At 37.4% G+C, this 507,415-nt stretch overlaps 7 protein-coding genes, 1 non-coding gene and 2 pseudogenes across 16 annotated transcripts; 4 read left to right on the forward strand and 6 right to left on the reverse strand.

Annotated features, from left to right (window-relative positions):
* Window positions 1-125,707: 125,707 nt before the first annotated feature.
* Window positions 125,708-232,300, reverse strand: TXNDC16 (thioredoxin domain containing 16). Of its 5 annotated transcripts, XM_013056220.2 has the most exons (22): window positions 231,999-232,297; window positions 231,722-231,794; window positions 221,041-221,156; window positions 220,140-220,445; window positions 218,455-218,537; window positions 213,418-213,491; window positions 212,495-212,569; window positions 187,330-187,451; window positions 181,718-181,808; window positions 177,588-177,738; window positions 170,260-170,426; window positions 169,812-169,872; window positions 164,635-164,758; window positions 162,489-162,632; window positions 161,961-162,020; window positions 159,382-159,550; window positions 158,908-159,044; window positions 150,142-150,226; window positions 148,282-148,420; window positions 144,080-144,240; window positions 141,280-141,470; window positions 125,708-126,060 (listed from the first exon to the last, which is right to left on the reverse strand). In XM_013056220.2, the coding sequence occupies exons 4-22, from the start codon at window positions 220,300-220,302 to the stop codon at window positions 125,795-125,797; spliced, it is 2,463 nt and encodes an 820-aa protein (XP_012911674.1). In that variant the 5' UTR covers window positions 220,303-220,445; window positions 221,041-221,156; window positions 231,722-231,794; window positions 231,999-232,297; the 3' UTR covers window positions 125,708-125,794. The 5 variants fall into 5 exon arrangements, with proteins under 5 accessions (XP_012911674.1, XP_004738846.1, XP_004738845.1 ...); XM_004738789.3 differs by lacking the exon at window positions 231,722-231,794 and having other exon boundaries at window positions 125,708-126,057; window positions 231,999-232,300; XM_004738788.3 differs by lacking the exon at window positions 231,722-231,794 and having other exon boundaries at window positions 232,108-232,297.
* LOC106005809 (leucine-rich repeat transmembrane neuronal protein 1-like) lies at window positions 190,149-192,997 on the reverse strand. Its single transcript, XM_045069482.1, has one exon. It carries the CDS (start codon window positions 191,150-191,152, stop codon window positions 190,697-190,699), a length of 456 nt encoding a protein of 151 aa, XP_044925417.1. The 5' UTR covers window positions 191,153-192,997; the 3' UTR covers window positions 190,149-190,696.
* Window positions 232,301-232,500: 200 nt separating the features above from the next.
* GPR137C (G protein-coupled receptor 137C) lies at window positions 232,501-299,738 on the forward strand. Its single transcript, XM_004738791.3, has 7 exons — window positions 232,501-233,226; window positions 271,285-271,328; window positions 272,918-273,146; window positions 292,480-292,629; window positions 293,939-294,064; window positions 294,247-294,365; window positions 295,336-299,738. The coding sequence occupies exons 1-7, from the start codon at window positions 232,807-232,809 to the stop codon at window positions 295,511-295,513; spliced, it is 1,266 nt and encodes a 421-aa protein (XP_004738848.1). The 5' UTR covers window positions 232,501-232,806; the 3' UTR covers window positions 295,514-299,738.
* A 703-nt stretch (window positions 299,739-300,441) lies between these two features.
* On the reverse strand, window positions 300,442-347,030 carry ERO1A (endoplasmic reticulum oxidoreductase 1 alpha). Its single transcript, XM_004738792.3, has 16 exons — window positions 346,500-347,030; window positions 337,338-337,457; window positions 336,524-336,607; window positions 331,344-331,382; window positions 325,377-325,453; window positions 325,208-325,281; window positions 320,358-320,478; window positions 317,891-317,937; window positions 315,681-315,692; window positions 312,125-312,151; window positions 311,904-311,996; window positions 310,656-310,902; window positions 309,721-309,790; window positions 304,078-304,164; window positions 303,856-303,989; window positions 300,442-302,063 (listed from the first exon to the last, which is right to left on the reverse strand). Exons 1-16 carry the CDS (start codon window positions 346,611-346,613, stop codon window positions 302,003-302,005), a joined length of 1,407 nt encoding a protein of 468 aa, XP_004738849.1. The 5' UTR covers window positions 346,614-347,030; the 3' UTR covers window positions 300,442-302,002.
* A 9,351-nt stretch (window positions 347,031-356,381) lies between these two features.
* On the forward strand, window positions 356,382-378,195 carry PSMC6 (proteasome 26S subunit, ATPase 6). Of its 2 annotated transcripts, XM_004738793.3 has the most exons (14): window positions 356,382-356,536; window positions 357,530-357,609; window positions 357,708-357,747; window positions 357,994-358,046; window positions 360,430-360,497; window positions 361,119-361,233; window positions 363,945-364,032; window positions 365,608-365,669; window positions 365,757-365,880; window positions 366,230-366,291; window positions 368,299-368,419; window positions 368,764-368,844; window positions 372,795-372,866; window positions 377,692-378,195. In XM_004738793.3, the coding sequence occupies exons 1-14, from the start codon at window positions 356,410-356,412 to the stop codon at window positions 377,808-377,810; spliced, it is 1,212 nt and encodes a 403-aa protein (XP_004738850.1). In that variant the 5' UTR covers window positions 356,382-356,409; the 3' UTR covers window positions 377,811-378,195. The 2 variants fall into 2 exon arrangements, with proteins under 2 accessions (XP_004738850.1, XP_004738851.1); XM_004738794.3 differs by lacking the exon at window positions 357,530-357,609 and having other exon boundaries at window positions 356,401-356,536.
* Window positions 378,196-379,997: 1,802 nt separating this feature from the next.
* On the forward strand, window positions 379,998-421,349 carry STYX (serine/threonine/tyrosine interacting protein). 2 transcript variants are annotated; one of them, XM_004738795.3, is made up of 11 exons: window positions 379,999-380,438; window positions 393,944-393,976; window positions 396,084-396,137; window positions 399,590-399,687; window positions 403,649-403,709; window positions 405,750-405,786; window positions 406,139-406,178; window positions 406,271-406,321; window positions 407,993-408,065; window positions 415,690-415,783; window positions 417,738-421,349. In XM_004738795.3, the coding sequence occupies exons 1-11, from the start codon at window positions 380,382-380,384 to the stop codon at window positions 417,809-417,811; spliced, it is 672 nt and encodes a 223-aa protein (XP_004738852.1). In that variant the 5' UTR covers window positions 379,999-380,381; the 3' UTR covers window positions 417,812-421,349. The 2 variants fall into 2 exon arrangements, with proteins under 2 accessions (XP_004738853.1, XP_004738852.1); XM_004738796.3 differs by lacking the exon at window positions 406,271-406,321 and having other exon boundaries at window positions 379,998-380,438.
* On the reverse strand, window positions 404,177-405,548 carry LOC123390487 (annotated as a pseudogene).
* Window positions 421,350-422,668: 1,319 nt separating the features above from the next.
* On the reverse strand, window positions 422,669-436,171 carry GNPNAT1 (glucosamine-phosphate N-acetyltransferase 1). 3 transcript variants are annotated; one of them, XM_004738797.3, is made up of 6 exons: window positions 435,945-436,171; window positions 430,046-430,213; window positions 428,533-428,595; window positions 426,704-426,831; window positions 425,661-425,722; window positions 422,669-423,824 (listed from the first exon to the last, which is right to left on the reverse strand). In XM_004738797.3, the coding sequence occupies exons 2-6, from the start codon at window positions 430,197-430,199 to the stop codon at window positions 423,677-423,679; spliced, it is 555 nt and encodes a 184-aa protein (XP_004738854.1). In that variant the 5' UTR covers window positions 430,200-430,213; window positions 435,945-436,171; the 3' UTR covers window positions 422,669-423,676. The 3 variants fall into 3 exon arrangements, with proteins under 3 accessions (XP_004738854.1, XP_004738858.1, XP_004738855.1); XM_004738801.3 differs by having other exon boundaries at window positions 436,048-436,137; XM_004738798.3 differs by having other exon boundaries at window positions 436,000-436,130.
* Window positions 436,172-442,914: 6,743 nt separating this feature from the next.
* Window positions 442,915-442,993, reverse strand: LOC123390582. Its single transcript, XR_006605129.1, has one exon. It is a non-coding gene; the product is annotated as a small nucleolar RNA U2-19 (small nucleolar RNA).
* Window positions 442,994-462,450: 19,457 nt separating this feature from the next.
* LOC101691802 lies at window positions 462,451-463,259 on the forward strand (annotated as a pseudogene).
* The last annotated feature ends 44,156 nt before the right edge of the window (window positions 463,260-507,415 follow it).

Below are 507,415 nucleotides of genomic sequence, written 5' to 3' on the forward strand. Positions count from 1 at the left end.
ATTTTAAAAAGACACCAATTTTATTCGTTGTCCCCGACAGTCAGTGGGATGAAAAGGGAGAAACTACAGTGGATTTTCACTTCAGAATGCCAGCCCTCACTTTGGGAATCCAGGAACTAGATGGGCCAGAGTAGTCAGCCCTGAGCTGAATTGTTTCCAGTTCCCTGTGGCCCGGGTCCAGGGGGACCTGGGAAATTCCGGTACTGAAGTGTGGCTTGAATCTCCAAAGATCTGATAGACGCTATAGAAAGCCTCCAAAAGACCTGAATTTCAAAGGGGTTTGGATGCATGACAACCTAGAGCCAGAGCAAAGCTCTAGAAACGGCGCCAACTCCAAACCACCATGTTGGCAGAGACTATAAGCCCTGTGTGGCAGGCAGGGAAAATCCAGTCTGCATTACTGCATTCTCAGTGTACTTCAGTTAAATTTTTGGCATCCCTGTCTGCTCATGCCAGAGCACTTTGAAAGGGTTGTTCTAATGTTCATGTGATGTCAGCTCTGATTGGAATTGAGAAAAACCCAATATATTCAGGTTTAAAATTTGATGACATTGAAAGGCAGGGGAGACAATTAGCTTGCACTCATGTAAAGGTTTGTTTCTTTCATTTAGCCCAAACTCATGGTTTTCTGAGCCATTTACAGATGGAGAAGTAGTCTCCTTGGCAAATGAGAAGTTTCTATGTGTGGGCAGACAGTGCCTACTCATGTAGGTGGTGTTGCAACTTAAGTCTTTGATGACGGGTCTTCTGCCCCATCACACACTTAATTTCATTGGATTTCCTCCCTGAGGACACATTTATAACATAACTCCAATCATCTAACAGCATTAGAATTGATTTTTTTAAATTCACAAAACATTTTTATTACCATACATGCACACTATGGAAATGAATATTATTTTAGCAAGTCACAACAGCTTTAGCCTATACAGGGGACCAAGGACATGGACTGGGCATTAATTTTTAATTCAGCAAGTTACTTTTTTTGAGGGGGGAGCTTTTCCCATTCTTTTAATTGTTAAGTAAATTTTCTTGGATTATATATTTTTTTATTCCCTATAAAATGAATGTACTATTCAAATCCAGTTCAGGTGGTTTAATTCTGTGATCCAGCTGCTTCATTTCTAAAATCTGCCACGAGTCAAATCAGTGTGAACTTTCCAGCAAAAAAAGAAACAGCATACTCAAAGGAGTAACTGAGGACTACTGAATGAAAGGAATATTTACAGAGGGGTGGGCAAAGTTAAAGGAATGAACAAGGGAGGGTGAGTCGTCCCTCACAAGCTTTACCACTCCTCAGCTTGAAGGGACAAGGGAGGTGGGATCATCCAACTGGAACTGTAGCCTTATGTAAGGAAGTAAGCAAAACCGCTGCCAAACCACAGGGAGGCAACAAGGGGACTACGTTCCTGGAAGATCTCTCCTCCTACTTTCTACTCTTCTGCCTGTTTCTCCCATTGGCAAAACCCAACTGTAATCCACAGAGTCAGGGGAGCCTGGGTAAAGTAGACCATGAAGGCCTTACTACACGGCGCGAGTAGATTTAGAGGGGAAGTGGAGAATATCCAGCATAAGCAAATTAAAAATACGTTCTCCTTTCTTTTTTAATTGCACCAACACAAAAATTATAACCACAGAGTGAACACCCTCTCTTTCTGCCTCCTACTCCACAGGCTTGGGGTATAGGAATCAGCCCCACCTGTATGAAAGGGGGTAAAATACTATAGATTCCTTCATCAAAATATTGGTCCTAAGCCCTGCTCTCCTGTGGCTCAGCATTTACACTTATCTAACTTTTATATCATTGGAGAAAGAGAAGGGGGATCAGACCAAAGCATCTTTGTGTTTCCCCTGCCCATAGCAGCATCGCTATCTCTAGAGAGAGCAAAGAGAGGGAACCATGTACTCTGGTCTAGAAGTGAAGTGGAGCCTCATTTTTAAGGAGGACCACTAGAGCAAGAAAAAAAAAACCCTCACTTAGGGGCACCTGGGTGGCTTAGTCCATTAAGCGTCCAACCCTTGGTTTTGGCTATCATGATCTCATAGGTTGTGGGGTCAAGCCCCATGTCAGGCTCCATGATCAGTGGGGCATCTGCTTGAGGACTCTCTCCCTCTACCTCTCCACCCACTCATGCTTTATCTCTCTCATAAATAAATAAATCTTTAAAAAAATAAAAATAAAAACCTCACTTAACAATGCAGGGCTGGTCATTCCCAAGTTTAATATAGCAGGTATGGGTCTACACAGCTGTGATAAAGAAAGAATATATGTAGCAATTCTGCATAACTTTAAATGCTGACAAAAGTGCAAGGAAAAAGCAAATTTTAGCAAAATGGTAAAAGAATAGGCAAAGTTCGACTCCCAAGCCATCTGTCAAAGTTACCCTTTCTGCTACCAGAGGATCTGTCTATATTCTTTCTTTACTCCCATCCTTTCACACCTTTCCAGAGCTCACCTTTCCTAGCACAAACCATCTCCTCACTACCCAGCACTGGGTCCCCCGTCATTTTCTTTCTTTCTTTTTTTTAAAGATTTTATTTATTTATTTGACAGAGATCCCAAGTAGGCAAAGAGGCAGGCAGAGAGAGAGGAGGGAGCAGGCTCCATGCTGAGCAGAGAGCCCGACGTGGGGCTCGATCCCAGGACCTGGGGATCATGACCTGAGCCGAAGGCAGAGGCTTTAACCTACTGAGCCACCCAGGCACCCCCCGCGTCAGTTTCGATGCACACACTCAACCTTTGTCCTTTCAGCAAACTCTAGATTTATTCAGGGGTTATTAAAGATTTGCCAGACTGCTGAGACCTTTTCAGACAAGTTATTTAACCTCTCTTCCTCTTACTTTCCTCGTCTGTAATAGAAGGATAATGAAATTATCTACCTCTTCAATTATTCTGAAGCTCAAAGGAGTGAATACATGCGGGACCTTCAGCATGGTGCCCGGACATGGTAAATGCGAATAAGGTTAGGGATTAGTATCATCTCAGAAGCCCAGTTCAGCGCCCCGACCTCTTCACACACCTCTGGCTCGGAGCGCTCATTCCTGGCGGGGGTGGTGATGGTTGGGGTCATGGCATCTATTTGTTGACTCTGGATAACTGTCAAGGATAATGATGATAATAAGCATGTCAGATAAGTTTGTATTTCAGAGAATGCAGCGTGGATTGGCACACATGGGACAGTGTAGAGGAATGTGTAAGCATTAAAGATAGGAGAGCAAGAGACACAGAAGGACAACAGGACACATAACATGGCTCCTGTCCACTCAACAGAGCCAAGTAGGGGAGCTTAGAGGAGATAGTACCTGAAATATTACTTGAACAGGACATGTTATGTGTTGGGCAACACTCTGTTACAAAGCTGGAACTGAGGGGCCACTGGGTGGCTCAGTCAGTTAAGGGTCCAACTCTTGATTTCAGCTCAGGTCATGGTCTCAGAGTTGTGAGATCGAGCCCTGCATAACGTTCTGAGCTCAGCAGGGAGTCTGCTTGAGATGCTCTCTCTCCCTCTCCCTTACCCTTCCCCCTGCTCACACACACACACACACACACTCTCTCTCTCTCTCAAATAAATATGATTTCATTTACTTATTTGAGAGAGAAAGAGATTGAGAGAACGAGTGAGGGGGAGAGGCAGAGGGAGAAGCAGACTTCCTACAGTGCAGGGAGCCTGACATGGGACTCGATCACAGGACCCTGAGATCACGACCTGAGCCGAAGCCAGCTGCTTAACTGACTGAGCCACCGAGGCACCCTAAATACAAGAAAGAAAGAAAGAAAGAAAGAAAGAAAGAAAGAAAGAAAGAAAGAAAGAAAGAAAGAAAGAAAGAAGGAAGGAAGGAAGGAAGGAAGGAAGGAAGGGAGGGAGGGAAGAAAGAGAAACTAACTGAGCAGATTTCACTTACCCATCATCTCCTAAAGATACCCAGAATAAGTCCAACGCATGTGCCACAGACAACATTTCATATTCCTGAAAACAGTACCCAGGACCTCTCTAGGCAAATATTTCTGATTACTGCAGCTGTCGCTTATGGGACATCTCACCATTTTGGGGCGTCCCCCAGATCTTATCCGAGTTATCAATGTCCACCTTAATATGCTGCCAGAACCAAACACAAACACATAATTCTAAACTAGTCTTATCAGTACCAAGCGCTGACCCATCAGTTGCTGACTTGATCTGAACATTATATTCTCATTAATGAACCTGAGTATTACAAGCCTTATTAACACCCGGGTCATACCTTTATAACCTTCAACAAATGAAAGAAGCACAGTGTTCCACTTTACATAGAGGAACACTGTGCATGGGGATGAAGAGATTTGCTCACTAAGGACATTCTTATAAGATCCCTCTTATGATTATGGTGCTGATCTTGCCACATTACATCACATAGTCATTTGGTTTCTCATTAGTCATTTGTCTATAAATTCTTGGATTTTTTCTGTAGGCTAGGAATAATGAGATTTGATCTTATCCGCTGAAACTTGTCTTTTATGTTAAGAACTTGGTCCTTGACATGATGTGGAATTGGATGCCCATGCCGGGGCACAGAGAATAATCTCTTTCCTTGGAAATGGAACTCACTACTTTCAGTCATCCAATGCCAGAATTAACTAACCAATATTCATTTCAGTTTTAAGAGTATGCATGAGACATCATAAGTTAAATGCTTCAAAACTCAACAGCTGCATAATTAAACCTTTGAAGACACGGTTGAGACTACCTTTCAGCTTGTAGAAAGCTTCTTAACATATCCACATTGTGAAGATCCCAGAGGAACAAGCCAAAAACCTCAAGCTTTTAAAAATCCAATGTTAACTTTTCATGTTTTTAAAAATACATGACCTCAGTTACTTGTAAAATGAAAGACACAATAACCACATCACAGTAGGCTGTACACTTCTTTGACCTGTAAAAATAAATCCTTCGGTTTAAGTATACATTCCAATAAAAGAAGGACAAGCTTAACCTACGGATCTTTATTCTCTTTATTACCTATTATGGTGACTGAGGAGTCAGACGCCCACTTCTAAGACAAAACACTAGCTCAGATGTTCACATCTGTCCATGAAATGCCCGTTTGGAAAACTAAGGAAGATAGAGTGTCCTCCTTCTACAAATTTCTTCTGTGTTCTCAGTTAAGTTAAATGAACCACGATGGTTGTTGCAAAGATATACTAAATGAGGAAATACAGTTATCCTGTGTTATCAGTATTAATAGTGTTTTTAAATGCCTTGCCTTTAGTTGACCTACTTGACCATGTTCAAATAATATTTGGAATCCTTTGTAATAGGAATTTGGGATTAAGAGACAAATCACGTGGGGAAAACAACAACAATAACAACTTAATAGCTTTATCTGTAAACCAGCAGTCAGAGTGGTAAAGCTGGGATTGGAGTGCAGACATCAGACTGGTGACATGATGTGTCCCCATTCCCTAGCACCCTCTCCCACCCCTATCCCCAACTCCTGACTCTGGCCCCCAGGCCATTGTGCTATGCCTGGTGCAGACCAGCAAGCTCCCATCTCAGGTCACTTCCCTGGCTGTTGTCTCTTCCTGAAATAAATGCTCTTCTCCCAGACAACCATGGCTCCCTTCTTCACTTCCTCATCTTTAAAGTTTTACTCCAGTGGTAGCTTCTCAGTGAGGCTTTCACCAAAGACCCTTCCTCAAATTACACCATCCCCCACTCCTCATTCCCTTTACCCTCGTTTGTCTTTTTCTAATATGAGTGACCTTAAACCTACCTCAAGGTTGACATATTTCTAATTTTCATGGTCTGACTCCTTGTACTAGATTGTGAGTTCCAGGAGGGAGAGACTGCTGTGGCTTTTGTTTTGATGCCCAATGTTTTAGTATTTTCCAGTCCATTCAGAGGAGCAGCCTGGCAGGGATTATCAGAGCCCAAGGGGCATGAGAAGGCTATCCACACAGGGGGTGAACTGACGTAGGGGCTCGGAACCAGAGTGGGAGAGTAGGGCATCTTTGTAAGGGGACAGCCTAGCAACAGGCTTTAGGAGCCTGAGCAGGTTGAGAGGGGCACTCATTGAGGAGGCCACCTGACATGGGCTGTCAGAACCCAAGTAGAGTGAGGATAGGTATCAGGTGGGGCATTTGGGGGGGTCAGACTAGGACAGATTGAGCAGAAACATGGCGATGTGAGGAAAAGTGTGATGATGGGGCTGGGAGACTGGTTACAAATGGATTTATCAAACGAGCAAATATATTAAGGATAATGGAAATCAGGTCTGTCACTGTCAGATATATGAATGCTGTAGTATTGGATTGGAATTGGGGGTATTGGTATTAACTCCTATTTTTCAATTTACACAGATAAATATAGAAATAAATACATATGTGAGTATGTGCGTGTGTTTTCTGGTTCTGTCTGCTGAGACTAACAATTGTCTTCCCCAACCAATAGCAATAAGCACATCTACCATACAGATCCTGATCTCTAAATGCCGTTTTCCTCTAAAAGGAACCAGGGCTCCTTGGAGAAATATCTGACCCTAGGTCAAGGGCAGAAAAAGTGTAAGACAAACCAGGAATATCTGATTGTGCAAGAAAATTAGTGTTCAAGGCAAGAGGAGCCATAAACAGGATATTTATATGGTTTCAGAGTACTCCTGACAAAATAACTATTAATTACAAAAGGGAAAGAGTAACTTTACCGTGAGAAATGCTGACAGACCCTAATTTAACCAGGCGATCCGAGTAAACATCCTCAGTAATGAAACCCATTTGTACTGTGAGCCAGAAGATAGGACGCAGTAAGAACACGGTGTCACTTCTGCGGTATTTCTCCTGGTCAAAACTTGGTAACCTGAATCTAATCATGAGGAAGCACCAGAGTAACCCAAACTGAAGAATATTCTTCAAAATCCTGGCCTGTTAATCTTCAAAAAGAGTCAAGGTCGTGAAAATCAAGAGGAGAGTGAGGAGCCATTCCAGATGGTTCTGGAATGGCATCTAATGACAGGGCATAGTTCTGAATTAGACCCCATCACTATGGAGGGCCCTGAGGCAAGTAGCCCAATTTCCACGGATTTTGAAGAACAGATGGGAGGAGGCAGCAGTGTTAACTTCTCGATTTGGGTTATTATATTGTGTTATGCAGCAGAATGTCTTTGGAGACACTCCAATGCATTCCTGGGTAAGGATGCATCACGTCTGAAACCTAATATCAAATAATTCAAGGAAAAAAGTTACCATGTTCCTGTGAGTCTATGATTATTTCAACATTAAAAAAAATTCTATTGAAACAGGAGGTACAGTCTCTGTAAAAGAAAGAAAACAAAACAAAACAAAACAAAATACCATGTTTTTTGTACATAGGAGAAATTAACAAGGTGAACTAAAATCAGAATCTAATTTCTATCACTCTGATTCCATTTTCCTCACAAGTTTTATTTTTGAGATGTGAATGAGTATCTGTGAAACGAAAACCAAAACCATATATTAATGATGGGTATCTTACCAGCAGGAAAAGAGCTATTATCTTAATCTTTCCAACCATTTATCACCAAGTCAGGCTAAGCTTCATTGTGATGCTAATGGTTTGGCTTTAAGAATTTATACTCCTTTTTTTTTTTTTTAAGATTTTATTTATTTATTTGACAGACAGAGGTCACAAGTAGGCAGAGAGGCAGGCAGAGAGAGAGAGGAAGCAGACTCCCAAGGAGCAGAGAGCCTGATGCAGGGCTTGATCCCAGGACCCTGGGATCATGACCTGAGCTGAAGGCAGAGACTTTAACCCACTGAGCCACCCAGACACCCCAAGAATTTATACTCCTATCATCACATTCCCATTAGGGAAAAGGAAACCAAACACATTTACAACTATGAGCTGTCATTTGAATTTACAAGAGTTATTTTGGGGAGAAATGCAGCTGTCTTAGCATCCACTTAATTTTAGATCTCATAAGAGAAAATGATTCTGCCCAAAAGAAAACATGATTTATCCACCAGAGGTCCAGCCCCATGCTATGATTATTTGAGTTTGTGGACTTCTGCACCTTCCACAGAATCATCAGTTCATTCTTAACTATAAAATAGCACTACTTCAACCTTCTGATTTCTCAGTTCGACCTGCACAAATACAATAAGGTTTTGAATCTTACAAATGAAGATTATTTGAATTTCTGTAAGACCTTGTCCTCATAGGAAATCTTTCTCTTCAATCCTAAGTCTATGCTTAAAAGCATAGAAAAAGTTGTGAACAGGAAAGCCAGGCAAGGGAGCAGGTTGTCAGGAAATTATTCAAAAGTACTACCTCATTCTGTTTAGTGCTCACCTATCTCCCCAGCCCACCCTCCATACTGCTCTCAATGGCATTACCCTTGGAGGCAGACCAGCACCATGGCTGTCATTTCAAACCCAACTGTTGGCATTTGCTGTATAATCGTGAGCAAGTTAACTCAGACTTACTTACTTTCTTTCTTTCTTTCTTTCTTTCTTTTTTTTTTTAAGATTTTATTTATTTATTTGACAGAGGGAGAGAGATCACAAGTAGGCAGAGAGGCAGGTGGGGAGCGGGAGATGAAGCAGGCTCCCTGCAGGGCTCAATCCCAGGACCCTGAGATCATGATCTGAGCCAAAAGCAGAGGCTTAACCCACTGAGCCACCCAGGAGCCCCTAACCCAGAATTTCTAAGCCCCTCTATCAACCCCTATTATGAGGACAGTACTTGCCCTCCTCAAGCGCTTTAAAAAAATGATGGTTGCTGTTATCATGATTGATTTTTTTAATGAAAATGTGTTCATATTATTAAGATCCCATATTGCTAGTGTATTGACTTCCAGCCCTCTGATGTTCGAAACTGCCTTATCATACAGCCACACACGACTAGACCACCAACACAAACATCATCACACTGGTGTCTATCTAATGACACGTTACCAACAAATCTGAGGTTCACTGGGGATGCTGAGGAGCCCGGTGAAGTCAGAGATGATGCAGCTCACCAAATCTACAACTGTGTTGACAGCAAGGAATCACCAAAGCAGGAACTTTGTAGCAGAATCACTCAAGCAGGGACTTGAGCCGATGCCCCACCTATCTCCGTGTCCCACAGACAGTGGGAGGCATCCCCACATGGCTTCTCCCCAGATGGCCTCATTACTTGCTCTCTCATTTCCTTCATGGTTCTGCTCAAAGGTCACTTCACAGAGAAAACTTCCTTCACTAATATAAAATGTCCCCATCATTCTCTTTCCTTTTCCTCTCAGTCTGTTCATGTTTCTTTATAACCGTAATTACCCTGCTCACTACCTGGCGTTAGAGTTGGGGGAGAGGGGAGGGTATGTGTGAGTGCCCTTGCACAGGAGCTTATTATCTTTCTCTCCGAGTGGAAAAAAACAAATATCCATAATGGCAGGGTTTTGTCTTTTTTGTCTTCCACCAGAACAATATCTCATAGGATAGGTGTTCAATAAATATTCATTAAATAAATGAATGGATGAATCGAATTGTCAGCTCATAGTTTGGAGACAAAGGTCTTTGGGGAAAAAAATTCCCATATTTGCTCCAGGGAGATTTATAAGGAAAGAAGACAGCTTCGGTACAATTCATGTGAAACAAAACAGAGCAAGCAAACAAACAAACAAAAAACCCAACATAGCCTTCACCACATAGCACTTAAGACACTTTTGTAGAAGCATATATTTTTGTTATTTCTTTTCTGTTTGTTGTCATGATGAGGCTTTTCTTTTTATAGAATAAGTTTCCAAAAATAGGACGCCACTCTCATACATTGCACCTCTAGGACCTAGGAGTCTAATCTGTAGCTCTTATCCAGAGCCAATTCACTTCTAAGGCATCACTGGCACCCTGTCATACCCAGGGTAAGAGCCAAGCTCCTTAGCAGGCAAGCCAGGTTGCACTGGGGATGCTCACTCCCTCCTCTCACCTGAGACACCTGTGGTGTCTGGTCTCAGTGCTGACATACTTGGCAGTTTCACCCACCGTTGGCTCATGTTGCCTGTCAGTCTGCAATACCTCTGCTCCTCTGTCCTGGTCCACACCCACCCATCTTTAAGTCTCAGAGGGAGCTATTCCTGACCTTTTAGTCCTACCATGACATCAATGAAAATCAAATTAATTCAACATTAAGGTCAATAGTATGTTTGTAACTCTTTGCTAAAACAGGAGGTTTGAGCAACTAAAATTAATCCAGCCCCTGTTATTTCTCTACATATATATAGTATACTATATAGTATATCTACACATAGTATATATAGTATATGTAGATATAGCATATCTACATATTATATATATGTATACACTATACAATATAGTAATCTACATAATATATGTATACACATATATATTGTATACATATACTATGTATAGTATACATATATATACTATATGTACCTCTGAATACATATCTTCAAAATGTTTTCTTTTAATTTACAAAAAATTTCATCCTATTCTATACAGACTATAGCTTCTGAGATCCTAATTATGTTAATATAATACACACCACACCAATACCTGTGGAATCATACTATCATCTATATCTATAAAAGAAACTGAATATGGATAGAAAAACATACTTGAGGCTAGTTGTTTATCCCCCTATAAATAATCTTACAAAAAATACATAATTTTTAAGAAAAATATAAAAAACACCTAACACTGGTTCGGTCAGATGTATCTCTGTGAAACTATCTTCTTAATTCAACAAGAACTTGGAATAAGGAAATCCAGTTTGTCCAGTCACAAAATGTCATTTTCAAAGAAAGTTCCCGAGTATAAATTATAACACAGAAATAATGGTGTTATACTTAGATACATTATTTTGCATGAAACTTTCTCAAGGCAAAACATAAAACTGGTTTCTGATAAGCATCTTTATTTCTTATGCCAAACAACAGTCCCCCAGGGGTTAAAACTAGAGGCTGTAGTTTGACTATTCTAAGGAATGAAAGATAAGATCTCAAAAGTGACATAAATAATGAAGTAGGCCAGATACCGTTTACCAAAAACGTTTTAGTAGACTTCCACAAGAGTTTTGTCCTGTATTCAGACTATTTATTTTGAGTCAAGAATTTTTACCCAAGACACAGGAGCAAAAAGGGCATATAGCTTTGGCTGAGGAAGAAACACACAAACAAAATTAGCAAATACACACGTAAAAAAAGACGCTGCACTTTAATTGTAAAGAGATCGTTATGACCATATATCTTGTTTCCAAACATCATTAAATAAAAAGTGATTGCTGAGAGGATTCTTCTTCAGAAATGCAAGTGTTAAGAGGATTTTTCTTTGAACTTTTCTTTGGAAAGTTCTGTGAAAGTCAAATATTCTCGAGAAAATATTCTGGTTTTTGTATCCCATGGCTTCCAGAAAGGATTTGAGGAAAGTTACAATGGTAAATCATTTCTTATCTAATCTAATAAAGAAAGAGAAAAAGTCAACTGTCAACTATGAAGGACTGTGGAAAAATATAGTGGACAATGTCCAATGTTGGAAGATAAGAATTATTTTTCAAGTGAAGCCTTCATAAACTTTAAGTGAAAATTTTAAAACTTGGTCCAGTGAAGAAATTTTGTATGCAGTCAACATGATGTGATACACATAACATACTTACTACTTAGCAAGACAATTATGGTGGATTTTTATTGTTAATGTAGTTAAGCTAAAACCATGTTTCCCAGAGTTTCCCTCTCTGCACAGTTCTGGTTCAGGTTGGCCACAACAGAAACTTTTTCTAGATTTGGAAAGCGGAAGTGGAGCCACAGCCATAGTTAAGCTTAGGATGTTGGCGTTAGGTCAAGCACCACTGCAGCTCATACACACTGTTGTGGGTTTGCTGACTCATTGTGTTGGCCTGGGAAGGCTGGGCCCTCAGTTTCCTACCTCCTCCCAGAGCTCTTTAGGATAAGACAGCAGCTGAGCTCACTGTACATCCAGCCCGGGCTGGGTTTATCTCCTTTAGTTTGTTCCAGTACTCCTTTGTTGCTCTAAGAGTACACCAGATCATCTTTTATAGGTTAAGTCATATCACTGAGAAAGTGGTGGGAGCCTGATAAAGAGTAATCTAGATATTTATCCTGAATATCCTTGACTGATAAAAGAAATCCTAGAAAAAGATAATATTGTTATTAAGATTTGCTTGGCTTATTGCTCCCTTTGGGGATATTTTTAACTTTATACCATAAACAGTATTTGTTAAGAGTGACCTACCAACTTTCCCAAGAAGGCTGTCTTTTGGGCCAAGGAAAACAAATGGGACAAAGATGGAGACTCATTCTAGAAAGATTTTTGTAGAACTGACAGCATAAAAGAGGTAGCTAGTCTCCATAGTTTGGACAGGCCATGCCCAGAACAGTGTAAGTTGTTTCATTATTCAAAATAGGGAAAAAATATACATAACTACAAAGCTAGTCAACTAGAACAAGAAGGAAATACTATCATGGTTTTATTCTGCCAACCTGGAAGCCTAATCAATGCAATTAGACAACAAACAGACACAAGAAGGATGAAGACTAGAAAGAGACATTTACATGGGGAGCCATGGGGACATTATTTTGTCTACTACACCAAGATAATTTTGTAGAACAACCAGGAGAGGGAATTTGACATATTAGATACTGAGACTTCTAACAAAGCTGTAATAATAAAAATTGGGTGACAAAGAGATACAGACAAAACAGAAGCCAGAACTTGGTATTCAACAGAAGTAGTATTACAAATTAGGAAGGAAAGTCAATAAATATTGTTAATATGATTAGTTATCCATGTGGGGGGAAAAGATGAGATTCCTTAACTCATGATATATGTAAAAATAAATTCTAGATGATTTGTGTGGACCTAAAGGTAAGGAAAATATTAAAATATGGGCAAGGAATTTTATGACCTGAGAAAGAGAAAGATTTCTTAAACAGAATCCCTCCCCCCACAAAAATAAATTGTATACATTAAAATGTAATACTCCTACAGGGAGCCTGGTTGACTCAGTTGACTCAGTTGTTTAACCCTCCAACTCTTGATTTTGGCTCATGTTGTAATCACAGGGTCCTGGGATCAAGCCCAGTGTTGGGCTCCATGCTCAGCAGGAAGTCTGCCTGAGATTCCCTTCCACTTCCTCTGCCCTTCCCCCATCTGGTGTTGTGTCTCTTCCCCTCTCCCTCTAAAATAAATAAATCTTTTTAAAAAATATAATACTTCCACATAATAAAAGACCCTATGAATAAATTAAAAAGACAAATCATAAATTCTAAAAGGTCATTGCTATCCATGTAACAAAACATTAACACTGAGAATATATGAAGAATATAAGTCATAAGAAAGTTCAATTATATAAAAATTAACTTAAAATTAATTAAAGACTTAACTATAATGGCTAAAACCATAAAAATCTTAGGAAAAGAAAATAGGCATAAATGTTCATGGTCTTGGATTTAGCAATGATTTCTTACCTGTTACATCAAAAGCACAACCAACAAAAGAAAAATGCAGAAAAATTGGGCTTCATCAAAATGAAAACTTTTGCATATCAAAGGACACTATGAAGGAAGTGAGAAGAACCTACAGAATGGAAGAAATATTTGCAAATCATATAGTTAATAAACATCTAGTATCCAGAATATATAAAGAGCTATGACAACTCAATAACAAAAAGAGAACTCATTAAAAATGGTCAAAGGGCTTGAATGGACATTTCACCAAAGAAGATATAAAAATAGCTAACAAGCAAACATGAAAAGATGCTTAATAGTCATCAGCCATTTGGGAAATGCAAGTCAAAACCACCATAAAATAAAGCTCACACCCACTAAAATAGCTGTAATAAAAGTAACTTTTAAAATGGAAAATAACAAGCGTTAATAAGGATGTGGAGAAATCGGAACCGTCATACATTGATGGTAGGAATGTAAAATGGTGTAGCTATTGTGGAATGCAGTCTTGGGTGTTCCTCAGAAAGCTAAACATAGAATTCCCATTATGACTCAGCAATTCCATTCCTAGAAATATACCCAAAAATTTGAAAACACAGACTCAAAGAGATACTTGTATGTCAATGTTCATAGCAGCACAATGACAAAGGGTGAAAATAATCCAAATGTCCATTAACTGTTGAATGGATAAACGTAATGTGGATTATCCACACTATTTGTACGTGGTACATACAAATCAATATTACCCGGCCATAAAAAGGAATGAAGTATTGATACGTGCTACAACATGAATGAGGATTGGAAACATGCTAAGTGAAAGAACCCAGTCACAAAAGGCCACATGTTATATAAGTGAAGAATAGGAAGTGACTGCTTTTGGAAGGGTGAAAACATTCTGAAACTAGATGGTGTTGATGGTTACACATCATTGTTAAGTGTACTAAACGTCACTGATGGTCAATTTTGTGCTGTGTATATTTCACCACAATAAAAATTAAAAAGCACCAATGATGCATTATATACATTAAAATGCTATACTCCTATCTGGTAAAAGATACAATAAATAATGCGTAAGGATAATCCACAAACTCTGTGACCACTTATGCAGCCAAAAAGTATAATATCAGAAACATAAAAAAGTATTTTGATAACTCTATGAGAAAGTAAAATAAGAAAAATGTCTTTGACCAAAAAGACACCATTAAGCAATTTTAGATAGTACCTAAATAGCCCCCCAAAAGTATGACAAAGTGTTCAGCCTCATTGGTAATCAGGAAAATACAAATGAAAATATATTTTGTACCCATAAGACAAGTAATATTTGAAAGTCCAGTAAAGATAATACCTGGTAGGGACGCCTGGGTGGCTCAGTTGGTTAAGCAGCTGCCTTCAGCTCAGGTCATGATCCCAGCATCCTGGGATCGAGTCCCACATCAGGCCTCTTGCTCAGCAGGGAGCCTGTTTCTCCCTCTGCCTCTGCCTGCCATTCTGTCTGTGCTCGCTCTCCCCCCCCCCCTCTGATAAATAAATAAAATCTTTAAAAAAAAAAAGATAATACCTGGTATTAGTGAGGTTGTAAAGAAATGGAATTATAGAGCAGAATAGAATAGATAGAATAAAAATTGAATAGAAATAGAATTCGATTCTAATATGTAACCAGTAGCATGTACATTGGAACAACTTTGGAGACCAATATGGCAATAGCTGATAAAGTTGAAAATCCATATATTGTACTGATCTGCAATTCCACTTTTAGAAATAAACTCTAGAGAATAGTATTTTAGTACAAGGAAATGTATACATATATGCCCACAATAACATTGTTTGTTATTGCTGAAAGGGATGGGGGAGGAAAGAGCTTTAAATAAATAAATTGTGGAATAGTCCTACGCCAGTTAGAATGAATGGCTAAACTAAACTATTCCTTATGGAAAGATCTCAAAAACAATGCTGGGTATTAAAAAAACACAAGTTTCAGACTGATTTATAGGATAAACTTGCATGAACTTGCATGTTTATCCTTTAGAGGGTGAACTTGCATGAAGTCTTAAAATACAAACATGAACCAAATGTTGTCATCAATACAGACATCTGTAGCAAAAATATAAAATCTTAGAAAGAAAGGGTACCCAGCAACTTCCCGATGGTGTTGTATCTAGGGACAGATGGAAGGGAATAAGGTGGCACAAAACTGTCTCTAATTTTTATGTCTTAAAAAATCTGAAGCAAATAAAACACATTGTTAATATGTGCTAATTCTGAAGAGTGAGCACGTTTTTGTTATATTACTTTCCATGCTTTCTGTGAGTCTAACATTTTTCAGAATAAAATAACCAGTAGTCTGTTAATGTTGGGAAGACTAAGTACAAAAATGTGTATATTTTGCTAAGGTGACAAAATGAACTAAATAAGTTGTATGTGTGTGTGTGTATGTGTGTGTGTGTGTGTGAGAGAGAGAGAGAGAGAGAGAGAGAGAACATTCCATGCGATAGAAGCAGCCAAGTTGTGTTTCTTTGAAGAGAGATCTCATAAAGACAACTTGGGGGGGCACCTGGGTGGCTCAGTGGGTTAAGCCGCTGCCTTCAGCTCAGGTCATGGTCTCAGGGTCCTGGGATCGAGTCCCACATCGGGCTCTCTGCTCAGCGGGGAGCCTGCTTCCATCTCTCTCTGCCTGCCTCTTCATCTACTTGTGATCTCTCTCTGTCAAATAAATAAATAAAATCTTTAAAAAAAAAAAAAAAAAAAAAGACAACTTGGGGGACACACCCCAGTCAGAGAGCCCCAGACAGCACCGTGTCCCAACACTTGTATGTTTGCCTAGGACAATGTGTGCTGCAGTCAATTGAGGGCACTTCCTGTTGCTTTTCCAGAGAAGGCAGCCAAAAAAAATAACAGACCCAGAACAAAAATTATCACCTGCCCCAGGCTAACTCAGTATTTTTCATTCCCTGGATTCATTGATTTCCTTATTGACTTAGATTGGATATAAGACATCATGTTATGGATTGAATCAAACTTCTTTTTAGATTACTTTAACTATTATAAATCCAACTGGGAAAAAGTGATCTCCAATCCATTTACCTTCCAGACACCAGCTCATGTTTTCTGACGGATAACAAGCGGAAAATGTTCTCACCATTCATGTAACTTGCTGTTGATTTTCTGGGCTGCACATTCTGAGTTAACGTTCAAATGGCCATTCGCAAATGAATGCTTATTGACAAAGGAGCCACGAGATTTCAGCAGTGCCACAGTTCAGAGCTCTCCTTGGTGTGATGTGTCCAGATTGCCTGCCTGCTCAGCCTGCAGGAATGCTTCACTTACAGGCTACTTTTGCAAACTAATAAACACTCCTTCATAATGCAGAGCTAGCTGGCAGAAGCCCTGACTTAGTGTTCTTAGGGTTTTTGAACCTTACCACGGGAGACAAAGCAGAGAATTCTGTTCCTAAGAATCATCACAAATGTATAAATATTGCATATCAGTAAAAGCTACATTAAGATGGGATTTCTGTGTGGTCAGATTGGTCAGACTATTATTTGCACAGCAGCCTTTCTGAAATAAGGAGAGAGCACTTACTCTTGAAGCTGAGTCAATGATAAAATTCATCGCCATTTCCTACATCTCATTATTCAAAATTTTCTAGAACACAACCTTTCCTGTTGGAATATAAACTTGGGGGCTGGAACATGGTTCTACCCAGCTAGCACAGGGCCTGGTGCCTGGTCGGTAGCATTTGAGAATAGTGCCAACATCAGAAGATCACATGGGTCATGGATTGCCTTATCTAACCAATATAGAAGGAGCATGTTCTCCCCTCTAGTCTTAGATAATTGAACAATAACAACAAAAAGAACTAAAAATATTGGGATTCAAATCATCCTCAACCAAGAACACCATCTTTTTACCTATGAAGAAATCGTAAGTACAATGATTGTACTTTGGAGAAAAGACTATCTCACGCTAGAATCTGTAGCAATAAATAGCTCATGAACAATTACCCATTAATCTATGAAGAACAATTCTCTATATTGAAAGACAAGACCAAGATGCTAATTTTTATGTGTGTGCATATGCACACTTACAAAACAGGAATCATTTACTCTCATCTATAACCCTAAAGCTTGCAGACTCTAAGTGCTTGGGCCTTGGTACCTACGGGAGACTCTTTGCTAAGCAGCCTGATGCATCTGGACATGTAAATTTGTCCATAAGCAAGATGGCAGAACTGAATGGTTCTGTGCAATAGCAGAGAGAGGACTATGCAACCTGAAGGATTTTGGAATTCAGGGCACAGTGGCAATACATTTGAAAAAGAGAAGAGCGTGAAATACCAGTGTGCTGTGAAGAAGGAAGATCAGAGAGAAAAACCCTGTGAAGACATAGCCAAGGACCAGGAGGGGCCTTTGGGAAAAAATTGTCTAATTAATGTTCAAGCTGTTTGCTATGAGATTTCTGATGTAAAATTCCTCTACCATCTCCTGAACAAAATCCTCAGTTTATGTTACTATATGAGCAAAGGCCATTTAAGGATCAAAGAGATATGCTGAGTTCTGGAGCAAAAAAGAGAAGGGACGTAGGGACATAGGGACCAAGGTAGTAGAGGACGACAATGCCCTGACAGTCCCTCTTGGATGTCTCTTAAGAATCTCAAACTTAACATGGTCAAAACAGAATTCTATTCTGTTCCTTCCCCAGGCTTCCTCATGTTATTAAATGGCACCAGAACCATCAAGCTTCTCAAGCCAAAAACATACATATATGCTTTACTTCCTCACCTTCACTTGCTCCCTACCTCTAATCCATCAGCAAGTCCTGCCAACTCCAAACATACCCCAAATCCATCCACTCGGCCACCCTTGTCCAAAATCCCACATCTGTACAGCCTCCTAAATGATCCCCTTACTTTTGCTTTTACCCAACCACACCCTCCCGGCACTGACTCACGGTCATTTCTTCATTTGGCAACTATAGTGACACTTTAAACTCAAGATCATATCATTTCCCTCCCTTGCTCAAAACTCTCCAATACTGGTCCATCCTACTGAGAATACCATCTTCCTTCACCATGGCCCACAGATGTGACTTGACCCACCCTTTGGGCCACGTCTTACCCATCTCTCCTGTTCCCCTTTTATCTCAGCAGTACTGCGTGACTTCTGTTTCTCAAATACCTTGGTCACAAGAGCAACTCCTTTTCCTGGAATGTTCTTCCTCCAGATTTTTGCATGGCTAGCTCCTTTTTTAAATAAGATCTCAGCCCAAATGATACTTCCTCCAAAAATAGTTCCCTATTTTAATGCAGCCATACTTTCACTAGAAGCGCTTCATCATATGAGCCTGACTTACTATCTTCATAGCTCTTTTCACTATGGAAAGCTTTTTCACCTCCATTTTCTACTTTCCCTCATCAGAATGTGTGATTCATAGAAGAGAAACTGTATTGTTCACTACCACATCTCAAGACAATGCCTGGCACTCAGTACATACACAGTAGACACTACGTGAGAGGCAATACAGCACAGTTGGTTAAACATGTGAACTCTGACAGTACTAGCCATTTACTAGCTGTGCAATCTTAAGTTGCTAACTTAATCTCTCTGTTTCCTCTTCTATAAAACAAGATGATGAAAAGAGCGTTTGCCTCATAGAGGTCCCCCCCCCAATATTTTATTTATTTATTTATTTGACAGAGAGAAAGTACAAGCAGAGGGAGTTACAGGCAGAGGGAGAGGCAGAAGCAGGCTCCCCACTGAGAAGAGGGCCCAATGTGGGACATAATGTCAGGACCCTGGGATCATGACCCAAGCCAAAGGCAGACACCTGAACAACTAAACCACCTAAGCAACCCCTGCTCTCTGCCCACCATAGAGTTTTAATTTTGACTAAATGAGTTAACCTATTTTAAATGTTTAGAGAAATTCCTGGAATAATCAAGATAATACAGTTTAGCCTTTATTCACTTACTTTGATCTGCTCTTAATTTCTTATGCATACACAGAAAAAAATCCTGTATCTTCAGACTTAATACATTCATAGCCAGCAACATACACCAAATGATTTACATACTTGCCATTCCTCTTTAAAGCAGCCTAGGAAAGAATTAGCAAAGGGGCATGGATGTTCCCACCCTGTGACTAGGAGAATATGTGGTCAACAGCACATGACCAGAGGCATTTCAGGTCACAGAACTTACAAAAAGTTAAACACTTAGAAGTGTGAGAGCAGAGCCTCACACTCCTTCCCTTGTAAACCCTCAGAGAACATATGACCTCTTCTGCAGGTATAACAATCAAGTTATTTTCAAATATATTATTACTAGGGTAGAACAAACTCTACCATATTTCCTCCATATCCCTCCCCACCCACAAGTAAGTTTCATGTTGGTAGGGTTGCCAGATAAATTATAAGACACCAATTAATTTGAAATTCAAGTAAGTCAGTCATTTTTTAATTTGAAATTCAAATTTAACTGAATGTCCTATATATTTTATTTGCTACATCTGCATTCTGGGTACTAAAGGATGCTGGGCCTACCATCAGAAAGAGGCTTTGCAACAGACAGATCTGGGATCAAATCTGAATTCATGGATGTAATGGAAACAACTTTGAACAAATTACTTAATTCTCACTGAATTCAAATTTTCTCATCTGCAAACAAATCTACCTCACTGAGTGTCTATGGAGCTCTATAAGGTAGACTTTGGGAGAGCACTTAGAATAGTGACAGAGGAATGGATAAATAGATTTGGGGGAAAAAAACACACACACAAAAAAAACAAAAAACCATTAGTCTGCCTTCCATCCCATCTGGTGCTTCAGGTATGATCTCTGGCTGAGATGCTGAAAGCCATTTTTGTCTAGATAATTAGAATTAGCCTTAAAGGTGATTGAATTAAAGAAATAAAATGATACTTAACATCATATTCCCCCATATCGATTATCTTTCATCATGATAATGCTGTAGAATAGACAATTGTGAACTCTCAGGGGCATTCAACATTAGCATCTATTCTTGTTCATAAGTCTGGAGGTTGGCTCAGAGACTGTGCTGATATGGGCTGAACTAGTTGGGCTCACTTACACTTCTGTGGTCAGCTTTCAGGTTGGCTAGAGACTAGCTGGTCTAGGATGACCTCAGCAGGGATGACTTTGTTGGGTTACCTGGTCTCTCATCCTCCAATAAGCTGTCATAGGCCAACTCTTAAGACAAGGATAAGTGACTGAGAGAAGAAGCAGAAATATGCAAGTGTTTTCATAAACCATTGTCCTATTGGCTAAAGCAAGGCATGTGGCTACAGTCAGATCACGTCAGAAAGACACTACCAAAAGGCATAATATATAGAGGAATGAAACAACAGGACCATTAGTGTGATCAATCTACAATGCCCCAATACATGGAATTTGTAGAGTAAAATTTTAAATTTAAGAAATTGATAAATGAAGGCATGAACAATGTAGTAGACACTTGTTGAGAGGCCTACCCTGCCCTTCACCCCTGGGAGCTGCCCAGCCTCACTTAAATGCTGGTGATCCTACAACCTGGTTTTGGCTGGCCAGCTACGGGGGGAGCCCCTGACCCAAGCTGATCCAATCACTTTCTCTCTTTGGAATTTGGGAATGGAACCGAGAAAGTTGAGTCAGAATCTGTTTGTGAGGCACCAGCAACATGTAACCTTGGGCACCCTGGGGAGATGGTATTTTGCCACATGAACTGAGGAGCAAAAAGAAAAAAAAAAAAAAAAAGGCCAGTCTCTTGGCCAATAAAGAAAGCCAAATGAAGTCAATGCTATATTAGTTTCCCACTGATGCAGTAACAAATTACTACAACTTTAGTGCTTAAAACAAACCAATATTTTTTTTGCAGGAAACCCACTTTATTTTTTCTTTTTTTAATTTTAATTTTATTCTTCTTTAATTTTCTCTAAATTTAATTTTATTTTTTTCAGTGTTCCCAGATTCCTCAAAAAGTTAAAAATAGAGCTACCCTATGACCCTGCAATTGCACTACTGGGTATTTACCCCAAAGATACAGATGTAGTGAAAAGAAGGGACATATGTTCCCCAATGTTCATAGCAGCAATGGCCACAATTGCCAAACTGTGGCCAATTATTTTACAATTCTGGAGGTCAGAAATCTAAAATGTGTTGCCAGATCTGCGTTCTTTCTGGAGGCTCTAGGGGAAACCTCCTTTCCTGCCTTTTCCATCTTCTAGAGACTGCCTGCACACCTTAGCTTCTGGTTGCATCACCACAGCCTCTTCTCCCATTGTTACTTGTCCTCTTCTGAACGATTCTCTGATCTCCCTCTTTTTAAGGTCCCTTGTGATTATATTGGGCTCACCTCAGTGATCCACGATGATCTCCCCATCTCAAGATCTTTCACTTCATCCCATCTGCAGAGTCCCTCCTGCCACATAAAGTAGCATTTTCACAGGTTTCAGGGATTAGGACATCTGAGAAGGCCATTATCCTGCCAACCACAAATGCTCATGAGGAACAGAGAAGAAAGGAAAAGAAAAGGCTTCAAGAGTCTTATGCTTCTTGATGTGGTCAGGCATTCCTCCTTTCTTGTCCTTGGTTTCCATGACACCTTCTCATATCCTTATAAGAAGTCTTTTGTGGGACAGCTGCTCAGAGTGCTCCATTGAGAAAAGTTCTGAAGGCTTATGGACTGAATGATCATTAACAATGTCTGATATGCCTGTGCCACAAATTCACCACCCCTGCTGTAGATTAGAAAGGGTAGCATTAGCATGGCTGAGTGGGAGGAATAATTTTTCTTCAAAATGGGGCTTAAACTATGAAAATTTAAATCTAGGTCAATGATAACTGAACCTGAATTAAGGGATAGCCCTGAGGATATAGCAATATATCCCTTGGGGGATATGGGAACACTGCCTTTTACCAGGTACCAGATCTTAGAAGACCAAAAAAAAAGAAGAAAGAAAAGGAAAAATTCGGCTTGGTGATTTTTCTGCCCAATACCTTTTTTTAAAGATTTTATTTATTTATTTGACAGAGAGAGAGATCACAAGTAGGCAGAGATGCAGGCAGAAAGAGAGGGGGAAGCAGGTTCCCAGCTGAGAAGAGAGCCCGATGCAGGGCTTGATCCCAGGACCCTGAGAGGATGACCTGAGCAGAAGGCAGAGACTTAGCCCACTGAGACACCCAGGTGCTCCCCTAATACCTTTCCCTTTGAACAAAACAGCTAGGGCCCCAATCACAAACCCCATAGAAAACTTGCTCCTCGGTGTAGCCACAGCCCAGAGGCAGTCTGTGTCACCACTCAAAACATTTTTCCTTGTCAGAGCACTTTCTCACAAGAGAAGGTTGTTGGCTTCAGGAGCTCCAAGTTTTGTTTCAGTCCGTTTTGTTTAGTGCTGTGTCCCAGGATCTCACTTATGCCCAGATTGTTGGTTTGGCTTTTATAGGGAATTCTGCCGAGTGATACTTAATAACTTCACTGATCACACACTCCAGTGTTCTCAGGGACTTGATGGAGCTAGAATTATGCAGTCACATTCACACCAGAAGGGAAGAAAGTTAAGAACAGTCTGTTGTGCCCAAGGACTGAGGAGCAACCAAAGTGTGGGCTGGAGGGTATGGCTTTTTTTTTTTTTTTAAATTCACGTATAATGTATTATTTGCCCCAGGGGTACAGGTCTGTGATCATCAGGCTTACACATTTCACGGCACTCACCATAACACATACCCTCCCCAATGTCCATAACCCAACCACCTTCTCCCTACCGCCCCTCCCCCAGGCAACCCTCAGTTTGTTTCATGAGATTAAGAGTCTCTTATGAAACAAGATGGGTTCAGGAGGAAAACAAACCATAATGGCTCTTTTGAAGTGGCATCAAGAATTCAAACTCTCCCAGAATCAGTAAGAACACTTAATAGGAGAGGAGACAGGCCAAATACCCTCCAAACAGACTCCTTCCTGTTAGCTACCCGGATGTTCCCTTTTCATGAAGAATTTTTTGCTCTCTGAAGATTTAAGGAGGTCTATGTGATTTAATCCCACCCCCACCCCACCCCCGGAACTTTTAAACTCTGTAGAATGAGTGTTTACAAAGTAGGATCTTTTACTAGATATTGTAAAAGAGATTTCTGTGCATATGTTTTGCCAAGAAATTCAAATCCAGTGTTTGCCAAGGAGCATAAATATACTTGGCAGAATCCAGAGGCTCGGTAGCAGGGATAAAAGTAATTGTTCCCCTCAGCCAATTGCTCACACTTATTACAAAACATTTGTCTTCCCCTGGGGTGGATTTTCTCCCCTCATACCGTCTGGCTCTGAGAGATAATCGTCCATCCTCTGGCTCAGGAAGGCCCATGAGACAAGCTTTGAAGGGGGATGCTCTGAGCCCCATAATGCTCTGATTGTTGACCTGAGACATTTCAGCTCTCCGCAATCTGCTATCTTCCCTTTCAATAATGATCTATCCTTTTTTATTTTTTAAAGATTTTATTTATTTATTTGACAGAGAGAGATCACAAGTAGGCAGCAATGCAGGCAGAGAGAGAGGGGAAAGCAGGCTCCCCACTTAGCAGAGAGCCTGATGTGGGGCTCTATCACAGGACCCTGAGATCATGACCTGAGCCCAAGGCAGAGGCTTAACCCACTGAGCCATCCAGGCGCCCCAATAATGATAGACTCCTAAGGAAGACATTTATGTTTTAACTGTGTCACCTTTTCATAGCTTTAAATTCTGACTCAATTCTCTCCCCCCTCCATAAAGAGAATATATATATTCTCTTTATATAATTGTCAGTAAGCTAAATGGGTTGTCAACACTTGGACCAATAATCAGATAATAGGAGATTTCTTAGCTTTACACTCAGTGAAGCAACTCAGGGACTGCTAATAAGAACATTCTAGTGCTTTTAAGATTTCTTCCTTAACCCTTGTATCTGTCCCCAAAAACTATCACCCTGGGAGAAAAACAACCACAAGAGCCTGATTCCAAGCAAACCCTCTTTGTTCTTCCTTTTACTGTGACATGTACCCCAAACAACCAGATATTGGGAAACAATTTTTTCATACACCCACATTCAAGTCTGGTTCTTTTTAAACTGGTTAGAACGTATCCAATTGATTAGAAGGTGAAAAAAGTCTAACATTTCAGCAAAAACTTGAGTCATCATCTGTAACTAAAATTTGATACTATTCCTTGGCAGTTAATTCACTTTACTCTTTGTACTTGACAATCCTACAGCTGTATTTCTTTTTTAAATAACCTATAAAACTTAATAAATTGCTCATTTGTTTAGAACTATAGTTGTTGGTATACTTACCTCACTTTTCCTCTGAACGATGAGTTCCCAGAGGGGAGGCCCCTCAGAGCATTGTTACCAGAAAGCCACACACAGTCTCTGTCCTTCAGGCAGGAGAGGGATCCCTACACAAAAGCACTATCTTCATCAATGACCTTTTTATTTCTCTGTCCACTCACTGCTCCCCCTGCAAAAACATGAACATTTCTTATTATTCATTATTTAGCTTTTGACAAAAGCTTCTACAAAAAAAGCAGTCACCCCCGATCATTTTTTAAAAAGAGTAATGTACATTATAAATCGTTCTTATAAATCATAATAATATACAGGAAGGCTACTACTTGGAATTCTTTGGACTAGGCAGTGGAGTAGAAAGAAGAAAGAAGGAAGAAGTTTTCTTTTAAGGGAATGACAGAGGAAGGCCATTTGGCACAACTGTGACAGTGTAGATCACATTTTAAATAAAAGTTGTACATTGTAGTTTTTAGATTATAAATTAGTCTTAAAAAGTCAAACATCCGGGGCGCCTGGGTGGCTCAGTGGGTTAAGCCGCTGCCTTCGGCTCAGGTCATGATCTCAGGGTCCTGGGATCGAGTCCCGCATCGGGCTCTCTGCTCAACAGGGAGTCTGCTTCCTCCTCTCTCTCTCTGCCTGCCTCTCTGCCTACTTGTAATCTCTCTCTGTCAAATAAATAAATAAAATCTTAAAAAAAAAAAAAGTCAAACATCCTGGGGAAACATTTTTAGTCTGCTAATAATATTATTCCTGAGAGCTTTTCCCGCAAAAGTACAAATAAAAGGGTATGAAATATCATGGTTCTGCCCGTTTTATGGTCTTGACCAGTAGTTATAATGATACAAAACAAAGTCAAATTTATTCCAGGGAAAAGAAAAAACAAAACAGGAACAAGTTGAAATCTACCATTAAGATTTCCAGATGATAAACCACATAAGAGTATCTCTCTTCCACCATCCTTTAGCAAATGAACTATACCAAAACTTGGATTTGTACAAACAGTAACCTAACATACACTTCTTCTTTGAAAAGATGAAGTAAAATATCCTTAAGTATCCGATTTTTCTATTAAGCAGTTTGTAAACATAATTTAGTATCATATGTGTGAAGTTAAACGAAGTATGTAATGGGAAACAGCCTCCCTTCCGAGTAAAACACGAATCTTCCAAGATTCTAGCAGAAAACAAAAGTCCCAGGAAGTCACTCCAGAATGGGAGTCCCTTTAGGTTTTCCACATATTTATTGCCAACTGAAGCTCTGACTCAATAGTTGCACCCCCATGCTTTAGTTCCCTTTGACCCAGTTGAAACTGATTTAATATTTTTTCTGTACTTGTAAATGTGTACTCTTGTTACTCTCAATTTTGTTGCAGTTTATCACTGATATTTAAAAAAATACTTGACTAAATAAGGGAGAACATGAGAAATAATTATGGAAAATCCAATGCAGAAAATAGGCACATTTCCAAAGTACATATTTCTGATCCTAAAATAACCTGCTTTTAGCCCTGAAGCACCAGTAGAACTTTGTAGACACCTTGTCCATCTTCCACCTCCAGTTCCCTGCATGTCCCACATTTGCAAAGGTCTCAGAAACTGTACCTATAAGAACTAATCTTTTTTTTTTTTCTTTTTTTCCCTGCCTCTTGGAGTTCATTGGCTACCTGAGGGGTTTCTTGTGGTGTGGGATTTTCAGTGCTAAGACCAATATAGTCCCAGCAAACAGAGAATTAACTGCGCAAACTACTCTACACATCTGCTTGGGGTAATGAGTAGAGGGAATTTATGTGGCTTATGGGAACTTTTCAATCATCTCTGATACTCCCTTTGGGCTCCCTATAATATGATTACTCCCAGAGGCCCCCAAACACTTCCTTTTATTTAAAAACAGAAGAACTTTCAGAAAAGTAAGAAATCATCTGCAGATCATCTTGACTGAATGAATTCCCAACAGATAAAGTTAAGGTTTTACTTTCCATTCTCATCCTATAGACTAACTGCTATCATATTCTTGATATTTATTTTTAAATGCTGACAAATATTTAATATGAATTACAAACATCATACATCCTACGTTTCATCTTGTGTCCTAATATTAACACACTCTTCATACACGGTCAAACATGACATGGCCACACTTAACAAAAGTAGTAGAAATTCCATAACGTCATCTCATATGCGGTCCATATTCTTATTCACTCAGTTGTTTGACCTAAGGCAGGACTGTACATTCTATGTGGTTATTGCACCCCTTTGATTTCTTATAACCTAACACAGCTCTTGTGTTAGTCCTTTTTAAAAAGCTTTTAAAAGATTTTATTTATTTACTTGAGAGAGAGAGAAAGAGTGAGAGAGAGAACATGAAAGGGGAGAGGGTCAGAGGGAGAAGCAGACTCCCCGCTGAGCAGGGAGCCCAATGCGGGACTCAGTCCGGGGACTCCAGGATCATGACCTGAGCTGAAGGCAGTTGCTTTACCAGCTGAGCCACCCATGCCCCCCCTCTTGTGTTCGTTCTATCTTCGTTTGAAACTATCGTTGTTTGGCATCCATGCAACAATCCTTGTTTGTTCATTTCTTTCTTTTCTTCTCTTTCCTTTCCTTTCCTTTTCTTTCTTTCTTTCTTTCCCTCCCTCTCTCCCTCTTTCCTTTTGTTTCTTTCTTTCTTCCTATGAGAACTAATCTAAAATGACTTACCTGAGACACCGAATGTGACTTTTTCCTTTTATTTCCTTTCTTTAAATTTCTTTGACCCCCCCCCAGATTTTCCACTTATACCTGGTTTCCCATCTGAGGGACACAAGTGATTTATAAAGACATGATGATTAGAATAATGAATTGTCCATCTCTTTCTAGCCCAATTTACTGTCCCTGCCCACTTTTGTAGGAGGCAATGATTCTGACATTTCACCAAACAAAAAACCAGCTGTGTGTTCTCTCTGGACTGGACAATGGCCGTTGCATGCACACAATACCATGGCTAGCTTCACACCCCTGGCCTTGGAAGGCACGGAAGTCAGGAAAGCTCAGGTTGCCCATGTCTTATGAATTAAGGCATTCACATCAGCTGAGTATGTGAAGGACAAAGCCCCCCAAAACTTTAGGAACAAACAACATGACAGGAGACACTTGAAAAGAAAAGAGCCAGAGGACTGACCATTTGAGCAGCGAAGGGGGGAGAGTGGGGGCATTAGGAAATGAAACTCCAGGCTAACAGCTCAGGGAGAACTGGGATTTGACTACATGTTGTTTATGTCTCAACGTGGAATGCTACCAAATTCCATTTGTGGACTTTTATTCATATCTGAAACATAAACTGGGGAAAAGATTCCAAACAAACAAAAAAAAATAGCAACAAACTCAGTAACTAGAACAGGTTCTATATCTCTGCTTTTTGTAGAAAAACTATAGTTCGAGAGTGGTAGTTCCTTTCTTTTCTTTTCTTTTCTTTTTTTTTAAGAGTGGTAGTTTCTTATAAACTAATTAACTCTTAATATCCCAGCGAACATAGCAGAAAACAAAGATTGATGAGTTTTCATTTCTTCAGAGAGGTTCTTTATTCCTTTTTCTTCTCTTTGCTGTCATACTTCCAAAGAGAGACATGTATTGAGTGTAATCTTTTTCTTTTTTCTTTTATCTTTTTTGTTAACATATAATGTATTATTTGTTTCAGGGGTGCAGGTCTGTGATTCATCAGTCTTACATATTTCACAGCACTCACCGTAGCACATACCCTCCCCAATGTCCATCTCCCAACCACCCTATCCCTCCCCCGCCCTCCAGCAACCTTCAGTTTGTTTCCTGAAATTAAGAGTCTCTTACAGTTTGTCTCCCTCTCTGGTTACATCTTGTTTCATTTTTCCCTCCCTTCCCCTATGATCTTCTGTTTTGTTTCTCAAATTCCTCATACCAGTGAGATAATATGATAAGTGTCTTTCCATTGAGCATAAAGTCTTAAGGTGAATGGTCTTTTTTAAAAAAAAATTATTTATTTATTGAGAGAGAGAGAGGAGGGGGAGGGGCAGAGAGAGAAGGAGAGAGAGAATCTCAAGCAGACTCCAAGCTGAGCATGAAGATTGAGGTGGAGCTCCATCTCATGACCCGGAGCTCATGACCTGAGTTGAAACACAGAGTCAGACAACTAACAGACTGAGCCACGCAGGCACTTCAAGGAGGGTGGTCTTTTTACAAAATTACAAAGTCCTGATCCTCAGACTTGCTCCTTAATCCCTTCCCAAGACCAAGATTTCCCCATACTGACGGTCTCTCTCCTTAAGCATTCCACCCCTGCCCTTAAATTCTAATGGGCAACTCCAACCAGGTATTCACATGATCTGATCCTCAGAATTATCATCCACAAAGTGTGTATGAATAAAGAGTAAGATTGTCAGGGCGCCTGGGTGGCTTAGTGGGTTAAGCCTCTGCCTTCGACTGAGGTCATGATCTCAGGGTCCTGGAATCAAGCCCTGCATCAGGCTCTCTGCTCAGCAGGGAGCCTGCTTCCCTCTCTCTCTCTGCCTGCCTCTCTGCCTACTTATGATCTCTGTCTGTCAAATAAATAAATAAAATATTATTTTAAAAAAGTAAGATTGTCAGTGTTTAAACACAGTATTTTTTTTAAGTAATCGCTACACCCAAAATGGGGCTTGGACTCATAAATCTGGAATCAAGAGCTGCAAGCTCCATGGACTGAATGAGCCAGGTCCCCCAAACATAGTATTTTTGAATGAGATTTTTTTTTCCTTCAGTGGTTTGTGACATTAACATTTTTTAAGGATTTATTTATTTATTTATTTGAGAGGGAGCACGCACAAGAGAGAGACCTGAGCTGAAGGAGAGGCAGATGGAGAGGGAGATGCAAACTTCCCTGCTGACCTGAGAGCCCTATGATTGGCTCTATGAGGGGCTCATGATCCTGGGATAATGACCTGAGCCAAAAGTAGACACTTAACCATCTGAGCCAGGCAGGCATCCCTGACATTAACATTTTTAACTATTTTCCATTAAAGAATTTTCTATGCGTTTATTCAAGTGTCTCTTAACAGAGGGGAATAGAAAAGAGCCTGACATTGATACGATTTTTATTATCTCAGCAAGAGCCTTCAATATATTTCTACTAAATTATGATACTTCCATAACTTCTCTTGGCCCTAAGAGTCATATTACTCAGGGATGAAATAAGGGAGAAAAGATTGCATTGAACAGAAGTTGGTGCAAGAAGAAATGGATCTGTGTCCCAAAGCTTTCACCAAAGTTCTTTATCATGAAAGAACATGAAATCCTCCACTCCACACTGGCTTCCGCCTCCGAAGAGCCCACATTCTTGTTTAGCCTGTCTCATAGATAGCATGATACATTCAGGAAAACCGATCTCGTTCCTTCTGATCTGAACTCATACACTAGTAATGCCAAAGAAGTATATTCTCGATTCTTTGGGGTTGGTTGGTTGGTTTTTGTTTTTGTTTTTGTTTTTGAAAGGCCTTAAATATGCCAGATAGTGCTGTGCTCTGATGCGACGAGGCAGCTCTGTTCTCTTCACCACGGTCACTCTTGCGTGCATGGGACATGACCTCCCAGCCTGGGACAAAGTGGCCGTAGCCGTTATTACCAGAGTCAAGAACAACGTCAGCCAATTCCCACAAGGTGTGCTTCCTCTGGGCCTCTCTAGGGGCACTTTCCTCAGCACAAGTCTCTACTCTTTATTAAACCAATAAAGACTCACAGCCCTCAAGTCTTTTCCTTCAAAATGAGTGACTTTGAGCTTGTCCATAGGCCTGGAAGCCAGGGCCCGGACCCCATAGCGTGCACGCCCTTTAGGGTGTGGGCATGCGCAGATGGCAGGAAGGCGGGATGAAGCGAGCTTCTGTGAGGACAGCTGCTCGGCCAGTTATTCAGAGCCCCTGAACCTTGACTTCTAGAACTGTGGCTTCCCAGAACTGCTATTCTTACAAAACACCTGACATTTATGGAGTACTCATACTATGCCCGGCGTTTAGAGAGGCTCAATTAATCTTCACCACATTCCTGGGGGTAGGTTCCTAATCTCACAGATGAGAAACAGAAGCTCAGAGAAGTTGAGAAAAGTGCTCAAGGTCACACAGTCTAGTGGCTAGTAGAGATGGGGTTCAAATGCAAGTGGTGTGACTCCAGATCCCTTCACTGTCTTTTGAGCAGTAGTATTTACCTATTGGAATGAGAGAATATGATTAATTAATTAATTAAGCATATGAATAAATGTTAACTGTGCCTACAAGCGTTCTTTAACTCAGGACTTTATATGAACATCATAGGAGAATTAGTTGAGAATGACTGGGTTAACTTAAAATATCCCATAAACTATATAAAAATGTATAGTTTTTATATAGTGAGTTTTTATAAAGTGAGGTTCTTACATAAACTTCCAGTTTCTCCTAAGAAGTTGATGAAAACCTTCTCCAGGGGGGGTTAAGAGAATCATCTTTCTTCTTGTCCACTCTAAAAGTCCCCCTCCCTGTTCTCTCTCCCAAATTCCCTTACCTCGTGGTCTCCTTGGCCCAAAATGATTTGGAATTGTCCAAAGTTGACTTCATGTACCAAAACATTATCATGGGTTACAACGAGGTTTGCAAAGTGCCTACCAAAGATAAACTTAGTAAATGGTTTCTTTCTTTCGGCCCCTCTCATCCCCTTCCATACAGTGTTTGCCAATCCTGTAAAACTTTATTTATATCTCTGTTTCAAGAGCTCTCTGTCTTCCATCTGTTTCTCAACTATGTTTTGCTCTATGTGGCAATGTCAAAAATATTGTATTTTGCTTCTTTGGGCATGAAGTGTGCTACCCTGACAGAGATTTATAGCCAACTTGGTTGGTGCCCCATCCATATTCTCTCAGCTTTCACCTCACCGATGACTGAGAACACTCATCACTCTCCACATGAGGCTTTCCTCCTGGACAGGGAGCAAGCTCACAGGCTGAGCTAGAAGTCTCAGAGACCTTGAGGGAAGTGATCAATCCATTGATAGATGGATACTGGTAGAAAGATGGGAAATAGATGGGAACTGGTAGAAAAATATTCTAATTTCCTCACTTCTGTTTGGTCCCCAGGTGCCGTGACAAATGCATGTAATACTACCAAACATACCTGTAGGCAGAGCAATTCCAGTGTGCTTCTGTGCAGTCATTTTGCAAAAAGGCTCAGTGGGGGCCCAGAGAAGCAAGCCAAGGAAGGCTGGTGCCAATGTCATTAAAGTATCAGATGATAAAGATTATAAACATTGATTCCATACAGTATTGGGGAGTGTATGAGAAAACTGGCATTCTCATTGAAGCTTTGTTGCAGGTGGGAATTGATATAATTCCTTGAAGGCAATTTGGCAGGATCTATCAAAACTTTGAGTGTGTGCACACACTTTGGCCCAGAAATTCTTCTTTTAGGAAGTTACTCTGCAGAAATGTTTGCATATGCATGTCTAGGAATTTTCAACACAACATAATTATAACAGCAAAAACAATGCCCATCAAAAGGACACAAATAAATAAAGAGAAACTCCTCAAAAAATAATCTGTGCCCACTGCAAATAGCTTGTGCATAAACTATTTCTACGATGGTAATTAAAGGGAGAAGATAAACATTTATTGTGCCTTTCCTGGAGAAGAATTTTTTTTTAAAGAATTTTTATTTATTTATTTGACACAGAGAGAGAGAGATCACAAGTAGGCAGAGAGGCAGGCAGAGAGAGGGAGGAGCAGGCTCACTGCTGAGCAGAGAGCCCAATGTGGGGCTCGATCCCAGGACCCTGAGACCATGACCTGAGCCGAAGGCAGAGGCTTAACCCACTGAACCACCCAGGTGTTCCAGAAAAGAATATTTTATATTTAGAAGTATCCAAGTAGTTCTAAGTAATGTCAAAAAGTACTGCTTTATAGAACACTTCCAGCTGATACATGTAGAAGAAGTGATAGACTCCAAAAACATCTGTTTTGTGATCCTTAATGAAATAATTGATTTGGGTTATGGCCATCAAGAGATGACAAAATTCTAGAAGAAAGGCCAATGGGAAATACATATTTACAGGGTGCCAAGCACTGATTACCTGTTGGTTATAAACAGAAAAGAAAAACCTTCTATTGGAGAGAACAAGCTGTTGCCTTGACCACGCTAATGAATCATGTCGATACTAACAGTGAGATAACTAGCTACGACACTCCTTGGGTGATGCAGTCTGGAGGACATGGTGCCACTTACAATGTAGTCTCACCAAAAATGTTGATCCTGAAAGTAATCAACTGCAGAAAGTTTTTTTTTTTTTTGCAATTATAAAGAGACAATCAGGGAAACTACAAATAGATTGTATGTTAGGAGGATGCATTATTGTAAATTTTTAGGTGCCATTAGGAAAATGAGCTGTGTGTGTGTGTGTGTGTGTGTAGAACTGTATAGTGGAGTATTTAGGAGTGAAATGTCCTAGCGTTTAGAATTTGGTTTGAATACTTCAGCAAAGATAAAAAATAGATTAAAAAAGATGAAATATGACAAATTGTTAATCACTGTTAATACTCCTAAAGAGGTACTCATATTAAGAGTTTATAATTGGGATGTCCAGGTAGCTTAGTTGGTTAAGTGCCCAACTCTTGATTTCAGCTCAGATCGTGATCTCAGGGTTATGGGATCAATCGAGCCCCACATTGGGTTCCACACTCCCCCGAGAGGCTGTTGAAGATTCTCTCTCTCCCTCTGCCCCTTCCTAGCACATACTCTTTCTCTCTCTCAAATAAATAAATCAATCTTTAAAAAAAGAGTTCATTAAAATCATTTATCTTCTGAATATATGTTTGAAATTTTTCAAAAAATTAAAAAGGAACAACATGTAAGAACTAAAATTTTAATACATTCCATTTTTATTCTTAAAATATATATATACAATTTTCTGTATATGGGAAAGTTTACTTTCACTCATGCTTTCATTAATCAATATATTTATTCTGTGACTGGTACTGCTTATCTCGATGGGAACATAATCCAAGCTTTCATGGAGCTGATATTACAGCAAAGGAAGCAAACATTAAACTAATTATGAAATTAATTACTTAACTGAAGCTGGAATGAGACCTCAAACAAGTCCAGGATATGAGCAGAGCATCTAACATCAGGAGATCTGGCCTCATCTGGGGAAGTGGTAGTTAAGCCAAATACAAGACAAATGTATTTTTCCCAAGTGCAATAGAATCTTAAGAATTCATGAACAGCATTGGCTAAATTATTGGCAGCAAGAAAGGACTTAAAGATTAGGGGCTGGAGTCAGCTTCCAGATGGGTCCAGAGTTGAGTCAGGTGTGAAGAGTGGCCAAAGGCCCAGTCTCCCTAGGGCCCCACACAGAGGCCTTATCCTGCATTAATCTAGCAGGAAAACTGGCTCCTACCAAGCCTGACCAGAGGTGGGGAGGAAAGGGGAGAAGCTAGTTAGGGACTTCCTGCTTGGAATCACTGGAGCTGCATTTGCAGATGGAGAGAACTGAGGCACCAGCTGGGAAAAGCTGGGGAAGAGAAAGGCCAGGGAAATGGGGCAGGACTCACCCAAATACACATAAACTTGGATGAAAGGTCAGACTCCAGTTTATTTACAAACAACAGTGCATTACTTGAATTCCCCGAAGTAATACTCCAGGAGTATTAACTATTAACTAGAAGTCCCTCCAGATTGCGAGCTTCTCTCTGAACAGTAATAAACCACTGTGTCTCTTCTGTCCAAAGGAAGAGATTAGATTGTGTCCTGGATTTGGCTAAGTAAATGTACCCTTCTTGGAACAGCCAAGGCAAAGATTGTTTTTCTGTTTCCTTGCCCTTTAAGATGGAACAAATCTGGGGAGTCTAAAAGAAGTTATACCTATCACTGCATCCTTTTTTAAAAATTATGAAATATTATACATGAGAAGTTCAGAGAGTAATATACAATATCTGACCACTCGGATAATTTAAATTTAATATATGATTAATATATTTGTTATTTAAGAATAAAACATTATGGGGGCACCTGGGTGGTTCACTCGGTTAAGTGTCTGCCTTCGGCTGAGGTCATGACCCCAGGATGCTGCTCATCCAGGAGCCTGCTTCTCCCTCTTGTGCTCCCCCTGCTTGTGCTCTCTCTCTGTGTCAAATAAATAAATAAATAAAATCTTAAAAAAAAAAAAAGAAAGAATAAAATTTGAAGCATATAGTTTAAGTCTCCTATAAATTCTTCCCCGAACCTCTTCTCCTTCCCTCCTAGAGATAAATTTTTCCTGAATTGATATGTCACCAATCTTCATATATGTATTATTTTATTATATAATATAAATATTACTATAAATTTATAATAATAAAACATAATATACATATTATATACTATAACCACAGAATATATATAACTCATGTGAAAAATATATGAATATATATATGAAAAGTATGCACCCACAAATAACATATAGTATGGTTTTGTGCATCTTTAATCAATTTTTACAATAAATTACCCAGTTCTTAGCATAGCATAAAGTATCAGTCTGCAACTTCTTTTTGTCACTTAATATTGTTTTCTACGGGGCACGCACCTGGATGGTTCATGCCTTCAGCTCATGTCACGATCCTGAAGTCCCGGGATAGAGTCCCTCATCCGACTCCCTGCTCAGCGGGGAGTCTGCTTTTCCCTCTGACCCTCCCTCTTCTTGTGCTCTCTCTCTCTCTCATTCTCTCTCAAATAAATAAATAAAATATTTTTAAAAAATATTGTTTTCCAAGATTCATAAATATAAATCTAGTTTATTCAGTTTGACTATTGGGTGTGTTCCACCCAAGAATATACTACTATATGTCCATTTCTCCCACTGGTGGGTGTTTTAAAATTACAAACTTTCAAGCATTACAGATGATACTGCTTTACTTTATGCATACAGTGCAAGGGTTTCTCTAAGATTTATACCAAGCAGTGCAATTTCTGTGGTTCTATATTTTAATCCAAATATAACTCTAGCATCCTTTGTTGCACAGTCGATCTTCAAACTGCTTTGACTTGGGGGTAAACAGAAGGATTCACAGCACCAAGGATTGTTGATGAGAGATAGCATCTTATGGAATAACTAATATACATTTATTTGTGGGACATCTATGTATGTATTTATTTATTTATTATAATTTTGTTAATTGTTTAATGAGTAAGCATATGGGTTTGTGTATTAAACTTGTGTATTTACTTTATTTTACTTACTTATTTACTTTAAATAACTTTAATTGTAACTTTCTCTTTTGTTGGTATATACTTCCTTCATCCTAGGTTATCCAATAAAACAAAGCAAATCTTAGTTCCTTTGGAGAAATCTGAGAATCATGTTTTCTTTGTATCTTTCATAACCCACAGACTGTTTTCTTATTAAGCTACATATAAATTAATCTGTTTTCTTTTATTAATAAGAACTGTTTGATCCGAGTTTGGGATCTTTAGGAGATAGCTCTGTTATCACACTGTTTATCACATTTCTGCTGTAAATCAAGAATTTTTAATACTTTAGCTATCCTAAGATTTAGGAAACCTTCTTCAGTAACTCTACTAGTCTAGAATTCCATTGAGCTCACCTGTAAAACCTAAGTTTTTGAATTAATATATGATTTTAACTATTAACATATTAAAACATACCACTTTAAATATTTATATGTATAATTCATTTATTACGTAGAAAGATATGAGAGAAAAGAAAATAATCAAATGTTAGGTGCAAAGTAACTCAATCACTAGTGCAAATTATGCATCGATGAAAGGCTTTCTAATGAGTTCATAGCTAGATTTTTTTCCTTTTTGTCATCGTCTTATTTTCCATCTACAATGAAGATAATGCAATGACTCTTCCACTCACATTTGCTTGAGAAAGATGTGAGAGCTAATATGTAACTTTAATCATACTCAGTTGTCACTTTTATTTAATTCACTTAATTCAATTAGTTAAGAAAAACCAGTTTATCCCAACTCAAACCACCTTTTGATAGTATTATTTGGCCAAAAAATAAAAATGGCCCAGACCAATGGCAGGAATTGGAGAGTCTGTTTTCCATCCTTGATTCATAGATATCTTCTAAACTTTGGATGACCTGGTATCATTCCAAAATGGGTCAGAAATCCTGGATTCTCCTGCATTTAGAGTTGTACTGTTGAAGCTGGAGCAAAAGGAAGCAGCCCACAATGAGTATTTCAGCACTAATAACTATGACATTGAACAAGCCAGTTCTGAGGCCATCATGGAACAAGATAAAGAAAATGTACTCAGCCCTATGGATACTTCTAGTTTCTGTGCAGACAATATATTCATTTTCTACATTTCAAAAACACAGGGGTGCAGCTCCATAAACAATCATAGAGCCCAGGTATTCATACCTCAATCTCACCAGATAGAAAGAAAATTTATTTGTGTTTTTTGTATGGTTTTAGGCATTTGTATGGTTTTTTTGTATGGTTTTAGGCATTGCTTAATGATGCTATTTGTGTGTGGTCAGTTTTGAGGCTCAATGTTACATGGGGGAGAAAATTTTGTTGCTAATTTGCACTTAGGCTGAATTCACCAGTTGAGAGCCAGTGACTTGAGCAAATGCTGAGGTAAAAGGCTTCTCTCCCATCGTCACCATATATAGGGCAGTTTTCAAGACTGAAGTCCAGAACCAATAATAGCTAACGGTGTTTAGCACTTCCTTGTGTGCCAGGCACTGTTTTGTGTGCTTTCATGTGTGTTCACCAAATCCTCACCTAACCACATGGGATAGATACCATTGTTACCCCCATTTCACAGATGAGGATATTGAGACAGAAATCAAGTAACTTGCACAAGTTACACGGCTCCAGAGCTTGTGGCACTAGCTCTCACCAGGTATTTTCCACAGCTCCAGTGGGGCCAGTCAGATACAAGGCCTCATGAAACTGAATCTCTTCTGGAGCCATTCAGGCTTTGGAGTCCCAAAACACAGTCCCAAAACACAGCTAGACCCAAAACACAGAGGGAAAGACAAAGATAACCAAAGTTGAACCTGCCATTCACTCTGAAGTGGCATCAAAATATCCCAGAGACTCCCAAAATCAAAGCCAGTTTGGAGTCAGATCAAGCTTCCTAGGTTTATCTCCAGGCTGGAATTTCATAAACCCAGTAATGATTCTTCAGATCCTGAAAACTTAACTATTAAAAAGTAAGAGGAGACATTTTGGTCAAATAAATTTGAAAAAAAAAAGCAATATTCTACTGAAATTCACAGTGAATTGTAATGAATTTGTAGAATCGTAAAGATTTGTAGAAATCTTACAATAAAGAAACATGTTTATCTTTGCTTAAGCAAGCATTTCCCAAACTTGTACTCCTTAACATTTACATGGAACGTCATTTGAGACTAGCGTTCCAGAATGAAGTTGAGCAGTGGCATCTTGAGATAGACACTATCTGGCCCAGGTCTTAAAACATTCCACAAGATCTATTGTAGCCCCTGCATCACCCCTCCTCCCCGCCTGGCCTCAGAAAGGACTACTTCTTTTTTTTTTTTTTTTAAGATTTTATTTATTTATTTGACAGACAGAGATTACAAGTAGGCAGAGAGGCAGGCAGAGAGAGAGGAAGGGAAGCAGGCTCCCCGCTGAGCAGAGAGCCTGATGTAGGGCTCAATCCCAGGACCCTGAGACCATGACTTGAGTTGAAGGCAGAGGCTCAACACTGAGCCACCCAGGCGCCCCGTGGAAGGACTTCTCCTCTGAGAACTTTGGTAAGGCCTGGGTTCCAAAGTTGGCACTCCAAACTCCCAGGCCTAGGATTAACTTCCTAAGTCCCCTTGGACTTTTCTATCAACAGCTTGATGTGTGGCCCTGAGCAACTTGAAAATCAGCCCTTCAGTTCTTATCCCAAAACCAGGGAGTAAGACATTTTGTTTGGATTTTCCAAAGATCTTGGCAGCTTTCCATAAAAGTGGTTCTTCAATAGGCAATGAATCATAAACATCCATTATGGACAGGAGCAACTGGGTAATAATAGAACAGACTCATGATGTCCTTATGGCCTTTCCTCCAAAGGGGAGCTCAATTGAATTAAGTCTGTTCCCACAGTATATTACTCAATATTTCTTAGGGATATGAGAAACCTGGAAATTACAAGGCAAACCACAAACGAATTGCTGTTCGGTCAAGCCACACAACTAATAGAAAGTTAAATTCCTCTGTGACCAAATATAGTGTCTAGCTCCCAGTCTATCAGAGAACAACAAGCCAGGAAGCAAGCACTTTACAGGTAACAGCCTTCCTCCCAACCAAGGATCTTAGAACATTTTAAAAACACATTCCTCTTAATGGAGCAGAACAGTACATAGGTTGGTGAAGTTTTATGACATCCCATCATCCTCTTCTTTTTCAGTTACTAGGGAAGGTGGGAATCAGGACCTTTTTCTTTAAACCAACACTTAATTGAGGTATGATTGGCATACAAACGGATGTACACAAAAATTTTCTCCTGCTCTCTTTGTTGTCGCTGTTGCTGTTACTATTGGGTGTGTGTGTGTGATAAAAACAGTTCATGTAAGATCTACCTTCTTAGCAAATGTTTAAGTATACAATACAGTATTGTTAACTTCAGTCATTATGCTGTACTGTAGATTTTTATCTGCAGTAAAACAAAGATATTTATCTTGCATAAATTGAGACCTTTTGACTAATACCTCCCTGTTTCCCCCCTTCCCGCAGCCGCCCCCAGCAAATGCCATTTCACTCTCTGCTTCTGAGTTTGATTATTTTAGAATCCTCATGTAAGAGATATCATGTAACATTTGTCCTTCTGTGTCTGATTTAATTCACTTAGCATAATGTCCTTTAAGTTCATTCATATTGTCACAAATGGCAAAGTCTCCTTCTTTCAAAAAGCTAAATCATATTCCACTGTATGTATATAACACATTTTTTTTAATTTTTAAAAAAAATTTTATTTATTTATCTGTCAGTGAGAGAGAGAGAAGGCACAAGCTAGGAGAATGGCAGGCAGAGAGAGAAGCCAGCTCCCACTGAGCAGGGAACTTGACACAGGACTCGATCTCAGGACCATTGGATCACGATCTGAGCCAAAGGCAGATGCTTAGCAAACTGAGCAACCCAGACATTCCTATACCACATTTTCTTTCTCCATGAATCTATCAGTAGATAGCAAGATATGAACTAGGCTTTTAGCTAGAAAATGAAGTAATAATAGAAAGGAATTGACTCAGGAATTCTGAGACAATGTGGACTAGCCAAACATGATAGCAGAGTCCACAGGGAAACTACCACTAGAGCAAAGTCTTGAAATCAAGAAACTCTAAATGATACTAGATACCCTAGTGCTCAGTTTTGCCAAGCACAAGTAGCAGGACTCTAAGAAGCAATGGTGGCAAGGCTACTTCCAGGAGCTGCTAAGTTGGCCAAGTCCATCTGCAAGGTAATCAGGATCCTTGGGCTCTTCATAAACACACGGCATTGAATGGGTACACACAGAGTATGGAAAAGGAAGGCAGATTTCCATGCTTAGTGGGTTCTCTAAATGTTATACCCACAGGATCAACGAAAGGGTCAATAACACTCGTTAGGTACCAAATGCTCTATGTGCACAATTTTATTTCATGGTCACAACAACTGTGTAAGTTAGGCACCATTTCTTCCCATTTTTCAGGAAATCAAGTGTTAGTGAGGTGTATTAATTGTTCAAGCGAGCTGGAATCAGGACCCAGTCCCCCACAACCCTAAGCACTCTGACAGTGTGTGTTAACATTCAGTAGACATGTGCTGGGCACTGTATCAGACCTATGTAGTTTAAAAACATGAATCAGACACAGTTCCTGTGCTTGAGGAGTTTATGAGTTATTAAGATAAATAGAATCACACCAAATAGGTATAATACAAAGCAGAATTAAGTGCCATAAGAAATACACACAACTAGAGCAATGGGAGACAATATAATTAGTAGGAGTCCTTGTGACAGAGAAGGAAAGCACAAGATGGACACCAGGAATGCTATTTAATTTAGGACTGCTGGGGAGGAGAAGATTTGAAAGGAGGTAGGGAGAGGTATAGTCAGAATGAGTCAGAAAGGTGGTTTGGGGTAGATAATGAGGAATTTTTAGCCCGGACTTGATTGTATACAGTGCATAGAACAATGGATGTTTTCAAGCAGGAGAGTGCTGTAGAAAAGAAAAGAAAGAAGTGGTCTGCAATGAGAACTGAAAGTAGATCAGCTTGAGTGAGAAAGGACATTGAGGAGGTCAGAAACTATGGAGGCTGAGAACTCCACCCAGGAGGTATTTGGAGAACATTTTCTTTTAAAAGAAGGAAGGAGAAGAAACAGACAATACTATGTCTGAGATGTCAAAGGAGGAGAAATTTCAAGAAAACTGGAAATTTTGCATAGAGAATTAATTTATTATAATTATTCCATTAAAATGTATCGAGTGCTTTGGACCTGCTAAACACAGACCAGAAGACCAGCAAGAGAGTCTACTCTGGGAGAAGCTTATGTTCCAGTAAAAGGAAGCAAAGCCAACAAATTAAACAAGATAGCTATGCATTGTCACAAGCACCATAAAGAAATAAATAGGATGAAGCAAGAAAGTGCAGGTAGGAAGAGGGAGAAATCTTTATAGGGCTTCCAGGTGAGACCTCTTAAAGAAGTGACATTTGAACTGAGGGTGACCAGCTATTGTGCCTTGATCTTGGGTTGGTGACCAAGAAGATAAGGAAAGGGCCAGATCTGGAGCTAGAATCAACAGAATTTGCTGAAAGATTAGCTATGTGAAATGAAAGAAAGGGGGAATCAAAGATGATGGGACACCTGGGTGGCTCAGTGGGTTAAGCCGCTGCCTTTGGCTCAGGTCATGATCCCAGGGTCCTGGAATCGAGTCCCGCATCGGGCTCCTTGCTCAGCAGGGAAACTGCTTCTCTCGTTGCCTCTGCCAGCCTCTCTGCCTGCTTGTGTGTATTCACTTGCTCTCTCTCTCTCTCTCGCAAATAAATAAAATCTTAAAAAAAAAAAAAAAAGGATGACTCTTGGCTTCTCTGCTTGAGTAATCAGTTGAATACTGGTGCCATTTATTTTGATATAAAAGAATGGGAGACAGATACATCCAAGGGAGAAGGAGCTCCATTTTTGGATATATGAAGTTAAAGATACCTAGGTGAATGGTATTTGGATTCCCAAATCATGGATTTGGGCAATAAGGAGGCCATTGGTTTCTAGTCAGAGAGGTGGTCCATGGTAGTTCTGGGGTAATATCCTTAGAGCCACCTCCTTTCTAGCTCCAACAGAAAGTCTCTGTGAAGGATATAACTGATGTCACTTGGGCCCAGTGCTCAAGTGAAAATAGACTCCTAAGACTAGAGCCTACCTATTACCTTCCCATTCGTGTGACTGGAAGATAGTGGGGGGCAAAGAAAATATACAGGGTCCATTACCAGAAAAAAAGGCATAAGGGTATGCCATACAGACAATGAAAATAACTACCAAAGGCAGAAGAGTTGGCCCCACTTTTACCCACATGGCAACTTTTTTTTCTGATATCTTCTCCACTAAAACATTATCATAATTTAAATTTTGCTTCATTAGAGACAAAAGCTACACTTCAAAATGGTAGCTGTATATAGCCATCTTTGCCAAAACAGACTGATTTTGATGACAGAGCCACTTGGCCGTTCCTAAGTGAATTCTGCTCAGAGGCAGGAAAGCTGGCTACTTGATCTAACTGTTCATTCATTTCCTCATTAAGCAAGTATATCTTAGGTACTGAATATGTGCCAGGAAATGTGGGGGTATAAACAGATACATAAGACAAAAACTTTAACCCTTGACATGAAGACATGAAGACAGTCAAATAGAAAAGAATGGGTTAAGTGCCATTTGAAACAAAGTCATCTCTGGAAACCTGGTTATGGTAACTTAAGGGGTGGGTGGTAGTAAACTTATATAGAGGCAAAGAAAGATGAAAGAAGAGGTTCTGCCAAACTGTGGAGAAAGGAAGGATTATAGATTGGTCAAAATATCTCCTGAACTGAATTCTAAATTTCTATTACAAAGCAATAGAATTGGGGCTTGAAAGGTAGCTTGGGGTCAGATGATAGGCTCGGAATGCCTGACTGGGAGCAATGGGTTTGACAGAACTCCTCTCAGTGTGAGTGGAGGAATGACAGGATCCAAGCAGTGTCTTAGGAAGTTTGGCTTGGAGTTGAGTTGGGGAAGCAGTGGGAGGCGGGACAGGGAGGTGTCAGGAGGTCACCATAATCTCCATGCCTGAGTGATAGAGTCAAGCTAGGGAGATGGTAGCACCAGAAAAGAAAAGATGGGTGGAAGAGAGCTGAAGAAATATTTGATCGGACTGGGGAACAGTAGGGAGGGAAGAATCTCAGAGAGGAAGGAAAAGAGAAAGTAGTCCCAAGTGACTGATGTTTTGAGCTTGGAAAAGAAAAAGGTGGTTTTGCTACAGAAACAGGAAGGTCTGGAGGTTTGGGGAAGACATGGCTAGTTGACCTTATACATAATTTATTAGGCCCAAGTCACTGGGAGGACAGCCTGGAGGAGATTTTCAGCAGTGCTGGGCACGAAGAATTAGAACCAGAAAGGCCATCATCCTGGAGGCAAATCCTTGGATGGAATTAGGGGCAGATGTGATAGCAGAAGGGATCCCTGGGCAGAAATTGTCAGGGAAGGGCTGAGGTCAGAACCTTCGGAAGTACATTTAGGAATCAGGTAGAGACATGAGTCGAGTGGAGTGCAAGGAGAGGCCAGAGAATCAAAGGGAAAATGTGGTTGTGACAGAAGAATGACCAGCCTTGTCTTTCATATGGATTAACCTGATGCCAGAGAGAGTTACCTTCTGGCAAATTGAAGACACATCCTTTATCCTTCTGCCGCTCAGGGGTCCCATCCTGAGGCGGGTTAGGGGATTAGAGGTTTGCGAACAGAATGTGCTACCAGTTAAGGGAGACTTGGCCCTCTGGTTTGGAGTTAGAACAACTTGGCTCTCTGTCAGGGGAGTTAGAACAACAAAGAGGGTAGCCTTGACCCCACAGGCCCAGTCTGGACTGCGGTGAGGCTCCCTTCCCAACTTGACTCAGCCTCAGAGTGGGAGCTGGAGGAAGTGGAGCCTGCGAACTTGAGATTCAAAGAAAGGAAGTTCTCCTAGAGGCAGATTGGAGGGGCGGGTTACTTAGGGGAAAGGAGGATTTGGGGTAGGGGAATTAGAAGACTGCCTAGAGGCTATTTTCTTCTCTCTCTCTCACTAGGACAAGGGAAAGAGTGGAAAATGAAAATTAAAAGGGGAACTAAGATTTGAAAACAATGATGCCAGATATTTAGTAAATTCCACTTCCTGATTCAGAAACTTGCACAACACATTATATGTGAATTGCCTCCTTTTAAAAGTACCCGAAAGTCACTTATTTCTAAGAAAATAATGCACCCTGTGCAGAAGCTTTTGATTTTGATGAAGTCCCAGAAGTTTATTTTCGCTTTTGTTTCCTTTGCCTTTGGAGACATATCTTGAAAGAAGTTGCTGTGGCTGATATTGAAAAGCTTCTGCACAGCAAAGGAAACAGTCAAGAAAACAAAGAGGCAACCCACAGAATGGGAGAAGATATTTGCAAATGACAGTACAGACAAAAGGTTGATATCCAGGATCTATAAAGAACTCCTCAAACTCAACACACACAAAACAGACAATCATATAAAAAAATGGGCAGAAGATATGAACAGAAACTTCTCCAATGAAGACATGCAAATGGCTATCAGACACATGAAAAAATGTTCATCATCACTAGCCCTCAGGGAGATTCAAATTAAAACCACATTGAGATATCACCTTACACCAGTTAGAATGGCCAAAATTAGCAAGACAGGAAACAACATGTGTTGGAGGGGATGTGGGGATGTTGGTGGGAATGCAAGTTGGTGCAGCCTCTTTGGAGAACAGTGTGGAGATTCCTCAAGAAATTAAAAATAGAACTTCCCTATGACCCTGCCATTGCACTCCTGAGTATTTACCCCAAAGATACAGATGTAGTGAAAAGAAGGGCCATCTGTACCCCAAAGTTTATAGCAGCAATGGCCACGGTCACCAAATTGTGGAAAGAACCAAGATGCCCTTCAACGGACGAATGGATAAGGAAGATGTGGCCATATACAATATGGAGTATTATGCCTCCATCAGAAAGGATGAATACCCAACTTTTGTAGCAACATGGACGGGACTGGAAGAGATTATGCTTAGTGAAATAAGTCAAACAGAGAGAGTCAATTATCATATGGTTTCACTTATTTGTGGAGCATAACAAATAGCATGAAGGACATGAGTTAGAGAGGAGAAGGGAGTTGGGGTAAATTGGAAGGGGAGGTGAACCACGAGAGACTATGGACTCTGAAAAACAATCTGAGGGATTTGAAGTGGTGGGGCGGGGGTGGGGGTTGGGGAACCAGGTGGTGGGTATTATAGAGAGCATGGATTGCATAGAGCACTGGGTGTGGTGCAAAAATAATGAATACTGTTATGCTGAAAATAAATTTATAAAAAAAAGAAAAGAATGCACCCTGAACCTAGAAAGTGTGGAAACACACAAAAAACGTGCAAAGAAAAAACCCAGTTAGTTCTAGCCCTTAATCCAGAGAAACTTCTTTTAAATGTTTAAATGTTGGTGTGTGAAATCTCATATGGAATTGGACAACTAGGCAATTTCCAATCTTTAACTATTATAAACTATATTACAATAAATACCCTTATACATTCATTTTTAAATACTTGCTCCAATATTTTCTTACCATAAATCCCTTTAAACGGGCTTGCCCGGTAAAAGGAGAGGCACATTTTTAAAAGCTTTTGATAAATACTAATAAGTTACTGTTCAAATAATTCTACAGTTTGACCTCCCACCAGCATTGTAACCTATTTCTCCTCATGTTCTTTTGTATTAATTTATATTTCACTAAATACATAACTGGGTTGAATTTTTTTCCCAAATACTATTGACCATTTGTATCTCTTCTTTTTTAAGTTGTTTATATATGCCTTTTGGGTATGTTCATCCTTGTTTTTATTCTGTAAGAGTTTTTTAAGGATTTTATTTATTTATTTGACAGATGGAGATGACAAGTTGGCAGAGAGAGAGGAAGGGAAGCAGGCTCCCTGCTGAGCAGAGAGCCCGATGCAGAGCTCCATCCCAGGACCCTGGGATCATGACCTGAGCCAAAGGCAGAGGCTTTAACCCACTGAGCCACCCAGGTGCCCCGAGTTTTTTATTTAGTAAAGGATATTCATTCTTTATCCATCATATACATTGCAAATGTTCTCTTCACAATTTTCTATCTTCTGGTGTTTGGGTTAACTTTAAGTTTTTTAAATGTATAGAAACATTTACAGTTTTTAAATGTATGTGGTCAAATATGTTGCTATTTATGGTTTCTGCTGTGCATGTTATGGGAAAGTTTTCCCCACCACAAGAATAAGGAATATTCATCTATATTTTCTTACAGTTTTTAGTTACATATATGTATATACATATGTATGTATGTGTATTAGTTATATATGTATGTTTATGTGCATGTTTTAATTATAACATTTTGACACATGCAGATTTTTTTTATTCTGTATTTTTGTATATGAATAGTTAATCAGTTATCCTAGAATAGCATTTCACGAACTTTGTTCTGAGGACTTCTGTCCAGGGAGATTCAAATCGGTGCTGTGAAAAATAGGTCCTAAGATCGATTAAGTTTGGACTGACTCGCATACTATAATGCCTCTTTTAAGAATTGATAATAAACTCCCTCTCCCTTGACGCTTCCCTCTGCTTGCACTCTCTCTAAATATAAAATAAATAAGTAAATCTTTAAAAAGGGAGAATAGATAACAACACTAGCAATCTAATAAGGAAACCTGATTAACTTCAACTCTATGCTTTATAAATGTATTTGAACACTCTGCATCTCAACTATTAATTTCAAACAAGTGTTCATCGCATGTCTTCTATTTTTAAAAATATAGAATTATAGGGATTTAAAGGTGAGCAAGATAAAATCCTTAGCCTCAAAAAGCTCAAAACCAAAGGGGAATTACAGTCTAACAGGGGACAGCTTTAGAGGGCAGAATATGATACTTCCTGCTAGAAGTGGCCAAAATCTTTAGGGCTCATCAACTGAATAAGTATGGCATAGGGGAAGAAAAGGTCAGACAAGAGTCCCAGTGGCTGACAGAGGATGCCTGTTGAGTCTAGACTAGCTCAGCTTGGACTGACAATAGCATATCCAGCTGGAGGCAACAAAAAATATAGAATAAGAGTTTAGATGAAAAGCTCAGAAATATAGATATGGAAGACAGCAGCAAGAGAAGCTCTAGAAAGCCCTTAGGGTAGATTAATACTATATGATAGAAAAGCTGAGAGCCACAGCATGAGATCTGGGGTGTGGCTATATTTAGGGAGCAGCAGGAAGAGCTCAGGAAAGCAAAAGATGATGGCATCAGAGAGGAAGAAGGAGAGTCTTGAATAAATTTAGAAGTTAGTCCTTGGGATAGGTTTGTTTCGCAGGATCGTTCTGAAATATTTTATTAAAAATGAATTGGTAATTTCCTGGATGGAAAGCTTGGGACAGAGGGTCAAGTGATGTGCTCAGGGGACCATCATGAATCAGCAGCTACACATCCGTCCACCACAAATGAAATGCAACTGGAAATGCAAAAGCTGAGAAATCATGAAAACTGAAATTCTACAAATTACATGTCATATCAGAAAAACATGCTTTAAAAATGCAGAGTTAAGGGGCATCTGGGTGGCTCAGTGGGTTAAGCCTCTGCCTTCGGCTCAGGTCATGATCTCAGGGTCCTGGGATAGAGCCCTACATCAGGCTCTCTGCTCAGCAGGGAGCCTGCTTCCCCGACCCCCGCCTGCCTCTCTACCAACTTGTGATCTCTCTCTTTCTGTCAAATAAATAAATAAAATATTTTTTTTTAAAATGCAAAGAGTTTAAATTACATGACTGTAATTTCAAAATCACTGTGCCTACATATAAAAATTGTTCTTTCTGCTTTGGGATAGAAGGAAATCTAGTGGCAGAAAGAACGGTGGTGGCGGTAGTGGTATTCAGTGAACTGGGGCAATCTGAGGTTAACGGTCAACTCTTCAGTTTTGAAGGGTGGTCAGTTTTGAAGGGTGGTCAGAAGAGTTTACCAATAACAAGTAAAACCACAAGAACCTCCAGAAAGAGTCAACAGTATCCCAGAATGTTAGGGTTTGTAAGAAATGTTTGGTAAACCATAGACAGAGGTGCCCCAGATTCTGATGTGGGAATCGAACATTCCAAATTGGGTCACAGATAAAAATCCCTTCTGCCTAAAACTGTTCTTGTGCCTTCCATAAGGGCATCCTCTCTGGTGTGTCTTTTTTGTCTCTGGTTACTTGTTCTTTAACTTCTGTTTCTCATCCATTTCTTTAAATTCCATGTTCATGAACTCGATTCCCTGATTCCAAGTCTCACCTCTTCTATCTTTACAGTCAGTGGCTTAAACTCTTTTCCAAATATATTTTCATCTTATCTCCATTCACTGTCTCTTCTTTGCCCATGAACAGAACAGAACCAACCTTCTCAGCCCTCTATTCCCAGCTATCACCGTCTGTGGAAGTATTTCCTGGGAGTGTGGGAGCTCAGGCAGGGCCAGGATCTGGGGGTGATGCTGGTGTTGGCAGAAGTTATGGGGGTAGCACCTCAGTAAAGCCACCATGTTCAGGGTCTCACCCTCACTCAGCCTCCTTTGTCCAGGGGCTGGATGATTATTAGTGCCTCCAAAGATGTTCTCCCATAGGTCATCATTTTAATTTTTGAAATGGGCTCCTCAACACCTCCCAAGGACTAGTTAACATTATAATTAACACTGCTTACTGTGTACTAGCTACTGCTGTAAAAACTTGATATACATTCTTGGAGTGAATCATTATTAACTCCTCTTTAGAGATGGGGAAACTAAGGTGAAAGGCATTAAACAACTTTCCCAGCTGGTGAGTGGAAGAGCCAGGATTCAGCCCAAGCTATCTAACTTTTGACATAGGGTAAAGCAAGCCTGGGCAGAGAGAGGGGAATACAGTATTCAGAACACACAGATGGTTCTGACAGGTGCTAAGAGATGGAGTTGGGTGTAAGGCAAAAGGGACAGGTACAGTAAGGCAGGTTTGGGCAGGAAAGCAAGGACTCCCCTCTACTAGAAAATGACTTGATACTTTGACCCAATCTTTCTGCCAACTAGTTCCCTCTTCCCTCCCTTACATGTCGCTCCTGTTTCCTGCTAGTCCCCTCCTGGAAAGCCCTTTCTGTCCAATTTCCCTGTCCATACTCTGTTCAGCCCACGAAAACCCCGCTCTGTCTTCATTACATTCACTTTCCATGAGCATCCACCATCCTTAATGGGTTTCATGACTCACTTAAATACATAACCTCACCCAGTTTTATATTATTACTTAGCAGTTTCATATGTTTCCAGCATATTCCTCCAAATCAGTGAAGGCTCCTCAAACTCAGGGACCATGTCTTAGCATGGTCCTTCATGAGTGCCCCTGCCCATCCTCCACCATCCCCTCACAAGGCTGGGCACATAAAAGGCATTCAATGAATACTTGTTTACTCAAACCCCATTATTGTGGGAAACCTTTTAAGTGACCTCTGAATGAGTAAGTTCTTAATCTTTAACTTTCTATTTGTATGTGGCACGCAACAGAGACCCATTGTTTGAAATTAAGTCCAGAACTTCTGTTTACTAAGTATGGTTTGAGTTATTTCATGCAGACAAAAAAAAAAATAGAGAGAAGGAGAGAAAGACTGCTTGCTTCCGGAAAACATTTTTTATAACATTATTATTGGCGACTCATGCTGACATGGAACTACTTCTTTATTTTGGCTGAACTTTGAACACAGATTCACATAGTCCAAGTTTCTCTTGGAGTCAACTTTACTCTCATGCAAACTTCCGAAGATTACCAGCTACATCTTTCAATGTGAAGCAGAAATGGCCATGTGTGCAGAAAATTCATCTAACTAAAAGTCCAAAGTCTGTGTTTATTTTACTGTTTCTAGTTAAAATGTGCAAGTCTAGAATTTCCAAATGTTCACCATATGTGTAAGTCCAAGAAAATCAAACAATTTTCATTTATAATTGGGTAATAATACGGTCTACCTCCTGTCTTACTATTTGGGCTTGTAATGGGGGAGTAGCAGACAGATATCGGTTCTCATTACTCATTTCCCAGGTCAGCACCACTCCAGGATTCATAGCACACATCACCCAGAATTCTGCGCATGCCAGTAATGGCCCCATCTTCCCAATGTCTTTGAAACATTCATCAGGGAGGTTCCTTTTCTGAATGATAATAAATTCTCATTCTTTAATCTTGTAAAGTTATTCAGCTCTCTTGCATTTAAATCCAGTCTTCCAAATAAATAAATGAATAATAAATTCTGTTTTCTAATTGAATTTCAAACTGTAAGTAAATAAAGTATTTGTAACATTCCATTGGGCCATCTACAACACTTGATTCTAATGCTTTGAAACCAAAACAATTTAATGGACTCACGAACAAGTCAGCAAAAGCTTTGGTGGTTTTTTCCATCAGAGATTGCAGTTGTTTTTTCAATATTCTGTAGTCAGAGAATGTGACCATCCTTTATCAATTTTATGTATAAAGATTTACCCTATATTTAGTCAGAAGGTTACCTAGACTAAAAGAAATGGTTACTAGAAAGCTAAAAGGCACTTCTGCATGTGTTTGATTTTTAAAATATGTTTTTTTGAATTATTGAACTATTCACTAATTTTGGGACATTTTATAAAAAGCATCCTTATTGATAACATGTAGGGTTTACAGATGTGTTGTTACTTCCACCCGTGTCTGATAGCTAGCAGTGATCGCAAAGGCTATTCACATAAAGAAGCTAGGACCTACTGATCCCTGCTGCCCAACTCTTTAATGTACCCTGGGTTCCTCCACCTTCCCAGGGTACCTGAAGCGCTGGGACTCTATTCCATGCTGTGTACACCAGCCAGCGGGCTTGGTCCTACTCTCCACCTCTCCCTTTTCTTTTTCTCTTTCTCTTCCCCCCTCTCCTCCTCTCTGTCCTCCCCTCCCCACCCTCCCTCCCCTTTCCTCTTTTTCCCCTCCCCTACCTCCTCTTTCTTTCTCTTCCTTCTTTATTTCATTCACCAAATATTTATTAACAATGCTTTTTATTATTTACGTGGCCCTGTGTCAAGCAATGGGGACACTGGGTTAGAGTTTATGGTTGAGTAGAGAGGTGAATATTAATAGAATGATCACAAATTGTGATGAGTTCTATAAAGGCGAAGAACAAAGAGATATGATGGCAGGTTCCAGAGACCGGGTCAGATCTGGAGTGTTGGGAATACAGGCCTGCTTTTACACTTAAATCTCAGAGGTAAGTTGAATTTATTAATTTATTCCCCCCTTTTTCCTCTGTTTTATTAATGAAATGCCAGCTGATGCCAGCTGATGGCACCTAGAGCCTAATGTAATGTGTGTGTGTGTGTGTGTGTGTGTGTGTGTGTTTAACCTTCTCTCTTGCTATGCTAGAATTTGCCCAATAATCAATAAATATATCCTGAAATTAAGTTTGGGCATATCTTTAATATTTAACAAGTGTAAAGTTGGTATCAGTGCCAAACTGATCTTGCTTCTCCCCGTAGACTATGGTGCCGTGGACATATGGCCCCCTCTGCCTTTTTTCCCTTCTAGTTACCTCAAATTGTACACCTCCTTGGTTCCTACCACTTAGTTTGGGGCTGGCCTCATTTGCCACACCCCAGGCTGGACTTGACCTCTGTAGGCTTCCTGACCTGTTTCTTCTTCCTGTTAATTCTTCCTCAAGCATCTCCTTAGTGAAAAACATCAAAAATTTTACTCTCTGAAGAAAGTCTCCATTATTGGCAATATACTTACTCTATTCTAAGGCAAAAAAGTATTTTTATTCACAATTTTAATAGCAAGAGGTGACTCAAATCAGTTTTATTTGATAAAGCTTAATGATGGCAAAGGTGTGGGAAAAACAGAAATTCTAATCCAACCTTACCAACACTGTATAATTTGGGAGATTTGCTGTCAGTATCTACCAAAAATTTCAAATATACATGCCCCTTGATCCAGCATATCATCTTCTAGGACATACTTCTATATGCTGTGCAAAAATGTATGTTGGAGAACATTCGTTGCTTCTATTATAATAAAAATTTTAAACAACCAAAAGGGAATTGGAGAAACAAACAATGGTTCGATCGTACACAGGGATACATGCTGCCAATTAATCAATGAGGTAAATCAGTTTGGGCTGACACGGAAAGGTATTCACAATATATTGCTAAGTGGAAAAAGCCAAGGTATAGAACAATGTAGCACTATGATCCCATTTCTAAAAAAAATAATCATACATAGCAATTCTGAAATAACATATGAATAGCAATCACCTCTGGGCTATCTGGGAACATTCATTTACTGCATCACCTCTGGGATGCTCGAGCTCTAACAGCCATCATGTCTTATTTTGTTAAATAAGGAATCATGGCTTTAAAGTATTTTTATATCTTAATTTACAGTGGAGTTTTCCTCCTCCTAGTCTCTTCTCTTTATTTGAGCAGTTTCTGTCCATTTTATCAAGGAATGTAACAGAACATAAAAATAGCCTTTCCAGTCTTTCTGGCTTTTGTGTTCCAAAAACATAAGCCCTTAGGGGAAGGGAATTTATTATGTGCATAAACAAAATGTTTTATTCAGCCACCAGGGGAAGGCAGAGTGTCCTCCAGACTAGCAAGAGACATTACCTGACTGAAGTGATGAGGGAAAGAGAGACTGAGAGGCGGTCATTGGGAGGAGGAAATCTTTTGAGTTACTAGAGCAGAAATAACCCACACACTGTTCTCAGTAGCTGGTGAGTAGAACAAGGAACAGGTGTGGGAATAGGTAGGATTCCAGAAAATAAATGTCAGTATCTAAGCCAGGAGTTACATTACAACGAAGACACCATCAGGTGTCATGGAGGAAAATGGCCCACCTTGCAGGGCAGCTGTTCCTCAAAGTCTGTCTGCTGCTGTCCAACAGAGGGGCGGGGGGAGCATTGCCAGACCCTCCAATTTTTCAAATCCAAAGTTTACATTATAAACTCTTAGATTTTCACTGGGTTCATTCCACAGGTCAAATTAAATGTACATGTCTTAGCTATAACAAAAATGCCATAGACTGGGTGGCTTGTGAACAACCTAAATTTCTCTCAGGTCTAGAGGTTGGGAAGTCTGAGATCAAGGTGCCAGAAGATTCAGCATGTGATGAAGACCTGCTTCCTTGTTCATAGTCATCTTCTCACTACATCTTCACATGGGGGATGGGGTGAGAGAGCTCCCTGGGGCTTCTTTTATAAGGGTACTAATCCCAACACTACAACTCCATGTTCATGACACAAGCACCTCCCAGAAGCCGCATCTCCAAATACCATCACCTGGAGACCTAGGACTTCAACATTTGAATTTGGGGGAGACAAACATTCAGTCCACCGTAGGACCTGTGGGTTAAACCTGACCTACAGGCTCCACATGTGTGAACTGATTGCAGACAAAGAGGCAACCTGCACAAAGGCAATTCCTGTGCTCCAAGCATGGGCCGGGTAGCAGGAGCTCTGAGCATTTCTCTTCACAGGTGCCGGTGTAGACCAGGAACACATGCTCCTTCCCACCTCCAGAGCCCTCTTCCTGAGATCCACAGCTGTAGATGCTGGATTAAAGAAGAAAGTTGAGGCAACAAGAAACCCAAGGGGTCCTGATGTTGTACTTTTTATGTATCAGGGTAGGTGAATAAGGATGCAGTTAGAAGTAAAATGGAGTGGATTGGGGCACCTGGGTGGCTCAGTGGGTTAAGCCTCTGCCGTTGGCTCAGGTCATGATCCCAGGGTCCTGGGATCGAGCCCCAAAATGGGCTCTCTGCTCAGCGGGGAGCCTGCTTCCCTCTCTCTCTCTCTCTGCCTGCCTCTCTGCCTACTTGTGATCTCTGTCAAATAAATAAATTCTTTAAAAAAAAAAAATATGGGACGCCTGGGTGGCTCAGTTGGTTAAGCAGCTGCCTTTGGCTCACGTCATGATCCCAGCATCCTGGGATCGAGTCCCGCATCGGGCTCCTTGCTCAGCGGGGAGCCTGCTTCTCCCTCTGCCTCTCCCTCTCCTTCTGTCTGCCTGTGCTCGCTCTCCCTCTCTCTCTCTGATAAATAAATAAAATCTTAAAAAAAAAAAAAAAAGAAGTGAAATGGAATGAATAAAGATCAATAATATATGGATTATCTTGTGCAGTCCTTGTAGGAAAACCAGAGGCACCTGCCAGGCCCTGGAAAGCCATCCTGCCTTGGGAACTTCTTTTTTTGTTTAGAGATTTTATTTATTGACATGGACAGAGTGTGTGTGTGTGTGTGTGTGTGTGTGCAAGCAGGGGAAGCAGCAGGCAAAGGGAGAGGGAGAAATGGGTTCTCCACTCAGCAAGGATCCTGATATGGGGCTCAGTCTCAGGACCCTGGGATGATGAACTGAGCCAAAGGCAGACGCTTAACCGACTGAGCCACCCAGGTGCCCCTTTTGTTTGTGTGTGTGTGTGTGTGTGTGTGTGTGTGTTGGCAGCATTCCCTTTATTACTTCAGGAACGAAACTCTAGTCCCCCTCCCACTGCCCTACTCCCCATCACCCCACCCCCTGCACTCCCATGACCTCCCTGCCCCAGGCACCTTTCTTTCCTTCCTGCCCCACACCAGGAAGCCCCAGTGCCCATCTCCCACCACTGTCACTGGGACACATGAGAAAGTCAGGCCCCGTGTAAGTAGGGTTGGGGATGAGAGGCAGGGAGGGGGCACTTTTATTTTGGGGATTGTGAGAAAAATGAGTTCCTGTAATCCCTAGTTGGAACCTGGAACAAATAGAAACAACATAGTAAGGACGGATTTGTTTCTCTGGTGCTGTGAATATTATAGTTTGGTCATATTAAGTTATGTTATGAGAACCAGTCTGGAAAACTAAACCAACTCTTGATTTAAAAAAAAAAAAATATATATATATATATATATATATGGGGCGCCTGGGTGGCTCAGTGGGTTAAAGCCTCTGCCTTCAGCTCAGGTCGTGATCTCAGGGTCCTGGGATCGAGCCCCGAGTTGGGCTCTCTGCTCAGCAGGGAGCCTGCTTCCTCCTCTTTCTCTCTCTGCCTGCCTCTCTGCCTGCTTGTGATCTCTATCAGATAAATAAATAAAATCTTTAAAAAAAAATATTGGGGGGAGGCATTTGAATGCCACTAATGTACAGTCAACCTAAGGTTCTCCTCATCACTTTGCTCTCTTCCATTTCTACTTCCTCTCCCTAATTCAGCCCACTGGTTCTTACGGCTCCAACTCACACCTCAACACAGGCAAGTAAAAATCCAGGCCACAGGTGCAATTCCTTCTCTGAGCATGAGACACATACTTTCCCCAGTTGGGAGCACATCTCAGCCTGGGCTGTCGGAAGCTCTCCCAGAGGCCAATGGGAATCTTAATAAGGAACTCCCTGGACGTGGGGGAGGGGAGGTGGGGTAGGGGAATTCAGAGAAACATGAGAAATGACTGCCCCTTGTTTCAGAAGAATAGAGGTATGAATCACCAGGCCAGAGCACCGGCTGAATTTCAGCTCCTGGGTTCGCCGTTCTTCTACCGAGTCTCTTCCTCCCATCTTCCCTTTTCCTTCACTGTTTTTCTAGTCACTATGATCTAAGATCCACTAGTCAGCTTAGATGTCAATTTTTCCAGAGAGTCTTGCCTGACCCTCTAAGTTCAAATCAGGTGCCCCCGCACCGTGTCCTGAACTTGTCCCCCAAGAACTCTCTATGCACCCAGGGATAAAGCCCTACGATTCTGCAGTGTCTTACACTCTACAGTCCCTGCCATAGGATGGTTGGACTTCACAATGGTGCAAAAGCAACATGCATTCAGTAGAAACCTTACTTTGAATTTTGAATTTGGATCTTTCAATGGGCTAGTAATATGTGGTACAGCACTTGCTTGCTCAGGATGGTGGGCGGCAGCAGGGACCCGATCCCCCAGGCAGCCACATGGTCCCCAGGACAAACAACCATCCTATAGCCACACGACCATCCTGTGTTTCATTTTCAGTATTCAGTAAGTTGCATGAGTTGTTCAACACTTTATTATAAAGTAGGCTTTGTGTGAGATGAGTTTGCCCAACCCTAGGCTGATGTAGGTGTTCTGGACCCGCTTAATGTTGGCCAGGCCAACCTGTTATGTTCAGTAGACTAGGTGTATCACATGCCTCATTTTTTACTTAAGAAAGTTCAACTTTTGTTGTTTTCAACTTATAATGGGTTTGTGAGGACATAAGCCTGTTATAAGTTGAGGAAAATCTGTACTTAAAGAGTGGTGAGAAGAATGAAGAAACCGGGTTGTCTTCTTTATATGCCTTTAGGGCAGTGATCTTATTTCACTTTTTATTTATGGATTAGACAGTTGAGCAAGAAATACTGGATCTCCTTATTTTCCTCCAACCAATTTAGTTTTGATCCCAAGCCGCCATCCTCCCACGCTGGGGTGAGTTATGATTTCTGTCATTTTTGGTCCTCCCTGCAGAACTAAGATCACACGGAGGTCGTTCTGGACCTCACCCACCAGGACGCCACCCCAGACTCGAGTTTCTTGCAGCTCTACTGATTCTGGGCTCTGCCCGAGGGCCCTAGGATCCTGGCAAATCCAAGAGCTGTGCAGTTCTTTCTCTGGGCTCTCACCACTTCCAGGGAGCAAGAGCTCATCCGACCCACTCAGCCCCAAGGCAAGAAGGGACCCCTCCCTGTCTCCATGCTTCCCTCTCAGTTTTTCTGGAACATCGGGCTCAACTTCTTCCATGCACTTAGGCTTGAAAAATCAAGTGAGAAAGGGAAGTGTACTGCCAATAACCTCTTCTTTCTGCCCCTCTGAGGCAGGTCAGAGCCGGCTGCCTTCTTAAATGAGGGATAGATAGAAAATAAGATAAAGATGAAGATAAGATAAGATAAGAAAAGAAAGAAAATACAGGGGCACCTGGGTGGCATAGTCCATTGAGTGTTTGACTCTTGGTTTTGGCTCAGGTCATGATCTGGGGGTCATGAGATTAAGACCCATCTGGTGCTTAGCTCAGGGTCCTTAAGACTCTCTCTTCCTCTCCCCCTGCCCTTCCCTCCTTCACTCATGTGTGCACACACTCTCTCTCTCTCTCTCTCAAATAAATAAATAAACCTTTAAAAAATAAAATACAGGAGGTAAAACATAGATTTGTGTCTCAGAAAAATTTCCAACTATTTATATCTTATCGTGTACCTCTCCTCTTGGCAGCCCTGTGGTGAATAGTACCCCCAACCAAAGGTGTCCACATTCTTTTTTTTTTTTTTTAAGATTTTGTTTATTTATTTGAGAGAGTGAGAGAGTACAAGCTGGGGGAGGGACAGAGGGAGAAGCAGAGCCCCACTGAGCAGGGAGCCCCTTGTGGGGCTCAATCCCAGGACCCTGGGATCATGACCTGAGCTGAAGGCAGAGGCTTACCCAACTGAGCCCCAGGTCACCAGGGGTCCGTGCCCTAATCCCTGGACCTGTAATATGCTACCTTATATATATATATATATGCTACCTTATATACCTTACACTTTGGGGTGTAATGAAATTAAGGATCTTGAGATAGGGAGTTTATCCTGGATTATTTGAGTGGGCCCAACATAACACAAGTGTTCTATTAAGAGAGAGGCAGAGGGATCAGAGAGAGAAGACATCAGTAGAAGCAGAAGTCGGAGAAGGGAGGTACTACTTGCTGTCTTTCAATTGAGAGGAAGGGGCTACAAGCCAAGGAATGTAGGCAGCCTCTTGAACCTAGAAAAGGCAAAGAAAAAAATTCCCCTCTAGGGCCTCCAGAAGGAACACAGGATTGCCAACACTTTGAGTGAGACTGGGTTTGGACTTCTGACCTCCGAACTATTAATACATTTGCATTGTTTTAAGCCACTAAGTCAGTGGTAATCTGTTACAGTAACAATGAATAACTAATGTCGGGGACCACCTCAGGCCAGGAAATTCCCCGCCATTACAAGATGGCGCTTGGCTCACTGCCAGTAAAATACGCTGCAAGTAAACAACGAACTTTCTGGTGAAGCCCGCCTAAAGGAGGACATAGTCATTGGCTGTTTCAAATTTAATCAGCATAGTAACAGGACTCTCATTGGCTCTCCCCATTGCTTGGCCCCTTATTGGTCACCCTGCTGCATATAAGCTAAGGTAGTTGACGAAATAAAGGGGATGAAGCATTAACACCATACCAGGCTGACTGTCGTTCTTGCTGGCTGAGGGCGACAAACTAATATACACCTGAGGGCACCAACTGTGTCTACATAGGTCATGTAGACCTTACTAAGGGTCCTGCACAGAGTACTCAAACATGTTTATATAATTCTCTGCCTCTTGTGAATAGAAGCCTGAATAATGGAAAGAAGTTTACCATACTGGACTTAAAATATGGTTTAATCTGAGGGATTTGGGCAGGATTGTGCTTCAAATCCTGTTTAAAAATGTATCATCCAGGGGCACCTGGATGGTGTAGTCCATTAAGCGTCGACTTGATTTCCGCTCTGGTTGTGATCTCAGGATATGGGGATGGAGCCCCATTTCAGGCTTGAAGCTCAGTCCGGAGTCTGCTTGAGATTCTCTCCCCCTCCCTCTGCCCCTCCTGCTTGTGCTCTCTCTCTTTTTCAAATAAATAAATAAAATCTTTAAAAACAAGACAAAGGGGTGTCTGGGTGGCTCAGTTGCTAAGTGTCTGCCTTCGGCTCAGGTCATGATCCCTGGGTCCTGAGATCAAGCCCCATATCTCTTTCTCTCTAGCTCCCCCATGCTTGTGTTCTCTCTCTCAATGTCTCTCTCTGTCATAAATAAATAAAATCCTTTTAAAAAATAAAATTAAATTAAAATTTTTAGAAAAATATTTTTAAAATAATAAAATAGAAACAAAACAAAAACCAGAATCATATTGTCCGGGATTCCCCCATTGCACTTCTCTCCACAACCCAGGAAGTACTGAGGGGCATTCTTTGTAGGCTGCTCTTAGGGTGTGGGTGGCACAGCCTGGAAAGAGGAAGGTTCTTTTCTACCCCTGGCCTTTGAGCACCTGGGGAGACCCTTCTCCTACTATATAATTCTGGCTGTGAGGTAAAAAAGGAGTCTTCTTAATTTAAAGATTTATTTAAATTATTTATTTATTTTTTAAAAGATTTTATTTATTTATTTGAGAACGAGAGAGTAAGAGAGAGCATGAGAGGGGAGAAGGTCAGAGGGAGAAGCTAACTGCCCATGGAGCTGGGAGCCTGATGCGGCACTTGATCCCAGGACTCTGGGATCATGACCTGAGCTGAAGGCAGTTGCTTAACCAACTGAGCCACCCAGGCGCCCATATAAATTTCCTTTTAAATAACAAGAGCCCTCACAATGAGCATTGGGTGATATATGGAAGTGTTGAATCATCATATTGTACACCTGAAACTCCTATAGCACTGTAAATTACCTATACTGGAATTAAAATAAAATATAGATAGATAGATAGATAGATAGATAGATAGACAGACAGATATATTCAAGAGCTGTCAACTGGCCATATTAGTACATTGCATTTATACGGGCAACAGTGGAATGGAAGAAATGCGTAAGTATGTAAGAACAGTTCTCACCAGAAAGAAGGCATTCCACAAACGGGAAGGGAAGAAAGACTCCTAGACTCTGAAACTAGGGTTCAGCAACTGTGGGTCTCTGAAAAATCCTAGGGTTTTGCATCCTTTCTTTCTGGGCCCAGCCAGGAAAGGGTGGGCAGAACAGGAAAACCTGCAGGCAAGTTTGGGAGAGCCTCGAACAGAAAGGACAACTGGGAGGAAGTGAACTCATGTCACCTGACCCTGAGGGCAGCAGGCACAGCAGGTGCCAGAAATGTTTTTAAGACTAGACTACTTGCTATGAGGAGAGAGACAAAGTGGGGAGTTTGGGGGTACGGAAGGAAAAAATGAAACAAGATGGGATTGGGAGGGAGTCAAACCCTAAAAGACTCTTAATCTCACAAAACAAACTGAGGGTTGCCCTGGGTTGTGGGGGGCGGTTAGGGAGAGGGTGGTGGGGTTATGGACATCGGGGAAGGTATCTGCTATGGTGAGTGCTGTGTGTGAACCTGGAGATTCACAGACCTGTACCCCTGGGGCTAATAATACATTATATGTTAATAAAAAAAAATTTTTTTTAAAGAGAGAAAAACAAAAAGTCATATGTAACAAATGAAAAAGCAAGGAAGTGAACCTAAATCCAACTAATTAAATAATTACATAGAATATACATAAACTAGGGGCACCTGGGTGGCTCAGTGGGTTAAGCCCCTGCCTTCAGTTCAGGTCGTGATCTCGGGGTCCTGGGATCAGGCTCTCTGCTTGGCAGGGAGCCTGCTTCCTCCTCTCTGTTTGCCTGCCTCTCTGCCTACTTGTGATCTCTCTCTGTCAAATAAATAAATAAAATCTTAAAAAAAAAAAAAAAGAACATACATAAACTAAACAATACAATTAAGAGGCAGACTGACATATGCAAATAAAAACAAAACACATTTATATACTATCTACAAGAAATAAACTTCAAATATAAAGACAAAAAAATAAAATAAAATAAAAGGACTAGACCACTTGATACCACCCAGCTTACTCAGGGACAGCACGTGATGCCTATTCCCATCCCAGTGCCAAATAGTGCTGAACTATCCTCACCCTTAGCCTCGTCCTCCATAAGGAGGAAATGCTGATTTTTGCCCCTGCATTTAATCCAAGGAGATGGTTTGTTCAGGTGACCCTGACTTGCAATATTAAGTCTTCTGCCATTGGCAGAACTGAGTGCCGGTGCCACTGAGTGAAGTAATTTCAGTTATGGAGGGTCATAAACAATTTTATCTCCTCACATCAAAGTTTCGTAGCCTGGTAAAAGTTTATACCTACAAACGATTTTAAGCAGAGCTGAAATGGAAACTTTTATTGGCATGAAATCCAACCTTTGTTACTTAAGTTTTTTTAAAGATATATTTATTTAATGGGGGAGGTGGAGAAAGAGAGAGGAGAGGAGAGGAGCAGAAAGAGAGGGAGAGAAACAGACATCCCACTGAGCATAGAGCTTGACACAAGGCTCAGTCCCAGGACCCTGAGATCATGACCTGAGCCAACATTAAGAGTTAAAACTGAGCCACCCAGGTGCCCCGTTTATCCAACTATAGTTCAAAGAAAATAATTCTATTTTATAGCTTCATACTTAAAGCATTCTCTTCTTTTGTAAAAGAGTCTTTTTTCAGTAATCGTACTACAGTTTTTTCACTGAGACCAAAGTGAAATTAGACTTTACAGATTAATTCTACTTGTATATATATTTATCTTAGGAGACCTTGCCCCATTTTCAAACATGAGGTGATCATTGAAAGCCCCATTTTCCATCCCATAGCCTGGTAACATCCTTGATACAGAAGAAAGATAATAATCTGGGTCTGCTCAGGGAAAGAGACCCAAAGTAATTTATTTTTATGGCATACCAGCATATTGCAGAGGAAAATTCGCAAGACCAGGAATCAGTAGACATGGTGTCCCGGCTTCCCGTGTGGGAGTCCAGGCTCTGAGTGGGAGTTCTGTCAGCTTGTTGGTGTGCTGTTTCCTTCCCCGCTGTTTGTGAAATGTAGGGACTGACAGAGAAGATCTCCCAGGCAATGCTTTTCACACTTTAACATGTAGACCTTGCCCAAGTGTATGGATCCAAGGGAGAACCTGACCTTCTGCATTCTGACCAGCTCCCAGGAGGCTGGTGATACACATGCTCAAACCACACTCAAATACACATTGAGTAGCCCAAACCCAAAAGGTTTTATATTTTGTTAACTCATGTATGTCTTCAAAATACCGCCATTGTGAGTATTACTCAGACATCAGAAAGGATGAATATCCAAATTTTGCATTAACGTGAATGGGACTGGAGGAGATTATGCTGAGTGAAATAAGTCGGAGAAAATCAATTACCATCTGGTTTCACTTATTTGTGGAACATAAGGAATAGCATGGAGGATATTAGGAGATGGAAGGGAAAAATGAAGGGGGCAAATTGGAGGGGGAGATGAACCATGAGAGACTATGGACTCCAGGAAACAAACTGAGGGTTTTAGAGAGGAAGGGGTGTGGGGGGGGATGGGTGAGAACAGTGATGGATATTAAGAAGGGCACTGATTGCATGAAACCCGGGGTGTTATATGCAAACAATGAATCATGGAACACTACATCAAAAACTAATGATGTACTGTATGGTGACTAACATAACACAATAAAAAAATTATAATAAAAAAAAGTACTGCCATTGTTCACATTCTTTTTTTTTTTTTAAGATTTATTTATTTATTTGACAGAGAGAGATCACAAGTAGGCAGAGAGCCAGACAGAGAGGAAGGGAAGCAGGTTCGCTGCTAAAAAGAGAACCCGATGCGGGGCTTGATCTCAGGACCCTGAGATCATGACATGAGCCAAAGGCAGAGGCTTAACCCAGAGCCACCTAGGCGCCCTGATTGTTCACATTCTTAAAAATACATTTTGGACAGTTAGAAAAGACGCATATTGTTTAAGTTGATTAGGGACTCGGATTGCTATTAAGGGTTGCAGATCACTATAAACAACTACATAAACACACATTTCTTCTACAGCCCTGGCCCTAGCTGCACATTAGTATCACCTGCAATGCCTTCAACAACTACCAGTGCCTGCCCACCCACCCCCACTTCCCTGCACACCAGAATACAACTGAACTGGTCTGGGGAGGGGCCCAGCCAGCAGAGTGTTTCTCAAAATCTCTGCTTGTCTTGTGATTCTGATGTGCAGCCAGGATGGAGAACCCCTGCAGGCCAGCCTCTTGGACTATGAAGGTGCTGCAGGTAGGGTTAAGTTGTTTTTAAAGCTACTCACAGCTGTTATCCATTAACTCAGGCCATTCTCGTGGAAAGCTTAGTTTAATTATGCAACTCACATAAACAGTTCACTTATGAACTTGTAATTCAATAAAGGTTCTCAGCAAGAGAGATGACACAGAGAAACCTCTAGCTTAGCTTGGTCCTTCTTAGAAAAAAGAAAGAAAAAGTTCCAATTATCGTGCACACTGTGGCTCTGTGGAGCACACAGGCTTTAAAGGGAGATTTTGTCTACTTTCTCATCTGCAAGGCTCAACTTTAAACAGTGAAATTTTATAAAGTCAGCAGAAGCCAGCCTGGAAGTTCAGATGTCATCAGAATAATCCCTCCTCAGGGAACAAGTCTTTCCAGAATGTTGCCATGGTTAGGAAGCCTCATTGTCAGTTGAAATCCTGACTATAGCATTTTCTAGCTGTATGATTTGGGCAATTGTCTTAATACCCAAGTTTCCTTTTTTGGTAAAATGTGATAAGAATTAGGCTGTAAAGATTAAAATGAGTTAATGTATATAAAGTGCTTTTTGTACAATGATTGCTATATAGTGACTATTATTAATATTATCACCTACACTGAGATTAGAAGTGGGACATTCCTGGGCTACCTGGGTGGTTTAGTTGGTTAAATGTCTGACTCTTGATTTCAGCTCAGGTCATGATCTCAGAGTCATGAGATCAAGCCCCACTTAGGGCTTCACCCTGAGCATAGAGCCTACTTAAGTTTCTCTCTCCTTCTCTTCTTCTTCCCCACTCCTTCAAATAAATAAATAAATAAATAATTTCCAACATTTTTAAAAAGAGAAGTGGGACATTACTCTTTACCCCTTTAAAATTACATTTTAGCATTGCCTCAGCAAGACTACAACTTGTGTGTATATATTTAGAGAACAATGAAAATAGTGTAGCTCTGGCAGGGGTGAGGGAGTCATAAAGCTGGAAAGGTAAGTTAAGGCTGGTTTGTGGCAGACCTTACAGGCTAGGCGAAAAAAGTCTAGATTAATCTTGTTGGCAATGGAGAGTTTTTCGAAATTATTTAGCCAGATAATGACATGACCATTTTCCTGTTTTAAAAACAGACCGGTGCAGAGTTCCAATGGGGTTTGCGAGTATCTTCCCTCTTCCGAAGCTGCAAGAATTTCTCTGCCCTAGTTTGACAAGTGATACCACCACAACACTTAGATTTGCAGGCTGTGGTTTTTCTGAGGCAAAGAAGGACTCCCAAACCACTGACATTTCCATTTCTGCCCCAAGAGAGAGACCGCTGAAATAAACCTGAAAGTCCTAAAACACGTTCTGACAACTCCCAGCTAACTGCAGCCCTGAAATAGTTTTAATTTTCCCTTAAATCTTAAAACATATCTGTATTATCTAAGGCACTTGGAAGATTTATCTCCCCAGTGCCCCAGCACAAGGCAATAGAATGATGTCCTGGGTGTTCCAGGAGCTGGGCCTTCCAGACACTATGGGGATTTCATTTAGTTGCAAGAAATTGCTAGCCTACTGTCAAGTAGTTCATGGATTTAGGGTCTAAGAGTTTATAACTGAGACACTGGGGTCTGGCCAGATATGATGCAGAATGTGAACATTTTTACAAGCTAAGAATTTTGCCCAAATCATCTCCCCTATGTTAAAACCAGAGTATGCAGGGGCACCTGTCTGGCTTAGTTGATAGAACATGCAACACTTGACCTGGGGCTCATGAATTTGAATCCCACATTGGGCATAGAGATAACTTAATTAAAAACTTTTTTTTTTGAAAAATAGAGTATCTAAAATTAGGTAGCTAGCCTCTAGGCTTCTACTTAAGGGAAAGACAAAACACTCTTAAATAAAACAAAGACATTCCTTCCAACTCAGAAGTGGGAGGTATTTAGAAAGTGGAGTTGAAGTGACGTAACTTCTAAATCCAGTTCTTCCCCAATTTGGGGAGGGTCATTTAACACTTAAATTTCTTTTCTCCCCCCAAATAAATGGTAATAATCAATTCTCAATCGCCCAGATGTGCAAAAGCACACCAAATGCTTGCTGAGTGCTTAGTATAAGCTAGAACCTATGTTTTAGTCATTTCATTCTACCAGAACCCTACTAACTAGAGAATATCTAGCCTGTATTATAACCTCACTTTGGAGATAAGGACACTGAAGTTTAGAGAGTTTATGTAACTTGCCCAAAGCCACACTAGCCAGGATTCAAACACAGACTCTAGAGTCTGTGTGGCTACAATCGAATGCTGTCATTGCACGGAACCAACTGAGAGCCTCCTGGGCAGAAATCAGAGGGCACACAAAGATGCCTACCACACGGGTGCATCTGCAAGAAAAAAGACATTGATGTTAAGGTAGTGCAAGGAGCGAGAAAGAAGACCATGTTGCCAGGGTCAAAAACACTTCTGAGAAGAGAGATATGGAAATGGGGCTGAAGAAGCAAATACATGGGATTTCACCTGGAAGAGAGAGTGAAGACATTCTAGGTGGAGGAACAGGTGTGAACAAAGGCATGGAGGCAAATGCTGGTGGACTTGGAGAATGTCACTACTGTGCTTTACTAAAGGAGTATGATAGAGGCATGGAATTTAGCTCCAGGGAAGCCAAAGGGAGTGACAAGGGCCTGAACCAGGTGGTAACTGGAGAAAGAGAGAGTAGGAGAGAAATTTGGAGACATTAACTGAAGAAAAATGCTGAGAATTCAGTTCCTCTTTAAGGCTATGTCTAATTCAGCTTTGTTTCAGGAGCGCCTTGCCTTACTTCTGGCACATAGTATACTCTAAAGTCATGTTTGCTGAATGAATAAAGGGGAGAAATTGTCAGAAAGAACCAAGATGGAAGACAAAGTAGATAAGGTGTAAGTAAGTCAATAAATGTTATAAAAGAATCTTGAGGTTTCATACATGAGTAAACGGTGGACCCGTGAACTTGAATAGAAAAGTCAAAAAGAGAAACTGGTTTGGAGGGTAGCCAGGCTACTTCACAAGGTTCTGGTGAAGCCAAAAGCAAACGAGGTTAGTAGGACACTTCTGTAGCTCTATCTGAGGTATACATGTTTGCATTTATTTATTCCCCAATATTCTTGAGTGTTCTTTGTGTTGTGCATTCATTCAAAAAATATTTCATGAACATCTATGATCTGTGTTATAAAGATGAATAGAAGACTTGTCTGAGAAACTCACTGTTTAGAGATTGAGGTAGAAATGAAATACAGTAAGGGCCAATGTTTATTGGATATTGACTATATGCCAGACAAAAATGCTTTGCATTATTGATTCATTGTATCCTCATGACGATCCTATGTAAGATATGTTGTTACTATCTGTGATTAGTGGACTAATAGCTCCCCTCATATGCTCATATTTCATTCTCCAGAACCTGTAAGTATGGTATGTTATATGGCAAAGGAGAATTAAGCTACAGATAGAATTAAGATTGCTAATCAACTGACATTGAGATCGAGAGAGTAGCCTGGGTTAACAGGTGAGTCCCATGTAATCATAAGGACCTTAAAAAGGGGAAGTGTTGGGGAAAGCAAAAGAGCAGACAAGTCAAAAAGAGATGGAATCCAAGTCTGGGGAGATATCATGTCTCAATCTGCCATTGTTAGCTTTGAAGATGGAATGGAGTTCTAAATCAGGGAACAAAGAACATCAGCAGCTTCTAGAAGCTGGAAAAGCAAAGAAACAGGTTATCCCCTAGAGCTTCCAGAAGGAACCCAGGCCTGCTGACACATTATCTTAACCTGGTATAAAAGACCTGTTTTGGACTTCTGGCCTCAAGAAATGTTAAGACGATCCTTTTTTGTTGCTTTTAGCCCGTAAGTGTATGTTACTTTGTTATAACTGTGATAGAAAACTAATGAACTACCTTGTATTGTTTTATTTAAGAAAAAGTCTATTAGTGTATTTTATAGATTTTTACTTTAGAGATAAGGAAACAGAAACCCAGAAAGACTGCTATTATCCAAAGTTTGATTACTTAATGCTGTTCTTTCATGAGGGTTTCCTGGTCTTTCTACCGCTCGGGCCACCTCAGGTTCCTTGCAAGGTCCTTTATTCATAACTGGTCTCTAAGTGGTAGTGTTTCTCAGGGATTTCCTCTACATACTTTTCTTTTTCTGTTTGAATATTTTTCCCAGGTGATCTCATCCATTCCTAGGGTTTTAAATACTGTTTGTAACCTGATTACTCCTAACATGATACTTCTAACTTTGTCCCCTCCTCTGAGCTCCACAGCAGTAAGCTTGTCATCTGCCGACTTGACCTCTTTGTTTGGATAGCTTGCAAACAGGCCAAACCTAACCTATGTTCAAAACAATCCTTTTCTACCACAAAATGGCTCTCCACTGCCACATTCAATTACACTCCTCTCAAGTCAAAAAACCGAGCGAAGCTTTAGCACTCTGTCTCTCCATCCATCTCCACGTGCACCCCGCCAGCGACCCATCCATGTCTTTCTGCCTTCACCACTACCAACCTGGTCCAACCCACTTCCTACCTCGAAAACCACAGTAGCTTCCCCACACCCTCTCTGTGTATATCCTTGTTCCTCTGTGGATCTGTTTTCTTCACCACAATGAGTGTCCTTCTTAGGTAGTAAATCAGATCTTGTCATGTCCCTGCTTAACACCTTTGTATGGTTTTCCATTCTACTTAGAATGAGATCCAAACTCCTTTTCAGTGACTCCTAGAGCCCTGCACAACCCAGCTCCTGCTTACTTTGCCAGCCTCACCTGTTACCACTTCCCCTCATTCATTCACCTTCTTCCAACCTCACCCAATTTTTCTCTGAAGTTAACCTCTGAATTTCCTGCCTCAAGAGCTTTTTATCTGCAGCTTCGTATTCATGGAGCACATGTAAGCATGCACATACCCACGTGTATGTCTTTCTCCTCTGTATTACCCGTCCTTCAATGTTCGGATTACATGTATCCCCTTTAAAAAAGTCGACATCAAGCCACGCATTTGGTTTGTTCAAAGCATCTTTATTCCGCCACCCACCCCCTCTCCAACCTGATCCTCTATCTTCCCCCCATTTGTTTCTTTTAATACTTACTGCAACTTGCAGTAATTTGTCATTTTAATGACTTGAGTTTTTTGCTTTTTGTCTTTCTGGTATGTTAGTTTCTTAAGGTCAGGAACTGTGTCTGTCTTGGTTACCAGTGTAACCCCAGAGCTCTATGCCTGACACACAGTAGGTGCTCAATAAATATTGACTGTTTAATAAAGGTTGTATATACAAATTTAGCGATGTTTAAAATGGTACCAATACACTCTGTACCGTTATCTATAACTTATCTACAGTAATGTTACAACTACTTAAATGTTGAATTTGACTTTAAATCAGTTATTGATCACTGGCCTGTTGAATTTATATTTTATAATATCCTTTCATTCCATTTATTGCACTTATCTATATATTAAATTGACTATGCATTTAAAGGTAAAAGTTCATGTCATAAAAAAATTTAAATTTTAAATGTCATGTTATGACAAATTTTATATCTGTGTGTATATACATATGTATACATAATTTTTTTCCCTAAAAAATCTGAATCAATTACCTTCTTTTGGCCTTTATATTTATCATAAAATCACATGGTACAGAGTAAGAAAATATATATTTAGAATAGATATGTTCAGCACACAACAGCATATTTTTTCCCAGAGTTGGAGGTACTAATGAGAAGCTTATGTACCAGATAGGGTTTTTAGGAAATCCCCAATGAGAAATAAGAACTAAGATATAAATTATTCAAATCATGTGTCACGAATGACTAATACTTCTCAACTAGATATTTGGAGATAAGCAACAAATGATAAAACATAGTGGCAGGCAGATAAAGTAATAATGTTGATATATTTAACTTGAAGTAAGGCTATATTTGTAGTCAGAAAGGAGCCTACTCCTTTGAAAAATATGTGGAATGAGAAACACCTTCATTCTTCCTCCACCCTTCATTAAAGCAACATACCCAACCCCCTAAAGAGGATAGAGATGTGGGATCTTTTAGTTTGAAGGATAATATTTCCTTCAATCAGTAGATTTTTTTTTTGAGGCCATAGGATGTTATGTATTTATGAAAATAAGCAAGATTCACGAGTCTATATATACCTGGCTATATATGTATATACTATATACTCATATTCATGAGTCTATATATACCTGGCTATATATATATATATGTATATATATATATATATATACACACACACACACATCTATACTATACCTGGCTTTATATAGGTTATAATCTTGTTGGAAAAAAAAGATAAAGAAGAAAAAAAAATCAAGAGAAAATATGTAGAGCCAAGCAACAAACCCATCAGGATCAGAGGTTTCACAAAATACTATCTGACTCCATCCGTTTCTTCAAGAGAAAAATACGGTGTCAAATTCTGGCTGTAAATCTTCACCAGCTGCACAATTTTTGTTAAGCTTTGCAACCTCTGAGCCCCAGTCCCTCCTCTGTTAGAAGGGGATTATAGAAGCATACTATGCTTCATAGGGTCATGATAGAATAAAATGAGATCATCTTGGTAGAGTGTTTGGCATTGAGCATAGCACCAAGTAAGCACTCATTAAACATCAGCTACTGTTATGACTATTTTAGTCTTTGTAAGTTATATAAGAAATTGCTTCTATAAATGGAAATGGAGAAAAGCCTTTGTTGAAAAGTATTATTTGCAATCTGTGTCATTTGTTGTAAAGGATTTATCACAAACTTACTAACATTGTTGGGACAAATCCCACTATAATTTTTGCCAGGACTTTGCAACGTTGAGGTGTGAATTTCTGGAGTTAAAGGTTCTTTTCTTTTCTTAGATGGCTTTTTTTTTTTTTAATTAAATGCTGCCCCAAGCGAGAGATACTAGAATCTAATTTATGATCACATGGCCTAATATAAAAAGATAATTATTCAATAAAACCTTACTTATTCTGAAGGATACAAAATGTCACATAGAGCCCTTGCACATAGAGTCCTTGCATCCTTGCATGTGCGTGTGCGTGTGCGTGTGCGCATGCGCACACACACACACACAATCTGTCTGCCATGGAGAGAAAGCATGCATACCAAAACTACATTATAAATTAGTAAAGAAATATATATCATTCTGTTAGGGAATTCTTCTTCTCTCATGATCTTAACTGCCTCCTGCATTCTGATGACTCCCAAATCCATACCTGGAAATTTAACCTCTCTTCTGGGCCATTGTAGGTTCAAAACAATGGCTGGGTAGCTCCAATAGTGTAGCATGTCCAGAACTGTACTCACCATCTTGCTGCCAGATATCTACTTCCCCTCCTTTATTACTGCTCACCAACCAGTCCAACAAAGAACTGAGAGCCTAAGTGACTCTTCCTTCCTTCTCCCTAAATACCATCAATCCTTCAATCCCTGGTTTTTGCCTTCTGTGTGTTGTGGATTTATTTCTGACTTTTCTGTTGTTTTGATCTTTGTGCCAGTACCAAACTGTTTTGATTACTACAGCTTTATAATATAACTTGAAGTCTGTAATTTCGATACCTCCAGCTTTGTTTTTCTTTTTCAAGATTGCTTGGCTATTTGGGGTCTTTTGTGGTTCCATACAAATTTTAGGATTGTTTGTTCTAATTCCATGGAAGACGCTGCTGGTACCTTAATAGGGATTGCATTAAATGTATATATTGCTTTGGGTAATAGAGACAGTTTAACAATGTTTGTTCTTCCAATCTGAGAGCATGGAATATTTTTCCATTTCTTTGTGTCCTCTTCAATTTCTTTCATAAGTGTTCTGTAGTTTTCAGAGTATAGCTCTTTCACCTTTTTGTCTAGGTTTATTCCTAGGCATCTTATTATTTGGCTGCAATTATAAATGGGATTGTTTTCTTAATTTCTCATTCTGCTCCTTCATTATTGGTAGCTAGAAATGCAACAGATTTCTGTACATTGGTTTTTTTTTTTTTAAGAGTTTATTTATTTGACAAATGGAGATCACAAGTAGGCAGAGAGGCAGGCAGGGGGGTGGGCAGGCTCCCCGCTGAGCAGAGAGCCCGATGCAGGGCTCAATCCCAGGACTCAGAGATCATGACCCGAGCTGAAGGCAGAGGGTTACCCACTGAGCCATTTAGGCATCCCTATACATTGATTTTGTATCCCGTGACTTTACTAAATTTGTCTATCAGTTCTAGTAGTTTCTTGGTGGAGTCTTTCAGGTTTTTCTACATACAGTAGAACTACATACACTATTCTACAAATAGTGAAAGTCTTATTTCTTCCTTACCAATTTGGATGTCTTTTATTTCTTTTGATTGCCTTATTGCTGTAACTAGGGCTTCCACTACTATACTGAATAAAAGTGGTTAGAGTGGCTGTCCTTGTCTTGTTTCTGACCATAGAGGAAAAGCTCTCAGTCTTTCCCCATTAAGAATGATCTTAGCTGTGGGCTTTTCACCTATGGCCTTTACTTTGTTATGGTACGTTCCCTTTAAACCAACTTTGTGGAGCATTTTTATCATAAATGAATGGTATATTTTGTCAAATGTTTTTTCCACATCTATTGAAATGATCATGTGGTTCTTATCCTTTCTTTTATTAATGTGGCGTATCACATTGATTTGATTTGTAAGTATTGAACCATAATTGCAACCCAGGAATAAATCCTAATTTTTCATGGTAAATGATTTTTTTTAATGTGCTGTTCAATGTGGTTTGCTAATATTTCTTTGAGGATTTTTGCCTCTATGTTTATCAGAGAAACTGACCTGTAGTTCTTTTCTAGGGGTGTCTTTATCTTGTTTTGGTACCAAGGTAACACTGGCCTCATAGAATAAATTTGGAACTTTTCCATCTTTTGGGATAGTTTGAGAAAAATGTGTATTAACTCTTCTTTAAATGTTTGGTAGAACTTGCTTGTGAAGCCATCTGGTGCAGGGCTTTCATTTGTTGGGAGTTTTTTGATCACTGATTCAGTTTTTTTGCTGGTTATTGTTCTGGTCAAATTTTCTATTTCTTCATGATTCTGTTTTGGTAGTTTACATTTTTCTATGAATTTATCTATTTCTTCTAGATTGTCCAATTTGTTGACATATAGTTTTTCACAATATTCTCTTATAATTACATTTCTGTAGTGTTGGTTATTATTTCTATTCTCTTATTTTTTATTTTATTTGAGTCCTTTCTCCATTTTTCTTGATAAGTCTGGCTAGAGGTTTATCAATTTTATTAATTTTTTCCCCCCAAAGAACCAGCTCCTGGTTCCATTGATCTGTTTTATTTTCATTTTTAATTTCTATATCATTGATTTCTGTTCTAATCTTTATTTCCTTCCTTCTGCTGGTTTTAAGTTTTGTCTCTATTTTCTAGTTCCTTTAGATGTAAGATTAGGTTGTTTATTGGGATTTTTCTTGTTTCTTGAAATAGGCCTGTATTGCTATAAACTTCCTTCTTAGAACCAGTTTTGCAGCATCCAAAAGGTTTTGGCCCATTGTGTTTTCATTTGTTTCCAGGTACCTTTTATTTCTTCTTTTATTTGTTGGTTGACCCATTCATTGTTTAATAACACGTTATATAACCTCTGTGTATTTGTGGTCTTTCCGGATTTTTTCTTGTGGTTGACTTCTAGTTTCTTAGCATTGTGGTCAGAAAAGTTTCATGGCATGATTTCTTGAATTTGTTGAGGCTCATTTTGTGGGCTAATATATGATCTGTTCTGGAGAATGTTCCATGTGTACTTGGAAAGAATGTGTATTGTACTGTTTTAGGATGGAGAGTCCTGAATATATCTGTTAGCTCCATTTGGCCCAATGTGTCATTCAAAGACATTGTTTCCTTGTTGATTTTCTGTTTAGATGATCTGTTCATTGATGTGAGTGGGGCATTCAAGTTCCCTACCACTATTGTCAATTAGTTCTTTTATGTTTGTTATTAACAGTTTTATGTGTTTGGGTGCTCCTATGTTGGGTGCATCAATATTTACAATTGTTATATCTTCTTATAGGATTGCCCCCTTTGTTATTGTATGGTGTCCTTCTGTCTCTTGTTACAGTCTTTGTTTTAAAATCTAATTTGTCGGGCGCCTGGGTGGCTCAGTGGGTTAAGCCGCTGCCTTCGGCTCAGGTCATGATCTCAGAGTCCTGGGATCGAGTCCCACATCAGGCTCTCTGCTCAGTGGAGAGCCTGCTTCCCTCTCTCTCTCTGTCTGCCTCTCCATCTACTTGTGATTTCTCTCTGTCAAATAAATAAATAAATAAATAAATCTTAAAAAAAAAAAAAGATTCTTAAAAAAATAAAATAAAATAAAATAAAAAAATCTAATTTGTCTGATATAAGTATTGCTACTCTGGCTTTCTTTGACATTCATTTCAATGATAAATGTTTCTCTATCCCCTCACTTTCAACCTTCATGTGTGTTTAGGTCTGAAATGAATCTCTTGTAGGCAGCATAGAGATGTGTCTTGTTTTGTATCCAATCTGTTATCCTATGTCTTTATATTAGAACATTTAATCCATTTACATTTAAAGTAATTATTGATAGATATGTATTTATTGTCATTTTATTTTGTAGTTGTGTCTGGAGATTTTCTATGATTGTTTCTTGTCTTTTGTGGTTTGATACTTTTCTTTAGTGATGCATTTGGATTTCTTCCTCTTTATTCTTTGCATATTAGTGGCTTTTGAAATATGGCTAACATTAGGCCTATACATAAACTCTCCTGCATATAGCAGTCTATATTAAGTTGATGATATATTAAGTTTGAACTCATTCTTCATTCCACTCCTCCCCACATTTTTGGTATATGTTGTCCTATTTTATATCCTTTTATTTTGTGAGTTCCTTGGCTGATTTTTTACAAAAACATTCATTTTTACTGCTTCTGTGTTTCCATCACACTGTTATTTTAGTTTATCCTGTCCATTGAAAGAATCCCCTTTAATATTTCTTGCAGAGCTGGTTTAATGATCATGAACTCCTTTCTTTCTTTCTTTCTTTCTTTCTTTCTTTCTTTCTTCCTTTGTGTGTCTGCAAAACTCTATTTCTCACTCTATTCTGAATGAGAGCCTGGCTGGAAAGAGGATTCTCAGCTGCAGATTTTTTTCCCATTCAGAACATTGAAGATATAATGCCAATCCCTACTGGCATGATAAGTTTCTATTGAAAAAAATCTCCTGCTAGCCTTATAGGTTTTCCCTTGTATGTAACTGTCTTTTTCTTGCTGCTTTTAATTTTTTTTCTTTGTCACTATGTTCTGCCGATTGAATTATAATATCTGTCGATTTGGGTCTGCTTTTGTCAATTTTGATGGGAATTCTCTGTGCCACCTGGATCTGGATATCTGTGTTCTTCCCCAGATAAGGAAAGTTTTCTGCTATTATTTTTTCAAATAAATTTGCTGCCCACTTTTCTCCCTTCCTTCTTCTGGGACTCCTATAATATGAATGTTATTACGTTTGATGGAGTCACTGATTTCCATAAGTCTATTCTTGTTTTGCATAATTTTTTTTCCTCTTTTGCTTAGCTTGATTACTTTCCATTACTCTGTCTTCTAGGACACTAGGTTGTTCCTCTGTTTATTCCATCCTGCTGTCCATTTCATCAAGGATGTTCCTTACTTCACTTATTGAGCCCTTTATCTCTGCTATGTTTTTCCTTATCTTAGTGTTAAGGGTCTCAATTATATCTTCCACTCTTTCTCAAGCTCAGTGAATATCCTTATAAACATTGCCTTAAGCTTTTTAGTCCCAGAGGTCTCAGGGTTGGACCAGCAGCCCCCACCTGCTGGCTTTCCTTACCTCCGCTCCACTGTCTGTCCATTGCTCTATCTGCCCTGCCACCCATGACAGAACAAGCCATCTCCCTCCTCAAGGACTTCCTGACTGGAGGCATTGCCACTGCCATATCCAAGTTGGCTATGGCCCCAGTCAAATGGACCAAGCTGCTGCTGCAAGGTGTGCTGTCCTGAAGGGGCAACCTAGCCAACATCATCTGCTACTTGCCCAAATTAGTCCTCAGTTTTTCCCTCAAGGATAAGTACAAGCAGATCATCCTGAGGATCATGGACAAGCACACATAGTTCTAGAGATATTTTGTAAACTGCCATTTTTATGTTGTCTCTCTACTCAGGCGGCTTATCTCTTTAAGAGTGGCAACTTGCCCTCCAAACTTGCCCAGAGCTGAGTCAGCTGACTTTTAAAGTCCCAGACTCCAAGTTCCAATGGTTATACACACTCACAGAATTCAGCCCCTCTGGTTTTCAAAGCCAAACATGGGGATTAATCTTGCCAATGTGAGCTTCCTGACACAAGGGTCCATTTCTCTGTCTTATCTGCATGTGCAGCTCCCTCCCTCCTGCAGGCAGCTTCCCTCTGCCTTTCTGACTTTCCTAACCTTTTAGATATAGCTTCTCTATATTTAGTTGCAGAGTTTGTTCTGCCGGTCTTCCTATCCTTCTCTGGTTTATTTACATGGATATGGATGACATCCAGTTGTAAAGGTGAGAGGGGTTGAGCCAGGGTCTTCCTACTCATCATCTTCCCAAGCTCCTCCTACCCTCATTCTGATAAAGGCCTTACCCCTCTATCTTCCTCTGGGAACCAGCCCTCACCTATTTCTGGAAGGTCATTGACCATGACCTTCCAGGAAGGCAGACTTCAGCTTCAGTAGTGGGCATGTGATTCAGAGTATCCTACCTTCCCAAACATATTGCTCTGCCTGAAGATGATAAAAATGGGAACCATGAAATTTTTGCTGGCATCATTGAAAGATATTCTCTTTTCTTATGCTTGCTTAAAGTGTAGGATCCTACTTAATAACCATCTTATCACCACCAGCAAAAAGCCTCAATCAGAAGAGAGAAATCAGAAGTCAGAAGGAAGAAGAGGTACACCAATCTGAGAGATCACATCTAGATGTCAGAGTTTGGGCTCTTGGATTCAACTATGCTTAAATATTACTCTTCAGTATTTCAGTTATGTAAACCATTAAACACCATTTTTAATCATGCCAATTTAAGTTGAGGTTTCTGTCACTTGGAACTACTAAAGTCCCAAATAATAAGATATCTCAAATTTTTCCACTAATATAGCTCTAATGGCAAAGAAAATAAATCAGTGGTAACCTGATTGTGTAATCCAGAGAGGGTCAAAACATTCACCAGATGTCTTTAAAATCTCCTGTCCTCTTAACATTTGAAGTGAATTTTATATTACTCTTCTTTGTATTTTATATCAGTAAAAAAGAATGCTCTCTGAAACAAAAAGTGATACTTTATAAAAATGTACCATTTTTCTCCTGAGGCTCTGTCTACCCTATTTTGAGGATTGCTCATGACCCTTTGAGAGCGAGAATTCATCATAGGAATTGAATGGATGGGATTGAGATCAAGAGAATGTGCAGTTCAATGTGGAGAATGAACTTGGAGGCAAAAGAGCTGGATCTGAACCCTGGTTTATACATTGCCAGATGACTTTTTAAAAGTTTGTTTCCACATTTAAAAATAGGCCTGAATTGTTCATTTCTCTAACATTCTGTAATTTTTAATTCTACTGTGGTGTAAATTTTAATTCCTTCCTACTTCATCTGGCTATTATAAAACCAATCTAGGGGTAAGGTAATGCCCATTCTCCTTAAGAGGATTTAGAAATCAATGACCCATAGAAGTCAGCATAGACTAAGAACTCATCATCATAGTTTTTAAAACTGAAAGGTTGTTTTTTGTGCCAGTACGATGCTATCTTGGTGATCACAGCTTTGTAGTAAAGCTTGAAATCTAGCAACATGATGCCCCCAGTTTTGTTTTTCTTTTTCAACATTTCCTTAGCAATTCTGGATCTCTTCTGATTCCATACAAATTTTAGGATTGTTTGGTCCAGCTCTTTGAAAAATGCCAGGGGAATTTTGATCGGGATGGCATTGAAAGTATAGATGGATCTAGGCAGTACAGACATTTTAACAATGTTTATTCTTCCTATCCATGAGCATGGAATGGTCTTCCACCTTTTTGTGTCTTCAATTTCTTTCATGAGTGTTCTGTAGTTCCTCAAGTACAGATCCTTTACCTCTTTGGTTAGGTTTATTCTCAGGTATCTCATGGTTCTTGGTGCTATAGTAAATGGAATCAATTCTCTAATTTCCCTTTCTGTATTTTCATTGTTAGTGTATAAGAAAGCAACTGTTTTCTGTATATGGATTTTGTATCCTGCCACATTACTGAATTGCTGTATGAGTTCTAGTAGTTTGGGAGTGGAGTCTTTTGGGTTTTCCATATAAAATACCATGTCATCTGCAAAGAGAGAGAGTTTGACTTCTTCATTGACAATTTGAATACCTTTTATTTCTCTTTGTTGTCTGCCGTTGCTAGGACTTCTAATACTATATTGAACAAGAGTGGTGAGAGTGGGCATCCTCGTCATTCCTGATCTCAAAGGGAAGGCTGTTGGCTTTTTCCCATTGAGGATGATATTTGCTGTGGGTTTTTCATAGATAGATTTTATGAAGTTGAGGAATGTTCCCTCTCTATATATACTTTGAAGCATTTTAATCAGAAACAGATGCTGTATCTTGTCAAATGTTTTTTCTGCATCAATTGAGAGGACCATGTGGTTCTTCTCTCTTCTCTTATTGATTTGTTCAGTCACATTGATTGATTTGCAAATGTTGAACCACCCTTGGAACCCAGGGATTAATCCCACCTGGTTGTTTTTTATTTTTTTTAAAGATTTTGTTTATTTGATAGATAGAGACACAGGGAGAGTGGGAACACAAGGAGGGGGAGTGGAAGAGGGAGAAGCAGGCTTCCTGCTGAGCAGGAAGCCCAATGTGGGGCTCTATCCCAGGACCCTGGGATCATGACCTGGGCAAATGCTTAACAACTGAGCCACCCAGGTACCCTGAATGTTTGTTTTTTAAAATGGAGTATTAGTAACCACATTTTAATACAGTTTACAAATCAATGGAGTATCTTAAATATACTGTATCTTGATTTTTAGAAAACATTTGACAAACTTTCTTATGGTATTATTATAGATAAACTGATGAACACTGACCCTGTAGTCCTTAAAGGAGGTACAGCTGATTGAATAAGCCATTGAAAGAATATTGGTAACTGGTTCTGAAAAATGTTTACTTAACATCATACCACCCACCAGTCTCTGTACTTGGGTCTGTCAGGCACAGTATTTTATATTAACAATATGAAAGAAAATTACATATAATTGATTAACACAAACAACCAGAGATTTAAAATAATCCTGACGTGCTATAATATTTACAGAAATTTTTTTAAAAAATAACCAATTCAAACAAATGTTAACTTTGACATTTAGCCTCAGGTTAGGAAATTCTGGGCCTCAAAGCAATTCTTATTCAATAGACCTGAGTATGTAGGTAATTACAAATACAAAATTAGTTAAGGAAATGTGTGGTTGCTTTTCAACTAACTTAGCTCGAGCTATTAATAGCAGTACAATACCCAGAACTCAGGAAGTAATGTATTCCACACCATTCGGCACTGATGAGATATCTATGTTTATATTCTGAAGAGAATTTTAATAGAAAAACTAGCCTGTGTCCTGGAAAAAGTATCCAAATGGTGGGAGACCTGGAAATATGGGGGTTGAAAAGGGTTTGTTCTGAGCTGTGTAAGTGATTAGGACAGGACTGAGGGGAGACATGGCTATCATATCCTTCCATGCTGTTATGGACTTATTCCTGTCTGCAGTCTACAGGCTATCTACAGGTTTACTCCTCCTAATTCAGAGAGGAGGGACAGGACCAAGAGGGAAAGGGGACAGGTGAAATGGGCTCTGGCTCAGGATAAGAAAGAACCAGAAACCACCAGACTCCGGAAAGGCAGTCCCTCTTTCATAGCCTGGTATTTGACAAAGACTGCCTGCTCTTCATCTAGGATCTTAGAGAAGAGAGGTTTTGCTCATCTGATAACACTAGATTAGAGAAACTTGTGGTTCCTTCCAAACCTATGTTTATGTAATTTATTGTAAGTTATTAAGACAAGATGTTAAATCATATAGACACCAGCCCCTTACAATGTGCATATTTTCACAAATGTGAGGCAAGTCAGGAGGTGCCCACGGGTATCTTGTTGTCTCACTATTTACCTTTTGTAACAATTGTTTTGCTTCAGTCACTACTGGCAACCAGAGTGGAATTTCTGTCTGGTTTTACTCCATTTGTATAGCAGTGAGGAACATGAGCTCTAGAGACAGAATGCCTCTGACTGAATTTTGGTTTTACAGTGCAGGTTTGGGGTATGTTATTTGAGCCTTCAGGTCTCTTTTCCCAACCTGAAACCTGGAATAACTGAGCTACTCATGGGGTAGTTGCAAGGATCAGATGAGACAGTATGTGTAAAGCATTTAGCGCAGTGCCTGCAGCAGAGCAAACCTTCCATGGATGTTATTACCGGTGATGGCATTTTCGGTAATAATAAGCTGCGCCCACAACTGCAATGTCGCTCCTGTGAAGGGCAGCATTACTGACGGAGAGCAGGAGCCTGGTCCCAGTCCTCCATTCTGTGCTGTGACTAGACAAACCGCTCAGGCTCAACATCAGTAAAATGAGAGGGTTATGGTTTTCCAGTGAAAAGGTTTTATCCTAAATGGGGCCATGAATAGAAAAGAGTAAAAAGTCATGAGGCTAGACAGAAGGAATGGGAATACTGAAGAGCCTGAACATGGGCTATTTACAGTAGTCTGTGAACAAAGGACCTCCTTTACAAACTTCACTGTGCAGTTAATGGTCCTTGTGAGCTGTATGAAAAAGACCATAAGAACCATGTCTTCCGGGGCACCTGGGTGGCTCAGTGGGTTAAGCCTCTGCCTTCGGCTCAGGTCATGATCTCAGGGTCCTGAGATCGAGCCCCACATGGGACTCTCTGCTCGGCGGGGAGCCTGCTTCCCCCTCTCTCTCTGCCTACTTGTGATCTCTCTCTGTCAAATAAATAAATAAAATCTTTAAAAAAAAAAAAAAAGAACCATGTCTTCCAATTACTTCCAATGATACATTACTAAAGTTGCCCTAAATTTTAATATCTTTTAAAAATTGTATTAACTTGAGGTGAAGTTAAAGGTGACATCTGCCAGACATTGTCACACTAATCACACATAGAGTCTTCCTCGGAGGCTGGCATGCTCCGTTAAAGGGTCACAGCCAAATGGAAGAGAAAATTGCCTGCTGTGTAATCCCAGTGCATTGTTTATTTGATTTGCACTGGAATTCTGTAGACTGACTACAGAATCGGGAAAAGATGGAATTAAAAGAATCCTTTTGTGCTGTGGTGAGTGCTATGAAGTATGTAAACCTGGCGATTCACGGACCTGTACCCCTGGGGATAAAAATATATTATATGTTTATAAAAAATTAAAAATAAAATAAATAAAATAAAAAAAGAATCCTTTTACTGCCCCATGGCCTCCAGAAGCTTTCCTCTAACCCAGAACCATATGCAGTCTGTATCAAAATAGGTACGCCCAGCCATCAAGGGCAAAAGTTTCACTACCTTCCACCCCCTCCTTCCTCTCCTCTCTTCCTCCAATTTACCCAGCACCTCCAGTGTGAATGTACTGTGCATACAAGGAAAACGATGCCATTCAGTTGCAAGGAATTCAGTGTCACAGAAGAAATAAATTCTTAAGGGGCGCCTGGGTGGCTCAGTTGGTTAGGCATCTGCCTTTGGCTTGGTTGATGATCTCAAGGTCCTGGGATTGAGCCCCGAGTCAGGCTCCCTGCTCAGTGGAGAGTCTGCTTCTCCCTCTGCCACTCCCCTTACTTCTCTCTCTCTCTCTCAAATAAATAAATAAAATCTTAAAAAAAAAAGAAAAAGAAATATATACTTAAATAGACAATTCTTATATAATGGGATGAGAGCAATGGAGAAATGTGTCCAGAGCAGTGTAGGAGCATTAAGGGAGGGCTATCCCATTCAAATGAGGAGTTGGGGAGGCAATTGAAATGATAGAGAAGATTCTGTCATTGGGGATGATGGACACTGATTCATTAAAGTTAAACAGTCATTAACAAGTAAATAAATGGAACAGGGAGGGGTGAAACATGAACAAGTCATGGCAACAGGAAAGAGTATGGTGATCACCAGGGGCACTGTAAGCAGGCCCATGTTGCTGAAGATCCACTTGTGCAATGCTAAGTAGTTTAAACTATTGGTTCACAGTGGGGCCCATGCACTTACAGTCTCAACATCACCTGGAAATTTGTTGGACATATAAATGCTTAGGTCCTATCCTGGACCTATTGAATCAGAAATTTTGGAGGTAGGTCCCAGAAATTGATGCTTCCCCAGCTGATTCTGATGACACTACTGCTTGAAAACATGGGCCTAGATTTTATCTTCTAGTAGGAAGGGAACTTTTGAAGACTATTAAGAAGAGTGCCATGGACTCTTTATGATATCAAATACACCTTCTTTTGTGATTTTAGAGATATGTGCTCTAACGAAAGGTCACTCAAGAAGATGAACTTCCATTTGAGAAATAGTTACATTTTCTTACATATTTTTAAAACTATAGAGCTGGATAGAATCAAGTTATTAGGAAGGGATGTGTACTGGAAAATCATTATCATAGAGGTAATATCTTGATAGGCTACAAAAAATATGTTTGGCACATTTTGAGATATTACTGCCTCATCAGTCAACAATTACATGAAAACTTTTCATTAAACTCATTCAGATACCATATATATGTAAACTTTGAGAAAGGGGTCCATCCTAAGCATAAGTCTGTCATTTTCAAGCTTTATTTTTAGCAGTGGGATGCTTTTTAAAGAATCATTTATACCATCTTCTAAAATACAAAACAAATAAAAGTCAAGTCACTCTGGTTGAAGCTCAGGAAGGGAAGTGCTTTGCTTTTCCCCTTTGGCAGTCTCTGAACCCCTCCATGGAGCCCATTGTTTTAGAATCATTGATCTATTTTATTTCCAGGAGGCATAAATAATTCCACTTTGTTATTAGTAGCTCTATTAGTAGAATGGTAGCTCTATTAGTCAGAATTCTCTAGAGAAGCAGAACCAATAGGGTGTGTGTGTGTGGTGTATCCTAATTCACTAATCTGTGTGTGTATATTATAGAATAGAAAGGAGCATAGGTTTAAGGAATTGACTTGTGTGATTATGAGGGTGCTGACAAGTCTACAGTTAGCAGGGCAGGCCAGCAGCCTGGAAATTGCAGCAGGAGTTGATATTGTAGTCTTGGGTCCAAAGGCAGTCCAGAGACAGAACTTCCTTCTTCCTTCAGGGACCCCAGTCTTTTCTCTTAAGACCCTCAACTGATTATATGAGGCCCACCCATACTATGGAGGATACTATGCTTTACTCAATGTCTACTAAAATACCTTAAAAAGACCTTTATAGTAACAGCTAGGCTGGTGGTTTGACCAAACAACTGCATCAGAGTCATAGCTTAGCCAATTTGACAAATAGCTGAAATAGATTGTGTTGATTTTTCCAACTACTATAGTAATAAGAAAGGTTCTGAAGAGCCAGGTGACCAGAGACAAAAACCAAACATCTTAAAGTGTGAATGTGTTTCAAAACTGGTGTTTTCAAATGAATGATATAACTAAAGGTTTAGCAAGGACCATATGAGGAAAGGCAGGGGAAAGCAGGCTTAATGTTGATGAGTTTGTCTTATCTCAGAAACAAATTATGGAGAAGAAATTAGTCACCAAAACTCTGTCAAAAACTAAAAACTTTTTACTTAAGATATATTAGCATTTGAGGCTGACACAACAGCAGATTAGAGTTTCATGCATAATTCTAACCTATTTCCCAAAAACTGGTTTTTGTTACTAGGGATGCCAGGGATGTCAGTGAAGGAAATGAGTTTCTTCCTGGTTGAAAGCTGAGCTCATTCTTCCACAAAAGAATATTAGTTCTTCAAAAGAATATTAGCTCTTCAATCTGAAAGAAAGTGGTCCAGAAAGGAGTCCAGAAAGGAATGATAACCAATACAGGTCATTCATGCATTTAATCAACTTAACAAGCTTTTGGGCTGTAAACTGTGAGCCCTTGCACAGCACAAGTCTCTAAATGGGCCTTCCCTCTAAACCCACAGCCAGGCTGGACTATGTGAGTTACTATGCTGGTACCACCCTCCTCAATTTGGCCACAGCCCTTGGTTTGGGGCAGCCATTTTGTATGCCAACAGCCTATGAGATAATGGCACGAAATGGCATGAACAAAAGACTACCCCCACAGAGAAAATAATGACTAAATGAACAAACCTAATTCTCCCTTTGAGAAAGTTTTTGAGTCCTAAAAAGAAGTTCAATCAAAAGTAGCTGGTAATGGGAGCAAAGACTGAAAAACACACAAAGAAGCCAGGGGATCAGAGCACAGAGATGTCTGAGGCATAGAACTTGACTTCATAATCTAGTAGAGGGCTCTGACAAGAAAAACTAGAATTGTAATACAATGTGATAAAGGTTACAACAGCAAGACACATAGAACACTATGAGAGCATACTGAAAGGGTACATGGAAGGTGACTAAAGAATGGCTTTTTGGAGGAGACCATACCAAAAGCTGAGGAGTGAAATTGGCAGAGCGCTGTCAAGGGCTCCATAAACTTCTGCTATTGAGTGGGTGACTGATGGCTCCCTAAAGCTAGAATTGGACTTGAGAAATAGAAATCACATCATGATTGCCCTATGGCCCATATAATCTGTGGTAATCTTTATAGGACTTCTACTTCTGTGGCTGATACTTGGTTTCCATGTGGCACCCTGATTTCTCTTTTCCTTATTCTTTTTCCATGTATATTTATAGTAAGACCTCTGACAATCAAGAGAGTTGATGACCTGAAAACCAAACATGCCACTTTTAATTATTTGTTATACAAAGAAGCTTTGCAAATCAAGGTCAAAACAACCTAAAAGGCAAAATTTTGATTCAGAGTAAGTCATAGTGTCCTTAAAATTCAAATTTCTAAAATGAAAAAAGCAGGGGCACCTCAGTGGCTCAGTGGGTTAAAGCCTCTGCCTTCGGCTCAGGTCATGGTTCCAGAGTCCTGGGATGGAACCCCATATCGGGCTCTCTGCTCGGCAGGGAGCCTGTCTCCCTCTCTCTCTCTCTCTGCCTGCCTCTCTGCCTACTTGTGATCTCTCTCTCTCTGTCAAATAAATAAATAAAATCTCTTAAAATGAAAAAAACAAAGATTTATTCCAGTTAATTTTTTGTTTAAACCCTGAAAGATTTTACTTACGCAAACTGTGACTGATGCATAGTAGACAAACTAAGGGGGAATTTATACTGTCCTCCTTTCCAGTTAGGGATTGGAAACCATGAGTCAAAAATCAAAAGTTGCTGTACCTCAAACCATATTCAAATGTCAATTAAATTTTCCACAGAGCACTGAATCAAAATGAAAATGAAATACATATATATATGTATATATATATGCATACATTATGAAAACAAGAAATGGATCTATAGATTCTCAAACCTACTCTTAACTGGTATTTCATTTGGTTCAATCTCTCCTTCCCATTGGGTTTCTTTAGTTGCCAAGCTGCTACACAACATAGACAAACCACTGAAGCAACACAACACATAGATAACACAACACAAAGCAATACAACATAGACAACCACTGAAGAATGGAGAGAAATTTATTCCCCTTAATAGATTAGTGGAGCCATTAATTATAGTGATTATACCAACAGTGGTATTAGTTGCTGTATTGATTTACAAAATTATTTGTGAATGATATCTTGTAAGAGACAAATTGAGTTAAAAATTTGAGCATTCTAATAATTAGAAAGGATGAAATTTCAGTTTACTGTATACAGTATAACATACCTAATGGAAATGTATGCAAATTTACTTTGTGTTTACTTGAAAAAGCTGAATTTCTACTATCAATAAAGTTCTGTGTTCAGCACAAAATTCAGAATAATGTATATCAATTTTTAAACCTTGAATAATTTGAAGAATTCTAATTTTAAGCTGGAGGAAGGACGAATGAATTACCAACTGTGTTTATGTTTGTGTCCTATGACTTGACCACTTTCACTTGTAAATCTCGCTGTCAGTCCTATAAGAGCAGTTCAATAGGAAATATGCAAGTTTTTAATTTTGCAAGGTCTTTAAGAATACATCATCTTCATAAAATGAAACTATGATGTACTTTTTCTGCTTTGATCATATGCCTGTACCATTCATGTGATAGAATTTCTTCAGTTTGTTGACTGGCATCTAGGTCTTAAGAGGTGGAAATTCATAATAAGTTTATGTTTCAGGCTATTAAGTGGTGGTGGTTAATTTTATGTGTCAACTTGACTGGGCTAAAGGATGCCCAAATAACTGGTTAAAAAAAAAAAAAAAAACTATTTCTGGGAGTATCTGTGAGAGTTTTTCTAGAAGAGATTAGCATCTGAATTGGTAAACTAAGTAAAATAGATGACCATCCCCAAAGTGAGTAGGCATTATCCAATCTGTTGAGGGCCTGAATAGAGCAAAAAGGTGCTTGAATTGAGATATCCATCTTCTCCTGCCTTCAGACTTCAGTGCTCCTTGTTCTTTGACTTTTGGACTTCAGTTGGGACTTACACTTCAGGCCCCTGTTCTCAGACCTTCAGACGAACAGCTGTCCTCATTCTCCAGACTGCAGATCAAGGAATTTCTTGGCCTCCATAACCATGAGAGTCCATTTTTATTGTTCTATTTCTCTGGAGAGCCCTAATACATAAGTAATATTTAGAAAATCTGAAATATTTAGGTCACTGGATACAGTCATCTTGTAAGTTTCTAGTCTAATCATTTTTTGCCTTTTTTGGGTTATGAAACCCTTTGAAAGTCTATGACTATAACCATGAGAAAAATGCATACATGCACATGTACACTCCATTCTGCCTACATGTATCATGGACCCCAGATTAAGCAGTCCTCTTTAGATAGACAGTATCTATGGAAAGGAGGTCTGTTTAAGCAAGTATATGCCCTCTACCACAACCACCACTACCAGGAATTCAAGAGTCACTCTGTAGTATACTATACACATGTGTAGGTGGGTTGTCGTTCTGAGTTCAGATTATTGCTTTAATTATCTTCTTTCAACTCTCTTAAATGTTCTGGAATTTCTCTTTGTATTCAGGATCAAAGGATTTTAGAACATTAAACCAAAGATGAAACTAGGTTCCCAGTGTTATAAATAATTATTTTTAAAAAATTGGTAACAATTAGAGAGCAGGAATGACAAAAAAATAGTTAAAACACAGAAACAGAACAAGCCATGTTCATGTGCTAAATTTCATACAATGAAAGTAAAATACAAGGGTATTTTTTTCTCTTAAAATGGTTTCTTAAGTCAATTTGTACCAATCACACACACACACACACACACACACACAGATAGACATAAATAGGTTTATATAACCAAGATCTGAAATTACATCAACATACATAGAGTTTGTTAATATATTTTTTTGCTATTGCTTATTAAGACTATGGCTTTCTTTTAAAAGATAGCAAGATTTGAAAATCCAAAAATATAACACAAAGATGTGTGGGTGGGTTTTTATTCAGAAAGCAATTCTTAATTGTCTAAACAAAAGAAAGGTACAAACTCTTTTCTCTAACTAGAAATTTTGTCTGTTCAGTTTTGTCTGTCATACACAGGCATTTACCTCTAAGATTATTCATTTGGGAAATATAAAATGTGAGTTGAAAGATATCCTCAAAAGGAAAAGAAAGCCCTATTTTAAAGACACTTGAGAGACATAAAAATTATTTTCTCTGGTAGACAGCAAGATAAAGACCATTCCCAAGGGGAACAATAGCAGTGGACAAATCTGAACTCTCAGATTCCCTGTTGTGTTAGTGGGGATGGAAAACCTCCATTTGTGAAGTTAAGATTAGAGCAAGTGTTAACAAAATAAAGTCAGTTACACATTGAAAAAAAAATCTGATACCAGTCCATTAAGGGAACAAGGGAATTACTAGAAATAACTCTGAAATTCTTTCCCACCAATACTGAAATTAATTACAGACAAGCACTGTAAAAAGCATCTATGAGAAGGAAGGAGAAAACAAAGAAAACAAAAAAATTACTGCATGGTAAGTATTGTTTTATGGATTTCATTATGAACAAATGCATTTTTTACCTGTTCTCAATGTTAGACACATATGTTTATAAAAATTGCATTTGAGAGATTTCTAGAGGCTTGGTAAAGGACAAACTATAGTTTATAGGGTTTGCATTTACTTTTATTTTCTTTAAATCTTTTTTTTTTTTAAGATTTTATTTATTTCAGAGAGAGGAGAGAGAGCACCTAAGCATGAGCAGGAAGAGGGGGAGTAGCAGAGGAAGAAGCAGACTCCCTGCTGAGCAGGGAGATCTCATACGGTTCAATCCCAGGACCCTGGAATCATGACCTGAGCTGAAGGCAGATGCCTAACCAACTGAGCCATCCAAGAGTCCCTCCATTTACTTCTAAAAAAGCAAATCATCTCATGTGTTCCTATAGGAAAAAGACCACTGTGAATTATTGGGTTCATGCTCATAAAATGCCAGATTGCTTTCTCTTAGGAAAAACAAATTATGATCAAAAAGTTTTTGATCCAAATAAGAGAGCAGAGCTTAATCAGAAATTTCTTCTACCAGGGTCCTGGGTGGCTCAGTCAGCAAGCATCTGCCTTTGGCTCAGATCATGATCCCATAGTCCTAGGATTGAGCCCTGTGTTAGGCTTCCTGCTCAGCAGGGAGTCTGCTTCTCCCTCTCCTGCCCCCCTGGCTCATTCTCTCTCTCTCTCTCTCTGTCAAGAATAAATAAAATCTTGAAAGAAAGAAAGAAAGAAAGAAAGAAAGAAAGAAAGAAAGAAAGAAAGAAAGAAAGAAATTCCTTCACTGCAAAGTGACTGAGGATGAATCAGAACACTCAGACTGAAGAAGTTTCAGGTACTAGTTGAAAATGTTTTCCTGAAGCTAAATTCAAATTTATACAAGACATGTGAGGCATGTGAGCCCTGCCTTGAGTCTTAGCATTCAGGAAGTCCTTTGGAACAGAAAGGAAAAGGAACATAGGTTTTGAGGGAAGTTGGACAACTGTGGACTAATGCATAGAATAATTTTCTGACAATGTAGAAAAAGGAAAGCATTATTTGGGGGGAAAAAAAGACAAGCCATTGCATAGATTATCAATGATTAAAAATATCAAAGTAAACTTTTGGAAGTCCTTGATAGCCTTGAAAAAAATAAATTTTACAAATTATATTACAACATATAATACAGATCCTGGGAGCTACAAACACTTGAAAGCAGGAAGTGCTTGCAGTATACTACTTAAGATGACATTATCTAAAATAAAAACTCTTGACAGGTGATAAGGAGCAGCACAAGGAAATTATCTAAGATGTATCCTCCATCAAATCTGGTTTTTTAAAACTCCTTCCTAAGGATTTTTTAAATTGACTTCTGAATAAGAATTTGGAAGGTCTCAATATGAAATGTCCAAGAAGAAATTTCATGATCATAGCTCAGTAGTGTTCTTTGGTAATAAAGCAATGTTACATTCCATCAACCTCACAGAATGAGTTGTAGGATGCATTACCTAGGCTGTCCTTCAATCTCCTAGAGCTTATTTTCCTTCTCTTCTGAGTTCTTCTTTATGTTGCTATGTGTTATGGTCCTAGTTTGATACAAAACTTGAGTTCAGTTTCACTTCCCTTTCTCCCCCATTTTCACCAAACATCTTAGGCAACATCCTTCTTGGAGCCTTAGTTTCATTACTTGTGATACAAAATGAAGATACCTACCACTCAGATCTTCCTTCCTAGGGCTTGAATACAACCCCTCATCTAAAATATGCAGTATCTTTTCTCCCTATATCTGGAAATTTACTTCAGTTTGATGGCAACTGTCTTTTCTCTTAGTTATGTTCTCAGTGTTAGACACAATATCTTATATGTTTGTAAAAATTGCATTTCAGAGGATTTCTGTAGGCTTGGGGGAAAACAATCATATAGTTTACAGGTTTTGCATTTACTTTTTAGAAAGGCAAATTATTTTAGAAAGGCAATTGTTTGTCTTCAACTTACCAACTTTTTATGGATTTTTTTTCCCCACCTTGGCTTCTGAAAAGATACAAAGAGCAATGCTACCATTTCCTCCACCTCCTTTTCCCACATTTCTTGTTTTTCACGGATAGAAACAGTTTACACTCACATCCATATTAACAATATGACCTGTTCTTTTTCCCCATCATCCCATAAAATGTTATCACTCTGAAAATTTGTGACCATTGACTGTTAGTCCATCTTCACATAAAAAGATTTTTGAAGGTAAATTGCTCTAAGGTTTATGTTTTTACCATCAATCCATAATCTAGAGGCATCACACCAATCCCTGACACCCACCCACTGCTTCTATCTGACCTGTGATCTATGGGAAACACCTTTGACTTACAGTCAGCATCTCTAGTTTGAGTTCTGGTTTTATTCCTTAAGAGGTCTAGAAAAATCCCCTTAATCAGGGCTCCCCATTGGGTTCACTATCAGCGTCATCTGGGCAGCCTTTTGACTGTTAAAACAGCATCTCGGAGATAGAGTGGGGAGACAGAAGCACAGAAATCTATCTTATGAAATGCTGTCCTAAATGATGCAAATGAAGTGTTAAGTTCGGGATCTAGGGGCACCTGGGTGGCTCAGTGGGTTAAAGCCTCTGCCTTCGGCTCAGGTCATGATCTCAGGGTCTTGGGATCAAGCCCCGCATCTGGCTCTCTGCTCAGCAGGGAGCCTGCTTCCTCCTCTTCCCTGCCTGCTTCTCTGCCTACTTCTGATCTCTGTCAAATAAATAAATAAAATCTTTAAAAAAAAAAAAAAAAAAAAAAGCTCAGGATCTGGCGGCCAAATTCTCAGAATTACTTCCTTAGCCTATAAAATGCCAGGTCTCATTTATTGTGATATCACGAAGATTAAACAAGGCAATGTATGGAAAGAGGATTATAAATTGGAAAACTGAATATACTACAAGGTATTATGAGTCAACATTCTTGTGGAATTTAGGGTAGAATAAGTTCATTGTCAATCATTCAAGCAGCAACATACACAGAGGATGAAAAACAAACATTATCAATACTAGTGATCTGAAATGCTCATAGTATAAAATCTCAGGGTATACTAGAACACAACTTTAAAAACAGATAAATGCATTTTAAAACCAACAGACAAAATGTTTTTACTGTAATTTAAAATTTAAAAAAAAAAAATCTAAAAATAAATTCCCTCCCTTCTGATTTCCTGAATTACATTGACTTCATTGTGGAAATTTACTTCTCAGAGTGGAGTGTCTTGGTGGCTCAGTGGGTTGGGTGTCAACTCTTGGTTTCAGCTCAGGTCATGATCTCAGGGTCCTGGAATTGAGCCTCGATTCAGGCTCCATACTCAGCACAGTGTTGGCTTGAGATTTTCTCTCCCTCTGCCCTTCCCCTGGCTCATGTGCTCTCTTTCTTTCTCTCTCAATCTCTCTCTCTCTGGTGCCCTTTCTCTCAAATAAATAAATCTCAAAAAAAAATTTTTTTTTAATTTTAAAAAGACAAAAACAAAATCCTGGTGTAAGAAAACAGAGAAACGTAGGAACTACTTTGAAGCCAAACTACAGAAAGACAATGTATAGGCAAAGATTGGTCTCTGTTCTTCCCATACCTAACTTGTTTCCTGGAACTATAATAATTGAGATGCTAAGGGAGGTTTACTAACTCAGTCCCCATTTTGTACACTTTACATTACAAGAAAATAAATGGTACTATAATAGCTTGGAAAAAAATACTGCAGGAAATGACTTCAGCTTTAGAGAGTTTCTAATTCATTATAATTTCCAGCATAAAACATTCACCTACAACTTTTAAGTCCCCAGAGGGCTTAATCTACTTAAGCTGATGCAAGCAGACAGACTGGTAGAAAAATAAAATAATAAAATAATTGTAATTATCATTTTGAGAAGCCCATGGGCTTTACATTCAATCTATCATAGATGTTTAATTTTCTTCTTTCAAGAAAATAGAAACATTTGAAGTTCATATCTTCACTCTTGGCAGGGGAACTATCGAATAAGCTTATGACCTAAATTCATAACCTACAATCCAAACTTCCAGCTCATTAATTCAACATTTTATAACATCTGACTCCTATTCCTCTCTAGTCTCTAGACTTCATTTCTCCAAATACCCTTCATTTTTTTGGGAACTCTTCTTTTTGTTTCTGTGCGTAGTGGTTGTATGAAGAAGTGGCAGGTGCAGAAATGACCTGGTATGTGCGGAAATAATACCATGAGCACCCCGTCATCACCCATCCTCTCACTGGAAAATCCTTTAGCAACTTCTACTCATTCTTCAAAATTCAGCTCAAAGATCCTCTCTCCTAGAAACTTTTCTGGCCCCAAGCCTGATTTAGCTGCCCCTCCTCTGGGATTGCATACCATCCTAGGCATCCTTTTGCCCTAGCACCCAAAACAACAGGTAAAAATAATTTCCACATCTCTCCCATACCCTAGCTGCTAAGGTCCAAGTAGCGGACTGTGCCTAATTTGACTGCATCCACCGCACTGACCTCAGGGTCTGGTACCTAGTGGATGCCAGAGATGTTTGTCAGTTGACGGAAGTTTCTGTAATGAATAAGTGATGTGATCTGAAGATGTATTACATAAAACTTCAGAAAACCAATTATGCCATTTGCAGATATTATAATTACTGCATATTTTCTAGTTGTTTGGTATAGCTAGATTTTTTTTTTTTTTTTTTTTTTTTTTAGGTAGGTGAAGCTGAGCTCCATCTATCCAGTAAGTAAGTAGGCAATACAGAGAATCACCTTGGATGATATTCCCTGTTCTTGGTCATTCAAATCATTCTTATATGTAAAGTAAACAAAGCCAAGATCCTCTGCCTATACAAAAGGATGTAGGGAGACCATTCCCCTTTGGAATGCAAAATTTCAAGAACGGGTATATTTATTTGCATAAGGATACCTGGACTTAGAAAGACCTTCCCAGTGGGCCAGACCATCCATGAACAATACTCAGGGACAGGGTAGGAAGGGTCCCCAAAATAAATCTTGAGGGTAGAAAAGTACTAGAATTGTTAGCTGAGCTTGGAACTTAGCTGTTAGAGAAGAAAAACAAGGATCCTGGGTCAACAGATGGCTGATGGTAGGACATATTTGGACCCTAGCAAGTAAGTTCAGTGTATGGAGATGGTCATTAAAAGCTATAACAATTAGGGCAACCCCAGTCTTCTCTTGGCACGGAGTTTCTGAATGCTGAGTTTATGGGTCATCTTCACTGCTATGAGGGGGATGTCTTCATACCAGCACCAACAAGAACAAAACAGAAGAGTCCTAGCCCACCCCTTCATTTCCCACTGTCCCTTATGTGCCAGAGGCTATGGATTGATTAAACCATTTTTCATTGCCGTTTCCCACTGTACAGGTTGGAAAACCAAATAGAAGACTTGATTCCCAGATCTTTTGCAGATAGGAAAGGTTATGTGGCCCACACAGGACAAAAAAGCAGAAGTCTCCCAGGAAACTTCTTATTAAGCCTTTGTTTTCCATGTAACCTAGAGAAAGACCTATCTGGCACCACTCTCCCTCCTTTTTTTCCTGCCTTGAATACAATGCTAGATGCTTGCTAGAGACCAAGCATCTAGCAGTCAAGAGCAAACAAGCCATTACATTAGGAGTGGCAAAGCAGAAAGACAGAACTCTAGGGTATTGACACTATCAATGAGTTTCTACATATGCAAATTTCTGGTCACTTAAGTAAAATCCTATGTGTTTCAGCTATTGTTAAATTAACTGTTACATGCAATTAAAGCATTCTCAACTGATAAAACATTCACACCCACAGTCATACTCATCAAACACTATTTTTTTTAATTTTTTTTTAGATGTTATTTATTTGACAGAGAGAGAGAGATATCACAAGTAGACAGAGAGGCAGGCAGAGAGAGAAGGAAGCAGGCTCCCTGCTGAGCAGAGAGCCAGATGCGGGCTCTATCCCAGGACCCAGAGATCAGACCCAAACCGAAGGCAGAGGCTCAACCCACTGAGCCACCCAGGCACCCTCATCAAACACTATTAACCACAAGTGATACCTAGATGCCTAGGGGAAGTAGTCCTTAGCAGGATGTCTGTACATTCTACTCTGTACAGAACAAAGCTCTCATGAAATACTGCAGTTTGGGAGACCAGGGAGATGGTTTTTTCAGCCAAACAAAGATCAATGTAGATATGTGTTAATTTTTAAAGTTCAGGTTTGAAGAGCAAACCCCAAATTCCAGAAAGTGAAAGAAAAAGTAAGCAGAATTTAAAAATGTGTGCTGATATAGGCATCTCAAACCCTAAGAATAAGAAGTGAAACTTTTAGAAGGTCAAATACAAATCACACTCTTAATAGTGGTTACCACTAGACTCTGTAGGTGAAGCTGGGGGGATGTGAGGCAGCTATTGCATTTTTAAAATATATCTTTGTGTATTTCTGTATTTGAATTTTTGTTCCAAAAATGTATTACTTTGCTATAGAAAAAAAATCTGATAAATTCACTTCTAAGATGATTTTATCAAATGCTTGCTATGCATTCTCCCATTTAATCCTCAAAACTATGCAGTGAGCAGTGTCTTTATTTTCACCAGTAAAATAAGTAAAGATAAGTAAGTAAAAAAAAAAATAAGTAAAATTTAAAAACTAAGATTCAAAGACCTAAGTAACTTTGCCATGTCACACAGCTAGTGTCTGAGATAATAAGGACTCAGATTCCTCAGTCTAGATGCAAAGCCCATTCTCTACCCACTGTGTGTACTGCCTCTCCCAGATGTTTCTGGATATGCAAATATTCTTTTTTTTTTTTTGGACAGACAGAGATCTCAAGTAGGCAGAGAGGCAGGCAGAGAGAGAGATGGGGAAGCAGGCTCCCTGGCGAGCAGAGAGCCCGATGTGGGGCTCGATCCCAGGACCCTAGGATCACGACCCGAGCTGAAGGTAGAGGCTTTAAACCACTGAGCCACCCAGGCGCCCCTATGCAGATATTCTTAATTCGCTTCATCAAATATGTGAGTTTCTCTGGACGACACTTTCATTAGACTACGTGAAGGAAATGGTCTTTCAATAGTTTTCCCCAATACCCCGCCCTCCATCACCCCACTCCTATATAAATACCTTTAGAAACAAGAATGAGCCTACTTTTTTTTAGTGTCTCATTAGGGATTTGCTTAGAGTTGTTTAAAAAAAAAAAAGAAGTCTAAATGGAGTCATTTGTTCCCAAAGACAACAAAACAAGACTTAATAAGAGTTTTAACCTTTCCTAGGAATATGACCTTTTTTTTTAAAATAAAGATTTTTATTTATTTAATTGACAGAGAGAGAGTGAGCATAAGCAGGGGGAGTAGCAGGGAGGGAGAGAACCAGGCTTCCTGCTGAGCAGGAACCCCCCCCCCGCCCCCCAACACACACACAATATAGGGCTCCATCCCAGGAACCTGGGATCATGACCTGAGCCGAAGGCAGAATCAACCAATTGAGCCACCCAGGTGCCCCCAGGAATGTGACCTTTTAACATTCAATCTGAAATGTCCTGATAAGCACTAGTGATGCATGATAAAAACCCTGCCCTTCCCTTCCTCCGGAAAAAGAAGATATCCTGGCCTGAAACAATCTTTTTTTTTCCCTAACTTATTTTTTTTTCTAACTTATTAGAAGTTACTTTTTTTTCTAACTTATTAGAAGTTACTAATAACTTCGAGCCCCACCCTCCTTCCTATGCAATCTTTCCATTTTGTACAACTCCTCAGAGCATCTCCCCATTTACTAGATGGGATGCTGCCTAACTCATGAATCATTGAATAAAGCCAATTAGATCTTTAAATTTACTCAGTTGAATTTTGGTTTTTTCTCACTGTTTACATTTGTCAAGACCATCTAGGGCTAGTATGTCCTTAGAGTCCAATCCTGGTAACTTTGGGAAAGAACTTTAAATGCATTAGTCACTGAATACAGTAACATCAGACATTCGGAGTTTCAGGGCACAAGGAATGGGTGGCTGGTTATGTTGTACCTCTAACAAGAAAATATCTTTAAATGTGAGGAAAATTAATTCTTCAAAAACAGGCTTCATACTATATAACATATCAGCATGCAAGACAAAATCCAGATGTATCTAATGTCAGAGGAAATGAGGCTTTATTTGATTAAAAAGCTGATGTGAAACTGTGCCTACTAAAAGTCAGGAGGGCTGTCTGGAATATTTCACAAGACTCCAGATTCTGCGTTTTTGTTTTTGTTTTTTTTTAGAGCTCTTGAGGCCTATATAAGGACTTGACCTTGGGTTATCCAAACTAAATCTCGGATAAGATTTCATTAACCTATCTTATTTGCATAAGTCTTATTTTAAGAGACTATGAAATTAAACCTACTACCATAAAGTGTTAGAACATGAATCACCGCTAAGTGGGAGAGATGTTTGAATTCTCTGGTTATACAATAATCTAGTATTAGACCATTTAAGTATTATTTTTATGAATTGTAAATATTCTCAATGCAGAAAGAAATGTTTTGAACAGAAAAGACTTTATATGGTAATGAAAGACACCCCCCCCTCTTTAAATAATTAACTGCTCTTTTGTTGTGTAAGAGTACCCCTCTTCCCCTTGCAGTGAAAAGACCCTTCCCCCAGGGTTGAATTCAATGTAACTGCTCTTTTGCCTTTCTGTAACTGCTTGGCTTTTAGGGCATGACACTTGTCTCCTGTTTGAACAAGATACCTTCTCCTAATAGCCGAGGCATGGTCACATAGGCAAGGGGGCTGCATGGTCACGTATAACCCTCGGCTACCTGCGGGGCCCCAAAAAATCGGGCCCCTCTGATCCCTGGGGCGTCCCCCAGGCTGGCAGGGGAGAAGTCCGAGTTTGTCAACTCCTTCTCAAGCTGCCTACAGAGCAACAACGCGCGCTGCCGTACAGGCACTATACCGCTACCTGCAGTATAGACAGAACAGAGGCCTACAAACGAGAACACAAGACTGGATACAAACGAGAACACCAGACGGGAGACACGAACTCAGACGGGAGACAAGAATGCTGGCCAGCTTACCTCCCAGTGGGAGTCAGTTGGATCCGTGGGCAGGAGTCCGATGGTCTCCGTGGGACCTCCAAATGAAAGACCCGCGGATCCCCTTACCCAAGAATCCAACACTGCCACTGGATGCAATCAGCAAGAGGTTCTTTATTGTTACGCAGGCGCCTGCAGGTGGTCAGCGCGCGCCTGCGGGTGGTCAGCAGCTCCTGCTAGCTGAGCACACCTGGCTGGGGTGGTGCAGGATTTTTATAGACAGGTACAAACAAGTCCCGAATGGGACGGGGCCGATTGGCTGACAATTTGAACATTTGAAAAAAGGCATACTTGGTGTTAGCGGATTGGCTTTGGAAGACCCCCTCGCGGGAAGAGAAAGGCGGGAAGGGGAAACAAAGAGGGGAAGTTTGACCTTATTACTCAGCAGAAAGACATCCTGCCTACCTGACTATGCAGCCCCCTGTCTACGTGACCTACGTGACCATGCAGCCCCCTTGCCTATGTGACCATGCCTCGGCTATTAGGAGAAGGTATCTTGTTCAAACAGGAGACAAGTGTCATGCCCTAAAAGCCAAGCAGTTACAGAAAGGCAAAAGAGCAGTTACATTGAATTCAACCCTGGGGGAAGGGTCTTTTCACTGCAAGGGGAGGAGGGGTACTCTTACACAACAAAAGAGCAGTTAAATATTTAAAGACGGGGGGGGGGGGGGGGGTGTCCTGTTCAGTGTCATTCCCCTCCAATGGTTGTGAAAGAGAGTCAGGTTTAATTCCAAGTTTTACCATTAATAAACTCTATAACTCTATAATTACCGGACTTTTATCTCCAATTCAGGCTTGCATATTCAGCTCCTTAACTCTACATGCTTAGTTAGGATTTTTTTTTTCTCATTTCTAGTTTAATTGCACTGCGGTTAGAGAACATGTTCTGAATGGTTTTAGTCCTTTAACAATTTTTGAGACTTACTTTATGGCACAGAATGTGTCAATTTTTATAAATGTTCTTGGAAGCTCCTAAAATGGATGTCTATTCTGCAGTTGGGTGTAGGTGAGTTAGGTAATGTTTATTTATGATATTGTTTACATCATGAGTAACTTCCCTAATTTTTTTCTGAGGACTCCATTAACCACTTTGATACTTAAAAATCTAATACAATGGCAAATTTGTGAATGTCTATTAAATTTTGCTTCACATAATTTGAAACTGTGTTATTAAGTGATTACAGATTTACAATTGTTACAGCTTACTGGTGAATTGAACTGGATAACCTTATAAGGTAATCTTTTAATTTTAATAATGTTTAATATCTATCTTATTGGACCTAAGCTTTCTCTCACTTAGCAATTGAATGGTGTACCTTTTTTCTATCTCTTATACTTGAAACCTCTTTTTCTTCCATTAAACACCCAATTTTATTTCTGAAAAGTTCTGCCTCCCACAAAACACACAACGATGTACACAATTCAATCAAGTTCTTTAAGAATTTGTAAAAAAAAAAAAAAAAGCTCACCTTGTCAACACTGTCCGACCATCACATTCCTCCTTTTGAGACCTCATCAGAATGGCCTTTACCACCCAACTTCCACAATCATCCTGCTCAGAATTACTTCAGTGTTGTCTAAGAGGATCCAGACTTTCCCTGCCTCTCTCTTCGTTTCATTCTGAGCCATCAACAGAATGGCCATTAAAGGTTCATTCATGGAAATGTAGGGCTTTTTCTATCAGGTGCCTCCAACCTCTTCCAGCCTCCCTTTATCACCTATTCCCAAAGCTGCTGTAACATTTTTAGGTATCTGTTATAGCAGCAATATACTTCTTTCTCTTTTTTAATGTTTCAAGTTTTTATTTAAATTCTAACTAGTTGACATATAATGTGATATTAGTTTCAGGAGTATAATATTGTGATTCATCACTTCCATATAACACCCAGTGCACAGGATAGCCTATGCCCTCCTTAATGCCCATCACCCATTAATCCATCCCCTGCCTACCTCCTCTCCAACAACTCTCAGTTTGTTCTCTATAGTTGAGTCTCTTGTGGTTTTTTTTCTCTCTTTTTTCTTTCCCCTATGTTCATCGTTTTGTTTCTTAAATTCCACATGACTGAAATCATAAGGTATTTATCTTTCTCTGACTGACTTATTTCGCTTAGCATTATACACTCTAACTCCATCCACATTGCTGTAAATGGCAAGATTTCATTTTTTGGTGGCTGAGTAATATTCCATTGTATATATATATACACCACATCTTCTTTATCCATTAATCATCAGTCAGTGGACATCTGGGCTCTTTCCAAAATTTGCCTGTTGTTGATAATGCTGCTATAAACATTGGGGTGACTGTGCCTCTTTGAATCAGTATTTTTGTAACTTTTGGGTAAATAACTAGTAGTATAATTTCTGGTTCATAGGGTAGCTCTATTTTTAACTTTTTGAGGAACCTCCATACTGTTTTCCAGAGTGGCTGCACCAGTTTGCAGCCCACCAACTGTGCAATAGGGTTCCCCTTTCTCTGCATCCTCGCCAACATCTGTTGTTTCTTATGTTGTTACTTGTAGTTGATCTGACAGGTGGGAGGTGATATATCACTCTAGTTTAGATTTATATTTCCCTGATGATAAATGATGTTGAACATCTTTTCATGTGTCTGTGGGCCATCTGGATGTCTTTGAAAAATGTCTATTCATGTCTTCTGCCTGTTTCTTAACTGGATTATTTATTTTTTCAGTAATGAATTTGATAAGTTCTTTGTAGATTTTTGGATCCTAACTCTTTATAAGATATGTCATTTGCAAATAACTTCTCCCACTCTAAAGGCTGTCTTTTAGTTTTGTTGATTGTTTCAGTCTTTGTGCAGAAACTTTTTATCTTGATGAAGTCCCAATAGTTCATTTTTGCTCTCCTTTCCCTTGCCTCAGGAGATATATCTAGTAGGAAGTTGCTATGGCTGATGTCAAAAAAGTTAGTGCCTATGTTCTCCTCTAGGATATTGATGGTTTCCTCTCTCTCATTTAGGTCTTTTGCTAACACCATTTGTGGAAGAGACTCTTCTTTCCAGCTTTGTTGAAAACTACTTGATAGTATAGTTTTGAGCTCATTTCTAGGTTCTGTGTTCTCTTCCATTCATCTATGTGTCTGTCTTTGTGCTAGTACCATACTATTGTGATGACGACAGCTTTGTAATGTAACTTGAAGTTCAGAATTATGATGCCTCCAGATATGCTTTTCTCCAGATATGCTTTTCAGAATTATGATGCCTCCAGATATGCTTTTCTTTTTCAAGGTTGCTTTGACTATTTGGGGTCTTTTGTGGTTCCACATACATTTTAGGATAGTTTTTTCTAACTCTGTGAAAAATGCTGGTGGTATTTTGATAGGATTGAATTTAATGTGTAGATTGCTTTGCATAGTATAGACATTTTAATAATGTTTGTTCTTCCAACCCATGAGCATGGAATGTTTTTTCATTTCTTTGTGTCTTCTTTAGTTTCTTTAGTAAGTGTTCTATAGTTTTCGGAGTACAGATCTTTTACCTCTTTGGTTAAGTTTGTTCCTAGCTATCTTATGTTTCTTGGTGCAGTTGTGAATAGGATTGATTCCTTGATTTCTCTGCTGCTTCATTATTGGTGTATAGAAATGTAACAGATTTATGTATGCTGACTTTGTATCCTGTGACTTCACTGGATTTGTGTAGTCCTGGTGGAGTCTCTTGGGTTTCCTACAGAGAGTATCATGTTGTCTGCAAACAGTGAAGTTTGACTTCTTCCTTGCTGAATTGGATGCCTTTTAGTTTTTGTTGTTGTTTTTGTCTGATTGTTGAGGCTAGGACTTCCAGTACTATGTTAAATAATAGTGGTGAGAGTGGACATCCCTGTCGTGTTCCTGACTGTACAGGGAACCCTTTCAGTTTTTCTCCATTGAGGATAATATTAGCTGTGGGTCTTTTGTATGTGGCCTTTATGGCATTGAGGTATGTTCCCTCTATCCCTACTTTGTTGAGGATCAAAATACAGCATTTTTTGTCAAATGTTTTTTGACAACTGTACTTTGTCAAATGTTTTTCTGCATCTATTAAGTGTATCATATTGTTTTTATCCTCTTTTATTAATGTTTTATTTATTTTTGTTATTTATTATTTTATTATTTTTCCTTTATTTATTTATTTTATTAACGTTATTAATGTTTATCATGTTGATTGATTTGTGAGTATTGAACCACCCTTGAATCCCAGGAATAAATTCCACTTGATCATGGTGAATGATTCTTTGAATATACTTATGGATTCAACTTACTAGTATTTTGTTGAGAATTTTTACATCCATGTTTATTAGGGATATTGGCCTATAATTCTTTTTAGTGGGGTCTTTGGTTTTGGAATCAAGGTAATGCTGGTCTCATAGAATGAGTTTGAAAATTTTCCTCTCATTTCTATTTTTTGGAACAGTTTGAGAAGAATAATATGAACTCTTCTTTAAATATTTGGTAGAATTCCCCTGGAAAGCCGTCTGGCCCTGTCTTTTGTTTATTGGGAGATTTTTTTATTGCTGATTCAGTTTCTTTGCTGGTTATCGATCTGTTCAAATTTTCTTTCTATTTCTTCCTGTTTCCATTTTAGTATTTTATATGTTTTTGGGGATTTATTCATTTCTTTCAGATTGCTTAATTTGTTGGCATATACTTTTTCATAATCATCTCATAAATGTTTTCTGTGGTGTTGGTTGTGATCTCTCCTCTCTCATTCATGATTTTATTTATTTGGGTCCTATCTCTTTTGATAAGTCTGACTAGACATTTATCAATTTTATTAATTCTTTCAAAGAACCAGCTCCTAGTTTCATTGATCTGTTCTACTGGGCTTTTTTGCTTATTTTTATATCATTTATTTCTGCTCTAATCTTTATTATTTCCCTTTTTCTACTGGCTTTAAGCTTTATTTGCTGTTCCTTTTCTAGCTTCTTTAGTGTAAAGTTAGGTTGTATATTTGAGACTTTTCTTGCTTCTTGAGGTATTTGATATATTTCCCTCTTATAACTGTTTTAGTTGCATCCCCAAATTTTGGACCATTATGTTTTCATTTTCACATATTTCCATGTATTTTTTTTATTTCTTCTGTAATCTTCTGGTTAACCCATTCATTCTTAAGTAGATATTCGTAAACCTCTTTGAATTTATTGTCTTTCCAAATATTTTCTTGTGGTTGACTTCAAGTTTCAAAGAGTTGTGCTCTGAAAATATACATGGTCTGATCTCTATCATTGTTCTTGTTGAGGCCTGATTTGTGACCTGTATGTGATCTTTTCCATAGAATGTCCCATGTGCCCTTGAAAAGAATGTGTATTCTACTACTTTAGGCTAAAATGTTCTGAGTATGTCTGTTAAGTCTATCAGGTCCAGTGTGTCATTCAAAGCCATCATTTCCTTGCTGATTTTCTGCTTGGATCATCTGTTCATTGCTGTAAGTGGGGTGTTAAAGTCCCCTACGATGATTGTATTATTATAAATGAGTTTCATTATGTTTGTTATTATCTGTTATATATTTAGGTACTCCTAAGTTGGGGCATAAATATTTATAATTAGATCTTCTTGGCAGATAGTCCCCTTTATTATGATATAGCACTCTTCTTCATCTCTTGTTGCAGTCTTTGTTTTAAAATCTAGTTTGTCTAAATATAGCAACTCTTTTTTTACACATCTATTCGCATGATAAATGGTTCTCTATCCCCTCACTTTTAATCTACAGGTGTCTTTAGGTCTAAAATGAGTCTCTTGTAGGCAGCATATAGATGGTCTTGGTTTTTTATCCATTCTAACACCTCATGTCATTTGATCAGAGCATTTAGTCCATTTACATTCAGAGTGATTATTGATAGATATGAATTTAGTGCCATTGTATTACTTGTTAAGTCATTATTTCTAGAGATTTTCTCTGATCATTTTCTAGTCTTTGTCACTTTTGATCTTTCTTTCCCACTCAAAGAGTCTCCTTTAATATTTCTTGCAGGGCTGGTTTAGTGATCACAAACTTTTTTAGTTTTTATTTGTCTGGGAAATTCTTTATTTCTTCTGTTCTTAATGACAGCCTTGCTGGATAGAGTATTCTGGGCTGTGTATTTTTCACATTCTGCACATTGAATATATCCTGCCACTGTCTTCTTGCCTGCTAAGTTTCTGTGGATAGAACTGCTGCTAACCTTATTCATCTTCCCTTGTCATTTAGGGATTTATTTTTCCTTGCTGATTTTAGAATTTTTTCCTTATCTCTATATTTTGCAAGTTTTACTATGATATGTCTTGGTATTGGCCTGCTTTTGTTGATTTTGATGGGAGTTCTCTGTGCCTCCTGGATTTGGATGTCTGTTTCCTTTCCCAGATTAGGCAAGTATTCAGCTGTAATTTCCTCAAATAAGACTTCTGCCCCCTTTTCCCTCTCTTCTTCTGGGACTCCTGTGATATGAGTGTTATTATGCTTTATAGAGTTGCTGAGTTACCTAAGTCTACATTTGGAATCCAATATTTTTCTTTCTCTCTTCAGCTTCATTATTTTCCATAATTTAATTTTCTATATCACTTATTTGTTCGTCTACTCCATCCTCGTGGACATTACATCATTACATCTGGTTAGTTTCACATTTTTAATTTAGGCTTGAGAGTTTTTAGGTCTTTTATCTCTGTGACAAGGGACTCCCTGGTGTCTTCTATGCTTTTCTTAAGTCCAACTAGTATCCTTTTAATTGTTGTTTTAAATTCGGGATCAGGCATATTACTTACATCTGTTTTGATTAGATCCTGGCTATGACCTTTTCTTGTTTTCTTTTGCGGTGAATTCCTCCATCTTGGCATTTTGTCTACATCTCTGCCATTCTTCTATGTGTTAGGAAAGCCTGTTATGGTGCCTGCTCCTGAGAGTAATGGCTTTATTAAGAAGAGGACATCTATGGTCTAGGAGCTGGCATTTCAGAAAGTGTTTCTGATGTATGCTTTATGCATTCTGCTGCTGTGTTTTGACTGTTCTTCTGCTCAGATCAGTCCTCTGTAGAGTTTCTCCTTGCCTACAGTGGGGAGTGTTTAGAATTTCTCCAGAGTGTGATGAGTTTTAAGTACGTGTACTCTGGTCTGCTTGTTAAAAGAGGCCTGATCCTGTTTCCATTCAAGCTGGAGCTTTGTAGCACTCAATGATCAGTACACTTGGTGCCTGCTGGGGGTTTGTGCTGGTGTTCTGGTGAAGAAGCCTGCTCCTTCTGGTTCTCAAGCACACTTGCCCTAGTAAAGAAGCACCTGTTGAGCACAGCAGGGCAGAGCTTTGTATAAGTGGCTTAAGCCTCCACTGTGGAGGCTGTGTTGCTTACTGAAGAAAGTCTGTGCTGATGGGCAGGAGGGAATATGGTGCCAGTCCTGTCCTTCATCCCTGGATTAGGGAGTTTGCACTCACCACCATCCAGTAAGCCCTCACAGAAGACAGACAATCTCCCCTCATGTGCTCCAGGTGTCTCTCAGATCCCTGCCTTCACCCTGTGTCCAGGCCAACTGCTTGCCCAGCAGCCTAGTGCTCCTGTGTTTTATCTCAGGTACAACAGCTGGGTTTCAAAACTCCAAATTTTAGGGGCCCTGCATAGCACAGATCCATTCTGATCCTCTGGGAGAAGGTCTTGCCACACCAGGGCTGGTGCCAGTTTGTCCCCGAAGGGCAGTCACAGAAACACACAGGGCCCTGGTGTTTATGGTAAAATACACCGAAAGGCCAGTGTCCAGGCTAGCTGTCCTCAGCAGCTGTCTCTGCTTGTATGCTAATGAATGGGGCAGCTCAGTGGTGCCCACCAGCAATTTTGTCTCAGAAGAGGCAGTGCCGCCTCTCCAAGATATGCTCCAAGAAGGGGGAAACTTCTATCCCAGTGCATCCCGGGGATCCAGGGATCATATTATCCACTCCTAGGCCTCTGCCCTACTTTTCCATAGGAGCATTGGTTTAATATCAGTCATTGCGTGAACTTCTAAAACTCGTCTTTGAGCTCTGCTGGTTATAAAAATTCACAATAATCAGCTTCTTTCATTTTCTCAGTTAATGGCTTTGGGGAAGTGTTTTCCTTGTGCAATTCCCTGTGCATTGCTCTCTTTCTCTCTCTCTCACACACAGACACACACACACACCCTTGTAATCAGCGCTCCCTCCTTTCCTAGCACCCGTTATCCTTTTCTCCCCCATATCATATCTCTGCAACTCCTACTTTCCACTATATGGTCTCTTCTCTCCCTCCAGTTGTGCAGTTTATTCTGTCAGTCCTCAGATCAGATTCTTGGGTGTTCAGAATGATTTAATATTTATCTAGCTGTGTTCAGGGATGAGGCAAGGAGAAGCTCCTCCTACTCCACATCTTAACTCTCCCCAATTTTTTTCCTATTTAACATGCATCTCTTGTATCTTTTATATAATTTATTGTTTTTTTTTATCCTTCATGACAATCATTTAATTGGAATAGTCTATTGGCACTTCTTACTGACATTTCAATTTAAATTGCTGCTTATTTTGTGCTATTTCTCCCACCTGTTCTGTGTTTTATTTTCCTTTCTTGCCTTCTTTTGGTTGATTATTTTTTATAGCTACAATTTTTTTCCCTCTCATAGTTCAAAAGTTTTCTATTCTTTTAGTGGTTACTCTGGAAATTATAAAATGCATACTTACTGCTTTTTATAAACTAAAATTAATCAACAACTTTAACTTTTTTCCAAAGAACTTAGAATACATTAACTCTATGGATGCCTTTCCCAACTTATATATTGTTGTATATGTTAATTTCATCATGTTTGCTTTTTTTTCCCATTTTATTTTATTTCTTTTCAGTGTTCTAACATTCATTGTTTATGTACAACATCCAGTGCTCTATGCAATACATGTCCTCCTTAGTACCCACCACCAGGCTCACCCAACCCGTCCTCCCCTCAGAAACCCTCAGTTTGTTTCTCAGAATCCACAGTTTCTCATGGTTTGTCTCCCCTTCCAGTTTCCCCCAACTCACTTCTCTCCCTCTCCCAGTGTCCTCCATGTCATTCCTTATGCTCCACAAGTAAGTGAAACCATATGATACTTGACTTATTTCACTCAGCATAATTCATAATTCACTCAGTCCCATTCATGTTGATAGAAAAGTTGGGTATTCATCCTTCCTGATGGAGACATAATATTCCATTGTATATATGGATTTTTTTTTATCCATTATTTATCCATTCTTCTGATGAAGGGCATCTTGGTTCTTTCCACAGTGTGTGACTGTGACCATTGCTGCTATGAACATTGGGTACAGATGACCCTTCTTTTCACTACATCTGTATCTTTAGGGTAAATGCCCAGTAGTGCACTTGCAGGGTCATAGGGGAGCTCTGTTTTTAATCTCTTAAGGAATCTCCACACTGTTTTCCAAAGTGGTTGCACCAACTTGCATTCTCACCAACAGTGTAAGAGGGTTCCTCTTTCTCCACATCCTCTCCAATACATGTTGTTTACTGTCTTGTTAATTTTGACCATTCTAACCAGTGTAAGGTGGTATCTTAATGTGGTTTTGATTTGAATCTTCCTGATGGCTAATAATGATGAACATTTTTTCATGTGTCTGTTAGCCATTTGTATGTCTTCTTTGGAGAAGTGTCTGTTCATGACTTCTGCCCATTTTTTGACGTGATTATCTGTTTTGTGTGTGTTGAGTTTGAGGAATTCTTTATAGATCTTGGATATCAGCCCTTTGTCTGTAGTGTCATTTGTGAATATCTTCTCCCATTCCGTGGGTTACCTCTTTGTTTTGTTTACTGTTTGCTTTGCTGTGCAGAAGCTTATGATCTCGATGAAGTCCCAAAAGTTTTCACTTTTGTTTCCTTTGCCTTTATATCTTGAAAGAAGTTGCTGTGGCCAGTGTCAAAGAGATTACTGCCTGTGTTCTCCTCTAGGATTTTGATAGATTCCTGCCTCACATTGAGGTCTTTATCCATTTTGAGTTTTTCTTTGTGAATGCTGTAAGAGAATGGTCAGGTTTCATTCTCCTACATGTAGCTGTCCAATTTTCTGAAGAGACTGTCTTTTTTCCACTGTATATTTTTCCTGCTTTGTCAAAAATTATTTGACCATAGAGTTAAGGGTCCATATCCAGGCTCTCTACTCTGTACCACTGGTCTACGTGTCTGTTTTTGTGCCAGTCAACATGTTTGCTTTTTAATCCCATATGACATTATTGTTTTATACCTTCAGCTTTCATGCAGATTTAACCACATACTTACCACTTCGTTCATTCCCTTTTTCTTCTCTGACCCCAATCCAGGAGTTCTTTCCTTCCATATGAGGTATAGATCCTGAATCTCTTTATTTTTTCTGATGCCAATTCTGTTTCTGCTATTCTGAAATGTCTTTACCTTATTCCTTTTTCTTGAAAATATTTTCACTGAATATGAAATTCTGGGTTAGCAATTATTTTTTGGTCAGCCTACTGAAAATATCATTCCATTGTCTTTTGATTCAGCTGTTGTCTGTCACTACTTTGAATGTAATCTGTCTTTTTCCTCTGTCACCTTTTAGGATTTTCTTTGCCTTTGATGTTCAGTAGTTTCACTGTGTGCCTAGTGTGGATTTCTTATTTATTTAATATGTTTAGGAATTTATAAGCTTCCTGAATTTGTAAAACGGTACTATTAGGGAGGGGAAAATTTTACTCTACTCTTGTTTCTTTTGGCTGGTCTAAGAATTAAATGGACACAAGACAGATTAAGATGAGAAAATCAAATTTAATTATGTGTATATAGGGGTTCTTTTAAATATATAAGACCCAGGTACAGTCAGACAGAGGCTTACATGCCATCTAGAGCCAAGGAGAAGGGTGGAAGTTTGGGGCTTCAAAGGGATAAAAGACAATTCACAGGAAGATGAAAAAGGGTAAATTTTGATAAACAAATGTTTGGCAGGCCATACAGAAAAAATGAGACATAGAGGAATGTTAACAAACAGCCTGCTATGTTCCTCTCTGTCTATCACCCCAGTTCATATTACACTGTAGTCATCTGTGGTGATACCTCCCCTCCTGGAGCAGGTGCTTTCTCTAAATTCTTTTAGACTTTTAGGGGGAAGGTCACAGGTTCTTCCTAAGCCTTCTGTTTCTTTGATATAATAACTTTAAAATGAATCCACATGCCAAAAGGACACATTTTAGGGTGGCAAAATTTGCTCCCCTATAGTAGTTTTCAGTATTCTGAAAATTTTTCAGTAATTGCCTCCTCATTTGGAAACTTGTATCCATTCTCTTTCTTCTCCTTCTAGAACTCCTATTACATGTGTGCTAATCTTTCTTACTTCACCTCCTAGAACTTTAAATCTTTTTTGTATATTTTACCTTTTTTGCCTCTCTGTGGTATATTCTAAATTAAGTCTATCCTCTATCTTCCAGTTAACACTCTCATTCCAGCTGTGTCTAATTTGAATTTTTTTTTTTTTTAGTTATTGTATTTTTTATTTCTAAGAGTTCTATTTGGATATTTTTCAAATCATCTCTTATACCTTCTATAATAGCCTATTTTCTATAATATGTTCAAGCTTGCATTTTATTTCTTGAAACATGGTAAATATAATTGTTTTATACTATGTGCTTCATAATATTAATATGTGAAGTTTGTATTGTTTTGTTTTGTTGTCTTTTAACTCAAGCTAGTTCTCATTCATAGGATGCTTGGTTTTTTCCTTGTGCACTTGCTTATTCTTTACTACATGTAGATCATTGTCCTTGAAAAAGTTATTTGCAGAATCATCTGAGGCCTAGTATAAAAGTGCCTTTCCCCCCAAAAGATATTTTTTTTTCCAGATTCCTAGTTCCAGAACCTGTTTGGAACCCTTTAAAACTAAATTCATTACTTGAAGTTTCCTGAACTACACAGATTATGTCAATTTCATTTTCACATCTTCTCAAGCCTAGATAGAGTTCTAGATTCTGAGAGGGTGGTTTAGCTTTGGGGTTTTTGTTCTTATTCTTATTTTTTGTTTTGTTTTGTTTTGTTCTGTTTTGTTTTTTGCTTAACTAGAATCAAAACATTTCTCCTTGTAGTACTTAAGTGTGCAGAGATACAGGTGGTTATAGTTGTGCTTTTTTCCCTAGTTTACTTTTACCTCACAGGTGTAGGGGTTCTTGAAGTCCCAACTTTCCATCCTGGGCTTTGACTCTGGCCCCTATAAAAAAGCTGATATTCAAATTATCTCACATGGACAAATGCTTTTCCAAAAAAAAGCACCTAAAGTGCTTCTTTTACTTCTCAGTTTCTTGCTTTTACTTGGGTTTTGATCTGATAATTTTTTGGTCTCTTGTTTGCCCCTCAGTCCTTTTAAGAAAGATTATTCTTAAAATAACCTACCATTTTAACCTATTCATTAACAGTATCAATCCAAATGACATAGGTACCATATCCCTGGACCCACTTGGTAGTTGCTGTTATCAATTGCATATTTTTCAGGTATTTGATTCATGACTACTTGTGGTGCATTTGGGATGCTAGATGACATTCTGGTTAAATGGTATTTAAGCTTATCAGGGAACCTTCTCTGCAATATTTACTTAACAGTTCACCAAAGTGCTCCCCAAATATTATCTCTACTGTATTAGTGCCAGCACATAGTTTTACATGAAATATTGGTATCTTTTCCACCCACCAAATCATATTTTTGACATCTTGATCTCTCATCCTTACCTGATGCTAGTGAATAGTCACTGTTCCATAAGATACTCTACTTTCCTGCCTAAAGACACTAACATGATAGCATGTTCCCTTGGTTTTCCTCCTACTGGCAAATGCTTCAGATACTTGAGTTCCCTGGAACTGAGTCTGTTTTCATCCTGCATTCTGTCTCTAGGTGATTTTCCTAAGGATTTAAATACCACCTATCTGTTAGGGACTTCTAACCTGATCTCTCTGACCCCTAAATGTTGGCATGCCCTATGTTCAGCAATTGAAATGCTTTTCTGTTCTACCTACATTCATTCCCTGTGTTTTCATTCAGTCTTGTAGCTTTAAATATATTACCTATACACCAACAACTCCCAAATATGTATTCTTTTTTTTAAAAAAAGACTTATTTATTTATTTATATATTTATTTGAGCAAGAGAGTGCAGGTTGCAGGGGTGGGCAGGGAGAGGGGGGAGAGAGAATTTTCAAGGAGGCTCCCTGCTGAGCATGGAGCCTGATGTGGGCCTGGATCCCATAATTCATGAGATCATGACCTGAGCTGAAACCAAAAGTTAGATGCTTAACCAACTGAGCCACCCAGGCGCCCTTCTTCCGAATCTATATTTTTAGATCATTTCTCAACTTTCAACCCTTGGTTTGTATATCCAATTGGATATCTAATAGACATTTTAAACCTAATACTTAAAATTTTAACTCCTGATTCCCCACCCATCTCCCAACTGCTCCTATTATTTCTCCTACCTCAGTTAATAATAATTCTATTCTTTCAATTGTGCAGCCCCAAAATCTTAAGTGTCATCTTTGACTTGTCTCTTTCCCTTATACATCACCTCACATTTATGTTTTTTTATTATGTTCAGTTAGTCAACATATACTACATTATTAGTTTTTGATGTAGTGTTCAGTGATCCGCTAGTTGCATATTAACACCCAGCATTCACCACCACACATGCCTTCCTTAATACCCATCACCTGGATGCCCTATCCACCCACCCCCTCCCTTCTGTACCCCTTAGTTTGCTTCCCACGGTCCAGAGTCTCTCATAGTTTGTCTCCCTTTGTGATTTCTTCCCATTCAGTTTTCCCTCCCTTCCTCTGTAATCCTCTGCACTATTCCTTAAGATCTACATGTGAGTGAAACCATATGATAATTGTCTTTCTCTGCTTGACTTATTTCCCTTAGCATACTCTTCTCCAGTTCTGCCCATGTCAATACAAGTGGTGGGTATTCATCCATTCTGATGGCTGAGTACTATTCCACTGTTAATCTGAACAACATCTTCTTAATCCACTCATCTGTGGAAGGGCATCTTGGCTCCTTCCACAGTTTGGCTATTGTGAACATTGCTGCTATGAACACTGGGTGCATTGTTTCATTTTCATTCTTTTCTTTTTCTTTTCATTACATCTGTATCTTTGGGGTAGATACCCAGTAGTGCAACTCCTGTATTGTAGTATAGTTTTATTTTTAATGTCTTGAGGAACCTCCATACTGTTTTCAGAGTAACTATACCAGCTTGCATTCCCACCAGCAGTGTAAGAGGGTTCCCTTTTCTCCACATCCCCACCAACATTTGTGTTTCCTGACTTGTTAATTTTTGCCATTTTAACTAGTGTAAGGCGGTATCTCATTGTAGGTTTAATTTGTATTTGCTTGATGGCTAGTGATGTTGAACATTTTTTCATGTGTCTGTTAACCATTTGTCTTCTTTGGAGAAGTGTCTGTTCATGTTTCCTGCCCTTTTCTTGACTGGATTATTTGTTTTATGGGTGTTGAGTTTTATAAATCCTTTATAGATCTTGGACACCAGCCTTTTAACTGTTATGTCATTTGCAAATAACTTTTCCCATTCCGTGAGTTGCCTCTTAGTTTTGTTGACTGTTTCCCTTGCTGTCCAAAAGCTTTTTATCTTGGTTAAGTCCCAAAAGTTCATTGTTGCTTTTGTTTCCCTTGCCTTCCTTTAGAGACCTGTCTTGAAATAATCATTGTGGCCAATGTCAAAGAGGTTACAGCCTATGTTCTTCTCTAGATTTTGATTGATTCTGTCTCACACTGAGGTCTTTCATCCATTTTGAGTTTATCTTTGTGTATGGTGTAAGGGAATGGTCCAGTTTCATTTTTCTGCATTTGGCTGTCCAATTTTTCCAGCACCATTTATTGAAGAGACCATCATTTTCCCATTGGATATTCTTTCCTGATTTGTCAAAGATTAGTTGACCATAAAGTTGAGGGTCCATTCCTGGGTTCTGTATTCTGTTCCATTGATCTATGTGTCTGTTTTTGTGCCAATACCATACTGTCTTGATGATTATAGTTTTATAATATAGCTTGAAGTCAGGCATCATGATGCTGCCAGGTTTGGTTTTCTTTTTCAACACTCTTCTGGTGATTTGGGGTCTTTTCTGGTTCTGTACGAATTTTAGAATTGTTTTTTCAGCTCTGTGATAAATTTCAGTGGCATTTTGATAGGGATTGCCCTGAAAGTGTAGATTGCTCTGGGCAGTATAGAAATTTTCATAATGTTTGTTCTTCTAATCCATGAGCATGGAATGTTCTTCCATTTCTTTGAGTCTTCCTCAATTTCTTTCATAAGCATTCTGTAGTTTCTGGAGTATAGATTCTTTTCTTCCTTGATTAGGTTTATCCCTAGGTATCTTATGGTTTTTGGTGCTATCGTAAATGGAATTGATTCCTTAATTCCTCTTTCTTCAGTTACATTGTTAGTATATATAAATGCAACTGATTTCTGTGCACTGATTTTGTATCTTGCCATGTTGCTAAATTGCTGTATGAGTTCTAGTACTTGGGGGTGGAGACTTTTGGGTTTTCCACATAAAGTATCATGTCATCTCTGAAAAGAGAGAGTTTCACTTCTTTGTCAATTTGAATATGTTTTATTTCTTTTTGTTGTCTGATTGCTGAGGAGAGTTCTTCTTGTACTATGTTGAACAAAAGTGGTAAGAATGGGCATCCCTGCTGTGTTCCTGACCTTAGAGGAAAAGCTCTGTTTTTCCCCATTGAGAATGATGTTTGCTGTGGGCTCCTCATAGAGGGCTTTTATGATATAGAGATCCCTCTAGCTCTACATTTTGAATCAGGAAAAGATGCTCTATTTTGTCAAATGCTTTTTGTGCATCAATTGAGAGCATCATATGGTTCTTGTCTCTTCTTTTGTTAATGTGATCTGTCATGTTGATTGATTTGCAAATGTTGAACCACCCTTGCATCCCAGGAAAAAACCCTACATTGTTGTGATGAATAATCCTCTTAATTTACTTTGGATCTTATTGGCTAGGATCTTTTTGAGTATTTTGGGATCCATATTGATCAGGGATATTGGTCTGTAATTCTCCATTTTTTTAAATTTTTTATAAACATATAATGTATTTTTATCCCCAGGGGTACAGTTCTGTGAATTGCCAGGTTTACACACTTCACAGCACTCACCATAGCACATCCCCTCCCCAATGTCCATAACCCAACCCGTAATTCTCCTTTTTGATGGAGTCTTTGCCTGATTTGGGGATCAGGGTAACACTGGCCTCACAGACATCAGGGTAATGCTTCCTCACAGAACAAATTTGAAAGTTTTCCTTCCATTTCTATTTTTTGGAAAAGCTTCAGTAGAAGAGGTATGATTTCTTCTGTAAATGGTGGAATTCCCCTGGGAAGCCATCTGATCCTGAACTCTTGTTTTTTTGGAAGGTTTTTGATTACTGTTTCAGTGTTCTTGCTGGGGTTCTTCTGTTTATATTGTCTGTTTCTTCCTGTTTCAGTCTTGGTAGTATATAAGTATCCAGGAATGCATCAATTTCCTTCAGATTGACTACTTTGTTGGCATATAACTTCCGGTAATAAGTTCTAATAACTGTCTCTATTTCCTTAGTATTGGTCATGATTTCTCCCCTTTCATTCATGATTTTATTGATTTGGTTCCTTTTCCTTTTCTTTTGGATAAGTCTGGCCACAGGTTTATCGACCTTATTAATTCTTTCAGAGAATCACTTCTAGTTTTGTTGATCTGTTCTACTGTTCTTCTAGTCTCTATTTCATTGACTTCGGTTTTAATCTTTATTATTTCTCTTCTCCTGCTTGGTTTAGGCTTTATTTGCTGTTCTTTCTCCAGATCCTTTAGGTGTAAGGTTAGCTTGTGCATTTGAGATGTTTCTAATTTTTTTTTAAAGATTTTATTTATTTATTTGACAAAGTGAGATCACAAGTAGGCAGAGAGGCAGGCAGAGAGAGAGGGGAAGCAGGCTCCCCACTGAGCAGAGAGCCCAACGCGGGGCTCGATCCCAGGACTCTGAGATCATGACCTGAGCCGAAGGCAGAGGCTTAACCCACTGAACCACTCAGGTGTCCCAAGATGTTTCTAATTTTTTGAGAGAGGCTTGGATGGTTATGTACTTCCTTCTAAGGACCACCTTTGCAGCACCCCCTTAGGTTCTTCACCAATGTGTTTTCATTTTCATTGGTTTGTATGAATTGTTTAAGTTCCTCTTTAATTTTCTGGTGGACCCATTTATTCTTTAGCAGGATATTTTTTAACCTCCAAGTGTTTGCATTCCTTCCAAATTTTTCCTTGTGGTTGAGTTCCAGTTTCAAGGCATTGTTGTCTGAAAATATGCAAGGAATAGTTTGTTTTTTGGTATTGGTTGAGACCTGATTTGTGACCCAGAATAGAGAAACTTCTATGTGCACTTGAGAAGAATAAGTATTTTCTTATTCTAGGATGGAATGTTCTGTATATATCCACAAAGTCCATCTGGTCAAATGTATCCTTCAAAGCTCTTGTTTCTTTGCTGATCTTCTGCTTAGATGGTCTGTCTATTGCTGTGAGTGGAGTGTTGAAATCTCCTACTATTAATGTATTATTATCAACATGATTATTTTGGTTAATAGTTGGTTTATGTAGTTGGCTGTTCCCATGTTGTGGGCATAGATATTTACAATTGTTAGATTTTCTTGTTAGATAGACCCTTTAAGTATGATGTAGTATTTAAGTATGTTAAGTATTTTTAAGTATGATACAGTGGTTTTCTGTTACTACAGTTTGGGGTTTAAAATCTAATTTTTCTGATATGAATATTGCTACCCCAGCTTTCTTCTGAGGTCCACTGGCATGATAAATGGTTCTCCATCCCCTCATTTTCAATCTGGAGTTGTTTTTAGGTTCACAATGAGTTTTTTGGAGGCAACATATGGATGGGTCCTGCTTTTTTATCCAATCTGAAATCCCATGCAGTTTGATAGAAGCATTCAGCATGTTGATGTTGAGAATAACTACTGAAAGATATGAATTTAGTACCATCATATTGCTATAAAGTCTCTGTTTCTATATTGTCTCTGTTAATTTTTGGTCTATATTACTCTTGGGGTCTTTCTTCTTTTATAGAATACTCTTAATATTTCTTGCAGGGCTGGCTTGGTGGTCACATATTCTTTCAGTTTCTGCCAGTCCTGGAAGCTTTTTATCTCTCCCTCCATTCTGAATGAGAGCTTTGCTGGATAAAGAATTCTTGTCTGTGTGTTCTTCTCATTTAGATCTTGAATGTGTCTTTCCAGCCCTTTCTGGCTTGCCAAGTCTTTGTGGATAGGTCTGATGTTATTCTAATGTTCCTGCCTCTGTACATAAGAAATCTCTACCCTGTTGGCTGCTTTCAGGATAGCTTCCTTAGCCCTAAGATTTGCAAGCTTCATTATTATATGCCATGCTGTTGGTCTATTTTTATTGATTTGGGGAGAGATACTCTCTGCCTCTTGGACTCAAATGCTTGTTTCCTTCCCCAGTTTAGGGAAATTTTCAGCTATTATTTGCTCAAATATACATTCTAGTCCTCTCTCTCCACTCCCCTCAGAGATCCCAGTAATTCTGACATTGGAATGCTTCATGGCATCATTGATCTAAGTCTGTTCTCATGGGCTTTTAGCTGCCTATCCCTATCTTCCTCTGCTTCCTTCCTATCAGCTTGTTTTCTAGATCACTAATTCATTCTTCTGCCTCATTTACTATAGCTGTTAGAGTATCCAGTTTATACAGCATCTCATTCATAACATTTTTAAGTTCGCCCTGATTAGATCTTATTTCTGCCCTTACAGATTCATTTTCTCAACCCTAGCTATTGACTTCATGATTATTACCCTGAAGTCTATCTCTGACATCTTGCTTATATCCATATCCATTAGATCTGTGGCAGAGGACATTGTCTCTGGTTCATTGTTTTGTTGGCAGTTCCTCTACCTAGTCGTTCTGTTGTGGGATGGTTGAGGGAATGTACTGAGTCCAAAATATCAACCACGACCCAAGCAAAATGCACCTACAGAAAAAATCAGAAGTGGTCAAAAGCTATCACAGATATGCCACAAAAGCCAAGATCATCCAAAACAATGAAAAAAAGAAAAAAGAAAAGAGACAAAGAGAAAGGAAATAAGAAGAGGGGTTGTGGGGAGAAAGATTATACTTTCTCAGGGTGGACACAGCAGGGTGATCTGCCTGTTCCTGCTTGATTTTTGGTCTAGGTGTTAGAAGATCCTATAACCCAAACTTGAAAGGAAATCAGAACTTACACATATATCAAGATAAAACTGAAGAGCATGAAAAATGGACTAGTATGTGGCATAAGTGTATAATACATATATGTGAAAAAAAATAAATACAAATCTATTTGAAATGAGACCAGGGTTTTTAAAAAAGAATAAGAAAAGAAACTAAAAAAGAAATGTAAAATTTTAGCCTGAAGTATAAGTGAGTCATGAGGGAGCACCTGGAGCTTCCTATATTGTCTTCCCCTGGCTGGAGTTTTTCAGTCCTGTGGGAAATAAGCTTAAACTTATTCCCCTGCTCTTCCAGTCTGTCTTCTGTGGGAGGGGATCTGCTGCTCAGCTTCTCAGGCGTCTTTCACAGGGTGGAGTTGCTCCATCCCTTGTCAGAAGAATGGGCTTAATGTGAGCTGGTTGGCTGCCTGGTTTTTGTTCCCTGGCATCTTTCCACTTCTCTTTAGAGGGTCAGAGCAAATATGGTTCTACAGGAATCTCCATCCCAGAGCTGCAATGTCACAGTACCCCCTCAACAAACCTTCTAGGTCAGTCCATCTCCACCTCTGCATGTACCAAACTCTACATACACACAAAATTCATGCCCACCATACCTCTCCCTGGGGAGTCATGGGGACCCAAGAGCATCTTTGTGCTTTGTGACTTTGTAGTTGCTAGTGGTCATGGGCTCACACCTGTACCCTCCTCTGCAGCTCCCAGGTCACACTGAGTGCTGCCCCAGTGTCCCTTGCAGATCACATCACTCTGAGAGCTGTTGCCCAGTCGTGGGCACAGGCTCTTTGTGAGCCAAACCACTAAATCCTGCAGCTTCCTATGGCTGCACTTCTCCAAGGGGAGTTACGGAACCTACAAGTGTCTCTGTGCGTGGTGACTCTGCAACTGTCAGCAGCCATCCACTCACACGTACACCTTTCCACAGCTCCTAGGTCATGGTGGGTGCCACGATAGTATCTCCTCATGGGCCACACTGCCCTTAGGGCTGTCCTTGTCGTGGGTGCAAGGAGCTGTTTATCTCTGCTAGGATGTTAGACATCTGTACTTTCTAGTCTTTTTCAGCGTTGTCAGGCTGAAGGCATTCTCCCTACCAGCTCACCTTGTGGCATTTGAAAAGTCCCATCTGGGGTCATTGACCATAACCAGTCTCCTTGCTCCACTGTTTGGGCACTCTATCAGTTCAGGCTCTCCATCTTTCTGAGTCTCCTGGAATCCTGAGACCAAAATGATACACCTAGAATTCTGTACTATGTGCCTTTTTCTGAAGGGGGTGCCTCTCACTAGAGTAGATTTCCAAAGGTCCTGATTTTTTTTTGTTCCTATGTTCTATCACTTTCTGATGGCTGGCTTGTGGATGCTCCCTCCCCACCACCCCCGCTTATCTGCAGATATTTCCCCTGAAGATTCAAGGTTCCATACCTCCTACCTTACAAAAAGTAGTTGTTTTTCTGCTCGTGGAGATCCAGATAAATCTTCTTACATCTTAGGCTGAGTTCGCGTGTGTTCAGAATGGTTTGATATTCAGCTAAATTAGAGGGACCAGATGAAACAAGGTCCCCCACTCTGCCACCGTCTTGCCCCCCTATACCTCACATTTAAGCCTTTCCACTATTCTGCCTTCTATCCTTACTTACCTACAGTCTATTCTCGGATCAGCAGTCAGAGTAATCAGTATGACTGACAAATTAGATCTATCACTCTCCTGAATACTAAGAACCACCTAATGGCTACCCATCACACTTAGAATGTGAGGTCTTTGTTATGCTTACAGGACACTGAACAATACAAACTGTGGCTGTATTGCCAACCTCATTTTCTACTATTCATTCCTCACATTCTAGCCAGTGATCTTGGTGTTCCTCAAACACATCTGGATTTTTCTCCTCTCAGAGACTTTGCACTTGCTTTTTTTTTTTTTTTAGATTTTATTTATTTGACAGAAAGAGAGTACAAGCAGGGGAGGCCCTACAGAATGAGTAAGAAGCAGGTTCTCCACTGAGCAGGGAGCCCAATGCAGGGCTCAGTCCCAGGACCCTGGGATCATGACCTGGCCCAAACTCAGACACTTAACTAACTGAGCCATGGTGCCCCCACACTTGCTTCAATCTATCTGAGACATTTTTCCCTCTTAAAAAGAACTCTAAGTCTTATTCCTTGCTATTTTTCTTTTCAAATATCTTATCAGTGAGGATGTCCTTAGCCATTCCCTATTAAGAAAAAAAATCAACTAGTCCACTTCTTACCCACCTTTGTCTTATTCTTCTTCATAAGAAGTTATCATCACCTAACTCTGTATTTACTTGTTTGTTTTCTATCTCACATGCATTAGGATGTAAGTTCCATGAAGAGAAGGGATTATGTTTTATTCACATTGCCAAAAACAGTTGTGCACATTCTTTACCTAACAATTTCTGTGGGTGACCATAAGTTTATTGTGTCTTCTTCTCAGGGTATCACAAGCTGCATTCTTTTTTTTTTTTTTTTAAGATTTTATTTACCCATTTGACACACAGAGAGAGATCCCAAGTAGGCAGAGAGGCAAGCAGAGAGAGAGGGGGAAGCAGGCTCCCCACTAAGCAGAGAGCCCGATGCAGGGCTCGATCCCAGGACCCTGGAATCACGACCGGAGCCGAAGGCAGAGGCTTTAACCCACTGAGCCACCCAGGTGCTCCCACAAGCTGCATTCTTAACTGGGGGTGCATTGAGGAAGAATCCATTCCCAAATTCATCCAGACTGCTGACAAAATTTATTTTCTTGAGCTATATAACTGAGGGCCCTAGGTGTTTGGCTGGCTGCTAACCAGAAGTCACCCTCACATCCTCAAGGCTGCTTGCAATGTCTAGAGGAGTTCCTACTTAATTTATTAAATCATCAAAGAGAATCTCTAAGTGTATGCTAGCAAGATGGATACACATATGTATTGTATATACATATTGTAATTGAGGGAGTGATATTCATCACCTTTGCTATATTCTATTGGTTAGAAGCAAGTCATAGGTCCCACTCACACTTGAAGGGAGCAAATTATATAGCATGTAAACATATGGTGGCAACCCCAGGTTCTGTCCACTGAATTAGTAAAACTGGTGAGTAGATGAATTAAACTATGATCAGTTTATTTACATTAGACTTTTTAATCCAGGGAGTCCCTCTTTACTCAAAGATAAGCTATCAAATATATATATATATATATATATATATATATATACATTTTTTTTTTTTGTATTTTGCATTTCCCACAGTGGTCTATGCAACTTTTGGTTTAGGAAAACTCAAATGACTTGTCTGTATTTGTCAAGTCACAACTGCCAAGATAAGTGCTTTACCCATATTCCTAAAATGTCAAGAAAATGGCAAAGAGCAACAGTAATTTCTCCATGTCTTCTAATTTCAGTTTTATCATACTTTTTTCTTTTCCCTAATTCAGGAGGTTTGGTAGTCATTATGACACTTTGGGGAATAAAAGGAGGGTAGGAATAGGACAGTGTCAGTTAAAAATGTTTCTTTGGGGCATCTAGGTGGCAGCTGTTTAAGCAGCTGGCTCTTGGTTTCAGTTAAGGTCATGATCTCAGGGTCATGAGATCCAGTCCCACCTCAGCTCTGCACTCAGCACAAAGTCTGCTTGGGACTCTCTCCCTCTCCTTCTACCCCTTCCCCCACCCCCCACCACTCTTTCCCACAAATAAATAAATATTTATTAAATAAAGGGGGGTTGGGGAGGATCAGAGGAAGAGGGACAAACAGACTCCCTGTTGAGCAGGGAGCCCCTCATGGGGCTTGATCCCAGGGTCTTGAAATCATCACCTAAGCCAAAATCAGACACTTAACTTTTAAAGAAGTGCTACATAACAAATATTTTAGGCTTGCAGGCTATGTGGTCTCCACCGCACTATTCAGCCATACACAATATGGAAACAAATGGACATGGCTATATTCCAATAAAACTTTATTTACAAAACAGACAATAGCCCACCTCAAAATTATCAAATTTATTACACTAAGTTGTTCATATTACCTTACTTTTTAATGTCCATAGGATCTGTAGATCTGCTCCCTCTCTTATTGCTAATATTGATAATTTGTGTTTCTTTTTTCCTTGACTACTTAAGCTAGAGGTTGATCATTTTTACTGACCATCTTAAAAAGTCAGCTTTTGGGGGTGCCTAAGTGGCTCAGCTGGTTAAGTGTCCAACTCTTGACTTCAGCTCATGTCATGATCTCAGGGTCATCAGATCAAGCCCCATGTCAGACTCTGCACTGGGTGTGCAGTTTGCTTAAGATTCTCTCTCCCTCTCCCTCTGCTCCTCCCCTTGTCTCTAAAATAAACAAAATCAGCTTTCAGTTTCACTGATTTTTGTCTATTGTTTTCCTGTTTTCTTTTTTAAAATTTTTATTTTTTAAATTTCTTTTCAGTGTACCAGAATTCATGGTTTATGCACCACACCCAGTGCTCCATGCAATACATGCCCTCCATAATACCCACCACCAGGCTGACCCAACTTCCAACCCCCCTCCAAAATACTCAGATTGTTTTTCAGAGCTCCTAGTCTTTCATGGTTCATCTCCCTCTCCAATTTCCCTCAACTCCCTTCTCCTCTTCATCTCCCCATACCCTCCATGTTATTTCTTATGCTCCACAAATAAGGGAAACCATATGAGGGCACCTGGGTGGCTCAGTGGGTTAAGGCCTCTGCCTTCGGCTTGGGTCGTGATCCCAGGGTCCTGGGATCGAGCTCCACATTGGGCTCTCTGCTCATCAGGAAGCCTGCTTCCTCCTCTCTCTCTGCCTGCATCTCTGCCGACTTGTGATCTTTGTCTGCCAAATAAATAAATAAACCCTTAAAAAGAAAGATTTTAAATAAGTGAAACTATATGATAATTGACTCTCTCTGCTTTTATAATTTTTTTCTTCTTAATTTGGGCCTAAATTGCTCCTCTTCTTCTAGTTTCTTAAGGTAGGTGTTTAGATTATTCAGATCTTTGTTTTCAAATCTAGTAGTTTAGTGCTGTTTCCCCCTAAGCTCTGTTTTAGCTGTGTCATACATCTCAATACATTTGGTTTTTATTTTCTTTCAATTCAAAATTTGTCTGACTCCCTTGTGGCTTTTTCTTTGATCCATTGTTATTTAGAAGAACATTGATTACAGAAATATGGAAAATTCCAAGGTATCTTTCTATTATTATTTAGTCTAATTCTGTTGTGGTCAGAGAACAAACTTTGTATGGCTTAATCTCTTTCATTAGTTTCGGTTTATGGTATACCAAAAGATAATCTACCTTGCTAAATAGTTCATGTGCACTTAAAAAAGAATGTGTATTCTCTTATTAGGTGGAATGTCCTATAAATGTCAATTAAGTACATTGTTGTTTGGATCTTTTATACCCTTACAGGTTTTGTTTATTATCATAACAATTACTGAGAGTGTTGATGTCTCCAACTATTTAACAGATTTGTCTATTTTTCCTTGCAGTTCTATCAACTTTTAAAGATCTCTTTTTGGATACATGTACATGTGCGTTTAGACTTGTTACTTCCTCTTGATGAATTCTCTCTTCTGTCATTATGTAATATGCCTCTTTATCTCTGCTAATAGTCCTTGTTCTGGACTAATAGTAATATAACTCCAGATATTAATAGTAGTATTAAGATAACACCAGTTATCTTTTTTGATTAGTGCTTGCAAATTTTATCTCATCTCTTTAATTTTAACCTATCTACATCTCCACGTTTAAAGTTGTGGGTTTTTCATAGCATATACAATTCTTTTAAAATCTACTCTGACAATTTCTGCCTTTTAATTTGGGTGTATAGGGCATTTATTTTAATATATATATCGCTATATGTGTAATTGTGTTTATTTGTTCTGTTTTTGTTATTGTCTTGCCTTCTTTTGGAAAAAAATACACACACATATACATAGTTATATCTTTTAGCTTTATTTTATTTAGTTTTATCTTTTTCATTTTTAATAATTACTAGTGGCTTATCACAATTTGCCTCTAAATAGTATTATACCACTTCATATAAAGTGAGATCCTTACTACAGTTGTATTTCAATTTTTTCCCTCAATCTTTGTGCTATTATTGTAACAGGTATTTTCTGGCATAGATTTTACTTTTATATAGGTATAAGTCTCACAACATATTGTTGTTCCAGTTTTTCCTTTAGACTAGAGGTTGGCAAAGTGTGGCCAGCAGGCCAAATTCAGCCCTGGGCCTGGGCCTGTTTTTGTATGACTCCTGAACTAAGAATGGCTTTAATTTTTTAAAAGGTTGTAAAAAGGAAAGAGTGAGAGAGAGCAAAGAGGAGGATGGGAATCTGTCTCTTGTTCTGGATATCTTCAAGATTTTATCTTTGTTTTTAGGTAATTTGACTATTATGCATCTAGGTGTTTTACCTTTACATTATCCTACTAGGAGTTCTCTGAGCACCTTAGATCTGTGATTTATTGTTTTTCACTAATTTTTGAAATTTCTCAACTATTGTCTCTTCAAATACTTCTGCTTTCCCTCCCTGCTCCTGGAATTCCAATTACATGTCTATTAGACTGATATTATCCCACAGCTTTTGAGTCATCTATCTTGTTTTATTCATTTATTGTTTTTCTCTCTGTGTTTTACTCTGGATCATCACCACTGACCTATCTTCAAGTTCAGATTCTTTCCTCAGCTGTGCCAAGTCTACTTATAAGCTACCAACAAAAACATATTAGCATGTTTTTTCATTTCTAGCTCAGTTAAAGTTTCTCATATTTCAGGTAGGTTGCCTGGCTTTTCCATTAAATCCTTTAACAATTTTAGTCTTAGTTACTGTATTGTCTTGGCCTCACAGTTTCAGTGTCTGGGATGTCTCTGAGTTTAGTTCTATCATGTTTCATCTCTTCACAATGGATTCTTTTAGCCTAAGATTTTTTTTTTTTTTAGACTTATTTAGAGAGAGAGAGAGAGAGCAGGGGAAGAGAGAATGAGAGAGAGAGAGAGAGAGAGAAGCAGACTCTTCACTTAGCGCAGACCCTGACAATGGGGCTCTTCTTTCATGACCCTGAGATCATAACCTTGAAATCAAGAGATGGATGCTTAACTGACGAGCCAACTAGATGTCCCAGTCTTAGAATTTTCAACTGAATGCCACACATCCCGTGGAAAATAGTAGAGATCGATTAATAACATCTATATCTGGCCATTAGCATGAAGGCCTGTGTAAATTTAGTCAGTTGAAACTGGTTTTGATTTTGTTATTTTTTCTTTTACTGTACTATGCTCTGCATGTTCCTTCAGGAATGTTCTCCTATCATCTTGTATTTAGAGTCAGACCCAGGTGACCAAGGGCTAATTTTCCTACTCTACCCTCAGATTTCAGCAATTCCTGGTTGTTCATGTCATCCCACAATCTTGTGCTTCCCAAAGTTGTAAACTGTTACTACCTGTTATTTGATACAGAGCTGATAACGAGTGGGAGTTTAAGTTTTTGGGTCTCTTGGCCCATCTTCAGACTTAAGTAGGGTCTGTGTATCTGGTTCCTGTGCTAACACCTTCTGAAAATTTCTAACTCCTTCCCCATGGCAATTAAACATGGCAGAGACACTTCTCACAGTTCATAAACAGAAGTGTTCTTATATTCTCCCAGTGATAGATTTCTGCTTGGCATTGGGGGAGGATCCTGGGCCTAAGAGGTATTCTGTCTCTCCCCAGGGCCAAAAGTTTCTGTATTTGCCCTTCCCCCAGAGGCACTGGATGTTTGCCTGGGTCCTGGAGGGGGGAAGGTTTGCTGTCCCTCTACCAGTGCCTAATGGCTTTTTTTTTTTTTTAATGGCTTTTACTTATACAAGAGAAAGATCTGAGGAAGTGGGTAGTGTTTCGCGTCTATCACAACACATGCCTATGTCACTGAGGGGTCTCTTCTTGCCAGGCTCCTGCCCTAGGGGTCTTCATTAGTACCCAGTGGGAGCTTATGAAAAGGAGCCCCAGAATGAATGAATGTTAACTGAATGTCAGGGTTCCCATTTATTCCAAGCTTATATTTTTATCCACACTCAGCCTTTAAGGAATACTTTAAAATTTTAGCTCCTGTTGGGAGACAATTCCTCCAAGGTCTCCCATTTCTGAGTCATTTATGAATAGAAGCATTGACTGCCTTTGTCTTGGACTACCTTTTCAGCCTGGGAAAATAAGAACTAGGTTTGATTACGGTCCACTATCATAAAGATGTCTCCCTCTGGAGGACAGGGCAGGCACACTTAATACCTATTACAAAATATTTAGGCTCCCTAAGCTCAGGGTTCCTCCCTTGCAATGTGACCCACTGCCTGTATAGATGTCAGTGCCTCTTCTGATGGCACTGTAGGACTGGGGATCAGGGAACTAGCACTCTGATAAATGCGATTACAGTGAGTAATAAAGTCCTTTTCCTCTGATTAAAGAAACTATGGCACACTAACATAACTTGAAGGTAGGCTAAAATCTTGGACTCTTCCAAGTTCTTGATCATTTCTTCTTACTTGCTTTAGTGTTCTACTCTCTGCCAAAGGGGAAACCATTCATATATCCTGTCTCCCTTTGAAAGGTCTTGTTCAGTTCCTTTGGTTGCCTTCTCTGATACGTATGAAGAAAAATTGTGATTTTTTTCTTGATGTTAGGATAGGGGTAACACTCTCCTGCAGCTTTCTACATCTTAAGGGGAGCACAACTCCCAAGGTATAGCTACTTGATTATTCTCTATTACCAAAGATAGACCCTTACTGATTTGTAAACTCCATGGTCCTGCTTATGCATATGTTTAATTAGTTTTTTTTAAAGCAGTGTAAGCTTGGATGAAAAACTCTTAAGAATTTTGAAAAGCTGTCCATGGAATGTTTCATCCCAGGGCCAGAAGCAGTAGACCAAGGATGTTTACCTTCTAGCACAGGTGAAGCAGGAGAAGTGAAAGAATCTGACTCATGAGAAATATTCTGCAGAATGTACATATGAAGTGGCCAAGTCTAACAGAAGATTGGGGGATACGTAGGAAAACTAAAACCACCTCACGTTGAAGCTCTCAAAAATGAACAGAATATGGCAGAAAGACCTGAGAAGGATACAAAGAACAGATAAAAGAATAGCAAGTGGTATCGTGGGAAAATCCTCTCTATATTCACTCTTTTTCTGGTAGACAGAATCCAGATTTCTTTTGTTAGATTTACCTCTTCTGCATCGTGGAAGTCTGGTAAGGGCTCCCAAATAAAGTGCCCACTCTTCCCCTAACCAAATTTCCCAGGATTCCCTGAGTCACAAAAGATAGAAAAACAATTGGAACTGATTCATCACCAAGCTGTTAGTTCCTCACACATAGATCCCAGGACAGCCTCGGTTCCTACCTTTTTAAAAATGTGGCTTATTCTTTCTTCTAACTCTGTGATTATCCACTATTTCCATTTTCCTTAACTTTCTGTTGCTTGCAACCAAAGAAACCCAAATGATATAGGGTACATGGTCCAATAGAGGGCATGACATAGGTTAAAGGAAGTTTTTGAAGGTAGTCTTAAATCTAGACACTTTAATTAAAGTTATTAAAAGAACATGTTAACAACTGTCAAAATTTCTGACTATGGTACAATAACTAATCAATTTCATGTTTCTGTGTGCTTATATACACAACATAATTCAGTACTTTTTAGCGTTATCTCATCACCTTTCAAAAATACTATAAAAATGAATTTATAAGATATGGTTGTGTCCAGGGGTGCCTGGGTGGCTCAGTGGGTTAAGTGTCTGCCTTCAGCTCAGGTCGTGATCTCAGGGTCCTGGGATCAAGCCCCACATTGGGCTTTCTGCTCAGCGGGGAGCCTGCTTTACCCTCTCCCTCTCTCTCTGCCTGCTGCTCTGCCTACTTGTGATCTCTCTCTGTCAAATAAATAAATAAAATCTTTAAAAAAAAGATATGGCTGTGTCCAGACAATATTTATCTCTAACATTCAAGATTTTTTCAGACATAACTGAGCAGAACAAGAACATTCTCCCACAGGCTAGTTTAACACAGGGTTACCCAACCATGGTACTACTGACATTTGGGCAGCACAGTTCTTTGTTGTGAGGGGCTGTCCAAAGCATGACAGGGTGTTTAGCAGCATTCCTGGCCTCTACCCACTAGATGCCAGTAACACCCCTAGTCATTACAAGCAAAAATGTCTCTTGATATTGCCAAATGTCCCCTGGGGGGGGCAAAACTGCTCCCTGGTTTAAAAACACTGGTTTTAACATCACATCTACAACAGAACAAATACAATTTCCAGATGTGTGATACCATTGTGGAGCCAACTGTGATTAAAACAGAGTTGCATTCTTATTCTAATTCATGGCTAGAACTAAGTTAAATTAAGTATACCAGTCACTAGTCACAGCAGTCACTGGCCCATGTGGCTGCTCTGAAGTGAAATGTACAGGAAGGATAAAATACCCACTGCATTTTGAAGACTTGCCCAGAAAATAAAGAATGTAAAATATTATAATTTTGATGTTAACCGAGCTATTTTAGCATACTTACTGGATGAAATATTAAGAATTTCACCTGTGCATTTTTACTTTTTTCTAAAATGTGCTACTAGAAAATTCTAAGTAACATCTATGGCTCACATATTTTCATTAGACAAAACTGGTCTAGAAACCTGAAATGATTTAGTGTTATTTTTTAATAAATTCTTTAGTCTATCAAATAAACTAAAAAGACTATGTAAAGCTCTCCACAGCCCTAGGAAACCAGCTCATAACTCTTTATTATCATGCGTAAATGATTTTCCTCCTTCTTTAAACCAATTACTTCTATTCCAATGCTTTATTCTCAGTGTTTCAATTGGTTCTTTTCTGATTGCTGATTTGTCTTCCTGTTTTTTGTCCTTCTCCGATGCATCTGTTTCTTTTGTACACTCAGGATCTTTCCTTGTGGGATGGTGAGATGCTGCAGCATCCATCATACTTAGAAAATCATAAGCAGGAAGAGGAGGTTTCCATTCCTGAGCAGGTAAAACTGCTGCAAGGAAGATACAGTCAAAGGTTAATAATGAACAGCTATAAAATCATCATATAAATACACTAGAAAATATTTTATTTTGAAAAATATATTTGTAGGAGTAAAGATTTTATCAGTCTTACTTATCTAAATGAAACCAGATTTTTTTATGGTCATTGTCTAAGAAACTTGATACATTTATCATTACTAGCCATTTTCACTTTTTTATATATTTGCAAGCTATTCTAAATAAAGGGTTTAAAAAAAAAAAACATTTGCTTTTTAAAAAAGATTTTATTTGAGAAACAGAGCATGCACAAGCAGGTTGAGCTGCAGAGGGAGAAGTAGACTCCCTGCTGAGCAGGGAGCCAGACGTGGAGCTCAATCCTGGGACTCAAGGATCATGACCTAAGCCAAAGGCAGACACCTAACCAACTGAGTCATCCAGGTGTCCCTAAACATTAGTATTTATAGAGGAAAAAAAAAGGTCCAAATCCAAAATCTCCCAACTAGTTAACCCTTGTTGAGGTTTTAAAAAAAAATAGCAATATGGTAATGAGATTACATACAGATACAAATTAAAATGAAAAGGCCTCCTGCTTTTTACCCTACCCAAATTTATCCCAAAGAATTGTTTTTTTTTTAACTCTAGCATAGTTAACATAGTGTTATATTGGTTGCAAGTGTGTAACATAGTGATTCATTAGTACAATACATTACTCAGTACTCATCACATTAAGTGTACTTTTAATCCCCTTCACTTATTTCACCCACCCACCTCGTCTTTGATAAACATCAGTTCGTTCTCCAGAGTTGAGAGTCTGTTTTTCGGTTTGTCTTTTTAAATTTGTTCGTTTTGTTTCTTAAATTCCACATATAAGTGAAATCATATGGGTATTTGTCTTTCTCTGACTGACTTATTTCACTTAGCATTATACCCTCTAGACCCATCCATGTTGTTGTAAATGACGAGATTTCATTCCTTTTTATGGCTGAGTAATATTCCTGTGGGTTTGTGTGTACACACAGATCTTCCTTATTGACTTAGCTATCAATGGACAGTCTGCTTCCATAATACGGCAATTGTTAATAACGCTGCAATAAAGATAGGAATGCATAGATCTTTTTTGAATTAGATACTGTTTCCATATTCCTTGGGTAAATACTCAGTAGTGGTATTACTGACTGGACCATATGGTAATTCTCTTTTAATTTTTTGAGGAACCTCCATGCTGTTTTCCACAGGAGCTGCACCAGCTTGCAGTACTACCAACAGTGGACAAGGGGTCCTTATTCTCCACATCCTTGTCAATACTTGCTATCTCCTGTATTTTTGATTTTAGCCAATCTGACAGGTGTAAGGTGATATCTCATTGTGGTTTTGATCTGCATTTCCCCGAGGATGAGTGATACTGAGCGTCTTTTCACATTTCTTATTAACCATATGGATGTCTTCTTTGGAGAATTGTCTATTCATATCTTCTGCCCCTTTTTAACTGGATTAATTATTTTGGGAGTGTTAAGTTCTTTATATATTTTGGATACTAACCCTTTATCAAATATATCATTTGCAAATATCTTTTTCTCATTCAGTAGGTTTTCTTCTCATTTTGTTGATTATTTCCTTTGCTGTGCAGAAGTCCTTTATTTTGCTGGGTTCTAATAGTTTAATTTTGCTTTTATTTCTCTTGCCTCAGGAGATGTATTAGAAAAATGTTGCTATGGCCAATGCCAAAGAAATTACTGCCTGTACTTCTAGGATTTTATGGTTCAGGTCTCACATTTATGTCCTTAATCCATTTTAAGGTGTAAGAAAGTGGTTTGTATATAGCTGTCCTATACATTTGCTAAATAGGCTGTCTTTTTCCCACTGCATATTCTCACTTCCTTTGTCAAAGATTAATTGACCATATAATCATGGGTTTATTTCTGGGCTCTCTATTCTCCATTGATCTATGTGCCTATTTTTGTGTCATTACCATACTGTTGTGATTACCACAGCTTTGTTGTATGTCTTGAAATCTGGGATTGTTCTTGTTTTGTTCTTCTTGCACAAGATTGCTTTTGCTATTCAGGGTCTTTTCTGGTTCCAAACAAAGTACACAAGTGCTTGTTCTACTTCTGTGAAAAATTTTGTTGGTACTGCGATAGGGATTGCGTTAAAATCTGTTGATTGCCTTGAGTAGTATGGATATTTTAACAATATTGATTCTTCCAACCCATGAGCATGGCATAACTTAACATTTATGTTGTCTTTGTTTCATCATTTTATAGTTTTCACAGCACAGGTCTTTTGCCTCCTTGGTTAAGTTTACTCCTAGATATTTTATTATTTTGGGTGCAATTTTAGATGGGACTGTTTTCTTCTCTTTCTGCTACTTCATTGTTAGTGTACAGAAATGCAACAGATGTTTATTGACTGTATCCTGCAACCTTAAGGCATTCATTATCAGTTCTAGTCATTTTTTGGTGGAGTCTTCAAGGGTTTAACCACTTCTTTTAGGTTGTCCAATTTGTTGACATAGACTTTACCATAATATTCTCTTATAATCCTTTATATTTCTGTGCTGTCAGTTGTTACTTCTCCTCTACAACTTCTAATTTTGAGTCCTCTCTTTTTCATTATCTGGCTAAAAGGTCTATCAATTCTGTTATCTTTTCCAAGAACCAGCTCCTAGTTTCACTGATCTATTGTGTTTTTTTTAGTTTCTATTTCCTTTATATCTGCTCTGATCTTTATTATTTCCTTCCTTCTACTGGTTTCAGGTTTTGTTAGTTCTTTTCTGCCTCTTTTAGGTGTAAGGTTAGGTTATTTGAAATTTTTCTTGTTTTTTGAGGTAGGCCTGTATTGCTATAAGCTTCCCTTCCAGAACAACTTTTGTTATACCCCAAAGATCTTGCACTCTTAGTTTTCATTTTCCTCATATCTATTTTTTTATTTTCTCTTTGATTTCTTGGTTGGCTCACTGACACTTCATGGATATCTCCTATTGTGTTGTGAGTGTCCTACTACTGTAGTTAAGCTGCTTTTGCCTCAGGCCAGTCATCTGCTATGGCTCTTTGCCTGTGGTGGACAGGGATTAATCTCTGTGTTGTTAGTGAGACAGTCTGGGGTCACAGTGGGCTTGAGTAGGACCAGGTGTTTGCCAGAGATAAGGTAGCATGGGGCACTTTCCCTGTGTTGTCCCCTGAGAAGCTTCTGTTCTGGGCAGGGTCTGCAGCCAGGTTGGGTATCTGCCCCTATCCTACTGCTGGGGCTGAAGCTGGACTAGTGTGTGGCTGTCTACCCCTCTCCCCAGAGCAGGAGTTACCTTGGAATGGTACTGGCCCCTGTTGTGGCTACTTGTACACTGCTTGTGGCACCACTTTAGATAGGCTCTAGCCAAGGGTGGATTGGAAGGTTATGTCCACAGGAGAACACAGGGAGGTAGGCAAGTTAGGTGGAGAGTGTTGTCACTGAGCTGGGTCCCCCAGGTATCCATGTATCTATGCTGAGGGGAAGGGGAAAGAAATGGTGCCTGCCAGCTCCTCTCTTCCCAGAGAAGTCTCCTATAGATTCCTGCCACTCCGGCACACACTTTGAGGTTAGTAAATAAATATCCTGATACACCCGAAGCGTTTTTACTTTGCTTCTATGCTGTATCTCTGTTGGGCTCTTTGTTGTGCTATCTCTTTAAGGGTAGGGGAATCTGCCCTCCAGGTTCTCCAAGGGCCCAGTCTGTTGACTTTTTAAGCTCTAGGCATTAAGCACCACTGATTTTAAGAACTTATGAAATTAGGCCCCTCTGGTTTTCAAAGTCAAATGCTGTGTGGATTCATCTTCCTCATGCAGGTTCCTCCATGCCTTTCGTGCTTGGTGTGAGGGTCCGTTTCTCTCTCCTGTGTGCCCACAGGGTCCCTCCTTTTTGAGACAGTCCTGAAAGTTGCTGAGCTCCCAACCATGTGTCCACCCTTTATACCTTCTTCAGAGTAGCCCCTTCATTCAGCTTTGGAGAGTCTGTTCCACCAGTCTTTAGGTTGTTTTCGGGTTTTTACACTGACATAGGTGTGTGTTATCTAGTTGTATCCATGGGATGGGCTGAGCTTTTTCTTACTCTGTTGTCTTCCCCAGAAACTCGCCTGGAACTATTTCTTATGAATCATTCCAGAAAAAAGTTTTGGAACATACACGCTTATTTAGACAAGTATTTCTTTACATTTTTTTTAAATGTCTATTTCTTTTTTTTTTTTTTTAAGATTTTATTTATTTATTTGACAGAGAGAGAGATCACCAGTAGGCAGAGAGGCAGGCAGAGAGGGAGGGAAGCAGGCTCCCCGCCAAGTAAAGAGCCCGATGCGGGGCTCGATCCCAGGACCCTGAGATCATGACCTGAGTTGGAGGCAGAGGCAGGCACCCCTTCTTTACTTTTTTTTTTTTTTTAAATTTATTTGACAGATCACAAGTAGACAAAGAGGCAGGCAGAGAGAGGAAGGGAAGCAGGCTCCCCACTGGGCAGAGAGCCCGATATGGGGCTCGATCCCAGGACACTGGGATCATGACCTGAGCTGAAGGCAGAGGCTTCAACCCACTGAGCCACCCAGGCGCCCCCTTCTTTACATTTTTTTAAAGCACTTTGTTTTTGAAACTTTTTTCTTAAAATTGAGTATAGTTGACACATAGTGTTCTACTACTTTCAGGTGTGTAGCATAGTGCTTCAAAAAGTTTATATGTTGTGCTATGCTCACCACAAGAGTAGTTACCATCTGTCACCACACAACACAATAAGTTTATATTTTATATTGTATCAACTATATTCCCTATGCTACACCTTTCATCCCAATGACTTATTCATTCCATAACTAGAAGCCTGTGTCTCCCACTCCCCTTCATCTGTTTTTCCCATCTCCCACCCCTTCCTTCCAGCAATCTTCAGTTTGTTGTCTATAGTTACAGGTCTGATTCTTTTTGTTTATTTTTGTTTGTTTGCTTTTTGATTCCACATATTAGTGGAATCATATGGTATTTTTCTTTCTCAGTCTGACTTATTTCACTTAGCATAATACCCTTAGGTCCATCCACATTGGTAAGGATGTACAGTAAAAGGAACCCTTGTGTACTATAGGTGGGAATGTAAACTGGTATAGCCAATGTGGGAAACAGTATGGAAGTTCCTCAAAAAATTAAAAATAGAAATACCATATGATTCAATAATTCTGCTACTAGTATTTACCAAAAGAAAACAAAAAGACTAACTTGAAAATATATATGTAACCCTGTTTATTGCATGATTTACAATAGTGAAGATATGGGTGCAACCCAAGTATCCAATGATAGATGTTTTTGAACCTTTTGATTACCCTTTGCATATACTTTATGAAAACAAGCTCATTTTGTAAAAGTAACTATAGATAAGGAATAATTAAAAATTGCTACAGAATCAACTGTATGATAAACAGACAGCAATTAGTGTCTTAGATGGGCTTCACAGTAGTGAATCTGAACATTATTTTAAAACTAGTCATTGGAAGAGGAAAACTGATTTAATCTGATAATATATATAAGTAAATTAGCCAACTCTTCTCTATTTACAAAAACATTTTAGAATTTAGGTACCCATATAAAATGCTATTTTGAGAAGGAAATGTGCAAAGTAAACCGTTAAAAGATAAATTCCAGTGAAAGAACCTCTGCACAATTACATGAAAAAAATAATAATAAATGTTGATAAAACACAAACTTGAGCATCTCTCATAAATCAAATAAATACCTTTAAAGGCTTAGGAAATTCATATAGATTCTGATTTCTGGAGGCAAATTAAGAGCTCCAACAAAAATCTGCATAAATAACATACAGTTTATATATACTCTATATAATTTCCTCATGTAGACTCAATTATATGAAATTCTAGAACATGGTACATCAGGAAGGTATTAAATTTAAGCTACACCTGTAGTTGATATTTAAAATGACCATTGCCAGGTTAGCAGATTCAAAAGTGACCAATAGCTAAAATATTTTCTTGAACATAAGGAATAAGTAAGAGTATGAATAACTGTAGTTTGCAAGATGCAGATAAAGTATCTTTTTTTAAAAAAGATTTTATTTATTTGAGAGACAGAGACAGCGAGAGAGACTGTGTATGAACTGAGGGAGGCACAGGGGGAGAGGAAGCAGAAGACTCCACCCTGAGCCGTGATCCTGAGATCATGACCTGAGCTGAAGGCAGATGCTTAACCAACTAAGCCACCCAGGCACCAGGATATTAAAGTATCTTTAAGGAAAGTCCAACTTAAAACATAATAAATATTTAGGTTATTTATTTTTTAAGGTAAACACTGCAGCCTAGTAGTCTGGCATGATGGCAAAATGCCTGAAAGTAGGCATCTCAATTCTGTTAATTATTTGCTAAGAAAACTATGTAGAGGTCCTGGATGTTTGCCATGGCAAATAAAAATGTACTCTCATCATGTATGAATAATAAACGCTTTGTAATGATAATGACAACAGTAATATTTATTGATCCTTCACTTTGTACTAGACATTATTGTTTTAATCTTTACAACCCCATGCAGTAAGTATAATTTTCATCCCAATTTTATAAATGAGAAAATCAAGACCTAGAACATAGAACTTGAAGGTTAAATGGAAATCTTGAATAAGAATAGCCAGTGGTCACAATTTCATATAACTTAAGATGTGCAGCAAGACACACATGGCACCACATTACAGATTCAGGCTTTTCTGGGAGTAGCTACAACACCCCAATCTCCAATCTGTCTCTCAAAGTGTGGTAAGATTGGGTCCTGTTGGCACAGAAGACAGGACCAGATACACAGAAGTACTGCTCAGTTTGCTTCTTTCCTGCTGCAGAGGCTATAGGAATAATTTAAGAATAGAACACTGATACAAAGAAATGATGGAAACCCCTCAAAAGGTGAGTTAGCAAAGGCATTAACAAAATTACACATGCTAGTCTCCCAGGAAACTAAAAATAATAATAATTCTGGTTCTTTCCTCTTGGTAATGATTTGAGTTGAAGAATCAAAGCCCTATAGATGCTCCCTGTAGGATAGATCTCCATAAAACTAACAATAATACTTCAGATTTCACACATTACAAAGTACCTTTACATACATAATTTTACTTGATTTTTAAAATAAGTATGCGAGAGGCACCTGGGTGGCTCAGTCGGCTAAGCGTATGCCTTTGGCTCAGGTCACGATCTCAGGGTCCTGGGATCAATCCCCATGTCGGGCTCCCTACTCAGCAGGAGTCTCCTTCTCCTCCTCCCCTCCCCCTCCCCCTTGCTTGTGCTCATTCTCTCTCTCTCTCTTTCAGATAAATAAACTTTAAAAATCTTTTAAAAAATTTATGTATGTGACATAAAGGAGGAACTATTAATCTCACTTCATAGTTGCAGAGGAGGAAACAAAGACTTGCCTAGAGCCACACCATTAATAATCAAGGGGATTGGATTATAAGGTCAGGTTTTTGTACCTTTGAACATCACCACCTTTTTTATTATTTTTATTTTTTTAACTGAAGTACTGTTGACACACAATATTAGCTTCAAGTATACAATAGAATGATTTGACATTCATATACATTACGAAATTATCACCATTATCTAGTTACTATCTGTCACCATACAAAAACAGAATATTAACTGTATTCCCTAGGATGTACTTTTCATCCCCATGACTTATAATTGAAATTTGTACCTCTTACTCCCCTTTACCTATTTTGTCCATCCCTCCCACACTGCCCACCCCTCTGAAAACCTGTGTCTGTTTCTGTTTTGTTCATTTGTTTTTTAGATTCCATGTATAGGTAATATCACATAGTATTTGTGTTCTTATTTCACTTGGCCTAATACTCTCTACATCCATCTATGCTGTCATGAATGGCTAGATTTCATTCTTTTTTATGGCCGAGCAATACCCCATTGTTTAGTATAAATATCACACCTTCTTTTTCCATTCATCTATCAAAGGACACTTGTGTTGCGTCCATACCTTTGTTCTTGTAAATAATGCTACAGTAAACATAGGGGTTCATGTATCTTTTCAAATTAGTGTTTTCAGTTTCTTGTGTAAATACTCAGAAGTGGGATTACTAAGTCACATGGTATTTCTATTTTTAATCTCTTGAGGAAATACCATACTGTTTTTCATAGTAGCTGTACCAATTTACATTCCCACCAACAGTCCACAAGGGTTTTCTCTTTTCTCCACATCCTTGCCAATACTTAATATTTCTTGTCTTTTTGATATTAGCCATTCTGATTAGTATGAGATGATACTTCATGGTGTTTTGATTTGCATTTCCCTGATGATGAGGGATGTTGAACATCTTTTTTTTTAATTTATTTTTTAATTTTTTTTCAGTGTTCCAAAATTCATTGTTTATGCCCCACACCCAGTGATCCATGCAATGTGTCTCTTGGCCATCTGTATGTCTTCTTTGGAAAAATGTCTACTTAGGTCCTTTGCCCAGTTTTAAATAGGACTATTTGTTTTCTTGATGTTGAGGTATATGCATTCTTTATACATTTTAGATATAAGCCCCTTACTGGATATATCATTTGCAAATATCTTCCCCATTAAGTAGGTTGTCTTTTCATTTTGTTGATGGTTTCCTTTGCTGTGCAAAAGCTTTTTAGGTTGATACAGTCTCAACTGTGTTTTTATTTGTTTCCCTTAACTCAGGACCATTCAAAAAAATATTGCTAAGGCTGATGATCTCCAAGAGTTTATTGCCCATGTTCTAAGAGTTTTATAATTTCGGTTCTTACCTTTAGGACTCTAATCCATTTTGAATTTGTTTTTGTGTATGGTATAAGAAAGCGATGCAGCTTCACTCTTTGCCATGTAGCAGACCAGTTTTCCCAACACCTTTTATTAAAGAAACTGTCTTTTCCCACTGTATATTCTGGCCTCATTTGCTAAAGATTAATTAACCTTATAAGTGTGGGTTTATTTGTAGGCCCTCTCTTTAGTTCCATTGATCCATGTGTCTATTTTTGTACCAGTACCATTCCATTTTGATTAATATAGCTTTGTAATACTGTTCAAAAACTAGGATTGTGATACCTCCAACTTTGTTGTTCTTTCTCAAGATTGCTTTGGCAGTCCTTTGTTATTTCATACAAATTTTAGGATTATTTGTTCTAGTTCTGAGAAGATATCCTTGGTATTCTAATAAGGACTGCATTAAATCTGTAGATTTCTTTCAGCAGCATGGACAGATTAATAATATTCTTCTAATTCATGAGCATGGAATATCTTTTTGTTTGTCTTCAGAGTATAGGTCTTTTACCTCCTTGGTTAAATATTTTCCTAGGTATTTTATTCTTTTTGATACAGATGTACCTGAACTGTTTGCTTAATTCCTCTTTCCACTAGTTCACAATTAGTGTATAGAAACACAACAGATTTCTGAATATTAACTTTGCATCATGCAACTTTACTGAATTCATTTATCAGTCCTAATAGTCTTTTGGCTCTAATAGTTTTTTAGTGGAGTTTTTAGAATTTTGTATATATAGTATCAGGTCATCTGCAAATAGTGACAGTTTTACTTCTTATTAATTTAGATACCTTTTATTTCTTTTTCTTGTCTGATTACTATGTCTAGGATTTCCACTACTATGCTGAATAGGAGTAGACATCTTTGTCTTTTTCCTCATCTTAAAGGAAAAGCTTTCAATTTTTCTTCATTGAGTATGATGTTAGCTGTGGGTTTGTTGTTTATGGCTTTTATTATATTGAGGTATACTCCCTCTATACTCATTTTGTTGAGCATTCTTATTATGAATGGATATTGAATTTTGCCAAATGCTTTTTCTGCATTGAGATGATTGTATAATTTTTATCTTTAAATTTGTTAATGTGTAACATGATGATTGATTTGCAGATACTGAACCATTTTTGCATCCCTGAAATATTTTCCACTTAATCACACTAAATGACCTTTTCAACATATTTTTTAATTCAATTTGCTAATACTTTGTTATAAATTTTTGCATCTAGGGGCATCTGGGTGACATAGTCAGTTAAATATTCAACTCTTGGTTTCAGCTCAGGTTATAATCTCAGGGTCTTGAGATCAAGCCATACATCTGGCTCCATGCTCAGCACAGAGTCTACTTGGGACTCTCTTCTTCTCCTCTGCCCCTCCCCCAATGCTCTTTCTCTAATATAAAAATAAATCTAAAAAAAAACCAAAAAAAACATCTTTGCATCTATGTTCATCAGGGATAGTGGTCTGTAATTTCTTCTTCTCCTTCCTCCTCCTCTTTCTCTCTTCCTTCTCCTCCTCCCTTCCTTCCCCTCCCCCACCTTCTTCTTTGGTAGTATCTTTGCCTAGTTTGGGTATCAGGGTAATGCTGGCCTTGTAGAATAAATGTGGAAGAATTCTTTCCTCTCGTACTTTTTGGAATAGTTTGAAAAGAATACGTATTACTTCTTCTTTAAATGTTTGGTAGAGGGGCACTTGGGTGGCTCAGTGGGTTAAGCCGCTGCCTTCAGCTCAGGTCATGATCTTAGGGTCCTGGGATTGAGCCCCACATCAGGCTCTCTGCTCAGCAGGGAGCCTGCTTCCCCATCTCTCTCTGTCTGCCTCTCTGCCTACTTGTGATCTATCTGTCAAATAAATAAGTAAAATCTTCTAAAAAATTTTTTAAATAAATAAATAAATGTTTGGTAGAATGGGATTCACCTGTGAAGCCTTCTGGTCTAGGACTTTTGCTTGTTAGAAGTTTTTTGATTATTGATTCATTTTTGGTAGGAGTAATTGATTTATTCACATTTTCTATTTTTTCCTGATAGTTTTGCAAGTTTGGAAATTTCTAGGAATGTATCCATTTCTTCTAGGTTGTACAATTTTTTATCATATAATTTTTCATGGTAGTCTCTTACAATCCTTTGTACTTCTGGGATGTTGGTTATAACTTCCCTTTCACTTCTGAGTATATTTGAGTCCTCTTTCCCAATTGAGTCTGGATAAAGGTCTATCAATTTTGTCTTTTTAAAGAACCAAATCTTAGTTTCATTGATCTTTTCTCTTTTTTTAGTTTCCAATCCTTTATTTCCATTCTAATCTTTATTATGTCCTTCCTTCTACAACTCTGGGCTTTGTTCTTTTTCTAGTTCTCTTAGGTATAAGGTTGGATTGTTTGAGATTTTTCTTGTTTCTTGATGGAGGCCTATATTGCTATAGCCTGCCCTCTTAGAAATGTTTTTGCAGCCTGCCTCCCCAAAGATTTTGAACTTATGTGTTTCCATTTTCATTTGCCTATAGGTTTTTTTTTTTAATCTCCTCTTTGATTTATTTACCCATTGGTTGTTTAATGACTCGCTGTTTAACTTCTGTGTGTTTATGGGGTTTTTTCTCCAGCCTTTTTCTTCTTCTTCTTCTTTTTTTTTTTTTTAAAGATTTTATTTATTTATTTGACAGAGAGAAATCACAAGTAGATGGAGAGGCAGGCAGAGAGAGAGAGAGAGGGAAGCAGGCTCCCTGCTGAGCAGAGAGCCCGATGCAGGCCTCGATCCCAGGACCCTGAGATCATGACCTGAGCCGAAGGCAGCGGCTTAACCCACTGAGCCACCCAGGCGCCCCCTTTTTCTTCTTCTAATTAATTTCTAGTCCCATACCATTGTGGTGGAGGGAAAATGCATGATATGATTTCAGTCTCTTTGAATTTATTGAGACTTGTTTTGTGGCCTAACCTGTGATCTACCCCATAGAATGTTTCATGTGTACTTGTAAAGAATGTGTACTCTGCTGTTTTTGGATGAAATGTTCTATATAATGTTAAGTCCATTTGATCTAGTATGTCATTCAAAGCCACTATTTTCCCTATATTCAGTTCAGGTGTTCTCTATCCATTGACATAACTGGGGTGTTAAAGTCCCCTATCAGTATTGTATTACTGTCAATTTCTCCCTTTGTGTCTTTTTTTTTTTTTAAGATTTTATTTATATGAGGGAGGGGAAAAGTGAGAGATAGAACACAAGTGGAGGGGGAGGGGCAGAGGGAAAAGCAGATCCTCCCACTGAGCAGGGAGATAGACATGAGGCTTGATCCCAGAACTCCAGGATCATGACCTGAGCCAAAGGAAAATACTTAACCAACTGAGCCACCAAGGTGCCCCTCCTTTTATGTCTGTTAATATTTGCTTTATATAATTAGGTGCTCCTCTACTGGGTACCTAGATATTTACAACTGTTTTATCTTCTTGTTGGATTGATCCCTTTATTATTGTTATGCTCTTCACTGTCCCTCATTATAGTCTGTTTTAATATTTATATTGCCTGACATAAATATTATTCACCCTTTCTTTTCATTTCCATTTGCATGAAATATCTTTTCTCATCCTTTCACTTTCAATCTAAGTGTATCTTTAAGTCTGAAGTGAGTCTCTTGTAGGAAGCACATAATTGGGCCTTGTTCTTTCATCTATTTAGTCACTCTGTATCTTTTGATTGGAGCATTTAGCCCACTTAAAGTAATTATTGAGGGGTGCCTAGCTGACTCAGTCAGTAGAGCATGTGACTCTTGATCTTGGGGTTGTGAGTTTGAGCCCCATGTTGGATGTGGAAATTACTTAAAAATAAAATCTTTAGGGACACATGAGTGGCTCCATTGGTTAAGTAACTGCTTTAGACTCAAGTCATGATCCCAGGGTCCTGGAATCGAGTCCCGCATTGGACTCCTTGCTCGGTGGGGAGCCAGCTTCTCCCTCTGCCTGCCACTTTCCCTGCTTGTGTTCTCTCTCTCTGACAAATAAATAAATAAAATCTTTAAAAATAATAAGGTAAAAAAAATGTAATTATTGATAAGTGTATACTTATTGCAATTTTATTAATGGTTTTCTGGCTGTATTTGTAGTTCTCTGTTCCTTCTCTCGTCCTCCTCCCTTGTGATTTGATGACTTTAACGTTATGTTTGAATTCCTTTCTCTTTATTTTTTGAGTATCTATTATAGAGTTTTGGTTTGTGGTTACCATGAGGTTCATATATAACATACTACATATATAGCAGTTCATTTTAAGTTTATGGTCACTTAAGTTTCAAAATATTCTAAAAGCACTACATTTTTACTATTTCCCCCACACCCCAAGTCTTATGTTTCTGGTGTCATATTTTACATATTTTTATTCTGTGTGTCAATTATTTTAGAGATGACTGATGTTACTACATTTGCCTTTTAATATTCATGCTAGTTATAAGTGACTGATCCACTATCTTTGTTTGCTTTTAACAGTGATTTTTTTTCTTTCATAATTTTCTTCTGGTTATAGCCTTTTCTTTTCCATTTAAATAATTTCCTTTAACATTTCTTGCAAGGCTGGCTTACTGATGATGAGCTTCTTTAACTTTTGTTTGTCTGGAAAACTCTTACTCTTTCCTTCAATTATCACACCATAACTACAAAATGACAACACCTCATTTGAGTCTATAAAATAGCAATGCAGATAGAGAAGTGAACACAGAGTGAAGAGTTCAAAACCTACAACTGAAAGGACCCCGATACCACGTGACCAGAATGAGTGAGTCAGAGATGAGTGATAACACAGAGATGAGTGATAACCATGATAACCATGTAACAATATGGTTACTTAATTTTTCACATTTCCTGGGAAAATATTAAAATTAAAACCTAATAATGGCCATCTAAGACCACCCAGAATAGCCAGAATCATCTTGGAAATAAAGAACAAAGTTGGAGGATCAAATCTCCCAATTTAAAACCAACTATAAAGCCATAGCAAGATAGTGTGGTACTGGCATAAGGACAGATACAAAAACATGTACAGGAATGGTCACAGCAGCACTATTCATAATAGCCAAAAAGTGGTGAAACCCAAATGCCCAACTGGTGACTAAATAAATGTGGTATACCAATACAATGAAATATTCATCCATAAAAAGGTATGAACTATTGATTCATGTTAATAACATCAATGATCCTTGAAAACTTATACTAAGGGAAAAAGCCAGATCCAAAGGCCACATATTCTATGATTCCATTTATATAAATTGTCCAGAAGAGGCAAATACAGAGACAGAAAGTAATTGCCAGGGAGTGGAGGGAAGGAGAAGACAGAGTGACTGCTAATGGGTAAGGGGTTTCTTTTTTGGGGTGATGAAATGTTCTGGAATTCAACAGTGATAATGGTTGCATGACCTTGTGAATATACCAAAAGTACTGAGTTGTACACTTTAAAAGGATGAACTTTATGGTATGTGAGTTATATTTGACTATAAAAATATCACCCATAGGCAAGTTAAACATAGTTAAAACTGCCTAACTTAACAGAAATGAAGCAGACCACCTGGGAAGAACAGGTGTGCTGCAATGACTGACACTTAAATTAGGTATCTGATTAAATATACACAAATATACATAATGGTAGATTCACACTGTGCCAGCTGGCTGAGAAACAATATAACACTGAATTGGAATTTGTACACAAGAAATGTATTTGTATACATATACATACATATTTATATACACACATCCCCTATTTCAGGACTCCATCATAGAACAATGACAAAATATAATATAGTTCAACTGATATCCAATAACAAAATCTTTGGGTAGTATCTTAGGAGGTTTTCATTACATCAAATTTCATACCATTTCCTCAATAGACAAATGATCTAGTCCATTACATCTTATTTAAATTATAGCAACAGGCCCGTTAACTACAATTGTACATAAATCAACATATACGTCTATACCACAGATATAAATTCACATATATTTTAGAAAAGTAGAGACTATCACATATCATAAACCAGCATCATAAAATGACCAAGATCTATCTTCTTATGGTTCAAAATTTTGGCTCTGAGTAAGAGATACAGTTTGGAATCCAAAGTTCCTCATTTACTGCTTAATTATTTAACTTTGAACTAGTTACCTAAGTCTTCTACAGGTAGCAATACTTCCTATGACTCTCAGGAGAATTCAATGAGTGAATCACTTAGCATTGTGCTAGACACCTGTTCAGTATTCAATAAACGTTTGTTATTACTATCATTAAATTTAATAAAATGGAATGGAATGGAACTTATTTTCTGGGGTAATAAATACCACAAAGAAGACTGTCCACGGACAATGCTATAACATATTAATATTTAAGATACTTACAAACATTACAATCAACTCATTCTAGCATATATTAGCTATAATTCAAGTCTAAAAATGTATGAAAACAGAGAACTCTGTGTATTAAAACAGAAAACTTACTGATATGACTCTCAAGTCCTGCTTCTAGTTTCTTCAGCCACAATAAAAGGTTTTGTTCCTTGATGGCCTGGTCTGATGGAAATGCAAATACTTGGCCACCTGAATGCAGATTGACCACAACAATAAGAGGAAGGGGAGGCAGAGCGTCAAAATATGCCTGTAAGATTCCTCGTCCTGCAGGAGTATTCTGTCTGCAAAAGGGAGCAATTGAATCCATTAGTATTGCTTTTTATAATAAAATTATGAAAACAACAGGCTGTAGAACATTAAACTTTAAATATAGTATCATATCATTAGGTTTATTTTATAAAAAGATATCCTAAAATCCAAGAGATCTATAACTATGTTATCAGTGATCAGATTCAGTTAGAAACTCAGAAATGAGTTTCTTTTAACATGGGCATTGTGTTTCTCTTAGGAGGAAAAAACAAAGGTAGTCAGTGACTATTTTCATGAAAACCAGTCATAGTTCAAAGATTTGTCAATTTGGGTTTGATAAAATCAATAGATTCCTCCCAAAGTTGAGCCAAGTATCAGATCACTTATCAGCTTAAAAATTAAATGGTTACAAACTATAAAATAGTAAGATATTTATAATAAATACTTCTCCAAATAAAGTTCTTTTTCCTCAGAAATAAAGGGGTTAATTTCAAATTAAAAATATTTTTTTAAAAGTTCGGCCATACACAAAAACCACAACTTTTAAGATACCTAGGTTTCCTAAAACAGGAACAAAATGTTTTATGTTCCTAAAACATAAAAATATTTTCATGGAAAATACTGTTTTACTCTGAGATATCTACAAAGCCCTGGGAAATTTTTGTCTTAAGCAGTATGTTGTACTGTTGGTGATCTCTTCACAGAAAAAAAAAAATGTACATTGTCCCATTCTTGTAATAAATCTCTTTTCATTTGATGAATCTGAACAACAAATAGAGTGTATTTATGTGAACTGTGTTCAGACATTAAATGGAACACAAGCCATACATTTAGAAAACATAAAAGAAAATATTGCAGACAAATGCACTAAAAATTATCTGTAACATAATAGGTTGCATTTTAAAAATATAAAAGTACAGAAAAAGGAACTGAAGAAAAATGCCAAAATATCACAATGTTTATTTTTCTGTATTTGCTTCAGTGGACATCAATTACCTTTAAAGTCAGAAAAGTTACTGCTTTTTAAAATTTGTATGACACCAAAAGGAAACCTAAGTAAAAACAAATTTAAGTGGACCACATCAAATTAAAAAGCTTCTACATAGCAAAGGAAACCATCAACTAAATGAAAAGGTGACCTTTGGAATGAGAGAAAATATTTGCAAATCATCTATCTGATAAAGGGTTTATATCTAAAATAACTAAGGAACTCCTGTAACACCAAAGAACACAAACAATCCAATTAAAAAATGGGCAGAGGATCTAAATAGACATTTTCCCAAAGAAGACATACAGATGGCCATTGTCTGTATGTCTGAAAAGATGCTCAACATCACTAATTAGGGAAATTAGGGAATGCAAACCAAAACCACAACGAGATACCACCTCAGCCCTGTTAAAACGGCTAGTATAAAAAAGACAAAAGATAACAAGTGTAAAGAAAAGGTAACCGTGGTACACTGTTGGTGAGAACATAAATTGGTACAGCCACTATGGAAGACAGCAAGGTGGTTCCTCAAAAAACTGAAATAGAACTACCATCTGATCGAGCAATCCTACTTCTGGGTATTTATCCAAAGGAGATGAAAACAAGATAGTGAAGAGACACATGCACTCCCATGTTTATTGCAGCATTATTTGTTTAACAGCCAAGATAGGGAAACAACCTGTCTGTCAAAAGATGAATGAAGAAGATGTGGTACAGATACAACAGAATATTAATCAGTCATGAGAAAGAAGAAAATGCTGCTATTTCCTACAACATGGAAGGACTCTGAGGACATTATGCCAAGTGAAATAAGTCAGAGAGAGAAAGACATGTACTGCATGGAATCACTTACGTGAAAAATTAGAAAGTCAAACTCACAGAAGCAGAGTAGAAAAGTGGTTGCCCAGAACTCAGGGTTGGGGGAAATAGGAAGAGGTTGGGAAAAGTAAACAAACTTTCAGCTGTAACATGAATAAGTAAGTTTTGAAGATCTAATGTATATAACATGGTGACTATAGTTGTGAACACTATATAACTGAAAATTGCTGAGAACTTAAATGTTCTTATTCCTTCCCCCACCATATATATATATAATGCAAGGTAATTAATATGTCAATTTACATGGAGGAATCCTTCCACAATGTATACACGTATCAAATCACTATGATGTACACTTTAAATATCTTACAATATTGTCAATTATAACTATATACACCTGAAAAAAAATAACTTCAGCAAAATAAAAAATTTATTGTAAAACAATTCAATCCAGAATAAGGTCATCTTAGACCATATGAGGAAGTTTAGTTACTAAAATATCATAACTCATACACTGGTCCCATTATATTAACTCCAAAGATAGAATTAGAGAGTTTCGTTTTCTAAAAAAAATGTATGTGGCGCCTGGATGGTTCAGTCAGTTAAGTGTCTGCCTTTGGCTCAGGTCATGATCCCAGGATCCTAGGACTGAGTTCCCCATCAGGCTCCTCGCTCAGCGGAGAGCCTGCTTCTCCCTCTCCCACTCCCTCTGCTTGTGTTCCCTCTCTTGCTGTCTCTTTGTCTCTGTCAAATAAATAAATAAAAATCTTTTTAAAAAATGTAATCATTATAGTTTCTTACCTTTTACATATTAAAAAATAAGAATATACTTACAGATTTAACCAGCAGGGGATAAGTGAATCCAAGTGTTTATCTTTTGCCAGCTTCAACATTGCTTTTTTATACTGAGGATTTATGCTGCCCTCACTGAATAAAATAAGTAATGGTTTCTGAAGTCTTAAATAAATAGGAAGATTTTCCACAGTGATCTCTGGCTGTTGAAAAAAAAAAAAAGAAAGAAAGAAAAAACATGGAGAATGATGAGGCATAAAATAGAAAATAATGTCCAAATCACTCATGCAATTTTAGTTTGTAAAATGGAATTCAAACATATTTTAAGTGGAGATTTTGCTATACTGACTAGTGACTATGAATAGTAAGAGCTTTTCATTTAAGCTCACTTTATCTCAATGAGTTATTTCCAAAATAAAGCTAACTTGAAGATAAAAGAGTTCCCTGTTTTACAAGGATGGAATGCTTCTAATGATTTCTTATGCTAAAATCTGGACCAGATCAGACGGCAAACATATGACAAACAAAACTCTCATTGTATCTAACATACAATTTTTATAGGGAAAAAAATGCTGAGTTTTAAAGATCTAATCCTTCAACAACTATAATTACTTAAAATAAAAATCTTATTTTGTTTCAATATTATGATTTTAGCATAATTAATATAATCAAAAAACATGTTTAAACAATAAAAATTTCAGTTTCATTTCTGTTCAGGCAAAGCTCAAATACCAAACTCTGGTATGTACTTTTCCTTATTTAGTTCTCGAAGCCACTTTGCAAATTCTCACTTTTCTTCTAATTCTTACTCTTTCACACTCGAAATCCTCTTCTCAGACCTTCCTCTTTCATGACTTAAATCTTAGATCCCCTCTTCTCCAAATTTCCCCAAGTGGTCTTCTCATATTAATTATTATCTTAAATCTTCTACACGGGTTATATCCCCTTCCTAAAATTGACAGATTTCACCAGGCCAGCAGAACAGATCTGAAACATTAGGGGAGATGGAACCCCCACTACAAAGTTCACAATGTTATGCTGCATACTGAATCAGAAAGAAGTAACACACTTTCCCTGCCCTCAAAGAGTTCCTACTCTAAAGGAGCAGACAGGTAGATAAACTGCTGTGATCCAAGAAAATTAAATGTATGACAATAAAATTAAGTGGAAAAAAAAAACAAGTAGGGGAGCCCATGGATGATTTTGGAAGTGACATTTGATATGGTCTTGGGCAAGAAATAAGATCTTGACCGAAGAAGGTATGTGCTAGAGCTGGGATTCCAGATATAGGGAGCTTCATGGGGCTAGGCAGAGAGGTGTGAAAGCATTCATACCATCTGGGAACAGTGGGAGTGAAGTCGGCCAGACTTCGGCATGCAAGAGGCAAATGTGGCTGTAAGACCAGATGGGAAAATGCCTTGATAGGTGTTCTAGCTCCCACAAATTCTGAGAAGATCTTGTATCAAATGAGTGACATGGTTATGCCTGTTTTAGAAAGATGACTAACTAGAATACAAATCTGTGAAAGAACAGACCGGTGAGAGGCATTTAGGGAAGAAAGACCCAAGAATTCTGTGAGTTGAGGTGAAAAGATCAGAAACTCAGATTTAGGAATCATCAGTAGGTATAATGATGGTAAAAATTATGGGTATGGATAAAATTTCCCAAAGAAAGAATAACAGAAAGAAGAAAAACACTGAAGGTTGAAGATGGAATTCTAGAGTGGCGAGATGGTTGAAGGAGGACTGGATTGCAAAAGCCAGCGGAAAAGAGATTTTGAAAAGAAAAACCATTGTTAATAACTTTGATTGCTACTTATAGAAAAGGTCATCAAACATGGTAATTGGAAGGTGTCCTTTGGCTATCAGTATACAAGAAGCTATAACTTATCCATATTAAAAGCATAGTTAAAGGAACTTAACATATCTGAGTCAAGTGTTATTAAACTATATTTAAATGTGACAGCCTTGGATAGATGATTGCTTATGTAGTTCATTATTGTGTATTTCAGATTTGAGCATTATTTACCTAGGCTAATTTATCATCACGTTCATTAAAATAAAAACTGGATACCATACAAAAAAATAACTATCTGGTCACCCATTTCTGCTTCCTATCCAGATGAAGAAACCAAAGTCTTTCTAGCATCTTAGTGCAGGTCAGGAGATAAGCTTGCAGCTGGCTGGCTGGCAGCTACATACTCTAGACTTAAATCTCCAACACAGGGCAGCTTTAAGACATTTAATAACCACTTGAGGGCTTCAGAATTTATGGGAAGGTCATAAACTAAAAGCAAAACAATTTTTATTACAGCTGTTGGTTTTTTAGTCCAACACTGTAAACCCAAACACTATAAACTGGAAACACTGCCCCAATGCTTAACTTACGAACAGAGTATCTCTGATAGTTACATTTGCCCCCAAGTTTCTCAGCCTTAAAGGATATCACAGATACCATAAATAAATAAATACATACATACATACATACATACATACAAAAAATAAAAATAATACAAAATAAATTTAAAAAAAATAAAAATGTTTTATCCATCAGTCAAGCACAGATGAAAGAGCAAAATGTTCCAATCTCCTCTCAGGCACAACAGGAACAAGTATCAGCAGCCTTAAACATGTGCATGCCCTTTGGACTAGCAATTTGAATCGTGTGAATTTACCATGAGTATGTAATCATGGAAACACCCAAAGATTACAAACAAGTCTAGTCCCCGAGTAAAACAAAACTAAAGACAACTTAAATATTCACCAACAGGAAATTAAATAAGTTTTTGGTTTTTTCAGTGCAACAGAATATTATACAGATATTTAAAAAAAACAGTATGTATATCTTCATTTCTTGGTGGATAGATGCCTTAATATAAAAAGAAAATCATAGATACACATGGAATTTTTTTTTTAAAGTTTGGGAAAATATTTCTTCCATTTAAATTTGGTCAAGGAGGTTATGGTTGATTCCAATTTTCTTCTCTTAACAGTTCTCTGTATTATCTGGGAGAAAGAAGGCAAAGGCTTATAATAATTCCAAAAATATTATACTATGTATATGGCTAAGGAAATATTCATTTAATAACATGTCATTAAATACAAAAATGTCACCTTAATAATTTGGAAACCTACATCCTGAAAATATTAATGATTTGACTAATTATAACCTGTAACTTTAATGGGAAGAAGGGAGGGAACAGAACCAGGATCACAAAAAGATTTAATAAAGACTACAGCTATTAATCTGAGCCTAAAATATAATGTTATTTAGATCATCATGGCAAAAAACATAACAGGAGGATATTCATTCAGTATTTATCGCTGATAGTAATGCCTCTTATGTCACTTTAGAAATGCAGAAAAGTAGGGCGCCTGGGTGGCTCATGGGTTAAGCCTCTGCCTTCAGCTCAGGTCATGATCTTGGGGTCCTGGGATTGAGTTCCGCATCAGGCTCTCTGCTCGGCAGGAAGCCTGTTTCCTCCTCTCTCTCTGCCTAGTTGTATGTGATCTCTCTCTGTCAAATAAATAAATCTTTGAAAATTAAAAAAAAAAAAAGAAATGCAGAAAAGTATATATTTACAATATTCCAGCTATGTTTAATATAAATACAAAAACAACAGAAACTGAGAAATATAGGTTACAACTGTTGTGCCCTTGAGTTCACTATTTTCAAAGGAAGCAGTGGAAAAGGCTTTTCATAAGATACTATTTTGTTCAAAACTGTGTAGTAAGAATACTAGCTAACAGTTGTTGAATGCTCACCAGGGTCCAAATATGACACATAACACCATATACCTGTCTCACTTAGTCTTCACAATTAAGTCTCTGCAGCAGGTGCTACGACGACCACCTGCATTTTACACCGATGGCAAGTGAGGCAGAGAGAAGTTAAGAAAGAGCCAGCAAGGAATCAAGCAAGGATCTGAAGCTGAGTAGAATCCACGTGCTTTATATATGCACCAAGTTTCAGCCTAGTTTTAAGTACTTCCTTCAACTGGTCATCAGCTACACTAGTCTCAGCAGTAAAAATAATCCAAAGACATGTCAACTGTTGGCAGTGGACTACAGAAGCTGTGTGCATAAAGAGTGAAGACTAAAACAGCAATCCAATGAATCTTCAGCTCACAAGACATCATGCCCTGTGCCAACAACAGCTGGAAAATGGTGTATTAAAACAGACTATTTTTAACTGGTCTAGATTTTCCTATTTTAAATAATATCCGTATTATAAAATATACTCACAAATGTTTCCAGTAATGCATTTGTTATTATTTGAACTATGTCTTGTGCAGGGGAGTTAGCTAATGGAATGCTCTCTATTTTGCCTTCTTTGTGTCTGGCCAGCAGCAGGGCTGGAAGGGTTGCAGCATATTTATTTGACCTATGAAGAAATGTAGTATTAAGATCTCCAATAAAATATAGCAAGTCATCAAAAACATAAACAATTAGTCCGGGAGGTCAGAGTGGGAGGTAGCAAATGGGGAAGCCCTATTACTAGAGAAAAAAATGAACTCGATTTCCTGGCAAACTTAACTTCTGTATGAGGCTATCTGAGGAAGTGCAGGAGCCTTGACAACCTAGATTAAAAGAAAGCAACAGATAAAAACCTAGCCAGATTTTTTTTTTCTCCAGACAACTTACCCAACAAGAAAATGTCTAAACAGGATTAGGAACATGCTGCATGGTTATCGACCTTTCTGGACTGCTCACCAGACTGCTGAGCAGGAGACAAGCATTTACTAGAAACCTACTATTTTCCAAGCACTCTTTCAGGCACCTTTAGTTTTCATTTAACCCTCAATAGCCCTACATGAGACCACTATTACCTGCACTTGATAGAGAAGGCCACCAGGACTCAGAGAGTGATAAATGGCACAGCTAGGCTTTAAACCAAGGTGCCCCTCATACAAAGTCTATGCTCTCTCCACTGCGACAAAGCCTCAATCTGCCACTTCTTACCACTACTTTTGCTAACAAATGAGGGGAATCACTAAATTAAATAGAAAAAAATGCTTGGTGTGAAACAACCAGTGAGGTAGTCACATATATATCATGTAAAATCTCAATTGATGGTAAAACAAAGTATAGATGTTATAATACATAAACATTAGTAGAGGTTCCTGTCTTCAAATTACCTGGAAGACTCTCTTAGGTGATCAGTTGGTTACCAATAAAACATGCTCTGAAAACTACTGGCCCACCTCTTGGACCACAGTTAAATGCACAATGACAGCAGAGTACAAGACAGTGGGTGACTTCCTTATGTCAGGTGAATAGGCTTCATATTTTCTAAAGATCTAGAGTTCAGGATTTACTTCACAAGTTACTGCTTTCATGGATAGAAAGAGAGCTTAATCACGAAGGGCATATGTCACCAGTGTTCAGGATGAAAGATGTAAGCTCAAATCACAATTAGGAATATTACAGTCAGGAGGTAAGCAAGACAAATTATTGGGACTTATCAACTCCACTTGCACCTGAAGATAAGCCATTAATGCAGAATGTGATGTACATGTATTACTGTATGTATTGTGTATGCATTACTAATCTCCAAATTTTCGATTCAGTCCTTCATTCTGAACCAACTGAAATATCTGGTAGTTCATAGGAGTCCCACACTCTACAAATAAAGCAACTTATGTGGTTAAAAAAAGCACTGATTAAGTGTATGTTTGCAATAACTTAAAATTAGGTGGCACTATCAGGTATAGTTATATCACTTAAAACTGAATGAGAAAATTCTGATACTTATACATACCTTGGTGGCAAATCAAAACCCAGACACTCAAGATGTAAAATTCCCAAAACTTTGATAATTCCAAAGAACCAAAACTGCAGGTAAGAGAACCCAAAGAGGAAAATTTTTATAAAAAGGTGAAATAGCATGAATCCAAGGTCACCCCTATGGGGACTCTAGCCTAAAGCAAAAGAATAACTAAAAATTCTAAATATGCAGGTGGTACTTCCCAGATCTTCTTTGAAGAAAATTAAAAATTTAGGTATATTGCTGACCTATTTTCCTTCATCAACTGTGTAAAGACAAACAACATATTATCTTGCAAACTTCTTCCTCTCTAAAATTAGAAGACCAAATAAACTTACAGTATTAAAACATCTTCTTCAGAATAAATTCCAGTGATAACATATCCTTTTAGGCAGTTTCCTGCTTCAGTGAAATCTTCTTTCACTATAAATACATAGACAAGACAAAACTCTGAAACCTTTAAAATTATGTGGGCTATATAACTGATGAACAGACTTATAAATGGCTGTAATTTACTATTAATTATAAAGATAAATTTTTACAGGTAGATCTTATATAACTTAGTAGTTCTAAAATAAATCTATGTTCTTTTTATGACATTTGATTACTAGAGAAATGTAAATTGATATAATGCAATTATGGTTCCCTAAACAAACATACTCTAAATGTGATTTGTCAAATTTATAGCATTCTAATCATACAGAGTTACTGAATAAATATTTGTTGCTTTTTAATTTACTCCTAAGGTAAGGTAATTGAAACAGCTGTCCTACACATAGCCTGGAAAGAGAAGTGTATGTGAAATGATGAAAACATTATCATCCCAAAATCTAGAAGTGCTTACATGTACAGAAAAAATAGAAGACTAGTAATTCTAGGCCTTTAACAGTATCTATGTTAGGATTCTGCAATTATGAGGGATTTGTGTCTTTATATTTCCCCTATTTTCTGTAATGTGTTTTTGTTATCTTTGAACTTTAATTTGTGTATCTTTTTTCATTTGTTAGGATACAGATAATTTGTTATCTGTAATAATAATTTCTTACTTATTTGTAAGAAATAATTTATTTCTGTAGCTTTCTGAATATGTTTTTGTAAATAATATTATATTTTGGATCATGTTAATGACTATTTTATGACCAAGAAACAAGTCTGAATTAAACACTCATAGACTAATGAGAGAACAGAGGTAAACTTATATAAATGACGTATTCTTGCAACATGAAGGCTAAATGGTAGTGCAGCACTGCATGGAAGGAAGGTTCATGGCAGTTCAAACAGAAAACTGAGGACAAAAGAACTGAGTGCTAAAGCATCTAGTACTCTGGACATGCTGAACCCAAAAGTTCTGCACCTAAGTAGTAAATACTGTGCTCATGGTGTGAGCATCAGCACTGTTAGCATCTGGTAACCACAAGGCTGTATTCTTTTAAAAGGATAGATACTTTCCACAAGATTAAGAAACACTGTAGCAAAGCCAGGTTACTAAAGTGGCACAGTCAGCCAGTAAGCAACATTGAGGGCTCATTTATAACCATGAATTTCATGAGAAACTATTACCCTGTGAAAATATTTTCTTCAGCCTGTGTTACATCAAAGCAGAAAAGATTCATTTAAAAAAAAATAAACAAAAAGACGCCTGGATGGCTCAGTCAGTTAAGCATCCAATCTCGGTTTTAGTTCAGGTCCTGATTTTTGGAGTTGTTGAGACTGAGGCCTGCATCAGGCTCAGTGCTGGGCATGGAGCCTGCTTAAGATTCTCTCTCTCCCTCTTCCTCTGCCTGCCCCCTCAAAACAAAAAAAAAAAAAAAAAAAAAGAGAGAGAGGGAAAGAAAGAAGAAAAGTAAACTATTAGAACTGACTGTCTATACTTTTATTTCTAAGAGAAAACAGAACTAAATTCTGGTCAGTAATTGATGATCATTATCTAAAACAATGACAGAATCTGTTTCAGCTTCTTCTTTTTTTTTTTTTTTTGATAAATAACAGTGGAAAATTATACTATGTCCATATAATTTCCTCATACAGAAGCCTCTCTACTCATTAATATGTTTCTTTTTTTAAAAATATTTTATTTATTCATTTGAGAGAGGCACAAATGGGGGAGAGGAGCAGAGGGAAAGGGAGAAACAGGCTGCCCACTGAGAGGGAGCCCAATATGAGGCCTGATCCCAGGACCCCAAGGTCATAATCTGAACCAAAGGAAGACACTTAACCAACGGAGCCACCCAGGCACCCCTTGAATATGTTGTTTTTTTTTTTTCTTTGAAATATTTGATTTATTCATTTGACAGAGATCACAAGTAGGCAGAGAGGCAGGCAGAGAGAGAGGGGGAAGCAAGCTTCCTGCTGAGCAGAGAGCCAGATGTGGGGCTCGATCCCAGGACGCTGGGATCATGACCTGAGCCGAAGGCAGAGGCTTTAACCCACTGAGCCATCCAGGCACCCCATGAATATGTTTCTTAAAAGGCTCATCATATATCTTGCTACTTCTGCAATGGAAATATTTAAAACTACAGACCTTGATAAATACATACTTACATACATACATACATACATACATACATACTCTAGACCTCAGATACACATCCATTTCCACCAAACAAGACTGTCAGTTTTCCTCTGAACATTTAAAAACCAGACATACTCTCCTCCTTGGTGAAAACTACATATATGTCAGAATATACTGCAACCCCAAGTATAAGAAAAAAATCATTTAATCTAAATAAGAATGTTCTTAAATCACAATAAATATATTTGTGATATAATATTAATGGTGACCTCCAATATTTAGTTGTGTATCTATAAACATGTTTTAACTGCATAAAATAAATACATTAACTTAGCAATACTGCTTTTTTCCCCACTGTCATGTTACTGAATTGTTACATTTATATACACACACACATATACATATACTACACATATATCTATTTTTTTTTAGCTCTACCAACAAGAGTTGAAAAGCAAGAACACTCCAGTAACTAAAAACACTCCTAATCCCTAGATTTTGGTTTCTAAATTCCATGTCCCACTAAAAGGAACTTAGACCCTTGGTTGAGAAATGGCTGATTCTAGGAATGGGACTGGGAACATTTTGTACCAAAAAGACATACCCCAAAAAAGATGGAAACTTGTCAAAAGGACAAAGGAGTCGGACTGAAGGGGTGTGACAGCAACTAATTATAACCCACGGAATAAAATAAGGACTCAGGTGTCTATACTGAAAAATAAACAATGAGAAGGAAAAGCTCTTACAGTAGTATGTGAAATGTATTAGTACATATATAGAATGAATAGGGAGTTAGAAATTTTCCACTTGGCAACCATCATAGTTCTAGCTCTTTCAAGCAATGAATTCTAAAACTGGAATGCAAAAGTATAATGAGAAACAGGACATTTACAGAGCTTTAAATTCTACCCCCAAAAGATACTTACTAATTACAAAGGGGGAAAAAAAGTATCTTTCATGTAAAGAGACCTGGCACATACAAATTAGACAAAGGAGACACTTCAGCCCTCATGATAACCACATAATCTTTAAATCATTAGAATCTACATGAACAATAAACAAATATCTGATATAAAATAAGTGCTCAGTAAATGTTAGTAGTCAGCTCTTGTGAATAAAATTCATTTGTACATAAAAATGTAGTCAATTCATAAAAGCCTTTTATTGTTATACATATTCTCATTCAATAGATGTTGAAAGTCCAGTAACTATCACATGAATATCTGCAAAAACCAAAAACAACAAAAAGAAGAAAATCTAATATCTGACTGAAAAAGTCTGAGAACAATCAATCTAGTGAAATAACAAAAGGCATCCTATCCAGATTACATCATTCAGGCACACTGGAACAATCTCTACGTTGTTTAACATTATACTTTTGACTTATTTTTTAAAGACTTATTCATTTGGGAGGGACGGAAGGAGGGAGGAGGAGGAAGAGGGAGGAGGAAGAGAGAGAGTACAAGCTTGAACACGTACACAGGGAGGGGTGGAAATGGGAGAGAATCTTAAGCTGAATCCCTGCTGAGCACAGAGCCCCACTAAGGGCTAGATCTCACAACCCTGAGATCATTATCTGAGCCAAAAACAAGAGTCAGACACTTCACTAACTGAGCCACCCAGGTGCCCCTATACTTTTGATTTTTGTTAAGAGATAATTATGTGTAAATCTTATCATTTATATAAATGATCAAAGTATATTGTTCCCTATATCTTTTACATTAAAAGAAATATGAAAAATCCCTCTCAGCAATTACAATCAGGGAAAAGTTTTTTATTGCCATTTATTATATAATGATGATAAGAAAGCAAAAATTTCATCTTTCTATTTCCGATTGCTGCCAGATTGCCTAAGGTTAAGTTTTATGATCAACTGCAGTGTTTTCTAAATATTCTATACAATTATCCCCTGATCTTTTATGGCTTAACTCTTACTCTTGTTTTAATGATTTTATTGTATTTGTGCTTTTTATTATCTGAAAGCCTTAATTCTTTTTGGAAGGTGCCCAGCTCAGGGCACCAAGCACCTGCGGTAGCTAGGAAGAAAAAGTCAATGGGTAGAAGCAAAAACATTAGAAAGGCAAAGACAAAGGAGTAAGACACAGACTCATTCACTTCACAATTTTTCATAAAGAGAATACAAATGAAAAAGCTGTCCTCTCTAGGATTTTGCCTTTTAAGACGGGAAGCCACAGAACACGCATTCACATTCTTATTATTTCCTTCTAGTAAGTTCTTTTGCCTTTTATTTTAAAAGATTTTGAAGGGCTGCCTGGGTGGCTCAGTGTGTTAAGCCTCTGCCTTAGCTCAGGTCATGATTTCCGGGACTGGGATCGAGCCCTGCATCAGGCTCTCTGCTCAGCAGGGAGACGGCTTTCCCCCCTCTCTCTCTCTGCCTGACCTCTCTGCCTACTTATGATCTCTCTCTGTCAAATAAATAAATAAAATCTTTTAAAAAAAAATAAAATATTTTGAAGACAACATAGAGGGGAACAACTGCTAGAAAGAAATTTGTAGAAAGCAGAATTTAATAACTAGTTAACAGTATCTGTTATCTATAGATATGATGCTACATGGGGATACTCTTCCCAGAAAAATATCCTTAAAAGATTTTATTCAGAATTTGAAATTCATCTTAAATTAGAGAAAAACAAGGGGGCAGGTTTTCTAGATAAATACAAACAGCTAATCTGTGATGAAAAAAAAAACACTAAAGGTTTTGTTACACAGTCAATTCAAGAAGTTATCCATATGGGAAGGCAAGAGAATAACATTATAACAATAGTACTGGTTAGAAAAAAACAAACCCCTGTGTACTCTTCCTTTACTACTTACTGAAAGCCATTCCTATAAAGTTAGAAAAAATAGAGTCTAAAAATAGAGAAGTTGTGATATTAAAGGAACACTATAGTCTATGATGTTATGTAAAACTAACAATTAATTGCTGTATGTGCTGTTTCAAAGCTGAATGAAAAAACATTAAATTGAAATGCTCCAAAAATAAGATGGATTAATTGACAGGTGGAAGGATGGACAGATGCACAGGTATGTGCTAAATCAAGCAAGTACAGGTTAAATGCCAATAGAAGAATCTAGACGGTAGGTATATGGATGTTCACTATAAAATCTTTCAACTTTGCTGTATGTTTGAAAATTTTCATAATAAAATGTTGGAACAATAAATGCAAAAACATTTTTGAAAGAGAAAGCAAAAATACTGAAGTTCAGTAATACTGATAATTTGAATCTATAATACAAGACTATAGAGGTCCATATAAAGAAAAAAAAATGACAGAAGAAATTAAAAGCACTCTCATCTTCCACAGAAGGAGTCAAAAATCATTAAAATGGTCTTTAATTTTATTGATTCCAATATTTTTGTTTGTTTTTTTTTAAAGACTATCTTCTCTATGGGGCGCCTGGGTGGTTTAGTTGTTAAACACCTGCCTTCGGCTCAGGTCATGATCCCAGGGTCCCGGAATTGAGCCCCACAGGAATTGAGCCCCACATTGGGCTCCCTGCCTGGTAGGAAGCCTGCTTCTCCCTCTCCTATTCCCCCTACTTGTGTTCCCTCTCTCCATGTGTGTCTCTGTCAAATAATAAATAAAATCTTAAAAAAAAAAAAAAAATCTTCTCTGGCTCTGGGGAAAATAAAACCAAAAGAAGCATTCTCCATATAGACTAAACTAACCAAAGAAAGCATAAAACAAGCAACAGAAACACAAATAAGTTTAGACAATATGTATAAATGATTAAAGTTCACCTGGAAGAGCCAACAGGCAAAAAAAAAGATAAGAAAATGTATAAAAGACAAACAAAAGAGTTGACCCAATTATATATTGCAACATGTATTATAAAACTAATAAATTAGAGTGGTGTGCCTGGGTGGCTCAGTCGGTTAAGTGTCCAACTCTTGATTTCAGCTCGGGTCATGATCTCAGGGTCCTGGAATAGAGCCCCATGTTGGGCTGTGCGCTCAGGATGCAGCTGCCTTGTCTCTCTCTCCTTCTGCCCCTCACCTTGCGTTCTCTATCTCTCAAATAAAAAGATCTTTTTAAAAAAATGAATAGATTAGGTATTGACAGGGAAATAAAAGTGAATAAAATAGAAAATATTTATTATTATTTTCAAATATTTAAACAGATACACAGAGACACACATAAATACAGACATGGATTTAATATGGTGATAGTGGAATCAAAAAAAAAAAAAAGAATGAATGAGAAAAGGACAACTGTTAACTATTCAGACAAAATAAAGTTGGCCCCTAACCTCATACCATGCACAAAAATATCCAAATAGTTAAAGACTTAAAAAAGAAAAAAAAATCAAAGAACACAATCAAGAGTAGAAAGGCATGCTAAGGTACAGAATAAAGAATTCCTGCAACTCAACAACAACAGCCTCCTTAAAAAACGAGCATAGGATTTGAATAGACACTTCTCCAAAGAAGAGATACAAATGTCCAACAAGCACATAAAAAGATGCTCAGTATCACTATTTATCAGGAAAGTAAAAATCAAAACCACAATCAAATCAAAACCTCACACCCATGAGCATGGCTAGTATCAAAAAACCAGAAAATAACAATGTTGATGAGGATGTGGAGAAGTCAGAACACTTGTATACTAGTGGTGGGAATATAAAATGGTACAGCCACTAGGGAAAACAGTATGTTCACCCATGTTCACAGAAGCATTATGCACAATAGCCAAGAGGTGAAAACAACCCAAATGTTAGTCAACAGATGAATGGATAAATAAAATGTTTTATATACATACAATGTAATTTTACTTATCCCTTAAAAAGAAGGAAATTCCTTTTTTAAAAATATTTATTTATTTTAAAGAGAGAGAGAAGAGAGAACAAGAGAGAGAGAGTAGGGAGGGGCAGAGGGAAAGAGATTAACTCTAGCAGATGCCTCTCTAAGCTCAGAGCCTTATCTCATGACCCCAAATCAAGATCTAAACTCAAACCGAGACTCAGATGCTTAACCAACAGTGCCACCCATAGGCCCCTAAAAGCAAGGAAATTCTGACACGTGCTACAACATGGCTCAATCTTAAAGACATCCTGCTAAGTGAAATAACCAGACAATAAGAGACAAGTCAGACTCACTGAGATATAAAGTAGAATTGGGGCTTTCAGGGGCTAGGGAAATAGGGAAATGAGAGCTGTTGAACAGGGACAGGGTTTTGGTTTTGCAAAATGAAAAAAATTCTGGAGATTAGCTGTACAACAATGTAAATATATTTGACACTAGTGAACTATATGCTGAATCAGTTAAGGTGGTAAATTTTGTTACATGTATTTTATCAAAATTTAAAAAAAGAAAAATATTCAAAGCAAGAAGACAATATAAATTAGTATAAGAAAATATAAATTAAAACAAGAAGAAAATATGTGACTACTAACTGACTTTTAACTGATAAGGATGATAGAGATTTTCTATAACTGAAATCAGTGGATAAATCTCAAAATCAATACATTTGAAAACAAATTTTAAACTGCTAAATACAAAATTATTAAAGCTAACAACCAAACTGGGGGAAAATAACTGAAACAAAATATCAAGAATCTAATATCCTTAATACATAAAAATCTCATAGTAATTCATTAGACAAGCACTAAAACCCCATTTTTAAAAAATGAATAACACATATAACACACAGCTTATAGAAAACATAAAGTTATCCTCCTACTGGGAATCTATACCCATTAAACAGTCTAAATTCCACAGATAGATGTATAAATTAAAAAACTCTTTATAGCAAAAAGAAAAGAGTGAAATGACAGATCTTATTTGTTGGTAAACAGTTAAATAAATTATGGTATATGCATCCAAATACATAGCCATGATGATTTTGAAGAATATTAATCATAGGGGAAAAAAGCACCCATGTAATATTAAATAAAAACAGCAAAATACTAACCTAGATACACAGCACTAGCCCAATTACATTAAAATATATACAAATATGCAATACATAGTTAAACAGAGAAAAGAGGGAAAGAATTATACCAAAATTTAACAACTAGGGCACCTGGGTGGCTCAGCTGGTTAAGCAACTGCCTCTGGCTCAGGTCATGATCTCAGAGTCCTAGGATTGAGTCCGGCATCGGGCTTCCTGCTCAGCAGGGAGACTGCTTCTCTCTCTGACCTTGCCCCTCATGTTCTCTCTCTCTCATTCTCTCTCTCTCAAATAAATACATAAAATATTTAAATAAATAAATAAATTTGGGGGTGCCTGAATGGCTCAGTGGGTTAAGCCTCTGCCTTCGGGCTTGGGTCTTGATCCCAGGGTCCTGGGACCAAGCCCCACATCAGGCTCTCTGCTCCACGGGGAGCCTGCTTCCTCCTCTTTCTCTCTCTGCCTGCCTCTCTGCCTACTTGTGACCTCTGTCTGTCAAATAAATAAATAAAATCTTTTAAAAAATAAATAAATAAATTCACAACTAAATAATCTTGGATTTTTTCCTTCAAGTTTAATTTCAAAATTCTGTAATTTGAGTTCTTAATCATTAAAAAAGATATTAATTCATTTTTTAAAAAACTAGCAATCAAGCTTTTAACTATTACCTAACTCCTTACCTGTTGTCATGTTTGGACTAAACAGTCCCAGCACTGACACACTAGAGTAGGAGATCAGGTCTTTATGTAATTCCCCATTTAAATACTCTTCTGCTTCTTGGACCGATGTTATGTTCACTGGGCATGAAATCCTGTTGCTGAATGAATAGATAGCTATATTCAAAATTAATTTTTAAGGATACTTTTCAGGTTGCAAAAAAAAATAAAACATACTGACACTGACGAACACTATATTCCACAGGGTAAATATCTGACAAAATAAAGACAAATACTATTCTAATTTAAAAAAAAAAAAAAAACCCTCATTAAACACAACCTCAACCTCCCCTGAAGTGAAGGAATAAGCTCTCTTCACCTTATCCTGTGATCTCATTTCCTTACTCCTTAACCTATTCAAGGTGTGTCTACAAAGTATGGGAATTAAGTTTATAGACCTCAAAATTTAAAAGTCTTAGGGAGAAGCTGAATACTCACAGCTGGATAAATTTTAGGAGATCTTCAGTTCCTAACATTCCAGTGTAAGACACTGGGGTCTCGCCTTCCTTATACATCTTCACAACAGGAAATTCAGTGACATTTTGCTTAGTACATAAATCAGACCAATCTGCACAGTTCACTCTAGCAAGCAGCATAGTGGATGTGCCTAAACAAGAGGAAATGCACATTTTATAAATATTAATGTAGAAAACTCAGTTGTGTAGACTTAACAACATTTTTACCCCATTCTTTTTTAACCTCTCATCAGCATGAATGGCTTCTACTGGACACTTTCTTCCCTTGATTTTTGCAACCCCTTCCCCAACTGGCTTATTTTCCCATCTCCTTTGCTGCTCTATTTTTGGGTCCCTTTTCCATGTTCATCTGCCAGTAGAGTCTAAGATGTCTGCAGTATTACATCCCTGATACCTGATCAATGCATGAATTTCCAAAGGTGTTCCTAATTTAAAGATTTAAAACAAAAAAAAACCCAGATTCTCTTAGCTATAGCTACTAGGTACGGGTAGGTATAAAAATTTGATATATGCTGCCACCTTGTGACTGAGTATAAAATATTCTTCATCGTCTTAGATAAGAAGTGGTTTTTTCCCCACAAAGTCAACATGAAAAGTTATAGGACTCATGCCCAAAGTATTACAATAGTCTTCCAATTTGGCGTAGTATGATGTAGTAGAGCATACCCATACTATGCATTTCTACATTAAGCCCCCTGAACTTCTAAAACAGTCCCAGGGGCGCCTGGGTTGCTCAGTGGGTTGGGCCGCTGCCTTCGGCTCGGGTCATGATCTCAGGGTCCTGGGATGGAGTCCCGCATCCGGCTCTCTGCTCAGCAGGGAGCCTGCTTCCTCCTCTCTCTCTGCCTGCCTCTCTGCCTACTTGTGATCTCTCTCTGTTGAATAAATAAATAAATAATAATAAAATAATAAATAAATAAAACAGTCCCTTTATCTGATTATCTAATTACTAAAAGGATTGTTACTCATATAGAACGTCCTAAATGAAAAAGGAAATCAAGTCTTGGGTTGGTTATCTGCTTTTTTATTCTACAAACAAATACAACTCAGAGTCCTTGCACTGAGGGGCCTGGGAGTCTCTTTATTTGTTCATTAATAGAAAAGACTGTAAAGGAATCTGTTTCCATTTCATTTGGTATTGACAAATGGGCTGGGTTGGGGGATAATTCTATTATTCAGGGACATTATCCAATTATTTCTTCATTATGGCTTATATTTTTCCTCCATTCCTTTTTCTTTCTCTTAATTTTTTGCCAATGAGGTTGGAGAACCTTAAAAAAGGAATTTAAATCTTTCCATAGATTGCATCTAGGAAGGAGAATCTGAAAGAGTAACGGGATTTTTAAAAAATATATTAGAAATTACATTATCTGAGACTTAATCACCTCTTCACTTGGGTAATGAAGAAATCAGAAGTTGGATCAAATGTGGTTGAGAAATGAACTGAGGAAAAATGGTTCAAAGTGATTTTTAAAATCTCTTATGTTTTTATTACCATAGAACATGTTATATTTAGGACTGACTTTCTGGAATTAATTTCTTAAGTTCACAAAAGTTCCTAGTATATAAATAAGTTATATACTATTAGCTTATTCATTTATTCAACAATTATTAAACCCCAAATGTTCTACAATGTAAGTCAATATGCCAAGTCCAGTGAACTAAGTACAAGATATGGTATCTACCTACAAAGAACTTACTAAAAATTGAAAGAACCTGTAAGCTAGTGCCCCAAAAAACTAAATGGTGGATACATTCCTAAAGTAGCTAAAATAATAAGCCTAGTTAATTAGCATAGCTAAGAAAAAAAAAAAACAAAACAAGAAAAACTGTAGGAAAAGGCATATTACAGATATGAAGCATGATACATTCTTATTCAAATGATTATAAAACATTATCCTAATCCAACATTACCTCTCTCTTATTAATATGCCTCCTTACCTCTCCTTATGTCTTCGCTAGAACGATGGCATAGGTATTTTGAATTCAAGCCCATTCCTTGAATTCAAGTCTATTCCTTGAATTCTTATTTACCTACCCCTGGATCAGGTTTTCATAGAACAGTTAAAAGACTTTGGCTATTAAGAAATATCCCAGTCCATAAGGAGCTAACTAAACAGCTTTAAGAACACTGAGATCTTAGATCTTTGGTTAGACTGTGAGATTGGGTCTTATCTGTCACATTTTTGTTTAAGGGTATTTAGTACTCATTTAATATTTAATAGTAACTGGCTCAAGAGTAGGCACTCAGTAAATGTTTGCTAAATGAATTCAGCCAAAATGATTACTGGATTAACTGTGTGGCCACAAGTACTTAATACATAGGCTCTCTAACTACTACTGAAGACAGGTCCATGAAAAGAACCAAGATGAATGCTTCTGAGCATTTCTGAAACTTATGGTTCATTAATGTAATGTTGGAGACACAAATATAAAACATGAAATTTTACATGGTTTTCTTCATCTTTAGCATGCTATAGAGTTTTACAAATAGCTATAGCTTAAAATCAAGAAAATAAGCATGCATACCACATTACATACCTTTTAATTTAATTGCCAAATCGATATAGGACTGCAGAAATGCCATGGATACTGCTTGCCCTACATTAAAATAAAAAATTCAACAGATACTGCAAAATGAGTATCTCCAAAGCATCCGCGACTATACATTTACAATCATACTGATTTATAGGATTTCCCAAAACTGTTATTCCTTCATAAGAAATATTCTAATATATGGTACCCAATAGTATGCAATCATTTAAGAGGATTCTAAATGCAACTAATTTTCTGCACTCATAGTGCAAGGAAAATAGTTGAAGGGCTTTTTCTTGAAGTTAAAAGGAGTATATGTCTTAGAGATCCATAAGACTGTTAATATATGAAAAACATCAGCATGAATTGGTAATTTTTCTAAATTAGTAAATGTTTCAATATGTGCAGCCTAGTTGGGACATATGAACACTATGCCATTCTACAACATGCAATATACAGAATGCAAAAATAAAATCCACCCACTTTGAATCCTCTAATACATAATATTCCCTGACTCTGAAGACTCATACTCACAACCAGCATAGAAAAGCACTATGCTATCAGAAGCCACTACTGTCGTGTTAAAAGTCTCTTCTGTCACTTCCACCGTGAGTTCCAAAGGCAACCGTCTCTTCCTATCTCTGTAAACAGTTTCTGCCACTTCATCATCTTGAATATCTAAAATGTTCAAAAATAAATTAATGTATATTTTAATGCGTAACTTATATAAATACAAATTCTAGTGTATGACAAGCACTGTGATGGACAGTAGGGAAAACAGTAAACAAAACAGACTTAGTCCCTGACCACGTGGAGCTCCTATTTACAGAAAAGTCAGACAATAAACTCATCACTGAATAAACACATAGTTTTAACTTGTGTCAGTTTAAGGAAAGAAAATGGTACCCGAGACATTGTAATAGGGAGATTCAGATCTGGGGAGCCAAAGCCTTCCAGCTAGAGAATCCAAACTTTTTAGAAAAATGTCTTAGACAAAAGGAAAAATATATATGAAGGCTCTAAGACATAAAAGAGCCCAACACAGGGCTTGATCTCATGACCCTGAGATCATGACCTGTGCCAAAATCAAGAATTGGACACTTGACGAACTAAGCCACCCAGGTGCCCCAATTATGCTCATTTTTTATTTTTATTTTTTCAATTTTTTATTTAATTTCCATTTAATTAACATATACTCTATTATTAGTTTCTAAAGTAGAATTCAGTGAGTCATCGGTTGCATATAATACCCAGTGCTCATTAAGTTCATTTTAAAAGGAGAATCCTTATATTTTTTAAATGTACAGGGAAATCTTTTTGGATGAAACTCTATATTTGGGATTTGCAACAAAATAATAAGGGATGGGCAGTGACTGGAACAGGATAGCAATGCATTGATGGTGGTTGGGTGGGGCCAGGTAATGGATACCAGGAGATTTGTTCTATTATCCTGCTTACTTTATGCTAAGTTCATAATTCTTTATAATAACACATTACAAAGAAAGGAATGGAGGAAGACAATTTACAAATGAGAGTATTATTGTCATATGATTTCTAATACTATAAAGTAAAAATACTAGATCTGAATTACAGTGCATCTCCACAGGTTTCAGCCATGAGACTCTAGTCAGTCACATTACTCTCCCTTAGTATTAAATCTGAAACATAAGAGTTATACTACACTATCTTAAAGGAACTTTAAAACACCATGACACTAACAAGTTACAACTTCAATACCAAAATTAATAAAGGCCTATTTTCCTATTTACTATATTTTTTCCTTCTTATTCACATATTTTCATTTCCTTCCAGTTCTTTCTTATTTTCTTTTTCTTTTAAGATTTTATTCATTTATTTGACAGATAGATCACAAATAGGTAGAGAGGCAGGCAGAGAGAGAGGAGGAAGCAAGCTCCCTGCTGAGCAGAGAGCACGATGCGGGGCTCGATCCCAGGACCCTGAGATCATGACCTGAGCCAAAGGCAGAGGCTTTAACCCACTGAGCCACCCACGCGCCCCGCTTTCTTATTTTCTAATCCATTCTTGTCCTCTTCTTCCAACATCTCCCTGCTGAACCACAGATTCTTCATCTACGAAATGAAGGGGACATCAGCCAACTCAATCAAAGTAAATAATGTGTAGGAGAATAGCCCTGAAACTACATTATACTTCAAAAACATAAGCAATAAGTATAATAAAAAGGAATGAAATGGGTTAAAACAAGAAGTTTTAAATGTTACTGAAATGTACTCCCAAATTGTCAAGAATCAGATTTATTTACAATTACAAATCCAACAATATTTACTAGAATTTCATATCCTTATAGGAAAAAGAAAAGTAAAATACCAAGTTGTGGCTCCTAGGTTATTTTTTCTAAACATGGAAGAGACAAGGAGGGCTGAAAGAACCGATTTAGAAGATAAAGGCACAGATGTGGAAAGCTAGAAGCCTGGCATGTAACAATGAAATGTATTACACTCAACATAATATAGCATTCTTACCTTTTCTACCAAATTAACTTGATAAGATATTATTCAAAATAGATTTCTCCAGGTATTTTCATATTCTTAACTGTCAAAACATTCTATGAGAAAGTTAATTCACTGAAATTTCACTGATCTTATGGGTGCCAAGCATAAATAGGGGGTGGAGGGGGAAGGAGCATCACAAAACTTATTACCCATATCTGGACTTGCCATGTCCTCATCTTCATCTTCTTGTATTTCTTCAATGTGCATATTACTTTCCACACGGGATATTATTAAATCAACATCATGTAAGACCAAAAATTCCACTGGCACTCCCTAGAAATACATTCATTTTTAAAATCATGACTAAAAATATGCCATTTTAATAAAAATGTTTTACTTGTTTGATATTAAAATGAAACTAAATCTTTAGAACTCCAGTTTTAAAATTAAATAAAACAAAAAAGGGAATTCCATAATCATTATAGAAAGAATCCAAAGCATATTTTATCTAAAGATAGTGTATACTAATGAAAGAAAAGGGCAAAAAACAACTAGTTGTCTCACTTGCCTGTCATAATTACATTATACTGAAATCTGCAACATTTCACACATAACAGCATGTCCCAACTCAATATAAAAGGAATACATACACACACACACACAACTTAATCATAAACAGAACCAATCAAAATTATTTAGATATTCCACAGATATATTCAAAATAGTATCTCATCCTATAACAATTCTGCTAAAATTTAGCTAAAAACATTTAAAACTACAATTTGCCCCAGGTATTTTAAGAATACCAAATCTAACCCATTGAGATTATTCCATTGTAATCTCTTTCACTAATACCCAACTATCGCATCTTAAAAACATGAAATTTTAGGCCACTAGATTATTTTAATAAATCATTCTTGATTGTAACTGTGCATGAGAATTAAGCTATAAAATAACTCTAAAGTGTTTGTTCTTTGATATCACATATTCATCTTTTTAATATTACAAAGTGAGCAACTTGTTACTTCTGTGGAAATAATAATGGGGTTAAAATGTATAATGATGAAAGTCAAACCAAATTTGTTTGGAGTATACATAGATATTGTGGTAATAAACTTTTTTATTCAAATACAATACCCACAAAGGAAGAACACAAATTATAAGTGTGTAGTTTGATGAATTTTTACAGAGCTGATACACTTATATAACCACCACACAGGTTAAGATACAGAGCATTACCCAGCACACCCAGAGGCCATCTCCTTGCCTCTCCCTGTCATCACCATCCCCCAAAGGTAATCACTATTCTGACTTTCATCACCATCTATAAATTTTGCCAGTTTGAAATTTACATAATAGAATTATATACAGCTTAAACTCTTTCTGTGACAACATTTCCCTTCTTTTGCTCAACACTATTTGTGAGGTATATTCAGGTTACATTCAAAAGCAGTTTATTCTTTTCCAATGATGAATTCATTGTATGAATATACTAGTATGTACCATATGCATGTATGTGTTTATCCACTCTATTGCTTAAGGACGTATGTTATTTCCAGCTTTGGACCATTATAAATACTAACTGCTAGGAACATTACCATAGCTGTCTTTTGGTGCACGTGTATACACATTTCTGCTGGGCAATGCTTAGGAATGAAACAGCTGGTTCACGTGATATATAAATAGCCTCAGCTTTAGGAAGCACTGCCAGATATTTTTCCAATTTTCATTGTACTAATTTACTCTCCTACCAAAAGTTCTTGTAACTCTACCTTCTTACAAACACTTGCTATTGTTACTTCTTAAATTTTTAGCCATTCTGGGGGGTAAGTACTGGTATCTCTAGTGGTTTTGTTTGCATTTCTATCTACAGTCTATTTGCTAATTGGATAAGGGAAATGCATCTTTTATGATGGAGAAAATTAACTGTCTCTACCCTAATTCAGTAATCAAAGCTAGCATCATTATGTGAGAAAACCAGACATCCTCCATGTTAGGATAAGATAAAATACAAATGAACCAGAAGTGTGAAGTATTCTTACCCAGAATGTTTAATGGAGCTAGGCAATCTGACTTCCAGTTTTTAGGAAACATAAGGGAACAAAGGAGCAAGGCAGACAAAAGCAAAAGAAAACAGACAAATCCAGAATATGGAAACCCTGGCCCGTTTATCTAAAAGGCACTATCATGGGGGAAAAGAAGACATTGAGACATTTAAGAAACACACCAAATGCAATTCATAATCCTTAACTAAATTTTGGTTCACAAAAAACATCTATAGAAAATAATTTTAAGATGAGAAAATTGGAGTAGGAATTGGCTATGAGATTACACTATGATATAACAAGTTACTGTCAATTTTGTTAAGTGTGATAATAAGATTGTGGTTATATATAGAAGAAAAACAATAATTTTTAGAGTTTCATGCTAGATATTTATGGGTAAATGTCATTATATCAAGTATTCTTTGGAATGTTTCAGAAAAAAGTGACAGGTGAAACAAACAGAATAAAATATTAATTGCTGAATCTAGGTAGTAAGATATGGTTGTTCATTTTTTCCTACTTTTCAGTTTGGTAGATTTTATTAAAAAAAGAAAAAAAGCTCTGAAGAAAGGAATTAAAAAAGGGCTTTTAAAAACTCAGGTACTGGGGCGCCTGGGTGGCTCAGTGGGTTAAGCCGCTGCCTTCGGCTCGGGTCATGATCTCAGGGTCCTGGGATCGAATCCCACATTGGACTCTCTGCTCAGTGGGGAGACTGCTTCCCTTCCTCTCTCTCTGCCTGCCTCTCTGCCTACTTGTGATCTCTCTCTGTCAAATAAATAAATAAAATCTTTAAAAAACAAACAAATAAATAAATAAATATAAATAAAAATAAAAACTCAGGTACTAAGAAATATCCTAGGCATTAACACTTTCCCTCAAAATACTATGCTGAAACACAAACAACTCTTCTCCTCAGGGCTTCTGCACATGTGTCCTCTCGGCCTAGAAGACTCTTTCCCCACATATCCACAGGCATATTCCTTTGCTTTATTGTTTCTAATCAGTGAGGTCTTCCAAGACTACTCTCTCACCTTACCTTGATTTTTTTTTCCATTGTCTTTAACACCATCTGAAATTCTAGCTATACTGGTTTTGTATTTGTCTCCTGCCACTAGAATATTAGCTCCATGAGGGCAAAAACTTGCTTTTGTTCACTGTTATAGCCTCAGCCTAGGCCTGTGCTTGAAACAAAGCAGGTACACAATAAATACTTATGGAAAGGATAAATGGATGAGTATTAGTATTAGTATTAGTATTTATTGATCCAATACAAATGTATTGGATCCTGTGCTAATTTAGCACTTTCCATTATTTCTTTTAATATACTGACCCAACAACTCATTAATGTAGGTTTATTATTATTAACCCTTCTTTACAATGAAAAAGAAAGAGAGAGAGAGAGACATATAGAAGTCAAGTAATTTGCCCAGAGTTACAAAGTGGGATTTGAACTAGGCAATAAGATTCTATAGCATAAACTCTTAATACTATATTGCTAATTAGTGCCCTAGGAAAAAAATTCTGAAGAACTAACACAATACTAAATGATGTTTTAAACTCACTATACAAGGCTTATAATACAGTAATATAAGCATACAATACTATCTATACAACCAGTTCTATACTTTAAGGACCCTCAAACCCTTTGCCTGGAAAGGAGAGAGAAAGAATGATTATACCAACCCAGAATGAACATTATTGCCCTGATGAGAAGGTTAAAAAAAAATTACACTGAATTTAATAAAGAGATTCATAGAAAAGACTCATCTATCCTTTACAGAAAATATCTTCACAGAGATAGCTATCTCATTACCTATCTTACTGCATGTTATACATTACTATATTACTATATTTTAGCAATTACTATATTTTACTGTATTTTAATAATTTAAGACATCAAACTAAGAAACCATCATGAATTTTAATTTTTCCAAAAAACCTATTTCCTAATAATAAATATTATAATTTCTTATTTAAGGATCTTGACCTATCAGCAAAAAAACAGCTTCAGAAATACTCTTTCCATGACCTAGCCAAAAAGCAGACCATACTAGCCCCATGCTACATTTGAACAATACTACGGTTTTCAAAGTATTTTCCTATTTTGTCTTATAAATTTCTTGTAAGTTATAAGGGAAGGTTTTGCGAATATTTCACAAATGAGAAAACTGAGCTTGACGAAGTTAATTTATTAATCCAGTCCCAGAACCAAAGAAACAGAATCCAGTCTTCTAACCATTGACCTGGTATTCATGCCATAGCCCTAGGCAAGAGAATTTAAGTTTAAATTATCAGGCAGTTCAGGGGCCCCTGGCTGGCTGGCTCAGTCGGTAGAGCACCCAATTCTTGATCTTGGGATCATTAGTTTGAGCCCTATGTTGGGTGTAGAGATCAGTTAGGTCAATTTAAAAAAAAAATTTTTTTAACTGGCAGTTCAAAAACATCAATTATTCAGCATATTTATATAATATTTTGAAATGTGCAGAATTAAAGAGTTCTTAACAATAAAGAAAAATTTTAAGAAACATAAGAAAAAGGAACATTAACAGAAATTTACAAAGGCAAATAAACGGGAATAAGCTTTTTAAAATGTTCAACCTCACGAGTAATCAAAAATATGCAAATTAAAACAGGAACTTTGTGGGTTGAGAAGATTTTTTTTTAACATGATGATGCTCAGTAGTGGCAAAGTGTATGAACAACAAGGAATTCCAAATCTTGCTGGTTTCTCGAGGGCAATTTGACGATGTATTCTAACAGCCTTAAAAAATCCCATTTCCGGGCGCCTGGGTGGCTCAGTGGGTTAAGCCGCTGCCTTCGGCTCAGGTCATGATCTCAGGGTCCTGGGATCGAGTCCCGCATCGGGCTCTCTGCTCAGCAGGGAGCCTGCTTCCTCCTCTTTCTCTCTCTCTCTCTGCCTGCCTCTCTGCCTACTTGTGATCTCTCTCTGTCAAATAAATAAATAAAATCTTTAAAAAAAAAAAACTTCACCTCCAGAAATTTAGCCAAAGGAAAGAACCAGTGATATTCAAAACAGCGTACAAAGGCAGGCATCATAGCACAATAGCAAGTAGTTAGATATAATTTTATGTGACAGGTAGGATATATAGCATGATCTTAATTTTCTTAAAATATATATATATATTTATGAACATGAGAAAAGAGACAGACTAACAAATGGAAAAAAAAAAAGAACACCAAAATGTTAACAGCCATAATCTTTGAATAGTGACAATTTATAGAATTTGGTTTCTATAATAAGCTTATATTATTTTATGACCACACATTTGAACTTTCTTTAAATAAGCAGACATTGTAGAGCAATACATAAAATAACTAACCTCTTCTGCTCTTCTGAAGACCACATTAGCATGCTGAGGAATGTCCACTTCCGAAGAGTCCCTTTTTCAAAATGGAAATAAATGTTTTATATGGCTGATCTGAAGAACAGTCATACAGGATGTCAACATAAAAGAGAACTATAAGTTCTTACACTAAAAACAATTTATGAAAAAAGATTACAATTTACTGAGTTTGAGATATTTTAGATATAAATAGAGACTAGATGTTCCAGTCTCCATCTCCATCTTCATTTAGCGAAGTTTAAAGGTCTAAATTTTAACCAAGCTAATAATTAATATACAGACTTTAGCTCAACAACTGGTTCTAACTATATTAAAATTTACTAGAGATCTAAGTTTATTTACAAGTGAAGATATTACCACATTTTAAAAAGAGAAAAATTCTAGTGCTTTGCTAAATACAGTGAATACATAATGTTTAAAATACCTTAACAAGAGTAGAACTCCTGCTTTCCCCAGAAGTCGCCAAGCAACCCATTCTGCAGTCCTTCTATCAGCTTCATATGTCGCTTGCTGACTAACAATAAAAACCAGTGGTAATCCTAGTTGGAGATGAACAGTTGAAACCTGTTGAGGGTCTTCAGCAACTTCAGTCTTCATTTAAAAAAAAAGAACAAAATGTCTTCACTGTGTGAAAACAGGGTTCCAACATTTGGATTTAAATTTTAATTCTTATTAATGAAGTCATGCATTAAAAAAAAAAACAAACTACAAGCCCATGAAATAAATCTAATAGTGACAGAAATGACCTCATTATTTCCTAAGGTTAATCCTCCTGATGTACCTATATACTTAAAGCATTATAAAACTAATGTATTTACAAGGAGTTAAACATGAAATCACAACCCCAAGGAATAAGAGCATTATAAAGAAATTTAAAAAAATAAAATAAAATAGTGTAGTATTGATAAAGAGGTATTTCAAGGGAAATAGAAAGACGAAAAAAATTCTTTCATATAAAAATTTAACATGTAATGACGTATTACAAAACAAGAGGAACATCTGAGTTAGGACAGCAGCTTGAATATATACATCTAATTTTACTCCCTCCAGTAATTCCAGGGAAAGTATAGCAGGAAGATCTTCTTTAAAGGAGATAAACATACATATGTGAAGAAAGGAAAACAAAAAAGGCAAACATTTTTTGGAAGCTGAAGAACAGAATAATAACTGACTTAGGAGAATCTAACAAAGCAAAACAGTAAGCCAGGAGAGAGAAAGCTAAGAAACAATTCAATCAAGTACAGCATCCCTATAATTGCTCAGGGTTTTTCAGTGCCTGGTGTCTCTGGAACCAGGAGAGAAATACTGGAGGGCAGTAGCAGGAAGGCTCTGAAATAAGGAGGAATACAAGTAAAAGCTTTGGAGGAGTTAGATACTGAGATTCCCCTCCAAATCCATTGAGTTTAGGCAACTATTCCTCCCTCACACCAGAAGAAATCTGGGGGTGACTTCAGAAAATCTCAGAGTGTGAATGCCATGCCAAAAGTGGGGGCATTAAGTAACCAAATGCTAAGATGCCCCCAACTCCCTACCCACTCATTTCCCAGAATAAAAGTGGCCAGACTTCTGTCCTCTGGGCAGAAGATGGGAAGATCCTTTTCTGAGAATCATTAAGCCCAAGAAAAAGCCTGAGGATACTGACATTAGGGTTCTCCAAAAAGCAGCCCAGGTCTAATCACCCTATAGAATTCACAATTAACAAGTCTCATGTACATCCCTAGAACTTCCAATCAGCTTTTAAGGTTCATCTTCTAAATCACAAACAGATATCCAAGGAGTAACATGCATCTGAGGGAAGCCTCTAACATAAAAGAACCCAGAACAAAGAGAAAAACAGATAACATGGAGACAGCACAGACTATTCAGGAAGCAGATTCAGAAAACCACCCCTGATAATCTCCAGGTGATGGGAAGATACTGCATCCATAAAGAAATAAAAATTAAAATTGAACAAATCTGCCAGAAAGTACATACAGCAAAAGATGGAAAATAGGAGAAAATGTAATAAAGGTGAAGACTGGTTCAAGAGGTCCAATGTCCAAATGGGAGTCCCAGAAAGAGAGAAGGGAGAAAAAATAAGGGAAAAAATCGCCACTGAAATAAACACAAAAGTTTCCCATGACTGAAGGAACATGAATTGCCAGACTGAAAGAGCCTACTGAGTAACCAAATAGTGGATAAAAGTAGATATACAGGAAGATCCCTTCTTGCAAGCTTTACAATTATTGATGATTTTTTTTAATCCTAAAAGTTTCTAGAGAAAAATTGATATTTACCCATGATAGGTCAAATTCCAAAATGGTCCCCTTGATTCCTGGTGCACCAATCTTGCATAATCCCAGTCCCTAAAATAGCCATTCCCTTGATTAGGTTCCATTATAGAAACTGTCATGGCACAATGCAGTGGGATTGTCCTGCTGGCTCTGACGGAAGAAGCTGTAATTTTTTGAGAAGGCCCTGTGGCTAGGACCTGTGAACAGCCTGTAGAAGCTAAGAGCAACACCAGCCAATGAGCAGCAAGAAAGTGGGGACCTCGTCCTACAATCACATTGAACTGAATTATACCAAAGCCTAAATAGGTAGAACAACCTGAAGAAACAGTTGGAGAACAATCAGTAATTCAACATTAAAAACTGAAAACGAGGAATAAGCAGTAAGGGTGGAGATCTGGCAAGGAGCCAAATCATTAAAAACTATTACCTCTTCCTAAGGAAGTGTGGCTTTCTTCTGTAAATGAATTGAAACCATTTAGAAATTGTACAAAATATTTTAACATGTGTGTTTAAAAATATTACTCTACCAGCAAAGGCAAGTATGAACTTAAAGGAGTGGGGAGAAAAAAAGGGAGGTATAGAGACCACATCAGTTACTTTACTAAAATAGAACATGAGAGATGGTGAAAACCTCAATTAAGGCATTGGCTGTTAGAATAAAGAATTCAAAAGATATTTAAGATGTAAAATTAGATGTGGGGAGATGCAGGATTTGAGAATGATTTCCCAGGTTTCTGCTATGAATGACTTGATAGTAAATTAAGGGATAATGGAGAAAGAACAGATGGTGGACAAGGACAACACATAGATGTTGGGCATACTAAGCTTAAGGAGAGATACATCTAATTAGTAGTTAATTATATAGATCAGGAAATCCAAAGAAAAATTTAACCTGAAAGTTCGGATTGGAGACTCAGTATAGTTAATGCTATAGAAACAGATAAGATCACCTAAAGAGTGTTTTCTGACCATCTATCACTGTGTGTGTGTAGCAAAGTACTCCAAAACCCAATGGCTTAAAATAACAAGAATCGCTTATTTTGATTGTATATTTGCAAGCTCATCTCTGATCCATGTAGCATTAGCAGGGCCTTTGGACAGGAGGCAAAAGGTCTGCTTTAAAGATGGCTCATTCAGGATACCTGGGTGGCTCAGTTGGTTAAGGATCTGCCTTTGGCTCAAGTCATGATCCCATGATCCTGAAATCCAGTCCTGCATTGAGCTCCTTGCTTCACGGGCAGCCTGCTTCTCTCTCTCTACCCCTCTCCCCTGCTTGTGCTCTCTCTCTGACAAATAAGTAGAATCTTTAAAAAATAAAGTGGACAGAGAGGCAAGATGGCAGAGGAGTAGCAGACTGAAATGACATCAGGTCCCAGGAGTTCAGCTAGATAGTTAACAAACCATCTGAACACCTACAAACTCAACAAGAGATAGAAGAGAAGAAGAGCAGCAATTCTAGGAACAGAAAATCGACAACTTTCTGAAAGGTAGGACATGCAGAGAAGTGAATCCGAAGCAACAGGAAGATAGACCGCGGCGGGAGGGGCTGGCTCCCAGCAAGCAGTGGAGCAGCAAAGCACAAAATCAGAACTTTTAGAAGTTTGCTCCACTAAGGGACATCGTTCCAGAGGCAAAGCAGAGTAGAGCCCTCATGGGGACAGTGTGGTCTCAGTTCCCGTAGGGTCACAGAAAGATTGGAGGTGTCTGAGTGTAACAGAGCTCGCAGGTATTGGAGCAGGGAAGCCAACTACAGAGACAGAGACGAGGAGTGAGCTCTCAGCTCGGGATTACCTTAAACCGTGAACCCCGGCACAGTCGAGCCACTGCTCTTCGAGCAGGGACTCCACAAGTGGCAGATCCAGAGAGGACCCCCCCCCCCAGGAGGAGTGGCACAGGAATGTGTGGCAGGAATCTGCTGGGTTTGAAGACTCCAAATGGAGCTGTGTGCCAGAGACAGAAATGCTCAGTCACAGGCTGGGTGAGCACAGAGCAAAGCTGGAGACCAGGAAGACAGGAGTAACTGCTTTTCTTTGAGGGCACACTGAGGAGTGGGGCCCTGAGCTCTCGGCTCCTCTGGGCTGGAAATTGGGAGGCCGCCATTTTAATACTTGAGCTGTAGGGAAAAGTTCAGGGAACAAAAGATCCCAAGAGTGAACCAGAACATATTACTTAGCCTGGCCCCTGGCAAGGGCAGTGCAATTCCACCTCGGGCAAAGACATTTGGTAATCACTACAAAAGGACACCCCCACCCCACCCCAACCCCCCCGCAGAAGATCAGCAAGAACCTCCAGCCAAGACCAAGCTGACCGAACAAGCAGAACAACAGAACTCCAGAGCTAGGAGAAAGTAATGCATAGGATTCATGATTTTTTTCCCCATAATCCCTTAGTCTTGAAAAGTTAAATTGTTTTTAATTTTACTTTTTTTCTTATTCTATTTTTTAACTTTTCTCTTTCCTCCTATAACATTTTTAAACTAGTTTATCTTAACAATAGCTTTCTTTTAAAAAAACATCTTTTTAAACCTTCATTATTACAGTCATATTTTATCCCTTCATTGTATTGGACTTTATTTTTTGAATACATATAGGTTTTTTTAAAACTTTGGGATATAATTTCTTCTAATAAATCAAAATATACCAACTTAGAGTTTTTTTTAAATTTTCATCTTTATAGCATATTCTACCCCTTCATCGTGTTTACCCTGATTTTTGTATATATATAAGTTTCTCTTTCTTTAAAATTTTGGGAGGTAGTTTCTTCTAAGAGACCAAAATACACCCAAAATCAAATGGGTGGCTCTGTTCTATTCACCAGTCTAAAATAAATAAACAAACAAACATATATATATATATATATATATAATATATATATATATTTTTTTTTTAAATTTCTATTTCTTTTATCCCCCTTACTTCTCCCCCTGGTTTTGGGTCTCTTCTGATTTGGTTAGCATAATTTTTTGGGGGTCTTTGCCACCCTTTTAGTATTTTATTCTCTCATTTATATATTCTTATCTGGATAAAATGACAAGGTGGAAAAACTCACCACAAAAAAAAGGAACAAGGGGCAGTACTAAAGGCTAGGGACCTAATCAATACAGACATTAGTAATATGTCACAACTAGAGTTCAGAACGACGATTCTCAAGGTGCTAGGTGGGCTTGAAAAAGGCATGGAAGATACTAGAGAAAAACTTCCAGGAGAAATAAAATCCCCTTCTGGAGAAATAAAAGAACTAAATTCTAACCAAGTTGAAATTTTTAAAAGCTATTAATGATGTACAATTAAAATTGGAGGCTCTTACTGCCAGGATAAATGAGGAAGAAGAGAGAATTAGTGATATAGAAGATCAAATAACGGAGAATAAAGAAGCTGAGCAAAAGAGAGACAAACAACTACAGGACCACAAGGGGAGAATTTGAAAGAGAAGTGATACCATAAGATGAAACAATATTAGAATAATTGGGATTCCGGAAGAAGAAGAAGAAAGAGAGGGGGGGAGAAGGTATATTGGGGCGAATTATAGTAGAGAATTTCCCTAATGCAACAAAGAAAACAAGCATCAAAATCCAGGAGGTGCAGAGAATCCCCCTCAAAATCAATAAAAATAGGTCCACACCCTGTCATCTAATAGTAAAACTTACAAGTCTTGGTAACAAAGAGAAAATCCTGAAAGCAGCTCAGGACAAGAAGTCCATAACATACAATGGTAGAAATATTAGATTGGCAGCAGATTTATTCACAGAGACCTGGCAGGCCAGAAAGAACTGACATGATATATTCAGAGCACTAAATGAGAAAAATATGCAGCCAAGAATACTATATCTAGCTAGGCTATCATTGAAAATAGAAGGAAAGATAAAAAGCTTCCAGGACAAACAAAAACTAAAAGAATTTGCAAACACCCAACCAGCCCTACAGGAAATATTGAAAGGGGTCCTCTATGCAAAGAGAGAACCTAAAAGTAACATAGACCAGAAAGGAACAGAGACAATATACAGTAACAGTCATCTTACAGGCAATACAGTGGCACTAACTTCCTATCTTTCACAATAGTTACCCTGAATGTAAATGGGCTAAATGCCCCATCAAAAGACACAGCATATCAGAATGGATAAAAAGCAAAACCCATCAATATGCTGTCTACAAGAAACTCATTTTAGACCCAAAGACACCTCCAGATTTAAAGTGAGGAGGCGAAAAACAATTTACCATGCTAATGGACATCAAAAGAAAGCTGGGGTGGCAATCCTTATATCAGATAAATTAGATTTTAAGCCAAAGACTCTAATAAGAGATGAGGAAGGACACTGTATCATACTTAAAGGGTCTGTCCAACAAGAAGATCTAACAATTTTAAATATCTATGCCCTTAACATGGGAGCAACCAACTATATAAACCAATTAATAACAAAATCAAAGAAACACATAGAAAATAATGCAATAATAGTAGGGGACTTTAACACCCCCCCTCACTGAAATGGACAGATGATCTAAGCAAAAGATCAACAAGGAAATAAAGGCCTTAAATGACACACTGGACCAGATGGACATCACAGATGTATTCAGAACATTCCATCCCAAAGCAACAGAATACACATTCTTCTCTAGTGCACATGGAACATTCTCCAGAATAGATCACATCCTGGGTCACAAATCAAGTCTCAACCAGCACCAAAAGATTGGGATCATTCCCTGCAGATTTTCAAACCACAGTGCTCTGAAGCTAGAAATCAATCACAAGAGGCAAGTTGGAAAGAACTCAAATACATGGAGGCTAAAGAGCATCCTACTACTAAGGAATGCATGGGTCAACCAGGAAATTAAAGAATGTAGTGATCCAAAGGGAAACGTGCACCCGAATGTTTATAGCAGCAAAGTCCACAATAGCCAAACTATGGAAAGAACCTAGATGTCCATCAATAGAAGATGTAGTGTGTATGTATATGTATGTATGTGATCTTGGAGTGGTCGCAGTTCATTAAAACTACCACAGAATATTTCCACTTACACATGGTTATATTTGGATTTCAATACAACAATATTTCCAGGCATTAAAATGTCATCTCATGAACAGTGTATCTTCTATTCTACCTTTAATAAGCAAATACTCCTAAATCCCCCTCAGTGAAAGCAATAGGTCTAAGGAAAGGGAAAAAGATAGAGTTCATCTAAGTAAAATGCATAACTGTAATAAATTTTACATGTGAATGACCTAATATATTAAAATAAGAAACATACAGGGCGCCTGGGTGAGTCTGTTGGCTGAGCCACCAGCTCCCGGTTTCAGCTTAGATCATGATCTCAGGGTCATGGGATCAAGCCTAGCATTGGGATCCGTGCTCCGCATGGAGTCTGGGTTGGATTCTCTCTCTCCCTCTGCCTCTGTCCCTCCCCCTGCTTATGCGTGCTCTCTCTCTCTCAAAACAGATAAATGAAATCTTTAAAAAAATAATAAAATAAAATATGAAACATACCAGAAGAGGAGCTTCCATTGTCTTAATAAATCTATGTATATTCAATGTAGTCAGTGGTGGTTCCATCAGTGTTCTTCTACATTGCTCAGTCAAATCCAAGACTTGTTTACAATGAAAAAAGTAGAGATGTGCATTTTTAATATCCTCAGTGCTACAAATAAAAAATTAGGGACAGATTCATTTGAAGAAGTTCAATGTATTGTCTTTCTACTATTCAGAAAGACATAGTTCAAATATCTTTAAGTCTCATGTGTTTTAGTTACTGTTTTAGTAAAAATCTAAAACAGTAAAACAAAATAAAATGGACCTAAGCAAAAAGGAAGATACAGTTTTAGAGTTGTATTAGCAATTTTTTCCCTAAACTTCTAAATTGGGTTATAGTCAGGTCCACACAATTTTTTTTTTAAATAAAAGACTGTCACCTTGAGGACAAGGAGATTATCTTCGAATGTAGTTGCTTTTCTAGAGCTATGCTAAATAAAGCCTTGTAACACAAATTTTCTAGGTTTAATTTAAACTCAAATCTGTTTTGAATAAACTTCAGCCAAAACATGCCTTAAGATAGAAACCATGTGACAGTTTGTGGGAGTTTGTGAGTTAGTATCTGAAATATTACAAAACTCAGCAAATATGGCTTATAATTGGAGTTCTGGCATCCCTTCAATAAGAGAATTCAAAGATAAACTCATAGTGGGTAAGTAAAGTTTGCCAAAATTAAAATAGCATTTAAAAAATCTCCATATGGCATTAGCAGGGTTTGGCAAAATACTGCAAATTTTTATTTTTTAAATTTTATTTTAATTCTTGATACATGCTCAAACAGAGATCTGAGGTTCACTGATTTCAAATTTAATTACAAACTAAATTCTAATAGATTCAATGGTTAAAGAAACAATCAGTCAAGGACTATAAAGCCTATTCTGTGTTAGGCCCTATACCAAATACAAAAGACTAAGATGAGTAAGATGATTCAAATTCTTGAGGGGCTTAGTATAAAGGACATACAGTTTTTTCTAATGTAGTCTGTAAGTGCTACAATATGCAAAGTACTAAGAGAAACAAAGAAATATTTCATTCTGCCTCAAGTCAGAGAGGAGAAAGAAGGAAAGGAAAAAGAGGTTTGTAAAAAAGATAGAACTTCCCGAACGAGATAAGACAATGGGTACTTTAGACAAAGAAACGATATAGCTAAAACCCAATTAAAGTACTTAATTTTTGACTCTTAAACTCAAAGTACTTAACTTTGGACTATTTAGGGTCTCATATGGTTACATATATTAAAAGCTAAGTTTTGAAAGCAGGAGGACCCAGTTGAGGTTGAACATCATATCATAACCTCTGAAATAATAAAATAATTTTGGAAAGTTATTTCATCAGAAATCATTGGTTGTAGGTAACAGAAACCAAAAAGGTGGAGAGGGGGCTTACTGGAAGTGTAGAAGCACATATCACAGAACACAAGGAAAATTCAAGCAATTAAATCAGAGAACAAATGTATAGATCTGAACAGCAGGAGTTCAAGGGATCTTCATTTTGCCATTAATATTTTTCAGCTCTCATATCTCTTTATATATAAAGACAACCCTCGCTGCTTTACTTCTACATGGCCAAAACATTCCTATGAGCAAGAGAGCCAAAACACTATATAATCCTATTTCTCCATGTCCAATTCCAAGTTCCTGAGAGAGGGGAATCTCATTTGCTAAGGTAAGCCAGTGGTCTGGTTGACCCTAGATCAGGTGACCACCTCTGATCTAACTGATGATAACATGTATGGGGTGAGGGGCTAACATCCTTGGCCTATACACAGACCCTTTAAGAGGGGAGTGTGGGGAGAAAACAAAACGTACTTGTATTCCTATAGAATGCCACCTCTTATACTACCTATCCTATACACCCTCCTTAACCAACATATAACTTCAAACAAATTCAGGCCCAACATGATATAATGATTAATATACTAGACCTACCCAGTGTTAACAGCTCCAGCAACTAGAATAGTGCCTAGTGTATAGACGGTATTCAATAACTATTTGTTGAATAAAAGAATGAACAAATGAAAGAAAAAAATGCATTCACCTCTCCTCCATTAGGAGACAACCCAAAGTCATAGCCAACTACTTCATCCAGAAGTCATGCCATAGGACTATAGTACTCTGAAGGCAAAGTCCCTCCCTATCATTTCAGGTCTAGGCTGGACTCTTTATCATCTTGCTATCCATGAATAGATGAATACTGAAACATCTCCAATATATTAAATATTCAAAAGTATACCAAAAAAAAAAAAAAGAGTAACTGGATATTTTAAAATTCTCATTTTAAAAATAGGGGAAGGCAAAAATCCTTACAGACCATTATCATGTCTAGCCATAGATCAGAATATCCTATGTATGCGGTATATCTTGCTGAACAGATTTTATAAGATAAATGATAGGACCTATATCTTCTGTGTTTTAAGCATGTCACCTTTATCTGCAACTATTCATCACCAGAAAAGGAATAAGCTAGGAACACAGAAAAATATACAATTAACTGGCAGCAAAACTGTAGGGCTGTCACAGAATCACCATGAGATGAGAACAACCAGGTTTCCCCCATTCTGGGATGGAAACTGGCAGTCAACACTGAGAGTTGCAAAGCAGCTGGCTAAACCACTGCTTATCCTATCTTGAGACTCAGTGACTTATAGCAAAGCTTGGTGGTTTTGTCAGCAAAAGTCCCCAAATGGTTAAAAATATTAATCTGTATATAGACAGTGATCATGCATCAAAGTTTTCTTTAATTCATTAATGAAGGAATCCACAGAATGACAGTCTAATCAGAAGAGACAAGTGAGAAAAGGTGGCCAATGAGAAAATGCTGGCCAGTGTTGTACAGTGCAGTAAAAACATAACTTCTCTCTACAACCTTATTCCCCACCTAGCCACTTCCAAAAAAATCATTTCACCTAATCAGCCTTCTATGCACTAAACTCTAAATTTACAGAGTTGTAAAATGTCTGGGACTTAATTAATTGCATGTGGTTTTATCAAATAGTCACTGTTTTCCAAGAGGTCAGCAGGAGGGCTAATTAAAAACTCTTGCATTGTTGGGACATGGGTTAAGGGTCTGCATTCGGCTCAGGTCATGATTTCAGGGTCCTGGGATCGATCCCACATCAGGCTCCTGCCAACAGGGAGTCTGCTTCTCCCTGTGCCTGTCTCTTCCCCTGCTTGTGCTTCTCTCATCCTCTGAAAAATAAAAATAAAACTAAAAACCAAAACAAAAACAAAAACCCTTGCATGGTATAAAAAGGTCACATGATCACCATTTTGCCTTGCTTCCTATTAATTTTCCTGAAGAGCATTTTGAGGAAAAATCTTTAAAATACACTGGCTATTCCCTGTGTCTATAATTATCAAAGGAAAGAAATGTCAACCCTAGGTTGCCCAGGCAAAAAGTCAAAAGAAGGCCTCTACCTAAAATTGTAAGCTAGAAACTAGACAAGAAAAATAAACATTTAAAAAATTATGCTCAAAAACTGTACTTAAATATATTTAAGACTATTCTGACAGGGGCACCTGGGTGGCTCAGTGGGTTAAAGCCTCTGCCTTCTGCTCATGTCCTGATCTCAGGGTCCTGGGATCGAGCCCCACATCGGACTCTCTGCTCAGCGGGGAGCCTGCTTCCTCCTCTCTGCCTGCCTCTCTGCCTACTTGTGATCTCTGTCTGTCCAATAAATAAATAAAATCTTAAAAAAAAAAGACTCTTCTGACAAAGTAACTTAAAGAACTCTCAGAAAAAAATTCTGGAGTTTAGTTATGAAAGCTGTTATTTTATAACCTATGGGATCACTGTGGGAGATCTATTCCTAAAATATGCTTGGCCACTCATGGGATCACATATTGTGGCTTATCCATAGTGTCTTTGTTCACCTTAGCCTAATATCACCTCTGTATATTTAAATTCATTTTCAGACTATACAATGGAAGACAGTAACAATGAAGGAGATTTGCAGTTTCATTTATATATTCCCATCTGCTTACAATTCCTCTCGGGTAAGCCCATGATATAAACTCTGATGGAGATGCTGAGTAAGTAATGGGAAAGAAGCAAACATAAAATTGTTGACATATCCCTCTTGTACATACCCAATACTTTCCAAAAGGGCAGTTTCTGTGGTTAGAACAAACTGGTATGTAGTCCCATATACAAAAGCAGCTTCCATGACTGCTCTGTGTTCTGAAGAAAAGATAAGAGAGTTGGGAGACATAAGAAGTTAGTTTGTGTGACTCTCTGAGTACTGTCCTACACCCTTTGAAGCTCTATTATGAAGAAAAATTCCTTGTAGGAATCCCAGTTGAGAAAATGCAGGCAGTTAAAGAAATTATGAAAAGTCTATTATATTCAAGGAAAGAGAAGAGTTAATAGGAAATAGAAATGAGTTATACTTGAGAATATAACCTATGACAAATCTGTGACAGTTTCCTCCTCATAGTAGGGGGAAGACTATGCATCCACCATCCAATTTTTACATGTTATATTTTACATATGTATATGCCTACTTATTGTTTCTGGCTTGGTTTTCTTTTAATCAAAGTTATTCTTTTTTAAATGATTTTTATTAACATATAATGTATTATTTGCCCTGGGGTAGGGTTCTGTGAATCATCAGGCTTACACATTTCAAACTTATTCTTATATATAGTTTTAAAAAAAGCAATTCAGGGGCCCCTGGGTGGCTCAGTGGGTTAAAGCCTCTGCCTTCGGCTCAGGTCATGATCTCAGGGTCCTGGGATCGAGCCCCGCATCGGGCTCTCTGCTCAGCGGGGAGCCTGCTTCCTTCTCTCTCTCTGCCTGCCTCTCTGCCTGCTTGTGGTCTCTCTCTGTCAAATAAATAAATAAATAAATTTAAAAAAAAAAAAAAAGGCAATTCTGGGTGCCTGGGTAGCTCAGCTGGTTAAGCGTCTGCCTTTGGCTCAGGTCATTATCCCAGAGTCCAGGGATCAAACCCTGCATCAGGCTCTCTGCTCAGCTGGGGGCCTGCTTTTCCGTCTCCCTCTGCCTGATGCTCTGCTGACTTGTGCATGCGCTCTCTCTCTTTCTGTCAAATAAATAAATAAAATATTTCTAATAAATAAATAAATAAAAAGAAGCAATTCTCTAAAACATATTAAGAAAAACAACAATTTATCCCCCACCCTCCACCCCATTTCCAATTCCCAAGGGACAGCTACTTTCAATTCCTTTATTGTTTCTTTTGGTATTTACCTCCAACTCTTATCTCTTGATTTTTTAAGTGTTATCATTACTATTTATTGACTTCCCACTATGGCAGGTGATAACTTAGCTCTTTCCCAAAACCTCACCCCACATACACACTTCTATCCCCTCAATAATCCCAATATAGTTCTAATTTTTATTAGCTTAATTATCTGCATTTACATTGTCATAACTCAGCAAATACTATTTACAAGTGAGTCACAGAGTGCCAAATGAACATTTCTCCTTTTCCGAGCAACTTCTGCACTAGCTATAACTTTTTAATTTTTTTAAATTTATTTCTATTGCTAAATTCTTCCACTGCTGGCGAATGCTCTCAATACTTCAAATAGATCGGGCACCTGAGCAGTTCCCTCTTCTTGGAGACACTTCTGCAGAGCCCACAGATTCACTGCAGTGCCTGTGACTGGGCCTGCTACACAGCTTCTATCCTGGGAACTCACTACTCACTTCACCATCATCCTGGGGATTCTCTTACTCTGTCTCTTGTGCTGGGTCCTTTGGCCTATTACCCACATCCTCCTGACTGATTTGCTCCCTCGCTCCCATTCTCTAGCACCTTGTGCTTGTGAGAGGATATATGAAATACACATGTTTTGTGACCTTATGCTTATAAAAATGTCTTCATTTTATATTGTAACTAACTACAGTTGTCTGCATATTGAATTCTACGTTCAAGTCATTTCCCCTGAGAATTCTGAAAACATTGCTCCATTTTCTTGGGTTTCTAGGACTGCAACTGAGAAGTCCAATGCAATTCTGATTCTTGATGCTTTAACTGTATACTCTTTCTTTCTGGAAGCTTTTAGAACAGTATTTGTTCCCAACATTCTGAAACTGCAAAATGAGATGTTTTACATTCACCCATTATCCTGGGATTCAGTGAGCCCTTCCAATCTGGAAGGTCAAATCCTTCAGTTCTGGGAAATTTTCTCTATTTACTTGAAGCATTTCTTCCTTTCCATTTCATTTGATTTCCCCTTTTCTCCTCACTGCCATTTCTAGGCAGTCATCTCCCCCACCCCCCAATCTCCTACCACATGAGGAGTTCATCAGAGTATTCCACTCACCATTCTGCCTTGAAGTCATCTACCACCCCAGCCAGAAACAAACCCCTCATGCCACAAAAAAATTTAGCTTCTGTCACATTGTCATTCTAATATTATTCTCTCATAATCCTTGGTGGTTTCATTATCCTCGTAGATGATACTTGCAAAGCCTAGCCTCTCAGTCTTTGGTCCTCTCTAGGGATCCAGTGATCTCTCTTCAAGTCTACCTTAGCCACTCGCTGCTATCGTCCCACACCAGGACTTGTAATTATCAATCTCAAACCCCTCCAAAATCTCAATATCTAGCATACCCTCAACCCCTTCCTTTCATAAACACACACCCCCTTTCCATCTTCAGGTCACTCTGTCTAGCACATAATCCTCTAGGAACTACATTCCTATCATTTTCACTATCTTCCACTCCTTCAGGGGTTTTTTTTTTTCCCTCTTAAGCTTCCCAGCTTACATTCCATGGTCAGTCTTCATAATCACTCACCTACCTGTCTGGCTAAAATATAATCCAGATTAAATCAGATACACTGCTTATTCTGTACTTACACCCATAAAAATAAACATGGATGGAGGGAAAAACAAAAAAAAAAACCTGTTAGCATCACCACACTAATGATCTTACTTTATTGTTTATTTATTTATTTGAGAGAGAGAGCACGTGAGCAGGAAAAGGGGCAGAGGGAGAAGATCTTAAGCAGACTCCTTGGTTATGCAAGGCATGGTCCCACAACCCTGAGATCATGACCTGAGCCGAAATCAAGAGTCCAACACTTAACCTACTGGACCATCCGGGTGCCTCATGGGCTCACTTTAAATTACTGATACCAACTATTATTGCTGTCTGGCAAACATTTTTTTTTTTTTTAAGATTTATTTATTTGAGAGAGAGAGAGCACAGGCAGCAGGAAGTGGGGGGAGGGAGAGAAGAATCTTAAGCAGATTCCCCACTGAGTGCAGAGCCCCCACACGGAGCTTGATCTCAGGACCCTGAGATCATGCCCTGAACTGAAACCAAGTCAGACACTTAATTGGACTGAGCCATCCCAGAGGCCCCAACCATTCTTTATTTTCAGGCCTTCTAAAACAACTATTTCATGTCTTCTCTCCTCAAACTACCTGACAAAATCATCATTTTTATTTCACTGAGAAAAACATAGCTAGTTGTAAAAGCAAAAACAAAAGAACTTCCTGAAGCATGTTTATCCACCCGCTTAACAAAATTGATGCCCATAGTCTATGTCTTCCCTCCTTTCACCATAGATGAATTTTCTGTGCTTCCACCAAAGAACCATACTTCCCCTCGTTCATTAGATTTTTGTCCCCTCTTGTTGACTCGAAGATGTTATTCCAGTAATTCTCCCTGTTTTGTCCTCCAATCTGTAGTTTCTGATTTCTACTGGATCTTTCTTGTCAACATACAAATATGCTTAAGAAATTCTTCACTTCACCCACATCCTCTTGCAGCCACTGCCCCATTTTCCTCCTTCCCTTAACAGCAAAATTTCTCTAATGAGTCTCCATATTCACAGCCTCCAGTTGCTCTCTACCTATTCTCTTGTACCCCATTAGGCATTTACCCTACCACTTTATAGAAACTGCGCTTGCCAAGGTCACCAACAAATCCCACAGTGCTAAGCATAATTAGGTTAATTGGCAGTTCTTATCTTAATTAATTTTTCAGCATCATTTGACACAACTGTTCCTATCTCTTCCTTAAAACCCTATCTTCAATTTGCTTACAGGACATTCCTACCACAGAGTCCATTCCTTCTGTCTCTTTATTGTTTACCTCTCACTTCAGTGACCTGTAAATGTTAACGGATCTTAACAGTTCAATCTTCTTCTCTTTCTCATCTAGCATCATTCACTTTGTGATCTCTTCTGGTCTCACGGTTTTATCTCCCAAATTTATAGTGCTAGTCTGTATCTCCACCATCAAACGTGGACTAGTAGCATCCAACTACCTTGCTGATATCTCTCTTTGGATGTCTAGATGGTATTTCACAAGTAGGATGTCCAAAAATGTCTATTTTCAATCTTCCCTACTTCACTTATTAGCAATTTCACCTTTCGAGTAACTCAAGCTAAAACCTCAGAGCCACCTGGTCTCTGCTATTTCTCTCTCACTCCACATCTAATACATCAGCAAATTCATACAGCCAAAATACTGCTAGAGTTCAAATTTACTGCCACCTCCACTGCTAACACCCTGATCCAAACCACCCACCAACATCTCTCACCTGACTTACTACAATAACCTCCTAACTTTCCTTCCTTATTCTACTATTCCTCCTTCCAGTCTATTCCAAACATAGAAGTCAGGATGATCCTGTTAAAATACAAATCAGAAAATTCTGGTTCCACTGTAGCAACATAAACCCTCTCTAGCTCATCTTTCTCATTGATGACAATTATAAACTATGGACAGTAAACCTGAGAGCCCTGTAAACAAAAACAGGCTAACAGTAGACAAAATAATAGTATATTATTACAAGTATATTAAACTCAGTGGCATGCTATGTAGCTATCAAGTTTTATGTTTATAAAAATTGTGATTTTATTTCATGGAGCATTTCCTTTTCTTTTTATAGATTTTACTTATTTATTTGACAGAGATCACAAGTAGGCAGTGAGGCAGGCAGAGAGAGAGGAAGGGAAGCAAACTCCCTGCTGAGCAGAGAGCCCAATGCAGGGCTTAATCCCAGGACCCTGGGACCATGACCTGAGCCCAAGGCAGAGGCTTTAACCCACTGAGCCACCCAGGCACCCCAGCATTTCCATTTGTAAAGTGTCTTTAACATTTTATATTAACATGATCAAGTTAAAACCATTAATAAATCAAAGTCTTGAAAGCATAATAATAATTTGTTCTTAAGATGTTTATAAACTTGACTACAAAATTACATAATTTTGCATTTTACAGCTCATGGTGATGCTGTCAAAATTACATATTCTTTAAGTCAGGAAAAAGTCATCAACAGCAAATGTTAAAATAAAACAGAAAGCCATTCAGTCAATATTATTGAATATAGTAAAATACTATACCAGGTACCAGGAGGACCATAAGGAAATAAACATAGTAACTAACACTTATAGGACACCATTACATGTCAGGAAGTATCTTAATTACTTGAATTCATTTGGTCCTCACAATAACACTAAGGGGTAAGCATAATTATTTTCACCACCTTACTTTTTACTGATTAGGAAACTCAATTTACGTTGTGCAAGTCACAGTGTAAGTCATGGGGGCAGAGCATCTAACTAGACAATCTGGCTCCAGCGTTTTTGTTCAATCACATTACTATGCTGCTTGCTTAAAGAAAGAAGACTTAATGGTAAGGATCCTATTTTAAGTCCTTCAACACATTCAGACAAGTGCAGAGGCACAAAAAAAGATTAAGAGAAAAGTTAAATACCTGGTGTTCCAATGGCTCTTACGTAGGAGAATGCAATGCTGGCTTTTCCTTTCAGAGCACTTTCTATGTTCTGAAGGTCTTCCAGAGTAGAAATATATTTTACTTCATTAAAAAGAAGAGCACTGAAATAAACAGAGATACAATGGGTAGAAGAACCTGATATGTGGTTATTTAACACGTTTTCAGTAAGTTAAAGAACCTAACCAAAAAAGAAACTTAACTCTTTTGAACAAATTATCAGCAGTAAGAACTTAAGCATTTTTTTTAAAAGATTTTATTTATTTGAAAGAGAGGAAGAGAATGTTCGAGCACAAGCAGGGAGAGAGACAGAGGGAAAAGGAGAGGCAGACTCGCTGCTGTGTAGGGAGCCCAACATAGGGCTCAATGCAAGGACCCTGGAATCATTTATCTATACCTGAGAACATCAACCAGGAATAGTTGTGAGAAATGGTACTCCTCCAACACAACTACCTTAATGTATGTAAGTTGTATGCACTAACATCTTATACTGGCCCAATAATCCCTTACACATCTCAGCCTTAACATATTTGAACTCTTTACACTCTAAACTGAAGGCTTTTTCCCACAGCATATAAGGCTCTTATATGTTCCCCGCTGAGCATAACCTACTTCTCCAGCTCCATTGTGTTTACCATTCCTCATGTCTACCATACTTTAGGCACACCTCAAGGCCTTTATGCAGACAGTTCTCTTTGCTGAAAACTATTCCCTCTGCTCCTTCTTATATATCTGGTCTCAGTTTAAACATCACTGCCTCAGAGAAACCTACCCTGTTGGTCCTATGTAATTAGGTCTGTAGCATTTTTCTCTTTAATTTCACACTATTTGATCCTTTGTAGTACTTAACCACAATTTATAATTGCTTATATATGTATTTGCTTGTTTATCCCCGAGTCTCTTATTAAACTGTTACCTTCCTGAATGAGGGCCTTGCATATTTTAATCACTATAACAATAATAACTTAGAATAGACCCTAGTACACTCTAAGGAATCAATAAACATTTGTTGTATAAATGAAAGAAAAAGCAGGGTGGGAATTATTTATTCCCATTCATCTGAAGAAATTCACATCCAAAACAGAAGAGCTTACTCATTCAAAAATGCATTTACAGAATTGAGGAGCCAGGAACAGAACATAAAAGATGTCTCTTCATTCCTAACTCAGTAATTTTTCCACTTGACCAAATTCTTCCCAATCATCTTTTCAATATATAGATCAGACTAAGTAATCGTATTTCTTCATCCAAAAGAATTTTCTTTTTAAATTTTCTACTTTTTTTTTTTAATTAAAAGATTTTATTTATTTATTTGAGAGAGAAGAAAAGTGAGAGACAGAGCATGAGTGGAGTGGAAGGGCAGAGGGAGAAGGAGAAGCAGGTTCCCCACTGAGCAGGGAGCCAGATATGGGGCTTGATCCCAGGATCCTGGGATCATGACCTTAGCCGAAGGCAGCCGCTTAACCGACTGAGCCACCCAGGCACGCCTTAAATTTTCTACTTCTATATAAATTATTTATCCCTAACGACTCATTCCACTTAATCCCCCACATACACGTGTGTGTGTGTGTGTGTGTGTGTGTGTGTGTTAGGCTAAACTTTAAGGATTTTTAAAAACTGTTCCAAGTCCATATACTTAAATAAGCAAACTGTCTCTAATAAATTAGTCCACCAGAGTCTCCTCTTATGGAAAGCATGGCACTGTCTGAGAATATACCAGTTTTCAAAGTTTCCAGCCTCTGGATCCTTTTGTACCTTTAAAAAATCACTGAGTTCCTCAAAGAGCTTTGGTTTATGTAGGTTACATCTATATGTAGTTAACAAAATAGAAATTAAGACAGCAATTTAAAAATATTTGTTAATTCTTTTAAAAATAATAATAAACACCATTGCATAGTAATAATCTTAAAAATAACAATTTTTTAAAACAAAAAAAATTGTGCATCATTTTATATTTTTGCAAATCTCTAATATTTGGGCTAAATAAAAGTCAGCTGTATTCTCATATCTGCTTCTTCAATCTGTTGTGACATCATACAACACACCATATAGCTTTCAGAAACTGAATTCATAATAGAATGAAAGTGAAAAAGGCAAATAATGTCCTAATATTATTATAAAACTATAATGACTTCATGGATACCCTGAAATAGGTGCCCTAAATTACAGTGGCTTACATATTTACCTATACATCCTAGATCTCTTCATTTAAAAAAAAAAATGTAAAACTTAAATTTCTTTAATTCCCAGGGCTTTTTTTTTTAAGATTTTATTTAATTATTTGTCAGAGGCAAAAAAAATAAAAGAGAGCAAGCGACAGGGCCAGCATGCAAGGGGAGGGGCAGAAGGAGAAGTAGGTGCCTATGGGGATACCTACGTCATGTCAGGCATAGTATGAAGCATTCCATAGTAGTGGCAATTTTATCAGTTTGGGGACTGACTAGCTCTAAACTCTCTTTTACTTGGGGGATTTCTGCTTTCTATGTCTTCACAGTGGGCAGAGCCCAAATCCCCACAAAAGCTAATAATATCATAAATTTGCTCTTCTAGGCTCCCTGCTGCAAGGCATGGCCATATGACCCAGAATCACTTGCCTGACATTCTGGATCAGGAGCCAGTGATGTAAACAATAAGAATTATTTCAAAGAGCAAGGAGCAAGGAGCCTGATGCAGGGCTCGATCCTGGGACTCCAGGATCATGACCTGATCATGATCAGGTGGCTTAACCGACTGAGCCACCCAGGTATACTTCTTGTTTCGTTTTTAAAAGATATATTTACTGAGAAGTACTATTTGCTAGATATTTTCATATTTTCACGTAAACCCTCAAGGGTACTATATAAATATTCTTTTGGCAAAAACTATAAATGTTATTTTAAACATTTTCACTTACAAAAAAATTTAAAAATCAATGATTGGTACCTTTTTACACTCTCAGGTTCCTTAATATGGACAGACCTTGCTGTTGAAATATCCCCCTACAGTTTCAGTCAAGGAGCGTATCAGAGCACAGACAAGGAGACCCCACCCTGGTGCTGGCAGGTCGACCCAGCCACCCAGACCTGTTTGATAGCATATAGGTTGAGATCCACTGGGACAATCACACCTGGCATGACCACCAGGGCTCTCTCCATGTGATTCAGTTTGTAATCAATGTAGTATTCCTGGGAAGACATGGCAGCCATCTGATGCATGGTCTGTTTCTGGTTTTGCTTCCTGCACTGCATGACAAAGCACTGTCTGAGTTGTCCAAGGCTGGGGAGGAAACACTTCTAGGAGAAAGAGAGCACCAGGACCAAGATGAGGCAGAAGATGAGGGCCACGGTGCCTGTGACCACCCTGTGGATCTTCATCGTGTTCTCAGCATGCTCACTGCTGGGGAGAGCCACAGCAGCTGGCTCGTGTGTGCCACCGAGCTGCCCCTCCCTGCCATCAGCAAGCACGGTGGCTGGACTAGCCGGGAGCTCCAGGTCACTGTTGTTGGGATGGTTGAGAGCAGAAGACCAACAGTGGACTTGGCCCTATCTTCACACAGGTGAAAGGTGTCCACAGCATCTAGGATGTCTTTGCCCTGTGTGTAATCTGGGCTGGCACACTGGGAGTTGTCATCGCAGTGCCCCTGGAAGCTGTGGAGCCACGAGGCCAGGCCACACACAATGCATCCACAGTCCCATATGTTCCTGGCCAGGATGATGCTCATCAATGATTTCCAAGAGTTGAGGATCCAGGGCTCAATGTACGTGAGGCAGCTGGAGTCCAGTTGCAGGGTCTGCAGGTGCAGCAGGATCTCAAACACATGCTCCATGTACTTGATCTTACTGCCCAACAGGTCCTTTTCTCCAGGTTCTAAACCTAGTCCAGCGAGCTAACCATGATGGCCACCTTGTCCCTCTTCAGGCAGAGGGAGTGCCAGAAGATGAGGCGTGGAAAGTGGGTGAAGTTCAACTTGACCAAGTCATTGTGTTCCATGTGCAGCTAGGTGAACTTGAACAAGTCAGCAAAAGAGCTGCATGCCAGACTCCAGCTAATTGTATCCAATCTAAGTATTCTGTATTATACACACATGAAACAACCTGAGGGATTATGTAATCTGTCCGGATCATAGTGGTGGTCACCGGTAGAGCGGAGATGCAAACCCAGATCTTCTGACACTGAGGCCAGAACTTTCTAAACTATGTTTAGTATTGTCCACTCATAAATGGGAAACTAGGTGAAAAGGGAAGCAACTAATGAATGTCAGGGGAGTCTCGGTGGCAATCTGGGTTGTTTGCTGCTTATACATTTTGGCTACCTGTCCAAAATTACCCTTGAAATATTTCAATCCAAAGGGAGAGGACATCTCGTGAACTTAATTGGACTACCATGTAATTCTAGACTTGGAAATTACATCTTTACTTGGAAATTTATCTTTACTGCTTTAGCAGCTTTAATCCATTTGCTTCAAAAATCTTATCTGGGAGTACAAATCTCCCTTTTTTGTTTCTCAAAAAAAAAAAAAAACTGGCAAATATAAATTAACAAAGCCAACATAAGGGAGGCACCTACCTCATGTCAGGCATAGTATGAAGTATTCATACTATGGTAGTGGAAATTTTATCAGTTTGGGAACTGCCCAGCTCTAAACTCTGTTTTGCTTTGGGGATTTCTATTTTCTATGTCTTCATGGTGGGCAGAGCCCAAATCCCCCCAACAAAAGCTAATAATAATCATAAATTTGCTCTTCTAGGCTCCCTGCTGCAAGGCATGGCCATATGACCCAGAATCACTTGCCTGACATTCTGGATCAGGAGCCAATGATGTAAAGAATAAGGGATAGAACAGAATTATTTCAAGAAGCAGTAGAGCAATAGTCAGCTTTAAAACTCGGACTAACAACAGTATCAGTGACACTCAGCACTATTGCATCAGTCACACCCAGACTAGTTGTGGGTCATGTTTTTGACTATAATTTAGAACCGTATTAACTCTGAGTCCATTTCTCCAGCCCTTCTAGCGAGCCTGAGATTTCCTATATCCACTCCAAATCCTTTTCTGCTTAAGCCAGTCAGACCCAGATTTTGAGGGTTATCACTAAAAACACTCAGAAATGCACTCAGTCTTGCTTAATTTTCATAGCAACCATCTGAGATTAGTACTATCATTAACTCCATTTTATAGATAAGGTCATGGGGCTTAGAGAGGTTACCTTGCCTAAAGTCCCAAAGCTCATTAAGTAGTCATTATCTGTGAGGTAATAATAACCAAAACTAATGACATTCACAATCTAATGATCTCCGTGATTGTTCCCAGTGGCTTCCTAACTTTAAAACATTTTTAATGTCAATTTGTAGAATATGGGGATATCTAAAGATCTCAAGGATCCATTCACAAGCTTGTGCTCCTTTACTCAATTCACAAAGTAAAGAAATACTGAGAGAAATGGGTAAAAGGGAAAAGTCTGTCTTGGCATTTTCTTATTTATTGGTGGGGTGAACTAGCTTAAAGCAGTTCTGACCTGGAAGCTCTTCCTGTCCCAGAAAGGTCTTCCTTTACCTTGGCATGCTTTTCCTGAGACTGTCCTATCACAACCATTAGAATATGGCCCAGAACTGAATGGGTGTCAAAAAAAGAGAAAGAAGGATAGGGAGAGAGAGGGAGAAGAAGGAAGGAAGGAAAGAAAGAAGGAAGGAAGGAAGGAAGGAAGGAAGGAAGGAAGGAAGAAAAAAAAGAGAAAAAGAAAAAGAAACGAAACTGAAGTCAACTTGAACCTGCTTTTGGAGCAGCAGGCCATTCAGCCTTTTATTCAGAAAAAAAGACTATTTTTACATTATGTTTCTGTCATTATTGCTAGAGAAAAAAAAAAACCACTAAAAAGGAAATATTACCTTCTATTTTGCCATACCAAATCCCTATGACAAAAAAAAATTTTTTTTAAAGAAGAAAGAAAAAAATGGGGGGAGGGGAAGGAGGAAAAACAACACAGAGAGAGAACAAATTACTTTTATCTAAATTAATTACATTGTGACTGGGCAGATCCATGTACAAAATGAAATATCCCAAAATACTTATTTAAGCATTTTCTAAACTAATACAGTTAAAATATCAAACAAAAGCCACCTCTGAAATATAAATGGAGAGTATAAGTAATAACAAATTCACAAATACTGGTCTTATTATTTTTGTCATATATTGTATATTCTCCTACTCACTTTCTCCTTATAAAATTTTATCACCAGAAACAATCTTGCAGACTTATAGCATGAAAGGATTTCTGCTTCTCCCATTTTTAACAACCAAACGGTGAAGCTTCCAAATTCATTCATCCATCAATGTAGTATTTTATGAACACCTAATACATGTCATGCAAGGTGCTATGCACTGGTATAAGGACGTCATATAATAGAGCAACATATACGGAAATAATCATTTCCACCAGTTAACATAGAGCTGTGAGGAATTCAAATCCAAGCAAGTAATGTTTTATTACAATTTCCCAATAAAAAGTATATCACTATCAAACAGGAACCCACTTAACAATATTGTGCATTAACAAACCTGACACAGATAAAAGAATAAGCAATAGACCAATCCTATTAAGAAAGGACCAACACGGGTGCAGTTTAGGATCTTAGAGGAAGACACTTCTAAAAGTAGCTTTTTCCAGAGGTTCTATAATAAAGTCACCTTAAGACTCAATAGCCTGGCTTGGTAATAATATGTTAAAGAACAAAGTATTAGCAAAAGTTGTGATAGTTGAAAATACTTTAAGTTCATATTATTATAAGTAATATGTTCATTTAAAGGGAAAGAAACCGCTTTGTGACAAAACACTGTCTCAAAAATACCAAGTACCACATCTTAATGAAAAGTTCATGAGATTTCATTGTTTCTTATAGTCCTGGATAATCTTTCCTTTCTGAATCATTTCATGGTATTTAGGAATCAAAAATGACTATAAGAATGGTCCTTCTTGGAGCGCCTGGGTGGCTCAGTGGGTTAAAGCCTCTGCCTTCAGCTCATGTCATGATCCAAGGGTCCTGGGATCGAGCCCCGCATCAGGCTCTCTGCACAGCAGGAAGCCTGCTTCCTCCACTCTCTCTCTCTCTGCCTGTTTCTCTGCCTACTTGTGATCTCTGTCAAAGAAAGAAAGAAAGAAAGAAAAAGAGAGAGAGAAAGAAAGAAAGAAAGAAAAAGGAAGGAAGGAAGGAAGAAAGAAAGAAGGAGGAAAGAAAGAAAGATCTTTCTTTGCAACTGCTACCTCATGGCAAGTATCACAGCACCTATCACAGCATGAATTCACATGAATTCACTTCTGTTGGCACTGTGTGTGGAACAGAACCACAGGCAGACATCTGAATTTGGGTTCCTTTTTTTTTTTCTTAATTGCAAATTAAGAAAAAATAATTGCATTTTTTAAAAGATTTTATTTATTTATTTTAGAGAGAGATCACAAGTAGGCAGGCAGAGAGCAGGGAGGTGTGGGGGGCGTGAAGTAGGCTCCCTGCTGAGCACAGAGCCCAATGCAGGGCTCAATCCCAGGACTCTGAGATCATGACCTGAGCCAAAGGCAGAGGATTAACCCACTGAGCCACCCGGCCACCCCAGACTTCCTGCATTTACACAGAAAAAAGCAACTACCACTCATAGAGTACTGGGTAAAATTCACAATTTATTTTCACAGGCATTACCTTCTTTGATCTTCATAACAATCTCATGAGGTGCAACTATAACATTTAAAGATGTGCAAAACTAGTAGTCAGAAAAGATAAATTGCTCAGATCATACTATGGAAAATAAGGAATGGGAACTCAAATACTCAGTGAATCCTGACTTCCTCATATATCATACAATTTTCCAATCCACATTTGAGATTATAGTGCCTCAATCTCCTATCCTCTACCTAACCTGCCTCACACTGGTTAAATATATGATATTCTCAATCAGCAAATAAAGGTTAGCTGCTATCTCAACCTTCTTTTTCTAAATATTACCCTTTTACATCCAGAAGCTGGGAGTAAAATTTTCTTTATATGGTTATCAAACCACTCAATTCCATCAGTTTTGACTATGTATATTTTAGAAAGCAGGACTAAGAAGTTTTAGACTATAAATCCCAATTTTCATTTTTAACTTAAATGTTATTTATTTTGCAAATTGGTCAAAATTTCCATATGGTTCAAAACACAAGGTACTTCTGAGTTGAGGAGTTGTATCTATCTATAATGCCCTCCCCCAATCCCAGTTTCCCTACTTCATTCCTGTAAACCAACATTTATCAGTTTCCTGTGAATCTTGAATATGTGTCCCATATACATATAAACCATAAACATGTATTTATATATGCCTCTGTTACAAGACAGTCCTCCCTGGATTTCTCAGTGTTCCCACACAGTCCAAGTCTCCCACAGATGAAACCTAGCATGACATTAACATTGGAGACTGTCTCCTCTGTACCTTCTAAGCTTGCCTCCTTTCTCTGAAGCCATCAGCTCCCTTTCAAAAAGCAATAAAACCTTTCCTATCCCCCCTGGAGCCGAAGAGTTAAATTTAGGGGCAGAGATCTTCTCCTGCCCCAGAGAGGATCTGTTTACTTTCAGAGAAAAAAAAAAAAAATAAGCTGAGCACTCTACCACTATCTAGAAAGAAAGATTAAATGTGTCAACTCTTATAGAAGTTCAGAAATTCATGGGCCCCTGGGTGATTCAGTCAGTTAAGTGTCTGCCTTCAGCTCAGGTCATGATCCCCGGGTCCTGGGATTCAGCCCTGCATCAAGCTCCTTGCTCAGTGGGGAGCCTGCTTTTGCTTCTCCCTTACCTTCTCCCCCTGCTTGAGTTCCCTCTCTTGTTCAAATATATAAATAAAATCGAGTAAAAAAAGAAGCTCAGAGATTCATAATTTCTGAGTTCTCCTTCTCCAAACCTCACTGTAAGTCTAGGTGTAAGCATATGGCTCTCACATTGCTGCTCTGTGAAGACCTGGCTAAGGGGGACCTAGTATTACCATGCTACCGTGATTGCTGTCACTGCCGTGTGGTTTAACTTCTGATTCAGAGTCCTGGTGTTTCTGCAATTATATATACAAGTAGAGTAATACCAGAGACCCTTCTGAGATTTAGACTTAAAACCTGCTGTCTTACATACATGGTGCTGAGCTATACTCTCAACACTCACTTGGTTTAGTTTACTTAACATATCCTGAAATACCAGTGCAAGAAAAAAAAATTTTTTTGAGAGCAAGCCAGCAAACACACAGGAACACGCATGTGTGCTCACACATACATGTGCACAAGTAGGGGAGAGGAGGAGGAAGAGGGAGAATCTTAAGTAGGCTCCACACCCAGCACAGAGCCCAACACCAACTGGACCCTGAGATCATGACCTAAGCCAAAATCAATAGTCAGAGGTTTAACTGACAGAGCCACCCAGGCACCCCAATGTAGGAAAATTTTAATAGACAGTAAGTCAGTATATTTTTACTCAGTGATGTTTTAGGAGTATTTTAAATATCTTACCAAAAACACTACTTAAGGGGCGCCTGGGTGGCTCAGTTGGTTAGACGACTGCCTTCGGCTCGGGTCATGATCCTGGAGTTCTGGGATCAAGTCCCGCATCGGGCTCCCAGCTCCATGAGGAGTCTGCTTCTCCGTCTGACCTTCTCCTCACTCATGCTCTCTCTCACTGTCTCTCTCTCAAATAAATAAAAATTTAAAAAATCTTAAAAAAAAACCACTACTTAACTGGCCATAATGGTCCAAAAATAGATAATTCTTTAAATATTTTGTGTAATGCTTACCCTAACTTAATGTGTTTTCCTATTCTTCTATTTTTACTAACTTAATCTTTTTCCTAAACACAACTTTCCTATGTTCAGAGAAAAAAAGTTAGCTAAAACCTTGATCTTTTCTGTTGTCAAAGAATTCTCAATGAAAACATTCTACATAAGGAACAAGTTCAAATGCTTTGAAGAAAAAAAAAATTAGCATAGGTTTACATGTTTTTAAAAGTCAAATAAAGCAATACAAATATTCTCAAATACAAGTTTTGAGTACATATACAAGCATTTTGAGAAATATAAAAACAATCTAAATATTACATACAAATATTTCTTCTTCTTGATTATAATAAGGCTAAGAAGAAGACTTGAGTCAAATAACTGACAAGTTAATTGAAATTAACATGTCTGAATAAATGCCAATGAGTTTTGGCTCATCAGTTTATTGCCTAATAAAATGCTTAAACTTAAAAGAATTATTTATATATAATTATATACCTACTATATAATATACTTATATATATACACACACATAGTTCATATATTTATTTAGTATCAGGTAGTGGTGTCTTAGAAAAAAGACAAAGTTCTTATGTATATATTTAAAATCAAATAACAGTGTTTTGGGGCCTCTGGGTGGCTCAGTGCGTTAAGCCTCTGCCTTCAGCTCAGGTCATGATCTCAGGGTCCTGGGATCAAGCCCTGCATCAGGCTCTCTGCTCAGCGTGGAGCCTGCTTACCCTCTTCTCTCTGCCTGTCTCTCTGCCTACCTGTGATATCTCTCTGTCAAATAAATAAATAAAATCTTTAAAAATAAATAAATAAATAAATATAACAGCGTCTTAGGGAAGAAACTCAAGGATATAAACTAAAATAAATAAATAAATAAGTAAATAACTGTTTAGCTCTGGGTAATGGGATTATTATGAATTTTACAAGGGTTTTTTATGGCTTTCTATATTTCTCATGCATTCTACAATAAACATATTACTGTAATCTAAGTTTGTTTTTCCAGTCTTCTTTAAAATAATAAAAATTCAATAAGGTCAAAGGACATAAACTTAATGCATATAACTATAATTATACATTATACTTGTTTCCCATACACATATATTATACATATATATACACACATAAAATATCAATATGTGCATGCTATTAGACAATGAAAGAAAATAAACCATTTACAATAGAAACTAAAGAGATAAAATACCTAGCAATATACTGAAGTGTCCAGTCATAAGTCATGAAAACACTAAAACTCTACTGGAGGTCACAAAAGAAAAGATGAACAAATGGAAAGACGTCAGGTTCCAGAATGGGAAGATTCATTATAAAGATACCAATCATCCCTAAAATAATTTATAAATTTAATGCCAGTAGGATTTAGTCAGGGAGGGGAAGAAACTGGATGAACTAATTTTAATGTCATATGTAAACAAAACAAGCAATTCTGAAAACAGAAATATAAAGGCCTGCTCATATGAAATATATAAGACCTTCATATTATAAAGCCTCAATAATTAAAGCAATGGTACCAGTGTGTGTGTATGTGTGTGCATGTATATATATATATATATATATATATATATATATATAGCAATGGTACCAGTATATATATATATGAAATGGCCCAAAGATAGACCCAAATATATATATACATGAGCATTTAATTATAAAAGGTAACATCTTGAATAATAAAGAGATTCACTAATCTCAGTTGTATTGAGTTGTATTGACACAACTGTGTAGCTACCTGGCTAGTATAGAGCTAAATCCATTTCTATACTAGTTAAACTCCAAACATCAAAGATTATGTTTAAAATTGAAACCATTAAAACATTAAGAGAATAAATACAAATAGAATCTCATCTTTGACAAAGGAGCAGAAAGTGATTTAATGAAGAAAGGATAGCTAAAACAACTGGACATCCACATGCAAACAAATGAAATTAGACACTGGCTTTACACTTTCACAGGAATAACTCAAATGAATCAAAGATCTAAATATAAAACATACAAACGTCTTCCATAAATCTTATAAAAGATAACATAGAAAATCTTGATGACCTTGGATTTGGCAATGAATTTTTGGATATAACACTGAAAGTACATCCATGAAAAATGTTAAGCTGGACTTATTATTATTAAAAACTCCTGCTTTGTGAAAGACACGTTAAGAGAATGAAACAAAGCCAAGCCCGGAAGAGAATATTTGCAACATGTGTAATAAAGAATTTGCATTCAAAATATACAAAAGAACTCCTAAATAGTGTTGGGAAAACTGGTTAGCTACATGCAAAAGAATAAAACTGAACCACTATCTTATACCATGTACCAAAATACATCCAAAATGGACTAAAGACTTGAATGTAAGACCTGGAATCATAAAACTCCTAGAAGAAAGCCTAGGCAGTAAGCTCTTTGATATCTATCTTAGCAATAATTTTTTGGACCAGGCAAAGAGCAACACAGGCTTTCAGAACAAACAAACAAATGGGATTACATCAAACTAAAAAGCTTTTACACAGTGACGAAAATCATCAGTAAAAGGAAAAGACAGCCTACTGAATGGAAGAAGATATCAGCAAATCGTACATCCTATAAGGAGTTAATATCCAAAATATATAAAGAACCTACACAACTTTAAAATTCCCAAATAATCTAATTAAAAAATGAGCAGAGGACTTGAATAGACATTTTTCCAAAAAAGACATACAGATGGCCAACAGGTGCATGAAAAGATGCTCAACATCACTAATCAATAATAATCATCACAGAAATGCAAATCACAACTACAATATCACCTTACACCTGTCAGATTGGCTATTATCAAAAAGACCAAAAAAAAAAAAAAAAGTGCTCTTAGGCTATAAAGAAAAAGGATCCTTTGTACAGTGCTGTTGGAAATGTAAATCGGTAGAGCCACTATGGATAACAACATGGAACTTTCCTAAAAAATTACAAATAGAACTGCCATATGATCCAACAATTCCACTTGTGGGTATTTATCTGAAGGAAACAAAAATACCAATCTGTAAAAATATATGCATTCCTATATTCATTGCACCATTATTTACAATAGCCAAAATATAGAAGCAATCTAACTATCCATGGATGAATGGATTTTTTAAAATGTAACACATACATATACACATATTGTAGTATTACTCAGCCATAAAACAGAATGAAATCTTACCATTTGAGATAACACAGATGGACCCCGAAGTGTATTCTGCTAAGTCAAGTAAGTCAAACAGAGAAAGACAAATACTATATGATTTCACTTACATGTGAAATCTAAAAAAAAAAAAAAAAAGAACAAAACAGATTCAAGGTGGGAGGGGCTGAGGGCAAAATAGGTGAAGGGGATTAAAAGGTACAAACTCTCAGTTATAAAATAAAGTCATATAAAGAGAAATCCATCGGTTTGATAAGAATCTGCCAGACCATAAGGTTCTTGATCTGTGCAGGTTATTAATGTGTAAGAGCTGCCTATTCGAGGATTTCTCTAGAGGCTGGCAAGAATACTGAACCAGCTGTCATTTCTATCTTGCTGGTCTGACAGGCTTGGAAATGTCTGAACCTAAGGACCCACTTTCCTTTCTTACCCAATGTTTTCCTGGCAGAACACTGTGGATTGTTAATTGCCATAAGCTGGAAAACAGTTTGCATTTACAACTGTAAATGTATTCATCCTTTTAACTTATGGAAGGATTTTCTCAATTGTTTAAGACAGGCAGTAAATTTTGGTTTCTATTGTTCTGTGAAAACATTAGGCCCCAGCAAAGCATCATTGTGTGAGGAAAATAAAGTGCTGCAGCAAAGAAAATAAAAAATAAATAAGTCATGGAGATGAAAGCACAACATGGTGACAGCAGTCAATGGTATTATAATAACTTTAATGGTGACAGATGGCAAGTGTTAGAATAATTTGCCAACGTATAAAAATATCAAATTACTATCATGTACACCAAAAACTAATAGGCTATTGTGTGTCAATTATACTTCAGTAAAATAAATAATAAAATTTAAAAAGACTTTTTGGTTGTCAAAAACACAAAACTTCAACAATAAGAAAACAATCTAATTAAAATACGGGCAAAAGATGGGGCAAAAAAAAATATGGGTGGCTCAGTCTGTTAAACATCCAACTCTTGATTTTGGCTCAGGTCATGATCTCAGAGTCATGAATCTGAGCCCATTGTAGGGCTCCACGCTCAGCAGGGAGTCTCCTTGAGATTCTCTTTCTCTCCCTCTGGGCCCCCCACCCCTCTAAAATAAATCAATCTTTTTTTTTTTTTTTTTGGTAGTTTTTGATGTAGTGTTCAATGATTCATTAGTCATGTATAACATCCATGGCTCATCACCACTTGTGCCCTTCTTAATACCCATTACCCAGCTACCCCATTCCCCTCACCCCCTCCTTTCTGTAATTTTCAGTTTGCTTTCCAGAGTCTGGAGTCTCTCATGGTTTGTTTCTCTCTTTCTTCCCATTCAGTTCTCCTCCCTTCCCCTTGTCTACTGTGATGGACCAGAGCAAAGGACCAAAGGACCATAAATAAATCTTTAAAAAAATAAAAGTAAACATGGACAAAAGATTCAAATAGATATTCCACCAAAGAAAATACACAGATGGAAAATAAGGATATTAAAAGATGCACAACATCATATGTAATTAGGAAACTGCAAATTAAAACAATGAGATATCACAACTGGAATGGTTAAAAATTTTTTTAAAAATTGACAATACTGGGGTACCTGGGTGGCTCAGTGGGTTAAAGCCTCTGCCTTCAGCTCAGGTCATGATCCCAGGGTCCTAGGATCGAGCCCCGCATCAGGCTCTCTGCTCAGTGAGGAGCCTGCTTCCCCTCTCTTTCTTTGCCTGCCTCTCTGCCTACTTGTGATCTCTGTCAAATAAATAAATAAAATCTTTTTTTAAAAAAATTGACAATACCAAATGCTGACAAGGATGTGGAGCAACAGGAACTCATTCATTCATTGTGGGTGTGAATACAAAATAGTACAGCCCACCTACACATGAACATTTATAGAAGCTTTATTCATAATTGTCAAAACTTGGACTCAACCAAGATGTCTTCAATAGGTGAATGTATAAACAAACACTGGTATAGCCACACAATGGGATATTATTCAGTGATAAAAGAAATGAGCCAACCAGAAGAAATAAACAGACATTTCCCCAAAGAAGACATCTAGATGGCCAACAGACACATGAAAAAATGTTCAACATAACTTATCATTAGGGAAATGCAAATTAAAACTACAGTGAGATATTACCTCACACCTGTTGGAATGGCTAAAATCAAAACCACAAGGAACATGGGTGCCTGGGTGCCTCAATTGGTTGTGTCCAGACTCCTAATTGTGGCTTAGGTCAAGATCTCAGGGTCATATGATCAAGCCTGGTGTTGGGTTCCATACTGGGCATGGAGCTTGCTTAAGATTCTCTTTCCCTCCCTCTCTGTCCCTCCCCCACTCTCTCTCTCTCTCTCAAAATAAATAAATAAACACAAGAAACAAGTGTTGGTGAGTATGTGGAGAAAAAAGAATCCTCATGTAATTTTGGTAGGAATGCAAACTGGTATAGCCACTCTGCAACAGTATGTGGAGAAAAAGGAATCCTCATGTACTTTTGGTAGGAATGCAAACTGATATAGCCACTCTGCAACAGTATGCAACAGTGTTTTTAACTCAAAAAGTTAAAAATAGAGCTGCCCTATGATCCAGCAACTGCACTACTAGGTGTTTATCCAAAGGATACCAAAACACTAGTTCAAAAGGATACATGCACCCTCATGTTTATTGCAGCATTAATTATAATAGCCAAATTATGGCAGCAGCCTAATGTCCATCAACAGATGAATGGATAATGATGTGGTGTGTGTGTGTGTGTACATATGTATATATGTACATGTATACACATATGTGTATATATGTATACATACACATGTGTGTATATGTACACACATATATGTACGTGTATCTGTGTGTTTATATATATAATGGAATATTGTTCAGCCATGAAGAAGAATGAAATCTTTCCATTTGCAACAACTTGGATAGAGCTAGAGAGTATAATGCTAAGTGAAATAAGTCAGAGAAAGATAAATACCATATGACTTCACTCACACATGGAACTTAAGAAACAAAAAAAAAGAGCAAAGGCAAAAAAAAAAAGAGAGAGAGAAACAAACCAAGACACAGACTCTTACTATAGAGAACAAACTGATGGTTACTAGAGGGGAGGTGGATGGGGTGGATGGGTAAAATAGGTGATGGGGATTAAGAGGTGCACTTGTCATGATAAGCACCAGTTGATGTATGAAAGTTGCTGAATCACTAATTTGTGCACTTGAAACTAATATAGTACTGTATGTTAGGTATACTAGAATTAAAAGTTTTTTAAAAATGAGCCATCAAACCATGAAAAGACATGGAAGAAACTTAAATAAATATTGCTAAGTAAAATAAGTCAATCTGAAAATCTACAGTTCTATGATTCCAACTATATGACACTCTAGAAAAGGCAAAACTATAGAGACAGTAAGAAGATTAGTGGTTGGGGAGTGGAAAGGAGGGATAAATAGGTGAAGCATGGGATTTTTTTCAGGCTAGTGAAACTATTCTGTTTGATATTATAATGGTGAATATGTATCATTATACATTTGTCAAAACTCACAGACCTGTACAACAGAAAGCCTGAATCTTACTGTAAACTATGGACTTTTGTTAATAATATATTGATATTGGTTCATCAGTTGTAACAAATGTACCACACTAATGCAAAATGTTAACAATAAGGGAAACTGAACACAGAAGAGAAAGGAGTTATACAGAATTCTCTGCACTATGTGCTCAATTTTCTCTAAATCTAATACTGCTCTAAAACAAAACAAAAGAAAAACCAAATCTAGGGGCACCTGGATGGCACAGTCAGTCAGCTGAGCATCCAACTCTTGATTTTGGTTCAGGTCATGATCTCAGGGTCTTGAGGTCAAGCCACACATCAGGCTCTGCATTCAGCACAGAGTCTGCTGGTCTCTCTCCTTCCCCCTCTGCCCCTAATCCCCGTTTATGCTCATGCTCTCTCTCTAAAAATTAAAGTCTTTTTAAAAATATCTAGTTCATCCTCTAAATTGGAAGGGTAAGAGACTAGTAGTGGTGTCTTGTACACTCATAATCACATCCCAGAGAGAGAGAATTCCCAGTACCATGGGCAGAAATTCACAAGTTGCAGAACCTAGGTTTGATTTACTAACTCTTCTCTTTAATCAAGCTGTTTGTTTAGGACAAAATTGATCTGAAGACTGACAGAACAAACTGCACATCTAGAGGGAGAGAAGAAGACGTATCATGGAAGGTAGGAGGTGCAGAGATGTGGTTTGGGGGAGAAATAGATCATGGGTGCTGCAGAGGGCAGGGAACTCTGGTCACAGAGGAGGGAAGGAGAGAGGGAAAGAGGAATGCACAGGGGACTGCATATGGAAAACACTTCCCCAGAGCAACTGACAGGGAGAATGAGAGGAGCTTATTTTCAATATTTTTTGACAACCAGTGGGGCTCAAAGACTAGAGTTTTAGCTGTCCACAGCAAGATTGGTGTGGATCCTGGCAGGGGCTACAGTTCTCCTGTGGAGAAAGAAGGCAGATAGCCTGGAGGCAGATGTTGATCGTAGGATTCTTTGGAACTCACTAGGAGAGGCAGTTCCCCATTCTTGAAGCGCATCTGGGAGAGATGGACTAAAGAGCCAGCATGCACTGTTTCCCTCTCCACCTCTCAGCATAGATGCAAAGACACCTGCTGAGGGCTGCTAACCTGAACACCAGCTCTTTGTTGCGGTTTACAAACAAACTCCAAACCTCTGCACTTTGGTGTGACTACTCTTCTGGGACAAACCTGTATCACTCTCAGCACAGTGAGACCCTGCCCTATAGGACACTGTAGGACCCCACCATGCCAGGTCCTTAAAGTTTGGAGTTTTAAAACACAACCAGTCTGCCTGGGATAGACCCCAAGGTGCACTGTGCTATCAGGAGGGCAGCCCTGCTGGACAAAGACAGGGTAAAGGCAGGTATCTGAGGGATGCGTAGGACACATGAGGGGAGATTCTTTGCCCTTCCAGGAGGACTTCCTGGACAGTGGCAGGCATATACTCCCCTCTCTAGGGGCAAGAGAGAGGGCTGGCCCCATTTCCCTCCCCCTCCACCTAGCATAAACTAATTTCAATAAGCAGCACAATGCCAACAGTGGTAGGCTAAACAGCTTACACCAAGCCTTGCCCCCTGTGTTCTGTTGCTGCTGCTGCTTTCTTGGACAAGCGTGCCTAAGAACCAGCGTGGTGGGACCCTCTCCAAGAAGACCAGCACAACCCTTCATCCTCCATATACCACATCTACTAAACATAAAGCTCTATAAAGCTTCAGCTCTAGTGGAAATAGCATCAGGTCTCTTTTAACAGAGGGGAGGGTGCCTGGGTGGTTCAGTGGGTTAAGCCTCTGCGTCTGGCTCAGGTCGTGATCTCTGTTCCAGGATCAAGGCCCACATCGGGCTCTCTGCTCAGTGAGGAGCCTGCTCTCTGTCTCTGCCTGCCTCTCTGCCTACTTTTGACCTCTCTCTCTGTCAAATAAATAAATAAAATCTTTTTTAAAAAATGGGTTCCTAGGTGGCTCAGTGGGTTTAAGCCTCTGCCTTCGGCTCAGGTCATGATCCCAGGGTCCTGGAATCGAGACCCACATCGGGTTCTCTGCTTAGCTTCCTCTCTCCTTCCTCCTCTCTCTCTGCCCACCTCTCTGCCTATTTGTGATCTCTATCCATCAAATAAATAAATAAAACCTTTAAAAAAAAAAAAAAAAGACAGGAATACACTAGTTAAAACGTGCCACACTCTGGCCAAGATTCAAACACTCGCCACTGCAGGCAAGGAGAAACTCTGAAGAGGACTGACCTGAAGGAAAGAGAGGCCAAAAACACAGCATCAGAGTATACACTCTGACACACTTCCTGAAGCACCAGGCCCTGGACAGTACAGGACCTCTACTTCATAAAACCATTACTCTCAAGAGCAGGAAAGATAACAGGCTTTCTTCTCTTTCCTTTTTTTTTTTTTTGATACCTTATATATTTATCTGACACAGAGAGAACACAAGCAGAGGGAGCAGCAGAGAGAGAGGGAAAAGCAGGATCTCCGCTGAGCAAGAGGGAGAAGCAGGCTCCTTGCTGAGCAGGAAGCCCAATGTAGGGTTCAATCCCAGGACCCTGGGATCATGACCGGAGCCAAAGGCAGACACTCAACCAACTGTGCCACCCAGGTGCCCCCATAACAGGCTTTCCTAACACAAAGAAGAAAACAGAGACCTATACAAAATGCCAAGACAGAGGAATACATCCCAAAAGAAAGAATAAGAAAAGATCACACTGCCAAGGATCTAATGAAAACAAATATAAGTAATATTCCTGATCCAGAATGTAAAGCAACAATCATAAGGATACTAGCTGGGCTTGAGAAAAGCACAGAAGACAGCAGGGAGACCCTTATCCAAGAGATAAAAAACCTAAAATGTAGTCAGGCTGAAATGAAAACTGCAATAACCAAGATGCAAAACTGACTGGATGTAATGACTACAAGGATGGAAGAAGCAGAGGAACAAATAAGTGATACAGAAGACAAAATTATAGAAAATAATGAAGCTGAAGAGGGAAATAAAAATACTGGATCATCAATGTAGACCTAGGGAACTCAGTGATTCTATAAAGCATAATAACATTTGTATCATAGGAGTCCCAGAAGAATTGGGAAAAGAGGGCAGAAGGTTTATTTGAAGAAATTACAGCTAACAACTTTTCCAGTCTGGGAAAGGAAACAGCTATCCAAATCCAGGAGGCACAGAGAACTCCCATCAAAATCAACAAAATCAGGCCAACACCAAGAGAGATCATAGTAAAATCTGCAAAATCTAGAGATAAGGAAAAAATACTAAGTGAAGCAAAACAAAAGAAGTCCCTAACAAATAAGGGAAGGCGAATAAGGTTAGCAAAAGATCTCTCCACAGAAACTCAGCAGGCAAGAAGAAAGTGGCACGATATATTCAACATGCTAAATGGGAAAAATATACAGCTCTTATGCTCTTCATATCCTCTATCGTGCAAGGCTGTCATTCAGAACAGGAGAGATAAAGAGCTTCCTAGACAAACAAAAGGAGTTTGTCTAGCCTTCAAGAAATATTAAAGGATACTCTCTAAATGGGAAAGAAAGATCAAAAGTGACAAAGACTAGAAAGGAACAAAGAAAATCTCCAGAAACAACAACAAAACAAGTAATAAAATGGCACTAAGTTCATATCTATCAAAAAATCACTCTGAATATAAATGGACTAAAAGCTCCAAAGGACACAGGGTGTCAGAATGGATTAAAAAAAAAAAACCCTTCAATATATGCTGCCTATAAGAGACTCATTTTAGACCTAAAGACACCTATAGATTGAAAGTGAAGGTATGTTGAAATATTTACCATGCAAATGGATGTCAAAACAAAGTCAGAGTAGCCATTCTAATATCAGAGAATCTAGATTTTAAAGAGACTATAACAAGAGAGGAAAAAGGGCACTACATCATAATAAAGGGGTCTATCCAACAAGAAGATCTAACAATGGTAAATATTTATGCCCCCAACTTGGGAGCACCCAAATATATAATATAATTAAATAACAAACATACAGGAATGCATTAGTAATAAAATAATAATAGTAGGGGACTTTAACACCCCCACTTACATCAATGGACAGACGATCCAAGCAGAAAATCAACAAAGAAATATGGCTTTGAATGATACACTGGACCACATGGACTTAAAATAACAGATATATTCACAACACTTCAGCTCAGAGCAGCAGAATACACATTCTTTTCAAGTGCACATGGGACCTTCTCCAGAATAGATCACATACTAGGTCACAAATCAGGCCTCAAATACTACAAAAAGATGGAGACCATACAATACATTTTCCAATAATCTAAAAATCTAAAAAAAAAAAAAATTTTTTTTAAACGAATGGGTAAGGGAGGCTAATTTTCAACAAAGCAGGAAAGAATATCCAACGGAAAAAGGACAGTCTCTTCAACAAATGGTATTGGGAAAACTGGATAGGAACATGCAGAAGAATGAAACTAGACCACTTTCTTACACAATACACAAAAATAAATTCAAAGTGGACAAAAGACCTAAATGTGAGATAGGAAAGCATCAAAATCCTAGAGAACAAAGGCACTATCTCTTTGACATCAACCATAGCAACTCCCTACTACATACATCTCTGGAGGTAAGGGAAGAAAAGCAAAAATGAACCACTGGGACTTCATCAAGATAAAAAGTTTCTACACAACAATGGAAACAATCAATAAAACAAAAAGGTAGCCTTTGGAATGGGAGAAGATATATGCAAATGACATATCAGATAAAGAATTAATATCTAAAATCTATAAAGAACAAACTCAATACCCAAAAAACAAATAACCTAGTTAAGAAATGGGTGGAAGACATCAATAGACATTTTTCTAAAGAAGACATCCAGATCATTCAACATCATTCATCATCAGGGAAATACAAATCAAAACTACAATCAAATACCACCTCAGAATGCCTAAAATTAACAACAAAGGAAACAAGTGGTGTGGCCACTCAGGAAAAGAGTATGGAGGTTCCTCACAAAGTTAAAAATAGAACTACCCTAGAATTCAGTGTAGTTCTCGCACTACTAGATATTTACCCAAAGGATACAAAATACTGAATTGAAGGGATACATGCACCCCAATGTTTATGGCAGCATTACTAAGAACAAGCAAACTATGGAAAGAACACAAATGTCCATCAACTGATGAGTAAAGATGATGTGGTACGTGTATGTGTGTGCATATATGTATATACATAATGGAATATCACTCAGCCATCAAAAAGAATGAAATCTCGGGACGCCTGGGTGGCTCAGTTGGACGACTGCCTTCAGCTCAGGTCATGGTCCCGGAGTCCCGGGATCGAGTCCCGCATCGGGCTCCCAGCTCCACGGGGAGTCTGCTTCTCTCTCTGACCTTCTCCTCGCTCATGTTCTCTCCCACTGTCTCTCTCTCAAATAAATAAATAAAATCTTAAAAAAAAAAAAAAAAAAAAAGAATGAAATCTCGCTATATGCAACAATGTGGATGGACCCAGAGTGTATCATCAAGACAAATGCCATATGTTCTCATGCAGATGTAGAATTTAAGAATCAAATGAACATGGGGGTGGGATAGGGAAGAGGCAACCATAGAACAGAGCTTTAACTATAGAGAACAAACAAGATTGATGGAGGGAGGTGGGCCAGAGATGGGCTAAATGGGTGATGGGCATTAAGGAGAGAAACTGCTTGCCAGGCACTGGATATTTCAAACTGATGGTTTTAGCACCTTAAAGCAGAATGTCAAATTGAAAGGTATTTTTTTCCTCACGGTTATTTGGAAGGTGCGGCTATGACATGGCACATTATCTAGCACAGTTCTTCAACATTCTAAATATCACTACAGAGAATTTTTGTAAAATACTATATTCCACACGTCATTTTTCTTACATTTTAAATTAAAATGAGGACATTGCCTCTTTGCAATTCTACATTTACATTCCCCCCCCCCGCCTCAGTTTCTTCTTCCCATGAGTGTTGGTGTTGTGTCAAATGCTCCCTGAATAACCTGTATGTTGACTACACCTACATCTCTACTCCTCAGTGGTTCAAATTCCCACAGGTCCCTACTGGAGACTCAGGTCTGATGGGCATTCCCCTTATTAAAATATCTTCCCCTGTCAATCTGTTCTTCTTCCTTGCCTACTTCAGATGTTAATCAGAGAGGATTTGGGGTAGAGTAAGATTGGAAAGACAGAAAAGAAGAGATTAGGGATTAGCTTCGAGTTTGTAGTCTTGCTGATTATTACCAAATTAGCCCTTAGCAAATCCAGTTAACTTCACCCCCTAAGCATTAAAAAGAAAATCCCCTCTTTGCTATCTCTATTTTACCTCCCTAGGTTGTATAATAGACACACAATGCTTTCTATGTGTGCTTGGACTTCACAAATCTGTCTCACGTCCACCAGAAAGAGCTCGAAGGTACTAATCTGATTACATCACTTACTGCCTACAACCCTCTAGTGAGCAATCAAACATTGAGGTGGTCAAGATAGTGAGCCAAACTTAAGTAACAATCAAGTCTTTATTCCCTCACTGTAACAGGAGGGCAAGCCAGAGGCCAATAGAGAGGCGCAGTTCCACAGGGCTCCATTCCTTGCCACAACCACCATGGGCCAGCATTAGGCAAGGGTCAGGTGGATGCAGTCACATGCATGGGGGCACCTCATTCCAAGGGGCCCCAAACAAAAGGCTCTTGACTATAGACTTGTGGTCCAAGGGGAAAGGAAGGGGGAAGAGCCAGACACGGAAAGATACTGAGTCAAGTGGAGGAAAGTGCCTCAACCAAAGACCTCTGATAAGAAGGTCTTAGCAAATGTGCCTAGGAGGTGCCTCAGTCAAGGTCCCTGATAAGGAGGCCTCTGTATAGGGACACCTGGGCTAGAAATACAGGTTACATATGAGCATGTCTGGCCTAGGTGCCTGAGTCCTAGATCTCAATTTTTTTAGAAAATAATGCACTGGGCACACAGCCAGGCTGGTGCGGGCAGGGCACGTTTCCCCTATGAGAGCTGCCAGACAAAGACCGTAATTGCCTATGGTCATGACTCATAGGTCACACAAGGATTCTGGCTTGGAGCTAAACTCCTCACTCTTCAGTGGCTACTCCAAAGCCTTAACTTCTTCACATGGTAAACAAAGATCCTTTCATCTGAACCCCATACCTACTTTTCTGCTCTCCTCTCCTGTTTCACATTTCATACTGCAGTAAAAACTGCACCCCTCCATAGGGCATCCGGGTTTGCTCAGTCAGCTAAGTGTCTGCCTTTGGCTCAGGTCATGATCCCAGGGTCCTGGGATCAAGCCCTATATCGGGCTCCCTGCTCAGCAGGGCATCTGCTTCTCCCTCTGCCTCTCCCCCTGCTCTCTCTCAAAAAAATAAAAATCTTTTAAAAATTTTATTTAAAAAAAAAAATTGCCCCCTCCCAAAGTATTCTAACCTCCATGCCTTTGCTCAGTTTCCCCCGCCTCCCCATCTTCTGTTTCTTCGCCAAGCAAACTCCCGCTTATCCTTTAAGATTCATCCCAAGTGCCACCTCCACCAGGAAGCCTTCTTAACAAATATCCGCCTTCATTCTAGACACAAGAAATTTTTCCCTGTGTTGTGGATCCTTATTCCCTCATACATAGAAGTTGCTACCAATTTACTTATTACTTAATATTTCCTGTTTCTGTATCTGTCTATGCAACAAAACACTATATTCCTAGAGAACAGAAGCCATACCAGCTCTTTGGAATTCCTCTCCAAAATGCCACCACTTACTCTTTACAAGTGGCTTCTTAGTCTACAGGTCTTAGGCTCCATCACTGGCAGGGATTTCTAAAATCTTTTCATTTATATATGATGGGTACTGGAACATTTAAAAGTGTCCATTTTCAAAATGATAACCACAACTTTTCACCTATAAGTTTTGAGTTTCCTGTCATTTAACTTTCACCCATTTTTACGGGAATCCAGTCCAAGAGGAGAAGGAATAGGGTAGCCAAGTAGACAGCAAAGATACCCAATGTCAGCAAAGGTCTAAGTGCCAGCAGTCCTAATATAACATTAAACTGGAAAAGTCCCTGTAACCTGTATCCCTGATTAAGTTGTAGCTTCTAGCTGTGTCACTGAGGAGGAAACCAGACTCCATTCAGGGGGAGAATACAAGAATGGACTCCTCGTGGGCCTAAATCCTAGGTGTAAAGATTCCATGCCAGGGAAGTTAAATTTAGATTCTCTCTCTCTCCCTCTCTCAGTAAACACTAAGATGTGTGCTGGGACTATTTGCACTGTTTCTGCACCTACCAAGTAGGCACAGAGCTACACACTCCAGAAAAATCTGGCTGGGATGAGAAGCAAGCCAGACATTTTAAAAATCCCAGTGAGAATAGCAAAATGAGCTTCTTACCTGGTAAAAACCTTACTCCACAGTTATACTCAAAAGGAAAAGCAATACTATCACCATGTGATTATGTCCTCTCCTATTTCCTACATAAAAATGTTTTTGTATCCTCTGCCATTCAAGACATTTGAGATCTTCTACATAGGGAGAAGATAGACCAGTAATATATGTGAAATGAATGCCTACAAATATAATGTTAAAACCCTAAAATATTTTAATGGACTGTGGTAGCCTCTAATGAAATCAAGAGATAAACAAATGAATGGGTACCTCCATACTTACAAGAGAACATGAGCAACGATGGCATTCACATCAAACAGAGTATCAGGAGGGAATTCTCTAAGTAAGATGTTGCCCCTACAAAAAATTTCAAAAAGCATTACAGAAATATTCCCTTGGAATTCATTTTTCTTGTCTTTCTAATACAGTAGGTTGTAAGTTCTTTGATGTCAGAGCCTGAATGTTATCTATTACCCCATGTTCCTCCCCTACCAGCATGCTGACCGTAAAACACACAAAAATATTTATTGAATATTTACACTCAATAAATACATTGACTTTGAGGAGCTTAGACCCTGGGCTAGGCAAAAAGACTGGGAAAAACACATGAGTCTCAACAAGGCTTCCTACCAACTTCCCAGTCATAGATACACACATTCCCTAAATGGGCTGGGAAAGAAGACAAGTTGCAGAGAAAAAGAAGTGTCCTTAGCAGTTGATCTCTGAGGAGACAGAATCTGTCCCCTCTTCTTAGGCCAAATCCAAATAGTTTGGGAAAAAGACTCTGAGAAACCTCAGAGAGACTAGCATACCAAAGTGGAGAGGAATCTTTAACTGGGACATTGGCAGATCTTTCAAAAATACATTTCTTCCACACCCAAATATGGACCTGACAGATCTACTCAAAACACTAAATTTGTTAAGTGATTACTTTTTAGGCACTTATATAGTAGGAATTTACATAAGAATTCTCATGTAATATTCAAAACAAGCCAATGAGGTAGGTTTTAGAGTTATTTTATCTCATTTTATAGATAAGAAAGCTGAAGCACAGGTAAAAAAAATCTATGGCTTAGACTGTTTGCTAAGCTTCATATGACTCCTACTGCATGCAACTTTATTCTGACTTAGTGATATTTTGTATATTTTAACATTCTAGAAGTATAGCTTTATATCTGCCTATCACACTCAAAAAAATACTTTACCTGAATAAATATGCTTTCATCGAATCCTTCTCTTTTCCACAGTATCTTGATGTTTCTTCTTTGACACAATTAACCTTTAAAAGATTATATTTAAGGTTTAGAGTATATATCAGAAGGTCAAGTTTCTTGGTTAGGGAAACAAGAAGGAAAATTAAGCAGTACAGTCTGTCTCCAGGTCAGATTTTTTATTTTACTTTTCTTTCTGATTTGTATCCTATAATTGCTCATTTATTCAAGTGCTTGAGGTAACCCTAAGGAATTATTTCTACACCTAATAGTTCTATTTAATTGTACTTAAGCATTTACATTTAACTCATCCTTATGGAACAAGTTGGAGGTAACCAGGTAGAAAAGGAAAGAAACAATTAAGACAGGGCAAAAAATCATGAGTAAAAGCCAAGAAGCAGAAGTAAGTGGTAAGTTGGGAGCATGAAAGCATCTCAACAGCTGGAATACAGATACTGTTGGTTTCTTACCCCAAATCCATCCTTCTCTTTTGTTTTACTAACAGAACTTCTCTAAACCCAAGTGCCCCAATGAAAGACTTTTCCAGACTCCCCAACAGGTACAGATGGCTGAACAGTGTTTGAAGTCACTGGCATTGAATTCCAGATGGTTCCTAAAAGGGAGCTGACTTACACTCTTTTCCCACTTCTTTCTGACAAAAAACAGACAAGGCAGCTAGGGCACCAGCAGTAATCATGGACCATAAAACATCTTGAAAGGAGAAACCCTTGCTGAGGATGGTGCCACAGAAACAATGAACCTTAATCACTGATGACATTAAAGCAGCCATAACAGCCCTTGATAGTTTATAATCTAGACTCTGTGAAAAATAGAAGGATAATCCTGGCAGCAACATGAAGACACAATGGAAGGCAAGTGAGCGCAAAGATAAGGAGGCAGGTTAAATGAGTATCACATCAGTGCAGGGCAAAGATGACTGGCACCTGAAGTAAAGCAAAGAAGGACAGAAGAGGTTCAAGAGATTTTTCACCAATCCAGCAAGGAGATCTAGCGAGAAGACTGGGCATGTGTTTTTAGCATGGGATAGAGGAGAAAGGAAAGCGATAAAGAGAATGAAGAGGTTTCGAGATGGGGCAAGGAGTAGCTGCTAACAAAACTTAAACTAAGGCTGGAAGAAAAAGTTATTTCATTTTAGACTTTGTAAGTTTTGTTTTTTTTTTTTAAATGGGTTCTGGGTTTTCTGTGTCTCTGTGTGTGCATTGCTCAATTTAATTTTAACAGAGTCTGAAAGGAAGCAGGATGACAAGTGGGGAAGCCATGTTTATTTTCAAAAGCAAGAAAAGGAGAACTGATCCTCAGAAAAAAGTATTAGGAATAGAGAATTAGAATTAAAAGTCAGAATACAGCTACACCCCCCCCAAAAAAAACTGAATGTTAGCAAGAATTTTTACAAGTCAGAGTATAGGGGATGATTGACATTATGACAATAGATTTTTTTTTTCCATTCATCCCATTCAACATATATATGAACACCTACCTAATGTTAGTCAGTCTTCTAGTCACCAGGGGTACAGTTAAGTTCCAAATAAAAATCTTTATCTTTAGAACTTACATTCTAAAAGTAGATACAATTTTAAAAACTAATTAATATGCAGTGTTAAGTCCCATATAGAAAAAAATTCTAAGGGGACAGTGTATGACAGGACACTTTAGATAGGTAACCAAGGAAGGCTTACAGGAGGGAATGACCTTTGCACAAAGAACAGAAGGAATGGAACGATGCATATGATTATATAAATATATGGAAGAGAGAAGTTCTAAGCAGCAGGGAAAATATTTGCAAAGGCCTTATGGAAAAAAAACAATTCTAGCTTGTCCAAGTAACAAAAAAATGACCTGTAGGTTTCAGGAACAAACTGAGCTAGGTAAAGAGACAAAAAATGAAATTAGAGAAGAAACCAGTGTCAGTAAAAGGGAAAGTTTCTATTTTATCCTAATCTAATGGGAAGGGGTAGCAAAGTGACCTGATACATATGAATTATGTGTGGAGAAAAGTTTAGTGGGACAAGAGTTAAAGGAGAAAGACCAATTATTAGAAGGCTACTATAATTTCCCAGATGAGAAGTGAAAAAGATTTAGACGGGGCAGGGTGTGGTGAAAGTATAGGATGTGAGAAGATTTAAGAAGTTTTAATAATAGAACCTAAAGATTTATTGATGGATTGTTTACAACAAAATGAAGAGTCAAGATGATCTAAAGGTTTTTTTGTTTTAAAACCTGCTTTGATGGGACGCCTGGGTGGCTCAGTTGGTTAAGCAGCTGCCTTCGGCTCAGGTCATGATCCCAGGGTCCTGGAATTGAGTCCCACATCTGGCTCCTTGCTCGGCAGGGAGCCTGCTTCTCCCTCTGCCTCTGCCTGCCTCTTTGTCTGCCTGTGCTCGCTCGCTCTCTCTCCCTCTGTCTCTGACAAATAAATAAATAAAATCTTTTTTAAAAATAAATAAATAAATAAAACCTGCTTTGATATAGTAAGATAGCTACACCAGCTTTCTTCTGATCATCACTTACATGATACATCTTTTTCCTTCATTTACCTTGAAGATGTCTGAAGCCTTTATTTTAGGATGAATTTCTAAATATTACAGAGTAGGGTTTGGTTATCATACCCAGCTTTGTCTTAACTGGAACATTTAGTCTAATTTATAATTTATTGTTTCCTTCATCTGCATCTTCTTCCTGAAATCTTAACTTTTAAAGACCATCTCAAAATGCTACTTTTTGTCAAGTTTTTCCTACTACCACACATGACCCTCTGCCCTGATAATCAGGTATGAGCTTCCCTTCCTTTAAACCTAAAATGGCATTTTATTTGTAACTATTACAATGATTGTGTTCTGCTAATTTCTGAAATTATTTGCAAATATATTTTTTCTCCCCTATATAGGATCTAAATTCTCCAAGGAAATAGACCAGATCTTAGTCACATATCTATCTAAAAGACTGAACAAAGTCACCTCATTTCAAGGTCATAAACATTTACCCAGTATCTATTGTGTGCCAGAGAGTGAGCTAGGTCCTCAATATAGGTCTGTCTTATTCCCCAGTCTCCTTTCCACACAGCTTAGCATCCTCAACTGTAAAATCAAGACTTTAAGTTTTGTTAGTTCATAAAGGCAACACCCTGGGCATAAACCTTAATACTCTATTTTAGTTACTAGATACACAGTTATTAGCTACTAGATAAACAACATGATTATCCCTTTTGAATGTCATACCAGCCAAGTATTTCATTTCTAAACTTTAGAACTTTATTAAAAGCACCTTGAAGATGAGCACCATTATCATTCTAGAGTGAAATCAGTTGTCCAAAGTTAACAAAGTTACATATAGAATTGACATAAAAAATATTTTTTTTAAGTAATTAGCAGTGATATAGTAAGAAACAGATAATTGCTTTTTGCCCCTGGTTCCTCACACAGGGCTCTTGAAACCCTTACTATTTCCTGAGTGATAGGGGTATCTTTTGTTCCAATATTTGGTCTTTAACCCCAGTTCCTTATATAAGAGCTTCTAAGAAAACCCCTGTAGTGTTTAAGAGTATCTTTCTGCATGCTAATGAGGTGACTGATCCCTGATGGCTCCTATATAGCTTTGAGATGGAGACTCTTAACCAAAAAGACAAAGGCATGATTAGGTTGAACTTTCTGTCCCACCTCCTACCCTCAGGAGATTGAATTAATCACCACGGGCCAAAGATTTAATCAATCATGTCCACATAATGGAATTTCCATAAAAACCCTAAACAACAGGGCTTAGAGAGCTTTCAGGGCGGTGAACACATCCAAGTACCAGGAGTGGGCACAGTCCAAACCAGAAAAGGACAGAAGCTCCTGTGCTCAAGACATCCAGACCTCACTCTATGCAGCTCATCTATTGGGCTGTTCCAGGGCTCCATCATTTATAATAAACCAGTACTAGTTTTCCCTTAATCCTGCGAGCCATTACAGCAAATTATCAAAGCCCCCAATTTGTAGCCAAGTCAGGCAGAAGTTGTAGGTAACCTGGGAATCCACTCCTTGGGACTGGCATCTGAAGCCGGCAGGGGGAGGAGTCTTATAGAACTGAGCCCTTAACCTGTAAGATCTGGGCTAAGTGGGCGGCTAGTGACAGAACTGATTGGTGTGGGAAAATTCACACATTTATGTCAAAAGTGTTCTCTGGGTAGAGGAAAGAGTTTCCCTTTAATAGCCAAGATTAGTTAACCTTTCTATGCTTCCTGCCCTGGGAACTCTAGCTATAGGGACCAAGTGGGACAGTGACCATCTCTCAAAGGTAGAAGGCTAACGAACTAAGAAAGAATAAATGTACACAGAAAGTTAGGTAGATACTAATCTGAGAGAATTCAATAATCACTGGGTTTTAACCATTCAATTTTCTGAGGTACAAATTCTAAGATTAAATGAAAAGCTCATGGAGCTATCTAATCTATGACACATATGGAAATTTTCCATATACTCAATGACAAGTTTAAACATTTTTTTGAGAAAAAAATTAAATATATCATTTCAAGTTAGTGTGTTTTTACTTTATTCTAAAAATAAAGGGAAAACTGAAACATAAGTAATTATAAAGACTCAGAAGACTAGAAAAGCAATTACCTCAATTTTTATACCTCAGTTTGTGGTCATAAACTGAGCTAATAAACTGAAATTTAATAAATAATTGAATATAGAGATCTATTATAATATATTTGTCAGGCAAAACAAAACAACAAAGCCTAACCATAAGATTGAAAACTGAACCATGGCCTCAATAAAACAGTTTACAAAATAAATTAAATTCTAAGCCAAAGAATTCTGAACAGCTTTTTTTCTTCATGTATTAATTTACACAATAACCTGGAACTATCTTTCAGTGCTTCTGTTTTTTCATACATAAAACGGTAGGAAAAAAATTTTTCCAGTCTGGAAAAAGGTGTGAAACATAAGTATACTTAGATACTCAGCCTTAAGTCATATAATTGTAAAGTGTCTGTCACTAATAATTTAGTAACAAAAAATGTCTTCCTACCTTTGCAACTGAAATTCCATAGTCCTGGAGAGGTTTAACAGCCTCATTCAGTTCTTCAAGAAATACAGAGTTTCTTGGAGAATCTAAAAATAAGAAATGTTTAATGAATGTTTTATGGCTTGCTCCTTAGAAAAGATGAATTTTTAAAGCTAAACCTGAAAGCTGCACACTAAAGAAGAAACAGATCAGTATGCCCTAAAAGTATACAAAACAACAAATAATCAAGTAAACATACCTAGTTATATATTTTTATACCCTTATTTCCTATTGCCTCATCATTCATATTTCTAATGATTTTATGATATATTTTAACTTTGTAAGTACATTTTTTAAATTTCTAAAACAAGGGGCGCCTGGGTGGCTCAGTGGGTTAAAGCCTCTGCCTACTACTCAGGTCATGATCCCAGACTCCTGGGATCAGGCCCCCTATCGGGCTCTCTGCTCAGCAGGGAGCCTGATTCCTTCCTCTCTCTCTCTCTCTCTGCCTGCCTCTCTGCCTACTTGTGATCTTTCTCTGTCAAATAAATAAATAAAATCTTTAAAAAAAATTTCTAAAACAAGAATAGAATAAATATTTAATCTAGGGGCACCTAGGTGGCTCAGTGGGTTAAGCCTCTGCCTTCAGCTCAGGTCATGATCTCAGGGTCCTGGGATCAAGCCCTGCATCAGGCTCTCTCAGCAGGGAGCCTGCTTCCCCGTCTCTCTCTGCCTGCTCTCTGCCTACTTATGGTCTCACTGCCAAATAAATAAATAAAAAATCTTTAAAAAAAAAAATTTTTTTTAATTTAAAGCTAAATTAATTGACATTATTTTTCCAATACCACATACACAACACACATGGATACATGTACAAAACTTTCAAAACAATTTTAAAGCTTTTTTTTTAATGAGAGAAAGAGAGAGAGCATGCATGCAAGTGAGGGGGAGGGGCAGCAGGAGAGGAAGAGAATCTCAAGCAGGCTCCACACCCAGCACAGAGCCCATTGTGGGGTTCAATCTCACCACCCTGAGATCATGACCTGAGCTGAAATCAAGAATCCAACACTTAACTGACTGAGCCACCCAGGCGCCCCTCAAAATAATTTTAAATACCATTTTCAAATGACAATTAGAAGAGAACCAACAGAAATGTGGATTCGTTCCACTTACTAATTCCAAGAATAGTGTTTTTTTCAGGGATAAAGACTTAATGAGACCATTACAATTTTTAGTTATGTTCAACTGGTTATCAGTGTAATTAATGGTACAACTAAAGCAAGGTATTAAACAAAAGTGTTACTAATATATCATTTAAAGTTTTAAAACACTTTTATTTGTTCACTAAAAATACCAAAAAGTATACTTTCAGAAATGACTAGATGAAATTCAGATGTAATTCTACTAATTGGTAATTCTTATCTAGTATTTACTATGGACTAGTCACATGAGTAAATTCATTTAATCCTTACAACAAATTTATAAAGTATTATTTCCTCATTAAAGATATAACAAAAACACAGAGAGGCTAGGTGACTTGATCAAAATCATACAGTGGCAAAATCGGGATTTAAACTCAAGGCAGGCATATTTTAGTAGCAGCTTTATGGCACATAATACTAATCCTGACAATAAATTCCCACTGAGAATATTGATTAAACAGCAATAGAAACATCACAAAAATCATGTAGAATATAAAAAATACTTACCAGCTTGACAAAAATAAGCTAAGGAGGCTTTTCCTGGTTGTAATGTACTGAAATATTTCTGAGGACTCAGTTCTGATAGAGAGCCTACTGCTGACTTACAAAAAATGCACATCATGACAAAAGAGATGCCCACTCTAAATAAATTGAAACTGGAAGACATCATCAGCTGTAGTTGTACATGGGCAGGAGGTTTTGTCTGTTTTTTTCAGTGCTGCGGTTCTGTTGCCTAGGGTAATATCTAGCAAGAGCAGGTGTTCAACAAAGTTTTGCTGAATAAATTTGTTAAACAAATGAATGAAGTAAAATCTGCAAAAAGAATAATATAAGGTATTACTTATATATTTGATCTTGCCAGTACTTTCCTATTTCCTTCTAGTAAATATTTGAGAGGGATGGTATAAAATGACATTGATTTAATAATACTATTGATTTTTGATACTTGCAAAAGATATCAAAGATATCTAGAAAATTCAATATGAAATATTTTGAGTTTAATAGATATTTACTAAAGGATGATAAGTTAATTGTCATTTTTAAGGGTTCTAAAATTAATTCTCAAACATTGTTTAATCCTTGTTTTAAATTAGGCATTTTATCTTTCTCTACCTAGAACAGACTTACAATCAATACCGTTATTTAGTACCATTAAATGGGAGTGAGACATCCAAAATCTATATCTACTATGTCCACATTCTTTTTATTTTATGTTCCCTAGAAGACAGCTATAAAACTCTTAAAAGGACATTCCTTCTAAATATACTTTTAATACATGACTTAGACTTATTTATATAGCTTAGAAATTCAAGCATCTTTTCCAACCCATATTTTAATTCAACTCTATCTTCTGAACTCAGATTTGTTTTAGACATCCTCCTTCCATCTTCCTTCATGCTGTACTTACTTCCATGCTATCCTCTGCATCTGTTGTCAATTCTTCCTCTTCCGTTTTGCTACCTTCAGATCTCTCTTGAACAATTTCTTCTTTCAGGAAGTTTTTCTACTGATGATCTATACTACCTAAATTTAAAAGAAGATAGTTTGGGAAAATATATCATACTTCTAGGAGGTAATATACACCCACAAGCATAGGTGAAAATTTTAATTTTTTTTTAATTTCAAACATAAGGAGAGGGGTATGCTTTCTCAGTAAAGAATAAAATGATAGAAGAATTAAAAATTTAGTGAAAATTATACTAAACTGGGTATTTACTTCGCTTTTTTTTTTTTTTTTAAGATTTTACTTATTTATTTGTCAGGGGTTGGGGGTAGCATGCACAAGCAAAAGAAGTTGCACGCAGAGGGAAACACAGGCTCCCCACTGAGCAAGGAGCTAGAACTCTAGGATGATAACCTGAGCCAAAGGCAGATGATCAACTAACTGAGCCACCCAGGCATCCCTACTTTGCTCTTTTAATCTTATCAGTAAGCATGTAACTTCTCTCCTTAAGAAGCAGGTATTCCTATGATCCTATATCTTGTTTCTTAAATTCCACCTATCAGTGAGGTCATATGGTAATTGTCTTTCTCTGATTGACTTATTTCACTTAGCATAATACCCTCTAGTTCCATCCATGTTGTTGCATATGACAAGATTTCTTTTTTTTTTTTTTTTTTTTTGATGGCTGCAAATCATAGGAGAAGAGAGAAAAAATTGAAACAAGACAAAACCAGAGAGGGAGAAAAACCATAAGAGACTCTTAATCTTAGGAAAAAAACTGAGGGTTGCTGGAGGGGAGGAGGTAGACGAATGGGGTAACTGGGTGATGGACATTGGGAGGGTATGAGTTGTAATGAGCACTGGGTATTAGATAAGACTGATGAATCACAGACCTGTACCCCTGAAACAAATAGTACATTATATGTTAATTAATTGAATTTAAATTTAAAAAAATAAATTTTTAAAAACCAGCTATTCTTTTAAAAAAATAGGAACTAATTACTTAATTACTTCTTTAATTATTTTTATTAACATATAATTATTATTTGCCCCAGGGGTACATGTCTGTGAATCATCAGGCTTACACATTTCACAGCACTCACCATATCACCTACTTTCTCCAATGTCCATAACCCAACTACCCTCTCCACACCCCCTTCCCCCCAGCAGCCTCCAGTTTGTTTTGTGAGATTAAGAGTCTCTCATGGTTTGTCTCCCTCCCAATCCCATCTTGTCTCATTTTTGTTTTCTTCCTTCCTTCCCTACCCTCATCAATTTCTTCTTAACATTATTTTCATTAGAGCTAATTTATATCAATTCATTAGAGCTGATATTTAATAATGAACAAGAGTTCAGAAATTCAAGTAGAATGAGGGAGGACAGTGAGGAGGCATATAAAAAAAGTAAGTTTAATGATATAATTAAGGGGTATCCTTGATATTAACACTGATTACATATTACAGTCATTTTAAACCAGTGTATTTTAAAGCCAATTATATTAATGGCAATGGTTTAAAATAGGTCATTCAATATTTTCTTTATGGGGGGATGGGAAATGTATGCATCCTGAGGCTAAGATAATAAGTATTATAACATTTATTACTATACAAAATAACTAAAACCTAATGAAAAGATAAAACTTTTAAATAAAAGTACACTCGAACAATTCAAGTATAAATATAATTTTTCCTGGGCTTGTGGTTACAATGCAGTTATTTTAACACTAGTTGGACAGTAGGGTTAACATAGGATTCTTTTCCCATAGAATGAATTTTGTAGCAGCAAAAGGTCTAACTGCACATTCGGTGCTACAATACTTTCCCACACCAGTTCATTGGACGAATGAAATTATAGATGTGAAAGTACTATGCATTTCATCAATTAGAGGTGTTGGTGATTATTCTTACATACATACTTTGAAGGATAGGAACTCATTAGTAACTAAAACCTTTGCAGTTTGTTCCATCTTTGATAAATTTGATTCTTCAAGAAATTACTTAGAGCAGAGAATATTGCACAGGTCAGCCAGAAATAGCTTACATGATTATAATAAAATAAACACTGAATAAATAAATAAAATTTTAAGAAAAGTAAATGTTGAATAATTATTTAACTAAATTTAAGACAACCACAGTTCAGAGGATGAGGAGACAGAAAGTAAGGAAACACAAAGTCACGGTGGGAAAAGGAATAAAAGAGCTAAATCTTCACTTTCACAACACCAAAAGCCAAGTTTACTAGAAATAGGAAGATCGATGCCATAAGAAATAGGGAGCAATTTAAAAAACTGCCCCTAAGGAATAAGAAATTGGAGGAGGACGATAACAAGGGGATTTCTGAAGTCTTACATAGAACCATCTAACTCTTTAAATAGTGTCCCTTCTCATATTGATTTTAAAAGTTAAAGTCATCCTATTTAGACTACGTCAAAATAAAAAGTTCTGCACAGCAAAGAAAACAACCAACAAAACCAAAAAACAATCTACTCAATAGGTGAAGATATCTGCTTACAACATATCCAAAGAAGTGTTAGTATCCAAAATACACAAAGAACTTACACAACTCAACATCAAAAAAAAAAAAAAAAGTAATCCAATTTAAAAATGGACAGAAGACAAAAACAGAAATTTACCCAAAGATGATATACAGATGACCAACAGACCCAAGAAAATATGCTCAACATCACTCATTGTCAGGAAAATGCAAATCAAAACCACAATGAGATAGCACCTGGCGTCTATCAGAAGGGCTAAAATCAAAAGTTCAAGAAACAACAAGCATTGGCGAAGATGTGGAGAAAACGGAACCCTCATGCACTGTTGATGGAAGCAAACTGGTACAGCCACTGTGGAAAACAGTATGGAAGTACCCCCCCAAAATATAACTACCCTATGACCCAGTAATTGCACTACTGGGTATTTACCCAAAGAATATAAAAACACTAATTCAAAAAGATTCATATACATTTATGTTTATTGCAGCATTACTTGGCAATAGCCAAACTATGGAAGCAGCCTAAGTGTCCACAACTAGGTAAAAGAATAAAGAAGATATAGTATATATACATTAGAATATGATTCAGCCATAAAAAAGAATGAAATCCTGCCATTTGCAACAACATGGATGGATCTAGAAGGTATAATGCTAAGTGAAATAAGTAAGAGAAAGACAAATACCATATGATTTCATTCAAATGTGGAAATTAAATAAAACAAATGCAGAAAAAAAGAGACACACAAACCAAAAACCAGACTCTTAACTGTAGAGAACAGAGGGTCACCAGAGGAGAGGTGGGTTGAGGGAGGATGGATAAAACAGGTGAAGGGGATTAAGAGTACACTTCTCTTGGGGCACCTGGGTAGATCAGTTGGTTGAACGCCAACTCTTGGTTTGGTTTCACGTTATGATCTCAGGATCCTGATATCAAGACTTGGGATGCTGGTTGAGCAACCAACTCTTGGTTTTGTTTCACGTTATGATCTCAGGGTCCTGATATCAAGACTTGGGATGTGCCCCACGCAAAGCAGGTAAAATGCTTAAGGATTCTTCCTCTCCCTCTGTCCCTCGCTGAGCTCAGATGCGCAGGCGATCTTTAAAATAAATAAATAAATCTTTAAAAAAAAAGAGTATACTTCTCTTTATGAGCACTGAGTAATATATGGAATTGTTGAACTGCTATATTGTATACCTGAAATTAATACAATACTGTAGGTTGATTACACTGGCATTAAAATAATACAAATGAAAATTAAACATTAAAGTTATTACTTGTATGGAATCACATTTTCCATAGCTCCTACTCCTATTACTCCAACTTATCCCTGTGGGGCTACAGAAGAATGTTCATTTCACATGCATGTAAAATAAAAATGCATTTGCCCAGAGACATGTTCTCCATATAAAAATATCTTTAAAGAGAAGGGAAGTATGAATGGGGAAGAGGGAGGAAATAAGAATACTAGTGAGAACAGAGTAAAAAAAAAAAAAATACAGAAGGTACTCGGTGACTCTTTTTCTCCAATAATTAGAAAATGAAACAGAAAACAATACTTAATTATTCAAACTCTAAACATTAGGTGCCTGGGTGGCTCAGTCAGTTAAACATCCATCCTCCTTTGGCTCAGGTCATGATCTCGAGGTCCTGGGATCAAGTCCCACACCCAGCTCCCTGCTCAGCGAGAAGTCTGCTTCTCCCCACTCCCCACAAAAATAAATAAATAAATACTATTTTTAAAAATAGTTAGAAAACAAACTAAATATCAACAAAGAAATGAGTACCTTGGGAGGAATGTAACCTTGGTACTTTGGTGTAGTAATTTGTTGGTATGGGGTAAATAGTTCTGTTCTCCTGTAGAATGTAGGATTACACTTAACTTCTTGCACTTTCCACCTCTAGCGAATTGGTTGTGGCCGCCAGGTGACTTACTCTGGCCAATGAAATGTAAGCAGAAGTCTCATTCAGGCAACAGTTTAACAGCTAGTGTGGGGTAGGGCAGGAGTTATTTTCTTCTCTTACAGTCATCAAAGATGCTCAGCTGGTGGCTATTCCTCAGCGTGAGTCCCAGTATGAGCACAACACAGAGAACCCTCACTATGACGCAAAGAGTGTGTGGCACAGGAGGAAATAAACCTTATTGTCAGAAGCCACTGAGCTTTGAGGGGTTATTATGGCAGCATAATCTAGTTTATCTTCACTGGTATACAAACTAGAATGAGGTGCTACCTTAACAGGAATCCCAAAACACTGGCTCAGAGGCCAAAGAGCAAGGACTATTTGGGGCCTAATCAGGGAAACTTTCATCAGAGACCAGAGCTTAGCAATTCTATTAAGGAGTGACAAAACATTTGACAAAACAGTCACTACAATAACTTGGAGGTGACACGCACCTAATGAATTTATAATGAGCATGTACCTAGGCTTGTGTGGCTAATGAACTTATATATGGCCCTAACAGAAGAGGCTGGTAGACAGAAGATGAGCACTGGGTGATAGTTGCTGTTGGTTATTTTTTTTTTATTAACATATAATGTATTATTAGCTCCAGGGGTACAGGTCTGTGAATCACCAGGTTTACACACTTCACAGCACTCGCCATAGCACCTACCTTCCCCAGTGTCCATAACCCAACCACCTTCTCCCCCACCAACTCACCGAAGCAACCCTCAGTTTGTTTTGTGAGATTGAGTCTCTTATGGTTTGTCTCCCTCCTGATCCCATCTTGTTTCATTTTTTTCTTCCCTAACCCCCAAGCCCCCCACTTTGCCTCTCAACTTCCTCACATCAGGGAGATCATATGATAATGGTCTTTCTCTGATTGACCTTATTTCACTCAGCAGAATACCCCCTAGTTCCATCCACGTCGTTGCAAATGGCAAGATTTCATTTCTTTTGATGGCTGCATAGTATTCCACTGTATATATAGATACCATATCCTTTTTATCCATTCATCTGTTGACGGACATCTAGGTTCTTTCCATAGTTTGGCTCTTGTGGACATTGCTGCTATAAACATTTGGGTGCACGTACCCCTTCAGATCACTACATTTGTATCTTTAGGGTAAATACCCAGTAGTGCAATTGCTGAGTCATAGGGTAGCTCTATTTTCAAAGTTTTGAGGAACCTCTATGCTGTTTTCCAGAGTGGCTGCACCAGCTTGCATTCCCACCAAGACTGTAGGTGGTTATGTTTAACAAGGTGTTCAAATAAAGGTACTCAAAGAACCACCACCATCCAAGAGACTAGCTGTTTAAAACTTAGTTCTTTAGCACCCACCCTTCTATCACCAGGAAGCAAGCTGACAAAACTGCTCAGCTATGGAAAGAGGCCATATTCTCCAAAATAAACTTCAGATGTGGCCAAAGATAATAAAAATGGAAGGACCTCCTGCAGAGTAAAGCCAAGGACCATGGAGAACTATGCCCTAGGGCATGTGCCAGAATAACAACTGTTTGTTACTAGGTCTATAATAATGAGACAAACACAGACATTGAGTGTAGATGTCAAAAAGCTGTTATAACCCATTTTACACAGTAATTTTCTGTCTGCTGAATCTAAAAATTTTAAAATTGGGCTTGTCATTTGATAAGTGTTTTCATTCCATTTTTGTTATAATTCATTTTTATTGTAGTTAACAAAAATACAAATTTAGATTTTGAATTATTAAGAATTAAAAAAAAAACCCAACCCTGGTCATTCATGACACACAGTTTGAAAAGCAATGACCTGGAGAACCCAGTGAACAGAAGAAGAGCTCTGGCAATATCTGCCCAGTGAGATTTCAGAGTTCCTATAGTCTCAAGTCTGCTATGTGTCTTCCATTCCTCCCCTCTCCAAATCGGAACACTTATTCGTATCTGTCCCTACGCTACCCTATGTATTCAACTGGGAGTGGGAAACAGATAACTTATAATGTCTAGACTGGTTAGAGATTAGCACTACTGGGCATTAGTCAGAGATCCCGGACTTTGAACTTGATATAGTGACTGGATGGGATTTGGGGGTTATGTCCACTGGGAAGGGCCAAGGATGAACTACAGGTAAGGAGAATATCTGTTCACAAAAAGGGTGGACTGTTCAAATGCTTCTAGTTCTCTACACATGTTAAGATTATACTTCCCCAATTCCTTGAAATAGGTATAGCCACGACTTGATTTGGCCAATGAAATGTGCAGTGACATACATAACTTCTGGCAGTTTTTCCTAGTCAATATATTCTCATGACCCACAACACATTTTTCTTCTGCTATGATGAATGATAACACTCAAAATGCAGCCTTCTCTGCTAAACCTAGTCTCAGAAAGAGGACAACATGGGGCAAAGCTCCCAGCTAACCCACAGTGAACACAAATTAAACATTGTTGTGTTAAATCCCTTAAGTCTCGGGGTTGTTATTACAGTACAACCCAGCCTCGACTTATTGGTTTTAATAACAGCTAAGAGGAAAGTGACTTGAACATAAATACATACACTGGATTTTCAAAGCAGAAAATATCAAAGAATTCATAGGAAATGGACCCAATTTCTCTGTAGGATAATTCTACAAATGAAGAAGACTGTTTCAAATGCAACAAACTATAACCACAACAGGTGCTAATACCAAAAGAAGGAAGTCACAGGCAAATGCTTGCCAATACTACACACATATATCGCCCAACTACATGCAGACTCATACCCTTTGAGCCTAGGGAGGGCCTTCAGTTTGTCAGTATAATACTCCTGTCAGCACTAATCAGAGTTGGTATGCAAGATGTAACTTTTGCCTCATCCTTAAACTCTAAACAAGTATACACCTGTACCATTTAAGTTGGTAGGGGCAAAGCGCCTGGGTGGCTCAGATGTTAAGTGTCTGCCTTCGGCTTAGGTCGTGGTCCCGGGGTCCTGGGATGGATTCCCGCATTGGGCTCCCTGCTCAGCAAGAAGCCTGCAGCTCCTTCTCCCACACTTCCTGCTTGTATTCCCTCTCTCATGGTCTCTCTGTCAAATAAATTAATTAAATCTTTTTTTTTAAAGATTTTATTTATTTGACAGAGAGAAATCACAAGTAGTCGGAGAGGCAGGCAGAGAGAGAGAGAGAGGAGGAAGCAGGCTCCCTGCTGATCAGAGAGCCCCATGCGGGACTCGATCCCAGGACCCTGAGATCATGACCTGAGCTAAAGGCAGCGGCTTAACCCACTGAGCCACCCAGGCGCCCCTAAATTAATTAAATATTAAAAAAAAAAAAAAGTTGGTAGGGGCACCTGGGTGGCTCACTCGGTTAAGCAGTTCTTGATCTCAGTTTAATCCCCACATTGGGCTCCATACTGGACATGGAGACTACTTAAAAAAAAAAGTTTGCAAAAAATGTGTGACATTTAACTAAGGACAAATACAAGAGAGTGACAAACACTGTGAGTTGGAACAATGAAGCTGTAGTACAAAAAGGGTTAAAGTTTGCAAATAGAAACACTAAATAAAAGGCAACAAAATTTGGGGGCTCTGGGGTTGCTAAGTCAGTTAAGCAACCAACTCTTGATCTCAGCTCAGGTCTTGATGTCAGGGTTGTGGGTTTGGCCCTGCACAGGGCTGCACGCTGGGCGTGAAGCCAACTTACAAAAACAAAAAAGGCAACAAAATTTTGCTCAGCACCAAAATACTGAGAGTCCCCAGAGGGCAACAAGGAGGAAGAATTTCAACAGAAAAACATTCATCTTCCTGCTAGTGAGGGGTAGGGGAAGGATCTGCCTTCACGTGTTCCACAGCTGGAGTAGCTGGTGACTCTCTACAGTTAGAACAATCCCATTTTGGGATTGGGTCCTGTTTATAATAATACTTGGCAAATAGTTTTTCTGCTTTGAAATGTTTGAAAGACCATTGTGCTAGAGTAATGTTCCCTCCTAGAAAACAATATTCAACCACTCTGCATTTGGACACATTTCAAATTTTAGAATATTAAGCAGCAAGCTTTTCTAGACGACCTTGGTTAGTTCCCCTTGATAGACTTAAATTTCCCTTATGATTAACCATAAAACTAAAAGTTTTCTCTCTCAAGAAAAAGAGGAAATTAACAACTATAAACCCTAAACAAATTATACCAAGTCTGTGGGCATCATTCTCTGAGAAAAGACACATTTCATATTTTGCAACAAATGGGGCGTATAATGCTTACAAACTTCCTGTAAGAACATTCTGGCAAAAATTAGCTTATAGTTTAATGCTACTACTGGAGAAAACCTGCTCATTGAACCAGATTTAAATAAACTCTTGATTAGATATCATCAAAGTTTATCATTTAAGAGGCACCTGGGTGGCTCTGTGGGTTAAACCTCTGTCTTTGGCTCAGGTCATGATCTCAGGGTCCTGGGATCGAGCCCCGCATCGGGCTCTCTGCTCAGAAGGGAGCCTGCTTCCCCCTCTCTCTTTGCCTGCCTCTCTGCCTATTTGTGACCTTTAAAAATGAAACAAAACAAAACAAACAAACGTTTATCATTTAAGATTCAATGGAAGCAATAAAAGGAATCAACCTCTCTCTACTTCAGAACTTCTTCAAGGCAGCTGGGGCAAATCACCTATCTACAGCCCTCATGCACGCCCAAAAGAGGAAGGGGGGGAAAAAAACTATCTGGACATGCTCTGAAATAAAAAATTTAATAAGCAAAGACCTCAAACTAGTATGGGTACTAGTTTGAGGTCTTTGCTAGTATGGGTACTATCCAGATGTTGTTTACCATAACTTTGAATAGAGAATAACAGAGAAAAAGAATAACCAGTTCATGGTGAAAGTCTATTCATGAATGAAATATGTATCTCATCATTATGGAAGATACAAAAATAGGCATGTCAGGGAACAGGAGGTTCTCCTGATTTTTTTGAGTGCCTAAAATCACAGAACTCTTGAGTTCCTGCTCAATTTACAAGCTTAAGGGACACCTGGGGGGCCCAGTGCATTAAGCAGTTGCCTTCAGCTCAGGTCACGATCCCAGGGTCCTGGAATCAAGTCCTACATCAGGCTCCCTGCTCAGTGGGAAGTCTACTTTTCCCTTTCCCTTGCGCTCATGCTTGCTCTCTCTCAAATAAATAAAATCTTTAAAATATAGTAATTTCCCTTTTAAAAAGCAAATTGCAGGGGCGCCTGGGTGGCTCAGTGGGTTAAAGCCTCTGCCTTCGGCTGGGGTCATGGTCCCAGGGTCCTGGAATCAAGCCCCGCATGGGGCTCTCTGCTCGGTGGGGAGCCTGCTCCCTCCTCTCTCTGCCTGCCTCTCTGCCTACTTGTGATCTCTGTCTGTCAAATAAATAAATAATAAAATAAAAATAAAATCTTTAAAAAAAAAAAAGCAAATTGCAAGCTAAAGCACACAACTGCTTAAGCAGACCTATTTCTTTCAACAAGTTGTACCCTGCTCTAGGCTACACTGTACACCCTGCTTAGCTGAATGTTTTATCTGAGAGATCCACATAATTACGCCAAGCCTAAACATCACAGTTTGTCAATATACCTATAAAGAATCCAAAACACTCAGCATCTGGTGCCTGGGTGAACCGCTGTCCCAGACTCTGCAGTACAAAATAGTCTTTAAAGTTTCCTGTGGATCACTTAGCTAGGAAAGAAGGTAGCAAAACTCTTCTTACGCAAAGCATTAGGACAAAGAATGGTAAGTTACCGAAAGCTGAGTCTTAGTTGCACCAGTTAATGTAGCAGTGACTTTCAAAAGGATATTGAATTTGTGACGTGTCACTCACTCTAAAGAGAATATAAATTGTTTTCTCATCATCCTGCATTACTTTGCTCATTTTATTGCCAAACGCTAAAAAGAAAAAAAAAATCAGCAAATGTCGTCAGTCCAACACACGTTGGAAAATCTACTCCTCGCTATGTACAGCAATAACATAATATAGCATTTACTTTGCACCTCTCTGAGCCTCAAGAAGAGCGCCACCATCCACCCAGTACAGGACTAAGGATTGAAGGAATATATGTGGAATTTAAGCACAAACTACTCTACTTTTTTCTCCCTAGACATTCATCAGACTTAGCGTTCTTTTTCTGTCTTTTTCCCTACACTTGTGCTCAGAGCATCCTTTCCAATTCCTAGTTTCAAAGACCCACATTCTCCCTATTCACATCTCCTGTGGACATCCATCTCATCCTAAGATCACTCGTCCTCACCCGAGGAAGAAGTTTGCTTAAAGCTTCATTTCACTCTCCCCACAAAGGGCTCACGTTTTTCTCGACGCTCATGCTGGGGGAAAAGAAGAAAGCAAAATGCCCCTCAGAAGGATGCAGGTGAGGCCCTTTTAAGCCAGACCCCAGAGCTCAGTGGCGTAGCCCTTGCTGGGGGACAGCCGCCAGGCTGAATCCCCATCCCGGCAGGCAGAAACCACAGCCCTCCGCTGAGTGACCTCCGCTGCCACTCACCCTGCCCGAGACCTGCGGCAAGACCTACCCAGAAGAACCCAGGCGGTTCCCGCGGCCGACAGTTCCCGCCACGTGAAGAAGAGGCAGAAGGCGGGGCCCCTGCCGGCTGGCCGGCAGCGACGAACGGCAGCGCCTACCTACTAGGGTGCAGCACACCCAAGTCCAGCGCCTGCGGCCACCACCGCATGGTGGGGTCGGCCTGCTGAGCGAAAAAACAACCCCAAGGCTCCTCCCCCTCCTCGTGCTCCCTACGTGAGGCCTCTCCAACCAATGGGAAGCTCAGGGGGAGGAGCGAGAGCCGCCCCAGGTGACAGGCGACCACCGAGTCCTCCCGCCGGCGCGAGCTGGCCGTGCAGTTGCTGGGCCAATCGGCAATGTGGGTGGGGAGTAAAAGGGAGGGAGAAAGCGAGGAAAGCGGTTATCCAATCAGATCTTGGAGCCTTCGAGCGACGGGTCCTGTGGCCCGTGGCCTTCCGAGCGCGGTGCGCAGGGGGCGTGCCCGCCTGGGCCAATCGGCGCGAGCCCACGGTGCGGAGCGAGCGCCTCAAATGCTCGGGTTTCTCAGCTGATTGTCTCCAGCCGAGAGTTGTTTTTTGCAGCTACCGAGCCGAGCCGCAGCAGGAGGAGCCGAGACCCCCCGGGGGGGCGGGGAGAGGAGGCGGGGTCCGGGGAGCCGCGGCTGCTCTGCGCGGGGCCCCGGGTCCTGTCACGGCGCTTCCTGGGGTTGGAGGTTGGGGTGGGTGGGGGGTAAGGGGGAAATCTTTCTCCCCCTCGACGACGGCTCTGAGTCCGGCCCCTTCCTTCCCGCGCTCTCTCTCCTGACCCCCAGCCCCCTCATGAGGGTGTCCGTGCCGGGTCCGGCTGCCGGCCGCGAGCCCTCGACGCCCGGAGGCGGAGGCGGAGGCGCCGTCGCTGCCGCCTCAGGCGCCGCGGTGCCGGGCTCAGTGCAGTTAGCTCTGAGCATCCTGCACGCCCTGCTCTACGCCGCGCTCTTCGCCTTTGCCTACCTGCAGCTGTGGCGGCTGCTCCTGTACCGGGAGCGGCGGCTGAGTTACCAGAGCCTCTGCCTCTTCCTCTGTCTCCTGTGGGCAGCGCTCAGGACCACCCTCTTCTCCGCCGCCTTCTCTCTCAGCGGCTCCCTGCCCCTGCTCCGGCCGCCCGCTCACCTGCACTTCTTCCCCCACTGGCTGCTCTACTGCTTCCCCTCCTGTCTCCAGTTCTCCACGCTCTGTCTCCTCAACCTCTACCTGGCGGAGGTAAGGCGGGAGGACCGGCATGCGGGGCCGGGCGGGTGAGCGGTGCTGCTGCGATCAACTCGGGCTGAGGATCGGCGGGAGGGCGGGAGGGGGAGGGGGACCGGGCAGTTCGAGGCGGACCCGAGAGCAGCTTGGGGAAACTGAGGCACGCCTGGAGTGTGCGCCAGTGTGCTCGCCCTAAACTTAAGCGGCGGATTGACTCGGTTCCTGAGAAGCTGGCGGGATTGAGTGAGTGAGAGTGTGGGTTCCGACAACTTAAAACAGGACAACCCTTTGTTCGGTGTTTTGGCCCTCCAAGGTAAGGTGTTGGTGGCACCAACAAAGTGGCATCGCAAGAAGTAGCAGCCCCGGTAGCTCTGCCGAAGCTGGACTGTGTTGAGAGAGGTTGGATGCTGAGGTAGCAGCAGCTCTGCTGAAGCTGGACTGCTGCCAGCCATTACGTCACCAGGCAGAGCTGTTCTTCTGCTATTGTTGCTGCGTTTCTTTTATTAGAAGCTTATATTCCCTCCTGCATCTCCTTTCCTGTGGCTCGATAAGCCTCAAAGAAATTCCGTTCGATAGTTCCCCAGCAGGGTTAATGATCAATAACCAAAGCCGAGGGTCAGTGTAAAGACCTCCATAAAGCTCTTAATGTTTGCCCCACTTGCTCCGAGCTTTGGCTATTTATCCTGCCTCTTACAGCCTACTGGGGTTTTCTTGGAGCTAATTAAGATAGAAAATACTAGCTTAACCTGTGACTGTTGCAGAAACAAACCACTAAACTGTTTTTGCAATAACTTGCTTAATAGCTGGAACCTAATCACACCCCCTTTCTCTCTTATGGGGAATTGCTGGTTAGATTGCATTGTTCTGCAGCGCTTAGGTATTTGACCCATTTCAAACAGGTTTGAGAGTGTAAGGTTGTCAATCAGGTGTGTCAGCTAGTGGCATTTAAGCCACAGAATTTTGAGAATCGCCCAAAAACCCTCCCTTCCCCCTCCCCCCACTTAAAAAAAAAGACTTGAGGAGGGGAGGAAACAAGGTGACATCATATGCTTAATACTGACTAATATAGAACAATATTGGTCTATGCAGCTAATCCTCTCAAAGGCTTTTGGAGGTGATGAGAATTAACATAGTTCTGAGCAAAAGTAAAAAAAAAAAAAAAACATTTGAGGCAGATTGTTTATATTTCCTTCATAAACCCAACTCTTTTCTCCTATAATAGATGGAAAGTAGAATGCATAATTTTCAAATTACAGTCATAACTTCAGCTTTTTACCACATTAAAAACAACAGTTGAAAATAAATAACAAAACTAATTTAACTTGAATTCTTTTTCTTCCCCATACTTTGGAAGTCCAAGCAAAAATAAGGCAAAACCCAAACATTGAAAAGCAAAAATTAAAAAAAAAAAAAAAAAAAAAAAAAACCATGGGCAATCATAAGCCAAATAATTATGCCAGAGTCCTGCCACTTATTTGATGATGCTCTCATCTTGTAGTTGTTAAAGCTGTTATAGCATTTCTGTCCTTTATAGTTAAATTTATACATTGTATTCTTCCCGACACCATTTCTGATAGAATACCAATGACCTCTCATTACTGAAGTTTAACTCTAGCTTCAGATATAATTTACCTGAAAGTGACCAGTGATCCTTATGCCATATGCATCAGATAATTTGTTTTTTTTGTTTTTCCCCTATACATTTTGACTTATAAAATTATATTAATGATTCCTGTAAAATAGTAGGCATTTCATAAAGTAACTAAACACTCTTTTTTTACAGTTTCGGAGAAATAAGTTATGCCATAGGGCATAAATCTTAAGGATACAGACATGAAATTTTATGTATGCTTACATTCATGTTACCACCGGGATTAAGATAAACTGCATTTCTGGTGCCCCAGGATATTCCCTTGTGCCCTCTCCCAGTCACACTTCTCACCTTGAGGTAATCACAAAGTGGCTAAACACTATTGCAATAGAAAAAGCATTTATAGTTAAGCTTAAAATTCTAAAAGTATGCTTCTACAGCATAAACTGCATGATATCTAGATTGAGTTTTCATACTTTTAATGACTGATATTCCAAGAGAAGATTTTAAGTGTCTAAAAGTCTTCCTGTTAAATGAATCTTTTGTGTGATGTCATTTTTCAAAAGGCAATAAAACTCAATAAACCTAGAAAATATAATTGGAAAAGATAGATTAAGGCTTTTTCCTTTCACAGTGTCTCCTAAAAAGAGTGTAGTTTGTCTATACTCGTCTTTTCATGATCACATTAACAATTTTAAGACCCATAACTATACTTAACAAATTTTCAACTGTTTAAAGAGTGCTGTCTTGACCAGAAATCATTTCCCTATTCATGAGAAAAAAATCCAGAGGAATCTGTATTTAAAAGAGTATTTGAATTTAAATTTTTATATCAGTTCCAAGTAACTGAAAGTATACTTCCATTGATCATTCTGAATTAATGAAACTCTTTCAGTAAGTTCGTGGTATTACAGAAGTATGGTAAGGAAAATCTATCTGGTGACAACAAAACTAACTTGACTTTTTTTTTTTTAACTAAAGGGCTCTATATCTGTTTCAAATAGTTGTACTTCTAGATTACCAAATCACTCTGTTTTTACTATCTGTCATTAAATACCAATTACATTTTGTTTTTGGCCTCTTTAAAGCATTTGTTACACACATTTCTTATAATTAAAAACATTCTAACTTTAAGGACTTACTTACAAAGAACCATGGAGCAGAATACAAATAAAGTTAGAAAAACAACTATTACTCCTTTGAATGCATTTTGATGGTTCTTCTAACACTCATTAAGTTTTCAAAAAGTTAAGACTGCCTAAATCACTCTTTTGTTGACTACACTTGAGTGGAATTGAGATAAGGAGAAGTAACCCTTCTGAAATAATTAGACTTTTCAACTTAATCTCCTGGAAGCAGATACTTGAGGGGGGGAAAAATCCCACTGTACACTAATCTAAAAACACCTACTGAACTTTTTTTGGCATGATCAATAGAACCTGTACTTTACTAGAGAAAGGTTCTACTCCTGTACTTTGACCAGAAAAGACTTCAATCTTTAAAACAGATAATCTGAAGAAACTGATGTTACCTACTACTGGAATAAGTAAAAGGACTTAAGATAAGAGTTAATAGTATACTGCCTTTTGAGTATTATTATATATCCCAAAATCAATGAATTCATTTTCAAGGCCCATATTGACATTTTTTCTCACAGTTTTGTAGCATGAATGCCACTTGTTTAATCAGGATAAATATGGTGACTTAATCACAATGCCAAAATGCCCCAATGCCAGCTAGGAAAATTAAATTGAGAATCTTAATCTCTTATATTCATGGATGCTATCACTGTTCTGACAATGAATACATTCTTCCAAATACTGGTGATATGTCAAATAATGTGTAGTTTAATTTACATGTACTTGGGTTTCATTATAATGTTCTGTGATTTGTCGCAAAAGCATTTGATCACCTAACATGGAAACTCCTTAAGATTAAGTTAATTTATTATATTTTTATCTCATAGCAACTAGATCAATGGTGAATATATTATCAAAAGATATTCTTGAAAAGGCCAAAACTAGAAAATATTTAGCCATCTAAAATTTGGGGGTTAACTTGATTTTGATGAACATTTTGTGGTAAATTATTTGTGTACTTTCTGGGATCTTTATATTTTTGCCTTAAAGATTGCCTGTTGGTATGAATGCTAAGATTCTCTTAGATTATCATGATTTAATTGGATTAAAGTTAATTTTTATTACAACGGGTAAAGTATTACTAATAAAGACACTTGAATATATCAAGTTTTGCTTGGCAAAACTATTTTTGCATCACAACAAATGGCCCATAGTAATTAGGTCTTTGCTAATTTGGCTTCAACAAATCCTGTTAAATAAGTCTGTAAAACAAGTAAGTTTCACATCATGACTCAATTACTATTTGCTGGAAATAGTGATTTAGTCCAATGCTGGATTTTTATAACAGTTGTCTTCACAACCACCATGATTAGGTAGATACAAATAGGGTGTGATTTGCCCAAGGTTATTGGGCTAATATGTATCAGATATAAAGCTACCATATACCCAAAGGCTATAAACCTTATCAAGTGATCCATTCTTATGAACTTTCCTGGCTACCATCCACTCTGTAATATTTAGTGCTTTACTATTTCATTTGCTTTCCCACTTTCCCCATTTCAAACCTTCTCCCTCCAACAAACTATTTCTTGCCCCTTCATTCTCAGCATATGACTCTCAGCTCCTAGTTTATAGAAGAAACCAGGGCCATCTGGCTGAACAAAGATTCAGAAAAATACCTTAAAATGCTGCAAAGAGTATTTAATATTTTCAATGAATGATTGAGCTAATAAGTGAGGAAGTTCCTCAGAAGCAAGAAACCACACATACACACAAAAGAAATGAATGCAGAATGATACCACAGATGTTTGTCTTGGGGGTAGGAGTGGTTATTAGCTGCTTCCTGCTGGCTTAAAGGCTGGATTTTAAATTTTATGTGTTGGGAATCTGGGAAGGTGACATTGGAGGCAATATCTTACGGTGAGGTCTGATCAGAGACTTCATTTCCCTCCAACTTAATCCCAGAATTCTCAAAGTGTATATCTTCAGTGGATGGGCTTAGAAAAATAAGATTCCCAAAGGTTAATGATGGTCTTTTGCCTATCTCTGCCTTGGTTCTGGGTGAAGGAGGTACATATTGGGAAAGAAAAGTCTCCCCTGAGAATGTGTAACGAGTTTATTCTCACACAAGTTTAAAGCCTAAATTCACACCACTTCTCTGACCTTGGAGGAAAAAATAAATAAACCCCAATCTGAAAATGTAGTTTAATGATATCCAGGCTTGGTAGTAACCTCAAGAACTTGGAAGGAGCCAATGCAAATCATTTGTTGAGGAGTATAATTTAAACCCAGAATCCTGACAGATAAGATTTTATAGAACATGAGCTCAGAATGAAATAGTACACTATGGAATCTACCTACAAAAATTAAAGATATTAGAATTATCAAATACATAATATAAAATATTCATTTATGTGAATTAAGAAAGTGAACAGTATTGATATATAATTTTAGAAAGTTAACTAGACACATTTGGAAATAAATAATTTTAAATTAAAAATGTAATTAAAATTAAAAATTGAAATGAATGGTTAAACAAATTAAACGAGAAGAAATAAATGGCAGGGCCCAGGTTGAGCATCTGACTCTTGATTTTGGCTCAGGTTGGGATCTCAGTGCCATGGGCTCCATGCTCAGTCCAGTCAGCTTGGATTCTCTCTCTTTACCTCTCCCTCTCCTTCTGCTCCTCCCCCAACTCATGTCCCACCTTTCTCTCTCTCACTCAAAATCTTTTTTTTTTTAATTTTATTTATTTATTTGAGAGAGATCACAAGTAGGCAGAGAGGCAGGCAGAGAGAGAGAAGGGGAAGCAGGCTCCCCGCCAAGCAGAGAGCCTGATGTGGGGCTCGATCCCAGGACTCTGAAATTATGACCTGAGCCGAAGGCAGAGGCTTAACACACTGAGCCACCCAGGCACCCCTCACTCAAAATCTTAAAAGAAACTACTCAGGAGCTGAGAGTAAAATCACTCAGAATATAGCCCAGAAAATAAATAAATAAATATGAACAAAGGATTGAGGGAGAATGAAAATAGAGTAAGCAAGTCCAATATATGCTAACTGGAATTTCAGAGATTTTTTTTTTTTAAGATTTTATTTATTTGACGGACAGAGATCACAAGTAGACAGAGAGAGAGGAGGAAGCAGGCTCCCTGCTGAGCAGAGAGCCTGATGCGGGGCTTGATCCCAGGACCCTGAGATCATGACCTGAGCCAAAGGCAGAGGCTTTAACCCACTGAGCCACTTAGATGCCCCTCAGAGAAATTTTTCAAAAGAATAATGACTTACGGTTTGCCAAAATTTATGAAAGAAACCAAGCCCCCAAATCCAAGACAGTCTAAATGAAAATAAACACAAAGTAAAACTTCAAAATAACAAAGACAAAATATTTTTAAAACAAGTAGAATGGCTAAAATAACACAAGAAATAACAACTATTGGTGAAGATGTGGAGAAAAAGGAACTCTCATAGACTGTTTTGGGGACTGTAAACTGGTGCAGTCACTATAGAAAGCAGTATGGAGGTTTCTCAAAAAAAATTAAAAATAGAACTGTCTTAATCAGTAACTCCACCACTGGGTATTTACCCAAAGAATACAAAAACACTAATTCAAAAAGATATATGCACTCCCATGTTTATTGCCACATTGTTTACAATAGCCAAGACATGGAAACAGCCCAAGTGTCCATCAATGGATGAATGGAGAAAGAAAATGTGTATATATATATCCAATGGAATATTATTCAGCTTAAAAAAAATAAAATCTTGTCATTTACAACAACAAGGTTGGATCTAGAGGGTGTAATGCTAAAGGAAATAAGTTAGAGAAAGACAAATACAATATGATTTCATTCATATGAGGAATTTAAGAAACAAAACAAATGAGCAAAGAAAAAAGAGGGAGACAAACCAAGAAACAGACTTCACTATAGAGAACAAACTAATGGTAACCAGAGGGGAAGTGCATGGGGGAATGGGTGAACTAGGTGAAGGAGATTAAGAGTACATTTATCATGATGAGTATGAGTAATATATAGAATTCCTGAACCACTATACTGTATTGTACCTGAAACTAATATAACATTGATAACTAATACTGGAATTAAAATAAACATAATATCTATTAATTTTTTTTAAAACTAGACAGAATATATTACTAACAAAGAAAGAAAATTAGTTTGAGTGTTGACATTTCATTAACAACTAAAGAATTCAGAAGACAGTGAAACATATCAAAATGCTGAGAAAAAAAAACAGCAACATAAAATTCTATCCACAATGAAACTACTAACAATAAGGGTGAAATAAAAGCCTTGTCAGGAGGGACATCAGCAAGATGGTGGAGTAGTAATCCTGGACCCCCTTCCCCTTGCAAACAGACCAATTCAGCAATAATTCACAAATTCCCTTTGTGAGAAATCCAGAAACTAACTGAAAGGCTCATGCACCCCAGGTGAAGACAAAAACCACAGTCACTAAAATGAGTAGGGAAACCAGTCCCTGACCCCAGTGCAATATCTTATAACTGGGAAGAGACCTCCTAGCACTCAGCTTCTTTCAGTGGAAGAAAAGTGTTTATTCACTCATCCAGCACCCTAACTTTCCCTAGGGTGTTCCCCAAATGTTAAGCTTCTGTCTTTCCAGTCTTAGAGTTCTATGGGTCCAATATAGTCTAACCACCTGGGGGGAAGAACAGAGATAGCTATTTGAACTAGAAGGTGGCATAGCTTCCCTCCCAAATTTCAGCACAGATCAAGCAAAACAGAACTACAACTTCCTACATTTCCCTGGAGAGAAAAAGAATTGGTAGAGGCCCCCAAAGTCTCTATACAAGCTGATTAGTGAGGGCCATCTTCTGTATAAGGACATTCTGTGAAGACTAGGAGAGGTGTCTCTTTCATCTTTTACATAGCCACCAATACAGAAAGTCAAGAAAAATGAATAATCAGGCAAAGCTGTTCCAAACAAATCAGCAAGATTCTCTTCAGAAATCTTAATAAAACAGCATTATATGATTTGCTTGACAGAGAATTCAAAGTAACTACTATAAAGATGCTAACTAAGGTTGAGAACAAAGCATGAACAATTTCGCCAAAGGATGAGAATTTCAAGAGAGAGAAAATATTTTAAAAGTACAAAATGGAAATCATGGAGCTGGAAATAAAATCTGATGTGAAAAATTCATTTGAGGGGTTCATCAGCAAACCAATCAAATGGAAGAAAGGATCAATGAACTCAAAGACAAGTCACTAGAAATAATTTAGTCAGAAGAGCAAAAAGAAAATAGAATGAAGAAGAATGATAAAGCTAAAGAGACTTATGGTACACCATTACACAGACCAATATATGCATTGAGTCTCAGTTGGAAAAGAGAGAAATGACCAGAAAGCTTATTCAACGAAATAATGGCTGAAAAGTTCCAAATCTGAGGTAGAAAATGGACATCCAGATCCAACAAGCCAAAAGACCATTAAAGAGAGGAATCCAAAGAAATCCACACCAAGACAAATTATAATCAGATTGTCAAAGTCAAAATGATTTTTGAAAGCAAAGAGAAAAATAGATACTTGTCACATACAAGGGAATCCATAAAGGACTATATGCAGATTTTCCAGGAGAAATCCTGCAGGCCAGAAAAAAGTGGGATGATCTATTCAAGTGCCAAAAAACAAAAACAAAACAAAACAAAAAAAAAAAAAAACTACCAACCAAGAATAATATTTATTTTGCAAAACTATTCTTTAGAAATTGGAAAAATGATGACTTTCTCCAATAAAAGCTGGAGGAGTTCATCACCACTAGACCTGCCTTAGAAAAGATGCCAAAGAGAATTCTTCAAGTTAGAACAAAAGGATGCTAAAAAGCAACACAATAGCATAAGTATGAAACTTGTTGGTAAAGATAAATATATAGACAAATACAGAATATTGTAATGGCAGTTATTAAATCACTTTTAATTCCAGTATAAGTGTTAGGAAAAGAATATTAAAATAACAGTGAAAATGTTAAAAGATACACAAAATAGATACAAATTGTGACAAAAAGTGTTAGGGGGAGAAGTTAAAGTGGAGAGTTTTTGTATACAATTGAACTTAAGTTATCAGCTTAAAATAAACTTATTAACTATAAGATTTTTTGTCTATTCCAAGGTAACTACACATATGCACATATAAAAACCTATGAAAGTTATACAATAGAAAAAGGAAAAGGAGGGGTGCCTGGGTGGCTCAGTGGGTTAAAGCCTCTGCATCGGCTTGGGTCATGATCTCAGGGTCCTGGGATCAAGCCCTACATCGGGTTCTCTGCTCAGCCGGGAGCCTGCTCCCCCCCCCACCCCCTCCTGCCTCTCTGCCTACTTGTGATCTCTGTCAAATAAACAAATAAAATTTAAAAAAAAAAAAAAGAAAAAGGAAAGGAATCAAAGCATATCAATACAAAAAAATCAACAAATCATAAAGGAGGATACCAAGTGATGAAAAGACAGAAGAATGACAAGACTAACTAAAAAATATCAACAAATGGCAAAAGTAAATCCTTCCTTATTAATAATTACTTTTACTGTAAGCAGATTATGGGTGCCTGGGTGGCTCATTCTTTTAAAACTCTTGATTTCAGTTCAGATCATGATCTCAGGGTTATGAGATCAAGCCTGGCATTGGGCTTCATGCTCAGCAGGGAGTCTGCTTGAGATTCTCTCCCTCTCCCTTTGCTCCTTCCCCCATTCACACACACACACACTCTCTCTCTCTCTCTCTCTCTCTCTCTATATATATATATATATATATATATAATAAATCTTTAAATAAATAAATAAATTTACATGGATTAAACTCCCCAAATTGCTTAGAGTTCCTGAATGGATTGAAAAAAAATAAAATACCCAACTATATACTGTCTGCAAAAACTTACTTTAGATTTAAAGATACACATAAACTGAAAGTGAAGGGATAGAAAAGTATGTTCCATAAAAATAGTAACCAAAAGAGAACAGTGGTGGCTTTAAGGCAAAATAGACTTTAAGTCAAAATTTGTGATAAGGGGCAAAGAAAGACATTTTATAACAATAAAAGGGTCAATCCACCAGGAAAATATAACAATTATGTATACATCCAACGTCAGGATATCTAAATATGTAAAGCAAATACTGACAGAACTGAAGGAAGAAATACACAGAAATAACATAATAGAGACTTCAATACCACATTTTTAATAATGGATAAAACATCCAGACAGACAGTGGGGCATCTGGATGGCTCCGGGAGTTAAGCATCTGCCTTCAGTTCAGGTCATGATCTCAGGGTCCTGGGATTGAGCCCTATGTTGGGCTCCCTGCTCAGTGGGAAGCCTGCTTCTTCCTCCCCCTCTGCTTCTGCATGTGTGCACACTTGCTCTCTCTCTCTCTCTCAAATAAATACATAAAAATCTTTAAAAAACGAGAGAACATCCAGACAGAAGATCAAAAAAGACACGAAGCACTAGAGTAAACTGTACAACCAAATAGACCTGACACACATATACAGAACATTTCACCCAATAACAACAGAATACACACTTTTCTCAACCACAATATGGATCCTTCTCCAGGGTAGATGATATGTTAAATCACAAAATAAGTCTTAGCAAATTTAACAAGTTTGCAGTCATACCAAGTGTCTTTTCTGACCACAATAAAATGAAACTAAAAATTGACTGTAGAAGTAAAACTGAAAAATTCACAGCTATGTGGAAATTAACACACCCTTGAACAGCCACTGGGTGAAAGAAGAAATAAAAAAAGGAAATTAGAAAATATCCTGTGGCAAAGGAAAATACAACATACCAAAAATTATGTGAACAAAAGTAGTACTGAAAGGGAAGTCTGTACTATAAATGCCTACATTAACAAAGAAGAAAGATCTCAGATCTCAGCCTAAACTTACACCCCAAGGAGCTAGGAAAATAAAACAAACTAAGCCCAAAGTTAGTAGAATGAAGGAAATAACGAAGATCAGAGGAGAAATAAATGAAAGAGAGAATAGAAAAACAATGGAAAAAGTTAATGAAAGAGTTGGATTTTTAAAAAGATAATTTTTTTAACAAACTCTCAGCTAGACTATGGGAAAAAAATTAGAAGCAAAAGAAGAGAAATTACAACTGATGCCACAGAAAAAGGATCATAAAAGATACTATGAACCATTATACACCAACAAACCAACAAAATGGATAAATATTGGGAAATGTAAAACCTACTAGCACTGAATCATAAAGAAATAGAAAATCTGAAAAACAATGCTTGGTATGGAGAGTGCATCCATAATCAAAAACCTCCCAACAGAGCTTAGACTAAGATGACTTCACTGGAGAATTCCACCAAACATTTAAAGAAGAATTAATTCCAGCTTTTCAAAAACACTTCTAAAAAATTGAAAAAAACACTTCGTAACTCATTTTATGGGGCCAGCATCACCCTGAGACCAATGCCAGACAAAAACAACACATTAAAAGAAACCAACAGGCTAATATCCTGATAAATATAGATGCAAAAATCCTCAAAAAAATATGAGCAAATAATCCAATAGCACTTTAAAAGGATCACAAACCAAGTGGGATTTACTTCTGGCATGCAAGAATGGTTCAATATAGGAAAATCAATTAATATGATGTACTACATTAACAGAATAAAGGATAAAAGTGATCATTTCAATAAATACAGAAAAGAATTTGACAAAATTTAATATTCTTTTGTGATAAAAAACTCTCAGCACAGTAGGAATAAAGGAAATTACCTCAACATAATAAAGGCCATGTATAAAATGCTATGAATAAATTTCATACATCTTGAGATATTGCCTAATTTCCCTTTGGGTTTCCTTTTTGACCAACAGTTGTTCAAGAGTGTGTTGTTTAATTTCCAAAGAGTTGTGAATTTTCCATTTTCACTTCTGCTATTGAAAAATATAAGGAACATAAAAATTTAAGTATATAAAATATAAGGGAATACAGAAAGTGTTCATTCATTGCATACAACTTCCAACAACAGGGTACACTTTCTTTTTATTAACACTTGGAATATTTTTAGAAATTGATCACATGAGGGGCACCTGGGTGGCCCTATCAGTTAGGCATCTGCTTTTGGCTCAGGTCATGATCTCTAGGTCCTAGGATGGAGCCCCACATCAGGTTTCCTTCTCGGTGGGGAGTCTGCTTCTCTCTCTCTCTTCCTTTGCCCCTCCCCACCGCTTTCTCTCTCTCTCTTAAAAAATCTTAAAAAAAAAAAAAAAGAAGAAGAAGAAGAAGAAGAAATTGTCCACATGCTAGAACATGAAAGTAACATTAACAAGTTAGAGACAGTGAGACAGTGATTGAGAGGGTATCTCAAATTTACCAGATAGCTGTGCCTATATCCCATCTCCATAAATGGGGAAGAATGCCGATCCCATAGGGTTGTTATGAGAACTAAATGATACCAAATTCAGAAAAAAAATATTTTAAAAAACTGCAAATATCTCTTATGAACATAGATGTAAAAATCCTTAGCAAATGAAATCCAAAAATTTACATAAAAGATAACATATCCCGACCAAATAAGTTTTATCCCAAGAATGCAACATTGGTATAACATTCAACAATCAATGTAATAAACCTTATTGACAGTGTAAAGGAAAAAATCATATCATCTCACTAAATGTAGAAAAAAGAATCTGACAAAATTAAACAAACATGATTTTTTAAAACTCCACTAGGCTAAAGAGAAATTCCTGAATTGAACAAAGGATATCCACAAAAAACCTACATCAGACATTATACTTAATAATGAAAGATTGAAAGATTACTCCCACACCTGGCTGGCTTAGTTGGTGGAGCATACAACTCTTGATCTTAGGATCATGAGTTTGAGTCCCACACTGAGTGTGAAGATTACTTTAAAAAAAAAAGAAGAAGAAGAACAAAGATTGTTCTCCCTAGGACAAGAAGAAGGTACTTTCACTTCTTGTCCTTCCCATTATGCTGAAGATTCTAGCCATTGCAATAAAATAAAATAAAAATTACAGAGACGGGGCACCTGGGTGGCTCAGTCAGTTTAGCATCTGGCCTCAACTCAGGTCAAGATCCCAGGGTCCTGAGATGGAGCCCCAGGGGTATGGGCTCCCTGCTTAGTGGGGAATCTGCTTCTCCCTCAGCCCCTTCCCCTGCTCCTGCTCTCTCTCACCCTCTGACAAATAAATAAAATCTTTTTTAAAATTACAAAGAACATTAAAAAATAATTCAATTAAAATATGGGCAGAAGACATGAACAGACATTTTTCCAAATAAAACACATAGATGGCCAACATACGCATAAAAAGATGTCAACATCACTAATTATCAAGGAAATGCAAATCAAAATCACAATGAGGTATCACCTCACACCCATCAAAATGGCTAAAATCAAACTGAAGAAACAACAAGCATTGACAAGGGTGCAAAGAAAAAGGAATCCTCATGCCCTGTTTGTGGGAGTGATGTGGCCACTGTGGAAAACAGTATGAAGGTTCCTCAAATTAAAAATAGAACAATCATATTATTCACTCCTAGGTATTTGCACAAAGAATATGAACGAATACTGGGTAATTACCCAAAGAATATGAAAGAATAAACACTAATTTGAAAAGATAAATGCACCCTATGTTTATTATAGCATTATTTACAATAGCCAAGATATGGAAACAGCTCAACTGTCCATCACACATTCCATATATATTACATAAATTCCATACACACATATTCCATTGTGTGTATATATATATGTATATGTGTGTACACACACACACACACAGGAATATTACTCAGCCATAAAAAAGAATGATATCTTGCCATTTGCAACAATATGGATGGATCTAGAGGGTATAATGCTAAGTAAAGTATGACAGAGAAAGACAAACTTCTAAATAATTTTACTCATATGTGGAATTTAAGAAGCAAGGCAAAGAAAAAAAGAGACAAACCAAAGAACAGACTATTAACTACAGAGAACAAACTGATGGTTACCAGGGGGTAAGTGAGTTGGGGGGGATGGATGAACTAGGTGAAGGGGATTAAGAGTGCACTTACCATGATGAGCACTGAGTAATATATAGAATTTTTGAATCACCATATTATACACCTGAGGCTAATGTATCACTGTATATTAACTATACTGGGGTTTAAATAATTTTTTAATTAGAAAGAAAGAAGCAAAATTATCTCCATTTGTAGGTAATGTGATTATTTAGGCAAAAATCCTAATTAATCAACAAAAAATTGTTGTAGGTAATAAGTGAATCTAAGAAGCTTGTGGTTTATGACTATATTTTATATTCTAGCAGAAAACAATTGGAAAATGAAATAAAAATAATTCCATTTACAATAGTGCCTCCTAACAATAGATGTGCAAATCCTCTGTGATGGGAAACTACTGAAAGAAATTAAAGAGAGCAAGATATACCCTGGAAAGCTCATTACTTTTAAGATGTCACTTGCCTCCCAAATTCATCTATGTATACAATGCAGTCCCCATTAAAATATCAACAGAATTTTTTGGTAGCAGTTGCCAAGATGATTTAAAAGTGTATTGGGGGGGCTCCTGGGTGGCTCAGTGGGTTAGGGCCTCGCCTTTGACTCTGGTCATGATCCTGGTCATGGGGTCCTGCTTAGCAATGGGCTCTCTGCTTAGCAGGAGTCTGCTTCCCCCTCACTCTCTCTCTGCCTGTCTTCTCCCACCTTGTAATCTCTCTCTCTCTCTCTCTCTCTCTCTCTCTCTCTCTCTCTCTGTCAAATAAATAAATAAAATCTTTGAAAAAAAGAAAAAATGTATGGGGGCGGGCACCTGGAGTCCTGCATCATGCTCCCTGCTCAGCGGGGAATCTGCTTCTCCCTCTTCCTGTGCCCCTCTCCCTAGCTCATGCATGCACTTTCTTTCTCTCTCTCAAATAAGTAAATAAAGTCTTTTAAAAAATGTATGTGGAAATACAAAGGACTTACAATAGCTGAGACAATTTTGAAAAGAAATGAAGTTGGAGAATCATACTACCTTATGAGAATGGAGAATCATACCTTATGGAGTTGGAGAATCATACATACCTTATTTTAGGACTTATTAAAGCTATAGTAATCAAGACATTATAATGCTGGGGGAAAATAGATACATAGATCAATGGAGCAAAATAAATCAGAATTACAACCACACGTATATAGTTAATTTATTTTTTTTTAACCAAGTGGTTCCAGCCTTATCTTATACTATGTTCCTCCTTATCCCTCACCACTCCAGCCACACTTAGCATTCTTTCAGTCCTTTGTACTTGTCATTTCCCTTCTACCACAAAACGTTTCCATATTCTTTTCCCTCTTCTTAGAATACTGTTTTCTCTGCTTAGTTAACTCTCAGCTCCAGGGTGACACTTCTTCAGAAAAGACTTCACCCCAGCTATCCAACCAGATTAGATTCCAAAATTATAGACTCTCAGAGCATTAAGCTCCTTTCCTTCATATTATTTGTACGTGGCAATTTTATATTTGTGTGACTTATTTGTGGGAGCTTACTAGACTGTAAGTATTATAGGAATCCTAAGGACCAAATCTGTTCTTGCTGTATCCCTAGCACTGAAATTAACAACTGGCATGTATTGGGTGTTTAATAAATATTTATTGAATGAATGAAGCCATTATTCACCATATCTTAAATATTCTGGAGTAAAGGAATTCCTGAATATGTAATTTCACAGCAGAACTTTCCCTACCCATATTTTCTTTTTTCTTTTTTTTCTCTTTTTCCACTTATCTACCTCCTCCCCTCAAAAAGAACATTTGCTTTAAAACAGAGGTCCCAAATTCCTTAGAGAGCCCTGGTCAGTTCCATTTGAGAGATAGCAGGGAGGAGAGGTGTCTGTAGCCAACTAGACAGCACATATCTAAAGAGGACAGCCACATGAATTCAGTTGCAGCTGTGAGCTGGCATTGCCAAATCATCTGATTTTTCATAAGAAATCAAAGTTTGGGTTTTTAAATTTTTTTAAGATTTTATTTACTTATCTAACAGAAAGAGAAAGTGAGAGACAAAGCATGAGCAGGAGGAGGGGCAGAGGGATAAGCAGACTCCCCCCTGACCAGGAAGTCTACCATGGGGCTTGACCACAGGACCCTGGAATCATGACCTGAGCCAAAGGCAGATGCTTAACCAACTAGGCCACCCAGATGCTAAGAAGTTTGGATTTCTTTAAATGTGGTATCTACTTTTTAAATAATGACAGGATATTGAAGTATTGTTCAAAATACCACAGACTAACATTGGATAAGCCAAACAAAACATTTGTGGGTCAAATCCAACCCCTGGGCTGCTAATCTGTATTTTCTCCAACTCGTTTTACTTCTATGTTATCTTGCTTAAAGGAACAAAACAAATCAACACAATCTTGTCCTTATAATTTCCATAAAACAAAACTGAATAACATTTAATACCCATTAACATTAGTTAAAATGAACTCTAAGTAACGCACATTTTAACTTAAGGGAAATTTATGGTGTTCTAACTCTGATCAAATATATTTTTTTAAAAAGTACCACATATCACATGACATAGCATTGATGCTTGCCTCCCTCCACTACACTACATATTGTTTAGACCAGCCTCTACTGTACATATATTTTGAGGAAGATTTTGCATGTGCTTAAGCATCCGGTACTGTTATGTATATGATAGATCCATTGATTTGTATAGTTGAGCGAATTCACGGAGTTTAAAAGAAATGTTTCCTTCTTTCTATCTCCACAAATAAAATCAGAATCTCTAACTCAGCAAAGTAGAACTTTTCACCTAATTTGTTTTAAATAAAGACAAACTTTTATAAATTAAGTGTCCTTGTTATCTTTTAATTTTAACTTTGTTAAGAGATCTGTTTAAAGTAGTATAACTTTAGTAACCCTCAACTAGATGTCTGGTAATCTGAGTTCTAGTCCAAATTCCATTTTACTTGACTAATTGATGTTTGCCAAATTACTATTTTTCTGGGCCATTTGTTTAATTTCTAAAGTGATTAGTTTCCTTAATATCCAAGACATCTTTAATTCTAATAGTTTGACATTAATAAAGCAATCTAGATTTTGAAGGTTTTATTTTTTTTAAGATTTTATTTATTTATTTGAGAGACAGAGAATGCAAGTGCACAAGCAGGGTGTGGGGGGAGGAGCAGAAGAGAGAGAAGCAGACTCCTCACTGAACAGGGAGCCGGTTGGGGGCTCCATCCCAGGACCCTTAGATCATGACCTGAGCCAAAGTCAGACACTTAATCAACTGAGCCACCCAGGCCACCCCTAGAATTTGAGGCTTTTAAAAAAGAAAAACTTTTCTTACTTTCTGAACCAATTTTAAGATTTAATACAGTGTGAACTGTGAATTCTGAGTTGTGAATACACTGTGAATTCTATCTCTGAGATACAAATGCCCATTTAATTTATTTTTTAATTGATTTGTTTATTTTAGAGAGAGAGAGCATGAGCAGGAGGGGAGAGGGAAAGAGAATTTCAAGCACACTCCATGCTGAATGTGAAGCCTGCTGCAGCGCTTGATCTCAAGACCCTGAGATCATGACCTGAACTGAAAACCAAGAGTCAGATGCTTAACCAACAGCACCACCCAGGTGCCCCAGGAAGGCCAATTTTAAAAAGTTACACATATCATGTTAAAACTAATCAAAGTTTAAAAAAAAAAAACTAATCAAAGTTTAGTTTGTTTAGGACATAAATACTTAAATATTTAGGATCATCTGCTTTCTAAAATAAGCTATGGTTGAATACTTCAAATCTGTATGTTATAACTTTTTATAAAACTTTTATAAAAAAACAGCTGTAAAACAATAACTGCCATTTGTTTTCTTTTTTCTCTCTTTTTTTTCATTTTCATTCTCAGTATAAAAATGCTTAAGTAGGGTCACCTGGGTGACTCAATCAGTTAAGCATCCAACTCTTGATTTCCACTCAGGTCATAATCTCAGGGTTGTGAGATAGCTGGTGTGCAGCCTGCTTAAGATTCTCTCCCGCTGCCCCTCCCCACTTTCCCGTCTCTAAAAAAAAAAAAGTTAAGTAATATTTTCTTAAACTTTTTTGCTCTTTTCCTCAGTTATTGTATAGAACTTAATTCAATTGCTGGTGGAAACACTTGGGCTAATTTGAGGTGATATGATGTACTCTAGGGAACTTTTCCATCATACCATGGAATTAGAAGTTTTAAGCTAATGTAATTATGTTATGTTCAAACTGATTTTGTTCAAACTGTTACTGCTTTTAAGAAATCAAAATGAAAAGAAAGTAAGCTGTGCTCCTTTTGCTTCTTCCTTCTCTGGGATATTCTATTACTTCTGATATATTCTGCCCATTTTTTTCCCTACCATTATCAGTCAGACTGATATTCTCCAATGAAACTGGCTCTCTTTTTCTATCTCTACAAAAAGCAATTCTGCTATCTTTCTCGTTCAAAAAGCATGAAAGGCTTTATAAAAAACCAGTAATATGCAATGGGGGATTTAGTGTTAGAAAAACCTTTTTAAAGGATAAAACTGTTTCAGCACAAATTCAATTTAAATCCTTTTCCTAGGGAGTTTAAATCTATAATGAGGGAGACTCTTGGTTCAGAAATAGATTCTATATATTCCTTAATATAAAATATGTTAAATTATCTTCAAAAAGCTGTCTATACTAAACTAATGAACAGTCCATAGTAATCTATTATATTTCAGAGTGATTTTCAATAATGAACCTCACAAATTTTTCATCTCACTCATAAAATTAATACTTCATTCCTGGGAAATTTAAAAAAAATATTCTTCTGGTTAAGTATATGGTAAAGGTACTTCAGAGCATGCAAAACACAAAATGAAGGTATTAAACTGCTTCAGGTTATTACATTTTACTAAACAATGAAGTTTCTGAATATATTTTTCTTCAACCTGTTAATTCTTCAAATCTTGAACAACTAACAAGTAGTTGCTGTGACATCTAGATGACACCACTGTTAATAAAACAATATTTGTCACCTTAAAAATTAGGGCATGAACTGTATACCATCAAAGATCTAAACATGCAATATATCAAAGAAAACCAGGATTCCTATGAGCCTTGAATTAGGAGTCAGGATACCTGGAGTTTAATTCTTTCGATTTCCTAGGTGTTCCTGGATAATCCATCTAATCTCTAAAGCTTGGTTTTGTTATTTGTAAAATTAAATTACTGGATTAAATCTTCAAGGTTTTTTTTTTTTAGTCCAGGAGAGACCAGGGACAAGCTCTGGTTGTCCTCTCCAGGCAGTCTTGCACAAAACATGTACAACAATATATGACAACACCTTATCAAGTACTGCCAACCAAAAGAACTTACTTAAGACACGGTATTTCCAGAGATTTTACTGGAGGTCAGTGATGTAGGCATGGGGTGTCTTTGGGGCCAAACTTTGTTTCTTAATCTCCAGCCTCCTCAAAGGTCAAATTGATACCAGATGGCCCTGGGCATCCACCATAAGTCACATCATTAGCATAGACTATTTGGTGTAGCCCGAGGCTCTAGGTAAACAAAGACACCAGGATCAGGTAGGATGAAGGAATTATCTTCCAAGAGCCCGGGAAGGGCCAGATATTTCTCTGAACTATGTAGAGTTTAGGCAACACAGGCCTCCTGAATTAATCCTTCACTGCCTATCTTTTTTCCCTGAAGTAATCCACCAGTACCTTTTTGAGAAAATGTGCTTGGTAAGCAATTTTTTGAGGCTTTTCATATCTGAAATATTTTTATTTTACCGTCATATTTGATTGATAGTTTAGGCAGCTATAGAATTCTAGGTTGGAGATAATTTTCCCTAAGGATTTTTAAGGTGTTGCTACATTTCCAGTGTTGTTAGCAAAGTCTGAAAGCCATTCTGAATCTCGACCCTTTATAGGTGACTCATTTTTTCTTTACTGAAAACTTAGATTTTTCTTTGACCCTAGTGTTCTGAAATGTTGTCTCTTCGTATGATTCTGTTTGCCATTCATTTTGAAGGACATTGAACAAGCCCTTTCAATTTAGTCACATGTATCCTTTAGGGAAATATTCTTTAATTTTTCAATGATTTTCTCTCCTCATTTGTTTCTGTTCTGTCTTTCTGGAACTCCTAACATTTGGATGTTAGACCTCTAAGACAGATCCTTTTCTTACCTCTTCTCTTTTACTTTGTATCTGTCTTTTTGCTCTACTTTTTTGAGGTGATTTCTTCAACTTCCAGCCCTTCTCTTTTTCACTTCTACCAACATGTTTAATTTCTATGAGCTCTTTTTTATTCACTGAATTTTTTATTAATAAAATCTTTTTTGGTTTCATGATTGTAGTATCTTTCTATTAACAGTAGGATTTTTTTGTTTAGGTTTTTTCTTTGTGTGTAGTTTTCTTTTTCCTGTTTGTTTTAATCTCTATCTTTCATTAAAAACTTTTGAGCTATCTGGTTATCCTTGGATAATTAAGACCGGAAGCTCTAAATATGGGTGAGGCATGTCAAATTGTAGGATGATCTAGCTGGTCAGCTTGTTAGGGAAACACTGATGTGATAAATTTAGGTTTTTCCTCTTAGAATGATAGGATTCTTTATGGTAAAAAAAAATATTCTAATCCTTTAGAGAATATAGGTCTAGTATATAGCATTTTGAAAACCTAATTAGGAAAGAGGGTAAGAGATGAGAGAATCTTTGCAGTTGGTATTCATCATTAAGCTCTCTGTTTTTAGTATGAGGCCAAACTATCAACTGTGACTGGCATCTAACTTTCATACTCCAGGCCAGAGGAAAGTCTCCAGAAAATAAAAACCCAGCTATTTTTCAGAATGAGTAAGAGGCATTTGCCCAGGGCATGGACTAGTAAAGCAATTTAGGGGTTTGACTGACATTAAATAGCTTTTATCTACCAGTTTTAACCACCCCTATTTCTCAGTTTCAGTGGTATTTTATTTTCTTGATTCCTATATCTTTTGAAGATTATGAAATACATATTAGGTTCTCAACCCTTCTCACTACTGTCTTGGGATTCATCTTTCTTGGATAATCACATATTGTTTTGGAGTTTCCAAGACTATCCTCAGCCTCGATAATTTTCTAGAGGGACTTAAAGTTATTATACTCATGGTTATAGTTCATTACAGTGAAAGTTCAGAGTAAAATCAACAAAGGGGAAAAATGCATCGAGTAAGGTCCAGAGGAAATCACACACAAGCTTCCAGGAGTCCTCTCCCAGAGGATATACTTAATTCTTTCTGTAATGATGTATGACAACACATGTAAAATGTTACTTACCAGTGAAGCACATTAGAAACTCAGTGCCAAAGTATTTTTATTGGGATTGAAACAGGTAAGCATTCTCTGCCTAAGACATAGAAAAATTCCAGACTTCCAGAAGGAAAGTAGATGTTGAGTATAAACCATATTGTTTGCACAAACAGTTTAGGCACAATGAAGCACCCTTATCATTTAGGGAATGGTAGGAATCCTCCTGAAATCCAAGTTCTCAAATACCAGCCAGAGAGCAATCTTACAAGCAGGTTTATCTCAAGTCTCAAGCATGCTATATTAACTTTTCTGTACACACATTCATCTGCTTTCCAGGTTCCAATTTGTTGTTATTGTATCCTTTCCCATTCTACTCAAACTTGGTGGCTTATGCCTTTTAAGAAAATTCCTTTACTTTTGTTTTAGTGAAGTTTAAGGTGAGAACAATATTAGATATGTATGTTCAATATTAACCTGGAATTTCATTTGATTATAAATCAAAACACCCCTATTTGATTGTATAACATCATTTTTAAGCAACTTGAAAAGAAAACAGATGAAGCAGAGAGAGAAACTTGTTTTAAACTTTTTATTTTAATTCCATTTAGTTAACACAGTGTTATATTAGTTTCAAGTGTACAATATACGCATTCAGGGATTTCATACATCACCTGGTGCTCATTATGACAAATGCACTCCATAATCCCCATCACATATTTAATTCATCTCCCCACCCAGTTCCCCTCTGATAATCATCAGTTTGTTCTCTATAGTTAAGAGTCTGTTTCTTGGGTTGCCTGGGTGGCTCAGAGAGTTAGGCCTCTGCCTTTGGCTCAGGTCATGATCTCAGGATACTGGGATCGAGCCCCACATCAGGATCTCCACTCATCAGGGAACTGGCTTGCCCCCTTCTCTCTCTCTCTGCCTGCCTTTCTGCCTACTTGTGACAAATAAATAAAACCCTTTTTTTTTTTAAGTCTTTTTCTAGGTTTCTCTCTTGTTCGCTCTTTTTTTTTTAATTTTTTTTTATAAACATATAATATATTTTTATCCCCAGGGGTACAGTGAATCGCCAGGTTTACACACTTCACAGCACTCACCATAGTACATACCCTCCCCAATGTCTATAACCCCACCCCCTTTCTCCCAACCCCCCTCCCCCCAGCAACCCCCAGTTTGTTTGGTTGTTTCTCTTTTTTATCTATTTGCTTTTTTCCCCTTAAATTCCACATATGAGTGAAATCATATGATATTTGTCTTTCTCTTATTGACTTATTTTGCTTAGCATTACACTCTCTAGCTCTAGCCATGTCTTTGCAAATGGCAAGATTTCATTCTTTTTAATGGCTAGATAATATTCCATTGTGTATATATGTATATATATACATATATAGGGACGCCTGGGTGGCTCAGTCAGTTAAGTGTCTACCTTTGGCTCAGATCATGATCCCAGGCTCCTGGGATTGAGTCCTGTATGGGGCTCCTTGCTCTGCAGGGAGCCTGCCTCTCCTTCTGCCTGCTGTTCTCTCACTCTCTCTCTTTGACAAATAAATAAATAAAATCTCTTTAAAAATTTATATACATATATGTGTGTGTGTACATATATATGTCTTTTTTATTCATTCACCAGTTGATAAATACTTGGGCTGTTTTCATAGTTTGGCTATTGTAAATAATATTGCAATGAACATGGAGGATGCATATATCTTTACAAATTAATGTCATATTTTGGGGGTAGATACCAAGTCATGCAATTACTAGATCTAGCATAGTTCTATTTTTAACTTTTTGAGAGGCCTCTATACTGTTTTCCAAGTGGCTGCTTTAGTTTGCATTCCCACCAACAGGGTGTGACAGTTCCTTTTTCTCCACATTCTTTTTTTTTTTAAGATTTTATTTATTTTATTTGATAGACAGAGATTACAAGTAGGCAGAGAGGCAGGCGGAGAGAGAGAGGAGGAAGCAGGCTCCCTGCTGAGCAGAGAGCCCGATGCGGGCCTCGATCCCAGGACCCTGAGATCATGACCTGAGCCGAAGGCAGCAGCCTAACCCACTGAGCCACCCAGGCGCCCCTTTTTCTCCACATTCTTGCCAGTACTTGTCATTTCTTTTGTTGCTGGTTTTAGCCATTTTGACAAGTGTGAGGTGATATCTCATTGTGGTTTTGAATTGCATTTCCCTGATGGAAACAATGATGAACACCTTTGCATGTGTAGGTTGGCCATCTCTGTGTCTTCTTTGGAGAAATATCTGTTCATGTCTATTTTTTAATTGGATTATTTATTTTTTTCTGTGTTGAGTCATATAAGTTCTTTCTATATTTTGGATAATAATCCTCCATCACATATTGCTTTGCAAATATCTTCTTCCACTCCATAGAGTTTCCTTCTCTGTGCAGAAACTTTTTATTTTGATGTAGTGCCAATAGTTTATTTTTGCTTTTGTTTCCCTTGCCTCAGGAGACATATTTAGAAAAAAAGTTGTTATAGTTGATGTGAAAGAAGTTACTGCCTTTTATGATTTTTATGGTTTCAGGTCTCACAAATTCCAGGTTTGGAATTTATTTTTGTGTGTGGTATATGAAAGTGGCCCAATTTCTTTCTTTTGCATGTTGCTGTCCAGTTTTACCAACACATTTGTTGAAGAGACTGTTTTTTCCCCATTGGATATAATTCCTGTCTTGTTAAGATTAATTAGTCATATAGTTGTGGGCTTATTTCTAGATTTTGTATTCTGTTCTATTGATCTATATGTCTATTTTTGTGCCAGTATCATACTGTTTTCATTACTACAGCTTTGTAGTACTACTTGAGGTCTGAGATTACAATGCTTCCAGCTTTACTTTCCTTTTTCGAGATTGCTTTGACTATTCAAGGTCTTTTGTGGTTCCATACACATTTTAAGATTGGTTGAGTTTTGTGGAAAAAAAATGCTATCGGTATTTTGATAGGGATTACATTAAATGTGTAGATTGTTTTAAAAATATTTTAACAGTATTTGTTCTTGTAATACATGAGCATGGAATGTCTTTCCATTTCTTTGTGTTGTCTTCAGTTTCTTTCATCAGTATTTTATAGTTTTCAGAGTACATGTCTTCCACCTCTTTGGTCAGGTTTATTCCTAGGTATTTTATCATTTTTGGTCCAATAGTAAATGAGATTATTTTCTTAATTTCTCTTCCTGCTGTTTCATTATTGCTGGCTAGAAATGCCACAACTTTCTGTACATTGATTTTGTATTCTGCAACTTTACTCATTTCATGCATCCCTTCTAACAGTTTTTTGGTGGAGTCCAGGTTTTCTATATTTAGAAAATATAGTTGATAAATACTTGGGCTGTTTTCATAGTTTGGCTATTGTAAATAATATTGCAATGAACATGGAGGATGCATATATCTTTACAAATTAATGTCATATTTTGGGGGTAGATACCAAGTCATGCAATTACTAGATCTAGCATAGTTCTATTTTTAACTTTTTGAGAGGCCTCTATACTGTTTTCCAAGTGGCTGCTTTAGTTTGCATTCCCACTAACAGGGTGTGACAGTTCCTTTTTCTCCACATTCTTTTTTTTTTTAAGATTTTATTTATTTTATTTGATAGACAGAGATTACAAGTAGGCAGAGAGGCAGGCGGAGAGAGAGAGGAGGAAGCATCATGTTATCTTCAGATAGTGAAAGTCTTATTTCTTCCTTACCAATTTGGATGCCTTTTGTTTCTTTTGGTTGTCTGATTGTTGTGGCTAGGACTTCTAGTACTATATTGAATAAAAGTGGTGAGAATGGACATCTTTGTCTTGCTCCTGACCTTAAAGGAAAAGCTGTCAGTTTTTCCCCATTAAGGATGATGTTAGCTGTAAGTTTTTCATATATGGCCTTTATTATGTTGAGCTATATTCCCTCTAAACCAACTTTGTTGAGGGCTTTTATCATGAATGGATATTATGCTTTGTCAAATGCTTTTTCTGAGTCTGCTGAAATGAATGTATGGTTCGTATCCTTTCTCTTATTGATGTGGTGTATCACACTGATTGATTTGGAAATATTGAACCACTCTTGCAACCCAGGAATAAATCCCACTTGATCATGGTGAATGATTTTTCTAATGTATTGTTGGATTCAGTTTGCTAGTATTTTATTGAGAATTTTTGCATTTAAATTCATCAAGGATATTGGCCTGTAGTTCTGTGTGTGTGTGTGTGTGTGTGTGTGGTCTTTATCTGATTTTTGCCTCAGGATAATGCTAGCCCCATAGAATAAATTTAGAAGTTTTCCTTCCTCTTCTATTTTTTGGAATAGATTGAGAAGAATAGGTATTAGTGATTCTTTAAATGATTAGTAGAATTTGCCTAGGAAGGCATCTGGTTATGAACTTTTGTTTTTTGTGAGTTTTTTGATTACTGATTCAATTTCTTTGCTGGTTATCGGTCTATTCAAATTTTCAACTTCTTCCTGTTTTGGTTTTGGTAGTTTATATGTTTCTATGAATGTACCCATTTCTTCTAGGTTGCTCAATTTGTTGGCATATAGTTTTTCATAATATTCTCTTATAGTTGTTTGCATTTCTTTGGTGTTGGTTGTTATTTCTCCTCTCTCATTTGTGATTTTATTTTTTTCAGTCCTTTCTTTTTTTATTATTGGTAAACCTGGCTAGAAGTTTATCAATTTTATTGATTTTTTCAAAGAAACATCTCCTGGTTTCATTGATTTGTTCTGTTGGTTTTCTAGTTTCTGTATCATTTATTTCTGCTCTAATCTTTATTATTTCCTTGCATCTGCTAGTTTTAGGTTAAGTGGGTTGTTCTTTTCCTAGTTCCATTAGGTATAAGTCTGAGTTGTTTATTTGGGATTTGTCTTCCTTCTTGAGGTTGACCTGTATTTTATAAATTTCCCTCTTAGAACCACTTTTTCTGAGTCTCAAAGATTTTGGACCATCCTATTTTCATTTTTATTTGTTTCCATGTATTTTTTTTAGTTATTAGCTTATTTCCTGGTTGACCTCATTGTTTAGTAGCATGTTATTTAACCTCCATATATTTGTGGTCTTTACAGATATTTTTCTTGTGGATGACTTCTAGTTTTATAGCGTTGTGGTCAGAAAAGATGCACAGTATGTCTTCAGTCTTGAATTTGTTGAGGCTTGTTTTGTGGGCTAATTACATGATCTATTCTGGATTATGTTCCATGTGCACTTGAAAAAAATTATAGATTTTTAGGATGGAATGTTCTGAATATGTCTGTTAAATCCATCTGTTACATTGTGTCTTTCAAAGGTATTGTTTCCTTATTGATTTTCTGTTTAGATGATCTGTCCTTTGATGTTAGTGGGGTTGATGTTAGTGGGGTATTAAAGTCCCCTACTATTATTGTATTAAAATCAGATTCATTCCTTCATATTTAACTTAAGTGTTTTGTATGTTTGGTTGCTCTGATGTTAAATGCATAAATATTTATAATTTTCAAATCTTCTTGTTGGATTATCCCATTTATTATTATATAGTGTTCTTCTTATAGTCTTTATTTTAAAGTCCAGTTTATTTCAGGGCACCTGGTTGGCTCAGTCAGTTAATCGTCTGCCTTTGGCTCAGGTCATGATCCCGGAGTCCTGGGATCAAGCCCCACACTGGCTCTCTGCTCAGCAAGGAGCTTGCTTCTCCGTCTCCCTTTGCCTGCCATTCCCCTGTTTGTGCTTACTCTATCTCTGTCATGTAAATAAATAAAATCTTTTTTAAAAATGAAATCTAGTTTGTCTGATATAAGTATTGCTACTCTGGCTTTCTTTGGATATCCATTTTCATGTTAGATGTTTCTCCATCCCCTTATTTTCTATTTATTTTTTAAAGGAAGTTCTGTGCCCAGCATGGAGCTTGTACTCACCACCCCACAATCAAGAATCCCATGCTCTAAGAACTGTGCCAGCCAGGAGCCCCCAGCCCTTCACTTTCAATCTGCAGATATCTATAGGTCTAAAATGAGTCTCTGATAGGCAGCAGGTAGGTGAGTCTTGTTTTTAATCCATTCTGTCACCCCATGTCTTTATTAGAGCATTTAGTCCTTTTATATATAAAGTAATTATCAATGGATAAGTATTTATTGCCATTTTATTTTTTGTTTTGTGGGGCTTTTTCCCCCATAATATGAATTTTATTACATTTGACGAAGTCACTGAGATCCCTAAGTCTATTCTTGTTTTGCAAAATTCTCTTTTCTTTTGTTCATCTTGATTGCTTTCCAGTACTCTGTCTTCTAAGTCATTAATTTGTTCCTCTGCTTCTTACAATCCGCTGTTCATTCTGTCAAGCAGCTTCCTCAATTTGTTTATTGAGCCCTTTATCTCTGCTATGTTGTTCCTTATCTCTGTATTAAGGGTCTTACTTATATATCATCTACTCTTTTCTCATGCCCAGTGAATATCCTTGTGATCATTACTTTCAATTCTCTATCAGACATGTTGTTTATATCTGTTTCACTTAGATCCTTGCTATGGCATTGTCATTGTTCTTTAATTTGGGTCAAATTTCTCTGTGTCCTCATTTTGTCTAACAGAAGAAATTTTTTAAAAAAGCAAAAAGGAGGGGCATCTGGGTGTCTCAGTCAAAAAGCATCTGTCTTCAGTTTAGGTCATGATCCCAAGATCCTAGGATCAAGCCCCATGTTGGGCTCCCTGCTTAGCTGGGATTCTGCTTCTCCTTCTCCCTCTGCCGCTCTCCTCAACTCATGCTCTCTCTCTTTCTTTCTCTCAAATAAATAAAATATTTTTAAAAAGAAAGGTATTAGTATCCTCAGAGACAAAAAGGTATTGTATCCTACAAAGAACAGGGAACTGTAAAGAAAAAGTCTTTGAAGGTTAAAAAAGGCTCTTAAAAATGAAATATAAGCATTGAGAGAGAACGTCTGAAAAAAAGTCTGGCTATTCAATTTATAGCTAGGATAGCTAAAGCCTCATTTTTTTGTATATGCAAGCAGTAGCAATGGTGGGCTAAAGCCTCATTTTTTTGTATATGCAAGCAGTAGCAATAGTGAAAACGGTACACTACTCCTCATGGGAATATAAGCAACTGAGATGGAAACTATAGATAACTGTTTCTCTGAAAGTAATCTACATAGATGGATATGTATGCCTTTCTATTCACCATAGAGAAGAGATTATGTTCACAATAGTTCATTTTTGCATTAATTCCAAATTTTCCAGTAAAGTTTCCACGTGAAAATTCCTGAAAACAGTTAAGTTTTTATTTGAAATTAACAAAAGTAGAAAAAATCAACTTGACAAAAAGAAATTCTATGGAAAGCATTCGCTCTATAATATTTCAGTATCTACCATCTCCAAGCAACATATTTCTACATGAAATGAAAAACAATAAATAATGTGTAGTTCAGTTTAACTCTTCCTCAAATCTTGGGATACCTGTATTAATTAACCTTACATTAGATAACATTCACAAATAAAATATATTTGTCATACTCTGACCTTTCTTCCCTTTATTTGAGAAGTTAAATAGGGAGATGAAAATATGGAGTTGACATTTTAAGATAGAAAAATCATTTCAGAACACTTAAAAATAGTTTGAGGGGCTCCTGGGTGCCTCAGTCAGTTAGTATCTGCCTTCAGCTCAAGTCATGATCTCAGGGTCCTGGGATTGAGCACACTGTATCAGGGCTCCCTTCTCAACAGGGAGCTTGCTTCTCCCTCTTCCTCTGCCCCTCCCTCCACTCAGGCATGCACATGCATTCTCTCTTTCAAGTAAATAAATAAAATCTTTATAAAAATAGGTTGAAATTTTTTAATAAAGTGTGCTAATGGTAACAGTATTTTAAATATTCATTAATTCAGGGGCACCTGGGTGGCTCAGTGGGTTAAAGCCTCTGCCTTCAGCTCAGGTCATGATCTCAGGGTCCTGGGATCAAACCCCGCATCGGGCTCTCTGCTCGCAGGAGCCTGCCCCCCCCCACCTCCTTGCCTGCCTCTCTGCCCACTTCTGGTCTCTATCTGTCAGATAAATAAATAAAATCTTAAAAATATATATATATTCATTAATTCAGAAATTCTAAATCAGTATTTTCTAAATTATGGGCTACTACTTGATGGCATAAAGGTGGGTTATATGTTGAAAAACATTTGATATCCATCCATCCACATAGTTCTTCATAACTTTGTTTTTTTATTTTATCTAAATTCAGTTAACATATAATATGTTAGTTTCAGAGACAGAGTCCAGTGACTCATCAATTGCATATAAGACTCAGTGCCCATTACATCACATGCCCTCCTTAATGCCTATCACCCAGTGAACCCATCCCCCCAACCCACCACCCCTCCAGCAACCTTCAGTGTGTTTCCTATAATTAAGAGTCTCTTATGATTTATTTCCCTCTCTGACTTCATCTTATTTTATTTTTCCCTCCCTTCCCCTATGACCCTCTGCTTTATTTCTTAAATTCCACATATAAGTGAAATAATATGATAATTGTCTTTCTCTAATTGACTTATTTCACTCAGCATAATACCCTCTAGTTCCAACCACATCTTTGCAAATGGTAAGATTTCTTTTTTTGATGGCTGAATAACATTCCATTGTAATTCTTCATACCTTTGCAATAAAGAACACTATCCTATAAATTGCCCATTTATTCAGTTTTTCTGATATTAAGAAAGACCTGGAAAGATATGGTCCTGAGACATAAATTGACATCAGCAAGTCATTTAGATGTATGTTATTAACCATTCTAAAGTTCAAAAAAATATGTGTATAGTACACGTTTATTATGTTCCATGAACTTCCCTTCACTGTCCTAACAAATAACATACAATTGCTTGACATTTTTTGTATTACTAACTTTTTTTTGCTTGGGATCATGTCCTGTTAGCTATATTCTATACATACTTGGAGTCTACTAAAACCAGATCATTTTTTTAAACCTGATTATACTCTTAATGTGATTTAAACACCTAGTTGAATCTATGATGCATTATAACATATTCTGTAAATCTAGGCTGATGGGTGACCTTTAATTCTTTCCTCATTCTGCTCAACTCCCTCTCCTGCCCATTATTTATCCCTGTACATGACTTTAATCTTACCATACTTCCCACTTGCTTCCCATTTTGTTCTTCATTTGAAACTTTTAAGTGCCTTCACTGAAATCTAGTTTTTTCTTGATGACACTTTGGGTATATGGAAAACTGCCCCCCCATCTCAGTTTGTGGGAAAAACAATCAGCCTATTTTATGCTTCCCAACACTACTCACTGATGTTATGTTATCATCATCTCTGAAATCCATGCCATCTGATTAGGTCATCATTGGCGATAATAATAATAACTTCCACTTTCCTGGATGAATCAGCACTTTTTTCCTTCTGGCATGGTCTGCCATTGTATAGTTTTTTTTTTTTTCAAAGCTAATACTGATAATCCATCAATGTGTCTCAATTCAGTGACTTCTCAGAGCTCTAAAATTCTCCCTTTCTGTCTGAACCACCCAACAGCAAGGCACACCTTGGGTCAGCTTTTAAAAATGAAGCAAATTCTTTCTAACCAGTGTCTTCTCTTTTCTCTTATACATCTTGAAGTCATCCTTTTATCTGTTTTTCTCATTCTAACTTTTTTTTTTTCCTCATTCTAACTTTTAATCACTTTGCCACTTCTGTTTTCCCTACTCCATTAGCTTCCTTGTGATGTTTTTCGCACCGAGAACCTACAGTCAATCTAGTATTCCCCTTCCTTGACTTTTTGCTATGCCAATATAGTTCATTCATCCACTTTTTCTTTCTCTATAATAGTTTCATATGTCACAGTTTTAAATTATTACATGAAAAATGCAGCCTAGTTATTTGAACTTTTATAATGTCATCTATTTTTTCCAATTAGATTGTTTCAATTTTAAAATTAAGAAATCTTGCAGCCAGTAACCACTGTCAACTATCTGACTAACTGGACCTATCTGCCTCTCAGTATATTTCTTTATAAACCTTCTGTTCATGTGCTCCAAATGTTTTCCATATTATAAGTGCTCAAATCTAACATCCCTTCCCAGGATATGATCTTGCCTCCTACTTTACTAGAAAAAATAGAGTCTATCTGCCCCATTCTCTCATCCATCGTCTCTATATCAAAATGATTGTATCCATGCTACATCCAAATTTCCAATTTTAAGAGAGCTGGTTTATAGATTATTTTAAATTTTCTCTGCAGACCTCCTAGTTTTTCTTCAACTATCTTTTCTAACCTCTTGACTCAAAAATAGATGTTTTCCTTTTAAGGGCTAATCTGCTTCTTCTAGAGCTTTCTTTAACAATTGAACTCTCCCTTCCTCTCTCCTGATCTCCATTTATCATTTCACCATCTCTAGTTTATTTCTGATCAACAGATTATTAAATTAGAAACTGTGAAAGGTCTGAGACCTTACCTTACTTGAAAGCTAACAGATTAGCTTATTACAGTTGTATATACATATACTGACAAAAAAAACGAGACCCATGAAAAACAAAAGACCACTTATTACTCATAGCAAAAACAACAACCAAAGTAATGTCATGAATCAATTTCCTTAGCCCCAATTTCCATATATTTAACACAGTGAGAGCCAGATGTTACTTGTGCCTGCTGCAAGATATGTTACAGGGGAAGAACCCTGAAATAAGGAAGGGAGACAGACAGATTTTATCTTTACTCTGGAATGTAAGCAAGGACAGATACAGGGACTTTATCACCCCCACACCCACACCCAAATGTCCCCAGGGAGAGAGATGTTCTCAATCTTTATTCTACTAACCGAGGAACAAATCTTCCCTCCGGACTTAATTAAGGTAGACACCCTCTCTACTTTTCAAGGATGTTTGCTTTGCAAAGCCCTTTGCTTAGAAGACCTGGACCATGCAGAAATGTGCAATATTCATGGAGAAAATGTCTCTCAACACAGATTTTCCCAGGTACTGTTATCTACCATAATATCTCATATAGTCTATACTCACTGTCTTTGTTGTTGTACTCTCTCTTAACCCCTTGTACTTTTGTTCTATTATCCCACTGAAAACTGTTCCTTCCAAGGTATACATGACATACTGGTACCAAACCAAATGGTCTTCTCTTATTCATTCTTAACTTTTTGCAAAATTTTACAAGGGCTATACTTGCTTCTTATTACCTCTAAACTACTCTGCTGTTTTATGTGATTAATCTGATTTTTAGATCTGTCTCCTTCACCTATTTCTTTTCTTCCCTCTTCTTGATTTTTCATATGACTATTAGATGTGAACATATCACAGGTTGACTTCCTATTCTAGTCCCTCAAATGTCTTGTAGTTTGAGTTTCAGTTGTCACCTCTGTAGGAGACTGTAATTTTCTTCTTATAATACCAAACTCACCTATCTTCTCAATATTTCTGCCTATATGTAATAAATTTTAAACCTGAAAATCAATCCCACAAACTGACTTTAAAATTTTTGCCATGGGGCACTCATTCTATTAATTCTTTATTTTTTTTTTTTTAAAGAACAAATTTATTCCTAAGCACAGCAATCTACATGCATCTCCAAAGAATTATGGAAAAATCCAATTCCAAGAGGTTCCGTACTGTATAATTTCATGCATATAACATTCTTTCTTTTTTGTCCAGTATAATTGTGTATGGTGTTATATTGTTTTCAGGTGTACAATATGGTGATTCAACAATTCTGTACATTACTCACTTCTCATCACAAGAAATATACTCTTAATTCCCTTTATCTATTTCATCCATCCTTCCACTCACCTTCCCTCTGGAAACCACAAATTTGTTCTCTATATTTTCTCTAAAATCTTTTTGTCTCTTTTTTCTTTTGTTCATTTGTTTTGTTTCTTAAATTCCATATATGAGTGAAATTATATGGTATTTGCCTTTCTCTGATTAATGTTTCACTTAGCCTAATATCCTCTAGGTACATCCCTCTTGTTGCAAATGGCAAGATTTCATTATTTTATTTTTTTAAAGATTTCATTTATTTATTTATCTGAGAGAGAATGAGAGAGAAAGCATGAGAGGGGGAGTGTAAGAGGGAGAAGCAGACTCCCCACCAAGAAGGAAGCCCAAGGCAGGACTCGATCCTGGGACTCCAGGATCAGACCTGAGCTGAAGGCAGTTGCTTAACTAACTGAGCCACCCATGTTCCCTGGATTTCATTATTTTCTATGGCTGAGTAACTTTCCATTATATACATGTACCACATCTTTATCCATCGATCTCTCAATGAACACTTGGGCTGCTTCCATGTCTTGGCTATCATAAATAATGTTGCACTAAACATAGAAGTGCATATATCTTTTCTTATTAGCGTTTTCATATTCTTTGGGTAAATACCCAGTAGTTTAATTCCTGGGTCATATGGTAATTCTACTTTTAATTTTTTCAAGAACATCCATACTGTTTTCCATGGTAGCCACACAGTTTGCATTCCCACCAGTACTGCTTGAGGGGTTCCTTTTTTTCCAAATCCTCACCAAGACTTGTTGTTTCTTATGTTTTTTATTTTAGGCATTCTGACAGGTGATAGCTGTTGTGTTGTTGTTTTTTTTTTCATTGTGGTTTTGATCTGCATTTCCCTGGTAATCAGTGATGTTGAGCATCTTTTCATATGTATGTTAGCCATCTGTATGTCTTCTTTGGAGAAATGTCTGTTGATGTTTTCTGTCCATTTTGGTGTAGAGTTGTATAAGTTCTTCATATATTTTGGATATTAACCCCTTATCGGATATGTCATTTGCAGATACCTTCTTCCATTCAGTAGGTTGTCTTTTAATTTTGTTGATGCTTTCCTTTGTTGTTCAGAAGATTTTTTATTTTGATGTGGTCCTAATCATTTATTTTTGCTTTTGTTTCCTTAGCCTGAGGAGACATAACTAGACAAATGTTGCTATGGCCAATGTCAGAGAAATTACTGTGCGTGCTCTCTTCTAATATTTTTATGTATTCAGTTCTCACATTTAGTCTTTAGATTCATAACCTGAGAATGTGGTTTAGTAGACTCACTGAAGTTCAAGAGTATTTTAACTAGTGTTCTTCACACTATTCTATTCCATTTGCTACACTTCACCTAAGAAATCACTCAGACATAAAATCATATTACAGAGTTTGTAGGAGTTAAAGACTAATTCTTTAACATTTTTATACAAGGTCTCCACAATTAGGCAACTGCTTGCCCCTCCAATTCCACTTGCACTGTATTTCACCAAAATACTTGCTTTGACCCAAATTCACTGGTTATTTATTCCAACATATTCTGAAAACTTACTATGAACCAAGCATTTTGCTCAGCACTGGGGCTATAAATATAAGTAAGTTATGGTGTCTCTTAAGAATTAAATAAAAATGTGGGGCCCTAGGTGGCTCAGTGGGTTAAAGCCTCTGCCTTTGGCTCAGGTCGTGATCTCAGGGTCCTGGGATCGAGCCCTGCATTGGGCTCTCAGTTCGGCGGGGAGCCTGCTCCTTCCCCCCTCTCTGCCTGTCTCTCTTCCTACTCTGTCTGTCAAATAATAAAATCTTAAAAAAAATAAAAGAAAGAAATAAAAATGTAGATAAATTCCATAAAATGTGATTAGAAAAGCAAAGATACAGAGTGGTGTTTCTCTTCCTAAGTCACTTAAGGTGACAATATAAAAGATAACACTCAAGTACAAATCTTGAGGGATGAGTTAGAATTTGTTATATGACATAGAAAGCTTATTTCAGGGAAAGTAAAAACACAAAGGAAGGCACAGAGATGTGAAAATGAATCCCTTATTTGAAGAGTTGTAAATAATCCAGAATGGCCAGACCATAAGATTGAAGATGGGATAAAAGAATGCAAAGATGGGTGGGGCAAGATGATGAAAGACCTGTTATGTCAAAAGGAGTGTGGGCTTTGTCCTGGTATAATATGATCAAATTTACTTTTTTAAATGAAAATGCCCCCAGACACCTGGTTGGCTCAGATGGTTAAGCATCTGCCATTGACTCAGGTCATGATCCCAGGGTCCTGGGAACAAACCCCACATTGGACACCCTGCTCGGCAGGGAGCCTGCTTCGCCCTCTTCCTCTGCTACTCCCCCGCTTGTGCTCTCTTTCTCTCTCTGTCAAATAAATGAATAAAATCTTTTAAAAAATAAATAAAATGAAATGAAAATTCCCCGTAATACTAATAATTTATTCAGGCAATGGATGCTAAAACTAATGGATGAAAGTTTGAAGAACAAAAGAAGAACAAAGAAGAACAAAAAGATAATTACATTGTAAATATCTCTCCATGTGGTATTCATTACAAGGAGAAAAATGGTAACTTAATGGAGAAATTTGGTAGACACTACCTTAATCAGTTACTCAAAGTGAGCATCACAATAATAGATAAATCATGAGCATCCTGATGTAATTCATTGAGAACATAGCACCATCACTTCTGTGGTCTTCCTACCAAAATGGATATCCTGAATCTAATTATGAAAAAACAGATAAACCCAAACTGAGAAGCATACAAAATAACTGAAAAGATAAAGGGGAAAATGGAAAAGTAAAGAAGATTAAATGCACAGAGTAAGGCAAAATCCTGGTATTTTCCCCATAAACGGCATTATTGAAACAAAAGGCAAAATCTGAGTAAGGTCTGAAAATTAGGTAATAGTATTGTATCAACATTCAATTTTTTAAAATTTTGTAATTATATTGTGATTACATATGAGAATTTTATTTTTTAAGAAGTATACATTGAAGTACACATTTAGTGTTGAAGGAGCATCACATCTACAACTTACTGTCAAGTGATTTTTTAAAATCAGATTAAAACATGTTCATATATAGAACATACTGTTTATAGCAGATTATTCACAATACCCAAAAGGTGAAAGCTACTCAAGTGTCCATTGATGGTTGAATAGATAGACAAAATGTGATATGTACATACAATGGAATCTTATTCAGCTTTGAAGGGGATAGAAGATATGACATGAATTACAACATGGATGAACCTGTAAGACACTATGTTAAGTGTTATGAGCCAATCAGAAAAAGAACAAATACTGTATGATTCCCCTTAGATTAGGGTACTAGAGCTATCAGATTCACAGATGGAAGGTATAATGGTGGTTGCCAGGTGCTGGAGGAGGGAGTAATCAAGAGTTATTATTTAATGAATACAGAGCTTTAGTTTGGGAAGGTGAAAATTTTCTGGAGTTGAATGATGGTGATGGTTCGCACAACAATGTGAATGTACTTAACACAATTAAACTATACCCTTAAAAATGGTTAAATGGGGGACCCCTGGAGGGCTCAGTCAGTTAGCTCCTGACTTTTGGTTTCAGTTCAGGGCATGATATCAAAGTCATGGGATGGAGCGCCATGTTGGACTTCAAGCTCAGCACAGAGTCTACTTAAGTTTCTGTCTCCCTCTGCCCTTCCCCCACACTCTCTATTTTTCTCTCTGTAAAATAAATATACAAGTCTCTTTTAAAAAGGATTCACAGGTGCCTAGGTGGCTCAGTTGGTTAAGCATCTACGTTTGGCTCAGTTCATAACCTCAGGGCCCTGGGATGGGCCATGTCAGGCCTCCTGCTCAGCAGGGAGTCTGCTTCTCCCTCTCCCTCTGCCACCCCATGCCCTCTCCCTCTCTCTCTCAAATGAATAAAATTTTTTAAAAATCTTTTAAAAATGGTTAAATGGTGAATTTTGCATTATATATATATATTATATATATATACACACAATGTGCAATTTATAAAAATAGAAATCATTAAAATTTTATGTAGACAGGTGATAATAAAGGAAAAGTAGTAAAATGAACACTTATCTTTGAAGAATATAGATGGAATAAAGAAGAGAAGCAGAGAGACCATCTGAAAAGTGTCCTAATGTGTACCTCAGACAGAGAAAATGGATACATCTGAGAATGATTAGGAAACTAATAGGATAATATTTTAGACTCCTGTATCACATTTGGCTTCTGGTTAACCAAAATACACAGATACAAGTGCATGCACTGGTTGCTATCTTTGCCTGAGCATTTATCTAACACTCACTTGCCCTTCATAACTTGGCTCTGGCTTGAATGTGACTTCCTTTGAGAAGTCCTCACTGATTCTACACAGTCTTTCCCCTTTCTCCTTACCTCACACCATTTCTTGGACTGAATTAAGTCTTTTTCCCTTCTGAGATGTTGTGATAACATCTTTTGCACTGATATCAACTGTGTCATTTCATATTTTGGAGTGTTTGCATAAAAAATCTAAATATCTTCCGAGCATCTAAATAAAGTCCAAATTCACCAGTAAGAAATTAAGACCTTTCCCACAAGGCTGTCAGAATTTACCACGATTATTTCAAATTCTATTTACCGACCTACTTAATTTTATTCAACAAGTATTTGAAACCTACCCTTTGCAAGGCTTTGTGAAAGAGGGAAGTTTCTAAATATGATACATGATCATTATCTTTGTGTTCATTTTTTGGTCCCTTGTTTCCTTTTACTACTTCATTGCATCTTAGGGGAAAATAATCTTTGGAGAACATTCATCCATATTCATATTTAAGTAAGCAGTTCCATTTTAAGACAAAATGTAAGTGGAGTGCCTGGGTGGCTCAGTTGGGCAAGCATCTGCCTTCAGCTCAGATCATGATCCTGGGGGTCCTAGGATTGAGTCCCGCATCGGGCTCCTTCCTCAGCAGGGACCCTGCCTGTCCCTCTCCCTGCAGCTCTCCCTGCTTGTGTTCTCTGTCTCTGACAAATAAGTCAATAAACAAATAAATAAGTAAAATCTTTTTTAAAAAAAGACAAAATGTAGATCATATATTAAAGTTTAGAATAGGTGGAAAACTATCCGGCACAATGTTTGGCTCATAATAAAAGTTCGATAAATGTTTAAACTGGATACATTCTATCTAAAATTTTAAAGATAGAAATTTAAATTTAATACTATAACAAAGAAAATTATTATTGCTTTAAGCCTTTGGAAACCTGTTTATGGTTGCTTCATGGTAGTTCAAATGTTAAAAGTTGAATTTTTACTTATGTTATTCGTAACATATTACTATTTGTAGTTTTATCACTTTGAAACACAAAGTCGAAACAAGTTTAAGAATATATATTACACATGTTTTTTCAAAACCTTTTTCTATACTCTCTTTATAGGTTATATGTAAAGTCAGATGTGCCACTGAACTTGACAAACACAAGTAAGTTTCATGAGTAGCAAGATCTGGTTTTTTTCACAGCAGACTTCTCAAGGTAGAAGGGCATGGTGGTTGAAGGAGTTGTAGCAGGTTTTTTTTTTTTTTTTTTTTTTTTTCACTGTTCCAAAATTCATTGTTTATGCAACACACCCAGTGCTCCATGCAGTACGTGCCCTCCTTAATACCCACCGCCAGGCAGCAGTTTTATAGGAAGTCCAGTAGTTAGATTAGCACATGGGAAATGAATTGAGTACTGCATAGCTCTCCCCCTTCAGCCTTATTGCTGCCTAACACCTTTTTTTGCTGCTCTGCTACTGTCCTGCTTTAGATGTCAGATATAGTTTCATAGGGCCCACACATACTAAAGTTAGATTTTACTGTTTAGGGCAAGCATGTACAGTATAGTTCCATGAAATGAGGAATGTGTCAGTACTGACTAACATCAAAAATGAGAGTGCTAAGCTGGGGAGTCAGGAGATTGGGGTTTCAGATCAATTCTCCCACTAACTGGTCGACTCATCTAACCTCTCTATACATACTTGGCTTCTCCCGGGTATATGGTTAGCTTCAAGGTCCATTTTGGGGTTTCAAGTTTTATGGTATTATTTTTATTATGTAATCTGAGAGAATATTAAGATCTGAAGTCCTCAAACTAAAATCTTTGTGCTTTGAATGTACACCTAACAAAGATTGCTTGTTACAAATTACACTTTACCTTCAGTTAACCTCTTGTACCAAAGGCAGACAATATTTTATGATTTCCACTCTTGAAAGTGACCCGAAATAGAAGATATTAGGATGCCAAATAAATTAATTTAGGTTATAAATATATTTGCACTGAGAACAGATAGCTGTTACAGCTACTTGATACAAATATCTGCCCCTTACCTGAAGAGTTTTTATGCACCGATCTGATTTTTTTTAAGGGGATATAGTTGAGGTATCTCATTTTCAGAGTTGCTATATATGCATTGTAAATATGCAACTTTATAAGAAGCTGAGGTATCAATGAGGTGTGCTTGAAACTCTACATATACTGTCCCTATGTTCTTCCTTGGTCATGTTTGAAAGTAATGTTTGCTATGGATAGTCAAAAGTTCATAAAAATTGAACATTATTTAAAACAGATTTCTCTTAACCTCTTAAAATTAATATTAGGGATCAACTTAAATTTAGATAGGTATATTAATTTCCCAAGAAAATTATAAAAGCTTCATAATTCCTAGAATTGAAAGGTCAATGAAAATATGTTTAGTAGTTATAAAATGAAAAATGCAGGATTACTTTAATTAGTGTTAAAATAGTCTTATATTATTCTTCCTGGTAGAAGCAGCTGAGTTCAAGTCCACATGCAATTATGTTTAAATTAGTGTTTTAAAACCTTATGCTATTTTAAAATTGTTTAGATACTAATTTTGTAACAGTGAAGATAACTCAAGTAACTCTGAGTGATTATTAAATTTGTAATTAATGAAATTATAAAGATTTTAAGCTAAAGGTATTATTATAACTGCAGTACCACACTAATTCAGAATTAAGTCTAATCTCATTAACATATGAACATCTAATAAATTTATTTTTTTTTCTTTCAGAATTCTGTTGCATTTGGGCTTTATATTGGCAAGCCTTCTTTTTTTAGTGGTGAACTTGACTTGTGCAATGCTAGTCCACGGAGATGTCCCAGAAAATCAGTTGAAATGGACTGTGTTTGTTCGAGCATTAGTTAATGATAGCCTGTTTATTCTTTGTGCCATCTCTTTAGTTAGTTACATATGCAAAATTACAAAAATGTCATCAGCAAATGTCTACCTCGAATCAAAGGTAAGTATATTTCTTAAATTTACACTTGAAAATCTAACTTCAAATCCTCATCCCATGAAGCATATTTTAATGGAAAGCTTATGTTTTTTTAAAAGTGTTCTGAACGTAAGGTATATTTTTGAGCTTGAAAGAATGCTCACAAGATATTAAAAGGCATTCAAAACTTGGCCATTACTAAATAATAGGTTTTTTTTTAAGTTTCTATTGAACATGTTCTATATCCTATGACTTATAGCCTCTGCATAGAAAGGTAAATTAAATAAACCATAATTTACATGAATGTATCACAAATGGCCTAATACATAAAGCCACACTAATAAGATTTCATCAGGGAGGGTGGCAATATTGCTGTTAAAAATTCACCAGATTATATCTACATGCATTTGGGTTAGCAGTGTTAAAATGTCATACTTCCAAGGTGGTGTTTATTTGTATGAAGATTTAGAAAATGTTATTTCATCCCATAATATGAAGACCCTATGATTTTAAAACAGCTAGTCATGTAATTAAACGTATAAATGCCTTGCTTCTGCCTTTCCTTATACTTTGGATCAGCAAACAGAGGCCAATGCTAAGCTATTAACAGAGAACCATAGAAGTTTCTACTGCTGATTGACAATGTGGTTGAGCAGTGAGTCAGTCATCAGAGTGTATGTGTCACTGGGTGTATGGGTATAGATGTGTGGATTTGGGTGTGTGATTTATATATACACACAAGCTTGCCCTAATCTGGCATCATTATCTATTCACTGAAGATAAGTAAGATAGTGTCTTAAACAGTTCTCTGAAATATAGTTAGACTTCTATATTGTTGTCATTTTTCATATAACCCTAGTAAAAGTTAAATGTATGGTAATCAACTTGTCCTTTAAGTTTAGGTAGAGACTTTAATTTTAGTTTTTAAACATGTATCAGTATAATGCAGGATAAATACAGAAATAGAAATAAAAATATATATACATAAAGAGAGAGAGAGAGACTTTCAAACCTACTAATCTTACCTGGAAAATAATTGTATCCGATTTCTATCCTAAAAAGTTCCCAAAATGTAAATGTTTTTGCTAATTCAGGCTTCAGTTTAGTATTAGAAATGATAATGTCACCACTGTAGTATATAATCTTGTGATATATCAATAGCGTCCCCACTTAATGTAATAATATCACTGTAAAATTCATACCTTGTGCTTTTCTACTGATAAAGCATAAATAGATGTGACTGAATTTAAAAGCCTTCTTTTCTGCATATCTAACAACTTTTAAAGTTTGGATTATTTGCTTTGAAATAGATATTTCTCCAAATATAGTAAAGTTGCCAAACTGAGTGGAAAATCTCATCTGATAACTCCTCCAGAATTATTTCAAACATCTTCCCCTAACTATCATATGAAAGGTGTTCACTTTTTATTATTATTATTGTTATTATTATTTTAGAATTCTTACATTTAAAAGGTACATGGATACAGAATTCTCTAGGAACACTATAGAGAGACATGCTTAAATACAGGCCTTTACGGGTAAACATAATATATTAGATTATTTATATTACATTGTACAGTTATATAGTTTTTGGTCTTCCTAACTAGGTTATAAACATTTATTCAAAGAGTACATCATCTTGCTTTCATGTTCTCCTTGTAAAATCACTAGGCCCATTTTAATTTTTTTACTTCTGCACAGGAATAGCCATTTCTTGTATTCAGTCAACATATAGAAGCTGAACATCTACCTCTGCCACTTTCAAACTGACTCTGCTTCCTACCAGCTCTGAGAGCATTTTCTTAAAGCTCAGATGTTGGTCTTCTGTTTTTCTGTTTATTCTTCTCTCCTTCTTCTACATATTCAGTGAGAATGAGATCTTCCATGATTTGTTTCAACTCAGTCTTACCCATCTTATTTCTAAATGGCACACAACATTCTTTCCTGTCTCTATATCCTTAGGCTGTTTTATTTTCCAGGAACATCTCTCTCCTACTCTGTGTTCTATAATCTGTTTGTCCTCATCTTACCAAACTTTGAAGGCATAATTCTAGTGTTTTCCCTTTTTATGGACTTAATTTGATTCCTTCTCCTTCACTTCGAGAATAAAATTCAGAAACAACTATCTGGACTCTCTTCTTAAAAAAGCTTTTATTCCTTTACCAGCTAGGACAGTGCTGTGTATTAGTTCCCTTTTTCAAAAAAAATAGCAACTCTAATTTGGTTTTTAAATATTAGTTATTGCCAATTTGAATAGTTTATTTCTGCACATTCATTTTTCTATTTTCTTACTAATTAAGGTTTTTACTTTTTTCTTTGTCTATGTTCTTATATAGATACATGATTTATTGTTTTGTAAATAAGATATTTAGAGCGATATGTTTTCTCAAGTACTACTTTGGCAGCTTTCCATAATCTTGTTATATTGTACCAACATTCTTATTTAACAAAAACAAAGGAAATTTTCTGTTTCCATTTCAGTGATGTCTCCAACATTACATACATATATACCAATGTGAATTAGATATTATCTTTATAGATAGGTCTTCCTCCAGCTTATTTTGGTAGAAAGCCTAAAATTCAGACACCTATCCTATTCAGGTCCCCTGACTTCCATGAGAAGTTACCGGTTTTACCCTCTGCTTGACTGTCTAGGCATATGAATCTGGCCTAATAAACAATATAGAATTTCTGTACTCCAGGTTCTTGAAATAAACTCTCAACTGTTAAATTCAAAAGCTTAATTACCAGAAAGATTACCTGAAGAGATGTCTAGTCTTTCCATCTCCCTATCTATTCTATATTTTATCTTTAGCCCAGTCCAGATGTTTTGTACTCAGACTACATTGTTCCATGGGTGGAATTGTCTGTTCTGACCTATACTTTGACATCATGCTTTGGCCTATATGAAGAAATATGTAAGAAACATTTATCTTAAAATTTTCTATTGTATAATGTTTTTTTTTAAAGATTTTTTATTTATTTATTTGACAGACAGGGATCACAAGTAGGCAGAGAGGCAGGCAGAGGGAGAGAGGGAGAAGCAGGCTCCCTGCCAAGCAGAGAGCCCGATGTGGGGCTCGATCCCAGGACCCTGAGATCATGACCCGAGCCGAAGGCAGAGGCTTAACCCACTGAGCCACCCAGGCGCCCCTATTGTATAATGTTCTTAAGGATATTGTCTACATAGTGTTCTGGAAAAAATATCTTTTTCTCCAGTTCAGTACCAGGTAAAACAGTATTGATTAAATCCTTCTTTTCTCTGATCACTATGCCATTCAGAGGCAAATATGTGGCTCATCTCTACATCAATCATAGATGACCTTATGATATCTACTTTGGGTTCTGGCTCTACCACTAGTTTTACTTCACTCTCTTATTCCCCAGCACCACCACACACATGTACATTCCTGTGTATTGTGTGTGTTTGTGTGCATCTCTGTAACTACTTCAAATTCTCTTTTGCAATGAGGGTGGCATAAATAAAAAATGGTATTGATATACTTTTGGATATGTTTATCTTTTTTCAGATATATCAATTTTTAATTAATTTGGAAAGACCTTAGTGAAAGACAGTGAATGTACCATAGTGATTAAGAGCTGGAAACCTGAGGGGCGCCTGGGTGGCTTAGTGGGTTAAAGCCTCTGCCTTCGGCTCAGGTCAGGGTCCCAGGGTCTTGGGATCAAGTCGCGCATCGAGCTTTTTGCTCAGCAGGGAGCCTGCTTCCCTTCCTCTCTCTGTCAAATAAATATATAATCTCTCTATAATATATATATAGATTATATGTATAATCTATATATATATTATAGAGAGATTATAGAGATCACTTATTATAGATAATAAGTGATCTCTCTCTCTCTGTCAAATAAATAAATAAAATCTTAAAAAAAAAAAAAAGAGCTGGAAACCTGAGAACAAAGATGTAAGGCCATAAATCCCATCTTCTGTTTACTGGCTATACGGCACTGGACGAGTAACAGCATCTCTAAGCTTCAGTCAGCTGACCTGTTAAATGGGAATAATGATAGTGTTGCTCATATGGGTCATTATTAGGGCAAGGTAGTACCTTGCAAGGTGGTTATAAGAACTAAATGAAATTTTATATAAAGTGCTTAGTATACTGCCTAGCACTTGAGAAGTGCTTTTAAATGTTAGCTATTATGATCCTAACATGTACTAAGGGATAATATAGTTTTAGTTTCAGGAAGTAAATATAGTTTCAGGAAGTCCTTGAATTCTTGAAATTGTTGGCAAAATTTATCTGGAGGGGGGTCCTATACATGTAATCAAATTCTCAAAAGGAACAGTGATTCAAAAAAGAGTAAGAATCATTGAAGAAGTGAATTTCTTTTTTTAATATTTTATTTAAATATTTTATTTTAATTTTACATGATTCCATCTTATTTATGTACCATTCCACATAGCTTTTAATAAGAGTTAAAGTCTCTAATAGGTTACATTTCATCTAATATTTAAATAGCTTCCCTTCAAAATTCATAGATCAAATATTGTCGAAAAAATGTAATGGCATTTTTAATCATAGGCATATTTTGTTCTGAAATCTCTTATATCTTTTATTACAATCTCTATTTCCTTTTATTTGCATTTTCACGGTAGATGATGCTGTCTTAACTTTTTATTTATTACTAACATTTCAAGTGTGTCTCATTAACTTAAAATACAGAGCTGTTGAGGTTTTAACAAATCCTTTATATGGTAAACAAATAGTTTATATTTATTGACATGATTGTGTGTTAGTATTGGTCTTTTTCTCCTATTGGTTTCTTTTATTGCTGTTTGCTTTGCCTTCATTTCTATGATTTCTGTGGTATGTTTGAATTTATATAATTTTTACCAGAATTATAACATAACTTTTAACTTTAAAATGCATACTGATGGGGCTCCTGGGTGGCACAGTTGGTTTAGTGTCCAACTCTTGGTTTCACTGCAGACTGTGATGTAAAGGTCATGAGACTGAGCTCCACACTGGGCTCCAGGCTCCAGCCTCCAGCCTCCGTGCTCTGTGCTCCAGGCTCTGGCTCTGGGCTCAAGGCTTAAGACTCTTTCTCCCTCTCCATCTGCCCTTCCCCCCAGGTTGCTCTCGCGCTCACTCTGTCTCTCAAATAAACGAATTTTAATTATTTTTAATTAATTTACTTATTTATTTGACACAGAGAGAGATGACAAGTAGGCAGAGAGGCAGGCAGAGACAGAGAGGGGGGGAAGAAGGCTCCCTGCTGAGCAGAGAGCCTGATGCAGGGCTCAATCCCAGGACCCTGAGATCATGACCTGAGCAGAAGGTAGAGGCTTAACCCAAATCTTTAAAAAGTAAATAAATAAAATGCATGCTGATAAGAGTGTTTTTATTCTAATATTCCTTTCCATTTCAGAAAAAAAAGAATATTTATAAGACTGTAGAACGTATATCATTTTTAATGGATAAAATAACTTTATCAGCACAAAAAGTTTAAACCAATGTTGATGCTTAGCCCCTGTAATGATAGGTTGGGGTTATCTGTATAAAAGACCACTCAAAGTCATGGTGGAAATAAAAGTTAAACTTTTAGGTTTATCTCTTTGGTCAGGGACATGCCCAATTTTATATTTAGGTAAGAGTATAAAAGGAATCATTGTCTGATACTTAGTATTAGATCAGCTTGTCTCCTAGCCCAGTCAACCATTTGCAAATAAAGCATTCTCTCTCTCTCCTGAATTCCTGTTTTAATTACTATGTAAACCTTTGTATCCAATGTTCACTCAACCCTTTATCCATATCAATTTAATGTATTGGAATGGGAAACAGCATCAGCATCTTGCAGAGACATAGTAATATTCAATTTTACTGATATTTCTGATCTTACATGCAGACAAGGTGATCCTATAAAACCCAGGCAGTGGGTTATGATAATTTAAGCCATAATTGAAGAAATAGGCTAAAATACTATGGGTGTCTCTCTTCCACCTCCCCCAAATACAATTTAACCAGAATTTGGAGAGGATGCTGCTAGAGAAATAGAGGCTGCACCATCCTCTATAATGGTATGATTACCACTTTCCTGATATTTTGCTTTAATTTCTCTTCTGAATTATGAGGCTTTACTCTCTCCATCTTAAGTTGTGGCACTTCTTTACTTTGCTGTCTTCATTACTCCAGTACTTATACCCCAAGTCTTACTTCTTATTCTGTTGCTGAGTAGACCTACCACACACTTGTCCCATTTTTAAAAATCCATAGGAGACAGAAATCTAATTTGTCTCTGCAGCATGAAACTATTTTTGAAACTGTTTAGATATTATTATCAAAATTCTATTGACCCTTGAACAATAGAGGGATTAGGGGCACTGATCTCCACATAAAACCTACGTATGACAGTGTGCCTGTGGCTGACTCTTGATTTTGGCTCAAGTCATGATCTCAGGGCCCTGGGATCAAGCCCTGTGTTGGGACTCTGTGCTCAGTGGGGAGTCTGCTTGAGATTTCTCTCTCACTCTCCTTCTACCCCTTTCCCCCACTCATATGCTCTCTCTCTCTCTCATAAATAAATAAATCCTTTTAAAAAAAACCCACATGTAACTTTTGAATCCCCCAAAATGTCTTCTAATGCCTTTGTTTCTTTTTAAGTATAGGTGACACACTAACTCCCCAAAAATTTACTAGTAGCCTACTGTTGACTAATATAAACAGTCTATTAACACATACTTTATTTGTATATTATATGTATTAATATACTGTTTTCTTATAATAAAGTAAACTAGGGGAAAGAAAATGTTATTAAGAAGATCATAAGTAAGGGGTGCCTAGGTGGCTCAGTTGGTTAAATGTCTGCCTTCAGCTCAGGTTATGATCCTGGGGTCCTGGGATCAAGCCTGTTTCTCCCATTCCCTCTGACTCTGCCCCCTGCTTGTCCTCTCACTCATGCTCTCGCTCTGTCAAATGAATAAATAAAAAAGATCTTTTAAGAAAATCATAAGGAAGAGAAAATACATTTATAATACTGAGTTTAAAACACACAAACAAAAAAAAACCCTGTATATAAGTGGACCCATGCAGTTCAAATCTGTTGTTAAAGGATTAACTGTATATTTTTTAATTTACTAATTATCATTACTTTGTTTTCTTATCATTGATGTTTAGTTTGGCATTTTTGTTATTACTTTTCCTCTTATTGTTGCTTAGTTTGGCATTGTAATTCCAAATGGAAATAGCATTTGCGAGATTGTTTCAAAAAATATATGTAGGATTCAGCTTCTGGTAATGGTTGAGTAGCTTCTATTGGACAAAACATCCACAGATAGCAATGATAAATTCTGGACAAAATATAACACTGAAGGCACTGGAGAGCAACTACTTAGAAGAAGGAAATGACATTGAGTAAGTTTCCTGTTTTTTACAGCTTCTAGCCTGAGGAAAGTTCTCATCCATGGGGCAGTCAAAAATTGAAGAGAAAACCTCTGTTTTACTTGCTTGAAGAATCAGAAGACAAAATTCAAGTAACTACCACAGATGGAAAATGTGGGAAATATCAAGAAGAGGACACCCAGGTAGAGGAAGCTACAAATTCTGATGACAAATTCTGCCAAGTTTTTATCTGCTACCTGAACTACATATGAGCAGTACAGTACTCAAGCATCAAAGTTAAGGATATTTCAACTGCCATCCATGCTTACATGGTTTGGGATTTGAGTCTAGCCGAGTTAATTTTTGCTTAAAAAAAAAAAAAAAGGAAAAGAAAAAGAAAAAAAAAACGCAACACTTTTCAGAAGAATATAACTGAATCCAGACTCTCTAAAACATGTCATCTGCAAGATCCAAAAAACAATCCAAGGTTACTGGCTATATGAAGAAACTGGAAAAATACAACTCATACTCTCAGAGCAAAAAGCAATCATTGGAAGCAATTCCCCCTTCCAGATGACTTAGATGTTGGCTATATCAGACAAATATTTTCTCATATGCTCAAGTATGCTTAAGGAAAATATACTTTGATAAATAAATAGGAAATCTCAGGAGAAAATAGGAACTATAAAAATAAATTCTAGAATTAAAAAATACAATATTTAAAATTAAAAAGTCACCAGTTGGGTGACTTAACAGCAGGTAGGAGAGGAAAGAAGAACAAGTCAATGAACTTAAATCAACAGAAATTATCCAATTTGAAGAATAGAGGAGGGTGAGTGGAAAGAAGATAATAAAATGAACACAGTCTCAGGACCTAAGTAAGTGTAAGTGGAATCCCCAAAGGAAAAGAGAGAGAAAATGAAGTTGGAAAAAAATATTTGAAGAAATAATGAGTGAAATTTTCCAATTTTGATGAAAGACATAAATTTACAGTTTCATGAAGCTCAGCAACCCCAATTAGGATAAAGAAAGCCTCACCTATATTCCTTATAATCAAAGTTCTTAAAACCAAAAATAAAAAGGAAGTCTTCAAAGCAGAGAAAAAATGACACCTACATAAAGGAACATTGATTCAAAAGATAAATCACTTATCAGAAATAAAGGAGACCAGAAGACATGGAAACATCTTTAACATGCTGAAGGAAAAAATGTGGTCAAGTCTGAAATCTGTATCAAATCAAACTATAAAGAATATAAAGAATGATGAAAAAATAAAAACATCTTCTATAGAACTAAGAGGGTTAGTTACCAGGAGACCTGCATTATAAGAAATGTTAAGAAAATTCTACAGACTGAAGGGAAATAAAGTCAGCTTGAATTTCATCTCTTCAGGAAGGAATGAAGAATACAAGAAATAGTAAATATGTGGGTAAATATAAGTTCTTAATTTCTAAAAAAGAAATATGACTGTGCAAAGCAAAACTTATAATGAGAGGTTTATATATGTACATATATAATTCTCTATAATAGTATATAACAACACATAACAACTATAGCTTAAAGGACAGGGGATAAATGTATCCATATGGTTACAAAGTCCTTACATTTTAGTTCAAGTGGTATGATATTAACTTTACTTAGACCATGAAAAGTTGAGGATATATATTATAATTTCTAGAGTAGTTGTTCTCAGACTTTTTAGTCTCAAGACTCCATTACAACCCTGAGAATTATTGAGAACTCTAAAGAGCTATTGTTTATAGAGATTATATCTACTTATATATTCATTATTAGAAGTAAAAATTGAGAAAATCTAAAAATATTCATTATTAATTCATTTAAAATAACAATAATAAATCCATTGTATTAACATGTTTTTATGAAAAATAACTGTTTTCCAAAACAAAAATAAATTAGAAGATCAACATTGCTTTACCTTTTGTAAATCTCTTAAATTTCTAATTTAATGGAAGACAGGTAGATTTTCATGTTTGCTTCTGCATTCAGTCTGTTGTGGTATGTCATTTAGGTTGAAGTATATGAAGAAAATCCTCACACATATATGTAGTTGAAAAATGGAAGAGAATTTTAATAACCTTTTCAAATGATTGTGGATATTCTTCTCTAATACTACACCAAACATCTGAAGGGGAGGTTTCTTAAAGGTTAGTTGCCTTGTGGAATCTAAAACCATATTAGTGGACTTTCTGTACTACCATTGGTCTATCTTGCACTTTGAATGATTGTGTAACATCATGCATGGATCATTTAAAGAGAGTGCTCACAGATCTTCAAAATGATGATACATTTCATTGGACAATATTCAAAATCACCTTAATATTACCTCCAATCCAATCAGAAAAGTTTTTAAGTTTTCAGAAGCCGCCATGCCAGTCTTAACACGAACAAAAGTGCTTACAAGTTTTCAAAAATTCTAATTTCAATTTGAAAATTTATATTTCACTGTTGGCAATAGTGTTGGATATTTTCCTTGAAGTGAAAGGCTCATTTCATTTATTTTCAAAAGAATGTATACCCGACAACCAAGTCTGAGAAACCATCATTTGTCTTCCATAGTTGTTTGTTAAGTCAAAAATGGTGTTCTGTGAGAAAAGTGGCTACTTCTGCTCAAAAGTCAAACAACCACATAAGTGCTTTGACTCAAGACAACCACTATACTTCAACATGCAGGAGAATTGCTTTAAATAGCTCATCTAATCACACAGAGTATTTAATAGACACATACTCTAGGGTTGGTGACTAATAAATATTTTCACTGCTTCAAGGATATTCTTAAGTGAAACTGACTTCCTTTTTTAATTGGGAACGCATGTCAGAAAAGAATACGATACAGTTTGGGCCACTGATTTGATTTGTGCTAAGGCCCAGACATTTTATTTACCATTGCTTTTGTACCATTAGTGAACATATCAACACAGTTGACCTGCAATAAACAATCAGAAGAGTTTTCAACACTTTGAATATTTCAGCCACTTATGTTTCTTCTCAGACATTAAGATAAAAGAATATCTCCCTGGATGATTAACTGGGGCTGACACCAGACAAATAGAAACAAAATTAGTCTTGCTATATCAGGTTCATTTATTTGTAAGACAAAAATATAAATCTGTAGACAAGGTATTAAATCACTCCTTGTTTTCAGTTAAATCTTTAAATCAATGAGTTTCTGTATTATTGGAAAAAGGCAATGCCATAATTTCTTGAATGGACTTCCCATCCAGTAGGCATTCAGCAATATCAACTCTATTAAGACTTTAGTGGTTTCTCAGCTACCATGTGTGGTTTCTCAGCCAATGGATAGCGAATGCCATATATTAGAGCAATATAATAGTGTAGTCTGTGATATGTTTGAATGGCTTTTTCATTCCTAGTTTGTAAGGTTATAAAAATAATTTTTGTTATTTAAAGTGCTCACCACGCCTGCATTTAAATTTTCAGTTCCTTTTGCCTTTAAACTCTGATCGACTGGTCTCAAAATGATGCTGCAGCCTCATTGGGCCATAATACTATTCAAAAAGCTTCTCTCATAGAAGATACAATAAGGTAAATTATCCAATGTTGATAATTGAAAGAAAGTTTTCATCACATTTTATTTGATAAAACAAGTCAGTTTCTTCCAGTTCCTTTGAGGTAGATTCTTTTCATTATTGAGTCACAGAATTCTAATCACTTTCATCTTTCTCAGCATCTTAGAGGTAAACAGGGTCATTGTGTGTTGAGAAATATATTTTTTTATTGTGGCAAAATATACATAACATAAAAGTTACCATTGTACTCATTTTTAAGTGTACAGTTCAGTGACATTTAATAGGTTCATATTGTTATACAACCATCACCACCATCTAACTCCAGAACATTTCATTACCCCATACTGAAACTCTTATCCATTAAAAAATAATTCCCCATTCTTAAGTCAATAATCCATTCTTAACTATGAAAAAATATGTTTTCACTTTAGAGTAAAATGTGATTAATTTTTAAAATGCATTTAATATCAAATTTTAAATTTTTTTTTAAAGATTTTATTTATTTGACAGAGGCAGCCAGAGAGGGAGCAGCAGGCAAGGGAAGAAGCAGGCTTCCCGCTGAGCAGGGAGCCTGAGGCAGGGCTCAATCCCAGAATTCTGGGATCACGACCTGAGCCAAAGGCAGACGCTCAAGGTCTGAGCCACCCAGGTGCCCCAAATTTTAAATTTTTTAAAACTCTTAAATATTGTAAAACAAATCTATCAGGAATACCTATTCCTGATATTTCCACGGAGATACAAGATTTCAAAATAACTACACATTGGATGATAATAAGGTTTCAGCAGATATGACAGGTATAACCAAAGAAAACTAGTAAGAGCCCCGTAAAAGTAAGAGAACACGCTGAGTTCATCTCTGAAAGTGCACATATTTACACCTTAATTCTATTATAACAGGAATTCTAGAAAACACAAGAATACACATGTACACAAAACGTTGACATCACTTATCATGTAGCCTGCTGTGTGTTCTAAAAAGAATTAGAGTACAATAGGTAAATAACATCTCAGTATTTTTTATCATATTGATTTTAATCTTAAGGTCACTGGAACACACTTTTTAAGAACTACTGCCCTAGAGCAACCACTTAAGGCAAAACAAAACAAACAAACAAAAACTAGTGAAGTGTAGTTAAAAATCCAATAGATAAGTTAAAATGGAATTCTTAAAAATATTCAATTAACACAAAAGAACACAAGTAAGAGACCGAGGAAAAACAACACCAACAACAAAACACAAGAGGGACAAACAGAAAACAAACAGTAAAATGTAAAATCTAAATCCAAACATATAACTAGTTGTATTCAAAAAATACACTCCCATTAAAAAGTAGAGACTGGGGCGCCTAGGTGGCTCAGTGGGTTAAAGCCTCTGCCTTTGGCTCAGGTCATGATCTCGGGGTCTTGGGATCGAGCCCCGCATCGGGCTCTCTGCTTGGCAGGGAGCCTGCTTCCTCCTCTCTCTGCCTGTCTCTCTGCCTACTTGTGATCTCTGTCAAATAAATAAATAAAATCTTAAAAAAAAAAAAATCTAAACAGTACTATCAACACCCTTAAGCTAATTGACTCTCACTAACTGGAGAACACACATTTCTTCCACTTTAGCATGGAAATGGTCATCAACATAAAAGAAATCACAAAGGAAATTAGAAAATATTTCACATAGGGATGCCTGTATGGCTCATTGGTTAAGCATCTGCCTTTGGCTCGGGTCATGATCCCAGAGTCCTGGGATCAAGTCCTGCACTAGGCTTCTTACTCAGCAGGGCGCCTGCTTCTCCCTCTTTGCAACTCCCACTGTTTGTGCTCTATCTCTGACAAATAAGTAAAATCTTTAAAAAAAAAAAAAAAAAGAAAAGATTTCATATAGGATAATAAAATATAATAAACCAAAAATTGTAGGATGCTGCTAAAATAGTGCTTGAAGAGAAAAATATAACTTTAAATACTATATATTAGAATAGAAGAAATATATAAAATTGTGACCTAAGATTTCACCTTAGAAACTACAAGGGGAAACTAGGAAAATTTTTAAAAAGAGAGAGAGACAAAATAAGTGGAAGGACTGCAATAGTAAAGATAATAGAAATAAGTGAATCAGAAAATTAACAATAAAGAAATTAAAGCCAAAAGTTAATAGTGAATATATATATAAAAAAAAAATCTCATGTACAGAAAAAAGCAGAGTGAAAACACAAACTGCCAATACCATGAATGAAAGAGGGAATATCACTATAGATCTTACTAGGCATTAAAGAAAAATGAAGGAATGTTATGAACAACCCTTTGTGGGTAAATCTGACAACTTAGAGGAAATGGAAAATTACTTTAAAAATACAACTTAACAAATTGTTAGAAGACAAAATATAAAATCTGAATAGCCCTTAAATTTCTTAAGGAAATCTAAGTTGCTATCAGAAATTTCCCTCAAAGAAAACTCTAGGGCTAGATGGTTTCGCTGGTTAATTTTATCAAATATTTTAAAAAATAATAATAGCAATATTAAACAAATTCTTTTGAAAATAGAGAAGGAAAGAACATTTTCCAACATACATAATGAGGACAGCTTTACTGATACCAAAGATTTGGTATCAAATCTTTGACAAAGATTTACAAAACAAATAAAAATTACAAACTATTGTCCCTTATACTTAAAGATGCAGAATCTCAGCAACATATAAAAAGAATAATAAATCATGACCAAGTAGAATTTATCACAGGAATGCAGCATTGGTTTAACATTTAAAAACCAATCAATTTAAATCACTACATTAAGAAAACAAGGAGAAAAAAAATAATAAATTGAATAGATGTAGAAAAAGCATTTGACAAAATTTAGCACCCTCTATGATTAAAAAAAAAAAAGCAGAATAAAGAATATAAAGAATACTAGGAATATTCCTCAATCTGATAAAATACCTTCTATAACTACTTACAATCAATATAATAATTAAAGTATGGAAAAGTATATCATACTTAAAGGATAGAAAACAAAGCAAGGATGCCCATTCTCACCACTTCTATTCAATATTCCAAGAAAACAAGCAAAAAAAAAAAAAGAAACAAAGTTATAAAATTGGAAATAAAAAAGTAAAAATGTCTCTAAGTGCAGACAACAGAATTGTTTATATAAAACATCTTTTAAAACTTAATATTTAAATAACTAGATAACTACTAGAAATTTGAATGTAGCAAGTTCTCAGTATACAAGGTCAAAATACAAAATTATATTGTATTTATACATATATCAAAAGCAGACAATTAAAAGATGAAATTCAAAAAATAACCCCATTTATATTAGCATCAAATAAACCAAAATACTTTGAACAAATTTTCCAAAAAACAATACCTCTATACTGAAAACTACAAAATATTGCTGACAGAAACTAAAGAAGACTTAAATCAGTGGATACCATTGTTCATGGATTGGAAGATGCAGTATGGTTAAGATGGCAATTTTCCCCAAAATGATCTACAGATTCAAAACAATCCTAATCATAATTCTACCATGTGGTTCTTAAAAACAGAAATTGGCAATTTTATTTTAAAATGTATGTGGAAATGAAAATGACCTAAAAATTCTTTTATTTTTTTTATTTTTTTTTAAGATTTTATTTATTTATTTGACAGATAGAGATCACAAGTAGGCAGAGAAGCAGGCAGAGGGAGAGGAGGAAGCAGGCTCCCTGCTAAGCAGAGAGCCCGATGCAGGGCTCAATCCCAGGACCCTGGGATCATGACCTGAGCCGAAGGCAGAGGCTTTAACCCACTGAGCCACCCAGGTGCCCCTAAAAATTCTTTTAAAGTAGTGCTTCCTAGTAGAACTTTGTGTGTGATGAAAATATTTTATATCTGCATTATTCAGTATTGTAACAAGCCATATGTAACTACTGAGCATTTGAAATGTTGCTATTGTGAAAGAGGAGTTGATAATTTAATTTTTAATTTTTTTAGTTAAATTCAATTAATTAACATATAATATATTATTAGCTTTTAGAGGTAGAGTTCAGTGATTCATCAAATGCATATAACACCCAGTGCTCATTATATCACATGCCTTCCTTGACACCCATCATGCAGTTACCCCTTCTCCCCCACCCATCTCCCCTCCAGCCACTCTTGGTATGTTCCCTATAGTTAAGAGTCCCTTACAGGAAGTGCCTGGGTGGCTCAGTCAGTTAAGTATCTGCCTTTGGCTCAGGTTCTGATCTCAAGATCCTGATGAGATCAGAACCTGATCAAGCCCTATGTCAGACTTCCTGTTTGGTGGGCTCTCTGGTTCTCCCACTCCCCCCTCTGCCCTTTCTTGCCCCTCATGTGTGTGAGTGTGTTCTCTCTCTCAAGTAAATAAATAATTTAATTTAATTTAAATGTAAATACTCACATGAAGCTAAAGGCTATTATACTGAACAATGCAGAAAGAAACCCTGAAAAAGCAGGGACTTACACTACATGGCTTTGAAATTTAGTATAAAGCTACAATAATTAAGACTGTGTGACTAGCATAAAAGAGGCAAACAGATCAATGGAACAGAATAGAAAGCTAGAAATCAATTCACATTTATAAGGTCTTTTGATTTATGACAAAGGTGCTAAAGCAATCCGAAGGGGAAATGGGAGCTTTTCAACAAATGAAGCTGTAAAAACTGAGTATCTAAATGAAATAAAATGAACCCCTAACCTTATTTCATACTATACTCATATAAAAAAAAATTTTAATGAATCATAGACCTAAATATAAATGAAAAAACTCTAAAGCTTTTAGAAGTAAACACAGAAAAACATCTTTATAACTTGGGAGTAAGCAAAGATCTCTTAGGTCATAGAAAGTATTCAGAAGGAATAAATTGATAGATTAAGCTTAATTAAAAGTTCAAATTTCTCATCCAAAGAAAAGACTAAGAAAATGCAAAGGCAAAGCACAGACTTCAAGATAATATTTGCAATACATATTTTTGACAAGGGACTCATTTCCAGCATATATAGAGATCTCCTACAACTCAAAAAAAAAAAAAAAAAAAAGATAACCCAATTTAGAAGTGGTCAAAGATATGACTAGATTTTTCATAAAGAAGATATACAAATGGCCAATAAGTCATTGGGGAAATGCAAATTAAAACCAAAATGAGATACAACTATACATCTACCAGCATGGCTAAAATTAGAAAGCTTGAAAAACCCTGTTGTTCTCTAGGATGTGGAGCAACTGGAACTCTCGTACTTTGTTGGAAGTGTAAAAGTGTACCTCCATCTTGGAAAAAGATCTGACAGTTTCTTATACAGCTGAACTTATACCTACCATATGATCCAGTAATTCCATTTTTAGGTATTTACCACAAAGAAGTGAAAGGACATGTCCACAAAACGACTTGTATAAGAATGTTTGTAGAAACTGTGCATCAACAGATGAAACTCTCATATAAACAATTTCATCTAATTAGTAGAATTAGTGTGGTCAACTGTCCTGGTTTCTCTGCGGCTGAGAAGTTTTCTGGGATGTGGGACTTTCTTGAGCAAACCAGGAGGAGTTGGTCATTCTAATCAACCACTTGAGCAATACAAAGACCAAACTACTGAAACATCCAACAACATACATGAAGCAGAAAACATTATGCTGACTGAATGAAACCTACAAAAGAGTTCATATTCAATGGTCCCATTTAGTTGAAGTTCAGAACTAAGTTATAAAAACAGAAGCAGGAGAGTATATGCCTTTGAGGGTTTGGCTGATGGGGAAGAGGTATGAGGAACTTTCTGGCATGATGGCAATGTTCTCTATTTTGGTAGAAATTTGGGTTATATTGGTGTATTCGCATTTGTCAAAACTCTGAATGATAAGTTGAAATTTCTGTATACCTGCATTTAAAAATACCTGTAAACAAAATTGAACTATAGTCAATGATATACATAGCAATATATTAGTAATCGACATCCTGGAGTGAGGTGTAACTCTTCCTTCCTTGTCTGGTGTGGAATTTCCGGAAAAGAGCAGGGCTAGAGGAAAGGAAAATAAGACCTTGAGGACTGCTCCGAAGTGGAATTGTTATGTTACGACTCCATCCATTTTAGGAAGATTTTCTTTAGCTTTTGACAACAGCTTCCATGTTGCAGAATCCTTTTTTACTTTCTTTTGTTTTGTAATTCTGTGTTTTGCAGGAAGAATCTTCTTTTGTTTTCTAAATTAGTAGGCTTCTTTCATTGTTATATGTATGTAATTTGTCTGTAATCTTGTTTTATTAATTACCTCAGTGTTATTGATTCTTTGCTCTTTTCTAGCAGTCTTATTTTTTTTAGTTTTTATAGTACTTATAAGTATAAGCAGAATCTCTCTATATGATGTCTGGGATCAAGCCCATTTAGGGGTCATTTTATTCCTCTGTAAATTTATTTATGATTATTTTAAAGAATGGTAATGCTTACAGCATTCTAAGTTTGTGTTACTCAGTGTTTCTTTAATAATACAGTACTTCTAAAATTGGATCTGGATTGGTTTTAGATTAGCTTTTTTAGTAGATTAGCTTTTTTTTTCAGTTTTTGGGGGGATTCACAAAAATAAAAGTGCACACCGTAGAAAATTTTAGACTTAACTTTAGAGAATTTTAATCTTGCTAGGGTTTTATTTATTTTCTTTTTTTTTTTTTTTTTTTTTTTTAAAGATTTTATTTATTTACTTGAGAGAGAGACAGTGAGAGAGAGCATGAATGAGGAGAAGGTCAGAGAGAGAAGCAGACTCCCCATGGAGCTGGGAGCCCGATGCGGGACTCGATCCCGGGACTCCAGGATCATGACCTGAGCCGAAGGCAGTCGTCCAACCAACTGAGCCACCCAGGCGTCCCAGGTTTTATTTATTTTCACACACACTTTTTGTTATGGTAGTGACTAAGCTTAAAAAGGTACTCTCTCAACATCTTTCAAGGTATCTTTTATCTTTTAGTTCTTCTTCTCATATGCCCCTAAAATGTGTTGTTCTTATAAAGAAGTAAGTTATAATAATGGTTCTCAATCCTATCAAACCCAGCACACCCCTCTGATAAGTATTTTTAATAAACTCTTTCTATCCTGCAATTAACAATTTATTAATCTGCCTACACAAATAATTTCAAAAATTCAACATAATTGCCCTGGGTATAAAGAGGAAATAAAAGGAAAGCAATTGACCAATATTTCAATATGTAAATTTGGGGGCATGATGTCAGATGCTTGTTATCTGTACACAGAAACTGAATGGGACAGCTAAAAACACAGACTGTTACAGGGTATTGTGTTAGTGACTTACACACCACACACAGTATTGCTGTCTGTATCACAATTTTCCAAATTTTGGCCATTCTTGGTAAAGTTCTGAACAAAACAAATTACAAATTTCCCTCAGTTTACATGTTATATGTGTGTCTGGAAATGTTGGCATCTATTGAAACTATGCAAACATAAACATTTTTTATATATTAAACAATTGGGTTTTTGCTCAGATCATTACAAACAGGTTTTTCATCTTCATGAATTTCTAAGAGGACCCTGGAAAGTTAGAGAAGGTTAGAGAGGAATTCTCTCATGTGGAGAACTCTCCTGTGAATTGTGGATCATCTAGCCTGCCCTGCCCTTGTGTGCTAAATGCCATCATGTGACAACCAGAACACAAACGTCCAAAACACCACACTGGGTGTTTTTTGCAGTACATCTCTTTGGCAATTGTGTCACTTCTCAGAATAATGTTTTTAATGCATAAGATAAATAGGATTACAAAGGAAACCAAATATATTGAAATATAGACCCCAGGTTAATAATCCCTGTGAAAAGGTGATACTGCACCTTTTTCCAGAATGCACAGTCGAGTTGAGTGTGACTACTAAATTGTGACTAAGTAATAAATTATAAGGTTTCCTATTTGGGGAAACAACAGAAGTCTTGGTATTAAAATATTGTGGATTTGAAAAAGTGCATTTGAGTGCCAACATCATTTTGTTGTCAACATAATGACTTCAATAAGGGACTAACATCAAGTCTTTAATAGAATGAAGCAAATAACATAGGAGCTGTATTTCTATTCTAATTTTGTATCTTATTAGAAATTAAGTGTATGAAATGGAATTTCCTCTATTTCTATTTCTTTTTCTTCTATTTCCTATTCTTTTCTCATTATGACTAAACTACTTCTCTTAATATCAATTTCACCAATTTATTTATTCACATATTAGGGAGTAAGGTAATCATGGCAGGACAAAATCTTCCTCCAGCTACCATTGGCCAAGTTGGCAAATAACTTATTTGTATTAATAGGGTAGTTTAAACACAAGTTTAGGTTGTGATTTTGGATAGGATAGGAATTGCAAAGGAGAATAACCAAGAGTTTATTCCACCAAGTGCTCACTCAATGAGCTCACCTCTACAAGAGGTGACTCTGTTGAATGTGGATGAACAGCTTGTGACAAATGTGTGGAGTGCTATGATGACGAATTTTCTCTCTTCTAGGGTATGTCTCTGTGCCAGACTGTTGTCGTAGGCTCTGTAGTCATTCTTCTCTACTCTTCGAGAGCTTGTTATAATTTGGTGGTGATCACCATATCTCAGGATACATTAGAAAGTCCATTTAATTATGGCTGGGATAATCTTTCAGATAAGGTAAGTAGCTATCATGTATTGCTAATCTAATAATATAATAATGAAATTAGTTAACCAAGAGACTATTTTAAGTGTTTGACTTCCAAACATTTACCTCTGGTTATAACAATAACCATACTTAAAGTTTATGCTTAAAGATCCTCATTTACATGTGTCACTTAAAATCATTCTTCAGAGAGAACTTCTCCCAAAGGAGTATTTTCTTTTCTTTTTGTGGACAATACTAATAGGGCCATAAACCTATTTATTAGTCATAACCCTATATTTTACTAATTTTTTCAAGGATAGTGTTGAACTATCTCTAGATAAATTGACTGCCTGTCATTAGCTAGTGAATATGGGTATATTTTTAACTTGTTAGGATGAAATTTATTCTCTCAAACCCAAGACCTACATATAACCTAAATATTTGGTTTGGTTTTAGATACTTAAATAAGGATCTTTTCTGAAAAGCTGGTGTTATCAGTCATGATCATGGGAGAGCATTCATAGTTTCTGGGTGTCCAGGTGTTTGTTCTAGTAATTTCTGGTGCTTTAGCTATCATATTTCACCTCCCAGCTTTCTCCATCCCCCTCCTAAAAGTGCAGTTTGACATAGCTTCATGTCATGTCTTTACATTAATATAACTTTGTGCTGAATTTAAGACATTCTGGAATATCATTTTATCAGAATTTCAGTTACCTTTCTAAAGAAAAGGAATTTTCTTCGTTTTTGGTTTTTGTTTTTTTGTTTTTTTTTTCACCTGTAGTGAAATTTTCACCTGTAGTTCCAGCTGGCAGATTCTGTTCACTCCTTTTGCCTCTTCTCTCACCCAACAGCTAGCAGAGTAAAAGCAAATTCAATATGAAGTTTAGGCCCCAGAGCATTCTCCTTTTTTGCCCCAAAGCATATTTTTAAATAGTAGTGGGGCTGAGCACTTAACATGTGACATTTCTCTACAGGTGTGACTCAGTAGGTGCTATTTGGTTAGCTATGTAGTAGCTAGAACCAGTCGTCTCTTATAACTCTCTTCAGACTGTGGAGTCTAGAAATGAGATCATTTCAACTTACCCATGTACTAAAAATATTTTCACAAACTAATGCATTGAAAAAGTTAATAACTTTTTATTTTACTTAACATCAAAGCATTTTTATGTCCTTTAAAGGATATAAAACCACAAACTATGGAAAATGAATTTAGAGATTTATGTGCCTATAGTTGGTGTGTTTTAACTTACCCTACCTGAAACAAATTAACTGTGGCGGGTGACTGCTTATAAAAAAAAAAAAAAAAGGTTTAAAAATGGCCCTGTCATACTCTGTTTACAGGCTCATCTTGAAGACATAAGTGGAGAAGAGTATATAGTATTTGGAATGGTCCTCTTTCTGTGGGAACATGTACCAGCATGGTCAGTGGTACTCTTTTTCCGGGCGCAGAGATTAAACCAGAATTTGGTATGATATCATAATATTCCCCAATGCCTGTTCCCCTTATTTTTATAAAAATAATGGAAAGTTTATATCAATTTTCTGGGGGTTTTTTGGGCAAAGCTTAAAACTAAAAAGCATTCTAGATCTCAGCCTCCTTTCTTAGTTGAAAAGAAACATTCATATGCTGTTTAATACTTTGTTCACAGGCACCTGCTGGCATGATAAATAGTCACAATTACAGTTCCAGAGCTTACTTTTTCGACAATCCAAGACGATACGATAGTGATGATGACTTGCCAAGACTGGGAAGTTCAAGAGAAGGAAGGTAGATGTACTCAATTAGTACTGAATAGATTGACAAGAACTAACCTAAGCTTTAACTCAAATATGAGAAAGGTAGATTGGGTGCCATATGTCAGTAAATAAGATCATTTAACCTGGATCTTCGAGCATTAGGCGTTACATGCATAGCGGGACCTATACTATAAAGAACTGTCATCGGATTCTAAGCCCATATATTACCTTTATTTGGGAAATGCCCCTGTGTGTAAAATGGGACCATCTCATTTCAGGATTCCGTGTTGGTTCAGAGCTGGTAGGGGTTGATGAACAGGGAAGGAATAAGATTAGAGTGATTATGTTTCCTTTTTTATAGTGCTATTCAAAACCCACCAAGAAATCCTGGATGAAACTCTCAGGAAGCTTAGTGGCCATAGAAAATCTTGTGTCGTTCTTATTCTAAAACCATTGCGGCTCTGTACCATTAGCTGTGTAACAGGGCACTTTTAAGTGAAAGCTTAATGCATATCTCCATAATGCTTTGAGCTAGAGAATAGCATTTTCTGCAATTCTCACTTCACTGGACAAGTTCCTTAACCCTTATTTTTTAGTCTGTTCTTCCTCTGTAAAATAGTGGTAATAGAGTTTATCTTATAAGATTGTTGTGAAGATTAAATAGGGTATGTGCATGTATATACATTATTATATATATACACACACAAACATGTCCTAAAAAAGAGTCTCGTCCTTAATAAGCACTATATTATTATCTGATAATCAAGTTCTAATTCTGATGTATTTATTCTTTTGTAATATGTGTTATAAAATCAAGGATATTAGATAAAAGTCATTACATTTTATAGAAAGCAATTACATTATTTGGCAAAAACCATATTTCAACATATTTGATACTAACTTTTTATATTATAAAAGTCACTGAATGCTAAAAATGCCAATGTGACCTATATTCTGATCACCATCCTATGGCCGTTTCGCCTTTTCTTTTCTTGTTGCAGTTTATCGAATTCGCAAGGTTTGGGCTGGTACGGCACCATGACTGGGTGTGGCAGCAACAGTTACACAGTTTCTCCCCACCTGAATGGACCTGTGACAGATACTGCTCCATTGCTGTTTACTTGTAGCAACTTAGATATGAGCAATCACCATAGCTTGTATGTAACACCACAAAACTGAGAGCATTACCGAGATGTGATTCCGCCATTGTCTTACATGAACGTGTATAATCGATGTGTTTAAATTCCACCTACATAAACATTCCATTATCTGTCGCAACTGAAAACAAAGCCTGGAAATGTGGCTGTGTTCAGCAGAGGACACACCTGTTACTTTTGACTTCATAGCAAAACGAAGTAAAATGGGAAGTGTGGAGTGGGAGAAAAGGTTTAGATCTTAAGGCACTTGATGGCTGCAAACACCCTGACTCTGGAACATCACATGCATATTTGCATATTTGCACTTTTATCTTTGTCCTCAAAGAGTACACCACGGTCCCCAAAGTCACACTCCAGTGTTCACACTAGGATATTACACTGTACACCTAATTAGGAGGCAATTTTCCTATGAAAAATCAAAGCCTGTATATTCAGTGGTGTATTCTATGCAGAATTCTTACCCAATAAAAATTTTACAGTGTGAACAGTGCACAGGATTAAGGCGTAACAATGTATCATTCTTTTTTAAAATCTAAAATATATGTAATCATTGAAGATAGTTCTTTTAAGCATGATTGTAAAATACCAACTGAAATTATTCAATCATTTTTTTTAAACAACCATAGTATCCTTTTCAGTGATGACTGGCAGTGTTCTTTGGAAAGCCACAGGCATTTCTTCAAGAAAGTATACCGGTGAAAATTATGTGGCTATTTTGAGTAGAATTGGTCAAGTGATTATTTTGTATGATTAAGATATCTGTAGTAGTTTAAGCATGATTCTTCAAGAAAGCAATAGTGATTTTTGCATAGGGAGATTTTGGTAGAAACTTCTTGGGACTAAACAAGTTTACAGATGCATTTAAGAATTATCCATAAAATGTACGATTCTAAGTTAAAACATGAGTACATTTTCAAAGCATTGGGTTTAGCTGAACAAGATATAGCTGATTGTACCTATTGAATCAGAATTGTCCTCAGGTAAATTAAATCATGATACATTATTGCATTAAACTCAAGTGCAATACTTCGTAAGACATATAATTCCTCCTTTAGTTTTCCCGTTTTTATATCTTGTAAATGGGCAAAGCCAGATCAAATTTAATTCAAATTAATTCCAGCACTGAATAAGCAAACTGACGCAAAGGTACTAACTAGGTAAGTTTAACAATATTGAAATACTTCTAGAATTATATTAAAACTGTCTTGAATGTCCTATCCCAAATCTAAAAATATATATATATGATAGGCTAAGGTAATAAAGGATTTTAAAATGCACTTTCTACCAGTATCTATACAGAAAGAAGTAGATGCTGAATACCTCAAGATGCCAAGGGAACAGGCAACATTGGGAAGTTGTCACAACATGCTTAAGGACGACCAGCTACGTAAAATTGTCTGCTGATCTGTTTCTTCAGAACTGAACTAATACAACTGTCCTTTTCTGTCTTCTACTTTAATTAGAAAGTTATGTTTTATTTGTATTCTTAATATACATTTTGATGGAAAAAAACACCATTCAATGTTTTAATAATTGCTTATTTAGTAACTTCACAGAAGTTTAACAGGAACAAATGAAATTTTTAATACTTTCACTCTTTTGAAAGGCTGGTACATAGCCAAAGAAATTCCTTCTTTTTATCATACAAAATGACTTTGAACTCAATCAGAAGCATAAACCTACAGGTATGTTACTTTGGGTTTGTTTATAAGTTCTCTTGTTGTAACCAAATTCTTTAAAAATGTATATAGTACAGAAGTTAACCTTAGTATTTACATGACAACATAACATGCACTTATCTGAGTATATTTTGAGGACAACTTCAGTTACTACATTTCTTTTCAGAAACTATTTATTTTCCTAATAATGTTGGGTGTCTACCTAGAACTATCTGAAAAGATATGTTATCTCTGTGACTCCTTGGGGTTCAAAGTAAATAAGGTACATTTTTTCTAAGGCCTCCCTAGGTAGTTTTCCTATTTGACCAGATAAGCAAAGATTACTTTAAAAAAAAAAAAAATTCCAGGTAAAATATCTTGGTTCTTTCAGCTGCATTTGTGGATTCTTCCAAATTTCAGATTTGTATATTTCTTCTTATCCCTAACTAGGGTACCTGAATTCTTACATTTGTCTCCTTATACACATCTCCCATAATACATCACCAAAGACAAAGAAAGATAAGCTTCTGGCCCAATATTTGCTTAAAAATTCCAAAGCACTAGGAGCACTTTAAGTTTGGTCTCGAAAGAAGGAGTTGATGAAATCAAAGGGCTACCGATTCCCTGTTCATCCTGCACTGAAGCACATGATGACAATTTCAGACCTTTTTCGGTTAATTAGAATGGTGAATTTCATTGCTTAAGTGTGTAATTCTACAGTGATTAGCAGTACTTGTTTTTATTGTTTCATTTGGGTGGTCATTAATTTTGAGACTCTTACCACTCATTATAGCTGGTTGTAGTTTTATGAAAGATGTAATTTATAGTTAAAGTGGCTTTTTTATGCATAGCTGCCTTTTTTATTGTTTAACAGTGTTTCTCAGCTATACAGTCAGTTTCAAACTGGTCATAAAAGTATAGCTGTGGCCAATGAATGTATTTATTTGTTGTTTCACTAAATGGTAACAAAACACTACTGTTAAAAATAAAAGTGTTTGTGCTTTTATTTGGTGCTCTGGTTTGCTTAAAATGTCTCCATTGACAACCCTGAGTTTCTAGCATACCCAGGGAAGAACCCTAGTGCTACCAAAGAAAAGACAAAAATATCAGGAGTTGCAAATGACAGTTTGTTGTTAGTGAGCTTATATTTACATCTGGACATTATGTCCCTCAATGTTATACAGATTTTGTGTGAATTTGCACCTTAGTTTAAAATATCAGTATGATTTTGATAGTACATTTATTCCAACATTAAGCTAAGAAAAAATATTTGTAATGAAGTGACTTAGAACACAGCTCTCCTTCTCCTTCAATTTTAAACAGGAATAAATTTAGCTAGGCCATAATGTTGGGCAGTTATTCTTTGATTATTCAAGAAATTCTTCAGTGATGTTGTTGCCTTTTCCCCTCAAAGAATAGTTCTTACCATTTTTTCCATAATAGACTTCATAACTTCATTCACTTCACAACTTGCCAAAACTACACCAAATTTTTAGCTTTACCGACCTTCCCCCAATGTCACAAATCCTTGGGAATCAATTGACTCTTGTTGTAAAGAATATTTGGAGTGAAGATCTGACCTCTAGTACAATAAAATTGTCATCTGAAAAGCAATTTATTCAACAAACATTTATTAAGTGTTCATATGCTAAAAAATATGCTATGGAGATGCAAATGTGGGTAACGTTCCATTTCCTGCCCTTAAGGAGCTCACATTCTAGTAAAGGAGGCTTAAAAGAAAATACAGTACAAGTGACACAATAGAGGTAGGTTGTAATTACAGTGGTGACATTAAAGAGGCAATTAGAAGATACTCCTTGAGTGGAGCAAGGGCGGTTTCACAGAGGCGGGCGTTATGGTGGTCTGCAACAAGAAATGGGCATTTTCCAGGTAGGAAGGACAGCTAGAGCATATGATGCAGAGAGAACAGCATGCACCAAGGTGACCTGGCACATTTGAAGAACTATGTGTTTTATCAAAGCATGGTGGCTGGGGGCACCACTGGGTGACATGTCAGAGGACCTTGTTTGAGTCTTCTAGAAAGCCTACTGTGACAGTACTGTGGGGTGTATGGGAGGAGATAGGCTGGGAACAGGGAAGCAGGCCAGTGTAGTGCTCTAGATAAGAGCAAAGAAAAGGGAGAGACAGACATCAGACATGTGGAGATCAACTCCACAGTGCTAACACACTAACCAGATAGGGAAGGATGCAGAGCAACGAGCCTGGAGAATTTAGATGATGATGGCTCTAAAATTAACCAGAGTAAGGATCACAGGCACAAGAATAGATTTGCGGGGGGAAATGATGGTTTTAAGACCCACAGGTATCTGTGGGACAACAGTAAAGACATGTTATAAACAGACGGATTGAGAAGTCTGGACTAATGGTAAGAACTTGGACATCATTGAGTCATAACTACCTAAGAGGGAGAAGTAAGTGGTGGTCAAAGTCTGAGGAATAACATTTAAGGCATAAATGAAAAAAGCCTTAAAAAAGGACACATCCAGGAGCCCAGGAGTGAAATATAAGGAACCTGAGGGAGGGGTATAGGGGCATATCTTTAAAGAAGGGGGCTGCCCAACAGTATCAAATGCAGGGGGGGAAAAAAAAGTCAAATAAGAAATGGCTTCTGAACTGAATTATGAATTTTAGAACTGAAATTTTTGACTTCAAAAGAAGAAATGGTTAGGGACTACAGAGTCAAAAGCAAGATTTTTGGTTAAGGAGCAAGTGGGAGGTGACAAAGTGATGACAGAAATATTCTTTCAAAAAGACTGACTTAAAAAAGGGTGAGGGCATGACGTGAGAGTCGGAAGAGCACACAGACAAAACTGCCATTTAAACCCTCCCACCAGGGGCACCTGGGTGGCTCAGTGGGTTAAAGCCTCTGCCTTCAGCTCAGGTCATGATCCCAGGGTCCTGGGATCAAGCCCCGCATCGGGCTCTCTGCTCAGCAGGAAGCCTGCTTCACTTCCTCTCTCTCTGCCTGCCTCTCAGCCTACTTGTGATCTCTGTCAAATAAATTAATAAAAATAATTAAAATAAATAAATAAATAAATAAATAAATAAACCCTCCCACCACAGGTTCAGAGTAGTACAGATGTCCTTTGAACTTTTACACACGGTGCTCACGGCATAGTCTGAGTTTCCAAGAATACTGACTTAGTAAGTAGGTTAATGTCATTCTTTTCCTGCCTTCTTCAATTGGGGGTGGGAGAGAGAAAAATATGACACATATTGTTAAACTCAGCTCTGTGGTTTTTTCATTTAAGATGTACCAAATACATATTCATACATTCAACAAATATTTATTGGATACCCACCATGTGCTTACTATGTACTTGGCCATATACCAGGCTTCAGGGACACAGAAAAGAAGTATACAGCAGTATAAAATGGTATTTCTAAACCATCATATAAATAAACCCTGCTTCATTAATAATGTGACATCTCAACATGGTATAACTTCCTAGTATAAAGAGGGCACGCATCATTTTGAGGTATAGTTTCTTTTATAATTTCTTTCACAATTACCATGTTATTAAAATTCTTAAACCCCTTCAAATATTTTTATCATTAAAGAACTGCCACTAATAAAAATCTTCCAAAATTAATTTTTAGGGATAAAAAGGAAATGAACCTCAGGTATAAAGAACAAAGATTATATGCCCGATGACTATATAGATCAAGCGTCAAAAGGACAACAAACTCAAAAAGAACTTTATTTACACTGGCACTCAAAATGATTCCTTATTTTAAGGCTTACAGTATTATAGTTCCACTTTCTTTTTTTCTTCAGAAAAAATCATTTAAAAAGAATTATCCAGTATTACACACTGAAAATATTTAAGGTTCAAAGGGCATGATGCCTGGAACTGACTTCCAAATCACTTGGGAAAAAAATAGTATACATGTGTATAAAGAGAGAGCATGAAAGATAAAGCACAAGTGAACAATTAGTTAATCTGGGTAAAGAGTTCTTTTGTACTACCTTGGAAACTTTTCTGTAAATTTGAAATTCTATAAAAATAAAAAGCTTCTCCCAAATTTTATTCAGCATTAGGTAAAGTATTATGAGAATAAATATATAAATCTATTCAACTTTTCACAATGTGTAGAAATCCCCTAAGTCTTTGAGTTGTCATTGTATCTTTCTACACACTAAAAAAAGCCAATCTAAATTGCAATATAATTCTCATACTTTTTTACTTCATACTTCATATCAATGTACTTCTGGGTTGCCAGATAAAACACAGGGCTCCCAGTTAAATTTGAATTTTAAACAAGAAATTATTTTTGGTTTAAGTATGTCTTAAACATTGCATGTAACATACTTATATAAAAAAATTATTGTTTATCTGAAATTCAAATTTAACTGAGCATTCTGTATTTTTATTTACTAAATCTGGTAACCATAAATGTACTGAAAGCTCTTAAGTTGTTAATTATGGATATTCATGAGCTTCCTTAGCATTTTCCTATTAAACGCTCTAACACTCTGACCACAGTTTTATTTATATTACATCTTCTCACACAAAACTGAGAGACTTATAACATTTACTTAGTTTTAACATATATGAATTTGAAAATCCTGATTATATTCAATATTAAACTTTAAAATTTATACCACATCATCAAAGTGTTACTTTTACTCACAATACTATTATACATAAACTTAACGCAATTAAAAAAAATTATTTACTCAAAACAATATAATTATCCTTTTACAAAAGCAGCTTTATATAAAATGTTTGGCTTAAGAATGTCATTACTCTTATGCCTTTGAATGAAATTCTACTCTTTGGTCTTCAAAGTCCAGAAACAGGCAGGTTTCAACTTGTTTTCTGTTTTCTTTAATGAATATTTTGTAACAAATTCCTGAAGTTTTCTAATTCTTTCACACTTGTGGAAATTCTGTAACCAAAAAAAAAATTTCACTCAGAAGGTATTTTACATACTTTTTCTCTGTTATTCAACACTGCATTTTTAGAGCACAGAAAAATTTTCAAGTAATTTATTTCAATAAATTTAAAAATGTATAAACCATTTAGTCAATTTTGATGTACCGGAGTTCTTAATCTGACATGGTAAAACCAAGATAATATTGCCTTGAAGTTAGTTATTTTTAAGTATTCAAAACTTAGTATTAAAAGTTTTAAAATACACAATTAGAAAGTATATAAATATTGAAATACTTGGGCAATTTTTATTCTTTCTTTCTTTTTTTTAGTAGGTTCCATACCCAGTGTGGAGCCCAACATGGGGCTTGAGCTCATGAACCTAGGATCAGGTTCTGAGCTGAAATCAAGAGTCGGACACTTAACCAACTGAGCCACCCAGGTGCCCCAAAATACTTAGGTATTTAAAGTATTCCTAAGTATATTCACACGTGTAGTATTTAAAGTGCATAAATATAAATTACATAAGCATTAAAATGTGTATTTTAAATATGCATAAGTTGGAGTGCGTGGGTGGCTCAGTCAGTTAAGCATCTGACTCTTGATTTCAGCTCAGGTCTTGATGTCAGATGTGAGACGGAGACCTGCATAGGGTTCCCGCTCAGCATGGAGTCTTCTTGAGATTCTGTCTCCCTCTTCCTCTGCCTCTCCCCCCTGCACACACATGCTCTCTCACTCTAAAATATACAAATAAAATCTTTAAATATGTGTAAGTATACAAAAATATTGAAAACTAATCAATGTTCCACAGTTAGTAAATATACAAAGAATCAAAGCTTTTGGACTATAAAAAGTGAAAACAGGGGGCACCTGGGTGGCTCAGTGGGTTAAAGTCTCTGCCTTCAGTTCAGGACATGATCCCAGGGGCCTGGGATCGAGCCCCACATCAGGCTCTCTGCTCCTCAGGGAGCCTGCTTCCTCCTCTCTCTCTGCCTGCCTCTCTGCCTACTTGTGATCTCTATCTGTCAAATAAATAAATAAAATCTTAAACAACAACAACAAAAAGTGAGAACAGTAAATGTGTAACCAAACTGTTTTCACTACTTACTATAAAAAGTTTGTTCATTATTTTAAGTGTATTTTAGTTCTGCTTTCTGCCATGAAAAAAGTAGCTGAATTCTCAATGAACCATATCTATTAAGTTTTTATGTACAAATAATTCTGAAGGTCAATTGTTTCAAACCCAAAAGAGTAAATCATAATTTTTTTAAAGTGAAGAAATGTAGTCCTTAGAAAATATCAGTTTGTATAAATCTCTGCATTCTTTACATATGATGGGCCAAAAAGAAAGGCATCTATACCTACATTTCGTAATGTTAAGTTCCTTATTTCAAGCTTATCTTCCAGTCGTTTTCATGAAAATAATTTTTAAAGCATTATTAATCTTTTTACATGATGATGAATTTGCAGATCAATTTTATACGTATGCATATATTAAACAACATGATTCCTCCAGGACCTTCAAAAAATATTTGGGCAGCACAAAAACTACTTTCTAATAATTAGGAAAAAATGTACAAATTCAGTAAGATGAATACTGAAGTCCAATCCGTAATTAATCATAATTATAAAAATCAATAGAGAAAAGGAAAGAATATCACCTGATGATTGTGCATGTGTATATACTTGAAGTATTTCATAAGATTACAGAATTCGGTAGTAAAATAATTTCACTAAAAAGGATTATTACTTACCATGTTTTAGACTTACTTGGCTAACAGAAACAATTTCACTACTTTCAAACTCACCTTCCAAATGCATTAAATAATGATACTATTTCTTGTCGGGTTAGATGGAATTCATAGCTGGGCCCACTTTCTGGCATATTTGCTATCAGTTTCTCAGAAAACAAAATCTTCAGAGCAGTACCCAAACCCTGAATCTGTAAGAGAAATAGTAAAGAAAGAAAAGTCAGAAACTTCTTTGCACAGAGAATAAATGAAAAATAAGACTGAACCAGATTTGCTTACCTGAAGCTTTCCCCATAGTCGACATTTAAAACAACCAACACAATCCATGATTCTTGAAATATTTCTAAAATGCAGTCGAAAGTCCTCCTAAAAACAATTTAACGAGATTTTTATTAAGATGTAGCATCTAGTCAAACACTAGGTATTTTCTGAGTGCCTTCTATGTGCCTAGCACTGTGCCAGAGGTCCCTGCGGGCACCAAAGACGATGAAGAGAATTAAAATCCACGTTCGCTGAGCATCTCCTGCATGCCAGAATCTACATATACAATTACATCTTCAGCGCAAATCCGAAAGTAGATTTATTATAATCTATACCTAATGAATTAAAAACACAAGGCTCAGAGAGCTTAGGCTGCCCAAATTCCCACATGGAGTAAACAGCAAACTTAGACCCCAAGCCTGCCTGACTCAGAAACTAAACTATCTGCAAACACACACCATCTGAGCTGAAGTGTTCTGTTTTTTTCTGATTGCTTTTGTTGCTGCTGTTTTTGTTTTATGTGATTATTAATTACATGTGAATATCAGAGGAAGGGGGACAGGGGTACAGTGGCATCATTTACCAAAAAAGGAAAAAAAGAAAAAAGAGAAAGAAGGAGAGAGAGGGTGGAAGAGAGGGAGGGAGGAATTTCAAAATATGGCCTCTATTAACGTCCGGCTTTAATCCCAGTATTAATTAGGTAAAACAATCAGATATTTTACTATTATTAATACTATTTTATTATATCTTTTATTTTAAAATATACTTATAATTAATGTTATCATACCTAAATATACAGAATATAGTGAACATCCATGTACATTTTAACAATCTTGAGAAAGAAACCATTACAAGTACCATGAAGCCCTCTATGTACCCCTCAAGAGTCCTATACCCTACCCTCTATAATTATTCTGAATTTGGTGTTTATCATTCCTTTTTTTTATACTTTTAATACATATGTATACTAAGGTCCTATGTTGTTTGTGATTGGACAAAATGAATCCAATTCATCCAAAAGTAGTATATGTTCTTAAGGGATAAGTAAAAAAGGGACCAAAAGGACAGACCCTTCTTTTACTCCAATGAAAATTAACTGATCCACCAAGTGACTCCCTCTGTCCTTGACTTGCATTGGAATCTCTTAAAATACTTACAGTATTTTAAGCATACATTCATCCACTTGAGAGAGAGCATACTAGCAGGAGTGGGGGAAGGAACAGAGTAGCGGGGGGAAAGAAACTTAAACAGACTGTGCTGAGAGTGGAGCCCCAAGCAGGGCTCCAACCCATGACCCTGAGATCATGACCTGAGCCAAAACCAACAGCCAAAAGTCCGACATCTGAATGAATCACCCAGGTGCCCCTTGACATAGATTTCTGATTGAAAATCCACTGTATTAATCAGCCTACAATTTGAGGACCATGTAGTGTTTCTCTCTCTCTCTCTTTTTTTAGTGATAAACCACATACCAGGCTCAACCAGAAGAGAACAGAACCAAAGATCTAAAAATAGGAATAAATCAGCAAAGACTGGTACCCACTATTCAAAGTAGACCTCAATTCATCTTAGGGACAGTTCTTCCCCAGATGCTTTATTCAGCTTGAGACTCTGAAACAGCTGTATTATATAAAAGATTTTTAATGGATCCCAGATCTTGCATCTTTATTCATACAAATATTGTATTAATTTAATGTAATGCTCGTATTATTAATATTATTACCAAATGTTAACAATATTCTACATCTTGTGTTTCTGTGCTTTTGGACTGAGTTCAGTATGAGGTCATTTGAACTTTTTTCCAAAGATTTTTAAATTTTTATTTATTTATTTGACAGAGAGAGAGATCACAAGTAGGCAGAGAGGCAGGCAGGGAGAGAGGGAGAAGCAGGCTCCCTGCTGAGCAGCAGAGTCTGATGCAGCGCTCGATCCCAGGACCCTGGGACCATGATCTGAGCTGAAAGCAGAGGCTTAACCCACTGAGCCATCCAGGCACCCTGGTAATTTGAACTTTAAACCAACTTTTAAAAAACATTTACCCAGTGATACTACTGTAAGTAAATTTTGGTAATTTAAGGCTTTCTTTAAACTTGTGTTTCGACCTTAAAAAAAAAAATCACACTTTTAACAATAATAACAGCATAGTAAAATTACTCAAAGTCAATGTTCCTGTCCTGTCCTATGAGGTGCTGACCTCTGAAGGACTTAATAGTTATTATATAGGCCTAAACAATTCCTATGTGGACAAGCACTGCATGCAGACAGGATAAATAAGTCACAGGTATGCACTATAAATTTCCAAATGAATATAAATATTATGATCAATAAAACACAACTTTTATTTAAAAAGTGTTACTAAGGGGTGCCTGGGTGGCTCAGTCAGGTAATCATCTGCCTTCAGTTGAGGTCATGATCCCAGGGTCCTTGGATCAAGTCTCACAACAGGCTCCCTGTTCAGCCCGGGGCCTACTTCCCCCCTCTCTCTGCCTGCTGCTTCCCCAGCTTGTGAGCACTCTCTCTCTCTCTCTCAAATAAATAAAATCTTTAAAAAAAAAAAAAAAGTTTCTAAATGTATAGTGGCCTTTTGGCAATTACATTTTCACAATCAGTAGATACTAAAAATACTGCTATCATAGGGAGAGGCTTTGAAAGTTTTTGACTTTAGAGACTCTCATACTTGTAAAGGTTGGAAGCTTCTGTTCTAAAAGACCATGCTTGGGGCGCCTGGGTGGCTCAGTGGATTGAGCCGCTGCCTTCGGCTCAGGTCATGATCTCAGGGTCCTGGGATCGAGTCCCACATCGGGCTCTCTGCTCAGCAGGGAGCCTGCTTCCTCCTCTCTCTCTGCCTGCCTCTCTGCCTACTTGTGATCTCTGTCTGTCAAATAAATAAATAAAATCTTTAAATAAATAAATAAATAAATAAATAAAATAAAAGACCATGCTTGTTTTTGTAGACATTGTCTAAATTCAGTATGTGGTTATGTTTGTTAATTCAAACACTTGAACATGACAGCTCTTGAAGAAATCTCTGTCTGGCATACACAGAGAGTAAGCGTGGTTGCTTATGATAGCCAAAATAACACTGCAAAATTAAAACCAAGTACAAATGCATAAGTTAACTTAATATGCAGAACCCAATTAATAAGCTGGAATTTTACTAAATCAGAACAGGAAAAAACATCTGTGACCTCCCCAGATATCAATGTCCAATAATCTAAATATATCCCAAAGTTATTTCAGATTAGAAATATTTAAGATCCTTAAAATAACCAGAACCTAACTCACTTATACATTCTCCTTGTTTAGGATACAGCTTTTATGTCAACACTTAAAAGTACTGTCAGTGGGTAGAACAATCGAACATGCTATGGTTATCTACTGTAATTTACGTCCAGTGAAACCAACTAACCAGAAAACAGTTCTCACCCGATTCTTAAATGTTTCAGAAGCCTTCAAATGGACCCTACTCTATTTGAACACTGGACTATTCTTTCATACTGTCTTCTATTTTTTTTAAACTTTATTTATTTATTTGACAGTGATCACAAGTAGGCAGAGAGGCATGAAGAGAGAGAGTGGGGGAAGCAGGCTCCCTGCTGAGCAGAGAGCCCAATGCAGGGCTCGATCCCAGGACTCTGGGATCATGATCTGAGCAGAAGGCAGAGGCTTTAACCCACTGAGCCACCCAGGCGCCCCATATCATCTTCTATTTCTAACCATCCATGGATAGAGTATAATGCAGACAAGATGAGATTTTTAGGGGCACCTGGGTGGCTCAGTGGGTTAAAGCCTCTACCTTTGGCTCAGGTCATTATCCCAGGGTCTTGGGATCGAGCCCTGCATCAGGTTCTCTGCTCAGAGCCTGCTTCCCTTCCTCTCTCTCTGCCTGTCTCTCTGCCTAATAGTGATCTCTGTCTGTCAAATAAATAAATAAAATCTTTAAAAAAAAAGATGAGATTTTTAAATGAACTTATAATATACCTGAAACTAATATAACAATCTATGCTAGTTATAAAAAAATAAAACTCAGGGCACCTGGCTGGCTCAGTCAGAAGAGTGTGTGACTCTTGATCTCAGGGTCATGAGTTTGAGCCCCACCTTGGGTGCAGTGATTACTTAAATAAAAATAAAATTTAAAAATATTTTTAAATAAATAAAACTCATGTTACTGTTTAAATCCATGATGTTCACCATAAAACTACTTTTTCTTAGGAAAGTAAATCTCTGATATTAACAAGTTTTACTTCTTTATTATAAAAGAATTCAGAAAAATTATCTGCTAAACTCCATAGAACATCAAATCTGAGTGTTTCTGAGTTTTGATAAAATTAAAACATCATGAGCAATATTTCTAATCGGCACAATATAAAAAGAGTTGATGCCAAAACACTTTCCAATAAACCAGCAAGTGTACTAAAAATAAGGAAGAAAGTGAAACTAGTAGACAAAAAAAAGTCTTATTACAGTATCTTCCCCCTCACTTCCAAGTTCCTGGAAGCTGCCTGGCAGGTTATATAAGCATGAAGTATGTATTTCTAGCAAGAATGCTTTCTGTAGGAGGTAGATGGGAGATCAAAAATAACTATTATTTAACAGCAAAAGAATCAGTGCAAGAAGTAGTGTTTGCAAACTGAATAAAATCAGGTTCTTTCCTTATAGAAAGAAACAAGGAATACAAAACAGAGGCATATTGTCTTACCCTGAAGAAATCAGTTCAAGCCCAGTGCTCCGGAGAGCGACCTGCCTTTATTTACCTTAGCTTTGTAACAGAGAATGGTAATACAATTTTACTTGAGTCTCCAAACAGAGTAGAAATCTACTGAAGTTAGGAGCTGTCCCTTCCTTTAATGACAGGAATCATATTTTGCACATAGTGAGTGATTAATAAGTCTTCCTAGCAATATTTTATATTTGTAGGATTTTGATGCCAATATACACCAAGATGGTCTTATATGAGCTTATACCTCTAGGTAAGAGATTAATCTCTCTATTTTGTAGGGCATCATGTTTTCTCTTCTTCTGGCCTCCCTAAATACCTTTCATTCCCAATAAATAAGATGAGTAACAAACCCTGGGTCCTGTCCCCCTAAATGGCTTTACTCTATCCAAAGCCATTTTCAGAATTCTCCTCAGCGAAAGACAAATACTGCCATTCAGGCTCTGGATCCCTTTCCTTTAATGTATAACTTCTATTTGTGATGAGACCATTGATATGAAAGCCATCTGTAAAGTGTGCAGTGACACACTTTGTTACTTTGAACACAACACAAACTAGATCTTAAGTTGGCCTGCCTTAGGACTTCCTTTTTTAGAGGAAAAGAATGATTATGACTCTGGCTTTTGTTGTAATTTCCTAATACAGAATAAGATTTATTGTTAACTATAAAAACATGGGCCTTATATTCACATCTGCATACGAGTTTGAATCTAAAACTTATGTTAAAATATGAAATAACTGGGGCACCTGGGTGGCCCAGTGGGTTAAAGCCTCTGCCTTCAGCTTAGGTCATGATTCCAGGGTCCTGGGATCAAGCCTTACATCAGGCTCTCTGCTCAGCAGGGAGCCTGCTTCCTTCTCTCTCTGCCTGCCTTTCTGCCTACTTGTGATCTATTTAAATAAATAAAATCTTTTTTTAAAAAAAGACAATGTGAAATAATTACCTTCAGTTTGTTTGCTTCTTTTTTATCCCCAGCAAAAAAGGAATTCTCATCAAAATGCAAAGGAAATGACCTACAGGTTAAAACAGAGAAGATTCATTTTCAGGTACTGTAAAGTATTAAAAATACCTCTAAGATAACATTTTGTTGGTTGGCAATGAATACTATAATAAAAAAGAGTAGAAAATTGAGTAAAATCAACACCCTGTTGCCCCAAAACAAAGTCTTAAACAACCACATAAAATAGTAGTACGTTCAACCACATATGAAAAGAATGCAGGTGGGCACCTGGGTGGCTCAGTCAGTTAAGTATCTGCCTTTGGCTCAGGTCATGATTCCAAGCTTCTGGGATCGAGTCCTGCATCGGCTCCTAATTCAGCAGAAAGCCTTCTTCTCCCTCTCCCTTTGCCCCTCCCCCGCTTGCTCTCTCTCACATGCTCTCTCTCTCTCAAATAAATAAACAAAATATTTTTTAAAAAGAAAGAAAGAAAAGAAAAGAATGCAGGTATCAAATAATACAAAATGACTCTCAAAACTAAAAATTTGTGCCACTTAGTACCTAAGTCAAAACAAAAACAAAACTCAATTCTAAAAGACCTATAGGCAAAATTAGCTTTTAATTATTTTTTTTAAATAATTTTCCTTTCTTGGGATGCCTGTGTGGCACAGTTGGTTAAGCATCTGACTTCAGTTGAGGCAATGATTTCAAGGTCCGGGGATCAAGTCCCATGTAGGGCTTTGTGTTCAGCCGGGAGTCTGCTTCTCTCTCTCCCTCTGCCCCTTCCTCCTGCTCATGCTCTCTCTCTCTCTCATATAAACAAATAAAATCTTTAAAAAAATTTTTTCCTTTCTCTAAACTGAATATTTAAGACCTGAACTTTGATACCACTTGTCACTCTTCTATTAACAAGATGTACAAATCAAAATATGTCATTTACTTGACTTCATGAAGTATTTCCAGAAGTAGCATTTTGTTTTCTGCATCGTGGACTTTATCTCCAGTGAAGAGTTGAAAATCTGGGCGCTCAAAGAATGGTACCACTTTAGATAAAGCCCTTAATTCTATTAAGTAGAGAAAATACAAGTTCTTAAGCCTTCTTGGACCCTCTCCTTCAGTCAAAATTCCATCAAATCGCTGCTGAAATTCGGTAATGTTGTGTCCCCATTTCTTTTCCAACCAAGTTTCTGAGAAGAAGGAAGAATTAAATATTAAAATCTGAATTTTAAAATTAAGTTTCAGTTTACTTACATTGAGTTAGAGAAGTTAGTTTCATTATATATTTGAAAATACAGAACAATGAAAGCTGCTTTTCATAATATAGATTTTTATGGTCCTACGTTAATATTTTATCTTCTAGAACCCATCCTTAGAAGGAAAATAAATTCACTGTTTTACTGAGAAATATGATCTCACAGAAATCGAATTTCTGAATATCAACATATTTATAAAACCAAAATACACAAATTTAAAAATGACCGCCTGACATTATTGATAAGTCTGAAGCCATTTAAAATTCCAGAAGAAATAGGTTACTGATGAAACTCAACCATGGCCTTGTTTTGCAAAAGCATTTTTAAAGCATAAAGAACAGCAGAAAATACTTTTTACCCGTTAAACTCTAGGCCTTAAGTTGGCACACAAATAGAACAGTTTTAATACAATTAAAGTATCTACTGAATAACATACCATGCCATTAGGAGCTATTTTAACTCTCACAAACAAAACAGAATATTTCCAAAGCGATGTGCACAATTTTGAGCTGCTTCTTAAAAAAAGGTAAACAGGAGCGCCTGGGTGGCTCAGTGGGTTAAAGCCTCCGCCTTTGGCTCAGATCATGATCCCAGGGTCCTGGAATCGAGCCCCACGTCAGGCTCTCTGCTCAGCAGGGAACCTGCTTCCTCCTCTCTCTCTCTCTCTCTCCCTGCCTCTCAGCCTACTTGTGATCTCTTGTTTGTCAAATAAATAAAATCTTAAAAAAAAAAAAAAAGGTAAGCAGAGGTGAGATCATACTGAATATGTCCTTAAATTATCTACAGTTCCTACATTCCTGATTACTACCATTGAAGAATGATTTGTTACTGCCTAATATTCAATCATGTCAATTTTGTCTTGCTAAGGTAAATACCAAAAAATTTTAAGAATATCTGAAAATAAGTATGGTAAAATAAATGTGAATGTCACATACCTTGCAGAAGATATCGTGCACTCAAATGCACATTAATACTTGCATGCAGGCCAGATATAAGTCTGTAGAATGCTCTTTTTTCTACGCAGAGGCCTAAAAATAGTAATTTGGTAACAGAAATCTTATATGTGGAACTCATACCATTTTAAAACTAATTTCATATGTCTTTAAAGATGAAAAAAATGTTTAACATTAAAATTTGTTTAAAAGTTTCCAATTACCTTCTAGCCAACTGTAAAAAGTGTTCTCTGAAATTAAAAGAAAAAGAAGTCACAAAGTTGTAAAAATGCCAAAGTGTACGTTGTTCAATATATAACAGCAATTTGTGCCAAATGGTGATTTAAAAATGAACAAAAGTTCCAAATTTTATTTGCTATTTATCCAAAGGAAGGAGAGAAGTTCTTGGTGTGGATTCAATTTAGTACCATTCTCTTGGTCCATCTCTAGAAGGCTTCAGCATTGCCTTAGGTAGCCCTAAGTCTACCTTAGGTAGCCCTAAATCTCGTAATTTTCCAGATAAAATGTTTCATAGGATGTCAGAACACACAATTTAAATAATAAATCAATGCAAGGAAAACTACTTAGCCTTGAAAACAGGTGATGCTATGAAAATTAAGAACTCATTGTATGCTTTTCTAAGCTTTTAAAAAATTATTTATTATTTATTTATTCATTTGACAGAGAGAGCACACACAAGCAGGGGGAGTGGAGAAATAGCAGGCAGAGGGAGAGGGAGAGGCAGGCTTCCCATCAAGCAGAGAGCCTGACATGGGGCTCAACCCCAAGACCTAGAGATCACGACCTGAGCCAAAGTCAACTGCTTAACTGAGTCAGCCAGGTGCCCCAAAAGGATAATATTCTACATAAAAAAAAACTCATAAGCTGAATAAAAATGCTAAAGTGCCCAGTTAAAGTGGGCAAATAATAGAGAATTCACAAAGGAAAAGCCACAAATGGTAAGAATATAAAAATTACTCCCTCTCACTAGTAATAAAAAATGCAAATTACAACCATAGAGATAGCACTTTTACCAGTAAAAATAAAAATATGACAATACTTAATGCTGACAAGGGTCAGGTAAAATGAGCGGCACACTGACTGGAAAGGTTACAAAGTCACACATTCTCTCAGTGACAAAATGGAGTCAGGAGCCTAAAATGTCCATAACCTTTGATCCAGTAAACCCATTTCTAGAAGTCTAGACTGTTCCAGATAAAATTCACATGTTGAAGATCTAAGCCCTCAGGGGATGGTATTTGGAGGTGGGGCCTTTGGAGGTGATTAGGTTTAGATGAGGTCAGGAGGGTAGGGTCCCATGATGGGATTAGTGTCTTCATAGGCCTGTGAAAGGACCAGAGCTCTTTCTCCGCCAGTGAAAGGCTGGCTATCTGCAAGCCAGGAAGAGAGCCCTTAGGAAGAATCAAATCTGCTGGCTGGTGCTTTGATTTACACTTCCCAGCCTCCAGAACGGTGAGAAAATGAAGTCATTTAAGCCACCCAGTCTATGGTATTTTGTTAGAGAGGCCTGACCCAAACATAGGCTAAGGAAGCATGCAGACATGGGGATAACAATATACACAACTACAAATATATCTAGTATAAACATACATGCATGTAAATAATCGTAATTATTAAAATGTTGGGATGTCTGAGTGGCTGTTGGTTAAGCATCTGCCTTGGGCTCAGATCATGATCCTAGAGTCCTGGGATTGAGTCCCACAACACGCCTGCTTCTCCCTCTGCCTGCACACACACTCTCTCTGACAAATAAATAAGATTAAAAAAAAAAATTATCACAATGTTAACGGAGAAGCATTATGAGGTAGTGACTGAGAACACAGACCTTGGAGCCAAACTGACTAATTTCAATTCCAACTGTGCTACTTATAAGTCATACGTGATTTAGCTGAGTTGCTAAACCTCTTTGGCACTCATTTTCCTTGTCTACAAAATGAAATAAAAGTAATACCTCCTGAGAATGTTGTAAGGATTAAATGAAATCATACTTGTAAACTGCTTGGAAGAGTACTGGCGTGTAGTCTTAGCCATTACCATTATCAATTATCTTGGTATTGTGGGATTCCAAGTGATTTGTCTCCTTATTAAAACCTTCAAAGTTGGGGAACCTGGTTGGTGGTTGGTTAAGCCTTTGACTCTTGGTCTCATCACAGGTCTGATCTCGGAGTCATGAGACTGAACCGTGTCAGGCTCCACATTCAGTGGGGAGTCTCCTCTTTAAGACACTTTCTCCCTATCCCTCTCCCTTTCTCCAGGCACGCACAAACTCTCTCTCTCAAATAAATAAATAAATCTTAAAAAAACAAAAACAAAAACAAAAGAACAACCTTCAGAGTTTTTTCTTGTTTTTTTTCAAGTTTGGGACCATGAATCAGGGGAAAAAGGAGTAAAGTCACCTGATATGTTAGCTGTCAGGGATAAGGCTTTCAATTTTGACCAAAATGAAAAATTATAAATATACTCATAAACAAGATGATTTCTCTAAAGATAGACTCCACAAGTTAACAACTGTTTCTCTGACAATAAGAGACAGGATGAGATCTTTATAAATAGTATTGAAAAACTGAAACAATATCTTCTAACATAGCTAGGAATACCCAAGGTAGAATAAAATCTCTCAAAACTAAAAACTGTAAGGAAGTGGGGGGAACCTTTGAAAATTATAGGATCATTAGTAACAGTAATAAAATGTAAGGCATCTTTGGAAGAATAATCTTCTACTAAAGAATTTCTGTTCCAACTAGTATAGTTCTGATCCAGTATTTTACTAAGCTGTTATTGTTTCTATAATATAAAGTATAATTTTAAGAAATCCAGTATTATCAGACATTGGTATTCTGTTATTTAGACAGAATAGAAAAGCAATTTGTTTTTTTAAAGATTTTAAAGATTTTACTTATTTGACAGACAGAGATCACAAGAAGGCAGAGAGGCAGGCAGAGAGAGGAGGAAGCAGGCTCCCTGCTGAGCAGAGAGCCTGATTCGGGGCTCAATCCCAGGGTCCTGGGAGCCAAAGTCAGAGACTTTAACCCACTGAGCCACCCAGGCATCCCACAAATGCAATTTGTAAACTAATGTTCAAGAAGAAACTAAAGTTCCTCTCCAAAGAGGAAAGGGGTACTTCACATTTTAGCAATTTCATCTGGCTGGACTAAAGCTAAGTACTGCTTTGTCTTTTCCTATGGTTAAACACATGGCCTTAAGAATAAGAAAAAACATTTCAGGACACCCGGGTGACTCAGTCAGTGGAGCCTCTGCCTTTAGCTCAGGTCATGATTTCAGGGTCCTGGGATCATGTCGGGCTCAGTGGGGAGCTGCTTCTCCCCTCCTTCCCCACTGTGCTTGCTCTCACTCTCTGTGTCTCTCAAATAAATAAAGAAAAATCTTTTTAAAAAATCATTTCAGTTTCACTCAGAAAGCAAAAAGATTCTCACAAAGACAAAGTAAACCTAAGATACGTTAAAAATTTTAGCATTACAACTCAGAGTGGGTAATAACTACCTCCAAGAGCAAACACAGGTCTTGGAAGCCACAGAGCAACACTGTGACAATGCTTAAAGTTTCCTGTAAGGACCCAGCAGATCCTAGAGATCTGCTGCAGAATAAATGCCTGATCCCAGGCGCAGTCATCTTCCTGTGCTTTTACCTCCTGAATTTTAGATAAACAGGACTTCTTAGAAGTAGGAAGGACAGTCTCCCAAATAAACATCTGAATGTATCAGCAAATTCATATATATATGATAAAGAAATTATACTTACCTTCACTTTTCCCTGAAAAACAAAACAAAAGGTTGATTATTATAAAGTCCTTCCAGATGTCACTTTAAAATGCTATACTTCCATAAAAAATAAGACTTTGAATAACGGTTAGTTTTAGTCCATCAGTTCACCCACATAAGCAAAATCTGAGGCAATCACTCATGACACAACCCTATCTAGTGGCAAATAGGAACTATGCCTGATTCGCTTCAAGGGCATCATCTCCAAGAGCCTGGGTAAGGAGTGGCTTCAGCTCATACAGGATTTAATGCAGGCTGAAGGGAGAGAAAATTCTAATCTATCATCCGAGAGTACTCTCAAATACCTTAAGGATTTAACAGTTATTTGGTTGGCAGAGCCTTTTTTCACATTTATTTATTCTAAATCTGTAACACGGTTTCTGTTAAAAAATTGTATTCTTGCTTTGAAACCTCTAGACTGACACTGTAAAATTTTACCTAATTCAGGAATATTTCGAAAGACTATTTGTGAAGATTTAAATTATGCACAGTTCAGCACAGTTTGTAAGCAGCTGCTCATTTACTCTTAAAAAAACTGTCTTCATTTTGCCCATGCTTATTTAATGCCATCATTGTTTGATTATTAAAATAACATATGCTCACTGCAAATACATGTTTAAAAAAAAAAAGAAGACAGACAAAATAAAAAATGTCATCTGAACTCCCTCTGCCCTAGATAAATACCATTTATGCTTTGGTAAATGTCCTTTTTCTTCGCATATAGACATTTAGATATTATATTAAGTATGTTTTTACAAAAATATACATACTATTTGATGCCTGTTTCTCTTCTTCAATGTGCTATTGGTCATTACTGACCTAAATGAATACAAATTTTCAGCAACATTTCTAGTGGTATATTTTACTCCATGAACATACTATGAATCATTTAACCAGTTCCTTAATGATAAATACTTAAATTGTTCCCATTTATCTTCATGATAAGTAAGGGTAGTTAATTAATCAGATCATAATATGAGTTCATACTGAGGATCACCCCTTACCTAGGAATTCGCACTCATCTGATATTAAATCAATATCTTCCGAAGGGTTACCATATGTGACTCAGATAAACCCAAACTCTTCTTTAAAGATGTTCTTTCATTTCTAATCTAAGAAAGCCTAGGCTGCCAACATTTAGGGAATGATGCAATCTCATTGCTTTCCAGGAGGAAATTTATGTTTATTGACTATATGAGATCAGCAGCTTCTCAAATAAATTTTAAAAATGAAAAACCCACACATTTGCTAAAAGCACACCAAAGATTTCATCAGTAAGCACATATTATGAGAACAGGGATATATATTTCCTAAGCAAAAAGTCTGAAATCATAGCACTGAAATGGTTTATTCAACAAACCATTCTGCCTATTACAGACTGAGCAGGGTTTCTGAGGTGCAATTTCACACCCCCTCTGCCTCTGTACCGCGCCTACCGCACAGTAAATGGAGGATAATCATTTGCTGAAGGAACAGTGATCTTCCCAACTGCAGACAAGACCATTAAATAAGGAAAGCAGTTTTCATCAATCACTCACTTAACAAACAACTCCATCTGTTATGTGTCAGGCTCTCTATTAAGAGATGAAACCAATAAATACTCCCCAAATACTCAGAGTGCTAGGGTAGATCAATAGATGCATAATAGTAAAATAATGCCAGTGGAAAGGTGGTAAGAGATACAAAACCTGACGTAAGATCACTTGCACTGGGTTACTTCCAGTTAGGAGAGTCAAGGAAGATAGAAAAGGCAGCATTTGGGCAAGACCTTAAATGAAAAATCTTAATGAAATATAAAGACCTGTGATTTTGAAATCAGACTCCCAATATGTATAATCATTTCAGGGTTTGGGTTTTTTGGGGGTTTTTTTGGATAGTCATTTAATTAGAAAATGAATAAAAATAGTAACTAAACACACATTACATAAAAAGGCACAGAAGAATAAACATTTAACCTACTCTCCACCCTATGATAATCTAATACCATGAACTTCATTACACAAATACTCCTTACTGAGGTATGAATATTTTAAACACCAACTTGTCTATAAGGGTAAGGCATAACTTCTATGGAAACAGGAATATATGACCTTAAATGCTCTTGCCAAAACCCTTATCTGGCCTTCCTCTTCCTTCTAACCAAAGTTCACTGGCTGATAAATAATATAACAGTGCAAATAAATAACTCACCTTGACCAGAAGCCAAAGGATTTAAAGGTCTTTTAATCGTCTGTGGCCTAGAAACAAAAGAATTAAACTGTAAAATATAATTATGTTACCTATCTTGTTATAATTATCTAAGTAAAAGTGAAATTATCTCAGAGAGCTGCTTAATGACTACATCCAAAATCAAACTGTTTTATTGAGCTTATAAAACATTTAGTGTTCTCAAATTGCTTTAAGGGAGGGTGGTTGTTATTTGTCTTAGCAATAGTTTCTAATCTTTTCCCATTGTAGCAGCCAGAAAGCCATTTCTTAATCACTTCCTCAAACAAAGGAAGACAATATCGAGTCAAGCTCTTCTCCTAGAGTCACTAAATATGTTATACTAAATATGTTATATATACATATATGCATGTACACATATGTGTGTTTGCATGTGGCACAAAGTGCACTCCTGACTGAAAGACAAACAAGAAATATAAACACCCAAATGAAGCACGAAAATAAAAAGGGAAAAAACACACTGGATAGATTATTTTCCACTTCATAAATCTTAGGTTTGTCAACTGATCCTGTGGCCACCAAGTCTGTTGGGATTTCAGTAAAAGGCATTTTTTTAATATGAAAAAAAGGAGTTAAAATGTCACTAAAGTAAAAAAAAAAAAAATTTCTTAATGTCACTGAAGTGCCTTTAAATCTCGAACTAAATAATCATTAATAACATTACTAAAGTGTAGGGATTGCTTTGTCTGCAATTTAAATTTTACGAACTTGCACAACTTGAGACACTTTGAGAACAAAACATGTAAGCTGTATTTTACCATACTCAGTTTTGTGCCTCATATATTGTTTATATTTTAGAAATATTTATACTGGGAATCATGATATAAATTAGTTAAGAAATAACTATAATACAAATGTAAAATTTAACAAATGCTTCAGTTGAGTCTATTTTCGTTCACATTAAAAAAAAAAAAAAAAGACCCTTTCGGGGCACCTGGCAGGCTCAGTCAGTAAAGCATACAACTCTTTATCTTGGGGTTGTAAGTTAGAGCCCCAAGTTGGGTCTGGAGATTACTTAAACATAAAATCTAAAGCAAAGCAAAGGAAAACAAAAACCTTAAAGTAAGTCAATTAAGGGGCGCCTGGGTGGCTCAGCTGTTAAGCGCCTGCTCTCGGCTCAGGTCATGATCCCAGGGTCCTGGTGTTGAGCCCCGTGTCTGGCTTCCTGCTCAGCGGGGAGACTGCTTCTCCCTCTCCCACTCCCCGTTTGTGTTCTCTCTCTAGCTGTCTCTCTCTCTCTGTCAAATAAGTAAATAAAATCTTAAAAAAAAAAAAAAAGTAAGCCAATTAAGTCAAACATTCTTAATAATAAACCAGGGAATTTAAATGAAATACATGGCAGAAATGAGTAAATAATGAAAATTATCCACTTTAAAACTGGAGAAGTTCTTCAAGTCAAAAAAAAGAAACTGGCATTTTTCTGGTATAAGCATAACTGCTTATCCCTTATATTTGACTTACGCAAAGTGAAATATATTACTACCGTATCTATGAACTCCATTTTCCCAGAACTCCCCCCATCTCTGAAACAGTATAATGCAAATGCACACACAAATTCCTTCCAAAAACCAATAAGCACATTGGTTAGAGGCCAGAGGCTTCCAAGAGGCATGTAAACTTGAAGCATGTCCCAGTCACACAGTGATCAAATTGGCTATTTCCATGGTAGCAGTAAAGAATACAAAGTGGGTTCTTCCACTTACTAGGCTTTTGACACTGGAAAAATCATTTAACCCTTCCAAGTCTCAAGTTTCTCCCCCTGTAAACAGTGACAACTACAACAGTGACAAGGGCTATTGCAGGGACTAAAAGAGAAAATGTACATACCACTTACTGTACATACTTAGCACAGGTCTGGCACACAGTGAGTGTTCAAGTGTTACTTATTGTAATTATTCTCTGAAATTAACCTAACTTAAACTTGAAAGCAGGTACAATAACCGGAGCCTCAGAAAGATGAATACAGAGCACCAAAAAAAGATTTAGGGGTTACTTATTCTCTACTACTAAGTTTAGGATCCTGGGAAATGAAGTAAACCTGGCTGGCTCCCGGTTATTTCATCTGTAAAAGAGATTATATAATCCACTGAAAGAACATCTGTGAAATGTCTACAAGACTCCCATCAAAGTCCTATACTAGTCACTGTCTTTTATTTTTTTTCTACGTCTTTTACTTTATTTTTTTTAAATAATTTTTTATTTATTTTTCTACGTTTGTGTCTTTTGAAGAAGAAAAAAATATTTGTTGAAACTCATGTCCATGTGTTTTCCCAGAGGAGAACTGGATTAATGAGTAAGAATGTTTCTATGTCCAAAACATCCTTTAGCAAAGTCAATGTGATTCGCAATTTAGAGTCATTTTAATTTGTTGATTTGTTGGTATATAAATAAAAATCACTCTGTGGACTTTCTAAATGAAAATGACACATACTTAAAGCAGTTTTCTTCATAGATGACATTCCAAATCTTCCAAGCATCCGGTCCCTTGTAACCCGTGTAGCGCTCGGGATTAAGGAGCAAATCTACATATTCAGCATCAGGAGACTGTATGTCTGTAAAATGAAATGTTTCATTCAATCTTTTTCTTCACTTACTTAAAAAACTAGTATAACAGACTATCCCACTGATTCTAAGGCACCACAAATGTAACAAGTGCATCCAGACTTTAAATACAATCTTTTACAAGAAAGAGGCGAGAAGGGGCGCCTCAGTGGCTCAGTGGATTAAAGCCTCTGCCTTCGGCTCAGGTCATGATCCCAGAGTCCTGGAATCCAGCCCCCCTTCGGGCTCTCTGCTTCCGCCCCCACCCTCCCTGCCTGACTCTCTGCAGACTTGTGATCTGTCAAATAAATAAATAAAATCTTTAAAAAAAAAAAAGAAAAGAAAAGAAAGAAAGAAAGATGAGAAAAGAGGATGGCACAGCCACATTAAATGTACTCACTGGTTGCAAAAGCATCCTGCTTTTAAAAATGGTAAATAGGAATGTATGACTTTTAGAATCAAAGAAACACAGTGATTTGATTCTCATAAGCTGTCCAGATGAAAAATATACTATGCATTTCCCTTTCCCTCCACCTTAACCGCAAGCAGTTCATCAGCAACCGGGGCAGATGAAGATGTATTACTACGACACACTGTTTATTACCAAAAACTTCCTTCTTATAAGACCACCGTCTAGATCCACCACAAAGCTGTCCCAAAGGTACAATCCTAAACATGCAAAAAGTTATAAGCAGGAATATACTTGCATCGGCATTATTTATAGAAGGGAAAATATGAAGCAACCTAAATGTTCAACAGACCAGCACATGGGGCTCTGGAAGCAGACTGCCTGGGTGAGAATCCAGGCCCTACGTCTTATTCCATGTGGAACCTGGGGCAAATTACATATGTTCTCAATGCACTGGTGCCATCATTTATAAAGTGGAACTAATACTCAGTGTTACCATGAGACTTAAGTAAATTTATATGTGTAGAGTGCTTGGAACCATGGTAAGAGTTCAATACATATTAGCTAGTGGTATTATGACATATCTTACATTTTATAATCAACAAAACTCTTAAGTACAAAGGCTGTCTAATAAAATGAAATAATAAGTATTCTAGAAAAGTCCATTACAGATACCAATGAAAACCATACAAAAATTGGTTGAGATGTTGGTTACTCATATGTCCTATAAATTTGTATAATGTATTTTATCTTTGAAACAAAAAAAATGGCCCCTTGTTTTCCAGTTGCTTCGGGAAATTATTTAATATATAGTAATATCTTACTCATTTGTAAAGCTTAACAACATGAACCAACAAAAATGAAGTGGGTGGGGCACCCAGGTGGCTCAGTGGGTTAAGCCTCTGCCTTCAGCTCAGGTCATGATCTCAGGGTTCTGGGATCGAGCCCCGCATCAGGCTCTCTAATCGGCAGGGAGCCTGCTTCCCCGCTCTCTCTGTGCCTGCCTCTCTGCCTACTTGTGATCACTCTCTGTCAAATAAATAAATAAAATCTTTATTAAAAAAATGAAGTAGGCAAAAATGGCCTCAAATCAACTAAAGCAGATGACAAAAATCTGAGCACACAGGTGCTTTTAAGAAAGTCCATTAGGCTCTCAAAAGTACCTACTTCTTATTAACACACTGACAAAACAAAAATAAAGCTAAGCATGGTTATTTTTATCCCAATTGACAATACACTAGAGACATAAATTAGGGGAAATTTGGCTTCTAGAAGTAGCACAGTGATAGCATCTAGAAATAACTGAGAGTCCATGCGGAAGTGGCAATTAAAGTAACTAGAGAAAGTAGAAACAAAACTTAAAAACAGGGGCACTTGGCTAGTTCAGTCAGTAAAGCATGTGACTTTTGATCTTCAGGTTGTTAATTTAAGCCCCAAGTTGGGTATAGAGATTACTTAAAAAAAAAAAACAAAAACAAGAACAAAAAAACAAAACAAAAAAAAAGTAGAACAACTTGTATGGGATCCTCTGGTTCAGGAACAGATATTTCTGTTCAACTCAACTCAAGTATCGCCACAATATAGCAAATTATAATAAATTCATAAAAAATAGCCCTCACTTTTAAAACATATAAATAATGCTCAGCACCTAGTATTTTAAGACAGAAAACAAGTTACCAAGAAATAATTAAATTTTTAATATTCTGCCTAATTAGATATAAGTATTAGTTGACTCATAATTTTACTTATAACAAATACTTCATCTTGAATCAACTTTTTAATAAAAAATAATTGTTACTGGGGCACCTGGCTGGCTCAGTCAGTCAAGCAGCTGCCTTTGGCTCCGGTCACGATTCCAGACTGGGATGGAGCCTCACATCAGGCTCCCTGCTCATGCTCAATGAGGAGTCTGCTTCTCCCTTTCCCTCTGCTCCTTCTCACCACTCGTGCTCTCTCTCTCACTTGCTCTAAGTAAATAAATAAAAAGTTTTTAAAAATTGTTACTACAGTCGTATTTCGCCAGATGACAAAAGCTCAAATTTCTAATTAAAACTCACAAAATATCTTCTGTTTTCTACCTACCATTTACATACATTATATCTTCCTTATAAAGCTATCCTCTTTTTAAATATTCACCTTAACAGAAGAAACAAATATGAATAGACAAGTGATTCATGGAACAGATTCTCAGTCCTTGCTGCACAAATCTAAGCAGGTAGTCTCAAAAGTACACTTTGGTAAATGAAGTTAAAGTATTACTGTTCTTTCTCTAACACTGCAGGCCTTAAAAAAAAATGTGCTGCATGTTAAGAGTTTAATTTTATCTCATAGTAATATTCAGGCCAAAGAATCCTTGTGGAAAAGAGACTGTAAAGTTAAAGGGCTGGGAGAGCATTTCTTTTTTAAAGATTTTATTTATTTAACAGACACAGAGAGAGAGAGTGAGAGAGGGAACACAAGCAAGGAGAGTGGGAGAGGGAGAAGCAGGCTTCCTACTACCCAGGGAGCAGGATGCCGGGCTCAATCCTAGGACCCTGGGGTCATGACCTCAGCCAAAGGCAGATGCTTAAGGACTGAGCCACCCAGGCACCTCTTGGCGCATTTTATCCCCCTTCTTCGCTAGTCTAAAACTTGGTGTAAGTCCAAAACTCCCTAGCCAACATCACTGGGGCCTATGTTTTGGGAATTCAGAACTTTTCAGATTTTAGAAAGGTATTAGAGTGTATGCAACATATACTGAATAATTATCCCAGGAGGGACTGGGGCAGCAACTTATAAACAAAAACAAAAATAGTCCTGTAGTGAAACGTGTGAATATTCATACTAAATGAGTCTGTGCTAAACTCAGGGGGGAAATATTCATTTTTTCAGAGTTTTCAGATTTTGGAATTAGGAATAGAGGATTATAAGTATTATTTGCCAAGGCATAATCCTGCTATGTTAAGGAAAACATGTGTTTCTCTTTTTTTTCCCAAAATGAAACCACAAAGTTAAAAATAAGTACTTTCTCTCTGTCTTCCTCTTTTTGGAGAATTGCAGGAACTGTCTCTCACTTGTAATTAAAATTATCTGTATCATTCTTTTTGCTAATTTTTTTAAGATCATTAATCTGCTTCAAAAGAGCCATGAAGGATACCAAAACTCAGGTGGATTTGATTTGTTTAGCCAACTAAAACGCTAACAATTCAACTTGGAAAAAGGAAGAATAGGAGAATCCATAAATCTGATTAAAGGGTTCTAATGCATCCTAGGGCTCCTGGATTTGAACAGTCCCAGAACTCTGGCTCAGCTTCCCATTGTCTCAGATGTAACTCATGGTTCATTCTTCTCTTTTCCAAAAGTAACACACACCATCATTAAGGAAAATATGTAATAACCCAAGGCCAGTACAACAGAAGCAAAGTGTTGCAATCTCAATCTATTTTGCAAAATGCCTGAGTATATTACAAAATCATATATATATATATATTTATATATATATTTATATATATATTTATATATATATTTTTATATATATTTATATATATATATATAAATAAAATATGTAAGTAACACATAAAATATGTAAGTAACACACACACACACATATAACTGAGATACACAAAACAGTAATACTCAAACTCAGGAGGTAAATTTTTTCCAGAAACTGGCAGTTTGTTTTTCTTTAACTGCAGTAAAATGTATGTAACGTAAAACTTACCATATTAACCATGTTTACAAGTAGAATCCAGTGACATTAATTATATTTACAACATTGTGCAACTGTCACCACTAGCTGTTTCCAAACTTTTCTAGGACCTCAAACAGAAACTCTAACCATTAAACAATAATGCCCCATTCTCCCCTTCTCCTAACCTCTGGTTACTCTGTCTCTATCACCTTACTTATTCTAGATATTTTATGTAAATGGAATCACACAATATCTGCTCTTTTGTGTCTGGCTTATTTCATTTAGCATAGTATTTTCAAGGTTTATCCATATTGCAGCACATATCAAAACTTTGTTTATGGCTAAATAATATTCCATTGTGTGTATTTATTATACTCTGCTTTTCTATTCATTTGTTGATGGATATTTGGGTCATTTCTACCTTCTGGCCATTGTGAAAAATGCTGCCACAAATATGGGGATACAAGTATGTGTTATCCTGTCTTCAGTTTTTTTATTTGGTACATATTTAGGAGCTGATTGTTAGGTCATACGGTAATTGTCTTTAGCTTTTTGACGAACTGCCTAACTTAACAAACTGAGTTCTAAAAGCTATTTTAAACAACAAATTTAAAATTAAACCCAATTTTAAACAAAATGCACACTATGAAAACTGTTATACCATCAGCTTCACAGAAGTTGTCTGAGGAATCATCATGCTTGGTCCACTGAAGAACAGCCTTCTGTGTTTCCTCACTTCAAATAAAGAAAACAGGTACTGTTACCCTTTTCTTAAAGTTACCATTTCACGAGAAAAAAAAAAACTACCAAAAAAAAGAAAAAAATCAAACCTCAGAGATTCATCCACCGCTCCAAGTCGTTCAGCTTGTTCACATTCTTCAATGAGGTTATTGGCTACCTCAGAATACTAAAAGGAAAAGGAGAATAAACAGATGTCCACTTATTGCATTTTAAAAGAATATCAAAATTATCTGAAGTTCCTTCATACCTAGCACAATTTCCTTGGCTTCAAAACTTAAAAAAAAATTAAGCCCTCACATCTACCCTGAAGCTTAAAAAACAAACAAACAAACATAAAAGGCTTTGCCCCTTGTTTTTGTCGGTGAACACATTTACTATATGGTCACAAAACAGAGAATGTAGTTCTGATAAGCCATTACCAAGCTGTTCGCTAAGAAAATCTCTAAGGTTTTAGGAACATTAGGCAAGGGATCATGAGGTAATGTCCCACTTTTTTTTTTTTCTTTTTTCCTTAAAGTAGGCTCCATGCCCAGTGTGGAGCCCAACACAGGCTCTGAACTCATGATCCTGAGATCAAGGCCTGAGCAGAGATCAAGAGTCTGACACTTAACTGAGTGAGCCATCCAGGCACCCTGGTGTCCCACTTTTTCAATGGCCTAATTGTAAGCATCAGTTTTCTCTTCCATAGATAAGTAGTTGGACCAGAAGATGTGTGTCTAGGTCAATCTCGTCTCCAAATGCCATGATTCTAAATATGCCCTGGGGCACACCAAGTCTTACAAAAAGTATTCTGACATCTTTAGGTGCTTAAAATATATTCTTTAGGGCACCTGGGTGGCTCAGTGGGTTAAGACTCTGCTTTCTGCTCAGGTTGTGGTCTCAGGTTCCTGGGATTGAGCCCCGCATCTGGCTCTCTCTTGGCAGGGAGCCTGCTTCTCCTTCTTCCTCTGCCTGCCTCTCTGCCTACTTGTGATATCTCTCTCACTCTGTCAAATAAATAAATAAAATGGTTTAAAAAATAAACAACCACATTTCTTCTCAACATCTAAGCCTCACACATACACACACACACATTATTCTGATAGGCAGGTATTTGGCACAGAGGAAGTGAATGTAGATCATATGATTTCACACACACTGGCTATCACCACCACAGAGCTGAAAGGTAACACTGGAAACAAAAGGCACAGACTCAATCACTCAACAAATATTTACTGAGTGTCCTTTTTGTTAGACTGACCATACTAATAATGACTGTCTAGCCTATGACACTTCTGAGGATAAAAGGGAACACTAAGATAACCGAAATGATACACTGTTTTGAAATACTTATTTACTGAATAACAGCTTTGTTTCATTACAATGGTTGACCTGTAAGACAGCTCATTTCCAACACTATTTTCAAAACTAAAATTCTCAGGGCGCCTGGGTGGCTCAGTGGTTTAAAGCATCTGTCTTCGCCTCAGGTCCCAGGGTCCTGGGATCGAGCCCCACATCAGCCTCTCTTCTCTGCAGGGAGCCTGCTTCCTCCTCTCTCTCTGCCTGTCTCTCTGCCTCCTTGTGATCTCTGTCAAATAAATAAATAAAATCTTTAAAAAAAAAACAAACTAAAATTCTTTCTACATAATTAACTATTAAAGGGATATGATACATCCAACCTACTCTCAAGAGGTCTGAAAATAAGAATATGGGGCGCCTGGGTGGCTCAGTGGGTTAAGCCGCTGCCTTCGGCTCAGGTCATGATCTCAGGGTCCTGGGATCGAGTCCCGAATCCGGCTCTCTGCTCAGCAGGGAGCCTGCTTCCCTCTCTCTCTCTCTGCCTGCCTCTCCGACTACTTGTGATTTCTCTCTGTCAAATAAATAAATAAAATCTTTAAAAAAAAAAATGAAAATAAGAATATGTATATACAAAATAAGAATATGTATATATACATATGGAATATGTATATAGAAAAATGAGGCAAAATATTAAAAATTAGTGAATCTGTAGAGTACACACAGTGTCTTTATACTAATCTTGCAACTTTTCTATAAACAATTAGCTTAAACTAAAAAGTCAAAAATACATATCAAAAAATGAACAGAATTTGTTCAAAAAATGATATACCTATGTACATTAAAACAAAAAATTTTTAAAACCTTATCATTATAATTATCTGAATATTAAAACATAAGTTAAACAAAACATTCTTCAGTTTCTTTTTTTATTCTTTGTTTCTATTTAAAACTTTAATTGACTTTGTTAAGTCAATATCTTAATTTTTTATCATTGGCATTTTTCTGAAGAAAAATTTTTTTCAATTTATCATTTTTAATTTTTCATAATACTGCCCATAATCTCCTTCAAAGTTAATTTTTATGCCTAGTCAATTTGAAATCATCACTACCTTCAATTAACTCTTCCCTGCATTTATACTTTTTAATTGAGAAAAATATTCTAACAGGTAAATATGTGAAAATATTTTAAACCAAATTATTTCCACAAGGTCTATTTTTTTGCCTTCAAAGAATGTTTCTTCACTAAATATTTTAAGACAAAACCCATCAAATAATTTTTTTATTATTTTAAATATTTTGCCAAATGTAGATGCTACAAAATTGTAATCCTTCTTATTTCATTTCATTTTAGATGAGAATATAAACGTATCCAATTAAAAACAAAAGTTTTGGGGCACCTGGGTGGCTCAGTGGGTTAAAGCCTCTGCCTTCAGCTCGGGTCATGATCTCAGGGTCCTGGATTGAGCCCGCACTGGGCTCTCTGCTCAGCAGGGAGCCTGCTTCCTCCTCTCTCTCTCTGCCTGCCTCTCTGTCTACTTGTGATCTCTGTCAAATAAATAAATAAAATTAAAAAAAAAAAAACACAAGAGTTTCATCATGAAGAGACTCTTCCCACAAGAGGAGATACTCCAAAGCACAATTATAAAATTTCAGAATTAAACCTTAGAGCACCATCTGACCTTTCCCCACATTAGTATGTTTAATCCCTCCCTAGCTTTTATAGAAATAAATTTTGTTGTTTTTGTTTACAAGCTTTGTTATAATAACTGCAATTTGCTAAACCTTCAAAAGCTAAGAATTTTTCCTTTAAGCATTCCATTCATTGATACTTTGAATAATTGTCCACTGATTTTAAACATACAGCTACCAACATTTAGAGATCTCGTTTATTAAAAACTGGTTAATACCACTGAAGGACTCTTGGGTTGTTTTACAAAATAGTCTTCAAAGGCTCAAACATTTATTTTTTATTTTTTATTGTTTTTTAAAGATTTTATTTATTTATTTATTTGTTTGTTTGTTTATTTGAAAGACAGAGATCACAAGTAGGCAGAGAGGCAGGCGGAGAGAGAGTGGGGGAAACAGGCTCCCTGCAGAGCAGAGAGCCTGATGTGGGGCTCGATCCCAGGACCCTGAGATCATGACCCAAGCTGAAGGCAGAGGCTCAACCCACTGAGCCACCCAGGCTCCCAAAGGCTCAAACATTTATAAAATCTGATTGATGATGGACAGCAAAGAAAGTACCCCTGTCCATGCCAAAGTAATATTTTCTTCTGTATTAGCTTTACCTCAAAAATTTTATGGTCATTAAGTGTATATATAAATACAAAAACCTGTGTGTTTTGACAATTACCACTTCTATCTTAATTGGTAAAATATCACAGCATATTTGGATGCAATTATGAATTATGCATGTATCTTATTTTTTAAGATTTTATTTTTAGGTCATCTCTACACCCAATGTGGGGCTTGAACTCACAACCCTGAGATCAAGAGTCATATGTTCTAGGGGCGCTTGGGTGGCTCAGTGGGTTAAGCCTCTGCCTTCGGCTCAGGTCATGATGTCAGGGTCCTGGGATCGAGCCCCACACTGGGCTCTCTACTTGGCAGGGAGCCTGCTTCCCTGCTCTCTCTCTGCCTGCCTCTCTGCCTACTTGTGATCTCTGTCTGTTAAATAAATAAATAAAATCTTATTGACTGAGCCAGCCAGGCGCCCCTGAATTATGTGCATATCTTAATCAACTACAAATTCATTTCTGCTCCACGGATTTATTTAGTCAGAATTGTTTTTATCAGAATTTGTATATTATTACCACAAAACAAATTATTTTGTCCTCAGTTTTTAGCTTAAAATGAATTTATACTGGCATTAGATGTTTTCCCTCAACAGTATAAACTTTCGAAAGTTTTGATGATGTTGGCATCATTTAACTATGCTCAAAGTTCTGCTACTGGAGCCAACACATTTATAGCTATGACTTTACTCTTTGTACGTGAACAACAAAATACGGAATCAAAAAGGAGCAAAATTACTTTAGAATCTATGGTGGAAAAAGTGAACAGTGGTTGCCCCCGGGAGAAAAAGTAGAAATTGGGACAGGGTATCAAGCGACTTTCTAGGGTAATAGTAATGTTCCCTATTGTAATCGAAGCATAGATTACACAGGTACCTGCATTTAGCACAGGCACAGCTAAGTTGTGCGTCTCACTGTGTGTTAACTTTATAAAAAATACGTAGAAGCAAATATTGGACTCTGGTTAATGATATACTTCTAGTTGTGTGTGTGTGTGTGTGTGTGTGTGTGTGTATCTAGTTGATGATACATTTAGGGCTATGCATACTGATGCTTGCAATCTACTTTGAAATATATCCAGAAAATAACATTTTTTAATGGATAACTAGAAAGATAGACATATACATATGAGATAATGTAAGTTTACAAAATGTTAATGGTAGAATCCATTACTGGGATCATCTTAAAAGGCCATCGTCACTAACTTGAAGGAGCTCCTAGGAGCCAAAGACAGAACAACTCAAACATCAAAAGGAATCATAAGAAATGAGTACAACAGAATCTAACACATAAAATATGTCAAAATTCCTAAGTTCAAAATAACACCTAAAAATAAAAACTTTATTGTGCATCTTCAGAGGTGTTAGGGGATCAGACTCATAATTATTCTGAAAACTAGTAAAGAGAGGAAAAGAATGAAGCATTGATCCTGTCTGTCCTGTATAAACTGTATTTCAGGGCATCCAAATAGTTGACAAGAAAAGATCTTTATAGAATAATAACAGATAATAAGTATAGAAAGAACGATATAATTAGGGTATCAGCATTTTCAAAACCCTAATGAAAGAATGCAACTACGTAATAATCATCAAAGCTGCTACAACTTTCACAGAAAAAGCTAGTAGGGAACTTTATATCAGATGTATAATGAACCTAATGATCAATCTTATAAGAAAAAAAGAAAACCAGACATGACATGTCTTCTGATATGATGTAATAGGAAGTATACAGCAACTTACAATACATATCAGGAAATGAATCTGAAAAGCTGTAACACATAACTGTCAGTTTATAAAAAATAATGTGTTGAATGATGTAACAGGGATATAATCAACTAAAACACAATGTGAAAAATTCTTTTTTTTTTTTTTTAAGATTTTATTTATTTATTTGACAGAGCGAGAGAACACAAGCAGGGGGAACAGCAGACGGAGACGGAGGAGCAGGCTCCCGGCTGAGCAGGAGCCTGATGTTGGGCTCGATCCCAGAACCCTGGGATCATGACCTGAGCTGAAGGCAGACATTTAACAACTGAGCCACCCATGCACCCAGAATGTGGAAAATTCTATAGGATAAGGATTCATTTCCTCAACATATAAGTTTGCAAAGAAGAAAAAAGAAAAGGGAATGGAAATGGATTAAAAGAGACTGAAGAGACAGAAATATACCAGTAGTGCCAGAAACTAAGAAAGTATTGAAGAAAGAGAAAAACCACAATGATGAGAGTAGATCAAAGGGACACAGGAACAACTGAAACAGCTCCCAGTGGCCAAATTAGAATGATCTGAACAGTAAAATGAAATCACAGTAAATTATAATTCTAAGTAGAAAATAAATATCCATAAAGACTTATCTGAGAATGACTTTAAAATAATTGGGAAAGTGGAGCACAAGGTACAGACGAAACAAAATTGACCACAGACTAATAATTGCTGAAGCTGGATGATGGGTTTTTTTCTTTAATTAGTAAGTACCTATACATACCTTATAGCTTGCAGATTTAATTCCATCAGGAACTTCATCCTGAAAAAGAAAAAAAAATGCTTTTATCAGAAATTTATTCTACCTTCTGAAAAAAATTTAAGTTTCTATACTTTATGAGATTATTTTTATTTTTTTAAAGTTTATTTTATTTATTTAAGTAATCTCTACCCCCGTCATGGTGCTCGAACTCATGACCGCAAGATCAAGAGTCACATGCTCTTCCAAATGAGTCAATCAGGAACCTTTATGAGATTATTTTTATTTTTTATTTTTTGAGATTATTTTTAAACTGAGAATAGTTAAGCAGTTTTTATGTCACTCTCCTTTTTTTAAGATTTTATTTATTTATTTAACAGAGAGAGAGAGCACAAGTAGATAGAGCAGCAGGCAGAGGAAGAGGGAGAAGCAGGCTTCCTGCCAAGCAAGGAGCCCAATGTGGGGCTCAATCCCAGGACTCTGGGATCATGACCCGAACTAAAAGTAGATGCTTAACAACTAACTGAGCCACCCAGGTGTCCCTTTATATCACCTCTTTTTTTTTTTTTGGCAGACAGATATCAAGTAGGCAGAGAGGCAGGTGGGTTGGGGGATAAGGAGGCTCCCTTAGAGCCGGATGTGGGGTCAATCCCAGGACCCTGGAGATCATGACCTGAACCAAAGGCAGAGGCTTAACTCACTGAGCCACCTAGGTGCCCCCCCCTTTATATCACTTTTTGAAAGTACACAAAAACCCAACAAATCATCGTATAGGCTGCTGGTCATGTATTTTATTACATAACAGCATGGAAATGTAAAAACAGCCATTCCTTTTGACGCCCAAATTGTCCCACACTGGCAACCAGGGGACCCACAAAGTGCTGACTTGACATCTGAATCCCTATTGATATGACCCTAGTAATCTTTAGCAACACCCTTTGTTTTCTGTTATGACAAGATACTCCAGGCTCACCTTATATATATATATATTTTTTTTTTTTTAAAGATTTTATTTATTTATTTATTTATTTGAGAGATAGCATGAGTTGCAGGGAGGGGCAAAGGGAGAAGCAGATTCCCCACTGAGCAGGGAGCCAGAAGTGGGGCTCGATCCCAGACCTGGGATCATGATCTGACCTGAATGAAGATGCTTACCCGACTGAGCCACCCAGGTGGCCCACCATGTATATTTCTTGTTCCAATCTTGGAATCAAGTATTTTTTAAGAAGCCCTAGTTCTTTTCAGAGGAGATTGGCACTGGTCTTTAGTCACATATTGGCCACTTACCAACTATAGGACCTGTCTGTCTATCCTCAAAGTGATGCTGTGAATAGACATAATGATGCATGTACTCTGAAACCGCAGGGACCTATTCCAGTGCTAAGTATATTTCTGAAATAGACTATACCTGCCAAAAGGGAAGGACCCACACAGAGACAATCACTTTATTATGTAACTTTCCAGATTTTGAACTAGCTCAACGTACAATTCTTTTCTTAAGACCAGATATTTAGATGGTCTCTAATTTTTTCATATCTTGCCAAATTCATAAACTAATTTTAGCAGAATTGATACCTTTACAATATTTATTACTGCTTTATGGTCATCTTTGAACATCTGTCCAATTATTTTAGTAAGTCAAAATCTTGGTGGAATTGCTATACCAAAAGACATGTACCTTTTTTATTTTGTTGATACATTTGCTGAACTGATCTCCAAAATGATTTAACTGCAGAGTGCTCATTTCTTATTCACAGACTAACACTAGATTTTGTTACTCATTTTCACATTGGTCATTTAAGAATGGAGGGGAAAGAAGGTTGCTTTGACCCATTGTAAAGGTAATAAATAATTGGACTGTCAGTTTATAGAGAGATTCCAGGTTGCAAGTTCAAGCCCCACATTGGGTATAGAAATTACTTGAAAGAAAACGTTTAGGGATGCCTAAATTTCTCAGTCAGTTAAGCACATATGACTCAGCTCAGCTCAGGTCTTGATTTCAGGATCACGAATTCAAGCCCCGAAAAAAAAAATTTTTTTTAATTGCTTAAAAAAAAAAAAAGATGAGGGGCGCCTGGGTAACTCACTCAGTTAAGCATCTGCCTCCGGCTCTGGTCATGATCTCAGGGTTCTGGGATCAAGCCCTGCATCGTGCTCCCTGCTCAGCTCAGCAGAGAATCTGCTTCTCCTTCTCCCTCTTCCCTTATTCCCTGCTTGTGCACACTCTCTCTCTCTCTTTCTCTCTCTCTTGCTTGCTCTCTCTCTCTCAAATAAATAAAATCTTAAAAGAAAAGAAAAATTTTTTTTAAAAAAGATGAGATCCAAATTTTCAATACCTGTAAAACCACTTGCCTGTTTGTTTGTTTTTTTAAGATTTTATTTATTTATTTGACAGACAGAGATCACAAGTAGGCAGAGAAGCAGGCAGAGTGAAGGAGGAAGCAGGCTCCCTGCCAAGCAGAGCCCAATGCGGGGCTCGATCCTAGGACCCTGAGATCATGACCCTAGCCAAAGGTGGAGGCTTCAACCCACTGAGCCACCCAGGAGCCCCCCACTGTTTTGACCAATATTAATAATGGCCCATTTAATGCATAAGTGCAAGTAAATGCCTTTATTAAGTATGTACCATATTTTCAGCATTTTTTTTTAAGATTTTATTCATTCACTTAACAGAGAAAGACACAGTAAGAGAGGGAACACAAATCAGGAGAGTTAGAGAGGGAGAAGCAGGCTCCCTGCTAAGCAGGGAACCTGATGCAGGGCTCAATCCCCAGACTCTGGGATCATGACCTGAGCCAAAGACAGATGCTCAGTGTCTGAGCTACCCAGCCACTCTTATTTTCATCATATTTAATATGTCATACATAAGTTATTGGTAAACTTGAATTTCCCCAGCTAATGTTTCTGATTACTAAATATAAATGCCAGAACTCAGGAAATAAAATGAAACATTTAAACTGATGACATCACTTTAATGATATTTTCATAATAGAGGTTGTTTCACAAGCTAATTCTTGAATTTTCAAAAAGTTTGTCTGTAAAGATGAGTATAACTAAACACCTGATTCTCAGGTATCTAATAACAAAATGCCCATAAATAAAATTTTTATATTTTCTTTAATTCCATACGCTAGATAGGTCTATATAGCAATATTTACACTTATAAAAATAAACCACTCAATAGTGAGCCTGACAATTCACAGACCTGTACCCCTGGGGCAAATAATACATTTTATGTTAATAAAAAAATTAAATAAAAAAAAAGAAATACAGCAACAGAATATTAAAAAATAAAATAAACCACTCAAAATTATAGCACCACTTCATACCCCTTAGGATGGCTATTATCCAGAAAACAGAAAAGAGTGAGTGTTGGTGAGGATACAGAGAATTTGGAAACATTGTACACTGCTGGTTGGAATGTACAATGATGCAGCTACTGTGAAGACAGTATGATGTTCCCGCCCAAAATTAAAGCGAGAACTACCATATGATACAGTAATTCTAATTCTAGGTGTATACCCCAAAGAACGGAAATTAGGGACGCAGCATATACTTCTGCACCCATATCCAGAGCAGCATTATGCACAATGGCCAAAAGATGGGAATAACCCAAAACCCAAGCAATGGGAGAATGGATAAATGAAAAGCAGATACACATACAATGCAATATTCCTCAGCCTTAAAATGAAATAAAATTCAAATATATGTTACTATGGATAAACGTTGAAATCATGTTAAGTGAAACAGGCCAGACACAAAAGGACAAATTTTGTAATAATCCCCCTTATACGAGGTACCCAGAATAATCAAATTCATAGAGACAGAAAGCAGAATAGTGGTTGCCAAGGGTAAGAGAGAGGGTGAAATAGGGAGTTACTGTTTAATCAACGTGCGGTTTCAGTTTGTGATCAGGAAGAAGTTCTCTAACTGGATGGTGACTGTACTTAATGAACTTAATGAACGTGACTGTACTTAATGCCAATAAACTGTACACTTAAAAATGGTTAAAATGGTAAATTTTCTGTTATGCATATTTTATCATAATAAAGAAGAAAAATAGAAATATATGCTTTAAAGGGAAAAAAGGCTTTGTTGAAAGTGTAAAATTCTGTTTTCAGAGTAAAATGCTTTAAATTTTAATGTTCTGAGAATTCTTTTTATTTATTTATTTTTCTATTTATTTGTCAGAGAGAGAAAGAGAGCACAATCAGGAGGAGCAGTGGACAGAAGGAGAAGAGATAGGTAGAAGGAGAAGCAGGTTCCCTGCTGAGCAAGGAGCCCAATATGGGACTCGATCCCAGGACCCCAGATCATGATCCAAGCCAAAGGCAGACACCCAATCAACTGAGCCACTCAGGCCTCCCTGCTCTGAGAATTCTTAAGCAAAACCAGGTGTTCTTTCCAACCCCTCCCCATCCAAAGGAAACAATACACCCATGAAAAAAGGGATATTGTTTATACTTCAATTTCATTATACTATAAACACAACTTTGGGTAAGATGTAAGAAAAACAAACATCAAGCCAAAAGAACTACTAATCTCACTAGTAAATCAAAGGATTATATTTATCACAAAATTTAATTCTATTATTATGAAAGCAAAATAATTCAAAATAGGTTTTATCATTAGTAAGTTTAGGTTTTGGGTTTTGTGGGTTTTTTTGTTTTTCAAGATTTTATTTATTAGAGAGAGAGCAAAGCATATGCAGGGGGAGCAGCAGACAGAGGGAGAGAGAGAAGCAGGCTCCCTGCTGAGCAAGGAAGCCCAATATGAGACTCAATCCTAGGATCCCGGGATCATGACCTGAGCCAAAGGCAGATGCTTAACCCACTGAGCCACCCAGATGCCCCTTGGTTTTTGTTTTTTCTTTTTTAAGACTGATTTATTTATTTGATGGGGGAGGGAGTTAAGGTAGAAGTAGAGAGAAAATCTCCAGTAGATCCCCTGCTGAGCATGGAGCCTGACACAGGGCTGATCCCAGGATCCTGAGATCATGACTGAGCAAAAACCAAGAGTTTTGATGCTTAACCGACTGAGCCACCCAGGCACCCAAGTTTAGGTTTCTAATCTATAAATATTAAACAACATTATTTTTAACCTAAGGACTGAAATGTTATTTTAGTTGCATTGCGCCCTTTTTAAAAATTGCAATTATTTGAAAAACGATGTAACAGGTTTTAAAATATATGTATGGTTCTTACCGACTGACAAGGCTTGACAGCACAGTCTCTTCGCCCACACTGGTTGATATCATTCCAGAAAGGACATGGCCTCTTCAGGTTTACCTATAGGATAACAGAAAAGGTTATAAAAATAAGAACCATGATATTATTATTGACAAGCATTGAATTAAGATGCTAGAACCTGGTCACGCTATTAGCTTCAGTTTTTCTTTTTCTTCTAGGTCCCCGTTGCCAAGTTCCAGCAATTATATCAATGTGTAACTTGGGTAAGCAAATTGGTAGATTTGATTAGAAAGATAGACCACTACTACACAAACCCTGAACAGACGGTGACTAGGAGCCAAAGTAGCTCATACCATCACCACTCAAATGATACTGTTTTTTAAGCAAGTACCAGGCCTTTGTGAACTCAGATGAGGACTACATACTCCAATGATCAGATTTTCTAAACTCTTTCTGTAGATATCTCAAGTGACTAGTTAAAATAATACAGGTCAGAATAAAGTCATGCTTCTCAAAAAAAATCTAATGATTTTAATTAAGTGGAGTCAATACAGTATTTTAGAAAAGTACGAATTAGCAATTTTGGTAACAGTGTAATAGTTTCTGTTCTGACTTCAATTTAACCAACAAGTTTCTAACTCCAGAGTGCAAAACTGAGTTGTTGAAATTAAAAGTATCCAATGGATGGTTTCAGAACCACATTGTTCACTCTTGTGAACTGAATTTTAAATAATGGCCACAATTTTGAAGTTCAGAAATTCCTAAGAAAATACAGCTATATATTTAAACTCTAAGTATTCTTGTACAAAAAAAATAAAAATAAAAATACCTTGTAATATCTAAAGTAGTCACTTTCAAGAAGTTTTTGTAGTCTCGGGAAAAGCCTGTAGTTATTAAATTTATCGATGGTTTCAACATCACAGGTACAATCATCCAAGTAACCACTAACCTGTTACAAAGAAAATGAAATAATACATAAAAATACTTTAAGTATAACAGGGTTCTTTTTCCTCACAGGCTGTGATTCAGACAACTCTTATCATCCCTCCTCCTCCTAATTGTCAGAGATGGGGTATGACAGTAATTTAATGATGCTATTGCTCTTACAAAACAATAATGCAGATTTTTACCTGAGTGATGACATTTGGGTGATGACAGATAACACATCGGAGGATGACAGCAATATCTGAGAGCTAAGATTTTATACCAATTTACCTAGTCTCATTTGTTTTGGACTTGTTTTGGACTAATTTGGGTACTAGAAATCTCATCTACATATTTTGTTACTGCAATAACTACTTTCATTTCATATGCAAATTTGTCCTTGTTTCCTGCTAAAAATTCTCTGAGTATATAATCTTCAGTTCCTAATTTGGGGTAGTAACAAAACAAAAGTGCTTCTAACCTAGATGATTTGACTTTTCACACCTCTTTCTTTCAAGCATTAAAAGCAAAACTTCTAAGGACATAAAATAGCTACTGTTTTCCCCCTTAGATATAAATTATTACATAAAGAAATAACAGGTAGTAAGACTGCAAAGGTCAAAGTGACACATGCCAAGTAGAGACATTAGGTCACAAAAAGAAACAAGCACAAACACACACACACACACACACACACACACACACGAACAAGAGAAAGGGTCTGAAACTTATTTTTCCCCCTAATTCAGTTCTTTTAAATGTGTCCACTTTTTCTTTATTAAAGATTTTATTTGGGACGCCTGGGTGGCTCAGTTGGTTAAGCGGTTGCCTTCGGCTTGGGTCATGATCCCAGCGTCCTGGGATCGAGTCCCCCGTCGGGCTCCTTGCTTAGCGGGGAGCCTGCTTCTCCTTCTGCCTCTGCCTGCCTCTCTGTCTGCCTGTGCTCACTCTCTCTGACAAATAAATAAATAAAATCTTTACCCAAAAAAAAATATATATATATATATTTTATTTATTTATTTGTTTATTTATTTATTTATTTTAGAGAGAGAACACAGAGGGAGAGGGAAAAGCAGACTCCCCACTGAGCAGAGAGCCCGATGTGGGACTCCATCCCAGTACCCTAAGATCATGACCTGAACTGAAGGCAGACACTTAAACAATAGAGCCACCGAGGTGCCCCTTAAGTAATTCATTTTTAAGGTAAAGATCTATCTTTGAAATTCAAGTTCAAGCTACCCTCAGGGTTCCACTCAATCCCTACTGGCTTATCTGCCCCTCCTATGTGTATCCAGGACACTTCACATACTCACTACATACAAATTACCTCGCTATATTGGACTTACATATTTCACTTCCTCTCCATAGAGTTTAAACTCCTTGAAAGCAAAATCATGTTTTGTATTCCCAGTCCTTAGCACTGTACTTCTAGAAAGCATACAGAGGATGCTCAATATTTATCTGTGGAGTGGATGTATGAATGAATGTTTTGGTGAATATTGTCCACTCTCACTCTCATTCACTGAACACCGGCCCCACAATCTAATTAGGACTATGTACTATCATGTCACCTACGGTAGGTAGCTCAGTGCTACCTATGGTATTCAGTGCTCCAGACCACATAAGCCTGAGTGGCAGGAATGCACTCAGAACAAGGAAGGCAAGCGCAGAGGTAAATAACCTACTGCAAGCAACATCTTATCAATCTATACCTTAACCACAAAGGAAGCTAGAAGAAGCCCCAAACCATAAAGGAATGCAAGATGCATTCAGAGCAGAAATGGCTTATAGCCCGGAGACCTCAAAGAGAGAAGACAGGACAATGGTAGATTTAAAAATCCTCTGACCTTTACCTTAGAAATTGAGTAGGAGGCATTTCCAACTACTACAAAAGGTAGCAGGGCAGCTAAGGAGGTAGAGCAAGGGTGGGGAAGTTTCCATAGATGGAGAGGCCCCAGCAAAAGAGAGACAGGAAGATACTCAGAAATTCAAGCCATGTGACTATTCAGAGAAGCCTCCCAACAGGCAAAACCCAATCCCTTCAAAGAAGTCCAGCAGGTGTGACGCCAGGCCCAGTTCTACAAACTAGAGAACCAGACATGTTACCAGAATAGAGTATCTGGGAAAGACAAAGGAAGAAATCCAGTGAACAGAATCTTGGAAACAAAGCAATGTCCTAGTACCTAAACTAAGACCCGAAGTTGGGTGCTGACTTGGAACAAGGATGACCTGACATTGATGCAGCTCTGGGATGTGCAAAGGCTACTTAAATAATGGCCACACTATCTCCTAAACTCCAAGGGAATTCTGACCTGACCCTACCATAGGAACCTACCTGAATGTGTAATGCCCCCTCCCCAGCTCCCTGCCACACACACAGAAAAAGTGACTGATGCATGCTAAAATTTGAGATTTGCTGCTCTAGGCCTCAGGTGGCAATCAGCTTTGAGTATATCTGAGGTATGGCAGATATAAGGACTAGGGTAGACCTGACATAACATCACCCAGTTTAAAGTCCTAGCCTCTAAAGAGCTGAAAAGCGTTTGAGGGCCTTTGACGGCAACCTCCCAAGCACACAGCAATGCCCTCCTACACACTCTGAAGGAGGCAGTGTGTGACAATGGATAGCACGAAGGCCAAGGGGTCAGGCCTTCTTGGGGTTGAATCCCATCTCTGTTACTTATTAGTTACTGATCTTACCCAAGTTTTTTTTTTTTAACCTCTCTAAGCCTCAGTTTGCTCTCTCAACACAAAATGGCAATACTAATAGTTCCCTTCTATAAGAGTTAATATCAAGATGAAATTACAAAATAAATGGCCAGTAAGTGTTAGTATTATCACCCTACTGCTGCCTAAATCCTTCTAGGGAAAGGGATGTTACTATTCCCCAAAGCAACCCACAATTTTTTTTTTTTTTTTGAAAGAGAGAGAGAGAGAACACGCATGCATTCTAACCCATGAGTCCAGGGTGGTGGGCTGGCGGGGGGCAGAGGGGTGGCACAAAGGGAGAGAGAATCTTAAGCAGGCTCTAAGCCTGGTGCAGAGCCTGATATGGGGCTTGATCCTACGACCCTGAGATCATGACAAAAGCTGAAATCAAGAGTCAGACACCTAACCAACTAAGCGACCCAGGCACCCCTACAATTTTTTTTAATAAGAAAAAAAAAGGGCCCAGTTTGTAGCTAAAATTTTCCCAAAATTTTACATCTGTAGCCCCAATGGAACATAGAACTGGATAGTCAACAGTTGGAGGTAGTCTCAAACAGTTTCTCCACAGACTGACTGGTTTGGACCAAATACCAAATACAAAAGGCAAGCGAAAAGAAAATAACACAGGCCTGCTTGTTCTCTATTTTCTTTGTTCACTATTTAATTTACAACGAAAGGCAAAACAAAAAACACTTTCTAAATAGTCTCCTTATGAGCAAACAACTTCTAGTCCTACCACAGACTATCATTTTTTTCCAAAGCACTGTGAAAATATATTCTTCATACTTGTATGAAATATGAAATACCTTTCAAAAGTGTTCAAAGTGGGGACACCTGGGTGGCTCAGTTGGTTAAGCACCCAACTCTTGATTTCAGTTCAGGTCATGATCTCAGGGTCCTGAGATCAAGCTCCACATCAGGCTCTGCACTCAGCTGGGAGTCTGCTTGAAGATTCTCACTCTCCCTCTCTCTCTGCCCCTCCCCTGCCTGCACATTTGCAAGTTCTCTCTCTCTGTCAAATAAATCGTTTTTTTTTTTTTAAAGTGTTCAAAGTGTTCTTTTTTTTTTTTGCAGAAACTTTTAGTTGTATTTAATTTTATAGTGGTTTGTGACCATCAAAAAGAACATGAAAACTATTTATTGGAACAGTTGACTGAGACACGGAAACACCAAACATTCTATACTCAGTAGTTGGCACCATTCTAAGAACATGGAAAGCTACAAGCTATTTCTGCCTTGAAGCCTTAGTCTTTAGAACTTTAAATTGTTGTTGTGACCCAAAGTGTAGCAACCAATGTGAAACGTGCTTTCCTCCACATTCTTTGTTCAAAGAATAAGTACTCACAGTCAGTGGACATCTCTGCAGGATAACCTGTTTCAAAGAGTCCTCTGACTAAGTTTTAATCCCAGGAATATTTCCACCTACCAGGCAACATATTATGGAGTATCTCTTCCATGGCCCAGCCACTCTAACAAATAAAAACTTTTTTAAATTGACCTGAACAGGGCGGGTGGCTCAGAGCCTGGGTGGCTCTGTTGGTTAAATGCCTGATTCTTGATTTCAGCTCAGGTCATTATCTCACAGGCTTGGGATTGAGCCTTAAGTTAGGCTCTGCGCTTAGTGAGGAATCTGCTTGAGATTCTCTCTCTCCCTCTTCTTCCCCTCCTGCCCTTTCCCCTCCTTCTCACTTGTGCTCGCTCTCGCTCTCTCTCTCAAATAAATAAATAAAATATTAAATAAATAAAAGAGATCTAAACAAGCCACTGGACAGGTAAATCTGCCAAAATACATGTATGAAGAGTGCATCTACAATGCACTCCAAACAAAAATGATTGATTTTAAAATAGACATTTTGAATTATCTGACCTACTTTCCTTTCATTAGCCTGATATTTACTGCACTGAAGTAAGTGGATCTGAGTGTTATCAGCACTAGCCATATTAAGATTAATAAAACATTCTGACTACATGGGAGTTTACAGACTTGTTTCTAATGAATTTAAATGAAAAACCTGTCCATACTGCCTGCATATCTAGGCTTCAATATTTCTCCTGGGGTTATTTCTATAAAATGCATCTTGGGATTCCAAGAACTGGAACTAAAGTTCTGTTACATTCCTTCTCTCTAATGGTACATAATGGGGAAAAGGAAATTTGAAACCCTGTCAAAAGCAAAACAAAAAACAGAAAAGAAAACAAGAAAGTCTGAAGAGTCTCCATTTACTTCAAGCCCATACTATTACAACAAAAAAATACAATTATTTTTGTGGTTGAAAGAAAGGGCAGGTCATGATCATAGGGTTCTTTATACAAACCACACTGACCTACACACCAAGTGTACATTTTTAAAAATTTTTAAGTAGAATGATTTAAAAAATGGGGCACTATATTTAAGGAAGACTTGTAAGTCCCAGGCAATTTATCACTTATTTGCAGCAACTAACACTGAAGCATCGTTACCGAAATAATTGACAACATACAGTGGAAATGGTTTTACTAAGACCTGATGTCAACAGACATATGCAGTAATTGACTAACTTTAAAGATTGATTTGGAGCCATCAACCCATCTGAAAGATCAATTCCAGAAAAACATGCAAATGGCTCGCTAAGCAGAGTAACTGAAAGAATCTACTCCTGCTAGCACAGTGCTCACATCCTGTTTTGTAACTTCCCTAATATTCGCTGAGTACCAACTATGTACCAGGCTCAGTACCCTGGAGTATCAAGAAATAAACTAAATTTTAAAATTTTTTGTTTAGGGGCACCTGGGTGGTTCAGTGGGTTAAAGCCTCTGCCTTTGGCTCAGATCATGAACCCAGGGTCATGGGATTGAGCCCCGCATCGCATCAGGTTCTCTGCTTAACAGGGAGCCTGCTTCCCTTCCTCTCTCTGTGTGCCTCTCTGCCTACCTGTGATCTCTGTCTACCAAATAAATAAATAAAATCTTTTAAAAAAATAAAATTTTGGGGGCGCCTGGGTGGCTCAGTGGATTAAGCTGCTGGCTTCGGCTCAGGTCATGATCTCAGTGTCCTGGGACCTCTGCTCAGCGGGGAGCCTGCTTCCCGCTCTGTCTCTGCCTGCCTCTCTGCCTACTTGTGATCTCTCTCTCTGTCAAATAAAATAAATAAAATCTTTAAAAAAAAATAAAATAAAATTTTTAGTTTATTTCTTGATTTCTCAAAACTTATTCACAACTGGCCTCAATAAAATGCTTACTGAATTTAATCTGTTTATTTGTAGAGCTTTGTACATTTTACTTCAATCACTTTGTAAGGCCAAATAACTACATGCTACTTTGGCTCCATTTAAAGTGGTATTCTGTTAACCGAACCCCTATTACCAGGCACCCATGTGATGAGGGGTGATGATGTGGTAATTCAAGGCACAAGCCGATAAGAGAGAGATTGGCAGTAGGAAGGGAGAGGACTATTAACAAAGCAGACTCCACAGAACTTTGCTGCTAATTTGGTATTGCAAAGAGAGTAAGAGATTTTAACTTTTTGTTCTAAACGTTAAGTCAAAAGTTAGTCTTTAATTTAGTGTCTAGCATTATTTACTAACTTTTTAAAAAGATTTTCTTTTTTAAGTAATCTCTGCACCCAACATAGGGTTCGAACTTACATCCCCAAGATCAAGAGTATCATCCCCTACTGCCTGAGCCAACCAGGTGTTCTTACTAACTTGCTTTTCTAAGATGTTTAAGATCTGGGCATCCCGGGGTCCTGGGGTGGACCCCCAAATTGCAGGGAGCCTGCTTCTCCCTTTCCCTCTGGCACTCCCCCTCCTTGTGCTCTTACTCTGTCCAAAAAATAAATAAAATCTTTAAAATAAAGTGCTTAGGATCTCTGCCTCTGCCTCTACCCAAGCTCTAAAGGACTTTATTCATTAAATTCTAAGTTCTTAAGGGCAAGGATCACACCATAGTTATTTCTGTATTCCAAACACTCAGGTCATTGTACACAGTGTTTATAAATGTTTATTGAATGAATAATTTCCACCATTCATCTCCTCTAATCTTTTCTTCCACCATTCTTTTATGTGTGTCTCTCTCGTTTCTGTACATGTCTATATCTATATGCTTGTCTCCAATTTTCTCTTCATGTCTATTCATCATTTGTCCCTTCTCCTCCTTACCCTCATCTCTTCTGTTACTGACCATAACAGAACTAAAATGTATTTTTGTTTCAATCTATTGAATCAAAACTGATGGTATCTGTTCTTAAACTGATTAAATAGACCATTTTATATTTTTCTTAAAAGTGTTTTTTAGGGGACCTGGGTGGCTCAGTTGGTTAAGCAACTTCCTTTGTCTCAGGTCATGATCCTGGAGTCCTGGGATCAAGTCCCACATCGGGCTCCCAACTCCACGGAGAGTCTGCTTCTCCCTCTGACTTTCTCCCTTCTCATGCTCTCAAATAAATAAAATCTTAAAAAAAAAAAAAAAAGAAACTTTTTTACCATGTGACCCTCAATTTATTATCTGGTAAAAGTTGATTCTGAAAAGATAAACAGCCACTCTTGTTCTAAAACAAAAAGAAAGGGATCTAATGGATGTCTGTGTTGGGGGAATATTCATATCTTGAAAATATTGTAAGGGTGGGGGAGCTTAAATACTAATTAGAAGAAAAAATATTAAAAAATTTAAAATTCCCCAATTTTAATCAGATATCTAAAAAGGTTATGGGGGGGTAGTGAAAGTTGAAAAGCTCAACATGTACTATTATTTCATTATCTAAAAATCGAAAATGTAGTTGAAAATGTTATATTGCACATCTTGTTTCAACACTAACTTATTTTATTTTATTTTTTAAAGACTTTATTTATTTATTTGAGAAAGAGAGAGTGAGAGAGATCATGAGAATGGAGAAGGTCAGAGGGAGAAGCAGACTCCCCATGGAGCTGGGAGCCCGATGTGGGACTCGATCCCATAACTTCGGGATCATGACCTGAGCCAAAAGAAGTTGCTTAACCAACTGAGCCACTCAGGTCCGCTAAAAAGCACTTTTAAGAAAAATTCCGGGATCATGACCTGAGCCAAGGGCAGTCGTTTAACCAACTGCGCCACCCAGGCGCCCCAACACTAACTTATTTTAAAATATTTTACCTTAATATTACTTATTTGTAAAAGTTGACACTTTGTGTTATGTTGTATTTGTAATATGAAGAAAAATTACCCTTCTTCCTTTTAAGTACTTGATTGTGTGTAGTTTGCAACCCCTGAAAGTAAAGGAGCTTTTCAGTCTTAGTAGTAAAGGAGCAATTTCCTTTTAACTTGTCCTACTCATGCTGGGATAACACCTCAACTCCCAAATCACTCCACAAATTGACAAAATGCAAGAATATAAAGCAGTGAAAAAGACAGTTCTTCTCCCCATAATACTGATTTATTTATTTTTTCCTTCCATAAGATTTAAGGTTGTTTCTTTACTCTGTGAAATAGTAGCATTGCACTTACACACATAAAATGTCATTTCTGATTATAGTACAATCCACTTAAAAGGAAAAATGTGGATGCCTACCCTCAATTTTCTATAAAATGTTATTTTTATCAACATATGCCAACCAAAACGTGAATTTAAGAGTAATGATATTAAAACACAGAATACTGTAGATCCAAAAACCTCTAAATTTCTTTGAAAAATTTTCTCAAGGAACCCACATCTCTTACTAAAAAGGGAAAATGATCATAATAAGCATGTAATTAAACTTGTGCACTGAGGAGTAAGGCTCATTCTCCCAGTTCAGACCAGCCAAATGGGCGTCACGTTAAGAAAATCTCATCACATTTAGGAAAAAGAAAGGACACACAGTGCGAGGGGCCACAGGGCAAGCCGCAGCCCCAAAGACACAAGGCAGTGAGGCTTAGACACAGAAAAGCCACACCAAGTCCTTCTCCCGCCTGACAACGCGATCTGAGAGTAGCCACCCTACAAAAGCGTGTCCTGCCCAGGAAGCAGAGCGAAGGCACCCAACATAGGCACAACGCACACAGTTCCTGGTCAAGTTAGAAGTTAGGAAGACCCAGGTTTCTGCTAAAATAACAAATAGTGAGTATGCGTGCACAGTGTCCACGCCCTTCCCGGGAAGGGAAGACCAACAAAGATGCATAAACCAACTCGGTAAAAACACAACAGCGTGCACCCACACCTCTCACCCAACACCGGATCCGAAGGGCGGCTGCGTTGGGACACCGGCAGGCGAGCTGCAGAGGACTCAGCCCCGCAAGAGGGGACTCGTCCGGAAGGGTGGAAACTCAGGGGTCCTCCTAGCCCCTCACCTGCCGGGCTGCCCGGGACGGAGCGCAGGGGAGAGGCGGGAAGCACGGGAGCGGCCGCACGGCCGCGCGCAGCCCTCACCTGGCAGAAGCACCTCTGCGCCGCCGTCTCAGGGGCCTGCTGCCCACCGTGACCCGAGCCGAGCAGCCACATGGCCCCCAGGAGGCCGATCAGGAAAGCCCAGCGGCACCCCATAGCCGCTCTGGCCGATCGCCGCCCGGCGCCTCGCGGTCCCAGCACTGGGGCGCAGGCCGCGCGTCCGCAGATGAAGCCCGAGCGGGCCGGCCCCCGGTAGCGCCCCACCTCCGGGCCGCCTCCCAGGCCCGCCCTCGACTCTCCCGCCTCTCAGCGGCAGCCACCTCCCGGCAGAGCCTGCGGACGTGCCTAGGCGCCCGCAGCGGGCCGCCCAGGGCCTCGGGTCGGCTTCCTTCCACGCGCGTGAGGCTGACGCACGAACCAGCTTCCCGGTGCGGCCCCGCCCGGCTCGCAGCGCTGGGCCCCGGCCCCCCGACGCCCGGCGCCTGGTGCCTCGCTTGTGAGCGGCCGCCCCAACCCCCGCGTTGGAGTCGGGGTCTTTCCCGCTGTGAGAGCGAGAGCGAGACCGAAGGGGTCTGGGTCTCCCCACAGGGCCCCGCCCCACCCCACCCCACCCCGCGCACTCCCGGCCAATCCTTCGGTATCTCAAAGCGTGGAAAGCAAACCGTATCAATTGCGCGTCCACAGTGTCCCTGGCAGTCTTAAAGCTGAAAGGGACATGAGTGGTCATGAAGACCAGGGCTGCAAAGGTAACTTACAGTTTCTAGTAGTTACATCGAAAGAGCAATAAGAAACAGGTGAAATTAATTTTAATAATTTATTTTATTTAGCCCAATATATGTGGAACATTTCAAAATTTACTCAATAGTAAATGATTCATTAAATATTTTACATGTTGTTTTTAAGTCTAATCTGGTGTGCATTTTATGCAAACTAGCCATATTTCATAGTCAAATGTAGCGAGAGAGTGGCTACAATTGTATCCGGCAGCACAGGTGGAAACTACCCTCGCATTTCATCTCCCAACTCGAGGGAGATGACGTGAGGAAAAGGCAACCGGTCCTTTGATTCCGAGCCATGGGTCTATTCTAAAAGCTTTTTTTTTTTTTTTTTCAAGGAGAAATTTTCAAGATGAAACTGGAAAGCTTCCCAACATCTTCCACATTAACATTTCAAATATTTCAAATTATCTTTTTTTTTTTTTTGGTATGCCATTTTTTAAAGAACTGTCATTTAATTAAGTAGCTTGGGATATGGTATGCCCCAATTAGGTATTACTTCTGTTTTCCAGCTGAGAAAAATAAGCATAGAAAGTTTATACACCTTATTCAAAGTCACATGATATGCTAGAGGTGAGACTCAAACTCAGATATTACTTCAATGCCCATAACCCATGCTCTCCCCATCACCTGCCAAGTGGACTGACACATCATAAAATGTCATCAGCCATGATGTCACATGATATGCTAGAGGTGAGACTCAAACTCAGATATTACTCAGATATTACTTCAGATATTACTTCAATGCCCATAACCTATGCTCTCCCCATCACTCGCCAAGTGGACTGTAAAATATAAATGTAAAATGCCATCAACCATCTGAGATCCTTGTCATCAACCATCTGAAATCCTGGTGGGCCTGAGAAGCTCAGATTCTATTATCTACAACATGCTACATTTACATGTTAATCCAATCTCCCTCTTTGCCTAGGAAGTTCTTTTTCATCATGCCTGTGTACTGATCCTACTTCTCTCTCCAAGGCCAGACTCAGCTCATTCCTTCTCTCTTCTACATGGTCTTTCTGGTTTCCGCTTCACCCATTTCCAGTCTCTAAATGAATTTCAAGCCAATAACTTACTCTATACCAGACTGAGCTTGATACTAGAGATAAAAAGACAAAAAGTCCCTGCATGTAGAGCGACACCCCACAAAACTTCGCATGTGATCCTTTATGACATTTCTACTTCATGTTTCTACCACTGAACTGTAATCTCTTTCAACTGTTTAAGTAGGAATTACGCCTCAAACATACCTGTGACTCGCAGTATCTTAACAAGTCTTCTCTTTGCCTGTGTTTGTAAAATGAGTATTTTTTCGTATACAGCATTAATACCTAAAGAATACACTATCAAAATTGAGAGATACGAAAATGGAGAAACTAAATGAATAAAGCCTAAAGTTGCAGAAGGAAGCAATCTGAATATGAATCAGCTCTGGATTTCATCCTGATGCAATAAACCTGTAATTTGGGGGAGTTTGAAAGTATGAATGTTCCCAGGACAAAAGCTCCATTCCTCAGATTTGAATTCTTGCCCACAACAAATTTCTAGCAAACCTGTAATCAGAAACCATCACCATATAAGACAATTTAGTTTTTACTTCACTGCTTTATCAGCTTTATTGAAGTTTAATCAACTACTAAAACTGTAAGATATTTAAAGTGTGTGTCATGATGATCTGATACACAGATGCATTGTCAAAAGACCCCCCCACCACCACCACTGAGTTCATTAACACATCTATCATCTCACGTATTTACCCTTTCTTCCTCTTCGGTGAGAACATTTAAATTCAACTCTCTTAGCAAATTTCAATTATACAAATAGTTACCAACTACAATCACCATATTAGACATTAGATCCTAAGAGCTTATTCATCTTATGTTTGAAGGTTTGTACCCTTTTACCAGTTTCTCCTATTCCTCCCCCAACCCCAGCCCCTGCCAACCACTCTTCTACCCTCTTTGTTTCTATAAGTTTGACTTTTTGTTTTAATTTCACATATAAGTGATACCATGCAGTATTTGCCTTTCTCTGTCTGGCTTATTTCACTCGGCATGATGCTCTCAAGGCCTATCCATGTTGTAGCAAACAGCAGGACTTCCTTCTTTCTCATAACTGAATAGTAGTCCATTGTATATGTATACCATATCCCCTTTATCCCATCTATCCACTGAAGTACACTTAGGTTGTTTCCATACTTTGGCAATTTGGAATATGCTGCAATGAACATGGGAGTGCAGATACCTCTTTGAGACAATGGTTTCATATGCACCCAGAAGTGGGGTTGCTGGATCTTACTTTATTGTCTTGAGAATTATAATTTTTCCTTTCAGCTTTGTAAGGTATTTCAGAATGTGTAAAATACAGTTTTATAACACGTGGCATAATACCACTGACATTTATTTCCCTGAGAATCCTTCAAGTCGGTCCTTTTTGTGGGAGTTTACTTTTCCCACCCTGCCTGCTCTGGCAATCATCTCACCTGTGTTAGGGCTTATGAAATACCTGATTAGTCATTCAGTAACTATTAAGGAGCACCCACAGGGCACACAGTTCAATCCTTGCTCTCCAAAAGTCCAGCCTCCCTTCTATTATACCTTAGCTAAACAACATTAAATTTTTTAGAGATGAACAAGGTCACAACCTTGTTATTCTAATACTAGTGATTATAACAATAACATAACTTAGATTTAGTGTACACAGCATTTCTTGATGGAATTCTGATTACCTGTGCAAACAACAGCTATTATTTTTTTTTTTTAATGACCAAAGCACGAAATGGCTTGTGCCCAATTTCCCAAAATGAGACATGGAGATTTCTGTAGGAAGCTTCTCAGTACCTAAACACTTTCTGGCACTGAATAGGTTGGAAGGAGATAATTTAAAGGGAAAAAAATTGCTCAAGGAAAAGGAGTTATTATGACACTCAAGAGGAAGAAAGGCTAAGTAAAAATCTAAAGGTTTGGTAGTTGATTAGATCTATTTATCTAATTAGTATTTATTAAATATAAATATGCATGTAATACATTGCTAGAATTTTCTCTCAAGACACTTGAGGTTATTTGAGAAAGGGAAGAAAGACCACCTAAGTGCTATCTTCACCTATTTTCCCTCATATTCCTAGAAGAACAAGCTTCATGTAGTAGCAACTGACATATTAACTTCCCCTTAATCCCACTGTGCAGTCGGGTATCCAACTCTACCGTCCTACTCCTCTATACCTGGCCATCTTATGGTCAAATCTAATTGTCAAAATGCAGCAGAGATTTCATGATCTCATGAAATCATGAAATCTCTGCTGCATTTTGACAATGCTTATTCCATCCTCCTTCAATTCAGTTTCCTGAATTGAAACACTCCAGATTCTCCTTACACTTCTCTAATATTATTTAACTGTCTCCTTCATCGGCTTTCCCCCAGCCTACCTCTATGATGTGGATGTTCCCCAGGATTCTATCCTCTGTCCAGTACTCTTCTTCTGTATTTGCCCCTGAAGAAAGTTGCCCAGTCTCATGATTTTAAGTACCTCCTTCCTGCCGATGACTCCTAAATCTATTTTTCTACTTCAGATCTCTCCTTCAATCTTCAAAATCCAACTGCCTATTAGACACAACTATCTGCTTTCCTTAGAACTGTTTGATCACACCACTATCCATATCTAAACACCGAGAAAGCAGGAATCCACCCTCAGTTTCTCCCTCTTTTCCTCCAGTCTATAGATTGGTTAATCTATTAGTTAACCAAGTCCCACCAGTTCTTTCTTCAATTTACTCCCTTCTCTTCATCTTTATGACCTAGGACTTAGTTTCAGCACTTACTGTCACTCACCCGATTTATTGTCACATTTTCTTTTCTTTTTTTTTTTTTTAAGATTTTATTTATTTACTTGACAGACAGAGATCACAAGTAGGCAGAGAGGTAGGCAGAGAGAGAGAGGAGGAAGCAGGCTCCCTGCGGAGCAGAGAGCCCAATGCAGGGCTCGATCCCAGGACCCTGACATCATGACCTGAGCCGAAGGCAGAGGCTTTAACCCACTGAGCCACCCAGGTGACCCTTGTCACATTTTCTTAAATGATCACCCAGCCTCTAGGCTTGTACCCATCAAAAAACAGCCTCCATGCTACCCTGATTTCTCAAAAATATAAATCTGACCACATCACACCTCTGTTTAAAATCTCCAATGGTCACCACTATCTGAGGAATCAAATTCAAGATTCTCAGCACAACATTCAAGGTCCCCATGATCTGGTCCCACCTATTTTTCCAGTTATGTCTCTAATACCTCTCTGCCTTATAGTCACTGAACTATTAGCAATTCCCCATATTGACCTTGTTTCCTCCCTCCATGTTTTTACAAAGTTTCCACTCCTGAAATGTTTTCTGCCCTGTCCCAAGTGGGCCATCCTCAATTCATCCGGCTAACTCCTTTAAGATTAAGCTCAAGCAACTGTTACCTCCATGAAGTCTTCTCTAACTCCTCTGTGGTTGGATTAGGTTTCTCCTTTTTCATTCCATAAGCTCATATAATTGTGCTTAGTACATGGAATCAAATATGAATTTATGTATTCTCCTCATCCAACAGAGAGGGGTAGGGAACTCACATTGGTAGTCTCAGCTTCCTCAGCACTTAGTGTGTGAGTTTCACAAGACAACTTTTAAGTGAATTAATGAACGTGCACATAAATTAAATAATGAACTTGAAAAGATAACAGCCTGAGATGTCACAGGGCAACATGTGATTATGTTTCAAACAAAAATTATAAGCTTAAAGGCAAAGCAACCATTTTAGGCAGAAGTAAATTTGGATGGGGCAGAGGACAGAAGAGAATTGGAATTGACAAGAGAAAATTCACAAAAGATATGGATGTGGGAAAACTGATGATAAAGTAGGGGCTCAACGACCAGTTGATGGATTAGAAAAAAATAAAAGAAACTTACCTAAATTCATTTAGAACACATTTCCAGATCAAATTTTCCAGTCAAGAAAGAAGAGTGGCTACAAACTCAGGGACTCTAGACATGGCACATTTGGACAGAGCTGGAAGACATTTCCAAAATGAGGAAAAAAAAAAAAAGTAGATTAAGTGAAACCCCTCCCTGTTGAATGTTAAATGCCTCCCTGATCGCTGGCAGACCACCTGTAATACTCAGTTGCAAAACTGAAGACCTTATGCATACCTGCTTTCTAGTCACCACCTCATGCCTGATCCCTTCCTCTTCCATTCTACAAGGGAGTAGAGAATTATTCCAGGAATAAACAAAAGCATCAAAAACACCAGAACCGTTAGTGCCCCCCACTCATACACTCAGAATTCTTCTGCCTTTTATTTAATGACTCAGTTTATGATCAGAATACTCAGGTTAACAAGTTTGTTAAGGAAAACCTCCAACATGAAACAGACCAAAACAAACAAGAAAATAGAACTTTGAGGACACAAAGAGGGAAAAAAGGAAGACAAATAAACAGCTATAATCAATATCATCAAACACATAAGAACAGGAATCTATAAAAAGGAAAAACTAGAGAACAAGAAAGAGATCTTGGAAACTAAACATATGATACCCAAAATAAAAAGTTTTGACTGAAATATTAGAGGAAACATTGAGGAAATCTCCTAGATAGTGATATAAAAAAACAAAGAGGTAGAAATAAATGAGAGGAAATGGAAAAAATAGAGGGTTAATTCAAGTAGAGAGTCTGACTAATAAGAGCACCAGGAAGGAGAATATGAAAATAGAGAGGAAATCATCTTAGAGGTTATTCAAGAAAATGGCCAAAACTGAAGGATATCTACTTAAATTGATAGGGAACATTGAGTGCCCAGTCTACTGGATGAAAAATGTCCCTAACAGAGGTAAAATTTTCAGAAAGAAAACAAAATACCTGGTACTCTACAAAGAATTAAGAATCAGCAGGGTACTACAGAAGCACTGGAAGCCCTAGGATAATGGAGGAAGGCTCTCAAAATTCTGAGAATTCTTTAGCCAGCCAAGCTATTAATCAAGTCTGAGAATAGAATTAAGGTATTTTTATATATGAAGAATAATGTACATCTTTAAATCCTTTTTCAGACAATTTATGGGAGGATATGATCCAACAAAAGGAATAAACCGGAAATGAGGAGCCATGGGTATTCAGAAAGAAAAGATAGCACCAAGAGAGGAGTTAGAGAAGTTCTGAGAAGACAGGCATGCAACGTCCCTATGGCCCAGATTACAGATAGCAGAGAGGCCTAAGGAGGAGTATCACTAGGTGACCTGGAGGGATATCTGATGCAAATGACTTTATGGAAAATACTATTCAGGGGAACTTAACAATTTTATTGTAAAGTTGGGGGGAAGTCATTTAAAAAAACACACACACCAAAGAACATTTTAAAAACGAGTCAGCTTTTAATTCTAGGAAGTTCAAACATTTTTACAATAAAATGTACCTGTTGTAGGGTTGCCTGGGTGGTTCATTTGGTTAAGCGACTGCCTTCAGCACAGGTCACGATCCTGGGGTCCCAGGATTGAGCCCCTCATTGGGCTTCCCGCTCAGCGGGAGGCCTGCTTCTTCCTCTCCCTCTGCTGCTTCCACTGCTTGTGCTCTCTTGCTTTCTCTCTGTTAAAAATAAATACATACATACATACATAAATGAAATCTTAAAAAAAAAAAAAAAAAAAGAATTGAGGAGCAGGACCCAGGAGCAGAATAGGGTAGGGACTCCTCTTTTTCAATCTAAGTGTTGTGGTACTTTTAAAAAGAAGTCTTTACGTATTACTTTATTAAAGAAGAGTATTTCCTAGAAGCATAGGATTCTAACTTCTATCCCTATCTCAATATCTTACTGCTAAGCCATGAATACATTCAATTATATGCATTTTGGTCGACATTTGGGGTAGATATTTGGGGTGACAAATTTCCAAAATCTTGAGCGTTGTGGATGATGCGGGAGCAAAAATAGTTGCTACTTGCCTATCTGGTAGTTTCCCAAATTCTCTCTAGAAAAATATCAGCTCCTGTCCTATTAGCTATCTATCACTGTGTAACAGATTACCATAAAACTTAATGGCTTAAAACAGTGAACACTGATCCTTTCACAGTTTTTGTGGACTAGCAATTCTGGAGCAGTTGAACTGGGTGTGTGACTCAGTCTCGCACTGTGTTGCAATCAAGACTAGGGCTTCAGTCATCTGAAGGCTTCCCTAGGGCTGGAGGCTCTCCTTCCAAGATGGCTCACTCAGACTGCTGCTGGCCGGAAGCCTTTCAGTCTCTGATAGAGAGGAGTGCAGTCTTATGGGTGCGTGTAAAAAGGACACAGGGGGCTCCTGGGTGTGGGTGGCTCAGGCAGTTAAGCGTCCAACTCTTGGTCTTCGGCTCAGGTCATGATCTCATGGGTCATAGGATCCAGCCCAGAGTTGGGCTCTGCACTCAGTGGGGAGTCTGCTTGAAAGTTCTCTAGCTCTGTCCCTTCTCCATCTGTCTATGCGGGCTCTCTTCAAATAAATAAATAAATCTTAAAAAAAGAAAAAGAAAATGAAAAAGGAACAGGGCTGTTCTGGAGCAGCCATGTGAAAGATAGGAGGGTCATCTGAAGTTGGACTTTTACCAGATGGGTGACAGAAAAATAACAAGGGTCAAGGGAGTTTAAAATATTGGTGTGTTATGTGGAAACAACACACCAGTATGTGCTCATAAATATTTATTAAAATGAACCAAACCAAGCTGTCCTTTTTCTCTGCCTCATCCTCTCTACTTCTTAATATCAGAGGTGATATATTTTGGTATCCTTGGACTAGTTTGGCCAGAATAGTTACAGCTGAGGAGAAGGGACTGTCCCTGCTCAGTCCATCTTCCTTGTTTATTAGCTACTACAATTTTCAATTATATTTAGAAAAACATATATATATTTTTTAAGAAAAACAGAATATGATAGTCATGCAGTACCCATAAGATTTTTTTCCGAAGAAATTTGAAGACCTCTTTTATGTGACTTTTGGGAACTTAATTCACATAAATTTGCACTTTATCTGTATATGTAGAAATACCTATTTAAACGCAATTATCCAGGGCCACTGTATAAGATCAGATCAAATGAAATCTGTTTGGGGCCTTTGACTTAGTCTATTGGAACAACAATAAATTATACCCAGGAACAATGCTGGTAGGAGGTACAGCAATGGGGATCTGTTCTGCAAAAATCGAGGTTATTACTACCCTTAAAATAAATAATTTAAAATCAATATTTAAAACACTATTGAGTGCTTACTATGTGCCAGACATTGTGTTAATAGCTATAGGCACATATCATATTTAATACTATGATGTCCCTATCAGATAGGTACAATTATTATGCATTTTACAGAGATTTTGAGAGATTAAATAATTTGTCTGAAGCACAGAAATCTAAAAGTTCTGTCAGACTTCAAGTTCCTGACTCAATCTACCTGATCGCCTTTATCTTGTACCCCATATCTCTAGAACCCATCCTCTTCCAGTCTCATTGGCCTCCTTCTGTTCCTAGAAATGAGCCAAGCTCTTTTTCACCTCAACATCTTCGCACTTGCTCTTTCCTCTGTCTAGAAGGTTTTTCTTCACTTTGTTGCTTGGCTGGCTCCTTTGTCAGATGCCCTTCTAAATAGGTTCTCCTTACCTTACTCTATATCATCACCATGTTTTATCTCCATTACAGTATTACACTCTGAAATTATTTTTTAATCTCCCCACCAGATCATATCCTTAGTACCTCACTCACTGAATAAGTGAATAAAATAGCCTACTCCCGTTCCTGAAGGTCCTTGATAACACTATGTTATACCGATAGGCTGTGTTATCCCGATAGTTCACTGGAACTATTTAGAGAGACTGCGCATTGCCTACTTCACTGCCATGTCAGTTTATCACAAAGTCAGCCATGGTTTCTCGGGACAGCGGTGATTTAACAATATCGAGACCTCTCTGGGGACGACAGGGACAACAGCCCTCTGCTCTACCAAGTATGACCTGCAGGGGACGGTGTAGGTGGAGGCCTCCTTCGGTGCACTACGGCGCCCTAGATGAAAGGAGACACAGAGGGGGAAGAGTGGAGTGCAGAGGCGGAGCCAACCGGAAGGGGCGGGGCCCTCCACGAATCCGCGCCCCTTGGGAGGCTTTCCTCCCTCGCCCCGCCCCTTCCCCCGCCCGGGCGGCCATGGCCATTCCCGTCATCCCCTATGAGCGACGGCTTCTCATCATGGCGGACCCTAGAGATAAGGCGCTTCAGGACTACCGCAAGAAGCTACTGGAGCACAAGGAGATCGACGGCCGTCTCAAGGAGTGTGAGTGCACCTTTTTTCCCACAGAGTCCTATGCCTGGACATGCTTCTGTCTCTAACAAAGCAGAGGCCCTTGGGCGAGCCCGGCAGCCGAGCCCCAGGGATAGGGAGGCCTCGGTCCAGGGACAAGGCGCTTTGTCATCCGGCCCTGAGCTTGGGAAACACCACCTCTTCGGGCGTAGAAATGGCCCAGTCTGGTCCAGGTGACAGAGAACATCCCCAGATCGGAGATGGAAGTGGAAGAGGACTGGAGGAGGAGTGAGGAAGAAGTGGGCCAGGGATGTTTGCCAGACTGGGGTGCAAAGAGGGCGGCATAGTGAGTCCCGGGACCCAGAGAGGAGAGGAGACTTGGGTCAAGGAAGCTCAAGCAAGAGATGAGACTCGAGGTGCTGGCTTGTTATTGCGGTGGAGAGCCAGAGCGGAGCTTGAGAGAGGAGTCCATCGGTGGATCATAATAACCTTCGTCGTCTTTCCTCCTATTTTGAGTTGTACTCCACCAGGCATACAAGTTTCTCTCACCTCCTGAACTAAAAGGGCGCTTACATTTTTTCGTAGTGCACCTTCACTGAACAACCTGAGTGGTTTGATTTAATGGAGAAAGAACCACCTAATTCTGTAGATCACTGCTCTTGTTGACCTTATTTAGGGTGGAAAGCCATAGAGTAATAATACATGCGGGTAGCTGAAGAGGTGAGGAAGGGTCTCTTTTTTATCATTCGGATTTGTAGTCTCAAAGAGTGTCAATATCTGTTATTAATGTGCTTGAACAAGTATTGCCAATCAAGAAAATAAAAATTAGGTGCTTTTCCTGTAACATTTCACTTTTAAGCATGTCCCCTACAAGCGGATTATTTCTTCTTTGTGGTTTCATACAGTGGATATAAAATATATGTAAAGTAAAAGAGACCGAAATAAACTTAAGTAAAGTGATGCTTAGTGACTTAAACTCACTAAGATTATTGTTTAATTAAAAATGTTCAAATTATATTATTTCAGTAAGGGAACAATTAAAAGAACTTACCAAGCAGTATGAAAAATCTGAAAATGATCTGAAGGCCTTACAAAGTGTTGGGCAGGTAGGTAATGGAGTTTGGGGTATAGGGAGTGTTGGCAATTTGGTTTTTAGTTATTGGCAAAAAATAATGCTTTTTTTTTTTTTTTTTTCATTTCCCAGATTGTGGGTGAAGTACTTAAGCAACTAACTGAGGAAAAATGTAAGTGGATGGACTGTTAACTAGTAAAGGAAAAAAAGAGTGGATTCCCCTTCCTCCCACCATGAACTTTTGAAATGCTTATTAGTTTAATGATAATAATGAAGGTAGATGATATTCTTGGATAGACTGAGTTTTCTTTCACTTACTATCTTCTTGGAGGACAGAAATAAACCATCAATGTGGATATATATATATTTATTTTTCACTTTCTATGTTTCAATTTGTTCTTTCATTTTCTTCCTCTAGTCATTGTTAAAGCTACAAATGGACCAAGATATGTTGTGGGTTGTCGTCGACAGGTAACACTCTATCTCTGTACAATGCTTTATAATTGGTAAAAGTGCTTTCATATATGTTATTTCATTCTTGAGGTAAGCAGGTCAAGCATTATACTCATAACTCCTAAAGGTGATTTGTTCAGGTATAACACAAAACTTGAACTCAAACCATGGGCATTGACCTGGTATTCTCTATTTTCTGTACTTTTATCACATTGCTTTAGTAAGCTCTACATATTTAGAAATCTAAGATTTTAGAACTGGAAAATATCTCAGATCATTTTATTTTATTGTCTTTTTTGAAGAGACTTAGACCTTATCAATTACTTATGTTTTATATTTAAACATTCAGAAATGTTACTCAAAGACTTTTCTGTACCTGAGTTGATTTTGTATGAGTTCATTTAGATGAGGATAGGCAAATTGAAATAACTGTAGATTTCATTTTGCTGTCATAAAAAATGTCAACAAATGGCTTTAAGTAATTTTAGGAGGCTCAAAGTCAGTTCATGTACTAGCCTATTCTTCGGGAAGTATCCTTAGAACTTTCTTATAGATTCATTGGAAGAACTTTTTCTGAGTGTTTGTCATATCATGGGTTCATGTTTGAAAACATTGATACAACATGGCCGTGGAGTGGAATTTAACCCAGGGACTAAATCTTATCCTAGTATTTTGCCTAGCATATAAGTGGGAAGACATTTTCTAAATCAAAATATTAAATGTCTAGCCTGACAAAGGAGTTCTGTGTCCTTTACAGGGCCTTCTGGATTCCAAAAGTTGGTATTTCTAAGGTACTTCATAATTGTATGAGAGCAAGAGAGTATTTGAAAAATGGAAAAGATAAGAAAAGCTAGGGTATATATTTTCTATACATGAAAATGTTGAAATAGCTTTACATTGATTTTTGTGTAGCTCTTTTCAAGTACTTCACATATTAGCAATTTTTTAAAGTTTAATCCATTATATTAAAGCTAGTATTTTTGCTTATCTCCACTTCATTTTCATTGGCACTAAATCCTAAATTTACAAAATCCTGTGAAAACTAGTAATTTGTATGATTCTGAAATTGTATTGGCAAGTAGTTTTTTAAACTCTCAAAAATAACTTAATTTTAGAAAAGCAACATCTTGAATATGAGGTGAATCTATTGGTTAGATTCTTACTCTATCCAAGTAAGTTACCCTGCCTAAATTTGCCAGTAAGTTGTTCAGTATGATTCAGTCTAATATATAATGTATTTAGCATAATATATGACACGTAGCAAAAAGCATGACTGATGATTGCTGTGTTTTTTTTTAGTTTTGGTTTTAGTATTTTATATTTTATTTTTTTAGGATTTTATTTATTTATTTGACAAAGAGAGAGATCACAAGTAGGTACAGAGGCAGGCAAAGAGAGGGGGGGAAGCAGGCTGTCTGCTGAGCAGAGAGCCCAATGCGTGGCTCGATCCCAAGACCCTGAGATGATGACCTGAGCTGAAGGCAGAGGCTTAACCCACTGAGCCACTCAGGCACCCCCTTTTTAGCATTTTAATAAAAACCTCTAAGGGGATACAGAATGAGTGCATTTCTCCCTTATTTCCTGTAGTCAAGTAACATGTTCTTCCCCAAAGTTACAGTTTTTAAAGTATATCTAAAGGGCATATTACCAAAGTAACACTGTACACCTTAAACTTAACATGATGTTATGTGCCAAATTGATTTAATAAAAAATAAATAAAAAGACTTTAAAAGAGGGGCGCCTGGGTGGCTCAGTGGTTTGGGCTGCTGCCTTCGGCTCGGGTCATGATCTCAGGGTCCTGGGATCGAGCCCCGCATCGGGCTCTCTGCTCCGCAGGAAGCCTGCTTCCCTCTTTCTCTCTCTCTCTCTCTCTGCCTGCCTCTCTGCCTACTTGTGATCTCTGTCTGTCAAATAAATAAATAAAATCTTAAAAAAAAAAAAAAGACTTTAAAAGAAAAATAAATAAAAGGCATACCTTTAAAATGCTTCCCTTTCCTTCCCCCAAAATGTTCACTTAGAGATTTCTGTATAAATACTTTGGTACTAATTGCCAGTCATTATATTATAGTGCCTAAATCAAAATAATGAGCAAAACTGTATCAAATAGTGAGCCTTTGAAAGTAAAATACTAATACTCATTTCTTTCTTTAAAAATAAGGCCTTTTCCACCACAAACTTAAATTTTTTTACATTTCATACTGAGTTGCATAGTGGGCATTCTTTTGAGGGAAATGACTTTGAATTAATTACCTTTATAAGCCTTTCTGTTGGCATGTGTTTATAATCTGATATTAGTGTTCTCTCTGAAGAATGAAAATGATTATTTGGCTTCTAAATATTATGCTCTTGTTAAAGTATTTCCCCTTTTAAGTGTTATATAAACTTTGTTTTGTAAAATTAGCTTGACAAAAGTAAGCTGAAGCCAGGAACAAGAGTTGCTTTGGATATGACTACACTAACAATCATGAGGTAGGTTTATTAGTCTATTTATTTTACTTTTATTTTCATAGAGGGAAGATTTTAGCCAAAATACATGCTTCTTGGGGGTTTGGGGGATGGGGTAACTGAGTGATGGGTATTAAGGAGGACATGTGTGGCCATGAGCACTGGGTGGTATATGCAGCGAATGATTTGTTGAACACTTCATCAAAAACTAATGATGTACTGTATGCTGGCTAATTAAACATAATAATTAAAAAAAAACACAAAATATATGCTGCTTTTTTAAAGGATTTTATTTATTTGAGAGAGAGAATGGGGGGGATGGTGAGGGCCCAGGGAGAGGGAGAAGCAGACTCCCTGCTGAGCAGGGAGGCCGAAGTAGGGCTTGATCTCAGGACTCAGATGTGACCTGAGCCAAAGGCAGGTGCTTAACTGACTGAGGCACTCAGGTGCCCCCCACCAAATATATGCTTCTTGAAATCAATGAGTATCTTGCCACTTTTTCCCTTTTACTAATTTCTAATTAATGTAAATACATTTTTATGAGATCATCTGAAGATGCTTACATAAGCAAGTCGTTTATACTCTGTCTATAGGCTGAGAGAAAATACATCTTATAAAAGAAAAATACATATCTTGTCATTATAGATATTTGCCAAGAGAGGTGGATCCATTGGTCTACAACATGTCTCATGAGGACCCTGGGAATGTTTCTTATTCTGAAATTGGAGGACTATCAGAACAGATTCGGGAATTAAGAGAGGTTGGTAGTATATGCTTTGTGCTCTGATCTTAATAATAAATAGTACTGGTTTTAAGATACCCAAAGGGAAAAAGAGAATGAAAGATTACTTTGTCCAAATAGTAATTACTAAATATTATACATTTAATGTTCTCATTGAGAGATAAATAGCACTGAATTTCTAGCTATGAAAATTATAGGTATTGTTAATTTGGAGATAACTTGGTGTTGGAAAAACCCTGCTCTTTTTGTGACAAAAAGGAAAAGAAAAAGCTAATAATTGATAAAAATCTAATGCCCATGCCATTTGTGATTTTGGTTATAGGTTACTGGAGTCAGAGCTCTTTTGGGTCATGCGTAATATAGTTTTTCCCATAACCTTTTAATGTTAGCTTCCCGTCCTTAAAGTAAGTCACCTGTACCTTAACATTTTTTTTAAGATTAAAAAAAAATTTTTTTTAAGTAATTTCCACATCCAGTGTGGAACTCAAATTCACAACCCCAAGACTAAGAGTCGCATGCTGCATGGACTAAGCCAGCCAGGTGCCCCTGAACCTTAAATATTTTATTTGATAAATAAAATAATATTTGCTGCCAATTAAGAAAAATACTGGCTTAAACATTTTAAACTCTTAGGTGAAGAATCAAATGAGAATTTCTTTGCTTTCCTTGGTTCATAACACAGATGGCTTTTTAACAATTTTTTTTTTTTAGGGTTTTTTTTTTTAAATTTTTTTGAGCGAGAGAGAGAGCGCACAAGCAGAGGGGAGAGGCAGAGAGAGAGAGGGAGAAGCAGACTCCCCACTGAGGAGGGAACCTTATCCCAGGCTCGATCCCAGGAGCTGGAGATTATAACCTGAGCCAGAGGCAGACAGTTAACCATCTGAGCCACCCAGATGTCCCAACCATTCTCTTTAAAGCAGATTTAAAGCATTTTCTTATTGGTTTCATCCTAATAGAGGATGGAAATATTTAGGAATGGATGAGAACAGTTATTATGGCTTATATCATCTGATTTAAGCACCAAGCCAGTAATTTTCAGACATTAGCATATTAAGTTTTCCAGAACTCTTATTAAAGATATAGATTCCTAGGCCCTCTGCATGATTTTGATGCAGTAGATTTGGGGTCAGGACATAGAAGTTAGCATTTAAACAAGCATTTCAGGTGATTATGGAACCAAATTGTGTTTTGTTTGGTTTTTTTAAGATTTTATTTATTTATTTGACAGACAGAGACCACAAGTAGGCAGAGAGGCAGGTGGAGAGAGAGGGGGAAGCAGGCTGTCTGCTAAGCAGAGAGCCTGATGCGGGGCTCAATCCCAGGACCCCGAGATCATGACCCAAGCCGAAGGCAGAGGCCCAACCCACTGAGCCACTCAGGCACCCCCAAATAGTTTTTGACAGTAGTTAAGGAAGCACTAGCATCATTACAAGTAAAAGTCTATTCTTTTTTTTTTTAAAGATTTTATTTATTTATTTGACAGACAGAGGTCACAAGTAGGAAGAGAGTCAGGCAGAAAGAGAGGAGGAAAGAGGAGGAAGCAGGCTCCTGGCTGAGCAGGGAGCCCAATGCGGGACTCGATCCTAGCACCTGGGATCATGACCTGAGTCGAAGGCAGAGGCTTAACCCACTGAGCCACCCAGGCGCCCCGTAAAAGTCTATTCTTTCTTTGTAGTTAATGAAAGGGCAGCAGAAGAAGAACGAGTGCTTCATGAAGCTGTGAGATCTTGTCTACAGTGATTTGCTGTATCAGCCATAGCAGAAAGTCTCTGTCTCTCTTACTTTACACACACACACACCCAAACCCACAAAACATGCACATGTAATACTCTTTCTATCTGCAGACACTAAGAATATTGATTTCTTATACTTTTTGTTTATTTTAATCACACCTTATACTTTTTGTTTATTTTATTTTAATGACAGAACTGTTCAATAGAAGCTCATTTCTCAAAGTTACTGATACTAAAAAGAGTTAAATTTGGGTAGTCAAACCTTCAATTTTTCTATTCTCCAGCTTTCTTTGCTTGAATCAATCTTAGTAGGAGATTGAGAGCAGAATATATGGTTCTTTTTTTTTTTTTTTTAAGTTTATTTTTCTTTCATAATCTACTGTGGGCTTGAACTCACAACTCCAAGATTGAGAGTCACCTGCTGTACCAACTGAGCCAGCCAGGTGCCCTGAAATATGATTCTTTTAAGGCTGCTCCAACAAAATGACAATATGAAAATTTTATATGCCTTTTCTCCTAATGGCAGTTCTAACTTACTCACTTCCCCCATTTTATAATTATTTTGTGTTGTCCCAAATGCAAAATAATATAGACCATTTTTGTTTTTTCTTTTTTGCTTTTTTGTTTGTAGTGTGGTTTTTCATTGAGGCATAATTTACATTCAGTAAAATGCACAGATAATAAATGTACAATTCACATATGTCTTGACAAATTATATGCTTATGTAACCATCACTTCATTCAAGTGTATAGTTAGTTAAAATAGCTACAGACTTTTAAATTAGTTTTTACCTAATTAAAAAAATCTTAAATCTACCTGAAGAATAACCTCTAATATAAATGGCTTTATATTATATGTATTATATATATAGCATGGAATTCTAGATCTATTATGAATTATAACATGTATATCTAACTATGCTGATACTACACTTAACGTATTTTAAAGTTTATCAAAATCTTTACCGACATTTTAAACAGTCAACTTCTTTTCTAGGTGATAGAATTGCCTCTTACAAACCCAGAATTATTCCAGCGTGTAGGAATAATACCTCCAAAAGGCTGTTTGTTATATGGACCACCAGGTTAGTGTTGAATTATGTCTGACATACTAATAAATGAATGAAGGAATGTTTTGAAAAAGTAAGGTGAAAATTTAATGTGGGCTATTCCAGCCTCCACTCTCTTCAGAGTAAGAAAGGAATACATGATGTCTGTCTGCTATTCTCTCAGGTATGCTTAGTCCTCTTTGCTTCATAGGATGTGCATCTTAACATGCTGTATGATTCTGGTGCATTGGTCCTGTGTGGTTCACAGACCTCTGGCTCTGGCCGTTCCTGAGACACTTTCAGGGAGTCTGCAAGGTCAGACCTTACTTTGATAATACTTAGGATGTTAGTTACCATTTTCACTCTGTTGACTTCTGATGGTGCAAAAGCAGTATGGGTAAAACTGCTCATGCTATAGCACGAGTCTGTTACGTCAGTGGCATGAAATGGTACAAGTAGTCATCGTGTTATTGACTGTTCATACTTGCAGTATTTTAAAAAAAAAATTTGAGTTTCACTTTTAGATGTTCTTGTTGAAGCTGTAAAAATTATTTTTATTAAGTCCTGATTTTTGAATAACGTTTTATATTCTATGTGATGAGATGGAAAATACATGTAAAATACTTCTCTTTCATCCTGAATAGGATAGTTATCTCTAAGAGAAGCACTTGTACCTTGAGTTGTCAGCTGAAATTAGCTGCTTTTCATAGGATATTATTTTTACTTGAAAACATAATTTATAGACATTCTGTCATTGTCAGACGGGTTTTTGATTATTCAGATTGATTAGTCTTACCCGGCAAACATTTTTTCAAAAATGAATGTAGTTAGCCTATTATGTTAAAAACAACTGACACCATTTGTAGTCAGTGATACAATTTGAGCTTTCAAGTGAAAATTAGGTTTTCAAAACTTATATCTGACAGCTTTTAAAAATTGTTTTGGAGAGAAAGTGCGCATGTGTAGTGAGTGGGAGGAAGGGCAGAAGAGAGGGAGAAAGAGAATCTTAAGCAGGCTTCACACTCAGCAGGGAACCTGACACTGGGCTCCAGCTCACAACCCTTAGATCATGACCTGAGCTGAAATCAAGAGTTGGACCTTAACCAACTGAGCAAGGCACCCCCATCTGAGAACTTTCTGATGTTAATACTTTAAAGATGAGATTGGTAATATTAATAAATGTGGCTTTTAAATATTATATAATGAAAAATGCCAACATTTGGAAGATGAACCAGTAGTTTTCCAAATAACCAATAGTTGATGTTATAATATCATGCATAGGTAAAAGATGCATTCATGACACAGTAGAGACCAGTGGATTATAATGTAACAGACTTCTGTAGTGTCTGTAAATTGGGTTTGATATATTTTTGAAGGTACGTATTCAGCATGTTTAGAATTACAAGGGATATTTTGAATAAAATTTAAAATTTTAATACTGAAAGTTGAAATGCTTTAGAATTTTAAATGGGAAAAAAAAGAATTTTAAGTGGAAAGTCTCTCTAGGATTTAGCTTTCATTTATAAAATTTACTGGCTGGAGGATAACATAAAAGGCTTTTGAAAATTTGTTTTGCTTTCCATCTAATTAGGACTTCTTTTGTCATTTTAGGCACAGGAAAAACACTCTTGGCACGAGCTGTTGCTAGCCAGCTGGATTGCAATTTCTTAAAGGTAAAGGGAAGATTCTTTTTGTAGCTGTTGAAATTAAATTTTATTTGAACTGTCTTATATTTACCTTAATGTTTTTCCTTTAATCAGGTTGTATCTAGTTCTATTGTAGACAAGTACATTGGTGAAAGTGCTCGTTTGATCAGAGAAATGTTTAATTATGCCAGGGATCATCAACCATGCATTATTTTTATGGATGAAATAGATGCCATTGGTAAGAATAACACCTTTTAAAGTTTATTTTGAACTTTTTTTGAAAGTGTTAAGAAATTTCTTAAAAATCTAAAGGAACCCCCCCTTCATCTCTAACTGCAAATTGTGTGAAATAGAAAAATGAATTGAAGGTTACTTTAAAAAAAATTCTTAAGAAAGTTTAACCAGTTTTAATTTGACTGACAAAATAAGAAATGGCATATCAAAATCAACTCTAACTTCATCAGTATTTCTTACTATTTAATTTTTATTTTAATGTTTTTAACTCCAGATACTGTTATTCTGTAATCTTAAATGATGGTTGTAGAGGAAAAGAGTAACGCATTTGAGTTTCCATATCATTATTTTAGGTGGTCGTCGGTTTTCTGAGGGTACTTCAGCTGATAGAGAGATTCAGAGAACTTTGATGGAGGTAATATTTGGTAAAGAGGGTTTAAAAAGAAGCCACTGTGTATTAAATGAAAACACTGAATATTTGAAGGTCAAAATGTGGACACTGGTTTACATGAAGAACACACTTAAGGGTGCTGTGTGGCTCAGTTGGGTGAGCGTCCAGCTCTTGATTTCAGCTCAAGTCATGATTTCAGGATTATGGGATCAAGGCATAAGTTGGGCTCTGTGCTCAGCGGGGAGTCTGCTTGAGATTCTTTCCCTCTGCCCTTCCCCATGCTCACATGCTTTCTCTCAAATAAATGAATAAGTCTTTAAAAAAAAACACACTTAAGTATAAAATTTGAAAATATTGTCAGGAATAAACACATTTCTGTACCACAATCTCTAGTAAGAAAATGTCTGTTGGAAAGTAATAGGACTAGTTATAAAATTCTATATGATATATAGGTATACTACTCCATGTATTTTGAGCACACCAGCCATTCAGATATTTAAATTGTATATTCTTCTGATCACATTCTGTGAACATGGTTTTGCACTTGTTTCATTAAAACATTTTATAAGTGGGGCGCCTGGGTGGCTCAGTGGTTAAGCCTCTGCCTTCAGCTCAGGTCATGATCCCAGGGTCCTGGGATCGAGTTCTGCATCGGGCTCTCTGCTCAGCAGGGAAGCCTGCTCCCCCCTCTCTCCCTACCTGCCTCTCTGCCTACTTGTGATCTCTGTCTGTCAAATAAATAAATAAATAAAATCTTAAAAAAAAAACATTTTATAAGTTACCAACATACTAAAACTAGTGACAGTAAGTGATTTATAATTATGAATGAAGCTGCTCTAAAAATCGCTAACACTTTTCCTGCGAATAAGAAGAAACTAAATTAGTTCTGATAATTGAAGAAGATGGATGTTGAATATTAGAATGTACATAAAGCGTTTCCCCACTCCAAATTCTATGAAAGTGATGGCAAGATCCCAAACATACTTTTCATCTTCTACAAAGCTAGGTAGCGTAAGTAATAGTGTCAAATTCCATCTCAGTAGGGGTAGTTGAAAAGGACTTTTCATAAAATATAATGATCTACTGAGAGTATATACAGCATTTTCAAATTCTATACTCCTGGAAACCTTAAATTGAGGTATTTTGAAACAACGGATGCTAGTTTTGTTGTTGTTGTTTTTAAAGATTTTATTGTTTGTCAGAGAAAGAGAGGGAAAGAGTACAAGCAGGGGGAGCAGCAGGCAGAGAAGCAGGCTCCCCACTGAGCAAGGAGTCCAGTGCGGGACTTGATCCTAGGACCCTGGGATCATGACCTTAGTCAAAGGCCCATGCTTAACCGGCTGAGTCACCCAGGCAGCCCACACTGATGATAGTTTTATACATATAACTGATACGTTGTTAGCTCTCAGATATATTGGAAAAGAGATAGACATATTGCTAAGCTAGGTATGTTTTAAAGAGTTTGTTGAATGCAATTAGGTTTTTAAATATTCAAGAAAACTTTAGTAATTGAAGGAAATATGCTTAGTGTTTCAGTATTTCTTTGTGTAGTGGAATTTGAAAAGATATGTAATAGATTTATTATCAGATTTGTGGAAATGTCATTGTATCTGGTTTTCTGAACGTAAATTTTATGTTTGGCATACCATAGTACTGTATATATTAGATTTTATTAGTAATGTTTTTAAAAGTAGCTATGAAAAAAAATTTGAACATTGGAAATCAGATCCAAATAGTTTAATTTTATAACACTTGACTAGATGGAAACCTTCCAATTTATTAAAACTTTTTGATATCTATAACAAGGTACATAGTTCAGTAATGTATCTTGGACTTCCAAGGTTGAAAAACCTCTACCTTTATATTAGAGAAGGAAGAGATAGTCCATCAAATGGTCATTCTGGAGATGGCATGCTCTCTGTAGACAGTATATTTTTATAGTATTAGAAATATAGAAGTTGTATACTCTCTATTTTTTAATGGGATGTTTTGTAAAAATCTGTCAATGATTTTTATTTATAAATATATTAGTTACTGAATCAAATGGATGGATTTGATACTCTACATAGAGTTAAAATGATCATGGCTACAAACAGACCAGATACACTGGATCCTGCTTTGCTTCGTCCTGGAAGATTAGACAGAAAAATACGTGAGTTGAAGTTCTTCACCTGCTGTGTATTTTCTTAGTCTGTGTCCACTTCTCTTTCCCTGTCTCTTCCTTACCCCCTACTTTGTTTAAAATCAAAAAACCTGGGCGCCTGGGTGGCTCAGTGGGTTAAAGCCTCTGCCTTTGGCTCAGGTCATGATCCCAGGGTCCTGGGATGGAGTCCCGCATCGGGCTCTCTGCTCAGCAAGGAGCCTGCCTCCTCCTCTCTCTCTGCCTGCCTCTCTACTTGTGATCTCTGTCTGTCAAATAAATAAATAAAATCTTTAAAAACAAAACAAAACCAAAACCTGGCTGCAAAAGAATTTCTTAAAATTTTTTATTTTCAGATATTGACTTACCAAATGAACAAGCAAGATTAGACATATTGAAAATCCATGCAGGTCCCATTACAAAGCATGGTGAAATAGGTAAGGAAATAACCATTTTATGTATATTTACATTTCATAAATGAAGCAGAATGCTAATAGATATCACTGATAGTCTACCAAATCTGGTTTCAAATTCAGCAAACATGGAGATCTTAAATTAGCTTATATTTATTGAGTATCTTTTGTACGTAAGGAATTGTTTCAAGTGCTGGGGATATAGCAATGAACAAAACAGACAATTGCCTGCCTTACAGAACTTACATTCTTGTCAGAAAAGACAGACAAGGCCAGTAAAATGTTTAGTATATTAGATGGTGATATGTGCTATGGAAAAAAATAAAGCAAGAAAAGAGAAATAGATAATGCCAGGAGCCAGAATGAATGGATACATTTTTAAATGGAGGTGAGGTACGGGGAGCAGAAGGAAGACTTACCAAGAAGATAATTTTTAAGCAGTGACCTGAAAAGGTGAAGAAACTAGGTGTAGATAATTTGGGGGACAATGATACAGAGGGAATAGCAAGAGAAAGACTTTGAAGTAGGTGTATGGCTGGAACATTCCAGGAGTAGCAAAGATGCCAAGGTGTGTATGGCAGAGTAAATGGGACAGTGGTAGCAAGAGAAATCATTGAAGTGATGGGAATCAGATTGTATATAGCCATATTGAGGTCAGTATGTAGGAACTTCTGCTTTTATTTTTTTATTTTTGTCATTGAAGGATTGTGAGCAGAGCAATGATAAAGTCTTGCCTTTTGTTATTTTTAACTTTGTAGTGTCGAAAATTTTAAATGCATACAGATTGAGATAAGAGTATAACAAACTTCTAACCCTAGGTTACTCATCCCCTACCCAGCTTTAATAATTATTAACTCTTGGCCAATCTTGTTTCAAATGTAATCTCTTTCACCTCTTATCTTCCTTCTGGATTTCTAAAAAGCAAATCCCAGGCATTGTATTTTTTCATCTATAAATATTTTGAAACTGATGTTAAATAAGATCATTCTGGTTGCATCTAGGGGGCGAGGATAGAAACGAGGATTAGTTAGGATATTTTAATAATCCAGACATAAGATGGTGGTGTGGTGCAAGGCAGTACTAGAGTCTTAAAATAATGAGATTCTGGACATATTTTGAAAATAGAGGTGACAGGGCTTGCTAATGAATCAGATGTGGGGTTTGAGCTAAAGCGAAGAACCACGGAAGACTTAGATTTTTGAGTCATGGTTGTCATCGATTACAGTGGGGGAAGACTGGAAAGATTTGGTTTTAAACAGAGAATAAGGAGTTTGATTTTGAATATATTAAAGCTAAGATGTCAATTCAATACCAAGTAAAGATGTTGATTAGTTAATCTATATGCATCAATAATTTATTTGGGGGGGTCTATGCTGGTGATGTAATTATGGATAATAATAGCATAAAAATTTTTTTAAAGTCTTAAGATTAGGGTTGCCTGGATGGCTCAGCTGGTTACCCAGCTGCCTTCAGCTCAGGTCTTGATTCCATGGTCCTGGGATGGAGTCCCGCATCAGGCTCCCTGCTCATTGGGGAGCCTGCTTCTCCTTTCTCCGCTCTCTGTTCTTCCTGCTTGTGTGCATGCTCTCTCTGTCAAATAAATAAAATCGTTAAAAAAAAATAAAATCTTGAGATTAGATGAGATTTCCGAGAAAGTAAATATGGATAGAGAAGAGGTTCAGCAAGTGAGCTGGGATAATTCCAATATTAAGAAGTTGAGATGAACAATCAGAGACTGAGAAGGTATAGTCACACAGTGGGGAATTAAACCAGGAGCTGGTGATGTCCTAGAAGGTAAATGAAGGAATTATTACAAAGAGGGGGTAATTCCCTGTTAGATGCTGACAGTGGGTCAGATAAAAAGACTTATGAGAATGGACCTTTGAATTTGCTGTGTGGAAATTATTGGTAGCCTTATCAAAGCATTTTCTTCATAGCAGTAAGAGTAAGAGCCTACCTCAGATGGGTTTCAAGGAGATTGTAGGGAGAGGCTTTGAGTTCAAACATTTTTTCAAGGAGTTTGCAGCAAAGGGAGAAGAGAAAAAAACTAGCTATAGTGGAAATGGAGATAAAGATTTGGAGGAGCTTTCTTTAAGGTGGAAGAATTTATAACTTTTTTTAATGCTAATGTGAGTGATCTAGAAGAGAGAGAGAAATTGGTGATGCACTTTCCTTGAAGAAAGGTTGGCCTTGTATATGAGCATGGACTTTGCATTTATGAGAATAGGAGGAAAGGCAGAATAAATAGTTGCTAATGATGACAGTATCTCATATATGGCAAAAACTTGTAGAATTTTTCTTCTGAATACGTTTATTTTCTCAGTGAAGTAGGAAGCAAGTTCAGAGTGAAGATGGGGAATTATTGTTAGACATTTGAGGACAGGGGAGAAATGATAAAATCGTTATCTCCAGAAGTGAGAGAGTCAGTCTAGGATAGAGGTCAGCAAACGATTGCTGTAGGCCAAATTCTATCTGCTTTCTGTTTTTGTAAGTAATGTTTTATTTTAACAGCCATTGCAAGGTGTTTATATATTGTCTGTGACTGGTTTCCCACTACAAGAGCAGAAAGTAATAGTTTTGACAGAGACCAAATGGCCTGCCTAAAATATTTACTGTTCAGCCCATTAGAGAAAATTTGCTAACTCCTTGACTATGGGTCATTATACTGTTCTAGTATAATTGCCAGGCAGCTTTACAAACCCTTAGAGGCTAATGGTCCAAAAATGATTAAAATTGTTGGTTATTGCCTCTCACTAATTTCCTCATTGCTTATATGAAAATAGTTTTGAGCTGGAAAGACTAGGCTAAGCTAGGGATGCCAATTTGTAGATTTTTTCCAATACTGAGTTCTTGCTAGATACCAAATACTTTGCTAACCTTGGGAATCCCTGCTGTCAGGATGCTTACATGAACTTGAATGAAAATTAATGAATGAGTATCTGTCTAATTTCAAATACAGATTGACATACTGCAGATGGCTTGACAAAGGTGTCTCATCAGAATTACACTGTAGTAGCCCATGCTGTCTCTTATTTCTCTCCTTATTCTATATCAAGTCCATAACTGCTATTCCAAACCAATAGCTCTTTATTTCAGTTCTGTCATGTGGATAAAAAAGTCATATAACCATTACTGTTAACATAGATCTGGTACCTCACCACTTGGAGCTTGCATAGGAACCAGAAAAGCTAGCCATTTAAAATAGTTGTTTGCATAAACAATGAATCTTGAAACACTAACAAAAAAAAAAAATTAAATTAAGAAAAATAATTGTTGGGGTGCCTGGGTGGCACAGTAGGTAAAAGCCTCTGCCTTCAGCTCAGGTTATGATCCTGGGGTCCTGGGATCGAGCCCCACATCCGGCTCTCTGCTCAGCAGGGAGACTACTTCTCTTCCTCTCTCTCTGCCTGCCTCTCTGCCTACTTGTGATCTCTGTCTGTCAAATAAATAAAATCTTAAAAAAAAAGAAAAAAAATAATTGTTTAAAATATATGATTAAAATATGAAAAATATTTCTGATCAGTTTTGGTGTATTTTAGATTAATGCATTAAATTTCATTTTGGTTAATAGCTGGTTCTGAATATTCTAGGTTTATTCAAATCAAAGATTTGGTTACAGTTTTTATGAGTCATGGCTTCACAGATAACTCAAGTTCACATATCCATAACTGTTTCAATACATAGAAACAGGTTAAGATGCTTTCAGGTATTGATGGTATTTCTTGGTTTTAAAGTTTCAGAAGTTAAGTATTTCTGTTTAGTACTGGCTTAACAAAAGCATGGTTTTGGTTGTTAATATTATGGAGAACTTGCTCAATATTATGGAGGAATGTTAACAGATAGATACCCAGCTGATCAAATTCAGAGCAAGCTCTGCAGTTAAGTTTTCCATATGGGCATAAATCAAGAAAAGATCTATTTATTTATATATTTATTTGATTTATTTCTAATTTTTAGTATTTTTTCCTAAACAGATTATGAAGCAATTGTGAAGCTTTCAGATGGCTTTAATGGCGCAGACCTGAGAAATGTTTGTACTGAAGCAGGTATGAGTTCAAAGTGCAGTGATTTTGATTTGTTTAGTTTGCTAAAAATGTGTTTGGGTTTATTCAGTAGCAGAGCCTGGGCTTTGCAAGGGTATGGGTGTTTGGATTTCTGAGAATTGATTCCAAGAAGCAGGAGAGAACAGGCAAGTGAGTTGGAAAGAAGCAAAGCTATAATAAGGGTGCACTACTGAGGTAGATGCTGTAGACGGGGGGATTTGATTTGGTGAGACCTCAGAGAAACTGAATGTCTTCCAGGATTACTTGGCTGAAGTATGGAGACTGGAGCATTTATTTACCAGCTCTCATCCCCCATGAGAATTTGCCCTTGGGGATGTTAACTCCTTTATACTTACGGATGCCTTAGAGCAGAATGTGGAAAGACCTGCAGGTGATAGCATGCTGGCCCCCTGAAGTAAGTCTGGGACTGTACAGAACACTCTGCCACACCTCTGGCTGAAATCAGACTGGGCCAGCACCAGAAGTAATCTGCAAAATGGATAACATGTTTTCTCATACTAGTCCGTTAATAATCTTTGCAAGATTGATTTATGAATTTTCTGATCATGTAACTTGTATAAAATATAATTTTTTTTTTTAAGATTTTATTTACTTATTTGAAAAAGAGAGAGAGAGAACAGGCAGGGGAAGGGCAGAGGGAGAGGCGGGCTGAGAAAGGAGACTGACCTGGGGTTTGATCCCAAGACCCTGCGATCATGACCTGAGCCGAAGACAGACATTTAACCTACTGAGCCATCCAGGCACCTCAGATGTTACTGTTTTTTAATATATTTTCTCTGTGGATTGTGTGATTCTATTTTTATTTTATTTCTGGTACCAGGTGGCTTTAAAACCATAGATTCCTTTAGTCTTTGACTTCCATACAGAATCTTAGAATTAAAAAAATTAGGGGTGCCTGTGTGGCTCATTTGGTTAAGTGACTGACTCTTGAGCTTAGCTCAGGTCCTGATCTCAAGGTTGTGAATTTATTATTGTAATAATTAAAAAATAATTTTTGCAGTAGTTTTTATAGTTACTGACTGTCATACGTTGTGGGTGAATAGTTTTTAAGTATACAGATGAGATTTCCTCTTGTTTTTATATACCTATGGCCTTATTTTAACATTTCTTATAAATTAGTGTTTATTTTATTTTTTTCAGTGTTCCAAGATTCATTGTTTATGCACCACATGCAGTGCTCCATGTAATATGCGCCCTCCTTAATACCTACCACCAGGTTCACCCATCCTCCCACCCCCTTCCCCTCTAATAGATTAGTGTTTAAAGGTGTTGCTCAGACAGGCTTCTCTGTAAGAGTATCTTCCTGGGTATACTGTGACTGAGTATCTGGATCAAAAATCTGCAGGTCTAGGAACTCCCTCCATACACATCAGAGTAAATCAGAATCACAAAGACTAGTCTAGGGGCACCTGGGTGGCTCGGCGGGTTCAAGCCTCTGCCTTCAGCTCAGATCATGATCCTACAGTCCTGGGATCGAGCCCCACATAGGGCTCTCTGCTCAGCAAGGAGCCTGCTTCCTCCTCTCTCTCTGCCTGCCTCTCCTGCCTTACTTGTGATCTCTGTCAAATAAATAAATAAAATCTTTGAACAAAGACTAGTATACAGAAAATGTTGTGTGGTAAACTTGCATGTGGCTTTAACTACTTGGAATAACTTAGGACATTCTCTTTCCAAAATCTATACTGGACCAAATTATTATTAGAGTACTGTTTTGGTAAATTGCAATCCAAACCGAAGCAATGTCATAATCCTAAAGGTTGATATCATCAGATTATGATACTTGCTTTTTTCACTTTTTCAGTTTTATTTATTTATTTTTATTATTTTTTAAAGATTTCATTCATTTGAGAGAGAGAGCGAGAGGGAGAGAGACAGAGCACAAGGAAGGGGAAAGGCAGATGGAGAAAGAGAAGCCCACTCCCTACTGAGCTGGGAGTCCAACATGGGGCTTGATTCCCAGGATCTGAAGATGTGACCTGAGCCGAAGGCAGATGCTTAACCATCTGAACCAGACGCCCCTTTTTTCAGTTTTATTGAGAAGTAATTAACATATATGACCTCATAAGTCTTGTGTACAGCATGATGCTTTGATTTACATATAATGTGTAATGATTACCACAAGAGCTCAGCTAACATTTATCTTCTCATAGAGATAGAATTAGAAAAAAGGAAAAATAGTTCCTCTTTATAATAAGAACTCTTAAGATTTACGGTTTTTCCTATATATCATATAGCAATATTAGCAGTAGTCATGTACATTATATCCCTGGTACTTATTTATAACTAGAAGTTTATATCTCACATATTTTTTAAAAAGTTATTTTTATGGGGTGCCTGGCTGGCTCAGTAGGTAGAGCATGGCAACTTTTTGTCTCTAAATTGTGAGTTCAAGTCCCATGTTGCGTGTTGAGCTTACACTTAACCCCCCCAAATATATATATAATTATATATAATAATATATATAATAAACACATTATATATAAATAAAAGAATGTGGTATTTCTAGTAAAGAGCTGTAACTTCTGTGTGGATTATAATTTTAGCTTTCTAAATTGCCTGGGACATTCATATTTGTAGACACTGAAATTCTTTGTTTTTCTTTTTATTAGACTTTATTAGACTTCAAGCCTTTTTTGCTGACATATCTTTCTATAATTGAAAATAAACTTGATTCAGTTATAGTTGTCTTTTCCATTCAAATCCTAACATTATTGTCCTTTTTGGATTAGAATGTATCTCAGATTCAATCATTCATTAAACAATGATTTAGAAATAGTCTATGCACAGAGTTTGGAAAAATAACTTTCCTACTTTAGTTGTGGCCTTCAAAATAGGTTTTGTAACTTTACTATTAAAAGACTAGAAATTTCTATTTACCTGATTTCTGAGTACAACATAGAGTGACTATTTCAAAGATGAATACAACATAGAGTGACTATTTCAAAATTTCTGTTTCTTAAGAGAAATTTTTTTTTTTAAGATTTTATTTATTTATTTGACAGACAGAGATCACAAGTAGGCAGAGAGGCAGGCAGAGAGAGAGGATGGGAAGCAGGCTCCCTGCTGAGCAGAGAGCCCGATGTGGAGCTCGATCCCAGGACCTGGGATCATGACCTGATCCGAAGGCAGAGGCTTAACCCCACCACATTCTTAATAGAAATTTTAAGAGGAAAGATAGAAAGTAACCTTTGAAATTTTCTATTCCACTGATGGTAAGTGAAAGTCAATATAAGCAGATCTTCAACGAAAATATTAGTAGGATTCATTTAATTAGCAGATAATGAAAACTTACTAGCTTTAGCTTATCATGAAATTAGGATTGTCACAAAATCTTGAGCCCATATCCATGATATACCTAATGTTTTAGAATACACACACACACACACACACACAACTTCAGTCCTTTGTCAAGTAGTATTTGCCAAGTAAATTGTCAATAGCTTCCAAGTTTGTGATACTTGAATATCAAAGTCATAGAAAAATACCAGTTTGTACATTAGTCATATAAGAATATCAGTTTGTAGATAAATAAGGTAAATTTTAATATGTGAATAGTGGCATTGGTTTTTGATACAAAGCCCAGTGTTGACTTTCTTTAATTCCTATAATTCCTATTCTCTAAGCTTTTGACTTTTATTTTTATTTATTTATTTTTTTAAAAGATTTTATTTATTTATTTGACAGAGAGAAATTACAAGTACACTGAGAGGCAGGCAGAGAGAGAGAGAGAAGGAAGCAGGCTCCCCGCTGAGCAGAGAGCCCGATGCGGGACTCGAGCCCAGGACCCTGAGATCATGACCTGAGCCAAAGGCAGCGGCTTAACCCACTGAGCCACCCAGGCGCCCCAGCTTTTGACTTTTAATAAGGAAAGACCATCAAAATTACTGGAGGTGTTTTGTGTTTTTCCAAACCATACTTGTGTTCCCTCCTTCTAGGTAGTTGTTGTCTGTTAAGAAGCTATGGCTTAAAAATGTGTTTTGTTGATAGTTTTACTTTTGCTTTTTCAGAATGTCATTGGATACAGGGACTGTGTGGGCTAGATTTTTAATATCCAGATAGTTGTCTCGTTGATGTCTAGCTTTTGGTTTGGAAAATAATGCTTGCTGTAGTTAAGGAAATTAATTGAACAATGATGGTTGTTTTTAACAAATTAGAGCTACTGGCTCAGAAGTTGTAAATTTAGGCTTCTTCACATTTACTTTGTGGAATTACTTAGTTTTCATAAAAACACTTCTTTTTTTGGATATATAATTGAACAAATAGCATTATGTTAATTTCAGGTGTACAGCATTATTTGATACTTGTTTTTATTGTGAAATGACCACTATAATAAATCTAGTTAACATCCATCACCACATGTAGTTAAGAAGATAATTTTTTCTGGTACCGAGAACTTTTAAGATCAACTTCCAGCAATTTTCAAATATATAGTACAGGTTTTTTTTTTTATGATTTTATTTACTTATTTGTCAGAGAGAGAGGGCACAAGCAGGGGGAGCAGCAAGCAGATGGAGAAGCAGGCTTCTTGCTCAAATCCCAGGATCAAATGTAGACTGGATCCCCAGGACCTTAGGATCATGACCTGAGCTGAAGGCAGATGCTTAACTAATGAGCCACCCAGGCATCCCTACAATACAATATTATTAAATCTAGTCATCATGCTGTATATTGCATCTCTAGGACTTATTTTATAATTGGAAGTTTGTGCCTTTTGATTGCCTTCACCCATTTTGCCCACCCTCCTTAGTTTTCTTTTGAAATCATTCACATATTTTATATAGCAGTCATGTTGTTTTATTCTCCACAGGTATGTTTGCAATTCGTGCTGATCATGATTTTGTAGTACAGGAAGACTTCATGAAAGCAGTCCGAAAAGTGGCTGATTCTAAGAAGCTAGAGTCTAAATTGGACTACAAACCTGTGTAATTTACTGGAAGGTTTTTGATGACTGCATGACATACTGGCTTAATGTAAAAATAAAGTTAAGGAAAATAATGTATGTATTGGCAATGATCTAATTAAAAACACATGAATAAAAGTAAGTATGAATAACATTGTAAAAATTAGTAATTCAGTAATTCTACTTTAAGATTGGTACATAAGAAATTTGTATGTTTGTTAATGTTGCATTTATTGCAGCAAAAGTTACAAGACTATGTTAAAGCTTTTCGTATTTGCTGTGTGAGCATTTTGTAAAACATTGAAAGTAGTTTGAAATAGTACGAGAGCATTTCTTATGACTTATTTTATATCATTTGTTTTCCTCATCCTGAAAAGTTGAATAAAATCTGTTTGATTCAGTTCTCCTACACAAATTTTTGTCTTTTTTAAAAGTACATTTATTATAGTTCTTTAGGTTCTTTAGTAAGTAAACTACGTAATAACTAAAGTGAATTTTATTTAGATGATAGGTTTTGAATTTTAAAACTACACCCACATTCAGTGTTCCTAAGAACATGTTGTTATACAAAGCATAGACATGTGTGTTTATATCAATAATGGAAGGTTTTGTTTACTTTTTACTTACTATGATTAGGCTGTGTAATAGTTAATTGGAAAAGTACATGCACATCCATAACCTTTTTTTAGATTATGATTAAAAGTAATTGCTAACAAATGTGACTTGGTTTTCTTGATTTATGTGAGATGATTGTTCCCTTTTTAGAATGTTAAGGTCTGGACCCTCTTCCAAGAAGAAGTCACACAAAAATACACACAATTTTGCATATACTAAAATTAAAGGAGATTTATTATTTCCCAAGTTCACCCATTGACTCTGTAGGTATCTATGGATACCAAGCTAAGAGTGTCTGATGTAGGGGATGTTGATGTCAGAAATGTTCAAAGCAAAAGTTCTGTTACCTACACACAATTCTTTCTGTATCATGTGGAATTAAAGCCTTAACAGATTAAAATAGGAAATCATCATTGGGCATCAACTGAGATCTTATTAAAGGTGCTGTTTAAAAAAAACCAATTTGACCTCAGTTTAATAAACACTAAAGAATTTGTATTAATATGACATCGATAATTACACATTCTTCAAATTAAAAACTTGACTAGCAGAGTATTGTGTCTTATTATAACTTTAAAAGAGAACAGTTTACATAGTGTAGAGAAAATGGAGCACTCAAGCTAACCATCTAATACTCAAATTATCGAACAGTTCTTTTTCTATATATATTGCAGTGTGTTTCATAAAAATGACTATAAAAATAGGATGTTTGTCAAGTGGGTCTTGGTCAAATATCCATGTGATTCTTTTAACTTTATTCATTGTAATTAACAATTTAGTTAATAACTTTCCCACCTTTCAACTTCGGTGTTTTGTTTTGTTTTTAAAGGATCGGTTTGGTGTAAAATTTTCAAAGTGTGGATTCTTCTGCTTCTACGTTTGGTTTTACTCATCTGTTTAAAAAAGGATAACAGTATCTCCCTCAGCCCAGAGAAAGTATCCTGTAACCCCCCCCATTTACAATATAGTATTAACAAACTCAATTCGTTTTTAAAAGATACTGAGAGCCATGTAGTTTATTTATATATAATTATATATAATAGTAACATTTCAACATAAACTTAAAGGGAGAGACCTTCCTTCAGTATGATGTATATTTTACTGAGTGAACTATCAGTTTCTTTTTCTTAGGATTTTCTACTCTCCATTGTGTCTTGAGATTTTCTAGTCATGTTCCCAAGTATTCTTAAAAGTCCAGCGTTTCAGTTTACTAAAAGGTGATGGGTGTTTCATTTTCTGCGTAGCATAACAGTTTTAAGATGACCTTTTCATTTATTACTCTTTTTTGGTTATAACCTCACCACAGATTGCGTAGGATTCTGAGGGCAGAAACTACAGTTTTCCTTTTGGATGCCAGTTTCTGGTGGCTAGACGTTTTGCCCGTTCGTGTACTACAGAAGGGATTTACGTCCTTTCTGGAAAGGGCAGAGCTGGTCTGATTTGTCCCACTGCCTTTCCCAGGACCTTCAGTCGTTCCCTCCCTTCTGCCGCAGCCCCACCTCCTCCACACAGGGTGAGCTTCGGCCGTGACTCTTCCGAGGCCCCGCCCCCCCGCGTCTGCGCTCTGGCGGAGGGGCGGGGCGGTGGCGCGCTGACACCTGGCGGCCGCGGGGGGCGGGCCGAAGGCAAGCGTGGGCTGGGATTGGCTGGGGCCGTGCAGGGAGGGGAGACGGTTGTAGGGCTCTTGCTTGTGCCCGAGCCTGTGCGGCCTGAGGGGCGCGGAGACTCAGGGGGAGGGAGACGGCAGCAGCATGGCGGCCGGGTATGAGCCGCCCAACCCTCCTCTTCCCCGCTGTCGCCGCCGTCGCCGCCGGAATCGCTGGGACCGTTTAGTCTGCGTGTGTTAGTTTTAAGCCCGCTGCCCGCCCGTCAGTCCTCTGGTCCACCCGCCCTTCTTCCTTTTTCTGCCACTGGCAGCCCGAGGGTCGGGCGGGCCAGATAACTCCCACTCCCACCCCACCCACAAGCCCCGGGCCGGGACCATGGAGGACGTGAAGCTGGAGTTCCCCTCGCTCCCGGAGTGTAAAGAAGACGCTGAGGTGAGTTTGTCCGGTGACTGCCACGCACAGGCCTCCCCGTGTGGCTCCTCGGCCGCTGGGCGACCCCAGGCCCCAACCGTCGAAGTCTCCGGTTCCCCCGGAGCCCTGTTGCTTCCTGAGACCGTCCTGGGACCTCGGGGAGGAGCCTCCCGCCCAGGGGCGGTGTGCTTTGACCCTCACTCAATGCGTACCTTTTCCTCTCCTGAGACCCTGGCGGAGGGGCAGCTGGGTCTGGTCTACTTAATTAAATGGGAAGGGCAAAAGCAGTCTTTTCTCCCCGAGACTCGGCGTCCAGGACTTACTTTGAGGGAGGTTCCCCTTTTTATTGCCAAGGCAATACGAGGGTAATGTTTTAAATCTCAGTTTGAAGGATTTTTTTGGTGTCATCGATTCACTTGTGGTACACATGTCCCCATATGTGAAATGGATCTGGGGCTTGAACTTTCGAAGTGTGCCTTCAAAAAGTTTAACAAAGTAGTTGTTTTGTTTGTTTGTTTGTTTGAGGCGAAGCCTTGACCTGCAGAATAAAATGTCATAAAGCTAGTACATTTGAATCTAAAAACTTCAGCCACGAAACTTTCCCTTTGGAGGGCAGTTGATACTGAGAATGAATTTCTTTGAACCTGTTCCCCTCATATCTAATTCGGGATTCTTTGTACTACTCCACCTTATTTTTTCCTTGCCTAAAGTTTGTATTGAGTCGTCCCCCCCACACTGCTACTTTAAAATAAAATGGTGTTACACTCTACTAAATTAGAGTTTTCTGAAGACTAAATTAGTAACGAGACAAGGATACTCAGTTATGCTCTAGTAGGATCCAGAAAGAGTAAAATTTTCTAGTTCTAAATATCTTAATAATTGGAAAATAAGGCTTTATTTTTAAGAAACCATTCGGTTATACCAAATATTCTTTTGAATATCTTTTGGGGGTCTTATTTTTTTATTTGGAGGGATCCTTTACTTGTAGTCTTTCACAATTTCTTATGTTAAGGTTGGACTCTTAAATAGGAAAAATAATTGAATTTAGATTATTTTAAAAATAAATTTATACTTTTTTCTTTGTTTAATATGGAATATGTGAATGAGGAATATGCTTTTTGTCCTTAAATGATTCAGTGATTTCAGTCTGGAAGCGACCTTAAAAAGTAGTGTAGAGCATTCTCTCTTTAGAGGTGAAGAAATTGTAGCTCACGAGAAGTGATATGCCAAGGTAACAGTAGTGTAAGACATAGTTGAGGGCCTTGATCTCTTGATTTCTAGTTTAAAATGTTTATAGACTTGGATTTAAGCTTTTATTGTGTATATGTCTTATTCCTTTAAAATTGTTATAAAATAATTTTATAAATATTTTATAAAATATTTTATATAGTGTTCCTCTGCAAGGACAGAAGTAATGCTTAAAGCCTAGAGATAATGAAGCATATATTATTTACTGAAAGCAACTTCATTCCTTTTTTCATAGCATTGGGTGTTAGTTTTCTTTTGGTTCCAAGTGACAAAAACCAACTCAGAATAGCTTAAGCAAAAGAGGAAGAAGTAATTAAATCCAGAAAGGTAGTGGTGCAGTTGGTCTCAGAGACTTGACTAGACTGTATCATAATGCATCAGAACTGCCTCTGCCTCTTGTTAATGCTTGTCTCTTATTTTCTCTCAGGGTTTCTGCTTTTACTCTGGTTTCTCCACAGATACAGAGATTGACTGTCAGCTTCTTCAAGGTCACACCCTTACAGAGCTTACACATTGAGGAATAATATCTCTTTGAGCTTCAATATTTAAAATCTGGAGGATTGGCTTAACCTAGGTCATGTGCCATCCTTTGGATCAATCCATATAGCCATAAAGGGGGGAATACAATGAGGAGCCCAGTCTAGGCCATATACTTACTTCTGTGGCCAGGGGTGTGAAGTTCATCATTGGTAGCCCTCCCAACAAAACCATAGAGCATTTCCACAGAGGATGGAGGGTGCTTTCTAGGCAGACAGAACTATAAAAAACCATTAAATAGGTCATATAGTTACTCATGATAAACTAATAAAACAGAACCTTAATTTTCTAATATCCCATGAGATAGGTAAAGTGTCAAATGGTCTTACGTAGTTATGGTGACTAGCCGGTAATAGTGTTATTCCATCTAGGAAGCATTTCATGGAAACCTAAATTACAATCCAAATCTTGTTTTAGCAAAAATAGAATTCAAGTAGAGAAATTTTAATGCATGCTCTTATGATATGATCAGTCTGTGACAGCTTGATGAATCTGTCACCTCTATAAGAGTATTACTTCTACATTTCTTGAAATACTAGTCGGGACATTCTTTTAGGATAGTCCCCGCAAAAATTTAGCTGTGTTCAGATCAGTTTGCAAAAAGATTGTCACTCCTTTGTTTAAAACTTTGCTGTGATTTCCCATTGTTTTAAGGATGAAGTTCAAAGCCTTAACATTCTCTGCAGGGTGGTGTGTGATCTGGCTTCTGTGTGCCTTTCTGACCTTATTATGAGCTACTACTCTTCCTCTTCTCTGTTTTCCTTAACCACGTTCATCTTCTCTCAGTTCCTGGAATGTTTTGGTTTCCTCCACTCTCCCACCTCCAACCAGAACCTTTGTGTTTGCCATTTCCCCCCCTGTGGCTGCCAGCACTACGCTTGCCTTCCCCTAATTAACTATTTGCTCTTGGGTTAGATCTAACTTTAGGTATCATTTCTTGAGAAAGGAGTTCCCTGATTTTGCTAACTCCTCCTGTTCCCTCTCCCACTCTCACTCCACAGAATAGTTTAATCCTCCAGGTTTATAAGTCTCTGCAGCACTTGGTACTTTATACCTAACTTGTAATAGACATCATACTGATGGTTTTGGTCAATGTCTCTTTTCCATGGTAGACTGAAATTTTCATAAGTGAGTTTATTCACCAATGTGATCCTGTCTTATTCTCACTGTTTCTTGCACTTGACACACTGTCTGGTATATACCCTAAGCTTAACAAATGTTTGTTGAATTAATGGAAGAATCTTGATTGGTTTTATTAGTGGAGTCTGGTGACAAGATTACAGTACTTTCTTTTTAGAAGTGAAGAGCAGCTTACACTGTCAATTTTTGAATAAATTAGTTGCATAGTTAGGGCAACTGATTTTATAATTCAGAAATTAATGTTTTTATAGTGAAATATAATTTATTTCAGTTGCAATTTGGCAACTTAAATGTCACTTTATTTTCTCTTTTGATTCCCGTAAGACAGAATAAAAAATGGGAATTGCTTAATATTTTTGATTGAGGATCCCTTATATTTAGAATGGTGCTTTTTAAACCTGACTGTAGAGTAGAATCACCTAGGGGACTTCTTAAAAAATAACCATTCCTGGACCCTATCAGCACCTATTCTGATTTAACTGGTCTGTGTTAGAGTCAGATAATTCTAGTGGCAGCCAGATTTATGAGTAACTGACTTAAGAGATCTTACTTGAACGCCCTTCTGTCTCTTGTTTTTAGAGTGAAAAACTCCTTTGTGTTTTGGTTGAAGCAAAATAGGGATGAGAATTAAAGGAAAGGGCTTACTATGAAGAGGGCTAAATTTTTTTGGAGAAGAGAAACCCCAGTACTACTTTTTCTTTTGTGAAATGTCCCAGCTCTAGTATTGTATTCTGATGATTTTTTTTTTCCTCTGAACTGCTCCTCCCATCAACTAAAATTCATAATCTATCTTGGTGTTTCTAAAGGTTGTTATGTTTCATCCAGCCTGATCCATCTGAAAATAAGAATTAAGTTTTTATTTTATCTAATGGTTATAGCCTATATTCTTTGCTGTGTTTATTTACTTATTTACTGATCTTTGAACATTTTTCTGTCCCCTAAGTGCAATTTGATAGCTCATGTAATTACATTTGTCTCAGAAGGAGGAGAGAACATGAAAGATGTTTTAATATGCCATACCTTTTAGCACATATTGGTGATTGAATGATACTTATGAATTAATTTTTATCAGAAGCAGAGTGTGTTTCACAATTAGGATTATGTTGGTTAGGTTGCTTGCTTTGGTTTGAAAAATATAGTTGGGACTGTTTGGCTAGTCATCGGGAGTTTGGGAAACAGATTCTACTAATTAAGTACAGTAGTAATTCTCAATAGATCATTGGGAATCTGCCCCATTACCACTACCATCTCTAAAGTGATGGATTTTAGCAGAAGTGTGGGCAGGCTGAGATTAAGAGTGTGATATAGGCAAGACTTGGTTGTTAGAGACGGCGATCAGACAGATGAAGATGAACATCTGGTAGAGCAAGACAGTGAGCATGAGTGACTTAACATCTTGATCTGCTATGCTAAAGGCATTACCAGAACTGATAGACAAGACAGGATTAAGATTTGTAGGGTAGGTATCAGGGCTAGGTAAATAAAGAGGGTAGAATCTTGAGATCAAAATTTAATTCTAGCACTAGGAATAGTTTAATGAAATCTGTGAGAGAAAGCCTTTTAGATTTCAGAGGATCCATGCCTATTACAGCAAGTCTGATGCTCACAAAAGTAGGCTATGTGCTTTTTTGTCAGGTGAATAGGAGTAGTTTTTCGTTCTCTCTTGCAATACAACTTGCTTTTTACTTCTATAATATCTTCCTTAAAGAAATATAGCATACATGTTCTACTGTATACAGTCTTTTGGGAGCTCAAAATTTCTTTGAAGCCTCTTACTTCACTTAAAAATTAAAGTAAGCTTTGCATTCTATCCATGTGGTCATGTTTGTTTTAAAATGAATAAAAATAAAAATTAGTGGCCAGCCAGTGAAAACACTTTTTCTTTCTTTCTTTCTTTCTTTTTTAAAAAGATTTTATTTATTTATGTGACAGAGCAGGAACATGAGATGGGGGGTTTGAGGGGCAGCCTTACTGCTGTGCAGGGAGCCTGATGTGGGGCTCGATCCCAGGGCTCTGGGATCATGACCTGAGCCGAAGGCAGAGGCTTTAACCCACTGAACCACCCAGGCGCCCCAAAAGTCACATTTCTTTAATTGCTTTTCTTCTTTCTTGCAACTCTGGTAAGTTTCTTCAGGAAGATAAGACTGTCTATTAGACTAATCAGGAATCTTTAAAAAAAGGGGGGGGGGAGCACTGTATATATCCATAATGTACATCTGTCATGTGCTTATTCTGTAGCAAATACTATGCTCAATGTTAGGGGTACCATGATGAAAATGACAGAATTTTTGGCTTAAGTTCTTTAAAACTTTTTAGTGTAAAACGGTTATAACATATTGGTAAATTAAATGTGCATTCATTCATTTTGTACAAATTGATTACAGGGGTGCCTGGGTGGCTCAATGGGTTAAAGCCTCTGCCTTCAGCTCAGGTCATGATTCCAGGGTTCTGGGATCGAGCCCCACATCGGGCTCTCTGCTCAGCAGGGAGCCTGCTTCCTCTCTCTCTGTCTGCCTCTCTGCCTACTTGGGATCTCTCTCTCTGTCAAATAAATAATCTTTTTAAAAAATTTGATTACATTTTCCCCTCTATTGGCTTGGAAACTATATACTTTATTTCTGTTAATCCCTATAGGCTAATCATCATTTTATGCAGTCAGTATTTGTTTAATTTTATTTATTTATTTTTTGGTTTTGGTTTTTTTTTTTTTTTTTTTTTTTTTTGATGGGCAGCAGAGCAAGGTTTATTGAGTGATAGCCAAAGTGATAGTACAAAGCTCCCAAGGAGGGAGCGGACCGAAGGGGTTGCCCCAGTCAATATTTGTTTAGTACAGCTCTGTCTGCTACATAGTTCCTTCTTACATTGAGAGGCTATATAGTGTCAGTGTTTCTGGAGTCAGCTGTTTCGATTCAAAGTTAAGTTACTTAGGCTCTCTGTACCTAAAGTAGAAATGCAAAATAGAGAAAACAGTACCTTTTCTTTGAGGGGAAGCAGAGAAAGAGGGACAGTATTAAGCAGGGTCCAAATAGGCAGTGAATATTACAATTTCTGTAATGGCAGTTTAGTTTTATCTCTTCTTGAACTTCATATAAATGGGACATGTAAAATGGACTCTTTTGTTTATGACTTTGTGTGTGTGTGTGTGTGTGTGTGTGAGAGAGAGAGAGAGAGAGAATGGGGGAGGGGCAGAGGGAGAAAATCTACAAGCCGACTTCCCGCTGAGTATGTAACCCAGGGCATTGGCTCAGGGTGCAATCTTATTATTGGTGAAACCACAACTTGAGCTGAAACCAAGAGTCAGATGCTTAACGTCTTGGCTGAACCACCCAGGCGCGCCTGTTTATGGCTTTTTTCAAGGAACAGAATATCTATGAAATCACCTATATTGTGCTTAGGAGTAGTAGTAGATTCTTTGTTGTTACTGAACACTATTTCATTGTGTGATAATTGTCATGATCTCAGGATCCTGAGATGGAGCCCCTTGTAGGGTTACTTGCGCAGCAGGAAGTGTGTGTGCTTGGGGATTCTCTCCCTTTCTCCTGCTACTTTTCCCCCTGCTTATGTGCTTGCATGCTGTCTCTCCCTTAAATAAACTTTTTTAAAAAGATTTTATTTATTTGAGGGGGTGAGAGAGAAAGGGAGAGAGTGAGAGCTCAAGAACAGGGGGAGGGAGAAGCAGACTCCCTGCTGGGATCATGACTGGAGTGGAAGGTCATGCTTAACTGAGCTACCCAGGTGGCCCTTAATAATTTTTTTTTTAAGATTTTATTTATTTGACAGACAGAGATCACAACTAGGCAGAGAGGCAGGCAGAGAGAGAGGAAGAAGGAGGCTCCATGCTGACCAGAGAGCCTGACGTGGGGCTCTGTCCCAGGACCCTGGGATCATGACCTGAGCCTAAGGCAGAGGCTTTAACCCACTGAACCACCCAGGCGCCCCAATAATTTTTTTTAATTAAAAAAAATCTTTTGTGCCCTTTTAAAGATATCTTTGCTTTTTCCAAGGTTGTAAATGTATTCTGTGTTTTCTTCTAGAAGTTTTGTCATTTTTGCATTTGTGTTTATACGTACACACTTTTTTCCCCATTTATTCATCAAGTATGTATTGAATACCTATTATGTGACAGGCACCTGTCATCAAGTGTTGGAAATAGATGAAACAGTGAAGACAGACAAGATGTTTATGTGTGCAGAGGGTTTGGGATGGGAGTGGTGAGAGAAGTCAGGATCAGAATTCATTTTATTTACTAGACAAATATTTTCTAGATAAATATCTACTTGTTCCTGCACCGGTTGTTGAAAGACTTTTTTCCCCCTCAATTGAATTGCCTTGTTGTCTTTGGGAAAATTAATTGGCTGCATATGTGAACGTCTTTTGGACTCTTCTTTCCACTCCTGTGTTTGCTTTTAGTCTGGAAAAAGAAATTCTGCTTTGTGTTTGATATACTGCTATTTACCTGTGTATTTCTTTACCCTTATCTTGCTTGGGATTTAGTGGGTTGCTCATTTCCAAAGTGTGGTGTCTTTAGCCAGTTTTGGAAAATTTTCAGTAATATATCTATTTTCTCTATCCTCCTTCTGGAACTTAGATTTTATGGATGTTGGATGTTTAAATTCTATCTTATATGTATATTAAGTGATCATATTTTCCAACTCTGAATTTAGGTCATTTCTTCAGTTCTGTTTTCTAGTTCACAAATTGTCTTTATTTTTTAAGATTTTATTTATTTATTTGACAGAGATCACAAGCAGGCAGAAAGGCTGGGGGGAGGTGATGGGATGGGAAGCAGACTCCCTGCTGAGCTGTGAGCCTGCCACTGCATGGCTCCATCCCAGGACCCTGAGATCATAACCTGGGCCAAAGGCAGAGGCCCAACCCACTGAGTGGCTCAGCTGCCCCACAAATTCTCTCTTTAACTACAACCTTTCTTCTCTTTAGCCTGTTCCACCAATTTTTAATTTCATTTGTGTTTTTTCATTTCTTCATATACCATTTGGTTCTCTTTAAAAAATAAATTTCTTAATCCTTGCTCATACTTTTGATGCTCTCATACCTTTGATACTCTAAATGTATTGTATTTTTCATTGTCCTAATATCTGCAGCCTTTATGAATGTGATTCAGTTTGTATCTGTTTTTTATGGTGGTTCATTTCCTCTTTTTTTTTTTTCAAATTGTGAGCTCGTTTAAACTTACCTCTGTGAATTATTTCTGATCTAGGTTTAGGGCATGCTTCTCCAGAAAGAAAATGCATTTGCTTCTCCCAAGAACCAATGGACACTATCTACCTAGGACCACCTGACATTGAATTTTCACTTGGCCTCACAAAAATAATTGAATTTTAATGCCAAAGTTGAGCAAAGGCCAGATTGTGGTTAGGAAGATCCCAACCCACTATTACCACCCTATTTTGCTCAGACTCAAAGCTAAGAAAGGCAAGAGTACTCATTTCTGTGGGGATGAGGTAAATTCTCCTCCCTCCCTAATCTTCCCAGTTTATCATTCAATGAGAACGTTGCCTTTTGGGTCAGGTTTTTTGGTGTTGATCTTACTTCCCTCTTTGATCAGGTCCTGTGCTTTGTCTTATGTCTTACATATATGGTGTCATTTTAAATAAGGCCATCGTAAAGATGTGGAACAGCTAGAACTCCCTTACATGGCTGATGGGAATGTAAATTGGTTTGGGAAAACTTTTGGCAGTGTCCAATAAAGCCAGATATAGGCATACTCTGTGACTTAGGAATTCCATTGATATTTTAAAAATTAATATGTAATGTTTTATAGGGGCACCTGGATGGCTCAGTCGGCTGAGCCTCTGTCTTCAGCTCTGGTCATGATCTCAGGATCAAGACCCATATCTGGCTGCTTCTCCTTCTCTCTGATCCTTCTCCCCGCTTATGCATTCTCTCTCTCTCTGTCTCAAATTTTTAAAAACCCAGCAACATATAATGTATTATTTGTTTCAGGGGTGCAGGTCTGTGATTCATCAGTCTTATATAATCCCCATTGCTCATTACAACAACCCTCCCCAGTGTCCGTGACCCTGTTACCCCTCCTCACCCCCCCTTACTTTTTTTTAAGATTTTATTTTTTTGAGTACTCTCTACACCCATTGTAGAGTAATCTCTACACCCATACAACTAACCTCACATTTGGTTGTGAGTCCAAACTCACAACCCCAAGATCAAGAGTCACATGCTCTTCCAACTGAGCCAGCCATGTGACAGACAACATGGATGAATGTCACAGACATTAGGTTGAGTGAAAGAAGCCAAACAAAATAGTACTGTTGTGATTTCATTTATACTAAGTTCAAGATCAGGCAAAACTAATCTTTAGTCACAGCAGTCACTGGTCACCTCTGAAGAGAGGATATTGACTGAGAAGAGGAGGGAATTTTCTGAGATGACGAAAGTGTTTTTTTTAAGATTTTATTTTTATTTATTTGACAGAGACATAGTGGGAGAGGGAACACAAGCTGGGGGAGTGGGAGAGTGAGAAGCAGGCTCCCCACTGAGCAAGGAGCCTGATGTGGGGCTCGATCCCAGGACCCTGAGATCATGACCTGAGCTGAAGGCAGATGCTTAACAGCTGAGCCACCCAGGCACCCCTGAGATGACGAAAATCTTGATCTGGGTCGTGATTACATGGTTGTATTGCCTCTGAAAGTTTATTGAGCTCTACATTCAGATTTGGGCATTTTAACACTTCATTGTGTCTTCTTTTATATGTCCATTTTAAAAGAACAGATATACAAGGCCATGAAAGATCTGCAGGTCCTCTCCTGATATGGCTTATTGGGGTTTATAGCCTACTGATATCACATTGCCAAGATCTGTTAAAGACAAAAAAATACTTTGTTTCTCTTCTTTATTAAAAAGAAAAATTGCTGACTATATTGCAGGAGTACTATTCTGTCTTTTCTGTAGCCAAATTCAAGAGGTTTGCTGCTCAGGGTGCATTATATTGAACACAACCCAAGGAAGCAAAGAGTTTTGGGGCACCTGGGTGGCACAGTTACTTAAGTGTCTGATTCTTGATTTCGGCTTAGGTGGTGATCTCAGGGGTTTGGAGTTTGCTTAAGATTTTTTCTCTCTCCTTCTCTCTCTGCTCTATCTCTCCTCTCTCTAAAAAAAGAAAAGAAAAGAAAGCAAAGAGTTTTTATTACTTGTCACAAGGAGACAGTACTGTCTCAAAGTACTGTCTGTCTCCTCTTGGGATTCATCTATGAAACATTTATTCTGTGTGCTAGGGAGCAGAGCCAGGGAGCTTGATACATTAAGGAACTTACACATTTTGTTACCTAGGCACTTGGTTTAAACTGCTCATGCTTAGTATGTCACCATGCTAGTATGTACATTGTATGGTCAAAAAATGGTGGAAAACCTCACCCTTGGGAGGAGATCTTAGTATTCTAATGAGCCAGAGGTAACTTTAGGGCAACTGGGGGGGGGGCTTCTTTGCAGGATGTCACCTCCAAACTGGCTCAAACTGGCTCACAGAAGAGGGTATCTGGTGGAACACCTAACCGTAGCTTCTTGTTCTACAAAACAGACACGTTCTTTCCCCCTTTTTCTGCGTTTCCCCCTTTCCCCTCCTCCCTTCTGATAACTTGCAGCCCTCCGATATGAATAATTCCCCATTGCATCCTAGCTTAGATTTCTGTTACAGATGTATAACATTTCTACCTTATGTGTTAAAAATACTTTTCTGACTTGGAAAATCTAGGTGAAGGGTAAAGGGAATTCCTTGTACTATTTTTAACTATTCTGTAATCCTAAAATTAAAAGTGAAAAGGGGTTTGTCTGATTTTTGGGGGGGGGCAGAGGGAGAGGGAGAAAAGCAGACTCCACTGAGCATAGAACCTGATACAGGGCTTGATCTTAATGACGCCAAGATCATGATCTGAGACAAACAAAGTTTAACACTTAACTGACTGAGGCAAGCACCCCTTCATTATTTGTTAATTTTACTTAAATTCAGTTTAGATTAGAAGAATAGATATGCAGATATACTTTTTTTTTTTAAGATTTTATTTATTTGAGAGGGAGAGAGTGAGTGAGTGAGAGAGCAAGTGCACCTGAGGAGGGGGAGGGAGAAGCAGACTCCCTGCTGAGAAGGGATCCTGGGACCCTGGAATCATGACCTGAGCTGAAGGCAGACCCTTAACTAGCTGAGCCACCCAGGTGCCCCCACAAATGTACTTCTAAGCATGTCACTATATATGGTTGTAGCAATTGTCTGCATCCAGCATTCACTGGAAATTGGCTTAACAAGGCACCTATTTTCTGTGAATTATTTCAGTCACAAAGCATTTAAAATAGCATTTTGAGTTAAAATAAATTTAGTTAATGTATAGTATGTGACTAGTTTCAGGGGTAGAATTTAGTTGATTCATCAGTTGCATATAACACCCAGTGTGCATTACATCAAGTGCCCTCCTTAATGCCTGTCATCCAGTTACCCCATTCCTCCACCCATCAATCCTCAGTTCGTTCCATGTAGTCTCTTAGGGTTTGCCTCCCTCTCTGTTTTCCTTATTCTATTCTTCTATTATTCTTATCCTTCCCTTTCCCTATGTTCATCTGTTTTGTTTCTTAAATTCCACATATGAGTGAAGTCATTTGGTAGTTGTCTATCTTTGACTGACTTACTTTGCTTAGCACGATACTTTCTAGTTCCATCCACATCACTGCAAATAGTAAGATTTCATTCTTTTTGATGGCTGAGTAATATTCCCTTATGTATACATACCATTTCTTTATCCATTCATCTGTCAATGGACATCTTCCCATGTTTTGGCTATTGTGGACATTTCTTCTATAAACATTAGGGTGCATGTGCCCTTCCAATCTCTATTTTTGTATCCTTTGGATAAATACATAGTAGTGTAATTGCTGGGTTGTAATTTCTGGGTTGTCAATAGTTCTAATTGACATATAATGTTATATTTGTTTCAGGTATATTACATAGTGATTGGACAGTTCTGTACACTGCCCATTGCTCACCGTAAGTGTAGTTAACTTCTGTCACCATACAAAGTTATTCCAAATTATTGGCTATATTCCTGATGCTATACTTTTCATCCACATGACTTATTTTATTTTTATTTTTTAAAGAATGTATTTATTTATTTGAGAGAAAGACAGTGAGAGAGAGCATGAGAGGGGAGAAGATCAGAGGGAGAAGCAGACGCTCCACAGAGCTGGGAGCCCAATATGGGACTCAATCCTGGGACTCCAGGACCATGACCCGAGCCGAAGGCAGTTGCCCAACAACTGAGCCACCCAGGCACCCCCTGTGACTTATTTTATAACTGGAAGTTTGTATCCCTTAATTCTTTTCCCCTGAAAATAAAGGATTTTTTTAAAAAGCTTTTCCAGTTTTAACTTTAGAAACCTCATTTCTGTTTATAATTCTAAGTTGAAAGCAACCAAGTTAGAAGCTTTTGGGATGCAGTCTGTTTACGAATGAGGACTATCTGTACTATATTTGATTCTTCTTATCAATTCACTGTGACTGCTTTCATCTTTTCCAAGTTTTTCTTTATTTTTTTTAAAAAAGACTTATTATTTTGGGGAGGGAGGGGCAAAAGGAGAGGAGGAGAATCTCCAGCAGACTCCCTACTCTCAGGGAACCTAATGTAGGGCGTGATCCCAGGACCCTGAGACCATGACCTGGGCCAAAATAAGCCAAAATCAAGAGAGAGGTGCTCAACCGAATGTTTTCTGTCCTTTGCCATTGACATGTGCTTTATTTTCCAACTTGTTTACTTTGGTCTGCATTCCAAAGAGAGAATGAACTCTATACTTTCATAAAGTGTATCTTTAAAGGGAATCAGACTGCTAAAAGACAGATCAAGCCCAAGTGAGATATGAAAAAGACTGTTTGATAACCATTTAGTGGTTTAGATCAGGGATGGCAAATACCTATGATTTAACAGTCTTTCATCCATTACATAAACTGCTCATTGATCACAGTACTCTTCTTAAGTCTTTCCTCACACAGTGTTTTAGCTATCTGCTGCCAGTTGGTTAAAGTTGACATGAATCGCAGTAAGGCTATTTGGCATTTCTGATTTGGAGGATCAGTTTTGGGGAGAAATTTCTTTAATTAATGAGCTATTCCATTCACTGTATGAAATAACATAATCGTAATTTTGGAAGCATAGTTACTTAAAGAATACCTTAATCATTGTTTGTTTTTTTTTTCCTCCCAAGATTTTATTTATTTTAGAGAAAGAGAGAGAGTACACAAGCCAGGGGAGAGAGGCCAAGGGAGGAGGAGAAGCAGTCTCCCCACTGAGCAGGGAGCATGAGGTGGAGCTCGATCTCAGGATCCTGAGATCATGACCTGAGCTGAAGGCAGATGCTTAACCAACTGAGCCACCCAGGCGCCCCTTAATCATTGTTTCTTGTAACTTAAATTTTCAAGTGTTTGCAAAGATTTTCAAGTGTTTGCAAATCTATAGAGTATTCCTAAAGTACAATGTATTTTTTCAAAAAATCCATACACTTGTATGTCACATCTTTAACTTTTAATTGGGTAACCTTTTGTTATCTGTCATTCACTTTTATTCTTGTGTTTTCTTTCCATCGTTAAGGAATGGACCTACCCTATGAGACGAGAGATGCAGGTAAGATAATATTCAAACCACATGTATTACTATTATCATTATTAAATAACCTAATTTCACAAAGGATTTGAGAGCTGTTGGCTCATGGTCTATAGGTTCATCATTAAGTATTTTAAAAATCAAGGTTATTTAAGGTTAATCATGGATCTTAAAAAGATGAGAAATGAATTGTTGCCTTTCTTCCTTAGATTAGAATCATGGACATAGAAATATATGTATATGCTTAAAGAATCACTTTGTTTTTCCTTATCTGAAAAATTTGGTACAATATTTTATTCCTTTTAAAAACTGTTTTCTGTGAATGTCTAGTTTAGATAAGTCCAAAAGAGTTGACTATAAAGCAGATCACTCTTGAATAATTGTTCCTTTTTATGTCTGATTTCCAGTCAACTTCCATAATGAAGTCCTCCAGAAGCCTGAGTGGAATACTCCCAAAATGGAATGATAAAATGATAGTTAACCCTCATAGCAGTTTGTTTTTCTTTTGCATTTCTTACAAGTGACAGTCACTCTGCTAACCCCAGAATCAATCAGTGTCTCCTGTTCCCAGGAGTACCTTGAATTATAAAAATCTGTTTCTTTTCTCTATTAGTGAAAATTATCTTTTAAAAGTATCTGAGTACTTATGAGACATTTTACTTGGTGCTGTGGGAAATGCAAAGATGAGTAAATGTAATTTCTGCCCACAAGAAGCTGGTAGGAGAAATCAGACCTCTACACAAATAGTAACAATTTTCATAGAACTGAACTGAAAAATTACATTGTATTAATATCTAGGATATGATATAGCCCAACTAAAATCTTTCTATACTGAAATCACATAGAATAAATTTTAATCCAGTGTTTGGAAGGTATTTATTTAAAATTGTTGAAACTCTTGTCAGTAGGCAAACATTTGATACTGGTCCTTTTTAAACTTTGCAATAATACTTTTTTATTTTTTTTTAAGATTTTATTTATTTATTTGACAGACAGAGATCACAAGGAGGCAGAGAGGCAGGCAGAGAGAGAGAGGAAGGGAAGCAGGCTCCCTGCTGAGCAGAGAGCCCCGATGCAGGGCTCGATCCCAGGACCCAGAGACCATGACCTGAGCTGAAGGCAGAGGCTTAACCCACTGAGCTACCCAGGCGCTCCTGCAATAATACTTTTATTAACAATAAGTAACAACAGTTCTAATCTTGTGTCTTGTGCTACTTTTGATATGGCTGAATAAGGTTTTGTGTAATTCCAAAGGGGTAATTTTCTTTATGCCTATTTTATTTCTAAACTATCGCAGAGACTGTAAGTAAAATGAGAGATTTTTATTAATATGAAGGACAGTCATATAGGGGCACCTATATGGCTCAGTCAGTTAAGCACTGGGACTCTTGATTTTCGGTCAGGTCAGAGTCTCAGTGTCATGAGACTGAGCCTCTCCTCAGGCTCTGTGCTGGCCAGGGAACCTGCTTAAGATGCTGTCTCCTTCTCACCTCTGTCTCTCTCCCCTTCTCTTTTTTCAAAAAAAAAAAAAAAAAAAAAAAGACAGTCATATAATATGATAATTATACCCAAACTGCTTCTAAAAAGCACTGTAGAAGTTCAGATTTCTGACTTTTTTTTCCCTAAAGGTTTTATTTATTTATTTGAAGAGAGAGAGAGATCACAAGTAGGCAGAGGCAGGCAGGCAGGCAGAGAGAGGAGGAAGCAAGCTCCCGGCCGAGCAGAGAGCCCGATGCAGAGAGCCCGATTCGGGGCTTGATCCCAGGACCCTGGGATCATGACCTGAGCTGAAGGCAAAGGTTTAAGCCACTGAGCCATCCAAGCGCCGCCAGATATCTTGACTTTTCAGAACTATATTTAAATTTTAAATGTCTCATTTGATATATAAAGCACATATCCATTTCTCTTCCCAGTCATTTGCTCCGTGTGGCTAGAAAATGTTCCCTAAGTTACAAGCTTTTAAAGCAGATTAGTGCCCAGCTAGCTCAGTCAGTAGAGCATGAGACTCTTAAAGCAAATTACTGTAACAATTATGAAAATACTCCACAAATCCACATATATGGTACATAGTTTGTATAGATTTAAGTTGTTAATGGTAAATATCTCAACTTTTTTTTTTTTTCTTTAGGAAATTTTACCTGGATTGTTTTTGGGTCCATATTCTTCTGCTATGAAAAGCAAGGTATGAACTTCAGGTTTGGTTCATCAGGAGACTATTAACTAGCTTTTTTGGAATAAATTTTTTTTAGTAGTAAGAGTTTTGAGGGAAGGTCTATAAATATTGCATGTTACTCTGGAGTACCTACCTCTTTTGAAATATTACTGGACCAGTGATTGTCAAGTGTGTCACCACAAACCACAAATAAGTATATTTGACATTTTAGTTAATCTTTCTTTATCAAGGGTACATGTGTGTGTGCATGTGTATGCACTTTTTTGTTTTGTTTTGTTTTTAAAGATTTTATCTATTTGACAGAGATCACAAGTAGGCAGAAGCAGGCAGAGAGAGAGGGGGGTGGGGAGCAGGCTCCCCGCTGAGCAGAGAGCCCGATGTGGGGCTCGATCCCAGGACACTGAGATCATGACCCGAGCCGAAGGCAGAGGCCCAACCCACTGAGCCACCCAGGCACCCCAAGAAGTCAGTATTCTTGAGTATGATATCTACCTACAGTAAGTTTTGTTAAAAAAAAAAAAAAACTGTTGCATTTTTAACTTTAATGATTTAATTTAATGTATTTATGAGTTTAGATGAATAGGGAGTTTTTTTTTTTTTTTTTTAATTAATTTCTTTGAAACTGGAAGCCCTTTTGACTGTTGAGGCATATGTAGGAGTAAACCTAGTTTTGATGGCCTACAGCTAGGTTGGAAAGGGGGTGTTGGTGAAAATAAAAAGTACTAAGGAAAATACAGAGAACTATAGACTTAACTGTAACTTACTTAAGATAAACAAAAATCAAATAATGTAGTATTCACAAAATACTGGCCTTCCAGATGAGTTTAGATAATTTGCCTTTTGTATTCCTACAGCATTTTAGAAATATACCTATTATACTGTTTGTCACATTAAACCACAAGTATTTGTTTACAGATCTCCTCAAAACCTCTTTCCCCTTGGGGTGCCTGTGTGGCTCAGTGAGTTAAGCCTCTGCCTTCGACTCAGGTCGTGATCTCCGGGTCCTGGGATCCAGCCTGGCATTGGGCTCTCTGCTCAGCGGGGAGCCTGCTTCCCCCCACCCCCGCCCCTGCTCTCTCTGCCTGCCTCTCTGCCTACTTTAGATCTCTCTCTGTCAAATAAATAAATAAAATCTTTAAAAAAAAGAGAAACAAACAAAACTCTTCCCCCTCAATTTTACTATGGTCTAATAATTAGACTGAGGAAAAGTTTCTGTGGCAAAATTTGATTATTTCCCACTCTGAATTACCATAGTACAGCTCATATTCCTTTTCATACCATCATCTAAAATATATATAACAATAACAAATAATAATAAAGATAAACCTTAGGGAATAAACTCGTTTTCTAATACTCATTTAGTTAAGTCAAATGTATTTGCATTCAAATACATTTAAACTGTTACTTTGTGTGCAGTTTTTCTGTAGTTTGTAGGTATGAGATTAGGTCATAATTTGGTTTATGTAAATGAAAATCCATTGAAAATAAAAGATACTGTGTGTTATTACATTTGAGTCCTATTTTGTTAAGGTTTTTTTTTTTATTACTCAGTAATAGTCTAATATGCCTTTAAACTTGTTAAAGCAGGTTTTTATTCAAGATATACGTAACTTCACAGTATATCTTCTGTGGTTTCTCACACTAATAAAGTAGATATGAAAACGATGTATCACAGATCAAGTATAAACAAGAAGAGATGTTGAATACATTTTGGAGGTTTAATAAATGTGAATATGGAACATTGATTAAATATTAATCCTACCAAGTGCTTATCTCCCTTCTTCTAACTCGGGATGCACTCAGGAAATAAGATAATTAAACTCTATCTAATCTCTGCCAGACATAGGAAAAGTTGCTGCAAAAATTGACATTTAAAACTTGAAATCCACATTTTTAGCTCGGGCTGCTGTAATAAAACACCATAGACCAGTGGTTACAACAACTTTATCTCACAGTTGTACAAGCTGGGAAATCTTGAGATCAGGGTGCAGCTTGGTTAGATTTTGGTGAGGTCCCTCTTCTTGGCTTGGAGATGGCTGTGTTCCTGTTGCATCTTCCCATGGCAAAAGGATGAAGCTCTGATATTTCTTCCTTTTATCAGGGCACCAATTCCATCATGGGGCTTCACCTTCATGACTTCATCTAAATCTGTCTAATTAACTCCTAAAGGCCCCATCTCCTACTACCACTATCACCTTGGGGGTTAGGGCTTCAACATGTGAATTTTAGAGAAGCACAAATGTTCAGTCCATAACAAATATAAATTACTCTTTGATTTCTCTTACAAATCATTAGTATTATTGTTATGGACTATTTAATGCAGAAAGTGGGAATTAAATATATAGGAGTATAAGTTGGAAGTATCATAGAAAACCCAAGATTATGAATTCTGATTCCTCTTGACAGGATGATTTTGTTCTTTCATTTATTGAATGGATAATTATTGAACAGTTAATATATTCAAGGTACTGTTACACATATGTATAAGAATCAGTGAACAAAGTCCTTGTTCTCATGCAATTTACATTCTAGCTATTAAATTAGCATGTCATGTTATATATATGTCATATGTTGTATATGTAACATGCTGTGTACATTATCAAGCACATTATATTCACTGAAACCTATAATCAGTTGCAAATAAAAACTTGATCTAAGACTGTCATATTAAATTGCTTTAAATGTAGAGCCAGAAAAGCCCCACAGAATATAATACCATTTGGAGTTGCCAGTTTTAACTTCAGAAGAATTTTTAAACTGAAATGTTATTAGTCTGTGAACTGTATAAATTAATTCTGGCTTGTAGTAGAAAAAGTATGTTGGGAGAGGCATGGTGTAGTGTAGAGATTTGGGCCGTGGTATTGCTTTTAACTGTGTCAGTGATATTCAGTAATTGCTTATGCCTTATTGTAATCCCTTCTAAAAAATAAATATTGTCAATTTACATACAGTAACTGCCACTTAATGAACACTTGCCATGTGCTCAAGGCATTGCGTCAAACACCTGACATACATAATTTGTCACACCACTCAATGAAGAGGTTAGTATTTTCCCTGTTTTTACATGGTAAAACTGAGCCACAGAGCTCACATCATTAGCAGAGCTGGAATATAGAGCTTGGACTCTCATGACCCCAAGGCTCATGCCTTTAAACCACTATTTAGTATTGTTTCCGAAATAAATTATCTTTAAGGTCTCAGCAAGCTCTAAAATTATATTAAATAATCCTATTAGCCTTTTGAGGTTATGTAGTATATATTAATCTTGAATCACTGAAATATCTTGCTGGTCATTTCAGGGATATTATTATAAAATTAGCTTTAATTCCCTGTACTTAAAGTTCAGATATGGTTATACTAATTCTAATGTTCAGTCCTTTATATTTTCAAACATCTGTGTTACAATAAGATGATGTTTTGTATTTTAAACTATTTCTCTCCCTGTCTCTCATTTTTTATAGCTACCTATACTACAGAAATATGGAATAACCCATATAATATGCATAAGACAAAATATTGAAGCAAACTTTGTTAAACCAAACTTTCAACAATTATTTAGGTAAGAATTATTGCTGTGATTAATTAAAATGTTACGGGCAGCAAACGTAATGTAGTTTTCATTTTGATTGATTTTATTATAGCAGACTTCTGTACATAATGTTGTGTGTGGGTGTTTGTGGTTTTTGTTTTTGTTTTTGTTTTGCAGTGAGGTGCAAAGCAAAGTTTATGTGATAAGTGATAGTAGAAAACTCCTGAAGAGGAAAGACCCAAGAAGTTTGCCCTGTACATATCTGTTTTATAAGGATGTTCATATAGTATATTATCTAACAAATAAGTTTCCTTTAAATTGCAAATTAGTGATGCATATAATGCAAAATTTTAAAGATTCAAAAGCATCTACAGTATAACTGAAGACTTTCCCTATTTCTGTGCCTTAGACACTCAGTTTCCTTCTCTAGAGGCATCTACTCTTTTTGAGTATCCTCCTTGGGTTATGTTATATATATAAGCATATTCCTATAGATAAACTTTTATTTTTTACAGTGGCTTTAAAATTGTTAATATATTTTATTTATTTATTTATTTTTTTTTTAAAGATTTTATTTATTTATTTGACAGACAGAGATCACAAGTAGGCAGAGAGGCAGGCAGAGAGAGGAGAAATCAGGCTCCCCGCAGAGCAGAAAGCCCGATGCGGGGCTCGATCCCAGGACCCTGGGATCACGACCCGAGCCGAGGGCAGAGGCCCAACCCACTGAGCCACCCAGGCGCCCCTGTTAATATATTTTAAAGATTGCTTCATATCATTACTTAGGTGCATTGGTTTTTTAAACTTGTATAGTAATCCATTGTATGGCTATACTAAAATTTATTCAACCTGTCACCTATTGGACATTTAGATTGTTTCATCTTTTGCTAATATAGTGGCTATTCCTATATATATTGTTTAATCCGTGTGTAAATATATCAGTCAGATAAATGTGTACAAGTGGAATTGTTGGATCAAAGAACGTGAGCATTTAAAATTTTAACGGATGTTGCAGATCGCCCTCTAGTGAGTTGTATCATTTTTTATTCCTACTCTGAAGTGAATGAGACTCTTTCCTTTTTATTTCTCCAAGACAGAATTATAAAATGTTTTTAATTTTTCCCAATTTCCTAGAGTAAAAATGATATCTTGCATAGTTCTAATTTGCCTTTCTCATTATAATGAGTGTGGTTAAGCATTTAATGGTTTTTAATGTTATTTTAACTTTATTTTAAAAATAAAGAATATGTATTACACATGGTACAAGAAAAGAATAAAAAAAAGCTATATAAATAAAGTAAGTCGCTTTCCTCTTCTAAACCCAACCATCTAGCTTCTCTCCTGGGAGGCAGCTACTATTAACCCTTAAATATCATTCTAGAGATATTCTGTATGTAAATAAATGCATGTATGTTAAAACTATTAATGCACTGCCTTATTGTTTGTAAAAATGAAAGCAGCCTGAGTGTCCATCAGTATAAGACACTCGGAAGTATATTGTGTAAACGTGTAATAGAATACTGTAACCATGAAAAAGAATGAAATATTTTTAAGTGTGTTGATTTGGAATAATCACTAAGATTTATTAAATTATAAAAGCAAGGTATATAGCCAAGTGTATACTCTCATTTTGTTTAAAATTATATACAGTATATTAGGCATATATTCTTGTACATGCATAGAAAGTTTCTAGGCTAAAAGACCATAAATCTGACTGTGGTTGCTTCTGAAATGGGAAATTTAGGGTCTGGAATGCTAGTGGGACCTATTTTTTTATTGCAGGTATTCTTATACTGTTTGAATTTTTTACCATGTGTACACATTTTTCAGTTAATAAAAACTTATTTTAAAAAAGGAATGTCTGTATTCTAAAATGAAATAGATTAAATGTTTTTCTTTTCTTTTTTATTTTTTAAGATTTTATTTATTTATTTGTCAGAGAGATAGAGAGAGTACAGGCAGGCAGAGGCAGAGGGAGAAGCAGGCTCCCCGCTAAGCAAGGAGCCCGATGTGGGACTCGATCCCAGGACGCTGGGATCATGACCTGAGCTGAAGGCAGCTGCTTAACCACTGAGCCACCCAGGCATCCCAGACTGAATGTTTTTCTAATATAGAAAAGAAATCATTGGTCTTGGAGTGCCTGGCTCAGTCAGTTAAGCATTTGTCTTGGGTTCATGTCATGATCCCAGGGTCCCATGATCAAGCCCTGCATTGGGTTCTCTGCTCAGCAGGGAGTCTGCATCTCCCTCTTCCTTTCCTCACCGCTGCTTCTCTCTCTCTCTCTCTCAAATAAATAAAATCTTAGAAAAAAAAATCTTGTTCTTTATAGATACTTTGGAAAATACAGAATAATGCCAAGAAGAATATAAAATCATCCTTAATACCACAACCCAGAGGAAACACTTTAGTTAACATTTTGGCATATTCCTTCTAAATCTTAACTCTATTATATGTATGTGTATTATGTCTACACACAAATAGACTTACCTATATGAAAAAAAATGCCATGATATTTTAAAATGCCATATTATACATTTCTAATTTGTCTAGAGATTTTGTTTTTAGTACCAAACTGTCCTGGGTACAGCTTCTTTATCCTAATGGAATAACTCTTTCTCCTTAGATTTGAAATATTGGCTTATAGATTGATAATTCTGCTAATAGTTTTAGTTTTGGTTTTGGTTTTAAAAATTTTATTTTTAAGTAATCTATACCCAGTGTGGGGCTCAGACTCACAATCCTGAGATCAAGAGCTGCATCTCTGTGGATTGAGCCAACCAGGTGCCCCTATGCTAATAGTTTTTGGTTTTTTTTGGGGGGGGGTTCCTTTTTGTTTTGTTTTGTTTTTAAAAGTAAACTCCACACCCAGCATGGAGCCCAACTCAGGGCTCGAACTCACCCTGAGATCAAGATCTGAGCTGAGATCAAGAGTCATGTGCTGAACCAACTGAGCCACACAGGCACCCTGACTGCTAATAGTTTTTAACATTCAAAATGACATGCAGTATAATATTTTAGATTAACTCTGAATTACATTTGAAAGTTGTTTTAGATTAACTCTGAATTACCATTTTTCCCCTCCTAAAGCGGTGTTTTATGTAATAGTTCAGTCTACACAGTCACTTTTGGATACAGTCATTGTCTTATTCCTTTTGGTTTTTACATTGGATTATCCTTGGATACTGATTTTCAGCTTCTCTGTGATAAACTCTGAATTTATTGAAGTTGTTACCACCTAAATGATCACTTTACTATTTAAGTGATCACTAAAGAACTGTATTTTTAAGGCAATATTGACTTTAAAAATTTTGTGACTTAATTACTATAGTTGTATTAATAGGTGGTCTAGGATAGGTTAGAAAGGGAAGGTTTTCACAAAATAAAATAAGCCTAGCATATTAATAATGTTAAACTAACATTATTAATGTGTTTTCCAGAGTGTAAAATTATATAGGACAGGTGGTCTCTTGGTTGATTTTACTCTGCTAAAGGTTAGTTCAGGCAATGAATGTTTGACTCATTGCTCCATTAAACTTCTATTTTGATTACCTTCTTCTCTTTCAGACTTTGGGCTTCCTCTGAAATGACCTCTGTAGCATTGTGAGGAGGGGTCAGAGGGCCACTCAAAGAAGAATCTTCTAGTCCATGGGGAAGTTAGTAGAAATAGAATAATAATAAAGAATACAGACGCTTTTTCTCCATATTCTAGGTCTATTTTGATTTAGAGGAAAGTTTCCTTCGTTCATGTGAATTTTTTTTTCAGTTTTAATGAGATAGATTTTTTTTAATACAAAAATATCAGAAATATTAATTTATTATTTAAGGCTTTAAATGCCGTGTATTTAAACAATATAAAATCTGTGACCCAGTTCTTGGGAATATGATACCTTGAAAGTTGTTTTCCATTATTTTCATACTTGTTGAGAAATTTTGAAGTTTTTTATACAGTTTTATCCGAAGGTATGCTTATCACAAAATATTCTATTTTCAGGTATTTAGTCTTGGATATTGCAGATAATCCAGTTGAAAATATAATACGTTATTTTCCCATGGTAAGTAGTATCAAATGCTTTAATATCACTTAAATTTTATGATTTGACTTAATTATGGTTCTAAAACTTAATAATGAAACTAATTCCTTCTTATGCTGCTTTTACTTTGTTATGACTAAAAATTGTGGGATTATATTTTAAAGAATATTTATTATTATTATTATTATTTTTAATGCAAGACACTGAATGTTTTTACTGAGCCTTTTAGTTTATAACATGAGGTAAAAGGAAAGCCATTTCTCCTTAACCACTATTTTACATAGCTGTAGTAAAATATTTTAAACTTTAGGGAATTATAATGGATTATCTACATTAAAAGTTGGGAATTGGGTAAACAATATCTGAGTTCTTGGATTTTCCATTTGACTCTTCCCTTATAATCATGACCAGCTCTAATTAGTTACCTAAGTTTTTTCAAGGCTTTGTTTTATTGTTGCTGATGTCTTCATATCTGAAGCATTGCTATTTCAGTCAATATCTACTAATTCTGCTTCAAAAATGAGTTTTGCATTTGGTGGAATTTTGGCATCAGGCTGTCCTTTTTTCCATAAGCCCATTCTGGCTCAAACTCTAGTCAAGCCTTTTCTCCTTGACTCATAAATAAGAGTACTTCATCCCATCCTCTGATAACTTTGCCTGTTCTAACCTTAACACTTTTAAAGGCTTTGCATTTTTCTTCTTCTTTGAACTTGTTTGAAAATTAGTATCAAAAACAGTCCCATCCTGTAGTATTCCCATATACCAGCAGTGAACAACATCTCCCTTTTTGGGAAAAGGTTTTATCTCCTTTTTTAAGGAGTTATATCTCCTTTTTAAACTCATTTTAAAGTGAGCTTTATCTCCTTTTTTAAGAACAGATTTTACATATTTTGGTGGACCCTCATCCAGTCTCTCTTCAGACTTGGTTTCTTTGGGTTTATCTTCATTAAGCTTCACATTTTTTACCTGCTCAGACACTTTACTTATACTTTTGGTACCCTTGAAACGCTTACTTTCAAAAAGTGGTATAGGCTGTGACCAGATGGTCCTTGTTAGCTGTCTTGGCCACATTTTTAATGTTTCCTAATAACTTAGGTTCTGTAAGAAACCTTATCTCTAATGGCCTACTCTCCACTGCAGGGGTCTCACCCAGGTCCCCAGTGCTCGGGCACCCATCCCAACCCCCAGTATCTCATGGGTTCTTTTTCATGGCTTCCACCCTCACTCAAGGATCCCAATGAGGTTTTATTTTATTTTTTTATTTTATTATTATTTTTTAAAGATTTTATTTATTTATTTGACAGAGATCACAAGTAGGCAGAGAGGCAGGCAGAGAGAGAGAGAGAGGAGGAAGCAGGCTCCCTGCTGAGTAGAGAGCCTGATGCAGGACTCGATCCTAGGACCCTGAGATCATGACCTGAGCCGAAGGCAGCGGCTTAACCCATTGAGCCACCCAGGCGCCCATCCCAATGAGGTTTTAATTAGGCAGTTGTTTCCTGCCTGCCCCAGGGAATAAAGCTGATCCCCCTGCCCAAATGGGGCAGCCCGGAAGGGTGGGAGCATAAATATATTTATTATTTTTAACCTTTTTATACTCTCCAAATATTTGAGAAATCACACTTTGAATTTATTAAATTTTAGCTCCTGTATAATTTTTAAAATTTGTAATATGTGCATTTGTAGCATTTTGGAAATTCTTGAATGAAAGCAATTTTCATTAATATAAACCAAGAGGGGCACCTGGGTAGTTCAGTGAGTTAAGCCACTGCCTTTGCTCAGGTTATGATCTCAGGGTCCTGGGATCAACACCCGCATCAGGCTCTCTCCTCAGCAGGGAGTCTGCTTTCCACCCGCCCTCATCCTGCCTACCTCTCTGCCTGCTTGTGAGCTCTGTCTGCCAAATAAATAAATAAAATCTTAAAATATATATATATAAATATACACACATACACACCAAGAAATGTTTTCAGTATATTTTGTTTTACCATATGTATACTGTGTATCTGATTTATGCTTGTATTAGTCCACATGTTTTATTAAAACACTGTCTTTTGCCTTCAGAGTAAAGAATTTATTGATGGAAGCTTACAGACTGGAGGTAAATATTTTCTTACTCAGTATTTATTTTTAGGGGATTATGTGTTAATGTTTTAGATAATATTTGTCCTAAATGCAGGATGTGAAAGTTGCAATTGCATATAATAGACTATTCCCAAATTTATATTTTCCCAACTAATTGTTTCATTTGGATAGGCTTTCTTAAATATCCCTATTTAACTTATTTTCAAGTCAGCTTTAAAGTCTAATAAATATCCAGGTGTGGTATGTATAAAATATAAAATGTTTAAGAAAAGATTTATCTTACTGTGGTATAGTACATGGTTTCAATATATTTTAGTTGCTGAATTAGATTTTTTTTTTTGTCAGAATAACTATTTCTTGTCTTTCAGGAAAAGTTCTTGTCCATGGAAATGCAGGGATCTCCAGGAGGTATGAAGTTAGAGATTATCTTTCTTTCTTTAGCATTTAATTAATGAGCTGTGTTTTCTATTTTTTTTCTAAAATTTTTTCCCCCTCTTCAGTGCTGCCTTTGTTATTGCATACATTATGGAAACATTTGGAATGAAGTACAGGTAAGAAAGTACTCTGAAACCTAGCCACAGTTTAAATTCTCAGTAAAATGAAGCTTAATGGAAACAGTTTGGGAGTTTGAAGTTGATACCCTGATTTTGTCATTTATTCATCTTGATGAGGCAGGCTCTTGTATTCCATGATTAGTCTCTTAACCTTTATAGCTCATCTACCTTGAATAGATCTACTTAGGCTAATATTTTGTGGTTTTACAGAGGTAGTGCTAAATGTTATTAAAATGCCAAGGGAGTTATAGTTGGGAATAATTATGGAAAACTAATTATTTACTGCAAGAGAATTGTTTAACCCAAGTTTAAAACCTCTTAAGACACAGATGTTATTGCTTCCCTTGCTTAAAACGCTAATTTATTATATTTTCCTTTAACAGTAGTTGGATCAAAAATTATCTAGAACTTGTTTCAACTTCTATTCACAATTCATTGTGGTCTTTCTTAACCAGAATCAACTTTTCCAAGTGTACTGCCTAGATAAAAAAGAGCCCCAAAACAAATACCTGGCCAATGTACAGAGTTTCCTTTTTTAGTGTATCTTGTACAAGTTAGAAGTCTTGTAATCATTGACAGCTCCTTGTCTTTCACGCTCTTCTCCCAAACTTACCCGTTAACAAATCCTGTCTCCTTTATGTCTTCAAATATACCTCGAATCTCTCTCTTTTTCATCATCATTTAATCCCACCTCCAGTTGTGTCTTTCTTGGATTCTAACAGTGGTTAGTGGTTTCAGGTACTCTTTCTTTTTCCAGTCTTTTTTTCCCCACACTACTTTTAGAATGATCTTTTCAAAAGGTAAATCTGATTAAATAATTACTTCACCCCAAAAAGCTCTTAAAGGTTCCTGATCCTTAATAATTCTTATCATAGCCATGAAACTTTGCATGGTATGCCTGTGTCAACCTGTGCATCATTATACCATGTTCCCTGTTAACTCTCTTCATTTGAACTGCGTTCAGCATTGGATCCACATTCTTGACACAGGCTAGAGCTTCAAATGCTTGTTTAGTTTGTTTGGTATCCTTTAAGTTGAAATTTTGATGGAAATTTTGCTTTAAAATATCAGTTATTAATATTATTTGAATACAGATGCTTTGTTTATTTAATGCTTGGTAGACTGTTTTATGTAGTTTCTTTATTATTTGGTGTCTTGACAGTAATACTAGTGAAAATAGCTTCCATATATTGGGTCTTTGCTATGTGCTAGGTGCTATTCCAGGCTCTTTATCTCATTTAAGCCTCACAACAACACAAGAAAGTAGATACACTTCTTGTTTAAACAATGATAAAATTTTGAGCCCGTACTATGTCATAGATGCTATACAAGGTACTTTATACTTAAAATCACCCATCTTCATAATAACCCTCCAAAATAGGAATTATTATAAACCCCAATTTATGGACAAGAAAAATAAAGCTTAGAAAGTTGAGCAGATTCCCTTAGAACACAAGCTGGTAAATAGAGGGATGGTGATCTTTCATCTGCCCATCCTGTTGATTTTTCCACTATAGCTTGCTACCTCTCTGTAGCACAAGTTTTATGATTATGATTTCCTATTTAGGTAAATTTTTGGATAAGTTTCTATTTTAGGTAAATACTAAAAAAATTGAGATTAATTCATGAAGTAATACCGTCACCTTACTTTTCTTTTTTTGTTTTCAGAGATGCATTTGCTTATGTTCAAGAAAGAAGATTTTGCATTAATCCTAATGCTGGATTTGTCCATCAACTTCAGGTAACTTCTTCGTTCCTCCTCTTTAAAGTAGTAAGAAAGGAGGATAATTAAAATCTTTTGTCTACATAATTTAATTAGAATTAATTTAAAATTAATAGAATTTAATTAAAATTAAATTAATTAATAGAATTTAATTTTTTAATTTTATTTTTTAAAAAGATTTTATTTATTTGAGAGAGAGAGATAGTAAGAGAAAGCATGAGTAGGGGGTGGAGAGAGGGAGAGAAGTAGGCTCCCTGCTTAGCCTGTCCTGGTCACAGATTTGATCCCAGAATCCTGAGATCATGACCTGAGCTGAGGGCAGAGCTTAACTGAGAAAGCCACCCAGGCACCCATAGAATTTACCTTAAATACTTAAAAATTTCCATAATTTAATTTAATTTAATTTATTTTTTTCATTATTATTTTTTTTTAAGTTTGTTTATTTTAAGTAATCTCTATACCCGACATGGGGCTCAAATTCATAATCCTGAGACTAAAAGTCTTGCACAATTCTCCCACTGAGCCAGCTAAAGCACCTCCTAATTGGATTTTTTTATTCAAGTTTATATTTCTAGTTAAAGGTATTTTCTTTTTTGTTTTTTAAGTATTTTCTTAAAAGCTGCCATTACTGTGAAAGAGGGGTTAAAGGCACATTGTTAAATGTAAGATAAAATAATTTGATATTAGAGGAGTCCAGGATGGCGGAGGAGTTAGGAGACCCTAGTTTGATCTAGCTAAATAGCTATCAAATCATTCTGAACACCTGCGAACTCAACAGGAGATCTAAGAAAAGCTACAACTCTATAAATAGAAAAGCTACCACTTTCTGCAAGGTAGGAGGTGTGGAGAAGTGAATCTGAGAGGATATATGGGAAAATAAACCTCGAGGTGGGCAGAATCAGGAAGAGTGAGCCACAAACCATGGCTCAGTTAGGTGACTGCTTTTTAAGCAGGGGCCCAGCAAGCTGCAGATCCGGCAAGACACCACTTCCTCTCCTGGGAGCAGTGGCACAATAGCCCACCACAGAATTCTGCAGGGTTGGGATGCTGGAAACAGGTCATGGTCTGAGATAGAAACACTTAGTCACATGGTGGGTGAACACAGAATACAGATGGAGACCAGGGAGACAGGAATGACTTATGCTTTTCTCTGAGGGCTCATTGAGTGGGGCCCCGAGCTTTTGGCTCTGGGGCCAGAGGTTGGAAGGAACCCAAAAAACTCCACCCCAAAGTTGCTAGAACTCATATAGGAATTCACCAACTTGGCAGGATATAAAATCAGTGCACTGAAATCAGCTGCATTTCTGTACACTAACAATGAGACAGAAAAAAGAAATTAAGGAGTCAGTCCAGTCCTGCTTGCAATTGCACCCAAAACTATGAGATACCTAGAAATAAATCTAACCTAAGAGGCAAAGAATCTATACTCAAAACTGTAGAATACTCATGAAAAAAATTGAGAAAGACACAAAGAAATGGAAAAACGTTCCATGCTCATGGACTGGAAGAACAAATACTGTTAAAATGTCTATGCTACTTAGAGCAATCTGCACATTCAGTGCAATCCCTATCAAAATACCATCAACTTTTTTCACAGATATAGAACATATAGTCCTGAAATTTCTTTGGAACCAGAAAAGACCCCAATAGCCAAAAGAATGTTAAAAAAGAAAACCAAACATTGTGACATCACAATTCCATCCACAATTCAAGCTCTGTTACAAAGCTGTAGTCATCAAGACAGTATGGTACTGGAACATAAACAAACACCTAGATCAGTGGAACAGTATAGAGAATCCAGAAATTGCCCCTCAGCTCTATGGTCAACTAATCTTCAACAAAGCAGGAAAGAATATCCAATGGAAAAAAAGTCTGTTCAACAAAATGGTGTTGGGAAAATTGGACAGCCATATGCTGAAGAATGAAACTGGACCATTTCTTACATCACACACAAAAATAGACTCAAAATGGATGAAAGACCTCAATGTGAGACAGGAATTCATCAGAGTCCTAGAGGAGAAAACAGAGAGCAACCTCTGACCTTGGCCACAGCAACTTATTACTAGACACTCTCCAAAGGCAAGGGAAACAAAAGCAAAAATGAACTATTGGGACTTCAAGATGAAAAGCTTTTGCACGGCAAAGGAAACAATTGACAAAACCAAAGACAGCTGACAGAATGGGAGACAATATTTGCAAATAACAAATCAGATAAAGGGCTAGTATCCAAAATCTGTAAAGAACTTATCAAACTTGGGCACCTGGGTGGCTCAGCTGTTAAGCTCGGCCGTTAAGCGTCTGCCTTCAGCTAGGGTTGTGATCCCCAGGGTCCTGGGATTGAGGCCCACATCAGGCTCCCTTCTCAGTGGGAAGCCTGCTTCCCCCTCTCCCCCTCCCCCATGCTTGTGTTCCTTCTCTCTCTGTGTCTCTCTTTGTCAAATAAATAAATAATAATTTTTTTTAAAAAGAACTCAGACTCAAATAATAACCCAAAGAACAAATAATCCAATTAAGAAATGGGCAGAAGACATGAGCAGACATTTCTCCAAAGAAGACATCCAAATGGCCAACAGACATATGAAAAAATGCTGAATATCACTCAGCATCAGGGAAATACAAACCAAAACCACAATGAGATATTACCACACACCAGTCAGAATGGCTAAAATCAACAAGTCAGGAAATGACAGATGTTGGTGAGGATGCGGATAAAGGGGAACCCTCCTAAACTGTTGGTGGGAATGTAAGCTGGTGCAGCCTCTCTGGAAAACAGTATGGAGGTTCTTCAAAAGTTGAAAATAGAGCTACCCTATGATCCAGCAATTGCACTACTGGGTATTTACCCTAAAGATACAAATAGGGATCCAAACGGGCACCTGAACCCCAGTGTTTATAGCAGCAGTGTCCACAGTAGTCAGACTATGGAAAGAGTCCAGATGCACATAAACAGATGAATGGATAAAGAAGATGTGTATACATGTACACACACATATAAAAGTGGAATATTATGCAGCCATCAAAATTGAAGTCTTGCCATTTACAACATGGTTGGAACTAGATGGTATGCTAAGTGAAGTAAGTCAGAGAAAGACAGTTATCTTGATCTCATGGATATGTGGAATTTAAGAAACAAAACAGAGGATCATAGGGGAAGAAGGGGAAAAATAAAACAAGATGAAATCAGAGGGAGATAAACCATAAGAGACTCTTAATCATAGGAAACAAATTGAGGTTTGTGGGGGATGGGGTGGAGGCAATGGGGTAAATGGGTGGTGCACATTAAGGAGGGCATGTGATGTAATGAGCACTGGGTATTTTATATAAGATTGATGAATCACTAACCTCTACCTCTTAAACCAGTAATACATTATATGTTAATTAAAAAATGAAAAAATAAATGATAGAAATTTCTTCAGTTTTTTTTTATTACACACATATAATTATATGCTATTTTATGTGTTTTATATTTACTGTGTTTCAGATTTTAAGATTTTTATTTATCTGAGAGAGAGCAAGAGTGAGAGAGAGCACAAGCAGTGGGGAGGGGTAGTGGGAGAGGCAGACTCCCTGCTGAGCAGGGAGCCTAATTCAGGGCTCAATCCCAGGACTCCAAGATTATGACCTGAACCGAAAGCAGATGCTTAACCAACAGAACCATCTAGGCACCCTATCTACCCATCCATGTTTCAACTTTTGTGGTGCAGAAGATATACTCAAAAGACAGTAAGATAAACCTGTGTGAAATATCTGATTAAACTAGTTTATTTTTTTCCAAGAAGGAAAGTTAAAAATTGAAGAATGTCCTTTATGTCTCACATTGAGACGTCAAGAACGTTATGAAATGGATTGTCTCAGGGGCCTCTGGGTGGTTCAGTTGGTTAAATGTCTGCCTTCTGGCTCAGATGTAAAAACATTGTCTTTTTACATTTATTTTTGTATTTGAAAAAGTAATTAAAAAATGCATGTTAAAAATCCAGCAATGTATATTCAAGTCTAACTGCATAATCTTTTCATATGCATATGTACAAATATGTATACATCACAACTTCATATGATTCCATATACATAAACCTTTTAGGTTATTTCTAGCCCTTCATGATTATAAATAATATTGGGAGACGTATACTGCTCCCAAGGATGGATTTAAGCCTTTCTGGAAGATATGGGAGAAACTGAATGAAAAGGTTTGAAGGAAGTAAAATTGAGTTCAGTTTTGGTCATCTTAAGGTTGAGAGGGCGTTGGACAGTAGGCAGGTATGTAAGTCCAGAGTTCATGGAAAAGAACCATGTATCTAAGGAGTATCAGCATATAGATGCTGTCAAAAGCCCTGAGACTAGGTAAGATCACTAGGGGAGTGCAGGTAGAGATTTTCAAAACAGATCCTAATGCACTCCAACATGTAGAGGGTGGGGAAATGAGAAATTAGTAGAAGAGATTGAAAAGAATGGCCAGTGAGATAGGAAAAAAATAATCAGGGTGGCTTGTTTGGGAAGTCAAGTGAAGAAAGTGTTTGAAGAAGGAGGGAATGGGGACACCTGGGTGGCTCATTTGGTTAAACACCTGGCTTGATTTTGGCTCAGGTCATGATCTCATGGGTCATAAGGTTGAGCCCTATGTCAGGCTCTGCATTCAGTGGGGAGCCTGCTTGAGTTTCTCTTCCCCTACTTCCTCCCCCCACTCTCTCTTTCAAAATAAATACATAAATCTTAAAAAGAATGGGGGGTGATTCACTATATCAAAAGCTGATAATAGGTTAAAGAAGATAAGGGCTGAGAATTGACATCAGGTTAGGAACATGAGGTCATTGGTGTCCTTGACAAACATTTTATGGAAGGGGGAGGATAAACATAATTGCTCAGAGTTCAAGAGAAAATGGGAAGAGAGCAATGTAAACAGCAAGAATAGATAATTTTAGGAATTACACTTCAAAGGGAGAAACAAGTGACCATAGGTGGAGAGGACACTAGGGTTATTAAGGAGGATTTTTGTTTGTTTTCTAAAATGATAGGAAGTATAGCATACTTGCAGTTTGGACCTTTTCAAGGAGAAAAGGGAAAATTTATATTATTCCAGGATTGGATAGTTGGTCTGTTCTCTGTTGATTCTGTTATATTCATTCATTATTTCTGTGCTTTTATTTTTTTTTCTCTCCCATTGAGCTGATAGTTGGTATGTCATCTCATTCATTGTTAAATTTCTTCCATGAGTCCTGTTTATTTCTTTCAACTCATTTCAGATATGCCATGCTCATTGGGCACCTGGTGGTTCAGTCAGTTAAATAATCTGCCTTTGGCTCAGGTCATGATCCCAGGGCCCTGGGATTGATTCCTACATGGGGCTCCCAGCTCAGCGGGAGTCAGCTTCTCCCCCTACCCCTCCCCCCTGCTCCTGCATGCTCACTCTCTCTCTCTCTTACTCTCAATAAATAAAATCTTAAAAAAAAAAAGAAAGAAAGAAATGCCCTGTTCATTGATTTCATGGAGAATTAATCATTTTCATCTGCTTCTTGGTACAGTTTTGACACTGTTCTTAATGTGACTTTTGGTTGTAAAGTTGCTTTTTTCCCCTTGTGATATCTTTATGCTAAAACCTACAATGATTCCTTTTTGATTATTGGTCATCTTTGAACTGGAAGTATTCTTTTTAGAACAGCTATTTGCCCAAAAATAGAATGGTGGGAGACAACCTGGATAGTGGTTGGGGAAGGCAGCTAGCTTTAATTTCCCACTTGTTTTGGAAGTCTTTCTCACCAGCACTTTTCTCTGGTGGTTTAACTCAATGAGTAAGAAGCAGAGTCTCTTAGGTCTCACATTTTTCTTGTTGGTATTGGTAAACAGCATGCACATTAAAACTGCCCAGGGGACAGACAGGACACCTGGATGGCTCAGTTGGTTAAGCGACTGTCTTCAGCTCAGGTCATGATCCTGGAATTCGGGCTCCAGTCAAGCCCTCTTCTCCCTCTGACCCTCCCACTTCTCTTGCTCATTCTCTCTCTCACACACTCTCTCTCAAATAAATAAAGTCTTTAAAAGAAAAAAAAAAAAAACTGCCCAGGGGAACCTAACCTAAACCAATTAAATGACAATCACTAGGGGTGGGACTTGAACCAAATATGTATATTTTTAAAATATACATATAGGTGAGTGAGGCCTGGGTGGCTCAGTCATTAAGCTGCCTGCCTTCAGCTTGGGCTCGGCGGGGAGCCTGCTTCTCTCTCCGCCTCTGCCTGCTTGTGTGCTCTCTCTCTCTGACAAATAAATAGGTGAAATCTTTAAAAAGAAAAAAAAAAAATTCCTCGGGTGTTCCTCAGGTATGGCCAGGCTTGATAATTACTGGTTTAGTTTTTATTTTTAGCTAAGATCAGATACTTGACTCCATACAACCCAGTTTCTCGTCCATCTTACTATACTACACCCTGCTAGTAAAAGTGGTATGTGTGGGCCTTCACATTTCCCTTAACAGCCCTTGCTCATCCCCACATTGCCCACTTGTAGTTCCTATAATACTGTGCAAGGGCTTGTTAGTTTTATCTTAGATCCACCATCTTATTTTGGAGTGCTTTGAAGTGTACCCATTCTGCCTAATTTCTGCAGTCCGGCATCTTGTGTGCCTACCTTGGTCTGGTTCCATTTAAAGATAATTCTTTTTTATTGTGAAATATAATACACATACAGAAAATTCATGGAATGTAAATAAACATTCATGTAACCACCACCAATCAGGTCAAGAAATTGAACATATGCCAGGGTCCCAAAAGCCCTTGTGTTACCCCTTCCTAACCACCAACACTCTTTCTCCTTTTGTAAAGGTAACCATTATTCTGACCAATTTGTAATCACTAATTTTCATTCTTCTCATAGTCAAGGTAATGGATATTTCCTTCTTTCATCAGATAAGGAGTTCTCTATTTTTTTCTTCTCAGAAAGGGGAGAGGGACAGAAATCCCTTTATTCTTCCATCTTTGAAAGTAGAGGACTTAATTTTAAAGAATTAGAAAACCAAATATATATTTAAATCCATTAGATGCTTTATAGTACTCTCATTTTAAAAATATTTTACAACTGTATAAAATCTTTACTGAATTTTATTTCATTTTATTTTTACAATTATTTTAAGAGATTGCCTATTTGGGTTGTTGGGGTGTGTGTGTTTTAACAGAGGAAATAGAGATCATATACCTAACACCCCAGTGGCAGAGAACAGATACTGCCTATCAGTTTAGTATATGATACCCTAGTTCAAGCTGATAACCTGACTTGATTTATAGTTTCTTCAGTACATGTGAAAGTATGAGATAGGAATTTTATTTTTTTAAGAGATAGGAATTTTAAACTTCCATTTCTTCTTTATAAAAATATTTGAGAGGAATGGGAAGAGTGGCAGAGGGGGAAGGAGAGGGACAAGCAGACTGTACTGATGTGGGGCTCTATTCCACAAACCTGAGATCATGTCCTGAGGTGAAACCAAGAGTCCACTGCTTAATGGAATGAGCCACCCAAGTACCCCTAAACTTGCATTTCTCTTACAACAGTATGGCACCAGATATTTCAGTATAAACTAATAGCAAAATATACACATTAATCACTCTTTTGGGTACCCAAGAATTTAAATGTACATTCAAGTTAACTAAATCTTTTTCAGGAATATGAAGCCATCTACCTAGCAAAATTAACAATACAGATGATGTCACCACTCCAGATAGAAAGGTCATTATCTGTTCATTCTGGACCCACAGGTAAGGATATTTGTCATTTTGGAGAAGGTTGGACAGAAATGATGATGATATGAAGTAGAAAGCACTTTTGCTCTTTACAAGTTATACTGAACAGTTTAAATTGTTTAGAAAACTTTGGGCAGATTATTGAATTTCACACAAGATAACTGCAAATTAATTTCATAAAGAATATGTGTATATTATATTTAGCTTCTGCTGTGTGTACAACACTGTAGCTGGCTAATAGAATATGTTAGCTGGAAGATCAAACTTCTACTTGGTTTAGTTTAAGTCTTTAAGTAGTATAACTGCTGTAAAGATTAAAATAAAAGGGCCTCTAAATACACTCAGGTGATCTTAATAAAAATAAAAGCTGTTTAATAAATAAAAGTGTGTTTCAGGTTAAGTTGGGTGACTAATGTGAACTACCCATTTTTCTCGTCATATTTGAATCCCTTCTCCCTTTCTTCCTTATGTCAGAGTACTCGCTTCCCCTCCCCCCAAAAAGAGTATTTTCAAAGTTAATGATCCAGGCATGGTCTCAAAATCTTCTATCTTCCTTTTCTAAGACCTTGCTACACTTGCTTGTCTCTTTTCTTTTTTACGGAATCTCATTCTATTTCAGGTCCATATTGACCTCCTATCCATACTCTTACTTGGTCTGTTCTATACATTGTAGCCTGATTTATTTTCATAAAAGTTAATTCTGATGTATTTTTCCTGTACAAAATCCTTCATTGGTTTAATTCCTACAGAAGAAAACACAGAGCATCATAGTGTAAGTAAGGTGTTTCTGATCTTGGTATCTCTCAGTGTTCCTCTTTATATAGGCACTCCAGAAAACTGAACTAATGGTTTCATTTGTGTCCTTTCTCCAAGAATGCATAGCATTCAGTGTCTCTGCCCTTAAAAACTTAGTTTACATGTTATGCCTTCAACAGAAATGATGATTAACAATCTTCCTCCAATCCCTAGTTATTTGAAACTCCTAGAAAACTTTACTTTTACCTTTTCACTTTCTGCTTTGCATTAGTTATTTATGCTTCATACCTCTTTTAGATTGCAAATACAGCATTTCATCTGAAATTCAGCATAGCAGCTGTATTTAGCTTTATGGCTAGCATATTTTCTGCTTTATTCCATTGTCTTGATACCATATAGCCCCCCCTTTTTTTAATTAACAGTGAAATGTTAGTTTCATGTTAGAATCCACTCTCTGAATTAACATTATTATCGTGATTTAGCACAACCTTTCGGGCATAACTTTAAGTCTGTGCCATTGTTAGGCAGATAATATGGCAGATCTTTTGCCAGTTTAGTTGTTCCCTCAAGTTTTCCTTCACTGAGACTCAAATTTTTTTGTTGTAACTATTGGTCATATAGTGATACCTTTGATTCTATGTGAGAAATTTCTGTACTAGCAGACTGTGATGTAACGAGTAGATAAAATCTCTTCTTTATCTGCTGCATGCCATCTTTTCTCCCAGCTCTAGACTTCTTGGTCATAAAACCACAGCTTCAGTGGAGAAGTATTTTCAGCAGTGTCTATGAAAGCAAAAAGACAATTATATCTACAAAATAAAATTGTGCAAATACAAAATTAATCTCTTAAATTTTGTCATAGGTTTATGGTAGCTAAAAATTTATGGTAACCAAACATATGGGTACCATTATCTCTCTAACAATTCTGTTTTCAAACTGTTTTAAGAATGATTGTTATTTAGGGGCGCCTGGGTGGCTCAGTGGGTTAAGCCGCTGCCTTCAGCTCAGGTCATGATCTCAGGGTCCTGGGATCAAGTCCCGCATCGGGCTCTCTGTTCAAAAGATTTTATTAATATTTTACTAAAAATTCAGTCATGGAATTCTCATAGTGCGTATACATAGTAACGCTGAAAATGAATTTTTACTAGCTATAATGTTCTAACAAATGAGTTTAAGTTCCCATTATATGTTATATTTGTGCAATAATTTTTAGGCAGTTTGAAGAGAACACATGAAGAAGAAGATGATTTTGGAACCATGCAAGTGGCGACTGCACAGAATGGCTGACTCGAGCAACATTAGAGAGGATGTGAATTTCTATTTGGGAAGGAGGAAATACTAGAGACAATAATAATGTAAAATGGTAAAAACACAAGTCTTTTTTTTTTTTTTTTAAATTGTATGTTGCTTCCAGGCGTGTTTCTCTGCAACTTGTTGAGCAACATTTTAAGAAGATGTTGGACTTCTGCAATAGATGGCACTGATGGTTTTACTCCTTTCTTCTTTTTCTTTCTTTCTTTTCCTTTTTTTTTTCTTTTCTTTCTTTCTTTTTTTTTTTTTTTTTACACTTTACAGTTTTATTATAAACCAAGAATTTTGGACTTGCAAAGAGGTATTATTGCAATAATGCACTTTTCATACTTGAAATTTATTTGTAGGATATAAAGTTATTACTTTAAACAAAATGCAAGTTAGGGGGGATTTGTTTATAAAATCTGGGTAATTTATAATGAGAATTTCCTAAAGTTTGCTAATTCATTTTGTGTTCTATATATTACATTTTAAAAATAATTTTACAGTTCACTTTTATGATGGAAACATTAACAAATGCAGGAATCTGCCACATTTGTTTTAGTGTAATTTAGTAGCTTCATTACCCTTTTATTTTTTTTAACTTAATACCTTATTAATAATCTTTGAATCATGACATTAGCTAACTCTTACTTTAACATGATCCAAGTATTGCTTCCATTCCTCTTCCTAATTTGTTTATTCTATAGAAAAAAAAAGTTTAATGAACAAAGGAAGACGTTTTGCTTGGTAATACTAAAAAACTGGGAGTTTGACTTTTGGGTCACTTTCCTTTTTTCTTTAAAAGCCAAATGTTGTGTTTGTTCTTTTTAGAGTTGTTTAGCCCATTTTTTCTTTGTCCAAAATAGTTCTGAGTAACCAATGTAGCATTGTTTCTAAATGAAGCCCAAAAAAGAAAAGTGCCTTGCATCAATAAAAAAATAAATCTACACCTTTAAATTAGTATGTAGAACAGTACAACATTTTTAACATTTTTCTGTAATTTCTTTTTCTTCTTAACTCTAAGTTAAAACAGAGGTTTAAAGAAACCTCAGTAAATTATTTGGAATATGGAACATTTACTTCTTCATTTTATGTTGTCTTAATGATTCTGTGAGGTTGTTCTGGCTCAGCAGCTTTTCTTTGAAGATGCATTTATTGGGGAAAGTGGTTTGTGGGAAACTTCACTGTATTTAAAATTAGTGTTTTAATTCTTCACGTTGAGTTAATCCAAATTTCCCCCATAATTTGCATTAGCAAAGTCACTTTATGGATCCTTAATTCTCCATATTTTTATTTATACATATAAAGATTGTTCTAAGAAAAACATTTTTGCTATTTTAAGTATGCCACGAGGAAGGAGAGGAGTGTTTTTAACTTTTTATAGTTGATTTAGGGTAGCACAAACAAAACTCGTTTATATCTCACTTTTCTCAGTCCTCTCTTGAGGTGCTTTACTGATGGGAATGGTTTTCCATACGTTCCCTTGGTACCAATAGGTACTATGCAAGGTAACCCATTACAAGAAGTTACTTCTTTGCTTTTTTCCCTGCAATGTAATATAATACAGTTAAAAGCTTTTTTTTTTTTTTTTTTAAATCCAGCGTTAACAGGAGATTGGAAATTAAAATTGCTTTGAGTTAATTCCTGTTGACCCAGATGGTATTCCTCTTCTGATTCCCTTCCCCTATTTTACTACCCTGAAAACAGCCTATTATTAATCCCATTGTAGTCTTGTATTCTGTTGTGTAATTAGGTCATTTGGTGTGGTAGTCTAGTAGAGTCAAGATTTGCATTGTGTTCAGAAAATCCACTTGGCAAAGTGCCAGATGCAATCTAGTATCTATGATGCTTCTTCATTTGGCAGAAACTCGGCTTAAGAGAATCTTTGTTATAGTACATTTAGGTTTTAAAATGAGGGAGTTAAGATTTTAAAAATTAGTTTCTTAAGTACACATATCCTCTCTAGTAGTTGGGCCAAAAATACAGATTTGGTCATTTATTAATTTAAAGCTGGTAATCTTCCACTTTTTCTAACCACTGTAATTTTTATGTTGCCACTGAAGTGCCTGCCCAGCACTGTATATTAAAGACTGTCTCTTGAACACTAGGAAAAGGGACTATCATCTTCTTGAGTACAGTACTAATGGGGACAAAACATGAAGTTTATTCTTTTTTCATGTAAGAATACTCCAAGTTTGTTTTACCTTGGATCCATTCTTCCACCTAATATTCAACCAGTTCTGGTAGCTCTTCTAATCTTTCTTCTGTTTGGTTCCATTTCTGAAATCCTTTTATTTCTACAAATGTTTTGTGATAGTTACATATAATACATTTAACCAATCATGATTTTCTAAAACATTTAAATAATGTATGAGTGATATAGCACCCAATTTTAAATATGTAATCTGGGCAAGAATTTAAGCTGAAATTACAGCAAAACAGGAAAACTTCTTTACTGTCCCACTTTAAAAGTATGAAACAAATATTGAAAATATTCAAACTAGAATGACAGAATTCTTACTTTCTAATTTTAGTTAATTAATGTTAATTTCTTATCCATTGGGTGTTTATACAGCAGTTACTTATATTTGTCTCTGTGGTGGAAATGTTAAACTGGGATAGCTTCTGCTACCAGTTCTCAAGTGTTTAACTTTTAAAGCAGAATATTTGTTTTGGGGGGCGGAGTTGTGCTTCATCTGAGTTTAGAAGTAATGTCAGAAAATGTTAAGCATGTCCTTTTAAAGAGAATATAAGGTTTCTAATTGTCTTATTACCATGGTAATTCAAGTGAATTAGAAGTATTTAACTGCAATCTTGAATTATAAAGTTGGGATGCATATATATGTGTCTATGTGTGTATGTATATATATAATATATATATAAATATATATATATATATCGATATATATACATATATCAGGATCTCAACTTGATGTAAAGTAAATGAGCAGTTACCTGGCGGATTTTTTTTTTAAATAACTGGTTTAACCCATATTTCCATAACAAACTTAGCTTCACTTCAGTATTTACTTTATCTTTGTCCATTCAACAATGCTCCAATATGGAAATGATAGGAAATAGCTGAGAATTACTAAAAGATTTTATTTTATTTTTATTGATTAGAAAGTTTCTAGAATCTTTGAATGCTGGTTTTGTCTTACCCATCCATGGCAGCTAAAAAAAAAAAAAAAATCAAAATATTCAGGTTTACATGTTAGCTCTCTCATAGGGAGTTGCCATACCTCACAGTTCAAAGTGTATTCTATAGATCAGTAACATTATACTGACATGTAATTGCAATTTACTATGCAGCAAAAATGATTCAAGAAAAATAACCTACAGTGTCTATTTACCTTTGTATAGGCAATTGCTTAAGTTACCCTGCTTTTAACATTTGTACTTGGATAAAATGCTTATATATGTATAGGAATGTCACAGTGCAAGATGCTGCTAGCCCAGGCACAAAGTATTAAAATTATTTTGTGAAGACTGGTGGTTGTATTAAAACTGTTGTGCCATTATACCTCAAAAAGATTGAAATGCTCATTTATACTGCTTATGCCTCGGAATTTCTTTAGATTGTTGTCTTTTTATGTAAAAGTAACCCAGTTTTACTACCTCAGATAAAGAAGGATGAATGAACATGGGACTTGGGGAAGCACTTAAGCACACACACACTCACAGACACACAAGTAATGGTCAGTACTCCAGGCAAGGTCTGCATTTTAACTTAAGAATATTTCTGAGGATTAGCTGAGCAGATTTGGAGTTGGAAGTAAGGGAATTCATGTCTGAAGCAAAGGGAATATAATATAGGTCATCCATAGAGCAGCTTCTAGCCCATTAAAAAAAATACTTCTTGCTTTTACAGTACTATCTTCCTTGTCAGCCTACCTACATACTACTTTTCATCAAATCCACGATGGTATCACTACACTATTATTTTACATACCACTAAAACGCAAAATATTGTTGAATAAACTGGTGAGCCATTGATCATAAAATGCATCCTGATTTCTAAAATGTTAGTGTAAAATGTGCATCTTAAGAGTCAGGGAAATATAAATATACAAAATATGTGAGGCATGATAAAAATCACAACTGTCACTTCAACCTTTTCAAAAGCAAATAATGCTTTAAAATGAGAATAGTTTATGTATTATGAAATGTTTTATGCTTTTTTTCTGTACTCAAGTTTACTCAGTATGGTTTAGAAAATTTTAAACATACTCTGGCTAATAACTAAAGCTAAATATAGATCACCATTTTGCTCAGTGACACAACTTTTATTACTATACTTTATGACTATTTCCTCTGGGAAAGATTTAAGAGAAGACCTTAAGGGCACTGAAGGTATTTATTTAAATAAGAATCCTGTTTTTATTTCAAATTGTTCAGAAATAAGAAAGATAAAGCATTTAATTTTGCCTTCTATTAGGCTTACTTTTTTTTTAACATGGGTTTTAATTGCCAGAATATACCTAATAAAGCTACTGTCATGCTAAGGTTGTAGGACTCCTACAAAGGCAAAACGGGCTGAAAAGCAGGTTTGTTGATTTCACTAGGGAAAGATCCCTTCATATGCATAGGTTGTAAGCAGGGAGGTGGTGCACCCTCTACTGGTGAAGGGTTTTTGTTGTTTTAGAAAGCTTAACTTTAGTTTACTCCAAGGGGAGAAATCCTAAATGCAGTTGAGGTAGGTGTCAATCAGAGGGATAAAAAGTGGTTGGTCTTTACCTTCCCAGTTAATTTTACAAAGAGTACACAAAACCGAAATCTTATGAACCAGGATGTGACCTAATAGTTCAATAGAAGACTCAAGAAAAAGACATTAGAATTCTAACAAAAAACTTCACTGTATGAACAGGTTTAATGTAACATGGAATGCAAAAGATTAGAACCATTAACAAAATATTGAATTCTTCAACTTACAAAAATAATTAAAATAAATAAAATCAAAACAAGATAGTGACCAGAATAGTACCATGACAATCACAGTAAATAGAAAAGCTTCCATCAGCATTTTAAGGATGTAACAATTGCAGTATGATACATATTTAAATATTCCACTCAGTTTTGTCATTTATTTTTCATAAAAATGTTACTCAGAAGAAAGGCTTCAGACATCGATGAAAAGATGAGAAATCAGGTTCGAAATACTTAATACATCAAGATTTGTTAATTTACTGTTAAAAAGTACCTTATACTTGCTCTTAGGTATTTTAAACAAATAAATAATTATACTTCACATATGACAGGTGGTACCTTATCTGCATAAGAATTATATAAACTTTTAGATGTACACATTTTATAATTTTCATTTCTACTTTAAAAGGCTGACCAAGTTGTTTACCAGTATAGTAAAAGGATTAACAATTGTTGGACTGCACTACGTTTAGTTATATCTTATCCAATTTCACATGATATATGGGAAAAAAGTATTCATTTTATGAGTGTTATAACAGCCTTATTCATGGTATGCTTTTTTTTTTTTAATGAGCAGTACAAATAGCAGACACATAACTCCTTACTACCTATACTCTAACTACAAAGAAATGAAGCCAAACTTTAGAAAAATACAATGCAAGAAAAGATTCAAGTTAAAAATATATTCCTTTGGTTAAAAATCATCCCCTTTATAATATTCATTTGTAATCTAAACTCACAGCATATCCCACCAGCCCAAAGTAATCTTCTAAATGTCATTACATTTGTTGTATTACCATGTTTTTTTTCAATCCAGAATTTATGGAGGTCACTGGGTTGCAGCAACAAAGTATTTTAATACTCTTCCTAGAGTATTGCCTTGTTGCGTTAGCTCCTTTGACAAATGTCTTTCTTACTTTACAAATGTCTTTTTTACTTTAGAAACCTCCGACACATGTAGTTTTCTTCAGATACTGTATATCCAAACTTTTTATAGAAACCAACATTTTGTGGTAGACATTCAAGGGTAATCTTATAACAGTTCAGTTTCTTGCTTAGCAAAGTAAGGGTTGATAATAACCTGAAATTCAAAAGGTGGGGGGAAGCATAGAGCATTTGTTAATAAAAATGCATTTGAGTAACTCAATATGAATGAATGAAATTATATAAATAAAACAAGTTTATATTAGAAACAGGTTTAGTACATGACCTTTCTCACTATATTCATTTAAATATTCAAACTGTAAGGGGAAAAGCATTTAATTCACCCAAAGCATTTCACTGTTTCAAATATACTTTACCTAGTAATCTCTAGCCCATTAATAAATACGACAAAATACTAAAGTCTCCCTAAACCATCTTTAAAAATAGGTTTAAGATTAAATGTTAACACTGAAGACTGTCAATCTTTTAAAAAAATATGGCCAAAATTAAAAATTTTTTTCCTAAATCTGTTCAAACTACTTAGGAACAATCAAAATTCCCACATGTAATGAGTAAATAGCGTTGTTCTTTATCATTTTAAAGCCAGTATTTGTGAAAGGATTATCACATAAATAGAAACAAAGCAAAAATATACATTTTTCAAATCCTTAAAAAATCCAAACCCAGTATAAGAATGTGATTCTAGGGACACCTGGATGGCTCAGTGTGGTAACCATCTGTCTTAGTACAGGTTATGATCTCAGAGTCCTGGGATAGAGACCTACTTTGGGTTCCCTGCTCAGCGGGGAGTCTTCTCCTCCCTCCCACCACCTGCTCTCTCCCTCTTTCTCTCTCTCAAATAAATTAAATCTTAAAAAAAAAATATATATATATATATATATATAGGTATATATATGTATGATTTTAACTGCCTTAGGAAAAAAAAGTAGAAAAGAGCTACAAAGTTTGGTTGGAGAGTTCTCTCATGTTTGCATACACTGAAAAGTAGTATCATTTTGAAGAAAGCACATCTTAGCTGAGGTTATGAAATTATAAAAGATAAGACAGAAGTGGACTTCTAGAAGCTGGTCTGTTTTGTTCACTGATATATCCCAAATACCTTGAATAATACCTGGCACATAGCAGGACTTAATATTTATTGAGTGAGTTCTTTAAAACTCAGAAGAGATGGTATTAAGAAGCAAGTTCTAGCTTATAAAATAGGCAATAAACCTATGAAACAAATATATTTTAAGGGATTTAGATAAATGCATAAGGGATTATACAGGAAAGGCGTATATGTTTAGTATATGTTTCTAAAACTTACAAGACTGAGAACATTTCCTGTTTCTAAATATGACTGGGAAACTGGGATGAATCACTTGACTTAGCCAAAAGTTTGTTTTCTACTAGTAGGAGAATGGGTATTATGCTTAGCGAAATAAGTCAATCAGAGAAAGACAATTATCATATGACCTCTCTGATATGAGGAATGTGAGAGGCAGGGCCGGGGTTCTTGGGCGGTAGGGAGGGAAAAAAAATTAAACAAGATGGGACTGGGGAGGGAGACAAACCATAAGAGACTGTTAATCTCAGGAAACAAATGGAGGGTTACTGGGGGGTGGGGAGGGAAGGATAAGGTGGCTAGGTTATGGACACTGGGGAGGGTATGTGCTATGGTGAGTGCTATGAATTGCATAAGACTGATGAGTCACACACCTGTACCCTTGAAGCAAATACATTATATGTTAAAAAAAAATTAATAAAAATGTTAGTCAATAAAACAGTATACTTCGAATTTCTAAAATTCATGATAAAACGTAAAAATATTTTCTTTATTAAATTTACTTTAAGCTACAGAATGAGCCTAATTAATGACACCTAAGAAGGACTTCAAATAGGAGAACATTTTTTAACAAATACCTGAGCAAGACACTATTAAGGGAAACAGAAAAAGGAGCTAACCAGGGATACCTTGTTTCTGCCTACTTACAGTTTGCCAAGCTGCTTTCCTCTGCATTCATCACTAACAACAACATCTTCTACTCTTCCTCTCTGAAAATATAATGTTTTAAAGGACTAGGCATTTTTAACTAATTCAGCAAGTGACATAATTCACTGATGTTTTGTAAACAAACTTCAAAAACCAAATTGCAAGCCTTTTTAACTTACTATAGAGGAAATACAATGAATCAATTTATGGTCTAATCTTGTTTTGTCTATATTCTTAATCTTCCCAACCCACTGTTTTAAAGCGGATTTCAGAATCCATATCACCAAAATGTAATCTTGTCATGTTCATACTACATCACCTTATTCCTTGCATAATAGCAGTTTCTTTCAAACATCCAAATACAATTTATTAATTTCTAGTAAAAACCCACCAAATTCATACTTCACAGAAGTATTTTGTTTTATAACATTTTTTCTCTAGCTTTATTATAAAAATACCATATATAATATACATAACATACAAAATACATGTTAATCAACTGTTTATGTTGTTGGTAACGCTTCCAGTCAACAGGCTATTAGTAGTTTTGGGAGTCAAGTTACATGCAAATTTTCGACTTCCAAGAAGTGGGAGGGGTGTCAGCGTCCTTAACTCCCATGTTGTTCAAGGGTCAATTATATAATATTTTGAACCTTTAACTGCTTGGAGACTGCTAAAAATTTGTGTTGATCTATATACAAAGTATTGTTATTGTTCTCTTTTAAATAACATAGGTATTCTAATCATTATTGCCAAATTTTATGATGCTGACTTGGTTTCTCTAGGACTATACCATCTGACACTTTGCAGAACAATTTTTTGCAAACAATTCAGATTATTAATATTTTCTTCCTCTTAACTTCAGAACATAATGGGAAAATGTTACTAAGTGATTTCTAATAAGCAGAGTTTTTTTCAGGGCAATATAGCTTTCATTTTACAATGAAATGCAGTAAGAAAATAAGATTGGTTTAATGGAAACTCAAAGTTGGTTTTGCTAGAAAACACGTGTTCATTTTATTCGTGTTAAGGTGAACACATACCTTAGCACAGGAATGGATGAATTTATGTTCTATTATCAGAGTTGCTGTAGCAACAATTTGTCCTAAAGTTACATCTTCCACAACTGTAACATAATAATCTCCAGATTTCTTCATGTGCTCAAAAGATTCTGTGGAAATTGGAAAAGCGTTATGTGGTAGACATTAAAGTTTAGTAGGTACCATAAAAATACTATATTTAGCTTATTTCATTAGTGAATATTTGAAGCTATTTCATCATGTGATTTATACTTTGTTTCTAAAGAAAGTATTAGAAATGATCAAGTGGTTGAAACATCAGTAAATCATCAATGGGAATATGGTCTATACATTTTAAAAATCTCCCAAAGTACAACTATTAACAGCTATTTCAGATGAACAGCACTTATAATACAAATAAATTGTAGATGTTGCCACTTCTGTGACTAATGAAGACTTTTAATATCTTCATAACTTACTTTAAGTCAATTTCTTTAACCTTTACACTCGATAGTTGAATAAAACAAAACTGCAAATTTTAGTAAGAATGTTTACATGGCTCCATTCTGTAATTTTTCAGTTTCTGCCTTCAAAATATTTTGATAAAATAGTTTTCAGCTTTCCCTTTGTGTCCTGAAGTGTTTAATGACTACATGACTTGCTTTTTTTAAGAAACAGTCTGTTTTGCATGTTTTGAAAGCACCTGTGTACTAGGTAAAAAATGTCTCCATTTCTAAGTAATCTTCTCAAAGTCACATGGCAAATTGGAGCAAAGATGGAATACTTTCCTCTCAAATTGATTTTTAGTACTCATATTGCCAAAATAATGGGTTTCTCATCTAATCTGATATCCATTCAAAGAAGAATTCATGAATAAAAGCAGCCTAATATTCTCACATACTGTTTATTTCCATAGTCTTGTTCTAGATAGGATTCTGGAGGGGGAAAGAAGATATAAATTCAATGAAGGAAAACAGTGAGAATCATAAAATGGTGATTTTCATCTTGGGAGGGTCAGATAAGAGTACAAAACAAAATTATCTAGTGAGGGAAATGAAGAAATTTACCTAGTGAAGGAAATGAAATTATAGAAAACAGGAGGATAGTGTTAGAGCAATGGATAGAATCAGGAAGGTTCTAGTCTTTTCCTTACCAATTACTACCTGTGATCTTAAGTCATTTGCCTGGATTTCCATTTTCTCATGTATAAAAAAAGGGGACTGAACTATAAATTTGAAGATAACTGTTGATCTTAAAATTCAATATAGACAAATTAAATTTAGAACATAATTTCTTACCCTTTATTATTTGGTGATGAAATTTCCATGAATAACCTAACCACATAAAAAAATACTACAATATAAACAATCTCAAGAGCTGCCACCTAGGTACAGAAATTATCTAAAAGTCAGGTATTTTGGGGGCACCTGGGTGGCTCAGTGGGTTAAGCCTCTGCCTTCAGCTCGGGTCATGGTCTCAGGGTCCTGGTCTCAGGGTCCTGGGATTGAGCCCCGCATCAGGCTGTCTGCTCAGCAGGGAGTCTGCTTCCTCCTCTCTCTCTCTCTCTCTCTCTCTCTGCCTGCCCACCTCTCTGCTACTCATGATCTCTCTCTCTGTCAAATAAATAAATAAAACCTTTTAAAAAAAAAAGGTATTTTGTAAAACAGGATAATTACTACAATTGGATTCTAGAACAGGTTAGTCACATTAAACATTTAAATAATAGCTAATTGTTATAGGAATAATTTCCAGCTATTTGAACAAAACACACGCAGACACTTTGGAGCACAGCTCCAAATGAAAAATGTGTTTCCCTTTATTTTTCATTCAGGAAAAGAGGGTGTAATACTTACTCATAAATTGTTCAGGGTTGACAACACCAGTCTCTGTCAGTTGACCTAGTACCTTAAAAAAACCTAGTTTTGAAAAACATTTCAGATTATTAGAAGACCAAATAAAAGACCTATCAAAAGAAGCAGTGTGTGAAGCTGGTGGGATTATGGGCACTTACGTTTTCAAAACTTTGTGATCATTTTAAAATTAATTTTATTTAAAAAGATTAAACTTTCTTTTCTATAATCACTACATAAAACAATAATAGGTTCTATCAATGTTTTTGCCTGTGTAAGATTTTTGGAAGAGTACAGACCTTAATGATTCAATATTTATAAAACCAGCAGGTATATTTTTCAATGTAATTTGCATTAAATTTAATGCAGGGAATGCCAAACTTTCCCAAATACATGCTTTGGTGCAAGATTATCATTATGACCAAATATAATATTTTTAAGATAAAATATAAATAACACTGAGACTAATTTTTAAAGATTCCTGTTAATTTCATTAATGTTAAATTAAATGTGAACATTTTAGAACTTTGATAATCTAGATTCCTATACACTCAATAATTAGCTTGACCAAAATTAGTTTCTTTAAATTTCCTACCAAAAAGAAAACTAAAAAGTTGATTTTATTACAAAAATGAAAAAGTTGATTTTTTTATTAAATTCATTAAATTTAAAGAAATCATTTGGAGAATTTAGACATTAAAAAAAGAAATATAAAATATATGTAAACAAAACCTTTGCAACTTATTCGAGGCATATATCTCCACCCTCATTCCCCATCTAGCTTCTTAGAGAAGATTTTTCCTTATGTGCCATTATAGATGATAATTTTACCTTTATGAAAAGTCTTTTCGGATTCTTAATGGGGAAGCAATGTTGTTGTACTTAAGTCATTTGAAATATGTTGCAGTAATACCTGGTCTTAGCCCTGATAGATACATATTAGAATTGTGTGACTTTAAAAATTAAATACAAATGGGGCACCTGGCTAGCTCAGTTGGCGGAGGATGCAACTTGATCTTGGGGTCATGAGTTCGAGCCCTACACTAAGTGTAGAGCCTACTTCTAAATAAAATCTTAAAAAAAAATTAAGTACAAATAAATAATTCAAAAGTCAAACTTATTTTTTAAAATTAGCACCATCATGTTTCTGGAGAAAACAGAATGCCAATTACAGTTGACCCTTGAATAACACAGGTTTCAACTGTATGGGTCCACTTATACACAGATTTTTTTCAATAAAAACCTTATAGTACTGTAAATAAGTTTTTCTTATGATTTTAGTAACATTCTCTTCTCTAGCTTACTTTAAGAATACATTATATAACACATATATGAGTTCATCAACTATTTCTATTACTGCCAAGGCTTCCAGTCAAAAGTAAGCAATTAGTTAGTGTTTAGCAAATCAAAATTTATACACAGATTTTTCAAATGCACACGAGTCAGTGCCCTAACCCCCATGTTGTCAAAGACCAACTGTGTAATTCTAACCAGGATATGTAAATGGAATCCCTACCTCTATTTAAGTCAGCAGTACAAAGGGGCCTCAAGACCAAACCTTCTCCAGGATGTGTTGGGGAAATGGCTGGAGAAAATGTAGCTGTATTCTGGCTCCAGTCCACTTCTTTGAGTAGACTTGGGTCAAACATAGGAGTTTCATCAGGTTTCATCTTTGCAGTAAGGTCTAAAATAAGAATTTTAAATGGTAAGGTATTTTAATATGGAATTAGGATCAGTGAGAAATTCCTTACTTAATAAAAATATGCAAGCTCTTTTATCCTGAATCTAACATAAATGCCACAACCACTAATAGAAAACTCATGGTAAACATCAGATAGTAAACAAGTGACTATAAGTTTTAAACTTTAAAACTGCATTTTCTAGCAAGTATTTTAAAACTTTTCCTGGGGCACCTGGGTAGCTCAGTGCTTAGGCAAACAACTCTTAGTTTTTGCTTGGGTCATGATCTCAAGGGTTGGGCTCTGCGCTGGGCTGAGTCTGCTGGAGATTCTCTCCCTTCATCTGACCCTCCTCACGCTGACATGCGTGCTCTAAAATAAATGAATAAAATCTTAAAAATACATATTTCCTGTGGGTTGGTGTTAGCATAGCACTGTGAATAGCTCACTTTCCATGAGATTTTACTTTCTTTTCATTATTGGATTTTATTATTGGGCTAAGAAATTATTTGTTGGTGGTCTTACCACTAAGACTTACTGGGTATGTTTCTTGTCTTTTTTTTTGTACAAACCATGAACAGAAGGTAACTGATGAACAGGCTTAAATTAACTCTACATTCATTGTAATATTTGGTCTTAGCTATGACAGATTCATATTAAAGTTATCTGTTGGATTTTGTTTTCACATCAGATTTTCTAGAAATCTATAATGTAAGTTTATCATCTGCAGCTTAAGAATAGCCAATGTTTTTCATGCTGTTTTAAAAGGATCAGTTATGGTACTGTCCTCCTCTGAACACTCAGAAATGGGCAGATTCTTACTAGGTGTAGTCTAATAAAAAATAGACTAAATAACAAATATAAGGATAGACTAAAGCATAAAAATGGGGGCAGTGGCATGTCTGTGGAACACAGTGTTGTTAGAATAGGGTCTCCCTAACCGTTAAGAGACTGTAAAGCAACCTCTAACTTCCATTTCTATCTCTTTACCCAGTTAAAGAAACTATTCTATTTGATACTTGCTTCTAGAACTTTGAAACAAAGACTTTAAAGATATATATCCATAATATTACCATAAAATAAAGAAACAGGAAAAAATTAAAAGTGCATTTAATGACGATTTTCCCAATAACCCCACTCCCGTTATGTTCCCTATTTCCTAAGTCACAATATGCATAAAGGCAATTTTTCTCTTAACTTTTCCTTAAAGCTTGATTCAACTCCTGCCTGTGGAACCCTGTGGAACCTATAGGTAATGCTACACTGTAGTAGAGGCTTTGGGAAGGTAACGTGGTGTAATAATAGAAGTTAACATTTGTTTGGCTCTTCGGATGAATCAGGCATTGTTCAAAGAACTTTTACCCACTACTAATTCATTTACTTCAACAATCTTACAGGATAGGGATGATTATTATCGCCATTTTAACAGATGAGGAAATGCAGGCAACACATGGTAAGTAACCTGCCCAAGATCACAAAATTAGTAGAGCCATATTTAAACCCAAGACATAAAAAAACATGTGCTCTGGAGTCAAGCTGGTGTTCAAATATCAAATGCAATTATGGCTCATGTCAGCTCTGACAATCTGTTTTCTCATTTGTAAAATGGAGATAAAATTATTAGAAGGATTAAATGATTTATTATATATAGCACTTAATAGTGCCTAGCACACTGCAAGTGCTCAATGAAATATATTTTAGTTAGCAAATAATTAAAAATACATGTTTATACATTTTTGTTAATATTTTTCATCTTTAATTCATGAGTCAGGTACTGTGCTAGGTACAAGGACTACAAAAAGGACAACAGATTATATGTTTATGTTAAACTGAAACATTCTTGGATAGGAAAGAAAAAAAGTAATCATAGTTAATATGTAGAATACCAAGGGGCTTTTTCCCCACCTCAAAAAGGACTTAAATGGGTTATGCCATAAACACTATTCCTGGCCCTAAGGTTAATAAGGAAATAAATTCTAATGATTAACAATCATTCATATCAAAGTTAACAAGCTTACAGTCCACTTGAAACATTTTTTACAGGTTAACTTTAATGCATGCACTTTACTGTTTGTCCCTGATAATTGGATCCTGAGGCTTTTGGGTTTATTCTCATCTCAAAGATGAGATGAGTAACATTGTAACAACATTGTTTTTTGGGTATGCAGATAAACAGGCTAAATATTTATTAACAAAGTAAAGCACAAATATTAAATACAGAAGCCAGAGTGTGTTAAAAAATTTACTTCTTCAGGGCGACACACTATTTAAACAGTTTGATGATCATTTTATTTAACATACAGTTGTAACCATGAAATTTAAGGAACTCGAAAGGGAATTTAGGTGAACATTAGAATAATTTCAAGTTAACTAGATTACTTTTTCCTATAAAGCTACCCAAGTTTACAATAAAATACAGCCTAGAAAACAAACAAAATGCAGTTAATAATTTCCAAGAGAGAAAGGAGAATTAGGATTCTAATTAGGAGAATTAGGATTATGAAGCCTTTAACTAATGAATTTTAGACAGTAAATACTACTATTTTCCTATGCTTTTCTTTAACAAGATGGTCCTATTCCATGAATAATCATAAAAATAAATAATAGTGGCTGCAATTTATGGAGTGCTTTGTATTTGTTAACTTATAAAAATACAAAAAATAAAAATACAATGAAAGGTCTACCATTATTATCCCCATTTTACAGACCAGGAAGCAGGCACAATAATTTGCTCAAGATAACAGGGCCAAGAAGGAATAGAGTTAGGATTCAAAACCAGGCAACAGATCCAGCTTCAAGGGCACTGGAACCCTGCAGTTACCCAGGGCCCCACAGTTGGTTTTACTCTCTGCTGCCACTGCCTTGAAATTCTTTTTTTTTTTTTTTTTTTTTAAGATTTTATCCATTTATCAGAGGGGGGGGAGAGATCGAGCACAGGCAGACAGAATGGCAAGCAGAGGCAGAGGGAGAAGCAGGCTCCCTGCTGAGCAAGGAGCCCAATGTGGGACTCGATCCCAGGACGCTGGAATCATGACCCGAGCCAAAGGCAGCTGCTTAGCCAACTGAGCCACCCAGGCGTCCCTGCCTTGAAATTCTTAATTTTTCAACAAAGAGCCCTCCATTTCCTCCATATCAAAATACAATAAACAAAGCATTCTGAAAAGAAATAAGAATCCATTAACTAGGCAATCAGAAATTAAAATGTTTTTATGACCTAATTTACAAAACAAAGCCATACTTAAAGTTACTCTCCTTTATCTTACTCCTTCCCCATTTAGTAAAATTCTGCTGGTGCCCAATAAAATATGCTGGGAAAGTTAAACCCTACAGGATGTGATCTGATACCAAATTTCAAAAGATTTTAGAAAGGAATGAAATAGATAAATTTGGTTTACAAAAGAAATATTTTAGCATCTTAGGGTGCCCACAGTACTGCAAAACTTGGAAATTCCAGTAAATAGAATTGCAGCTGTCTGAGGCTGAATCTTGTCATTATCACTGGGGTGACTGATTTTCAAAAGTAAACCCTAGGGACACCTGGATGGCTCAGTTCGTCAAGCATCTGCCTTAGGCTCAGGTCATGATCCCAGAGCCCATGATCTTGGTGCTCCCTGATCAGCGGGGAGTCTGCTTCTCCCTCTCACAGTTCCCCTGCTTGTGCTCTCTGTCAAATAAAATCTTTTTTTTTTTTTTTAAAGATTTTATTTTATTTATTTGACAGAGATCACAAGCAGGCAGAGAGGCAGGCAGAGAGAGAGAGGTGGGAGCAGGCTCCCTGCTGAGCAGAAAGCCTGACGTGGGACTGGATCCCAGGACCCTGAGATCATGACCTGAGCCGAAGGCAGAGGCTTAACCCACTGAGCCACCCAGGTGCCCCAAATAAATAAAATAAAATCTTAAAACAAAAATTTTCAGAACTTTTCCAATTTAATTGCCAAGTTAGCATGCATTTACAAGGTCCATATATGCCTAACAGCCCAATAAATTCCTAGTGAATCAATAACAAATGGCATAAGACTTACTTAAAAGCCACATTTCAGAAAATTCAAAAGAAGAAAGATTCCCAGATTGCCACAAGTGAGATCACAAAAACCATACACCAAACTCATTTTTACTAGGATCATCATGTTTTCATTCAGTTCACTATTCTTTGGACACAATTTCAACAATTCCCAGCTTCTACAGCACACTAAAATATAAAGTGTATTTGCAAGGAGGTGCTGCTAGAAACAAGCAACTAAGAGCAACAAGTAATAACAGACACTGGGAATGAAGATCTTTAAAGTTGATATAAAAAATTTAAAAGCATGGGGCACGTGGGTGGCTCAGGTCATGATCTCAGGGTCCTGCGATTGAGCCCCGCATCATATCCGGCTCTCTGCTCAGCCGGGAGCCTGCTTCCCTTCCTTTCTCTCTGCCTGCCTCTCTGCTACTTGTGATATTTGTCAAATAAATAAAATCTTTTAAAAATTTTTTAAAAAATTAAAAGCATAATCCAAGGCCAAGTGTAAGGTGCTTAGCATATTTCAAGAGCCACGGGGCCATCACAACATTACTTCAGTATATGAATGGGGGAAAGTTTGCTGTTTGAGACTTTAGTGTTTGTCTACATAAATTTAATAACAATTTCAATAATAATTCGATTAAATTTTTAATCGAAAAAATATTTTATTCGCTGATGATTTTTAACAGGCCTGGCCATATTATTATTAAGTTATGCAATTATACGTCACTTGAAAATTTTAAAAACTATTTTCTGATCGTTTTGATCCCTATAATCTGGCATTATTCCCAGACTACCGATTAGGAAACAAGCATGTAGAGCCCCAAGGTAACACAGCAAACAAGTGAACTGGGACTAGAATCCTATCTTGTTTTCCCATCTTGAACTCTAAAATACAATACTCAATAGACACCAATCTTTACATCATCCTACCAAATAGGTAGCTCTAATTTGAAGAAATGTCAGCGAATCTGCCTAAACAGAACTGATCTAAATGATTTCTAGAGACCCATTCTAAGATTTGTTCACTAGTGTATAACCTAACAAAACTAATTCCATAATCGCCCGTTTCCATTTTGTGTGAATTTTAAAAGTTGGGTGTACATAGACATCAGCTCCTCTTACATGGGAAATCATAGTGCTCAGTGTGCCTAGGGGTACAAGCCCCGGGAAAAGAGACAAAGGCTGTCCTTCCTTCCCGCAGTGAAAGCCCCTGTTAGTCAGTGCAGGACGTGGTCTTTGGAGCAGGAGCATGTCTTCAAGCCGCTCCCGACCTCCGTGGGGTGCACCTCGGAAAGGAACGGCTAAAAGGGGGGTTCGGGGCATTTGTGCCCGTTGAAAACCGATGGCGGCAGACACTAAGCAACTGTCTCCATCCTCCACGCTGAAGCCTGCTGAGTAAGAGTTAGTTTCGACCCCAGTCCCTGCTCCCGTACCCCTGTACAGCTGGATGCCTGGACACCCTGGCCCTCAGCCCTAACCTACCTCTGCTCCAGGCGCGTGTCCGCTCAAGTTGCTCGGAACCGCGCTCTACAACCACATGTGCACCCACCTGGCCAAGCTAAATGCGCGGCTCCCGGAAAAAACACCTCCCACCCGGGCCTAGCTCGCCTCCCCCCGGGCGCGGCAGGCACAGTCACACCTGTTTGATAAATGTGCAGGCAGGCCCACGACGGCCCCCAGGACACCCGGCGCGGCCCCGCTCTCGCTCCCCAGCCCCCAGCCTCCCTCACCCGTGGAGGCCTCGCGGTCGGCGCTCCTCTCCAGGCCCGTCGGACTCTCACCCACCCGGGTACACAGTACCGGATCCGGATCCGGCTTCAGCGCCAGCCCCACCTCCTCCGCCACCTCCCGAGCCACGGTCGCCGTCGCGGCCGCCGCTGCGAGAGCCGCGACCAGGACGTGGCAGCGCCAACGCCTCCGCCCCACCCCGGGCCGCTGACGCACGGCCGCGCGCAGGCGGGCGGGGGCGCTCCGGGGGCGAGGGGCGGGCCGGGGCGGGGCCTGAGGCAAGCTCTCGCACGTGGGGCGCGGCGAGGACGGCCCCCGCGAGGACTCCGCCTCCCGGCGGCGCGGGGCTGCACCCCGGCTGCCTCCTCTCCGCCTTCCCGCGGCGTCCGGCTCTCCGCTTCTCTGGAAATAACTCAGCGGACGAGTCAGCGAAGCGGAGTCAGTGCTGAGAGTGTGCGCCTCTTTCATTTTCGGAAGCCGGAGGTTCGGCCTCTTGCCCTCCTCGGTAGCCCCTTGTGGCCCCTTCTTTTAATAGTCCGTTTAATGAGGACTTCAGCGACTCACCCGCAGCTGGAAGTTCCGCATCCCCAGTTTTCTGAGTCACGTCCTTGAAACCGGGCCACTACGCTCTTTCAAGTCCTTTTTGGATGAACCCTAGGGTTGAGGCACGGGTTCTCAGCTGTGGCGGGTTTGCCTCTCAGGGGACAATTGGCAATGTCTGGAGCTTCCTCAGCCTCCTGTCTGTGGGAGGGGTGTCCCTGGCGTCTGTCCACAGGAGAGGGGACGGGTGGGGAGAGACCAGGGACGCTGTGAAACGTCTTGAAATACACAGAACAGGGCCCCACAACAACGTTTCAGCCTGGTCTGAAATGTCAGTCCTGCTGAGGTGGAGAAAACCTGTGTTAGGACAAGAAAAAAATGACTTTTCTCTGAGCTTCCATTTCCAACACAGGTGTCCTCATTTTACAGATGGGGAAACCGAGATCCAGAGATGTTAAGTAATTTACCAAAGTCACATAGCTTAGTAGCTCCCGTTCTTGTCTTAGACCGTAAGTTTTCAACTTACTGAAATTGCAAAGTATTTTATTCTTAATACTGTTCGAAGAACACCATATATATCGTCTGCCAGGAATTATATTTTCTGCTTATTTGTGAGATTTAAATTTCAGTTAACACTTTTACTGGTTCATGCACTCTCACACCATCAAACATTAGTGAGGCTGATGGCATCCACATTTCTGTATCCATCCCTCCTTTTACCCCTTTGCATAGGAAAGAATGTATAAGATATAAAAAGAAATAAACACAAATGTTAAACACACAGCTTTGTTTCTTTACCACAGTCTGGCCCTATGTTTTCAATGAGTTTCTTCTGAGCGACAGAATCCTGTAAATTTTATAAGTTAGCAAAAACTGAAGCAATCAATTATAAAATTTATCATAGAGCACAGTTCTAAGAGATACCCAAAAGATCTCCTGCATTTAGACGTATCTCTCCTTTTTCTTTTGGACCAAAGGAACGCAATTTCTCCTTTTTTAGCGCCCTCCTTTTTTGCGTGTTGATGTACATGCAGTGAGGATCCAAGGTAGCCAGGTGACAATCTCAGTGTCTAGTTTAATGGAATCATAGATGTGTTTTCTAGTCATTTTTACTTACTTTTTAATTGAGATATAAATCACATATAACATTGTATTAGTTTTAGATTTATAATGTGATTTGATATACTTATTTTGCAAGATGATTATTTCAGTAAGTTTAATTAACATCCCTCAGCACACATAGTTATGAATTTTTTTTCTTGTGATGAGAACTTTTAACATTTACTCGCTTCATAATTTTCAAGTATACAGTACAGTATTGTTACCTGTACTCACCATGCATCATCCAAGACTAATTTAACTTATAACTGGAAGTTTGTGCCTTTTGACCCCTTCACTGATTTTGCTCCACACCCACCAACTCTGTAACCACTAATTTGTTGTCTTTACCTATGATTTTTTTTTAATTCAGCATAGAAGTGAGATCATACAGTATCTGTCTTTCTCTGCTTATTTCACTTACTGTAATGTATTAAAGCTCCATCCAAGTTGTAAATGACAGGATTTCCTTTTTAGTGGCTGAATAATATTCCACTGTTTGTGTGTTTGTGTGTGTGTGTATACACAAACTTCTTTATCCACTCATCTAACGGTGGACACTTAAGTTGTTTCATGTCTTAGCTATTGTTAGTAATGCTGCTATGAACATGTAGGTGTGTATATCCTTTCTGGATAGTGGTTAAATTTTTTTTATAAGTATGCAGATGTGGAATTGCAGACCATATGATAGTTTCTCTTTCAAAATTTTTGAGGAACATGTTTTTGTTTTTGTTTTATGTTGCTTAGAACAGTTTTTTTTTTAAGTTTTAATTTTAATTCCAGTTTTCCAGTTAGTTAACATACAGTGTTGTATTAATGTAAGGTGTACAGTATAGTGATTCTATACATTGCTCAGAGAACATCATAATAAGTGTACTGGTAGTCCCCATCACCTATTTCATCCATCTCCCCACCCACCTCCCCTCTGTTCTCTATAGTTAAGAGTCTGTTTTTTTAGTTTGTCTCCTCCATATCTTAGCTATTGTAAACAATGTTGTAATGAACATGTGGGTACATGTATCTTTTCAAATTAGTGTTTTTGTATTCTTTGGGTAAATACCCAGTAATGTGATTGCTGGATAGTAGGATAGTTGTATTTTTCATTCTTTGAGGAACTTCCGTACTGTTTTCCACAGTGGCTGTACAGTTTGCATTCCTACTAGCAGTACAAAAGGGTTCCTTCTTCACCACATCCTTGCCAACACCTGTTGTTTTGTTTTACTGATTTTAGCCATTCTGAAATGTGAGGTGATATCCCTTGTAGTTTTGATTTGCATTTACCTAATGGTTAAGTAATGATGAGCATCTTTTCATGTGAAGTTTGGTTATCTATATGTCTTTTTTGGAAGAATGTCTTCATGTCTGCAGCCCATTTTTTTAAAAAAAGATTTTATTTATTTATTTGACACAGAGAGAGAGAGAGAGAGAGAGAGAGATCATAAGTAGACAGAGAGGCAGAGAGAGAGGAGGAAGCAGGCTCCCTGATGAGCAGAGAGCCCGATGTGGGACTTGATCCCAAGACCCTGAGATCATGACCTGAGCCGAAGGCAGAGGCTTAACCCACTGAGCCACCCAGGTGCCCCGCAGCCCATTTTTTAATTAGATTTTTTTGGGGAGGGGTGTTGAATTGTGTAAGTTTTTAATATATTTTGGATTCTAGCCCTTTATCAGGTATGTCATTTACAGATATCTTCTCCCATTCAGTAGGTTGCCTCTTAGTTTTGTTGATTGCTTCCTCCATGGTGCAGAAGTTTATTTTAATGTATTCCCAGTGGTTTATTTTTGCTTTTGTTTCCCTTGCCTCAGGGAACCTATCTGTAAGGGCCTACTTAGCCAGAGCGAGCCATTTTGTTGTTTATGTAGTAAACTTAGATTGAACCTGCCCCTTCCCCCCAAGAGAAAAGCTCTTAGAAACAGAACTGGTGAAATATGACTGACCAGCCCCTGATAGCGGAGCCCACATACAAGGATGTGTCCGGCCAGCTGGAAACGTCCAATCAGTAAAAGCGCACGTATTACCTCCCTACTTGCCAAGAATGAGCCAGGCCAGGTGGAAACGTCCAATCAAGGGAAATCGCACGTATTACCCACCAAGGAGTGTGAGCTTCGCCTTTTGGACACCAGACAAAGGTGCCAATTCTAGCCAAGGCCATAGGCTGAATTAGAAGACTATCATGGGGTAGAATGTAACTCAATGGCCACCTGTGTGTGGCCAGGCTCAACCACATGGCCTTTACTCTATAAAAGTTAGTCTGTGAGACTGGGAGGGGTCACCTCTTTGCAAGAGATGGCCTGGCCGGTCAGTTTGATTCTCGATGCTTGGCGCGAAATAAAGCTTTGCTTGACCTTCGCTTTGTATCAGTCTCATCCTTTTGTCACGGACCCTTTCACTATCTAGAAAAAAGCTGGTAAGGCTAGTGTCAAAATTATTACTGCCCGTGTTCTCGTCCAGAATTTTTATGGTTTCAGGTCTCACATTTAGGTCTTTAGTCCATCTGGAATTTATTTCTGCGTATGGTGTAAGAAAGTGGTTTAGTTTCTTTCTTTTGTATATTGCTGTCCAATTTTCCCAACATCATTTGTTGAAGAGACTGTCTTTCCCATTGGATATTCTTTTCTGCTTTGTCAGAGATTAATTGACCATATAACTGTGGGTTTATTGGGGCACCTGGATGGCTCAGTCGGTTAAGTGGCTGCCTTCAGCTCAGGTCATGATCCCAGGGTTTTCTGATTGAGCTCCACATCAGGATCCCTGCTCAGCAGGGAGCCTGCTTCTCCTTCTCTCTCTGCCTGTACTGCCTGTACTTGCACTTACTTTTGCGCTCTCTCAAATAAATAAATAAAATCTTTAAAAAAGAGAGAATGAAAAGCACACAATTAAAAAAAAATTGTGGGTTTATTTCTGGGTTTGCTGTTCTGGTCCATTGATCTATATGTCTATTTTTTGTACTAGTACCATACTGTTTTGATTACTATACCTTTGTAATATAACTTGAAGTCTGGAATTGTGATGACTCCAGCTTTGTTTTTCTTTTTCAAGATTACTTTGGCTATTCGGGGTCTTTTGGGTTTCCATATAAATTTTAGGATTGTTATAGTTCTGTGACAAATGATGTTAGTATTTTGACAGCGATTGCATTAAATGTATACATTGTTTGGGGTATTATGGACATTTTTTTTTAATTTAAAGATTTTATTTATTTGACAGAGAGAGATCACAAGTAGGCAGAGAGGCAGGCAGAGAGAGAGAGAGAGAGGGAAGCAAGCTCCCTGCTGAGCAGAGAGCCCGACACGGGACTCGATCCCAGGACCCTGAGATCATGACCTGAGCCAAAGGCAGCGGCTTAACCCACTGAGCCACCCAGGTGCCCCAAGGGTATTATGGACATTTTAACAATATTTGTTCTTCCGTAAGCTTGGAATGACTTTCCGTTGGTTTGTATTTTCCATTTCTTTCATCAGTGTTTTATAGTTTTCAGAATACAGGTCTTTCACTGCTTTGATTAAGTTTATTCCTTTATATCTTATTGTTTTTGGTACAATTATAAATGGGATTGTTTTCATAATTTCACTCTCTGCTGGTTCATTATTGCTATATAGGAAAACTGATTTCTATACATTAATTTTGTACCTTGCCGCTTTGATGAATTCATTTATTAGTTCTAGCAGTTTTTTGGTGGAGTAGTTTGGGTTTTCTATACATAGTGTCATGTCATCTACAAACAGTGGAAGTTCTACTTCTTCCTTACCAGTTTGGATGCCTTTTATTTCTTTTTGTTGTGTTGTTTCTGTGGCTAGGATTTCTAGTACTATTTTGAATAAAAGTGGTGAGAGTGGACATCCCTGTCTTGCTCCCGATCATAGGAGAAAAGTGCTCCGTTCTTCCCCATTATGGATGATGTTAGCTGTGGGTTTTTCATAGATGGCCTTTATACCAGCAGTTGGGTGGCTCCGTTGGTTAAGCGGCTGCCTCCAAGCGGGTCACGATTCCAGGTCCTGGGATCAAGCCCCACATCAGACTTTCTGCTCAGTGGGGAGCCTGCTTCTCCCTTTCCCTCTGCCTCTCCCTCTGCTTGTGTGCGCTCTCACACTCTCTGTGTCAAATAAATAAATAAAATCTTTTTAAAAATTGCTTTTATTGTATTGAAAGTATGTTCTCTCTAAACCTCCTTTGTTAAGGATTTTTTTAAATCATGAATGAATGTTGTAGTTTGTCGGAAGCTTTTGCTGCATCTATTGAAATGATCATATGGTTTTTATCCTTTCTCTTATTGATGTAATAATGTATCACATTGATTGGTGTGCAAATATTGAGCTATCCTTGCATCCCAGGAGTAAATCTAACTTGATTGTGCTGAAAGGTTTTTTTTTTAATGTGTTGTTGAATTTGGTTTTATAGCATTTTGTTGAGCATATTTGCATCTTTGTTCATCAGAGATACTGTCCTGTAGTTCTCTCTCTCTCTCTTTTCGGTGGTTTCTTTTTCTGGTTTTGGAATCAGGATAATGCTGGCCTCATGGAATAAATTTGGAACTTTTCCTTCCTTTTCTATTGTTTGGAATAGTTTGAGAAGAATAGTTTTAACTATTCTAATGAGCTTTCTCATTCTTGAAGGAATAGTCTCATTTAGGTGATGAACCTTATTATTCATTCCTGAGCTCCTCATGGTTTACTCTCAAAGCTTTGTGATTGTCCACATGGTCTTTTATGTTCTTACTGATTTCCAGTAATTGAGGGTGTGCCTGTATTTGTCAGTGTCCCAAAGGGAAGGATCTCAGTCAGCACTAAATGCAGACTAATTAGAAGCCACACACTCAGGGAACGTTTTCCTTTCTTTTTAAAAAATTTTAGTCTAGGGAGCCTACATGGCTCAGAGGATTAAGCCTCTGCCTTCGGTTCAGGTCGTGATCTCAGGGTCCTGGGATCGAGTCCCGTGTCAGGTTCTCTGCTCAGTGGGGGCCCTGCTTCCCTCTCTCTCTCTCTCTCTCTGTCTGCCTCTCTGCCTACTTGTGATCTCTCTCTCTCTGTGTCAAATAAATAAATAAATAAAATCTTTAAAACAAAAAAACCCAAAAAAAACAAAAAAAAAATTTTAAATAAAAAAATTTGAGTCTCAGATAAAGTATAGAAACCCTCATCGTTATAAAAGTGTGTAATCATTGATCAGAACTGATTAGTCTTTCATACACATTACCCCTTGCCATATCTCATTCATCCATTGACGAGTTCTCACTTATCCATGGTCACCTTTATATACACACACACACACACACACACACGTGCACACACATGCACACACATTGCTAACTCTTACTGTTTTAATTTAATTTTCCTTCTCAGAACTACAAAAATTGTACATCAGGTAGCCTGGAAGGCCTCTGATGCTTAGATCTGGATATTTTCATCCTTGATCCACTTCCTTTTAAATCAAGCATAAAGATTTTGTTCACTTGTCAGAGAGAGTGAGAGAGAGAGCACATGCAGGGAGAGCAGCAGACAGAAGCATGTAAATATACTTCCTTCAACAGAAGACTGGAAGATGTGTATTTCTGTGTGTTGCCTCTGCACATCCAACCCTGGGGGGACAGGCAGTTAAGAACTGTTTGTTTGCTACCATCCCACTGAGTCCATGAAAACAAGCCCCACTGGCCACTAGTGCCAGGTTTCAAGAGATATGTCCTCTACGTGGCAGCTACAAAAACCAGGGTGGCAGACATGTTCATAAACTGCTTTCTCAAAGACAGTGGCAATCTAGAATGAGGCAAAGAGAAAGCACAAAGATGGTGCCTGCTGGCCTTCCTGGTTTCTGGAGGGGATGGCAATTTGTGCCTAGACAGGTATTAAAGTAAGAGCCTGCCCCTCAGGCCACAGCTATTAAGATAAGCTAATAGGCCTCTTCATTAAAAGATTGTTTTGGGGCACCTGGGTGGCTCAGTGGGCTAAGCCTCTGTCTTCGGCTCAGGTCATGGTCTCAGGGTCCTGGGATCAAGCCCCGCAGCAGGGTCTCTGCTCGTCAGTCAGGGAGCCTGCATCTCCCTCTTTCTCTGTTTGCCTCTCTGCTTACTTGTGATCTCTGTCTGTCAAATAAATAAATAAAATCTAAAAATAAAATAAAATAAAAGATTGTTTCAATCTGCTGCATCTGTGCTGTGCAGTGGAGGGATACCTGGTTAAGAACTGTTTTTCTCTTTGTTACAAATATAAGCCCACAAATATAAGCCCCATTAAGGGGCTTCATCTGGGCAGTAAATCCAAAAACTGGGGCATCAAACATGTGAACGAGCTCCTTTCTGGGAGACATTGATGACCTGGAGTGAGGCAGAGAGAGAACAGGAAGATACACCTACACCAGAACTGTATTAAATGAGAAGCCTACCCCTCAAGCCGAAACTTTTAAGGTAAGGAAATAGTTTCTTTTGTGAACTGGGCTTGTTTCAGTCTGCTGCCTCTGCACTGGGCCCTGTGGAAGCAAGCCATAGTGAGACGCCAGAAATCTTTTAAGAACTGTCTATTAGTTCACCAAAGACTGTGGATCTTATAGATGCAAGTCCCATTGGCTTTCAAAGGTAGATGCTTTGGGAATCCACTTCTCAGATGGAAGTCTTAAGAGTTGCTGTACCAGCCATGGGGTCCAAACCCTTCATTCCTCAGAGAGAAGCTGTGAGTTGTGAGTTCCCTCCCAGTTGTGTGTCACTGTGCCAGGATTGAGGTTTATGGTGAGATTGTATGTGAGGCTTTCCTACTCACTTCTGTGTGGGTTTTTTCTCATTTTCCTGATGTGTAAGAGTCACTCAACTACTTTGTGGATTTCTGTCAGAGGGAGTTGTCCTTTAATAGCTAAACATTCAGTGTGTCTGTTAAAGAGGTGAGTTCAGGATTCTCCTGTGGACTCTTATAAGAAATTCTGCATCAACAGTGTTTTTGATAGCACAGATAATGCTATTATGTGGGAAAACATGGCTATCAGTGATTGACTTGAGAAATGATTCAGGAATGTTGATCTCATCGAGAGTTTTAAGAGTAACTTAACCAATTTATTTCATTCATATATTCCTCATAATGTTTGCACAAGAATTTTGTATTACAGTCTATATCTAATTAAGTATAAATGACTGTTTTGCTAGGTATGAAATTGAGCTTCCAAGTGATTATAAAGGGTGTGTTATAGTTTTTAATTGGCCATCTTGTTTCTTTTTTTGTGGCACCTTAACTAATGATTTGTCTTACAGTGGATATATCTTAAGATTTGATGAAATATGGTACATACCTTAAACGTGTTAATAAATTATTTCATTTGATCCTTATATTAATACTGGAAGATAAGATGGACATTATTTTTTACATAAGGCAAGTGAATCTCAGGTAATTTCATTTTCTTATAGGTGAGGCTGTATTGTGTTTTTTTTTTTTTAAAGATTTTATTTATTTATTTGACAGAGAGAAATCACAAGTAGGCAGAGAGGCAGGCAGAGAGAGAGAGAGAGAGAGGAGGAAGCAGGCTCTCTGCTGAGCAGAGAGCCCGATGCGGGACTTGATCCCGGGACCCCGAGATCATGACCTGAGCCAAAGGCAGCGGCTTAACCCACTGAGCCACCCAGGTGCCCCGAGGCTGTATTGTGTTTTATAGACTTTTGAACTCAACCTAATAAAATGGTTCAGTAACTTGATTTTTATAATGTTAAGCCACAAAATTATAGCATTTTTACAATTGCAGAGATCATGTAACATAATGATACTTTTTTGAAAGTGTGATGTTATAAATGGAAGATGACTGGTGGTTAAGCATAGGGAGATTTATGTGTGAAGTTAGGGAATACTCAGATATGGGAGAAATTTCTGGAAAGGAAACAAAGGATCAAACCTATAAGAAATGTGGTGGTATGGAAAATATCTCTAATCTAATTGCAGTGCATTTATGGCATTTGCTATCATGTTATAGTAACAACATATATCTTGTTGTTTAGATCTTCAAAGGTGGCTCATTTTCACCTAGATATTATGCCCATAGTCAACTACAGTTCTTGCTTCCAAGAAAAAGTCAGGTTCTTGCTTCCAAGCTAAAGAAACCAACTGTGGAAGGATTGATCATTAGTTTACAAATCAGTAAGAAGGTTGGAGAACAAACAAGGCTCAAAACATGAGAAAGGCCAAGAGGATCTAGGCAGCCCAGAACACCTAGCTGCCCAGAGTCTGGGGAAACCAGTATTTTGATCTTCTCGTTTCCTCCTGTCAAGAGTCATACATTGTTGAATTTCCAAATTTAGATCCTTGGCAGCCAGAAGTAGTACATGTACACTTGATTATTAAGGATTATGCCATATATATTTTGTTTAAATATGATTGAGTAGAACATTTAAAATGTACATTTAATAGGGCCATTTTTAGCTATAAGGAATTGTTTTATTATTATTATGTTGGGTCCCCCAATAATGGGTCCGTGATTAAAGGAGTGAGACTGATATAAAACGAAGGTCAAGCAAAGCTTTATTTTGCGCCAAGCATCAAGAATCAAACCGACCATCAAACAGACCCGTCAGGGCCGCCCCTTACAGAGAGGACGACCCCTCTCTGTTTCACAGACTAGCTTTTATAGAGCAAAGGCCATGTGGTTAGGCCTGGCCATGCACAGGTGGCCAATGAAGTTGTAACAGACAGAGAAAGCTGCAAAGCCATCCTAGGTGACCAATTGAATTACAATTTACCCTTGTATACATTTGAACCAGCCTATCACCTTGGTCAGAATTGGCACCCAAAAGGTGCCCAAAGGGCAGGGCCCATATTCCTTGGTAGCTAGGAGACAGTATGTGCCCCCACTGATTGAATACCTCTACCTGGCCTGACCCCCCCTTGTATTTGGGCTTTTTTTTTTTTTTTTTTTAACCTGGGACTGGTTTCCAGGACTTGTTTTTAAGTAAGTTCCCCTGGTGGGGGGCGGGGGGGGGGGAGTGTCAATTTAAGTTTAAGTTTTACTGCATAAACAACAAAATGGCAATTCAATGGGGGTGGGGCTGCTCTGGCTAAATAGGCCCTTACAATTACTTTTCTTTTAAAGAGTGCTATTAAGTACTGGAAAACCTGAAAAACGTTTCTAGAACTACAGTGTTCATCCTGCTACGGGCATGGTCATTTTATTAATTCCTTCCTTGCTTAAAGTTAAAATATACAGAGGTATTTCCACTCCCCCCCAAGGCTTACTCCAAAACTAAATCAATTTTATTGTGAAATACAATACATTTCACCTTATTTGCTGGAGTTCACTTATAAAACCAGGTATGGCTATGGGTGGCAGAGTAATTTTTACAAATTCCTCAGTTATACCATTCTCTATCCAGTGTGACTTGACTTCCATCTCTGAATTCAGTCTTGAGGTGGCTACCATATAGCTTATCTACATATTTACTTATGTTTTGCTTAGTGCAAAGGTAATGAATGAATATTTTAAAATATGTAACATTATGGAAATACAGAACAAAGAATGATCAGTCCCCATAATCCTACCCTCAGGGATAATTACTACTGACAGTTTGGTAGACCTTAAACCAGACTGCCTGGTTTCCATTTCAGGTGGCCATCCTAGATGAGTTATTGAGCTTCCCACTGCCGCAGCTTCCTCTTTCCAGAGTAATAGTACTGATCTGTAAGGTTTCACGAGGCTTTAATAAGAAGTGTTCATGAGGTTTACTAACATATCGTAAGTGCTTGATAAATGCTAATTTGTGTATTTGTGTTAGTCAAGTTAGACTAGATTGTATTGCAATAACAAATAATCTACCCAAATCTCAGTGGCTTAACATAACAAAAATTTATTTCTTGCTAATGCTGGGTTTCTTAAACAGATTGGCAGGGTATTTTCTCCATGCAGTCACTCACAGGCCCATGGTAGTGGAGGTTCTACCATGTTGTCGATACGCTTTGCAATACGTGGGGCTTTTAGTCACCACAGCAATGAAAAGAGACTATAAAATCACACTGGATTTTTTTACTGCCTCAGCCTATAATTGACATACCCCACTTCCACTTATAATTTACTAGTCAAAACTAGTAGTCATAGCCCTGCCCTGCTTCAGGTAATTTGTGGACATGTGGAATGTGGAGCGCAGAATATTTGGTAAGTGGTACTACCTCTGTCAAGTCCACTTTTTTTCTCCCTAGTATGGTAGGTTATCCAAATTGTGTTGTAATTTTTTTATTAACATATAATATAACATATAATTATTATATGTAATTATATAATTAACATATAATGTTTTAGGGGTACAGGTCTGTGATTCATCAGTCTTAGAAAATTCACAGCATTCACCATAGTACATACCCTCACCAATGTCCATCACCCTGCTACCCCCACCTTCCACTCCCCCACTACCCCGGCAACCCTCAGTTTGTTTCCCGAGATTAAGAGTCTCTTATGGTTTGTCTATCTCTCTGGTTTTGTCTTCATTTTTTCCTCCCTTCCCCTCTAATCCTCTGTCTTATTCCTCAAATTCCTCATATCAGTGAGATCATATGATAATGTCTTTCTCTGATTGACTTATTTTGGTTAGCATAATAACCTCTACTTCCATCCCTGTCATTGCAAATGGCAAGATTTGGGTTTTTTTTTTTTTTTTACAGCTGCATAATATTCCTTTGTGTGTATACACACACAGACACAGACACACACACATTTTATATATATACCACATCTTCTTTATCCATTCATCGGTTGATGGACATCTAGACTATTTCCATAGTTTGGCTATTGTGGACAGTGCTGCTATAAACATTGGGGTGCACGTGCCCCCTCAGATCACTACATTTGTATCTTTGGGGTAAATACCCAGTAGTGCAACTGCTGGGTCATAGGGTAGTTCTATTTTCAACTTTTTGAGGAACCTCCATACTTTTTTCCAGAGTGTTTGCACCAGCTTGCATTCCCACCAACAGTGTAGGAGGGTTCCTCTTTCTTTACATCCTCATCAATATCTGTCATTTCCTGACTTGTTAATTTTAGCCATTCTGACTGATGTGAGGTGGTATCTCACTGTGGTTTTGATTTGTATTTCCTTGATACCAAGTAATGTTGAGCAGTTTTTCATGTGTTTGTTGGCCATTTGGATGTCTTCTTTGCAGAAATGTCTGTTCATGTCTTCAGCCCATTTCTTGATTGGTTTATTTGTTCTTTGGTTTTGAGTTTGATAAGCCTTGATAGATTTTGGATACTAGCCCTTTATCTGATATGTGATTTAGAAATGTCTTCTCCCATTCTGTCTGTTGTCTTTTGGTTTTGTTGACTGTTTCCTTTGCTGTGCAAAAGCTTTTGATCTTGATGAAGTCACAATAGTTAATTTTTGCCCTTGCTTCCTTTGCCATTAGCGATGTTTTAGGAAAAAGTTGCTGTGGCTTAGGTCGAAGAGGTTGCTCCCTGTGTTCTTTTCAAGGATTTTGATGGATTTCTGCCTCACATTGAGGTCTTTCATCCATTTTGAGTCTATTTTTGTGCATGGTGTAAGGAAATGGTCCAGTTTTATTCTTCTGCATGTGGCTGTCCAATTTTCCCAACACCATTTGTTGAAGAGACTGTCTTTTTTCCATTGGACATTCTTTACTGCTTTGTCAAAGATAAGTTGGCCATAGAGTTGAGGGTCCATTTGTGGGCTCTCTATTCTGTTACATTGATCTATGTGTCTGTTTTTGTGCCAGTACCATACTGTCTTGATGATTACAATTTTCTAATAGAGCTTGAAGTTGAGAATTGTAATGCCACCATCTTTTGTTTTGTTTTGTTTTGTTTTGTTTTTTCAATACTCCTATGGCTATTCAGGGTCTTTTCTGGTTCCATACAAATTTTAGGATTATTTGTTCCATTTCTTTGAGAAAAATTGATGGTATTTTGATAGAGATTGCATTAAATGTGTAGATTGCTTTAGTAGCATTGACATTTTCACAATATTTGTTCTTCCAGTCCATGAGCATGGAATATTTTTCTATTTCTCTGTGTCTTCCTCAATTTCTTTCATGAGTATTCTGTATTTATCCAAGTACAGATTCTTTGTCTCTTTAATTAGATTTATTGCTAGGTATCTTATGGTTTTGTGTCCCATTGTAGATGGGATCAACTCCTTAATTTCTCTTTCCTCTATCTTATTATTGGTGTATAGAAATGCAACTGATTTCTGTGCATTTATTTCATATCCTAACACTTTACTGAATTCCTGTATGTGTTCTAGGAGTTTTGGGGTTGAGTCTTTTGGGTTTTCCACATAAAATATCATATCATCTGCAAAGAGTGAGAGTTTGACTACTTCTTTGCTGATTCGGATGCCTTTTATTTCTTTTTGTGGTCTGATTGCTGAGGCTAGGACTTCTGTTATATGTTGAATAGCAGTGGTCGTAGTGGACATCCCTGCCATGTTCCTGACTTTAGGGGAAAAGCTCTCAGTTTTTTCCCATTGAAAATTATATTTGCTGTGTGTTTTTCATAGATGGCTTTTATGATATTGAGGTATGTACCCTCTATCCCTACACTTTGAAGAGTTTTGATCAAGAAAAGATGTTGTACTTTGTCAAATGCTTTTTCTGCATCTGTCATCTATTGAGAGTATCATATGGTTCTTGTTCTTTCTTTTATTAACATATTGTATCACATTGATTGATTTGCAGATTTTGAACCAACCTTGTAGTCAGGAATAAATCCCACTTGGTCATGGTGAATCATCTTTTTTTAATTTTTATTTTTATTTTTTTTCATGTAATACAAAAACTTTATTACCAACAAAGGGACGCATGAGTTAGGATGAATTTTGCCCACAGTAAATTCACAAATACTGGTGAATAATCTTTTTAATATACTGTTGGAGCCTATTGGCTAGTTTTTTGGTGAGAATTTTTGCATCCATTTCATCAGGGATATTGGTCTGTAATTCTCTTTTTTGATGGGGTCTTTGTGTGGCTGTGGGATCAAGGTAATGCTTGCCTCATAAAATGAGTTAGGAAGTTTTCCTTCCATTTTGATTTTTTGGAATGGTTTCAGGAGACTAGGTATTAATTCTTCCTTAAATGTTGGTAGAATTCCCCTGGGAAGCCATCTGGCCCTGGGTTCTTCTTTGTTGGGAGATTTTTGGTTACTGCTTCAATTTCCTTTACCAAAAAGAAAAGAGAAAGGACCAAAATTAATAAAATGATGAATGAAAGAGAGATCACAACCAACACCCAACACTGGTTTGGGTTTGTTCAGTTTTTCTATTTCTTCCTGGTTCAGTTTTGGTAGTTTATACGTCTCTAGGAATGCATCCATTTCTTCCAGATTGTCTAATTTGCTAGCATCTAGTTGCTCATAATATGTTCTTATGATTGTTTTTATTTCTTTGGTGTTGGTTGTGATCTCTCTTTCATTCATCATTTTATTAATTTTGGTCCTTTCTCTTTTCTTTTTGGTAAGTCTGGCCAGGGTTTTAACAATTTATTAATTCTTTCAAAGAATAAGCTCCTTGTTTCGTCAAACTTTTCTACTGTTCTTTTGGTTTCTTCATTGTTCTTCATTGATTTCTGGTCTGATCTTTATTATTTCTCTTTTCCTGCTGGGTTTAGGCTTTTTTTGCTGCTCTTTGTCCAGCTCCTTTAGGTGTAGGGTTAAGTTATGTATTTGAGACCTTTCCTTTTCTTGAGAAAGCCTTATATTGCTATATACTTTCCTCTCAGGATCACATTTGCTGCATCCCAAGATTTTGAGCAGTTGTGTGTACATTTTCATTTGTTTCCATAAATTTTTAAAATTTGTCATTAATTTCGTGGTTGACCCATTCATTCTTTAGTAGGATGCCCTTTAGCCTCCATGTATTTGAGTTCTTTCCAACTTTCCTCTTGTAATTCAGTTTGAGTTTTAAAGCATTGTGGTCTGAAAATACACAGGGAATGATCCCAAAAGATTGGGATCATTCCCAATCAGGTTGAGACCTGATTTGTGACCCAGGATGTGATCTATTCTGGAGAATATTCCTTGTACACTAGAGAAGAATGTATATTCTGTTGTTTTGGGATGGAATGTTCTGAATATATCCATGATGTCCATCTGGTCCAGTTTGTCATTTAAAGCTTTTATTTCCTTATTGATCTTTTGCTTAGATGATCTGTCCATTTCAGTGAGGGGAGTGTTAAAGTCTCCTACTATTATTGCATTATTGTAATGTGTTTCTTTGATTCTCTTATTAATTGGCTTATGTAATTGGCTGCTCCTATGTTAGGGGCATAGATAACATTGTTAGATCTTCTTGTTGGGCAGACTCTCTCTTTCTTCCTCATTTCTTATTTTAGTCTTTGGTTTAAAATCTAACTTGTCTGACATAAGGATTGCCACCCCAACTTTCTTTTGATGTCCATTAGCATGGTAAGTTGTTTTCCACCCCCTCACTTTAAATCTGGAGGTGTCTTTGGCTCTAAAAATGAGTTTCTTACAGACAGCATATCAATGGGTCTTGCTTTTTTTTAATCCATTCTTTTACCCTGGTTCTTTTGATTGAGGAATTTAGCCCACTTACATTAAGGGTAACTATTGAAAGATATGAATTTAGTCTCATTATATTGCCTATAAGGTGACTGTTACTGCATATTATCTCTATTCCTTTCTGGTCTGTTACTTTCAGGCTTTCTTTTTGCTTAGAGGACCCTTTTCAATATTTCCTGTAGGGCTGGTTTGGTGTTTGCAAATTCTTTTAGTTTTTGTTTGTCCTGGAAGTCTTTTTATCTCTCCTTCTATTTTCAGTGACAGCCTAGCTGGATATCGTATTCCTGGCTGCATGTTTTTCTCATTTAGTGCCATTATGCCAACCCTTTCTGGCCTTCCCAGTCTCTGTGGATGGGTTTGATCCCAATCTAATATTTCTACTGTTGGAGGTTACAGACCTTGTGTCCTGAGTTGCTTTCAGGATTTTCCCTTTGTTTCTGAGACTTTTAAGTTTTACTGTTAGATGATGGGTGTTGACCTATTTTTATTGATTTTCGGGGTGGGGGCATTCTCTGTGCCTCTTGGATTTTGATGCCTGTTCCCTTCTACAAATTCAGGAAGTTCTCCGCTGTAATTTGCTCCAATATACCTTCTGCACCTCTCTTTTTCTTCTTCTTCTGGGATCCCAATTATTCTAATACTGTTTCATCTTTCAGTATCACTTATCTCTTGAATTCTCGTCCTCGTGATCCAGTAGTCGTTTATATATCTTTTTTCTCAGCTTCTTTATTTTACATCAATTGGTCTTCTATATCACTAATTCTCTTTTCTGTCTCATTTATCCTAGCAGTAAGAGCCTCCATTTTTGATAGCACCTCATTAATAGCTTTTTAAATTTCAACTTGGTTAGATTTTAGTTCTTTTATTTCTCCAGAAAAGGACTCTCTAGTGTCTTTTATGCTTTTTTAAAGCCCAGCTAGTACCTTTATAATCTCATTCTGAACTTTAGTTTTGACATCTTACTAATGTTTGTATTGATAGATCCCTGGCAATTGGTACTTGTTCTTTTTCTTTTGAGGTGAGTTTTTCTGTTTTGTCATTTTATCCAGAGAAGAATAGATGATTGAGAGAACAAAATGCTAAAATGGTAACAATATCCCCCCAAAATATACACTAAACAAATCAGGAGAGACCTGCAACTGTGGGAGTTGGGGGAGGGGAGAAAGGAAATAGAGAAAAAGAATATGATCAGGCTGGTGAATAGAACAGAGCCACACACTAGATTTTGGGTGTATTTTGGTCTGTTAGAAGGAATTGCCTCTCAAATTCTTAAAGAAATAAAATATATATACATATTATATATATATGATATATATCATATATATGTGTGTGTGGATAAATTTAGTGAAGGGATAGAATATGACTGTGAAGATGAAAGTTAAAAAAGATTTAAAAAAAGGAATTGATAAGAAGTTGGTTGAAAAAAGAAAGAAAAGAAAAGGCAGAGTATATGATCAGGCAGAAGACTAGAACAAAGCCATACACTAGGTTTAGGATATATTTGGTCTGTTAGAGAAACTGTATCCCAAAATTTTAAAGAAAGAGAGAAAGAAAGGAAGGAAGAAATATATATATATATATATATATATATATATATATATATGTTTAAATAAAATGGTTAGATAGAATATGACTATAAAAATGAAAATTAGGGCACCTGGTGGCACAGTGGGTTGGGCCTCTGCCTTCCGGGGTCCTGGGATCGAGCCCCACATCAGGCTCTCTGCTCAGTGGGGAGCCTGCTTACCCCTCTCTCTCTGCCTACCTCTCTGCCTACTTGTGTCTGTCTCTCTCTCTCTGTCAAATAAATAAATAAAATCTTTAAAAAAATTTTTTTTAAATTAAAAAAAAATCAAAAAAGATTTTTAAAAAGGTATTGATAAGATGTTGCTTAAAATAGGATGGGGGAAAAGTTAAAAAGAAGGAAAATTTTAAAAATTTAACTTTGAAAGATTAAAGAATCATAGGAAAAAAGCCATGAATTCTATGTGCTGTATTCCTTTAATACTGGAGTTTTGCAGTTCTCAGTGATGGGTAAACTTGGTCCTGGTTGGATGTTCTTGCTGATCTTCTGGGGGAGGGCCCTGTTGGAGTGATTCTCAAATGGCTTTGCCCAAGGTGGAATTGAACCATCCTTGCCAGGGGCCATGCTAATCTGCTAGGTTTTGCTCTCGGTAGCTTTTGTTCCCTGAAAGTTTTCCATATAGCTTTGGAGGATGAGAATGAAAATGGCAGCCTCCCAATCTCTGGCCCTGAAGGAGCTGAGTGCTTGGGACCCTCCTCTTCAGTGAGCCCTCAGAGAAAAGCAGTCAATCACGCCTATCTCCCTGGTCTTCAGCGGAACTCTGCTCACCCAGAGTATTTCTGTCTCCTGCACCTGACCCCATTTGAGTTTCAAACCCAGCAGATTCTTGCAGCATGCTCCTGTGCCGCTCCTCCCCATGGAGGAAGTGGGAGGTTTCCTTTACCTGCCACTTTTGGTGTTCTTGCTTGAAGAGTAGTGGTCTAGCTGTGCTGCAGATCACAGTTTATGATAACCCCGAGCTGAGAGCCCACTTGTCCACTCTGGCTTTGCACCTGGCTTCCCCACTCCTATACCTGGGAGCTCTGCTACACTCAGGCACCCTCAGTCTTTCTGTGACCCTGAGAGTCCTGAGACCACACTGTCCCAGTGAGGGTTCCATCCCCTTCTTAGCCACTGAGCAACATCCCTCCGCAGAGCAGATTTCTATAAGTTCTGATTTTGTGCTCCACTGCTCTATCACTTGCTGGTAGCTGACTGACAAAGGCTCCCGCCTCCCACCTCCCCACAGTCGCAGTCTATCTTCCTGTATATCACCTTGGATTTACTTCTCCACATGTCCTACCTTCCAGAATGTGGTCACTTTTCTGTTCATAGAATTGCTGCTGTTCTTTTCTTTGATCTCCTGTCGAGTTTATAGGTGTTCAGAATGGTTTAATAACTCTCTAGCTAAATTCCAACCAGATGAAATTGAGGTCTCCTACTCCTCTGACATCTTGCTCCTCCACCCCCCCCCCAATTTTTTCTTAAATGTGCTGAAGATATTTTTTCTCTTTTTTAAAGATTTGATCCATTCATTTGACAGAGACAGCAAGAGAGGAAACACAAGCAGGGGGAGGGGGAGAGGGAGCAGCAGGCTTCCCACTAAGCAGGAAGCCCAATGCAGGGCTTGAACCCAGGACCCTGGGACCATGATCTGAGCGGAGGGCAGAGCTTAATGACTGAGCCATCCAGGTGCTCCACTGGGTTGTAATTTTTATTTTTTTTTAAGCTTATTGCATCATGGACATCTCCCCGTATTATTACATATTAATTCATTTATTGACTATTTTTGTTAAAGATTTTGTATATTTATTTGAGAGAAAGAACCAGTAAGCATGAGTTGTGAGGAGGGGCAGAGGGAAAGGCAGACTCCTCACTGAGCAGGGAACCCATTGTGGGGCTCGATCCCAGGACCCCAAGATCACGACTTGAGCTGAAGGCAGATGCCCAACCAACTAAACTACTCATGTACCCCTTACTGACCATTTATTAAGTCCTTCTGTGCATTAGACCTTATTGTGCATACTAGGATATACCAGTTAAGAAAATATTTGGTAGTCCCTGCCTTCTATGTAACTTATTAGATTGCAAACAGATAAGAAATAAAATATGTTTTTGAGTGTAATATGTTAGAAGGTAATAAATTTTATGGTAAGAAAAAAGAAAGGAAAGAGACAGAGGGAGTACAGCTTTAAATAGAATGGTCATGGAAGGCCTTTGTGAGGTAATTGGAGCTAAATCCTGAAATGAATGAGAAATATCTTGTGAATATTTTTACAGGGAGAACATCCCCAAAATAAAGCTATTAGTGTGGCTTGGTGATATGAACATGAAGATATGTTTTCCTATTTTTTATATGTTTAAAAGTTTCCATGAAAATAAATAAAAATGAAAATTAAAACCGGTTATAAACTGACATCCAGATTTTATATCAGCATTTTGGAAAAGAAAAATAATATAAGGAATTTAATAAGTATTCTCAATTTCTTTAAAAAAAAAAAAAAAGGTTTTACCAATTTACCTCCTCAGAAACACTGTTTCAACTTGTTTCTCTTCATCATCACTGACTAGCTCCTATACAATCTAGCACTTCATTACAGATTGTTTTATCACTACATAATACCATTGTGTTAGTTTTATCTTTCCAATTATTTGTTAAACTTTTAATTGAATCTTACTGTTTATCCCCTTTAAAGTGATTAGATATACAAATTCCCTATAAAAATTACTGATTGAGAAGTAAAGCTTATCGATCTCTTTAATTTAAATATAACTTTAATTGCTAATAATTCTCATAGCATTTTGCTGTGTTGAGAATGGAAAAAAATTAACAAATAAATAAGCTGCACAAAATATATCCACAACTAATTTAAAAATTTTGAGTATTAAAGAACTGGTTTAAAAATACTTCAAGTATTTTTTTCAAGTAGTTGGCTAGATCTGAAGTATAATACTGACCTTTCTTAGTCATATACTTATCATGATTTTTCCACTAAAAAATTTGTTTTTTCAGTGATTTACTTTTTGTTGCCATACAACCAGGCTACATTGCACAAACATTTTGAGTAAATTTTGTCAGTTTTTCCTTAAGATGACGGAGAGTCTCAACAATTAGATGATTTTGATTAAAGCAAAAAATGAAATCAGTCTTGTTTGCCCAAAATGTTTACTGAACTCGAAAAGTTATTTGGCTAGATTGTGGGGTAACACCCAGACACCAAAGAGGAGTGTCTCTGAAAGATCACTCACTTGGAACCACCCTGCATTTAGGGGAAGTGGTGACAGGCTGGTCAAGGAAGACTCTTGTTACAGACAAATTTGTCAGTGTTAGTCACACAACTAGAACATAATGTTTAGAAGAAAATATATGACACTGTTGGGAAGCTATGTTGGAAGAACTGTGGCCAAAGAAAAGAGAATGACAAATTGCACTTTTGTGACAAAGATAACTTGGAAATATGATTAAAAAGTTTTGTTTTCATAATTTAGTTCACCATAGTTATGATCTATTTTATATGAGATAAAATCCCTATTTTGAGAATATCATTACCTCAGAAAGGAAGAATTACTGCATGATGCTGACATTAAGTTAGAAATATTTTTAGGATTCAGAATGACTAATTTTCAGTATCAGACTATCTAATCATAGGCCTTATCTAATCATAAAAACAGTTCAGAATGGTGGCCAAACCTTAGTGTCAAATACAGTAAATGTGGTATCACCATAATTCACAGGTCACCAAACTACTTCGAGACCATAAACAGTAATTTTGATTTCTGAACCTCAATTTCCTCATCTTAAAAAAATGGAGACACAGATTATCTTCCTTCTCCATTTTACTGGTATGTTTTGGGTATACCAAATTCATGAGCCTAGTTCTTCTCAGCAAAAACTTCAGCAAAAGGAAAAATAAAGAATAGTAATAGAATCATTCATGGTGCCCTAGAATATAAAGTCCCTGTTTTAATTGCTAATCCTCCCCTGTAGGGAGAATTTTTTTAGGTTTCGACCTGGGGACTGAAGGTACTTTTATTCTGCTCTGTTCTATCACAGATTCTTTGTTCAATCATCATTGATTCACTCAGTCTTGTAATGAGTTTGTCATTGTCATTCACCAGCTAGGCATTGAAGATACAAAGAAGGGATAAGACAGTTCCAGTCTGAATCAAACTGATAATAGAGCAAGGGAGACCAATATTATACAATGATTTATAAATAAACTGAGTTTAAGGAAAAGTAGTACAGGATACTATGGAAGCTTTCAGCAGGGGACTAGATAATGCATTCTGGAGGTCATGATGGGTTGTAGAGACATCAAAGCTAAAACAAGAAAAATAAGGAGGAACTGGTTAAGCCAAGAGTACAAGGAAAACTGATTTAGGCAGAAGGAATAGTGCTGATTGATTTTGAGGTACTGAAAGGAAAGCCAACATGACTACACTGTAGAGAGACAAAGTCTAGATCTCAGAGGCCTTATTAAGGACTTGGTGTTTATTCTGAGAGTAATGGAAAGCCATTGAAATTTTTTGTTTGTTTCTTGTTTTATTTAATCAGGGAAGTGACATAATCACTTGCATTTTTAAAAGATCATTCTAGGCACAGAATGATCATTCTAGGTACAGAATAGAGGATAAGATGGTGCATAAGTAATATATGTGGGGAAACAGGAGACAATTGGAGGAAATGAATTATGGGGTTGGCAAAGAAGAGGAGGAAAAAATGAACGAGGCAGAATCAATAGGATTTGATTGTGAGGAAAAGATGAATCAAGGATGACTTCCAGATTTCTGACTTAAGGAAGTGGGTGGATGCCATTTATTTAAATACGGAATGCTAGAGAAAGAGCAGGTTTGGGAAGGAGAATCATGAATCATAATTGACCAGCACGTAGCATACACAATAAGCCATTTAGAATACAGAAATCCCAGGGTATAGATTATATATAATCTATAATGTGCAAATACAGGTTCTCATCAAAATCATGCTAATAACTTAATCCCTAAATCTTGTTTTTTAAATTCTGGATAATATTTATACCCTTTCAGTAGTCTTTTACTTTCCTATTCTTAAGCATTTCAGATCCTTTTAGGCCAGGTCTCGAATGTTACCCTGGTTCTACCTTTAAATTGCACAGTTTGTTTTTATTTTTTGTTTTTATTTTTAAATTGCACAGTTTGTTTTTATTTTTTGTTTTTTTTTCCTTTTTCTTCTTTCCTCTTCTTGTAGATTGTAAAACCATAAGTTCTTTTATTTTATTTTTTGATCTCTCATGTAAGATCTGATTTCATCTGAAGATCATTCCCATAGCTTGAATTTTCTTCATTTCTTATACATTATTTTTCTTCATTGAGTTCTAATAACTGAATAACTTCCTTTCCTCCAGCAACCAATCTCCCTTGTGTTATATCATTTTCCAAAATGGAAGAAAAAAGGAGAAAACTATTGTGAGGAAACAGCATATTTTATCACAAGCTATTTTTGCCAAATATTGCTGGGAGACACCTGTTTCACAGCGATGAAACAGGTTTGAACTGAATGTCTACAAATGTTTTTTCAGTCTTTGCGAGAGAAATAGATAAGATAAGAATATAGAAAAATTGAAAAATAAAGGAGTGGGAAATATATATCAGGTAAATACTAAGCAAAATGAAGCTAGTATAAATCTATTAAAACCAGAAAATGTAAGATTTTAAAACAAAAACATTATTAAAGAGGGTCACTAGATATGATAAAAGGATCAAATCACCAGGAATGACAAGGAGTTAGAGACAAATCCCACAATCATAATGAGAGATTTCAACACCTATTTCCCAGTGATACATCAAGCACATAAAAAAGCAAAATTGACATGGTTATAGAAAATTTGAACAAAACAAATTAATGTGTTTGTTTCGTGGACACATATAGAACATTCCACCCCAAAACTGTAGAATATATATTCTTTCAAGTGGATTAATTTTGATTACATTTGTGACCGTATAGTGGTACCTGGGTGACCTTTGTAGTGGTACCTGGGTGATCCTTAAGATAAAGGAAATTGTGTAAGGTGACCTTTATGTTTACCTTGCTCCTCTGAATGAGGGCACTTTCTGGTTTGTGGTGTGGGAATTGAGCCCGAGTGTAGAGCAGCAATATTGCTAGTTAAAAGAGGCAGAGATCAGAGTTTGAGCTGCTGAGATGGCTGTAATTTGTGGGTCAGTATACCCCAGATGGTTGAGCTGTGAAGGAGGGAATCTCAAAGGTCTGTGGAAAGGTTATCTTCAGGAGTATGACTAAGTAAGTGTTTGCCTGCACATACACAAAGTGAGACAATGTGAGGCCTACCAGTAGTAACTGAAAACTTAACACAAATGCCAGTGCTAGAAGATTGTGGAATTTCAGTCCATTCACACTGGAGAGATCTTATCAAGTGCTGTGGGCATTGGCCCTGGACTTATAGACAAAGCTGGAATAGGATCAAGGTGAATCACTGTAATCTACAGCCTGATTACTAGATATGATAAATAAAGATATGATAAATAAAGATAATCATACTAGATATGATTAAATAAAAACAATGTAATACAGCGTCTCATAGTATAGCAGCCAAAATTGTTCTACTCAAGGCAGAAATTACTAGACAAGCAACTCAAGAAGCAGGGAAACGTGACCATTAGTCAAGAGACAAATTAGTAGAAACAAAGGTGATCATAGATGTTGGAATAAGTAGATGTGGACTTTAAGGCAGTTATTATAAATATGTCAAGGATTTAAAGAAAAACCTGGAGTATTCCATTAAAAGTGTGAGTGGACAGATGGGAAATCTCAGCAGAAAAATAGAAACTCGAAATGGAACTAAATGGGAATTCTATAACTGAAGAACTACCACTGAACAGAGCTTAGAGGGAAACATAATGTCTTAAATTCTTCTATTAAAAATAAAGAAAGGCTAGAAATTAATGATGAAAGCATAAAACTTAAGAAGTTAGAAAAGAAACAGCAGAATAAACAAAATGGAAGGAAAGAGTAAGAGAAGAAAATGACATAGTAAACAAAATTGTACAAGGCCAATGTAAAAGAATACTAAAAGCATCAAACTTCTAGAAAGGTTGGTCAAGAAAAAAAAAGAGAGAATGAACAAATAAACAATAATATAAATGAAAGGGTGGCTTAGAAATTCTTCCAACATTAAAAAGATAAGTTTAAGTTAAAATTTTTGAAAATTAGATTAAAATATGACTTCCTACAGAAGTGCTTCTTACCTCAAGAAGAAATTGAATCTCTGAATAGTAGTTCTGTAGCCACAATGTAAATTATCAGTGAATTAAAATCCCCATGCAAAGCAAACTTCAGACCCAGAGTTCCATCAGTCAAGGATCTTACAGTTCCAATAGTATAGCAAATTATACAAGTGAATAGAGAAAGAATATCATTACCAGGATGGGTATATCTCAAATCCAGGATTAGTTTAACATTACAAACAAAATGTTTGATAAAATTCAACACACAATTTTTTGAAAAAGCATTTTTTTAGGTTCTTTTTTAAAATTTTTTTTCTTTTATTGACATATAATGTATTATTAGCCCCAGGGGTACAGGTCTGTGAATCGCCAGGTTTACACACTTCATATCACATACCTTCCCCAATGTCCATAACCCCACCACCCTCTCCCTACTCCCCTCCCCCCGGGAACCCTCAGTTTGTTTTGTGAGATAAAGAGTCTCTTATGGTTTGTCTCCCTCCCAATCCCATCTTGTTTCATTTATTCTTTTCCTACCCCTCAAACCCCCCATATTGCCTCTCAACTTCCTCTTATCACGGAGATCATATGATAACTGTCTTTCTCTGATTGACTTATTTCGCTAAACATAATACCCTCTAGTTCCATCCAAGTCATTGCAGATGGCAAGATTTCCTTTATTTTGATGGCTGCATAGTATTCCATTGTGTGTGTGTGTGTGTATACTACATCTTCTTTATCCACTCATCTGCTGTTGGACATCTAGGTTCTTTCCTTAGTTTGGCTATTGTGGACATTGCTGCCATAAACATTCTGGTGCCTGTGCCATTTCAGATCACTACATTTGTATCTTTAGGGTAAATACCCAGTAGTGCACCTGCTGGGTCATAGGGTAGCTCTATTTTCAACTTTTTGAGGAGCCTCCATGCTATTTTCCAGAGTGGTTGCACCAGTTTGCATTCCCACCAACAGTGTTGGAGGGTTCCTCTTTCTCCGCTTCCTCGCCAGCGTCTGTCATTTCCTGACTTGTTAATTTTAGCCATTCTGACTGGTGTGAGGTGGTATCTCATTGTGGTTTGGTTTGTATTTCCCTGATGCCGAGTGATGTGGAGCACTGATAAAGCTTCTTAATAAACAAATAAAAAGAACCATTCTAACCAGATAAAGGTTACCTGACAAATACAGCAGCTAACTGTATATATTGAAAGCATTCTAATTAAGCTCAGGAACAAGACAGGTAGCATAAAGGAGAAAAGATCTAGTGGATCTTGGGGTGAGAAAGACACCCTGGAACTCTGCAACACTGCAACACTCTGGCCCAATCTAAGTAAATGAATCATGTTTATTGATTAAAAGACTCAATATTTTAAAAAATAATTTCTTCCCAAAATAATCTATAAATTCAGTGCAATTCTAGTCAAAATCCAAATGAAATCAAATGTGGTTTTGTGTGTAACCTGTTACACTATATCTATAATTTATATGTAAGAGCCATAAATATACTCATGAAGAAGAACAGGGTGGAGAGATTTGCTCTACAGATTTTATTTTTAAAATCTTATTAAAATCTATCATAATTAAGCCTTTTGGTTCCCTGAGAAGTGTCATGGCAGTTGACAAGAACACATGCCTTACAAAAGGTGGCAAGAGGAAAGTGGTTAATTCGTTTTCTAAGAACGATTGGTATGATGTGAAAGCACCAGCTATGTTCATTATAAGAAATATTGGAAAAACACTAGTCATAAGAACTCAAGGAACCAAAATCACATCTAATGGCCATGAGAACACAAAAACATAATGTTTTTTTGAGGTGAACCTTCCAGATCCTGCAGAATGATGAAATTGCATTTCGAAAATTCAAGCTAATTACTGAGGGTAAAAACTGCCTAATTCCATGGCATGGGTCTTATTCGTGACAAAATATGTTCCATGGTCAAAAAAATGGCAGACCCTGATTTAAGCTCATATTGATGTCAAGAATACTGTTGGTTATTTGTTTTATCTATTTTGTGTTGGTTTTACTAAGAAACACAACAGTCAGATTTAAAAGACCTCTTATGCTTAGCAATAACCGGTCCACCAAATTTGGAAAAAAGATGGAAACCATGACTCAAAAAGTACAGACAAATGACTTGAAAGAAATAGTCAATAAGTTGATTTCAGACATCATTGGAAAAAGACATAGAAAAGACTTGCTAATCTATTTATCCACTCCATGACGTCTTTGTTAGAAAAGTAAAAATGCTGAAGAAGCCCAAGTTTGAGTTGGAAAAGCTCATGGAGCTTCATGGTGAAGGTAGTTTTGGAAAAGCTACTGGAGATGAGACTGGTGCTAAAGTTGAATAAGCTTATGGATATGAGCCACCAGTCCAAGAATCTGTTTAAAATTCAGACATTTAATGGTAACAAATAAAAGATCTTACTTGTGATATCTAAAAAAAGAAAAAACAAAGGGTATAATAATTAAGGCAGTGTGGCGCTGGTTCAGGGATAGAAAAAATGACAAGAGACTAGAACAGGATACCTAAACAGAACTACACCTATATGGAAACTTGATTTGTGACAGGCTTTTTTCATGGATAAGTGAAAGAAAAAATGGACTTAAAAAAAAAGTGTTAATACAATTTAAAAACATGACATTAAATCCCTACACTCTGCTAAGCACTAGAATAAATTCCAAATAGATCAGTAGTTAGAATGAGAAGGACAAATGATAAAACGTCTTGAAAACTGTATAGAAAAATATTTTCTGGCTTTGGTGTCCAAAAGGATTTTGTTCTTTCTTTCCCTTTTTTAAAGATTTATTTATTTATTTGACACAGAGAGAGGGACTGAGCAGGGAGAGCGGCAGGCAGAGGTAGAAGCAGACTCTCCACTGAGCAGGGAGCCCAATGCGTGGCTGGATCCCAGGCCCCTGGGATCATGACATGAGCCGAAGGCAGACGCCTAATTGACTGAGCCACCCAGGCGCCCCCCAAAAGGATTTCTTAAAGAAGATCCAAAAATGTGTAAATCAGAAAGCAAAGGTGATAGCCAAAACAATCTTGAAAAAGAAGTCCAAATTTTGAGGACTTACAATTCCCAATTTCAAACCTTACTGCAAAACTATAGTAATCAAGACACGGTGGTAATGGCATGAGGGTAGACCTATAGAACAATGGAGTAAAATGGAGAATCCAGATATAAACCCTTTCATTTAGAGTCGATTGATTTTCCACAGGGGTGCCAAGCTAATTCAATGGCGAAGAAATGTTTTCCATAAATGGCGCTGGGATAACTGAATATCCACATGTGAAAGACCCCTACCTGAACCCTACACAAAAATTAACTAAAAAATGGATCATAGACTTCAATGTAAAAAAGCTGTAACCACTAGAAGAACACACAGTAGTAAATCTTCGTGAGCTTGGGTTAGGCAATGATCTCTGACATACAACCCCAAAAAGACAAGTGAAAAAAATTTTTTTTGAAAAGTTGGACTTCATCAAAATTAAAAACTTTTTTTTTTTAAATTTTTATTTGAGAGAGAGACAGAGTGGGAGAGCATGAGAGGAGAGGTCAGAGGGAGAAGCAGTCTCCCCAAGGAGCTGGGAGCCTGATGTGGGACTCGACCCAGGACTCTGGGATCATGACCTGAACTGAAGGCAATCGCATAACCAACTGAGCCACCCAGGTGCCCCAAAATTAAAAACTTTTGAGGGGGAAAATATACCATCAAGAAAATGAAAGATATCTCATACAATGGGAGAAGATATTGATTGAGGATTGTAAAGAAAGCCCTCCAACAGAGCAAGAGATGCAAATGCTCGCAGTCAAGAAAGCAAGCCCTGTTAATATTGCAGGATGAAGGCAAATGGGTAGGGCATCAACAGTAACTGCTACATAGTCCCAGACTCTCTTCAGTAGAATTAGGCAGGCCCCAGTCTTAGCTTGAGTTATCCCCAAAAGTATACATAACCTAAGGCAAAAGACTCATGTGCTATTACCTTATTAGGGCAAGCAGTTCCAAGAAACAGGGTTAGGAAAGGAGAAGTGAAGTGGAGAAGGAGAGAGAACCAATATGAAATTGCACTGTGGCCCTGGGGCCAGTATTAAATGTCAACAATTGCTTGATCTCTTGGAATAGTCCTTAAGAAGCCTTAAAAAGAAACCCAGACTTTTGTACTTGAAGATCCAAAAAAGCACCTGAATACAATTTTTAAAAGACTGACTGGTTTTCCTCCAGAAGTAGTTAGTTGATATATCTGTAAATTAAGACTCTCTTCGACCTCATTCCTACTGCAGGTTCCCTTTAATCAACATCCAATACATAATTGGTGGTAATGGATAGCTGGGATAATTGAAATCCATGGAATAATAGCTACCATTTAGTAAGTACAAGGCGGTTTTATATAATGTCTAATCCTCACAAAGTAGCTTTGTTATACTGATTTTATTAATGCCCAAGCTGAGATTCGGCTAACTTAAGGAACTCAGCCAATGTCACAAAGCTAGTAAGTAGCAGATCAGGTTTTGGAACCAGGTCTTCTTCTTCTTCTTCTTCTTCTTTTTTTTTTTTTTTTAACTCCTGAAACAATATTCTTTCTATTCTACCAGGAAGCCTTTTAGAAGAAAGGATTAAGATTCCTAAATCTCCTCTTAGACAATAATCTTTAGACCTGTTATTTATTTTTTAAATAGGTCATAGAAACACATGGTTTAAAATTCAAGAAAAAAAGAGGATATTCAGTGAAAACTGTCCTTTTCGCCCTGTCCACAAGTCACCCAGTTCTTTTCAGGGGCAACTAATGTTACCAGTTTCTTGTGTATCTTCTCCAAAATATTTATGCATAAATACAATTTTCCCCCTTTTAACAGAAAGGGGTTATTCTGCCCAATGTATGCTGTTTTTAGAAATCTGAATATTTTTTTTAAATGGCCATAAGATTTTAGGTTTTATGTGTATAAGAATATGTAGAAAGCACTTTTCCAAGATGGAAGTTTCTGATGAAATCTATTCAAATTATAATTCATTATTATTTGGCAAGTCTGTTACCTCTGCTTAATATAGCTTTTGTTTACCATATGTTTTTCAGTAAAGAACCAGATAGTAAATATTTCAGGCTCTCTGTCATAGTCATGACAGAGACTATTTATTTAATATCAGATGTTCCAAATGTTATGTTGTTAAATATTTGCATTTTGTTCTCTTTTTTCAGAGTTTTAAAGTTTGTTTTGGCACACAGGTTATTAGGTTACTTATGAATCAACTTGATATTTTCTTTTTTCTAAATTTTTTAAAGGATTTTATTTATTTGAAAGAGTGAACACAAGCAAAGGGAGGGACTGAAGAGAGGGATGGCAGACTCTCCACTGAGCCTGGAGCCCACCGGAATCCCAGAACCCTGAAATCATGACCTGAGCCAAAATCAAGAGCTGGGCAAGTCAACTGACTGAGCCACCCAGGGGCCACTCAACTTGATGTTTTCAAGGATTATTTTCAGTTTTATTAGAGTGTACCTAGACTAGCCTTTATTCACGGGCAAGTTTAGCTTTAATATTAAACCTTTATCCCTCTGGGATTTCTGTTGATTGCCCAGTGACATCTATTACCTCTGGCTGGGTGGAATTTGAACATCTCCTGGCCCTTTCTGTGCTCTGAGAATTGTGGAGCTTACAGCCTCTGGTAGTCGTCTGAAAACAGTTGTCTCATATCTTTTGTACAGGTTTCCAGTTGTTTACTGTTGGTGAACAAATTCTGTACCATTTACTTCTTCCAGTCTTCCAATTCCTATATATTGAGGTCTTCTTTGAAATTTAAAATAAACTATTAAAATTCTCTCCGTATAGCCTTACATTTAGGGTTAGCATTATTCCCCAGTCTTCATACTTTTATTCCATTGCAAATGGTGCCTTTTAAAATTTTTATTTTCTACATGCTAATTGCTAGTACAAAAGAAAAAAAAATTCTGTGTATTGTTTTTTCTAAGCAGCAACTTTGTATACTGATTTTTCTATCTGGTAATTAGAGTATTAATTATTTTTGAATTACCTAGAAATAATTTTCAAATAAGGAATAATGATTTTTTTTTGCATTTATTTACTTATTTAAGTAATCTCTGCACCCAACGTGGAGGTTGAACTCGTGATCCTGAGATCCAGAGCTTCATGTTCTTCCAACTGAGCTAACCAGCCACCCCTAGGCTGTTTCTTTCACTCCAATCCATATATATATATATATATATATATATATATATATATATTTCTTTTTTTTTTTTCTTGGCCTACTTCACTTTTTAAGAGGTCTAATTCACTATGGAATAGATGTTCCTGTCTATTTCTAGTTAGCTAGGATTTTTTTAAAAAATTGAATTCCAGTGTAGTAAACATACTAGGCATGTATGCCCTTGAATTAGTATTTTTATATGCTTTGGTTAAATACCTAAAGTAGTGCGATTACTGGATTTTGAGATAGTCCTATTTTTAATTTTTTAAGGAATCTCCACACTGTTTTCCAGAGTGGCTGTACCAGTTTATATTCTCACCAACAGTGCACAAGGGTTTCTCTTTCTCCATATCTTTGCCAACGCTTGTTGTTTCCTGAGTTTCTGATTTTAGCCATTCTGACAGGTGTGAGGTAATATCTGATTTTAGTTTTGATCTGCATTTTTCCTGAGGTTGAGTGATGTTGAACATCTTTTCAGTTGCCTGTTGGCCATCTGTATATCTTCTTTGGAAAAATGTCTATTTGTTTCTTCTACCCATTTTTAATCGGATTTTTTTTCCTGTATTGACTTGTACCAGTTCTTTATATATTTTGAATACTAACCCTTTATCAGATATGTCATTTGCAGATATCTTCTCCCATTCAGTAGGTTGCCTTTTAGTTTTGTTGGTTGTTTTCTTTGCTGTACGAAGCTTTTTATTTTGATGTAGTTCCAGTGGTTTATTTTTGCTTTTATTTCCCTTACCTCAGGAGACATATCTAAAAAATGGTTACTACAGCTGATGTCAGAAAAATTACTGCCTGTGCTCTCTTCTAAGATGTTTATGCTTTCAGATCTCATATTTAGATCTTTAGTCCATTCTGAGTTTATTTTTGTGTGTGGTGTAAGAAAGTGATCCAGTTTTTTCTTTTGCGTGTTACCGTCCAGATTTCCTAGCACCATTTGTTGAAGAGACTTTCCCATTGCATATCCTTGCCTACTTTCTTGAAGATTAATTGACCACATAAATATGGGTTTATTTCTGGGCTTTCTGTTTTGTTCTATTGATCTTTGTGTCTGTTTTTGTACAGTGCCATCCTGTTTTAATTACTACATCTTTGCGATATAACTTGAAGTCTGAAATGTGATACCTCCAGTTTCATTTTTCTTTTTCAAGATTGTTTTGCTATTCAGGGTCTTATGTGGTTCCATACAAATTTTAGGACTTTTCTAGTTCTGTGAAAAATGTTTTTAGTGTTTTGACAGAGATTGCATTAAATGTGTAGATTACTTTGGGTACTGTGGACATTTTAACAGTATTTGTTCTTCGGTTCCGTAGGCATGGAATATCTTTCCATTTCTTTGTGTCATCTTCAGTTTCTTTCATCAGTTTTTTATAGTTTTCATTTTGTAAAAGAGTTTATTATTTGAGAAAGAGATCATGAGCAAGGGGGAGGGGCAGAGAGAGAAATAGTCTTCCCACTGACCAAGAAACCTGACTCGGGGCTTGATTCCAGGACGCTGGGATCATGACCTGAACTGAAGGCAGATACTTAACTCTCTGAGCCACACAGGTGCCCCATCCTTTCTCTTAGTAATGTAATTTATTATATTGATTGAGTTGTAAATATTGAATTAAATATTAAATATTTAAATGTATTGTTGGATTCAATTTGCCAGTATTTTATTGAGGACTTTTGCATTTATGTACAATCAGCAATATTGGCCTATAGTTTTCTCTCTCTTTCTCTTTTGTGTGTGTCTTTATCTGGTTTTGGTATCAGGGTAATGCTGGCCTCATACAATGAATTTGGAAGTTTTCCTTCCTCTTCCTTTTTTTGGAAAATTTAGAGAAGAGTAAGTATTAACTCTTCTTTAAATGTTTCATAGAGGGGCGCCTGAGTGGCTCAGTGGGTTAAAGCCTCTGCCTTCGGCTCAGGTCATGATCTCAGGGTCCTGGGATTGAGCCCTGCATTGGGCTCTCTGCTAAGCAGAGAGCCCGCTTCCCCCTCCTCTCCCTGCCTCTCTGCCTATTTGTTATCTCTGTCTGTCGAATAAATAAATAAAATCTTTTAAAAAATTTAAATGTTTAATAGAATTCACCTGTATAGCTTGTTGTGAGTTTTTTGATGACTGATTTAATTTCATTGGTGGTAATCAGTCTGTTCAAATTTTTTATTTCTTCCTGATTCTGTTTTGGGAGGTTATATGTTTCTAGGAATTTATTCATTTTTTTTCTAGGTTGTCCAGCTTGTTGCCATATAATTTTTTGTAATATTCTAATTGTTTGTATTTCTCTATTGTTGATTGTTATTTCTTCTCGTTCATTTCTGATTTTTTAAAAATTTTGTTTATTTGAGTGTTTTCTCTGTTCTTTTCTGCACATGAATGGGGGGAGGGGGAAGGAGAGGGACAAGCAGATTCCACACTGAGCCCAGAGCCCAAATGTGGGGCTCGATCCTATGACCCCAAGATCATGACCAAGAATAAGATGCTTAACTGACTGAGCTACCAAGGTGCCCCAGTTTCTCTCTTTTACTGGTGAGTCAGAGGTTTATCGATTTTGGTGATCTTTTCAAAGAACCAGCTCCTGGTTTCATTGATCTGTTATTTTTTATTTTCTATATCATTTATTTCTGCTCTAATCTTTTTTTTTTAAGAGCTTATTTATTTATTTGACAGAGAGAGAAAGAGCACAAGCAGGAAGAAAGGCAGGCAGAGGGAGAGGGAGAAGCAGGTTCCTCACTGAGCAAAGAGCTCAATGCAGGGCTCAGTGCCAGGACCCTAGGATCTTGACCCAAGCTGAAAGCAGCCACCCAAGTGACTGAGCCATCCAGGTGCCCCTCTTCTAATCCTTATTGTTTCCTTCGTGGGTTTGGGTTTTGTTTGTTCTTCTTTTTCTAGCTCCTTTAGTTGTAATTTTAGGTTGTTTATTTGAGATTTTTCTTGCTTCTTGAGGTAGGCCTATATTGCTATAAACTTCCCTTTTAGAATCATTTTTGCTGCATCCTAAAGGTTTTGGACTGTTGTATTTTCATTTTCTTTTGTTTCCATGTAATTTTTAATTTTTTCTTTGATTTCTTATTTGATCCATTCATTGGCTAGTAGCTTGTTATTTAACCTACATGTATATTTGTGTGCTTTCCAGATTTTTTTCTTATGTTTGGTTTCTGGTTTTATAGTATGGCCAGAAAAGATGCATCATATGACTTCAATTTTTAAAAATTTGTTGAGGCTTCTTTTGTGGCTTATTATGTGATCTCTTCTGGAGAATGTTCTCTGTGCACTTGAATGTGTATTCTGCTATTTTAGGATGGAATATTCTGAATATGTCTGTTAAATCTATCTGGTCTAATGTGTCATTCAAAGCCACTGTTTCCTTTATTCTCTGTTTGGATGATCTGTCCATTGATGTAAGTGGGGCTGTTAAAGTTCCCTACTATTATTGTATTGCTACCAATTATTTCCTTTATAACTGTTATTAACAATTTTATATATTTGGGTACTCCCATGTTGGGTATATAAATCTTTACAATTGATATATCCTCTTGTTGAATTGTTGTCTTCATTATTTCATAATGTCCTTCTTCATCTTGTTACAGTATTTGTTTTAAAGTCTAGTTTGTCTGATGTAAGTATTGCTACACTGGCTTTCTTCTTCTTTTTTTGGAGAAAAATATCCTCTTTTTAAAAAAGGTTTTATTTATTTATTTGACACAGAGAGAGCACAAGCTGGGGGAGTAGGAGAGGGAGAAGCAGGCTCCCTACTGATCAGGGAGTCTGACATGGGGTTTGACCCCAGAATCCTGGGATCATGACCTGAGCAGAAGGCAGATACTTAACTGACTGAGCCACCCAGGTGCCCCTATAGTGGTTTTCTTTTGATACATTTATGTGATAAATGTACTTGACAAAAAGTCAACCTGCATGTGTCTTTAGGTCTGAGTCTTGTTTTTTTTTTAATCCACTCCATCACTGTATATCTTTTGATTGGAACATTTAGTCCATTTATAGTCAAAGTAATTACTGGTAAGTATTTATTGTCATTTTGTTATTTACTGACATTGTTTTGTGTTTGTTTTTGTAGATATTCTCTGTTTCTTTCTTCCCTTGCTCTACCAATCCAGGACCACTTTCAAATTGTAACTTGAGGTATTGGGAATCATCACTTGGTATTTTAAGAAACATTTAGGAAATTTTAAGAATTTTTTTTTTAAGAATTTAAGGTATTTAAGAAACTTTAAATGTTTAAGGATTTTTAGTTATTAGTGGGAGAGACCGTACAACTGCGTGTACCCTATTACTGAAATAGAAGACATTGTTTACATTTCCTTCTAAGAGTTTTTAATTATTTGTGGTAAAATATACATAACATAGAATTTACTGTTTTCACAAAATGTACATAACATAAAATTTACCATTTTCATCATTGGGTGACTTTACATATGTTTACACTGTTGTGCGCAAACATCAGCATCATCCATCTCTAGAACTTTTTTCATTTTGCAAAATTGAAAGTCTGTCCCTGTTAAAGACAAACTCCCCATTTCATTTCCCCCAGCCCCTAATGATTACCATTCTACTTTCTGTCCCCATGATTTTTTTGTACCCTAGATTACCTCATATGAGTTGAATCATACACTATGCACCTTTTGGGATTGGCTTTTTTATTTAGCGTAATGTCTTCAGATTTCATCCGTGTTGTAGCTTGTGTCCTTCTAAAACTTTTAAAGTGATTTTATTTCTTTTTTTTTTTTTTTTAAGATTTATTTATTTGACAGAGATCACAAGTAGGTAGAGAAGCAGACAGAGAGAGGGGGAAGCAGGCTCGCTGCAGAGCAGAGAGCCTGACGCCGGGCTCGATCCCAGGACCCTGGGATCATGACCCGAGCCGAAGGCAGAGGCCTCAACCCACCGAGCCACCCAGGTGCCCCTAAAGTGATTTTCTTTTCATAGTTAGATCCTTAATTCATCTAGAATTATTTTCTGCCTAGGTATGGAGTGTATAGCTAAATTTATTACAATAAGGGTGTCCAGTTGTCCCAATACCATTGTTGATTATTCCATCCTTTTCACATTGATTTGTAATGTCACCGCTGTTATACATCAAATATCCATGTAAATATAAGTTTCTTTCTAAGCTATCTGTTTTCTCCAGTTGGTCTATTTTTCTATTCTTATACTGGGAAACAGTATTATTTACTACAACTTGAAAATAATTTTTTTTAATATTTTATGTATTTATTTAACAGAGACACAGTAAGAGAGGGAACACAGCAGGGGGAGTGGGAGAGGGAGAAGCAGGCTTCCCCCAAGCAGGGAGCCAAATGTGGGGCTCTATCCCAGGGTACTGGGATCATGACCTGATCCAAAGGCAGATGCTTAACGACCAAACCACGCAGGTCCCCTTGAAAATAATTCTTAATATCTGGTAGGACAGATCCTTCACCCAGGAGGTCTGAGTTTTCCTAGCTTCGCTCTGGTCCTTGGGAGCTAGCTTTCTAGGTGAGGGTTGAGAGAGGATGCAGGCCAAAAATTTAAGCCACCTGCCTTTTCACTTTGTTTGCATGGTCAGGTCCTGTTGGGTTCAGTTCTGATGTGTTGTTTCTACTTGTTTACCAGAAACGTCACAGGCTATAGATATATGGATCAGAAAACACCCACTTCATGCACTTCCAAGACTGAGTCATCAGCTGTGGTTCACTGACCTCCATGGAGCCTAACAGCTGCCTCAAGAGTTGAAACATTTGACATATTCATTTAGTAAATTTTTATTGAATGCCTACTGTATGCTAGCATTGTGGGTATAGTAATCCAAACAGTCTCTGTTCTCATGACATTTATACTCTAGTTTACTGAAAGGAAAGTAGTTACTTTTTGTCAAGTACAGTGCTTTACTAAAAAATGTTAAGGGCCTTCTACATGATTATTAATGAAGTTTTGTCCTTTATTGGTCTTTGTTCTCACATTTCAAATAGTTCTGAAGACATGGTAATTTGAAAAATGCTTGATCGCTGGTGATGAAATTTTTGACAGAGGTCCATGTTTTAATGTGTACAGCATTCACTGAATTAAAATTTATGGATATCTGTATAATTGAAGCCAAATTTATGGCAGGCAACAAAACCTGCAGGAGTTGGAAAGGCTGCTACCAAAACTTTACATTCTGAATGTACCCGCCACTCTGTGTCCTTCCTGAAAATACCTCACTCCAGAGAATGTACCTCTTTGCTTTCTCAGTCTGTAAAAGAATAGTTAAAAAAGAAAAAAAAGTAAATTTTGCAAGCAGTATTATTAATACTAAACTTTTATGAAAACTAGTGAGACAAAAAAGTAACTGAAAATAGATCTTTTGGATAGTTGCACACTGGCTTAGGGGGAAGGGACTGGTAGGAATTTCTTTGAATTCAGGCTTAAGTTTTCCCCCTTCACTGGGGCAACCTGGGCAGCTCAGTTGGTTAAGTGTCCAACTCTCTATTTCAGCTCAGGTCACGGTCTCAGGGCTGTGGGATAAAGACGTGTGTTGGGTCTGTGCTCAGCACAGAGTCTGCTTGAGATTATTTTTCTCCCTCTTCTGCCCCCCCAATCATTCTCTAATTAAATAAATTAATTTTAAAAATTATTTCCCTTCCTAGAGGACCAAAAAGATATCACAACAAACTGAATGATTCCATTGTTCATCTAGAATGCTGGTGGGTGACTTACAAAGATGACTTAACAACTAGAAGGCAGAACTGTACATTTCTGTACAAGATGGATATAATTAATATTTATCATGGAAACTATGACTTATTTTAAATTCTTTACTTCTGTTTCATAGAAATTACAGTATTCATGGTAAAGAAAAGTCATCATTAGTCATCTTTCTTTTCTAAAACAGTTCTTGATAAATATGTCTCTGAGATTCTAAAAGACACAGTAAAAAAATTAGAGAACACTTTAACCCAATAATGACATAAATGACTTACCTTCTTGCTGGTAATACTTATCAGAATATTTACCCATTGAGGCTGCAGTCATTGTCCTCCATCAGCTCCGTTGCAATATTCTGTGTATATCTTGTAAGGGATTGGCCTGCCATAAGTCACAGAGTTTAAAATATTATTGCTATTTTTTTCTGTATTTTTACGTGGATATGGGTTCTCAAAATCCTGTGATGCAAGAGAAAGAAAAGAAATGGCCTAGATTAGGGGTGTCTGGCAGGTTCTGTCAGTAGACTCTTGATCTTGGGGTTGTAGATTCAAGCCCCATGTTGGATGTAGAGATTAGGTAAGAATTAAATTAAAAAAAAAATGGCCTGGATTATTCTAAACCTGACATATGCTGTTGGCTTCCTTTGAATCACTTGTATCCAAATCTGAGAAAACCTGTAGCCTGATTAAAACAAATGGGAAACTCCTCTTCCTTGATGTTAAATTAAGAACTATTTTAAATATTAAAACAAATAATAGGTATATTGGATAGATTCAAATCGGCATGAATTTTAATTATTATCCTGGTTGCTTCAGGCAGCTAATGGAAGACTATTTAAATGTTTCCACCAAAGAGCCCAGAAAAGCCCAGGAGTGTGAATAAGAGTTATCCCTGCCTCAGTGTATTATCACAACAAATTACCATCATGTTTCTACTGTAGTTTTTCCATAAGAATAAATAAGTACACATCATGTTTCATTTATTCCACAACCATCTATATATTAGTACCTAAGATGTTCAAGGCTCTGTGCTAGATTCTGTGAATATAATGGCAAAAAACTAAAACACATCAGAGTGTTCAGAGGTAAGAATTTATCACCATTTTATATAACCAGAATTTATCTCACATTTTCTTGTGAAATGAAATAGGAAGGCCTGTGTCATCTAGGACCTAATAATTGTCCAAAAGATGAGTGCTTCAAAGATAACATTAACTATATGCAGTCTATAAATCTTGATCAGATTTCAATTAAAAACAAACAGCTATAAAGGATATTACTGGAACCTTTATGGACATTTGGGGTTCAGCTTAATAAGAAGTATTAGAGCATTATTGTTTATTTTCTTCAGTGTAACAATGACAGTGGGATTATGAAGAGAAATATCCTTAATCTTGAATGATACTTGAGGAAGTACTTGGGGTGAAGCATCATAATATCTGCAACTTAGTTTTAGTGTTTCAGAAATATATATAAAGAAGAAATGTTAAATTAAATGTTAGTGGTGGTTTATGGGAACCCATCATACTGTTCTTTAAACTTCTAAAATCAAGTTTGGAAACTGCCAGCATAAAAAGTTTGAAAAAACTTCTAGTTCCTTTTTCTCTTCCCTGTTAAGAATAATTTATGATTGTACAGTTCCCTCAAAGGGAATCTCTTCCCCAAAATATGAATTAGAAATTGGAGATGATAGAAATTTAGAAAGCCCTTTCAGAATGGCTTTTGTTGGTTTTCTTTTAAATCTAAGTTACATCAGTCAAGGGTAAACTCAGATCTGAGGCAACACTCTTCACAAACTTTGTCCCAATGGTTTAACTTTTATTTGCCTGAACTCTGTTTTACCTTGTACATTCACCTTTGCCAGAGGAATTGTGTCTTCACAGTCATTAGCAAGGTACTTTCACTCAGTCCACACAAACTTTTACATTATAGCACACTGGGAGTTAGGGAAGTGTGGAATCAAGATCAGAAGATGCAGTTTCACTTGGTAGGCTTACAGTTTTATTGCAAGGTTTAACATGATAAAGCTGAAGAACACAATCAGAACTATTTAGAAAGCACAAATTAAAATAGTGCAGTTCCAAAGGGGGTTATAAAGAGGAAGATGTTGCTAATGTTAGCTTGGAAATGAAGATGTAACAATAATCTGGATGTTAACAGCAATTGGACATCCATGGACTTCAGATGCTCCTATAGGTTAAATTTTTCTTCAAGTTCAAGTAAATTCAGGGCACCACAACTGGGATTTTCTAACACTGCTCACAGTTCCAACTCAGACATTATTTTCCCTGAAGTTGAAGCCACGGGGTGACATTATATATCTAATCATATAATGATTAGATAGAAAAGTTGTTTTTGACCATGGTTTTCATCAAGTCCACAGAGCCCCAAAGAGTAAAGAATATGTGTAGCATGCCAAATATATATTGTTTACTGCAACATAGCACATTATTAAGTAATCATGACATCGATGGTCCTTAGAGTCGGAATTAAGAGGATGTCATTGATTTTCTCAGGCAATGCCAGAGGAAATGATGGATCTCCTAAAAAAGTGTTGGTAGGAAAAAATGAGCTCAATTTATAACAGGCACTAAGAACTTATGCAGGTTCTGTGACAGATTCATTAAAAATGTTTATCCTGTCCGATGGAGAATATTAAAAATTCTGATATATTTTCTCAGGCAACTTCTGCTAATATAAAATTTATCAACTTGATAATTTGCTGAAGACAGAAGATTCATTTTTAAAGGAAAATGTAGAAAAGTGTTTCTTTTGGCCTCTAGGTGGTGCTATGTATTTTATGCAAGCGCAACATTGCCTAGTTTTGAAATTGGAAAAATTCCTAAAGATTATGCATATTATTTTACAGATGAACAAACTGACATTCATTGAAATTTTGTCCCATTTAAGATAAGAAATCTGGTTAGAGGCAGAGTCAGGACTAGGGCCTCTTTTTGTAAAATGTTTACTGTATGATTTATTCAAGAAAAAATTAGTCATTCCATAATTATTTCAAACAATATTATATTGTCATGACAGGTTTAAGGGTTTGCTTTTACTAATTCATAAAGTTTTCTTGAGAAAATTCTAAAAGAACATTTGCCTAACTTATATGAAAATATAGGGGTGCCTGGGTGGCTCAGTGTTTAGATGTCTGCCTTTGGCTCATGTCATGATCCCAGGGTCCTGGGATGGAGTCCAGCATCGGGTTCTCTGCTCAGTGGGGAGTCTGCTTTTCCCGCTCCCACTCTTCCTACTTGTGTTCCCTTTCTCACAGTATCTCTCTGTCAGATAAATAAATAAAATCTTTAAAAATAATAGATTGTAAAGAAAAATGATAGGATATCATTTTGTATACATCTAAATTACTTTACCAAAAAGGAACTCCCAGTCATGAAAGAACATGTTTAAAGAGATGATTCATTAAAAAGGAAACACAAACTGTCAATAATTATATAAAAATATATTAAAACTCAATAACAATCAAGTCAAAACTAAAACATCAGTGTGGTGCTCCTTATTCCTTCCAGATCAGCAAAATTCTATGATTATCCTCAGGGATACTGAGGCAATGATAAAACAGGCACCTAGCCTCCTGTCAGTGGGAGCATAAATTGGTACAACTTCTCTGAAAGCTAATTTGACAGATATTATGAGGAACTTTAAATTGTTCAAACTCTGACATAATATTTCAGCCGTAAGGCTCTTCTCTGTAGGAATAATCAGAAATGTGGACAGTGATTTATATACAAAGATACTGATCACAGCATAATTTATAATACTTTTAAATAAGAAAATCATTTTATAAATTAGGGTATGGTTATGATATCAGGCAGCCATTTACAGACTGCTTGCAAATAATTTTAAATGACATAAGAAAATGTTCAAAATATTTTATTGAATTAAAGAGGAGGTTAAAATCTATAAACCTGCTACTGCCTCAGTCCTATAAAAATATTACTGTACTTGGGAGAAAAAGAATGAAAAACATGAATCAGAGGTTATCTAGATATAAGAAGAATGAATACTTCTTTCTGTTTTCTCCCTACTTTTCAAGTTTCCTACAAAGTATACTTTTATACTAAGAATTATGGACAGACTTTTTTTTTTTTAGAAGAAATAGTTGGCATTCATTCATTCATTTATTTAAAGTAATCTCTGTGCCCAACATGGGGCTTGAACTCACAACCCCAAGATCAAAAGTCACCTGCTCTTCCAACTGAGCCAGCTAGGCACCCTAGTAAGTAGCATTTTAAATGATTTTGAAACCTGTCACTCTGTGAATCATGTGAGGCTGGAAGATTCTCAGTCTTCCTGGTTTGCTCCCTTGTATTGGTAGTCAGAATGAGGAAACCCTACAGTATTATTTCCCAGAGGCAGAAAAACTATGTCTGATTTGCTTTCCCTTTTATCTCTTTGAGAAAAATCTCTAAACCTCAAAGTCTAAAGTTCATTTTAAACAGGGCTGAACATACCTCCCTGAATATATACTGTCCACTTATCTTCTTCAAGATTTTCCTTCTCCCTACTTTATTTTATTCTAGGACTCAATTTTTAAAATCTGCTTTTGTGCATTATAATTCATATTAAGTTTTCTAACTAGTACAAAATTCACACATTCAGATGTCTTGCTAGATGCTCCTTAGTTCATTCTTGAATTGGTTACTGAAAAGTGCTCAGTTTAATTCAAAGAGCTGCTTGCTAGCTCCCAATCCCCAACTTAAAAATTATTCTTTCTTGTTCTAGGAAAAAATGTTGCCTCATCTGAAACTTCATTTTGTAATTCAAATTGTCTTGTCATGATGCAACTCATGAAAAGTATATTCTGTATTAGGTAGTGAAAAAACTCTAGAATTAAATTGCAAGAGACCTTGACTTTTGTCCTGGGGATTGGTTATCAGGACAGTGAAGAATGAATGGTTTAGCATTTCCCTTTGGCACTAATTATATGTGTGATCTTTGGCAAATTATTTATCCTCAGTTTCTTTACCTATAAAATTAAGGTAATGACCTGATGACCCATGACTCGTGACCTGACATAGGAGCAGAATATTTGAAATTGTGCTTACATTGGAAAATCTGGGGCATATGACTCCCACCCATTTAGGATCCCTTCTGATTTTGACATGCTTTTCTGCTCACCAGTGTACTTTCATAACAGCATCTTTAGCAAGGAACATTCTGGACCCTTGCCTCTCAAGCTTGATCCCAGATCCCATAATTTAGAGGCACTGCTGGCTTCTGTTTTCTTAGTTATTCGGATAAGACAGTGCTTAATTGTTGGAGCCAGAGGCGTAGAAGCCGCTACCAAACTCCTAAAATAATGTTGTGTGTCAGCCACAGCCATGAACACATCTGGGAGAGTATAGCAACCACATGCACAGATGTTTGTACATCTTTGTTTTGCGCAGGGAAATATTAGCAGAAACTCTAGTGTGTAACAATCCCCTAATCCTCTTCATCCAGGGCCTGCTTTAACGTCGATGGAATAAATAGCTGGCTACCTGCACAAATTATGATTTGAGGGCATGCCAGCCAGGGTGCTTCATCCAAAAAAATCTACTCCACTGCTTCTAGTCCAGTTTTATTGAGTTTCCTTTTCCTTTTCCTTTGTCTCTTGAAAGCTGCCACAAATGCTTTAAAAACACACCTCGCTCAGTGGGTTGAGCCGTTGCCTTCGGCTCGGGTTGTGATCTCAGGGTCCTGGGATCGAGTCCCGCATCAGGCTCTCTGCTCGGTGGGGAGCCTGCTTCCTTCTCTCACTCTCCATCTGCCTGCCTCTCTGCCTACTTGTGGTCTCTGTCAAATAAAAAACATCTAAAAAAAAAGGAAATAAATCTAACCTTAGGACTTAGGAGGACAGGGAGCACTCATAGGGCTATAATAGGTCAAGTTCAAATGAAAACACCATGAATGACACATTTGCGTCTTCCCATTTCACATTCTCTTTAGTCATTCCTATGTTATCAAGTGCACTATGATTTAATGTAAGTCACAGGGGTGCCTGGGTGGCTCAGTTGTTTAAATGTCTGACTCTCAATTTTGGCTCAGGTGGTGATCTCAGAGTTGTGAGATCGAACCCCTCATAGGACTCTGTGCTGACTGTGGGGCCTTCTCTTTCTCCCTCTGCTCCTCCTCCCCTACTTGCATGCACTCTCTCTCTCTCTCTCTAAGAAGTCCTCTCTCAATTTGTCTGTTCATGTTTGAGTTGCTGTTGAAAAATAGACTTCAGGTTAAGCTTTCTTTTGTGCCTGTTTTTAAAATGATTTTTGGGGGGCACCTGGCTGGCTCAGTGGGTTAAACCCTGCCTTTGGCTCAGGTCATGATCTCAGTGTCTTGGGATTGAGACCCGCATCGGGCTCTCTGCTCAGCAGGGAGCCTGCTTCCCCCTCTCTCTCTGCCTGACTCTCTGACTGCATGTGATCTCTCTCTTGCTGTCAAATCAATAAATAAAATCTTTAAAAAAATAAAATTATTTTTTTATCTGAATCATATTCCATTTTTGGCCATAAGTGTGTTTATAAGGAAACTTATATTTATCTCTTGGTGCCTTGTTAAACAACTACATATAAAGGCAATAACTAAATTTTTAAATAAGAGATTATGAAAATGTATTAAGTATGGGGGATATTTCTATGCCTTGGCATTGTAAACTATAAACAATGAACAGGCTTTATTTTATCTCAGAGTTCTTAGACCTATTCATAGTTTATAAACATAGTGATGGTTTTAGCTTATAACATAAATTTATCATTTTAAACAGCCTTATATTAATTAGTTATGAAGACAAAAGTAGATTCTAAGAAAACAGAATTCTGAGCATCCCGGATAGATAGTATAGCATGACTTTGGCCACAGCTTGAGTAAGACAAAACTCAGTGGAAGACAAAGACAGTTGCAACAAAAGATGCCCAAACAAATATATGCTTGAAGTTTCAAGAAGTCTCATGGGAGGGAGCTCCTGGTTCTGCCTGGGAATGTCAAGGAAGACCTGCCTGAAGAGAGGATGATTCCTGGAGAAATATACACCTGCTATCATGATTGTAATCGAGTGAGAAAGAAGGCAGGTGTAGGTAGAAGTGCTGGCTGAGTCCAGGGTACTTAGCCAGCCTGAGAGATTCCAAGAAGCTGCTTGGAGATGGACCCATTGAGGGTTGGAGGAAAGATATGGAGTAGGAGAGTCTTTCAGAAAGACAGAGCAGAGTTGTGGGCTTAACTTGTTCAGGGAATGGCAAGTATTCACAAAGGTCAGGAGACAGGATTTGTGAGGGAGTTGATAAGGGAAGAGTGAGGGAAAGTAAACTCAGGAATGCCATGTGTGATGCACCATGCTGAACATTTGGCGTGTATTAGCTCATTTAATCCTTATCTAACTCCATGAAATAGTTAACATTATCTCCATTTTATAGAGGAGGATGTTTATGGAGGAGGACGTGTCTTCAGATTTTTTGATACTGTTCCCTTTAAGATGTAGATCCTAATTCCTCTCCCCTTGATTGTAGGTTAATCACTTGCTTCCACCTAATAAAATATGGCAGAAGTGATGATTTGTGACTTCTGAGACTAAGTCATAAAAAGCATTATGGCCTCCTTGCTCTCTCTCAGATCCTTCACCCTGGAGGAAGCCAGCTGCCATAAGAGGAGAAGTCTTAAGCAACCCTATGGAGAGGCCCATATGGCAAGAAAGTGAGCCCTCCTGCCAATAGCCACTAAGGAGCCATTTGGAAAGATCTTCTAGCCCTAGTCAAGCCTTCAAATGACTGTAGCCCCAGCCTCCTCAGCAAACTCATGAGAAATCCTGAGGCAAAACTGCCTAGCTAACTCCCTCCCAAATTCCTGAACCCATACAACCTCTAGCACAATAAGTGTTCCTTGTTTTTAAGCTATTACACTTTGAGGTGATTTGTTACGCAATAGGAGATAACTTTTCTATACCAAGAGACAGCAACATATTCAAGGTCACATAACTCATAAATTACAAATTTGAAATTTGAACCCATACATTTCAACTCCAGAGTTGACCTATAAATTCCTGCCTTGAAAAGTAGGCGGGGTCCTAATCCAGTGTTAACACACACACACACACACGTGTATGCACGTACACACTTTTTTTCTCGCTCTTTCTTTCTTTCTTTCTTTCGGATTTTATCTTGATAGTAGGATTGAACCACTGAAAGCAACTGAGTTTTAGTAAGTTTTAGAAAGACCCTTTGGTGTTGAGGCCTGATTATAAGGGGCCACAGCTGGAGTTAGAACAGTGGCAGGTAATGGAAATTATCCAGACAGAGAATGGTGAGGTCTTGGACTAAGGCACAAGACAGAAGGGTTAGATTGGAACGCCTGGGTGGCTCAGTTGGTTAAGCATTCGGCTCAGGTCATGATCCCAGGGTCCTGGGTTAGACTCCCACATCAGGCTCCCTGCTGCCTGCCTCTCCCTCTCTTTCTCTCTCAGACAAATAAATAAAATCTTTTAAAAAGGGGAGGGGAGGGTTAGACAGGTTCAAGAATTGTCTAGGAAGTAGACTTGAGGCACTCCTAGGTGGCTGACAAAATGTCTTTGGCGCTGGCCTGTGAGAGGGCAGGGGGGGTGGTGGAGGGACTTTCAGAACTGAGTCACTCCTGTTGCTCCAGAGGATGAGGGAGGGAGGGGATGTTGGCAGCCGGGGGGAGAGTTGGGAGAGGATCCCAATGAGTTCTGCCTTGGACATGGTGCCTTTGAGAGGTCTTCGAGACATTTAACAGACTCTTGCGAGGTGTCTGCACTGGACTGGCACTGCAGAGGAGAGGTGTGAGTTGAAGTGGGGACTTGGGGGTCACCAGCCTGCCTTCAGAGGATGCTGAAGGGACAGCATGGATGACTGCACCCTGGGAGAGTGTGTGCAATGAGGGGAAGAGAGCGCTCTCCAGGGAGAGAGAAGCCAGAAAAGGGAGAACCAGGGCATCTGAAGAGCCCAGGGTAGAGGGAATACCATTAAGGTGTCAAATACAGCCTTGTTTTATGACAAATGCCACTTTATGAGTCTGTGAAATGTGGCCAGTGACTGTTAGGCCTGTCACTTGAAAGAGCACCCTGCGGAGAAGCTTCTGCACAGAGCCCTCGGGCACCTCGCAAGCCTCCCAGTGAACTTCATGTGTGCACCTGGTCTACGCTCATGTGCTTACCAGGCTCATTCAGGTTCCACATTTATGCAGAGTGTAGCATCCAGTAGGCATGTACTAAATGACTGTTAGATGAGTAAACGCTTATTAATACATGCAAGGCCCTGGGCAGAACGAGGCTTTACTCTGTTTGCACATGCAGAAGTAATAGAAGAGGACCTCTTGACGAGTCCCATGGACTCATGTAAGCAGCCACATGCAGATGCTAATGAGGGTTTGATGTTTGCTACAGAGACACAAAATTTCATTTCTCTTTATTTCTCTCTCATTAGTGTTAACAACAATAATAATAATAAAAGAAAAAACGTCAAAGGCCTGGGATTCCAAGATTTTTCCTGATATTTTAAGATTGAGTTTATAGATGCAGTTTGGAAAGTTAACATGGATTAAGCTGAGATCTTTAAAAGGACTTCTTTAAAGACATGAGCTTCTTTCACCTCCAGCTGTTCTAATGGTAACTTCCTGTCCATCTGGGAGTCATTATTTTTAAAAGTTGTATTTCAGTTCAATGAAATAATGTCAGTGCTTAAACCTTTTTTGTAATTAGATATAGTGATTAGTTTTCTCTTTTAAAATTATGCTTGGATTTTCAATCAAGAAAACCATGCAAGTCATAAAATAGTAAGTCCATAATATAGTTCCAAAAGTCCAAAAACTTTTACAGACTAAAAAATACTGAATTTAAAAAATTAAATTCTGTGGCTTTCATATGAAAGGCAAACAAAATTTCCCACATATTTAAATAATTAAAACAGTTAGAAAACTTTAAACCAAGCTTTCAGTGCTGTAGCTCTTTATAGTATGAAAGTTCTGCTATAAATCTGCTGGGTTTATTAACTGCGGATGCTCATTTAGTAGGACATTAAACATAACATAATGCAACTTACTGAGGGCTTGTTTTCTTCGTTTTAAAATTCCCCAAAAGTAAAAAAGACCAGGAAGAGAAAAGAGTTAATTGAGTTCATCTGGATGAACCTCCCATCTCATCCCCCACCCTAACCCTTCTTACCTCTAAATCCTGCCATACTCCTTTGTCTCTGTGCCCAACTCTTTCCCAGGTCCTTCTCACCTGCCTTGAATCCGAGGCTCTGAAGCTGGGCACTGAGGCTTTCATTCTGTCATTTGATGCTATTTTATAGTCATTTCATGGGTTCTTAGAACTGGTTGGTCTCTACAGTTTGCCTTTCTTCCAGGTTTTAGCTCCATTTTCCCACGGTGGCTTAAACAATGATGATCATTGGCAATCCTGTTTCCAGTACTCTGATGGTTAATTTATGTGTCAGTGTGGTTAGGCTATGGGATCCAGTTGTTGGATCAAACGACCATTAGGATGTTTCTGTGAAACTCTTTTTTAGAGATAATCAACAATTAAATCAGTAGATATATGGAATGAAACAGATTATGTGGGAGAACCTCATCCAGTTAGTTGAAGGCCCAGGAGACAGACTGAAGCTCCCCAACTGCAACTTAGAAGCCCTGCCAGGATTTCCAGCTTGCTGCCCTGTACATCAGTCTTAAGACTACAGTAGCAACTCCCCCAAATTTCTAGCCTTTCTGTCTGCCCAACCCTCCACCCTGCAGATTTTGGACTTGTCACCCCCCCACTGTCACATGAGCCAATTCCTTAAAATCGCATTCTCTCCTACTGGTTCTGTTGTTCTGTAAAACTCTAATATGAGTATGAAAAATCTGCATTAAAGGATAGATATGATTGTAAGAGATTTTAGTGGGCTATGTCATTCTTACAGTAATCCTTTGAAGAAAATATCTAGCTACCAATTTGCAAGTGGTAACTCCTTAGAGGAACCTTAAAGAATTAATCAGTCAGCCATTGGCCCTCTCTCCAAACCATATTAAACTCATGCTTCATTGATTTTTAACCCACTGAGCCACCCAGGTGCCCCATGCTTCATTGATTTTTAAAAACATTTTACTTGGAAATAATTTCAAACTTACAGAAATGTTGCAAGAAAAAGAATAGTAAAAACAAACAAACAAACAAACAAAGTACAGAGAAGGAGCACCTGGGTGGTTCAGTCTTTTAAGCATCTGTCTGCCTTTGGCTCAGGTCATGATCCTGGTCGATCTAGGATTGAGCCCATGTCAAGCCTCTGTCGAGACCCATCTCAGGCTTCCTGCTCAGTGGGGAGTCTGCTTTTTCTCTCTCCCTCTGCCTCTTACTGCTTGTATTCTCTCTCTCTCTCTTGCTTACTTTCTTTCTCAAATAAATAAATAAATAAAATCTTCAAAAAAAGAATAGTACAGAGAAAACCCATATACCCTCTACTGGGTTTCATCTGCTTTACCCATTTAACTTTATCATTGTGCACACTTTGTCTCTCTTCCTATATACATACACACACATACACACACACATAATTTCTTTTTCTGAACCATCTGAGAGTAACTTGTATGTACCATAACTCTTCAAAATACATCAGTGTGTATTTCGTAAGACTAGGTAGAGTGTCTTACTAATCTGATCATCAACTAAAATTTAATATTGAGGGCGCCTGGGTGGCTCAGTGGGTTAAGCCGCTGCCTTCGGCTCAGGTCATGATCTCAGGGTCCTGGGATCGAGTCCCGCATCGGGCTCTCTGCTCGGCAGGGAGCCTGCTTCCTCCTCTCTCTCTCTGCCTGCCTCTCTGCCTGCTTGTGATCTCTGTCTGTCAAATAAATAAATAAAATCTTTAAAAAAAAAATAAATAAAATTTAATATTGATATAATATTTGCATCTATTCCATAATCTGTATTCCAGTTATAGTCATTGGTCTAATATTGTCCTATAAAGCATTTTTTTCTTTAGTAGAGGATCAAGTTATCATGTTTCTCTATTCTGGAACATTTCCATAGCCTTTCTTTGTCTTGTATGAGATAGGTGCCACCAATTTAATGCAAAATTTCTAGGAAAATTGTCCAGCTAATGTTGGCTTTAACAAAACTTAGAGTCAGAGATAAATCAATACAAGATGTAATTTTCCTCCTGGGACTTAATTAGGATCACACAAATTTCTGGATAGGAAACACATACCCTAATAATGCCTGACTAAATCAGTTTATGGTCCTGTCTTCTGTAATACACTTTCCTAATCTTTGCCGTGGGCACAGTCAGTGGGCAAGACAGACCCTGCATCTGAAGTTCTGTGACTAAGAGGTTTTCTGAATTGAGCTGGGCCTGGCAATTAAAACCAGATATGCTTTTCAGTTAATTAGTTCATAACATAAAAGAACACTAAGAGCTTGAGTTTTTAAAGAAGTTAATGAGAAGACATTAAGGTCACTGGGAATAGGCTTTTCTAAATTATGTTTCCTTCAGCTTAATATATTTTCTAAAAAATTAATTAATCTAGGGGCACTTGGATGGTTTAGTTAGGTCAGCATCTGACTCTTGATTTCAGCTCAGGTTATGATCTCAGAGTGGTGAGATCAAGCCCTGCGTGGAGCCCTCCATTGGGCTCCATGCTCAGCGGGGACTCTGCTTAAGATTCTCTCTCTCCCTCTGTCCCCTCCTCAAATAAATAAATGTTAAAAGATAAAAAACCAGGAGTGCCTGGGTGGCTCAGTGGATTAAGCTGCTGCCTTCAGCTCAGGTCATGATCTCAGTGTCCTGGGATTGAGCCCCGCATTGGGCTCTCTGCTCAGCAGGGAGCCTGCTTCCCCTTCTCTCTGCCTGACTCTCTGCCTACTTGTGATCTCTCTCTCTGTCAAATAAATAAATAAAATCTTAAAAAAAAAATCAAAATCCAAAACAACTAACTGAGCTAGGTTTAGCCTATAGCAACCTTGGCTTTTTCTTTTTTCTTTTCTTCCTTTTTTTTTTTCTAAACAGAGGGCAACATTTGATTAATTACTATTCATCAAAAAATACTAGTCAATGGGAATAACCCAGTAGATATATAAAGACAGATAACATTAATTAACCAGGAACAAAAAATTGCAGGATATAGTACAGTTAGCTAAGAAGAAATTCTTCATTTTGAAATACATTTTTATGCAATGTCATATGGTTTAGTTAAAATCATTGTCATGGTACCTTTTGGTCCAAAAACAGAAGTCATATAGGGTGTCATGTAACGTCTTCACTTTGGCTGACTCACTGTTTTGGCATTGTTTTTGCTGCAGATATATATAGAGATGGTTCATGTCATACTTGAGAAAACTCTTTGGACAATAGAACAGAAAGAACATGGTTTGGGAGACTTCTGAATTATTAGATTTTTTGAAGTACAATTTATTTAAAGGCATATTCTGTGAGCAATGCAAATAACTTAGTTTTTTTTAAACAGGAAAAATTTTAAATTAGAATTTGATGGGGGTGGGGAGGGTGTATATGTTTAGGTGATTAACAGTTAGCTGATTACCAGTCAGAAATCCCCAAGTAATAGATAGTACTTTTCTAGTACTAGTACTTGAGAGAAAGATTTTTTTTTAATAAAGAGGGCAATCTTTTTTTTTTTTTTTAAGATTATTTATTTATTTATTTGACAGAGAGAGATCACATGTAGGCAGATAGGGTGGGGGAAAGAGGCTCCCTGCTGAGCAGAGAGCCCGATGTGGGGCTTGATCCAAGGACCCTGAGATCATGACCTGAGCCAAAGGCAGAGGCTTAACCCGCTGAGCCACTTAGGCACCCCAAGAAAGATTTTTTTTTTGTCTTACTTAGAAAACTTGATGAATCAAATGATTGCCATTTAAAAAAAATGAATACCATTCTCATTTAGAAACCATCTAATTGTGGGGCCTATAACCAAGGTCAGGAAGTTAATAATAAAGTTTATTAAGACAAATGACTCACTTGCTTGGGAAATCCAAATGACCTTGGGTCCAAGGAAGATCTCCTAATACTAAGTGTAAAGAATCTCTGATGAAACAGATGTTTCCAGAAATATTTCTGCAATATTTTCTGTTATTGACCATATGGGAGGCTAGAAAGGCACTGCTCTCTGTTAGTGAGAGCCACACAGGCTTCCCTGGGACATCTTGACAAAGGACAAAGACATACTTCTTTCTCACCGGGTAAAGAGGATGAATTGTTTCCTTCTGAATGAGTCTGTACCACTGAATGCAGAAAGCAGTTATGTGCCAGGATTAAGTTCTGGCCCTTGGCTTCCTGCTTCTTCCAAGTGGTTTTCCATCCCTTAATGCACCAAATGGAATTCAGAGAGGCTGCTCCCGACATCCTCCCAAAGAGACAGCTCCTCCAGTGAGGCATGCACACATACTCTGATATCTAGGGCGTTTTCTCTGCTAAGCAGAGGCAGGATTACATTGCACCAACATCCCATGTCGCCTACACTTCAGCAGTCTCCTCCACTTTCTCTGAGTGCCACAACCTAGTACCACAGCCCTGAGAAACCATGCTGTCTGAGGATCCTACAGAGTGGGAGGGAAAAGCGGGTATAGGGTGGGTAGAAGTGTGAGGTGGACTGATGGAGATGGTAAATGGATCTAGGATTTTGGATCGCCTACCACAGCATTTCAGGCCTTGGGTATTGCTTTTAAATCACCACCTATAATTTCTTTCCCATTTTCCCAAAAGAGCTCAAGTATGATCATTAAAGAGCTAGAAGTATGATCAGTGGGTTAAGCCGCTGCCTTTTGATCTCAGAGTCCTGGGATCGAGTCCCGATCGGGATTGCTCGGCAGAACCTAGGGCTCAACCTGGCTGCCTTGTCTATTTTATTTCTCTCTTACAAAATAAATAAAAAAATAAAAAAAAAAAAAAAAAAAAAAAAAGAAGATTATGAACCTAGGGCTCAACCACTGTTAGATTTTATTTACCAGAATGCAATGAAATGATTAGATAAATTATTGGTGACTTTGTCAGTAACTGTGACTCCTGTGGGATTATTACTTTTGAAACACTAATTTTTTTTAAACTTCCAAGATTACTGCTGATATTTGTTAAAAATTACTCTGAAAAATTATTCTAAATTTTAAAATTTTAGCTTACTGGGGCACCTGGGTGTCTCAGTGGGTTAAAGCCTCTGCCTTCAGCTCAGGTCATGATCCCAGGGGTCCTGGGATTGAGCCCCGAGTGGGGCTCTCTGCTCAGCAGGGAGCCTGCTTCCCTTCCTCTCTCTCTGCCTGCCTCTCTGCCTGCCTGTGATCACTGTCTGTCAAATAAATAAAAATCTTAAAAAAAAAAATTTAGCTTACTTAAAATAAATTATAATTTTTAAAACTATATTTTAAATATATAATATATAATGTAAGTATATTATATATTTATGTATATTAATATTTGCTAATATAAAATGTATAAATATATAATATATAAATTATGTATTATAAAATAATTTAAAATTATTTTGAAATTTTATTTATTTTAAAGATTTGTTTTTTTTTTTTTAAAGATTTTATTTATTTATTTGACAGAGAGAGATCACAAGTAGGCAGAGAGGCAGGCAGAGAGAGAGAGGAGGAAGCAGGCTCCCTGCCGAGCAGAGAGCCCGATGCGGGACTCGATCCCAGGACCCTGAGATCATGACCCGAGCCGAAGGCAGCGGCTTAACCCACTGAGCCACCCAGGTGCCCTAAAGATTTGTTTATTTGAGATAGAGAGTGAGAGCGAGGCAGACTCCCCACGAGCAGGGAGCCTGATGCAGGACTCAATCCCAGGACCCCAATCATGACCTGAGCTGAAATCAAGAGCCAGGTGTTCAACTGACTAAGTCACCCATGTGCCCCAAGATTTATTTTTGTTAAAACAGTAAAGAATTCTCTATTCAGGACCCTTGTAGTAAGAGCATTGCAGTAGGGGAGAGAGATGGTGCTCAACTCCAAATACAATAAAGCTGGTATCTTAAGAGAGAGAAGGTGTCAGTGGATGGAAGATTACCAAGAGGAGACATCAAAGATGGGGGAACTTGCCAAACCACCTTAACAGGATTCTTGCCAAAGACAGGACAAAGACATACACATCAAAGTTGGGGCATGAGGAATTCTATGCCAGCAAGGATGAAGGCCATGGCTGAGGCCCAGTCAAGAAAAGGTTTCCGAGGAACCTCACTGAAGTTTGGTCAAAGAGAATCCTTGTCATATGTACTAAATCTTGTTGTCCACTGCAGAAAGGAGAGTGCAGTGGGGCACCTAGGTGGCTCAGTTGGTTAAACTTCTGCCTTTGGCTTGGGTCATGATCCCAGGGTCCCACGTCTGGCTCCCTGCTCCATGGGGAGTCTGCTTCTTCCTCTCCCCCTGCTTGTGCTCTTTCTCTCTCTTGCTTGCTCTCTCTCTCTCTCAAATTAATAAAATCTTTAAAAAGTTGGGGCAGTGGAGACTGTGGTACAGTTAATCAGAAATGGGGCAAAGCCTTTCTCAGACTTGTGCTTGGGAAGTGAGTAATACAGGGTTGCTATGTGAGGACCCAGTGTGTCTCTTCTGAAGGGTGGCCTCAAATGCTGCCAGAGGGCCAGCAGTATCAGCAGTTGGGCCAGCCAGAGCTTATAGACCTTCTCACTGTGGCCCAACCCAGCTAGTCCAGCCAAACAAACTGCTGTTAAACTAGATCCAAGGATTATTTGTTGTACATGGTGTAAGAAAGTAATATAGTTTTTTGATTCTTTTGCATGTACCTGTCCAGCAGCTGGACCACTTTCTTACACCATACACAAAATAAACTCAAAATGGATTTGAGACCTAGATGTTAGACCTGAAACCATAAAACTCCTAAAAGAAAACATGGGAAGTATTTTCTTTGGCATTGGCCATGGACACATTTTTCTAGATATGTCTCTTCAAGCAAGGGAAACAGAAGCAAAATTAAACTATTGAGATTACACCAAAATAAAAAGCCTTTTGCACAGCAAAGGAAACCATCAACAAAAAGACAGTGCACTGAAGGGGAGAAAATTTTTGCAAATGTACATCCAATAAGGGGTTAAAATATATAATGTACAACTCAACACCAAACAAACAAACAAATAATCTGATTATAAATGGGCAGAGGACCTGAATAGATATTTTTCAGAGAAAGACATATAAATAGAAGGCTAACAGATACATGAAAAGATACTCAACATTACTAATCACCAGGGAAATGCAAATCAAAATCACAGTGAGATATCATCTTACAACTGTCAGAACAGCTAGAACAAAAAAGACAAGAAATAACAAATGTTGGCAAAGATGTAGAGAAAAAGGAATCCTCATGCACTGTTGGTGGGAATGTAAATTAATGCAGCTACTGTGGAAAACAGTATGAAGGTTTCTCAAAAAATTAAAAATAGAATTAGCATATGATCCACTAATTCTATCCCAGGCTATTTGCCCCCCAAAAAACCAAAAACACTAATTTGAAAAGATACATGCACTCATATGTTTATTGTAGTGTTATTTACAATAGCCAAGATACAGAAGCATCCTCTATCCATTGATAGATGAATGGATAAAGACGTGGTATACATGTATACACACATGTACACACACACACACACAATGAAGTATTACTCAAACATAAGAAAGAATGAGATCTTGTCATTTGTAATAACATAGATGGACCTGGAAGTTATAGTGTTAAGTGAAATAAGTCAGAGAAAGACAAATACCATATGCTTTCACTCATAGGTGGCATTTAAGAAACAAAACAAAGAAAAAGACAGAAAAAACCCAGACTTTTAAATACAGAGAAGAAACTGGTGGTTACCAGAGGGGAGGTGGGTGGGGGAAATGAATGAAATAGATAGCACGATCAAGATGAGCACTGAGTAATGTGTAGAAGTGTTGTTGTTGTTAGATTTTGTTTTTTTAAGTAAACTCTCCACCCAAAATGGGGCTCAAACTTAAAACGCTATGATCAAGAGTCTGATGCTCCACTGACTGAGCCATCCAGCTGCCCCAATGTGTAAAAGTTTTGGATGATATATTATACATCTGAAACTATTATCACACTGTATATTAGTTATACTTAAAAAACAACAACAGGGGCGCCTGGGTGGCTCAGTGGGTTAAGCCGCTGCCTTCGGCTCAGGTCATGATCTCAGGGTCCTGGGATCGAGTCCCACATCGGGCTCTCTGCTCAGCAGGGAGCCTGCTTCCTCCTCTCTCTCTGCCTGCCTCTCTGCCTGCCTCTCTGCCTACTTGTGATCTCTCTCTGTCAAATAAATAAATAAAATCTTTAAAACAACAACAACAACAACAACAAAACTAGATCCTGGGAGACTGGGAAGTCCTTATTACTGCATGTCTCAGAGTAAAAATCGAAGAATCAGATCACATTTTATTACTATTATGTATTTTTCAAAAATTGGAACTGTGTTTTAGATTATAAACGATCTTATGTGGTAATCACCTCAAAAGCTTGTTTAATTTTGTGTGTGTGGTAAGCATAAAATTTATCATTTTAACTTAAAAAAATTTTTTTTATTTCAACTTTTTTTGAGTATATAGTTCAGTGCCATGAAAGCACATTCACATTCACCACTATCTATTTCTAGAATTTCACTTTTAATAATTTTTCAAAATTTAATAATTTTTCAAAATGTACGCTATACCAGTTTTTTACCAGCCCTCTGCTAATCAATGGGTGTAGTGACTTTACCTCTACTAGGGGTGACAAGGGCTGGGCCTATGAAGGATTCTGCCAGTCTGATGATACTTGTATGGTTTGAGGAAACCCAGACCTTTTCAAATTTTCTTCTTTAGGTAGCCTACAGATTGAGCTTTCCTCCTAAGGAATATATTCCTTTAGTTTAATGAACCTTTAAAACACTAGTACGCATGGGAGGAATAAAAAACACTAGTCATTTACATGCCAGTGTGAATTCATTTACAACATTACATTCCTTACAGCTGATTAACTGAGAAGAAGGGAATTTTAACTTCAACTTTATTGGAAAATTGAAGAGAAGTAGAGCAAGAGGAGAAAGGAAGAACACTGCTTTAAGGAAAAGGCCACATTCCAATGAGGGCAGGCCTACGTTTGGTGCTACTCTGGACTGCATGAGGCACTGAGCAGAAGAGAAAACTGTGACCCAAAAGGGGAAGTAGGAGAATCTAAAGATAAATTTTTCCTGCTTCACAGCTGTGTCAGGGATAGGCTCTGGAAGTGAGCATGAGTAATCCATAGATGTGAGTGCGTGACCCAGACCCATCTCTTTCATATTCATTTTAAAGCAAAGCAATAGCATATGTTTCTCTAGACTTGGAAGTACTTCTTTTGCTTATTTTCTCACAGTCCTTCTTTTAGGGAAAACATGAGAAGACTACAGTGCTAAAAAACACCTAACAGAGGATTTTCTCTCTGTGGCCCTCACCTCACCTCTACCTCCAACACACACACACACACACACACACACACACACACCCCTCTCTTTAGGATTTGTCATGATTTTGTAATTATTGTAATTTGAGGTGATTATGCATTAAGTAGCAGATACATTTAAAATGTACGCTTATACCATTGAAGCTGGGATACCTCTGATGAGCACTGGATATTTTTAATAGTTACACTGATACATTTCAAGAATTAGGGTGTTTTTTTAAATTATTAAAGACTGACATTCTGTCCTATAAGCTTCTGTGTCTAGTCAAAATCTCTACAACACAGTAGAAAAAGGAGTTTTAAAACTTGCTTCAGTTATTTCTGAAGCACTTTTTATTCACAAAGGAAAAGATTTGCCTAGATCACAAAGTTTGTATGTCATTGATACCTTAGAAGTCTCATTAATGTGGCCTCAGAAGACTTGACCATTGCTGGATGTTAGTCTGAGAAAAAATACCACTGAGGTCAAAGCCGTCCTTAGTTCTCTGCTAAGACTTTTCCCTCTTCTATTACAGAACTACTTCTACTGTCACTTCTTCGTCTTCGTTATAAGAGTTGACTTGTGACACTAGAGTATAAGATACCACATATCACTCTAGCCAATGCTTTTTTCTAACAAATCACACTTCACTCTGTTTCAGAAGTTAATGAGAGAGGCTGTCTTGTGTTATCATGAGGAAGTGGGGGTTTCCACTTTCAATTATCTTTTAGCCAACATCTACTTTCTTTCTTTTTTTTTTTTTTAACTTACATTGTCCAACTCCAGGACCTCAAACTTGTGACTAATTTCCCTTACTCTTAGATAGCCAATATGACCATCCCCTTAACATGCTACTTTTTAAAAAAGTATACAACAAAAAATATGCTTTAACACAGTAGTGGTCATCTTGCTTGATTAGCTTATATAGTTCCTTTATTTACAATTTGAAGAATGCATTTTTCCCTGTTTGGAATTGTTACTATTATTTGAGGTAATCTCTGACTAAAATAATACAATAGCTAATAACTTTTTTAGTAGGGTAGAATGGATTGGAAAACATCTTCAACTTTGGGATAAGATATCTCAGAAACATTTTCCTTTTAATGATTCCAGTTTGGTAGTATGGGAATATGGGTATGTCCAAACTTATGAAATTATATGTATTAAGTATGTGGAGTTTTTTTGGTATAAATTATGTCTAAGCGTAATTGTTTATTTAAAAAAAATAATAACTCTGGGGGCCCCTGGGTGGCACAGTTGGTTAAGTGTCTGACTCTTGGTTTCCTCTCAGGTCATGATCTCAGGGTTGTGAGATTGAGCCCTGTGTCGGGCTCCCCGCTCAGCAGGGAGTCTGCTTAAAACTCTCTGCTTCTTTCTCTGACCTTCCCACCCTGTGCTCTCTCTCTCTCTCTCTCTCAAATAAATAAATAAATTTTTAATAATAGTAATAATAACAACTTTGTTTCTGTCAAATAAACATAGGCTCAGTCTTGCTCCCCCTCTCTGAAAAAAAGATTCTAGTAAAGGGAAAGAGATAGCATATTCATGGATTGGAAGACTCAGTATTGTCAAAATGTCAGTGTTCCCCAAGTAGTGTAGAGGCTGAATACAATCAGTCTTAATTCCAGCAGGCTTTTTAATGTAGAAATTGACAAGATGTTTCTAAACTCTATATAGAAATGCAAAGGATCTAGACTTGCCAAAACAGTTTTTTAAGAAGAATAAAAGTAGAGGATGTAAGTTATCTGACTCAAGATTTACAGTACAAAGTACAATAACCTGAACAGTGTGGTAATGTCAGAAGAGAGAAAAGTGCGGTAGAAGGACAGAAATAGATCCTCACTTATTGGGCAATTGATTTTTGTCAAATGGGCAAGGCAATTCAATGAGGAAACAATAATGTTTTCAACAAATGGTGCATAACTGGAATAACTGGATTACCAATTCAATTTACCATTTAAAAAATGAACTTAGACCAATACCTCACATTATATATATAACTTCATTTAAGATAGAGCCTGGACCTAACTGTAAAAGTTAAAATTTAAAAAAAAACACCAAAGTTTTAGAAAGAGAACATAAGAGAGTACATTCGTGAAGTACGGATAGGCAACTATTTTTTAGATTGGATTCAGAAAGCAATCGCCACAAAAGAAAAATTTACAAATTATATTTCTTCAAAATTAAATGTTTTTTTTATCAAAAACACTATTAAGAAAATAAATAAACAATCAATAGCCTGAAGGTGTGGCAAAATGTATATATAATAAAGGACTTGTATCCTGAATATGTGTGTGTATGTGTGTGTGTATACATACATATACATATAAAGAACTGTATAATGTAGTAATAGAAACAATCCACTTTTCACACATGTGGGTGGTTCCATCAGTTAAGCATCCAGGTCTTGACTTCAACCCAGGTCATGATCTCAGGGTCAGGAGATTCAGCCCTATGGCGGCTCTGCACTGGGAGTGGAGCCTGCTTAAGATTCTCTCTTTCCCAAGATATATGCCAAATGACATATCAGATAAAGGGCTACTGTCAAAAATCTATAAAGAACTTATCAAACACAACACCCAAAGAACGAATAATCCATTGAGAAATGGACAGAAGACATGAACAGACATTTCTGTAAAGAACACATCCAAATAGCCAACAGACACATGAAAAAGTGCTCAATATCTCTTGGCATCAGGGAAATACAAATCAAAACCACAATGAGATGCCACCTCATACCAGACAGAATGGCTAAAATTAACAAGTCAGGAAACAACAGGTTGTCGGCGAGGATGCGGAGAAAGGGGAACCCTCCTACATTGTTGCTGGGAATGCAAGTTGGTGTAGCTACCCAGGACAACAGCATGGAGGTTCCTTAAATAAGTTGAAAATAGAGCTACCCTACGACCCGGCAATCGCGCACTAATGGGTATTTACCCTAAGGATACAAATGTTATGATCCAAAGGGTCACCTGCATCCCAATGTTTATAGCAGCATTGTCCACAATAGCCGAAGTGTGGACAGAGCCCAGATGTTCATCGACAGATGAATGGATAAAGAGATGTGAGATATAGATGTATATAGATATAGCTATAGATACAGATATAGATATATATGGATATAGATATACACATATATACATAGTGGAATATTACTCAGCCATCAAAAAAATTTTGCCACTTGCAACAACATGGTTGGAACTAGAGGGTATTATGCTAAGCAAAATAATTCCGAGAAAGACAATTATCATATGATCTCACTCCTATGTGGAATTTAAGAGCCAAGACAGAGGATAATAGGGGAAGACAGGAAAAAATAAAACAAGACAAAACCAGAGAGGGAAACAACCCATAAGAAGCTCTTAATCTCAGGAAACAAACAGGATTGCTGGAGTGGAGGCGGTGGGAGGCATAGGGTGGTTGGATGCAGACTTTGGGGAGGGTATGTGCTATGATAAGCACAGTGAATTGTGTAAGACTGATGAATCACAGACCTATACCTGTATCCCTGAAGCAAATAATACATTATATGTTAATTTAAAAAAAGATTCTCTCTCTGCCTTTCCCTCTGACCCTCTGCTCACACGAATGCACATACTCTCTTTAAAAAGAAAAAAATAGGGGCACCTTGGTGGCTCAGTGGGTTAAAGCCTCTGCCTTCGGCTCAGGTCATGATCTCAGGGTCCTGGGATAGAGCCCCGTATCAGGCTGTCTGCTCAGTGGGGAGCCTGCTTCCTGCTCTCTCTCTGCTTGCCTCTCTGCCTACTTGTGATCTGTCTATCAAATGAATACATAAAATCTTTAAAAAAAATAAACACACAATCCACTTTTTAAAAGATGGACAGAAACCTTAAACCAATGCTTCACAAAGGAAAATGTATGAATGGTCAGTAAGCACACGAAAAGATGGTCAACATCATTAGTCATCAGAGAAATGCAAATTAAAACCACAGTGAGCTAATGCTATACCCAGTAGAATGGCAAAAATTAAGAAGACTGACAATAGTAAATTCTGGTGAGGCTATAAGAAACTCTAATCCATTACAGTGGGAATATAAAATAGTACATCCACTTTGGAAAAAGGCTTAGCAGTTCTACTGACCTTTTGACTTAGAAATTCCACTCCTAGGAAAAATGAACCACCTATTCACTTGTATGAGAATGCTCATAGTGACTGAATTTATAATATCTCAGAATGGGAACATCCCAAATGTGGATCGATAGAAGATTGGATAGACACATTGTGTTGTATTCATACAAGGAATGAACCAGTGATACATTCAACAACATGGGATAGATCTCAAAAATATGCTGAGCAAAATCTAGACTCCAGAGGACATTTTGTGTGATTCCACTTATAGAAATTCTAGAAGAGGCAAAAATGAGGTGGAAAAAACAAAAAAATGAAAACAGTGTCTGCCCCTGGGGGAGGAATTTGACTGGGGATGGATGGGGCGGCACTTTCTGGGATTTGGAAATGTTCTGAATTATAAGAGAAGTGTAGATTACATGCAGGTATCCATTTGTTAAATGGTACATCTGAGATTTGTGCATTTCCGTGTATGTTTATTTTTACCTCAAGAACAGGCAAAAAAATAATGAGGAGTAGGTTGAGGTAGAGATGATACAGGAATGGCAGGATATTGGTAATTGTTAGAATTATGTGGTGGGTACATGGATGTTCTATCTCATTTACTTTTATCTATGTCTAAATTCTTTATAATAAAACTTTTAAAAAGTGTTATGAAATATAAGACGTTAACTGGATGGATGGATAATGGATTGTCCTTGTTGCTGTACTTTCCTTGGGTATTCAGTTGTCCATATTAATGGTGTAGAACTTTAAGATCATGAACTTTAGAACCACTGATTAGCTGCATGGATTTAAGAAAATTCCTGGGTTTCCCCATAGTCCAGCTAGCTCCCTTTGTGAGGCTTCAGTGAGATGAAATACACATAAAGGGCTTTGCCAAGTTCTTGCTCAATAAATGTTGGTTATTACCACTAGTGGAGGGAAAATGTGGCCGAGCTCATGTTAAAAAAATGTACTCTTATTTAGTTTGTTTTCTGTTTAATTTGAGTGGGACTGTGCCCACTGTTTAGGGAGTGGACAGGGAAGGTAGCCTAAGAAGAAATCACACAAGGGTGCCTGCCCTCGTAGCAAACCCTTCCGCTTCAAGTTTAACTTGACAATCAACACCTAAACACTGTCTCCCTGAGACCATCTTCAAATCCCTAACATAAAACATGGAAAATAATAACACAGACAATCCTAATTTTTTTTTTCTTGTTTGTTTGTTTGTTTTTTGAATTTGTGCTTATTGTTTTCTTTTAAGGGCACCTGTCTCTGGGATGTTTTGCTTAGACTAGTATTTAAATTGGCTCTGTTTTCTAACTTCAAAACAGCTAGTGGTAGGGAAAGAAAGCTAAGATTTTTTGGATCTAAAAATAGCAAAATAAATAATCCCCAGCTGGCTAATAAAAAAGCAAGCATGTAACTATGCTCAATCTCAGGCCTGGAGTACACATCCTTGACTTTCTTCCCTTCAGGACTGTCCCCTCCACGTTTTCACATTGTTAAAGGCTAATCCTTTTCTTTGTGGCTGCAACTCTCTCCCTCATTTACTCGGAATGCATCAGAGGCACTGGGAGGTAAGGATAAGCATTGCCCTCTTAGTTTCAGGGCTGGGAGACACTTGGGAAATAATAAGTAGCTTGTGGGGACACAGAGGGCTGCCTGGAAAGGCCTCTCCAAGACGTCTTGAGCACAGGCCCTGGTGGATGAGAAGGGCCCAACTGGTCCATTTTTCTTGCTTTACAGAGTGTTGGTTATAGTGTTAGGTTTTTGGTGTCACTTTTCTTTAGAGAGCCTAAATGGAATTTGCCAGAAAGGGCTGGCTTTGAAGACTTAATTGTGGCGATCATGTTTCCAAATCCCTTACAGAGATCTCTCTGAGTACCACAATATATTTTGTTTCAGAAAAGCAGATATAGGCACATCTGCTCAGGGTCGAAGTTCTCCACACACCCTCTACTGCGTTGCCGAGATTCCCACGCTTCAGCAGCCTTGCTGGATGGGGTGATTTCTCTCCTTCCCTTCAGACCTCCCCTGAGGACATGCTCACGTGCTCATGTCTGTTTCTGGCCCTTTCCCTCTTCTCCTGAAATGTAAGGAGCATCTTTTAAAATGGACATTGGCCTTCCCATGGGTCTTCTGTGACTTCTCGTTTTTGGAAGCTTCAGTGTGTTTTATTCCTTTATCTTGTATTTCTGTAAAACTTTTTTGTTGCTTTCTCATCTTTGTTCCTCCACTCTTCTTGATAATACTAGAATTTATGCTAATGAAAGTGATAGCTGATGCTTCACATGTGCATATTATTTTCTGGTTTCTTTAGGGTGATTTTCCGTGGTTTGTCTCCCTCACATTCTGGCTTCCCCATCTGTACTTCTGAAACAGTTGGCTTAATTTTGCTTCACTTGAGTAACTCAAACACATACTCAATTACTTCACAGGATCTGTCTTGAGTATTTCCATAAGTTTCTTTTTGAAGAAAAAAAAAAATCTTTTAGGGATAAAATACTTAGGGATTAAATACTTAAACATGGTTAGGGAGAAGTGTTTTCAAAAATATTTTTTGAGCTCCTGCTGTTTCCTCATGTTAAGATTGGGATTTTCTCACTGACCTGGATCCTTGTTTCCAACCCTCCTGCCTTCCTGCCCTTCCCCTGCACTTTTCTCCACGTCCTTCAAAGGCCTGCTGCTGGGATACCCCTAGTCAGGCAGTTCGTGGGGTTGCTCTGACCCCCAGTGCTCTGTGACTCATGAGCACTTATCACCTCCATCAGCCCCTTGGCAGTTAGTCATAAATGGCTGCGCGCATGTACCAAACTTCTTGCGCACTTGGGCTGCCTGACGTGGTTATGACTCTTCTCCTCTCTGGGCCCTGATTCAGTGCTCAGAATATTAGATTTATTAAAAAGATAATAGCTCCTTGCCTCTACTGCTCCATCTTCAGCTTCAGCAACCTACTTTGGTTTTAATCTCTCCAGACATGTTTCTTCCCTTTCTCAAAACAATTGTCAACCATGCAGCTTTACCTGCCTCACTGAGGAATACATCTGAATGAGTAGATGTCCTAGAACAAAATGAGCTGACCAGCCTCCAGTGATCTGTGACCTTGTACTTGGAGACAGAACTCAATTAATTTTGGGCCTAACAGTTATCATACACATCTCCCCTCCCCCACCCACTTTAAAAAATAGTTGCCTGACAGATTGCAAAAGATTATACCCTGGGCTTTTATGGAACACAACTTCTTAGTGTAATTTCTTTCTTTTTTCTTTTCTTTTCTTTTTAAGTTTTTATTTAATTATTTGAGATAGAGAGGGAGAGGGAGAAGCAGACTCCCCGTTGAGCAGAGAGCCCCACACTGGGCTCAATCCTGGGACCCTGCGATCATGGCCTGAGCCGAAGGCAGAGGCTCAACCAATTGAGCCACCCAGGCACCCTCTTACTGTAATTTCCTAGAATATAAATCAAGGGCAAGGTTTATATTCAAATCTCATAGGTTTAGAAGTCATTTTTGTTTAGAGATCAACATGGTTTGATCTCAGGCGGTTTTTGGAACTAGAGGAAACATTGTTAATTCATGTTGTTTGCCTTAAAAAAAAAAAAAAAGCAAACAAAACTAGAACGCCTGCATTCCACAGATTTGCCTTAACCAGTGATGATTAAAGAAAACATCTGTCCACTTCCCTTTTTAGAGCTCTTCATAGCAGGAATTCTGGGTATGTGGAGAGGCAAGTTGACAGTATAAACCTCTCTCTAGGGCAGCAGGATCTAGACGGGGTGTCACAAGGAACTTAGTTCCAGCTTCCCGCTAAGACTAAGTAGAAGGTATTTACTCTTCGTTATGTGGTTGCTTTCAACAAAAGTTATGAGAAAGCAAAAAGAAGTTTCTAAACTACTGCCAGATGGCAAATACTTGGAGCGATGAAAGGCGGCTAAAAACCCAATCAAAAAAGATAACACATTTAGGACAAGACAGGCCTCTTTTGAGAATACCTGAAACTGAAGCATGGTTTCCAAGGGTTGGAAACCGAAGCATTTGTAAAACTTCAAAAAACTTTGAAGACATAGGCTGTTTTTACAAAATTATTTCTTGAGTTGGAGATTCAGAAATAAAACTCAAACCTGAGTGGCAAAGATGACCTGAAAACAGTCTCCAATTTTCTGCCTATTCTGAGCTCTCATTAGCTAAGTTTCTTTCCTGTTGAGGCTGTTTGTGAAGAGCTAACTTCCTTTTTGCCATCTTTGGTACAGATCAACTGGTACTGCCCACCCCCCCACCCCTCCAACAAGCAGTGGCTTTTTAAAGTGTCCCCTTGTAGGAAAACATATTTACAGGTGTCACTTTGTCCATGATACGGTGTCTTTTCCATTCTCACTGAAGCTGCCCTGAATTAGCCTTACTGATTTTTTCAAAAAAAGCCTTCTAATAGTTTCACCTGCCTGTAATCATTCCCTACGTGGGTACTTTCTATATGAACTAGGGACATTTTCAAAACAAACAAATCAAAATAGGCTCCAGGCATTTTTGAGATTGTTCTGCTACATAGCAAGTGTTTTTTTTTTGTTTGTTTTTAAAAAGATTTTATTTTTATTTATTTGACAGAGATTATAAGTAAGCAGAGAGGCAGGCAGAGAGAGGAAAGCAGGCTTCCCGCTGAGCAGAAAGCCCCATGCAGGGCTTGATCCTGGGACCCTGGGATCATGACCTGAGCCAAAGGCAGAGGCTTAACCCACTGAGCCACCCAGGCATCCCCATAACAGTGGTTTTTATTGGCGTTGCCCCATCCTGCTGATTTCATGCTCATACATTTATGAGGCATTTTCAAATCGAAAGACTAATTTCTTGAGAATTACATCTTATTCAGAATTCATCTCTCATAAAATTCTCTCTCTCATAATTCCTAGCCTCTGTAGAAGGTGCATTCTCAAGTATAGGAATGCCTTTTATACTAATCCAGGCAGCAAAAGAAAGTATCAAGTAAGTTCCCTGGCTCCTCTGCTATGACTGGGATGGTTTAATAAGATTTGGGTTGACATCTTCACAATTGCTTGAGTAACAATGCTGTCATTTGTATACTGACCGGAGCCTTGAGCTTAAAGTTGATTTTCTGGTTGAGCTGATGGATCTGTTCTTCCCTTCTTATCCAGTCCCTCCTACTAACCATGCACATTTACAGAATAATGGTGTGGCCATGTGAGCATGAAACAGAGCAGAGCCAGCTTGACCGCAAGGGGACTGAACCCCTGACCCTGGGCTCATTAGCTCCATTCTGAAACTAGGGCAGCCAAACAGTTAGCCAATTAGTGATTCACTGGACAGTGGGGACCAGACTCATGTGTTGATCTAGTCCAGACCTAAGAAAGTATGTCAGAGGCAGAGCGGCAGCTGTCAAGAGCAGACCCCCATACCCCTTAGGCCACAGTGATTCTTAGCATCACACTGTTTCACACTGAACTTTAGAATCACCAACAAACTATCTTTTACAAATGCAGCTTTTACTCTCCAATAGAAGAGGAAAATATTTGCCACTTCCTTTTTTTTTTTAGCGTTTCAGAAATCTTGTACAGTTTTTTTCAACTTTAATCAAACTCTGTTCCACAGCTACATTTTTGGTTCAGCATTGGGTTGAGATCCATCCATGCTGTTTGTGTTGGAATTTATTCACTGCTGTTTTGATTCTATTTGATGACTGTATTATAATTCAACCTACTCTGATGGACATTTGATTATTTCATTTTTTGTTATTATAAGTAGTTCTGCTAGGCATATTCTTGTGCATGTCTCCTGGTATGCACATACAAGAGTTTCTGCAGGGTATATATATACCTAGGAGTGGAACTTCAGGGTCGTAGGAGAGATCTCTAATTTTACCAGCTGATGTCAAAGTATTTCTTAAGTGCTCAGTTCCGGTTTGTACTCACACCAACAGTAAGTATCCTGGTAGTTGGTTCCACGTCCTAGTCAATACCAACTCTTGTCAGACTTCAAAACTTGTACTAATATGGTATGTGTGAAACTTCATTTTAATCTTATTTAAAATTTGTGTTTTTTCCCCATTTTCTAGAATACTTATGAAATCGAACAGCTTTTGTAGATTGATTGGCCATTCAGTTTTCCTCTTTCAAGGAGTACCCATTCCAGTGTTTCGTCTATTTTTCTTTTGGCTTGATCACTGAGCAGGTGTGCATATTTCTATTCTAGATGCTGATCCTCTGTCCATTATGTGTTGCAAATATCTTCTCCCAATTTGGCTTGCCTTTTTATGCTTTATAATATCTCTATAGTTCTCATTCTAATGTAATTAATTTGTACTTCTTGTGCCTTATTAATAACACAAAATCTTTCCTCAGTGTTACATAAATATGCTTTCTTCTGTTTTAGTTTTTCTTTTCACATTTAAGTCTGAATTTTGTGTGGAATTGATTTGGACTACTACACATATGTATGAAGCAGTGGTCCATATTCCTTTGTTTCACAAAGATAAACACCAGCATCATTCATTGGGAAGTTACCCTGTTTCGTGCTGATCTGCAAAGCTGGCTTTCAGAAATCGAGTTTCCATACGTGTGCATGTCTGTTTCTGCAGTCTCTGTTTGAACTCTGGTTACCCTACCCCGGTGCCAACGCTACACTTTGAGTATAGTGCGATATGACTTCTTGCCATCTGGTGAGGTTCGTCCCCTCACCTTTTGGTCTTTAGGAGTGTTTTGGCTATACTTGGCCCTTTGTTCTCCTGAAATAAAAGAAATGTGTTTTCCAAATGTTCCTTCAAAGAGTTAACTGAATTTATAATTAAGCAAGGAAGTTAGAAACAAAGTTTAGGTATTCTGATCACTAAACCTGAGAGTAAATATGTTTACCTAAATTTTATTTGGTCATAAAAACTAAATTCACAAAATTTAGATGAAAATTGAGATGAGAATTTATGCTCATAAAAAGTGTTTTCTTTATTGTGCTGTATCCACAAACCATATTAATACAGGTATGTTAAACTTGTTAGTTGGTTGTGCTGTTTTTATCACAAATTTAATTAACATTGGACTTGGACCACTTCCCTGAGCAGTAATACAGATAATGCCTGGACAGTGAAGCCACATGAGATTCTAATTAGATTTCATGAAAAAAAGGGTCTCAAATTATTTTAAGTGCTTATAATTTTTAGTAATATGCTGGCCCATGCACAAATATTGAAAGAGAAACTCAACTAGAAATGTATGTGTGCTGGTAACTGTTTACTAAGGCAACAGAGAATTTTAATGTACACATTCAGCCTGGGAAAATCTGTATTGTTTATTAAATAAAGCAGAGAAGGCAAGAGAGGAATCAGCACAGTGGGAAATAAGGTCACCAGATAAGGCTTTTTTTTGCTACCCTGTTTCCTGTTCTGGGTGGCTCTGCAATCCACTCTGAGAATTTCATTCCTTTTACCCAGATCGAAAATTTCCCATTTCCTGTCACTCTCTACCACCTCCCCCATTCTTGAGCTGCCAAACCAAAGCAATTCAAACAGATAAAGACAGTTAATTTGTTGAAGAGCACAGAGCTCTCAGTAAACAACTTCTTCCTGGATAATTGTGTGAGATGACTGGACCCTTATCAGCAGATTTAGATTGACCACTTATATCCACTCTACTGGCTCTGCCCTTGAGTAACGCCGCAGCTCCTCCTTGCCTTTTCGTAACTGCAGAGCTACAGAAAGAGGGAATGACCTCAGTAGCTGCAAAAACAGTTTTTTTGGCGGGGGGGGGGGGGGTGCCAGGATTTTTTTGAATCAGTCTACAATTTTGGAATAAAGCAGCACACCACCGATGGCAGCTGCGTAGGGTTATGTGTGCAGGAAAGTATCAGTATCAGTGACGGTTCTGGCCCAAAGGGTTGAATTCCAAAAGCCCTGTTCTCTTATGAATTATCAAGGTGGTGAAGATGTTGCCTTGTTCTAAGTGATTAGTCTAAAACCAGCAGCAGAGCTTGTCAAACTTTATGGGGGTAGAAAGAGTTATGAAAGGAATATGATAGGAATGTGTCTTAGAGGATCAAAACAAAGTTTCACATTAAAAAACCCTAACATTTCATTGAGAAACTACTATATTTATTCAATGTAAGTGGAGGGTTGGGCCCTTTAAACCATGTCCTTTAACAGTGTGGCATTTTTTGCAGATGAATTAAGGTCAGAAACCCAGGTTGGTCTGATCCCACCACATCGCTGTTTTTTTTTTTGTAGTGTGGTTGACACACAATGTTCGTTTCACGTGTGCAACATAGTGATTTGGCAGGTCTATACATTATGCCATGCTCCCCACAGGTGCAGCTGCCATCTTCACCATACAGCACAGTTCCAGCATCATTGACTGTTCCCTGTGCTGCACTCTATCCCTGTGATTCATCCCATCATGGGAAGCCTATACCCCCCCCCCCCAACACCTTCATCCATTTTGCCCATCTCACCACCCTCCTCCCCTCTGGCAACCATCAGTTTGTTCTCTGTGTTTATGGGTCTGTTTCTGCTTGTTTATTCATTTCCTTCGGTTTTTAGGTCCCACTTGTAAGTGAAATTGTATGGTATTTGTCTTTCTCAGTCTGTTCGCATAATATTCTCTAGGTTCATCCGTGCTGTTGCAAATGGCAAGGTGTCATCCTTTTTTACGGCTCAGTGATACTCCACTGTGTGTGTGTGTAGGTGTGTATACACATCTTCTTTCTCCATTTACTTATCGATGGATACTTGGGTTGTTTCCAGATCTTGTCTGTTGTAAATAATGCTGCAACAATTACAGGGTGCATATATCTTTTAGAATTAATGTTTTTGTTTTCTTTGGGTAAATACCCAGTAGTGAATTTACTGGACCATACAGGATTTCTATTATTCAATTTTTGAGGACGCTCCAGTTAGCTTTGCCACCAATAGTGTATGAGAGGATTCCTTTTTCTCCAAATCCTCACCAACACTTGTTTCCTTGTCTTTTTGAGTCTAGCCATTCAGAGAGGTGTGAGATACTATTTCGTTGTGGTTTTGATTTGCAAAGACTTTTAACTTAAAAAAGGAACAAAAACTATGGTATACAGAATGCAAAAAGTACAATCTGTCACACTTGTTTTTTGGCTTGTGTAAGAGCAGAGGGTCAAGAACTGCAAGTGGCTTTTCTTTTATAAAGTTTGTATCTCTAGGGGATAGATGTGTAAACTATATATATGTGTTAACTATATATAGATATGTATATATTCTGAAAGGTAGAAATCCTTTCAGAATATATACATATATCAAATTACCATGATGTATGCTTTATTTCTTTTGAGATCATTTACTTGAGAAAAAGTGAGTGACCACAAGCAGAAGGGGTAGAGGGAGGAGAGAGAATCTCAAGGAGACTGTGCTAGGTGTGAAGTCTGACGTAGGGCTTGATCTCACAACCCTGAGATTACAAACTGAGCCGAAACCAAGAGTTAGATATTTAACTGTCTATGCCACCCAGGCGCCCTACACTTTAAATATCTTACAACTTTGTCAGCTATACCTTGGTAAAGCTGAAAAAGAAAATAAGTTCATGTCTTTAGGTCCCTGACCTTTGAAGTTCAAGGTTTTGTAAAAAATAATTTGTACCAAGTTAAAATTACTGATTAACTACATCAGCAGGTCGCTAACTTGCTGATATGAGAAACAGAGTTGGAAGAGAGCTTGGTTGATCTCCTGTGCCCAGTGCCTTCATGTTCACATGAAACTGAGTCACAAAACAGAAACCTGAAAATGGTTCTCTGGAGGCTTGGGCCAGTCCTTCTCATGGACTGATATTGTCTCTGTAGAGAGACCACTACCAATGGACTTCCTCAAGATTTGTGAAGGGTTTGTTTTTAACACTACTGAGTAGGGAGAAGGAAATCTGGGTTCAACTTCCGAGCTCTGCCTTGGCTATTTTATAGCTTTTAATTTTATAGATATAGATATAGATATACATATATTAATTATAGCTTTGTTTAGTTTGAACAGGTCACTTGGTCTGAGTCTAAAAAATGAGGATGGATTGATTGTATGAATCTTTAGAAGAGGTCACGTATATGAAAGCACCCAGCACACCTCTCAGTGCATAGCTGGTGTGCAAAAACCATGTCTGTTTCCTCCCTATTAAACTATGCTTTGATTGTAAAAATTCTAATTTGTAATTAATTCCTTGATTTCTAAAATAGCCATGTTCAATGAACAAATATGTGTTAAGTGATCCCAGGTA

The sequence above is a fragment of the Mustela putorius genome, unplaced genomic scaffold (genome assembly GCF_011764305.1).
Source record: "Mustela putorius furo isolate JIRA1106 unplaced genomic scaffold, ASM1176430v1.1 tig00000129_pilon_pilon_pilon, whole genome shotgun sequence".
Classification (NCBI taxonomy): Eukaryota; Metazoa; Chordata; class Mammalia; order Carnivora; family Mustelidae; genus Mustela; species Mustela putorius.

Excerpts from the sequence above, each read along its gene's own strand:
- GNPNAT1 (XM_004738797.3), bottom strand. The coding sequence starts at position 430,199 with ATGAAACCTGATGAAACTCCTATGTTTGACCCAAGTCTACTCAAAGAA. Across the intron at positions 428,596-430,045 it reads TACTGCTGACTTAAATAGAG|GTTTTTTTAAGGTACTAGGT; the intron begins GTAGGGATTCCA and ends TTTCAAAACTAG. Across the intron at positions 426,832-428,532 it reads CAACCCTGAACAATTTATGA|AATCTTTTGAGCACATGAAG; the intron begins GTAAGTATTACA and ends CAATTTCCACAG.
- PSMC6 (XM_004738793.3), top strand. The coding sequence starts at position 356,410 with ATGGCCATTCCCGTCATCCCCTATGAGCGACGGCTTCTCATCATGGCG. Across the intron at positions 358,047-360,429 it reads TTGTGGGTTGTCGTCGACAG|CTTGACAAAAGTAAGCTGAA; the intron begins GTAACACTCTAT and ends TTGTAAAATTAG. Across the intron at positions 365,881-366,229 it reads GGATGAAATAGATGCCATTG|GTGGTCGTCGGTTTTCTGAG; the intron begins GTAAGAATAACA and ends TCATTATTTTAG.
- LOC106005809 (XM_045069482.1), bottom strand. The coding sequence starts at position 191,152 with ATGGAGCATGTGTTTGAGATCCTGCTGCACCTGCAGACCCTGCAACTG.
- ERO1A (XM_004738792.3), bottom strand. The coding sequence starts at position 346,613 with ATGGGGTGCCGCTGGGCTTTCCTGATCGGCCTCCTGGGGGCCATGTGG. Across the intron at positions 317,938-320,357 it reads TATGAAGAAAACTGCTTTAA|GCCACAGACGATTAAAAGAC; the intron begins GTATGTGTCATT and ends TTTTGTTTCTAG. Across the intron at positions 302,064-303,855 it reads TTATTTAATGCATTTGGAAG|AATTTCCACAAGTGTGAAAG; the intron begins GTGAGTTTGAAA and ends TTTTGGTTACAG.
- STYX (XM_004738795.3), top strand. The coding sequence starts at position 380,382 with ATGGAGGACGTGAAGCTGGAGTTCCCCTCGCTCCCGGAGTGTAAAGAA. Across the intron at positions 393,977-396,083 it reads CTATGAGACGAGAGATGCAG|GAAATTTTACCTGGATTGTT; the intron begins GTAAGATAATAT and ends TTTTTTCTTTAG. Across the intron at positions 399,688-403,648 it reads AACTTTCAACAATTATTTAG|GTATTTAGTCTTGGATATTG; the intron begins GTAAGAATTATT and ends TTCTATTTTCAG.
- TXNDC16 (XM_004738788.3), bottom strand. The coding sequence starts at position 220,302 with ATGATGTCTTCCAGTTTCAATTTATTTAGAGTGGGCATCTCTTTTGTC. Across the intron at positions 213,492-218,454 it reads ATGGAATTTCAGTTGCAAAG|GTTAATTGTGTCAAAGAAGA; the intron begins GTAGGAAGACAT and ends AATCTTTTAAAG. Across the intron at positions 169,873-170,259 it reads GGAGTTCTACTCTTGTTAAG|GGACTCTTCGGAAGTGGACA; the intron begins GTATTTTAAACA and ends ATTTTGAAAAAG.
- GPR137C (XM_004738791.3), top strand. The coding sequence starts at position 232,807 with ATGAGGGTGTCCGTGCCGGGTCCGGCTGCCGGCCGCGAGCCCTCGACG. Across the intron at positions 292,630-293,938 it reads GGGATAATCTTTCAGATAAG|GCTCATCTTGAAGACATAAG; the intron begins GTAAGTAGCTAT and ends CTCTGTTTACAG. Across the intron at positions 294,366-295,335 it reads GGAAGTTCAAGAGAAGGAAG|TTTATCGAATTCGCAAGGTT; the intron begins GTAGATGTACTC and ends TTCTTGTTGCAG.